At 38.6% G+C, this 487,587-nt stretch overlaps 4 protein-coding genes and 1 pseudogene across 5 annotated transcripts; 4 read left to right on the forward strand and 1 right to left on the reverse strand.

Moving 5' to 3' along the window:
• Positions 1 to 80,692: 80,692 nt before the first annotated feature.
• PLK2 (polo like kinase 2) lies at positions 80,693 to 86,735 on the reverse strand. The gene is made up of 14 exons (XM_007176089.3): positions 86,321 to 86,735; positions 85,621 to 85,728; positions 85,364 to 85,480; positions 85,033 to 85,162; positions 84,716 to 84,803; positions 84,145 to 84,240; positions 83,837 to 84,035; positions 83,589 to 83,736; positions 83,133 to 83,230; positions 82,707 to 82,836; positions 82,234 to 82,474; positions 81,983 to 82,112; positions 81,613 to 81,723; positions 80,693 to 81,477 (listed from the first exon to the last, which is right to left on the reverse strand). Exons 1-14 carry the CDS (start codon positions 86,588 to 86,590, stop codon positions 81,286 to 81,288), a joined length of 2,058 nt encoding a protein of 685 aa, XP_007176151.1. The 5' UTR covers positions 86,591 to 86,735; the 3' UTR covers positions 80,693 to 81,285.
• A 766-nt stretch (positions 86,736 to 87,501) lies between these two features.
• On the forward strand, positions 87,502 to 94,129 carry LOC103018468 (acireductone dioxygenase-like). The gene is made up of 2 exons (XM_057540350.1): positions 87,502 to 87,604; positions 93,510 to 94,129. The coding sequence occupies exons 1-2, from the start codon at positions 87,502 to 87,504 to the stop codon at positions 94,076 to 94,078; spliced, it is 672 nt and encodes a 223-aa protein (XP_057396333.1). The 3' UTR covers positions 94,079 to 94,129.
• Positions 94,130 to 131,747: 37,618 nt separating this feature from the next.
• Positions 131,748 to 132,498, forward strand: GAPT (GRB2 binding adaptor protein, transmembrane). The gene has a single exon (XM_007176088.2). It carries the CDS (start codon positions 132,022 to 132,024, stop codon positions 132,496 to 132,498), a length of 477 nt encoding a protein of 158 aa, XP_007176150.1. The 5' UTR covers positions 131,748 to 132,021.
• Positions 132,499 to 186,070: 53,572 nt separating this feature from the next.
• On the forward strand, positions 186,071 to 487,132 carry RAB3C (RAB3C, member RAS oncogene family). 2 transcript variants are annotated; one of them, XM_007176087.2, is made up of 5 exons: positions 186,071 to 186,309; positions 213,208 to 213,435; positions 315,861 to 315,979; positions 423,232 to 423,356; positions 481,137 to 487,132. In XM_007176087.2, exons 1-5 carry the CDS (start codon positions 186,292 to 186,294, stop codon positions 481,322 to 481,324), a joined length of 678 nt encoding a protein of 225 aa, XP_007176149.1. In that variant the 5' UTR covers positions 186,071 to 186,291; the 3' UTR covers positions 481,325 to 487,132. The 2 variants fall into 2 exon arrangements, with proteins under 2 accessions (XP_007176149.1, XP_007176148.1); XM_007176086.3 differs by lacking the exon at positions 186,071 to 186,309 and adding an exon at positions 186,993 to 187,138.
• Positions 254,980 to 257,763, forward strand: LOC103005071 (pre-mRNA-processing factor 40 homolog A-like; annotated as a pseudogene).
• Positions 487,133 to 487,587: the final 455 nt, after the last annotated feature.

Genomic DNA, 487,587 nt, shown 5'->3' on the forward strand with positions numbered 1-487,587 from the left:
AGGCTACCTCTTCCTCCATAGGAAATGTACTTCCTTCCCAGTCATTTCACAACTACAGCCACAGGACAGAGAAAGTTTGGGATCCATGGTCTGTAGGTGCCTTAGTTTTCTGAAAGACATTGTGGTTGTTCTCTAAACAATTAATCAAAATGCAATCATGGTAGATTTGTTGAATTGGTTTTAGCCCAATTTAGCTCAGTATTAAGAAAAGATGATCATTTTTGGCAGCTGCAGACAAAGTACAAAATATTAGGACATACAAGACTAATTTGAATTCCATTGCATGGAATCTGCAAATTATCATTTGCCTTTGAAATGAGCTACTGGCTGAGCCCTTTGAAATGGCTGCCAGACACATGCAAAATGACCCAATTCAAAGGGATTATTTTTGTACCAAAAGATCTAAGGCATAAGTGTTTGCTTTAGTGAGTATAATTGTGTTCAGTGAAGCAATGATGGGGAAGAAATGCAGCCATTTTGCAGGGAAATTATGCTTTCTGTTTCATGGGCTCTTTTAAACATAGGAAAAACAGGAGAAATCACATTTCTAAACTGCAATTTGCCTTAACTGGTGCATCCTTCAATTAATGCAACTAGAGGTACACCTTCGAAAAATAAGGTTTTAACGAAAAACCAGCTGCTTGTTTTGGCACCAGATGTCACCAAAGGTGCTGATTGAAGAAACTCTTTTACCTATTGACTGCACTCTGCTCTTTTCCAAAGTACTTACCAACTGTGATGCTTTCAGCTTCTAAAAGCCAAAGAGCTCCCTAGTTAACTGTAAAATGTGATATCCTTCTACATTCCACTAAAGTTTTAGGGTATGTGTGCAAGTGTGGTTTCATTTGTACATGGTTTAAAATAACATCATGGAGGATACCTTCTTTTAATATGGCTCTTCTCTTTTGGATAGGGAGGCTATCGCAGGGCAGAAAAAGAGAAACTCAAAAGCGTATATGTGTGTCTGTATGCGTTTGTGTGTGTGTGTATCGTTTGCTCCTAATAATATGTTAGGCACTCCGACAGACTATCACAACAAAGGCATTTTATACAATTAAAATATTTCCCAGCACTTGTATCAGAATGCTATTTTTTTTCAGCAAACAACCAAAAATTTCCCCTCTACTAGGGCTCATCTCTCTCCTTCAATTGTCTGTCCCCTCCAACTCTCCTCCACCAGCACTCCTAATTCCTTCATCCTATTTCTACATCCTTTTTACAGTGTTCCTTAAACAGGTATGGTTAAAAAAGTATTTGCTAATCTAATATTATAAAGCTTTCCAAAGTTCTAGCAATCAATAATATTTACTGAGATCCACATTGTGTCCAACACTTCTCTGTGTTCTCATGACTAATCCTGGTGCTCAAGGTGTTCACACACTGGGGGGAAAATGGAACTTATGTTGAATCACTAAATCTGAGAGTTGAAAGAACCTGAGAAGCTATCTGATCAGCCTTGCGACTCCAAGGAGGTATTCTCTCTGCCACACGTGATAAACTGTCACTAACCCAGGCTCTTGGGCTTCCTAGGATGGGGAATTCACTGCCATTGACAGATCTAGTTAGCACACATTTCTCCCAAATAATGGGATGAAATTGGATTTCTTATGCCTTTTCCTATTGGCCCTAATTATGCTAAGTTGATTCTTCTTCCACACATGAGTTTTTCAAATACTGAAAATTTGTAATATTATCAGAGGTATATCTTAGACTATTTCTTCTCACTTCATGTATTTTCCCTGAATGGTCTCAGTTACCCTGTGTTTTTTAAATTCTCAATATCAGGATGACTCCTAAATGTTTATCCCCAGCTCAGTTCTCTCTTGAGCATCAGATCTGACTGTCCATTTGTTTACTACCTCTGTATCTTGCACTGCCTTCATTATCTCCCTCTGGCCCCAAACCTGTCTCCTCCTGGGTCCCTGTGTTAGTGTCACCTTCACCTACCTACTTGCTCAAACCTCAGCGTCATCTTTGGTTCCCCATTCCCTCCCCCTCCCATGCTAGAAACAGAAAGAGCCATTAAGGATTTTTAAATACTGAAGTGACATAACAAAACGAATTTTTTAAAGAAAAAATGATCTGTAGTAATACATCAAACAGATTAGAGATGGATGGATTTCATGTAAGGAGAGCAGAAAGGAAGCAGGTTTTGCAAGCAGTAATACAGAGGTGAATGGATGAGTGTTTGGATAAGAAATTTGGAAATAAAAGCAGCAAGAGACAGATTAGAAGACATTATAAAGACAGAAGCACTATGACAATTCATACATGGATATAATATAAAGTAATGATATAAACTAAATCTGACTGGCTTCAAAATAGAGCGGAGAGACCACAGTGTGGGCAAAGTGTGTCTGCACACAGCCGCCTTTACCATCTTGAATTGCAGGGTCGGGTGCAGCCATTGCACACGAGGAACTCTGGTCTGAAGCGCGGGAGCTGAGGCCTCTGCACGTGGCACCCTATGAGCAAGTGAAACTAGACGAAGCACTAAGGAAAGAAAAAGGCTGCCCCCTGCCTCCCCAGGAGACCCTCCAAGACCAGAAGGTGCACATGTGACTTGTGGCCAGCATTTTGGAAAGCACAGGTCTGGAGAGCAGGAGAGGAACAGGAAGACTACCCAGACTAAGAAAACAACAACCGATGGTGGACCAAGATGGTGGAGTAGAAGGACGTGCTCTCACTCCCTCTTGCAAGAACATCAGAATCACAACTAGCTGCTGGACAATCATCGACAGGAAGACACTGGAACTCACCAAAAAAGATACCCCACATGCAAAGACAAAGGAGAAGCCACAATGAGATGGTAGAAGGGGTGCAATCACAGTAAAATCAAATCACATAACTGCTGGGTGGGTGACTCACAGACTGGAGAACACTTATACCACAGAAGTCCACCCACTGGAGTGAACGTTCTGAACCCCACATCAGGCTTTTGAACCTGGGGGTCCAGCAACAGGAGGAGGAATTCCCAGAGAATCAGACTTTGAAGGCTAGCGGGATTTGATTGCAGGACTTCGACAGGACAGGGGGAAACAGAGACTCCACTCTTGGAGGGCACACACAAAGTAGTGTGCACATTGGGACCCAGGGGAAGGAGCAGTGACCACAGGGACTGAACAGTCTGGTTCTGAACTGTCTGTCTGAACTACCTGCTAGTGTTGGAGGGTCTCCTGCAGAGGCAGAGGGTGGCTGTGGCTCACCGTGAGGACAAGGAAACTGGCAGCAGAGATTCTGGGAAGTACTCCTTGGCGTGAGCCTTCCCAGAGTTTGCGATTAACCCCACCAAAGAGCCCAGGTAGGCTTCAGTGTTGGGTTGCCTCAGGCCAAACAACCAACAGGGAGGGAACCCAGCCCCACCCATCAGCAATCAAGTGGATTAAAGTTTTACTGAGCTCTGCCCACCAGAGCAACAGCCAGCTCTACCCACCACCAGTCTCTGCCATCAAGAAGCTTGCACAAGCCTCCTAGATAGACTCATCCAGCAGAGGGCGGACAGCAGAAGCCACAAAAACTACAATCCTGCAGCCTGTAGAACAAAAACCACATTCACAGAAAGACAGTCAAGATGAAAAGGCAGAGGGCTATGTACCAGATGAAGGAACAAGATAAAAGCCCAGATAAACAACCAAATGAAGTGGAGATAGGCAACATTCCAGAAAAAGAATTCAGAATAATGAGAGTGAAGATGATCCAGGACCTCAGAAAATGAATGCAGGCAAAGATCGAGAAGATGCAAGAAATGCTTAAAGAAGATCTAGAAGAATTAAAGAACAAACAAACAGAGATGAACAATACAATAACTGAAATGAAAACTACACTAGAAGGAATCCATAGCAGAATAACTGAGGCAGAAGAATGGATAAGTGACGTGGAAGACAGAATGGTGGAATTCACTGCTATGGAACAGAATAAAGAAAAAAGAATGAAAAGAAATGAAGAAAGCTTAAGAGACCTCTGGGACAACATTAAACACAACAACATTCGCGTTATAGGGGTCCCAGAAGGAGAAGAGAGAGAGAAAGGACCCGAGAAAATATTTGAAGAGATTATAGTCAAAAACTTCCCTAACATGGGAAAGGAAATAGCTACCCAAGTCCAGGAAGCACAGAGAGTCCCATACAGGATAAACCCAAGGAGAAACACACCAAGGCACATAGTAATCAAATTGGCAAAACTTAAAGACAAAGGAAAATTATTGAAAGCAGCAAGGGAAAAACAACAGATAACATACAAGGGAACTCCCATAAGGTTAACAGCTGATTTCTCAGCAGAAACTCTACAAGCCAGAAGGGAGTGGCATGATATACTTAAAGTGATAAAAGGGAAGAACCTACAACCAAGATTACGCTACCCAGCAAGGATCTCATTCAGATTCGATGGAGAAATCAAAAGCTTTACAGACAAGCAAAAGCTAAGAGAATTCAGCACCACCAAACCAGCTCTACAACAAATGCTAAAGGAACTTCTCTAAGTGGGAAACACAAGAGAAGAAAAGGACCTACAAAAACAAACCCAAAACAATTAAGAAAATGGTCATAGGAACATACATATCGATAATTACCTTAAATGTGAATGGATTAAATCCTCCAACCAAAATAAACAGGCTTGCTGAATAGACACCAAAACAAGACCCATATATATGCTGTCTTCAAGAGACCCATTTCAGACCTACGGACACATACAGACTGAAAGTGAGGGATGGAAAAAGATATTCCATGCAAATGGAAATCAAAAGAAAGCTGGAGTAGCAATACTCATATCAGATAAAACAGAGTTTAAAATAAAGAATGTTACAAGAGACAAGGAAGGGCACTACATAATGATCAAGGAATCAATCCAAGAAGAAGATATAACAATTATAAATATATATGCACCCAACATAGGAACACCTCAATATATAAGGCAACTGCTAACCGCTATAAAAGAGGAAATCGACAATAACACAATCATAGTGGGGGACTTTAACACCTCACCTACACCAATGCACAGATCATCCAAACAGAAAATTAATAAGGAAACAGAAGCTTTAAATGACACAATAGAACAGAGAGATTTAATTGGTATTTATAGAACATTCCAGCCAAAAACAGCAGATTATAGTTTCTTCTCAAGTGTGCATAGAACATTCTCCAGGATAGATCACATCTTGCATCACAAATCAAGCCTCAGTAAATTTAAGAAAATTGAAATCATATCAAGCATCTTTTCTGACCACAATGCTATGAGATTAGAAATCAATTACAGGGAAAAAAAATCACAAAAAACACAAACACATGGAGGCTAAACAATACGTTACTAAATAACCAAGAAATCACTGAAGAAATCAAAGTGGAAATCAAAAAAAACCTAGAGACAAATGACAGTGAAAACACAAGGATCCAAAACCTATGGGATGCAGCAAAAGCAGTTCTAAGAGGGAAGTTTATAGCTATACAAGCCTACCTCAAGAAACAAGAAAAATCTTAAATAAACAATCTAACCGTACACCTAAAGGAACTAGAGAAAGAGGAACAAACAAAACCCAAAGTTAGCAGAAGTAAAGAAATCATAAAGATCAGAGCAAAAATAAATGAAATAGCAACAAAGAAAACAATAGCAAAGATCAATAAAACTAAAATCTGGTTCTTTGAGAAGATAAACAAAATTGATAAACCATTAGCCAGACTCATCAAGAAAAAGAGGGAGAGGACTCAAATAAATAAAATTAGATATGAAAAAAGAGAAGTTACAACAGACACTGCAGAAACACAAAGCATCCTAAGAGACTACTACAAGCAATTCTATGCCAATAAAATGGACAACCTGGAAGAAATGGACAAATCCTTAGAAAGGTATAACCTTCCAAGACTGAACCAGGAAGACATAGAAAACGTGAACAGACCAATCACAAGTAATGAAATTGAAACTGTGATTAAAAATCTTCCAACAAACAAAAGTCCAGGACCAGATGGTTTCACAGGTGAATTCTATCAAACATTTAGAGAAGAGCTAACACCTATCTTTCTCAAGCTCTTCCCAAAAATTGCAGAGGAAGGAACACTCCCAAATTCATTCTATGAGGCCACCATCACCCTGATACCAAAATCAGACAATAAAAGAAAATTACAGGCCAATATCACTGATGAAAATAGATTCAACAATCCTCAACCAAATACTAGCAAACAGAATCCAACAACACATTAAAAGGATTATACACCATGATCAAGTGGGATTTATCCCAGGGATGCAAGGATTCTTCAATATATGCAAATCAATCAATGTGATACACCATATTAACAAACTGAAGAATAAAAACAATATGATCATCTCAATAGATGCAGAAAAAGCTTTTGACAAAATTCAATACCCATTTATGATAAAAACTCTCCAGAAAGTGGGCATAGAGGGAACCTACCTCAACATAATAAAGGCCATATATGACAAACCCACTCCAAACATCATTCCCAATGGTGAAAAACTGAAAGTATTTCCTCTAAGATCAGGAATAAGACAAGGATGTCCACTCTCACCACTATTATTCAACATAGTTTTGGAAGCCCTAGCCACGGCGATCAGAGAAGAATACGAATCAACAGACAAAAGATTGTTCTCCAAAATATATAAACAGCTCATGCAGCTCAATATAAAAAAAACAAGCAACCCAATCAAAAAATGGGCAGAAGACTCAAATAGACATTTCTCCAAAGAAGACATACAGATGACCAAGAAGCACATGAAAAGCTGCTCAACATCACTAATTATTAGAGAAATGCAAATCAAAACTACAATGAGGTATTAACTCACACCAGTTAGAATGGGCATCATCAGAAAATCTACAAACAACAAATGCTGGAGAGGGTGTGGAGAAAAGGGAACCCTCTTGCACTGTTGGTGGAAATGTAAACTGATACAGCCACTATGGAGAACAGTATGGAGGTGCCTTAAAAAACTAAACATAGAATTACCATATGATCCAGCAATCCCACTACTGGGCATATACCGAGAGAAAACCATCATTCAAGAATACACATGCGGGCTTCCCTGGTGGCGCAGTGGTTGAGAATCTGCCTGCTAATGCAGGGGACACGGGTTCGAGCCCTGGTCTGGGAAGATCCCACATGCCACGGAGCAGCTGGGCCCGTGAGCCACAATTGCTGAGCCTGCGCGTCTGGAGCCTGTGCCCCGCGACGGGAGGGGCCGCGATAGAGAAAGGCCCGCGCACCGCGATGAAGAGTGGCCCCCGCTTGCCGCAACTGGAGAAAGCCCTCGCACGAACCGAAGACCCAACACAGCCAAAAATAAATAAATAAATAAATAAATAAATAAGAAAATCCTTTAAAAAAAAAAAAAAAAAAAAGAATACACATGCACCCCAATGTTCATTGCAGCACTATTTACAATAGCCAGGTCATGGAACAACCTAAATGCCCATCAACAGACGAATGTTTAAAGAAGAAGTGGTACATATATACAATGGAATATTACTCAGCCATAAAAATGCTCGAAATTGGGTCATTTGTTGATTCGTGGATGAATCTAGGCACTGTCATACAGAGTGAGGTAAGTCAGAAAGAGAAAAACAAATATCGTATATTAACGCATATATGTGGAACCTAAAAAAATGGTACATATGAACCGGTTTGCCGGGCAGAAGTTGAGACACAGATGTAGAGAACAAACGTATGGACACCAAGGGGGGAAAGCCGCAGGCGGGGGTGGGGTGGGGTGTGGTGTGATGAATTGGGAGATTGGGATTGACATGTGTACACTGATGTGGATAAAATTCATGACTAATAAGAACCTGCTGTATAAAAAAATAGATAAAATAAAATTCAAAAATTAAAAAAAAAAGTGCAGAGAATCATCTACTTGAAATCTTATCATTAGCCATTTAACATCTCTTTTCCTCTGTAAGGAACAGTCATTCACAATCAATAACTTTAAAATTCTCTTTCCATACTCTGCTTCTAATTCTCCTCGGTATGGGAGATGTGCAAAATAGGAGTTGTATTTTTGTTCTCATTTTTTGAGATCTACACCAGGTTATTTCCTACAGTGAGTGACTGGGGAGAATCCCAGGCTAGTTTATGGGATATGAGCTTCAGTGATACTAATATCTCACTTTGAAGATAATTTCATATGCAAATAATTCTCATGAGTAGGAAATTCTATCACATATTTGAACAGTAGCTTTCATGAGACTGAATAATTATTATGAACAAACAGTGTTGTTTAACTTTTGGTGGGGTAATAATGATGATCCCTAATAGATGCACGTTATTTAGCTGAATTATATGAGAAAACTAAGAGCTGAGAATATTTTACAAGCTCAGAATAATAGAGCTCAGTTTTGTTGTCAGCTGATGTTGACAAGACAGGTACCAACTGGATATTTTAATTGTTGGTTGAGCTTCATGAGAAATAGGGTACTGAAATGTAGTTGAGACGAGTTGGTAAAAACCTTTTTTCCCTCTTTGATGAGCTGGGATTTGGGTTATTCTAGTATTACATGTTTCATGCCTTGAAACCTGAAAGTTCAGTATAGAATAAAAATGATGTAGCAATAGAGAAATCATAGAGGTCAAACCTACTGGACATTTCAGGATGCTACATCTTTTAAGGTAAATTATTTGAGCAACTAACTCTAACATAAAAACAAGAAAGGAGCCAGAAGTCAATAATCTGATTTTTTTATTGAGAATATCCTATAAACCTATCATGGGTCTAAATGCTATGTGACATGTGACATTTGAGTAGTGCTCCAAAAAACTTGCATGGGAATTATTTTATTTGATCCTCATGAAAATTCTACAAAGTAGTTAAAGCAAGTAACATTAGAAATCATACATGGATAAACTGAAGTTCAAAGAGCCCTGTAACCTGCCCAAGACTACGGAGTCAGTAAGCAGTGGTATAAGGACTCCAACTAGATATTCTGTGCTTTTCCCTGACGAACATATTACTTCCCAAGGCAAGCCAAGATTAACTCTCAACAAAATAAGTTCATATGTTAACTTAGTTTTTAAGACTGAGACACAGGAAGAAGTAAGTCAGAGAAAGACAAATACTGTATGGTATCACTTATATGTGGCATCTAAAATATGTTACAAATGAACTTATTTACAAAACAGAAACTGACTCACAGACATAGGAAACAAACTTATATTTACCAAAAGGGAAAGAGGGTGGTGGGGGGGATAACTTAGGAGTTTGGGATTAACAGAGACATACTACCATATATAAAATAGATAACCTAGCAAGGACCCTACTGTTACAGCACAGGGAACTATATTCAATATTTTGTAATAACCTGTAATTCAAAAGAATATGAAAAAGAATATATATATATGTAATCACTGAATCACTTTCACTTTGCTGGGCATTTGAAACTAACACGACATTGTAAATCAACCATACTATACTTCAATAGAAATTAAAAATGATTGAGGCACAGGAAATAGAAGAAAAAGAAAAGAAAATCAAGGCCAAATATTGTTGGTTATGGGATCATTTTAATGCAGTGTTTCTGGTTCAGGTTTGGCTCCAAAACTTACATTATTTATTCTACAGCACTCTGATCAAATCTAGAGTCATAATCTCCAGTCCTACTTTATCTTATTCACATCACTCAATATCCAACCATATTTTGGTGTGTCTGTGGTATTCTCCACGACAGACTCTGACATCATTATGGAAGGGGTGGCTAAGTGACTTGTCTAAGGTCACACAGCTGAACATAGCTGCACAAGGATTTGAAGCAAAGCTGACAGACTACAAAACCCATACTCTTAAACACTATGCTGTACTATTTTTTATATGATAATCAATAACCAAGCGAGTATGCATGTGATTTGCATATATACTTAACAAAAGATGAAGGGCTGTGACTCTTTCCTTACTGATTCCTGTTTTAAAAATAAATTAATATTTACTGGCTTCTGTAATACAAATTGAGTAAATATATTCAGCCAACCTTAATTCTCAATTGATAACTGAACTCATATACAAATATATGATATCCTTTCTACATTTACCTTGTTGTGAAGATTATGCCCACTGTTTGTCTTTTAAAAATTATTTTTTAACAACTTTATTGGAGTATAATATACAAATATACATATACAAATATATGATATCCTTTCTACATTTACCTTGTTGTGAAGATTATGCCCACTGTTTGTCTTTTAAAAATTATTTTTTAACAACTTTATTGGAGTATAATTGCTTTACAATGTTGTGCTAGTTTCTGCTGTATAACAAAGTGAATATGTACACATATATCGCCATATCCCCTCCCTCTTATGCCTCCCTCCCACCCTCCCTAACTCACCCATCTAGGTCGTCGCAAAGCACCGAGCTGATCTCCCTGTGCTATGCAGCTGCTTCCCACTAGCTATCTATTTTACAATTATTTTTTAAATACCTTAAAAAGTTATATTCATTATCCACCTTAAGAAGTAATTGAGATTGAGTCAGTTTAGAAAGAGGAAAACAAAATAGAACAAAACACCAAAATAGGATAAAATAAGTAAAAGCTAAGACATTAAAAGCATATTTGTTCAGCTGTCTTTTAAACCTCTATAGACACTTAAGTAAATGCGGGTTTATTTTTCTCACTTTTTAGAACAGGTCTAGAAGTAGGTAGCCCCAGGTTTTTACAGAATTATGGAATGTCATCAGGCATCTCTTATCTTTCCATTCTGTCATCCTCAGCGTGTGACTTTCATCTTCATGTTCACAAGATAGCTGCTGCACTCCTAGGCATCATATACACATTCCAGGCAAAGGGCAAAAGGCAAAAGTTAGGATGTCAAGTTAATCTGTCCCTTTTAAAACACCCAAAGATTCCTAGCAATTTTCTACTTATGACACATTTGTCAGAACTGTATACCCGCAGCACCTCCACTTACAAAGGAATTTAGAAAACTTAGTTGTGGCTTTGGTGAACAAAATTAAGAGCTATCATTCAGAAAGATAGAATGAATATGAAGGAGACAAATCTCATTAACTACCATGGAAAGACATTAACAAAATTGTCATTATTCACAGACAATATATTTGTGAAATAAAAAACTAAAATAACCCATAGAGAAACTACTACAACTAAAAATGCTATATATATAATTTTGAATTCCTATATACAAATGACAATTAGAAAATATATTTTAAAATATCTACAATAGTAACAAAATGCATTTTATGCCTAGGAATAAATAAATCTAATAAAAGATGTAAGAGCTTATGGAAAAACATGTAAAACTTTATTCAAAAACCATAAACAAATACCCATATAAATGTGAAATTATATCATGTTCATGAATGTATGTGAATATTATCAACATAGTAATTCATTCCAAGTTAGTCTATAAATACAAAACAAGATATTTTTGTAGAGCGGTGTTTTACAATGCTATTTTCTGCCAAAGCTGATCATAAAATTCACAACGAGTTGTATGACGTCTTTTCTTTTACAAATGTTATTAATTTTAATGGAGTCAATCATCATTCTTTTCATCTATGGTTTGTGATTTATATAATTTTTAACATATTCTTTCCTACCCTGAGGTTATAAAGATAGTGTCTATGTATCTTTTTAGGAGAACTTCCTTTTTTCTCTTTCAATATAAATGGTGACTTCCTGGAACTTGGTGAACAAGTTCTAGGTTACAAGATGGAATTCTACAGAGCACATTGATGGAACACATCTGCTAAATGCTCTTCTGGACCTTGTAAGGAGTAGAGTAAAATACCTATGTCTACACTCTGGTTCTCATGCAGGCCATCTGCTTAGTTGAGGCAGCCAACATCAATCTATGCTAGAACAGCAAGAGAACATCATGTTATATTTTTGTCATTAGACAGGAAGCTCACAGGCGCACTTTGAAAGTGCTTCCATACTCCTTCAATTCTCCTTTGGAACTCTATTTTTGCCAAAAAGTATTCCTGAACTGGGACTACACTATATCAGTTTCCATTTTAATTTTTAACAAATATTTCCTTTCTCCTTAGGCTCCAAAAACAATGCTTTTTTAATCCCTTAATACTTCTCTCAGCCTCAAGTTTTAGTCCTCTTCTTAAATAATTGTTTCTTTTCCTGAACAGCTAAAATTATGTATTATAATTAATTATATTTATTTGTTTTTTTGATCCCTTAACTCTTCCCTTCTTGACTTCTGTTCCCAGCACCTACTCACTCACACTGCTTCCTCCATCCCAGTCTTCCCAGGTCTCTCAGCCTCCACCTCTCTTGTCAGAATACACCAAGCCTGTCCTCCACTACCCCCATCCAATCACTTAGCTAAGCTAGCCTGGTAAACCAGTCTTCAGTGATGAGTTATGCAAGATAGAATGGGCCTCTGTCTTACTCCTCTTTCTTCCTATGTTTGCATTTTAAAAGGAATTTTAATCAGTCCTATCAACTGAAAAAAAAATGCACTACCTAAAAGTTGAGAGTTATGTTTTATTCAGTGGAAAAACTGAGGACTTAAGCCCAGGACACAGGAGCCAGGATATACAGGAGTTTTTGCAACAAAGACCAGGTATTCAGAACATCAAAAGATTTCTGTTAATTAAAAACAACCAGATATGTCAAGGAATTTAACACCTTTCTATGTATGGGAAGATGCAAGAGTCTGGGATTACAGAAATCATCCCTTTGATATGCACCTCAGCTGTTTGGGGCCAGTATCCTGTGCTTCTCATCCTGAGTCTCCTCCGGGTGCACCATCCGGGGGCGGCTGTAATGTCTTGATGACGGCAACGTCCTTTGTTTACTGATATGGCAGGTGGCATTCTTAGTTCACAGTCCTAATACAAAAAACTAACCTTCATGTGGATTAGGAGGATAAACTGCCCCCTTCAAGGAGTTGTAGAAAACACTAGGTGGATCTAAAGAGTGATTGTGCTTATTTCTGTCACTGGCAGGCAAATGAGGGGGCCAGTTGCTCAAACAGACTTCATTTATGCCCCTGAAGACTCCTCCTTTAGACTCTATCTACTTTAAGCACAGGGAGCTGGGGATACAAGGTGCTGCTCTAGCCCCAAGAAAAGTACAATGGTAGGAAAATTGAAACCAGGGGGGAAGATAGAACAAAGACACATGCCTAGAGGAATTATACAGAAGTCTGGGGAAGAGATTTGAGATAATCAACATGGTTTTATGCTCTGGATGACTATGGATATAAAAGAGATCACCCAGGTAGCACGTGTGGAGTGAGAAGGGAAGAGTCCTCAGGCTGGAATTCTGGAAAGTATCAATATGTGAGGATCAGGCCAGGGAAGAGTAGGCTGCAGAGGACGTGTTCAGAGAGGTGGGAAGAGAACTGGGAATAATGCCACCAGGACCATCCCCTACCATTTACTGGTATTTTCTATGTGCCAGAACTATGTTAATCTTTTCACATGCATTTTTTTTATCCTAATCATCACAACAACCCCATGTGGTAGAGATTATTATTATTATTATTATCTCCAAATCATAGACAAGATTTAAAAATGAGTAGATAATGTGCCTAAGCCACAGAACTTGGAACTGTCCTGTTGGGGTTCTGTGGCAGAATAAACCACTGGCACCACAACTGCTGGACTCCCTGTATCCAGGCCCCTGGCCACATGACTTCATAGTCCTTCCCACTGAAGGCAGAGTGTACCTCCCTATCCCTCAAATTTAGACTCAGCCATTTGAGTTTTATAGCCAAAGGAATGTGGGCAGTCATGACAGTGTACCTGTTCCAACCTAGGATTTCAGAGGCATGCCATGCTTCCACTTGCTCTCTTGGGTTTCTGGCATCACTCTCAGCCTGCAAGTTTCCTCAGTTTGCCTCCTAGAATGACTATACAAGGAGCTTACCTGAGTTTTATCTGCAACTAGGTGGACCAGTAGCTTGAGGTACCCTCACCTAGCAAACCTAATCTAGATCAGCAGACCCCCAGCTGATGCATAGACACAGGACCAAATCAGCTGAGATCCACAGAGCCATCCCAGCTAACATGAGAAACAAATGCTTATCATTGTAATTCATCAAGAGTGTATGGTTGAGAAAAACAAGATCAAGCCTCATCCACCAGAACACAAGCATCAGTCCCCTCCACCAGGAAGCCTACACAACCCACTGAACCAACCTTAGCCACGGGGGGCAGACACCAAAAACAATGGGAACTATGAACCTGCAGCCTGTGAAAAGGAGACCCCAAACACAGTAAGTTAAACAAAATGAGAAGACAGAGAGACACACAGCCGATGAAGGAGGAAGGTAAAAACCCACCAGACCAAACAAATGAAGAGGAAATAGGCAGTCTACCTGAAAAAGAATTCAGAGTAATGATAGTACAGATGATCCAAAATCTTGGAAAAAGAATGGAGAAAATACAAGAAACGTTTAACAAGGACCTAGAAGAACTAAAGCACAAACAAACAATGATGAACAACACAATAAATGGAATTAAAAATTCTCTAGAAGGAAGCAATAGCAGAATAACTGAGGCAGAAGAACGGATAAGTGACCTGGAAGATAAAATAGTGGAAATAACTACCCCAGAGCAGAATAAAGAAAAATGAATGAAAAGAATTGAGGACAGTCTCAGAGACCTCTGGGACAGAATTAAAGGCACCAACATTCGAATTATAGGGGTCCCAGAAGAAGAAGAGAAAAAGGAAGGGAATAAGAAAATATTTGAAGAGATTACAGTTGAAAACTTCCCTAATATGGGAAAGGAAATAGTCAATCAAGTCCAGGAATCACGGAGAGTCCCATACAAAATAAATCCAAGGAGAAACACACCAAGACACATATTAATCAAACTATCAAAAATGAAATACAAAGACAAAATATTGCAAGCAGCAAGGGAAAAACAACAAATAACATACAAGGGAACCCCCATAAGGTTAACAGCTGATCTTTCAGCAGAAACTCTGCAAGCCAGAAGGTAGTGACAGAACATAGTTAAAGTGATGAAAGGGAAAAACCTACAACTAAAATTACTCTACCCAGCAAGGATCTCATTCATATTCGATGGAGAAAATAAAACCTTTACAAACAAGCAAAAGCTAAGAGAATTTAACACCACCAAACCAGCTTTACAACAAATGCTAAAGGAACTTCTCTAGGCAGGAAAAACAAGAGAAAGAAAAGACCTACAATAACAAACCCAAAACAATTACAAAAATGGTGATAGGAACATACATATCAATAACTACTTTAAATGTAAATGAATTAAATGCTCCAACCAAAAGACATAGACTGGCTGAATAGATACAAAATCAAGACCCGTATATATGCTGTCTACAAGAGACCCACTTCAGACCTAGTGACACATACAGACTGAGAGTGAGGGGATGGAAAAAGATATTCCATGCAAGTGGAAATCAAAAGAAAGTAAGAGTAGCAATTCTCATATCAGACAAAATAGACTTTAAAATAAAGACTATTATAAGAGACAAGGACACTACATAATGATCAAGGGATCAATCCAAGAAGAAGATATAACCATTGTAAATATTTATGCACCCAACATAGGAGCACCTCAAAACATAAGGCAAATGCTAACGGCCATAAAAGGGGAAATCAACAGTAACACAATCATAGTAGGGGACTATAACACCCCACTTTCAACAATGGACAGATCATCCAAAATGAAAATAAATAAGGAAAAACAACCTCTAAATGATACATTAAACAAGATGGACTTAATTCATATTTCAAGGACATTCCATCCAAAAACAACAGAATACACTTTCTTCTCAAGTGCTCATGGAACATTCTCCAGGAGAGATCACATCTTGGGTCACAAATCAAGCCTTGGTAAATTTAAGAAAATTGAAATCATATCAAGTATCTTTTCCAACCACAATGCTATGAGACTATATATCAATTACAGGGAAAAAAAAACTTTAAAAAATACAAACACATGGACGCTAAACAATAAACTACTAAATAACCAAGAGATCACTGAAGAAATGAAAGAGGAAATCAAAAAATACCTAGAAACAAATGACAATGAAAACATGACGCCCCAAAACCTATGGGATGCAGCAAAAGCAATTCTAAGAGGGAAGTTTATAGCAATACAATCCTACCTCAAGAAACAAGAAACATCTCAAATAAACAACCCAACCTTACACCTAAAGCAACCAGAGAAAGAAGAACAAAACCCAAAGTTAGTAGAAGGAAAGAAATCATAAAGATCAAAGCAGAAACAAATGAAATAGAAACAAAGAAAACAATAGCAAAGATCAATAAAACTAAAAGCTGGTTCTTTCAGAAGATAAAAAAAAATTGATAAACTTTTAGCCAGACTAATCAAGAAAAAAAGGGACAGGACTCAAATCAGTAAAATTAGAAATGAAAAAGAAGTTACAACTGACACCATAGAAATACAAAGGATCATAAGGGAGTACTGCAAGCAACTATGTGCCAATAAAATGGACAACCTGGATGAAATGGACAAATTCTTAGAAAAGTACAACCTTCCAAGAATGAACCAAGAAGAAATAGAAAATATGAACAGACCAATCACAAGTAATGAAATTGAAACTGTTATTAAAAATCTTCCAACGAACAAAAGCCCAGGACCAGATGGCTTCACAGGCGAATTCTATCAAACATTTAGAGAAGAGCTAACACCTATCCTTCTCAAACTCTTCTAAAATATAGCAGAGGGTGGAACACTCCCACACTCATTCTACGAGGCCACCATCACCCTGATACCAAAACCAGACAAAGATGTCACAAAGAAAGAAATCTACAGGCCAATATCACTGATGAACATAGATGCAAAAATCCTCAACAAAATACTAGCAAACAGAATCCAACAGCACATTAAAAGGATCATACACCATAATCAAGTGGGGTTTATTCCAGGGTTGCAAGGATTCTTCAATATACGCAAATCAATCAGTGTGATAAACCATATTAACAAACTGAAGGATAAAAACCATACGATCACCTTAATAGATGCAGAAAAAGCTTTTGACAAAATTCAACAGCGATTTATGATAAAAACCTCCAGAAAGTAGGCATAGAGGGAACTTACCTCAACATAAGAAAGGCCATATGCGACAAACCCACAGCGAACATCATTTTCAATGGTGAAAAACTGAAACCATTTCCACTAAGATCAGGACCAAGACAAGGTTGCCCACTCTTACCACTATTATTCAACATAGTTTTGGGAGTTTTAGCCACAGCAATCAGAGAAGAAAAAGAAATAAAAGGAATCCAAATCAGAAAAGAAGTAAACCTGTCACTGTTTGCAGATGACATGATACTACACATAGAGAATCCTAAAGATGCTACAAGAAAACTTCTAGAGCTAATCAATGAATTTGGTAAAGTAGCAGGATACAAAATTAATGCACAGAAATCTCTTGCATTCATATACACTAATGATGAGAAATCTGAAAGAGAAACTAAGGAAACATTCCCATTTACCATTGCAACAAAAAGAATAAAATACCTAGGAATAAACCTACCTAAGGAGACAAAAGACCTGTATGCAGAATAGTATAAGACACTGATGAAAGATATTAAACATGATACAAACAGATGGAGAGATATATACCATGTTCTTGGATTGGAAGAATCAACATTGTGTAAATGACTATACTACCCAGAGTAATCTACAGATTCAACACAATCCCTATCAAACTACCAATGGTATTTTTCACAGAACTAGAAAAAAAAATTTTACAATTTGTTTGGAAACACAAAAGACCCCAAATAGCCAAAGTAACCTTGACAAAGAAAAACGGAGCTGGAGGAATCAGGTTCCCGGACTTCAGTCTATACTACAAAACTACAGTAATCAAAACAGTATGGTACTGGCAGAAAAACAGAAATATAGATCAATGGAACAGGATAGAAAACCCAGAGATAAACCCATGCACCTATGGTCACCTTATTTTTGTTAAAGGAGGCAAGAATATACAATGGAGAAAAGACAGCCTCTTCAATAAGTGGTGCTGGGAAAACTGAACAGCTACCTGTAAAAGAATAAAATTAGAACACTCCCTAACACCATACACACAAATAAACTCAAAATGGATTAAAGATCTAAATGTAAGACTTAACACTATAAAACTCTTAGAGGAAAACATAGGCAGAACACTCTATGACATAAATCGCTGCAAGATCCTTTTTGACCCACCTCCTATCGAAATGGAAGTAAAAACATAAATATACAAATGGGACCTAATGAAACTTAAAAGCTTTTGCACAACAAAGGAAAACATAAACAGGATGAAAAGATAACCCTCAGAATGGGAGAAAATGTTTGCAAATGAAGCAACTGACAAAGGATTAATCTCCAAAGTATACAAGCACCTCATGCAGCTCAATATCAAGAAAACAAACAACCCAATACAAAAATGAGTAGAAGACCTAAATAGACATTTCTCCAAAGAAGATATACAGATTGCCAACAAACACATGAAAGGATGCTCAACATCACTAATCATTAGAGAAATGTAAATCAAAACTACAAAGAGGTATCACCTCACACCAGTCAGAATGACCATCATCAAAAAATCTAGAAACAATAAATGCTGGAGAAGATGCGGAGAAAAGGGAACCCTCTTGCACTGTTGGTGGGAATATAAATTGATACAGCCACTATGGAGAACAGTATGATGGTTCCTTAAAAAACTAAAAATAGAACTACCATACAAGCCAGCAATCCCACTCCTGGGCATATACCCTGAGAAAACCATAATTCAAAAAGAGTCATATACTACAATGTTCATTGCAGCTCTATTTACAATAGCCTGGACATGGAAGCAACCTAAGTGTCCATCGACAGATGAATGGATAAAGAAGATGTGGCACATATATACAATGGAATATTACTCAGCCATAAAAAGAAACGAAATTGAGTTATTTGTAGTGAGGTGGATGGACCTAGAGTCTGTCATACAGAGTGAAGTAAATCAGAAAGAGAAGAACAAATACCGTATGCTAACACATATATGTGGAATCTAAAAAAAAACAAAAACAAAAAAACAAAAACTAGTTCTGAAGAACCTAGAGGCAGGACAGGAATAAAGATGCAGACGTAGAAAATGGACTTGAGGACCCTGGGAGGGGGAAGGGTAAGCTGGGATGAAGTGAGAGAGTGGCATGGACATATGTACACTACCAAATGTAAAATAGATAGCTAGTGGGAAGCAGCCCATAGCACAGGGAGATAAGCTTGGTGCTTTGTGACCACGTACAGGGGTGGGATAGTGAGGGTGAGAGGGAGACACAAGAGGGAGGAGATATGAGGATATATGTATATGTATAGCTGATTCACTTTGTTATAAAGTAGAAACTAACACACCATTGTAAAGCAATTATACTCCAATAAAGATGTTAAAAAAATAAATAAAATTATTTATTGTATGTAAAAATAACAAAAGGAGTGTATGGTTGTTTATTACCCAGCATTATTGTAAGAAAAGCTAACTAATGCAGAAATGAACCCAGGCAGTATGATTCTGGAATCCTGTGCTCTTCACTGACCTGAAAGATATCAGGGATATCAGAGGAGTTGAGTTTTAGAGAGATAGAGTAGCCATCATAGCCAAATGCTGTAAGATTAAGTTAGGTTATTATAAAACATATCATCTCAGAATATTTTCTCCGCAAATATGTTTGAATTACAGTGTGGTACCTCAGGCAACCCACAGACAAGCAGCAGGCAAAGAAGTTTCACACAAGAACAGTGAGAGTGACAGACAAGTAGATGTTTCCAGAAAGAAAACTCCATTTATGGCTGTAAGCAAAGGGTGACTTTGGCATGGCCGTGGTTTCCAGCTTTAATGCTGCAACACCTGGCAAAGAAGCCTGAGGGGAGGCAGCTAAGTAGCACCAAATGTGAAAGTCAGGCATGAATTTATTTGCTCTACATTAATGCTGTTGCCTAGAAAATCCACCTTTGACAATGGGTAATCCATGTCCAGTCACCAACAGAGAGCAAAGCACAAACATAAGTTTTAAGTTTTAAGTCTTATGATTATATTCTTTTTTTATTAGACCATTATGTTATTAAACATAGTAATATAATGACACTTTTGAATTTACTATATTTTTTAAAAGCTTTTGAATAAGATCCTCATTAATATACTGCCAAAATAGATATTTTCCTATTTGATCCAAAGGGAATATATACCTACTTGATTTTAGCCAAAAGTTGTGAGGCAAGATCATAGTAAAAAAGCAAAAAAAAAGGAACAGAAGGTGTCGGGACACTTGGGGTTGAGTGTTGGTCAGGCCACTAAAGGGTACGTGGCCGGACCTTACTCTCTAGATTGCAGACATCTCATCTATAAAAGAGAAGAGACAGCCATAGTAGTTGCTTCTGACTTGCATTACTTATGCAACAGTCTTTCAACTCTCAAATTAAATAAAGCTAGTAAATATAGCACTGAATTCTTTGGAATAACTAAAGTTCTTAGAAATTTTACTGGAAGCATGTAGGAATTCTTTAAAGACCATAATATGAGGAAATTTATAACCCCTTATAAGATTATAACACAAGGAATCTTCTAACCAAAAAAAGCCAAAGGAAAAACTTTAAAGTGAAGAACTTTCATCAGAATTGGAACTAAGGACCTGTAACAATCCCTAACCACAAAATTTGAGGAATTTTGGTTTCATAGAGTGGATTTGGAACAATATCAAAGACTGACTCACAAATCCTCTTCCAAGAGAATGGAACAACATTACAGAGAATAAGTAAAAGAAACTGAGAATGGAAGCCCTGGCAGAATATTCCAGAAAGCCTTACTTTGGAGGGCTTGGCTGAAAGCTGGAGCCCACTGGAAAATCATGCATCCCTTCCGTAGGGGCCTCGACAACCAGGGATTAGAAGCACTGTGAGTTTCCAGGAGCAGGGCTTTGCGAGAAAGTGGCAGCTACACCCAACGAACACCCTGGGGGTAGTATGAGTTTTCATAATCCAGCTTCTCAATGGAGTCAGGAGCTGACTCCAAAAGGAGAAAGCACTTTCTGAAATGAAAAGGAATCCCCTAACCTGAAGGGGGCAAAGCTAGAGATGATGCTGGACTGTGTAGAGATGAGGACCATTTTACCCAGAGCTGCTGCAGGTGGAGAACATTCAGAAGTAGCTGTGCTGGAGGGAGAGCAAGGCCTGTGCTTCCCTGAAACTGAACTTCTTGTCAGTGTGGCCAGTCCTCCTGGACCTGGGAGGAACACTTTCAAAAATAGAGACATCCCTGGTACGAGACAGAATGCTCCTCCTCAACTAGAAGTCTACCGCTCCATGGGGGAAATCCAGAAGGACATAACCACACTTTGTATTTAGAGTAGTGATTAGACCAAGTTGAAAGACAGAGACAGAAGTCTGGTCCATGGTACAGTGGTACGAATGAAGAAAGAAAACAGTGCAGAGAAAAATTGCCTTTCTGCAATTAACTCTACACCTCATCCCCACCCATCTCTCCCCTCCAACTATAGACACCCAAGATTTGAACTTTAATACAAAAATTTTTTCTTAATTTTTATTCAGAATCCAGATTAATTTCTAAAAGGAAGACCTCAATGAAATGCAGATAAAAAAAAAAAAAAAACAGGAAAAAAACCTAAGGAGAATCGGCACAGATGACTTTGGCCCACCTACCAAGCCCAGATAAGCTTGTCCTCATTCATGAATGGGTAACCAGAAGAATGAAAAATACCACCATTGTGTCTCTGAAGAGATTCTGCAACATGAAAGGAGACAAACATGGCATGAAAGGACCTGGTAAAGAAGATACTTCTGAAGATTTACTCCAGGAAACAGAAGTAAATTTTTAGGTAGAAAATGCTTTGCCTTTATTTTAAAAAATTGAGAAAATATGGTACAATGAAAAGAAAATAATAAAACAAGGGCTTGAGATAAAGTGATAGCTGTCAGAGCTAATGAAAAGTTTTAAAGAGTAAAGCCACTGCAGAATTAAAATAGTTTCAATAAAAAAACACAATTTATGATGCAGAAAATTGAATTTCTGATAAATACTGTTTTGAAAATAATCACTTAGGTTTCAGAGGAATAAATGACATAAAAATAACATTCAAAGCTATAGCAAAATCCCACCTCCCAATCTGAAGAAAGAAATTTTGGTTTGAAAGAGCTCTTGATGTCAGACAAATTTAATAATAAACAACTGACATCTAAACGTAGTCTAGAAAAATTAATGACTTAATCAGACTTGGGAAAAAGGATATATCCAGACATCCAAATATTAAAAAAAAGGACAACTAAGCATGATCAAGGGGAAAAAAATCAGACATTTCAAACAGAACATGAGATACAAAACAACACAATACCCCAAATAATACAAATAGATGAATATTTAGTTTTGAGAAGAAAAGATTAAGATCTGAAAATCTTATATCCATTCAAGTTGCAATTCACGTACATAAGCAACAGAAAGACTTTTTATACTTGCAAAGACTCCAGAAGAATACTGCCAAAATTCAGCCTAAAAATGGATAAAATTAAGAACTCAGATAAGACATAGCTGATGAAAAACTAGTGGCGAGTACAGAAACCATGTAATTTACCTTAAAAAATATATATCTACAAAGAGAATGTACACACATACTTCTTTTGTAAACAAGGTGAATAATATAAAATGTCTAACGGCATAACAGTAATGAATTAGAACAAACATTCCAGAGTTTATAATAGCCAAAACTGGGAAATGAGTATGTGAGGAAGAGATCAAGCTTCAACAGACAGCATTTCATTCCCAGGACTGAGTCATTCAGATGAGTACATTATATGGAAATCGTATTTTTCTTTGTACTCTTATTTTCTTTTGCTGGTGAGGATAATAACATGATTAGCTTTTGAGCTGCCCTCTAGAATATAGTTTGTTTCAGCCCAAGAATAAAATTTCAGCCATGTAACTTGAAATCAGCTTCTTGAGAAGCATGAATAAAGCATAATGTATGATTACTGTAAAAAGATGAGCTTCATTATCATTACCATTCCTTTACAGGACATGAAAACTTCAAGCATTTTTGAAGTTTTCTAATTATTCTTCATGTAACTTACTGAAAAGAGATTAATGTTAATGTAGCCAACTAGGAGACAGGAAAAATGAAATGAAAGCAGGAGTATTGAAGACGTAAATTATGTGTATGCCTTTAATAGAATTCATCTTTAATCCTTCTCAGAACTGTCTTCCAGAATACCAGATAAAGCCCTCCAATTTTGCCTGGCTCGTTATGGAACTTAGAGAAGGTGGCTATAAAATAAGAGGGATAACCCTTTGGAGTTTCAAGCCTTTGTCTTTGAACTATGACATGTCATGCGGCAGGCACAGTAGGGGAGCACACAGCAGTTCAAGAGATTGTGCAAACTCCAAATCACATGATACTCCTCCATACTTGCCCCCAAACACTTATGCCTAAAACTGAGATTTAATAATTAGCCTTTCCAAATGTGTCCTGGAGTGTCTTAAATGTACCATAGGGCAGCCAGTCCTATTGCTCTAGGTATTATCTTTTAGAGACAATCTTTTGCTAACAAGCAACCCTAACCAGAGATGAGGAGCAAAAAACATTCATTTGGAGTAGCAGGAGGGGAATAACCAGAAAACACTAAACTCAGCACTCTATCCTCCCTACAGGCAATGCTAAAAGAAGAGAAGAAGTGAATTGGGAGAGGAAATGGAGGAAAACAGTGACTTAGAGGATCACTTTCAAAATAATAATAGATCTGGATCAGTAAAAAGGAAAATGAAGCCCAGAAGTTAACTTGCCCAGGTTGACACGGTAAATGATAACGCTGGGATTTGAATCCAAGTGTGATTCCAAAGCCTGGTATTTAGCACTATAACCTACTGCTTCCTGGATTTGCTAAAGGTTGAAGTTTAAATTAAAAACAAAGCCAAGAAAGAGACAAACAATTCCTATATTTTGCTCATAATTCTCAGGAAAAGAGAAATCCTCAAAAAAGGGATATAAGGTTGATATTTGACAGAGGTCCTTCAACGTGGAAATCATTTGGTTTGGACCCACTCTGAAATTTTAGAACCAGATGTTTGACATGTTTACTGTTTAACTCTATTCACTAATCAAAACTATGCACACATCATTAAGTAAGGGGCAGATTCAGCACTCACCTAATTATATTAAACAGCCAGGCAGACCAGGTCATTCTTGCCCCAAATTGTAGAGAAATTTTTAAATTCTGTCTTAAGCAACTTTACTATCTACTACATTAATCAAATTAACTACATAACCATGAAGTCACTACTTCATTTTGTGATGCACAGGCTGCTGGACACTGATTTGCCTCCTAGGACCTACATGGAATTATTAGTTTCTTACATCCTACTGAGTACTGAGTCATAACCAGTTTACTTCCATATATGTACATCCATATTCACATCCACATTCCTCTCTCTTCTAGGCTAGAGTAATAGCCTTCTAATTATTCTTTCTGTAATCACTCTTGCATTACTGTAATCCATTTTCAATATCATAGAAAGATAACAGTTTTACAACGGAAAATCTGATCATATGCTCTTCATGCTTAATGTTTATTAAAACCTATAAGAAAATCAAAACCTGTTTATTAGCCCTTCCTCATTGCCTGGCTAATACAACTTTCAGACCTCAGGTTTTCTCTGGGAGGACTTTCCTATACCCTAGCAGTTAAATCCTGCCACACATTCCCAGCAGCCCTCCACACTGACAGCGTTTACTACACTGATTATTACTTCTTCGGTGTTTGTCTTCCTCACTAAACTATAAGCTCCAAGAAGGCAAGGGCCTCTTTGGTCCTGTCTATGGCTCTGTTTTCAGCCTTTAAGAAAGTGCTTGCTACACAATAAATATTTATTGTTTGATTGATTCAATTATAGGTATATTGTCAGTTTATACAAGTCTGAGAATAGGCAGATGAATGTCTGTTAACTGGTATTTTCATTGAAAGACCAAAGGGATCTTCGAACTTTATTTTTGAGAATGCTGGTCAACATTTATTGTGAGCTAATGAGGCACCAGTGTCGTAAAAATCAAGGCTGTAAGCAAATCCATGCTCAAGAGCTGTTGAAATCCTGAGTTACTGCACAGTTTTATTCAAGGGACCAATGCACTTTCAGCAACCTCAGGAAACGCTTACCTGTGCCAATCATTAGATTAAAAGAACTATTTCCAAAGTGCTAAGGCTCTACATGCTTTAACTTCTACCGGGAAGCGATCATTCTAACAGAACTATTTGTTCTGAAGAGAAGCATGGATTCTCTGATAGGAGCTTAGACCAGATTGTGAAAAAACAAACAATCATGCAGGTCACGGCCCCTACTTTTTCCATTTGGGTTGTCAAAATGCCAATGTTTCAACCACAAGTTTTGTGAATTTGTAAACTTATCTGGCAAAGGCCATGCCATGATTTCCTCAGAAAACATGCTATTGTACTGTGAATAAGAAAAACCTGTCAGAATCCTCACATCTTCCTTAATGAGGAATGGGACCTGGAAAAAGCACAGAATGGAATATTCTGTGTCCTATCCAGCTCTAATGACCCATGGGTAGTGAAGAGAAACATTGATTCAGAAGATATAAAACTATGGAGAGTTTGCTTATCATTTTGGCATGGCCCCCTACCATTCTAACTCTTCGGTACATGACCTTTGTTCTTGCTCAGCGGCCAGTTCATGAATCAAAGTGATGAGCACGACCTGATCTTCTTGGTTAGAGGTGGTTTCCTCCCTCCAATTGCAGGCGGGATATAGGTTCTGGCCAGTGATCCCTAAGTTCTAAGCAAATACTTATTGAACAGTTTTTATGTGCCAAGTACTGTTACAAGTTGTATTGATGGGAGCCCCCAAACAACCTTAAATCTCATAAGTTAGTTATGTCTCAGTAACAGACCCAAGTGAGAGAGCCAGGATTGACACCCAGGCATTTGGACTCTGCCAAACAATGACTACACCAAACCATGACTACGCTTGATGGTAGGGTAGCCCACCCTGGGTGTGGACCTCTGCGGTCAGCCTCTCATAGGTCCCTGCAGCAGGCGGCATTCTTAGGGAATGGCCTGGAGGACTGACAGGATTTATCACAAAGGTGATGATCAGGGGGTAGAAGTCTGGGCAGAAGGGAGGGCTCCTACGTATTTCTCACTGAAGAAGGGTGAGAACTTTCTCCTGCTCGTGGTTCTGGGGCCTCCACAGGCCTCTCATGCTTACTCGAGTCCCGAGGACCAGAAACCACCTCCTTTCTCTGGCTGTCTTGGATTTCTCTCACTCTGCCTGCAGACTTCTCCTCTGACATGGCTCAGGGAGCCCCTTGCCCATTCACCAGGTCATTGAGAACAGACTGCAGGTAGCAGGTGGCTATCAAGTTTCTGAAAAGGAAAAAATGGCTTTCTTTCCCATAATCAGGATTCCTCCCCAAGAACTGGACTCCCCCAGATTGTGAGAGTCATGGATACAGGGCTCAAGAATCGGGATAGAGAGACTTAGTCATCCAAGTTCCTATGAACTTCTTGGCAGACACAATGCCTTATTTATCTGTGTGTTTCCTGTTATGCAACATGATTACTACTGAAAAGTTTCAAACTGCATCAATAAACACTTGTGTCAGCATGTTCAAAATTGTAGAATTTATGACATGTAAATTGTATGAACAGAGATCTATGATGGAGAGGACAGGGAACAGATTATGATTTGGTTTTGCTGCATTTCCCCTTTTCTCCCATCATTTTTCTCTTGCATGAATAAGCCGTGATGTGTAACCTGTGGGCTGCAACAGCCCCTAAAACATCCTTGCAAAGTCCTTCCCTCTCACTCCCTCTGGGCTCACACTTAATGGTCCCAGAACCAGCATCATTTTGTGTATGGCAGAAAGTAAGCCACCCCACCCTGCCCAGAATTACACTGCTGCTGGAGGAGTCTGCAAATATATGAATTCAGCATAGAGGTGAAGAGGAAGGGAAGAACAAGAGCAACCGATAGCGATATGGAAACTGTCGGAAACAGGAAAAAGAAGCTGCAGAAAAAAAGGTAGACTTTCATCTTCTGTTGTCAATGATGTGTTAGAGAATTAATTATGTCACATCTATTTTATTAAGCTGTTTGTTTGACTTTATATGTAGCATAGTTGTCATAGAAAATAAACTCCTTATATGTGGTAAGTAATTAAAAGTACTTCTTGGTTCTTTACATCTGTGCCAACCAGAGTGTTAGAAGTGACCCAGAGTTGCCCTGAATGAAAAGGAAGAAATAATAAGTTGGAGATAAACATTCCAACTCTTATGAGACCACTAACCTGAATGCAACCCAGGATCAACAGACTCCCACTAAGTTGTGTCTCAATTTTATTTTCAAACACTGTTGCTTTACTAGTCACTGTATTCAAGACTTAAGAGAAAATCTTATGAAATGTAGTGATCTTATATTCCTTTGTCATTAATTAAGTGGCAATTTGAAACACATGCAAACCTTGCTAACCACTCCTAGAGCTTAATTTTCCCCAAAAGAAAGTGCGTCATATAACAGAAAAAAAATAATTTTACAGATCTTCTTTCCATAATCTAGTAGATTTTCCTTTCGACTCTCACTATGTCTCAGCTAACCCCATTAGGCTACTTTGGAGACCTGTTTGTTCAGGATAAGAGAACATCACAGACTTAAGGCCACTAAACAGCACAACTAAACAGGGTGTCAGGTCCTTAGAAGAGTCCAGGTCTCCAAACAATGGATTCAATGGGTTTCTTTATGGTTTTGTACAACTCTTCACAAAGGGAGCCCAAACTGTTTACAAGATCCCCTTCCCCTTATTCTTCATTTGGAATGTGGTCCATTAAACCATCAACATTAACTACCTACTAGAAACTCTTATCAACACTAAATTTTTCTTTGCACACATATAAAGAAGATACTTTGTATTGGAGGGTCCTCTTGGCCTTCTAAAAGTCTGACTCATATAATGAGCATTGGCCATCAGTAGAGAAGAAAGTATATTCTATGAGAGCTACAGAAACATCCCCACTATTGGTAGAAAAACTCTTCTCATGTATCTTTCAGGCACTAAGAAGAAATACAGCTCATTATAATTTTTGTGACTCTGGAGAGTGACACTGATCAGTCTACATTTGTATCTAAATGAAGCATTTAGAAATCACAAAGCTTTATGAATCATGAGTAGATCTCACTGTAAAACTGTACCTGAGGGCTTCCCTGGTGGCGCAGTGGTTGAGAATCTGCCTGCCAATGCAGGGGACACGGGTTCGAGCCCTGGTCTGGGAAGATCCCACATGCCGCAGAGCAACTAGGCCCGTGAGCCACAATTACTGAGCCTGCGCGTCTGGAGCCTGTGCTCCGCAACAAGAGAGGCCGCGATAGTGAGAGGCCTGCGCGCCGCGATGAAGAGTGGTCCCCACTTGCCACAACTAGAGAAAGCCCTCGCACAGAAACGAAGACCCAACACAGCCATAAATAAATTTAAAAAAATAAAAAAAATAAAAAAATAAAAAAAAAACTGTACCTGAGTAAAAAGACATGCCAGGACATGAATTATTGTGAAATGAATCAAATATCTTAGTGCTCAGATCTCAAGTGGAAAGGATGTGTGTAACGTGGATACAATTCTAATGTATAAATATATAGATGTAGAACCCTTAAAAACATGTTTTGTGAAAGGAAAAATACACACACCTAACTGAAATCTTTTAAGTTCATAAACCTGGGAAATGTTTCTCACTTCCTACCTGCCCCCAGCTCCATCCCCCCCAAAAAAGCCTGTATTAATTTGTGATTTAATTGCATCAGCCTGTTTCTTATTTAACACATGTCCATCTTTAAAGTTTTTCATTGGTCTGATATAAACCACTAATTGAACTTGATATTCAACATCAAAAATTTAAAATAGTGTGAATCTGATAAACAGAGGGCTTTTCTGCTCCTAAAACCTAAGGGCTGGGTTACAAATGTCAAATCTGTAGAACTAGGTAGTGTGTGAGTTCTTATGGCATATATTCTTCTGTGTGTCTTTCATTTAATGATGTCTCAAAGACAACCACCATTCACATGAAAATATCTGCAATTATTGTCGGATTGCAAACATGTGGCTGCCTGGGTTTGGCATGAGAAGGCGCAAATACAGGATGATTCACCACATTAGAAAATGTCACATTTTACTTTCCTTTGTTTAGTTTTTAATTACTTGAACAAGTTTGAATAATTCGTTTGCTGGGGAAAATAAGGTTTCACATGTCCAATCATTCTGACTGAGAGAACAAACTATCCGCCAACTAGAAATACCAAAGCCCCACCCAAAGGTAATCATCACTTTGTAGCCTGACACAATGTTTTACTGGAAAGATGATTATCTGCCTCTTTAAAAGGGAACAGCCTTTTAAAAATGTGAATTCCATATGGTTTTATGAACAGAAGTCCAACCGTTCCAGCAGCGCATAGTTTAGAAGACGTCAGGTAAGGCTATTAAACCCAGGGCACTATCGAAGGCAATGGCTGGCCCTTGGCAAACAGGAAGAGGAAAAAAATGGGCATTTGCAGCTTGGCAAATCTAATTCTGGATGAAAACTTGTAATCAGTTTATGATGGGGAAGCTGCCGCAGAGAGATAGCTCCACCGGTCCACGTGAAACACAGAACCTGGGAGAACAGCTTTTGAAAACGCTTAGAAATAAAGGTTTCCTGGGGCTGGTTTCTTAAAGCAAGGAAGGGGAAACTAGTTAAGGTCCTCAAGGACTGACTTTGGCAAGCTTAAGGGCCCTCGCTTGCCAGGGAGCTTCATCTTTGCCTGCCTGTGCAGGCAATCGCTGACTTCAGTGAGGAAATAAGAAAATGCCTGCAGCGGGGAAAGAACCACCTCTTCCATCTTTCTCCCTTCTTCCTCTGTTTCCCTCCCTGCTCCTTTCTCTTTTTTCTCTGCTGCCAATAAAAGCGTGTGCAGGAGGCAACAATAAAGTAACTCAACGACTGAGGTGAGAATGGCAGTTGTGGGTGTGGATATGTCAGGGAAAAAAAAAAGTTATTCAATACTACTGTCCTGGAATCTTGCTATTTCCCCTTCTACCAGAAAGATTCAAGATAAAGCATCTGCTTTAATCCCTAAGTAAAGAAGATAATTGCTATAATACGCAAAGTACTCAAACCCACCAAAGGACCCCCTCCTGAGTGAATCCCAAGGAGAGCATCTTTGTAAGATGCCAGGATGGAGGTTTGCATCTGTTAACCCTTCTCCTGAGCTTGGCTTAGGTGATGGCAGCCTATATCTCAATTTCGGAAGTTCCAGTCTTCCCTCTTCCTCTGCCGCTTCCATATACTCTCGTGTTATTTTTGTTACAGTTACTTAAGACTTCCTAAGCATTGACAGTGACCTAGCACTCTGCAGAGTTCCTCTGCCCTTCGCCAGCTCATGTACTCATGCATCGTTGGAACACAGTTTGAAGCCCAGGTCTCCGCTTTGCCATTAAAATTGTGTGACCTTGGGTACATTCTTTTGCCTCTTTGGGATCAGTCACTTACACGGTGTAAAAGAGTTTCTTAGACATTCATCTCCAACTCTATGATTCCATGACAATTAGGTGATATTGATTCATCCATTTGAAAATCAAATAATTCTGCTGGGCTTCGTTATAGGAAGGTCTCACCAGAGGCAAATTTTTGAAGCTAAGAGGGACAAAAGAACGATTATGTGAATGGCCTAAACTCGAAATGTACTAAGTGATAGAGGCAGGAATTGATGCCAGATCTGTGTTCCATTATCCAGATTTTGTATTTGCATTTAACCAATATTCTTGGAATCAAAATTTCTTAACCTAAAAGTTTCTAATGAAGAAACTATGAAAAACCAATGGCCTACTCAGTCTAACTGAAGGGTACAACCCTGCCTTGCAGCCCTACTTTGCAAGAATATGGTGGAAATTTAGGCTCTTTTGTTTGAAATGTAACCGGTATCATTGGAGAAAATGTCTTCATCAAGATATGTCTTAAGAATTCATTTTGATGACCAACACTCTCTGTTTTTTTGCAAATCTCATCTGAACTACGGGCTAGGGAAAAGTTTATTACCATGTTTCCTGTTACCTTCTGAGTCAGCAAAAATCTTGCAACATTAGTTGTAGCCTACTTTCTCCAAACTTTGTTTCAGGTTGATTACTAATGCGATTTCAATGGTTACCTTTCCATTTGCAAGCGTACCTCATGTCACACAGTATGCAAATACCTAAGAACACACATGTTAATAACATTTTTAATATTAGAGTCATATTTTAAATGCTTTAGAGAATTTCACTATTTAGGAGAATCTCTACTGAAAAACTTTTTCCAGCAGGGTTATGGTTTCCCTGATTCATCAGTTTTGCCCATTTAGAGTTTCATATGTTGTGTCTTGGTTAAAGGGAGTCACAAATATTTTGAGAAAGGGTCTACCCAAACTCTAGAGCTTATTGTGATGGTGACTCCAAGATACAAAGTTTTTTATATTAAGCCAGAAGTATTTCTTCAGTAAATAATTTATGTGAAAGATTTCCTTGGTCTTAACTTTCTCTCCTCTTAAGAAGAAAGAGTAGGATGATTGGAAAATATAGACTATAGTGTAACTATAGACAGTTTGCAAGACTAAAGGGGATTACTCAGTGTGGTATCAGCATATGATGAGGGAGCTAGGGATCGGAATGTGGGGCTGTGGCTGGAAGATGGAAGGTTGGTAAATGGGGAAGGTTGGAAGGATCTTTGTGGTGGGGAATCAGGTGAAGAGCAGGGCGCATCTGGGACGATGGTCATATACAAGGCTGAAAATGTGCTTTTTGCATCCGAAAACATAACGACCATCTTCCCTATTAGTGCATTTCCATTAATGAAAGGATGCCCTTTCCATCAATGAAAGGATGTTCTTCCAACCACCCAGGCTTGCAAACTTTGAGTCATCTTTGAATCAGTGATGCCCAGAATTCTAGAGTTGGGTAAAGTCTTCAAGGATACCTAATCTAATCCCTTTACTTTTCAGACAAGGACATGCAGTTGAAAGAGATCCTGTTTTCTGCAAGTTCACATTGCAAGCAAGAACCAGGCCTAATGCTCAGTATCCTAAATCTCCATCCAGTGTTCCATTCACTGCTCTATCTGGTTCTTCCCTTTCCTTCAACTCTTATTCAGCCAGATGCCAAATCTCACTAACTTTTCTTTTGGAATCTCCTTATGTCTACTCTTTTCCTTGGCTTCAAACCTAGTCTAGGCTCTGCTTACAATTACTTCCTAAAACACTCCATGCCCTTAGGCTCTCTGCTCAAATCCATCGGGCTCACCATAGTTATCCTAATCATCCTCAGACATTAATTTCATCATGTTTCTCAAGAACCCCTTTGTTAAATTCTGATAGCATGGGAGAATAAAAAGTGCTTGGATTTTGGAATCAGTTAAATTTGGGTTCAAATCTCTGATTTACCCCTAAACTCATAAGTTACTTAACCTCCCTCAAATTCATTTTCCTCATCAGCAAAATGGGAATTGCAATCATAAATAAGAACAATAAAAATGGTAGTTATAGTGAGAATGGAATGAACTCATGTATATTAAATTGCCCAGCAAATTAAAGATGTTCCAAAAGTGTAAATTCCCTTTCTAAAATTCACACTGTTTGCAATATGGCTCACACCTGCCTTCCAATCTTTACTTCTGCTGTCCCACAAGACAAGTTCTTTGTCCCAGCAGCTTGGCCTGGCTCCTGAACACACTGCAATGTCTCAGCTGCTAGAGTTAATCCCACTCCCCGAAGGTGTTCCTCCCCTTTCTTCTTGCTTATACAAATCCTTCTAGTTTACCCCAGCCTATGTCACTCAGTTTGTACTTCTACTCTCCAGAAGGAAAAAGAGGTGTTCAAACAGAGCATGTGGGAAACAGTCTGAAGTCTGTAGATCTGAACTCCCAAGCAGGTGTCTCTCTTGTGGCAGGACCTGTGAGATCACATGATCTCCCGGACGGGACTTGTCACCCTTCTGTGCTGGTGCTCCCATGCTTGCCGCCTTACTCTGATAATCACATCCCCATCCTAGCCACTCTCCCTGTGTGGCACTGGCACAGTGTGGCCTGCGGCTGCCCACCTGACATCCTTCTATTCCCAACGTGGTCCTCAGCACACCTTCCCTACTCTGTCCCTGCTCACCGTCATACCTGACGACACTAAATAATTCTGGGAAACTTTGGCGTCCATGGATGATTTAAGGATCTAACTTGCTTGCATTCCTCAGATCTTCATCTCATCAGGTCTGGGTCCATCAATATATCTAAGGGGAAAGATGGCTCCATGGGACACAACCCTGAATAACCTGTGAACAGCGTCTCACCATCCTCTTTCTGAGACTTTTAATGAGTGTTGTTGCATCTCTTTGATTAGGCATGGTTTCCCAGTTTGTCACAAACACTCCTCCTTCCCTCTCAGGGTTGTAAACTCTGGGCCTGAACTGGGAGGCACTTCCAGGGGCTCCGGGGAGCGTCTCATACAAATAAATACCAAGGTTTCTGAACTGATGGAAGACAGTTTTCTTCTCCTGCAGGCTTAGTTCTCAGCTGACTCAGAGCACTCTCAGGAAGCTAGGACGTGCCCTTAGTCCTCCCTCTCCACCCCTTCCTGCGCAGGTGAGTGATTTTAGCTCACTATGCTTCCAATAATAGTTCTCAAATCATAGAGTTCTCATTCTCACAACTAAGTGAGTTAATCCACATAAAGCCTTTCACACTACGTTGACTGTGTACGTTGCACCATGAACAAGTGTGCCTTGCTAAGGCAGCAAGTGGGGACTAAAATCCAGCCCACACTCCATTCTCTGGACCTGGGCCTGGGCCTGGGTATGGGCTGGAACTGCCCAGAGGCGGGCAGCACCCTTTTTAACCTGTACGTAGGGACCATTGCTTGTCAAGCCCTGTGCTCACCAGATGGGGGGGGGGGGGGGGGAGGGGTTGTTTCTAAGTTACATGAAGGCGCTGTGTGGGCCAGTGCAGGCCATGCTAGGGCATGACACAAGCTTGATATATCCTAGTTATTACAGCTCTTATGACTGAGCCCCAGTAGTGACTACCTTAAAGAGACTGTTTCAGAACCAATTTCTGAGATACCAAGTGTTAGGGCTTTAAGTTGATGGAAACATCCAGCACACAACCAAAGGAAATGCATTGTAATCTAACTAAACATGCTCTCATCCATCTCATGTTTATTGCCCATAAACTAGCCAAAAATAATTCCTGGATAGAGTTGGCCTTTTTCAGTCTTTGAAAACAGAAATCTTCCTTTAAGAGAGAAGCTACCCCATATTTTAATTTTGGAATGTAATGCCTCTGACTTAGTTATCTGCTGGGTTAGAGACTGGCTCATGGTAGTCCTATAGAGTTCTTGTTCGAGTTACAATCAGGCATAGAACACATTTATTTTAGGCAAGTGTGAGAGATAGAGCAGTGTTATATTCAGAGAAGGGCAAGAAAAAAAAAAAAAGTACTTTTCTTCCCATTGTAAATGCTGCACAATGAAATTCTCAGACATGACATCATCAGTTTCTGGTTTCACAATGAGGAATCTTCGTGGATAGAGCTGGTCAGAGCAGAATGAGAAGCAGATGCAGCCAGTATCAGAGAAGGTGACTTTTTAAGTATTTAACATTTTTAAACTCTGTTAAAAAGTATCCATTTGAAATAAGCTCTCCAGGAATTCTAGAATTTTTTCATGAGAACAAAGGGCTGATTAAAGTGGTAGGTTTAAGGAAAGCAAGGTTTTCAAGAGTTACCTAATTTATAATATGCGATTATAGTAAAAACCTGGAATACTATACTCTCATGCAAGACTTTGCTTCAGCTTCAAGGAAATTAAAGTCATCAAACAGATTTAAATAAACGCCTAAAGCCTATACTTTATGAACCTTTCTAGATAAATGGTACCACTTTCAAAGTAGCTGAAGAAAAGAGATACAAATATTTGAGTTTCAAAAAGTGGTATAAAATGTTCAGGGTAACATAGGCATTCAGAGTCAAGCACCTGAAGACTCGCTGTTGAGAGACTGAAAATCTGCAGTTCGAGGTCGGATGATGGAGCAATGCCAAGGAATGGAGACGTTCTGTTAAAGTTTACTGTTCACAGTACTTACATGACTTAAGAAAAAATACGGATTTCCCCCCACTGTAAGTGCATGTCATTTTTGAAGAAAACATATCAAAGGAGACGTATACTCTTTAGAAATGGTAATGTCAAGAGTGTAACATCTTCCAACTTCAATCTAAAATACTGCTAAATGTTGTAATACCTCATGGGGTTTTCTATTTGCCATTTTCACAGGAATATCACAGAAAGCTCACAATTATGTCACATTCAGGAAATATCAGTAATCCATTTTATGAAAAACACAAAGAAGAAAGAATCTATATCAGTAATACATAAGTAATTAAAATATCTATGAGTAAAATACATACAACCAAATAAGTTATAAGAGAAATAAAACATAGCCAAATTAACGTATGAAGTAGATGCTCAATCTCATCCATTAGAGGGATGTAAGATCTAAAGACTTTTTTTTTTCCTGTGAAATTGATTTCAAACTTTTTTTAAAAACTTGGCTAAAGTTACATGAACGTGCAGAAAATAGCACAAACATATAAACCTACATACACACTATTAATGGGATTAAATCTCAGCACTATCCCTCAGAAGGGCAATTTGGCAGTATATAAAAACTATCGCTCTTTGATCCAGAAGGTTAATTTCTAGTAATCTGTTCTAAGAAAATATTCAGACATAACAAAGGTAAAAAATTTACATACAATTTGTTCATTACAGTATTTTTTATAATGGCCAAATATTAAAAACAAATAAAACGTCTATCTATAGTGAGTTTTAAAAACATAGTTTGATTACTCAGCCTTAAAAAAAGAATGAAATAATGCCATTCGCGACTACGTGGATAGACCTAGAGATTATCATACCAAGCGAAGTAAGTCAGAAAGAGAAAGACAAATACCATATGATGTCACTTATATGTGGAATCTAAAATATGACACAAATGAACTTATCTACAAAACAGAAACAGACTCACAGACATAGAGAACAGACTGTAGTTGTCAAGGGGGAAGGAGGTGGGGGAGGGCTGGATTGGAAGTTTGGGGTTAGTAGATGCAATCTATCATATATAGAATGGATAAACAACAAGGTCCTACCGTATAGCACAGGGCTCTATATTCAATATCCTGTAATAAACCATAATGGAAAAGAAAAGAAAAAAAACAAAAAAAGCAAAAACAAAAAACAGTGTTTGTAATATGATGCAATATTATGCAGCCACTAAAAAAATCATGCTTTAAATACATAGGGAGAATAGAGAATTGTTCACTTTATAATGTGAAAAAACAGCAAGATACAAAGCTCAATATACATTAAGATTTCAAGAAGGTGAACGTGAATATAATGTTATGTGCCTGTATGTGTATCACGGAGGTCACACTAAATGCTAACAGTGGTTATCTCCACTTGGTGCAATTAAAATTATTTTACTTTTTTCTAAATGCAGAACATCTGTAACCAACCTGTATGTCAATTGAAATATTACAAAATATTCTTAATTCTGTATTGAATGTATTTGCTTGACACTTTAAAATACACTCAACAGTTGAGCTGAGGAAATGCAGTTGCAGTAACTCTATACTGCTTGAATGGGTTTGAAGAAACATCTGTGACCTAATAAACAAATAAGGTGTGATGGAAACCAAAGGAGAAAATCAGGATCCCAGGCACCACCTCACAGTATGTTCTCTGTAATGGGACACACTAAGCCAATCTCAACCAAAAAGCATTAAAAACTAGGGGAGACTAATCCTGACTAAGAAAAATTTGAATGTCTCACCACAGAGTCAGAAGCAGAAAATGAGGAGTCCTGTTCTCCAGAAAATGAGAAGTCCTCTTCTCCCTGACTCTACATGGGAAAGAGAGCTATTTCTTTATCCCCGTTAAAGCACAAGATGCCCTGAACATCTGTCACAAGTGCGTCTGGCTTCAAGCCACAGAAACTCCAAGCAAGCAATGGATTAAACAATTTAAGGTTGTTTTTTTTTCCCCTGTATAATAACATGTCCAGCTGCCCATGGTGTAGTAGCTCCAGAATGTTATCAGGTACCTGGGCATCTTCTACTCTCTGATTCAGTCATTTTAGTTTTCACCCTCATGCTTCTTGCACTGTGGTTGCAAGATGGCTTTGTCCGAGCAGAAAGGGCACGAGGAGATAGGAGAAAGGCAATAGCTCACGCTAAGGGGACTTCCCTGGTGGTCCAGTGGCTAAGATTCCGTGCTCCCGATGCAGGGGGCCTGGGTTTGATCCCTCGTCAAGGAACTAGGTCCCACATGCCGCAACTAAGAGTTCACATGTCGCAACTAAAGATCTTGCATGTTGCAACTAAGCCAAATAAATTAATATTAAAAAAAAAAAGCTCATGCTAAGGAAACTGCCACCTTAAATAGCTCCCCTGCCCAGAAACTTCCATGTATATCTCGCTGGCCAGGATAATGTTCATGACCACATCTTGTAGCATGGGGGGCTGGAAATTAACTTTTTTATCTGAGCATATTGCTTCCCCTTGCTGAATAATAAGGAAGAAGAAGAATGGGAAATGGGCAGGGAAATGGGAAATCACGGTCTTCCATATTCTGGTACCCAACAGTCTCTTGCACCTAGTACCAAAAGCATAGTTTGTGTGGGCCAACAGGTAGCCTCAAGTCTGTCTAACCAGCTCCCCATAAGCTCTCCTGATGGAAGCTGCTACGTCTGAGACTCCATAGCACAAGAGCATAAGCCCTCCAACCGCAAACTTGGAAAAAGAGGGGGAGAAGAATAAGTCAAGAGAATGTTTCTATCCTCAATCGCAGACACTATTAGTTCTACCCATGATCCCCTCCCTTCTTCCTCGCTCATACGTAAATCTCAGTTTGGCTTGGCAGCAATGCACCAAGTTGCAGGTTGGGGGTTGGTAAATTATAGACACCCATCAAATTAGTTCTGCTCCCAGTTTTAGAAATAAAGCTTTATTGGAACACAAATGAGCCCAATTTACATATTGTCTATGAGCCACTTTTCCACTACAAAAGCCACACACCTGAGCAGCTGCTACAGGGACCATCTGGAAAGCAAAATCTAAAATACTTACTATGTGGTCCTTTAAAGAAAGAGTTGGCAGACCCCTGCCCTAGATGATGGCCCATGGTTGGACTCATCCCACTAACACATGGGTCTTTACTCTCCCCCACTCCCTCGCACCTGGGGGTGGCCATAGAACCGTATAACTGGACAACTGCTGAGACACTTCTGGGGACAATTTTAACTTCCTTGGATAAAAGGGTAGTCATAGCTGATCCATCTTCCTTCCTCCTTCTTCCTGCCTTGAACAGGGACACAAAAACTGAAACGGCAGGAAACAACTTGGGGCCATTAGGAGAAAAGCCAAAAAAATCATAAAGATCTTGAACCTGACACCCTTAATCCAATATATCCATGCTGAGAACAACCTACCTCCAGACTTCTTCTTATGTGAGAAATGTAAATCCTTATTTATTTAAGCACTGTTATTGGACTTCCTGTTTTTCATTGCAGCTGGATGCTTCCCTAACAATATGGCTTATGTCCAGGAGGGCCTTTCTGATAACTCCCAACTAAGCCCTCATGAGAGAACAAAGCCCAGCACATATTATACAATATTGTGTGGCCACATTTTTCCTTTTAACCATGAACTTCAGGTTATTATAGAATAAAGTACAGTGTAGTAGTTTAAGCACAAAGGATCTGGGCTCTGCTTGGGCCAAACCCTCTGGCTCTCACCCTTACTATTATATGACTTTGGACAAGTTATTTGTTTTATCTAGAAACTCCCTTATCTGGAAAATGGGAAAAATAATACTTCTACCTCATACAGTTTTTGTGAGGATTAAATTAAATTATGAATGTATAGCACTCATACATGACGAAGACCCTACTCTTGTATTTTGGAAGAAGTCAAAGAAATATTTTTTCTTTCTTATTTATGGTTTTGAGATTGTGGCCTGTGTGAGCAGAACAGGAGGTCCTGTCCATTCATCTCTTTCACCGTTCCTCTTTGGAAATGTGAGATGCATGTCCAATGCCCAGAAAACCTGAAAAGAACTAATTTCAAGCATTCCTTCCCCCACCTGGTTTGATTTTCAATTTAGCTGGAAAGTTGGAAACTAATCTATCCTTGGAAGACATGGACCAAACAGAACAGCTTTGAAGATCTCTTAAGCTGAATAGCATAAAGCTATAAGCAGACTGTTATTGTTAATATCAATTATTAAACTAATAAAAAAAATCAAGGTAAACAAGTTCGATAAAGAGTTCCTCCAGGCTAGACTGGAGTCAAAGCCAAAATAGCAGACATTTTGGAAATTTTCCAAGCCCACATACTGGCCCCAACATATAAAATTTATTAAAAAGTCTGTCATTTAATTTAGCATTCACTTCTGGTAGCCTAGTTTACGTAAATATTCTCACAGGTGGTAAGTGTATACTGATGCCTTCATTCATGGCCTTGACCTTGACTTGTCTTGACCTTGAGTCTCTGACTTTATTCACCTCCTTTGGGATCAAGGGCAAATTCCTGTTTTAATGGTGACAGCTCAAAGGTGCAGCTTGTGTTTGTAGCATCTTTGTGCAAATTACAAAATGCTGCCAACTCTGGGAGGACAAATTAGAGCAGAACCGAGGGCATCATGTCATCCATTACCTGCCTTCTGAGCCAATGGCTCTGCACAGCACACAAACCCACTGTGCTATATGGGGCCAGTGTAGCTGTTGTCAGAGAGACAGAAAATTTGCTGAGGCTGAACACTTCACCGTTGGATCAGTTTTTTAAAATCATTCATCACAATTTTTGTGATCTCTGAATTGTAGGGCCCCGAGGCCCTAGAATCACCCCAGACTCTCCACTCTGCTTCCTCCCCCCAAACCCTATCATCACTGAGATGGTACCTCTTGGGCTGGACCTCCAGCTCCACCCTCCACCCTTCTCTGCCCTGTCCTGGGTTCCAAAGGGCTGACATTCGGTGAGAGTAACACTCGGATCCCTTTGTCCTCTGGCTGAGTTTGACCGGTGCTGATGAGAAGGCTGCAGGCAAAAGAGAGATAGAGGTGTTGATTCCCAAGCTCCAGCACCACCACCCCCCCCCCCACACACACACACACGCTACTTCCCATGCTTGGTAGGCCTATGGCACTGCTTTAAGCTGGCACAGTTTGAACTCTGAGGTGGCCCTACCTATAGCCACGCCTCCATCTCTCCAGCTCTCTTGGCTTCCACTGACACGGCTCCCTGCTGGTTTCCCACTGTTGGCAGTCCCTGAGAGCTTCACCACCTGTTGCTTCTTCTTCTAACTCGGACCAGAGTCCATTCATGACGGTCTCCGCAGTTACTGCTTTTGAGTGCACCATCACGCTCCCTGACACCTCTGTCATCAGGAACTCTCACATTGGTCTCACTCCTTTCTTCAACAGTGCTACTCGTCTTTCTCTTCTAAATGTCCCTGTCCTGGTCCCTGTCTTTTCACCTTCTTCATATTGCCTGCAGAGAGATCTGATCAAGTCACCCTCCTGGAATCGGACAGAACTGAGCCCTGCATACTTAATTACTACATTTCACCTCTCCCTGCCTCTCCCCGCTTATCTCTCCGAGCAGCGGCCATGCCCAACCGCTTGCAGTACTGACACTCAGTGGTCCTCTCACCTCCACTTTTGCACTTCAGCTGTTCCTTCTACCTCAAAGCCCCTTTATCCCATTCACACTCCCTGCTGAATGCCTACTAAATATTTGAGGACTAAGTCAAGTGTTATTTTTTCCATATCTTTCTTGGACTTTCAGCTTCTTCCTTTTCTTACTGACTTTTTTGCCCGTCCCACCTTACTGCCTGTGTCTTAGGACACTGTGATAATTCTATCAAAACACCTATAAGATTTTATTATATTAATTTGTCCACTTGTCATTTTTTCTCCTATAAGCCCCTTGAAAGTCAGCTCCCAAAACTCAGTCAGTGAAGGCAAAACGGAGACATTTAGTACATTGAAAGGAAAAAAAAAAAAAAAAGAAGAAGAAGAAGACAGACGAGGGAAAGGAAATGTCCTGTTTATGTTGCAAAATATCATATAAGGTTTTCACGTGTTGCATGAAGACAGAGTGACTTTGTGAATTGCATTTGTTATCTCAGAGTTTGGGGGTGACTACTAAATTCCTGCAAAGATTTTGATAGTAGTAAGGGATGAGTGCAAATATTCTGGGTTTTTTTAATTACAAAATTTAAAAATAGAAAATTCTAAAAGTGAAATAATGCTAGAGTTTTAAAAACAACAAATTCAGAAAGAAATAAGGAAAGGACTGTTTCTCTAACTTGAAAAAAAAACCTGAGAAAACAAGTTCTAATTAAAAATCAGGATATCTGCCTTTAACTGCTTTATGGTGACCAGCTTTTATTATTGCTGTATCAAAATGGAATTCAAGACACATTGGATGGCATCACTGAAAACAATGCTAGAGAATTTACTCAAAAAAAATGAAAGTTTGGATTTAAAGATCCCATGTTAAAAGGAAAACGGTATTTATTTGACTAGTGTTTACTAGGTATCTATTCTAGATGCTAGTGACACAACTGTGAGAAACAGTAAACATAGTTCCAGTTCTTGCCATCATGGAGCTAACTGTCTAGTAGAGAAGAGACTTCAACCAAATGTTACTTAATATATATATGTCTGTTACTACATGCTAGGCACTCTTCTAAGAAATTTACAAAGTTTATTTTATTTAATCCTCTTAACAAATCTTTACAGAAATTTTTATTATAACTCCTATATTTTATTATACAACTGAGGCATAGGAGTTAAGAAAGTTCCCCTGAGTCACATAAGCAGTAAGCAGCAGAACCAGGATTTAAAGCCAGGCAGCCTGGTCTAAGAATTTGTGCTTGTAAATATCTTGCTATGTTTTACCATCTACACAGGGAATGATCAATTACAAAAAAAAAAAAAAAAACCAACCCAAAATGTATTTTGGTGTTTATTACAAGCCTGAGTCAAGGGTATAGAATCAATTTACTCTTTTTCAAGACCCAAGACCTAATTAAAACTATACCACCATCATATCTCCTCTCTGAACTCTTAAGTGAACCATCTGTTGAAGCAACATTTACTGACTGCCTGGTATATGCTAAACACTATACTAGATGGTGGAAACACAGAAGAAAGATAGTTATTGCCTAAAAATGTACAGGGAGGTGGGGAAGTTTGGGTGAGAGAATAACAATACACAACAGTCAACTGTTACATGCTAATACAAGTCTGCTTTCTCTTAGGCTTCAGATTTCTTTTTCACTAAGACCCTAACCAGTGACTCTGCTGATAATATGGTGGAAATAAGGGAGTCGGAACAGACTATTGCAATAAAACATAATCAGTTCTGTCCTAGCGTGTATACTGCCAGTTAATGAGGCAGAGAAGTGCGACATTACCTAGTGGGATGAATCAGGGAGGGCTATGAAGAGCAGGTAAGGATTCAAACAGTCTTAAAAGAATAAGTAAAATTACTTAAGAGGGAAGTGGGAAACCAAAATTGTTTATGGGTTTTGTCTAAAAATACATAGTCAGATCTGTTAGCTTACCTGGTAGATTCAGACATCGTATTAGGTGCAGATACAACCACAGTCTTCATGTATCATTTTTTGAGATGATGGTTAGAGAGACCACTTCACCACAGGCAATGTAACGTAGTGGTTAAGAGCTTTGATTTTAGATTCATATAGATGAGGGTTTGAGTCTCACTCTGTCTTTTTTTGGCTGTACGACTATGAATAAAGTTAACTTTGCTTTTTGAGGTTCTTATCTGTGAAAACTTAATTATAACAGCAGCATGTACTTCATAAGGGTTTCATGCCATAATGCAAGTAAAATGTTTAGTGCATTTATAGGGTATTTGAGAATTATGCTCATCTAGATATTTATCAAAGGTCAAAGTTTTCAAAGATCTTTAGTTACTACATGAATCTTTTTCATCAATGAAAGAATTAGAGAAACGTAAGACCACACTTTTAAATATGAAAAAAAGGCCCCATTCCCCCATTGGGTTTTGTAAATATTTAATATATTCTAATCACAATATGTTTTACCTTTCTGTTTGAACTTGACTGCCTAGTCTTTCAGGCTTTTCCTTTTCTTTTTGTGATAATGGGACTTAGGTCCTAACTGTCATGGAATAGTCCCCTATATCAGAATGCGATCTTGGCCAATTTCTACAAACTAGTAAAGCTCAGTTTGTGTCCTGATGCCTGTGGACCTTAAAGCTTACCCTCACTAAGTGAATTAATATTCATATAAATAAGTGTAACTCAAATCCAGAAAAAAATTTAGACTTGGGAAAATTCAAAACATAACAAAGAATTTGTTGTTTTGAAGCATTTTAATATTTGGCCGTGCTGTCAATATATTAATGAATGTAATATCTTTATCAGGATCCTTTCTTTCATGATGATAATGAAGAAGATGATAATTCACTCACCCTCTACCAGCTCTTTTGAAAATTTATTAAGCTTATTCTGTAGGTAGTAGCATTGAAGGCTGGCAGGGAAAATTCAGAATGTGTATAGAATTCCAGCAGCTAAATACAGGTTGATATATTATCTCTATATTAATACATGCCTTATTAATTAAAATTTCACTTTGCAAGGGAAATGTATTTTAGAAATTAAATTAGCAAGGGATGTGAAAACGATCTTTTTTATATGTTTTTGTGTCCATCTCATAATTGGATCATAATTCTACCTCCAGGTTATCAATCTGATCTAAAAGACCTAAGAAAGGAAGATTTTTGCATTATTTTGGTCAGTCAACATGTTCGTGCTCAGTTCAGTGACAGTATTTTTGAAGACTGAAGCTAAATTGCTTTACCTGCCTATCTTGCTTTCTAATGAATGTTGTAATAATGACTTTCAATATTGCATGTTTTGCAACCATACATTTTCATGCACTTCAACTGCATCCTTTCAATGTATAACAGTACATTAAAATAAATTTATGATTAATCATTTTTGATATTTTTAATTTATAAAAATTTATATATTTTGATTTATAAAAAATTATGATTAAGTAAATTTCTGATTATAATAATAACTTGTGTGATTCACTCTCACAGCTGTAGTACCTTTTAAAGTTGATAAAGACTTCCCTTCTTTAGTTGCCAATCATGAAAAGGGACAAAGTTGCCGAAAAATCCACTAATTTTGAAGAAGAGAGTGCTAAATCACACATTGAAATAACATCAAAAGGATGAGAAATGTGTTTTTTTTTTTAATCTCCCATGACTCCCCCTAGTATTCTGTCTTTGATGAAATAACTAGCAGGGGAAAATAACTTACAATTTGAATCATAATGAAACTTTTCTTGTTTCTTAAGATATTCTCTCATCTTTCTCTTTTTAAAGTAATGGTTACTTCTTATTACAGATTCAAGGCAATACTTCCTCAGGAACTTTTAAATGAAAACAGAGGATCTATCTATGTCTATATTGTCTAGTTTGACCTCTAAATTATGTCTCTGACAAAATGTCACACAAATTAAGTGGTCTCTTTCTGAGAAGATGTAAGCTGTCATTTTGGGTGACAGTCACATGAATTCCATTTACCATATGCGAATGGGGTGCTAGAATCATAGGGTCCAGGCTGGGTCATCTAGAGAGGGAAATAATGTATTCAGAGTGATCAGGAAGCTGCCCCAAAGGGTGTCAATGAAAGACTACATTCGTATATAAAGAAACTGCTAGAAAATAGTGCCCAAAGTGCTGAAATTGCCTCTCTGTGGGATTTCCCAGACTGATGATGTCATTTTGGTATATCATTCAGTCTTACCACGTTCTCTTTTAAGTATGCCATGGTGAATTTTACAATAATTAATGAATAAGGCATATCTAGTATTAGGGTAAAATTTTACTTTCTAGTCCAGTAGAATCACTTATTGCCAGAAAACTCAAATTGTAAAGCATACCTTAAAAGTAGCACCCATTGAACACAGCAAGATAATATTTCCCCACCTCCTTGTGTAGGTGCATGTGGCCTTGTAAGCTGATTTATGGCCTATGAAGTGTGAGCAGAAATGATGTGTGCCATTTAGAGGTTAAAACTTTAAGATATGGGTACACCCCCACTGTCTCTTTCACCATTTGCCAAGAACAAAGACTAGGGTAAATCCACAAAATGAAGGAAGTCTGGGCTCCTGAATCGGACTTCTACCGCTCCTGAATCAGACTTCTACCCAACTGGAAAAATAGAATTGGGAATTTTTAACTTAAGCATAATGGCAAATCATTGGAAGGTCTTATGCAGGGGAGTTCTGTAATCCCTGTGGCAGAGAGTAGATTGTAAGAAGATGTGGCAGCCAGTCTCCAAGATGGCCCCTAATCATCCCCACCTCATGGAGTTCACATCCTTGTCTATTCTCCTCCCTCATTGTAACATGATTGATCACTGTGACCAATGGAATATAGTAGAAGTGATGGGATGTCACATCCAAGATTAGGTACTAAAGACACTGTGGTTTCCATCTTGGTCTCTCTCTCTCTCTCTCTCTAAGATTACTCATTCTGGGGGAAGCCAGCTGCTATGTCATGTGCAGCTCTGTGGAGAGACTCACATGTTGAGGAAAAACCACATGAGTGAACCATCTTGGAAGTGGATCCAACCCCAGTGAAGCTTTCACTGGGATCCAACCCCAGTGACCATGCTGTTGGTCACTCAAGCCGACAGCATGAGTGACCCTCAGCCAAAATCACCTAGCTAAACCTCTCCTGGCTTCTTGACCCACACAAACTGTGTGATATAGTAAATGTTTGTTGTCTTAAACTGCTTAGTTTTAGAGAAATTTTATACACAACAATAAATAACTAATATAAGAGGTAAGAGTATAAGCAGGATGATTAGACATGAGACTATTGCAATGATCCAGCAAAGAGATGGTCGTGATATTAACAGATTTGGAGATAAATGAGAAGATCATGTATTTTGTGTGTGTGTGTGGTGGGGTGGAGCCTAACCTGATACAGTTCATGTGGAAGAACCTGGAAAATAATCCTCTCAGTGCAAGATATTGATGTGGTTTGAGTGCTGAGAGAGCCAACTGAGGCTTCCCCAAAGTGATAATAGCAACTTTTGTGATGGTATGGACTGCATTTGTATGCTCCCCCAAAATTCTTATGTTGAAACCCTAATCTCCAATGTGGTGGTATTTGGAGATAAGGCCTTTGCAAGGCAATTAGGTCATGAGGATGGAGCCCTCATGATGGGATTAGTGCTCTTATGAGAAGAGACACAAGAGAGCTTGCTCATCTTCTCTCTCCCTCTCTCTTTCTCTCTCTCTTTTCTATATGAGGATATGGCAAGTAGACATCTATCTGCAAATGAGGAAGAGGGCTCTCACCAGGAACCAAATTGTTGGTCACCTTGATCTTGGACTTCCCAGCCTCCACCACTGTGAGAAATAAATTTCTATTGTTTAAGCCACACGGTCTATGGTATTTTAATTATAGCAGTCCAAACTGACAAAGAGAGATGGAAAGGTGTTTCCTCTGTTTCTTGTACTGAGTAGGCTATTCTTGGAGCGATTTGTCTAATTCTGGGTGATATACTTGCAAAGAGCAATTGAAAAACAAGACTCATGCAGAAGATGTTCCAAAACGGTAGACTGAGGGATGGTAGAATGGAAACATGACAGTGAGAAATGACGAAGGGAAACAGCAGTATCAAGCTTGGGAAAAAAACTAAGATCGAACATGATGGATATATAAAAATATTTGGAGAAAAATCCAGTCCTCACCAATTCTCTTTATCTGAAGCTTTGGAAATTTTACGAGTGCTTAGTTTCTTAATTATAACTTCTTTCCAACTATTCTATCTTCAGTATGAAAGAGTTAGTGAGAAAATTCTGTCCTCAAGAAGAAGCCAGAATCAATTCACTGATTGATATTTGTACAATGTCCACAAGACATGGAGAATTATAACTCAAGAGATTAAAAATGTATTAGAGCATTGTACTTTTTGCTCTAAGGAATAGTGGTAATTAAATAGATATTCTGTTCTAACATTGTGATCTCATTTTTAATATCCTTCAGCAAGAAATTATGGCAAGTTTTCTCTCATTTCTAGAAATTAAAATTTTTTTTTCCTCAGGAGACAAAGGTTTGTTGTTTTGTTTTATACCAGTGTAGACTTGTCTGCTCCAGAGAGCAAGGATTCATTAATATAGCTCCCAGGAGGTAGACAGGCAACTCACAGCTTGGTGATGAGAGGGGTCACATAGAAATAAGAAGGGTAGAGTTGAATACGTTGCACTAAGAGTGAATTGGATAAGAAAATGTTGGAAATATTACCTGCAATAGAAATACAAGTATACTTTTAAACAAACCCATGAAATTCACTTAACAAATATTAATTTAGCTCCTACAATGTGTCAACCATTTTACAGGTACAGTAATCCAATGGTGAACAAAAACAAAACAAAATAAAACAAAAAGCACTCAGTATACTGTCCTTACAAGCAAGTGGGAGAGTCAGATAATTACATGAACAATTATATAAACAGAAGTAAAATGGATGTAAAAATTACAACTTTGCCTAATGCTGTAGATGATATAATGGAGAGATGCAAGGTATCATGAGAGCCTAAAATAGGAATATTTGACTTTATGAAGGAGCTTAGGAAAAGTTTACCTGGAGAAGTGTTGATTAAGGTAAGATCTGAAGAAAGAGAAAGAGTTAACTGGGTTGAAGATGGTAGAAGTCGAGGGCATATCAGGAAAATGGAATGGCTTGTGCAAAGGCCCAGTGGTTGAAAGAAACATGAAAAATATGAAACACTGACCTGAAGCCAGAAGGCCTGTACCCAGCAGAGAAGGGCAAGAGGGAGTAAAGGATGGAGAAGAAGCTCAGGGTTAGACCTTGCAGAGCCTTATGAGTCATCTTAGGAAGTTTTGTTTGCATGCTTGCAGTGGGAAGCAGTTGAGTTTAAGTCTAGAGAGGGGAGAGGAAGGTGACATGATTAGCTTGTCTTCAGGGAAGGTGTAACTCTGACCACAAAGTAGAGAAGCAGTTGGACAGTGAGAAGAATGGAGCAGAGCAGATCAATAATTGAGGTGAGAGGTGATTGTAACTTGGAATGGAATAGCTGTGGTATGCATGGAAAGAAGTGGATAGGTCTTTGGTAAAGTATTGACAATTCGATGTGTGAGAGAAGGAGGGGTCAAGGATAATTGTGAGCTTTCAGACTCACACAACTGTTTGGATGGGTGGAAGTAGGGGTTAATCACTGAGAAACGGAATACTGAAATAGGCCTAGGAATTAAGCCAGATGATTAAAAGTTCAGTTTTGGATATGCTGAATTTAATCGAATATGAGGCCACCAAGATGACTTTTCACACAGGCAGTTAAATGCATGGGTATGGAGCTCAGAAAAGGGGTCAGAGCTAGAGATCACTGCTGTGAGTTACCTGCAAAGATGTCATAATTGAAGCAGGAGTGGAGAAGAGGTAACCTGGGACTGCACATTAAAGAACTTCAACGTTTAAAGAGAGAAGATGCTGGTAAGGAACACTGAAAGGGAGTGGCCAGGCAGATAGTTGGAGAACCAGGCATGTGCTGGGTTTAGGAAGCCAAGGAGAAAGAGCATTTCAAGGATGAAGTTGTCATTGAGTCAACCACTGGTGACAGATCAAATAAAAAGAGAATATGAAGAATAGACTCTCCCATGCTAAACAAGAAAGATTATTTAAAGCTTCTAAAGGAATTTGCTTCAGCTTTATTAATTCCCTAAGTCTCAGAATTGTAGGAAGGAGTAGGAGGCTTTTTAACCTCTTGATATTTTCATCAAGGACCATATGTCTCATACACCCAAGTTCAGAGAGATGGCACAGTCACACTACTGTTATTCCCAAATGTAGGAAATCACAACTTGTAAATTATGATTTTAAATTGACCAATTATTTAAATTAGGTTTAAGTGGCCCCCATAGCCATCATCCTGATTTCATTTTGAAAGTGTAGAGAAACACGAAACTGCTATTTCTAAAAGTTCTTTAGTAACATTAATATAGAAATAATTTTTAACAGTTTGAGTAGGAAATGAGGAGAAGGAAGAAAGCTGAAGAAAAGTAGCCTGCAAATATATCATCTTAAGACTCTAAATTATCTATATTTATTTGCTTTTATTTCTTATGAGGTATGGAGATGTATTGCTGTAGCTTAGCATATTCTTGGTACTTAATGCTTACTACACATTTTTTTTAGTAGTGGAAAAGAAGAGGTAAATTTGACTCAGACAAGCCAGAATTTATTTTTAAAGTAATATTTTTTAAAATCCATGTTTATTTTCCAAAAGAACACTGGCTTACTCTTTCCAACTAAATGATGAATTATTAATATTTAGGGGAAAAAATGATGTTCTTCTGATTACCTAGTGCATTTCCTGATCCTCTTTCTTCCTTTTCATTTATTATAACAATATATGTTTGTTTGTTTTTTTAAGATATTTACTCTGTAGACCAGAGACAGCCTCCCTATGGGGGAAATAGGAAGAGAGGAAGGAGAGCCACCATCAAATGAAAAGCTGCCCAACAGCAAGAACAGAGCTGGACACTGCAGTGGACATCTCACTCAGTCCTCAGGATGAACTCCTGCATCTCCCTCATCTTACAGAGACAGAAAGTGAGGTTCTGAAAGGAATGTTCCTGCTCCAGAGTGAACAGAAAGAGTTTTCACTCCTCTGAGCTAGTGTCCATACTCCTCACACTATATCATCTGCCCACACAGGGTTGTAAGGCTGCATGAGAGAATATTATGTCCCCTTAGTCACCATATTTACTTGGCTGTGGAAGCCTGAAGATGCACGTCCATTCCAACTTAGACGTAAAGAAGTAATACATTTGGGTTAAAAGGTGTGATATTGATTTTTTTTCCTAGGAGCAGATTATAAAATATAGAGAGATAAAACCTCATTGGACACCTGAGAGGGATGGGACATGAAATAAGGGAAGAAAAGAGTATTAAGAAGGACTTAAGGGTACCAAAAGTGTCCTCCTAATTTTGCCTGCAACCAACACAGTTGAAGGCAGAGTAATTGTGTTGTTGATGGAATATTCCTTCCACCTGGCACAATTAGCAAGTTATTACTAATGGATTTGCCCCCTCACATAGTCTCTAAAATAATTTTTCTCCATTTCAGAAGCAACAACTTTAATCAGGAAATACTGAGGACCTTTGCATAAGCTGGCTTTGAAAGAGCTCAAGTTACACAGATAGAACGGCCCAATACACAATCCACTGATGAACTCTCAACTACAATACCTTGATTTTGCCAAGGTCATGATAAAAAATAAAATTAAGAGATCAGAATAAGTTCATGACCACAGAAAGTCAGTTCTAGCTAGTGTCTTTCTCAGAATTTCCCAAATAGAACCTCTATAAATAGTCGCCCTCTACCCAGAAGAATTTGATTTGGAAATTAACAGCTGCCTCAGTGAAGAATTTTAGCCACACAGGAAAAAAAAGTTTATTAGAGAAGCAGCTGCTAATTGCACTACTGTATTTCCCAAATGTGTGACTGCTTCTGAACTGCAATACACTGCTCTTTCCTGCATACAGCTTGGCTATTCCAAAAGTAGAACATTGCATCCTTAAAGTGACTTCAGTGTAAGTCAGTACAACTACAAGACTGAATACCTGATTCAGTGAAGCGTCTTCAGTGCTCTTGGTTTATTCTACTAGCTAATCTGAACTCAGTACTTTCCTTTACTTTCACGCAGCTTTGTCTGCACATAGAATGAGATATGGAGGCTGAAGGAGACCAGAGCCCATCCTAAGCCATGACAGGTGTCTGGGGAAGAGGCTGTATTTTGTCTGTGTGGCAGAGGTTGTTGGAAGACCATCACAAAGTTGCTATCCAACCTCTGTAGAAAATTCAACATTTGTTTCAAATGTTTCGCTTTTATTGAAATATTTTAAGTACTTTTAGAAGACATTAAATAGACTACTCAGCTTTTCCTTATTTGAATGATTCTTCTTTCTCCCTCTGTTCCTCAGATTCTAGAGTTTGATTCATTGTAGAGTTCTATGAATATCAACCAATAAATGACTAAAAACTAGGAATAGGATACATTAATACATTTCCTTATTTAATAAATATGTAGTGGGAATCTTTTATGTGCCAGATGCTGTTTTAAATTTCCAGAACTCTGTTTCTAGTCCACATTCATAAATGGCTACAATTTAAGACCATATGTAAGAAGTTCCCCCAAAAAATAGGTATAAAGAAGGTGAAATACTAGTGTAGAAAAGTGGCTGGGCTGATGATCAAAGTATTCAGGAAAAGTATAATGCCTATTGTTCATTGTCAAGTTAGAACACCTTCTGTTCTCTTCTGTCTTTCCTCTGCATCTTAGGGGCTGGAAGGCTGAGAGCTGCATTTCCATGAATCCCTTGCTAGTTACATTTTGGGTAAGAGTCTGCCAGTGATAGGCACTTACATAAAAATGTGTAGGTAAAAGAGACACAAAGCCATATTATTGTTCCTTTGACAGTAACAAGTCAATGTGTGAACTACAGTATAGTTGAGGGATTTTTTTAGTGACTTTTGGCATTTTCCTAAGAGTCACCTACTTTCATGCTCCAGGCAGCTGTTAACAGTAATGGTAATTTCCTGTGGTTTTTTGAACTTCCTGATTCTCTGAATGTTAGCGGCAAACCTAAGAATTAGCCATAGCCTTCCCTGACCTTTATTTCCTGTAGTCCTTCAAGCACTTACATCCTTATGTTAAATCCTTGCTTACATAAATTTCCTACATATGGCACTCTAGCTGAACCTATGCCAGTCAGGAGGGTTTGGGTATGGTTGGCAGAGTGGCAGGTGGTCAGGAGCCAGGATTGTCTAGAGATCAGGACGAGGACAAGTACATCATCTTATCACCATTAGCATCACCATCATCATTACCAGCGTTTACTATGCTTACTATGTGCCAGGTACTGTTCTAGGCACATATTTACTCAATCCTCAAAATGACTAATATAGGTGCTTTTATTGTAAAAATGAGAAAATAAGTGCCAAGAAGGGTTAATTAAACCTGTGTAAGGCCACAGAACTACCAAGTGGTGAAACCAGAATTCATCATGTTTGGAAAATGAAGGGTACACGTTAAAAAAAATTGAAGATACGACCAGAGAAATTGAGCCAAAACATCAATGAGTGGTCTTAAATATTGTTGGTAAATTACTAGCTTTGTTAAAACATTAAACGTATTGACAGACTTACAGAAAGTTGCAAAAAAGCAACAGCGAGATCCTGTATACCCTTCTCCCAGTTTCCTCCAAATGATTACGTCTTTCATAATTATAGTACAATATCAAAAGCAGGAAATTGACATCGCTACAATGCCATTAACTAAGCTACAGATCTTATTCAGATTTCACCAGTTTATACATACACTTGTATATGTGTGGTCCATGTGTGTTATACATAATGTGATTGAATAAATTACTGTTTTTAAACTCAAAAACTTAACTCCACAATTTTAATATGTCAATATACTTTCAAAACAAACAATCTTTGCTTGATATAAACTCAGTGTGAGTGCATAATACTCAGTCTCAGGCTGCCTTGATAGAAACACCATGCCCAGCCTCTTGATGGTAAGAGCTCTACTTTAGTATACACTGATTAGACCCACCCAGTTGTGTTCACCCACACCCGGAGAGACAAGACAAACTGGAGGACTTCCAGAGAAAGGAAAATGGATGTTGAAGGGTGATGATCAAGGGTCTGAAATCCCTGCCATACAAAGAAGGGCTGAGAGAATAGGCACTGTTTATCCACGAGAAGAGGTGATCTAAGAGGATGTGATATCAAGCTGCTCATCCAACCCAGGGTCTCAATTTTATACATGACACTTAGTTAAGCCAGGCACCCACTCATGCATGAACATCCATACTTTTCTCACTTGGAAAGCCCTATTTTCAGAAAGACTTTCATGATTCTTATTAATTAATCCTTTCTTGAATGTATATATAAATATGAGTATATATATATGTGTGTGTGTGTGTATATATATATATATTATATATATATATATATATATATATATACACACACACACACACACATACAGCCTTTACCAGATGACCCACATAATTTAGCCTAGTGATTCTCAAAGTGTGATCCAGGATCAGTAGCCTCAGTAAACGTGGAGATTTGTTAGAAATGTAAATTCTTTTTTTTTTTTTTTCTTTTTTAAACATCTTTATTGAAGTATAATTGCCTTACAATGGTGTGTTAGCTTCTGCTTTATAACAAAGTGAATCAGTTATACACATACAATATGTTCCCATTTCTCTTCCCTCTTGCATCTCCCTCCCTCCCACCCTCCCCATCCCACCCCTCTAGGTGGTCACAAAGCACCAAGCTGATCTCCCTGTGCTATGCGGCTGCTTCCCACTAGTTATCTATTTTACATTTGGTAGTGTATATATGCCCATGACACTCTCTTACCCTGTCACATCTCACCCCACCCCCTCCCCATATCCTCAAGTCCATTCTCTGGTAGGTCTGTGTCTTTATTCCCGTCTTGCCACTAGGTTCTTCATGGCCTTTTTTTTTTTTCCCTTAGATTATGTATATATGTGTTAGCATACTGTATTTGTTTTTCTCTTTCTGACTTACTTCACTCTGTATGACAGACTCTAACTCCATCCACCTCATTACAAATACCTCCATTTCATTTCTTTTTATGGCTGAGTAATATTCCATTGTATATACGTGCCACATCTTCTTTATCCATTCATCTGTCAATGGACATTTAGGTTGCTTCCATGTCCTGGCTATTGTAAATAGAGCTGCAATGAACATTTTGGTACATGACTCTTTTTGAACTATGGTTTTTTCAAGGTATATGCCCAGTAGTGGGATTGCTGGGTCGTATGGTAGTTCTATTTGTAGTTTTTTAAGGAACCTCCATACTGTTCTCCATAGTGGCTGTATCAATTTACATTCCCACCAACAGTGCAAGAGTGTTCCCTTTCCTCCACACCCTCTCCAGCATTTATTGTTTCTAGATTTTTTGATGATGGCCATTCTGACCAGTGTGAGATGATATCTCATGGTAGTTTTGATTTGCATTTCTCTAATGATTAATGATGTTGAGCATTCTTTCATGTGTCTGTAGGCCATCTGTATATCTTCTTTGGAGAAATGTCTATTTAGGTCTTCTGCCCATTTTTGGATTGGGTTGTTCGTTTTTTTGTTATTGAGCTGCATGAGCTGCTTGTAAATCTTGGAGATTAATCCTTTGTCAGTTGCTTCATTTGCAAATATTTTCTCCCATTCTGATGGTTGTCTTTTGGTCTTGTTTATGGTTTCCTTTGCTGTGCAAAAGCTTTTAAGTTTCATTATGTCCCATTTGTTTATTTGTGTTCTTATTTCCATTTCTCTGGGAGCTGGGTCAAAAAGAATCTTGCTGTGATGTATGTCATAGAGTGTTCTGCCTATGTTTTCCTCTAAGAGTTTGATAGTGTCTGGCCTTACACTTAGGTCTTTAATCCATTTTGAGTTTATTTTTGTGCATGGTGTCAGGGAGTGTTCTAATTTCATACTTTTACATGTATCTGTCCAATTTTCCCAGCACCACTTATTGAAGAGGCTGTCTTTTCTCCACTGTATATGCTTGCCTCCTTTATCAAAGATAAGGTGACCATATGTGTGTGGGTTTATCTCTGGGCTTTCTATCCTGTTCCATTGATCTATATTTCTGTTTTTGTGCCAGTAACAAACTGTCTTGATTACTGTAGCTTTGTAATATAGTCTGAAGTCAGGGAGCCTGATTCCCCCAGCTCCATTTTTCGTTCTCAAGATTGCTTTGGCTATTCGGGGTCTTTTGTGTTTCCATACAAATTGTGAAATTTTTTGTTCTAGTTCTGTGAAAAATGCCAGTGGTAGTTTGATAGGGATTGCATTGAATCTGTAGATTGCTTTGGGTAGTAGAGTCATTTTCACAATGTTGATTCTTCCAATCCAGGAACATGGTATATCTCTCCATCTATTTGTATCATCTTTAATTTCTTTCATCAGTGTCTTATAATTTTCTGTATAAAGGTCTTTTGTCTCCTTAGGTAGGTTTATTCCTAGATATTTTATTCTTTTTGTTGCAATGGTAAACGGGAGTGTTTTCTTAATTTCACTTTCAGATTTTTCGTCATTAGTGTATAGAAATGCAAGAGATTTCTGTGCATTAATTTTGTATCCTGCTACTTTATCAAATTCATTGATTAGCTCTAGGAGTTTTCTGGTAGCATCTTTAGGATTCTCTATGTATAGTATCATGTCATCTGCAAATAGTGACAGCTTTACTTCTTCTTTTCCGATTTGGATTCCTTTTATTTCTTTGTCTTCTCTGATTGCTGTGGCTAACACTTCCAAAACTATGTTGAATAATAGTGGTGAGAGTGGGTAACCTTGTCTTGTTCCTGAGCTTAGTGGAAATGGTTTCAGTTTTTCACCATTGAGGACAATGTTGGCTGTGGGTTTGTCATATATGGCCTTTATTATGTTGAGGAAAGTTCCCTCTATTCCTACTTTCTGAAGGGCTTTTATCATAAATGGGTGTTGAATTTTGTCAAAAGCTTTCTCTGCATCTATTGAGATGATCATATGGTTTTTCTCCTTCAATTTGTTATTATGGTGTATCACATTGATTGATTTGCGTATGTTGAAGAATCCTTGCATTCCTGGGATAAACCCCACTTGATCATGGTGTATGATCCTTTTAATGTGCTGTTGGATTCTGTTTGCTAGTATTTTGTTGAGGATTTTTGCATCTATGTTCATCAGTGATATTGGCCTGTAGTTTTCTTTCTTTGTGACATCTTTGTCTGGTTTTGGTATCAGGGTGATGGTGGCCTCGTAGAATGAGTTTGGGAGTGTTCCTCCCTCTGCAATATTTTGGAAGAGTTTGAGAAGGATAGGTGTTAGCTCTTCTCTAAATGTTTGATAGAATTCGCCTGTGAAGCCATCTGGTCCTGGGCTTTTGTTTGTTGGAAGGTTTTTAATCACAGTTTCAATTTCAGTGCTTGTGATTGGTCTGTTCATATTTTCTATTTCTTCCTGGTTCAGTCTCGGCAGTTTGTGCATTTCTAAGAATCTGTCCATTTCTTCCAGGTTGTCCATTTTATTGGCATAGAGTTGCTTGTAGTAATCTCTCATGATCGTTTGTATTTCTGCAGTGTCAGTGGTTACTTCTCCTTTTTCATTTCTAATTCTATTGATTTGAGTCTTCTCCCTTTTTCTCTTGATGAGTCTGGCTAATGGTTTATCAATTTTGTTTATCTTCTCAAAGAACCAGCTTTTAGTTTCATTGATTTTTGCTATTGTTTCCTTCATTTCTTTTTCATTTATTTCTGACCTGATCTTTATAATTTCTTTCCTTCTGCTGGCTTTGGGGTTTTTTTGTTCTTCCTTCTCTAATTGCTTTAGGTGCAAGGTTAGGTTGTTTATTCGAGATGTTTCCTGTTTCTTGAGGTAGGCTTGTATTGCTATAAACTTCCCTCTTAGCACTGCTTTTGCTGCGTCCCATAGGTTTTGGGTCGTCGTATCTCCATTGTCATTTGTTTCTAGGTATTTTTTGATTTCCCCTTTGATTTCTTCAGTGATCACTTCGTTATTAAGTAGTGTATTGTGTAGCATCCATGTGTTTGTATTTTTTACAGATCTTTTCCTGTATTTGATATCTAGTCTCATAGCGTTGTGGTCGGAAAAGATACTTGATACGATTTCAATTTTCTTAAATTTACCAAGGCTTGATTTGTGACCCAAGATATGATCTATCCTGGAGAATGTTTCATGAGCACTTGAGAAAAATGTGTATTCTGTTGTTTTTGGGTGGAATGTCCTATAAATATCAATTAAGTCCATCTTGTTTAATGTATCATTTAAAGCTTGTGTTTCCTTATTTATTTTCATTTTGGATGATCTGTCCATTGGTGAAAGTGGGGTGTTAAAGTCCTCTACTATGATTGTGTTGCTGTAGATTTCCCCTTTTATGGCTGTTAGTATTTGCCTTATGTATTGAGGTGCTCCTATGTTGGGTGCATAAATATTTACAATTGTTATACCTTCCTCTTGGATCGATCCCTTGATCATTATATAGTGTCCTTCTTTGTCTCTTGTAATAGTCTTTATTTTAAAGTCTATTTTGTCTGATATGAGAATTGCTACTCCAGCTTTCTTTTGATTTCCATTTGCATGGAATATCTTTTTCCATCCCCTCACTTTCAGTCTGTATGTGTCTCTAGGTCTGAAGTGGGTCTCTTGTAGACAGCATATATATGGGTCTTGTTTTTGTATCCATTCAGCCAGCCTGTGTCTTTTGGTGGGAGCATTTAATCCATTTACATTCAAGGTAATTATCGATATGTATGTTCCTATTCCCATTTTCTTAAATGTTTTGGGTTTGTTATTGTAGGTGTTTTCCTTCTCTTGTGTTTCTTGCCTAGAGAAGTTCCTTTAGCATTTGTTGTAAAGCTGGTTTGGTGGTGCTGAACTCTCTCAGCTTTTGCTTGTCTGTAAAGGTTTTAATTTCTCCATCACATCTGAATGAGATCCTTGCTGGGTAGAGTAATCTTGGTTGTAGGTTTTTCTCCTTCATCACTTTAAGTATATCCTGCCACTCCCTTCTGGCTTGCAGAGTTTCTGCTGAAAGATCAGATGTTAACCTAATGGGGATTCCCTTGTGTGTTATTTGTTTTTTTTCCCTTGCTGCCTTTAATATGTTTTCCTTATATTTAATTTTTGACAGTTTGATTAATATGTGTCTTGGCGTGTTTCTCCTTGGGTCTATCCTGTATGGGACTCTCTGTGCTTCCTGGACTTGATTAACTATTTCCTTTCCCATATTAGGGAAGTTTGCAACTATAATCTCTTCAAATATTTTCTCAGTCCCTTTCTTTTTCTCTTCTTCTTCTGGGACCCCTATAATTCGAATGTTGGTGCGTTTAATGTTGTCCCAGAGGTCTCTGAGACTGTCCTCAGTTCTTTTCATTCTTTTTTCTTTATCCTGCTCTGCAGTAGTTATTTCCACCATTTTATCTTCCAGGTCACTTATCCTTTCTTCTGCCTCAGTTATTCTGCTATTGATCCCATCTAGAGTATTTTAAATTTCATTTATTGTGTTTTTCATTGTTGCTTGGTTCCTCTTCAGTTCTTCTACGTCCTTGTTAAAAGTTTCTTGCATTTTGTCTATTCTATTTCCCAGATTTTGGATCATCCTTACTATCATTATTCTGAATTCTTTTTCAGGTAGACTACCTATTTCCTCTTCATTTGTTAAGTCTGGTGTGTTTTGACCCTGTTCCTTCATCTGCTGTGTGTTTTTCTGTCGTCTCATTTTGCTTATCTTACTGTGTTTGGGGTCTCCTTTTCACAGGCTGCAGGTTCGTAGTTCCCGTTGTTTTTGGTATCTGTCCCCAGTGGCTAAGGTTGGTTCAGTGGGTTGTGTAGGCTTCCTGGTGGAGGGAACTAGTGCCTGAGTTCTGGTGGATGAGGCTGGATCTTGTCTTTCTGGTGGGCACATCCACGTCTGGTGGTGTATTTTGGGGTGTCTGTGGCCTTATTATGATTTTAGGCAGCCTCTCTGCTAATGGATGGGGCTGTGTTCCTGTCTTGCTAGTTGTTTGGCATAGGGTGTTCAGCACTGTAGCTTGCTGGTCATTGAGTGAAGCTGGGTCTTGATGTTGAGATGGAGATCTCTGAGAGATTTTTGCCATTTGGTATTACGTGGAGCTGGGAGGTCTCTTGTGGACCAGTGTCCTGAAGTTGGCTCTCCCACCTCAGAGGTACGGCCCTGATGCCTGGCTGGAGCACCAAGAGCCTTTCGTCCACACGGCTCAGAGTAAAAGGGAGAAAAAATAGAAAGAAAGAAAGAAAGAAAGAAAGAGGCTATAATATAGTGAAGTAAAATAAAGCTATTATAAAGCCAAGCTATACAGACAAAATCTCACCCAGAAGCATATACATATACACTCACAAAAAAAGGAAAAGGGGAAAAATTAATATATCCTGCTCCCAAAGTCCACCTCCTGAATTTGGGATGATTCGTTGTCTATTAAGGTATTCAGCAGATGCAGGCACTTCAAGTTGTTTGTGGAGCTTTAATCCGCTGCTTCTGATGCTACTGGAAGAGATTTCCCCTTCTCTTCTCTGTTCGCACAGCTCCTGGGGTTCAGCTTTGGATTTGGACCCGCCTCTGCGTGTAGGTCGCCTGAGGGCGTCTGTTCTTCGCTCACACAGGACGGGGTTAAAGGGTCAGCTGATTCGGGGGCTCTGGCTCACTCAGGCCACGGGGAGGGAGGGGTACAGAGGAGGCGGGGCGAGCCTGCGGCGGCAGAGGTGTCGTGACGTTGCAGCAGCCTGAGGCGCGCCGTGCGTTCTCCCGGGGAAGTTGTCCCCGGATCACGGGACGCTGGCAGTGGTGGGCTGCACAGGCTCCCGGGAGGGGCGGTGTGGAGAGTGACCTGTGCTCGCACACAGGCTTCTTGGTGGCGGCAGCAGCAGCCTTAGCGTCTCATGCCCGTCTCTGGGGTCCGCGCTGATGGCCGCGGCTCACGCCCTTCTCTGGAGTTCGTTTAGGCGGCGCTCTGAATCCCCTCTCCTTGCGCGCCACGAAACAAAGAAGCAAGAAAAAGTCTCTTGCCTCTTCGGCAGCTGCAGACTTTTTCCCGGTCTCCCTCCCAGCCAGCTGTGGTGTGCTAACCCCTTCAGGCTGTGTTCACGCCGCCAACCCCAGTCCTCTCCCTGCTATCCGACCGAAGCCTGAGCCTCAGCTCCCAGCCCCACCCACCCCGGCGGGTGAGCAGACAAGCCTCTCGGGCTGGTGAGCGCTGCTCGGCGCCGAGCCTCCGTGCGGGAATCTCTCCATTTTTTCCTCTGCGCCCCTGTTGCCGTGGGATCTGCGCTGATAGCCGCGGCTCGCACCCGTCTCTGGGGTCCGCGCTGTTAGCCGCGGCTTGCGCCCGTCTCTGGAGTTCATTTAGGCGGTGCTCTGAATCCCCTCTCCTCACGCACCAGGAAACAAAGAGGGAAGAAAAAGTCTCTTGCCTCTTCGGCAGCTGCAGACTTTTCCCCGGACTCCCTCCCGGCTAGCTGTGGCGCACTAGCCCTTTCAGGCTGTGTTCATGCCGCCAACCCCAGCCCTCTCCCTGGGATCCGACCGCAGCCTGAGCCTCAGCTCCCAGCCCCGCCCGCCCCGGCGGGTGAGCAGACGAGCCTCTCGGGCTGGTGAGTGCTGGTCGGCACCGATCCTCCGTGCGGGAACCTCTCCGCTTTGCCCTCCGCACCCCTGTTGTTGCGCTCTCCTCAGTGGCTCCGAAGCTTCCCCCCTCTGCCACCCGCTGTCTCTGCCCGCGAAGGTCCTTCCTAGTGCGTGGAAATCTTTCCTCCTTCACAGCTCCCTCCCACTGGTGCCGGTGCCGTCCCTATTCTTTTGTCTCTGTTATTTCTTTTTTCTTTTGCCCTACCCAAGTACGGGGGGAGTTTCTTGCCTTTTGGGAGGTCTGACGTTTTCTGCCAGCGTTCAGTGGGTGTTCTGTAGGAGCAGTTCCACGTGTAGATGTATTTCTACTGTATCTGTGGGAAGGAAGGTGATCTCCGCGTCTTACTCTTCCGCCATCTTCTCCCCCAGAAATGTAAATTCTTGAGCCCCACCTCAGACTTACTGAATCAGAAACTCTGGGGTGAAATCTGTATTGTAACAGGCCATCAAGTAAGCTAATGGATGCTAAGGTTCCAAATCTATGGTGTAGTCCTTAACTACCTGGGGTGTTGTTGTATTGAATACGGATATCCTCTTTTCCCAGCTACTGCTCTGTGAGGGAAGGTTCTATGTCCTTTTCTGTGTCTCCCTAATTGTGCCCAGAACAGAGCTAAGCAGTTTACTGATTGATTTAGAAGACTTATTCTATTTTGTTTGGAAAATTGTGTCTGTTTCAACATATATCAGGAGTTGGTTTCTACCCTAGAATAACAGCTTTCTCTGACTTCCTAGGATTTGATACAGTTCACTATCAATGCCAAGACGATTAAAACTATAATATTCATCAGCAACTGTCAGTGTTATTAATGCATTTTTGACACCAAACTGATAACATAAACTTCTACTTTCCATTAAAGCTGTCCTATCATACAGATTTGGCATCTGTACACCCTTGGCTGACCAACAGGGCTAAGATCACAGCTAAAAGAAAGCTAATGTGCCCTTAGCATGCAGCTCTATTAGCTGGCTTCCATATCAAAGCTCAGGTCAGAGAGCCTGGAATGTGTCCTTTTATCCTAGTCTAGCCTGTTCTCTGAGAACACTGGAGCTAAACGCTTCCATCATTTCCACAGAAGCATCACATAATCAAGAAGTAAATATTCTTAAGTGACAGAAGACATGGATCCTGCTCTTTTAAGAATCATTTTTAGGGTCACCAGAGGGCTTCTGAGATTAGCTCAAGAGGCAATCCTTCTGCCTCCCATCTCTTCCCTGAGTCCACAGGCTATACGCAGTGAGGGCCAGGCACCCAGGATAGGAGACCCTTCGGGGTCTGATTCCAGGTTTCCTAAAGGAGTTCCTGGACTCCTTCACTGGCTGAGGGGGCAAGGGCTGTGGTTCTCAAACTTCTGTGTATTTGAGAATCACCTGGTAACACACTTAAAATGTACCTGGGTCCCTCTGCAGAAATTCTGATTTATTAGTCTGAAGGGAAGCTGGATAATCTAAGTTTTTAGCAAGTGCTCATGGAGACTCTGATTTAAGAGGTCTGTAGTTTACACTTAAACAAATTACGAGGAGAACAGCCCTACTTAAGAGTATTTAGCATTGTCTCATACACCAGGGAGATGGCACAAAGCAGAGGTCTGTTCACCACCTCCTTGCGGTCAGTTGTTAGAACTGCATTAGTGAGAGAGCATGTGCTGCATTATCATATATATGAATATATATCACTCAAATATTATTTGTTCATTCAACAAACGTTATCCCATATACTATGTCCAGGTCCTGTGCTAGATACTGGGGGAATGAGAGTCAGTTTCTCCATTCAGAGGAAGACAAATATTAACCGTGTCAATATCAAGGAGTCAAGTACTACAAAGAGAGTACAGCGATCTGAAGAAACAGAATAGAACTAAACTAGTGGCCAGGGCTGAGGGGGTAGGAATGGCTGATGAGGACAAGAGTTTATTCCCTTAAATTAAAATCTCACCTTCAATGAGGCTCATTTTAAGGATATGCAGAAAATCATATCACTATCGGTCTCATCATTTGGAAGTAGAGTCTGAAGCAATATAAAGTCTTCTCAATCAACTGGCTAACTAAAATATCTCAAATTTTATAAAACAACCATTTAAAAATGTGTGTGGACATATATATATATATATATATATATGAATGACTATGCATAGAAAAAAACCTGGAAATGCACACTGAAACTGTTCTGATCTCCGAATTCTGTGATTACCGGTTATTTCTGTTTTTTCTTTGCCCTTGTCTGTATTTTCCAAATTGTCTATAATAAACTGGTATTATTTTTGTAATCAGAAAAAATATTATTAGAAACAAAACTAAGGCAGATTCTACAATAAAAATGAAAAACATTCCTATAAGGAAATTATGAAGAAATGTTTTGAGCCAACATACATTTATTAAGCATCTCTTAAATAGATACTAAAATTCCTAGAACCACAGCTTGTAGATCTTCCACTTCCCGGTGGTGTAATGTTTGTTAGACAAATTACTCTCTCTGTCCCTCAGTTTGTTTATCTGGAAAAGCAGTTCAGTCATTGCGAGAATTAAATTAATTAATGCATGTTATGTGCTTAGAGCAGAATTTGACATTTGAGAGCCCTCAATAAATGTTAGTTATTACTGTTGCTACTGCTACTCTAAAGCGCTACTGTCTCCCCCATTTGTGAGTCACCAGGCTCTGCTGGAATATGATCAGAGATCAGTATCTCATTACTTCCTAAGATGGCCTTTTAGATTTCTGAATAGCTCTACTTATTGCAAAGGTCTGCTTTATGCTGAGCCAAAATATGCTTTCCTGGAATTTCCACCTACTGGACACTCTCCTTTCCATTACTGCACTGTGTAAAAAGATCGCTTCTCCTCTACATGAAATTCCTTCATATACGCAGATTACTGCCATTTCTTCCCTGAGGCTTCTCTTTCTGCTTGGTAAACAGTTCCTCAACTGACATAACAAGAGCAGTAACACCTGCCTTAATATTTTATAAAACTCTATTACATATCTTATGTGAACATCTCAGCACATAGAATAAATATTACCACCATCACCTTTTTATAGGTCAATAAATTCAGGCTTGGAGAAGTAATTGACTCATGCAAGATCACAGCTAGTAGGTGGTGGTAGTGAGAATTAAACACAGGATGCCTCTTAAAAACAAGATGTCCAAGCCTCTCTTCTACATCACGTCTATTTTAAAATGCCATACTTTAAGTATAATGCTCCAATTGTACACGGAAGGATTCTCCTGTGTCTTCAAGTACATCTTTTATTACTGTAGCTTGAGTTTGTTATCAGCCAGAATTCAGCCAGGAAACAAGAAACCAGTCTACAACTTCCAAACACAGAGGACTATAATAGAAGGAATTGGTTTCACATATGATAGAAGAGTTGTGAAGCCAAACAGAGGACATGAAGACATCCAAGAGATTTGCCAAAGGAGGAAGCCATTACCACCCCTAGAAGTGGTGTCCAGAGCCAGCTCTGCACAATAGAAGCTGGGAATCAAGATCTAGCATGATTTGAGGGAATGAGAGCCACAAGACACTGGGAATGGGGGAAAAGAAATACTCTGGCTCCTCTCTTTTCATCCTCTAGTTGTCAGTCAGGGCCCAGCATCAGCTGAACGTACCCAGAAGCTAGGGTCCAGGGGAGCTCAGGAAATATAGATTCTGAATTACAGAGCAGAGGTGGGGAAGGGTGAGGACCGGGTCTGAGAACAACCTGGCTATTAGAGGCACACATCGCACTTCTAGCTCATTCTGAGCTTACTGTCAAGGTAAAATCCAGTCATTTTTCACATGAAGCCTTAGTACACTAGTTCTTTTTTGTTTGTTTGTTTGCCTTTGGCAATTGACTTTTTTTTTAACATCTTTATTGGAGTATAATTGCTTTACAATGGTGTGTTAGTTTCTGCTTTATAACAAAGTGAATCAGCTATACCTATACATATATCCCCATATCTCCTCCCTCTTGGGTCTCCCTCCCACCCTCCCTATCCCACCCCTCTAGGTGGTCACAAAGCACCAAGCTGATCTCCCTGTGCTATGCGGTTGCTTCCCACTAGCTATTTTACATTTGATAGTGTATACATGTCCATGCCACTCTCTCACTTCGTCCCAGCTTACCCTTCCCCCTCCCCGTGTCCTCAAGTCCATTCTCTACGTCTGCATCTTTATTCCTGGCAATTGACTTATTGAATTTAAGTAAGGTCTTCATTTTTATCTTGCTTAATTTCATCTTCTGACTTTTGGTCAGTCTTTTAGATGCTGTAAACCTCTCGTCCCCGCTAGCCTTCTGTAATCTGTAAATCAATAAATATGATTCAATACCTATATTCAAATTATTATTAAATATTTTGAATGCGGCAGGGCTAAGGCTCGAGATCAACAACTAAGAGCGACCACAGTGGAGCACGTGAGGTACCCACCTTGGGCACAAAATTGGGGCAGGGGGAGTGCCAAAAAACTCAGTAATCAAGATGAACAATATTTTAATGTGATATATTAAAAAATCAAAATTAATGCAAAATTCCAGGGTAAACAAAATATCAAAATTATAAATAAAAACAGACCTCACAGTGATTAACATTTATCAATTTCTCAGCCACCTGTAAATTCTCCTTTTTATGCTCTAACCTCTCCCACCCTTTTCATCTATTACTGAAGGATAAAATAAAGTATGCTGTTAAGCATCTTTCAAATGCTTTGATACATTATGTTCTTGAATCTAGAACACTAATTTACTAACCGTGTAGAGAAAGAGAAAAAATTCAAGATCAGATCTGAAGCTGATATAAATTAATGGAACATCACTCTCTACAGCCATTTTATAATAAATGTATTCCCAATTCGATATCACTTCATACCAAATTCCAAAAATGTGGCCACTCCAACGTTACTTGACAAGAGGTAAAGTGTGGAAAGTGGACGTGGAAAGAGACTGCGTGGTCTTAACTGATCGTGGTTAGACTATTTTGCAAACTTTACAAAATGCATGTTCTTGTGAACACACTGTGCTGCTTCCCAGGCTGTAGAAGGGGCCTTTGCAAGCAAAGTTTTATTAATTTTGTAGTAAATCCAACTCTAAATTTAGACAAAACTCCTAGTAAAATTTCACGCCCGGACAATAAATCACAGCAGACCCTTCCATTGTGCACTGTTACACAGATCCGATTTCTCGCTAGATAGAATCATGTCTTCTGAACAAAATCTCTCCTCGATAGATGAGTAGATTGGAGCATATGGTTTTGAAGATGCTCTCTAATTTGAAAAACTTACTCCATTTCATAAAATAAAAACTGACTATTTCAGAAATAGTCCAGAACAAAAGAGACAGTCAATTTCCCCAGCATAGGTTTTATAAAAGGAAGTCTGAATATAAAGTACCTTTCTTTTATAAAATGTCTCATTTACAAAAATGTGGTCTCAATTAGGAAGAATAGCAGTCAGTTTTTTGTTTTTTCTTTTCACTGAAAAAGACAAATATCCTGGTGTTGCTTAATCAAGAAACCAGAAAAGAGAAAAGTCATTGTGCACTAAAACTCCAAAAGGTGGCCTAGATTTTGGTACTTGCTAAAGAGGAGTTTGTCTAAAAATAAGCCCAAGTGTCTGGATAAGCTTGAGGATTTTAGAGAAATGATTCCAAAATGCTAATATGAATGCTAAAAACTCAAATCCATAAATGGCTTTGTTAATAGTTTAAAATTAATTGCCTTCTGAAAATAGTATCATTGCTTTTCAAATAAGCAGAGTATGGCAAATCCCCACAATGAACATCATAGTCAATGTGTTCAGAGGTATGAGAGAGTGGTAGGAAAATCTGAGCAAAATGATTGATGGGTAAGGAAGAGGTATTTTGGGCCTTTAATCTTTGAGATGGTAAATACCCATTTTAGAACGAGGCACAGTCTGACTCAGCTAATCTAAGTACATTTTTTAATCACTCTGTTAAAACCACCCACAAACAAGAGACAGGTCTTCATCACTCACATCATAATAACTTCTCAAATCTCTTTAAATTTCTAAAACTGCCAGTTGACTCTAATAAAATACAATCAGCATAATACCCTATGGCTTGATACTTAAACGCTGAATTTGATTATTTCATTGATGTGGATTTTTTAACCTCAATGTTTAAAAGACAATTTGAAATACTAAGACTCGATAGTTTAGAAAGATGGATTTCACCTAAAACCCACAGAAAAAAAATAAAATAATGTAAAACCTACGTCATACTATCAAGAGTGTGGTGTTATTTTGACAATGATCTAATTTTGTGGGTAGCTTATAAACAATAGTTCTTTAGTTGTTGTTTATTCTAATGAATGTTATCTATTTTAGATACATGGCACAGTTTTTGATTTGGCAATATTATGTCCATTAGTCAATCTTAATTGTTTTCAGGAACATCTTTAAATCTTATCAGATTCAGTATAAATAAAATTGGATTTCATCCCTTCTCTATGGAATTGTACCTTTCAACCAGTAAATCAGTAATTGTTTTGTAGCTAATGACTTCCTATCTTTAAATCCTAGAACCACCACTGTAGCAAAAGATAGGAAAAATATAAAATATACTGAGTTCTGGCATTAGAAAATACCATCTGATGGTTTGAGTTGATCCAAATGAAGGGAAAATAGATGTTGTACAAATTTATTTGTAGCAACTTGATTCTATGTGCTCTTGTTTATGCAAAAGAGGTCAAGAAAACCCCTAACAACCTACTCAGTTCAGCTTTCATATTGTGATCAGGAACCAGTTCTTGTCTGTAAGATATTCAATCATTTGTGGATAGAACAAAATTTATATTAGCATATTCATCTTTATACTTTGAAATAAGTTTTGGCACTCATTGCTCATGAATAGAAAAAAATGTTATGCAGTGAAATCCTCTAAGGCAATTAGCATAACACAGGGTTTATTTCTTCAACCAAAACCTTCTACTAAGGGCCTTTTTGGAAATCGAACTTAATGCTTCAAAGTACCTATGTGAAAAGAAGATGAAATTTAATTTTTGAAGCTTTTTTTTTTTATTTCACAGGTTTCCCCTGGAGACAATGCAGCAGATACAATTCAGAAAATATAAAATAATTCTCTGCTTTATTTATGCTGGTAGAAATGTCTAGATTCTCATTCTGACCACAATTCATCTTTTCTCCTGTGTACATGAAAAAGGATTAGGAATCTAACCTGACTTCAACATATGGTAATTTTCCATCTCCTGTGATGTTAATTAATTTAATAGAAATGCTTGATTTTAGAGATAAAATAGGGTCCTCAATGTTGTACCTACAATGTATCATTATTATTTATAGAGCACTTTGCTTTTCAGAGCATTTTCAAGAGTTTTACTAGTCAGTTTTCATTGTATCACTTACAGTTGTATGATACTCTCATTTGACACATAGAGAAAATCACAAATAGAGACATGAAAGCTATGGTTTACACTATGCCCAAACTATGCATTTCATTCCATCAGTGCAGCTAATCCAGTCATGAAGGAAAAAAGAGCAGCTCAGTCAAGATACTTAGCACTATCTGGACAAAAAAGAAAATCAAACAAAAATAAATACACACATCTGGAGCGATGTCGTAAATGAAATGGTCAGCCAAGATATAAGTTTGTTACATAACTTCTGACCTAGCTCCTATCCACCCTATGAATTAACTCATGGTGATGAGATAAGATGAGAAGGTGACATTTTTCCTCCTGAAGAGATAAGTAGTTTCCATTCTAGGCATACAAAAAGCTCCTAAAAAGGAGTTTTTCCTATGTTTATTTGAAATTCGTTTATCTCATTTTTTTCACATTAAGAATTAGATTTCCCCAAACTGTGAATATTTTGAAAAAAAGTGATATCTGATATTTATCGAGTCTTGACTCTGTGCCAGCCACTCTTGTGGATTATTTTAACAATCCTTGGAGGGTTCATATTTCTATGACATGGACTTTATGCCTGATTTACAGTGGATGTGATAAAAGTCCAGACAGAGAAGTCAAGGAACTTACCCACAGTCACAGAACTAGTTTTGATAGACCTGGGACTTGGACTCAAGTCTGACCTTAGAACCTGTATGCTTTGCCACTCCATCAGTTGAGAGAAAGAAAATCCAGGGCTCAACATGACGTCCATCACTATGATTTGTCTTCACTCTTGATTCCATAGACCCCAGATAGAGGAGATACTGTGAATGTAACCTGAAATCATTGTTTTCACTAAAACCTCCCAGAAAAGCAATACTTCGATACCCACAGGACAGAGCGCCATACAAAACAGGAGTGTGTGGGCTTTCTCCCCTCTTCTGCACACAACATGCCGTGTGCTCCATGTCTTCAGCCATTGAAGTTCCCGGAATCTGTACTCTCATTTTGGCATCTGGAAGGTTTCAGCATAAGAGCAGGATATTGCTTACAATGGTACCTAGGAGCACTGAGTGGATGGGCCTCCTATGCATTTCTTACAGGGGCTCCAAGAGCAAAAGGAACAAAATGGCCTGTGACTAAAGCAGCTAGAAGAACCCATAGGAGAATGCCAGTGACATAGCGCCAGCAGACACCATAAATAAGTGGTTAGAAAAGTGTTTTACTGGAAGTCGCAGGTTCTGCAATAACAAGGGGGAGTGAAAGCCCAGAAAACTTTCATAACTGTTCATCTCACTCCATTTTTCACCTCTCCACCCTCCACGTCCCTCAAGGCTGGGGCAGCCTAAGAAAATACAAACTGTGAATTTAATCCCTTGACAATGTTCTTTGTACACTAACTCTCTGATAAATAACGTTTTAAACATGTCTCACTCCACTTCGGATGTCTTCAAGTCTCATGTTTTCATTATACGTGGGATCACTGCCCATTATGAGTAGTATTGTGTACTGTGATTAGCAAGGCCTGAGTTTATCTCCTTAATACAGCATATAATTGTCTCTGGCTAAAAAAAGAAAATTGACATTATAATTATATTCAAAATTAACACATAAGTTTAGGACGTAATCCAAAGAAACAGGTCAACAAAATAGCAGCCATGTAGGTGCCAGAACAGGGCTAGATGGGGCTGTTACCCAAGCCTAATCATTGGTTTTTGTTTGTTTGTTTTGTTTCATGCTCCTGATATTTTTAAGGACCTACAGATGAGTAACATTTATTATTGCTTTTCATGGCTATGACCATTCTCAGAGATTCCTAATAGAAGAAAATACAGGTATGGGCTAAAAGATTTTATATTCAAGGCCAAAATAGTAGGCATATTATGGCAGAACATTTTGAAGAGAATGATTATAGCATACATGCACACGTGCATATGAGAGTGTGGTTACGGTCATCCTTGATAATCTTCAGGGACTTTGTTCCAGGACCCCAAGGGATACCCAAATCTGCAGATGCTCAAGTTTCATATAAAGTGGCGATCCGCCGTTGCTTGAGTCCATGGATGCAAAACCTGCGGATACAAAGGGCCCACTGTATACGTCTCTTGGAAGAGGGATGGACAGCTCAGTGCTGCCGGTATCAGAGTGGCAGGCTGGCCTTGGTAGACAGCTGAAACAAAGACATCAAAAAAAATAAAAAAGAAGAGAGCCATCTGAGTTTCCAGGAAAGGTTAGGTTAAAATCCAAAGGTTAGGACTCCCCTAACAGGTGTGGCAGTCAGGATCTGGGATTCACTCTAGTTACACACTGGCCGCCCAAGCATTTCCCTTGAATTTGGCTTGGGAAATAAAGAGTGACCCAGCCTTGCTTTGCCGCTAATGGAAGCATGAACTTTGGGTCCTGCATAACTCCACATAGATGTCCTCACAGTATCCTCCCGAGGTCCCTTAATAGAAGAGCTTCTGCCTATCATGGCTTTGCTTATGATACCCATAACGGCAATTAGTAATAATGCCTCATTTTGGTAGAGCACTTTGCATCCTGCTTTTGTCCATTTTACACCTGTTATTCAGTGTGATCCTCGCAATAGCTCTGGTGTAGAGTGAGGGTGGTGTTAGCCTTGATTTGCAGATGAGGACAGACTCAGGGAAGGACTTGGTCTAGGTCCAACAGCTAGTGAGTGGCAAAGCCAGTACTCCTGACTTCAGGCCACTTCCTTTGTCAGAGCCCTAGGCTGCCTCACCAGCTGTGGCCAAGCTTCTGAAAGAGTGAGCCCCAAAGCTGCTGGGAAGATTCATCTTTCAGTTCTGCTTCTCCCAATGGATTCAGGGGTGGTATGGCCTCTTTACAATGTTGGATGAAGTGAACAAAGGGATGAACTTTATTTTATTTGCACTCTCTGTCTTCAGGTTCTATTTACCACTGACTCTGCAACAATGAACAATTTAACTTCTCTGATGATTGATCTCTCTGTCTTTAAAATGGCAAAGGTAATATTTGTCACCCACTGACATTGCTAGAATTAAGGAACCAGAGCTTCTAAAATACAGTGGAAGAGATTATTTCAAAGAGATGCTCTAGAAATATGATATTTACATTCAATACATTTAAATGTGATTTTTTAAACAGAAATTAAGGTTTCACCAAAGAGTCTTGCCACATTGAACTCATCATAATTTGTGTTTTTATTATTCTTCTTATTATAATTTCTTTCTTTTTCAGTTTCAGTGACTAGGCAGTAAATGGACTTTCCAGTTTTACAGATTCTGCCATTTTATGGCCCACTGCTAAAGACGGAAATTTCATCATCTTATACACTCCACCCAAGACTTCATTTTACTCAGTTTGTTCTAGCTAAGGTGATAAATAAACATTCCTCTTTTTTTTGCTATACAGGAGTAACAACATGTTCTTTAAGCGCTGCCTCAGAAAAAAGCATAAGATGATGAATCAGGTTTTACTTCAACACTAAAAGTGTCATTTTGCGCCATAATCTAGCAATGGCGCAACAGTGTTGCTGGCCCTGGTGACCTGACGGATCACAGTGACAGCCTTCATTAGTCAGGCTGGCATGTCTCCCACTCGGGGAAACTATAGGATGTGTAATCTCTCCAAGGAGAGCTGAGGTATAGCAACCAGACAGCTGAAGGCTTCTTAATGAATGACTCTAACAGTCCAGAGTTACTAGGAATAAAACTATTAAGCCAGAGAAACATCTGTGGCTTGCAAATTTAATATGGTGTGTTTGTTCTTGAGAAGCCATTTTTAGATAAGAAGTGCAAACTTTCACACTGAATTGGATTGTCTAAAGCACCTGAACCAACAAAATGCTTTCCATAAAGGTGCTATTGGTTGTTGAAGTTGACCTTGAAATGATACAGAAGCGTTTTTCTGAAAGAACCTGAAATTCACAAATCAGGATTTTCATGAACGATATTATACATCATCTACTATTTCATAGGAACTAATTTTTTTCTAAATTGGGTTAGTGTCATTTAGCTTTTCTATCTGTCTCCTGTTTTCAGGAAGACAATGAATTAATATACTGCTAAAAGTCTTCTAAGAAATAAATACCTGTCTTTTAAAGACCTGTCTTTTAAACATCTAAGTGCTTCATTTAGTCCTGATAACCAGGGTCTGCTACCAAGAAAGCAAAAGGAAAACCAACAAAAAACAAGCAAACAAAATGGTTTATTTCTCAAAAGTTTTTATTTTCTTAAATACAGCTAACCCTAGCTCAAAGTGCTCAAAAATGTTCATCTTCCTCATGACATCTGCCTTATATTTTGGATACTTTGGTTAGGCTTGTGGATTTTGTGTTGTTTTGCTTTAATTTCTAAAGTGAGCAATGCCCTTCCATTAGCTTGTCAGGAAACTGGCCTTTCATTCTTCTCACACCCACTTAAAACAAGCACACAATGTTTGGAAAACAATCCACAGTACCTTTCACAGTGTCCGAAGATTGGAATATGACCAAACGTTGAGAGATTGGAATATGACCAAACGTTGAGATTCTGTCTGCTTTATTGACCTAAAATTTCCTTCATGTTGCCAAGAAACTGGCTCCTGTAGACACTTGTTACACTTTAATATCAGACTGGTACTGTGGCAATGATGCTAGGTAAATAACATCGATATGTCTAATATGTTTTCTGAACACCTCATGGTGCTTCACTGAAAAAAAGTCATCCAAACACATAGAGAACTCAATACCATGTTTGTGTAACTAAAATAAATGATATTTTTTAAAAAATAAGTTATTTTGGCCAATTTGGTGCTGAACTAATAGAGTGCAAGAACAAGAGCTCGAATCAACTTTCTTTACAAGAATTTGGAGTATTGTGATGTGACCTGCAATATCTGTATTTTTTAAAACACAAATTTTTAGGTTTTCAATAAAAATATTGATATAACCCAAAGAGTTTTAAAAAATGTTTCTTCTGACTGTTAATTCTTGAAATCTTTACATACATGTAATAAAACTTTCATATTTATTGTTGTTATTATGACTCTCAATCTTAATTTCTGTTTTTGTTCTTCTGCCCATTAAAGTAAAAGGATAACTCCAAGAAACCATATAATGTCACTCTTATACCATGAATGCTAAGAGAAAAGCCAATTAGAATCTGGGAAACCCTAATGAAAAATTTAAATTTGCTATGCAGTCCATTCAGTGTAGTATCTACGTCACTAAAGCAAACCAGCTGTTATATGCCTGATATAAAGTGCATTCTTACTTTTAATTCCTAGCTAAGCCCATAAAATGTACCAATACAATCGCAATTCTAAATGCGTCACTAAGTTGACAATGTTACTAAGTTCAAGGTGAAATTCTTTTGATGTATCTAGGAACTCAGAATACTATTATTTTATAACCTCCTTTCTTAGATAAACAATTATGACATCTTGGTATGTTTAGTTAGTATTGGCATTTCAGCTAATATTGACCAAAGAAGCTGGGGTGTCTATATTTAAATTCTTATTTCCATAAGAGCTTCACCACTCTCCACCGAATATTTTAAATATTTTTAAATCGATGAGATCTATTATTTTCAGAGTACATTTCAAATTCATTCATTTTTCCTGTCAAATTATTTTTCCAGTCTATCCACCTGAATTGAAGGAAATCAATTTTATTTGAAACAAGAACTCCATATTTCTATTTCAGTCCTTCCTCTTTAAAGCCAGGATGAAATCATGTCACTGTTTAATTCAACCATATACCTCTAAGTTGAAATGACAGGTAATTGATTATGAGTCAGAGTCTGTAAAAGATTAGTGATTAGAGAAACCATATCTTTTCCAAATATGTTTCCTTCATTCTCATTTACCAGGTGGTACCTGTGTCATTGACTGTCATTAATATTTTTTACCATCATTGGCATAGTGGTCTTAACAAGCAGATAAAGTAAAAAGGCATGTAATGTGTACCAGCATCTAAATAAATTTGTGTAGCCTGGATTCAGTTTTTCTGCTTCTCTGTTTAATGAGGCATAAAAATAAGGTCATAGACACAAACAGTACTGAAAAATTCTAACCTAACTTTCATAGGAAAAGGAATGGAAATCAAAGGTGCAGTAACATGGGAGCGGGTCATGCTAGATGCATCTTAGCTCATGTGGGATAGCAATGAATATTTCATAGGGTAACCATATAATTCATCTTCCAAATCCAGACTCATCTGACTGGGACAAAGTCTGGGTAAGATTTTCCCAGGTAAACAGAGGTGTGTGGTCACCCTCCATGGGTACATGCATCACATCTTTGCAGTACCTGGCTGTTCAGTATTAATGAGAAAAAACCAAATTGGACAATTAATCAATAGCTAAAACAACATGTTCCAAACCATGTAGTGGACATTGAAAGACCCTCTTCATTTGGAATGGAGCTATAAAATTATGCTCCTGGTGCAGTGTGAGATTTATTCAATTAGGGTTCCCTGACTTTTTTTTTTTTAACTGAACTGAGTTTCTATATCCCTTCTGAATATATAACTCCTTTCCTTATCATGCCATTAAAATAAGTCAATTAAATCTTGCCCTTCTACAATGATTTCACAATGAAGTTTAATTAATAAATCTTGCTCTAATGTATTCAGTATGATAGGTCCACATGCTCTGCTCAGTAAGTTCTTCACAGGAGGTGGCATATGAAGGAAGATGCTTTACATCTTTTACAACTGTGCTCTTCAGTGTAAGGAACTATCAACATGCTCTCTTCCAAACCCAAAATGTCTTTTGCAAATCATAGTGAACATGGACTAAAATTTATTTTAAAGCATTTCAATGCTATTATTGTAAAGAAACAGAAACGTGCGTAAGTCAACTGTAGGCGTCTCCTTATTATCTAGGAATGGAATGTCTGCACTGCAAAGCTGACGTTGTTACCTGGCCATACGGTTGATTTCTGGGCCATAAGTTTCTCCCTCTAGAGGGAAAATTTTCGTACTAAGTAAGACTGTAGAAGATATCTAAGGGCTCTGGAACTGTGATATCAGAGGTGGTGCTATTCACCTAAATATTGTCCTACCACCATAAAGATCTGTGCTTTCATCCCAACTTATTTGACTGGTTCAAGATCTTTTTTTTTTTTTTTTTAATAAATTTATTTATTTATTTATTTATTTTTGGCTGTGTTGGGTCTTCGTTTCTGTGCGAGGGCTTTCTCTAGTTGCGGCGAGCGGGGGCCACTCTTCATCGCGGTGCGCGGGCCTCTCACTATCGCGGCCTCTCCCGTTGCGGAGCACAGGCTCCAGACGCGCAGGCTCAGTAGTTGTGGCTCACGGGCCCAGTTGCTCCGTGGCATGTGGGATCTTCCCAGACCAGGGCCCGAACCCGTGTCCCCTGCATTGGCAGGCGGATTCTCAACCACTGCACCACCAGGGAAGCCCCAAGATCTTTTAAAAGTAAATTTCGGTTACTAAATATGATTACTACATACATTGGCAAACTACATTCCAAGGAACATTGTTTGCGATCTTAAAAGTTAATCCAAAACAAATAGTGTACTAGGGCAAATAAGTTTGGAGAAACCTTTACACTCTACTCCTCTCTGGAGATTCACAATGCAGGATATAACATATTCAAGTTCCTGAGAAGTTTTGACTTAAAGAAATGTTTACATTTATTTAATTCAGTATTTCCCCAAATAATTTGCCAGTGAGTACATTTTTCAGGGAATCTTCATGATATTGAAAGAATTTGGTGTTCCTTGGAACACAGTAGAGGAATTATTTTTGAAGATAATTGAGAAAAGACTATAACAAGAAAAAGCAACAAAGGAGGACTTACAATGTGGGAGATGTTTATGTGACTGGACTTAAATTTTGTCGGTAATCAGAAATTAAATTGCTCTCACTTTGGGGCATTCCCTACTTGATTCCTAGGAGCATGGTGAATGAAGCAATTAATAATTGAAAAGTTCTAACAATATTTAATTAGGTACAAAATATACTCTTTACTGAAGTGTATATCACATATTATATTGTGCATACTCTTATTTACTCTTCAGTAAATGATATCAATATAAAACAAAAGGAAATATTAATAAAGACATCCTTATTTTAAGAAGAGAAAAATAAGAATCAAGCAGTGTCGTGTTCCTGATACTCAGCGTGCCATTGGCCCAGTTCAGTCAAGCTTAATATAGCTGATTAAAATTCCAAACTTTTCCTACTACATCATATATTTTTATAATTTGTTCATTGTGGGTTTTGTTTTACCAAGAATATTTCTTATTTGAGGAACTGACTTTTTGCCACAAGTTTCGTATTTTAAACAAGAAATATAACTTGCACATTGTCTTTGAGGTTAACTGTAATTTCTTACACATTAGGACTTTGAAAATATATTAGCTTTCATACTTATATTCAGCTCAATTTGATTTTCACTGCCATTTATGAATACGTTTATAAAAGTCCATTTGCAAAGATATTTTTTCATTCAGTTTAAAAATTCTTATGGCATGTTCGACATGATCCCAGCTTTAAAGGTCATTCGGCTGCTGTTGATTCCAAAGCAGTACCAAAGAAAGGCATTGCTGATTTTATTTCATTTAGGCCTGTTGCCTGGTTTCTTGCAGTACTAATTTGCTACAGTCCTAAAAAAGAATTTGTTCTAACTTGTATGGTTGGATTAAAATATCTGATCATTCAGTATTTCATAGCTGAGATATCTCAGTACATTTATTATTTTCACCTTAACTTGGTAGTGAAGTTATTGTACCTCAATCATTAAAAACAATTTTGCTTTGTATATAATTGTATTATAAAGCTAATCCCAGGGGCAAAATCTATGTATTCTATTCAGTTGAATTCCAAACACTGATGAACAATTATATTAAATTCTAACACTGCATATGGGAGTTTAACATTTTAGTTTGAATTCACTAATATAATTAAATTGTGGCAATTCAAACAAAGGGATACTTTCCATTACTAAAGTTAATACGGCATAAAGAAGTACTAGAAGAAAGCATGAGTCTATTCATATACAGATTAGAATCTCTTGCAAGTCAAGGAAAAACAAAATGGAATCTACAGGTTTCTATTTATAGAAGAGGTTATTCCAAGCCTTGGAAATATACCAACTCTACCATGCACAGAATTGCTATAAAATACCAACACTGATTTCTCCATGTACCTTATGAAAATGTATCTTACTCATTTTTAAGTCATATCTATTTTCATTAGACGAACGTCTCTGTAGTGTAAAAATGTCTGATGATGTTTCAAATCACAGAGGCCTAAAGCAAGAGTGACTCATCTTAAGGTTCCTCACTCTATCTTGTTCCTCCTCTAACCTTCCCCTGCCTGTCATCCTGCTGCCTAGTGACCTAGAGCTCTTAGCACTCATGTCACTTTGGGATTTAAGAGGAAGAGAGGATAGAGGTGGTACAAAATTAATGGAAGAGAAAAGTTAAGAAAGAAGGAAGGTATTGGCCTGTTCAAGCTCAGACCTACCCCTGCCCTTCCCTGCTTCATTCTCCAATAGAAGAATGATTCCTGCAACTACATTCATCAGGGTTCTTTTCCACTAGTGTCCAGTTCACTTGGTCAATGGTAGACTGTAGGGCAAAAGGAAGAAATAATCCAGAATATTTTATCCCTTTTCTTTCCCAACCAGATATGTACAGGGGTTATCTCAAACAGTGACTACATTCGCTCCATGATTTCAAACTCCTGGTAGGCAGTGACCACCATAATTCTACTTTCTGCCAGAGACCCCCTGTTCTGGAGTATTCCCACTTTCTCTCTGGGTCTCTCCAGCCAAGGGCGTGGTAGTGGCTTCCTGCTGTTGCTTATCTCTTGGTTGCCTCACCACCTCCCATCTGACTCCCGGGCTCTTCCATCATCTATACAACCAATAGCCTCCAATAAATTCCTTCTCTTTGAAAGTCCTAAAATGACGTGTGCATTCCTGGCTCGCCCACGACTGATACAGAAAGGAAGACTGGAAGGGGCAGAAATGAGTCAGTTATTTTCTTTTCTAGGTAGCCAGGGTTACTGTCATGATGGGTGTGGAAGAAGGCAGGGGAAACAGGACAAGAAAAGGAGCAAATATTTATTGAGCACCTTTGATGTACAAGTGCTTTATTATCCTTTAATCTTTGCAGGTGAGGAAACTGAAGCTTAGAGAGGTTAGGTATTTCTTGAGATCTTATTGGTAATACATGGTTGAACAGGAATTTGAACTTAGGACTGATTCCAAAGCTTTTCCACTGCAGTACACTTCCTATCTAGCAAACATAAGGTTACATTCAAAAATAGTTCTTGAAGGGTGGGTTTTTTTTTTTTTTTTTTTACTACTTTTATGAAGTAGTTAGTAAATGTCAAATAACTCAGGATCTGAGTCCTGCCATGGTCACACCACACTTAGCTGAAGTTAGCTATTACTATGCACCAAAACTGAAGTTTTACATCTTAAAAGACTGCCTTGTATCTCAGCCTATAGACTGCCAGGATTGGGGGTGGCTAAGTGAGAAACATTCTTGAGGACCGAAGGTGCTCGTCATGCACATCTGTTATTTGGGAGTTGTTTTTATGGAATCCAGGGTCCTTGATTTTGAAAAGTAGAATTTATTTGGGAATTTTTATCTTCTTTCCTTCACTGCAAAGGTTTATCAACACTGTTAGCTTTTACATGGATGTCCTCAGTACCAAAAAATAAAAATGCTGCTGGGTAGAAGAGATGACAGGGATCCCTTTTTGTGTGCTCTCATCCAAAGCCTGTTTACTCCCAAATCTTGCTCGCTCTTGAGATGTAGACATGTATATCCAACTGTTTGCTGGACCTATTTGAGAATCCTCACACGAGTTTGATTCAAGCTGTCCTAAATTCACTGTATTTTCCTGAATATCAGGCTCTTCTTTCTACATTCCTAATTTATCTCAGTTAATGACCCCACAGTACACTGCCTACCAGCCATTGACTGCCAATCATCCTAAGGCCCACCTTCTTCCTCAGGCTCCACATTCAATAAAGTGCCAAATCCTATTAAAATCAACTTTCCAAGCCCCTCCCAAATCTACTGTCATTTATTCATTCAATATTTGATTGCCATATGCCACCGTACTGGGGATACTAAAATAAACTATTGGTAGATGGGCCAAAGGAGACACTACCTAACTCTTTATATGCTCCTTTGTATAAAGTCCTTTCTCACCTGGATCACAACATTAGTATCTTTACTGTTTGGGTCATCTTTCTCCATCTTCTTCCCCACCCATCTTGCTTATGTCCCCAGAATGAATTTAACAAAACTGAAATACTAGGTCACTTGCTTCCTTAAAATCTTTCAGTAACTACACATAGCCTTCGGTGCAGCCTAAATGCCTTGTGATGGAACTTGGGGGTACATCAGGTCTGTTTCTTCCAGCCTTTACCTATGATACTTCAGACTTACACATCCACTTCTCCTGTGAACTCTTTCACCCTCGGGCATGTATATATGTTATTCCCACTGCTTATAATACGCTTCCCCATCTCATACCTTTATTTAACCCTCACTCATCTTTCAAAACCCAATAAAAAAGAAATTTCTTCTCTGGAATCTCTTCTCTGAGTCCACCCCACGCCTGTGGCCCCTTCCCCATGATTCCTGTTCTTGGTTCCCACAACACCCAGTGCATATCTTTATCATAATATCACAGCACTTATCAGACTACTAGACAAATGCACTAGACAAATGTCTCCTCCACTCCGCTGTGACTTCCTCAAGGGCAGGGGGAGGTTTGGGCTCACTCAACATCTCCAACGCCAGGCCCTGGATTTGGCACACAGTAGACCCTCAGTACATACAAGAATGGATAAGTACCTAATTTTGAAATGGTGAAGTAATATACAACCTAACACTGTAAAACTCAAAATGAAAACACGTTTTTTACTATTTACAAACTCCTACTTCTACCACTCTGCTCACAAAGATAAAAATAGATTCTACTTTTGCACACAGAGCTGTTAGTGTATTTATCCAGTTTTCTTCAGCTATTACTATCTTCTTCAGCTATTACCATAAACCATTTAACAGAGACTGAAGCTGTACACGCGGCCAGAGAACTCCAGTCAGCAGGAGTTACTCTAGGAACTGTGAAATATCCATAAACAGTTCTCCAGATTTGACTTTTATTAATAAAGCATATCAGGTGCAGTTTGTAGTAATTTTAGAAAACTGTAAAATTACAACCACCATCTCTACACTACTCTGTACAGGATCCTAGTGCAAACAGAGCCTAACACATGAGAGAGTGCTGCTTTTCGCAGGACAATCTTTTCCTTATAGTGGGATTACAATTGAACAAAAAAAGTATTTGCACTTTATACAGGTCACTGTAAGTTCAGAGTAACAGGGAGCAGCTTTGTACACCTGTCAAAGGAGAGATCCCACTGAAAGAGAAAACTGTCTCAGATTTACCTCTTGGATAATTTGATAGTTTAAAAGATGGGCTTAAAACCAAAGCTTGATACCCTTACCATTCCTCATCATCCATGCACCAGAAGGAAAGTGAATTATTTACAAAGTACTTCTCACTACTGGTGGCAATGGGAGTGTTTAGGTAGGTTTAAGCTGAGTTATACATTTAGGTGGTGCAAGTATTATAAAGTACAGAGTTCTGCCCACATTAAGATAAACTTCCGGTACCTATTGACACTTAATAACAGAGATCTGTTTACACAGGATTACTCTAGCTTTTAGCTCCAAGCTAAACGAGTTTTGGGGGAATACTCCAGAGAGAAATTGGTTTTGGATTCAGTAGGAGGCCTATATTCTGGTTGTGAAAAGAGTGGTATTTTTGTTATACTCTTCTCTTCTCAAGCTAGATCTACCAGAGAGCATATGACTTCACTTCAGGTATTAAAGACTGACTTCCCAGAAATTATTATTAGCGAAGTTAAAACTCTTAACTTTCTAGCCTGCTTCTACACTCAGTGTCCTGCCAAAGAGTGCCAAGAATCCATGATCGAAGAATGCTGTGATGCAGTGCTGGTACCATACCAAAGACAGGAGATCACTGCTTCTGCTTTTTCATACTCTTTATTGCCAACAGTCAGTTTAAAATGGTCAACATAAAAAAAAAACTGATAATAAATACTGCTCTTTGGGCTGTAATAAATAAAAAGTTTATTAACAAGGAATGCACTTTTCCAGCCACAAGTGTCTTCAAAAAAAAAAAAAAATTTATATATGGCCATAGTTCACAGTTAAGCAGCCAAAAGCTGCTCCAATTACAGCCTTTCAACAACATGGGAGCGTCCTCCCTTCTCCCTCCCCTTCAGGAAGTATATTCACAGTTCCAAGTCCTCTGTCTGAAGTGCTCTCCACAGAGAGAAGTTAAGTCAATGCACCTTTCTGCAAAATTGTCTGAGAAACCTTTTGAAACAGGTACGTCAAGGAAAACTGCATTCGGGTTCGCTCTCAGCTTGTCCAATGTCCAGAACTGTGTGCCTCGGCCTGGTCTGGTCCCACCAGGTCCAGCAGGCCACGGGGGAGTTGTTTTCGTACCACCACCTGTCCACCTTCTTCAACGTGCTGTAGATCATTCTACTGGCTTCCCTGTAGATCTCACAGTGGAAAAGAGGAGTCCCATAGGATCCATTCAAAAAGTCTCTTAGTTGCATCTCTGTAGGAGCATGTTCAGAGCATATTCCATTCGATTTTTTAATTCTAATGAACAGCCAGACATCAGCAGAGTTGTCAGTCTAAACGTGGTAGATATCCTGTCCTCATTGATGTAGGTGAGAAGGTATTCTTCATTTTGGCTACAGATGATTATTTTCGTATGATCGTGGTAGAAATTCACCTTTAAAAAGTAGACATAGATATTAGATCTCTCTAAGCATTCGAGATGTGAAGAGTTTTGTCAGTGATTAAATTGGCTAGGTAAAAAGCATTTTTTTCGGACCTAAACATGTGCTTTCCTCAAGGGTTCATTTACCTGAAAGGTGCCATCATTGAAGAGCATCATTAAGGCCTTATCAGATTTTAGCCACTGAAGGAGGTAGAGCCGAGGTCTTCGAACATCAGTAACACTAGGCAGATCTCCACCCTGGGAGAGATTGGGAGACTTAGTGCCTACAGAAACTTTGCAGTGTGTGCACTCAGTTCTTCTAAGCAAATGCCTGTCAAACTTAAGCAAGTGCCAGAATGGCCTGGAGATTCCTGGTCCCACCACCCAGAGATTCTGATGCAGTAGATTGAGGGTGGGACATGAGAGGCTGCATGCCTTAAAGCGTTGAGGCTACACAGATACTACTGCCCTGTGGACCGCACTGCAAACATCACTGCTTGAAAGCCACGGCACTTACGTCCATGAGGTTTTCCTCCATGTAATGAGAGAAGTATTTCAGCACCGTCACTTGACTAATGAATTGTTCAGGGGCATCTGTTGCTGGGAAAACAGAGCATTGGCCAAGCTCTGCATAATAGTGAACTGTCCTAAAGAACAGGAACAATACGGAGAAAAGAAGGAAAAACGGAAGCAGTTAGTCACTATTTTCAGATTTCCTTAGGGCAAAACTAAAGAACTGACAGGGCTTCTTTAACTGAACACGCTTACTTTTTATCTGGAAGCAGGCTCATGTGAGCACCGTTGTTGAAGAGGACGCCTACAGTGTGGTCTGAGAGCTGGTACCCAAAGCCATATTTATTAGAGTAGTCGACCCATTTGGTGACCCACTGAAAGGAAGTGCTCAGCTGCTCTTTGGGGATGCAGTCAGCTTCTGGCATGTTTTCTAGACATCCTCGAAGGACTCTTGCCACTGTGTCTGCGACACTTCCCATGGTACTGTCCTCGAGGCCTGAAAAGTCAGAGAAATTTAGAAAATAATTAACAACAAAACCTCAGGCCATGGTAGGTGCTAAGTCTCCCTTCACTAAATCTAAGGATGGAGGACTCAAAACTGTTCCAATCCTCTAATTTTGCTTCTTCTATGTTAAATCAGGCCAAAAACCAAACTGGCTTCAGTTACTTAGTATTGAGCACTGGCATTCAGAGCGTCATTATTTAAAATGCAATTGACAACAACTTACATTCACTGCTACTGCTGCAGCTGCCAAGAGTTCCTCTGACTATCATCCGAATAGCATCTCCAATCTGCTGCTTGTTTTCCACTGCGGGTGTTCCAGATCTGGCAACTGTAGTGGTAGGTGGCTGGAGTTCCTAGAAGAGAGAAGAGCCAGGCAATCGTCAAGCATTTAAAATTCATTTGGGGTTGAGAATTCTAGTTTAAGATGAGATTGTGGCAATTAGTAGGAAAGCTTAACAAAAAGCAATGGACACAAGCCAGGTAAAAGATATTTCGGTAACTCAATTGCATGCATTGTTAAACTAAGAGATAAAATCTTCCCTTTTAAAGGGTTGGAAAGAAAACTTGAAGTATGTGATCCAAGTGATAATTAACAAAGAATGGAAATTATATAAAGTGCTTATAACTATTTTACTCTTCTTTAGCATACCTCATCTGTCCTATGTTTGCTGGGTTGCTGAGTTATCGAAGTCTTTTTCAAATCATGCCTAAGCTTGTAAATTTCTTCATCTTCTTTAGCCACTTTGTCTGTAAATCAAGGAAAAGAATTATGAGCATTATTCTATCCAAACAAGGTAGAAACAGAGCTAGCCATATTTCCTCCTCTGGCATTAATAACCAACTTAAGAGCATCCAAGGCAAAATCATCAGCTTTTACTTTTATCTTTGCCATCAGCTGCAATTATGCAAGAAGCACACTTTAATGCATATGAAACAAAAAGCTATCAACCACAATTTGCAGTGTGGATTTATTATGCTACAAAAAGTCAAATAGTGTACAAACATACAGGCCAAATTGTGTTAATATAAAAGCCTCTTTTAACTAACTTATCAACTTTATATATAATATTGGACACAGAAGAACAAAAGAAGTCTTATAACTTACTATGTGTGTCAATATATCTTGCTTTGTCTTTTTTGCCACCAAAAAGAGCAGCAGCTGCTTTCTTAAAGAAATTCTTAGCTGGGCTTGACAAGTGGAAATCTGGAACTGTATGACAACAGCTAGAAGAGAGTCTGTCTGGAGTGAAGCCCTATGAAGTAAAAGACAAGATCTTCAGTAACCTGCTGGGAAATTAGGATCAAGAGCATGTAATAAAAAGACGCAAAAAAAAAAAAAAAAAATGCACCAACCTGCAAAAAAAAATCATGTCGAATGATGTCATCCAAACTGGGACGATCTTCTGGATTTTTGGACAACATGCTGGCTATTAAGTGCTTAGCAGGAGCCAGCAATGAAGAGGGCATTGTATACCTTGCTTCTCTTATGCACCTGTAAGTTTCTTTCAGGTTTGTAGTTTCAAATGGGGGTCTTCCTAGTAACATTGTATACCTGTATGCAAGGAAACACTTCTTTAGGAACGGTCAAAAAGCAACTCTTTTCGAGTGTTAAAAATCTACATCCAAATTTGCTTTTTGATTATTTTGGTGCATTTACTTACATTACACAGCCTAAGGCCCAAATGTCTGATTCACAGCCGTGTCCTTGTTTGTTGAGGACTTCAGGAGAAAGATAATTTGGGGTACCACATATCGTTCTAGGAAAACAAAATATGAAGATCTCATTAGGAACTATTCTACTGTTTAAACTTAGCTCTCTGGATAAAACCTTGAAAGCACTATGTTGAATTTCTATTTGGAAACATTTGACTTTTGATTTCTGGCATGTAAACAACTGACATTTGACCAAGTGACTTGGTAATTTTTTTTTAATGTGTGTACAATTTTTTTCAGCCACATGACAAAGTGTTTTAAGCCAACTGAGACCAGGTACAGCAGGACATAATTATATATTTCAGGCAAATGTAAGACAGATTTGTTTCATTATCAACTTATAGGCATGAGGTACTCTGCCTGGTCCATAGTGGCACTGGATAAGTGTTTCCTTCAATTAACACTGTAGCGGTTTGTAGATTTTAGTATCAACTGGCCTTTGAAACATTAACTGGAAAATAAAAAGGGCATATTTGATCTCCACAGAACCCTAGCAGGATGTATCCTTCTGACTCTTACCTCCTTCTGTGTTCCAAGGGTTCCAGCCTGGCTGCCAAACCAAAGTCCCCAACTTTTAGTTCCATGGCTTCATTAATAAAAAAGTTTCCTAGATGATTAAAAAAAAAAAGATCTGAATTCCCTTGAAAAGCTGTTCTAACCAAGTACACACACATCCACTCAAGAGGCAGGCAGCCAGTTGCTTAAAGTGAAAGCCATCATTCATAAGCAAGATAGCACTGGTTAGATCACAACTAAGAACATTAATATGTAAAAAAAGGGAGAGAAAGAGCACACCTCTCTGACACAAAAGTCAGCATTTGGAGTGAAAGGCTTACCTAGTTTGAGATCCCTGTGCAAGATTTCTTGCTCATGAAGGTACTTTAGTCCAGACACAATCTGCCTGAGGTAGTATCGGACTTCTGGCTCTGTCAACACCTTCCTTGCTTTCAAGATATGAGCCATGGACTGGGAAGAGGAGAAAGGAAAAAAGAGAATCTGTCAAACAAAGTTACCAAAATCAGTGGCTTCCTTGTGCAGGATGAGTGATGAAAGTTAATGCTGCAGTGTAATGATTACCTCCACAACAAAATTCCCAGATAAAGTGCAGTGTGAATGCCATGTCAGTTTGTGGGAAGTAAATGCATTCAAATAGGAGTGAACACTTACCCGTCTACTGCAATATTCCAAAAGAATGTAAATGTTTTCTTTGTCCTCAAAGTAGTGGTAAAACTGCACTACATGCTTGTGATGGAGAATTCTGTGAAGCTCTATTTCTTTGTCAATCTAAAAGAAAAAGCAAGATCAGTCTTATTAGCCTCCCTCACCTCTGAAAAGCCAGTCTTACACATGCAGAAGACATCTTCCTAACAGGGAAGGGCCATCTTGCACACAAAGAAAATACTTTACTCAACAGTCATACACACCTTTTCCCTTTGATGAGGTTTGGCTACTCTGCTGTGAGGAATAATTTTTGCAGCGTAGACTTTGTTGTTTGTCAAATCTGTCATCTCGTAACATTTTGCAAAGCCACCCTGAAAGGAAACAAAGCCGAGACGGAATTGAGTATGGCAGGGACATGGACGGCAGATTTTTTTTTTTTTAAGTAAGTAAATGAGAAAGAAAAGCAAAAATATGGGAGAGGAAGGGCGGACAGAGGGATGCGGTCTACTTTTTTAAAGCTCTTTCACGAAGGGAAAAGCATTCCTGAAAACAGTAAGTTAAAACTGTGACCCTTCTCCCTTTACAGAGAGGAGCTTTCCGGAGGAGGGGGCTTGGGGTTGGGGAGATGAGAAATAGGGTCTGAAAAGACTTGTCAAGAAAATCCTCTGGGGGGCAGCTCGAGAGCTAGGTCCGGTATAGAAAGCCCTCGCTTCTGGCCTCAAGATCAATGTCTTTGGGCGGCGGGACGCAGACTGAGCCGCGGCTAAGGATGTGAAGTCGATCCCGGCGCTGCCAGCGCACAAAAGCCAGAGGAGGGCAGGTGAGCAGCCCACGTCGCGCCGGGATCGGACTCCCGAGACGCCGAGAAGCGGTGGGCGCGGGGACTTGGCGGCCGGCCCGGCCCGGGAGATGCCCGGGCAGACCTCCCTCCCGCCTGGCAGCAGGGCGCCCGCCGCTCGTCACCTTTCCCAGCACTTTGCCTCGGCAGTAGCGCTTCCCCGTCGTGGGGTCGACGATAATCCTCGAGATCTCGGCCCCCGAGTGCGAGTGGTGGTGATGGTGGTGCGGGGCGGCCGGCTGCACCTGCACCTGGGGCTGCGGCGGCTGCGGCTCCTCGGGGGGCGGCTGCGGCCGCTTCTTCTTCGACTCCCCGCCGCAAGCCTTGCCCAGCGCCTGCTCGCACATCTTGGTGCCGGCGGCCGGCTGGTAGGTGATAGTCCGCAAGAGCTCCATGGTCCCCTCGCCGCCCTGCACTGCCCGCTGCCACCTCCGAAGCACGGACACGCGACCAAGCCGGCCTCTACCCTTGAGCCCCCGCCACAGCCGCCGACCTCCCACGCCCGACGCCTTCGTTCACTTGTGCGAGTGCAAACGCCCGGAGAAGTCTTATATATGGGCGGAGAAGGGGGCGGAGAATCGAAACGGGATGAGACGTCACGGGCGACGCCCCGCCCACCGGCCTCCAGAGCGTTCGGGACCGAGCGGGAGGCTGCGATGGGCCGCTGGCTTCCAGCTTGCGAGCCGCGTGCCGGCCGCGGGGAGCGCTCACCCCGACGGGGAGGCGGACACAGGCGTCCGTCCGTTCCCGTGACCGCCATCCCATTCTTAGAATGTTCCGAGCTTCTGGGTTTGAAGTAGAAACCCGAGGGCCGACGCCTGGCTCCGCCCCCACCCGCCCCGCGGCCGGCGGTGCAGTGATCAGAGCCCCGCCGGGTGCTGCGGTCCTCGCAGGTTCCCGCCCCTGCACAGCCCTTCCTCACCGCCCTACAACCTGACGCCTCCGGTGTCAAGGTGTGGGTGTGGCCGGAGCCACTGCACAGGCACGTGAGGCTTCCCGGTGGCCACCTGGAGACCTTCTGGGCTGCCGCCGCCCCTGCAGTTTTACCCCGTTAGCTCCTGCCTAGAGGGGCCCTGCGGGGAGGCCGTGCCCCTGAAAGACAAGGGTCCGCGGAACAGGGTGTTCCGAGCTCCCCGCCGCTTCTGAATGAAGCGGACTTCGGCTGGGGCCGGCCGGCTGACCATGGCCAAGTCCCACTTAGGCCCGTGTGGCCTCTGCCCATCACCTTAGAGCAAGCCTTTGTCGGAGGTCAGGCCCTTAACCTTGGAGAGGGAGGCCAGCGCCTTGGAAAGGCTTCGCGTTCAGGATGTCCGAAGACTGGGAGCAAAGACGCCATCTCGTGGAATGTTCCAGAAGCGCAGTTAGTCCGAGTGGGCAGCGGTTAATGACTATGTGGGCTTTCTTTGACAGTGAGTGGTTTAAAAGTGCACCTGGTGCTAACTCTGGTTTTACAATCGAAATCATCTATCACTTCTTATTCCGAAGGGGTTATGCGGAATGCGTCGTTTAAATGGCTCATTAAGCCACGTGGCTGCTCTGGTGCTGGGAGAGTCAATCCTAGGCCTTCCAAGTGGAGGGGATTGGTAGCATGAGGGAGGAGCATAGCCAAGTGAGCTAAAACATGGCTTAGTTTCCTATTTCCAGATTTTACGATTCAGACTTGCTAACCTGGGACCACCATTGTTTCTTGTTCTAATGACAGTAGTGCATTTATGTGCAGGGTACCGTGCTTAGTATTTTGAAAACCCTTATTTAATTCTACATCCATTCTAAGTAGGAAATATTGTTATTCCCATTTTACAGATGAGGAATCTGGGGTTTAACGAATTTAAGTGAACTATTCTCTATATATATATTTAGAAGAACATCCAAGTTATGTTAATTAACAATAGACAGATTTTTAAATCCAAGTTAAGATGTGTTAAACAGTTTTTGGATACTAATTTCCAGTGCTGTATAGAATACCAGATTAATAACCCCCCTGGAAGGTACCTAGAAAAGGGTTGGCTCCAGTCCAGATACCATCAGGGTATGCATGGTATCAGTTAATTAAATGTGCACGGTTTCGAAGATTCTGTCTCAAGTATTTCCCACATAATGTAGAAAGGAGTTTCATTGGCATTACAGAGTAGAAAGGGAAAGTCTTCTGTGACTCTTCCTTTTTGATTCTGTAAGCAGTTCAGGGCAAGCCAAGGCATGTTTCTCATAAAGTGAAAGTAGAATTTACCCCATGAGTATCAGGGCTGGAATAAGGGGCGGGCCTGGTGGTGGATATGAAGAATTACGCAATCCTCCTCTTTAAAGGTAAACCTAGGGGTGACCTTTGCTCCCCAGATTTATGCAAACTTACTTACTAGCCTGTAGTAGGCTTGCTGGTTTAGAAAATACTACCTAAATTTCCAGAGCTAATTTTATACCTTGTCTTTATTTTCTCGGTTGATAATGAACTTTTTAATCTATATCTGTTTATGACTTTCTATGATAAAAGGACTACGAAGAATAGTCATGATATTTTTCATTATTATTTCCATTCTTTGATTATCATATACTATAGTATATCTCGTTACCAAATGTACTTAAGCATTTGATGGACTGTGGAACATGCCATGTGAAATTCAGGTCTATCCTCCAAAACATTTGAGCATTTAATAAAATATTAACATATATATGTGTTATGGGGCCTTCTGTCCAACTATGAAAATCTGATTTTTCGGTTTGTGGTGCCATCATGTGGACAGAACTAAAATTGTTGTTAGTAGAACAAAAAAGAAAATAAACGTACTTTCCAATAGAGATAAATCTTTAATTACAAAATATTTCTCTGTAGTTCTGTCGATTTAATGTCATTACAAGTGGAATCCCCATATGACTTTTAGTGAAACTTGACAAGCTGATTGCAGACTTTGAAAGTGTAAGTGATCAAAAATAGCAAACTAACTTAAAGAAGAATTAGAAGGGGGAAGGTCTTTCTTTACCAGTTATCACAACTTATAATTAAGCTAGAGCAATTAAGAAAATTTGGTCCTCTCACAGGGATAGACGGACCAATGGAATAAAGAGCCTAGAAATAGATCCACTTATATATGGAACTTTGGTATATGGCAGAGGAAACATGATGGATCATTGAGGAAAGGAAACTATTCAGTAAATGGAAGTAGAAAATTGATTTTTCCGTATTTAAAAAAAAAAAATGAAATCCGTATCTTACACTGTATTAGTTTTCTAGGGCTACCCTAACAGAATACCACAGACTGGGTGGCTTCAACAACAGAAATTTACTTTCTCACAGTTCTGGAGGCTGCAAGTCCAGGATCAAGGTATGGACAGGCTTGGTTCCTCCTGAGGCCTCTCTGTTTGACTTGCAGATTGCTGCCTTCTCATCGTGTCCTCACGTGATCATTCCTCTGTGAGAAAGCACCCCTGGTGTCCCCTTGTATGTCCAAACTTCCTGTTATAAGGACAGCAGTTAGATTGGATTAGGGCCCACCCAAATGACCTCATTTAACCTTAATCGCCTCTTTAAGGCCCTATCTCTAAATACAGTCATATTCTGAGGTACTGGGGACTAGAGTTTCGTTATGAATTTTGAAGGGAAACAATTTTTAGCCCATAACACACACCATGTACAAAAAAATCTACTTCAGATGGAGTAAGGACTTAAAGAGTAAGAACAAAACAAAACATCAGTAGGAAATCTAAGTAACCAACTTTCAGAGCATAGGGTAGGGAAAGATTTTTGTTATTGAGATCTAGTTGACGTATAATACTGCATTAGTTTTAGGTGTACAGCATATGATTTGATATATGTATGTGTATATATATGTGTGTGTGTGTGTGTGTATATATATATATAGTGAAATGGCTAATACAGTTTACATCACCACATACAGTTACAATATATTTTCCTTGTGTGATAATAAATTTTAAGATCTACTCTCTCAACAACATTCAAATATACAATACAGTATCATTAGCTAGAGTCACCATGCTTTACATTACATCCCAGGGACTTAATTATCTTATAATAGGAAGCCTGTACCTTTTGACCCCCTTTACCCATTTTGCCTACCTTCCCTGACTTCTATTAACCACGGATCTATCTGTTCTCTGTATCTATGAGTTCAATTTTTTTTAGATTTCACATAAAAATGAGAATATACATTGTCTTTCTCTCTTATTTCACTTAACATAAATACCTCAGGGTCCATCCATGTTATTGCAAATGGCAGGACTTCCTTCTGTTTTATGACTAAATCATATTCCATTATGTGTGTGTGTGTATCAGATGTTTTTTTTATCCATTCATCTGTTGATGGACACTTTGTTTCCATACCTTGGCTGTCATTAACAATGCTGCAGTGAACATGGGAATAGCGATATCTCTTCAAGATTATGATTTCCTTTCCTTTGATTATATACCCAGAAGTGGGATTGCTGGATCATATGGTAATTCTATTTTTAATTTTTTGTGGAATCTCCATTCTGTTTTCCATAGTGGTTGCACTAATTTATATTCCCACCAACAGTGCATAAGGGTTCTCTTTTCTCCACATCCTCACCAACACTTGTTATTTCTTGTCTCTTTAATAATAGCCATTCTAAAGAGGTGTGAGATCATATCTCATTGTAGTTTGGATTTGCCTTTCCTTGATGATTACTGATGTTGAGCATCTTTTCATTTACCTGTTGGCCAGTTGTATGTCTTCTTTGGAAAATATTCAAGTGTTCTGCCCATTTTTTTTTTTTTTTTATTGAAGCATAGTTGATTTACAATGTTGTGTTAGTTTCTGGTGTACAGCAAAGTGATTCAGTTATATATATACATATATATAATATATTCTTTTTCATATTATTTTCCATTATGGTTTATTAGAGGATATTGAATATATATAATTCCCTTTGCTATATGGTGGAACCTTGTTGTTTACCTATTTTATATGTCAATAGTAGTTTGTATCTGCTAATCCCAAACTCGTAATTTATTCCTCCCCCCCTTTCCCCTTTGGTAACCATAAATTTGTTTCCTATGTCTGTGAGTGTGTTTCTGTTTTGTACATAAGTTCATTTGCATCATATTTTAGATTCCACATATAAGTGATGTCATATGATATTTGTCTTTGTCTGACTTACTTCACTTAGTATGAAAATCTCTAGGTCCATCTATGTTACTGCAAATGGCATTATTTCATTCTTTTTTATGGCTGAGTAGGATTCCATCGTATATACATACCACATCTTCTTTATCCATCATCTGTTGATGGACATTTTGGTTGCTTCCATGTCTTGGCTATTGTAAATAGTGCCGCTGTGAACACTGGGGTGCATGTATCTTTTCAAATTAGAGTTTTCTCTGGATATATGCCCGGGAATGGGATTGCTGGATCATATGTCTTCTACCCATTTTTAATTGGATTGCTTATCTCTTTACAATTGAGTTGTATGAGTTATTTATTTATTTTGCATATTAACCCCTTATTAGATATATGATTTGAAAACATTTTCTGTCATTATATAGGTTGCCTTTTCATTTTGTTGATGATTTCCTTTGTTGTGCAGAAGCTTTCTTTGTTTGATGTAGTTCCACTTGTTTATTTTTGCTTTTATTCCCTTTAATTTTGTTGTCAAATCCAAAATATCATAGCCAAGACTAATGTCAAGGAGCTTATCCCCATGTTTTCTTCTGGGAGTTTTATGGTTTCAGATCTTTAATCTATTTTGTATTGATTTTTGTGTATGGCATAAAGATAATGGTCCAGTTTCATTCTTTTGCATGCGGCTGTCCAGTTTTCCCAGCACCATTTATTGAAGAGACTATCCTTTATATATGTCCAAAACTATATTATGGGGAAAGGATAGCCTGTTCAATAAAGGCAAAGATTTTCAACATGCAAAATCCATTAACTGTATAACAAGAGATTGATAAATTTGGCTAAATTAAAATTAAGAAATTTGATTCATCAAAAGACACCTTAAAGTTGGGGAATCCCCTGGCAGTCCGGTGGTTAGGGCTCCACACTTCCTCTGCAGGGGCACAGGTTCAATCCCCGGTGGGGGAACTAAGATCCCCCATTACGTGCGGTGCAGCCAAAAAAAAAAGAGACTTTAAAGTAAAAAGGCTATAATTTGGTAGAGAGATTTGCATGCATATAACTAACAAAGAAATATATAGGGCTCCTACATATATATTGGTAAGAAAAATGACCCAACATAAAAATAAGTAAAAGATATAAACAAGCATTTCATAGAAAAGGAACTACTTATAGCCAATAAATGAGTTTCTCACAGTTATTAATAATTAGGGAAATATATATCAAGACCAGTTAAACTCATTCAATAAGTAAAAGTTAGGAAGCCTAAACACATCAAGTGTTGGAAAAGAGGTCAACAATTTGCGTGTACAGTTTTGCTAAGAGAGTGAATTGGTCATTCTTACATCCTACAACGCAGCAGGAGAAATCCTTGCACATATGTACCAGGAGACATATACAAGTATAGTCATGGCAGTACTTCTAGTAATTGCAAAAAAAAAAAAAGAAAAAGAAAAACCACACAAACCAAATGCCCATAAGATAGGAGAATGGATAAATATACAGTGGTACATACACATAATGGGATATTATGTGAAAATCAATGAATTACACATTTCCATATCAGTATGAATAAATCTTAATGTTTGGTTTTTAAAAGGGCAAGTTAAAGATTACTCTTTTTATAAAATTCAAGAGCTAAATCTACATATTTTGTTTATACATATATATGTATTGATTTAAAATTCTATTTTTAAAAATGTGGAACTGTTAAACAGAACATTTAGAGCAATGATTACCTTGTATGAGGCAAGGGATGTAAGAGAGGGAAAGAACATGCAGGTCCATATAAGTTATTGCCCATGATCGGTTTTTGGATTGGATTATGGGAAAACTCAAACAAGACGTGTATACCTGGGGAGACCAATGATAACTATGTCATGAGCCAAGGAATATGGTTAGTCCAATTATGAGTACCCTAAATCCAGGTTAAAAAAAAAAAACATACTTCTAACCAGCATGACGTGAGGGAACTGAAACAATGGGAAGAACGTTTCGATATATGTATGTATTGCCAGGAGGCTACAGGGGCTAGGCTGGCCATGGTACGTCTCCACTGAAATATCCTGAGCATCTAAGGATGGTGAAAAGAGACCAAACCTCGTTTTATATTTGTCACAATATATCTAATTGATTGGCTATTTAAATTTAAGGTCTAACTCTTTGAAAAGCAACTTAATGAATATAAAAGAAAAGGTTAATTTTAAGATTTAAATTTAAATATTAGGCGTGGCGGCCCGTGCAGGTCCGGAGTCAGGCAGCCGTGCCCCCGGCCCAGCCGTGGTGCAGTCCTGGTACATGGACGAGTCCGCCGGTGACCCGCGGCAGCCCCACCACGCAGAGCCCGCGCGCCCGGTCCTCCTGGAGCAGCTGCACTGGCTCGGTGTCCTTTACTGGACGCTGGATGCTGACAAAGATGAGAATGATCCAGAATTAGAAAAGATCCGAAAAGAGAGAAACTACTCCTGGATGGACGTAATAACCATATGCAAAGACAAACTACCAAATTATGAAGAAAAGATGAAGATGTTTTACGAGGAGCATTTATACTTGGATGACGAGATTCGGTACATCCTGGACGGCAGTGGGTACTTCGACGTGAGGGATAAAGAGGACAGGTGGATCCGGGTCTTCATGGAGAAAGGAGACATGATCACTCTCCCCACCAGGATATACCACCGCTTCACGCTGGATGAGAAGAACTACGTGAAGGCCATGCAGCTGCTTGTGGGAGACCCAGCGTGGACGGCGTACAGCTGCCCGGCTGCCCACTTCGAGGCCCGTGGGCAGTATTGAGTTTCTGGCACAGATGGCCTAGCGGTGCCCTGGGGCCTCGCGTACCCGAAGGTCCGGGACATGGTAGCAGCAGAAAATCTGTCCTATTCTCCTTGCTTTTGTGTTGTAGACTTGAGGCTAGGTGAGCTTTCCTCTGCAAGATTGTTTGATCAGAATACATTTTAATGGAAGTAGCTATAGAACCGGTTGGTGCATGGAAGCACCTGTGGAAATCTGGGCAAATCCATTCATTTTCTCTAATTCAGGACCAGTGGTCAGTGGCCCTGTATCAGCTCGTGCCTTCTGCTGTGACCAAGTGAGTTTCAACTCCCCAAACGCAGCCACTTAGCTGCCCCATCTGGACCTGATTCTTGGACGTTAAGCAGGTACCAAGCGAGGCCATGCCTGCCTTGTGTGGAGGAGTGACAGTGGATGACAGGACTGGGCAGAGAGAAGAAGCTTTTCTCCCAGAACATGGGGGGAAGCTGGGTGGGGGGTGCCGTGGGGGATGAGCTGGTGAGTTACGGGGGCCCTCACTTGATTATGCCACTTTCTTGTTCAAAATAAAGTAGCTGCCTTAACGTTTAAAAATAAATAAATAAATAAATAAATATTAAATATGTTAAATACCTTTTATGTTATTTCATTTTGACCTACTGGCATTTTGTAAGTGAATAAAACTCTGTGGTAAATCCTGCCAGTAATCTTTGATGAAGGTTTATATTATACATTTATCAAAATAGTTGACCAAACTTTTATTCATTCATCTGTCTCTCTACCTGTCTGCCTACCTAGCTACCCATCCACCTGTTTCCTGGACATGATAATAACAGTGAGAGCAACTCCCCTTTCCCTTCATTCACTGTTGCACAGACTGAAACTACTAATTTATTGCAATGGACATAGATCTCCCTCTACTGGTACAAAATGATAATGCCAATCAATGCTATAAAGTTTTTAAGGTTGTTTAAAATGCAGCTATTCCTTTAAGTCATACCCACCATTCCATTGCCTTGTGTAGCATCAGCATAAAAAGTAATCTCACTTTTGAATCTATCATAAAGGGTACACTTCTTTTCTAAAGTCAAATTATCTAAATTTTTATAAATAAAAACAAATTATTAAGTGAATATAACACAAACAAAAACAAGGTAAAGGTGTTTTAGCTTTTCCTCATTCTTGGAAGTAAAAACCTTTTGTCTCATTGACATCTTAAACAAAAATTAGTTTTTCAATTTTATTTTATTTACTTTTTATACAACAGGTTCTTATTAGTTATCCATTTTATACCTATTAGTGTATACATGTCAATCCCAATCCCCCAATTCATCCCACCACCACCCTGGCCCTGGCCACTTTCCCCACTTGGTGTCCATACATTTGTTCTCTACATCTATGTCTCTATTTCTGCCCTGCAAACCCATTCATCTGTACCATTTTTCTAGGTTCCACATATATGCGTTAATATACGATATTTGTTTTACTCTTTCTAACTTACTTCACTCTGTATGACAGTCTCTAGATCCATCCACGTCTCTACAAATAACTCAATTTTGTTTCTTTTTATGGCTGAGTAATATTCCATTGTATATATGTGCCACATCTTTTTTATCCATTCATCTGTCGATGGACACTTAGGTTGCTTCCATGTCCTGGCTATTGTAAATAGAGCTGCAGTGAACATTGGGGTGCATGTGTCTTTTTGAATTATGGTTTTCTCTGGGTATATGCCCAGTAGTGGGATTGCTGGGTCATATGGTAATTCTATTTTTAGTTCTTTAAGGAACCTCCATACTGTTCTCCATAGTGGCTGTATTAACTTATATTCCCACCAACAGTGCAAGAGGGTTCCCTTTTCTCAACACCCTCTCCAGCATTTGTTGTTTGTAGATTTTCTGGTGATGCCCATTCTAACTGGTGTGAGGTAATACCTCATTGTAGTTTTGATTTGCATTTCTCTAATAATTAGTGATGTTGAGCAGCTTTTCATGTGCTTCTTGACCATCTGTATGTCTTCTTTGGAGAAATGTCTATTTGAGTCTTCTGCCCATTTTTGGATTGGGTTGTTTTTTTAATAGTGAGCTGCATGAGCTGATTATATATTTTGGAGATTAATCCTTTCTCCATTGATTCATTTGCAAATAGTTTCTCCTATCCTGAGGGTTGTCTTTTCGTCTTGTTTGTAGTTTCCTTTGCTTTGCAAAAGCTTTTGAGTTTCATTAGGTCCCTGTTGTTTATTTTTGTTTTTATTTCCATTACTCTAGGAGGTGGATCAAAAAAAATCTTGCTGTGATTTATGTCAAAGAATGTTCTTCCTATGTTTTCCTCTAAGAGTTTTAGAGTGTCGACTCTTACATTTAGGTATCTAATCCATTTTGAGTTTATTTTTGTGTGTGGTGTTAGGGAGTGTTCTAATTTCAGTCTTTTACATGTAGCTGTCCAGTTTTCCCAGCACCACTTATTGAAGAGGCTGTCTTTTCTCCATTGTATATCCTTGCCTCCTTTGTCATAGATTAGTTGACTATAGGTGCGTGGGTTTATCTCTGGGCTTTCTATCCTGTTCCATTGATCTATATTACTGTTTTTGTGCCAGTACCATACAGTCTTTTTTTTTTTTTGGCTGTGTTGGGTCTTCGTTTCTGTGTGAGGGCTTTTCTCTAGTTGCGGCAAGCTGGGGCCAGTCTTCATCACGGTGCGCGGGCCTTTCACTGTTGTGGCCTCCCTAGTTGCGGAGCACAGGCTCCAGACACGCAGGCTCAATAGTTGTGGCTAACGGGCCTAGTTGCTCTGTGGCATGTGGGATCTTCCCGTACCAGGGCTCGAACCCGTGTCCCCTGCATTGGCAGGCAGATTCTCAACGACTGTACCACCAGGGAAGCCTCATACTGTCTTGATTACTGTAGCTTTGTAGTATAGTCGGAAGTCCAGGAGCCCGATTCCTCCAGCTCCGTTTTTTTTCCTCAAGACTACTTTGGCTATTTGGGGTCCTTTGTGTCTCCATACAAATTTTAAGATTTTTTGTTCTAGTTCCGTAAAAAATGCCATTGATAATTTGATACGGATTGCATTGAATCTGTAGATTGCTTTGGGTAGTATAGTCATTTTCACAGTATTGATTCTTCCAATCCAAGAACATGGTATATCTCTCCATCTGTTTGCATCATCTTTCATTTCTTTCATCACTGTCTTATAGTTTTCTCCATACAGGTCTTTTGTCTCCCTAGGCAGGTTTATTCCTAGGTATTTTATTCTTTTTGTTGCAATGGTAAATGGGAGTGTTTCCTTAATTTCTCTTTCAGATTTTTCATCATTAATGTATAGGAATGCAAGAGATTTCTGTGCATTAATTTTGTATCCTGCAACTTTACCAAATTCATTGATTAGCTCTAGTAGTTTTCTGGTGGCATCTTTAGGATTCTCTATGTGTAGTATCATGTCGTCTGCAAACAGTGACAGTTTTACTTCTTCTTTTCCGATTTGTATTCCTTTTATTTCTTTTTCTTCTCTGATTGCCATGGCTAGGACTTCCAAAACTATGTTGAATAATAGTGGTGAGAGTGGGCAACCTTGTCTTGTTCCTGGTTTTAGAGGAAATGCTTTCAGTTTTTCACCATTGAGAAAGATGTTTGCTGTGGGTCTGTCATACATGGCCTTTATTATGTTGAGGTAGGTTCCCTCTATGCCCACTTTCTGGAGAGTTTTTATCATAAATGGGTGTTGAATTTTGTCAAAAGCTTTTTCTGCATCTATTGAGATGATCATATGTTTTTTTCTTCTTTAATTTGTTAATATGGTATATCACATTGATTGATTTGCGTATATTGAAGAATCCTTGCATCCCTGTGATAAATTCCACTTGATCATGGTGTATGATCCTTTTAACGTGCTGTTGGATTCTGTTTGCTAGTATTTTGTTGACGATTTTTGCATCTATATTCATCAGCGATATAGGTCTGTAATTTTCTTTTTTTGTAGTATCTTTGTCTGGTTTTGGTATCAGGGTGATGGTGGCCTCAGAGAATGAGTTTGGGAGTGTTTCTTCCTCTGTAATTTTTTGGAAAAGTATGAGAAGGATGGGTGTTAGCTCTTCTCTGAATGTTTGATAAAATTCACCTGTGAAGCCATCTCATCCTGGACTTTTGTTTGTTGAAAGATTTTTATTCACAGTTTCAATTTCATTACTTGTGATTGGTCTGTTCATATTTTCTGTTTCTTCCTGGTTCATTCTTGGAAGGTTATACCTTTCTAAGAATTTGTCCATTTCTTCCAGGTTGTCTGTTTTATTGGCATAGAGTTGCTTGTAGTAGTCTCTTAGGATGCTTTGTATTTCTGCGGTGTCTGTTGTAACTTGTCCTTTTTCATTTCTAATTTTATTGATTTGAGTCCTCTCCCTCTTTTTCTTGATGAGTCTGGCTAATGGTTTATCAATTTTGTTTATCTTCTCAAAGAACCAGCTTTTAGTTTTATTGATCTTTGCTATTGTTTTCTTTGTTTCTATTTCATTTATTTTTGCTCTGATCTTTATGATTTCTTTCCTTCTGCTAACTTTGGGTTTTGTTTGTTCTTCTTTCTCTAGTTCCTTTAGGTGTAAATTTAGTTTGTTTATTTGAGATTTTTCTTGTTTCTTGATGTAGGCTTGTGTTGCTAAAGACTTCCCTCTTAGAACTGCTTTTGCTGCATCCCATAGGTTTTGGATCATCGTGTTTTCATTTTAATTTGTCTCTAGGTATTTTTTGATTTCTTCTTTGATTTGTTCAGTGATCTCTTGGTTATTTAGTAACGTATTGTTTAGCCTCCATGTGTTTGTGTTTTTTACATTTTTTCCCCTATAATTGATTTCTAATCTCATAGCGTTGTGGTCAGAAAAGATGCTTGATATGATTTCAATTTTCTTAAATTTACTGAGACTTGATATGTGACCCAAGATGTGATCTATCCTGGAGAATGTTCTGTGTGCAGTTGAGAAGAAAGTGTAATCTGCTGTTTTTGGATGGAATGTCCTATAAATATCAATTAAACCTATCTGGTCTATTGTGTCATTTAAAGCTTGTGCTTCTTTATTAATTTTCTGCTCGGATGTCTGTCCATTGGTGTAAGTGAGGTGTTAAAGTCCCCCACTATTATTGTGTTACTGTTGATTTCCCCTTTTATAGCTGTTAGCAGTTGCCTTATGTATTGAGGTGCTTCTATGTTGGGTGCATATATATTTATAATTGTTATATCTTATTCTTGGATTGATCCCTTGATCATTATATAGTGTCCTTCCTTGTCTCTTGTAACATTCTTTATTTTAAAGTCTATTTTATCTGATATGAGTATTGCTACTCCAGCTTTCTTTTGATTTCCATTTGCATGGAATATCTTTTTCCATTCCCTCACTTTCAGTCTGTCTATGTCCCAGGTCTGAAGTGGGTCTCTTGTAGGCAACATATATATGGGTCTTGTTTTTGTATCCATTCAGCAAGCCTGTGTCTTTTGGTTGAAGCATTTAATCCATTTACATTTAAAGTAATCACTGATATATATGTTCCTATTACCATTTTCTTAATTGTTATATGTTTGTTTTTGTAGGTCCTTTTCTTCTCTTGTGTTTCCCACTTAGAGAAGTTCCTTTAGCATTTGTTGAAGAGCTGGTTTGGTGGTGCTGAATTCTCTTAGCTTTTGCTTGTCTCTAAAGCTTTTGATTTCTCCTTCGAATATTGTCGGATAGAGTAATCTTGGTTGTAGGTTCTTCCCTTTCATCACTTTAAATATATCATGCCACTCCCTTCTGGCTTGTAGAGTTTCTGCTGAGAAATCAGCTGTTAACCTTATGGGAGTTCCCTTGTATGTTATTTGTCATTTTTCCCTTGTTGCTTTCAATAATTTTTCTTTGTCTTTAATTTTTGTCAAATTGATTACTGTGCGTCTAAGCATGTTTCTCCTTGGGTTTATCCTGCTTGGGACTCTCTGCGCTTCCTGGACTTGCATGGCTATTTCCTTTCTCATGTTTTGAAGAACACCTTTCTATGTGAATCCTTGCAGGTTGCTTATCCTCTACACCTGTACTTCTGAGTTTTTTGTTCATTTAAGACCTTTCCTTTTTTTTTTTCTTCTAGCTTTACTGAGATATAATTGACATACAGCACTGTGTAAGTTAATGTGTACAGCATAGTGATTTGACTTACATATATCATGAAATGATTATTGCAGTAAGTTTAGTGAGCATTCATCATCTCATACAGATACAAAATTAAAGAAATAGAAAAAAAAGTTTTCCTTGTGGTAAGAACTCAGGATTTATTCTTGTTAAAACTTTCATATATAACATATAGCAGTGGTACATTACATCCCTAGTACTTTTTATGTTATAACTGGAAGTTTGTACCTTTTGATTGCCTTAGTCCAATTCCCCTTCCCCTCACCCCCTACCTCTGGTAACCATACATCTGATCACTTTTTCTGTGAGTTTTTTGTTTATTTTTGAAGTATAATTAACCTTCAACACTATGTTAATTCCTGTTATACAACACATTGATTCTGTTTCCATATGTTTCAAAATGATCACCACGATAAGTCTATAGTCACAGTCTTTCATCATACAAAGTTACTACATAGTTATTGGTTATATTCCTCACCCTGTACATTTCATACCTGTGATTCATTTACTTTGCAACTGAAAAGTTTGTACCTCTTAATCTCCCTTACCTATTTCTTTCCTCTGTTGCCCCCCCAAACTCTCCCCACCCCTGGGTCTGGCAACCATGTGTTTGTTCTGTGTATCTATAACTCTGTTTCTGTTTGGTTATATTTGTTCATTTGTTTTGTTTTTTTAGATTCACATATAAGTGAAAGCATACAGTATTTGTCTTTCTCTGTCTCACTTATTTCACTTAGCATAATACCCTCTACATCCATCAATGTTGTCACAAATGGCAAGATTTCATTCCTTTTTATGTCTGAGTAATACTCCATGTGTATATTTATACCACATTTTCTTTATCCATTCATCCATTGATGGGCACTTAGGTTGCTTCTGTATCTTGGCTATGATATGGAATAATAATGCTGCAATGACATAGGGATGCATGTATCTTTTGTATTTAGTGTTTTTGGTTTTGTGTTTTTTGTGGTTTTTTTGGATAAATACCCAGGAGTGGAATTGCTGGATCATATGGTTGTTCTATTTTTAGATTTTTGAGAAACCGCCATACTGTTTTCCATAGTGGTGGTGCCAATTTACATTCCCAACAGTGCATGAAAGTCCCCCTTCCTCCACATCCTTTTCAACACTTGTTACTTGTTGTCTTTTTGATAATGGCCATTCTGACAAATATGAGGTGATATCTCCTTGTGATATGCATTTCCCCAATGATTAGTAATGTTGAGCATCTTTTCATGTGCCTGTTAGCCATCTGTATATCTTCTTTGGAAAAATATCTATTCAGATCCTCTGCCCATTTTTTCAATTGGGTTTTTTTTTTAAATGTTGAGCTGTATGAGTTATTTGTATATTTTGGATATTAACCCCTTATCAGATATATCATTTGCATATATTTTCTCCCATTCAGTAGGTGGCATTTTCATTTTATTGATAGTTTCCTTTGCTTTACAAAAACTTTTTAGTTTGATGCAGTCTGATTTGTTTATTTTTGCTTTTGTTTCCCTTGCCTGGGGAGCATGGCCAAAAAAAGAAAAAAAAGTTACAAGGACCAATGTCAAAGAACATACTGCTTATGTTTTCTTCTAAAAGTTTAATGGTTTCAGGACCTACATTTAAGTCTTTAATCCATTTTGAATTTATTTTTGTATATGGTGTAAGAGTGGTCCAGTTTCATTCTTTTGCATGTAGCTGTCCAGCTTTCTCAACACCATTTATGGAAGAGGCTGTCTTTTCCCTGCTGTACATTCTTCCCTCCTTTGTCATAGATTAATTGCACACGTACATGTGGGTTCAGTTATGGGCTCTGCATTCTGTTCCATTTATCTATGAGCATTTTTTTGTGCCAGTACCATACTGTTTTGATGACTTTAGCTTTGTAGTGTAGTTTGAAGTCAGGAGGCATAATACCTCCAGCTTTGTTCTTCTTTCTCAAAATTGTTTTGGCTATTTGGGTCTTTTGTTTCCATACAGATTTTAGAATTATTTATTTTAGTTCTGTGAAAAATGCCATTGATATTTTGATAAGGATAACATCGAATCTGTAGATTGCCTTGGGTAGTATGGCCATTTTAACAATATTAATTGTTCCAGTTCATGAACACATTGTATCTTTCCATCTGTTTCTGTCATCTTCAGTGTTTTGTAATGTTGTGAGTACAGGTCTTTTATCTTCTTAGTTTGATTTTTTCCCTAGGTATTTTATAATTTTTGATGTGATTGTAAATGGTATTGTTTTCTTAATTTATCTTTCTGATAGTACATTGTTAGTGTATAGAAATGCCACATGCTTATATTTATTAATTTTGTATCCTGCAACTTTACCAAATTCAATGATGAGTTCTAGTAGCTTTTTGGTGGTGTCTTTAGGATTTTCTATGCATAATATCACATCATCTGTAGTGATCTGTCAATGGACAGATCGTCCACGCAGAAAATCAATGGCAAATGACACACTAGGTCGAATGGACTTAATAGATATATGTAGAACATTTCATCCAAAAGCAGCAGAATACACATTTTTTTCAAGTACATATGGAACATTCTCCAGGATAGGTCACATGCTAGGCCACAAAACAAGCCTCAGTAAATTTAAGAAAATTGAAATAACACCTAACATCTTTTCTGACCACAATGCTATGAGGCTAGAAATGAACTACAAGAAGAAAACTGCAAAAAAACACAACTATGTAGAGTCTAAACAATGTACTGCTAAACAACCAATGGATCATGAAGAAATCAAATAAGAAAAAAAAAAAAAAACCTGGAGAAAAGTGAAAGCAAAAGCACAGTGATCCAAAATCTATGGGACACAGCAAAAGCAGTTCTAAGAGGGAAGTTTATAATGATACAGTCCTACCTCAGGAAACAAGGCAAATCTCAAATACATTAACTTTACACCTGAAGAAATTAGAAAAAGAAGAATAAATAAAACCCAAGATAGTAAAAGGAAAAAATCATAAATATCAGAGCAAAAATAAATGAAATAGAGACCAAAAAAAAAAAAAAATAGAAAAGATCAATGAAACTAAGAGATGGTTCTTTGAAAAGATAAACAAAATTGATAAATCTTTAGCCAGACTAAAGAGGAAAAAAGAGAGAGGGCCCAAATCAATAAAATCAGAAATGAAAAAGGAGAAGTTACAACTAACACCACAGAAATACAAAGGATCATAAGAGATTACTATGAACAATTATATGCCAATAAAAAGCAAAACATAGAAGAAATGGACAAATTCCTAGAAATGTACAGTCTCCTAAGACTAAACCAGGAAGAAGTAGATAATATGAACAGACCAATTATCAGTCATGCAATTGAATCTGTAATTAAAAAACAAAAAAACTCCCAACAAACAAAAGTCCAGGAACAGATGGCGTCACAGGTGAATTCTACCAAACATTTAGAGAAGAGTTAACACCTACCCTTCTGAAACTATTTCAAAAAATTGCAGAGGAAGGAACACTTGCAAATTCATTCTGTGAGGCCACCATCACCCTGGTACCAAAACCAGACACAGATATCACAGAAAAGGAAAAATACAGGCCAGTATCACTGATGAACATTGACACAGAAATCCTCAACAAAATCTTAGTAAACTGAATTCAACAATTATGTTAAAAGGATCATACACCATGATCAAGTGGGATTTATCCCAGGGATGCAAGGATGGTTCAGCATCTGCAAATCAATAAACGTGGTACATCATATTAAAAAACTGAAGAATAAAATTTATATGTCATCCAAATAGATGCAGAAAAAGCTTTTGACAAATTTTAACATCTATTTATGATAAAAACTCTTAACAAAGTGGGTATAAAGGGAACCTACCTCAACATAATGAAGGCCATATATGACAAGCCAATATGTAAAATCATACTCAGCAGAGAAAAGCTGAGAACATTTCCTCTAAGATCAGGAACAAAACAAGGATGCCCACTCTCTCCACTTTATTCTACGTAGTATTGGAAATGCTAGCCATGGCAATCAAATAAGAAAAAGAAGTAAAAGTAACCCAAATTGGAAAGAAAGAAGTAACACTGGCACTGTTCACAGATGACATGATACTATACATAGAAAATCCCTAAAGATGCCACCAAAAACTACTAGAGCTTATCAGTGAATTTGGTGAAGTTGCAGGACACAAAATTAATATGAAGACCACTTCAAATGTCTGCTTGAAAAATAATAATGGAGAAATTTTTTCCTTATATTGTACAATCCATTTGAATCTAGACTCCTTCAGAGTGTTCATCACAAACTTCACAATGAAATCCCTTTCAACTGGAATTTTATGCATGGATCAACATCAACCTACATCCCCTTAAACATAATTTCTTGAAAGTAAAGAACCTTCTTTGGTCATTCTATTTTAATACTGACATTTTATGATATCACATTTTATTACTTTTAAGACTATTTGATAAAACCAGTCACTTTTGTGCATTAACCTTGAAAAATTATTTTGTTGGGAAATCTATGGGTAATGCAAGTGGGAAATCAAAAACCAGGGGAAAAAAATCTGGCTAGATTTAGTTTTAGTTTCCCATCAAAACCTTCCATACAACACAAAGGCACATGTGAAGATTACTTAGAGCTATTCCAAAATAGTGCTCTTAATGTAGAAGAAAGAGTTAAAGTTATTAAACTTATAAATGTTTATAAACTTATAAACTTATTAAACTTATAATTTATCAAACTCAGGCTTGATAAACAAAGCGTATTTAACACACAATGACAAAGTACACTCCATCTCTTTCAATGGATGGGTGTTAACTAGTTCCACCCCAGTGATTACCCACTTTGGTTGCTGTTGTAGCCCAGGGACTTCCCCCAGGAGGAGTTCCAGTGTCATCAGGAAGGAAGGCACACATATATAGATGTGAAGCTGTCCTTTGTTTCAAATATCCTTTCCTCAGTGCTTTTTTATCCCTCTCAATAAAGTCTTTTCCACAGGAGGCAGGAAGAGTTACAACTCAAGTTTGTTAAAATGCTTCAGACACAAACCACTCTGGAACAACCAATTAGCATGGGTCACACCTTGTGCTTGCCTTGTCCACCTGAGGCTGACCTTATATTATTCTTCTTCCTCCTTGGAACTGAGCTGTTTTCATTAACTGAAGATCTGTTTAAGAAATATTTATACTCCACTTATTAACTATGACACCTCTGGCAAGTTATTTTGAGTCTTTCCCCATCTCGAAACTGGAGATAACATTACCTGCCAAATAGGATTATTGTGAGAATTAAATGAAATATTCCATATAAAATGCTTTTGAAGGTGCTTGGAATATATCATGTTCAATAAATATTAACCATGAGGAATTTCCTATAGCAATGACTCTAGCAATTTAGCACTTTTCCTTTGTAATGCGGGAAACCATCTGAAAGGAGAATGGTTAATAAAACCACAAGCTCCATTTGTTTTAGTAAAGCTAGGGAGAAATATTCCAAAATATTTATAATGTCTGTCAAAAACAACCATAGTTATTCAAAATTTATATTCAAAAATCTATCTTAAATAACAATTAGATCACATAAAAATGCAAACCTAAACTTTAGAATATGTAGGAAAAAATGAGTAAACACTAAGTATCAGTACAGCTAAAGCAGTGATTCTTAACTGGGACAGTTTTGTCCCCAGTAAGGGGACCTTTGGCTATATCCAAAGACATTTTTGGTTGTCACAATTGGGGAGGGGGATACTGTTGGCAACTAGTAGGTACAGACTAGTGAAGTTGCTAAACATCCTGTAATGCACAAGAAAGCCTTTCACAGCAAAGAATTACCTGGCCCAAAATGTCAATAGCTCTGAGGTTGGGAAACTCTAAGCTAAAATAATGCTCAGAAGCAAATTTTTAACTTTAAATTTTATACCAAAAAATAAAGAATGAAAGTAAATCTATTTAAAAAGTAATCAAATAGATTAACTGTTGGCTAGCCCAAACTCTACCCTTTCCTTGAAAAAAGACAGAGGCAGAGAAACAGAAAATGTACTTAAACAAAATAACCACAGAGGAAATTTAAAGAATAATTGAAGACTATTCTATATAAATAATTTAAATCTAAGATGAGATGTATACTTTCCTAAGAAAATATTTATCAAATATGACCCCAGAAAAAATCAGAAGTTTAAACTGACCAATTTCCACAGAGGAGGTAGAAGAATTTTTTGAAGAACTGCTCCCTAAAAAGACATCAGGCCTGGATGGTTTCACAGGGTAATTCTGTGAAACTATTAAAGTTAATATAATTCTAATACTATTTAAGCTGTTCCAGATCATAGAATAAAATAAAAACTTAGAATTTATTATGAAGCAACCATAACATTGACATCAAGACCTGACAAAGAGTATACAAAGAAGACTGCAGATAATCTCACTTATGAATATTTATAGAAGTTTTAAAATAAGATATTAGCAAACAAAAGCCAGCAATGTAGTAACAGAATATCACATCATGATATAGTAAAAGTTTATTCTAAGAACGCAAGGATGCTTCAATATTGAGAATTTAATAACGTTGATCTACAAATAATATGCAATATTAATGATTTATATTAATAGACATAAAGAGAAAATCAAATAGTCATTATCATAAGTGATTAAAAGACCTTTGACAAAGTCAGGATCTATTCTTAAAAAAACACTCAAATTAAGAATCAGTAGAGGGCTTCCCTGGTGGCGCAGTGGTTGAGAATCTGCCTGCCAATGCAGGGGACACGGGTTCGAGCCCTGGTCTGGGAAGATCCCACATGCCGCGGAGCAACTAAGCCCGTGAGCCACAATTACTGAGCCTGCGCGTCTGGAGCCTGTGCTCTGCAACAAGAGAGGCCGCGACAGTGAGAGGCCCGCGCACCGCGATGAAGAGTGGCCCCCGCTTGCCGCAACTGGAGAAAGCCCTCGCACAGAAACGAAGACCCAACACAGCCATAAATAAATAAATAAATAAATAAAATTTAAAAAAAAAAAAAAAAAAGCTTTAAAAAGAATCAGTAGATATTTACCTACAATGATAAAATGTACCTCTCAACTTGAAAGCTAGCATCACGTTTAGTGGGGAAACACTAGATGCACTAGAACTAAAATTAGGAAACTGCGGGGATGCTCATCTTTATCATATTACCTAATACTCTACCAGAAGTACTGGACCTTGTAATTAAAGCAAGATTACAGATACTAAAATGGAAAGGAAATAAAACTATCACTGTATATAGATGATGTGACTGTATTCCTGGAAAACCCTGGAGAATAAGTTCAAAAAGAATCACTATAAAAAGTAGAATTCAGTAGCAGCGTACAGAAATTGATACTCAGAAATCAGTTAGAAAATGTAGTGGAAGAAAAGATCTTACTTACAAAAGCAACAATAACAATGAAAGGCTAACATATCTAAGAATAAATAAGAAGTACTCAAGACCTATGTGAAGAAAACTCTTGGAAGGATATAGAAGATGTCGACAAATGGAAAGCCATACCATGTTCTTGGAGAGGAAGACTCAGTATATCTTTAAACTGTCTGTTCTCGTATGAAATTATAAATTAAATTCAATCCAAATAGAGTCACTTTTAAAAGAAATCTAGGCTAAAGGATTCTGAAGCTCATATAAAAAATTAGCAAGACTGTCAAGGAAAACACTGAAATAAGGAGCAGTGGGGGCAGGGCATTTGCCTTATCATGTACTAAAATATACCATAAAGTTTCAGTAATTAAAATAATGTGAAACTGGCACTTGAATGGTCAGGTAAATCAGTGAAACATGATTGAAAATCCAGAAATAGTCCCAACATATATAGTGTCTTAGTATTTTATAAAGGTACCAACTGAAATCAGTGAGGTTTACCTTACTGCTTAGGTGTTTACTAAATGCCAAAGAGTCAACGTGGTAACCACCAGGAACGAACGTAAAAAGGATTCATACTCTATACTTGGCTTAATTCCAAACAGATGAAAGTTTGAAATATAAAATAGGAAATCATAAGACATTATGGCAGAGTTCTTTTATAGGCTTAGAGTTTGGTAGATCTTTTAACTATTACCCACAATCCAGAATCTGTAAAAGAAAAGATCCATTAATGTGACCATATAAAAACAAGAACTTTATATCTTAAAAAAATAAGTAAAGTCAAAAGATAAATAACAAACTGGAAAAATTATTTTCAACATATACCGAGAAAGGGCTTATCTTCCTGTTGTATAAAGAGCTCTTATAAGTTGATTAATAAAAGACCCATTAGCCAATAGAAAATACATGGTTCTTATATTGGCTTAACTTCACTCATAAGAATAGAAATTGAAATTAAAACTGTAATGAAATACCATTTTCTACCTATGAAATTGGCAAAATCCTCAAAATTTGTGTGAACATAGAGTATTAGTGAAGTTAAGGAAATAAGCAGTCTCACGTATTCCTGGTGGGAATGCAAATTGGCACAATCTCAGTAAAAGGTAATTTGGCAAAATCTATCAAGATTAAAAATTCATGTACTCTCTTCTAGGAATTTATCATATGGAGATAATCCCATATATAAAATGATGAATTACAGGCATCAGTAAATAAAGCAGCCTGCTGGCCAAATTTAGTCCAATGTGTGCTTTTGTAAATAAGGTTTTATTGTAAAACAGCCATGCCTGTGTGCTTACGTATTGTCTATGGCTGTCTTCATGGTACTCAGCAGAGTTGAGACCACATGGCCTACACAGCCTAAGATGTTTACTATCTGACCCTTTATAGAAGCAGTTTGCCAACCCCTGAGGTATAAGTTTATTCATTGGAGCATTGTTTGAAACAATGAAAAGACTAGAAAAAAACTAAGTACATATCAATAGAGAAATGGTTAAATGTTGATATCTTCATATAATGAAAATGTAGGCAATTGTAAAAACAAAATGAAAAGGCTTTTTAAGTATTGATGCGGTGACATTTCCAAAATAAATATTATGAAAAGCAAATAGGATAGTGTATGGTATAGTAGAGCATGTTTCCTTAGGGTGAAACAGGAAAGGAAAATAATATACTTTTATAGTCTCAAATGTGAATAGGGCACAAAATTTCTGGAAGGATTAATAGGAAACTAATAACAATAAAGGTTTTCTCCATTTACTTGTTTATATACATTTATTTTTGCAGGTGGGTTATTTACTTTTCTGATCACTTTTTTATAGGTTTTAGTGTTTGGACCAGGAGAGTAGATTACCTATTTTAAAATATGTAAAAATATTTTTATGACAGGATTCAGCTCCTCAAAGAGGGCTTGTTGGTCTACGCTCCCTCTGTCAATCATCTGATCAAGATTTCTGATGTGTACCTTGCTTTGTATTATTTAATTGTTTGGTGGTTATTTTTTCCCCACAGGTGTGAAAGCTCCATGAGGACAAGTTCATTACTATCTTCAGTGCTGTGTTCCCTGTGTCTACAACAGTACATGGTACAGAGTAGGAAATCAATTATTTTTTGGATAAATAAATTTATAATTATAAAACAGTTGAGGAGACTAGACACATGCTAGATTTGGTCTTGCATAAATTACTGAACCTCTCTGTGCCACAGTTAACATGGGGATTACAATATTGTATAAGGTGGTTGTGATTAAATAATCCAATGCCTAGAATGTGTTTAGAGCAGTGCTTGACATATAGGAAGAGATCAATAATGTTAGTTACTATTTAATATTCAGGAGAAAGGAAGGGGCAAGACAAAGAACTAGCAAGGGCAACAGGGATGGACAAAGAGAAGTTTAACCCAAGACCTAGTGGAAAGATCTTCTCTCCAGCATCTGGTTTACTGAAAGGAGTTGAACAAAAATAAATGGAACTAACAAGGAGAAAGAGTGAGCAAATAAGCACTGTTTTTTGTTTGCCTTTTTGGTTTGTTTTTGGCTTGGGTAAGTGGAAAGAGAGAGGAGAAGCATCTAGGAGGTTGTTACCACCAGCCAAGGGAGAAGATGTCCCAGCTCTGGACCCAGAACGTGGGGGAAGCTGCAGCTTAGCTGTTCTGAGGGCGGGGAGAGGCTGGTGTGCCTCTCTCAGTGGCTGCCTAGGCAGTCCAAGTGGGACAGGCTTCTTCAGCTCTGCTGCAGGAGGCCAGCCCTGGCAAACAGTCTGGTGCCCGGAGTGGCCGTGTGGGTAGGAAGCGACCCGCTCCTCTTGAGAAGTCCCAAACCCACTTTGTCCAAACACCTCTCTGCAACCGCCTCCCACCATGGCTGCCACATCCACACCTAACTCAGCTTTTGTGAATTCAGGGGTGCAAAGAGCAAGGCTGGCTCTGGGGACTCAGTGTGTTGCCTGCAACCCGGGACCGCCAACCACTGGGGTAGGGGCAAAGCCCTGGCAGAGAAGGAGGGATCTGGGCCGCTGGCATCTCACTGTGGAGCTGCAGTGACAGGTTGGCAGCACAGAGCATATTTTTGTTTAACATAATTGTGAAAAACAATCAAACATATAGAATTGTAGAAAAAAGGGCACAGTGAATGCCCATACATCCAGCACCAAATTCAGCAGTTGTTTACACATATTCCCCCCACTCTCTTGCATGCCATTTAAAAGTATGTTGTAGATATCATAAAACGAGGAAATTCTCATATATAGCTGTAATACTTTTATTGCACCTTGCAAAATAAACAGTAATCCTTCATATCTAATACCTAGCTCATATTCACATTTTCCCACTTGTTCCGCAGATGCATTTTATAGCTGATTTGGTTCAAACTAAGAGCCAATCAAGGACCACAGACTGCATTCTGTTATGACTCCTAACTCGATAAAGCTGCAAGTCAGTCCTTCTTTTGGCTTTTTGAAGAGACCGGGCTAGATGTCTTGGAAAATGTCTGTTTTCTGGATTTGTTTTATTTTTTTCCTGAAGGTTTCATTTAACATATTCCTTTGTATTTCCTTTAAACTTGAAGTTAGAAATGCAGACTGATTTAGGCTGGGGCTGAGCATGTTGTAGTAAGAATACATCCTGGAGAACACTGTATAATGCCCATGTGTCCCATCAGGAGGCACGTGGTGTTGTCCCGCCATTCCTGATAGCCACTCTGCTCTCCGAGTTAAGATGCTGGCAGCCAGATCTCACCATTATAAAGCTGCAGGGAATCTGGGGGCAATGTAGGAAAATTTTTCCATCAGCCATTCACCTAATGATTTGATCCCACTTTGATGATTCTTAGTAGAACCAGTTACATCATTCATGGTTGCAGAATGGTGATTTTCTGATAGTGTCCGTTCTTTCTACATTTATTAGTTGCTATTCTATAAAAAATATTTTCTCATCACCAGAGGCTTGGAGGATGGGGGCAAGGGGAATTGGATGAAGGTGGTCAAAAGGTATGAACTTCCTGTTATAAGATAAATTAGTAGGGATGTAATACACAACATGATGACTGTAGTTAACACTGCAGTATGATATATAGGAAAGTTAAGAGAGTAGATCCTAAGAGTTCTCATCACAAGGAAAATTTTTTTTCTTTTATTTTTGTATCTATATGAGATGATAGATGTTAATTTAACTTACTGTGGTAATTATTTCACAATATATGTAAGTCAAATCATTATGTTGTACAGCTTAAACTTATACAGTGCTGTATGTCAATTATATCCCAGCAAAACTGGAAAAAAGTTTCCTTATCAACTGGGGTTATATTGTTATCCTCAACTGTAAGAAGAGTAAATTAATGCGTCCCCTTTAATTACCAATTTTCAGAATAAGGATTCCAGTGTGGGCAAGGAAGTTTTTGTTTGCATGCTTACTTTTTTTTTTTAATACAACTGTGGTCTCATGAATTTTTTATATGTCTCAAGTGTATTAATCAATTATATTCACTTTTTTAAAAAATGCTGGCCCATTCAGACAGTAGAGGTAGGAAATACATTTTTTTAAATCAGGAGTTTAAATTGACATTTGTCAATTCAAATTTGACTTATAGGGTTTTATCTAATTCTTTAGATTTTATACTTCCTCTCTTAAAATGAAAATTTTATTTTATAGTGGCATAATCATTTATTTGCTTTAGCTCTATAATATACATAAAATGACTTCCAAATAACAATACCAATATTACTATTAACAATAAAACCACTGAATTTGAAGCTCTTTTTGACCTTAGAATATATCTTTCCAAAGGTTTGCAGCAAGAATACAATATTCTAGAGTGATCTAAAGTAATTGTTTCCTCTGTCTGGTTATGTTAAATTCTGATATACAGTTAGTATCTTTCCTTTTAAAATATTTTCAATTTTAGGGATTACTTTTTTTTTTAAATGTGTAAAATATTTACATGATTCAAAAGTCAAAATTTCATAAAAGTATACTCCAAGAGGTCTTGCTTCCATTTCTGTTCATTTAATACTGTTTATGTCCCAACCCCCATCCCTAACCAGTAGATATTTTCATTAGTGTTGGGTTTACCTTACAGAGTTTCCTTCTGAAAATATGAGCAGATATGTCTGCCTATCTATATCTACCTATCTACTTATCTATATATATGCATATATATATTGTATTCATATTCAAATACTTTTATTTCTCTTTCTTTCTCACACAAAATGTAGCATACCCAGTCCTCACTCTGAATCTGCATGAGACTCATTGAATCACCCAGCAGCTGGGCAGACAGAAGAGCCTGCTGGAAGATTGTGATTTTGCCTTTGTCCAGTGCAAGTTCAAGCCAGAGACAATTAGGTTGTTGGTGATACACTTGAATTTTATCTCAGGCTCGGGGTAGTTGAAGAAACACCTTCACACACAAATTTTAAATTTTAAATAGATTTTATTGTCATGCTGATGTGAAAATCTCTAGTTAAATGTGAGATCTTCAAGTAGAAACATCTGGTTGGTGTTTCTGAATGTAAAAAGAGATCAATAGATTTCTGAGTCATCCACCTAGGGGTGATAATTGGATTTGTGAGAATGAGTCAATTCTCCAAGAGAAAAAATACAGAGAAAGTAACAAGTAACTAATTTTGTAGAAAAGTCAATTCAGAAGAAGATATGCATATATTGGAATGTTTCAAGGAGTGCTGGGGCACACAGATAGTTTCAAAGAAATCAATTTACGAATTCCCAGCTGTTACATGAACTCTTTCCTGAAACTCATCTGCCTGTGAAGTACCCCGTCTGCTTGTTCTCCTTTCCCAATTTCTCTTTCACAACTGCCCTTCTCCCATTTTACAGTAGGAGAGCATGCCTCTCATCTGTGCATCCATCCTTCCATCCATCCATCCATCTATCCAGAATTTTACTCTTGTGCATTTCCTCCAGGTGTAAACGTTACTGAACCAGGTTCGTTTGCTCGACACATGGCAAGCCAAATGCTGAGACATGGAGGTTGGCAGCAGATAAAGGGTTTATTCACGAGGCAGCCGAGTGAGAAGATAGGAGAACAAGTCTCAGATTTGCCTCCCAAAGGTGAGGGGCTCAGGATATTTATAGAATAGAGAAGCAGAGTGGTCTTAGGTGTGGGGAAAGGAGATTGGAAGTAGGAAAAAGGTGAGGTAATCAGTGTTCTGTGCAGGCATATCTGAGTTACATGCTTCTTCGTGGGATGCATGATCAGAAAATGGCGGTGTTAGCAAGATCTGAGGGTGGAGTTTTTGGCCCTCTGACATCAAAAGGTCATCTGTGGGACACTCATGCAGGCCCAGTTGGAGGGTCAGTGGTCCCAAACAGCCTTAACTTGAACTTAGCTTGAACTTGAACTTAGCTTGAACTTGAACTAAACAAATACTCCAAGTTCCTAAAAAAAAACTTAAGCAACCATTACCATAGCGACCCATACGTTAGAAGTATTATCTATAGAGGACAGTTAAAGGAGGCTTGCGACATATTGTCTAGGCTACCTGAAGTTTGGAGGGTAGGCAATTTGCAGGAACAATTAAAGGGAGCTTAGTCAATGAAGACAGGTTACAGGGTATCATTTATTAAGCAAGTTATAGTTTAAGGGATCCTAATTAATGACTGTCCTCAGTTTCATGAATACCTCTGGAGTACTTGTTCCCCAGAACAAAGGGAAAGTTTGAGACTGCAGAGCTTCTGCAAGAAGCTTCCTCCAAGTGGCAAACCTGTGGCAAGACCTCATGCCTCATCATTTCTTTTCTTTTTCCTTTTTTACTTCTTTCTTTTCTGTGCCGAAGACTTAGAATTTAGAAGCAAGATGGTTGACACAGAGACAGGTTTTAAGACATTTATTTGAGTTGGAACACAGTCAATGTTTTGATTAATTTGTTCGGCAGTGAAGACTGTGTTTGCCAATTAAATTATATAGTGGAAGTTTTCAGTAAACTGAAGGTGCAACTCCATAGTTTTGTCAAAAATGTATTAGAGGCACATATACAATATTCACTGTGTCACATATTATATTCCTTGTGACCCTTAATCTTATGAAAAAATTTACATATCAACTTAAAAATGTGTGAGATGTTACATAATTTTCAAAGTTATTTTATTATGGGGTACAGGGACCAAAACATTTGAAGTCCTGTGAGTTAGAGGACCTGAAGAGACAGAAAAGGACCAGACAAAGTCAAGGGTAAGGAAGAGAACCAGAAGAGAAGGCAGAAGAGACTCCAGTCCAGGAGGTAAGTATGATGGCAAAAAAGAGGGGTAATGAGAAGTGCTAAACATTGCAGAAAGGTTAAGGAAAATAATAACTAGATACCAATCTTTGTGAATGCAGTTTCTGCAGGTGGGATAGAGTTAATAGTCTGTTTAGATCAATCAAAAAGTTGAGCAGTGATGACAAGGAAAATAGAATAGTGTTTATAATACTATGTGCCAGATCACTGGGGTTAAAATAGATTTTGTAACTGAAAGAGCAATTCAGGATGTTGGACAGTGAAGACTGTTTGAAGGAATACAGTGGCAGGGGGCAGGGGACATAGAGAGAAGAACTTGCCTTCAGGAGAAGGAAGAGAGCTCTTCCTCTGAAGCTGGCGGGAGTGAGCAGAGAGCTGTTGAGACAGCTGGGGAGGAGGGAAGCAGCCAGAGCCTCCAGCTCCAGGCGACGGCCTCAGTGAAGGAGAAAGGGAGGTCCTGTGCTGAGAGTAGCCATCTGGGTGGAGAGCAAAGGAGTCCAACGACTGCTGAGAAGTTATGCCAAGAAATTTCTAAGAGAGGTTTAGGAGAGAGGACCACTTTAGGATTGTTGCTCATTGTAATTTTCTTATGAGTTTTTAAAGTGTAATTTTGTCAATACTGTCCCCTTTAAGGTTTCTATATTTTTCAAATTTCCTACAATGAACAAGGAATAAAGAAATTTATTTTCAAAATAAGGGATTAAAAAATAAAAGATCAAAGAAGGTGCAGGTAAACAATGTCATCAACCTACATCAAACTAAAAAGCTTCTGCACAGCAAAGGAAATCATCAACAAAATGAAAAGGCAACATACAGAATGAGAGATAATATTCGCTAACCATTTATCTGATAATTCATTAATATTCAGGATATTAATATCCACACCTAATAATAATAATAACACAATTAAAAATGGGCAAAAAACTTGAATAGACATTTTTCCAAAGAAGATATACAAATAGCCCACAGGTACATGAAAATGTGCTCAACATCACTAATCATCAGGGAAATGCAAATCAAAACCACAATGAGATGTCACCATACACCTGTTAGGATGCTTATTATAATAAAGACAAGAGATACCAAAAGCTGTCAAGGATGTGGAAAAATGGAAATCCTTGTATACTCTTGGTGGAAATGTAAACTGGTACAGTCACTATGGAAAACAATATGGAGATTCCTCAAGAAATTAAAAATAGAACTACCATATGATCTAGCAATTCCACTTCTGGGTATATATCCAAAGGAAACAGAATCATAGTCTTGAAGAGGTATCTGTGTCCCATGTCCACTACAGCATTAGTCATGATAGCCAAAGTATGGAAACAAGCTAAGTGTCCATCAATGATGAAGGAAGCAAATGTGGTATACGTAGACAATGGAATATTATTCAAATGCCTTAAAATAAAGGAAATCCTGTTATTTTCAACAACATGGATGAACCTGGAGGGCATTATGCTGATTGAAATAGACAAAGACAAATATTGCCTGGTATCACTTATATATGAAATCTAACAAAAACATCAAACTCATAGAAACAGTAAAATGGTGATTGCCAGGGGATGAGGGGTGGTGGGGGAAATGAGGAGAGGTTGGTAGAAGGGTTTAAAGTTTCAGATATAAGATGAATACGGTCTGAGGATCTAGTGTATGGTATGGTGTCTATAGCTGACAATACTGTGCTGTATAATTGAAATTTTCTAAGAGAGTAAATCTTGTGTTCTCACCAAGAAAAAAAAGTAAATATGTGAGTGATGAATGTGATAATTCAATTGGGGAATCCTTATATGTATATCAAATCATCACATTGTATGCTTTAAATGTATCATAAGGTGTCAATTATACCTCAATAAAGCTAAAACATTTTTAAAACAATGTCCTCAGCAAACCCCCTTTGTACTGTAACATAAAGGAGGAGTCATTGCATTTATGTGGAGTATCTCAATGTTTCTGAGTTTGTTTTGCCAGTTTGAGGAGGCTTATAAAGATGTCTTCTGAAACGTTAGATGAGTACTTTCAAGCAGCCTACCCACAGCTGAGCCGACTAGCTGGAACAGTCAGCCCTACTACCCGCTCAGATTTTGCTGGCCCTGAGTAAGATGGTTTCTAATGATCAGTGTGCATAGAAGTCATGCTTATAACAAAGATAGTGATGACTTGGCATGTATACAGGAATTGGGTGTGAAAAAAAAAGGTTCATTGCCAAACCCAGATTTTTAGCCAGTAGAGGGCAGTCTTCTCTAGGTTTTGGGTTCTACAGCATTTGCTCCTAGTTTTTCCTAGTGGTGATGCAAGTATTAAAGATAGATAAAGCGAGACACTAGGTAAAGTGATAAGGACACATTATAATCAGTAATCTACTACTGCAGTAGGGAAAGGAGTTCAGCGTGAGCTGAACTCAACTTTGATTTATACAGAGATGACTGAGTGTTTAAAGGGAGGATGAGAATGGGGGTGTTGGTGAGCAGAGGCTCAGCAGAGTCAGGAAGGTGAAAGCTTACAAAAAGCAGGACGAAGTGGGGGTAGGTCCATATGAAACCCATCTGGGTTTGCTAACTGGCACTTATCAAAATTAGGCTCCTACCATCCCACAGAGACTGGGAGGTGGGGTCTATCTTTAAGTATTGGCTGGAACAAACAGTAAAGTCTTTTGGCAACAATGAGTTTTCTCAGGCAGGTACTTTAAGGGGGTGTGAGGGTCATCCTAGGGGTTCAGTCTTGAGCTACTAGAAGCTATGTTGCTATTTGTTCAAGTCTTTATAGGCCAAGGTTGAGGCCTGCTTGAGAAAGGGCTTTAGAGGAACCTGGCTAGAGTTTGGTCAAGGAGACAATTTTTGTCACAGGGAACGGTATTAATACTAGTTTTATTGACAAAAATATAATTCCACTACCTTCTTCTACCAGTGGGACAATGCTGGTACTTCTTGACTTATTGACAATAATTCTGCTTTGGAACTGCCTTAAGATCTCCACAGAATTTGGGAGACAACTTGAGAAATGGTTCTCTCTGTCCTGAGAGAACTGTTGTCTTGTCCCTGTCCCTTTAAAGAATCTTCAAGAAGAGAAAGGATCACTTGTGTTTCTTCACAAGACTCCATAATGTCCTTCTGTAAACCATGCATCAGCTGGCAAAGAGAAGTAGTTAACCTCATTTGTCACCTCCACTCCGGGAGAGGACAGGCAAGCTTGGCCTAACCCATCAGAGCATCATACACCCTGAGTCAAACAGTTCTTCCAAGAACTGACTTGAAACCTGACTCAGGCCAGTGGTCAATTCTGGGACTTCTGGAACTGTTGAGAAGTCAGGCACTCTTGCCACTAAACTGCCAGCTGTAGATATAGCAAGCTTGGGGCTGCAGGAGATTCCAGCTGGAGAGAGCCTGCAGAGGAACGGGGGGTGCAACCAAGAGGAGGAGGTGCCATTGCTGATGACATTTCTTGAGCTGCTGGATCCATCCACTTCATGTTGTTTTATCTTGGTTTGTTCTAATTTATTTTGAAGTATTTCAAATATTCAAGAAGGTATGAAAATTATTGTAATCAACATCCATGTACCCATCAGGCAGTTTGGGAAATAAAAGATTACCAGTGAAATTGAACTCATGGACTTTTCAGTTATAAAGGTCAACAAATCTGTTTTGTGTAAGCCAGTTTGAGTTGAGGCTGTGTCCCTTACAACAGGAGAGTTCCAACACATATCCAGTAAAGTATGTCCTAAGATGATCTGAAAGCATAGTACATAAACAAATGTAAAAATATAAATAAATGCACAGTGCATCAGTCACAGTTTTAGTTGCAAGTAATGGATCCTATTGAAGCTGATTTTTTACCTTTTTTGAAAAATTAAGACTTTTGTTTTTAGAACAGTTTAAGGTCTATAGCCAACTTGAGGGGAAGGTATAAAGATTTCCCATATACTCCCTGCCCTCACACATGTGGGGCCTCCCCAGTTACCAACACCCCCTACCAGGGCAGTACATTTGTTACAACTGACCTACACTGACACATCATAGTCACCCAAAGCCCATAGTTTACATTACCGGTTCAGTCTTGGTGTTGTGCAATTTACGAGTTGGATAAATGTATAATGTCATTTATCCATCATTAGGGTATCATAAATAGTGTTTTCACTGCCCTGAAAATCCTCTGTACTCTGCCTATTCATATCTCCCCCCTTCCCCAATCACAAGCAACCACCGGTGTTTTTACCGTTTCCATAGTTTTGCCTTTTCCAGAATGTCATATAGTTGGAATCATACAGTGTGTAGCCTTTTCAGATTGTCCTCTTTCACTAAGTAATATGCATTAATTTTCCTTCATGCCTTTTCACAGCTTGATAGCTCATTTCTTTTTAGCGCTTTAGTATTCCACTGTCTAGATATTTATTTATCTATTCAGTTACTAAAGGACATCTTGCTTGCTTCCAAGTTGTTGTTTTTTTTTTTAGGGATGTTTGCATATTTTATTCTTTAAAAAATTTATTGACTAAAACATTCTTTAAATTCTATAGTGCTTTACAATTTTCAAAAGTTTCACACACGTTATTTCATATAATCCCATAATAACCCTTTATTCCCCTACCCTTATATTGCCCCTCCCCCTTCCCTCTTCCCACTGGTAACCACTAGTTTGTCCTTTATATCTGTGAGTCTGCATTCTTTTTGTTTTATTCACTAGTTTGTTGTATTTTTTAGATTCCAGATATGTGATACCATACAGTATTTGTCTTTCTCTGTCTGACTTATTTAGCATAATGCCCTCCAAGGCCATCCATGTTGCAGCAAATGGCAAAATTTCATTATTTTTTATGGCTGAGTAGTATTCCATTGTGTATCTGTATCTATCTATCTGCTTGTCTGTCTGTCTGTCTGTCTATCTGTCTATCTGCCTACCACATCTTCTTTATCCATTCATCTGTCAATGGACACTTAGGTTGTTTCCATGTCTTCGTAATTGTAAATAATGCTGCTATGACATTGGGGTGCATGTATCTTTTTGAATTAGTGTTTTTGTTTCTTTGGACATATACCTAGGAGTAGAATTTCTGGGTCATATGGTAGTTCTATTTTTAGTTTTTTGATCTCCATACTGTTTTCCATAGTGGCTGCACCAATTTACATTATTATAGCAGAATAAAGCTGCTGTGAACATCCTTGTGCAGTTTTTTGTGTGGACATAAGTTTTTAACTCCTTTGGGTAAATACTAAAGGGCATGATTGTATGGTATTGTGTGGTAATTGTACGGTAAGAGTATGTTTAGTTTTGTAAGAAACCACCAAGATTTTGCAACCTTTTAAGCCTAAGGACAGAAGGTCTCAGTGAGCCTGGCCCTGATACTTTACTATACTTGGCTTGTCTTGACAATATGCTGCCAGGATACTTGAAGCCCCTTTTTACCCCACAGAAATGCTCTTCTTTGACCTACCCCTTAAGGCCATACTCAGAAGCAGAAAATACAGAGCACCCTTTGTCCCTGACCTTGTCTCCACTAGACATCCATGTCTAGTCCATGCTAGAGGCCTACCAGCTGCTTGACAATAAGCTGTACATTTTCATGCCACTTCCTAGACCTGTCCAGAGACATGCCAGCCCACCAGAAGGGACTTTGTATGAACTCAAGGAGGCTGAGGCAACCGGTGGTCTCGTAGCTCAACACAACTTCTCTTCTCCAGAGAGCCTCATTTAACAGTGGAGATCTTGCCATGTCTACATGAACTGAGTCTGTGCTTGCTCTGCAGTTTTCCAGACTATTTAGTGATATATACGTAGGTGGTGAAACTGTAACAAAAAGCAAGGAATGATTAACAGAAAAAACCTGGATTGCCGTTACTCTGGAGATGAGGGAAGACAGTGTCATAGGGTGGCGCAAGTTTGGGGCTTCCAAAGTAGTGGTGATTTTCAGTTTCTTTACCTGAGTGTTGATACATACACTGATGTAACATTGTGCCAAAGGGAGCAGCTAATGCAGGGCCTAAAGGCAAGAACGAACTGAACGCAGTGGAGGGTTCGCAGACAGCAAATGTGTCTGGGGTTCAGTGAGGGAGGGAGGAAGCAGGGGCCAGATTATGAAAATCCTTGTCAGTAAAAGTGGGGTAATTCCAAGACTACAGGAAGCCACTCAAGGGTCTTAGTAAGCAGGGGGCTGATGTGGTCTAATTTATGTTTGAGAGATATCACTCTGTCAGCTTTACGGCAGTATTGGAGGGTGAGCAGGGTAGGATAAAGAAGCAGTAAGAGGCTGTTTCATTTGTTCAGGCAGAGATGGTGTGGTCTGGAATAAGGACATGTCCGTGTACATACGGAGAAGAGGGCAGACTCAATGTGTAACAGCTTACTAAGTCCAGTCAGAGCTAAATGTGAGGTCATTCCCATCACTCTCCCTGGTAGTCACAAGGGTTACCAGCCTCAGGCCATTTTAAGCATGTCACTCCCCTTCTGTGAATTGTTTAATCTGGTACATCACAGGCATTTGGTTACACAAAGAGAAGGAGGGCAGTTCATAAATACCGTAGAGGTTAAAAGCACTTGCTCTAGATTCAGGTCACATGCTGTGAGTTTGAATTCAGGCTCTGGAAAGAGATATGGCCTTGGGTAGGCCTCAGCTTCTTCATCTCCAAACTAGTAAATAACACCCATCCCTATTCTTGCAGAAATTAACAAAAGAAAATCCACATAAAGAGATGAGAGAATAGTCTGACATATGTTCAAGTGTGAAATCAATGTGTATGTACTATTAGTGCCATTTTAGCCATCATGCGAATTCTTGGCAGTTTGTAGTAACATGTATTTTTGTGGTGAACTTTGAGCACTTTGCAGATTTTTTTTTACAACACTACGTTTCAAGTTCTCTTTATTTATTTATTTTTGGTTGCATTGGGTCTTCATTGCTGCGTGTGGGCTTTCTCTAGTTGCAGCGAGCAGGGGCTACTCTTCATTGTGGTGCACAGGCTTCTCATTGCAGTGGCTTCTCGTTGCAGAGAACGGGCTCTAGGCACACGGGCTTCAGTAGTTGCAACATGCAGTGTCAGTAGTTGTGGCACACAGGCTCAGTAGTTGTGGCGCAAGGGCTCAGTAGTTGTGGCTCGCAGACTCTAGAGCACAGGTTCAGTAGTTGTGGTGCACAGGCTTAGTTGCTCCATGGCATGTGGGATCTTCCCGGACCAGGGATCGAATCCATGTCCCCTGCATTGGCAGGCGGATTCTTAACCAATGCACCACCAGGGAATTCCCTCAAGTTCTCTTTTTATAGTGAAGAAAACTGAAGTAAAGAGTTAAGCGGTTCTCAAGATCATACAGTACAGAGCCATAGAATATTAGTTCAAAAGAGGCCTGACTGTTCAATACTGGCTTGCTGGGGACTTTAAATACCTGAAGACCTTTTAAAAACTAGTAATGCTCAAGTTACACCCTCAGAGATTTTGCTCTAATTTTTGTTGCCTGGAACCCAAGCATCACGATTCTTAAAGCTCCTTAATGAGATTCCAATGAACAGCTAGAGTTAAGAACCATTAACTCATTAAGATCCATTTTACAGAGAAGAAATTGAGGTTCTCTGTGATTAAATGACTGGCTCAAGCTAGTTAATGTTAGAGATACGATAGACTCTGAGGACAAGAAGGAGATGGTCTTCAAATTCTGATAAACTAGCTAATAAAAGGAACATATTATGGTGAGATATGTCTCTTAAGAATGAACAACATGATGTTAGCCTGGTCTGCTAACAAGAAGCCAGTGGTCTACAACGAAGCATAGAAAATGGGTTTCAGAGACATCGACTTGGCTGGGGCATAACACTGGCTTATCTGAGACTATTAACAATTTATGCCTCACCACTAAATGCCCTCATGCTCTGGGTGAATGTTCACCAATATTTACCTGAAGATGAATTGGCTTCCAGAGTGTGTTTCCCACAGGGAGAGAAAAAGATGCCCTCTTTATTGGGACCCTTTTAGACAGGTCCTCTGCCCTACCCACTCCGTTAGTGTTTGTTGTTTTCTTCACCCTCTACTCCTCCTCCTGGGAATAAAGTTATATAGGGCGCTATCTCAGTTTGGGGAGAAAGAAGTGACTCTAAACAGCTACTATTCTCTCTCCCCCCCTAATTTCCTGCTCAGAAACAGTGTATAACTCAGATCACTCAGGGTCTTCAGGCAAAGGCTTGAGAATATGCTTTCCTCTGATGAGTGAGCCTCCCCTAGTACCTGCTTCCCGTGCCAGGTTTGAAATGGTAATAGTGATTGACACTGTTCTTGGGAGAAAGGTGTCTGCTATCCAGTAGTTCTTACATCCAGTCTGACTACAGTGTAAAGTTTCAAAATATGTGCAGTTATTTTTAAAGTAATGATATGTTATAATGTACCTTGCAGAATTTTCTGAAGAAGTTGGCAGAATCAACCAGTGACTGATTTGGTGCCTATTATTAATCCTAGTTTATAATACTCTCCTCCTCAAATGAACAAAAACCAAAAATCTGTTGAAATAGTTTATCCGTTATTTGACTTGTGAAATTATATACACAGTCTAAGATGAACGGTGTATCTTCTGTTGGACTGCTAAATTATGCAGCTTTCAATTTTTTTCATGAAGAAGTAAAATGTTTTCAATTTTTTTCAGCTTTCCCAATGTCCATTTATTTTAATCTGAAGGAATAAAAGGGGAAACAGCGAGGGAAGGAGAAGGAGTGTTGTTCAACTGAAGTTGAAACAAGCTTCAAGTCATGTTATTTGATATGCGCTAGCAATTAGGAAAGACATGATGAAAAAGGAGTTGGAGTGAAAGGAAATATATGCTAAACATGAAAACTGCTTTGAAATATCATCTTCTGAATGTGATGGCCATTTTTATACTATTCATTTGTACTTAGTAGAATTTGAAGGAATCTTAGGGGTTACTGAATCCATTGCTGTTTTGTGGATGAAGAAAGCAAGATGGAGAAGTCATATTATTTGCCCAAGATCACAGAAGTATTCCTTTTAGGTTAAATTGCTTTATACCTGTGTTTTTAGATTGAATATTATTTTTCAGCAACACATCCCTTAAGTAAGTCAAGGTGTGCCAATGAAAGACCATATTCATAATCTCAGAAAGTAGAAATTCCCTGCTTTGACTGGGTGGCAGCTCAAGTTTCATTAATAACTCCCATCCTTCTTACCACCAGCCTTTACCAACCTTCAGGCTCAGGAAGTTCCAGATAAAGTTATAACTCATCCAGCTCAAAGTCTACCTGCAATTTAGCAAAATTTCCCCTACCAAATTAGTAGACCAGTTTACCAAAGAAGATGGTAATCTGAATGAATAAAAACATATATCTAGCTACCTCAATTTTTCATGACTTTTAAAGGTATTGTCTTACTCTTCATCTCCAGTTTCTTTTTTTTAATTAAGATACATAATGTAGTGCATAAATCTGAAATGGACAGCTTGATGAATGGTTATATATAGATACGTCTTTGTAGCCACCACAAAGATCAAGATATAGAACATTTACTAGCATCTGAGACGGCTCCCTTATATACCTCCCAGTCTATAATAATCACCTTTCTTCCAACTTCTACCATTATATGGTTGTAGAAAGCTTTACGTGATTTCAGGAGTGGAATCATACAACATGTACTCTTTTGTGCATAGCTTCTTTAATTATATATTAAGTTTGTAAGATTCATCCATGTTTTTGTGCATATCAGTAACTTGGCTGTTTTCATTGTTGTGTAGTACTCCATTGTGTGGATTTACCATGCTCCATTTACCCACTGTATTGTTGATGGACATTTGGAATGTTTCTAGAGCTTTGGGACATTATGAAGAAAGCAGTCATAATCAGAAACGACCTTCATTTCTGTTGAGTATATACATAGGAGTGCAATTCCTAGGTCTTTTTACTTTGTTTTTCTTTCAGTGTCTTCTTTTTTAGCCCTTGACCATAATCTAACCTTTCTAAGTTGTTAAATGAACCATAACAATATACGTCTCTTTAGTCCTGACAAGTGTTTCAGGTGGCAGATTTCATAGCTTAAAATGGTCCACCAATAGAGTAACATCTTTCATGGTTCACTGCCTATGGCATCCCTGATGGATTTTGCTCTCTCATTTTCTTATCTCTAACTTCCTGTCGTATATATTCTGACTTAATGTAAGGAGAGAAAAACAGATAGACTCTTGAAGGGGACATCTAGGGACTTTCTTTTTATCTATTCCTCACGGAGGTGGTATAGTATAGAGGAAAATTACTAGATCAGAATCAGGAGACTGTTTTGATATCTGGTCTAGATTTCTACTTTCTATGGAGTAAATCACATCACTTCTCTGAGCCTCAGAGGGTTCAATTATATCAATAGTTCCCAAACCTGGCCACAATTCAAAATCATCTGAGGAGATGTCAGTGTCCCTTTTTCTTATGAAAGTGGGACATGTTTATGAAAAAAGATCAAATAGTATAAAAGACTGTAAAATCAAAAGTAAAAATTCCTCCCCCACCCCCCGCCATAGTCTGTGCAATCCCTTATTCCTCTAACTCAGAAATTCCTTGGTATTGTTCTTAACTTTTAAACTGAAGATCCCTGGGCCCGACTCCAGACATAATGAAGCAGAATCCCAGGGTCCTATGAATTTGTATTTTTTTTTAAAGTTTCATAAGTGATCTTGATAGACTTTCAGGTTTGGGAATGAATTCCTTGACTAAATAATATCTCAGATCTCTTCCAGTAAAATCCATTCCCATCCCCTAAACATTATATGATTTAAGTTTGCCAGCCGCTAACAGGATTGACACTAAGCATAACTGAAACAACAGTGGTTCTATTTTGACCTCTTCTTATTCATGCCTTCTCTCCTCACCTTCAACTGCTCAATTTCCTCACTTTAAAATTTTCTTAACTCCTTGGCCCACACAGTGAAACTTTACTAGTTGAAAGGCAGTGACTCATTCCATTAAAGCTCTAGTTGCTTTTTGGCTAATCCCATAAACCCATCAGTATTAATGAATTTTCTAGCTAATAATAGGCTACCTTTCCCAGGCAACATAATGCCTTATGCTAAAATGTATGCTTCCATAATGCCTTTAACCAGTAGCATGGAGTTTGGGGGCTCCCTACAGAATATCCAGAAGACGTTTTTAGTCAGTCATGCTTTCAAATAAAATCCACATTCACAAACATTTTTCCACGTCTGTCATCACCAATATTACTCAGTTCAAGTATCTGAAAAAGTACATGGTTAAAATAAATAGATATTAACTGACACAAAAGAAATTGCTAGGAATTTTAATCACAGTTAAGTAAATTGGTTGTTGATCATCAAATAATAGGAGAAGAAAGATTATCTGGATAAACTATTCAGTCCAAATTACACTAGAGAACAATTTACCTCCCACGCCCTCTGCTACCCAAAGGACGTGGTGGAAGGAAAAGAAGGAAAAGAAAGCCTAACTATAATTGCTATGATTAAAAAGGGAACTGTAAGAAGACAATAAAAATGTGTCTTGCTAGGCCAAAGATAGGAAGGTAGGAAAACAGAACTCAAGACATAATATCTGATCCATACAAATGATGATTATACAATAATTCTATTTTGAAAAAAATATATATATAGCATCTCTTCTGTAAATTCAAAGAGTGGTTATATCTATTACTTAAAAATAAATCATATCTAGAGAAAAAGGCCAGGGAATAGCCCTTCATTTTATTTATCTTTAGAAAAACTAAAGTGATAAAGGGTTAAAACTTTCCTAAGTTCAAACAGCAAAATCCAGATGAACTTCCAGCTGTCCTGAATTCTAGAGTAGACTGTATAATCTTACATAAATATTGTATTTATTACATTACTTGCAGATTGTGTGCATATGTGTGTGTGTGTGTGTATGTGTGTATTATTACTTGGAAGGGTGGCTAATGTTGCAGTTAAAATATTGGTAGACCGAAGATTGAATTCACATTTCAAGCTTCACAACTTCATAACCTCCTTCACTCTGAGATCTTTGCCTAGAACACTCCTATTCTGCCTTGATTATCTCCTTCGTGTTCTGTGAGGCTTTGCTCACGTCTTCCCTTCCCTGACAACTGTGAGCTGGGTGCCTCTTTTCCTTGCTCCCACTGTTCACTGTGCATAACAGTGTCTTTCTTAGCTCCTACTGTCTTGATCTGAAAAGATCTGTGGGTACAGCCTCTTCACTAGGCTTTAGGTGCTGCAAGGGAGTTTGTTCACTATTGCATCCCCATTGCTTAGCATAATGCCTGGCACAATGACAGTGTCCAGTCAGTATTGACAATATTGTTCTTCGAATATCCAATTGGTATTTCAGTAACTAAATCTTCTTTTAAACTGCCTCATGCAAAGTTCATCCTCTGTGCTTGAAAAAGTTCCAGTACAACATAAAAGGCAAAATTTCCGTCACTTTACCATCTTGTCTGTCTAATTCAGCATTTCCCATTTTGGTATTCCACCGAGTTGTCCTCTGAGAGATGCTGTTAAATAAGGGTTCCGTGACGGAGACTTGTCATTCAGCCTAGCGAGACAGCTAGTGTGGTGACTTTAGCACACAGGTGATGGAGGCAAAATGCCAGCCACACAGGGGGAGTGAGTACCTCACCGCTCTGCCTTCCTCCCCTCCTCTGTAAGAAAGGACGAATAGAGTCCTCTCCTATCAAGTTGTCAGGATTTACTGAGCAGCGCACAACAGATTTAAATACATAGTATAGTGCTCAGGAAATGCTGGCTACTATTATTAAATGAAGTTAAACAGTTTTTCTTTCATATTTGGTTTTGTTTTGTTTGCTTGCTGTAGGACTGCTCATAGCTTTTAGTTTGCTGAGTGCCTATGAGTCTCCAGGTAAGCAGTACTTTCCAAATTTACTTGATGAAACTTCTACTAGAAAATTCCAGAAGTAGTACACTTTGGAATATACTTTAGGAAATCCTGTCTTATCAATTTAAAAGAATATTAGCATATTCTGAACCAAAATTGGGACACTGGTTTGACATGTATAGATGTAACCTGGGGCACTGGTACATAGTACTTGGAACAAGGACTGTTCTAACATACAAGCAAATAAATAAAGACCTATGCATTACTACATTTTAAAATATTTCTTTTTAAAAATTTTAAAGTGCAAATAAAATGACTTATTTATTCTAAAGTGAGGACTGCCTGAAGATTACACACAGCATTAAACTTTTAAAAAGTTATAAAAATTAAAAGGTAAAATGCACACTCTTTTAGGTATTATAGTGGTTTGAATGGTGACCCCCCCCCCCAGCCCCCAAAAGAGCCATCCAAATCCTAATTCCTGGAAGCTGTGAACAGGACCTTATTTGGAAGTAGGGTCTTTACAGGTGTAATTAAATGAGGGGTCTGAGAAAAGATCATCCTGGATTATCTGGGTGGTCCTACATCCAATGACAGTGACCTTATAAGAGATACATAGAGGAAAAGACAAGAGGAGAAGCCATGAGACAATGGAGCAGAGATGGGGGTGATGTGTCTACAAGATGAGGAACACCGGGGATCACCAGGAAGCACCAGAAGCTGGGAGAGAGGCCTGGATGGATTCTCCCCTGGGGTGTCCAGAAGAACCGCCCCTGCCCTCCCCCCTTGATTTTGGACTTCTGGCCTCCATAATGTGAGAGAATAAATTTCTGATGTTTAAAAAAAAACAAAAATAAAGTGAAGATTGCAAATATTGCTCCAATAAAAATACCACCTAGGCTTTATGCATCATTTTCTGATATAGTTGGAGAATTATTACTGGGTAAAGATGAAGGGCTGGACTTCCTTACTCAAAAACTCGTGCAATTTATCTTAATTCTTGTGCATCTGATAAGAACTTCCTCTAGAGCCAGGAAACTTTGCAAGTATGAAATTATGTGAAAGGAGGAAGTAAAGAAGGAAGTAACTGACCTACGTGAAAAAGAGGAACAAGTTCTAAACAAAAGCAGGTTTAGCACATAACCAAAAGAAGAAAAGAAAGCTCGGCATACCAATCTCAAGGTAAGTAAGAACCTGCTTTAAGGTGTTTGTGTGAAATGAAAACTATAACAAACTAGTTCATTTTAAATAATCAATGGCTTTTTATCTTATCAAACACAGTTTGTAGAATTAGGTGGCCATAGTTGAAAAACCACTTTACAAATTGAGAGTGAAGTTAATGTTTCTTTACTGGTATAGAGGCCCACAAGGATAAGAGTGTGCTTTGTTGTTGCCTTGGTTTCAAACAGAAGGGCAGTATCTGACTGAAAACTTCAGAGGTTTGTCAACAATTTGTGATTTTAAGACAAATAATTGTTAGGTAACCTGTTGGAATTGTCTTCCAAAACAGAAGCAGTCTTCTTTCAAATTGGGCAAAGTGAAACCTATAAGTTATATTTGAAGGACTCCTGTTTAACATATGTATCCCATTCTAGTGGGTCTTTATTCATGTCTTGCAGGGCTTTTCCTATTAAGTTATTTTGAAGAAAGAGGACGGATGCATTTATTTTCTTGTAAAATGTCTCCTTGTCTTTATCTCGGAGAACACTACTTTGACAAACAGCTTTAATATTGGGAATGTACTGGAATGTCTACATAGAAGAACACAGATGGTTAAAAATAAAATCTCCTCTCGAAAATCCAGAGAGCCATTTTTTACCTTATCCTCAGAGGACAATAGTTAGCCTTCCTCACTGCTGTTGCAATCCTGGCAGCTTTTAAAAAGCTGATTAATTTCAATCAATATGTGAAATTTAGTTCAAATATGCTGGCAAATATTTACTTAAATGAGTTATCATTTATACCATGAAATATCTTACATATGGTCAGTTCTCAGCTGTTGCAAAAAAGGAAGTGGGCTCCTAATGGTTAAAGTCACTTGCCAAACCTTTGCCTTTGAACACAAGCACTGTGTCTGGCCTTTTAAAGGAGGGAACCTACAAAAGTTCCAAAGAGAGTAAAAGATGTTGCAGACTGGGGTGTCTGTCCCTATAGTTTTATCAAATAAATGTTATGAGTTAACTGCATCTCCTATTTAATTTCGTATTTTATGTGAAATGCCAATTGAAAATTTGCATACTGATGTATTCTAACCTTGAACAAATTTAGAAAAGTTCACTGTTGTACATGAGTTCCTACTGAGAGCAGGGCACAATTTCATGGGGTTTCTTTTTTCCTGTTTATCATTACTATTTTTATCCTAATGCAGGTTGCTCCCTTCATTAACACATATTTAACAAGCTGGCTATTCTGTGTCTAGTACTGCTGCTGGTAATATAAAGATGAATAAGATACGATTCTGAACACTCAAGAACCTCAGAGCTAATCATCTATAAAAATTTAGGGATGGATGTGCTTGATAGACATTCATAGAAATGTGGGTAGGAATAATATTTGGGGGAAATTTTTTACTTGAATCCAGATTTAATCACTTCTTAGTCATTAAAGAAGTTACTTAACTTTTTTAATCCTCTCTTTTCTCACATATAAAATGGGCATAACAGTAGTATCTATTTAACATGACAGCTGTGCATTGTAGGATTAAATGAGATAATCCATGTAAAAGTGTTTAGAAGCTGACCCCAAATAACTAAATATTATTGATGATGACATTCAGTGAATGATGATAATCATCTCATAAGCACTATGAAATTGGATGACTATAGTTAACAATACTGTATTATTTATTTGAAAGTTGCTAAGAGTAGATCGTAATGTTCTCATTCCAAGAAAAAAAATTGTAACTGAGCTGATGCATATTAACTAAATTTAGTGTTTTGATCAATTCACAATACACACATATATCAAATCATGTTGTACACCGTAAACTGATACAGTGGTATATATCAATTATATCTCAATAAAACTGGAAGAAAACAACAACAATAATGAAAACAATATTGGATATAAGTATTTCTGTGACTAGGCTAAAAACATACAGTACTAATACTTTGTTGATAAGATCATAATAGAACATTCAGCCGAGTTGAACACTTCCATTTTTCTCTCCTCTTTGCCATTTTAAAGCATCAACAGGTAGCACTCTAAAATTATCTTAATTAAATGAAAGTTATTTGCTGGAAGTTGTGAGAAGACTAGTGATAGGAAGTCTTTCAAATTTTGTCTTAAATATTTTGGTTTTAGGTATTTTGTGTTACATCAAAGAGCTCTTTTCTTTTTTTAAGTATACACTGTACCTTTTAGAAGACATGTCTTGAGTTTTAAACTGTGAACTTAAACAATTAGATGCTTAGATTTGGAGTCCTATGTTTATTTAATCATTCATTCAATAAATATTGACTGAGTGTCTTTTTTGTGCTAGGTGTTGTGCTTTTCTCTAGGAGTATTCAGAGGAAAAGACCTGATCCCTGCCCACCATTTAACCAGGTAGGAAGACGCACAATTTGCTGTAATTTAGATTGCCATGCTATAATAGAGGACTGACTCATTAATATGGGGATACAGAGGAATGTGTGATTAAGGAAAAGACATGGTCGCAGATCACTACAAAGAGGGACAGGCAAGGTTTCACAGAGGAGGTGATAGGTAATGGAAATGATTGCACATCTATACTCTTATCTCTTTGCTCCTATTGTGTTTGAAGCATTATCTTTCTCTTGAAAATTATTAGCCTTATGGTCAAAAAACATGTTGAAATCTAAGTGATAAAACCACTCAGGCTTCAGCAGAGACAGGTTCTTTTAACTCTCCCCCCACCACACACACACACACAACAGCTAGTACTGTATTTTATATTAAAACAAAAACTCACTAAATGCAACAGCTAGTACTGTATTCTGTCCTGAAGGATGAGCTCACTAAATGCTGATGCTTAATGTAGTGGTAGAAATTGGCAGATTTTTTATTATGCTATGTAATAAATATGCAATTAAAATGTTTCTAATTTACAGCAGGCACGTGGATGGCAGATCGTTCAACCTTCCCTTCCTTGAGTTTTCTACTCTGCTATTATTTTCCACTCATTTGTGCTTCATTTTGTGATTCACTGATAAAAAAGGAAGTGGAGTTGAATGAAATCCCCCCGACACAGTGCAATTATACAACAACAATTGTATAATCATCAGCTACAAGAGCCAGCTTCCAAAATCAAGTTTACTCATCTCTCCTCTATGTACACCAGGACTTTGCCATGATGTTCTCTCATATCTGAAACAGAAATGCCTAAAAGAGCTTCTGAAATTACTTTCAAACCATATCCTACAAAGAATTACAGTGGACTGTACCTGTGAATTCATTAAGCGCTACACCATACTACAAAACAGTACTGTGCAGAAATGCTGAAAAGCTGTGGAAATACTTCAGTGGCCGTTTCCGTAGGAATTTTCCTTCTTTTACTGTTGGTGATCTGTGGAATTGGGTGTGTTTGGCACTGGAAACAGCATAATAATACAGTGCAATTTACCTTACCAAAATTTTTGCAAAGGAGAAAAAGGAGAAAAGACTATACTAAAAGAGTCTCCTTGAGCCCCCAGGATATCGGCCCAAGACATAAAATCTCAGTTCAAACCCAAGACCACAGCTCTGCTGGGAAGGACACTAACATACATGACAACTATGAAAATGTGGAAGCGTGTCCTCCCCAAGCTAAAGAAGAAACAGACAAGGGAATATATGAAAACACTTGGCAGACCAATTTCGAGGAACATATCTATGGAAATGAGACACTATGTGACCATTATAAGTTGAAGAAGCCTAGTGCTTCTGAAGAAGCTCAAGGCGAAGACATATATATTCTTCCGGATTCATATTAACTTTTCAAAATGTGGGTTTAGTTATTGGAGGATAAATATTTGCTGGAACTTTTATTGTACTGATAACATTATTAATCAAGTTCTTCTGTTGAAACTTAATGATCTCTGTTTTATCTCCACCCTTCTGAATCCTCTCTGCGTGTATCACTGTGGATTAATTCTAGATATCCTCTCCACCCTCCTTGCACTGGATTAATTCTGCATTATGTTTTATTGATTCTTCCTTCTGAACATTACTTGTTATATTTTTCTTCTTTTTCTATCTCCACCATCTTTTCTGGCTCAGGATTGTTGTCACAGCCTGCTAACTAGTCTTTCTGGCTCTAGTTTCTACATAATCAGTGATGCTGCATCAATCCCCGTGATGTTGCCAGATTCATCTGCAGAAGATATTCCCAACAGCCACCTCACTCCTTTGCATATAACCTCTTAATGTCGCCTCTTTGTAAAAGACATACTACTCATAATTCTAACTCCAGAATTCATGATTTTACACAGTTGGTTCAAATTCACTTTTCCAGTGACTTCTACTAATCTCTCACTTCTTTGTTTTCATCAGAATCATCTGAAAACCTACCGAACCCATCCCTCCTCCACAGCTTTGCTTGTCCACCCCCTCTTAAGCCTGCCTCAGATCATAACTTCTTCCACAAGTTTCTTGAATCATTCCAAACCTACATTTGCCTTTTTTCTTTTCCTGATCTCTTATAGATCTTGCTGCCTGTTCAATTCTTTGGGCGTTTAAACATATGAATGTTTGCAATGGCATTTTATTATTTAGTGTCATATGAGAATGTCTTAAATTCCCTACTAAATAGTAAGGAACTGTCTCATATTCATAGTTTAGCTCCAATACCTAGACCACCATATGAGGCACTCAATATTATTCAGTTGACAAGAATTGAACTGTATATTTTACTAAGTCCTTTTGAAAACAATCTAATAAATTCATCCATCCAAGGAATATTTATTGAGTACCTTCTATTTACTTCTTACTGTGCTGTACACATCAAGGGGGTAAAATAGTGAAAAGAAAGACATGGGTCCTGAACATGTTCTGTCTAGTACGAAAGAAAAGACAAAAAACAAACAAATACTATGCTATTTATTAAGCTATGATATCTCTAAACCCACCCTTGGATATGCTGCTCTAAATTGCTCAGGCTGGAACTCTGCAAACTATCAATACCTTTTTCTTTTGCCAGGTGTATCCACGTTAGCATCTGTCAATAGTGGGCAGTGAGGAAGAATGGTAGGCAATAAACAGGAAGCAAAAGGGGCCTTGCTCCTTCTCGTTCTCCTTGCTGTTCTGAGAAGGTACTGTTGCCGTTTAATTTACTCCAGCATCACTGGTTGTTCACAGTTTCTAGTTCTTCCAGCACTCCCAGAACCAGCTTCTTTGCACCTCGTCAGAGACGCCAGCACCAGCCAAGCAGCACCCTTGGTATCTGAGAACCAGCCCCTCAGGCCCTCCTCCAAGCTCCTGAGGGACCAGCAGGAAGCAAACAGCACCTCGAGCTCTGTGTCCCAGCCCTGCAGGACACCTCCTCCTAGTTTCTGATGATCCCCAGCCTTAGGTATGGTGGCTATTTCCTGCATTTCCTGTCTCTCTGGTACCTCAGTGCCCTCTTTTTGTCTTTTCAGTCTACCAGTACTTTTTTTAAATTGATGCTTTATATTCGGTTCTCCCTTTTCAGACAAACTCGTATGGTTTCCATTTCCCCAAGTGGACCCTGAATGATACAACTAAAAATGGTGTAGTAGGTGTTGTGAAGAAAAAAAGGCTTTCTGTTTTTGAGAACAATGACGTTCGTTCAGTAGGGAAGAGGATTTGAATTTTAATAAGATGGCCGAAGGAGGCCTCTCTAAAGGCACACTTAAGCTGAGACCTGAGGGTGAAAGGGGTTATGTAAATGGTGATGGGCAGGAAAGGAACCAGCATATGGAAAGAATCTGAGGCATGAAAGAATGTATGGTGCTCTGGGAACTTAAAGAAAGCCACGGTGGCTGGAGCTTAGTGAGGGAGGGCTAAAGTGACACCTGATGTGTTGGCAAAGGGGGGAAGAGTAGACACAGCGTAGCTTCTCGTAGGTCTTGGTAGGTGGCTTGGACTCTGACGTGGGTGCAAGTGGAATCTAAAAAATGATTTTAAGCAGAGGAGTGACAACATTACATTTTTAAAAGAGCTACCAGGTTGAGAAATGACTGGAAAGGGTCAAGATGGAAGTGCTTAAGACAGTAAAGAATATTGTTCAGTAACTTACTACTCATGAATGAAAATCCATGAAGCCTGGCAAGGTTTGAAATGGCTCCTATTCACTTTCTAGAGGAGAAAAGGATTTATGTTGATCTCAAGCATTTATGTTGGTCCTGGCGTACATGGTCATTTTGAAGTCTCAAACAGTAAGTTTTTTGCTAGAGGAATCTATACCCATGCCTACCTAGTACTCAATCATAGGAGCTGAAAATAACCTGCCAGAAACACCACCAGAGAGTATCTCTGTCTTGGTAGGATGGTGGGAATCAGGCTGGAACTAATAGGGGGTTTAATCCAGAACAGCTGAAGCGGTATTATCTAAAGGGATCACGAGACTCACCGTGGAGGTGAGCAGTCACAGGTGGGTACTGGAGGAGCCGCCTGAACAGTCTGGTCTGAGCACTCATCGGGAGGTGGTCAAGCAAGGGTTTTCAGTGAGCTAAGCAAGGGCCCATTTGCTGTGAGATCAATAGTGGGTTGGGGTATATTACTCTACCCTGTTATTGGGGTATATTATTATTACCTTTATGACTGAAGTGTTAAGTCAGACTGAAGTGAAACATTGCAAGTTGCAGGCGTGAGCACCGGGTCAAGGAGCCCGGTGCTCACTGTTGCTGGATGTTGGCCATGAAATCCTGCAGAGACTAGCTACGAGTCACGGGGTGTGAACATGCCGACATTTCTGTGAGTACGTCGTAAAGCCGCGCTCGTTATATTTGATGCTACTGGGTCTTTTTCCCCCACCCCCAACTTCCTTCCTCTTTTAATTGTGGTACATGTGGTTACTTTTGCTAATAATCTAACTCAAACGCAAACTGCTATTCTCAGCCGATGTAGACAAACTTTGTTCTTTTTATCTCTCAAGGAAGATTTTCACTTTTGAGATTTTAAGAAGGTACAGAAATATTGTAAAGGATGCAGATAGGAGATAGAAATTTGAAAGGGGAGATGGGGAAGAAGATAGAGGAAGAGGAGGAGGAGGAGAAGTGGGGGAAATGAGAGAAGGAGAGAGAGAAACGAGAATAGGAAATAGGAGTGGGATGGAGAATGGAGGGCATGTATGGTAAAAAGAGAAGTTGAATGACAATTTCATTTACCCCCTCTGTTGTTTCCCCCCAACACACACACACACACAAATTGCTAGTAAGGTAAGTAGATACAAAAAGAAGGAAGAAGTTGTCTGCCTTTACTGCCTTTCTAACCTTGTTGAAGGTAGATAACAATTGGCTACTGGTAAACATATTGGTAATTTCACCCATCCTTGTCATGGAAGTGTGCTTGTGTGATCACTACTAGCCTTCTCGCTGGTCCTCAAACTTGCCTGAATTCAGGGACATTACATTCTCTCAGCCCTGAATGCTTTTCCTCCAGATATTCACACTGTGAACTCCTCATTTCATTGAACTCTCTGATCAAAGGACACCTACTCAGAGCTGACCCCCCAATCTGAAATGGCCCCCTACCATGAATCTCAGACCCTTTTCCTTGCTTTAGTTGCCTTCATAGACTTATCACTACCTGACAAGTGTTCTTATATGTTTATAATCTGCTCTCTTTACCTAGAATGTAAGTTCCATGAGGGCAGAAACATTTTCTGTCTTACTCCCTGCTTGATCACCAGTACTTGCTTATAGGATATGCTCAATTATGTTTGCTGATCAAATCATTAAGGTGTTTTCTTGAAGACTAACATTTTTAGTGAAATTGCTGAAATACTTTGGAAAATAACAAAATGGGAAAACTTACAAATATTATTTTGAACATCACTAATATGCAAGGATATATTAAGCCAGATTTTAATAGAAATTCAGTGCCCTGAGACTTCTTTGCCGTTTCAGTACAAGTGAGCTTTGTGCCACATCAGTAGAAGGAGCAGAGCAGATGGGGCACTTAGGCCAGTGGGGAGACTGGACATTGGGTTCCGTGGAGGAAAGGGAAAAGAGGGGAGAGATGACCCTATTTCCACATTTTTAACTGCTATTCTAAGCCACAATAACCAGCTGGTTTTTTACGATTCAGGGAGTTATAAACTCCATCATCCCCTTTTAGTGCTTACATTGTGTTATCACTTTGCAGCATGGTATTCTTGTTCCCTCTCTCCCCTCCTCAGCTCTTCTGCAAGTTCCTTTCCTCTTGTACACCCATTCAGCACAGTGGTGCGCCATGAGGCTTTCCTTGGCTCCCAGCTTCTTCTCACACTTCTTCCCCATGTGACTTAGACATTTATGCCTGAACTCTCCTGCCCCCAATGTCCTTTGGAAGTATTTGACTCACGTAGCTCACCATCTAATGCTTATTTCTATGCAGTATTATCCTTCAGACATCTGAAATTCAGCATGGGCCAAACTGATGGCTAGGGGTCAAGGCGTGGGTGTCACTCAGAAATAGAAATGAAATTAATGACGGGATCAGAGACGGCTCAGAGGTAAAGGGAGGGTATCCATTGCACGGGATGCTTGCTAATAATTTCAGAAGCTGACAGTTCAGAATGTCCCAGTGTCAAAAACTTCAGCCTCAATGTATCATGGTATCAGTATACCATGTACTGAGTAGCTGCGTCTTCAACATTAGTGCCTGGCTCAAACAAACAAGATTTGTCCCTGTGATCCCCAGTCACTGAATTCAGGTGGTGTCACACTTAGCAAACAGTGTGTCTCTCCTTCTCTTCCCCTGACTGCTGACTGATGAGCTCTGAAACATAAGACTCTGTGTATAGTAGCAAGAAGGGGTCCAGGGCTTGCTGGGCATCAGGCTAGTGGACTTGTCTGATGACTGTAGATGTTTGGCTCAGTAGTGCTACTTATTTCACTTACTTCAACATTTTTGTTTGTTCCTTATTTTTACATCTTTTTAGGATAACTACATTGAGCTGACCTAAAAAATCAGTGGTTAGTGGACTAAATCATGAAAAAAAACACAGACCACAGACCAGGGATTTTAGAATTTGTCCACTTTACGTGAATGGTTATCTACTGATATCCCTGTGAAGGATAGGAAAATTGCAAATACAGCTTGAATAAAAGCACCTTCTGGTAGGTGCTTACAGTTGAATAGACAGGAAGTTGCAGAACACCAAATTCACGAAATTTATAACAAGGGACTCTCATGATCTAGTAGGATAAAGTGATTTCAGTCATGTAACAAATATTTGTGAAGCACCTGTGATGTACCAAACACTGAAGGAGCACTGGAAATTCAGCAGTGGGGTTAGTGGATGGAGGGTATAGAGACAGACCCTGCCTCTGCATTCGGTGGGCTTACACAGTTATAAGGAGTTCTCATACTTCTACAGGCTATTAGAATGTATTGAGATAATGGTATAACAGGGAAGCACGTGGTGTAATGGAAGACTCACCAGGCTTGGGGTTGAGAAGGCTTTCCTGTGGAAAGCGACACCTAAACTGAGACCTGGAGGACAAATACGAGATAGCCAGGCAAGGAGGCTGAGGGAATGATGTTCCGAAAAGAGGGGACAGCATGTGTGAGGACCCAGAGTATAGGCTGTGTTCAAGAAGTGAAAGAAGATAAATACCACCTAAGTGTAGAGTGTAAAGGGAGACGGGCAAGAGGAAGGTGGTGCTGTGAGCAAAGGTCCGCTGATATAGGGCTTTGTATGACAAGCTGAGGAATTTGGACTTTCTCCTGACAAAGCTGATACCCATGATATCAGAATAGGATCTTGGAAGCAGAAATGGCATTGATTTTTCCAAAAACCATAGGGTATTGCAAATAAATAATTTCTCAGCTGTAACAGAATATGGGAAGTGAGATTCTGAGGTTCAGGATATGGGACTTGATTCTAACAGGCACATGTCTATGAGTTTTATAAAATAAGCCGTGCTCTCCAGTGTTTTATTAAGGCTCCCATAGCTTTTCATTTAAATTCAGCTCCCGTAGTTTTGCATTTTGCGATTCTCCCAATAGAGATGGGAATTAAGCAAATGAGAGAGGCTCAAACAAAAGGAAGCACAGAAGATGGTAAATTGCCAGATGCAATCAAGGCTGATGAAGGTGTGACTGCAGCTATTGACCTATGCTGTTGCCATGGGAACAAAAGCTCTGTGGTTCTGGAGTGCTTTTCCTTTTTAAGGACCGACTGGCTTTAGTGAATAGTTAAGACTGAAAATTATGGAAGTCAGATCATCCACTGCCACATGTATTCTAAATCTTTGTTAGTGACAGAGACGGTGGCTAGCTGGGTCTGCGGTGAGCTCCCCAGAAGCCCGGAAGCTGTCAAAGGCATAAGGTTGAGGCTCAATGAAAGGCAGAGTTTAGCTGTTGCCTCAGGCCCACTTCCCCAGCTCCACTCCATGCTAGACTGACATATTAATTGTGATACTGAGAATTTAGGAGGAGGAATATAATTCACTAGGCTTTATTAACATATGATTTTTTAATTATCAAATTAGGATATTGGAAACTCATCAAGCAAATACACAGAAATGTACATTTTATTTTCCTTCTTAGGTGTTTCCGAGAAGACTGTAGTCCTCATTACATTCCTACTATTGGAGTGGCTTCTGAGCACCAAGCACCATGATAAGACTTTATGTGAATTATCTTTCTTAATTCACCAACAATTCTATTGCATTTGTACTGTTGTTATCCCCATTTTACAGAAGAGAAGATTGAGACTTAGGGAAGTTAAAATCTGACCAAAGATCTTAGTGTCAATAAAAAAAAAAAAAAAATGGAGGAAGGATTTGAAGCCAGTCATTCTGATGAGAGACTTGCTCAGGTTATTTTATTACAGTATTCTTAGTAGATGATATCTTCTATCTTAGCATCATGGAATTTCAGACCTACAAAATAACTTGGAAATTATCTAAACTGACTTCCTCATATTGCAAATGAGAACAATGAGTCCCAGAAAGTTTATGTGACTTCCCTAAAGTAATACAGTGATTCATGACTAACCAGGATCAGAACTCAGGGCTATTCAGCGTAACTTGCTGCCTTTCTAATTGACTGAAAATAGAAAGGTTTTGTTTGTTTCTTAATCCAAGTCTTCTTCACAGCATCCTTTCAAGTCTCATTTCCTGAAGGCTTTGCTTTTATCTATTTTATTTTAGCTGGGCCTTCTCTTCTCTGCATTTAGAAATGATGCTGATTTTTCTAAATGTTAAGCAAAGATAGTCCTAAGAGAGCAGAGTGTACAGATTTCTTAATGCATGTGGTTCTCGTGTGGCCGGAGCTAAGTAATGAAGCCCATCAATCAGGAGTGGAGTGGTGCACGACATGTCCTCTTTTGGTCATTATTTCTTAAAATGTACTCTTTTGTCATCTTGTCTCATCTGGCAGAATTTGTCTAGACTATATACACTTTTAACTCAATTATCTGATAAGAGAAACACATGACCAACAGAAGAGGCACATTCAGGGTGAGGGGAAAGGGGAGGAAGTGGGGAAATGTCTGTGACAACTGCATTGCAATGAGAGGGCTGGAGAGCACATTTGAAGGAAGAGCTAATGACAGATATTGTCTCTGGACTGGAATGGCAAGGGCCTAGAAGCTATTTTCAGTCTGTTTATTCCAGAAGATCAAGGAGAATATTGTGAAGTACCTGAGCAAGGAAAAATCTGATGTTACATTTAAGGGAGAATCTCCTCCTTTTAAAATCAAAAGATGGAAAAGCAAAAGCAAAGCAATAATTACTTTTGAATTTGCTAGATCAGCTAATTAAATCTTAGGGCAAAGGTTTGGGAGAGGACTAGAAAAGTGCACGGGAGGGGGAACATTTAGAAAAAGGAGGAATGAAAAGATGCACAAAAAAAGAACCCTTGAGAATATATAATCCCCTTAATGGTAATCAAAAGAGAACGTTCTGTCTAAAGGTGAAAGCTAGACATCTACAAGGGCTAGGCAAGGACATATATTCATGAATGAAGCCGCTGAAAGGCAGTGGGGGGCTAAGAGTCTTGTATGTGGAGCAAGTGAAAGGGCTGCCTGAGTGTCTTTCCTTTTCAGACCCTCTGCAGAACAAACAATAATCAAACAAATGTGTCCCTTAGCCCTAAATCAAGATGTAGTTCTTTGTTCCTACTATTTCTAATGCGTCACGCAGATCTGTAGAAATGGTTTGATTTTACTGTTTAGTAAAAGTTCATTCTAATGAAACACTTTATAGTTCAAGGATATATAGTAGTAAAGGAAACCAGAGGGGGAAGTGGGACTCTTTTCATTTAAGAATGATTTTCATTTCCTCTTTTAGTTAGCTGTGTTGCTTAATATAACAGTACCTTCTCACCCACATGTGTTGAAAAAGAAAGCTGTGAGGCTGAATTTAGGATGCATCTCCTCGAGTGCACTTAATGGGAAAAAAAAAGCTGTAATAAAGAGTGTCTATTTTTAACATGTGGATTGACATGTTAAACATTTTGCCCCCTTCTCAAAGCCCAGATTAAATTCCAGATCACATATGAATCCTTCTTTAATGCCAGCAGTCCAAAATGACCTATCCTGTGCTGATTTCCTTCCTCTGTCTATCCATGCATCCTTTTAGCCATTACCCAGCTAACAAATATTTACTGAGGGTGCATCAGCTGTTAGGCATTGTGATAGGAACTCAATGCTGAACAAAAACATACAATGCAGTCTAGATGAAATACCAAAAAAAACCACAAAACCTACAAACAAAAGCATAATTAGAAACATAAATAAATGCTATGAAGGAAAGAAACATGGTGATATTAAAGCTTGTAATAGAAGAACTTGACTTAGTTGAGCAGTCAGACAGGCTACTTACACTGGATTACTAAAGTATGAATTATATAAGCAGAATTTACCTAGAATGAAAATAAGAATTAATGACTGCCTTTCTACAAAAGAAGCCCATTATTATAGGACATTATCACTGTGTTGGCTTGTTTGTGTAAAAGAAAGGGCAAAATCTCCAATTGCTTTGAAGGGCTTGTAAACTGCTATTAAAAATAATTAGAGAGAAACACGAAAATATTGTTTGAGAAAATTTCATACAGATTAGCTTTCTACACAGGTCTGGCATGAATTTAAATATTTCTAGGCAGTGTAATAGAGTGGAAAAAATAAATGCTAAAACATATACTAGACCTATATTAGTATCACAGTTCTAATGAATATTAGCTATGTGGCTTTGCAAAAGTTATTTATCCACTCTGAGTCAGAAAATCCACAGCTGATAGGTAACACTAATAAGAATATGGTAGGGTTATTGTGGAAATTGAATAATATGTGAAAATGCCTCAGACATTAAGATTATTCAATGCCTGGACTTCCCTGGTGGTGCAGTGGTTAAGAATCCACCTGCTGGGGCTTCCCTGGTGGCGCAGTGGTTGAGAGTCTGCCTGCCGGTGCAGGGGACACGGGTTCGAGCCCTGGTCTGGGAGGATCCCACATGCCGCGGAGCAACTAGGCCCGTGAGCCACAACTACTGAGCCTGCGCGACTGGAGCCAGTGCTCTGCAATAAGAGAGGCCGCGATAGTGAGAGGCCCGTGCACCACGATGAAGAGTGGCCCCCGCTTGCCGCAACTAGAGAAAGCCGTCGCACAGAAACGAAGACCCAACACAGCCAAAAATAAATATAAATAAAAATTAAAAAAAAAAAAAAAAAAAGAATCCACCTGCCAATGCAGGGGACACGGGTTCGATCCCTGGTCCAGGAAAATCCCTCATGCCGCGGAGCTACTAAGCCCACGAGCCACAACTACTGAAGCCTGCACCCTCAAGGCCCGGGTACCACAGCTACTGAGCCTGCGTGCTGCAGCTACTGAAGCCTGCGTGCCTAGAGCCCGTGATTCACAAGAGAAGCCACCGCAATGAGAAGCCTGCACACCAGAACGAAGAGTAGCCCCCACTCGCCACATCTAGAGAAAGCCTCTGCTCAGCAACAAAGACCCAACACAGCCAAAAATTAAAAAAAAAAAAAGATTATTCAATACCTAAGAAGCATGTAAAATATTAATCTGCTGTATTACTTGTCTCAGTTATATTACCTACATATTATTGTTGGACTTTTCACCATTAAGGATTATTTTTTATGATTTTCTTCTTCAAAGATTTTGTGCTTTGAAATATTTTGCTCAATAAAATAAGCATTTATTATATAATAATTGATTTTGTGGCCATATATACACTACCAAATGTAAAATCGATAGCTAGTGGGAAGCCGCTGCATAGCACAGGGAGATCAGCTCCGTGCTTTGTGACCACCTGGAGGGGTGGGATAGGGAGGGTGGGAGGGAGACGCAAGAGGGAGGAGATATGGGGATATATGTATATGTATAGCTGATTCACTTTGTTATACACCAGAAACTAACACACTATTGTAAAGCAATTATATTCCAATAAAGATGTTAAAAAATAATAATTGATTTTGAAATTTTCAGCAATCATGCACTTGTAACTACCAATCAGAACTTCTGATCAGCATGATCACAATTGAATTTATATAACTAAAAAAAATTCTTGCACCACTTCGACTTTTTTTAATTCAAAATAGCTACCTCTTATGTGAACAGTGAAGCAGCTCTTGTCCAAATTCCTTTCCAGGAAAATAAGGGGCAAGAATGTTGAACCAAGGGCAAGGTTGAGGGAGACTGGGCTGGAGATAGATGAGTTCTGTGCTCCTCGCACCAGCTCTCAGAGTCCTAGTTGAACTCCAACGCACTAGAACGATATAGCTTAATCCCTAATTTCAATATGTGTCAGTTAAAATTTGTATTGATTCTACTGTTAAGTCATGGACTCAGATGTTTGGAATGATTTCATTGTCACAGAGCTCACCTTCTGAAAGTTGTCACACTAATTTTGATGAGTTCAAAGGGTATTAAAATTTGCTCAGTTCAGTCTACATTTCTGCTCAAAAGTCATCAGCTTTTGTATATCTTACTGCCTCTCCTTGGCTGCCATACTTTACAAGCTTCCCTCCTTGGAGCATTATGGAGGGCCTTGAGAAATTCTCATGATGGGTACAGAAGTATTACCTAAAGAGACAGTGTCCATAAAAATTATATCCACCCCTATTTGGGCCATGCCATGATGATATAAGTTTCCCTCTTTTCAATTACCAAGATTGTTGATATGCCCTGAAGTTACTTCCACCACGTTGACTGCTGGTTGAGTGTGTGCACTTGTCCAAGAGTCAGAATGATATAGGAGGTTGTTGCCTGGGCCAAGGTAATTTAAGGGTGTCCAAAGTCCCAATTACACATTCCTCCTGCCTCTCACAGAGTTTGAAACTCACACCAATACAAGGTTCTTCCTTGCTCTTTAGCGTCTCTAAAATCCTTTGTTTAGATGTACAAAAATGTACAAAATCCTTATGTGTTCTTAAACCATTACCCACTACTTAATACTTTCAAGAGTTGATGTTTCAGGTAAGTGACAGGGATTTAGAGAAGAGCCACCACACATCTGAGCAACTAATTAACTGCTTTCTTCTAAGACAAGTGATCACGTAGTGCAGAGGTTCTGGAATTCTGGGCTGGTTCAGGGGGAAGATATAATGGAGTTTCAGATGGCTTTTGGTAAAAATATGCTATGAAGAAATAAGCCAAATTGTCCTCATATTTCTTCTATATTCCTGCCTTCTGGTACTCAGTTGTCCTTTTTAATCCTTGATATTCAACACCATGACTGCCTAATTAAGAGCATCTCTTACAGCCCTCCAGGTATTAGCCCATGTAATACCTCAGCACAGTATTAAGCTGAGGATACAGATACATGAAAGGCAAGCCTCTACCCTTGAGGTTTATAGTCTGCTTAACCTTATAATCATTCTTCCCCCTCAAATCATGGACTGATATTGCCACTCACTTGTTAATTTGCATTATTAGGCCTGCAAATCTTCAGAATTCAATGTCATTCCAGATAAAACATGTACTGCTTTATTTTTTTTTTTAATGTATTCATATGCCAGGGCCATTCTAGACTGTAGTGACACAGAAATGATGTCAAATGACTCATAGACTCTTGTGAAAGCCACATAAATAAACCAACAGTTTTAGTACAATGTAATAAATTCTATCTTTAGAAGAAGCATAAGTTCATAGCTATGTGAGCAGAGATGAGGAAGTCTAATTCTGACTGAGAGGGTAAAATGTGTCTTCAGAAAGAAATGGTGAGCTAAGATGGGGGGACAGTACAAGACTTCATTACCTTGGAAGTCCCAGGAAGTATTAAATACAAGATACATATGACTTGATATGAGAGATAATCTGAGCATGGTCACTATGAGGACCCAGTGGGGCATCATGAGAAAACCAGAAGCATCATGATAAATTCTGGGCAACCAGAGGTCAGAGGGAGTTTTAGTGTTAGGAAAACACTAAAAGTAGGAGAGAGACTAAAGAAGGAGAGGTGGGAAGCTTGTAAAATATAAGTACACACTTTTTCACTATTTTGTAGAAAATGTATATGTGAGTGTGTATAGGCATTTCAGATAGAGGGAACTTAATAAAGGAATTGGTTGCAAAGATGTTGCAGGACTGCGAGAACAAAAAGGAATAGGTAATACTACTCAAAAGATCGGTAACTGCAGGAATCTATTCCCTCCCTTACAGCAAGGAGAGCTAGAGCGAAATGATCCAGACTAGACTAGAGCTCACAGTTCCTATGCCCCTGCGCCTGCTGCTTGGGGATCAAGCTGTGTGAGCAGGAGGTGATGCTCATCAGCCATCACTGCAGGAGGTACCACGAGAAAGCGGAACTAAGAGCTTCTCCCTACCTTCAAACCTAACAAAAAGCCAACCGACAAGGGAGCTTGGGAGTTTGAGAAATATAACATGCAGGTTCTCATCCCCAGTGGTATAGAGGAGACCATAGAAAAATGATTATGGAGTTGAGAGATAATAGACACTACCTAGCAACTACATGTCCTGACTTAAGAATCCCTTAAGAATCTCCCTCCATCATCCCTACCCCCAGTATTCCATCAACAAAGAGCAACATGGAGGACACTCGTGTACTTGTTTTCATTTTCTTCGGCATTACCTACATATATAGTCATGTCTACTCTTGGGAAATAGGAAATTATTCTAAGTATGTACTGGTAATAAATGAGGGAAAATTGGAACAAATAGGAGAGATACAGGTTCAGGAGAGAGCCTTTAAAAACAGCAGAAACTAACACAGCACTATAAATCAGCTATATTCCAATAAAAATTAATTTTTTAAAAAAGCAGAGAAGGCTAGTAGTAATTATCTAGAAAAATAATAGTCTCCTCTATTCCTAACCTATTCTTTACCAACACAAAATTTTTTAAAATCCACTTATTTTATATATTTATGCTTTCCTTTTAATTTTTTTAGGTCACCATATCTGCTTTACTCCCACAATTAAAGATTTAAGAAGAAAATAAGTTGTATTTTTCCAACCCAACAATAATAATTATCAATAAATTATATGATTTAATATCATATTTGTTCAAATATGCTCTATGGCACATATTTGGATAGGAAAATAAGATGTATCTCTTTCAAAAGGAGATTAAATGGCTAAAGATCAGAGAACAATGACAACTGGAAAACTCAACTGGAGAACAAAAATAGATACATAGCCAAAGAGAGAATCTTGGGTTTTCTATTTAATTTATAAAAGAGTTCTGTTTTTCAAAAAAAATGATTGCATTTTTTGATCTTTAAAAGATTAATATAAAAATTTAAAAGAAGTTAAAGTAAAAACAGTAAAAAATACTTTATGCTTTTGCTTTTACATTGCTATTTCCTCTGTATAACAGTTTTTAAAGGCAGTGCGCACTAGTGGCCCACAAATATACAGTATTCTTTAGGGTATATTTTAAATGGTACTCTGTGTCACTTGATTGAAAATTTAGGCTGAGAAATCAGGAGAAGTCAAAACTTAAAACTATAAAACAAAATTCTGATCTTTCAATTAATTTGCAAAGTTATAAAATCATCCTGTAACTATAATTTTGGGGGCAATTTGCATGGCACTGCTCTTAATAGACATATTTTTGGAGTAGTAAGAATTTCACCATAATCTCCTCTCCAGGGTGATTTCACACACCATAAAATAGGGTCCTTCAGACCCTTTTCCTAGTTGTTTCCTCTTCCTGGAATGCTCTTCCCCTAGACGATTTTCTCACTTTCTTCAAGGCCAGTTGCTTCATTCACTCTATAATAGTAGCTAACACCTTCCTAACGCAGCAAGAGTTGTAAGACATCAATTATCCAGAAAGGGCAACTTCAATAGACAATTTTTTTAATGTAATGGTTATATATTTACATGGTTCAAAATTCAAAAGATACAAGAGGATATACAGTGAAGTTTTCCTTCTAGCCCCATACCATACTTTCCACTCTCACCTCTCGACCCCAGTAAAAGCAGTGAGATCCAGGAATATAATCTATACATAAGTGGTGGGTCACTCCACAGGATGAAGCTCACAGTTTATTTCTGTGTAATACAAATATGGAGAGTTTATATTCTTGCAGGACACATGTCCCGGCGGTATGTTACACAGTTTAATGGGCTATGATATTTCATTTTCTATGTCATGTGAATAATTCCTTTAAAAAAACTCTGAAGCACCTAGACATTACATTGTGATGTGAAGTGAGCATTGTTCTTCGGAGTAGTCATCAATCCTTTAATGTCTGAGGTGAACACCTCATGGAGAAGAACATCCATTTCTATTTGTATTTTGTTTAATGGTTTTATTAGTCAGGATTATCCAGAGAAGTAGAACCAATGGGATATATTGTCTGCAAACTGGAGACCCAGGAAGGCAGGTAGTGTAGTTCAAAGCCTGAGAGCCAGGGACCTGATGGTGTAGATTCTAGCCTGGGTCTGAAAACCTGAGAACTAGGAGTGCTGAGGGTAGATCCATGTTCAAGTAGTGAGGCAGAGAGAACAGGAATCTAACCTTCTTCTGCCCTTTGTTCCACTCAGGCCCTCAAAAGATTGGGCGGGAGATACCCACCCACACTGGAGAGGGCAATCTGCTTTATTCAGTCTACCAATTCAAATGCTAATACTTTTGGAAACATCCTCACAGACACACCCAGAATAATGTTTAACCAGCCATATAAGCATCCTGTGTTTCAGTCAAGTTGACACATAAAATTAACCATCACAATGGCAAATTTATTAAATTTGTTAAACTTATGTATTTAATAAATCTTTGAAAATATTTTTTCATAAATATTTAAATATAAATAACACAAGAATAACAAAATATCCTTTCAATTTAAATGGGAAATACAAAATTACTATGACTGATTATTTTGAATACTCCAAAACCACTAAGACGACAAAACTTACACACATACAAACTCAGCAAATTTATTATTCTACTAACTCTTTTTTTTTTTTTTAAATATTAATTAATTTATTTATTTTGGCTGTGTTGGGTCTTCGTTTCTGTGCAAGGGCTTTCTCTAGTTGTGGCAAGCGGAGGCCACTCTTCATTGCGGTGCGCGGGCCTCTCACTGTCGCGGCCTCTCTTGTTGCGGAGCACAGGCTCCAGACGCGCAGGCTCAGTAATTGTGGCTCACGGGCCTAGTTGCTCCGCGGCATGTGGGATCTTCCCAGACCAGGGCTCGAACCCGTGTCCCCTGCATTGGCAGGCAGATTCTCAACCACTGTGCCACCAGGGAAGCCCTATTCTACTAACTCTTAAAACTATTCTACAGTTTCACTATCACAAGCTTAATTCATTCCTTTGTTGTTTCACACTTGGTGTTAATACCTTCCTAGGTGGATGGCTATACTAATTTTAATACATACCTAGAGCTGTAGTCATATTATTTTGATAACTTCTTGGGGTTGGAGTAATCTTAGCAGATGCATTAGAAAAATAATACCTTCTCAGACCAGCCAAGGATTTTTGTTGCCAACAGATGGGACAAAGAATTTGGTCATTTTTCCCATAGTGAACTTTCCTTTAGGTGACATATTTTATTTGTTACTTCATTGACTCTAAGTCCTCACTTCTTATGTGGATATTATTATCGTCATTATTTTGTCTCCTGTTGTCTTCCCCCAGCCATAATATACTTTCAAATAATCACTTAGCTACACAACCCACTGTCTTGTCTTTATGATATATTGACCTAGTCTGTTAGCAATATTACAAACTGATATATTTCTTGGTAGAATTTTATTATTATCAATAGTGCTATATAGGAGCTTCACCTTCTAGGCAATAAGCGATTAACATTAGGTAGTTAGCTCTCCTCATTAAGAACACTGGCTTATTATTTATTTTCCTGGAACAATGGTGACCTCCTTCTCTACTTAGTTTTGTTTGTGGCCACTGATACTGACTACCTGTTGAACTCCCTTTCCACCTGATTTTTATTTTGGGTCACCTGTTAATGTTCATTCCTTCCTAGTTTTGGTATAGACTCCTTTTTTTCCCCAGACTTTCTCCATGCTTCTCTCTTTATTCTTTCCATTGTACACAGATGAAAGCAACAGAATGTCTATTCTTTATAAACAGACATATAGCAGATATATAAAACTATAAGAAACTGAGCACTTTTATATATTGCAACTTTTCTTTATTTGTTAAAATTTTTGTCAAACCCAAGTTCATGTGCCTGACTCACAGTGAAGCCAAACAAACCAAAACATTGGAGTTTGGAGCAGAGAAATGTTTAATGCAAGGGCCAAGCAAGGAGTATGGGTGGCTCATGCTCAAAAGACCCAAACTCACTGGTGGATTTCAGGGAAGTGTTTTTAAAGGCAAGATGAGGGAGAGGGTCACAAGGTGCATGATCAGTTCGTTCATAATTTTCTGACTGGTTGATGGTGAAGCATATTGGAAGGTGGTGTCACAGGGTTTAACATCATCAGTGCTCAGCCTCCAGCCAGTCTGGGGCCTATGTGCTCATGGTCATCATGCAGTTAGTTTCTCCCATCTGGTGGGGTTTTATTATCTACAAGACAACTCAGGAATGTGCATCAGACACTGTTGCCCATGTTCTTTAAGGAGGAGCCAAAGGTTCTGTGACTCTGCCATATGGCTGATCTATTTTTTAAACTGTTACCAGTTTTCCTGGCCCAACTGCTGTTTTTTTGTAACTACATTTTCACAGTCTTCTAATCATTAACTCCTTAGCTAGCTTTTTGTGACTCAGGGGAGGCCTGGGAGCCTCAGCTTTTCTATAAACCAGAGGCAGGTGGAGGACATGTGGGGGGTCTGTCCCAGGAAGGCCCCATAGGGTCCTGCTCAGTTACAAAATCATTATAAATTTAAATGTATTCACCTTTCTTTTGCTCTGTATTTTTAAAATAATGTTATACAAACGGTTCTCTTTGGAATGGCATTAGGAACTCACTGAATTTCACAGCAAACCTTGTTCAAACTGACATAACAAGAATAGTCATAGTTATTAGTATTACACTATTATTACTGTGGTGGCTGTGGTTTAAATTATCACCACTTGATTAATGAGATGTTTTTTGCAGAGTCTTTGTCCTTTCAGCACTACCCCTTTTTGGTAAGAATTAGACACATTTTGATATTTCTTTTCCTTAAGATATGGAATCCATTACTTTCCTATAATACCCCTTGCCTCTTAGTTGAGAATACTATTAGAATAAAATACCTGGGTTCTTGGATTGCACAAGAGGGTTGGTGATGAGCAGAAATGTTTCTTCATTTGATCCATTTTCCTTAGTGACAGAGGTAAAACATATGTTTGTGTATATATGTGTATATATATACATGTGTGTATGTATGTACACATTTGTATATGTAAATATATATGTATTTCTTATTGAATATAATTGACATACAATATTATGTTTCAAGTGTCCTACCTAGTGTTTTGACATTTGCATACATTATGAAATGATCACCATAATAAGTTTAGTAACTATCTATCTAACTTAGTAGTTACTAAGTTTAGTAACTACTAACATACAAAGTTAGTACCACGTTATTGAATATATGTATTTCTTTTTAGAGCATAAGTTCACACTGATTTTTCTAATTTAAGCATGTGAAGTTTCATCAATAACTAAGACTTTCTTTTACATGAACAGACAGGACATTGTGATGTTCCCACCCTGATAGATACTACATTACTAGAGAAGAAAATGCTTAGCTAATGATAATATTGAGTATTTTACACTGTCTCTGTGAAATGATTAAGTCTAACCTTAATCCTGCCAACAATTCAGTTTTTGAATCTGATGACTTCATTTACAGAACGCAGTTTACCAGAATCTTAATCCCATCATCAGGTGCTCCATGTGTGTACCATCCATGCAGTTATATAGGACCTCATGCTTAGAACGGCCCCATACTTGGTTTACTGCTTTGCTGTTGCTGCCTTAAAATCCTCAATCATTTTTAAACAAGAGTCTCTGCACTTTGATTTTGCCCTGGGTCCTGCAAATTACATCCCCAGTCCTGCCCATAATATATGAGCTGTTAGATTAGAATTTAAGGTCCTGGTTCCTTTACCTTTTTATTCATCCACAGTAAGAGGCAAATTTTTAGCATGTGCCTTTCCAATGAATAACAAATCATATTAAATCCAAGAGACTCACCATTTCCCCTGTGAGACTGAAATCCTATACAAAAAGTCTTATCACAGATGGAAGAAAATCAGCCTAAATATTTGACTGGTCACTAAGAATTTCCAGGAGACTTAAAATTACAGATTTCTGGGAAGCTCTGCAAACTGAATCCAAATCTTTATAGAAAAGAACAGGGAAATCTGCATTTTTATAAATCTCTAGACTTCTTTTTTAACTGATTGCGAGTAAGTATGGAAGCAAGAGGCTTCATTACATTAGGCTGCTGAAATTCACGATATGAGAGGCTCCTGTTACCAAACTCAGTTTCTGTTGGGTATTATTCTGATATGGTTTCTGCCCGTTTCCAATCCACCAGGAGGGAACTAACAGCTTCTACTCACAACCACTGTGGATGTGAGACCTCTTAGCTCTTATAATCTATGCTCAGCTAACATTTCCAAGAAAACATTGGCAGAGTAAGTCCTTTCTTTTTACTTCTTTTAAAAGTTTACTTTATTAAAGTATAGTTGACTTACAATGTTGTGTTAATTTCTGCTGTGCAAAGTGATTCAGTTATACATATATATACATTCTTTGTAATTCCTTTCTAATTTCTAATTTAACCTCTCTCCCCACTTGTCTATTTCCTGTGGTAACTCTGTGGGCTCATTTCATTATAACTTAATCCCCTTTCTCTTCCCTGAGTCTGATCTTAATTACAGCTGTTACTTTCTCCTGCTCAGTCTTGCCCCTTTGTCGGAAAGAGAGAAAAGAAGACAGGAGCAAAGCAGAAGCAAAAGTACCATCTTAACTTAGACACCTGGTGGGGAGTTACTGGGGCAACCCTGACATTTGCTCTGCATAATCATCACACAAGTGGTGGATTGTTTTCCCCTGCACACTCTCCATAAGGTACAGAGTGTAGGGCTTGTGAGCTCTTCAAGGAACCAGGACCTTAGACAAACAACCAAAAAGGAAGTATCGACTCTAAAGTGCACAAATAAAACTGCAAAATCAAAATTAGTCATTGCTAGCTAATGTATATTACATTTACTTAATTGTTACTATTAATAATCACAAAAATTTCATTATATTTGAAAATGCATAGGTTAACTTTACCTTGCTTTGCAAGAATTCCCAAGTATACTTGATAATTGCTGAGAATTATAGCCAAATGTTCATGAGATGCATTATCCATAGCCAAATAATTTCAGAAGCAAGGTTTAAAAGTTCATTTCAATTTTTTAAATGAAAAAAGTATGTTTAGGGACACAGGGGACAACTTAAAGAGCTCCAAGTAGCCAAAACTGGAACAATTTGAGCAATAAAGTAAATAAATAGTATTCAATTATAACCTAAAGTATAAAATAAACATCTATGAATCCATACTGACATAAGTAATTGAATTAAGAAATTTAAATATATTTAATGTGAGTAATTTTTAAATGTTTAGAATACTATAGGGACACCATCAAACTTAAGGATGCCAAAAGTCCTCTAAGGTCTTAAGACATCCCCATTAAAGTAAACTGCCATTAGGTTTATACCAGTATTTTAATAATAGTTTGGAAAGTCAGACCATAGTTGACCTAGTAAACAGTTACCACAAGCTACTATGTTATAGTGATAATTTCAAAGGTTTTGCTAAAGCAAAATATTTTGCAGTACCCCAATATTAAAAATATGTAAATAGAAAGACAGGCAGACAGATAGACAGATAGTAAAACCACTGAGCCCCTTACCCACCTCAGCAGCCCCAGGCAGCTCTGCAGAATTCTGATTATCTGTGGAACTCAGCTTGTAATTTTTTTTTTTTTTTTAATACAGTGGGAAAAGCTGAGTCTTTGAAGGCAAGCCACAGAGTTGGAGAAAATAATTGGACTATAACTGTCTTGTATAGGGCATGTATCCAGAAAATATAAAGGACTCCAACAACTCAGTAGGAAGATAAAAATCCCACTAATAAAAATGACAAAAAGTGAGAAGAAACACTTTACTAGAGAAAATATATGAATGGCAAATAAGCATATGAAAAGTTTCTCAACATTATTAATCACTGGGGAAATACAAATTAAAATAAGTTAACGGGCTTCCTTGGTTGTGCAGTGGTTAAGAATCCACCTCCCAAGGCAGGGGACATGGGTTCGAGCCCTGGTCCAGGAAGATCCCACATGCCGCGGAGCAACTAAACCTGTGCGCCACAACTACTGAGCCTGTGCTCTAGAGCCCACGAGCCACAACTATTGAGCTCGCACACCACAACTACTGAGCCATGTGCCACAACTACTGAAGCCTGCATGCCTAGAGCCTGTGCTCTGCAACAAGAGAAGCCACTGCAATGAGAAGCCTGTGTACCACAACGAAGAGTAGTTCCCGCTCGCCGAAACTAGAGAAAGCCCGCATGCAGCAACAAAGACCCAACACAGCCAAAAATAAATAAATAAATAAATAAGTTTATATATATAAAAAAAAAAGTTACCACTACATGCCTACTAGAATGGATACAATATAAGGGTTCCATAGCAAGTTTTGGGAGGTTGAGGAATAACTGAACCTCTCACACGTTGCAAGGATGCAAAATGGTACAGTTACAGTTGAAAATAGTTTGGCAATTTCTTATAAAGAAAAACATCTATTTACTATAAGACTCAGCACCCTCCCTCCTACGTATTTGCTTAAGATAACAGGAAACATATGTCCCTACAAAGACCGGTAGGTGAGTGTCTACAGCAGCTTTATTAACCTCTGAATATTTATTTACTTCCTGAGGAGAATGTAAACTCAAAAGCAAACAGAAATGGTCACAAGTTGTCTTTGCTGTAGAGTTCAAGGTTCAAAAATCTGAATTTACTACAGAATGTTGTTTAAAAGTCAAATACTTCTTTCAGAACAAAATGTCATAGAATGACATTTTAACACCCAACTTAGGCTTTTTTTTTAATTAATTTTTATCGGAGTACAGTTGATTTACAACGTTGTGTTAGGTTCTGCTGTACAGCAAAGTGAATCAGTTATACATATACATAAATCTACTCTTTTTTAGATTCTATTCCCATATAGGCCATTACAGAGTATTGAGTAGAGTTCCCTGTGCTATAAAGTAGTTTCTTATTAGATATCTATTTTATTTACAGTAGTGTGTATATGTCAACATCACAAAGTCATTACTTAATGTGTCCAGTAGGACGTGCAGTGCTAGCTGATTCAATGCATGCTTTCTTAAAAACAAATAGGTGCTGTAACTTATTAATAGTGTTCCTGAAAATTACAGTAATTTTAACACCTATCTAAAGTTGTATAAAATTCATATTTTAAAAATTCTGTCACTAGTTTTAGGTTACCACATTTACGTGGATATCACAGATTGAGCTGACATGTTAAGTGATAATGGATTTTTACCTACCACAACTCTTACACTTCAAACACCAAGAGAGAAATGATAGTGCAAAGACTTCAGGAGGCAGTTTTCTAAAAAGAATTTTTTAAATCTTCACAAAGAGATGCTCCATTAGCATCTTCTCAGAATGGAATTGTTAAATCGTATGTTAAGCACTCATATTTTCTGCTTTCTATGTCCTCTGCTAGAACTAGAAATGTTTTCACAATTCTTTTGAGACAGATTCTTAAAATTCTCCGCACTTCTTTTAAGTGAGATGGTGGCATCATTTATTTATGAAAGTTGTCTGCTTTTCTTCTGGGAATATTAATTTGCCTGCCATACATCTTAGTAATTTTACAGCCCAATGTTTACTGCACCTGCCTTCTTCTTGCTGTGTTCTCCCTGATAACTTTATCTTGATTAACACTCTTATCTCCTACCTAAAAGTTACCCAAAGTAGCTTTATATATTTTTCTGTTCTTGTTGTTGGAGCATTTAATCCGTTTGCATTTAAGGTAATTATTGTTATGTATGTTCTTTTTTTTAATTTTATTTATTTTTTTATACAGCAGGTTCTTATTAGTTATCCATTTTATACACATCAGTGTACACTTGTCAATCCCAATCTCCCAATTCATCACACCACCACCACCCCCACCCCCACCGCTTTCCCCCCTTGTTGTCCATACATTTGTTCTCTACATCTGTGTCTCTATTTCTGCCCTGCAAACCGGCTCATCTGTACCATTTTTCTAGGTTCCACATATATGCGTTAATATACGATATTTGTTTTTCTCTTTCTGACTTACTTCACTCTGTATGACCCTCTCTACGTCCTTCCACGTCTCTACAAATGACCCAATTTCATTCCTTTTTATGGCTGAGTAATATTCCATTGTATATATGTACCACAACTTCTTTATCCATTCGTCTGTCGATGGGCATTTAGGTTGCTTCCATGACCTGGCTATTGTAAATAGTGCTGCAATGAACATTGGGGTGCATGTGTCTTTTTGAATTACGGTTTTCTCAGAGAATATGCCCAGTAGTGGGATTGCTGGATCATATGGTAGTTCTATTTTTAGCTTTTTAAGGAACCACCATACTGTTCTCCATAGTGGCTGTATCAATTTACATTCTCACCAACAGTGCAAGAGGGTTCCCTTTTCTCCACACCCTCTCCAGCATTTATTGTTTGTAGATTTTTTGATGATGGACATTCTGACTGGTGTGAGGTGATACCTCATTGTAGTTTTGATTTGCATTTCTCTAATGATTAGTGATGTTGAGCATCCTTTCATGTGTTTGTTGGCAATCTGTATATCTTCTTTGGAGAAATGTCTATTTAGGTCTTCTGCCCATTTTTGGATTGGGTTGTTTGTTTTTTTGTTATTGAGCTGCATGTAGCTCCTTATAATTTAAATGAGATTATGTGTTGGGTAAGACAGTCTCATCGGTAGCAGCTGTGTGTCTGACTGTATGTCTCCGAGGGCGTTACCTAAAAGTTACCCACAGTAGCTTTAAAGGTTGAAAACAGAAAGTGTGCTGTTTTATTGCCGTACTCAAATACCTTAGGCAAAACTATGAAATGAAGCACGCCATTTTATATTCAGCATGGCTCACCTTTTCTCTCCTTCTCTCCCTGCCTTGGTGCCTTTTCCCATATCTTTTCCACCTCTAACTCCTAGACCCCCATATGCCAACTTCTTCTATGTAAATTAATGTGTTTGCTTGCCGCCTAGAGAGAATTTGCTTTTGAGAGGAGCCAAAACAACCAATTGTGGAATTTGAACAACTCTAGCAAGTTGACAGTGAGCTAATTGGGGAAGGAAGTAAAGGTGTGGAAAAGGTAAAAGGAGTTTTGGTTTTCCTGCCCCAATTAAAATGTACAGATTATTAACTATACCAATGCATTAGGCTGAGCCTAAACCCTGCAGGAATAATTCAGAATGGGTTGAGGTCACCATTATAACGAAAATGTGGTTAGAAGGCACCACTTAAATATCTAATGTTATACATATATACATATGAAAACGTGGTTAGAAGACACCATTTAAATATTTAATGTCAAATCCCACAATTGAATGTATATAATGTAAAAAAATCCTTGCAAAAAGGTGATGGGACCGTGTTATTATCCTGATTAGTTTCTCGTACATTTGTTTCACTTCTCAAAAAAAAAAAATTAAAACTCAGTATTTCTCTCTCTACACCTGCATCTGGTTACTCCCTCTTCTACATTGACTACAGGGTTCCACTAGGAGAGGATCACTTCTGTCTTCTCCCAACTGCCTGTTCTAATTCACATTGCTTTTACTCATCTTTTAAGTTCATATCATCCACTAAAGAAATCACACAAACAAACCCATTTCGGTATAATGAGAGAAAATAAGCTTAGTGGTTAAAAAATACATGCCTATTCTTGCAGGTGTCAGCTCTCAGCCCCCACTGCCCCATCATCTGTGTACTTTTGCACAGTGCGCAAACTGTACAACAATCCACTCAGCCTTGACTCCACCCCTCCTCTCCTCCTCTCTCTTTCCACTTCCCACTATTATCAAATGTACTTTACTTTTCAATCTTTACATTCTATTTGCAACCATAATTACGTGTACTTTGTATACAGATTGAATATTAATATAAAGCATTTACATTACTATACCAATATATTATTCACTGTAGACAAAAGTATGGTTACATTTCCTTTCTTTTGTATAGCTCTTTGTTTTTCCAAAATTGCCATTTTTCTTTTTTATATTACCTCTCTCTCTCTCTCTCTCTCTCCCTCCTCCTCATTGGAACTCTCCTTCCCTTACTTTAGGCTAGACTATTTGATCTTGGAACCGGCTGTGTGCTTGGGTTTTTCTAATTTTTTTCTTGGGTTGATGCCATTATTTCCTGGAATTCATATCTTTTGAAAAAATTTATTGTCTTGTTTTACCTGGTTGGAACAGAGCCTCAAGTAACTGCCTACCAGCGAGATGAAGTTTGACATTCCTTGCACATCTAAATTATCTTCTCTTTGCCCTCAAATTTCACTGATAATTCAGCTTAGAACAGAATTCTAGATTGAACACCATTCCTCTTAGAATTTTAAGTCATGGCTCCGTTGTCTTCTAGCATCAAGTCTGGCAGATGAGATATCTATTCTCAGTTACATCATATTTTATCTGTTTTTTCTTCCCTTGTTCCACCAGCATACCTCTACTGCCAATGGAAATTTTTAGCATACTCTCTTTCTCTTTATTGCTCCCAAGTTTCACATGGATTGTCTAGGTATCGTTTTTTTAAAAAGTCAACTTCTATATTATTCTAATAACCTTTTTTGATAGGAGATCTCATGTCTTCTTTCAGCCTGGGCACTACCCTTTTAAAATGTATCTGATGACTCCTTCACCTCCATTTTCTCTGTTCTTTCTTTCTGAAATTATTCTAAGTCAGATATTAACTTGCTTGGTTGCAGACCTTCTTTTACCATTACCTTCATATTTTAGCCCCTTGTGTTTTAGATAGTATAATAGGTTATGGAACAAGGCTGCATGGATTTAATCCCACCTCCCCCTTATTATCTGTGTTACCCATAGGAGTTTCTTAACCTTTCTTGTTACATTTCCTCATTTCTAGAATGGACTAATAGTGGTGTCGACTCATAGGGTTGTCTGAGGACTAAATGAGTTAATTCATTTAGCACAGTGCTTGTCACGGAGTAAGTGCTTTAAAATACCGGCTTTATTTTTGGAAATAGTATAGCATCACAGTTAAGTTCATTGACTCTGGAGCTAGACTAACTAGGTTTTAATCCTAGCTCGTTAGCTAAGTGACCTTGACCAAGTTGCTTAATTCCTCTATACCTTAGCTTAAAAAAGAGCATCATATTATTACCTACATAATGGGCTTCTTGTGTTGACTAAACTGCTTAGAACAGTTCCTGGCTATTTGGAAAATGTTACCTATTTGGAAGAGTTCTTTGACTTTGTCTTTTAAACCTGATAATGATTTTTATATTTTGTCAATCATATTTTAGATTTCCAAGACCTCTTTCATGTTTTCTAATAGTTCCTTTTTCATAGTATACTGTTCATGGTTTGTGGGTATAATATCTTCTCAAATTTCTCTGAAGCTACTTATTTAACATTCTGTTTCCAGAACAATCTTAATTTCTTTCTGCATGATTCTTAAAATTTGCTTATTTTCTTTTGTTTTCATTTAGGAGTCTTTCCTAAAAGTCTTGGTGAGCATTGATTGGGTCATTTTGTATTTCAGAACAAGATCATAAAAGGCTATCCTGGGTACCTGTGAACTGGAGTGGTACATTTTAATGGGTACTGTGGCTTTAGGGGGAATGGGTAAGAAGCTGGTCCTTATGTTGGATGGCCCCCAAAGTCCAGGAATCCCTGAGATTTGCTTTGGCATGGCAACATTCGTGCTGGCTGCCCTGGTTTTCCCAGACAGTTTTTGTCCAGTTTCTTTAAGGAGGAAGCCTCATGTTTCCCCTCAGGGATAAATGCCTGACCCACTGCTTTCACGAGTGATGGGTTGGGGAAGTCAGCTACTCTGTATTCAGACCTTTCAGTAATCCCCTATTTTCGCTCCCTCCATAGGGCCTTGAGTCTGAAGCTTTGCCAAGGCTCCATGGGCAGGCTATTTGTTTCTTTGGTGGCAGCTCAGAAAGCATGAGTTCTAGGGTCCAGTTTCCTCTCACTCAACCTGTATGGTCAACACCATCTTTATCTTTCTGCTTTCCAGAGACTTATTGAAATCTCTTTTTGACTGATAGTCCCTCTCCAATTTTATCTGCTATTACGCATGAATACATTTTTAAATTCCTTTCAGAGTGATTTAATGGGGACTTGGGTGGGAAAGGAGATAAATACAGATGTCCAGATGGCCATATTTAATGACCACTGCTGAAACTGTATTTTAAAAGGATCCCTTGGTTTACCTCAGCTCATTTGGACACACTTGCTTTTAATTAGTTAATCTCACATCATTATCAAGTACAAAGTATGATATGTAAAGAGGAATATTTAACTGTAAAGGTATTTGTCATGAGTTTGTAAATACTAAGGATTATAGAGCCCCCTCCCTGCCTCTTAATAGCTGTAGCTCATGCCTTCTGGGTCTCAGGTAGCTCTTCCTTATTGGCTTCACACCTTGTTCAGTCTCCTTCTGATTACTGTATTTTTCCCAAGAATATACAATTTGGGGGACTTGGGTAATATGAACATTTTAATTGTTACTTGGCATGTCTCCTTTTCCCTCCCCAAAGCCCTATGTAGACTCTTGCCCTGGTGTTACAGGCTAGATTACAAAGAACTTTCAGGGAGCATCTCATACAGCCTGGTACTGAGCTAGCCCTAAGAAATTCACTTGATATTTTAAAATTTATTTTCTTATTGGAAAAAATGTATTTTAGATATTATCTATGTGTGATACATGGGGGATAGAGTAGAGGACAGGATGACATGTTTCCTCTCATTGTATAGCTTCATTCTATAGGATTCTTGTTAATCCAGGCCAACCGAGTTCTTATCAGCTTTTCTTACCTGAGCACCTATCAGCAGAATGCATTTCGTGGCCCTCATACTATTTTGAAGGGGAAAAGGAACCAGTGAGAGTCACATAGGAGAAAGCTTGGATGCACTTTGCTGCTCCCACCAAAGGCTGTGTTCATTTTCTTCTGTTTTCTTAGGGGCTCTCTGAGCATAGGGGGTGGGTTGGGGAAAGGTAAGAAGAGTGTGTAACCAAATGTACTAAAAAGTTTTTTTATATACCTACTCAACATTTTAAGTTGGACATGGGAGGATGGTAGAATTACCTTTCTTGGTAAAGTGTACGGTGACCATCTCTCTTTTTTTTATCAGGGACCTGCTTATAGTACTAACTCAATAACATACAAAGTCAAGAATGACCAATGTCTCTCTCTATTATAGACTCCACTCTAAAACTCCCTATCACAAAAAGAGGCCAGCCTTAAAACTGTCACATTTTACGTTCTGGGCATAAAACTCTTTAGATGACATAGCAATTGTTCTCTTTTTTCCTAATGAGGCTGACAGCCACTAGAGGCCCTCGAAGCCCAGAACTCAACAATGGAACTGGAATGCTAAACCGCTCTCAGCAGCACTGTCAGCCCAGAGGTAACTGAGGGGGTGATCACTCCTTCCGAAAGCACTTATCTGCCAGTCCTGTCCACAATGGCCACAGTAAACACCTGCAATCTGTTACACAGCCTAGCTGGGTTTCTTTTCTGAAGAGTACTATAAAACCAACAATCATTTCTGGGTTCATGCGTTCGCTCTTTATTCCTTTCCAGAAAAATTTTTCTTAATATTCTTCTGCTTCAAAACAAATTCTCAATGCCTACCATCTCTTTGGAGAGATTTTACAAACTAGCAAAGATAAGATTCTGCTTTCCCAGTGCTGATAATACTCACTGTTATTCAGCAGAAGGTCCACAGAAGATGCTTCCTTCTATCCCACAATAGTGATGCTGAGGATTTGATTCACTGAGTCAGTTGAGCGAATGAGGTTGAGAGGACTGAGTTATACGTCCACAGGCTGTCTTGCTCTTGCCAGTATCTGGATATCCAGAGGTCTAGTTATGGGATAGTCCAGGACAGAATTTAATGGTCTGTTTTTTCTCCACATGGGGCTCTGAAAACAGAAGGAGACAGTGTTTCATATGCTTGGTCCTTCCAGGGTGGAGAGTCAGACAACAAGATGAGTATGCCAGTGCTGCATAAGTGAAGCAGAGGAACACCTTTAACCCTGATCTTCCAGGCCAGGAATAAGGAGGGCTAAAGACCTCCCTACGATCTACCACTTCAACACTGAGTATTTGCAATGACATTCACTCTTTTTTTTTTTTTTTAAAGGATTTTCTTATTTATTTATTTATTTATTTTTGGCTGTGTTGGGTCTTCGGTTCGTGCGAGGGCTTTCTCCAGTTGCGGCAAGCGGGGGCCACTCTTCATCGCGGTGCGGGGACCGCCCTTCATCGCGGTGCGCGGGCCTCTCTCTATCGCGGCCCCTCCCGTCGCGGGGCACAGGCTCCAGACGCGCAGGCTCAGCAATTGTGGCTCACGGGCCCAGCTGCTCCGTGGCATGTGGGATCTTCCCAGACCAGGGCTCGAACCCGTGTCCCCTGCATTAGCAGGCAGATTCTCAACCACTGCGCCACCAGGGAAGCCCCGACATTCACTCTTTACTAAAACCCATCCCATCTCCAGAATGGCCAGAGCAGACAGATCTCTCAGCTGGTAGTCAACTCCCCTTTGAACCCATCTTCATCATGATACCATATTATCCTCCTGAAATCAGCATATTATTGCATCACTACTCTGCATCCTCCCCCACCAGTACTTGGATGGCTCTGCATTGCCATTTGGAAAAGTCCAAGTTTAGCATCTTATTCAAGGTTCCCCATTATTTTCTCTTCTAGTATATTTTCCACTTCTCTTCTTTTCATGACCTATTTGTCCAAAAGCTCATCTTTTGCAAATGGCCCACCTGTTTGAAATTCTTGAACAGAATGGAATTCTGCAACAAAGACTCAAGTCAGTTATAAGAAGTTCAGTGTGAACCGCCCCGTGAGTGGGAATGAGCCTGAGCCAAAAAGCAAAACTTCTGGTCTTTGTGAGTGGTTCCATTCTTAACCTGCTTCCCTAGTGAAGCTCTGAGAGCCCCAGAACGTGGCAAATACACTTGCTTTCTAGGGACTGGGCTGCTGGGTTTAGGTAAGGTTACCCATCCTTTGAGGATACCCTAGAATTTCCATGAGCCTGGAAACATTTCATCCTGTCTATCACAGTGGGACTAAGGAGTATAACATGCTGATTTTAATATTGAGAAATACCATTATCAGCAATTTATGTTAACTTCCTTAAAACAGCATATAATTTTAAGTATCTCAAGAAAGGAGACATGGTAGATAACACTCCTTTGCCATTAATTAGAGATATTGATTCTATGATTAAACACATTGTTCATGTGTGTTTCAGATTTGCCCAACTACCTAAGTCATTTGAAAGAAATATCTGTTCAGAGTTCTTCAAGAGAAGAAGGTTTTAGATTTTTTAGGTCATTTTAGTCTGACATAAAAAAAAAATCATAATATCAAAATCCTGATCTTAACCAAATGATCTTTTTACTTCATCCTAGGGAAATAATATGAAAGTACCTGGTTTAACTTCTTTTCTTAAACCTTCTTCTTCTGGAATGATGTTTTCTAAGTTCAAAGGGAAGCAGTTGTTTTCAGGATTTTGATCGTGATTTGCACAGAATCAATCTAGCCATTTTGACTTCCCAAATCTTAAAGAAAGGGTCTTTCACATTAACTTTGATAAATGCTGCTGTAATTGATTCCTTGTACCTTGGTACAGTGGAACATTGACCACTTGCTTTCTGAGAATCTTCATTTTTATTCTAGAAGTCAAGGATTAAAATGAGCTATTCTCGACCACATTCAGACATGGTGATCTAACAGGACATAGTAGTTTGTATTGTCACAACCCTTGATGCTGCACATTGAAGGGAGCAGAATACGCCGCCCCAAAATAAGCCTGTTTGGTATAAGGATTATTTTGAGAAACTGCACACACAAGAGAAGCTCTGGAAACAGAGTAGAGATTATTCTTTTTTAAGGGAAATCTTTATTTATAACGGAAATTTACATTAGAAAGGAGGTCTGTACCAGGAAGAGAGCTATTACCAGAGATAACTTTTTTACCTGAGAGATTTATCCATATGTCAGGGCAACCTTTGTTTATAAAACATTTACTCCCCTTCCTTCCCTGTGAATTGCTCCCCCTCAATTCCCCAACATCTTCCTTTTGTCTTTACCTGAAGATGGTATCTAAGATGGTGGCTTGGGACATATCAGGGAGTTACTCATTTTTCCTGGGTATCTCTCATGAAAATGTGAGGTATACATGTTAATAAACTTCTGTTTTTCTCTTGTTAATCTGTCTTTTTTTACCGAGGTCTCAGCCAAGAACTCAGAAGACTGGAGGGAAAATTCTTTTTCCTCCTCTTCAACATTTAATAACCACTGAAAAAAAACCTATAAACAAAATTTATAATGATTCACACTAGCTGCTGCTTTTGTAAAGTGGTAGATATTGTTGCTGGGAAACTAAATGGAAAGAACTAGAGAAAACCAAAGCTTTTACATTTGCAGATTTAGCATATGTGGAGGTAAGATTTGTTTCAAGGGTTTGATTCTTTTTAGCTTGATTTAATTTAGTTGATTGTGAGGTAAGGTATCTGCATACTCATTTTTAATAATCATAGCAACATTTAGTGATACTTTAGGTGATGATTTATATTTGAAACTGATAATCTGAGAAATTATTTCAAGATCTAGCCTCAGGGAAAGCACGTGCACACACACACACACACACACACACACACACACACACATATAGAGTATGAGATCTAAAATGTATAGCATTTGCCAGAAAGCAGGGCTCTAACGCAGTAAAATTTGAGCTTCAAACACTGGCTACCCAGCAGGGAAGGGCCTCATTACTAAATCTGAGATGCACTTATAAATCAAAAGAAGCCCTGAGGTAGACAAATAATTTATGTAAAATTTTTGCTTTTGCCTACATAAGTGATTCCTCTAATTTACTATTTCTTTAGTCTTGATAACTCGAATGTTTTATTATTTAGTGAGGGTCACCATGAATTTAAAAATCACAGATGTCATAGATTAACTTACGTTTAACAGTAAGCTGCATTGTTTCCAAAGCCTTCTACCTGCCCAACACATATACCTTTCCCCATCTCCTTATCTAGAACACATTGAGAGCCTAGATTAAAATCACCTGGAAATCATACACTTAAAGATGGTTAAAATTATAATTTTGTGTTACAGATGTTTCAGTACAATAATAATTAAGTCATTTTAAAATCACCTGGAGAGCATTAAAACAAATAATAAAAGATAAACAAAACCCAGCCCCACTCCAAGATGTTGGGGTTTAATTGTTTCTTTATGTAAGAATCCAGTATTCATTAAATCCCATACAGATGATTCTGATTTGCCTCCAGATGATTGATTTGCCTCCCTCTGATCCAGATGATTCCTTTCTCTGCCAGCTCCTTTCCCTGGGAGGTTATCCTGCATGCTGATGTCATATCAGTGCCCCAAACACTGCTTCATCACATCATTCCTCACATGCTCCCCATTAGTGAGCCATTTCCAACTGTTTAAACTGTAACTTCTCTAAATGGGAAAGGCTCCACTGTGTATAGTAGTCAACACTCAGTATTAATTTTAATGCTAGGGAATTATTTTAAACCTTAAAAGACTGACACAGAGCATGATACATGAGTCTGGTACCTAGTTTGTAAAATACATGGTTATCCGTTGAGATGAAAAACGTCTTGCTTTGTGGACCATGTCTAGAGAACTGTAACTCTAGCATCAGGGCTTTATTTTTGTGGGTTAGAGAAGTGGATCATTTTAAAATGCATCTATCTGTAAGAAGGAGGTCTGACATGGGATTGCCTTTCCTTTCTAATTGGACCACTAATTAAAAGGAAAATTTGGTGGGGGGTTGGTAGAGACACACTGAGAACACCAGGCATCTCCAGAAACTCCAAGAATGAGGAGAAGCCCATGTAAGGAAAGGAGTGAGAACACTGGAAGTCAACTCTCTTTACGTCACCATTTTCCTGTAATAATTCTGCTGTAAGGGGTATGTTTACACTTGTGAAATATGCATAGTAAAGTGGGGAAATATCATTTAAATCACAATTGGCTTCTAAGATTAGACAGTGTCACTAAAATAGCAGCAAGTCTTTACTTCAAATTTTTAAAAATGGGCAGTTATGGGCAACTTGCTCAGTTAAATATGAAAAAGTACTATAAATTTACGAAAACTAAACCATCACAAGATATTTTCTCATCGGAATATACAGAAAGATAAAAGAATGGAGAAAAAGTCAGTACAGACACATCTATGTATATATGTATATGTATACATTACTCAGTGCCTGATAGAGATGGTGTAAATTCATGAAGCCACTAAAACAATAAATAACGTACATTAAATACAATAATGTAGAAGTGTACTTATTGGCATAGAAAGAAAGCATGAGACTCTTGTTTTATACGCATATGGTAGATTGATAATTCTGGAAAAGCTCAATCAAAAACAAGGTTATCTCCAAGTGGTACTTTGGGTATTTTTTATTTTCTCCTCTTCTTTATCTGAATTTCAAAAATCTAAGTTATACTTATATAACTTGTATAAAAATGCTTTATCATTTAAAAAAAGGCTAAAAGTGAAAAGGTTTTCTTTTTCTATTGCAAGCTTATAACTCAGTGATAATTTATTCTGATACCATTTTATAATTACTGCAGGGTTTGCAGGAGATTAGATTGTTTATAAAAATAGAAGCCCAAGGAATATAGAGCCACACCTGAAAAAAAAAAATGGGTTCCTAAAATCTCAGTGGAAGATCGTATAAATGAAGTAAATACTAGGTTTACAGAATAACATGAACAAAGGAATTATCTTCCAGCAGAGCAGACACAGTAAGTGAAAGTTACAAACCTTTTACTGAGGCATGGGAACTATAAACTAGGTTGGAAGAACTCATTTTATCAATATCTCAAGCCTAAAGAAGTAAGAATAAAAGGAAAATAAAATTATTTTTTTGTCTGTAGTTCTCTCTTTTCCCTTTTCCAGGGACAAGCCAGCAAAGGTGAAAATGTGCACAGAATAACATTGAGGGCGGTGGCAAAATAGCCACAAGAGTGACACGACCTGGGAGCCCACACAAGGATTGAGGCAGCGATATTTCCCAGCAAGCCTGTGCCCTTATTGCTAAAAGAACTGTGTAAATCAGATAAATGCCAAACTCGTAATTCACCCAGACACAGCTTTTACAGCTAGGTCAATCCAATTATCTCAGAGCAGGGACAATGGGAAGAGTGCATGAGGACATATTAGGCAGCTTTCCACTGGTAAAAGAGGTAAAGAGATACAGAAACCCTATACCACCACCCAAAGGGTGCCTTCATAACTTATAGCTGGACAGAGCTTCAAGCTCCTGTCCCGCAGCCCAAAATCACCCTCCCAAAACCATGGGTCCACTCTCCCCTTGGAGCAAAAGTAAACTTTTCAGCAAGTTTTGTACATGCTACATTTTTACTCAAAATAAAGACCCTTTAGTGTCTTGAAATGGCTCCAGATAATAACAGCCAACACTTATTAAGAGTTTACAATATGCCAAGTACTGTTCTACACCATTTGTAATTATTAACTTATTTAATGCTCATAAGCTAAGACAGGTACTGTTATTATCTCCATTTCACATATAAAGAAACACAGGCACAGAGAGATTAGGTAACTTGATCATGATCACACAGCTAGTAAATGACAGAGGAGGGATACAAACAAAACCTTCTCTTTTTAAAAAGAATCCTTTTATTGTAGTATAGTTGCTATACCATATTATATAAGTTACAGGTGTATGATATAGTGATTCACAATTTTTAAAGGTTATACTCCATTTATAGTTATTACAAAATATTGGATATATTCCCCCTGTTGTACAATATGTCCTTATAGCTTACTTTATACCTAATAGTTTGTACCTCTTAATTCCTTACACCTATATTACCCCTCCTCACTTCCCTCTACCCACTGGTAACCACCAGTTTGTTCTCTATATCTGTGAGTTTGCTTCTTCTTTGTTTTATTCACTAGTTTGTTGTATTTTTTAGATTTCACATATAAGTGATATTGTACAGTATTTGTCTTTCTCTGTTTGACTTATTTCACTTTCACTTAACATAAGGCCCTCCAAGTCCATCCATGTTGCTGTAAATGGCAGAATTTTATTCTTTTTTTATGGCTGAGTAATATTCCACTGCACATATATGCCACATCTTCTTTATCCATTCATCTGTTAATGGACACTTAGGTTGCTTCCATATCTTGGCAAGTGTAAATAATGCACCTATGAACATTGGGGTGCATGTATGTTTTCAAGTTAGTCTTTTTGTTTTGTTTGGATAGATACCCAGTAGTGGGATTGCTGGATCATATGGCAGCTCTATTTTTAGTTTTTTGAGGAACCTCCATACTGTTTTCCATAGTGGCTTCACCAATTTACATTCCCACCAGCAGTGCATGAGGGTTCCCTTTTCTCCACATCTTCGCCCAGCATTTTTGTGGAGAAAACCTTCTCTTTTAACCACCACAATGTGTCTTGAGAGAAAACATTGGCTTAGTATGAGTTTATTGCTGCTCACTAGGCTCCAGCCACAAGATAGCATCAAATAACTATCTTAAAATCTGACCAGATAGAACAGTACTTCGCCTGCTTGAGGGTGGAGATAGAGATGAATAGGAAGAGAAAACAAAAAAGAATTGAGGAAGAATGAAGAGAGAGAAATCTTGAGTAATTAAAAGCAGATCCCACAATGGATAAACAAACTGATACATCCATACTGTAGAATACTACTCAGCAAGAAAAAGGAAGAAATTACTGACACTGACATAACAGCAACATGGGTGAATCCCAAGAGCATTATGCCAGGTGATAGAACCAGACACAAAAGAGTCTGGGATCTGCAGTTTATATGACATTCTGTATGATTCCATTTACCTGACATTTTGGAAAAGGCAATACCTTAGGCATGGCAAGCAGACCATACTGGTTTCCAGGATTTAAGGTGGGGGAGGGTTGACTATAAAAGTGTATGGACAAGATTTTTGGGTAATGAACCACTGCATGCATTTGTCAGAACTCTCACAAGTGCACCCTAAAAGGATGAATTTTGTTCTGTCTAAATCATACCTTAATTAAAAAAAAAATACAGGACCCACAGCACCCAGGACAATTTCAAAATCAGTCTTAAAAAGAATCCTAGCAGGTTAATTTTGTTATTTTCGATAGATCTTCATTGAGCAGCTGCTGTGCACATACAGTTGGTAGGGCTGAGAGGGCGCCAAACAATAATACACCGTCCTGACTGCAGGAAGCTCAAAGCCTGTTACATTTAATCACGTGAATTGATTCTCTCCAAAGAAATCTGGGGGACCCTAAATATAGCACAAAGTGTGCAATTTTCTTCCTTTCAAAGGTACCAAAAAAAAAAAAACCCAGAAGATTTTAATAAGTATGAAATATAAATAATGTAATAGCACCAATGTCCTTAGTACAAAGTGGAATATTTCAGATGTACCCCAGGGGTGCTCTTACTGAACAAAATAGTTCATGCAGCCATTAATTTCACAAATATTTATTTAGGTGTTGAGGTGTGGTGGTTAGTTTCGTTTGCCAACTTGGCTAGGTTATAGTCTCTAGTTGTTCAATCAAACACCAATCTAGGTGTTGCTGTTAAGGTATTTTGTAGATGTGATTAAAGTCCATAATTAGTTGACTCTAAGTAAGGGAGATTTTCTCAGATAATCTGAGTGAGCTGGGCCTGATTCAATCAGCTGAAAGGTCTTACAAGCAGAGCTGAGGCTTCCCTGAAGAAGCAATTCTGACTGTGGATAGCAGCTTCAGCTCATTACCAAGAGTTCCAGCCCGTCCTTCCTGATGGCAAGCCCTACACATTTCAGATGTGTCCAGCCAGCTCCCACAATCACATAGGCCAATTCCTTGCAAAAAAAAAAAAAATTCTTGCTGTATCTCTCCTATTGGTTCTGTGATTCTGGTTGAATCCTGACATACTCAGGGAGAGAGGAATCTAAAAGATAGACACAGATCTGGTCCTTACCAATTGTGTGGTTTGGTGGAGATGACATGGAAGTAATCTGGTGATTACAAAATAATTTTTTGATGGTAGAAGTACAGGGAATATATTGGGTGATACCTAGCCTAGACTTCAGAGTACAATGGGTAAGGAACGTTTCCTAGATGATGGAAAGTTTAATTTGAGAGTTAAAAAATTGACTGTGAATTAAAAAAGTAAAGTGTGTGTGTGTGTGTGTGTGTGTGTGTGTGTGTGTGTGTGTATTACAGGGAGGATGGTGATAAAGTGTTCTAAGCAGAAGACCTAGTCTTTGCTAAAGTCTAGAGGCAAAGGAGAGCACTGCACAATGGAAGAGTGAAAGAGACTCAGTAGAGCTGGTGTGTAGAGTGTGGAGGTGAGAGAGGAAGGCTGTGAGAACCAGCAGAAGCTAGATCATGTGGGCCTTGTGAGTCATGTTAAGTTGCTGGGCACAGGGAAGAAATTAGAGTTTTAAGCATAGAGAACAAGGGATTAATTTTGGATTTCAGAAAGATCATTCAGGACATGATATGGATAATAGATTGGGAGAAAATGGAGGTTGGGGACTATAATCAAAAATTCAAATGGTTGATGAAGGTAACTTAGTAGAAATGGAGAGAAGGACTTAATTGGAGAGATATTTAGATGGTAGAAAGGACAATACTTGCTGATTGATTGGATTTGAAGAATGATGAAGATTGAAAAGTCAACATCAAGCCAAGATTTCTGACCCGAGCAACTAGGTGGATAGTGGCACCACTTGCAAAGACGGGGAACACAGAGGCAGGTGCAAGTATGGAACAGGGAAGGACTCTTTTGGACCTGCTGTGGCTTAGGTACCCTTGGACATACAGGTGCAGAGATCCAGTAGGCAATTGGCTGAACCAGTCTAAAGGGCAGGAGAAGATCTGGGCTCAAAATATGGATCTAGGAGCATCATTAGGTCAATGAAAATTGAGGGTGTGGGTGAGCTCACCTAGGAAGACAGTAGATACAAAGCAGGAGAGAGAGCAAGTTATAACCAAGAGTAACACTGATATATCCAATGGGGAAAGAGAAGGAGAGCCTTCAAAACACAGACACTAGTTTTTAAATTAGGTTAAAATATGACATATCACGACCTTCCACTTTTTTTTTTTAACCACAATTAATATGTGGTTATGAAAAGCAATTGGGATCCAAAGATATCAAAATGTTTTTTAGTTGTGGATGTGCTTCCTGTCTATACTAATGTGGTCTGGCTAGCATATGCTTTGTCATTTGAAAAGCTTTTTCACAGGCATACATCTATCATTTAATACTGAAAAAAAAAAAAAAGCCCTCGGAGGTACCTATTAACATTATTCCTATTTTACAGGCAAGGACATTGAGGCTCAATTCAATAATTTGTCCAAGCTCACTCAAGTCCATCCTAGTGCCTCTGACCATCAATCCCATCAGCATAGCTCTTTACAGTGGACATATTCAAAAACAGCCCTGCAGCTATGATTGACCTTATATTACAGATAGGAAAATAAAGGCTCACGGAAGCCGAGAGGCTAATCAATGTTTCTTACTCTGAAAAGGGAGTAGCTGAATTTTCATTCAGGTATTTTGATACTATAAAACCAGCTTTCAATACCTGTTGACTAATATAGTAATAACTTAGAAAATCTTTATGGTCCATAACTTCAGTGAAGTTTTTGTTTCTTTATATTGGTTTGTCTGAGTATGAAATTGGGCCTCTGATTATCCACAGCAAGCATCATGATTTTTCTAGGAACTCACTAAATTTTTGCTAGCAGGTATATAGTTCTTTCTGAAAACAAAGTAATAAATAACTGTGAACCCTAGTGATTACTTCTCTGTTTTAGTTTCAGACTCTCCTGGTGCCATAAAGTAAAATTAAAATACGGGGGTATGATTTTGTAACCTTTAAGTTGCTACAAATACTAAATTTTGTCATTAGGATTATAACCATCAGTTACAAGGAAATTAATGAGAACCAGCAGTATAAGTCAGTGATCAATGCAACAATACTGACAGACACTTGCAATTTCTTCTATTATAAATTTATGAACCATTATAGGAAGAATCCACCCATAAATATTTCCTTAGTCTACCCTCAGCCATAGAAATATATAACATAATTAAAAACAGCATATCTTCCACCTAAATGATTGTCTTGAGAATCAATGACTTAATTAATATGAAAGTGATTTGTAAATGGCAGATACCCCTGTGAAAATGGGGGTATTCTTCTTCTTATTTTATTAATGATAACAATCAGAGTTCTATTTCGGTTAGGTAGGGTCATCGCACTGCAAAGCAAATCACCCTGCTTAAGAATCCTTTCATGAGCAATATTTTATGTTTCAACCAGATGAATTCAAACATTCCAGAAGAATCCAGCATCAACAAAACAATATGCTGATTTAGGATTCAGTAAAGAAGGCTGATGTTAGTAGGGAAAGAGCCTCAGTGTCAATCAATGTTCATGGTTATATGAGTGACTCTTTTTTAATGGTACATTTATTTTTACTAGGTTCTTACTGCTTGGTTCCCATGGCAACTCAAGTGCTGGAGTGATGACCAAGGGAATGACCTTGTACTTCCTGGGATAGCTATTAAGCCCAGGATAAATCATTGCTTCTTTTGCAAAACTGCCTTCCAGTCTAGGGTCTTCCATTTGCTTGATAAGCACTCTAGGTAATTCACTTTACCTTTGGTGTTGTTTCCTCATCTATAAAGTGAGATTCATAATAATAATGCTTATATCACAGTTGGTTTGAAGATATAAGAAATTATTACTTTACTAATTTACTTTTTCTTCAAAAGTTTTATGATACCACACCTTTCACTTTGAAAAGACTTGAACTAATGTTACAGAATTTAAAAAGGGAAGATATTTTATTTGGACATAAGAAACGTAATGTGAAAAAAGAACACATGGACTCTGCATATAATCCTATGAACCTAATGAATCTCAAAAATATTAACTTTGTAAAGACATAAATGGGTATTTTCCTCCTTCAAAATTCAAATCCAACATTATATTTCTGTTATCATTATCTTTTTCATTGATAATTTTCTTAATTCAAAATTTGTTCTGTAGAAGTTAAGATGAAGATTCTTGGACAGGAAAATTCTGAAAGACTTGATTTCTGAATACGTACCTAAAGAGACAACTGGCAATTTGTACGCTAGTTTGGGAGTAATTTTTTTTTTTAAACTTAAGGAACTCAAATTCTGTAGTTACAAAGCGAAATACCAAAGCTGCCTCTTTGACGTTATAGGAAATTACTCAAGAACTTCAAAAACGGTCCTGCAGACTATTTCTCATTATAGAGGGGTGGGGTCACTTGTTCACTCATGTGAAATACCTGTGACATAGTGGATAAGCTTGTAGCTCTAGAGCCACACCACCTGAACTGGAATGCTTACATTTCTGCTGACAAAATGCAAACTTCTTAAACTTTCCACGCTTCAATAGATTTTCTCGTCTATAAACAAGGATCATCACAATATCTATCTTGTGGGTTTTATGTGAGGAGAAAATGATAAAATAGCATGTGCAAAAAGCTTAGTAAACTCTCTTGAAAAGCCAGCTATTAAATGTACTACTGGACGTTTTTGCCTCAAAAGAATGCCTTAGGGTTGCCTTTGTCTAATTTGTGCCTGTGATCCATAAGAATGAGACAACAAATAGGCCAGTAATTTAAGGCACAATCATTCACAAGCACATAAAACATAAAACTCTTAGTGAGCAAAACTTTTTCTTATGTATTCACCTACCTGCTGTTCCAGAAAATCACTTGAGCTGCATGAGTTAAACTTCTAATCATCTCTTGGATTCCAAGCTAATGAAAGAGCTGAGTTGCTGCTGCTCTCCTGGCTTCAGTGTTAGACTCGAGAGCGCTTCCTACCTTAGAGTATATTCCATCCACTTCATTTCCTGAATAAGAAAATCAATTCCTCAAAACCTTGCATAATTTTTATCGTTGTTCTATCATCCACCAATCTCTTTCTCTACAGGCAAAAACAAGGAACCCAATAAAGAAATAATGGAGTGAATTGAACTGAAATTCCATTCACTGGGGTTCAATTCAAATAGTGCTGAGGTGCTTGGTTGTGAATGTTCCAACCCAGTGTCTCCTCTAAGTGATGAAAGTAATTTCTCCCTCAAGTAGCTTCTGAGAGTTAAAAACAACAAATCAACAACCACAAAAACACTTCCTACAAATCTATCTGTAATGAAACATCTAAGATGAAAACTCCCTACTTGGAAGTTCTTACAATCAGTTCAATCACAAGGACTAACTGGGAACTTGGAGAGAACCAATTACTGTGGTATGCTAAAAGCAACATAATGGAAGAGCCTAAGATTCTCAGTCTCTTGACTGGCTAAACTCACAGGGTGAACGCTTTTCTACTAAGACATAATGTTCCATTAGTCAAAAGATGAAAAAGCAAGATCAGAAATTACATTTTTTAGCACTGACATAACCTTAGCTAGGGTTTACAGGCATAGCACAGTGCATAAAAAAGCTCCTTTTTATCAGTTTTTCATTTCCCACTCAGGTGGGACCAACTCACCGCAGTTTGCTGTGACTTTTGAGGATTTAGCACTGAAAATCCTATATCCCAACAAAGCCCTCAGTCCTGGGCAAACCGAAATGGTTGGTCACCCTATATCCCAAACCAAGTCAGTCCTACACCTAGCCACATCTACAATGTAATTTTCAGGGCTCCAAAAATGCCTTCACCAGAAAAGCATCTTCATCAGCTTGAAATACAACATTTGAGAAAAGATAAGTAGAATCATATTCATAAAATAGCTTAAAATCTTCCCTATGGCTTATTGGTAACATACAGTCATTCATACATTGTATGGCAACAGGGAGACAGTCCCAGAACTCCTGCCACTTACGATGGGGAGAGAGGCCATAACGTAAGCCATCTCAATACACCTCAAAAAGTGCTATGATGGCCAAAGTTCTGAATACTATAGGAGCATAAGACAAATATACCTGGAGCCTGGAAGAATCAAGGAAATCTTCCTAGATAGTGATAGCTGAGACTTTTATTTTAATTTTTAAAAAATTTTAATACAATTTTTAAGGGTTACTTTCCATTTGCAGTTATTACAAAGCATTGGCTATATTCCCTGTGTTGTACAATACATCCTTGAGCCTATCTTATACCCAATAATTTGTGCCTATTGACAAGTGTGAGGTGATACCTCATTGTAGTTTTGATTTGCATTTCCCTGATGATTAGCAATGTTGAGCATCTTTTCATGTGCCTGTTGACCATCTGCATTTCCTCTTTGGAAAAATGTGTATACAGTTCTTCTGCCCATTTTTTAATCAGGTTGTTGTTGTTTATTTATTTATTTTGATGTTGAGTTGTATGAGTTCTTTATATATGTTGGATATTAATCCCTTAATGGTCATATCATTTGCAAATATTTTCTCTCATTCAGTAGGTTGTCTTCTTGTTTTGTGGATGGTTTCCTTTGCTGTGCAAAAGCTTTTAAGTTTAATTAAGTCCCATTTGTTTACTTTTACTTTTATTTCCTTTACATTAGGAGATGGATCCCCAAAAATATTGCTGTTATTTATATCAAAGAGTGTTCTGCCTATGTTTTCTTCTAGTTTTATAGTGTCTGATCTTACCTTTAGGTCTTTAATCCATTTTGTGTTTATTTTTGTATACAGTGTTAGAGAATATACTAATTTCATTCTTTTACATTAGCTGTCCAGTTTTTCCAGCAACACTTATTGAAGGGACTGTCTTTTCTCCATTGTATATTCTTGCCTCCTTTGTCATAGTTTGACCATAAGTGTGTGGGTTTATTTCTGGGCCCTCAATTCTGTTCCATTGATCTAGGTGTCTGTTTTTTGTGACATAAGCTGCGATCTTAAACACATGTTTAATTTAGTGCTAGAAGTCACTAAACAAAGCCTTATTCTGAGAAAGGAGGCTAGACAGGCAGGTTTTCCTGAATATCATGCAACCAGAAACAGCTGACATTTTTGGGAAAAGGAGATGCTCCAGAGTGGGGGGAGGGGGAATGAGGACAGGAAAGATCTGGGAAGGCACCAGAAGGGGCAGAGTGTGTTCCTCTGGAGCAAACTTCTTCCTTTTATCATGTTTGCTTTCATTTCCTGTAGGAAAAACCTAGTCCGCTAAACTATTTCCCCTCTAAAGTACCCAAAGTCCTTCTCTAAAGTACCCAAGTGTCCTTCCCATTTGTATCTATTAAACCTTGTTCATCTTTTCAGGTTCCTCTGAACGTCTCCATTTTCACCAAAGCTTCCTCGATCTTTGCTGATCCTCCCTGAGCTTCATCTTCCCCGGCCTCTAACCCTTTACTACATGTGTCACAGACTTATGAGCTTCATTATATTTGTTTTCCAGTATTTTACATTTAAATTCATCAAAATTTGTTGAGCACCAACCATCTGCCAGGTATTTATTAAATAGTAGTGAACAACTTAAATAGGAGCCCTGGTCTCCTGGAGCATATAGTCCTTTGTTAAAAAAATAGGATTGTATGCACTAAAAAGTACAGACCATGCAAATATGTCAGTTGTATCCTCTACAGTGTCAAAAACAACTATGGTGCACATTGGGCAATTCATAAATATTTGTTGACTTGAGGAATTAAAAAATTCACTAGTGGAACTTTTCACATTAGGAAACAATAATAAAAGCAGACAAAGAGATGATACATAGAAATTATTCAAGGGTCCAGTTGAAATGTGATGATGCACGTACACACTTGATTGTATAATCCTGGGGATGTTAAGGCTGTGAAAGTTAAATGAGGAAAATGGAGTTGGAGTTTTGGGAAAACTCATTATGATGAAATTACAGATTATTTTTCTCTTAACCAAGCTCAATAGGATAGTTAATACATATAATGAATGCAAAGAGAACTAGAAAGATCTGAGTTTAAATTTTGTTTTGCCTCTGTGACCTGCAAAAGTTATTATTTGCTTTGACTCTCAATTTGCTCATCTTTAAAGTGGGACAGTGTGCTGATACCTCCTACTTACCCTCCTTTTTCACTCTACTCTCCCATTCTTTACCCTGCTCTCTGTCTTAGGAGGCTGAATCAACAGATTCCAAGGCTCATGATTCTGATTGGGTTTAGCCAATGGGGAGCTGGCAGGGGACAGAGGGTGGAAGGCTGGTTATTTCCTTCCAGTGCAGGCTCCATCTTCCACAGTAGTTTCTCCTCTCTTCAATGCTTCCTTCCTGGACTTTAGCCATCTGGCTGTAACTTCTCCCTGGTTCTCTGTTGCTTCTAGTCCCAGGGTACACTACTGTCTCTTGTTGGTTTCCACTAACACTGTCCATGGCTCTGTAAATAGCCCCTTAATTAAATTTTCTACCAATTACCCAGTTTGACTGAGTCTCCCTTTTCTCCATAAGATGATCACGGAAGAATGACAGGTGTTCTTTCCTTGCAGTAGGGGTGATGAGGCTTGTGAGTTCTTTTGTCCAGGAATCCTTAACTTTCCTTACCTCCTGGGGATAGTTACCAGTCAGAGGAAGGAGTAATCAGCTGTTGTAGCTATGCTGGAAGGAATTTTCTGAACATGTCTTTGTTATTAAAGGCTTAGGTCCATGTAAATAATGAAACTGGATTACTCAAAGAGAAACTTAATCAGCAGAAGTACTGTGGTTGAGGATTGAAGAGGGGCTCTGTGAGGTTGATAGATCCCCTGAACCCAGGGAGGTGGTGGGAGTTCTGGTCAAGAGTAACAGAGGCAGGTGCTCATGGAAATGCAGAGCCTTTGAGATGGTGAAGCCTTGATGCAATGCTGGGCTGTGTGTGGCAAGTTGAAACAGTGGCCACAGTCTCCACAGCTTCCTGTATCTGAGTCCTTTTGAAATGTGACTATTCATCTCCTCTCGTCAAGAAGTGGAGTTTATTTCTCCACCTCTTCAATCTGAGGTGAATTGTGATGTCTTCTGGTAAATATAATGGAGTGGAAGGGATGATATGCCAGTTCCAAATCTAGGTATCAGGAGGCCTTGTGTGTTTCTGCTCTTTCTCTTAGAACCTGGAAAACTGCCATGTGAACAGATTTGAAATATCCTACTCTATGAGAGACACATGGCCTGGTCCTTCTCCCATCCTGCATCTGATAGCCAAACAATCCAAGAAGCCACTTTGCTGACTTGTAGTTCACCACAGAGGTATGTGTAAACCCAAGTGAGACAGAAAGACCACTCAACAAAGTCCAGTCCCAATTGTCAACCCACAGAATCATGAACTAAGAATGTTTAAATCACTAAGTTTTGAGATTGTTTGTTACCCAGCAAAGCTAACTGATACACTATGTGCCTATGACCTTGGGATTTTGATCAGAATCTCTGTGGCCTAGCTTGGCATGGGGAGAATGGTGCTACCTGACTACAAATGGGCCATGTTGACCTGAAAAAAAGCAGCATCTGTGACCATCAGAGATGTCCAGCATCTACCATTTTGCTGTCCTGCCTGTCCTTCACGGTTCTTGTGTAATCTGAGGAGGGAGGAAGGAGAAACCCTTGCCCTCATTTCTGTCAGATCAGTTGATACTGAACTTTCTAACCATCTTAATATGTGGGGACTTGAGTAAAACTTTATTTTAATTAGAAAAATAGTAAAACCTGGTTCTGTAGCTTATGTCACATTTTAAAAATAATAAAATTTAAAATATTTAACAAGCCCTTATGTGAAAAGGAAAGTATTATACTTCAGCTTTCCTTAGATTTTATACACTGTTTCTCAGCTAGCATAGGAGAGATAACCATCTGATCACATAACTTTCTGGAGGAGGTTTTTGAGTTCTGATTTAATGTGTGATAATTTCATGATTTTTGAGCAAAAGTTTGGTTAAGTTATGAGATAGCAAATAAGTGTTCAAGTCCAAAGTAGTGATTGTTGAAATGTTGTATATTTACAAAGAACTCTGGTCTTAATGTCATGTGAACTGCGTATTAGTCTTGGCTCAGTTATTAATTAGTGTGATGCTAGGTGAGTCGTTACCCATATTTGAGCCTTTATCTGCAAACTCAGAAAAATACTAAATAATCCTTAAGTTCCTTTGAAGGTCTTCTAGTCTTTGTCTCACCTTCTACATTTACAATTGGATACCTTCTGATTCAGAGGCATAATTTACTTCTCCATAGAATATCCTTGAACTGATTACTCTTTCCTATAAATCTTTAAAGCAGTTACTAATGAGAAGAGCCGGCAGGTAGCTAATCAGGCCCTGCTTTGTGTTATCTCTGCCACTGATATCTTGTTATCTGTTACCTGTTTATCTGGTCTTCTGAACTAGTTTGGAACCCCACTTGAGGATGAGGATGGTGTCTTATCATTTCTGACTCTCCATTTTAAAGTATAAAATGTAAACCTAAAAATAACTCAATGAAAATTATTGATACACATAAAATTGACTAATTAATAAATTGTGATGTACTTTCAAGATAGCCTTTTTTCCAATATTTGTTAGACCCCTTCAATGGCATCGGATGACATGTGGTGCTTTAGGCAGGTCATTTCACTTTTCTGGAATCTAATTTATAATGCATAAAATGGGAGGATTCAGCTAGACCATCTGTAAGAACGTTTCTTCATGTACTAGTCTGTCATGTTTTAAGTGCTATGGAAGTTCAGGACATAGATGTTTGTCATGAGCCTCATTCTTCTTAGCTAGACTTGGCTCTTAGATATAAGCTTAGCTTAGAGCTATTGAAGGCACGCAGGTTGACTGCCACAGGTGCTCTGGCTGGGTGCCCACAGCATGCTCTTCTATCTCACTTCTCAACCTCCCACCTTCACCCCCAAAACACACACACACACACTCCACACTGTTGCAATTCTACTAAGAGATGCTGCTTAGGGCCACCCTCTGTTCTCAGAGTTAGTATGTTTGATTGACTCTTTTTTGACTGGTCAGAAGCCTAGAGGTAGAAAACTTAAAATCTACACTCCACATAGTTAAGCTGGGTCTTGATTATAAAATTATTTTCAAAATTTGTAATAGCTTTACAATATAATTGTTTTAAAAAGATAATGATATCTAGCTCTTTGGAAGTAAGCCTGGTTTCTGTAAAGATGTAGGTCACATAACCTTCATGCAAGATTACCAATCTGAAACCTGTAGCTGAATAAGTACTTTGCATGAAATGTGGAGACTTTTGTTTAAAATTCCTTTGTTTTTCGCATAATTTGCATAATTATAATCTGTTTATTCTAAAGCTATCTTCTATGATTGGGAAATATAACATATACACTTAACCAAAAGATCTGAAATCGATACAAAGCTCCTTAGTAATATCTCTAGTGCATCAAATGAATCAGTATCTGAAAATGTTGACAGTTTTCAAATTTAAATATGTATGAAAAGATATAAGTAACCCAGTAATTCCATGAGAGGACTATACGTAGTATCCTTGTTCCCAAGCAAGGTCAACAACAATAACAACAAAGTCTAGTAAAACTTCTTTGTAAAACATTTTAAACATATTATCTTGAATCAATATTGCCTTTTTTTTGAAAGATTTTTCTGCATCTATTGGGATGATCATATGGTTTTTATTCATCAATTTCATAATATGGTGTATCACATTGATTGATTTGCGTATATTGAAGAATCCTTGCATCCCTGGTATAAATCCCACTTGATCATGGTGTATGATCCTTTTATTGTGTTATTGGATTCTGTTTGCTAGTATTTTGTTGAGGATTTTTGCATCTACATTCATCAGTGATATTGGTCTGTAATTTTCTTTTTTTGTAGTATCTTTGTCTGGTTTTGGTATCAGGGTGATGGTGGCCTCATAGAATGAGTTTGGGAGTGTTCCTTCCTCTGCAATTTTTTGGAAGAGTTTGAGAAGGATGGGTGTTAGCTCTTCTCTAAATGTTTGATAGAATTCACCTGTGAAGCCATCTGGTCCTGGACTTTTGTTTCTTGGAAGATTTTTAATCACAGTTTCAATTTCATTCCTTGTGAATTGTCTGTTCATATTTTCTATTTCTTCCTGGTTTAGTCTTGGAAGGTTATACCTTTCTAAGAATTTGTCCACTTCTTCCAGGTTGTCCATTTTATTGGCATAGAGTTGCTTGTAGTAGTGTCTTAGGATGCTTTGTATTTCTGTGGTGTCTGTTGTAACTTCTCCTTTTTCATTTCTAGTTTTATAGATTTGAGTCCTCTCCCTCTTTTTCTTGACGAGTCTAGCTAATGGTTTATCAATTTTGTTTATCTTCCCAAAGAACCAGCTTTTAGTGTTATTGATCTTTGCTATTGTTTTCTTTGTTTCTCTTTCATTGATTTCTGCTCTGATCTTTATGATTTCTTTCCTTCTGCTAACTTTGAGTTTTGTTTGTTCTTCTTTCTCTGGTTCCTTTAGGTGTAAGGTTAGATTGTTTATTTGAGATTTTTCTTGTTTCTTGAGGTAGGCTTGTATAGCTATAAACTTCCCGCTTAGAACTGCTTATGCTGCATCCCATAGGTTTTGGATCATCGTGTTTTCATTGTCATTTGTCTCTAGGTATTTTTTGATTTCCTCTTTGATTTCTTCAGTGATCTCTTGGTTATTTAGTAACATATTGTTTAGCCTCCATGTGTTTGTGTTTTTTACGTTTTTTTTCCCTGTAATTCATTTCTAATCTCATGGCGTTGTGGTCAGAAAAGATGCTTGGTATGATTTCAATTTTCTTAAATTTACTGAGGCTTGATTTGTGACCCAAGATGTGATCTATCCTGGAGAATGTTCCGTGTGCAGTTGAGAAGAAAGTGTAACCTGCTGTTTTTGGATGGAATGTCCTATAAATATCAATTAAATCTATCTGGTCTATTGTGTCATTTAAAGCTTCTGTTTCCTTATTTATCTTCATTTTGGATGATCTGTCCAATTGGTGTAAGTGAGGTGTTAAAGTCCCCCACTATTATTGTGTTACTCTCGATTTCCTCTTTTATAGCTGTTAGTAGTTGCCTTATGTACTGAGGTGCTCCTATGTTGGGTGCATATATATTTATAATTGTTATATCTTCTTCTTGGATTGATCCCTTGATCATTATGTAGTGTCCTTCCTTGTCTCTTGTAACATTCTTTATTTTAAAGTCTATTTTATCTGAGTATTGCTACTCCAGCTTTCTTTTGATTTCCATTTGCATGGAATATCTTTTTCCATCCCCTCACTTTCAGTCTGTATGTGTCCCTAGGTCTGAAGTGGGTCTCTTGAAGACAACATTTATATGGGTCTTGTTTTTGTATCCATTCAGCAAGCCTGTGTCTTTTGGTTGGAGCATTTAATCCATTTATGTTTAAGGTAATTATTGATATGTATGTTCCTACTACCATTTTCTTAATTGTTTTGGGTTTGTTTTTGTAGGTCCTTTTCTTCTCTTATGTTTCCCACTTAGATAAGTTCCTTTAGCATTTGTTGTAGAGCTGGTTTGGTGGTGCTGAATCCTCTTAGCTTTTGCTTGTCTGTAAAGCTTTTGATTTCTCCATCGAATCTGAATGAGATCCTTGCCAGGTAGAGTAATCTTGGGTGTAGGTTCTTCCCTTTCATCACTTTAAGTATATCATGCCACTCCCTTCTGGCTTGTTGAGTTTCTGCTGAGAAATCAGCTGTTAACCTTATGGGAGTTCCCTTGTATGTTATTTGTCATTTTTCCCTTGGTGCTTTCAATAATTTTTCTTTGTCTTTAATTTTTGCCAATTTGATTACTATGTGTCTCGGCATGTTTCTCCTTGGATTTATCCTGTATGAGACTCACTGCACTTCTGGAATTGGGTGACTATATCCTTTCCCATGTTAGGGAAGTTTTTGACAATAATCTCTTCAAATATTTTCTCGGGTCCTTTCTCTCTCTTCTCCTTCTTGGACCCCTATAATGTGAGTGTTGTTGCATTTAATGTTGTCCCAGAGGTCTCTTAGGCTGTCTTCATTTCTTTTCATTCTTTTTTCTTTGTTCTGTCCCACAGCAGTGAATTCCACCATTCTGTCTTCCAGGTCACTTATCCATTCTTCTGCCTCAGTTATTCTGCTATTGATTCCTTCTAGTGTAGTTTTCATTTCAGTTATTATATTGTTCTTCTCTGTTTGTTTGTTCTTTAATTCTTCTAGGTCTTTGTTAAACATTTCTTGCATCTTCTCAATCTTTGCCTCCATTCTTTTTCCGAGGTCCTGGGTGATCTTCACTATCATTATTCTGAATTCTCTTTCTGGAAGGTTGCCTATCTCCACTTCATTTAGTTGTTTTTCTGGGGTTTTATCTTGTTCCTTCATCTGGTACATAGCCCTCTGCCTTTTCATCTTATCTATCTTTCTGTGAATGTGGTTTTTGTTCCACAGGCTGCAGGATTGTAGTTCTTCTTGCTCCTGCTGTCTGCCCTGTCAATATTGCCTTTTGTGAGAAAAACTATGGGCAAGAATCTGGGCTTTGGAATTAGATAACCCTGAGCTTCAAATCCTGGCCGAACATCTTGCTGGCTAGGTGTCCATAAGCAAAATCATGAGCAAGAATGAGTTAAAATTTTTTCCTTTTAATTAAAAAGAGATCAATAACATCATGGGGATATTCAATTTCTTCCAAAGGGAACATGAGACAATCAATAGTATTTCTTGATACAGATGCTGCACAAAGTTGAAATCAAAGACAGCTTTAACACAGAGAGTCAGACAAAGGTAACAGGGCTCAGTCCAGAAAAACCTCCTTTTTGTTTGGAAATGGTCCCAGAAACACCTAGGATTAGGCACCCAGGCATATCCTTGCACAATGGATTTGAGTAAGGCGTGCATGAGGGAGTAAGTGAATCCCCAGGGTCATGTCTCTTATACCAAGCCTCAGTCATTTTATTTTTCAATGTAAGTACTAACAGAGAGATGGTAACAATGGTAGAAACAAAATATCTAATGCTATTTTTCAATTAACCAACATCATCATTACTAATTAATAATTAATTATTCTTGTTCTTGGCTTTGTTTTAGCCAAATAAATTATCCCCATTTAACCCTACTTGATAGAATTTTACTGTTTAATAGAGCTGATATAGACAGGGACTGATAACAACAAAGTGAATAATAGATGAACTAGATAAATACAAAAAACAAAGTAAATGCTAGTAAATATCAGATAAACACAGGATAGGTAAAAGCCAATCAGTAATGAATAGTGATGTTGGACAATGAAAAGAAAACTGAATCCAAAGACAAAGATTTAAGAGTTCTTATCTCAGCTATCCCTCTAATCATCTATGTGACCCTGGGTAAATCATGCTCCTTGGACCTCAGGACCTTTGAGCCTGCTCTACTTTCTAATATGGGGAAGTGCTCATGTTACATACTTTGTGACACTCACTGGTGGGCTCTTTGCCTTCACTTAACTCTACTTTGCCTTTTAAAACCATTTTAATATCAACTAACCCCAGATTCATATGTAAGTGGAGAAGACTTCCCTCTTTCCTTATTTCCTCAACAAGAACCAGACTATTTTAACCTTTGGGTAATTCCTTGATTTTAAGGCTTTGATTGCTCTTAAATTACAGATATCCCTGGGAATGGATAAATTTTAAAATTATTAGACATTCACATTTCAGTAAAAATTGCAAAGGGAAAAAAGCAGCAAGATTTATCTTATAGTTCCCCTTATGCCTTGTAGTAGAGATTACCAGCTGTCTCCCAGCACCTGTTCTTCCCCAGTACCCATTTTATAACAGAATTCCTGATTTTCAGCTGGGCACATGTTTACCCAGAATAGGGACTACATTTCCCAGCCTACCTTGCAAGTAGGTATGATCATAAGATTAAGGTCTAGGCACTGTAATGTAAGAGCACTGGTGTATTAAAAGGGATGCTGGAATGCCCTTCTTCATCATATCTTCCTTCCTGCCGGCTAGAATGTGGATGTAAGAGATGGAGCTCCAGCAGTCATCTGGCGACCTTGGGAATGAAACTCACAGATGGTGGCCTAATTTCAAGCAAAGGTAAAGTGCTCTTCTGACTTTAAGGAGATAATCAGTTCCAGTCCACTTTTGTTTGTTTAGTTGGTCCCTGGCTAGCTTTTTTTTTTACTCCCTTCACCCACTTAAATAACCACCTAAGGCAGGAGAAACAGGACAGAAATAAGTTCCCCCAAACCTTTCACAACGTTTTTTTTTTTTTTTTCCCCACAACTCAATTTTCATGGGTTCTTCCACAAATAAAAGATATACTAGAAAACTGAGGAGGTACATCATTGTAATAAAATTTTAAGAAGGGGTGAACTTCTCAAATAATAGTAAATCCGAGAGGGTTCGACATTTTTAATGTTTCAACATGTTCTGTGGTATCAGACTCTTTGAATTCTGAGAATTTCAGAAGGTGATGATGATAGTATGAAAATTATAGGAAATCTTTTTGAAGAAAGACAAGCTCTAAGTAGCTGTGCAAATTTTTATTATTAAATGCCAATAATTATACACATTTAAGTGTCAATATTACTTTGTTGGTACTTCTCTTGGAAAAAATTTATAAAGAAGTGCACCTTTACATAGATCTAAAAAAGATCTGCAGAAGGCTTACGTGTAATAAGCTATGAAGAAACATATTGATATTGGTTTTTACCTTTTAATTTTATTTGCTATTAGCTAATTTAAATGAAATTGCTTGAAACCTCACATAACGTTCACATAACCAATGCTCCCCTATGAGGGGAGCATTTTCAAATGTGTTTTCTGAGTAGCTATAAAAACTATTTACCTAGGTGATATCACATTACATTCTCATTGATTGCAAGATTAGAAGACAGATCTTAGATTTCTTAAAAAAAAAAAAAAGGCAAAAACAAAAACACAATCTAAAATTATTGGGACATTTTGAACATGGTAGGTTCCCAATGCATTGTTGTTGCAATATTGAGTCAGTCTGTGAAGTTTTTGAGGTTTGTATTTTTGAAAAATTCTTACACATAAAAAATTTTAAGGCAGTGGTTCTCTGTTTAAGGACCACTTGCATCAGAATTGCTGGAGTGTTTGTTTAAAATGCTAATTCCCAGACACCTAATCACTTCCAGTGAATCAGAATCTCTACGCATGCCTTGAGAATATGAATTTTAACACCCCCAAGAGATTTTCAAGCACATTTAAGTTTAAGAACCTCCGTTCTACTGCTTTGTCTAGTGCAATGAAGTTTCAAGCAGTTTTAAGTTATTACTTCCATGTCTCTGTCAGTATCAAGTTAATTCTTTTCCCATTCTGCCTCCAATTTTTGACCGCACGTGAAAGGCAGGGATGATTACTGGACTGATTAACATTTACTCTTAAGGGGAAAAGGGAGTTTTTAGATTGGTACAGAGAATATGGATAGTCACACATATTTGTGAACTGAGGGGAAAAGATAAGTGTAATAAAAGTACAGTTCCGAGATTTCAAAACTATTTTTGAACTAGTCTGGAGGAGCATGATTGTAATGTAAGGCATGACTCTGTGTTAAAGAAAGGACAGGATAACTTAATAGAGGTCTCCTATCGTGTTCTGTGACGGTGCTTCTAGGCTCTGGTGATGAATGTGTTCATTTTCTGTGACTTCCTTTGGGTAAATAACCCAGTGCCCTATCAGCTCTCCAGCCCTGGGCCAGCAGCGGCCGTGTGTGCGCACTAATGACGGTGGAAGGTGTCTGGGGGAGGGCCTGGGGAGGGGCTGCCCAGCACGATCGCGCCCCTGGCACTTCCTAAGAGACTCTCAGCTCTTTCTCTGCAGCTGGTACTTGAAGACTCCACACTCTCCCTCCAGAGAAAAGAAACCATCTATCTAAATTAGCTGTGCTCCCTCGTCCCTCGTTTCTCCCTCCGCCGGCCGCCACCCCCACCCCTTCCATTGTGTAGTGCGTTTAGCTCCGCTTCCTGGGTGAGACCTTAACCTCGTTTGTAGCAGGAGGGATTACTGAGAATTTCGGAACCTTGAGTTGCAATGGAGCTGTATGGAAAGGTAAGCAGAAGGGAGTTACTCTGCACGCTCTGAGCGAAATCTCGCTTTGATGGACTTTGATGGGTGTGTGTGTGTGTGTGTGTGTGTGTGTGTGTGTACGCGCGCGCGTGGGTGCCTTCTCAATGCAATTGTGTGAGTGAACCACTTTCTTTATGTGTGTGCCATTCATTCTCGTTCTCCCCCGCGTTTGGTGAATGAGATTGTAAAACCACCCCACTCTGCCTATGGCAATGAATAAACTTTCCCGATTCAGGATGGGGAGGTGTAGGGCGGAGAGTTCCAGAACGCAGAGCAGGTTTCGTTTAGATTGGGAATTAGCACAAGGTAGTGCGTTTCCTAACAAGAAAAATCACAATCTAGCTTCGGAAAGCGATAGGTAGCAAAGAAAAATCTCCAGCTGAGATGAGCTGGGGTCACTTTCGCCTGCACCTTGCGAGGAAATAGTCTGTGAGGCTGAGAGCAGCAGCAACCGGGAGCGATTCCAAAAGAGAAGGGAGGCTCCGCGGCCGAGTCCAACTGGAGGAGCAGCCCGTTTTTATGCTGGCTTGCCGGGAAATGTAGTTCACGGCTCACCGGTTTGCTGGAAAGCTCATTAGGGTCAGACTACAACTCCCAGGAGCACGCGGGGCTCTCAGCCAGTACGCGTGTGCGGCGCCAGGAAGGGACAGCTCCGGTGCTGATGTTGGAGCCGGTTAGCGAACCCCAAGAGTGCAGTGTGGAGCGTGAAGCGCGCGAGCTGTGCACGCTTGATCGGGCTCCCGGGCCAGCACTGTCTTAGCCAGGGAGAGAGGACACTTTGCGAACAATGAGACACGAAGCTCCCATGCAGGTGGGTCTATATAGAAAGTGTGGCCTCGGGAGGAATTGAGAGAGATGCTTTCTCCCTCGCTCCCAGCATAAACTGCGCCCGATCTAAGGGAAGGTCTCAGGCAGCCACCCGCGGGGATGCGGTTCTGACTTGGTCCAGGGAACAGAACTGGGTTCCTCTACGCTACGCGGGGCTGTGACTGGGGATGTTTTGACGCGGGTAAGAGTATACATTATCTTCCTAGGCTCCACAAGGAGGATTATAATGTCTAAAACGTAAACTTGAGCAAACAAAAGTCAGAGGAACATGCAATCTCGTATTGGCATTGATTGCCCCTCCTGGCTTGCCTGGTTTGTGATCGCGGTGCAGACACACGGACTTATGGCGAGGTTCGGGGTTGCGAACTCTACTGGAGTCGGGATAGAGCGAATACCAATTGGTTAAGAGCGCGCTAAGAAAGGAGAAGCCAATGTTAGGGTCCCCATAGTCCTCTTTCTTCAGTTAGGGTCCTAGTAGTATCAATGGAAAAAGCAAACCCATTTTGGCTTGACTCTTCCCAGAAGTAAGCAAGCCTTTATCGCTGTCCACACAACTGGTTTACTGCTGCGTTTCAAAGACTATCCTCTGAGCTTTCCTGAGTAATGTGCCCATTTGTTGTCCGTTCCGATTCCCTATTTCAGTCACAGTCTTATGTCTGCTTCCTTTGACTCCGGTGCAAAGGCGCCTCTGCCTAAGCACCTTGCTTAAGTTTTGTTTTTAAGTAAAGATGAGTGATGCTTTCTCCTTTGTATGTACAATCAGTTAACGCTAAACATTAGCCTGTGTTCATTACCAAGCAGAGTGATCCCATTGCGTAACAGAAAGGCACTTTATGAATGGGATTGAGAGGGGAATGGAACACACGTTTGGAACGTGTTGTCTCTCTTGAGAACCCAGCCCTGCTACCAAATCCACCAATATAAATGTTTGACTTTAATTCGTGCTTAAACATTTTCCACAAAAATCAAGGGCTTTAAACGTATGCTTCAATTTACTTTTTATTTATGGTATGGGTTATGTATATTAAGATATATGCTGACTGGACTGTTCAATGAAAAAAGATCTGTAGAATTTAATTGTTTGTTGAAGGATTATATAATAGAAGCTCTCGAATTACCTTATGAGTTATTGAAAATTTGATTTGTTCCAGAGAACATTGGCCCCATTGTGAATCTTCTAATACCTCTGTTTGACTTAGTTTTTCATTATAGACCGGATGTGAAAAGAATCTGGACAGACAATAAAGGTACAGGCTGTTGCAATCAAGATATATTGGCTTATGATAATTTCCCACTACTAGAGGTACTGCCAGGAACCAACTGGCTAAATTAATCATATCTGGTTACAAGTAAACATTGACAGTAGATTTTAATAGTACATTGTTAGTATTTAGCATCAAACCCATATATGCACTGAAGTGTTTATGTTAAAATAAATTTCTAACAAATAAATCACACTGCATCTTTATTTTTATTTGCTTATAATAATTGCTTAGAATGTTCAGAAGGGTCATTAAAATGTTACAGAACTCTATGAAATTAGTGCCTTAAGAACTATTTTAAATTATTTCATATCAACTTTGTAGTAGGCACTGTAATTCCATATTTTAGTCAGAACTTTAATGAATAATTAATATAAAAATAGGTAACAAAATTAATTTGCTTCTGGATGGAGTTGTCATATTTAGGATGTATTTTATTCATTGGACTTGATTTTTGAAATTAAAAATTTCAATGCCCAAATGCTATCAAGAATAACATGTACATTAAAAAAATCAAAGACTATTTTCTGTAGTATATTTCATTTAAGCGCATTTTATTGATTCAATTTACCAAGTAAATTGTTATAGTGGCCCTCTCTCAATTACTGTCAGGTTTTCAAACATATATAATGATAGGAAGAATAAAAACTATAAACATGCTTTTTATATATATAGAAAGAATAAAAACTATAAACATGCTTTATATATATATATATATATATATATTTTTTTTTTTTTTTAAGTGGCAAGAAATGTCTCAGCACCTGTACTTCTGAATCATAAGCACATAATCACATTCCAGGTGATTTTGACATATGAAAATGCAACGAGATGAATAGTTGACTTTTTTTTTTTCCATTTAAAGACTGAACCACATCATCATTTAAAATACATGCCCCTAAGTTTTCCCTTAGGTTTCTGGAAAATGAGTCACAAGCAAAACCTCATTCTATAGTTTCATTATCCTAAGAGATTCTTTCCCCCATGTAAAAATATTTAGTTCATTTATTCAGTGAGACAAAATGTGCTCTTTAATTGTTGATTTCCTAATTTACTTATTTTATTTTCTTAAATCAAAGAATCCTTTAAAAATTAATGTCTTTAAAAAAGTATTTATTGTGCCTATGTACATAGCTTGGTGCTCTGTTCGAGGTAGTTATCTTTGATATATGCAAATTTTCTGAAGAATATTTCTCTCTGAGTTGATGCAAAATGAGGGATAATAATTGTTTTATAGTGACTATTAAAAAAATAAACAGTAATAGTCTTTTCTGTCTGTATTTCCTTTGCAACTAAATAACCAGGAATAGCATTTGGTAAGTGTTCCAAATGATGGGTTAGAATTTTAATGCAGGAGATGGTCATTTTGTGTTTTTTCATTCAGTGCATCCATAAATTCTGAGGGCCAAATGAAATGGGTAATAGCAGCGCTCATGACTTGAGGGCAAGACTCTCATGAACAAATTGTCGTTTGATTCAGGAGCCAGGTTGAACAAATTCCAGTTTATCTATTGCTTTGTGCCAAGCACTGTGCCTTGCATTCAGATCTCTCTGCGTGTGTGTGTATGTGTGTGTGTGTGTGTGTGTGTGTGTATGTGTGTGTGTATGTGTGTGTGTATGTGTGTGTATGTGTGTGTGTGTATGTGTGTGTGTGTGTGTGTGTGTGTGTGTAAGATATAAAACAGTCCTAGAGGTCACCATTATCCTAATTATGGGCAGATAACTAGAACTTTTTAAGATTAAACAACTTTCCCAACACGGTAAATTCAAAATTCTGCCAGACTCTAGAAAGCCCTTGTTATTTCCTCTATTATTTTGGGTTCCTCAAGAAGACACAAAATGGTGGTGTAAAGAATGAGGGCACTATTGATATAATTTGATTCATTCATTTGGTTCAGAAGAAAGAAAATTGTCTCTTCTGTTTATAAAATTATCTTGTATAAACTAAACCAAATATTTGAGAAGGGCCAATGTTTTAAAAATGGCTAGCTTTCTGTTTCCTGGGTTTGAATTTCTTGCAGCTTTACTTACTCTCTTGCAGGACTAGTGGAATTCATTGTCTCTGTTTAAATGCTTATCTTCAATTTTGTCATCCACAAGCTTTCTGGGTCATCACATAAGCGCAGAGCCCTCTAACTATTTAGGAAACTTGAAACTACTCAAACCATGAAGCAGAGTGCCAAAAAAGGTTATTTGGCTAAAAATGAGGAGGACTGAAGAAAGAATATAAGTGTAGGCTGAAAATGAGGTTGAGGTGAAAACCACAATAGATATTAAATACAGCCATGCTATATAACAAAAACAACTTACAAAGAATCAAAGTTTAAGTATCATTGTTTCATTTGGCTATGGAAGGTACATGGCAATCTTGCATTTTATTATTGTGGGATTTCTAAGCACATCCAGCCTCTATGATGATCCCTTTATCTTTATAAGAAATGGAATTTTAGTCCTCATCCCTTACGGAGAAAAACTCTAGTTGACATTGGAGAAACAAGAACTTTTTTCTTACTCCATTTGAGCAAATTCCTCAAGTATCCACCTTTCTTCTGTAAAGGAAAGTGGAGGATAGAGAGGGGAATTATAGTAAAAATAAATTTCTGTGGTGTAAGAATGATTTTCCATTTTCATTTTTTTAGTCCAAGAAGTTGTGGTTTTATTACATGGCATAACCACAATTTTCCCCTGCCATTCTAAGCTTATATTGGAACTGCAGGTTCCTTTCCTGACCATCATATTCCAAGACGGAAATATATTTTTATGCTAAGGATTGAATTTTCCTGGGACTATTCTTACACCAAGGATACTCAACTTACTAAGTATAAACAGTTGTGCCACCTGAAAAAAATGTTGCATTGGTTAAAGGTCATCCAACAATTTCCCCCATTTTTCATTCGTTAATTGGGTCCAGAGGTTCTAAATGAACCCTCTTAATAGCTCATAGTTTTTTACCATGCATACTATGACCTGTGAAGATGAAATCTTTTAGATTTATTTGGAATTATATAAATTTTTAGCATTTTTCATTTGCTTATTTACAGTTTTTGAGATATTTCTATATGTTGAAATGTACAAATATTAAGTGAACAACTTGATGAATTTAAAAAATTATTTATTTTTATTTTTTTAAAGTCTTTATTGAATTTGTTACAATATTGCTTCTGTTTTATGTTTTGGTTTTTTGGCTGCAAGGCATGTGGGATCTTAGCTCCCTGACCAGGGGTCAAACCCGCACCCCATGCATTGGAAGGTGAAGTCTTAACCACTGGACCTCCAGGGAAGTCCCAAATTTGATGAATTTTGATAAATGGGTACACCTGTGTAGTACATACCACTATAAAGATGTAGAACATTTCCAATCAGCCCCCAAAGTTCCTTCATTCACATTCTTTTTCCAGTTAATCTACCAATGCAATAAATTCTTGACTTTTTTCACCATAAATTAGTCCTGTTCTAGAATTCTGTATAGTTCTGGAAAACATACAAAATGAACATATTGCAGAATATACAGTGTGTACTCTTGAGTCGGGCTTATTTTGCTCAGTATAATGTGTAAGGGATTTATTCATGTTTTTGCATGTATCAGGATTCATTTTGTTTTATTGATGCATATTATACTGGTGTATCAATCTACAACACTTTTAAAATCTATTTGTCTGTTGATGGACTTTGAGGTAATTTCATTTGGTGCTACTATAATGAAGGCTATAAACATTATCACATTGGTCTTTTTATGATAATGTGTTTTCATTTCTCATGGGTAAATACCTAGAAGTAGAATTGTTGAGGTAAAGGGTAAGACTTTGTTTAACTTTCTAAGAAACAGTCAAATCTTTAGCCAAAATGGTAGTGCCATTTCACATTCTCACTGGCAATGTATGAACATTCTAGTGGCTTCACATCCTTAACAGTGTCTGGTGTCAGTGGCTGTTTACATTCTGGCCACTTTAATGGGTGTTTATTGTATCTCATTGTGATCTGTATTTGCATTTTTCTGATGACGGTGATGTTTAGTATATTTGTATCTGTTTACTGGCCATTTGGATATCTTCCTTTGTGTAGTGTCTGCTTAGCCTTTTATCCATTATCTGGGTTGTCTTTTTATTGTTTAGTTGCAGAAGATCTTTATACAGGTTTTTTTTCTTTTTTGATATCTGTTTATTTAGTTTTGAAACTAGTTCTTTGAATGTATTAAAATATTTTCTGCCAGTCTGTGCCTTGAATACTCATATCTTAATAGTGTCTTTTGATGAGTATTTTTATTTTGATGAAAATTAGGTTATTAATTATAGGTGGGATCTATATTTGGACTCTGTACTTTCTTTGATCTATTTGTCTTAACTATGTCCCAAGACCTTACTACATTTGTAATTTCTAGTAGTATTTTTTTAGATTCCTTAAGAATTTCCCCATAAATAATTGTATCATTTGCAAATAGAGGCAGTTCTTTCTTTCCAGTGACCTCCTTTTTTTTTTTTTCCTATAACTTATTCCACAGGATAGGACAGCTAGTAAAATGTTTTATTTTTTTTTATTATTTTTTTATTTTTTATTTTTTTCAATTGCCGAATTCATCACACCACAACCTGCAACCCCCTGTCGCTTTCCCCCTTGGTGTCCATACGTTTGTTCTCTACATCTGTGTCTCAATTTCTGCCCTGCAAACCAGTTCACCTGTACCATTTTTCTAGGTTCCACATATATGCGTTAATATATGATATTTGTTTATCTCTTTCTGACTTACTTCACTCTGTATGACAGTCTCTACGTCCATCCATGTCTCTGCAAATGACCCAATTCTGTTCCTTTTTATGGCTGAGTAATATTCCATTGTATATATGTACCACATCTTCTTTATCCATTTGTCTGTTGATAGGCATTTAGGTTGCTTCCGTGACCTGGCTATTGTAAATAGTGCTGCAATGAACATTGGGGTGCATGTGTCTTTTTGAATTATGGTTTTCTCTGGGTATATGCCCAGTAGTGGGATTGCTGGATCATATGGTAATTCTATTTTTAGTTCTTTAAAGAACCTCCATACTGTTCTCCATAGTGGCTGTATCAATTTACATTCCCACCAACAGTGCAAGAGGGTTCCCTTTTCTCCACACCCTCTCCAGCATTTGTTGTTTGTAGATTTTCTGATGATGCCCATTCTAACTGGTGTGAGGTGATACCTCATTGTAGTTTTGATTTGCATTTCTCTAATAATTAGTGATGTTGAGCAGCTTTTCATATGCTTCTTGGCCATCTGTATGTCTTCTTTGGAGAAATGTCTATTTAGGTCTTCTACCCATTTTTGGATTGGGTTGTTTGTTTTTTTAAATATTGAGCTGCATGAGCTGTTTATATATTTTGGAGATTAACCCTTTGTCAGTTGCTTCATTTGCAAATATTTTCTCCCATTCTGAGGGTTGTCTTTTCATCTTGTTTATGGTTTCCTTTGCTGTGCAAAAGCTTTTAACTTTCATTAGGTCCCATTTGTTTATTTTTGTTTTTATTTCCATTACTCTAGGAGGTGGATCAAAAAAGATCTTGCTGTGATTTATGTCAAACAGTGTTCTTCCTATGTTTTCCACTAAGAGTTTTATAGTGCCCGATCTTACATTTAGGTTTCTAATCCATTTTGAGTTTATTTTTGTGTATGGTGTTAGGGAGTGTTCTAATTTCATTCTTTTACATGTAGCTGTCCAGTTTTCCCAGCACCACTTATTGAAGAGACTGTCTTATCTCCATTGTATATCCTTGCCTCCTTTGTCATAGATTAGTTGACCATAGGCACATGGGTTTATCTCTGGGCTTTCTATCCTGTTCCATTGATCTGCATTTCTGTTTTTGTGCCAGTACCATATTGTCTTGATTACTGTAGCTTTGTAGTATAGTCTGAGTCAGTGAGTCTGATTCCTCCATCTCCGTTTTTTCCCCTCAAGACTGCTTTGTCTATTTGGGGTCTTTTGTGTCTCCATACAAATTTTAAGATTTTTTGTTCTAGTTCTGTAAAAAATGCCATTGGTAATTTGATAGGGATTGCACTGAATCTGTAGATTGCTTTGGGTAGTATAGTCATTTTCACAATATTGATTCTTCTAATCCAAGAACATGGTATATCTCTCCATCTGTTGGTATCATCTTTAATTGCTTTTGCCAGTGTCTTATAGTTTTCTGCATACAGGTCTTATGTCTCCCTAGGTAGGTTCATTCCCAGGTATTTTATTCTTTTTGTTGCAGTGGTAAATGGGAGTGTTTCCTTAATTTCTCTTTCAGATTTTTCCTCATTAGTGTATAGGAATGCAAGAGATTTCTGTGCATTAATTTTGTATCCTGCAACTTTACCAAATTCATTGATTAGCTCTAGTAGTTTTCTGGTAGCATCTTTAGGATTCTCTATGTATAGTATCATGTTGTCTGCAAACAGTGACAGTTTTACTTCTTCTTTTCCAATTTGTATTCCTTTTATTTCTTTTTCTTCTCTGATTGCTGTGGTTAAGTTTTCCAAAACTATGTTGAATAATAGTGGTGAGAGTGGACATCCTTGTCTTGTTCCTGATCTTAGTGGAAATGCTTTCAGTTTTTCACCATTGAGAGTGATGTTTGCTGTGGGTCTGTCATATATGGCCTTTATCATGTTGAAGTAGGTTCCCTCTTTGCCCACTTTCTGGAGAGTTTTTATCATAAATGGGTGTTGAATTTTGTCAAAAGCTTTTTCTGCATCTGTTGAGAAGACCGTATGGTTTTTATTCTTCAATTTGTTAATATGGTGTATCACATTGATTGACTTGCATATATTGAAGAATCCTTGCATCTCTGGGATAAATCCCACTTGATCATGATGTATGATTCTTTTAATGTGTTGTTGGATTCTGTTTGCTAGTGTTTTGTTGAGGATTTTTGCATCTATATTCATCAGTGATATTGGTCTGTAATTTTCTTTTTTTGTAGTACCTTTGTCTGGTGTTGGCATCAGGGTAATGGTGGCCTCATAGAATGAGTTTGGGAGTGTTCCTTCCTCTGCAATTTTTTGGAAGAATTTGAGAAGGATGGGTGTTAGCTCTTCTCTAAATGTTTGATAGAATTCACCTGTGAAGCCATCTGGTCCTGGACTTTTGTTTCTTGGAAGATTTTTAATCTCAAGTAATTTCATTACTTGTGATTGGTCTGTTCATATTTTCTATTTTTCCTGGTTCAGTCTTGGAAGGTTATACCTTTCTAAGAATTTGTCCATTTCTTCCAGGTTGTCCATTTTATTGGCATAGAGTTGCTTGTAGTAGTCTCTTAGGATGCTTTGTATTTCTGTGGTGTCTGTTGTAACTTCTCCTTTTTTCATATCTAGTTTTATTGATTTGAGCTCTCTCCCTCTTTTTCTTGATGAGTCTGGCTAATGGTTTATCAATTTTGTTTATCTTCCCAAAGAACCAGCTTTTAGTTTTATTGATCTTTGCTATTGTTTTCTTTGTTTCTCTTTCATTTATTTCTGCTCTGATCTTTATGATTTCTTTCCTTCTGCTAACTTTGGGTTTTGTTTGTTCTTCTTTCTCTAGTTCCTTTAGGTGTAAGGTTAGATTGTTTATTTGAGATTTTTCTTGTTTCTTGAGGTAGGCTTGTATAGCTATAAACTTCCCTCTTAGAACTGCTTTTGCTACACCCCATAGGTTTTGGATGGTCGTATTTTCATTGTCATTTGTCTCTAGGTATTTTTTGATTTCCTCTTTGATTGCTTCAGTGACCTCTTGGTTATTTAGTAACATATTATTTAGCCTCCATGTGTTTGTGTTTTTTACGTTTTTATCCCTGTAATTCATTTCTAATCTCATAGCGTTGTGGACAGAAAAGATGCTTGATATGATTTCAATTTTCTTAAATTTCCTGCGGCTTGATTTGTGACCCAAGATGTGATCTATCCTGGAGAATGTTCTGAGCACAATTGAGAAGAAAGAGTAATCTGCTGTTTTTGGATAGAATGTCCTATAAATATCAATTAAATCTATCTGGTCTATTGTGTCATTTAAAGCTTCTGTTTCCTTATTTATTTTCATTTTGGATGATCTGTCCATTGGTGTAAGTGAGGTGTTAAAGTCCCCCACTATTATTGTGTTACTGTCGATTTCCTCTTTTATAGCTGTTAGCAGTTGCCTTATGTATTGAGGTGCTCCTATGTTGGGTGCATATATATTTATAATTGTTATATTTTCTTCTTGGATTGATCCCTTGATCATTATGTAGTGTCCTTCACTGTCTCTTGTAACATTCTTTATTTTAAAGTCTATTTTATCTGATATGAGTATTGCTACTCCAGCTTTCTTTTGATTTCCATTTGTATGGAATATCTTTTTCCATCCCCTCACTTTCAGTCTGTATGTGTCCCTAGGTCTGAAGTGGGTCTCTTGAAGCCAGCATATATATGGGTCTTGTTTTTGTATCCATTCAGCAAGCCTGTGTCTTTTGGTTGGAGCATTTAATCCATTCACGTTTAAGGTAATTATCAATATGTATGTTCCTACTACCATTTTCTTAATCGTTTTGGGTTTGTTTTTGTAGGTCCTTTTCTTCTTTTGTGTTTCCCACTTAGAGAAGTTCCTTTAGCATTTGTTGTAGAGCTGGTTTGGTGGTGCTGAATTCTCTTAGCTTTTGCTTGTCTGTGAAGCTTTTGATTTCTCCATCAAATCTGAATGAGATCCTTGCTGGGTAGAGTAATCTTGGTTGTAGGTTCTTCCGTTTCATCACTTTAAGTATATCATGCCACTCCCTTGTAGCTTGTCTAGTTTCTGCTGAGAAATCAGCTGTTAACCTTATGGGAGTTCCCTTGTATGTTATTTGTAGTTTTTCCCATGCTGCCTTCAATAATTTTTCTCTATCTTTAATTTTTGCCACTTTGATTACTATGTGTCTCGGTGTGTTTCTCCTTGGGTTTAACCTGTATGGGACTCTCTGTGCTTCCTGGACTTGGGTGGCTATTTCCTTTTCCATGTTAGGGAAGTTTTCGACTATAATCTCTTCAAAGATTTTCTCCAGTCGTTTCTCTCTCTCTTCTCCTTCTGGGACCCCTATAATGCGAATGTTATTGCATTTCATGTTGTCCCAGAGGTCTCTTAGGCTGTCTTTATTTCTTTTCATTCTTTTTTCTTTATTCTGTTCCTCAGCAGTGAAATTCACCATTCTGTCTTCCAGGTCACTTATCCATTCTTCTGCCTCAGTTATTCTGGTATTGATTCCTTCTAGTGTAGTTTTCATTTCAGTTATTATATTATTCATCTCTGTTTGTTTGTTCTTTAATTCTTCTAGATCTTTGTTAAACATTTCTTGCATTGTCTCGATCTTTGCCTCCATTCTTTTTCCAAGGTCCTGGATGATCTTCGCTATCATTATTCTGAATTCTTTTTCTGGAAGATTGCGTATCTCCACTTCATTTAGTTGTTTTTCTGGGGTTTTATCTTGTTCCTTCATCTGGTACATAGCCCTCTGCCTTTTCATCTTGTCTATCTTTCTGTGAATGTGGCTTTTGTTCCACAGGCTGCAGGATTGTAGTACTTCTTGCTTCTTCTGTCTGCTCTCTGGTGGATGAGTCTATCTAAGAGGCTTGTGGAAGTTTCCTAATGGGAGGGACTGGTGGTGGGTAGAGCTGGCTGTTGCTCTGGTGGGCAGAGCTCAGTAAAACTTTAATCCGCTTGTCTGCTGATGGGTGGTCCTGCCTTCCCTCCCTGTTGCTTGTTTGGCCTGAGGCGACCCAACACTGGAGCCTACCCGGGCTCTTTGGTGGGGCTAATGGCAGACTCTGGGAAGGCGCACGCCAAGGGGTACTTCCCAGAACTTCTGCTGCCAGTGTCCTTGTCCCTTGGTGAGCCACTGCTGCCCCCCGCCTCCGCAGGAGACCCTCCAACACTAGCAGGTAGGTCTGGTTCAGTCTCCTATGGGGTCACTGCTCCTTCCCCTGGGTCCCTATGCACACACTACTTTGTGTGTGCCCTCCAAGAGTGGAGTGTCTGTTCCCCCTAGTCCTGCCGATGTCCTGCAATCAAATCCCATTAGCCTTCAAAGTCTGATTCTCTAGGAATTCCTCCTCCCGTTGCCAGACCCCCGGGTTGGGAAGCCTGACGTGTGGCTTAGAACCTTCAGTCCAGTGAGTGGACTTCTGTAGTATAAGTGTTCTTAAGTTTGTGAGTCACCCACCCAGCAGTTATGGGATTTGATTTTATTGTGATAGCGCCCCTCCTACCATCTCATTGCAGCTTCTCCTTTGTCTTTGGATGTGGGGTATCTTTTTTGGTGAGTTCCAGTGTCTTCCTGTGGGGTATCTTTTTTGGTGGGTTCCAGTGTCTTCCTGTTGATGATTGTTCATCAGTTAGTTGTGATTCCAGTGTTCTCGAAAGAGATAGTAGTAAAATGTTGAGTAGAAGTGATGAGCAGACATTCTTTTCCTATTCCCAATCTTAGCAGAAAGCCATCTTTCACCATTAAGTATGAAGTTAGCTGTAATTGGGTTTTTGTTGTTGTTGTTTGTATTATAGATATCCTTATCATACAGAAGGTATTTCTTTTGATTCCTAGTTTGCTAAGAATATTTGTTTTTAAAATAAATGGTTGCTGAATTTTGTCAATACTTTTTCTGCATCTGTTGGGGTGATCACATGGTTTATCTCCTTTATTCTGTTGGATTATACTGATTGATTTTTTTTATGTGACATTACTTTGATAAACTGCAGTTAGTCATGATGTATTGTGTGGATTCAATTTGACTATATTTTGTTGAAGATTTTTCCCCTTAAGTTCATGATGGATATTGATATATGATTTTCTTTTAATGCTTTTATAAGGTTATAATATAGGAGTTATGGAAACTGTATAAAACAAGTGAGAAGTGTTCTTTTTCCCTCTACTTTTTGAATGATTTTGGTGTGTAAGATCGATATATTTTGTTCCTGAAAGTGTTTGGTAGAGTTTATCAAGCTATTAGATGAAGCTATTAGAGCCTGGAGTTTTCATTGTGGACTTATTTTTTTTTTTAAACAAATGCAACTTTTTTGATATACAAATATCTCTATCTTCCAGCTATCTACTCTATCTATCTATCTATCTGTCTCCCTTTAGGCAGAATAGCCTTCTCCCTAACTCCTTGCAGATATGTCTGCCTAATCCCTGCAACATATAAGTAAATTATGTTACACAACACAAGGGCCTTTGCAGATGTAATTAATGTTATGGACTTTAAAATAAGGAGATTAACCTGGATTTTCAGGTGAGTCCAGTATAATGACATCAGTCATTATATTGCTGGAGTCAGAGAGATATGGCAGAAGGGGAAGTCAAAGATTTGAAGCATGAGGATTGTTGGTTTAAAGATGAAGAAGGCTATATGTCAAGGAAATAGGGACCTCAGTTCTATAACCACAGGCAACTGAATTCTGCCAACAACCTGAAAAAGTTTGGAAGTAGAATCTTCCCCAGAACCTTCAGGTAGGAACCCAGCCCAGCTGGCACATTGATTTTGGCCTTGTAATGCCTTAGCAATATGAGCAGAGGACCTAGCTGAGTTACACTGTGTCTAGATTTCTGACTCGGTAAATAATAACTGGGTGTTGTTTTAAACATCCATTATGGCAGCAGTAGAAAATTAATTATGCATATATAAAATTTCCTATTTCATCTTGGGTCAGTTTTGGTAACTTATGTTTTTCACCAAATTTTTCAAATTTATTGACATAAAATTGTTCAAAATATTTTTATTACCTTTTAATTTCTTTAGGATCTATAATGATATCCCCTCATTCATTCCTATTACTGATAATATGAATCCTCTCTCTCTCTCTCATCCTCCCTCCCTCCCTCTCACCAGTCTTACTAGATATTTATCCAAATTATTAATGTCTTCAAATAACCAACTTTTGCCTTTGTTAGCTTTTTTGTTGTTTATTTTGTACTGTATTGACTTGGGCTTTTAGAATACAAGTGTGTTCCTTGTATAATACTTTAGTAGAATCTTTTTGTTTATCAGGCTTAAAGTATTGATTTAGAAATTTAGATCACTGAGTTTAAATGTTTCTTTTTAAAGAATAAACATAGTATTTACAAAGATAAATCTTTACTACTTTAGTAGTTGACTCCCACAAACTTCTGAGTATAGTATTTTCATTATATTTTATTTCAAACTATTTGCTTCTTTCCTTGTGGTGTTTTCCTTAATTAATGGGTTTAGAGGTATGTTGTTTAATTTTCAGATATTTTATTGATACTGATGTCTAATTAAATTCTCTTGCTACCAGAGAGCATATTCTTTAAGATTTCATTCTTTTGAAATTTTTTTAGACTTGTTTTCTGGCTAGTGTCTGGTCTAACTTCATGAACATTTCATGTGCACTGTGAATGCTGCATGTAGCAGTTGTAAGGTATAGTGATCTGTAAACGTCAATTAGATCATGGTTTTGTGTGGTGTTGCTAAGATCATCTATAACCTTAGTGATTTTGGTCTAGTTATTCTATCAATTACTGAGAAAAAAGTTTTAAAATCTCCAACTATGGTAATCAATCTTTCCATTTTTTTAGTTCTTTCAGTTTTGCTTTATATATTTTGAACTCCTTTATTAGGTAAACACACATTTGTAATTGTTGTGTCTTCCTGAAAATTTTTCCTTTTTATTATTATGAAATATCCTTTTTTATTTTTGGCAGTGCTCCTTGTCTTAAAGTCTATTTACTCTATATTATACAGACACTCTTGCTTTCTTAATAGTGTTCTCATGCATATATATATATACACACATACACACGTATATGCCTCTATATATATGTATATATGTATATATACTATATTCCTTAAAGCTTTAACTCTGCAGAAACAATATGCCTTTTCCAACACCAGCATGTTTGAGATTGGTTTGAAACATTATGTCAGTTTTATTGGGGTCATGAAATATTCTTCTGTCCACTAAACAATGAAACCATAAGAGTGAATGTACTAGGTCTTCAGTCGCCTAGTGACTGGTAAAAAGTCAGGGTCAGTAGTTCCCTGATGAACTCTTCAGTAAGCTGATTGGATTGGGTCTAGCATTAGGAATTTAGCTCTAGCAGGACTAAAAGAGTCTCATTTTGTGCCTACTTGGCCTCCTAACTGAGAAAACCCTGGAACCATAGTCACTTTGCTCCTACACTGTCAACTTTTCATGGTCTGGGAACCCAAATCATAATGTAACTTTAAGAGGTGAGGCACTGATCCTCTCATCATGAGTCTACCTGCTTTGAGTTTAATTACTTGTTAGTTGTCCAGAGTGGCTCAGATGCATGCCTGAGTCTCATCAGCTAGAGACTCTTGCTAGTCAACACAGTGCGTGATTCCTGCTAAAATAGACACAGCTTGAAGAGCCTTAAAGAGCTTGAGGAAAGAGCATGTTAAGTACCGATTAGCAAAACATGACTCCCACGTGACACATATATATGGTGTTCGCCGTAAAAGACAGTTCTTCTTTTGAATGTTTGATTCACTGAACACCTGTCTGAGTAGTAGGACTGATGAAAGGGGACAATGGAAACACAGCACACCTGTGCATGTGAACATTCTTTTGTAAGTGTGCTTGGGTGGGCTTGTTCTTTGTAGTAAATAATAGTAGCAGTAGCTTTTGAATGAAAAGTAGGGAAAATTGTAACTAGAAAAGTGGCTCTGTAAGTCATTCCACTTGCACAGTCTGGAAACACAAACATGTAGACTGCTAGCCCCCCGAGCTCCTCAAGAATGGTCCCGATAGTCCCTTTGTCTCATAAATGTGTGGACCATGGGGTGTTTGCCCCTGTACATGACCTACCTCGATGACTGGAATTGGGGAAGAGAAATGTCGAGATTTCGAGGGAATGTATAGCAAATCCCTGGAGGCATTTTTCAAGGACTTAAATATTTAAAATTCATATGAAATATTTTTTAAATGTTTAATGTTCTAAAAATGTTTAATGATGAAATTTTGGGGTAAACACATGTTAATATTAAAATTTAGTTTTTTTCCCCCCACTGGGGATTTTTAGAGTATTTTACTATGTGTTTTTAAGAGAGGTTTTCCTTATACCACATAGTACTGTGTATGTCTACTGTTTAATTTTTTTTTCTTCTCAGGAAGAAATATTCTTCATTTTGTGGTTTCAGTTTAGACACTGGCCTCCTGTAGCTGTTGGGTGCTTTCTTATGGAGTGGAGGGAAGAAAAATGTAATTGTGTGTTATTTTAAAAAATGACTAATGAAGAAAGGCAAGGCCACGCACCACAGAGCTGAGTAGAGCAGAGTTGCGTGTGCTGTGAGAACGGGATTGCTACCTCTCACTAGGCTGTACTTCCTCTGAGTCTGACGGGGAGCTCACAGTGAGTTGTATCACTGGTCCTCAGAAGGTTCTGGCTCCTACCAGGGCAGAGATAATACATTTCTCAGAATCCAGCTTGTCTGTGCAGGCTGGGCATTTTAGGGTATAGACACTCTGTGCCGAGCCAACATTCTGGTGAGATCTGCTGTCCCCATCAGTGGAAGGGGTGACTGGTGAAGACCACAGCTGGTAGAGAGCACTAGGATTCCATTTCCTGTCCCACGGATCCGGGCTTAAATGTCAGATTGCTCAGTCTCCTCGTATGTATGTACGTCCCTGAGGCCTTGACAGCGGACACCTGCCCTGGCTTCCCTGCGGACATTTGTTAATCCAATAAATTCCAAACCTGACTGATCAAAAGAGTCACAAGGGGAGCTTTAACAATTTAGATACCTGACCCCACCTTGAATATTTTAATTTTGCAGAATTCAGGTGGAGTTTCCCAGGTTTGGAAATCTTGAATCTAGTGAAGATTTAGTTTTGTATTCCTGAATAAAAATATATCCAGCTCTAGAGAGCAAATATTTGAGAACACAATGTCTGTTATTTCTTGCTACCAAGAAATGATGAGAAAGCATATGTATATTTTATCCATATTCATGAGAAATGTTTTAAAGGATTCTTTACATTTCGTTGCTAAGAGAGAGGCTCTTTCATTTTTATAAATTGACATCTGCATATAGGAAGTGTGAATGCCAAGAATGTTTGATGACTTTTTTATATTTTAAACTTCATTTTGTTTTAAAGAAGTTGTACGTGGGGAAGATGGTTGCTTGGCTCTACAGGGTCAGAGAGGGATGTGGGACTTGGATTTTCAACTAGTCCTCCTGTTTGCATGCCCTAGAAACACCTTGCGTGACCAACATCTCAGCTTGTTTGTTTTAACACTGAGAGTTCTGCTGCGTACCACGAAACCCCACAGTCCTTGGCAAACGAGGAGAGTTGGTCAGTCTAGCCACACCCCATGATCAAGACACTTGGTGTCTCCAATCCCAAGGCCATCCCAGGTTCTGCAGGGTAAGGGCTTTTGTGGACTTCCCTAGCAGGCCTAGGATTCCCCTTTCCCCAGTCATGCACTTCCAAATCCCAAACTTTTGTTGACCTTTCTTTTCTACTTTTCTTTGTCTATCTGGAATTTTACTTTTGTGAATACCCTTTGCCATTATTTTAGAGAGGTATTAGCAAATGCTGGAAATAACCATCATGTATGCAAGATACTATTTATTTATTTATTTATTTATTGTGGGCTTAAAAAATATTTTATTTCTATTGAGATAGAATTGAAATATAACATTGTGTTGGCTTAAGGTGTACAACACTTTGATTTGATACATTTATACATTACAATATGGTCACCACCGTTGTGTTAGCTAACACCTCTATTTTGTCACATAATTATCATTTCTTTTACATGGTGGGAACAATTAAGTTCCAGTCTCTTAAAGACTTTGAAGTTCATAATTCAGTATTGTTGTCTATAATGATATGGTGGAATTTGATGATTTATCAAATTCCACATCAGAAATTAGGTTAAACTTTACCTAAGACCTACTCTAAGGCCCTATAAGAAGAGAGCTTCCCCATAATTATTAGGAGTTAGTTCCTGGAGCTCCCTTTCTTTTATTTTTCAAATTTATTTTATTGAACTATAATAGATTTACAATATTTTGTTAATTTCTGCTGTACAGCAAAGTGATTCAATTATACATATATATATTCTTTTTCATATTCTTTTCCATTTTGGTTTTTATCATAGGATATTGAATATAGTTCCCTGTGCTACAGAGTAGGACCTTGTTATTTATCCATTCTATATATAATAGTTTGCATCTGCTAATCCCAAACTTCCAATCCATCCGTACCCCACTCTCCCTCCCCCTTGGCAACCACAAGTCTGTTTTCTGTCTGTGAGTCTGTTTCTGTTTCGTAGATAAGTTTATTTGTGTCATATTTTAGATTCCACACGTAAGTCATATCATATGGTATTTGTCTTTCTCTTTCTGACTTACTTCACCTAGTAGGATAATCTCTAGGTCCATCCATGTTGCTGCAAATGCCATTATTTCATTCTTTTTTATGGCTGAGTAGTATTCCATTGTATATATGTACCACATCTTCTTTATCCGTTCATCTGTTGATGGACATTTAGGTTGTTTCCACGTCTTGGCTATTGTGAATAGTGCTGCTATGAACATAGGGGTGCATGCATCTTTTTAAATTATACTTTTGTCTGGATGCATGCCCAGGAGTGGGATTGCTGGATCACATGGCAACTCTATTTTTAGTTTTTTGAGGAACCTCCATACTCTTTTGCATAGTGGCTGCATCAATTTACATTCCCACCAACAATGTAGGAGGTTTCCCTTTTCTCCACACCCTCTCTAGCATTTATTTGTAGACTTTTTAATGGTGGCCATTCTGACTGGTGTGAGGTGGTGGTACCTCATTGTATTTTTGATTTGCATTTCTCTAATAATTAGTGATGTTGAGCATCTTTTCATGTGCCTGTCGGCCATCTGTATGCTGGACACCCTTATTAGTCCACTCCCAGTTTCCATAAAAGTCCACCCACACCCAAGGGTTTCATGAGTTAGTAACTCTCCAAATGTGACTGAGTGGCAGGCAGTGTCATATGACAGGTCACATCACAGGGTGTATGGCCACTGGCCACATTTCCCTCCCCACAGCCTCTCCAGACCACAGAAGACTTCTATCTTGCCACAGGTACTAAGGGTCTCAGCTTCTGTCCCAAGACGTGTTTTGATGAATGCTCTTTGTTCCATGCCACAATATTTGAAATGAGAGAGTAAATGTAATGTGTTTATTTTGGTAATTATGAAACTCTACAGAGTGGGAGTGTTGGGTATCAAAGCCTCTTGTCCTCTAAAGTTAGGAAATGAGAGGGAACATGTCCTGTAAAATCAACCATTTCCATTTCAGAGAGTAGCAACAGTGGGAGTTGGGAGAAAGTGAGTGGCTTGTGTATCATTTCAGTATAACAAGAGGAATAACAAAGACGATGATGGATGCTCTATTCAAGGACTTTACACATGCCAGCAATTTTACTTTGAAGATCCCACTATTATTCCTATTATTTCTATTTTCTATTTCTCCAATAGATGAGGAGATTGCAGCTGAGAATATTTAAAACAAAACAAAAACATTGCCCAAGTTTGCACAGGTAACAGACCTAGGATTCCTTCTCAGGCAGCCTGACCCAAGAGAGTGTGCTCTTTACCTACACCCACATTACACCAAGAATGTGGAATGCTCTTTTCCACAGATGTGTCTGCTGCACATACTTTCAGAACTGGTAGAAAAGAAGTGGAATGGTGTTTCCCTGGCTCTCTTCCCGCTGTGATTATAAAGCCTGGGTTACCAGCAGCTAGGTGATCACCAGCACCCCAGGACTGCACTAATGACCTTCTGGTTTCAGCATCCATGAAGATGTACAGGAGCTACTGGGCAGGGCTCTGCTTCAGGGCAGCTGTCAGGGCTGCATCACTGGAGTCTGGAGAGCTCTCCCAGCCACGGTGGTTCCCTTCACAGCAGACCTCGCTCGCACTCTTGTCTGTGTGATCTGGGTGGCCCCTTCACCTGCTGCTGCACAGCCCTCTACAGGCTCTCCCTTCCGGGAACCCTCAGTAAGCACACTAGGAGTTGGGGTGAAATGTAGCGTGGGCTGAGAACACTGGTCTGTGATACTAATAGGAACCAGTTTTATATGGCTTGGTAAAATTCATTTCCTTTTTTCTTGACACTGTAGTAACAAACATCTATAGACATCAAAGGAGTTGCAAAAACCATTATAATGAACTCTAAAATATATCAAATTTAGAGCATACCTCTCTTCAACAGAGGAATGGATTTTTTTCTAGAAGCAAAGAAAAGAAGGACCCTTACCTCTTTCAATATTCTCTGTGATTGAAGGCTGTGACTTGTTAGTTTGATGAAGGGAAGAGTGAACTAGCTGAGCTGCATGCCTGTAATTCTTTCTTTTAAAATTTTATTGGAGTATAGTTGATTTACAATGTTGTGTTAGTTTTAGGTGTACAGCATGGTGGTTCAGTTATACATATACCTATATTCATTGTTTTTCAGGTTCTTTTCCCATATAGCTTATTACAGAATACTGAGTAGAGTTCCCTCTGCTATACAGTAGGTCCTAACCCATTTGGTCCAGGTCATGAAGGCACAGTCAGTACACAGACAGAGGAATCAGGATAACAACCTACTGAAAAACAAGGACCCCCTTCTACTTTAGCTTCCTCTCAAATACTCTTAATTTCATCCTTAAAATGGGGATAAAGTCTTCAAGTTTTCTGTCCAGTACAGAGGGAGCTTGTAAGTGGTCACTCCCATTCTCACACAAGAAAAAAGCTGAACAAACTGAAAATTAACAACTCTTCTTAGATCATCAGAGAAGTGGGGTCATGGGAAAGACTGCTGCCTGCAAATTGGAGAGACAAATAGGCAGACACAGAGAATCACAATTTACTGGAATAGAACCTTCACTGGGATCAGTACTAGGGTAGGAAAACCTAAAAGTAATTGATGAAGAAAATGTAGACTGTAATTGATGAATTGCTGGAGGCTCAGTGTGGACAAGTCTAAGACATAAAACTCCAGGGGGCCTCACACTTTTGTGAATTTTACCTTCAGGAGGTCTATTAAGTTCTCATAGTGAAGGTTGGAGAAAAATCCGCTCATGCTTCTGGCAGGGGGTTGGGGAATGTAGCCATTCTGAAATACACTCAGCATTCTGTTCCTCTAACAGGGGGGTGCTAAGAGTTAGATTCTGATATCTGGGGACAGTGAAAGGGTGAGGTGCGACAATATGTGTAAAGCAGAGTACAGTGTCTGTAAGAGCTGTTGTTGCAGTTATTGTACCACTTTCCTGTGCATCAGCTGAGCGTTATCCACACATACTAAAGAAGCTATGCATGAAACAGAGGTCCAGATGCAGACTGCAAGGAGTTCTGTGAAACTGAGCTTGAGGGATACCCTTAAAACATAGAGCAACTTGCATCTTGGAAGCGTTACCATAATTTGGCATACCGTCATATACATTCTCCAGGAGTCCCACGAAATATAGTAGTAAGTCAATCCCTGCTAACATAAAAGGAGACAAAGACGATTTCCAAACGCTGCCCTACTTTCCAGGCCCTTTACTGCAGATGCCAGGGTTAGAGTTTAAGTCTTCTAGTGCCTTGGCTGCTTCCGATTCCCTGGACTGCATCCTTTCAGCTCGATGGTGATGTGTCCGCAGTGATACAAGTAGTGTTTATTGCTTCTCAGCTGGCTCTTGCCAGAGCAAACAGTAGCGGACACATGGAGAAACTGCTGGCCAGAGACTGCAAAGAGCATCCCAACTCCAGTCCATCCTGAGAAACAAACAGGGAGACAGGCAACCAAGCGCAGATGAGACCTTCACCACGAGAAACCACCGGGGGCCAGATGACAGGTGTTTGGAAATCCTATCTTTTAATATTTTCCTTCTTGGTTTTAAAATTTAGTCTTTACTTTGGAGCTCTCAGGAATAACTCCTCTTATTACCTTTTTCTTTTCTTTCCCCCTAGGTAACAACAATTGAGATTTGAAACTACTTTACGTATTTCCACACTTCCCATACATATGTCCCATCCTTACTTTCACTCTTCCAATTTCAAAGAATTGCATTTCATTTTCTGGATAATTTAGCCTCATTCTTCCTCCCACTGACCCTCAGGATGTTATCAGTAGTAGTAGATGGAACATAGTACATTTAAAATGACTTTTTGTTTTTCTCATCAGATGCATAGATGGCTTAGTATAGTTTAGATTCTTAAGCACCCAAGGGAATCCCTGCAAATAATTTGCTTTTCTCATTTGGAAAAGCTAATGTCAAAAATTCTGAAGAAGGCTATGGTTACGTGTGTTAGTCAAAGGTAATCTGCTTGGTCCCTGGTCAGTAGGACTTCTGGGGAGACTAGAATTGAAATTAAAAATGACACATCAATTAAATCTATGATCCGTTCACCTGCTACTAAACCAAGGCACACCTAGAGGGATAACACAGTGGCTTTGCAAGGCACCAACTCCCAGAGGTTAAGGATTTGCTTCAAACTTGCTGAGTTCCTTAATGACATATTGTAGAGTTCATCCATAGATTTTTGTATTCAGCAAGGTAGAAAAAAAATTTCATTGTGATTTGTCTACAAACTGATTAGCATTTTGATTAGCATCTTAAGTGAGGATATGAAATGCATACTGATCAAACTTAGGAATGAGACAAATCTGGAAGGGATAACTAATATTTTTGATGAAAGGACAAAAAGTTTTCAAAACAGAATGGAATTGTAAATCAAAACAAACAAAAGGAAATGTAATAGAGTACATAATAAAGGTTGACACTTCCATTAAAAAAATAAATTGCCAAGGCATAGGATGGGGTTAAGAGAGACCTATGTTTATAACAGTGAATGTGAAAAAAGTGCTGAGCATTTGAGGAGACTTTATTGTGAAGTCAGATGTGATAGGATATGAGAATCTCATTTCACTCTGCAATGACCAGATAAATATCTGGAATATTGTGACCAATTGTGGGAGCCATGCATGGGACTTTGACATCTGCAGAGATGTCAGCTTTAACCTAGAAGACGTGTGGGATTTTTCGGACACGTCCTGGGTGGAGAAAGGGGCTAAAGCAGTTGAGATTATCCAAGCAGGAGGAGAGAAAGCTTATGGAGCTGTGATTGGGAAAGGAATCAACTCTTTTGATTCATAGGCAGAATCTGGAGCACATGGACAGAAGCTACAGGGAAGTAGATTTTAACTCAAATCTAAGGAAGAAATTTATAACAATTGCAGTTGTTCAGCAATGAAATAGGCTGCTTCACAGCCTAGCAAACTTTCTGTCACTCGCTGTGAAGGGCTGGGCTAGAATACCAATGTCATGCCGACATGCTGGCAAGAGGGACACTTGGGGATGAGTAGGAAGGAGGGCTTCGCTGAAGAGTCTTTCCCGTTCTATGATTCTTTTTTTAAAAAATTAATTCAAGATTAATGCAATTTAAAGAGTTTCTTATGTATCTTTTATAAAATCCTATTTGCTCTCTAGGAGGTTCCTTCATGCCCACTCCTGTTTTCATATTTTCCCATGAAAATTTTGGAGACATTCACATGACTTAGTATTTAGAACTGTTAGTAAATTTACATAGTGACTGTCTATATGTTCCTTTGACATTCATATGCTGTCAAATTGTTTCATCCTTTTTTTTTTATTGGAGTATAATTGATTTACAATATTGTGTTAGTTTCAGGTGTACAGCACAGTGAATCAGTTATAAATATACATATATCCACTCTTTTAGACTCTATTCCCACATAAGTCATTACATAGTATTGAGTAGAGTTCCCTGTGCTATACACTAGGTCCTTATTAGTTATCTATTTTATATATAGTAGTGTGTATATGTCAATCCCAATCTCCCAATTTACCCTCGCCCCCAGTAACCATAAGATTGTTTTCTACATCTGTAATTCTATTTCTGTTTTGTAAATAAAAATTGCTTCATTTCTATTCTCAGCAAGATTAGGACAGTCTACTTCTCCATTCCCTAAGCCAGGATTTATTTCATTATTCTAAAGTTTAATGAAACGTATACGTTCTGAATACACATCTTTGGGGCTCTCTGTGAATACTTTTGGGGATATAAATCAGGAAATAATTTAAAGAAGCCACACACCATCTTCAAGAATAGCAGGTTAGCAAACTCTTCTAATTAATCCCTTGGAGGATCTGGATCCACATATCCACCAGTCTCATCCCCCCTCATCCTCAGTGCTCCTACCACCTTCTTTGCTGCTAATACAGCTGGTATAATCTGTCCTTGAAATTGAACATCTTCTATTTCCCATGCTGGAGAAAACTCCAGTGTGGTTTTCTCTATCTAAATCTCTACAATTACCTTTAAAAAGTACATACAGTGATGATGTCTATATTTCCGCAGGTTTTGGAGTTGGTCTAATTTTGGACTAGGACTTGTGATTGATAGCGGCTTTCTTTATCACATTTTCTTTCAAGGCAGCCTAGAAATCCACAGGACTCAGAGTCCCACCTCAGGGTAATGGTAGGCTGTCAGGCTGAGAAAATGAGCAGCTCTAGGAAACTTGTAGAGCCTATTTTCTAACTGTGGCTTAACTGAACGTGCTTAATCCAGAACGTAGTATCTGGGCTGATTCATATAAAAGATGGTAAAAGACCTTCTTAACAAAGTCCATTTGCAGGCCTGGTTGAACTTAGCACCTCCATAAGGGGGGAATCTTAATTGGTGAAAGGCTTATGTCTGTAGGAATAGGAGTGTCAAACGAAACAGTTACCTGGCTTTCTGGGGTGTCAGAAGTCATCAGAGCAAGACATCACTGTTCAAACTGAGAGTCAAGAATTATAATCCTATTTTTGTTCTTGGTGGGCTGCTTGTGTTGGGGGAAGTTTACCTTAGCACGCAGACTCCAGGGCCAGAAAGGAAAATGATGATATCTGCATGTTTTACTGGCCCAGTTTTTCCCACTGGCAGGCAATCATTACAAGTCATATTTACTGAAGACAGCAATGTGGTTACATGGACTTAAAAAGAGAAATGCTTAAACGTATATTTAATAAGAAATGAAATGAAGTCAGAATGTTTATTGCCCTTAAATTTCATAATATATACAGATTTTCTTTTTGCCTTTATTCTTGCTCATATTATTGTGTTCTACTGGCAGTGAGTATTTGTAGAAAGGGAATATGTTATCACCCCCATCTCCCCTTTTCTTTTTCCCTCAGTTGTCTTACACACACACACACACACACACACACACACACACACACACCTGATTTCAGCAACCAATGTGGTCTTAGATGAGACTAGGCACTATATACTGTTTCTAGCATTCCGCTATCTCTGGCGCTTTTCTCTTTGCCGTACCTCCAAGAGAAATATGTAATTATTAATCAGATTTTATAAGAAATGAAAAATGACTGTCTAGCCTAGCACTGAGTAATAGAACTTTCTGCAGTTATGACAATGCCCTGAACCTGTGCTGTCCAGTGTCATAGCCACCAGCCCCATGTGGCTCTTGTGCTCTTGAAATATGGCTAGTGTGAGTGAGGAACTAAATTTTTAATTTTACTTAGTTTAAATATAAACAGGCATATGTGATTAGTGGCTACTGTATTGGGCAGCACAGCAATTGGCAAAGAATTCATAGCATCCAAAAAGGTGATCAGGTAAATGCACTAATCACTGGGACTCACCGTTCTAAATGCTTCTTTTCTATATGGAGCCAAATGGTACTTAGAGTAATGCTGCAGCATTTTTGATAGATGTGACAATGATCATCCAAAAAGATGAGGAAAAATCCATCTAGAGGATTTATAATTAATAATAGAGATTATTCTCTATTCTTTGCTAGGCGCTTTATATATCTGCTGTACAGATATATCATCTATTATTTTCACAAGTGTTTCAAGTTGGATAATAATTTTTTCCATTTCACGGAAGAGAGGAAACTGAGCTACACCGATTTAAAATAAAAAAGCAAAAGTTCCACAACCAGTAAGTGGTGGAGCCGAGGTTTGAACCCAGGTAGGGACCTTCATTAATTAATCTCACAATGAATATTTCCCACTTCAACTTTAGAGCACGTGTACATATCTCCCTAGTTCTCACTGGGAACCGGGGCTGGGGGGCGGGGAGTAGGAGGTATTAAGAACATGCGCCCTCGCACCACACTGCCTGATTTGAAACCCGCCTCTACTACTTACAAAGGATGTGAAATTGAGCAAATTATTTAGTATCTCTGAGTCTCAATTGTCTCCTTTTAATATGTAAATAATAAAGGTACCCACCTATAGGGTGTGGTGAGGGTTAAGTAAGTTAACGGTTCCTGGCACGTTGTTTGAACCGTATGTATTTGTCATTATCATTATTTTTTATTTGAAAGAGATTGGTCATATGTGTTAGGATGTTGACTTAAAGTGATATAAATAGATGAGATAGGCTTTGGGAGTGCTTCCCTAGAGAATAAGAGAGACTCTAATAATATAGATGACTCAGGAAGAAACACCCTGCTGTTCAACCACCTTGGTGTCGCCATCACTGGAATCACAAACTTTCAGAGTCCACATGCCCTGGCCAGCTCCTCATATCTTTGCTTTTCATGTTACATCTCCTTTTGTGTCTTTGATTCGTTCTGAATGCTGAGCAGTGACACACACCAACACAGCTGGAAAGAGCCATAAGATTTGCTTTTCTGTCTTCCAGCAGGGAATTATTGCCATGGATACCAGCATCAGAGGAAGGCTGGGGAACTCTCTCAACTTGTCTCCTGAGTGGTCTGACATCTGTTTCTGGCAAGACCAATAATGAGTGTGCTGCTAGCTTCATAGCAAATGGGAGACTGATCCACACCTCTTTTGTTTCGTTTTACCACAGATGGCCTCTGCCCAAGATGCCAGGTACGGCCAGAAAGACTCCTCTGATCAGAACTTTGACTACATGTTCAAGTTGCTCATCATTGGCAATAGCAGTGTGGGGAAAACATCTTTTCTGTTCCGTTACGCGGATGACTCCTTTACATCTGCATTCGTCAGCACAGTTGGGATTGATTTCAAAGTCAAAACTGTATTCAAAAATGAAAAGAGAATCAAGCTTCAGATTTGGGTAAGTGACTTTGAACTGATGGCATCCTTCAGTCTAGGGCATTGAACATATTAGTGTGTGAGGGAAACGCTTTCTGCCTTGTTCTGTCCCCACGGGGTCTGTAAGCCCCCATTTCCAGGTTCTTTGCCACAGAACATTCTGTTTCAAAGGCAATAGAGTGTTGCCTCTTTAAGGTAGGGAGACTGAATTAGGCCTTATTGTCATGGATGCTTCTTAAGAGTCTTCAGAAGAAAGAAAATCCAAATGTCTGTTTGTTGTGGTAAAGAACACTCAACAGAAAGTCTGGCTCTGTCTTTTATGGTCTGTGTGACCCGGAGCAAGTCTCTGAATCCTTCTCTGCCACTTTTCTAATACACAAAATAGGCAAAGTAAATTTAGCCTTTTTAGGTTGCAGGAAGCAGCCTGCCCTGGTCATTTTAAAGAAGGTAAACAACCAAATATAGAGAAAGCTTAGGTTTAGTCCCTTCATAAAGCCCCAGCTAAAATTTGAAAAGGGTCTATTTAATCTCCACAGACCTTGTGTTTTCAGCTCTAAGAGTTATGTTTACCTACCCAGACAAAACAAAACAAATAGGATATTTATTTTAAATAGGGCTTTTCCCTAAGCAGAAGGTTCTCCAATAAGTTTGGAGACCGTGTGGCTAGCTTTGTGCCTCTCCTCACCCGCTGCAGAAGATCAGAGATTCCTTAACGAAATGGTTGGGATAAATTTAGGAGAATAGCAAGAGAGAAACATAAGAAAAAGTGTGTGTGGGTGCAGGTTCAAGGTAACATAAGAGCTGAAGTAACCAAAAAATTTGGTTATACCAAGAGAGAGTTATGTGGTAAGCATTTTATGTACATCGTGTAATGTATGGGTACAATGGTAGGATGTTTTTACAGTTAGTTTTGGTCCCCTTTCCCTGTTCATTTATACCTCTGCCGCTCAAATTGATTTGAGCTTTAAAAAGGCATTTCCCAGGAGATGAGGTTTCTGCCTCCTTCTGAGACAATTCTGATGTCTGCTACCATTTGGTGCTGGTGCCACGGGTGATCTGTAGGACCGACGATAAGCCTGCCTCCTCAAATATGGAAAGCTGAAAGAAAGACAAATCTCAGAGTAAAGCATTTAAACTTTTTTTTAAAAATAAAAGAGCCCTTAAGATATCATTATAAATATTCCAGATGTCCTTTCTTATCTTAAAGCTCTTAGGAGTAAAATTTAAAGATGCAGGTATATACACAGGTAGGTATCTTACAAGAGATTGTTACTATTTTACTTATTCTAATTCTGGAGTCTTCGAAGTCTAATTAGAACTCAGAAAAGAACTTGGAAAAATAGGCCCAGTCCCCATCGCTGCTCTACTGGTCCCCAAAGACATTTTTGTTGGGAAGGGGGTCCCTCTTTAGATACTTTAGAAACACGCAGCCCTGTTTATAGAGACAGAAAGAGCTGTGTTTATTGCTTCACATTCTCTTTCTTTTGAGCCTTAAGCAACCAATTGTCATGTGAAGATAACTTTCATATCCAGGCTTAAGAAAGGTCCCTTAACTCTCAGGGGCTTTGTTGAATTGAAAATTAAATTAATTTGGTAACTACACATCTCTTACCTCTGCGACCATGTTCTTTCTGTTAATTTCAAAGAAGTGTCACTCCTCTGGCTGACAGCTCCTGCCATATATCTTAGGGATGTTTAAAGGTGGTTGTTGTGATTGTTTAGGTAAAACATCAACATGGTGTATAAATTCAATCCTATGATCTCTAGCAATTTCTCAATTTAGGTTTTTGACAGAAATGCTTTGTAGAGGTATAAAATCATCTGTCCTTAATGTAAAACAGATAAAGTTCAAATAATATACTTTTTTTGATAATTATATTGTCATACTTACAAAAATATTTTTTTCAAAACCCTCAGTGCTAGTACCAGGCCACAGCTCATTCCTGTACCTTTCTTGGACACTGAAGTTCAGTTACTTCTGTCCAGGTCTTACTTCTGCATGAAAGTTGCTCTTCTCTGAGCCAAGCAAATCCCAACTCAGCTCTCTGGGCTGCTTCTCCTCTAATACCTCCTCATGCTTCTCAATTTCCATAACTTCACTCAAAATCCTGTGACATATAAATCTGTCTCTAATCGTCCATAATCCACCATTTTCCCCAAACCTCCAACTCTCTTCACAGCTCCGTCCAGCCTGGGACCTCCTTCCAGGGTTTTCATTCTCCCATTCTGTGGACACCCACACTCCCTTCAGGGGTCAGCCACTCAGGAAGCCTTCACCCAGCCCCTCCTCAGTCACAACGGTAGTCTGATGGCCACTGTTTTCTTGGCAATCAAAACAATCTTATTTCTTCCTCTTAGGGATATTGGGAGCTCTTAATGTACCTGTGATTCTAGGGGTATGAAAATGGATTTTACACTACCATATACCAACTGGTCTACTAGATTGTGAACCATTCAAAAGCAGTACTCTGCAAAGATTTTGTGCTCATTGAACTTGTAGTATAGTTGGAGAAAGAAATGAATACTCATGGAGTAACTATATATGTATGTCTATGAGCAAATATCAAATTGTGTAAATATTATATGTAGCTAACATTTATTGAACATAGAACTATGCCAAGCATCATGTATACCTTATTTCTAATTTCCACAACAACCCAGCTTTGTATTTATTATTATTCCTATTTATCCGAGAAACCTGAAGGTCGGACAAATTAAATAGATCGTCCAGGGTCATATGTGGCAAGAGGCTGGTTCCAGGCTAGGTCTATCAGATTCTAATGCTTTGGCTTGTTCCCCTTCACCATGCTGCCCCAATTAAGAAGTCTTCTTGAATGTGGTGGTGCTTTTGTGAAGATGGTGATCTTAGGCAATGTATCCTGGGATGCTGAAGAAGATGTTTTTAAAAGAGTCTGACCATCCCGATGAATTGAGTCATGCAGGGGGAGACAGGATAAGGAGCAACAGGGTGATTTGCCTAAGTCTAGACATTCCTACAATAATTCTAGGGGTTCTTGCTTTATGCCATAATGTAAGTATACTAGAAAATATTTAGTTGTTTACAGCTTTTATTGTTTATGACTTAAACAAATTATTTATTTGGGACTGTATCTGGCACTGATGGTTTGCCGTCTTGTATTTAAATAACCGAACGTGAACTGTTTTTTCCAGCTTATAGTATCTTTATGCACTTATATTAATGTGTAACGAATTCCTTAAGGTATCCATAGCTATCTTAGCCTATACTATGATCTGTTTCTACTTGCAACACTTCTGACACCAAATGCCGGGGTTTTCCAGACCAAGCAATTCTTCATTGCTATGCAGACACCAACTGGGTGTCCTGTAATTTAACACAGTGTTGACACTAACTACCCAGAGTTCGCACAGATCCCACAGGTAAAGGGCTCAGTTCCGTAAGCCTATCCCTCCCCTCCCCACCCCGCTTCAGATACCAATCACAAATCTGGGTGCCCTGCGCTTTTGACCTACAGGCTATAAGCTCGCAGGTCCCACAGTCCCACCCCTCAGGGTTGATAAGTTGCTAGAAGAGCTCACAGAATTCAGGAAGAGTTTACTTACTATTACCGGTTTATTATAAGGGATAAAGCTCAGGAACAACCAGAGAGAAGGGACGGGTAGGGCAAATTTTTGTGGGGATGGCTGGGAGCAGCTTCCCTGCAGTCTCTGCGGTGTCACCCTCCCAGCACCGTGATATATTCACCAACCCCAAAGCTCTCCAAACCTCATGCTTTCGGACGTTTATGGAGCTCCCGTTACATAGGCATGATTGATGAAATCCTCAGCCATTGGGGATTAACTCAGCCTTCAGCCCCTCTCCCCTCCCAGAGGTCGGGGGTGGGGCTGAAAGTTACAACCTTTTGATCACATGGTTTGTTCTTCTAACAATCAGCCCCTATTCTTTTTTTTTTTTAATTTTATTTTATATTGGAGTATAGTTGATTTACGATGTTGTAATCAGCCCCCATTTTGAAGCTCTCTAGGGGCTAACCAAGAGTCACCTCATTAGCATGAACTCTGGTATGGCTGAAAGGGGCTTATTATGAATAACAAAAGATGATCCTTTTTCCCCCATCTCTTAGGAAATTCCAAGGGTTGTAGAAGCTCTTTGTCAGGAACCAGGAGGAAGACCAAATATGTATTCCTTGGTCTATCACACTATTATATATTTCAAAGGAAGAGAAGCAAAATTGTTTCATAGTAATGAAAACTGTCATGAATTAGTCCAATGCATTTTTACCTTTACCAAGACAGGCTACAGATATTAACATGATTCTGATGACTCTATTTTAAACTGCCCGTAAACAGAACTGTTTCCAGGGTAAGAAATGAAGATATATAGTGGGCTAAGTGATTTGACCTTACCTTACAGTTAGTGCCAGAGCAGAGTCTAAAATCCAGCTCTCCTGCTAGCTAAGCCAGTCCAGTTGCTACTACACCAAGTTCACTCTCAAGGTAAGTGCTGTGTTATGACAATTGGGATAAATCTCATACCTGGTTGCCAGTGTTGCCATCAGGCATAGGAACATCAAACTCGAAGCCAGATTTCAAGTAGTATTTCTAAAATGTCATGAAGAGAGAACCTGGGTGGGAAGACTGCCCAGTTTTTCCACTTGATGGGTTGCTTTTTGCATGTGTTGTGGGGGAAGTTTCCGAGACCACAAACTGGATTACCGGATTTTTAACAGTCCACATTTAAAGAAAGCTTTTAACGGCTACTACAAACATTGACATTTCTTTCTGGCTGTGTTACGCCTCCTCTCTGTGGAAGTTCACTACTGCCTTGGAATAAACTTGTCTAGAGAAATAACATCGTTCATTTGTACTTAGTTACAAACCTTATTTTCCTTTAGTATATTTACGAATCCCTTTGTCCTTCACTACATTAACATTTCTTATTGCACTTTTATTTTGTCATCATTTTTATGATTCTCAAGTCAAAAATTTTCAAAAATTTTGAGGTTTCAAGTATTAGAGGTGGTTCCTTCATTTTCTGTTTCTAATGCTGTTAAGAATATATTGGAGAAAAATCTAGCATGGGTTTTTCACTTAGAGAAAAATATTTCACAGCTGGAGTCTATAATATTTTGCTTCTAATTTAAAAGTAGTTTAGCTTTGGGAAAGGCTATGTAGAGTAGATTTCCTCCCAATAAGAAGATTGAAAAATATAGCATCCATTACTAAGAATATCTTAGTATTGTATTTATTTTCTGTGTCTAGATTACTACTATATGAACTATGAGGCCTATAGCAATCTGTAAAGTAAAGAGTGCGGGTAATTCTTTTTTTTTTTTTTTTTTTTTTTTTTGGCTGTGTTGGGTCTTCGTTTCTGTGCGAGGGCTTTCTCTAGTTGTGGCAAGCGGGGACCACTCTTCATCGCGGTGCGCGGGCCTCTCACTATCGCGGCCTCTCTTGTTGCGGAGCACAGGCTCCAGACGCGCAGGCTCAGTAATTGTGGCTCACGGGCCTAGTTGCTCCGCGGCATGTGGGATCCTCCCAGACCAGGGCTCGAACCCGTGTCCCCTGCATTGGCAGGCAGGTTCTCAACCACTGCGCCACCAGGGAAGCCCAAGAGTGCGGGTAATTCTTGAAACTAGACTGTGTAGAGAGCCAGGTTTGACAGTGTGGTTCCCCTGAATAAAAGGCAACTTCTTTTGTGTAAAGAAAGCACGTGGACAGAGTGAAGTAAGTCAGAAAGAGAAAAACAAATACCGTATGCTAACACATATATATGGAATCTAAAAAAAAAAAAAAAAGGTCATGAAGAACCTAGGGACAGGACGGGAATGAAGACGCAGACGTAGAGAATGGACTTGAGGATACGGGGTGGGGGAAGGGTAAGCTGGGAAGAAGTGAGAGAGTGGCATGGACATATATACACTACCAAATGTAAAATAGATAGCTAGTGGGAAGCAGCTGCATAGCACAGGGAGATCAGCTCGGTGCTTTGTGACCACCTAGAGGGGCGGGATAGGGAGGGTGGGAGGGAGATGCAAGATGGAGAGGATATGGGGATATATGTGTATGTATAGCTGATTCACTTTGTTATAAAGCAGAAACTAACACACCATTGTAAAGCAATTATACTCCAATAAAGATGTTAAAAAAAAAAAAAAAAGAAAGAAAGCACATGGGTCTCCTTTTTCAGTTGGATCTACATTGTTCAAGTCCAAATATCAAGGTTGACTATAGCTAATGAAAGACTTAGCTTGAAAACTTTGTAGCTTAATTAGAGGATGTAGGTTTAAAGTGAGCAGAGGGCAGGTAGGCAGAGGAGATCACTGTTTCCTTAAGAATTAGAACTAGCATTTTATCATTTTTGCATTCTCTTTTTCCCACCCTCACCCTTCACCACTCCTTGTCTTTTCTCTCCCTCCTTCCCTCCTTCATTTCTGAGCCCTGGCCAGCCTGAGTTAATAAGAAACGTCCTCAGTGTGTTCAGAGGTCAGGGCTGCCGCATACAGATGCACATGTTGTGCACTGGACAAAGACACCAACCAGGGGTCAAGTGTGGCTGTTCTCCAGCCAGAGCGCCACATGCTAAGCTGTGCTCAGTTCCAGGAAGGGGTGCCTTTTGTTTTTCACAAAGGTGTCATCTGCTGTCAAGCATGTGCTTCTGGTCCACACGCAACCAAAGGGAATTCTGATTCCCATGCAGCAACCATATACGTAGGCGGTAGCTATATCACAATCTTATGCAGGAGATGGATGAGTAAACTGAGAGAATACAAGCCCTGCTTCCCCAGCCCAGTCTTGGAGGAAGACGGTATTTTAAAATATAGGTTTTATTGTTATTTAGGTGTGGCGAGGCCCACAGGTCAGGAGACCACTGCCATTGAAATAGTAGTTTGTTATGCTCACAGATTTTAAGAGAAGGACACATGGGCTCGGGGAGGTGGGGGGGGGGCACTTGGAGTGAGGGGAATCCCCTGGGTGGGTCAGGAGGCAGAAGGAGGGGCGGGAGGAATGTGACAAGAGCCTCTATTGTGGTTTCTGTATAAGGCACGGACCAGGCAGGGTAAGCAGGCTTAGGACTGGCTAGTTTGAATACCTGCAGCAGGCCCTGGGGCATAGAGACTGCCCTAAGTTGTCAGGTGCCTGGGGTGATTAGGGCAGGTGGATAGTGGTTCATTGTGTGAGAGCCCAAGATGGAACAAGCCCTATGAGCTCTGCATTGGTGGTTTGCACTTGACAAGTGAGCTTCAGTGAGTTGTTTAGTGTCTTTAAGAATTGACTAACTCTGGATAGGGCAGTCCCTCCAGGATCCATAAGGCCCCAGCTGTCAAAGCATCTGAATACAGAAAGTAAAAGACATGCTTAATACAAAAGGCAGGTTCTTGGAGTCCCAGGGGTGGCTTCTGTCATTGATTCCACTCTGACAAATGCTTATGATTTCAACCATTCTCACCACAGACTCAGTGCATTTCTGGGTCTCAGTATTTAGAGACCTCAAACATTGGGGTCAGGAAAAGATCTTTCAGATTTTCTAGCCCAAGGCTTCCTTTGATGATACAACTGATAATAGCATCACTTAATGAACCCAGTGTTGACCCATAAAATAAGCATTTTATGTTTATATGCATTTTTAGAAGTTATTTTTTGCCAAACCCCATGAAGGAAGGTGGTATTATTAGCCCCATTTTATAGATGAGGAAACAGAGAATCAGAAAGATAAAGGGATTTGCCCAAGGTCCTAGCTAGGATATGTCAGAAGCAGGATTCGAACCAGGGGATTAAAATCAAAGCCGATGTACTTGACCACACTTATAAATGAGGTACAAGGAGGCCAGGTGATCTGTCGGAGATCTTCAGGGGATGCAATCTGTAAACCTACATATATTTTTTATTAATAATTTTTATTTTATATTGGAGTATAGTTGATTTACAATGTTGTGTTAGCTTCAGGTATACAGCAAAGTGGTTCAGTTATACATATACATATATCTATTCTTTTTTAGATTCTTTTCCCATTTAGGTTATTACAGAATATTGAGTAGAGTTCCTTGTGCTCTACAATAGGTCCTTGTTGAGAAGCAGAAGCTTGAGTCTGGCGCCTTAGACCACTCGGCCATCCTGACACGTTTAGGTCCTTGTTGATTATTTTATATATAGTAGTGCGTGTATGTTAATCCAAAACTCCTAATTTATTCCTCCCCTTCCCCACACCTTACCCCTTAGGTAACCTTAAGTTTGTTTTCTAAGTCTGTGAGTCTGTTTCCATTTTGTAAATAAGTTCATTTGTATCATTTTTTTTTTAGATTTCGCATATAAGTGATATCATAGGATACTGGTCTTTCTCTGTCTGACATTCTTCACTTAGTATGATAAGCTCCAGGTCCATCCATGTTGCTGCAAATGGCATTATTTCATTCCTTTTAATGGCTGAGTAATATTCCATTGTATATATGTACCACATCTTCTTTATCCATTCATTCATCGATGGACATTTAGGTTGATTCCATGCCTTGGCTATGGTAATTAGTGCTGCAATGAACATTGGGATGCATGTATCTTTTTAAATTATGGTTTTCTTCGGATATATTCTGAGGAGTGAGATTGCTGGATCATATGGTAGCTCTATTTTTAATTTTTTAAGGAACCTCTATACTGTTTTCCATAGTGGCTGTATCAGTTTACATTCCCACCAGCAGTGCAGGAGGGTTCCCTTTTCTCCACACCCTCTCCGGCATTTGTTGCTTGTAGACATTTTGATGATGGCCATTCTGACTGGTGTGAGATGATACCTCATTGTAGTGTTGATTTGCATTTTTCTAATACTTAGCGATGTTGAGCATCTTTTCATGTGCCTCTTGGCCAACTCTATGTCTTCTTTGGAGAATGTTTATTTAGAATTTCTGCCCATTTTTTGATTGGGTTGTTTGTTTTTTTGATATTGAGCCATATGAGCTGTTTGTAAATTTTGGAGATTAAGTCCTTGTTATTCACTTCATTTGCAAATATTTTCTCCCATTCTGTGGCTTCTCTTTTTGTTTTGTTTATGGTTTCCTTTGCTGTGTAAAAGCTTTTGAGTTTAATTAGGTCAGATTTGTTTATTTTTGTTTTTATTTCCATTACTTAGGAGACAAATTTAAAAAGATTTTGCTTTGATTTATGTCAAAGAGTGTTCTTCCTATGTTTTCCTCTAAGAGTTTTATAGTATCCGGTCTTACATTTAGGTCTTTAATCCATTTTGAGTTTATTTTTGTGTATGGCATTAAAGAATGTTCTAATTTCATTTTTTTGCATGTAGCTGTCCAGTTTTCCCAGCACCATTTATTGAAGAGACTGTCTTTTCTCCATTGTATAGTCTTGCCTCCTTTGTTGTAGATCAATTAACCATAGGTGTGTGGGTTTATTTCTGGGCTTTCTGTCCTGTTCCATTGATCTCTACTTCTGTTTTTGTGCCAGTGTTACACTGTTTTGATTACTGTAGCTTTATAGGATAGTCTGAAGGCAGGGAGCCTGATTCTTCCAGTTCTGTTTTTCTTTCTGAAGATTGCTTTGGTTATTCAGGGTCTTTTGTGTCTCCATACACATTTTAAGATTTTTGATCTAGTTCTGTAAAAAATGCCATTGGTAATTTGGGATTGCATTGAGTCTGTAGGTTGCCTTGGGTGGCATAGTCATTTTGACAATAATGATTCTTCCAGTCCAAGAGCATGGTGTATCTTTCCACCTGTTTGTATCATTTTTGATTCCTTTCATTAGCGTCTTACAGTTTTTGGAGTGTAGGTCTTTTGCCTCCTTAGGCAGGTTTATTCCTAGGTATTTTATTGTTTTTGATGTGATGGTAACTGGGATTGTTCCCTTCATTTCTCTTTCTGATCTTTCATTGTTCGTGTATAGAAATGCAATAGATTTGTATTACTTTTGTATCCTGCAACTTTACCAAATTCATTGTTGAACTCTAGTAGTTTTCTGGTAACATCTTTAGGATTTTTTACGTATAGTGTCATGTCATCTGCAAACAGTGACAATTTTACTTCTCTTTTCCAGTTTGGATTCCTTTTATTTCTTTTTATTCTCTGATAGCCGTGGCTAGGACTTCCAAAACTATGTTGAATAAAAATGGCAAGAGTGGACATCCTTGTCTTGTTCCTGATCTTAGTGGAAATGCTTTCAGTTTTTCGACATTGAGAATGATGTTTGCTGTGGGTTTGTCATATATGGCCTTTATCATGTTGAAGTAGGTTCCCTCTATGCCCACTTTCTGGAGAGTTTTTATCATAAATGGGTGTTGAATTTTGTCAAAAGCTTTTTCTGCATCTACTGAGATGATCATATGGTTTTTACTCTTCAATTTGTTGATGCAGTGTATCACACTGATTGATGTGTGGATATTGAAGAATCCTTGCATCCCTTGGGTGAATCCCATTTGATCATGGTATATGATCCTTTTAATATATTGTTGGATGCAGTTTGTTAGTATTTTGTTGAGGATTTTGGCGTCTATGTTCATCAATGATATTGGTTTGTAATTTTCTTTTTTTGTGGTATCTTTGTCTGGTTTTGGTATCAGGGTGATGCTGGCCTCATAGAATGAGTGTGAGATTGTTCCTTCCTCTGCAATTTTTTGGAAGAGTTTCAGAAGGATAGGTGTTCACTCTTCTCTAAATGTTTGATAGAATTTGCCTGTGAAGCCATCAGGTCCTGGACTTTTGTTTGTTGGGAGTTTTTTAATCACAGTTTCAATTTCAGTACTTGTGATTGGTCTGTTCATATTTTCTATTTCTTGCTGGTTCAGTCTTGGGAGATTGTACCTTTCTAAGAATTTGTCCATTTCTTCTAGGTTGTACATTTTATTGGCATATAATTGCTTGTAGTAGTCTCTTATGATCCTTTGTATTTCTATGGTGTCCATTGTAACTTCTCCTTTGTCATTTCTAATTTTGTTGATTTGAGTCCTCTCTTTTTTTTCTTGATGAGTCTGGCTAGAGGTTTATCAATTTTGTTTATCTTTTCAAGGGACCAGCTTTTAGTTTCATTGATCTTTTCTATTGTTTTCTTCATCTCTCTTTCATTTATTTCTGCCCTGATCTTTATGATTTCTTTCCTTCTACTAACTTTGGATTTTATTTGCTCTTCTCTCTTTAGTTGCTTTAGGTATAGCGTTAGGTTGTTTATTTGAGATTTTTCTTGTTTCCTGAGGTATGATTGTACTGCTAAAAACTTCCCTCTTAGAACTGCTTTTGCTGCATCTGATAGGTTTTGAATCGTCATGTTTTCATTTATGTCTAGGTATTGTTTTTTTACTTTCCTTTTTGATTTCTTCAGTGATCCATTGGCAGTTTAGTAGCCTATTGTTTAGCCTCCACATGTTTGTGTTTTTTTACAATTTTTGTTCTTATATTTGATTTCTAATCTCATAGCATTGTGGTTGGAAAAGATGCTTGGTATGATTTCAGGTTTCTTAAATTTGCTAAGCCTTGCTTTGTGGCCCAAGATGTGATCTATCCTGGAGAATGTTCTATGTGCACTTGAGAAGAATGTGTATTCTGCTGCTTTGGGGTGGAATACTCTATAAATATCAATTAAGGCCACCTGATCTAATGTGTCATGTTTCCTTATTGATTTTCTGTCTTGATGGTCTGTTCATTGATATAAGTGGAGTGTTAAAATCCCCCACTATTGTGTTACTGTTGATTTCTCCTTTTATGGCTGTTAGCATTTGCCTTATATATTGAGTTGCTTTTATGTTGGGTGCATATATATATATATACTTTTGAATTTTTGAATTTTATTTTTTTTATTTTTTTATGCAGCAGGTTCTTATTAGTTATCCATTTTATACATATTAGTGTATATATGTCAATCCCAAACTCCAAATTCATCACACCACCACCCCCTGGGTGCATATATATTTACAATTGTTGTATCTTCTTTGATCCGTTGATCATTATGTAGGTCCTTCTTTGTCTCTTGTAACAGCCTTTATTTTCAAGTCTATTTTGTCTGATATGAGTATCACTACTCCAGCTTTCTTTTGATTTCTATTTGTATGTGTCCCTAGATCTGAAGTGGGTCTCTTGTAGACAACATATATACAGGTCATGTTTTTGTATCCATTTAGCCAGTCTATGTCTTTTGGTTGGAGCATTTAATCTGGTTACACTTAAGGTAATTAATGATATGTTTGTTCTTATTGCCATTTTGTTAATTGTTTTGGATTTGTTTTTGTAGGTCATTTCTTCTTCCCTTCCTCTTTGTTCTCTTCTCTTGTGATTAGATGACTAACTTTAGTGTTGTGTTTGGATTCCTTTTTCTTTGGCTGTGTGTATCTATTGTAGATTTTCACTTTGTGGTAACCATGAGGATTTGATTTAGCAGACTATATATATACAAGACTGTTTTAAGTTTCTGGTCTTTTAATTTCAAATACATTTCCAATATCCTGCATTTGTACTCTCCTCATGATTGCTGATTTTGATATCATATTTCTGTGTGGATGATTTCCTACCTTTACTGTATGTTTGCTTTTACTGGTCAGCCTTCCCATTTGTAATTTTCTTGTTTCTTGTTGTGTCCTTTTCTTTTCTGCCTAGAGAAGTTCCTTTAACATTTGTTGTAAAGGTGGTTTGGTGGTGCTGAAACCTCTTAGCTTTTGTTTATCTGTAAAGCTTTTGATTTCTCCATTGAATCTGAATGAGAGCCTTGCGGGGTAGAGTATTCTTGGTTCTAGGTTTTTCCCTTTCATCACTTTAAATATATCATGTCACTCCCTTCTGGCCTGCAGAGTTTCTGCTGAAAAATTAACTGATAACCTTCTGGGAATTCCCTTCTGTGTTGTTTGTTGCTTTTCCCTTGTTGCTTTTGATATTTTCTCTTTGTCTTTAATTTTTGTCAATTTGATTAATATGTGTCTCAGTGTGTTCCTCCTTGGGTTTATTCTGTATGTGACTCTGCTCTTCCTGGACTTGAGTGAGTGTTTCCTTTCTCATGTTAGGGAAGCTTTGCACTATTATCTCTTCAAATATTTTCTCAGGCCTTTTCTCTCTCTTTTCTCCTTCTTTGACCCCTATAATGTGAATGTTCGCATGTTTAATGTTCCAGAGGTTTCTTAAACTGTCCTTATTTCTTTGCATTCTTTTTTCTTTATTCTCTTCTGTGGCATTGATTTCTACCATTCTGTCTTCCAGCTCACTTATTCCTTCTTTTGCCTCATTTATTCTCTTATTGATTCCTTCTAGTGTACTTTTCATTTCAGTTATTGTATTGTTCATCTCTGTTTGTTTATAATTTATATCATCTAGCTCTTTGTTAAACATTTCCTGTATCTTCTTGGTCTGTGCCTCCATTCTTTTTCCTAGATCTTGGATCAACTTAACTATCATTACTCTGAATTCTTTTTCAGGTAGATTGCCTGTCTCCACTTCACTTAGTTGTTCTTCTGGGGTTTTATCTTGTTCCTTTGTCTGGAACATATTCCTCTGCCATCACATTTTGTCTAAATTTCTGTGATTGTAGTTTCTGTTTCGCAGGCTACAGGGTTGTAGTTCCTCTTGCTTCTGTTGTGTGGCCCCTGGTGGGTGAGACTGGTCTAAGAGGTTTGTACAGGCTTCCTTGTGGGAGGAACTGGTGCCTGCCCACTGGTGGGTGGAGCTGGATCTTGTCTCACTGGTGGGCAAGGCTTTTCTCTTAACATCCTTTTTCTAGAAGTGCCACTTTTGAATAATTGCTGGATCATCCACTTTGCACATTTTATGTTTAATACTACAATCTTGAAATGTTGGTATTAATATAGCTCTTTTAAAGATATGAGGAAACTAAGACTCAGAGAGGTTAAGTAATTTCCTCCTAGTCACAGAGCTCTTTCTACTTCTTTTAGAGTAACTTTGAACTTTATAACTCTCTGATTAAAAAATAAATAAATCAGCAAGTAGGCAAAAATCAACAGAGTAAATTTTTTCCAAAAATATATCATGACAATATATTCTATCCAGATTGGTGTCTTTCTTGATTCTCCTGTCATCCTACTTCCTACAGGGACTCCTGGCTCAAGACTGCTGCTCTCAAACCTTCTAAAAATGGGAATGCCACCTTTGGTAGCAGATAATGGGAGTTCTTCATATGTGAGGTTCTAGATAATTGAATGTTTAAATTGCCAAAATCTTAAACAAATTACATATTTTAATGAAAATCTTTCTAATCTGTGTTGTGCATTTACTTACACAAAACTAAGAACATGAAAGATAAGTGAACTTGTCTTGGACTTGACTCTCAGGATTATCAGTATGAGTCCCTTGGGAATAACCACTCTACTCAACAGTCACCAGATGATATCTTCTGTAGTCTTAGATCTACTTATATATTTCTATTTTTAATATCACCCTGTCCCCCTTCATGTTTCTAGTTGCTTTCTTCTCCCATTCTGATTTTTTTACTTTTGTTATATTGTTTTGTATATCAAATTCTTTGTCCTTAGCTGAATTGAGAGCAAAGTGGCTCAGAGTATCTTTGTGTTAATATGCATGAGTTTTCGGTGCTTTGTGACCATCTAGAGGGGTGGGATAGGGAGGATGGGAGGGAGACGCAAGAGGGAGGAGATATGGGGATATATATATATGTATAGCTGATTCACTTTGTTATAAAGCAGAAACTAACACACCATTGTAAAGCAATTATACTCCAATAAAGATGTTAAAAAAAAAAGGTATCGTGAAAAAAAAATATGCACGAGCTTTGGTATAAGGGTGCTGGAAAGTCTAATTTGACTTCACAGAAGCTTCCCTTTGCTACTGTATTGTTATCTTCACAAATGTATCAACTAAAATGTTTAATCTGCCTGAACACATTGGTGTTAGTTTGACCTTAGGCCTATTCTAGACTTACTTGGATTTAAATTCCCCTAAGATGGCAATATCTTAGAGTGGTTTTGTGCTTAATAATGGAATCCATAGCAAGGCTGTCTGAGTTTAAATCTTGGTTCTAAGACTTATGGGTGTGTGACCTTGGGCAAATTAACTTCTCTGTGCCTTAGTTTTTCCACCTATAAACTGAGGCTAATAATAATAAGACTTTGCTTATAATCTCTTTGTAAAGATTAAATAAAATGATATTTATGAAGTTCTTAGCATAGTGCCTGACACATAGTATGTCATTTTTCTTTCTCAGTCTCCTGCATTTTACCAATACTATTGACCTCATCTACCTAACTCCATACTTTCTGGAACTGAACGTATACTTTTTGGGCCATAAATTGCCAGTTCTAATGTAGGCAGATATTTATATGAAGAACTTTATTTTGGTGTCCTGACATGGTAATGAAATATACCAGCATACTGACAAGATAAAACATCTTCTGGACCCCTGGGTTCCTCTCAACAGCCACTGGTAAGTGTTAATCTGCCCAAGTGCAGTCAGCTGTGTTGTTGAGGTATTTCTTGGTGTTTTGGAGCCATCTGTGCATTTAGATAGAGCCATCAACTGCACAGGAAAGGCAAACCCATAGCCTGTTTATTAAATGCTCGTAAAATTGATGTTCTGCCCTGTAACAAAACAATTATAAATCATTAGATCCATGGATGGAGAGCTGTTATTAAAATACTGGGGTATAATTTCCTCAGGATATTGCCCAGTGTTACCAGCAGCTTCTGATATAAGATGTGGGCTGTATGTGTGTCACCGTCACTCATTATTATTTCTCTATTGATTTGTTTAAAGTGATACTGAACTGACCAGTTCTGATGTTATATAAACACAGCTTAAATCTGAATACAAATGAAACATTTAATTACTTCATATTTGTTTCTCAAGTCAGATTTAAGGAAAAAGCACAGCATTTCCCAAGCTAGATAGTACTGATTTTCAGTACTATGAATTTTTTTCCCTCATTTTGCTCTCAGAACATTAATTTTGCTAGTCCTGAGCATGGCCACTGTGACAACTCAATCAGCAAGATCAAACTGTGAGTTTCAGTTGACAGAAATCACTTTACCCAACCCTTTGATGGATACAGAGAAGTGAAAGGCAAGGTTTCCACCTTCAAGAAGTTTACAGTCTTTGAAAACAACTTAATCAATCCTAGAATGTCTATAAAGCATCATATGCAAAACTCTGGAGTATAAACTAAAAGTACAAGGGAGACAGAAAATTTAAAAGAATTGAAGTGGGTGAAAGTATCAACAGGGTTTGGGGGAGAAATGCACTGGGAGATTTAGGAGAGTTTAATGATTTTACAAAGGTATGTGCAGGGTTTAGGGAAGCAAGAAGGGATGGTGCAGACCTCAGAGCCATTCCCATGCCTTGGGCTGAAGGGAATGGGGACCAGGAGAGAGCTGTAGCTGTAGCTGTAGGAGGGGGGCTGTGTCCTTCCAGAAGACCAAGGCTTCTGCCAGTCAGTGGCTCTGCAGGGAAGGGGCCAAGGGAAGAAATGTCCCTGTTTCATTCCTCCTGACTCCTGACCTTTTACCTGTGCCTCTCATTGGCTGAACCCACCATCAAGGGAGCTCTGTTGTAGCAATTCACAGAAGTTAGCTCCCTGGAGCACAGAGCAGGATGGAACTGGGTAAAGAGGGCATCTGGAAAGGCGAAGGCACATATCCAGCTCAATGAAGAAGGTAGTGTTTTACATTTTCTATATAAAACCTCGCAATTATCAAGTAAGAAGGCAGACAGCCCAAATCCACATTTTAGAGAACTTGAATCATAGATGTGATATGGCATGCTCTTCATATATTCATACCCCTGATAATTTGAATAATATGGTACATTTCACAACTTTCGTTTTGTTTTGGCTGATCACATGGTCCTCCCTAACTTTTTCAATGCGCATTCACTGGATAATTCTATCAAACGCTCAAGATATTGCTGATGAGTTAGCATTTTGAACGCATATATAGCCATTAAGGTCTGCTTCATAAGGAAATTAATTTTCACTCAAATCTGGGTGCAAGTCTGCATAGAAAATAAAAATACCAATGAACCCAGGTATTTTATCTAATCTTCTCAGAAGAGATATGGGGAAAATATGGCAGTTCTCTGTCAGTTGCCCATTTGTATTTATTTATTATGTTGACCTGAATGAAGAGGTAAACTGAGGCAAACTCAACATTGTTCAACAGGTGAGTTTATTCAGGAATAGCAGAGGAATTGCACTTTGGGACATGTAAACTCTAGCGAGACACAGGCTCCTTTGAGGGTTTGAGGTGGGTTTCTTTATGGGCAGGGAAGGGCAAGAGGGGAGGGTTCAGTTAGAGTCTGTCAAAATAGAAAACAAACAAAGACCAGCTTTGAAAATTCCCCTACCAGTCAAAATCAGTCCAGTCATACAATCAAAGCTCAATTCAGTTTATTTTGTGAGACCAACCCTACCTGGGTCATTTCTTGTTCATGCCTCTGGAAACTATAAGCAAAACTTCCCAGGGTTGATATTAGGCAGCCCCTGACCATTTCTTTATCATTTAAGAAAATTCCAATATTATCATTTTTCTGTGAATCAGGCATTTATCAGAAATCAGTCTCTCAGTCCTTAAGTTTTATTTTCCTGAGGACACATGCATTTTATACCCCTTAGTTTCATTTTAGATTGAAAATTTTCACAATTATTAGTATCATTTAGATCTCGGAAGCCCAAATGTCTGGGAATCAGTGACCTGGGGGTTTGTGTGGTATAACCCCACTAGGCTGGACAGTGTGAAGGGAACAGCTGGATAGCCCGGCAGTCGCCCTGTGTTAGTCAAACAGACCCCAGGATGGCTTTTTCTTAAATGACCAGATGTTTATGAGTGATCACTCTGTGCTGTATAAAGTGCTAGACTCTGGAGGTGAGGGAGCGAAGGACTTTTAAGCTTCCTGTCTTTCGGTGACTTACAGGATAATGGCACAGAAATAAGCATGGAAATAAATGAAGAATAACCAAATGAGAAAAGCAAAGGCTCTTTATGCTGAACTCGATAGAGCTAGGGAGTCAGCACCATTGTATTTTGGCAGAGACTGAAAGGCAGGAAGAGGAAGGGGAAAGCTTTCTAGGAGAGAAGAGGGAAGGCTTCAGGTGATGTCCTGAGTGATTGGAGGCTGTTGGCAGGGGAAGTTTTAGGTGAGGTCACGAGAAGGGGGGGACTTCTTTCTGATTTGTTAGGGCTGTCTGATTAGTTGGCTTTCTCTGATTGGTCCTAAGTTGGAAGTGGGGACAAAATGAAAAGAAGCTGTCGGTTATTAATGAAGTCCTGACCCTTTGGGGCCAATAGTTTATAGAAATTATTACTTAGCTTCCTGGATTGTCACTAGAGGTAACAATCTGGCTTCCTGCAAGTCTGACTTACAGCAGGCTGGCATTCTGAGTTGTTTATTGGAGATGAGGGGGGCGGTTTCCTGGCAGGTTGCTGCAGGTTGTGGGTCAAAGTTTTATTTTTATATATGGTCTGCCCGTTGTCCGTTTGTATATTCAGACTCGCAAGCAAGCCAAACACAAGGCCAGCTTTAATGAGGGCAACAAGAGAGATAACACAAGGAGAAATAATGAGTTTTGGTGTCCGATGATTTGATTCTGGGCAAATTACGTAACTCTGTTATGCCTTAGTTTCATTTTCTATAAAATAAGGATAAGAATATTTGCCTTAATAACATAGTATGTGGAATATGGTTTGTATGGTGTTCTCATATTTTTGGGGCCCATTTGTACCTTTAAAAATTATTGAGGACCCCAGAGATCTTGTGTATATGTGGGTTATATCTATTAATATTTACGTACTAAAAATTAAAACTGAAAAAAGTTTACTAATTTATTTAAAATAACAGTAATAAACACATTGCATGTAAACATAAATTACATACTTTTAACGAAAAGAACTACAGCTTGAAAAACAAAAATGTAGTGAGAAGTGTGATATTGTTTTGTATTTTTGCAAATCTCTTTAATGTCTGACTTCATAGAGGACAGCTGGATTCTCCTATCTGCTTCCTCATTCAATCCGTGGCTATATCACATGTCATGTAACCTATAACCTCTGGAAACCTCCGCTGAACACTTGTGAGAGAATGAGAATGAAAAAGATAGATAATAGTTTAGCATTATTTTAAAGTTTACCTCAGAGACTTTCCGAAAGAGTTTGGGGGCCCCCAGGCCATATTTTGAGTACAGCTGCTCTAGGCCTCAAACAAATTATTAATAATATTAGCAGAAGTTTATAGCACTGTTGACACATATCTGAAAGGGCACATCTTTATATAGAGGTACTGCCTTCTCCTCCCATGTGCCGGTAGGTAAAGGAAGGAGATCTTCTGACAGTAGGTGGCTTTCCTGGAAGCCAGGTTTGAGGCTCAGAGCAAAGAGTGCAAGTCTTTGTAAATAGAGGCTGAACCAGAAGGAAGTTTTTCTGTAGTATCTGAATGAGAGAATGAGAAAATTAAAGCACAAACCCACATCTTTTATGGCAATAAAAGCTGTTACGGCAATAGCAAGTGCAAAAGACTGGAAAGTCGGTCCTGCTCAAATCATGCACACTGGAGCAAGAATCTCCCCCCATTCTGGGGAGGGAGGCAGGTGACAAGTGTGGCAAATCCTCTCCCAACTCCTACTTAGTTTACAAACTGGACACCTGAGCACAGAGGCCATTAGATTTCCTGGCATAAGTCTCAGAGAGAGCACTGCTGGTGAAAGCAACCTCCTGGATTCTGGAATTCTAATCTTTCAAAGTTTATCAGAGGCTAAGTGTTAATTTACACTAAATTATGCATAACTGATAGACTCACATCTGAAATATACTAAAGGTAGTAGCTTGTTAACCGAAGGAATAAAGGAGCTCACAGCAATGGGTGTCACAGTGGGACCACCTTCCCTGGCCTCTTCAACTTATACCACCCGTGTGAAAGGCTGACCCAGACTCTTAAGGTACATTGTTGCCCCTTTATGGTAATGGAGGGGAATAATGTGCAGATATAAATCATTTCATTTTATCTTAGCCAGTAGATCCATCCTCCTCTTTTAAGAAGAAGTACAGTAGTGGCTTTTTTTACCCCTTCAAATCTTGCAAAGCAATTAACCTCTGGGTCAAGATAAGCTCAGATTTCATCTCTACTGTTTAATTCTTCACAAATTTATAGTCAATTGGAAACAAGAGAGTGAGAATTGAAAGCATTTTTCCACTTTGCTCTATGGCATGCTTCCGTGAATGCTGTAACGAAGTCTGTAGGTCTGGTTTTGAGAGTAAAATTCTAAATTAAGTTTTGTAGTAACATAGCTGCCAAGGGTTGAAAACAGAGGTGGAAGGACAGGCCCCTTACTCAGGGACTGGTGAAAATCAAGACCTTCTGAGACCTTTTTGCCTGGCCTTGTTGATGATACCTACTCAAACAATGTAAAGGCAATGCTATGGTTGGGAGGCTCTTGACTCTGCAGATGGGCTGATCTCAGAATGTGAGAGAAAAACACATATGAAAGTAAGCACAGAAGGCTGTATGAAGCAGGGGCCTGGCGTTTATCAGCACCATCCTTCCCCAGAGGAGTGTCTAGTCAATGATTTTAGCACGGAAACCACGGTCTCTCCAGAGAGACAGTCCTCACAGTGTGGCCCCAGAGGCAGGCCCCTGTCAGAATCATTTGGGGAATTTGTTAAAAATGTAGATCCCAAGCCCACCGAGTCAGAATCTCTCTGTGAGCAGAACCAGGGAATCTGGTTTTCTAACAAGCTTCCCAGATGAGTCTGATGCAATAAAGTTTGATAACTGCTGATCTAAAGAACAGGTCCCACTCAGATGGACCAATGTACTCCTGTCACATCATGTCTGCTCACGAAGAACAGGAGGTAGGTCTATGTTAGTCTGTTAAGATCGAGGATAGATACGGGGAGGGGTAGACTTAGATATTCAGATCTGATCTCCTTCTGATTTCTGGACCAGTGTACTCCTGTCACATCGTGTCTGCTCATGAAAAACAGGAGGTAGGTCTACGTTAGTCTGTTAAGGTCGAGGATAGATACAGGGAGGGGTAGACTTAGATATTCAGATCTGATCTCCTTCTGATTTCTGGACCAATGTACTCCTGTCACATCGTGTCTGCTCACGAAGAACAAGAGGTAGGTCTACGTTAGTCTGTTAAGGTCGAGGATAGATATGGGGAGGGGTAGACTTAGATATTCAGATCTGATCTCCTTCTGATTTCTGGACCAATGTACTCCTGTCACATCGTGTCTGCTCCTGAAGAACAGGAGGTAGGTCTACGTTAGTCTGTTAAGGCCGAGGATAGATACGGGGAGGGGTAGACTTAGATATTCAGATCTGATCTCCTTCTGATTTCTGGACCAATGTACTCCTGTCACATCGTGTCTGCTCCTGAAGAACAGGAGGTAGGTCTACGTTAGTCTGTTAAGGCCGAGGATAGATACGGGGAGGGGTAGACTTAGATATTCAGATCTGATCTCCTTCTGATTTCTGGACCAATGTACTCCTGTCACATCGTGTCTGCTCCTGAAGAACAGGAGGTAGGTCTACGTTAGTCTGTTAAGGCCGAGGATAGATACGGGGAGGGGTAGACTTAGATATTCAGGTCTGATCTCCTTCTGATTTCTGGAGCCAGAGAACACCTTAGGATGACCCAAATGTGGCTTCCAGCTGGAGGTCTATCCTTTGGAGTAGCTGGAGACAGGGTATATGTGTAGCATCGAAGCTTCAGGGCCTCCAACATACTCTACCTGACAATGGGTCTACCTGCTTCTTCATCCCGTTCTCCTCTTGCCCTATCTGCCTATCATCCTTCCCTTACTTCAGGGTTAAATACAGTCCTACTCCCCACCGGTTGCTAACTTTGCTCCTGATTCTTTCTTTTCCCTGCTGTTTGATACATCCTTAAATACTGATGTCTACACGTACTCTCTCTCTATTCCCCTTTAGCTCAGGTTTTTATTCTGTGTCTCTGAATACATCATGAACTAAAATGGGGAGGTTCCAGTACTCTCTCGATCTCAAGCAAAGAGAGGTTTGTTTCCTCAAACTCTTTATCATTTGCCACAGTGATTTTCAAATATTTTTTAGGATATCTAGTCATTTCTTAAAGACAGGCTTGTGTGGTATCCTAGTGACTGAAGAAAACTGACCAGTTTTAAGCAAGGAAGAAGCCCGGAGTCCATTCCCTTCAACTTCCTAACCCCTTACTGAGATGAGGGCAGGGAAAGTGCAGCCTGGAACACTACTATTCCACATATCTTTTAGAATAGGAGCCTGGGGAACACACAGATATACCTCTCGCTGACTCTGTCCATGAGACATACCCCCTGCAAAATGGCAGCTCTTATGGACAGAGCCCAGGGGCTCTAAAAACTAAGTGATGGGAAGGAAAGTGGAGGGGAGAGCATCGGCTTAGGACATCTCACCCCCAGGGGGGATCTGCCAGGACCCTAATCTTTTAATTTGTGTATTTGAGTGAAGATTCAGTAGTGCAAGGAAAAACATTTGGTGGACACTCTTTCCACATAGAGAAGAGGAATGAGTCAAGATAAGAGCAAGAGATTAAAACTTGCCATTAAAAGTCATATTATTAATTGATATTTACATGATCAATCTGTCATTTAGATTTTTACTTTCTTCCACTAAATTATGAGCTTCTATGGGGGTCATAGACTGTGCATTATTCAACTCAGGAGTCCCAGTGTCTGTGACGGCTGGCCCATGGGAGCCAGCAGCACATGCTGAGTACATGCACGAGCATGTTTAGGTCTAATAGAGCTCTGATCATGCTCATTTGCTTTATAGATATTTGGTTGTGAAGTCTATTCGGTTGCAATCCTAAATTTTATCCACCTATTTCCAGTTCTCATAACCATCACCATTCTTCCCTCCCATTATTTCAGTTGTCCGGGTTGAAGGATATTTATTCACACCTTTTAGAAGTTGGAGGAAATACTGCACAGGGAAAGCAGATTCCCTGCAAGAGCCTCTGCTTCCCAGAAGCCAGAGCAGCATCCTGGTTAGGGGCGCAGGCCCTGATGGCAGAGTGTCTGGGTTCAAATCCTGAATCATGGCTTCCTAACCTCTCTCAGCCCCAGTTACTTCATCTGTAAAATGGGCACAGTTAGGATATCTATCTCTCATAATATGTTTATGAATAACAATAAATGTGTGCATCACTTAACCTAGCACCTTGTAGATAGTAATACCCAATAAAGGTTAGTTCTTGTCACTATTTGTGGCTTGGACCCAGTAAAAACCTCAACATCTAATCTCAGAAAGTTGTGTGTTGTCATATTGAGACTTCCCCTGTTGATATAATATGACCAAGTGAGAGTGCCCCACTGTCACCACTGAGGAACATAACTCTCTGACCTCTTGAGAAACACTGGACATTCTGTAAGATGCTAGGAGACCCACAAATTGTATGAACTCCAGATCTCACAAAACCTGTGTTCACCCACGTTTAGACTTCCTTTCCAGGGCAGTGGGAAGAAACTTGAGCTTAGCAACAATATATTGGAGGTTGCTGATCCTCACTGCAGACGGAAAAGTCATTTAAGATCAAGACTTGTAGTTGGACTAAAATAGAGATAGGAAAGGACAGCATTTCTGCAAAAGAACAACACTTTTTGGTAAAAGTGCATTGTTGAATTGAATTCAGTTCAATTTGGGTGCCCACAGTAAGGGGGGCATTTGACGTAAGAATACTCTGTGAGGTGACAAGGAAATGTGTTGCCTCTATGAGTTGAATGGATGAGACATCTGAGCCATCTATTTTGGAGACACAGCTCTGTAATACTGATGTGTGTGTAAAAGTGATCAACTCTTCTCTAGTTTCTCTGAGGACAAAGGAGGAAGTGTGATACTAAAATGGCCAAATGACAAGCTTATGGTCAAACGCATAAGGAAGAATATCTTGTTTTGTCAAACATGGGATCTGTTACATGGGGTGCTTGCGGTCCATCCTTAACAGAAGCTTTCCAAATGAATACATCTTAATCTAGGTGCAGTAGTTTAAAGAAAGCAGAGTAGTGAATTGATGACTTAAAAAGGCTGCTCCTGCCTCCAAGAAAATACGTTTTTTGTTAAGTTGTGTCATCTGGCATGCAGAATAGATCTCTGTGTTGATAGGAATGGTTTCTAGAGAATTGGATATTTTCTAGCCAAGCACAGAATTGTCATCCTAGGAATCAAAATCAGACTAATTGCGTCTGGACCTGGAATCCTCCATGTCTTGACTGGTATTGTCAGGACCAGGGTTTGTACATCCTCAGATTCTCTCTGACTTCCTCCCTGAGTCCCTGAGGCTGTACTCTAGAGCACACTGTACCTCTTGACTGATTGTCCCCTAGCTTTTGCTTTCTTTCCTGACACAGAAAGGAAAATGAAATAACCCTTCTGTTACAGTTTCAGAAGGCGCATGGCCACACCATAGCTACCAGGGGACTCAGGGGCATGCAGGTCACTAGATGGTGGACAGCACATGGGGTCTGATAATGGAAACAGCAGGAAATCATAGGAAAGGACATGTGTTACATTTATGTTAACATGTATAATTCTGCTTATCTAATTTATAGTTGCTTTTGGGGAATGGATTAAAAGAAAACATTGGAAGTCTCTGAGTTTATGGAAAAGCAAATGTAAAAAACAAAATACAAAACACAAGAAAAGTTAGAGGACCACAGAGAATATAGCATTATGTTAATTATCTTTTAGACTTATTGCTCCTTTAGCTCTCAAACCTGCAGACTTGGGACAGCTGAAATAATTACTTATTATTTTGGCTCCACCCCTACTTTGAGACCAATCCTTCTTGGATGAAGGGAATATATAAAATCCAAACGTACTTGTTCACCTGCTTAGTTTCAAATAGATCATCTACCTGGTCTTCCTGGGATCCTGATTTCCTAGAAACTGGAAATTTCTGGTTTCCTTTATCTTCCATTCCATTCTCTTGCAGGTGGCTTCTGCCTAGATCTCCTTCCTTAATATCACAGTCATTTTAGAAACTGCACTCCTGCCCCTGAATGCTAATGCCTGTATATTGCTGGGATTCTGGGCAGGTGAACTTTGAGTCCTACCTTTGGACCCGTCCTTGTGTGTATGCCTCTTGATTAACCATCACTTTGCTTTTGCACTCTTGTTCCTTTCTTTACTTTTGCCTCACCTTATTGATCTGTCTGCACTCATGCTCTTGAGATTTATGATTTGACTCCCCATGTCCCAATCCATTATTTGGACTCCATATTCAGCAAATGCTTCCTCCAGCCTATTTGCAATTAAGATTGTTTTGTCAGCTGCCTCTAATGAGGCAAGATCAAACGAAGAGGGAAAAAACGTGCTAGACCAGGATGACAAATTATTCACCCACAAGTGGTGACTCATAATCCTTCGAGTTGTCTCCTCCAAAGTTCCCAGGGGAACATTGTTGCCATGAGAAAAAAAAAAAAGGGCATATGAGAATTTCAACCTTCTTATTTTTGATTATGTCAACATGTTGTACATGCTTTTCTTAATTTTTTACCTTTGTGTAACTTTTGTATATTTAATACACCACCTTAAAATGTTGGAAAAACTAATAAGGAGCATATGGAAATCAGAAATCTGATTAGGAAAGAAACTTTGGGTAGTACATTAGGTTATTTTTCTTGCCAGTTTTACAATTATTGGGTAGTACCCATGGAAGGGACTTGAGCACATGGAGAAAGCATTATCATTTAATTTATTTTATTCAAAAAATAATTTCTCCATTTTTACTTTCTATTTGAGTGGATTTAAAATTTTTACTTCTAGGTCCCCACTCTTGATGTTTTCTTATATACAGAAGAGTCATATTTGGAAAACCAAAACATTTAATAATCTCTTAATAGTCCTTCTGACCTTTATGACTCAAGAAGGAAAACCAAACAAAACCAGTCTCAAACATCCAAGCTACATTCTGTAATTCTGTACGTGCTTTTCTGTCTCTTCATTTGTACTTCTCTCTTCCTCTTTCTTTTTTCCTCCTGCCGTCACTCTCTCTCTAAATGACTAGATAATTCATTATCCTTGTATATTCTGGTGCTAGAACTATAAAAAAACTAGGCTCGCTATCCCTGATGCCTCCAAATTCTTTCTGGAATTTTCCCATAAAAGGATTTAACTGAAGAAAAATGATGTAGATTTAGAGTGACTTTAAAATTCAGATATACTATATTAATATGTTCCTTTAGAAGATAAAAATTTCTAAAAGAAAAGGAGGGAAGACAGAAAGAGTAGTTGAAGCCGCCCACTCAAGTCTTAGTCATAATTAATTTTAACACTGAAGTAGATTTTTGAAAAATAATTAGTTTTGACTAGTATTTTAAAAGTACATATGGGCATTGTAGAAAATATGCAAATATAGAAAAGTAGAAAGGAAATCGGGAAGAATGTTACCACCCAAAGATAGCTATTAATAGTTTGGTGTATAACTTTCCAATTGTTTTCTATGTGTATAGTCCATATTTAAAAAGAAGATACATGCTATATCACCAACCATGTTTTCTCTTTTATGTTACGAACCTTTTCTAAAATATTTAAATATACTTTGAAAGCCTGATTTTAAATAGCAACATAAGAAAAATTTATTTAAACAATCTCTTATTGCTAGTTTTCTTTTTTCTCTGATTTTTCTTTTTGCCACAGTAAATGATGGGAATTTGCATTGATACCTCTTTACCGAATTTACCTCTTTCTGTGGGTGGGTAAATCGTAGGAAATAGAATTTCTCGTTTTTTTAATTTAAAATTTAAAATTTTGTAAATTCTGTTATGCCAAGTTGACGTAACAGAAATGCTCCAGTTCTATACTCCCAATAACAGGGCACAAGATGCCCATTTCACTGCACCTGTAATAGCATGATCATTCTTTTGATTGCCAATTTTACATTTATTGTATTTTCACTTTCATCTCTTGGACTGTCTTTTTCAAATGTTTCTTTGCCATTTGCATTTTTTCTTACATAAGTTACTAACTTTTCAGCTATATATCTTTATTCTTATTGATTTGTGACACTTTTTTCCTGAACATAAACTTGTTTTTCTTGCAAATAAGATTTTTCCCCTCATTGTTTGCCTTCAGTTTTGTTTATGGTATATTTGGGGCATACCTTTCTTTCCCTCTCATTTTTACAGAGCCACATCTATCAATTATTTCCTTTAAAATGATTGTTTCAAAAAACAAGCCATACTAATGTCAAAACCATTATGAAATCATAAATATGTCCTTTTTCTTTGTAAATTATAATCCATTTTACAACTCAAGCAGATGTGTTAGGCCTTAAGTATAATGGAAACTTCAGCAAAGACTAAGAACCTGTGGAGCAATAACGTCAGAATAGACTCAAAGTTTGGAATTGAATATAGCAGGAAACAGATGATGTATGTCACCCGGGGCATTAGATGTGTGCACACCTTTAAAAGGAAGAATAGGGAACACTGTTAGAAGCTCTTCATGCAGTTGACATCATCATTCTAAAATGGTCTTTCCTTATTAAGTGGTTGTGAGTAGCAGATGCTCTTAGGCCCCCACCCATCTCCTTGGTCCGCTTCTGATTTTCAGCTGCAGCAGGCAAATCTGTGCATGCTCAGTGGTCTACCTCAGGCATATCATGCACGCCTTTCTGCTTTCTGCCCCAGGGCCTTCTCTTACAGCACAACTCACCAGGTCCATGCTTGCAAGCACAGCCAGGAAGTGCAGGGCTGTGAATCACCCCCAACCCCGCAATAGCCCTCAATTAATAGAGACCAGAGCCAGGGGGTGGATCCTCTAGCCTGTCATCTTTTAGATGGACAATTCTGGAAAACTTTCTGTATGCTTTTCAGAAGATTATAGCAGTATTGAGAGCCCCGAACTCATCCGAATGACCCTGATAATACATCCTTACATCGTCTTTTTCTCCTCTCCTGTCTCATTCTCCCCATTACTTCACTCCTGTTTCCCAGCATCACCTCCCAAAAAAACTACCTGCTCTACGTTTTCTCAGGCTCTGCTTTTGGGGGAACTAAAATTCCAACAATGTCTTCTTAAACATATATATGTTAATTGCACTTGGATGAAATAAAATCCTCAAAGATCCTTTCAATCCTCAAGGATCTACTTTATAATTGTAAAGATGTTTCTTCTTCCTTCCCCAACAATTTTTGACCATCAGGGATTCCAATCTCTGTGTCCCCAAGTTCTGTCAAATAATCGGTGATTTTTAAAGGTACTAGAGAAGTTCATTGCATAAATGGAATCGACTGTACCTATAGGTATTATTGTAAAAATCCCCTCATGCTATGCATTCTTTTTGCAAAGACACATTCTATTTCTAGTGTCTTTGTAAAGTGTGGTTGATTTCTCTCTCACCCCCTTTCCAGCTAACAATGAATCCAGAGGAGAGAAAGGAGGGAAGCTTCTCCTGATTCCTTTCCTGGAGTCAAGCTCTTACCTGGCTCTTGGAAAGAACTGAGCTTCCAGCTGCTGGCAGTAAATTTGTCTGCCTGCCCAGGAGCTATTTTGCACCAACCTACATCTCTGCCAGGAAGATGAATATCAGGAGTCAGTGTGTGGACATCAAAACTTCCAAAGTAGGATAACCATCACCTCCCTCCCCTCCAATTCTGTGCATTTAAAATAACCTCTGGGGAGAGTGAGGAAGGGAGGATTCAGGCTGACTATGAAATTACTCTACCACATTATTTCTATTTGGATAAACATTTATCCCACAAATGCCAGGAAGGTTGGCAATCACCACTGTGGAAAGAGCGCCATTAAAATTTATGAGCCAACCTGCCATGCGGAAGTAATTATAAATAATAATTACTCTGATGCTTAGTGCTGTTATTATTTGAAGCTGCCCTGCTTCAGGTGGTATATAAGATGCAGCTGAAATATATGACTAAAAATACTCTCATTAGCATGGCCTAAGAATTCCTGACATGGAAGAATAGAATAAAATATCAGATGTCTTTCAGGGACGGTGTTGTCAGAGTAGGTGCCCTCTTCCATAGGATGCTAGCTGCACTTATTGTTACAAAATGAGAACAGCAATTCTTTTACTATAAACTAGGAATCAGGTGCAATATTGTAATTTTACTAACTTTCCAATTGTGTAACAGGGAAGCTTCCAAAAAATAATTTTAGTTTAGTTACATTGTTCGTATTCTGCACTAAGGTTTTAAGAACAAGGAAATAAATCTTTTCATCAGATCTTTCCTTGGATTATGGTTTATCCCATCAGACCAAGCATCCTAGAGTCATGTGAGTGAATAAATTGCTGTTGCCACTTTTGATCTCTCCTGAAGGCTGGTTGTCAACACCTGTAATCAACTTCATATAAGAGAATCAAGCATGCTTTCTCAGATTTTTATCAGAGCAAGGTTAATTGTGTGATCAGGACATGAGTTGACCCTTAAAGAGGCAGGGGGTGCTGCTGGAGCAACTGTGCTCAGTGGTCAACGGGACGGAGAGCTGGAGGGCTGCTTCCACACTGTCCTATCTATCAAACTTTCCCTTGTTCTCACTCTCTTATCTGAGAATGTATAAGAATGAGCCCTTCCAATTATAGTGCAAGTAAGCCCAAGGGGGGAAAAAAAAGTCATTAAGAGAGACAGGAACCCATCTGGATATAAGAAGAGAAGAGATTATGGGATTGTGTCCTAACTGATCTCCACCTCAATATCAGCATCTGTGATTCTCAGAACCCCAGGTAGACTAAACACACCAATAACCTCATCAAACTTTATTCCAACAATTTCAAAACAAGTCCCATACATTTATCTTATATGCAATCTCTGTCTTAAAAATGTGTTGTTCATACTTCCAGATGTTAATTTTTACATCATCATTTGGAATTAGGACATACTTTCCTATTTAAAAACGTTACAGAGATGGTTAGTTTCCTGGTAGAGCTACAAACTGTATATAATTCCTAAGGTACCAAAAAAAATTAATTGTAATAAAGCGTTCTTGAGAACTATGTCGAAGAAAGAACTTTGGACTTGACTGGATACAAAAAGATTAGAAACCTGTTTAGTTTTCGAGGAAATTTTATTGCCATAGAAACCAGGGCACTGGCAAAAATAAGCCTGTGACTTTTTTTTTTTTTTTTGACTTTTTTTTTAACAACCCTTGATACTAATAGAAAGTGGGTTGCAAAAACTGCATTTCCCAAGGAGGGCATCCTGTCCAATGCCAACATCAGATGAGGCCATGGAGGAACAAGGACAGAGGGTCCCAGGGTGTGGAGTCAGGGCCTGAAGTGAACAGTGAGGAAGGTGCTGCTTCCTGAGACCTGGCAGAAGACATACCTACTTATTAAAAATACTGGCTTTGAATTGGCATATATTTTCAACCTACATTCCTTTGACAAGAATCAGCTTAATGGCTACACGTAACTATGAGAGGCTAGGGAATAGAGACTAGCTGTGCATTTAGAGGGATGTTTCACTATAGCAGATTTTAGTGAACTGTTGATAGACTGGGCCATACCTAGGCTTCCCCCTCTCTGCTCATTTCCCTCCCGAGCTGACTGCCCTTGTTGCCTTCTCCCCTTCTCTGCCAGCCCTCTTGAAAGTCCCCTCTTCCTGGGTTGCAGTCACTCTTCACATCCATTCAGTTTGGCTTCTGTCCCCACAGGCAGGTGAAGTTGTTCACACTAAGGCTGGAAATTATATCCTAAGTATTAAATACAAAGACCTATTTCCAGGCCTCATCCTCCCAATACTCAGCCACTGTTTCCTTGGATCTTCCTTGGGGTCCGTGGTGTCAGCCCCTCCTGATTCCCCTTTCAGCTCTCGGACCACTTCTTCTATTTCTCTTTATTAGTTGTTCCTCTCTGCTCTTCCCCTAAATATTGGCACTTCCTAGATTTTTCCTTTGATCTTTTTCTTTTTCACCTCTACTCAGTCTTCCTAGATGATCCATTTGACCTATTTATGTCTCCGAAATGTAAATATCTGCTTTTGACCTCTATACCATGCATGAGACTCACTAGACAATTCCATTCCTCAGACACTCAAGCTTAATAATCTAAAATGGAACTAAGTTTCCTTAAAAACTGCTCTCTCCCTGATCCTTGAGGTTCTCAGATGTCATAATGATGACTAATGTTTAGTGAATATCTTCCACCTATCATGCATGCCAGCACTGGGTGAGGCATCTGACATGCATTACATGATGAAGTCCACACAGCATGAGGTAAAGTCAATATCACTATTCCCATAAGAGACAGCTAAATTTCAGAGAAGTTAAGTAGTTCCCTTACAGTCACCCAGCTAGGTAGTGGCAGAGCTAGGATTTGAATATAGCTCATAGATCTCACACTGTTATCTATTAGGCTACTGTCTGACTCAATTTCTAGTAAAACGATTAATAAGATCTTTTTTTTAATCCTGTTTTTCTATATATATTACTTCATAAAGTTCAATAATTTGTGGGAAAAAAACAGTATTGCTTTGTCAATTTAAACACACTTTGATAGAGATGAAAATTGATGCTAATTGTTTCAATTTCATAATCTGAATCCAGTTCGCTCTATGACTTGGTAACATTGTGGTCAACTTAACTTGGATTCCAGTTTCTATAAATAATTAAATAGAAGAACAATTCCTGAAGATATGTAGAAAGAGAAAAAAAAAAAGTTATTCTTAACTTGGGTTCTAAAAATAGCCGTAAGTGTCACCGGTCGCAGAATAGCTGAACATGCCTAAAAATAATCTGGCTAACTGTTATTGATCCATTGTGTCATTTATCCTAAATTCACCAAAAAGGATTATTTTCATATTGAACTAATATTGAGGGTCTTAAAGGACAATGATCTCTTAGCTGTTATGACTTTATCTGCTAACGTACTTGACCACCTTTCCCATACTTGAGAAATCTAAGGTTACAACATGACAGGCATCAGATTCTCAGTGGTATGTAATTGGTAATTAGCTATTCAGACCAGTTATTGGCAAATGTGCCACATTTTCATTTCAGAAATTTAGGCAAATTGCACTCCATTGAAAACATATATTAAAATGTCTGATTAGGCATCCAGGTTGGTACATGACTGAAAGTAATCATTTTCTACCTTTCGAGCCATCATTTGTGACCTTCTGAATGCCCTATTGTAAATTGCCTGTTTCTGAAACCGTGCCTTTGTGTGGCCACGTCCAGTTAATTGCAACACCACTCCTGAAAAGGTTTCCTGCTTCAATCTCCATAAAGTAGTTCATTAGCTTTGCAGGGATTTTACTTCAATACTATATTTAGTTTGTACTCCCTGGGATGCTGCAAACAGAAGAGTGAGTTCCCTAGGCGGGAAGCAGTGGGGTTAGAAGAACAATCAAGAAATAAATATCTGGCTTTAAAAATGGTCTGCGTTGTAAAGAACAAAGCAATACAAGGATGCTAGTAAATCAACAGCACTGCTTTTCTAATGGGCTTTCTCTTACATGAATTATCTTGGCGAGTCAGACTTCAGCTTTCTCTAATAGGAAAAATATGCTGAGAGGCTCAGGGAGCAACATCTCGTTCTTATTGTTGTTGTAATGCTCAAAATTTTATTTAGGTCTGGTATTGTACCCTCAGAAGTACAATGTGATTGGCAACTAGACTTAATAACTGCATTAAATGGGCAAATAGAGTGAATGTGAGAAGTGCAGTTAACAGAAATCATAATTGTGAGAGCAGCAGCTAAGGTAGAGGGAGATTCAATGGGCCAGGTGTCCAGACAGATGGGATATCCTGGCTTGGACCTGCCATGTGCAACCTTGGGTGAATTACTTCTATGCTCTGGGCCTCCGTCTCATCTTCCATTGAACTAGGATCTAAAGCTAAGATTTCTCGGGTCCCTTTTGGTAGTATTATTCTATGATTTAGTAATGGCTCAAGCCAAACAGTTCACCGTGTTTGGAATCAACATTAGGTTGACATCCAAGACATTCCATCAAGCAAATGGCATGGCTTAATGATAACAGAAATAGCTCACAGAAACATGTGTTAGGCTAGTGTACTCCCAGTAACCCTATGAGTAGGCATTGTTATTGCCTCCATTTTGTAAAGGGGAAACTGAGGTACAGAGGAATTATATTATGGGCACAAGGACATACAGCTCATAGCTGATAAATGGCAGAGCCGGGATACAAACCTAGGAAGCCTATATTTTTAATTACCACACTTCCGGCAAACAAACCACCGGTGACGTATATTCCAGAAATTCTACAACATAAATAATATAAACAATAACTCTCTTTCCTGTCTGAGTTTCAGAAAAAATGATTAAAAAAGGCAAAATAGTTAACTGATGGAGGAAATTTTAAAATCACCTTTATTAATTATAAGGCAGATATTGGAGAGAGTGACTTAGGTGTGAAAGCGCCAGAGTTAGACAGACTTACCCCCCAGCAATGGAAGGTAATGGTCCACCTAGGCCTCTCCTTGAGGAACAGAGCAGAGAGTGAGCCTTCCATAAGCAGATTTTTCATTTGTTTGCTTTTGTTTTCCCCAAACCCACTAATCACATAAGTCACTCTGGGCAGAGGTGAGTGAGGGAAAGACAGAGGCCAGGAGTGTTCCTCTCACTGATCTTCCCCAGTTGAAAGGAAAAATGAGGAAGGGAAAAGAAATGTCTCTATCCTAACCATTTCTCCTGGTTCTTCATTTATAATTTAGTTCCTCATTTTCATGCTATATCTGGTGTTAAAATTGTTTAAGATATTTGACCAGTATGAAGATAAATTGTTATAACCAGCACTAGCTGAGCTGCCATCATTTCAAGCTTCTGTTCTCTGTGTCTCATCACATTTGAAAATGGACCCAGGAAGATTGGGAAAGTTACACAGGAGCGCACAGTGAAGAAAACCTGATCCTTAAACATCGTATTTACAGAGCACAAATGAAGGGCTGATTCGGCTCTCTGTTGGTTAATAACCAAACTGAGTGGTTTGAGAATCAAGTAATATGAACAAGTAAGTGATTTATGATCAAAAGCAATTGTCATTTGGGGAACATTATTTCCAAGACAGTGTTAAAGGCAGGGGAGATATTAGGAAAGGGAAAAGAGACATGATTCAGAGGAAGCCTCTTGCATACGGCTACAAGGCCATCAGTAGACATATTAGAATCACTCGGGCTCAAGTGAGATGGAGCAGGTCTCCCTCTGCAAAGTTTATTAGGCTGCAGCGTGTCAACAAGTGCCACAGGCTGATTATAACGCCACGGAGTACAAATTGAGAGATCACTGGATTCTAATTTTCTCTTGTAGCTCTCCTAAATGAATATGCAGAGCATACATTTCCATAACCAATCATGTGTCTCGCTTCTAATAGAGAAAATATGCTTCAGATTTACAGATGCATGAAATACAGCTAACTGGAAATATGGAGGAAGAAACATAGCACCCATTACTCTCTGAGTGGACTAACTGGGGGAGTCCTAGGGTCCTTTTAAAGGCAGCAGAAAAATAAGGGCACAACATTCTTCCATTCATCCATCCACCCACCCATTCATCTAACCTACAAATGTGTTATGCATACCCACAATTTGCCAGGTGCTATGTACAAAGAAGCAGACATAGATCTGTCTTCTTCAAGCCGACAAAAGGAAAAATGTAAGTCAGGGTTATTAGTGTGATTTGTGACAGATTAGGAGTAACCAAGCAGTGGGTATCGTGGGAGCAGAGAAAATGAGAATCTCAGTTTATGGGAGAAGTGCAGCATGTTTTCTGGAATAAGAAGTGGTAATTTCTCTGAGTCCTGAAATCAAGGAGGAGTTAATTAGGGAGCAAGGGGGTTGGGAAGGAGGGCACTCACTTGGGGCAGAGGGAACAGAATGAGGCCAAGGTGGGCCTGGGGCCTCAGGTAGCAGATACTGTGGACAACACTGGTCGGGCAGGGCCTGAAGTGAGGATCTAAGTCATCTCTCCTCCAGGAGAGGAGAGTGATTCCAGAAAGGAACTTCATGTACCTTCACTTTGCCGGTTGTGATTTCGGCGGGTCGGGATCTGGTGTCTGGAGCCTAAGGGACATTCTACCAGCACAGAATCTCATGAGGAATCTTTGAATAGGTTTTATGAGAAAGATGAGGCCTGATGATTTTTCCCTTGGTGGTAGGCTTGATTACTTTGGGGCTGTTTTCTTTGAGTTATGGGTAGCCTCTGGGGTGCCACCCATGCCCATCCAAAGGTGGAGCTGGGACCCCCTCTGTTCTCCTCGCACTGTCTCTCACTGCACTTATCGTGTTATGCTGTCACTGACACATAGAAACAGCTTCCGTCTCCATTTCTTGAAGGTCAGTGGGCAATGTGTTTATTCAATACCTTTGCATCTTTAACACTTGGCAGAGCCTGACACATATTAGCTCTCCATAAAGGTTCTCTAAAAGAATGAACCTATGAGTATATGATTTGGCTCTTCTGATGAGTTTTAAGGAAACCTGTTATACGTGAGATTTCCTAGGAAAAAACCCCTGTCAATGGGGCAAGCTTCATACCGGTCACCCATCCAGCAAAGCAGAGGCGATGTTCTCTCGAGGGTGACTGGCAAACTTCCAGGCCTGCTGTGGGTTCCTAGGGAGAGGAGAGAGCAGACCTTTCGCTGGTGGACACCAAGCTTGTTCCGCTGGGTGGGAGCTCTGTAAGTGGAGAGCAGAGCACACAGTGGAAAGAGAAGGCGGCCAACTCGATATTGCCTGCTTCTCAGTTTTGCTTCCAGCCTTCCAAGGTTGCCCCCCACCTCCACTCACTGGGGCAGGGAAAGCCGGCCCCGTGCCTCTCCAGCCTGGTTTTACTTTGTTCATGAAATCGTGAGCCCGGTGATCACTCACGGCTGACACATCCAATTAGGAGCCGCACAAGTAATTTTCCCCAAGCTGCCCCGGCACCTTCTGCTGTATCGTATCAAAGTGTGACGAGTCAGTTATGGAGAACGATGATCGCACTCTGTATTGCTCCCCTCCTATGGCAGGCTGGGATTATTGGTGATCTAGATCCACCCAGAAGTATCCAGATATAAAGGAGGAGCATGCCGTACTCAATTCAGTGTTCCCTTTAGAAGCTGCATCTCAAGTCAAACCGAGATCCTCTATTTGGAAGAGCTATTGGATAAGGCACTGAAGACAATTAAAAGAGAAGTCAGGACTCGGGATGAGAAAAATCCTTACCACCAGCTTTTTAGCTGATAAGATACTTCAGCTCTTTTCTGATGAACAGAATAATAACTTCCTTACCCCCAAACTTGGAGTTATTACTTCAGCTGATGGTTTATGCCTCACAAGAGTATCCGAGAGCCGATGGAATTGTGTTGAGTCCAGGAGAAATAAGTACTATAGGATTTTTTTAATGACACACTGAATTTAAAGATAATCCCAAGCCTCAGGTTTAATGATGCACACATGTCCCTGAGTTGACTAAATAGGTCTAGAGATTGAAGGTCGCCACATTCCTTTGATATTGAGTGCAATACAGCACTTTGATACCACCTCATGCTCTCTTTACAGTCATTGTGTGAGGTGAAATGAATGTTATCTAAGTTTTGCAGATGAAAAACAACTGAGGGCTTCCCTGGTGGCGCAGTGGTTGAGAATCTGCCTGCCAGTGCAGGGGACACAGTTTTGAGCCCTGGTCTGGGAAGATCCCACATGCCGCGGAGCAACTGGGCCCGCGAGCCACAACTACTGAGCCTGCGCGTCTGGAGCCTGTGCTCCGCCACAAGAGAGGCCGCGATAGTGAGAGACCCGCGCACCGCGATGAAGAGTGGCCCCCACTTGCCACAACTAGAGAAAGCCCTCGCACAGAAACGAAGACCCAACACAGCCATAAAATAAATAAATAAATAAATAAAAGGAAACCTCTTAAAAAAAAAAAAAGAAAAGAAAGACAACTGAGAGTCAAAAATAGTGGGTGCCACTGTAAGGTAAGATACTACTACTCTTCGATTATGAAAGTCAAAGTTTTCATCTAATTTTTGATATAAAATAGTTCTCTGCATATGAACTGATCACTCCTTCTCAGGACCACGCAGCTCTCTCCCTGGAAAATGAGAAGCCAAAACTCTAAAGTCACTTAAGTCCTTCAAAGAAATAAGGACTAGAGAATTCTATATCATAAGGTTAATTAGCAGAAGACCCCAGGTTGGTCTCCATAATTGCCTTCTAATTTACTTTTCCTCAGCCCATTGCTTTTCTAGTAGCAATGACTTCATTCATTCATTCAAAAAGCACTCACTGGATGAGCCCTATAGGCCCCCCCCTTGGATACAGAGTTGAATGAGATTTTGCTCTGAGCATCTCCCCTTAGAGAAATCAGTTTACTGTGTGATTGTGTGGGTTTTGGGTTTACAAAATGGGCTTTTCAATGTAATATGGGAACCCCTATAGTTTTTTATAAAAGAAGGAGAACTCATGCTCCAAAATGTAAGAAAAACAGAAAACAAACAAAAAAACCTCTCATTTCTTGGAGAGATGAAACCATAAGATCCAGATACTTTTCATATTTATTTATTTATTTAATTATTTATTTTTATTGAAGTATAGTTGATTTACAATGTCATGTTTCACGTGTACAGCACAGTGATTCAGTTATATATCTATATATACATATATATGTATTCTTTTTCAGGTTCTTTTCTCTTATAGGTTATTACAAAATACTGAGTATGGTCCCCTGTGCTATACAGTAGGACCTTGTTGGTTATCTGTTTTATATATAGTAGTGTGTATATGTTAATCCCAAACTCCTAATTTATCCCTCCCCTGCTTCCTCTTTGGTAGCATAGAAATTTATGGTTTTTTAATTGTTACCTAAAAGTCTCTGTAGAATGTTCTACATTCTCTCAAAGGAGAGAAGTAAACTAAGAAATTTGCTCATATTTATCAGTGTGAAGTGGATGCATTAAAATGCTAAAGTATTTTTATTACGTGTTTTGTTCAGGGTTAGCTAATTGCTATAAAAATCCTAAAAACTGAGTAGGCTTATACAATAAAATTTAATTTCTCAGTCATGCTGAGTCCAATTCTGGTTTTCCTGTTGGGCAGTTCTCCTGAGAAGGCCTCCTTCAAGTAGTAACTCAAGGATCCGGGGCTTCCATCTCATGGCTCCATCATCCTGTAGCTTCAAGATTTCCCCGTCATCATTGGGAAGATAATCTTACTCCCAATGCTTAGTTACCTCAGCTGTGAACCAAACAACACTTTCCTTCATATTCCTCTGTCAAGAATTAGTCATACGGTCCCTGCTTGCTGAAAGGGGAGCCCAGAAATGTTCTGGCTAGGCAGCCACTTTCTAATATATATTTTAGTTACTCAGCCATGTTTCTCCAGTAAATACATAGCTCCCGTCTCAAGTTCCCCAAGTGCCCCACCACTAGCTTGTCCACTGGGAGCCCCTGAACAGTCCAGCAACTAAAGAGTTAATACCCAAAAGGAGTTGGGCTCCAGAATACTCTTCCACTGCTCTCCCTGGCATCTCTTCTGATTAGTGGTGCTCATTCTGTACTAGTTAGATATTTTGCAGATCACACCTGCAATTCAGGTATCTTTCCAAGCTCCATTTTCCGAACTCGCTGGCTCTAACTTGCTTGTTGTGGTCACTGACCTCCAATTTCAGATTTCATCCTCCCTTTGGGAGCTCCTTTGGACTTGATGACTGGTACTTTCCGAGAATTCTCCATCTTCCCTTCCACCCTGACTTAACAGCCATAGTCCATCCCCACCTGATTCATGCCATTCCCCTCCTGAGTGTCCTAACCACCCAAGTGGGGAGTCTGACATTCCAAGGCGCACGGAGTCTTCATAATTCCCTGGGCTTTCTGGACTCCTCACTGTCACTCTCCACCAGGCCTGACGCAGGCTCCTGGCCTCTCCTTCCTTACTGCCTCTCTCTTAGCCTCCCTTCAACGAAGAGGTATTTCCATCCCCTCCTCATCAGAATCTGCCTGGCCAATATTACTTTTCAGGCAACTCGGAACCCTATTAGCCAAAGTAATGAACACATCTCTGCTAAAATGTCTTAATGGTCTGCCCATCCCATACAGTGCATTTGTCTGACAGCTGGAGACAGGTGAAGATAAAACCTTAGCTCTAAAAGCAGCACACTCTTGTTCTTTCAAGCACTACAACGGCATCAAACTACACCTTCCTCCCCTGTCTCTGGCAGGCCCTGATTTCTTTCCTGCCTTCCCGATTCCCTGCCTTTCTGTTTATAATTTACAATTTATATGCAAAGAATTTTCAGCATCTGACCATTACAAACTGAAAAAAATTGTGTAATCTCATTCTTGGAACCCTAGTTACATGTATTTAAAACCTCAACTCATGTAGCCAGCGACATTTTAAATGAACAGGTATAAAATAGTGGCTTTGCACCAGTTTACATTTTCTTAAATGTGACACGAGGATTTCTAACTCTGATCTCCATTCGAATTTAAGATGCAAGATTCATCTTGTACTAGTGATTTAGAAAAAGGACGATTCTTGCTAAATTCTTAGTAATATCTGGTAAGAGAGTGAAGATCAGAGTCTAGGAAGAAAGAGAGGAAGCAAAACAGGGAAATATGGTGGGAGTACAAGAGAGAGGAAATGGGGGAGGGAAGGCTGGTACAGTTAGACAGCAGAGGAGCAAACAGTAAAAGTTAAGAGAACCAAATGTAAAACTCTGGGTTTTGAATGAAGAATGAGGAATAATAAAGAATGGATTTAGCAAGAAATATAGTAACTCCAGTTGAGTCAGGGGAAACCCTGGGAGTTTTAGATACATGTGATAATTGGCATATGTGTGCTAAACAGGATCAACTCTGCATTCACACATAATGAAGTCTTTCATACCTCAGTTTAATCAGCTTCCATAATTATGGTTATAAATTATAACTAGAGATGCTACTGCTGGAAGAAGAAATATGGCCATATTTGTTAAGCTGCCATTTATTATCATCTCTGAATTTCTTGTAGCTGTGTTTTTGTAGGTGGTTTGAGGACTGGCGTTAACGACTGTGATTCCCCTATGAATTACTGAGAATGGCTAGGAAATCCTTGACACCCACTTTGAAAATCACTTCTGCATCATTCTTGTACCTTCCATTCTGGAAAAGACTAATCTCCAAGACACAGAAAAAAAGGAAAACTCGGAACTGAAATAGAGAACAGCTTTGAATGTTTGGATTAAGCAGGATTACTCATGAACCAGAGGGATCACTTTTTTGGAGCCTAAATTAAATTGGGCATTTGGTTCCACAGGAGCTGGGTAATGTCTTTGCTTTGTAGTTTGAATCAAATTCAGTCTATAATATGTCCCTAATATGGGGATGTTAAACTTAGGCAAATCAGACCCTCCTTAAAATCAGATTGTTTCCTGTCACCGTGTAATCTGCAGGATCAGTCATAGTAGCAGTGACCGCAGAGCTCTGATATAAACTATGTCACATCATAGAGTTTTGAGATGCAAATGTTGGTCTTTACTAGCTCTGGTCTTGTTCCATTGACCACTTTCTTAATTATGACTGACACTGTGTTTTTCTAGATTCCTGTTTATTTTGCGTGTTTTCTGTCACCATTATATAAGTCAATAAATGAGGCTGTCAGTAGTTCTTTAGATCAGTTATTTCAAAGTGACAGGGGTGATGGGAGATGGTAGAGGTAGCATTCACTCCAGGGGGTATACAAGATAATACATTAGCAGTAAATATTAGAAAATGTATTTATGGCTTTAAAATTTTATTTATGTATGTGTTTCCATATACGTAATACATTGGTACAATAGTACAGTATATACTATGTTATACATGTTATACGTGTTATTATATGTGTTTGTATGTGTGTAAAAACAAAACTATACATTATGAAGAAATTTGATTTTAATCCCAGGGCATTTAATTAATTATTCATGCACTCCATAAACAATTTTTAGTCTGTATTTTGTTCCCTGCACTATGCTAGGCACTGAGGATACAATTGTAAACAAAATAAATACAAGTCCTCCTTTCAAAGCTTACAGTCTACTTGGAATAGTAATTCTCAGGGTGATGAATATAAGCTTATAACAGAGGAGCTTGGCTTAGTCTAGGGGTGGGAGTTATCAAGAAAGCCTTCTGACTTCTTATTCTTTTATAGTTTTCCTTGGAAATTGGAATATATTTTATAATATCCTCTAATGAATTGTCCCATAAAGTATAGTTTCCACAATCAATTTATATTCTCTAGAAAAAGGGAAAGTGATTTTTTTTGTCATAAAACTTAATTTTATATGCTTTCTTTTCTCCATCGCCTACTGTAGAGGTGAAATCGTTATTATATGAGCTGCTGAGCTGGAAGAAGTATCATATCTAAGGTTAAGCATGGCCCAGAGGTACAGTCATTCCACTGGGAAATAACAGGAGAGATGCAGTTAATGATACATTGTGACTTGCATTTCCAAACCTCTGGTACTGGTATGCTCACACAGGCGTACACAGCCCCGCAGAGCTATATATGGAATAGTTAGGGGATTTTTTCCTTGATAAAGAAGAAAAGCAAAGAGAAAAGATGAGACAAGTTTGCTGAAACTTAGATGAACTTTTGAGTATTAAACATCTAAGTTAGATTAAAAAATAATTAAAATTTTAAATGAAAACAACTTTTAATAAAATACATGTCCTTCAAAAATCAGGTAACATTTTAGTTTAAAATTACTCTAATAGGTCCGACGATGAGGCCGGGGATGGGAGCTGAGCATGGAGGCCTCATGATGGGCCACCCTGGCATGCATTATGCCCCAGTGGGAATGCATCCTATGGGTCAGAGAGTGAATATGCCTCCTGTACCTCATAGAATGATGCCCCAAATGATGCACCCAATGGGAGGACCACCAATGGGACAAATGCCTGGAATGATGTCTTCAGTAATGCCTGGATGATGATGTCTCATATGTGTCAGGCTTCCACGCAGTCTGCCTTACTGCCAGGAGTAAATAACATGGATGTAGCAGGAGTTACAACACCCGGCGCAAAATCAGCGTGGTCTGAACATAAATCACCTGATGGAAGGACCTACTATTGCAATACTGAAACAAAACAGTCTATTGGGGAGAAACTAGATGATCTTAAAAGTCCTGCTGAGCAACTTTCATCTAAATGCCCTGGAAGCAATACAAATCTGACTCTGGAAAGCCTTACTATCACAATTCTCAAACAAAAGAATGCCGCTGGGCCAAACCTAAAGAACTTGAAGATCTTGAAGGATCCGAGAATACCATTGTTGCTGAAGTCTTATTACAAAATCAAGCCTGCACGCAATGATCAAAGCTGAAGAAAGCAGTAAACAAGAGGAGTGCACCATAACATCAACAGCCCCAGTTCCTACAACAGAAATTCCAATGAGCACCATGGCCGCTGCCGCTGCAGCCAATGCCGGTGCTTCCACCTCTGCCTCCAGTACTGTCAGTGGAACTGTTCCAGTTGTTCCTGAGCCTGAGGTTACTTCGATTGTTGCTACTGTTGTAGATAATGAAAATACAGTAACAGTTTTGACTGAAGAACAAGCACAACTTACTAGTACCCCTGCTGTTCAGGATCAAAGTGTCAAAGTGTCTAGTAATATGGGAGAAGAAACATCTAAGCAGGAAACTGTAGCTGATTTTACTCTGAAAAAGGAGGAGGAAGAAAGCCAACCGGCAAAAAAAACCCACACATATACTTGGAAAACAAAGGAGCAGGCAAAGCAAGCATTTAAAGAATTATTGAAAGAAAAGCAGGTACCATCTAATGCTTCATGGGAGCAAACTACAAAAATGATCATTAATGATCCACGATACAGTGCTTTAGCAAAGTTGAGTGAAAAAAAAGCAGGCCTTTAATGCTTATAAAGTCCAGACAGAGAAAGAAGAAAAGAAGAAGCAAGCTCCAAATACAAAGAGGCTAAGGAATCCTTTCAGCGTTTTCTTGAAAATCATGAGAAAATGACTTCCACAACTAGATACAAAAAAGCAGAGCAAACGTTTGGAGAGATGGAAGTCTGGAATGCAATATCAGAACGTGGTCATCTTGAAATCTCTGAAGATGTTTTATTCTTTCTTTCAAAAAAAGAAAAGGAGCAAGCAAAGCAGTTGCAAAAGAGAAATTGGGAAGCCTTCAGAAACATACTTGACAACGTGGCTAACGTGACATACTCTACTACTTGGTCTGAAGCCCAGCAGTATCTGATGGATGATCCAACTTTTGCAGAAGATAAAGAATTACAGAACATAGATAAAGAAGATGTGTTAATTTGCTTTGAAGAACACATTCGGGCTTTAGAAAATGAAGAAGAAGAAGAGGAAAAACAGAAGAGTTTGCTTCAGGAAAGGAGACGACAGTGTAAAAACAGAATCTTTTCAGATATTTTTAGATGAACTGCATGAACATGGACAACTGCATGCTATGTCATCTTGGATGGAATTGTATCCAATAATTAGTTCTGACATTAGATTCACTAATATGCTTGGTCAGCCAGGATCAACTGCACTTGACCTTTTCAAGTTTTATATTGAGGATCTTAAAGCATGTTATCATGATGAGAAGAAGACAATAAAAGACATTCTAAAGAATAAAGGATTTGTAGTTGAAGTAAATACTACTTTTGAAGACTTTGTGGCAATAATCAGTTTGACTAAAAGAGCAACCACATTAGATGAAGGAAATATTAAGTTGGCTTTCAGTAGTTTGCTAGAAAAGGCAGAAGCCCGTGAACATGAAAGAGAAAAAGAGGAGGCTTGGAAGATGAAATGAAAAGAATCTGCATTTAAAAGTATGTTGAAACAAGCCACTCCTCCAATAGAATTGGATGCTCTCTGGGAAGATCATGAAGGTCAACATCATCATTCAAAGAATAAGAAACAGTCTAAGAAATCTAAAAAAAATCACAGGAAACACCCCCGCTCTCAATCAGGGTCGGATTCAGATGATGACAACAGCCATTCAAAGAAAATAAGACAGCGATCAGAGTCACATTCTGCTTCAGAACATTCTTCTAGTGCTGAATCTGAGAGAAGTTATAAGAAATCAAAAAAACATAGGAAGAAAAGCAAGAAGAGAAGACATAAATCTGACTCTCCAGAGTCAGATGCTGAACAGGAGAAGGATAAAAAAGAAAAAGACCGGGAAAGCGAAAAAGAACTAGACAAAGATCAGAATCAAAACACAAATCACCTAAGAAAAAGACTGCAAAGGATTCTGGTAATTGGGATACTTCTGGCAGTGAACTGAGTGAAGGGGAATTGGAAAAGCACAGAAGGATCCTTTTGGAGCAACTGGATGATGATCAATAAATTTTACCAAATATGTTTACAGTATGATTTAAAGTCTAATTCAGACCAGGGATTCTATTTTAAGTTCAATTGAAATAACACTGGGTTTTAATTATATCACAGAAAAAAAAGTGCATTTACGTATTGTTATTGTGGACTTTATAAAAGCAAAGGAAATTGAAAACAACTTTTGATTCTGTATCAAGAATCATATTTTCATACAGTCATAACTGTCTTTCTGTGACCCTTTCATAGGGCACTGCAGAATGGATTAAAGGTGGCAATTTACTGATAACTGCAGGTGTATCTACTTTGTTCTAAAGTCTAAATCATGAGGTGATTTGATTTACTTTATAGAAGTTGGATTTTGAAGATATAATGAAAGTTTTTTGATATCTAGTAATACAAGAAAAGCACCAGCAATGGATAAAACTGCTTTTTTGTGCACTATCCAGCTGGTTAAAGCCAATATGATCTTTTACGGTGAACTCAGAAATAGGTGTTCTTAATGGAAACCTGGTAGACCCTTAACTATAGTGGTGCTATTGAGCACTACTATAATAAAGCCACAATTATTTTTTATGTCTTCTTCTTGGATTGATCCCTTGATCATTATGTAGTGTCCTTCTTTGTCTCTTGTAATAGTCTTTGTTTTAAAGTCTATTTTGTCTGATATGAGAATTGCTACTCCAGCTTTCTTTTGATTTCCATTTGCATGGAATATCTTTTTCCATCCCCTCACTTTCAGTCTGTATGTGTCCCTAGGTCTGAAGTGGGTCTCTCGTAGACAGCATATATATGGGTCTTGTTTTTGTATCCATTCAGCCAGTCTATGTCTTTTGGTTGGAGCATTAAATCCATTTACATTTAAGGTAATTATCGATATGTATGTTCCTATTACCATTTTCTTAATTGTTTTGGGTTTGTTATTGTAGGTCTTTTCCTTCTCTTGTGTTTCCTGCCTAGAGAAGTTCCTTTAGCATTTGTTGTAAAGCTGGTTTGGTGGTGCTGAATTCTCTTAGCTTTTGCTTGTCTGTAAAGCTTTTAATTTCTCCGTCAAATCTGAATGAGATCCTTGCTGGGTAGAGTAATCTTGGTTGTAGGTTTTTCCCTTTCATCACTTTAAATATGTCTTGCCACTCCCTTCTGGCTTGCAGAGTCTCTGCTGAAAGATTAGCTGTTAACTTTACAGGGATTCCCTTGTATGTTATTTGTTGTTTTTCCCTTGCTGCTTTTAGTATTTTTTCTTTGTATTTAATTTTCGATAGTTTGATTAATATGTGTCTTGGCATGTTTCTCTAAATACATTTTAAAAAGGCTATTGTGAGGGCATTATTTTGAAGTGATGTTTAAAAAGTTAACATCAAATCAAATTGTAAATTAGCTTAAATATGTTGCCTAAAGGACCTACTAAAGAATGTGCCACCAAACCTTAAGTGATGGTTGCAATATCCTTGTCTAAAACAAATCAATGTTGACTTAAACGATTTTTTTAACAGTTGTCTTTTTTTTTTTTTTTTTTTTTTTTTACAATCCGATCTTTCTCTTGCTTTTTTTTTTTTTTTAATAAATTTATTTGTTTTTGGCTGTGTTGGGTCTTCGTTTCTGTGCGAGGGCTTTCTCTAGTTGCGGCGAGCGGGGGCCACTCTTCATCGCGGTGCGCGGGTCTCTCACTATCGCGGCCTCTCTTGTTGCAGAGCACAGACTCCAGACACGCAGGCTCAGTAGTTGTGGCTCATGGGCCCAGTTGCTCCACGGCATGTGGGATCTTCCCAGACCAGGGCTTGAACCCATGTCCCCTGCATTGGCAGGTGGATTCTCAACCGCTGCACCACCAGGGAAGCCACTCTCTTGCTTTTTTTCATTGAGGAAGTCTTTTACCTTCCTTACTCACTGAGAAGTACTGACTTCGTGGTACACATTCTAAAGCATTTCTGATTTGAATTTTTTTGTACATTTTTATCAATTATTAAATCTCTTCTAGTGAAAAAAAATGCTCTAATAAAAGGGTTATTAAGCATTATCCTATGCCTAAAATATGGTTCCTTATATTTCTTTATATCAGTCATAAACAGATAAATTGAGTCATAAATATCTTAAATGATTATTTTATTTGCATGGTAAACCAGAGGATGAATTGAGAATGAAATATAATAAATTATGAATAAATAATGAACTTTTTTGGAACACCAATTCATATAGTTTCTCTCTTACGTGTATGTGAATTATATCCTCTTTTAAAAAATATGGAGTAGACCAAATGGAAAATAGATAGCTAGTGCAAAGCAGCCACATAGCACAGGGAGATCAGCTTGGTGCTTTGCGACCACCTAGAGGGGTGGGATAGAGAGGGTGGGAGGGAGACGCAAGAGGGAGGAGATATGGGGTATATGTATATGTATAGCTGGTTCACTTTGTCATAAAGCAGAAACTAACACACCACTGTAAAGCAATTATACTCCAATAAAAGTGTTAAAAAAATATATGGAGTAGTAGTTTTTGTTTATTTTCCTTTTGCAGTATTCTTTTGGCTTTTTCCTGTGTTTATTATTCCATACAAATTTAATTTTGCTTAAAATAGCTTTATTATTTTTATAATTATATAAAAGTTTATTATAAACAGTTGAAACAATGCAAATATAGTCAAAGAATATAAAAATTATCAAAAATCTTATCCCATGCCTATGAGAATATAATAATTATTATTTTGTAGCATATTCTTCTAGACCTTTCTCTATACATTTATAGATGTGTAGAAATAGGTAAACAGTCTTATATAAATGGCATCCTGTTACAGATTACTCTTTAATCTGCCATCATAGTCATTAATATTTCATATGTATAAAACCTATTTCATATATAAAAGGTTTTTAATTTTTTGTCATGTATTGCTATTTTTTCCAATATCTCTTTTAGTATTTAATTTTCCACAAATAATTAATATGTTTAGAAAGTACTAAACTTCTGTGTTTCCTTTCGGTAATTTTATCTTTGCTTTTTACATTTAAATCTTTGATTCATATAAAAGCTATTCTGGGAAAGGATAGAGGGATCCAGGTTTTTTTTCATTAATCATTTCTCCCCTATTGTTTTGGAATGCCATCTTTGCTTTTCCATTATATATTTGACTAGATTTCTATACAAAGCTTCCACTGATCTGTTTAATCCTGTCCCAGTACATTGGTTTTAATTACTCTGGCTTTATAATATGTTTTTAAATATGGAAGGATACTTTCTTGCTCTATACTCTTTATTGTTCAAAATTTTCCTTTATTACTCTTCCAGATATACTTTAGAAAAATTCTGATAACTTGTAAAATAAAATACTATTGGGGTTTTATTTTGGTCACATTGAATTTATGGACTGATTTAGGGAAAATTGATAGTTTCACAATATTGAGTTTTACAGCAAAGAAAAAACGTTGTCTCTTCATTTATTCAGTTTTTACATTGCACGCTTCAGTAGTGTTACATAATATTCCCTATACAATATCTTCACACTTCTCTTCAAATTTATTCCTAGATATTTCAAGAATTTTATTGTTAGAGTCAGTTGGAACTTTACTTTTCACTTGTAAATTTCTGTTTCTTTAGAAAAGGTGTCAATTTTTATTGGTTTGTAAGGGTCTTTTTTGTTTTTTCAAAACAACTCTTTATTGAAGTATAGTTGATTTACAATGTTGTGTTAGTTTAAGGTGTACAGCAAAGTGATTCAGTCAGACATATATATATATTCTTTTTCAGATTCTTTTACATTATAGGTTATACAAGTTACTGAATATAGTTCCCTGTTCCGTGCAGTAGGTCCTTGTTTTTTTATCTATTTTATAAATAATAGCGTGTATCTGTTAATCCCAAACTCCTAATTTATCCCTTCCCTTGTCTTTCCCCTTTGGTAATCATAAGTTTGTTTTTTATGTCTGTGAGTCTATTTCTGTTTTGTAACTAAGTCCATTTGTATCATTTTTTTAGATTCCACATATAAGCGATATCATATGATATTTGTCTTTCTCTGACTTACTTCACTTAGTATCATAATCTCTTCTAAGGATCTTCTCTTTTTTTGCCGTTATTATTTAAAATTGATATGGGTGAGCTTTTATTGTAAATCTGGAAGAAAAATTGCAGATCATTACTTATGCATTGTAAGTGTTTTTAATATATTTATAAAACAAGTATACATAACTAACAAAAGTATGGAAAAAATAAGTTTCTCTAAAAAGTATCAATAAATTAAGTTTTAAATATACATAAAATTATGAAACACCAAGATGAAAGAGTAATATTACATGTATTCATAATTTTACTGATGTAAGGAGGAATATTGAGTTTGGGAAATATTTCCTGTTAACAAATCAACACCTCCCAAGAAGAATAATCTTCAGCAGCCTGAAGGAATGAAGGGAAAATGAAAGGCAATGATCTGGGGAGGTGGTGTGAGACTACATTGTGAAAGATGGTTAGAAGTTTGGAATCTGAAGGTAGAACAACAGGTCTTGGTGAGTGGTTAAAGAGAGAATGAGAGTGAGAAAGGAAAACTGCAAGACTTCTGCTTGGGGACCCTGGTGGGTGACCGTGTCATGGGATGAGATAAATAGTACAGGAGATAACTGAGTTTCGTGTGGGTCACGTTGACTTGCTGGTTGGTGATGAGGTGGTGATAAGACATTTACTTGGTGAGGACCATTGGAACACTTGATAGAGAAGGGAACTGGTGACAGATTTAGACATCATTCGCCTTTAGGTGGTAGTTGAAGTCACGGAAAGATAAACTATATCCTAATTGAAAGAAAAATTATGACAGAGTTTTGTGCATATTAAGTCCCATAGTCTTCAGTTTACACGTAATCTATTTAGGGTGCCTGTTATTCATACAATGACAGCAGCCTGAAGAATAGACGAAGCATTTCAGATGAAATGGCCTGGAAATGAAACCCCAAACTATAAAAATTCATATTTTCTGACTTTCTAAGTTAACGTTTTCTGCATTTGCTTCTCCCTCTTTTTTTGCCCTGATTTCTTCTGGTTGCTCTTTTTGTTAGACGAACTGGCTTAGTCTAAGCATTTGATTTTAAAGCTTAGAACAATTTAAGGTTTCCAAAGCATTCTTAGATCCACTGTTGGACCATAATATGTCATGTAGGCAATAAAGGATTGCTTGGAGAGTGCAATTTACCTGAAGGAAATCGTTTTTAACAGCAGATAATAAAAGGGTTTTCATGGTCAAGGATTTATGGGTTATTTCCGGGGAACACAGCAAGTTGGAATATATTTTAAACTGAGAAATAAGAAGAGTTTCCAAAAGAGTTTAATTTTACCCTATGAGGTTCAAATCCAACTTTTCAAATCAGTTTTATGACAGAGTATATATGTCTGATTATGCTGTTCATAGTTATAATTTAACTGTTTTAAGTCATAGGAACAGTTTCTACTACAGAGAGTACTTACATAATTAATTACAGTTACTATTCAAAATTTCAAATGAAATCTTCAGCCTTAGATGAGAAAATATTTTAGGAAATCCTCATTGTGATGAAAAACCATTAAAAGGCAAACTGCATAAAGCAAGCAGTAGTGAAATCCCTTCATGTCATGTTACTTCTCTCTCTTTCTAGTGTGTTTCAAAATTGCATTTGAAAAAAATCTTTGAATTAAATGTTTTTCCACAAATGTGTAAATTTGTTTCATAGTAATGATTGAGAAGCATTTGTTCATTTATCCTTTCATTCCACAAATACTTATTGTCTACTGTGTCCCAGGTGCTGTGCCAGGGGTGGGGATGTGAAACACAAAAACCTCAGAGAGCTGATGTTCTTGTGGGTGAGACAAACAATACTAAGTAATCAAATATGTAAGTATAGGAATATACACATTAATTTCAGGTAGTGATAAGCAAATTATACATATATGCACATACAATATGTATAATATATAATTTATAACTATATATAATATATACAATATAAACATATACATAATTTCTTTAAAGGTAGATATTATATGTGTAATAAACCTAGTTTGTGTAAAACCCATGGGGGAAAAAGTTGTTTTAAGCAAGGGAGAGGCCAATAGAATGAAAGTTAGTTAACTCTGTTTCAAAGTGATAGTTCCAGAATTAGTGACAGAGGGGGACACTGAGAATCACTGCACACTTAAAAATAGAGAGAAAGAAACAGAAAGCTTGGGAAGAAAAAGAACTGCTTTGTTTGTGTCTATTATGTTGCAGGTATAGTAATGGACAATTTACTTATGTCACCTTATTTAATCCTCCCAACAAAACTCGATGAAATAGCATATCTCCATCTTAACATAGGACAAACTAAAACCTGAGAGGCCAAGTGACTTCCCCGAGGTCTACCTAGTAAATAAGTGTGAATTTGAGATTTAAACTCCAGCTTGCTTCTGTATTTACCACAGTGAGCACTAGAGGAAAGGAGTGTAGTTTAGGAATGAGAACCTTACTTTTAAAAATAAGTAGAATATTATTTAGCAGCCTACTAAAAATTCTTCCATGGTTAATGCATATATTAAAATCACCCTGTTGGTTGCATCACGTATCTCTTGCTGCCTAACAAACCATGTTAAAGCTTAGTGGCTTAAAACAACAAAAATTTATTTAGCCTACTATTCTCTGGGTCAACAGTTTGACTCAGCTGGGTGGCTCTTCTGAGCGTTGAGTTTTGATCATATTTTCTCACATCTGTGGTCAGCAGCAGAGAGGCTTTACTTCTGAGAGTTGACAGGCTGTTTGCTGGGCAGTGGGACAATGGGGCTGTTGGGCCACATGTATCTTATCATCCAGCTGGCTAGCTTGGGTTTGTTTACATGTTACCTTGACAGTTTCAAGAGAGGGAAGAAGCATACAGACCTCTTGAGACCTAGACTCAGAACTCGCATATCATTACTTCAGTCATATCTATTGGCCAAAGCAAGTCAGAAGATCAGCCCAGATTCAAAGGAGAGGGAAAATAACTGCCATATTGTGATAGGAGAAGCTGCAAAGTTATAAAGGGGGCATGCAGACAGGTAGGTTTGAAGAACTGTGGCTATTTTGCAATCTACCACATTAGGCAGAAATGTGAGTTAATTGCATAGAAAAATAATTCTCAATATTGCTTTTTGAAGTCCATACACATGTATGTATTTTTATGAATGCATACATACACATACATGTATTACATAAGTATTTCCCTGTAAGGTATTTTATTTCAAATGAATAAGTATAATGAATTGAAATTATGTCTCTTCTTTTGGAAGGGGTAATGTCTTCACTACATATAAGATTTTCTTTGGTCCCTTTTGAGAATTTATGCCTGTCCCATAGTAAACTCTCAACAAATGTTGGGTGAATAATCCTTTCCAGGCTTTATGTAATCTTTTTCTTCCTTTAGTCCCAGAGAGTAAGAAGCAATCATCTCTTCTTATATCACTCATGTTTGCCAGTGAGGGAGATGACAGGACTGTTTTCCTAGATAACACATAGTTTACCCCTCCAGAGTCTGTGGTGGGCAGGACCATTTAGTTATACCATGGGTGCTCATAATGGAGAACAATTAGTCTACTATTTACTCTGGCAGAACCAAGCCTCATTTCCCCAGCTGGCTTTTTTATAGGAAAAAAATATTAGATTTTCAAAGAAATAATAAAATTAATTCTTTCTCAAGCAGCTAGAAATTGGTTCCAATTCACTGGCCACTGATTTCATGATGATCACCTCTTTCCTTAAGTTCTTAATACGGTAATTACCTTGGGATGCAAAAACCAAAAAGGAAACAAACGAACAAAATAATATGCTGCCTCTATCTCTGCAAGGTAGACAACTGTGAAACATATTATAAGGTTCCCTTACACCCATAAGATTTTAGTAATCCATTATAGAAATTCTAATTGTTATGCCTTGCCTGGGATTTGAAAAGTAAGAGACAATATAGTCCCTGAGACTGACTCTTACTAAGGGTATACTTATCCCTCTACCCATCCGTCTGCTACCCCACCCCAGCCTATACAGAAACAACAATAAAATAAGGAAGTAAATTGTTCTTCAAAGATATCTGCCTGTGTTTTCCTAGAGCTGGGTCTGTGAATACCAACCCCATTTCATCACACAAATCAGATATGGGAAAGAGACTACATTAGCCAGGGAAATTAATAACACTATAGACCAACCCTAATATCATAGTGACAATGTAATACAGTTTTTTTCTTGTGGATATTTATTTCTTACGTTATGGTCTGAATCAAGTTGGGTAGCTCTTCTGTGTAGCCCTCCTTGAAGCACAAAGCCTAGGCTTCTTCCATCTTTTAAGTCTACCATCTTGGATTCCTTTATGTTTAACTCTAAGGAAAGGAGAGACTGCATGGAGAAAACACACACACTCTTACCTGCCATGGATAGGGCTCACTTCCCTCACATTCCACTGGTAAAACTGAAACATAGGACCCAGCTAGAATGGATGATTGGGGTTGGGGGAGTATAGAGGAATACCAACAACCTCTGACTCAGGGAGGTATTCAGAGAAACTTGATTAACATGCACTATCAAAATTAAAACATTATAATGTTCATGTCCCCCTAAAATTCATCTCTTATTTCAATGTCCCATTAAAGCCTTAATTTTGTGAATATTTCATTTCTCTCATGAAATAAACAATAAGGTTTTCGTTAGCATGTGAAAGAACAGAAGCTAAAGCATACCTTAAAGGACAGTCATGTCTCACGGGTTTTTCATTAGAATTTTGCTACCTGCAGCAAATATCATTCTATTCAGAGAAATAAACAAGTTCAATAACTGTAAATGAATGCATCCAAATATCATTTGGAATCATGTGTCCATCTTACTTTTTTTTCCTGCCATGTTATTTCTAATACACATACCCATGTTAATTAGACATGTACTTTCCATCCATAGCAAAACAGTTTGTATCAACTCCAAAGAATTATTAATTTCTTGGGACCAAACACTGGCTACTTAAAACCATTTTTGTGCACACTTTTTTTTGTATTTACCGTTGTATGCTTGACTAAGCCACTCTAATAATTCAAGTGTTAAAGACCCATGTGAGCAAGTGGGGCTGCAGCTGACTGATTGGATAAACCCTAGATGAGACAGATCTAAGTTTTTTTTTTAATGGATGTTATAAGTTTTATTTGGATATATTCAGTATAATTTTTTTATTGAAGTGTAGTTGATTTACAATGTTGTGTTAGTTTCAGGTGTACAGCAAAGTGAATCAGTATACGTATATAAATGTATTTCTTTTCAGCTTCTTTTCCATTATGGTTTATCATAGGATATTGAATATAGTTCCCTATATATAGTAGTGTGTAGAGACAGATCTGACTTTGATCAAACACATGAGAGCTGTCTTTTGGTTGGTGACCTGACTACACTTAGTGGGTGGCAATGCTTGAGCAGCCAGGGGCAGTGCCAAAAAAGAGGTCTTTCAGAAGATTAAAGGGACGCTAGTTAAATCCATTAACCCTATTCTTGAAAGTTGCTAATTGCCAGAACTATAGGCCCTGTATCATCCCTCCTGCCCACCCCCCAGCTTCCTGTGAATGAATGTTCATATTATAATATCATGAATGCACCACAGAGGAAGAGATGGACAAAAGTGTAAGAGAACAAAATGGGGTGATCAGTGGTAAAAGCAAAAAGAAGCTAGAATATCAATCATTTTCTAGTGTGAGCAGGAAGAGATTTGGCACAGGTGACCGATCAGGGAGGAAATGTCGAATCTCCTGCTGCTCTTCCTCTCCCATATCCCAAATCCCCACTTGACGGAATCAGGTCAGGAATGATGAGATTTTTGTTAGGAGAAGGAAAGGCCTCTTGTGCTTAGCCTTTTATATCGAGAAAGCCCCTGGAGGGGGCGGCCTGTAGTTTCATTTTCTTTTACTGGGTTGGGAGGGAAAGGATATTGTGCCCTTTTCTTGGAAGTCATTTGACTCTGGAAGGGGCAGAATGGAACCTAGGGCAGAGAAGGCAGAGCTGCCTATAACCAATTTGCTCAAGGCCAAAGGAGACGGGGAAGAAAGAGGCAGAAATTCAGGGGAGTGTCTTTGTTCAATAATAAAAGTTATGATTGCAAAGTTTTCTTTGTGCTGGTTTCTCTCATAGAACATGTTGAATTAGGCTTGTGGCCGCTTCAGAATTATCCACTTCTCCTTTGATAGGAGGAGAGAATGAACGAAAAAAAATATAATGATATAAATTACATTTATATCCATACGGATAAAATTATTGAGCACCAAGCCAGGTACCTTGATATTAATTCTCATAACAAACCCCTCAGAAAGGTATAAATAAGACAATTCCTCAGCTGAGAAAACAGAAGTTAAATAATTGGTCCATTTGCCATACAGCTCGTAAAAAGAGCTGCTATTCAATTCCAATAAACTAGATGAATCTCAAAAACATTATGCAGAGCAAACAAAGCCAGATACAAAAGGGAACATATTGTATGGATCCATTTGTATGAAATCCTAGAACAGACAAAAACTAAGCTATAGTGATAGAAATCAGATGAGGGGTGACCTGGGTGAGGGGTGGGAGTGTCCTGACTTCAAAGGGGCATGAGAAAACTTTTTTGGGATAATGAAGATGCTCTGTTTCTTTCTTTCTCCATCTTCTTTTTCTTTCTTTTCTTTCTTTCTTTCTTTTTTTTTTTGAAGATGCTCTATTTCTTGATTGTGGCCATGGTTAAACAAGCATATGTTTGTCAAAACTCATTGAACTCTACGCAAAAATGGATTTATTTTAATGTATGTAAATTTTAACTCAATAAAATTGATTTTTTTTTTAAAAAAGAGGAAATGATCCTACCAATAAAGCACACTTTCCTCAAGGAGACACTGCCACAAGGAAGGAATCTGTATATGTCTACATAAGGGAAGATGGGATAGAGAATATAAGTGCAGAATCACTGGCTCTTAAAGAAGGAGCTGTTTGATTCTTTCATCCGAATCATCCAAATAGTACTTCTGCATTTTTTTAGTCAACAACTGAATGTTTCACTGTATTTAATTAACAGACACTTACTAAAGTTATGTCTAAACATGCAGAGCACACAGAGTACAGCATCCATTCTTTTGCTTAATTATTTTTCTTCTTCAAATTAAAACAAAAGCACATTTTGGGGTATTAAAATATTTAGATGATTACTTTCATTTGTACTTATGCCTGTAGACATTGTTATGTACAGATAAACATTGTTGACTAATGCTTAGCTTGACCGCAGTAGGATATGTGGGTTATAAAATTAATGTTAGTTCAGATCAAAAGGATAGTATTAGTAGACCCACCTTGGCACAGATATTCTGCCTTGTAAACACATTTTACTAAGAGGTTTGAATAAAATTTCATTGTTATTTGTTGAAAAATTAATTTTTCAAAGAGATTAGTTATCTTTCTCCTAAGAACCTCGAGTTTTAAGTATTAAAATGTAACTCAATTTACTAAGGTGAAATAGAAAGGGAAAGATTAACCTAGATGTAACTATTAGCTAAAATTAAATGTTACTTGGGCAGAAGATCTGACCAGACATGTCATCAAAGAAGGTGACAAAGAAGGTGTTCAAATGGCTAACAAGAATATGAAAAGATGCTTAACATCATTAATCATTAAGGTAGTCCAAACTAAAACCACGATGGGATACCACTACACACCTATTAGAATACTAAAGTAAAAAATAAAAATAAAAAAATAAAAACAACAGCAAGAAGCTGACAATGCCAAGTGCTGGTAAGGTTGCTGAGCAACTGAACCTCTCCTGCTGTGATGGTGGGATGTGAAATGGAACAGCCCCTCTGGAAAACAGTGTAACAATTTCTTGTAAAACTAAACATGTGGCCCAGCAATAGCATTCCTGAGCATTTATCCCAAAGGAACAAAAACTTATGTTCACACAGAAAACTGTACATGAATGTTCATAGCAGCATTATTCTTAATAGCCCCAAACTGAAAACAACCCAGATGTCCTTCAGTGGGTAATGGCTAAACAAACTGTAGTTCATCCATACAAGGGACACTACTCAGCAATTAAAAGCAATGAACCACTGATACACACACCAACCTGGATGAAGCTCCAGGGATATGCTGATTGAAAAAATCAATCCCCAAAAGTCATATACTGTAGGATTCCATTTATATAACATCCTTAAAATAACAAAATTATAGAAATGGAGAACAGATTGGTGGTTGCTAGGGGCAGGGAGAGAGGAGGGGGTGGGAAGCGGACATGGCTGTAAAAGGGCAATAGGAGGCATCCTTGTGGTGCTGGAAATGTTCTGAACTTGACTGTATCAGTGTCAATATCCTGGTTGTGGTGTTGTGCTATAGTTTTTGTAAGGTGTTATCATTGGGGGACACTGGGTAAAGAGTACACAGGATCTCTTTATATTGTTTCTTACAACTGCATGTGAATCTATAATTATTTCACAATGAAAATTTAATTTTTAAAAAGCACATTAAATCATATAACCCTCCTTTTCAAAATCATTCATTAGCTTCCCATCACACTCAAAACCCAAAAATGCCTCAAAATTACCTCACAGGATTTGCAGGATCTGGCCCCTGGCATCTCCTTCCAGCTCATTTCTTACCATTATTCCTCTAGCTGACTTTGCACCCCACACTTGACTTCTTTCCATTTCTCAAATACTCCAAGGCCCTTCACATCTCAGGCTCTTTGCACTCCAGCCCTGAAATGCTCCTCTTCCAGATTTTAGAATGACTTACTCTCTCCCTTAGTGCAATTGCTCACAGGTCATGTCCTTAATCTCACTTGCTCACTTAATGCCATTTGGCAAAATATCCCCTCCTGCAAGAGGACTTCTCCGACCACTGTATCTAAAAGGACACAAAACCCATTCCCATATCAGTCTCTGTTCTCTGATGCTGCTTAATTTCCCTTTTGGGTGTTCTTACCTGACACTACAATATCTTTTTTATTTTTCACTTTTTTTGGTGGTAAAATATACATAACCTAAAGTTTACCATTATAGTATCATTTTTATTTATTTACCACGATAAATAGTAATTAAGTTCCATGAGGGTAGAGCCCACATTTTCCCTACTCACTATTAAATCCCCTGGACCTAGAACAAATATTTGTTAAGTAAACAGTTATTAAATTAATGAATAATTGAGTGAACAAAAGCAATTTGGGAAAGTATACATACCTCTATGAGAGTATTTGTGGGTAAAACTTAACACAAAATCATGATATATTATTTAGTCCTGCCAGGCTGGTAATGCATATTGCTGTTATGGGTTGGGGATGGGGATTAGTACATCACAAGTGAGAGAAGAGAGAAATAATACCTGATGGGCATTACTGTTTTACAGAAGATATGGGAATATGATCTACGGAAAAATTGTTGTGTACAAACTTGTTAGCAACGCCTTTCAGTTGCAATAGTTTTTCTAGTTATTTCTTTTAAGCTGTCCTCTTGAGGAATTAGCTGCTATGGACCTCTCTTTATTAGAAGACACCAAAGCTTGGGCCCTGTCTGCAAACAAAATAGTCTTTATGATTGCCAATGTATAGTACCAGTGATTTCACATTGAAGCAGTATAATAATTGGTCAATTAAATGCTCTTCAATCTATGGGCACTCATTTCATTGTTGTTATTTGATTAATTCCCTAATGGACCCTCACTGTGGAAAAATCATCTTCTCTATGAAAGTCCTGGGACTGCTTCTCCTTGAATTATTCAAACTCCGTATTATTCATTTTATATCTTCCTGGTATCGTCAGAGTGGCTTGCATTGTACAGGCTTTCCAGAAATGTATTTTAGAATAGAGAAGTGAGGGCTTCCCTGGTGGTGCAGTGGTTAAGAATCTGCCTGCCAATGCAGGGGACACAGGTTTGAGCCCTGGTCCAGGTAGATCCCACATGCTGTGGAGCAGCTAAACCTGTGCGCCACAACTACTGAGCCTGTGCTCTAGAGCCCACGAACCACAACTACTGAGCCTGCGTGCTGCAACTACTGAAGCCCGTGCGCCTACAGCCCATGCTCCACAATAAGAGAAGCCACCGCAGTGAGAAGCCCGTGCACTGCCACGAAGAGTAGGCCCCGCTCGCCGCAACTAGAGAAAGCCTGTGCACATCAACAAAGACCCAATGCAGCCAAAAATAAATAAATAAATAAATAAAATTTATATAAAAAAAAGAATAGAGAAATGAATAAACAAAGGACATTTGATTCCATTTCACATGTTTAGGAATAGGAAACTTTCATAAGCTTATTTCCTCTGAAACCCCATAAAGTCATGAAGTGCTAGCCTTCTAGACATTCTTAAGCGAAAGAGTTAATGAGAAATCTTCACATCCGCTGAGGACCATGGAGGCGAACACCCCTCACTAAATTCTTGAGTGACACAAAAAAAACCTTTTTATTGCCTGCACTGCAAACTCCACTGGGTTTGCTGCCATAGATTTTTATGAGGAGATAATGGGCTGTACTCTATTTTAATTCAGTGCTTCTGGCAGGTTCCAACACAGGTGTGAGAGGGTGAATCGCTAAGTAGGCAGCTATGTTTATTCGGTTAGGGACTGCATAGGGGGACATTCGTTGGCCCTCAGGAAGTCAGCACAGCCCAATATAATTGACTGCATTTTATTATGTTTGGAATGTTCATGTTTCCCCAAGCCAGCTCTGCTCTATCTGACTATAATTAAACCGAACATATTCAAAGCATTTTCTGCTTGTAAATGGTAGTTGACAGAGAAGGCAAATAAGCGATCACACTGTCTGAGTGGGTAGCCTGGAGGGTAAGCATGGCTAATTCTGCTAAGTGTTTAGGTTAGAGATATGCTGAAACCCACCTGGAGGACAAAGACAGTGTTTCTTGAGTAAGAATTATCTGGAGAGTCTGTTAAAAGCATGAGGTTCCTGGGCCAATTATACCTCAATAAAGCTGAGAAAAAAAAAAAAAGATTCCTAGGCCCTACGCCCAGAGATTCTGATGCCAGACACCCAAGGAGGGCACAAAAAATTGCATTTCTAACAAGCTCCCAGGTGATACTGGTCTGCACACCACATACTTCGGAGCACCCCACCAGGCCAGCCAGATCTAGCCGTGTAACTAGCACTACAGATGGAAACTGCTGGTATTCCACTTGGCCACAAGTTAGGTGCAAATCAGCCGGAGGCCTCAGCTGAGGTAGGAGCAGAAAGGCCTTCGTCTTCCCCAGGAAGAAACCGCAGCATATCTGAAGACAGATGATGAATGTGATGCTAATTACTTGGGAGCTGACTCACAGGATAATGGAGGTGATTCATGGAAAGCGCTGCTGCCAAACCGAATGGAGACATGAAAACAAGTGGTGACGTGTGGGGAACGTCAGACCAAAGCCAAAGATTTCTTTTGTTGCTTCTGAACCTTTGAGCATTTTATCTGAAGGAGACAACCCATTGCCATAGAATTGGAAAACAAAATTATATGATGCCCTTAGATAGACTATATGGTGTGTCAATGCATCGTGGTAACAGCTGTGTCAGACCCTCCTGGTTGCTTTCCCAATATCTTTTCACCCCTCCTCCATACCAACAGCACCACAGTATGATGTTAACTGGAGACAAATGGGATTAGTTTTATACACTATTGATGGCCCTTGCAATGGAGGCAGATTTTATTGAGTGTAGCAACATGTCCAGTTATAAAATTCCATTTCTCAGCTTCCTTTACAGCCACGTTCATCCACATGGCTGAGTTCTAGCAAGAGGGATATGAGCAGACGTCTTCTAGGCAAGCTTCCAGGAATCCTGTTGTTTCCCTGATTTAAAGAAATAAAAGCACAGACAAGGCTGCAATAGTGCTCTTTGCCATTCCTCTTTATCCTTTCCTAGAATGTGGTTGTAAGGCTTGAAGGTATAGGACCCGTCTTTGCAAGCCTTAGGACAGAAGCCAAATGGAAAGATGGAAGGATCTGGGACCTTGATGGCATCCTGGAGCTTCCGTACCAGCACCGGGCTGCCTACCCCAGGTTTCTACTGTGTAAGGAAAGTATTTGGTTAAGCAGCTGCTTTTGTGTACCTGTTATATGGAGCCAAAAGACATTCCTGACAGATGAAATGGGTATCATTTATTGAGAATTTACTATATGTATATGCCGGCTACTTCACTAAGAATTGTATATGTATTATATCATTTAACCTTCGTGGCAGCCCCATGAGGTATATCGTTCCATTTTATCGAAAGTTTCTAAGGAGAATCAACAGCATTAAGAAAAAGTGCATGTTTAATAATGCCAGTGTAAATCTACTTGGGTAGATTTGAGTCTTATTTATTTTAACCTGGCCCAGCTCCTAAGATAGTCTCCTGACACCTGCTTTATTGTGATATTGTCCTATGCATATTATATTGACTTGCAATTATCAATCTCTACCTCCCACTGGGTTCAAATAAGGTGAAACTTCTCTTAAGTGAAACAGTTTTGATTCTTGTAACATGGACATAGACTATGGAGAGACATTGGCTTCATAGAAATGGCTCCACTGTAGATTCTGCCAGTATATAATATAAATTACCCATGCACAGACATTTCATTAATTTTTTTTTATTACAGCTGCCTACCTTAAAAGCCTGTCGTGCTAAGTCATGTTCCTTCCTTTTCTCTTTAAAAAAAAGTGATTAGAACACTAAGTGGAGTAAATTAACCTGAACCTCAGAGGTAAAGGGAAAAAATTAGCTTGCAAAGAAATGGTTCACACTATCTAGAATTTATTTGCAGCTTGGATATGGGGGTGGAAGTTTAGGAGCCTGGGAGACAAATGGAGAATCTAGTTTTAAATTAGATTTTAATGTCAGTCTGGAATTCTAGTTAACCTCAAAATGACTGAAATTTCTTTGGCACTTGAGTGTTTTGCAAAATCATTATTAAAACTCAACTAATAATTTTAATTCCCCTACATGGAGAGGATCACACACATTTACAAAATCATATCTTCTGAATCCACATGAAGTATATAGTTATGACACACAACCAGGGTCAAATCATAGAATCATCAAATTTTAAAGACCTCAGGGTATCTAGTTTAATATACCCATTCATATATGAAAACACTATAGCTAAGAGGTGGGAGTCATTCCTGCTAGTATCGAATCCAGGACTAGAATTAGGGGATCCTAAATCTTACTTTAAGATTCTTTCTAGTCCCCCATGGCCTCCTGTGAAAGATTCCCCTAGTATTTTTTTTCCACATTCTGAGTCCCAGTAGATGTGTATAACTTTTTAGCCCTAGGCTCAAGCAACTGATGACTTTCAAGTGTGTCCTTTGTTGTTGAAATCAAATCCCCATCCCTAATGTGGTCACGTATGATATCATTTCCCCTTGACAGAATTAGAGAAAATCCCACTCTTGAGATGCAACCCCATGTTCCAAGAACCTGCTCCCCAAGTCACAGCAGACCACACCCAGAGGCTGCTAGAACATGGGGGTGGGTAGTTAGCATGGGGCAGGGAGTGTTCAGCTCACATCCAGCCTGCTTCCTAACAAGCTCCCTCAGCCCCAGATTCGGGGTACAACTAACAGTGATGGTATAAATCCAGGTTCCTAAGTCAGCTGGGGCCTCACTGGAGGCAGGAGGACCTCCATGTTAGGTGCACCGGCTCAAGAGTCAAAATACCTGTTGTCACATGCCAGCTCCATTGATAACTGGTCCTTAAATTGATCTTGAGTGAGTTGCTTGTCCTCGCTGTGCTTTGATTTTCTCATCTACAAAATGGACCTAACAATATTAACTCCACAGTGTTAAAAAGATCAAATAAATGAATTATGTAAATGTAATCCCTGCTTGATCCTAGCCCTAGGGTCTGTCATGATCCTACGTACTGCTCATACAGGCAGAACCAAGGTGTGAGTCAACCAAAAACTCATCCTTCAGTTCTCATAAAGACGAACTCTTCCAATTTTTCTTTTTCATTAACCAACACTTTTTCCATGGGATGATTTGGAGATTTCTAAAGAGTATAATCTTTTTTTGCCCTCACCCTCTTTTGTTTTGAGAATTTGGAGAAGCGGCGACAAGCAGCCATTTATACCATCTGCATGAATATTCCCCAGGAATGCACACATCCACTAATCATTTTCCTACCCCTCTCAGTATTCTCAGGACTGGTTTTTTTGACGGGGGTGAGGGGGGAATCATAAAACCTTTTGAGAATCTGATGCAAACTATTGTCATCTCCTCTCCCACCAGCATTACTATCACATGCACGTTCAAACAATTAGCATACAGTTTCAGAGGCCAGGATACCCCCTGGTGCCTATTCCTGACCCTTTGGGAAGACCTGTGATAAAGATTCTAAGTCTACATACACTCTTTAAAATAAAAATGTTTCCAAAGGATGGATTAAAAACATTTTTTTTAAACCTTGGCTCAGATATAATTTGAGGGAAAAAATTGCTAAACAACAGAAGTGATTTGTTCTCAGCATCTATGGAGAAGACACATTTCTTTTCCACTGTCTTTCCCTTTTTGGTGATTTTGGACTTCCTGGGCTGTGCTGAATGTGATAATGTTCTAAGTTAGCCAAATATCTCTTAAGGATCTGCCAAATTTCCAAGCAAAGTTATCTAATTATGCATTTCCAACATAAAAAAGTCAAGGTGCCCATTAAAATGTGCCTAAAAATGGGGAAATGTTATCAAAGACAAATTATGTATTTATCACCTTAAAATCAGAATTGCAGTTGTTTGTTTAAACTCTATGCCTTATGCGTAATTACACGAAAGGAAGTTAAGCAGAAGCCTTATGCCTGCTTTGTGTAACAGCTGGGTCATTTTAATTTTGTTGACTACATGTAGAACCTGGCCAACTTCATGGTCAAAGTCAGATTCTGGTCTCATTTCCGGTACAGACTCAGTCCAGCTTTGCCCTGATGATTCACAGAGTGCACTTCAGGTGCCATATCTACATAGTCAGCATGGAATGACGTCTATGAAATCAAACTCATGCTAATGCTTTGGCCGTCATACATTTTGCAGGACTTCTGAGCAGAGGAGATCCCAGCTCTTGTTTCTGGTCCAGCAAGTCACAACCTCTCTGGGCCCCCGTTTCTTCTACCAAGTGACAGGTTAACCCTACCTCTCAGGTCATGTTCAATGCTCCTTCTCCCCTTCCTCATGATTGACTGTGTGCTCAACCATCAACCATGGGCTGCTGCTGATTGATTGTGTGCTCTTTCCTTTCCTGAAGATAATAATACTAACAGTTACCAAAAGCCTGACACTGACTCATGCCAGGCACTGTTCTTTTTTTTTAATAATTTTTATTTATTTATTTATTTTTAACATCTTTATTGGAGTATAATTGCTTTACAATGGTGTGTTAGTTTCTGTTTTATAACAAAGTGAATCAGCTATACATATACATATATCCCCATATCTCCTCCCTCTTGCGTCTCCCTCCCACCCTCCCTATCCCACCCCTCTAGGTGGTCACAAAGCACCGAGCTGATCTCCCTATACTATGCGGCTGCTTCCCACTAGCTATCTATTTTACATTTGGTAGTGTATATATGTCCACGCTACTCTCTCACTTCATCCCAGCTTACCCTTCCCCCTCCCCGTGTCCTCAAGTCCATTCTCTAGTAGGTCTGTGTCTTTATTCCTGTCCTGCCCCTAGGTTCTTCATAACCATTTTTTTTTTTAGATTCCATATATATGTGTTAGCATACGGTATTTGTTTTTCTCTTTCTGACTTACTTCACTCTGTATGACAGACTCTAGGTCCATCCACCTCAATACAAATAACTCAATTTCGCTTTTTATGGCTGAGTAATATTCCATTGTATATATGCAGGCACTGTTCTTAATGCTTAATAAAAAAAAATTTAATTCTCTCAACAACCTTATGTTTTAGGTACTCTTATTATCCCCCATTGAAAAATGAATAAACTGCCTACCAGGAAAGTTAAATAGCTTGGTCACGTTCACACAGTTAGCAAGAGGCGGAGCAGAGGCTATCTGGTTGCAGAGCAGGCATGCCTGAAGACTCTGCTGTTGGGGTAAAGCAATAGAGTATTTCTCGTTAGACTTCCTAGATTAGTTGCTTATTTTCCAGCATATTTTCCTGGACTTCAGACATTTAATCAAAATTTACATACTTTGGAATTGGAATCATTTACAAAATTGCACCCCTAAAACAGTTGACATAATTTATTCTCCTATCAAGCATATTTTCTTTTAATTAAGGCCTTCGCATTTCTTCATATCAGCACTCTGGCTACGAACATAAGAGATTACCAACCAGATAGAATTTCAAAATAAAATGTGATTTACACTGAAGAGTTTTGTTTGTAGTGTATGTGACTCAAAGTTAATTGAGGTTTCACTTTTCATCTGTTTTTATGTGTGCTGATATCCAAAATCTTTGTAAGTTCATTTCCATAAGAAATAGGATATTAGTGAAATACAACCATTATTCAGAAATACTGAGACTATACCATTTCCACCAGGAGAAAGACTGAGAAGTTAAGTGAAATTAAAATACATTTAGAAATGACATGATACAAATAAGACATGTTCTAGAAATAACTTTTGTGCTAACTAGGAATTATTTACATACTCACCAGTGACTCATTACTCATCTTTTCAGCTTGGTAGATAAAAAACTAGGTGCCATAATGCCAGAACTTTACAGTAAAGATACTTTTAATGTGTGTTACTATAGAGCTTTCAGGTGGGGCTAAAAATTAAAACAAAATGTATTAAAAGTCCAATGCTCCATTGTTTTCAGGATAATGGGACAGAGTGAAAACAGCGTTTGGATGAGTTAGGGGTCCTATGTTCTCTAAGCTGCACCTTTAATTTGCCAAGTTACTCCTTGGGTCTCAGTTTCCTCACCTGTAAAACAGGAGATTGGACTGGATGGTTCTTGAAGGTCATGTCCATCTCCATCATTCCATGGTCTTGAGACTGAAAATGTGTAAGGAATCAAACTCTGCGAAATTTTATCCTGCCTTATATCATTCTTGCTTCTTCTTGGACAACTTCTGTTTTATCCTGTAGTTTTCTTGTAAGTTGATGTATGCTCTGAGAAAACTCAACCCACTTAGTTTCTGGTAAAGCCCTACGGTTCTCTTATCCCTCACTGGCTACATTTATATGCTAGTAAAAGATGAAACCATATATATATATATATATATATATATATATATATATATATATATATAAAATGATTGTTATTTTTGGACTCCACCCCCATTCGGTCATCCAGTTGTTCTAGTCTTTGCTATTCTAAGTAATATCTCTAAGGATTTTCCAAGAATGTATTATATGTTAGTATTTAATTTTAATAAATATATTAGGTTCTTGGAGTTGGGTTCTTTGAGGTGAGGAGAAGTTGGTGATGGGCAAGATTAGTATGTATTAAAATAGAAAACTTTTAAGAGTGTTTTCTTGTATTCTAGGCATTAGGCAAGGTGCTTTGCATGGAGAACTCTATTTAGTGAATAGACTGCACTTGATAGAACCCACAATCCCCTTAAAACATGTTCTGTTGCTGAGCTTTTTCCCTGCCTGGTGGGATATTTTGTCAGTGTCCACAAATTCTCTGATTAGTTTTAGGTATTAGAGTGCTATCACTCTCAGATATTAGAAAGTCCAACCTGATCCAAAATGAAACATTCATCTGAGATCCAATTCAGAGTTTCTCCCCCATCAAGCCTGATCCAATTTGGAAACTGGTACTGGAGAAGTGAAAGTTTGTTTCTTTTCTTCTCCTCAACAAACCAGTTACATACATATTATCTTCAATCCTCTAGACAATCCCATAAAGTAGGCCTATTTCCATTTTATATAGACTAAAACTTGAAAAACCTATGTTTCATAGGATTTGACCCAGGGATGTCTGATTTTAAATCAAATTCTTTCCACTGCCCCTATGTTGCCTCTCAAAATTTCAGTTACCCACATGGTTGGGTGTTTGGGTGGGGGGCTTTGGATTTGGATTTGATTCTGTTATATTATGTTTCCAAACCAAGAGGATCAAAATTTTCAGTTTTGTTCCAATACTTTTTGTTTATCTGCATCTGTTTGGTAAGATTCAAGGGTGCCACAAGCTGATCATGTCTATAATAACTCGGAGGCATTCAGAGTTAATGCAAAGAGGGGTCATGACTCCTACCATAAGACCTAGATACTTTCTCCAGCACTGGCAAACATACACAGAAATACACAATCAAAGAAATGTATACTGTATATAGAAATTATTTTATAGACATAAATGGCATAAATCAATGGCATAAATCAATGAATTATTAAAGTGTATTTAGTGGATTAGAGAACAGGTCAGTGACAGTACAGGCAACTTGTAGAATAGGTAATAGATTGGTAATTTTGAGAAGATGCAGGGTGTTGGCATTTTTCAGAATAAAATCTCACTCAATAAATATTTGAGAGAATCTAGACAGGGAATTTAGAAACTATCTCAGGATCAGAACTGAGTGTATTCCATGTGATGTGATATATATTATTAGTAAGAACAATGAGTATGTATATTCTATGTAAATCATCCCTGTGTATATTAGATTTAGACCTCAGGACATAATGTCTCTAATGCTCCAGGAAACAACTTTAGAGCTTGAGTCATTGCTTTATCTCTTTAAAATGTACATTAATGTGTTTTTCAGTAAATTTGATGCATCCTAGTTTTTTAATTGAATGCTCTATAAAGAATGTGTCTGATGGATGCTACTTGAAAGTTTTTCTTTCTCCTACACAAGAGAAAACAATGGGAAATCATGCCTAATGCCAAGAAATCATGTTTTCTGCTCAATCCATGTGAAGAATATATGGATGACAGTCAAAAAGATCTGCCAAACTACAAATGGAGATGGTACAGGAGCTTGCATGGGCAATGCAATACAGCAGTGTAATACTTAACACTAAAATTTAGTTTCCAATAGCATGAAGTTCAACATGCATGTTATGATGCTTTACATTGAATAATGTATCGTATTTAAAATGCATAGAGATCTTTTCTATAGGTTACAATGTGTTAGAAGATGTGAAAATATGTTCAAAACTTAAGACACCAAAGAAGGTAAAGATATAAAGTATAAGACCTGTTTTGTTGGTCTTTAGAAATTTGAATTCTCTTTGAAGTTAGTGAAAGTATTGAGATGAAATATCTGCATAAAAATATAAACCTTTCCCAATCTGAAGTCTAACTCACTCCTGAATCATATGATAAATAACCAAAGCACCATAACTTTATGAACCTCCATTTATTTTCCTGGGGTTCAGAGGATTCCTCTGAGTGCATTCCTCAGACCTAATGGTGACTCCAACACCTTTGGGATCATATTGAGGTTTTTGAGTTGAGTTCCCAAACCCTACCAACCATTTCTCATGCATGTCTATTGTTTCGAGTAGCTTTCTCGTGTTCACCCCAACCAAGGTTTGCTTCAACCACAAACCTGTCTCAGGCTCAGTATATACCTTTCAACAGACTTCTCCGTGAAAATGGCTTTGTGTCCATCCTACACCCCATTCATTTAGGCTCTTTGAGACTAGATTTCAGATGACATTAAATATCTCTTAAAAAGAGAAACATTTTTTTTTCTCCAAATCTAATTTTCTTCATCTCTATCAATACCTCCTGGGCTATACACTTACTTAACTCCCATCTCTGTAATCACAATTTTCATTAAATGCTTTTAAGAGTCCTTTGTCAAGATACATTTTAAATTTTCCATATATCATAATTTAAGTTTTCTGTTTCTTTCTCCCATCTGCTATTTAAATTTTCTTCTCAGCAGAAAGCCTTGCCATTGCTTCATTTCCACACATGGCAGACATTCAAGCACAGCAAATTGGAGTCACAGTTACACTGAAATGGGAAGGAAATATGCTTCCCAACACCCCATCAGCATCTCCCACCAGAGGCCATTTGTCTTATCTGCCTTTTTTCTTTTTAGCCTTTTAAGCAAATGACTACCAAAAGAAAATATCAAAACCCAAATCAGTAGCACCTGCCACCAGTGCTACGCAAATCACTGGATTTGATCATGTAAAGTTCATGATTCCTGTTCAAAAATATTCCTCATGGTGATCTGAGATGAATGTATCTTCTAAGCTCGCAGTCATCCTTACTCAGCCTTCTGGTTTCCTACTTCGGTGACCCCTCTGCTGGCATCCACTTTCTCCTCCAGGTGGTTTTTCTTGGGTTTGGTTCCTTTCCATTTAGCTTGAACCTTACTCTTTTAGCAGGTCCCCATCTGGCCCAAGGGATTGGCCCTATGTCTTCACACTGTGGCACTGTGAAAGGACACCCTTTCCTGGCACAGCTTGGCTCTTGGCTCTGCCACACAGCTTGGTCCCATCAGCCACTTGCCTTTAGGGTCACTTCAAAGAAAAAGTCCCTGTGTTCCCCAAGCCTCAGGAGACCCAGGTTGCTCTTCCTCAGGTATTTTCTGAAGCCTCCCTCATTCCAACTCCATCAAGGACCAAGGAAATTCTATAGCACTCTGACAGCCTTCTCTCTAACCACTAAAGAACCCATTGTCACCCTGAATTCTCTCTCAGCCTTGCTTTTATAGACTATTGGTGGAGGATGGGCTAATCTTGGCAGCCCGTTTGATCACCCTCTTTTCAGGCCCTGCATTGATAACCATAGAACCTGATTAGTATGTGAGGATACTTGATAGCTATTTTCCTCAGCTTTGGGCCCTCAGTTGAAATTCCAAGACAGGAAGTTTTTTGTTTTATATTCTGGTTTGTTTTGTTTTTCTTTGTCATACAGATTTTTAAAAAATTATCTACTTAAAATTATCAATGATTTTTATGGTTTCTAGTTTTTACATTTGCTTAGAGTGGCTTTTCTCACTATGTATTAATGTTACCGAATCAGGTCCGACTACTTGCCATTTAAACATCAATATTCAGGAGAGGCAGTCTTGGTAGAAAGGAAAGTTGCCTTTAATAAAATGCAGGCAATCTGGAGAGATGGTGGACTCAGTGTTCCTCAAAAACCACCTCCAAAGATTTTGCTCAGCCATGAAAGTTTTTAAAGGGAAAAAAGGAAATAATCTCAGTTAATCATTGAGATCGGGGGTCGGAGTTGTCGCCATCCCCCACTGTGTGCAGGCTTGTGTTGCAGGCTTGTCGACTAGCGAATTTTTTTTTAGACACTATCTTGTTCACGCACTTTGTTGGAAAGATTACTGAAGGGGAAACTAGGGAAGAGATCTGGTCATCTATTAATTACTTATTCTTCATTTTTACTTCTTTGATTTACGGAAAGAACCAGCAGATTAGGCAAGATATTGCGTGATCAAAAGATTTGAAAGGCGTGCTAGGGGCAGAGATGAGTAGAGCATGGGGTGCCTAGTTTAAGGTTAGTGACAAGACAAAAGGGGCCTCCTGCAGAACGCACTTTCCTGCCAAAAGCTGCTTACAAATCCCCATTTGTCTAAACATCATTCCTTTATTATGGGATTATGGGTGAAGGTCCGTCTTCTGTAACTTCTTCCTGCTGACATAGGGTGCCGTATTCTTAGAGTGGAAGATGTCAACAAGGGTCTGTAGCATCTCTTTGTTGACAGTTATAGTTGTCCGTTTACATATATGGGCAGAGCAAGCTACAATTATTTTGATGTCCCCAAAGGTAGAGATTATTATAAGCAATAGTGTTAATCCCATTCTCTTAAGGCCAGTTCTTGGAATTGTGCTAGCCATAGATTCAGTACTGCTCAAGATGGAGTCTGGTCATCGTGCAGTTAGCTTTCTTCTCTGGTGGCAGTTATAGTCTCTGTAAAATGACTCAGGAATGTGCATCAGACACTGAGTCTGTGACTCTATTGTCCTAATCATTAACTGCTCGAGCCTGCTCTTTTGTGACTCAGGGAGGCCTGGGAGACTGCAGCTTTTCTATAAACAAGAGGCAGGAGACATGGCGGGGCCTTTGTACTTGGGGTGGGGGGCGCAGGGTTCTGCTCGGTTCCGGAAGTTTACTAGGGGTGCCATAACAAATGTCCGCAAACTGAGTGGCTTGAACATCAGAAATGTATTGTCTCACAGTTCTGGAGCCCGGAAGTCTGAAATCAAGGTGTCAGCAGGGCCATGCTCCCTCTGAAGGTGCTAGGGAAGAATCTCTTCCAGGCCTTTCTCCTAGCTTCTGGTAATTCCTTGGATTATGGCAACTTACCTCCAATCTTCACATGACATTCTCCCTGTGTGCTTTCTATTTCCAAAATTCCGCTTCTTGTAAGGATACCAGTCATACTGGATTAGGGACCAATCCTACTCTAGTATGGCCTCATCCTAGCTGAACTAATTATACACATTCTGAGGTACTGGGGGTTAGGACTTCAGCATATGAATTTGGAGGGGGGCTCAATTCAACCCATAATATGCTCCAATATTTATTAAAACTATCCTGACTTTCCTATAGAGCTTTCAGATGGCCAGCAAGCCAGACTGATAGTTTTTTTTGTTTGTTTTTTGTTTTGTTTTTCTTTTCCCCATCTGTGGTCCACCTTAAATTTATTTTGGTATAAAGTGTAAGATAAGGGTAAGGATATGCCTTGATATTTTCCTAAAGAGTTAGCACAAATTAAAGTGTCTTATCCATTATATTATCCTCTTCAGAACCTGGCAAAGTGTTTGAATCATAACCAGGTACTAAATAAATGTCCTTTAAATTAAGTCAAATCACCGACCAGAGAACTGAATTGTTAACTTCCTAACTAGATGATAGCTTATCTAACTGTTTGATTTCAGGTTGTGAAGAAATCCTAGAGAAATGACAAGGCCCATAGCAGTGAACCAAAGGATATTGGGTTAAAGGAAATACTAGCATTTTCTACTTATTTAAGGAAATAAACAATGTTTCTGTGACATATCTTTTTCAATAGCCTATAGGACAGGGTGATGAGCTAGAATTGAAGACTGATTTGTAAAACAGATGTCCTTTTCTTTCACTGGTTTACTGGGAGGTATCAACTACATTATTTGGTGTGTGTGTGTGTGTGTGTGTGTGTGTGTGCATGTGTGTGTGTGTGTATTCAGTGTACATATGTGGGGGGTGGCCAGTAATTAAAGAGGCCAAGAAGCAGCCATGTAAGCTCTTGAAAATACTTATGAGCAACATTTTAGAGCAATGATAAAAATGATTGTTGATCCATTCTAAATTTTAAAGCTTAGATAATCCTAATTTATGGTGCTGAATTCATAAGTATTTTTCATATAAGACATGAAAGTTATAGAAACTATTGAAAACTAAGTTTTGATAGCTAGTAATGAAACTTATGTGGGTCATATTTGATGTTTGGTAACAAAAAGACATACTTGGAACATTTTACTGCAAATAGCTGAAATTCATACAGTGTCGTGTATATTCATGTTCAAAGTAATTACAGTTACTCATCTGTAATTTGAAGGAAGTACATAGAGTCAACCAGACTGTTGATTAGCTTCATTAAGTAAAGATGCTTTGCCATATAAGGTGACAAGATAAGTCACTGACTTTGGGGAAATGATTAGGAAAAAAATTATTGTCAAGTGGTCATCTCTCAGTAAAACAATGTGTTGTGGTATTTTTTTTTTTTTTTTTTTGCTGTTTTGTATTTTAACAGTCTTCCCTGCGTGTCTCAGAAAAGAGCATTAATGTGTTAACTTTGAGAAAAAAAATACTTCTTATATTACTAGCAAAACTTTTCCCTAACTCTGCCTAAGAGATTTATTTTAAACTGAGTAAAAATCTCAATACAGCTATTCTCTATTTTAACAATAATCAAACTGCAAGTCATTCCAAGTCCAATATAATCGTGATTTTTCAAAAAAGCTTAGAATAATATGAATAATGCTAAGCTCCTTTATCATTGACTCAAAAGGATTATTCTGATAAAAAAAAAATCTCCTTTTGCTGTCTTTGCTGGATGTGGGTATAAATAGAAAAGCCCTGTATAACCAAGGAGAGGCTATTAGGAGGCTATTATATATTCAAAGAAGACTTTTTTGTCTGCTTAGGGAAGGTTATCATTTTAGATTCTGGCTAATAGGTGCTTTCTGACCTGATGGACTCCATATTGGTTATATGTGCCCCTGACATACTCTTCCACCCCAGTCATCCAAGCCAGAACAAGGAGACATGTCGGCTGCTGTGAGGAGGGAATGGTGTGGAGTGAAGGAGAAGACACAGTGTGGGGTGGGTGGTACAACTAAGGGAAGACAGTGAGGGTGCTGCAGATGCTGTGGTCCAGGGCTTGAGTTGTGGCTCACTTTCTCTGTGACTTTCATTGGGTTAATTGATTGCTTTGAGTCTCATCTCAGCAGCTGGAACTAGATACTCTCTATATCCCCGTTCATCTCTCAGATGCTAGGTTTCTATTACTCTTAACAGAATCTCCCTTGAAAGGGGAATCTTTGTCCTGATTGAGGACACAATATTTGCAGGATTGACATCTCAATATTTTGGAGGCAGACAACTCTGTTACACGTTGAGCCTGCGTTCTCATCTAGAAGACGCTGGTTATCCTGTTAAGGCCTTTCACCTGATAGTTTTTCCACATGGAATGACACTTTCTATTCCTGATAGTCTCATAGCCTTCTTTTCTCTTACCAAAGGCAACTTTTCCAGTTAACATTTTCAGTAGCTGTCTTCCTGAAAAGAATGCCTTCAGGTGATCTTTATTGTATTTGAATGCTTTTAACCTCAAATTAAGCTATTCTCTGCTGCTCCTTGACTCAAAAACCAGAATCAGAACCAGCAAATCCAAATGTGAATTAGTCAGCAAATTCATGCAGCCTTTTCTTTGCACAGTGAAATAAGCAGAGGCAATATTTTCTTCTGAGTCCATGGATGGCAAACATATCCTTTTAGGAAATGAAATGTTTGATGTTAAGTAAGAAATGTCTGCTGAGCTCAGGCTTTTACAGGTTCAGTTTGTCAGCAGATTTTTGTGCCATTCAAATTTTTGCTTATTTATTTTGAAATCTAAAATTCCTCCATGTGAATATTTTAAATGACTGATGGCCATAATTTTATAAACTGAAACAAATGGGCAAATCAGCTTTGTTTACAAGTGATAGGGAAATGTGGCACTAATTTATAGCAAATAAAAGAATCAAAGCAAAGGAGTTATATAGTTTATGAATCAGGGGTTCAGAAATCGCCCATTTAGAGAAAATGGAACACCTCAAGACAATACCAGCAATTTAGCTCCATGTTAAGTGGGCCTTTGAACCTTCCCTCAAAGTCCTAGAACCTAAACAAAATAGGTAATTTTTCCAGACTGTCTAACCAAAGAGAAAAACTTATAATGCCCAGAAGCAGATCAAGAATGATTCAGAAAGATCACACTTTCTGAATGTAGCATTATTGAAGTGAACTGTGAAAAGATAATGACCTGGATGCTTTTATAATGTATACACACACTCACACAATTCCAAGCAACTATTTAGGAAAAAAAATCAGTTACTCCCTGCATTAGTTTCCTATTGCTGCTGTTACAAATTTCCACAGACTTGTGCTTCTCCTTGCCTGGAGAGATGGGTTATCTAACTTGCTAGCCCCTCATTTCCCTGACCTCTGTATCACCTTCACCTTTCATTCTAGGTCATTTGACTACTCTTAGGGTTACGTCCTGAGCATCTCTTTTGAATTCTTAAAGTCTGACCTCCCTCTCTGACTAAAACCACTCAGTTCACCCAGTTTTCTCACACAGGAGCTCCACTACACATACAGTGAAGAAGTTGAGGTTGTAAGGTGATTTGTTAAACAGTAGAGAAAACAGAAAAGTATAGGAAAGGAGACTTCTGGTTAAACAGAGAAGGCTGAACACCGTTATTTCTCTCTGCCCTCTAAGCCCCCAATAAGAGAGCAGGAGAGAGGAAGGCATGAATGTTGCTCACAATTTTTGAACAGGGAAAGCCACCGGAAAGGGGAACTGACTTACCAGGTGGTAGGAGCTGCATTTCAGGTCCAAGGAAAGGGTAGATCCATGCTGCTGAACCTTGTAAATCTCAGAACTTGAAAACATCAGGCAGCATAAAAGGTGGAAATGATGGAGACGACCTGATAGATTCCCTGATGTGTTTGACCAAATGATAATAGTATTAAGAGGTTGATGGAACTATTGGAAAGAATTAATCATGAGCCCACAGACTATGAAACAAATGAAACATGAGGTCATTATTAACTTCAAGAAAAATCTAAAAGATGAACAAGAGACACTACTTCTCTCAGCAGTGAAAAAATAGTCACATAGTTATAAAACAGACTGTTTGATGGATTGAAACCTTTCGCTCTTTTGCTGTAATTTCATTGAGAGTTTGGAGGGAAAGGAAATTGGGGTAAGGGTATCATTGAGCTCAAACCTCCTCTATTATGAAAGGAAGCCAATAGATAATGTCTAAAACTGACCAATTAGAAATAGCAAGAAAAATATATTACTGAGAAAGATAGGCATCAGAGTGTTGGGGCCCTGGACTGCTGTTTTTCATAATATGCTTTTTAAACTAGGTGTACATGTAACTATGATTAAAATTAGCATTTATTAAGATTAAAAACAAACAAAGGTTTGAGAGGGTCAGGGGAGAGAAGCACAGAGCAGAGGAAGTACAGATATCTAAAGGAGGTTACATTTTATTTGCCGATGTATATGAAAGCATAGACTCACCATTAAGATCTTTTGAAGCAATTATTAACACTACCCATCACAAGCTTCCTTTCAGTAACAGCAAGTTGAAGACATTTGTTTTGGTTATTTACCGTCTTATCCATTAGGCTAACTATGTAGCTGAGCAGTTACATAATGGGTCAACCTAATACCGGGGAGGAATTGAGTCCACACCTTTGGGAGCAGAACACTCTCTAGGACCCCCCCAGGCCATCCCAGGGAGAGACCAGAGAGTGCAGGCGAAGGGGGAGCTGGAGGCTGGCCCGGGACCTTACAAAGCTTCCTGGTAGTGCTGAGACTACAAATCAGATTTTCCAATTTTCAGTTTTCTCTCTGATGCATTACAGTGCCTCTCCAGGCTTCGAGAATCATCACTACCATAGGGGAAGGAGGGAGAGTTGAGTTGTGGGAAGTGGCAAGTTGTGGAAAGAAATGTCAGAAAAGAAGAAAAGAGCCCTGAGGAGTTATATAAACAATGGAGCAAGAAGGGGAGTGAGTGAAAAGAGAGGGTGGCAGGAAATGGCTTGATCAGCATCTCTGTTAATTTTTATTGATATAATCAATCAAATAAAAATTTGCTCATAAAACCATGCACAAGATCCTAATAGGACTTGATTATATCCAATGGATGTGCTCATTTCTTTTGTCACTAAAGTTAAATATGCTTCAGGCAGGTGGGGAAGAGGGGGCTGGAAAACTTGTTAATGAGATGAAAGACTGAGCAAAGTGAAATTTTGTTTTTTAAAAAAAAGGTTTAAAAAATTCTTAAGAGGACAAGGAAAGGGAAGAAGAAGTAATCAGCATCTACCAGCTTACCATCAGATAATTTTATTTCCCATCTCATTCAGGTTATTGGCTCACCTCTCCCTGTGGCCCCTCATCTATGCATTCCATAAAGGCAGGGAATATATTTTATGCATCTCTCTATCCTCTGGGCTTGATGAGGTGCTTGGCAGGTTGTAGGTTATTAATGAATGTTGCTTGAACTGAACAGAATTAAATGTCAATTCTTCTTTCAAATTTTCTTTTCCCACTCTAAAGTTGGGTATTACACTAGGTTATTTCTGCTTAAGGAATTATTCCTAACCACTTATTCACTAGGATTTTTATCTGGACGTGATAGGTATAGGGGAAACTGAGCCAATTTTTTGTATAATTGAACTGCAAAAAATTGTGCCCAAATCCTCTAAGTTATCTATTCTATGTAAATTATGTATATAATTGTGTACGCAATGTCAAAGACAAACAAACAACAATATAGTAATCACCTACAGTTGCCCCTAAATGTCTTCCTTTTTAGGTCCAATTAACAAAAATATCAACAATTACTCCTATTATGACCTAGGAGTTCTATCATAATCTGTGTCCATCTTAAATCTGTGTCCATCTTTTCTTTGTTCTGCATCTCTCTGATTCTCATTCTCTCTCTCTCTCTCTCTCTCTCACACACACACACACACACAGACACACACACACACACACACACACACACGCATGCACACAAATACAAATTTAATTCTTAGGACCAGCTCTGCTATTTAAATAAGGAGGAGAGGAAAACCTCTTATCAATGGTTTTAATTTTGAAATAAATTTATACATAACAGGATCAACTCTTGACCCATCCAGTTATCCAGTCCAGTGACTCCTAAAACAGTCACCTGGAGGAGAGTAGAAACTTTAACCTATTTAACAAGATCTCCCCAACGACACTACCAGTTTTAACTTAAGCCCAATAACTCTAAAAATAGAGTTGAAAAAAAACCCCTTTAGTTTTAAATCTCCAGGTGATTTCAACCAGTGACCTAGAGCTCTACAACTTTTTTCCTTTGCTAACAACCCCAATCACCCAGCTCCCTTGTGAATAATAATGACAATATAGTCATCTTTGTTTTCTTTCGGGGTTTACTGGGAACAGGATCATTCTGTCAGCCTTCATGAGTCGAAGCCCCTCTAGAAATGATTGCGGTTCATTTTGTCCACCCACTAGATACCAAAATAACCTGCTGTCTTGGCAAAATGTGCAGCCACTCCCCAAATCATATTTTATGCCAAGTTTTAGAAGAGAGGGAACCATGCCAGAATTCATTTTAAAATCAAGTTCTATTTTCTATTTCTAGTGCTGGTGCATGGTAGACAGCTGGAGGGTAGTTTCATTTAAGTTGATTTCTTCCTTGACACTCTTTCTTTTCAGTTATGAATTAGATAGAATTGTGTTAAAATGAACTTAATTCTCTACTAAAACAACAACAATAGTAGTTGCAAGTAAATAAACCTCAGTAAACATTTCAGTAATAATATGCTTGGTGCAGCAGCTAACCTTTTTTCCTGCATTTAGGAAATATTATATGAATGTTAGGAAGCTCTAGCTAGTAAGTCCTTGTCTATACAAATGTGCCATAAGTTGAGATATAGGGCAAAAAATAAGGAGATCCAATCTACCTAGAGACAATAGGGCACATGTTACATTTAGTATAATGAGCCTAATCCAAGTATTAGTGCAGCTGATCCTACATATAAGATAAATTCAAAATATACTTAAGAAAGAACATTGGCTGGGCATTTAGAGGTACTGATATCTTTTCTAGTCACTGCTGTATTGTTTTGCATTCTTCAGTTTATGAAGTCTTAGACTTTTACTATCGAAAACATTTCTGATCTAAGTTCCTGAACAGAATTGCTAAGGTTTTATTTGGCTGACAATGTCTGTTTATTTAACCTTCCTCACCTATTAACCATCTTTGACACTTTGATTGAATATGCTATTCCCAACATATCAGCTGTTTTAATTAATTCTCGCAAATGTTTTGCAAAGGCCAGATTGTTTGTTTCTATAGAGATGCCTCAAATCCTTTTTTCTTGGTGCCAAGAGCTATGGATTTTTTAATAACCTGTTTGCTATCTGGTAGAAACTGGAATTTTCTAACTGTGACTCTGGAGCCGAGTGTTCTCCTGGTTTCTGCAGGGTTCCCATAAGGAAGGAATCCCATTAAAAATGTTATCAATTTTGTTGACTTTTTCCTCTTTTAAACATAAGATGCCCCTCACAGCTCTGAGCCTGGCTGGCTGAAGGTTTTTTACCCAACAGCATATTCTTTATGGCAGCTGTGTGTTCCAGGGAACAACCCTACCTCTTCTGCCTTTCTCTTTAAGGTAAATAGAAGGATTTCCAAGACCAAGAATAAGTCAAGGCAACTCTAAATTGCAGGCTTCAGTATTTGGCAATGTGTTTACCTCTCTCAGGTCTATAGGAATGGTCTTATTCGATTGTATTCAGAATGTAGTCTATTCCGTTTTGAAAGTCAACCTTTTTATGCCGCTAAATTACAAAGTCCTTAACTAATGTACTGCTCTATACAAAAGGTTTAGCTCTTCAGCTATCATAAGAACACGTCAGTGCTACTTTCTTCTCAGGCCAAAGATTCAATAGAGAAATCAGGACACCTTTAGGTTCTTTATGATTTTGCAATCCATTTTAATTTCTTTGGATGTTTTATTGGTATTTCTTTGACCTTTAATTCTGTGAACAGGAATTGATTATAAATTAGGCTCTCTGAACGTAATGTGCATCTTTGGTTATTAATGATGATAACTTAATACTATTCAGAAAATCAGTAGAAATGGTCTCCTGATGGATCCAATAATGATTTCAGTGAAGTCAAACATGTATTTGATTTGGTTTTACCTCTTTTGTAATTTCTATGTTAATAATTTGTTAGTATTCCTGTTGAGTTGGATATATATCCTCTATAGTAGGGAATAGAGACAGCTGACATTTATTGACCTTTTTCTGTGTGCCAGGCATTATGCTAAGTATTCTATGTAGTTTATTCTCATTTAATCCCCACAGAAGCTCTATGACGTTGATGTTATTTTTATTCTCATTTTTACAAATGAGAAAACTGAAGCCCAGAAAAATTGAAGTATTGATAATGTTTAAAAAAAACATTATCTTATATAATGTTTCCAAGGTAATGTGACTACTATGAGGTTAGAACAGAATTCAAGTTAGAAGGTCTGACTCCAGAACCTGAATTCCCAACCATTATTATATACTACCTCTCATGGTAACCAATGTTACCGACTACTGCAGTTCCTAGTTTATAAAACAGTAATGGGATGAATAAGATTTGTAATAACTAATAAACCCAGTTAACACATTTAAGAATTGTTGCAATTGATCATGAGATAAGAGACTATTATTAATGGTAATTTGCAGAAGTAGATTTCCATGTTAAACAAGTTGCTCTTAAGCCATTTTTGTATCTAGCTTATTAATAATAGCTTATATTTAATTCATAAAGAATTCACAAATTATGATGTTCATAACATTTCCAGTAAAAAAAAGTAACCTGAAAACCTCTCAAAAGCTACCTGGATGTTCTCTTGGAAGTTCTATAAGCTGGTTAGGGAGGAAATAAAGAGAGAAAATGCTCTGTGCTATGGTATGCTTAACTTGTAAGTTTTTGTTGAATGTCATGTTGTGTGGTATTTTAAGACCAGAGCCTCTGATTATAAGGCATGGTTACTTTATATCTTGTAAGATTAAGGTAAAGACTGGCAATCACTCTGATAGGCAATAAAGTTTATTATAAGTATTATTATTTTGAAGAATATTAGAGAAAAGGGGGAAGTCACAGTGTACGGAGTAGTTATGAAACTAATGAAAAACTTTTCATGGCACCATGGAAGTATGAGCTTGGAAAAATCCAATGTATGGTCCAGATTGAGATAGAATGAAACCAGAGGAATCATTGAAGAGAAAGTGTTTTTATGTGCACTTCCCACTTTTGAAAATTACTTGTCTGGCTGTAGCATAATTTACTTCATAAAAGTAGCCACAATTCTTCGACATCTGTAGATGACCACTTATTTTGCTATTTCTAGGGACACTTTGGAAGAAATTGTGAGTCTACTCAGTGAGTGACAATAAACCTACACAGCTCACTTTGTTGATATGATGAACAAATCGCTGTGGAAACATAGAAAGATAAAAGAGCAAAGTGGTGAATTCCCCACTGCTGGGACTGTAAGGGTGGACAGTGTCAGAGACTTACCAAGGAGCAAGCATTCGTACTGAGCTTTGAAGCTCAGTAAGCTAAAATTCTAGAGGGATGCTGTTATTGGTTCCAAAGTCACATCCAGGATGTCTCAACCTACTAGACTGTTTTGTTCTTCCTCCTCCATATTCCAAAAAGAACCTACCTATTTTCAGGAGTAGGAAGAACTTGCAAAGAATAAGGTCTCAGGCATCTGCATTTTCCCTCCTTTACTACCTTGATCACCATCAGTGAAGTTAATATAAGGGGGTCATGATGGAAGGCCAGCATGGTGTGACTGATCCAGCACTCAGAAAATCAGTTGTGTCCCAGGCAGGAAAATACCTCAGATATCTAAAGCATATCTGAGATGCTTGGCCATTCTGTTTTGAAGAGAGTATCAAGTTTTAAGATTTTCTAAGTTCTCTTGAGATACATATCTAGTAACTCTTGACCTTTTACCATCAATTAATTTCTTCCATACAAATGACATGTATGTTGAGAATCTGTTACATACTAAACACTGGATTTTTAGATTTGAAAGACCCAGTCCTTGCTCTGAGCCACTCATGGTGGTGTTTAATGTAAGCATGAGACTAAATGAAGTCTTTTCATAAATGGCATGTATATGCCTGCTACATAAGCCAAATTAAAGTCAATTTTTCTATTTTCTATAGTAGATTTATTATATTTTTGATTCATAACTCTTTCAATAGATGGCTATTTTCTTTATTATCTTATATATTATATTTTATATATATATATATATATATATTTTACAATACAATTTAAAAATTATGAAAATGGCACCAGAGCTGAAGGAGTAAAGATGAGTTGAATTTATATTTTCTTTTCTAATGTTATTTTTTATATTCGTTTTTTTTTTAAATAAATTTATTTATTTAATTATTATTATTTTTTATTTTTGGCTGCGTTGGGTCTTCGTTGCTGCGTGGGCTTTCTCTGGTTGCGGCGAGCGGGGGCTACTCTTCGTTGCTGTGCTCCTCGATGCGGTGGCTTCTCTTGTTGCAGAGCATGGGCTCTAGGTGCGTGGGCTTCAGTAGTTGTGGCTTGCAGGCTCTAGAATGCAGGCTCAGTAGTTGTGGCGCATGGGCTTAGTTGCTCCGTGGCATGTGGGATCTTCCCGGACCAGGGCTCGAACCCACGTCCCCTGCATTGGCAGACGGATTCTTAACCACTGCGCCACCAGGGAAGCCCTATATTCGTTTTGATTCTTTTCCTGAACTCTCTTTATACTAGAACTATAGGTCATCAGACTTGCATTGATCCCCTCTATAGTGGCAGTGGAAAGAAATAAAGTGGACAACACTTGGATTTTATGGCTTGAATGGACAGAGAAGCGGAAATATATGCAATGAATCTGTCAGTAAGACACCTCTTATGGTTCCTAGACTGACCCATCTATGCAATGAAGTAGCTCTTCTATAGAATATTCATATCCTCTTCATTTTGTTCAGTCCTTCTTGTGAAGGATTCTGGTCAATGTGGCAGGAATGAAGGAGAGATGGGAAGGAGAGAAGTTAGAAGGGGTAGCTAAGAAACAGATTACATAGGTTCTTATTGATCATATAAAGAGTTTGGATTGTATTTCAAGTTCAATGGGAAGGCACTGGAGGACTTTACATTTTAGAAGATTGTCTGCTGTGGGTGAACGTGTAGTGGGATAAGTTCTACATTTTTTCATAAATAGACTAAGATTTCTTCCTCCAAACAGAGAAGAGCTTTAAACAACCAGAGTATTAGGGAAACAGAGATGGGGCATCTACTTGGTGAGTATTGATAAAGTCTGCAGGAAATGGAAAGCCAAGGGAAGAAACAAAGAAGAGAAGAAGAGATATTTGTCTGTGTTTGTCTCCAGAAGCTCCACATTGACGTAGATGTCAGAGGGAAACTAGCCAAAACACTTTCACAGTCTTTAAATGCACTGGTTAAAAGGTCTAGCTGGAAGGGGAAAATATGGATGATTATCAGACATAAAGAACTGTCTGAGAGACTTTGGCAATCAGGAGGAGCTGACTTGGTCCAAAATGTCTTTTCAGGGAACAGAAAGCTTCTGATACGTGGGGATCATGACTTGGGCTTCCTTCATTGCACATTGCGCCTAGAACACAGATGCTCAGTGAACACTAAGTGGGTGTTTGATCCTTAAAAAAAAAAAAAAAAAATATATATATATATATATGCATATATATTTTGCATTGTATAGTTTTGGACAAGATTTTATCTGTTTTCTGTTCACCTAATGCCACTGAAAAAAGTACAGCAGATAAATCCCACTAATACTGTGATTTAATTAGCGTGTGGAACTGGTCTTCTTGTTCTTTAATCATAAATGAATCATCCCACTCTTCTTTTCACAAAATGTGATTGTGTTCTGAAGACTGATAGATCCAGGCACATTTTGGACTGGAGGAATCACAGTCTAGACTTCAGCTAAAGCAATAAAGTGATGCTTTTTCTTCAAGGTCAGAACACTCAAAGATGAGTAGGCCTGCTGCACAATTACCATTTATTTAGACTCATGTATTACAGCTGGCATGAAAATAGTTCCAAATGGTTGCATACTTAGAAATTCAAAGTATGTGTAATATAGAAATGAGAGAATAAGATTGTATGTATATGTAATTTAAATACATCCCAAAATATAGACACTTGCCTTTTTATTGCAGTATTTTATAAACTCAAAGTTTAGCTAGTAAAATCATCAATGTGTGTTTAAAAGTTTTAGATAATGCATTTGTCAAAAAATAAATAAAAAAGAATTGATGTACCGTTTACCAGAGATACAAATATATATTTGCTCATAAGACAATAATATGCAGGGATAAAGACTAGGCTGACCTCATATTTGTAAATGAATAGTAATGCACACATACCATCTCCTCTCCTCTTCCTCCTCTTTCTTCTCCTTCTTCTGTCTTCCTTCTTCCTTCCTCCTTTTCTTCTTTCTTTTTTCTTTCTAACGGCAAGATTATAAAAATATAATAGGCTTTGTAGAAAAAAATTTAAATACAGAAGAATAAACAGTAAATAGGTAACTACTAATATTTATATATTTTCAATTAATCTTTTTTGATATCTAGATCAGTATACTTTATTAAGCAAAACTAGGATTCTACTATAGAATTTTGTAACCTGCTAAGAATAGACTTGGCTTTGACCTGGATAGTAAGTGTGGCTAGAACCTGAACTTTTTGACAGAAAAATCCAGGGCAACCTATATGCTGGGTTAGCTAATACTCAGGGTATGTGGTAATTAAAGGTGACTTCCATGAGGAGGAGAAATGTAAAGAACTTTTAATAAAAGAAGAAAGGGATGATTCAGAAATTGCATGTGGCAGCCAAATCCTAACTCTCCTTATGAATAACATCAAATTTATCCTTTTATAATCCTATTTCTGAGGGCAAAAGGAGGTTTTATTTGGAATGATTGTGTCTTAGTATCCTGTTGAAGCAGTTTTTCCAGGCATTAAGCCAGGATTTGAAGAAATTGCTTTATTTCTTTCAAGCTACTAGTTTAATCTCAAAGTGAGGTCCACAGAGCACCTCCATCAGAATTTCCTGGAGGGCCATTCATAGTGCAGATTCCCATGCCCACTCCTGTCCTCCTGAATCAGTCTTTAATGATGGGGCCCAGGAATTTACAATTAACAAATTTGATGTATAACGAAGTTTGAGAATCACTGCACTGAAATTCATAAAACTCTTAAAAATCAATGTACTAAGCAGCTTTTTAGGGGCCCTACAGTGTGTGTTAATGTACATTCTCCCAAGAAATAAATTCCTTTAAGAAGACTTAACCTTAGTAGTCTTTAGAATTGAAAGAGACCTTAAAAATTATGTAATTCAATCACATCCCTATACAAATAAGGAACCTCAAAAGATGAAGCGACCTTTCCGAAGTGTCAGAGCCAGTTTGTGAAAGAACTGAGCCTGTTACCCAAAAAGAACCTCTGACTCCCAAGTCCAAAGCCCTTTCCTTCTGCAGACTGGAGTGTGCTTTACTGTAGCTGCTGGGTGACTTATGTCGAGCCTCTGTTTCCTCATAGTAAATGCCATTTTAATCCTTGCTTATGTACTTTCTAATGACAAATCCTAAAACCAATTTCTTTATAAAAACACATTTTGGTGTTTAAAGAGAAACACGCCTGGCTTTAATGTAATTATGAAAACTGCAGAGCCATGAAGTCTCCTTTGTTAACTGCATACAGCATATAATCTGTGGTCCATAATTCTTAAGTTTGCCTGCTGGTGTGCTCAGATAAGAGGAATCAGTGAGAGCTCCAAATTAAAGGATTCTGATAGAATAAGCTGCATAGATATCTCTATTTCCAGAGCAGGAAAAAATTCTCCTTGTTTAGTGAGGTGAAAAGTAATCTAAATAGTGGAAAATAATCTCAAACACAATTCTTGAAAGCACTGAGAATCTTATAAGTAAAGATACACAAAAACAATGCTGTATAGGTACTGTATATATCACTTACACGTGGAATCTAAAAAAAACCAAATTCATAAAAACGGAATAAAATGGTAGTTAACAGGGACTTGGGGGTGGGGGAATAGGAGAGATGTTGTTTAAGGATGTAAACTTGCAAATAGTGGATAAATAAGTCCTGGAGATCTAATGTACAGTATAGTGATTATAGACAACAGTGTTTGTTATAAACATTAAACTTGCTAAGAGACTAGATAAAAAACAAAAACAAAACAAGACAAAAATGCTGTACAAATGATCTGTGCAGAATGCTTCTGGTGCTGAAATTCTATTCCATTCCAGAACTGCAGTCAAAAAAAAAAGAGAGAGATATGTGATGGACAGTTAAAATGACATTTATTTTGCCTGAATTGTTTTGGTTGCCATATTTTCAGAAGTCTAAAGGGGAGCTAGCTCTTCCTCTTTTTTTTTATTGCTGTAACCTTCAGTCACTCTCTAGCTGGACGTTTAGCTCCAGTTTGAATTAGGAGCTGTGGCCCCTTGCTCAACACTGGAAAGACTGATTTGTTGGACAGTGCTGTGCTCACCATTAATTAACACCATGAGAAACATGTGTTACCAAATCAGAGAGAATTTCAAGCTCGTAGCTAACTGCATGCATTTCCTTTTGCTTTGTTTCATGGATGGTAGGTTCAAAGCGAGTGACAGTGCAGTGTTATATTCAGAACCAATTTCATCGAAGCAAAGGAGAACATAATTTATTACTTTTGACCATCACTATGATCTTTCGATTTTTTCCTCAATCTTCAGTAATGATTTTTTAACCATCTGCTTATTTATGACATCATGTTATATGTTAGAAAGATATTTCTTGAGGAAATCTCTGCTCTCAAAATACTTTTAGATAAACAACTGACTAATGAAATAACTGTATATCACATAGAGTATTTTTTGAGTTCTTATTTTGTATTTATTTATTTATTTTTGGCTGTGTTGGGTCTTCGTTTCTGTGCAAGGGCTTTCTCCAGTTCCGGCGAGCGGGGGCCACTCTTCATCGCGGTGCGCGGACCTCTCACTGTCGCGGCCTCTCCCATTGCGGAGCACAGGCTCCAGACGCGCAGGCTCAGTAGTTGTGGCTCATGGGCCTAGCCGCTCTGCGGCATGTGGGATCTTCCCAGACCAGGGCTCGAACACACGTCCCCTGCATTGGCAGGCAGATTCTTAACCACTGCGCCACCAGGGAAGCCCCGAGTTCTTATTTTTTAAGTAGGCAAAGCAACCTTGACCTTCAGGAAGAAAATAGCTTCTCACAAGTGAATTTTATTTCAGCAGTTAGAGATAAGTGACTAGTCCAAATGTGAACTAGATTCTTCTGTCTCATGGCCAGGAGTTTTGCACTATCACTGTTAAATGGAATTACTGGTAATCTACAAACAATTCGCTTTCTTTTATAAACTCTTAAAAATTTTTGATGATGAGCTTGACATTGTGGCATTTGGATTTCTTATTTATTAGGAAAGCAGGTAAGAGGGACTTGAATTCAGAATGCAAGATAAAACAAATGTGTGTTTCAGTGAATATTATAAGGATAAAGAGAATTCTTTTGGAGGGAGTGTAAGTCTCTTGGAACTGGGTTTATGGAGTAGAACTAGATGACACACAAACTTACTGTTGGAAGGACTCCTTGAATAAAACGACTTGTTCCCAAGCACTTCTGTCCACCTCTCTCCACTTGCTCTGATTCCCTCTCTCCATCCCCCCTCTCTTCCTGTCTCTTTGGAAAGAGGCCCTCTGGTGTCTAACCTAACTTAACTTGTTTCTGGAAATGGAGCAAATTAAATTTTACATATTAATGTGCTTATGCCTGAAGTATCCATCTTCCTATGATCAAGAGATTAGGCTGCATTTGGTTTTATGTTGACCAATCCACCTCCTCTTATTTTTAGATTGCTCATAGTAGCCTTGTAGTTCATATAATCATAGGAGACACTGGATATTATATTGTTGGTGCCTCCAATATAAAATTATGATTTTATGACTTGTAATGTTTCTCTGATGGTTTTGGGGATAGTTGGGACAATTTTTTTAAATGCACATTAATCTAGTGTCAATAACCATTGAGTGATCTAGTAATAAGTGTAAAGGAAATACCAAGAATAGAAACTTTTTCTTTTTTTTTTTGCTTAAGGAGTAGCTTATTGTGGCCACATTGAATAGTAAGCTTTACTATCTCACTAATTAAGAGGAGAGGTCAGTCAGTTTCAGCTACAAGTTGTGGGACAACGGTCTTGGATGGAGAGAGTTTGAGCACCTTCTGGATAAACATATTTTTCACCTTTTGCTTTGGGCACCCATCCCAAGTTTACATATTTATTTACAGGTAAATGGCTACTTCACTTATTGAATCACCGAAACTTGTATGATAGGAAAAGCAGAAAAACCAGTAATCAAAAAGAGTTATTAGGAAAAAAAAGTAGGTTTGTAATATAATGAGGACTTACCTATTTATAGATTGTTTGGTTTTAGAACATCTCTGCTTTGGAGTTTCCACCTAGGGCTAAAATAAAATATGTCCAAAATCTGAGCTCCTTGTCTTTTCACAGATGCTTAGTAACTTCTCTACTTCTTTGTAGTTACCAAAAACATGGCGAACCTTCCAATACCCAGTTTCACAACTTTAACACCATCTGTCATTTTCCTTTTGTAATCTTGTGGTTGTGTAGTCTAACGCTTTACAGAATGCATAACTCTCTTCTACGACATCCTTAACATTGCTCACCCAGCCTGTGTTCAAACATGTCCAGTGACGAAGTACTCGCCAGTTCATGAGGCAACCCCTTTTTTTCTTAGTAAGTTTCTCTATTTTGATCAAAATCTATATATGTCCAATTATTTTTACCATTGAGGCAAAGAGTCTTCATACTTTTTCAAAAACCAGCTTGGATAAAGGCCCAAGCAAACTTTTAGTCATTATTTGTTTGTTTTCTTTCTGTGGCAATTTCAAATTTTTATTTGCTTGTCTCTATGTGTTTTTTAAATTGCCTTGGACACATTGAAGTAGGTCTTCTGGCAGAAAGAAGTTTTAAAGCTCGGAGATGTTTGCCTGTCCACTTGAAACAAATTGGAAGACCACAGCAGTAATCTCATTTCCATATGAGAAAAAAAAGATCACATTTTAGCAAAGAATGACAAAGTATAAGACATCTTTACTCCTTGGTCACTCACATTTTATTTAAATAAGAATGGTTAACAGTGGTTTGTAGTCACATCTTCGAAAAAAATGACATCCAAAATTAGATCTATCACACCAATAATATATATGTATATAATATTATACACACACAATATATGGCATATGCATTATTTGTATATTCTGTAGTGACTTTAAAAACCCAAAATATAAGCAAGAAACATATCAATAGATAAAACATTGCCTATAAGAAAGAAAATTTAAAAAATGAAAGAGCATGTGGGAGTTACAATAACTACCATGTATTGCTCACTTGCTAGTCTGAGCTCTTATAGTAAACAAATTGCCTGTGTTAGCTCATTTAATCTTCATAACAACCTTGAGAGGTACTCTATCGTTATCCCATTTTACAGTTGAGGAAACTGAGGTGTAGAGAGATGAGCTGATTTTTCTAAGGTCACACAACTAGTAAGTGATGGAGCCACAGTATGAGCCCAAATCACCTAACCCCAGAGTCCCTGCACCTCACAGGTATTCAGCATTAGTCAAACCACCAGCATCAGAATGACCAAAGGTACCTGGAGAGAGTACACATCCCCAGAATCCACCACCCAAATCGACCAAAGGAGAACTTCTGAGAGTGTGGCACTATTTTAAATGAGCAAATGTAATTTTTACATAAGCCAGTGAGAAGGAATAGGTCTCCTAAAATTTCCCTGAAGATAAGAGGTAACTCTCCATCTTATCTGTCCCTCCAAGCCAACTCTGAGCATCAGAATTTATTGCTCTTGGTTCCAAAAGGGGAGAAACTCTGACCCACTTGGTGAAGTTCTTCAGAAGTAGCTTAGAATTTTCTTTGGATATAAAGAATCATTCATTTGTCCTTTTATGAAGGATGATGGATCAGTGCAAATCCAGCCTTACACCCTTGCCCATCTGCCTGCCTCTCACATTTGTGAAATAACTCACCAGGTTGAGCGTGTAATCGGGCAGAATGAAGAACACACAGGGATCAGACCCTGACCTTATTAGCACAGCGTGATCCTCAGGCCTGGCATCCTCCAGCTGAGTGCTACCCAGCTGGAGAAGTTTCTGTCTTTCCTGTAGGAGAAGGATCAGTAGATGCCAGTACATCTGCTCTCTGACTCTGCTTATCAAGCTATTCAAGCAGTAGAGTTCTGTTGACATGGTAAGAAAAATATGTTTGTCAGGCACACAAGCTATAAAAGAGCTTTTTGCATTGAAAGTAGAAATTTGAATTATAGTTGGAATATGAATGCCCTTTCAGGCTTCTCATGCCAGCAGCCATGTTGTCAGTGAAATTTAAATGTGGGAAGAATGATTTTATGGGCTGTCAGATTGTTTGGCAAATGATTTAGGTCTATTTGGTCTATTTGTAATGCAGTGATTTGGATAACTTTTTACTATGAAAAATAAAAACTAAATGTTGCTTTATGCATGGGTTTTATTTCACATCAATAATGATTTTCTTCATCCTAGTTAATCTTGCTTCTTAAATGTAAAATGCTAATGTGTGAGTGTTTTATATACTATACAGCGTAAATCTGCCTATCTGCGTCCTCTTTCATACAATTCAATACAGGCTCTTTTTTATTTGATCTGGAGATAATGTGGTTGATTTATTTGTAATGACTCCTGGAAATTTACTTTTTCTGACTTAATAGAAGATTTAACCCCTAAATGGAATTCAGGTTGAATAAATTCTATAGATGTTATTCTAGATTTAGATTGTATCACGTTTTAATACAAATTTGGCTTCTCCTTTAGATTTTGTTTTCTTTTGGTTCTGTGGTCAGGTTTCAGCCCTTTCAAAAGCAGCATCCATAGTAACGATGTTAAAGGGGCCCTGAGTGCCCACGGGACTCTCCTCTCCCGGTTCTGGCCCCTCTGCTTCCCCAGAGGGGCCTCCATAACTCACAACCCAGCCCTTAGACATCCTGTCTGCCTTTCCAGCTTCCACAAACCTTGCAGCCAATGTCCAGGCCCCATTTCCCACAATAAGTCTAGTCCTGTCTTGAATGAAGATTTATAAAAAGAAAAGAGCCACTTTCCATGCTCTATCAGAAAGACTTCAAAATACTAAAGTTCTAAGGAAGTCACTCTTCAGACTTCTGAGACTTAATAAAGCTCCTTGAGTTGTTCCCCTTGGGCACATCTCTCTTTAACCCTATAATCGTCCTTGTAGCCCGCCTCTGACCTCCGCCTTCAATTTCAGTCCCTCTAATTATGAAGCTGAGCCCCAGCCTCAACTCTGCATGGGTGTCTGTTCAGAACTGAACAGAAAAGAAAGAGAGAACTGCTTAAATAGCCATTGAAACTATCTTTCAATGGCTTCAACATGACCAAAAAAGTAGGCAGAAGCCAGGGTTTGTCTTCTACTTAGCTTTGTGATCTCCAAAGCTTATTTGCGATTACCATTGATCTTAGGAGACCCTGGATGGCTTTGTGCCTTATAAAATTTGATCCTATATAATCTCATACAGAAATGTGAGGTCACAAAGGCCACACGTGAAAGTGCCCTATGCTGGGCGAGGCCTGAGTCTGAGTGTCCCTGTTTCCTGAATGCCAGGCAATGGGCTTAATATTTTCTACCAACTTAACAACTTGTAAAATAGTACTCAACAACTCGAAATTGCCTTTGATGTTTAGATATTTCATTTGGATGTAATGTCATCTCATTATATTTTTTGAATTATTTATGATGAAGGTTATATATAAAGAAACAAATAAATATATTAGACCCACTTCAAAAAGAGAAATATATGCCATTATTGATAGTAGTGCTATTTCTGGTCAAGTCAAGAAGCCTTTCCAAAGTAAACTTCTCCCTGGCCTTCCCTTGCGCCTTCCAGAGCCAGACAGTTACTTTATCCTCTTGCTGCCCAGACCTGCTGCACAGCCAGCTGCCTGCTCTGAGCTTTCTCTCTCTGGATTTGGAGCACATAATGAGATGCTACAGCGACTTCTGTTTCTCTAGCATCTGGTTTCTACGTTTTCATTTCCCTTTGTCTCTCTATGTATTTTTGAGACATCATTCATTGGACATAGTACTTGTCGTTCAATGATTCTTATCAACTACAATGAGCAGTAGTCTGAGATGTGGAAATCATTCCTCTAACCTTGAAACACCGTTGTTATTCATTAGGTCTTTTGTTTCAATGCAGGTCAAAACAATCATAAAAATAAGACTGTGCAGAGGATCTTAAAGGAATTAGTAAGCATAATCAAGCAATTGTCATGATAAAGATTTAATTGTGTATTTCATCTTTGAATTCTGTTCCCTTTTTATGTAAGGGGGCTTGGAGAGAGAAAATGAGGGTATGTAGATTCTGGGTGATTCTGAAGGACGACTACCTTTATTTTCTCTCCTCTCTGGGAGATGGGAGATATAAGGAACAATGTTCTACTGAGGAATCCAGTTGCATTTAACAAACACTTTCTATTGGGATTTGACATGTTTCAATTCTGTACTATCTTTAACACATTCACTAGTAATGATATTACCTATAGCTTACAGAGAACTTATAGCTTACAGAGAACTTTTGGCATTTGCAACTTGCAATTCAACTCCGTATCGGTTACTAATTTCATTTTGGAAATCAGGATACTGATTCTCAGAGAGGTTAGGTGATATTTCTAAAATCACTCAGCATGTGAGTCTCAGAGCCAGAGTAGGAACCCAGGTGTTCTAACACCAAATCCTTGTTCTTTCCTCCACACATTGCTGCTTCTAGGGAAAAAAAAAAAAAAAAAAGAACCCATTTATTGAGCACCTAGTGTGTGCTAGAAGCCTTTCAATATGTTCATTTATTTAATCCTTACAACAACCTTGTAGATAGGTAGATAATATTATCCCTATTTTAGCTAGAAAGTGAAAATTCAGAGGGGTTTAATTACTTAATCCACCTGGTACTGGGTCATAGATTACATTTTCTTCCATTTCGGATTATGGATCCTGCTCTAGAAGAAACAGAATCTGTTCTCAGTTTCCCCCACAAGATACTACAGTTTAAAAGGGAGTAGGGAATCATACTGTCCATTTGCAGTGCCTGGTGAATTATCAGGTACCAAACAAAAGCCTTCTGCAATACTTCACAATAGACATTGTTTTCATCCCTGCAGCGGGATTGAGGTAGGTAAATACGAAGGATAAACATCAATGCCAGTCTCTCCACTCCCTGTCACTTCCATGGTCTTGCCATGATCCCAGTTGTGGTTGTGTCTGCTAACTACCTCACCTCTGCCCTTCAAAACCTACCCATCCCTGAGGACTGACCTTACCTTTTCCTGGAGCCTTTTCCAGCTCATTTCAGTCAACTCCTCTAGCACAGACTGCACACATCATACAATAAACACTGCAAATACAGCCAGGGTCTCAGGTCACTCTACGTGCTTTATTTTGGCAGTTTGTGGAAAATACAAAGTCTTTGTTTTAGAGATTGTATCCTATGGATGCTTATTTTGTATTTTTCTCGGTACCCAGTATAATGTTAGGAATATAGATTTCCAGTGTTTGATTAGTTTTTAACAAGAAGTTAACCCAGACAGAATATTGATTTGTTAAGACAACCTGACTTTTTCCTTGTATAAATTTTGATCCCAAATGTAACTTTCACCTAGGCATTCAATTGCCTAGGCTAGGTTAAGAACTAGTTTTATTCTTTGGTTAAGACAGTCCAGAAGAATAAGAAGAATAGCTATTTGATAAGACATTTTTTTTAAAGATATACTTGGATTCTACTGAGGATGAAAACACAAGATCAAGAGGACAAGCATAAGATGGAGGCATATACACACATGAAGAAGATGCGGAAGTCAGAAAACACAGGGGGGCGTGGTATGAGAAACATGGTCAAATTCTGACACAAGGGGATCGAAAAGAAGAATAAACACATATAATAAATATAAATGTAAAGATAAAATTGGAAAGGGATGATGGGGCCAAATGGAAAAAAGCCTAAGGAATTTGGACTTTATCCTCAGGCTGAAAGGAAGACATAGGATGGTTTTGAACAGAGGATAAACAGAAATACTTATGGTGGTAGGTGCGGGGTGATCTCAAATAGCAGTGCCTTAGGGAACAGGCAACAGCAGAAAAGAGAGAAAGGCAGATGACCGTATAAAAGAGGCAGCTGCTACCCAGCCTCAGCCCTCAATGGTAGCAGTTTGTTACCATCTTTTAAAATTTTTCAAAAGAAATTGGAAATCTGGGCTTTTGTGTAAAAATCTCCACATTCTTCAATGTTGGCTTACAATTTTTTAACGACTGTGTTAATCACATGAAACACCAGTGAATCAGATGCCAGCCGGTGATCTTGATCTGCAGTGAGTGACACAATCACTTTTAAACATGGGTAACTAAAGAAAGCTGATCAGAGAAAAAAATAAGCTGAACAGCTAATGTGATGATTTAACAGGGCAGAGACCTCACGAGAAACAGAAACACTCCTTTTCTAGAGGCAGACTCATGCCTCAGCGTATATTTTACACCCAGTTCTGCTTTCATTTTAAAGCTAACAAGTTTGACAATGTGTGACTCAGCTGACCTTTAGAACTTTTTCAAACCTTTTTTTCAAACTCTTCAGAACTGACAGAAACCATGTCAGAAACTATGAACTTGTTTTATAGATCCAGGCCTGTTTTCAAATATGAATTAAATTGAAAAAGTTCCAGAAGACTTTGAGTCGATAAGTTCATTATTGAAGTGTTCATTGATCTACCACAAGGCATAACCTGGGACTTTCCTGAGCAGCCCAGGCTGTGTGGTCACCTTACTTTCCTGATATCTAATTGTAAGTCCAAAATAAAGGGGGGAAAATAAAGAATGGGAGAAAAGTAGTTTGAAGAGATAGTGACTGGAGTTTTTTCTAAAATTTTGAAAGACAAGAATCCTCAAAATAGGGAATCACAGTGAACCCCAAGCAACGTAAATAAAAGAATTGTAAGTGTAGCTACATCATTGCAAAACTGAAGACCACCAAAGATGAAGGGAAACTCTTAACAGTAGCTTTAGAGAACACAGTTTACCTAAAATAGAACAATAATTAGAGTGATAGCATATTTTTGAATGTATCAACTGAAGTCTATAAACAATAGCATAATGCTGTAAAGAACAGATAAAGTATAACTAGAATTTACACCCAATAATATATATTTACTGAGCATTATTCATGAATAATGGCTAAATAAATATATCTTCAGACATGCAGGAGGAGAATATTTACTATCAAAAGACCTTCACCGGTGAGATTTCTGAAGAACGCACTTCAGAAGTATGGAACGGTAGTTTAATATGTATTGATAAGAAGAAATTGTGAGCAGGGAAGCTGGAAAACATAAGATAAATATAAATGAATAATGTCTGTGTAAAACATAATAATGTCTAATACAGGGGGTAAAAAGTTAAGATATTATTAGAATATGGAACATTGTACAGCATTATTATGTAGGATGGGAAGGGATGACTGACAGATTATTCTAAATATTTGGATTTGCATAAATAAAGATAAAGATATAATTAAATTTTTTGAACATAAATTTTGAAATTTTAATAATCACTTTATATATAGCAGGTATAACTTCCAAACTAATAAAGGGAAGAATAAAATTAGAAAAAAGTGAAAAACATTCAGCCAAAGAGAAAGCAGGAAATGAATAGAAAGAATTACAGGAAAATCAAGCCAAATATAAAATAAGATAGGAAACATCTATGCAAAGATAGTGGTAATTAGGGTAAATATTAATGGACAGATTTCACCAGTAAAGAGATTCTGATGCACTAGCCCAAAAATCCTAGAAGAGGGGAAAATGTATTTAAAGACATTCTATGAATTGAGAGCTGAAACAGACTTAGAAAATTTATTTTCTCATTCAGAAATGAGGACAGCAAAGCCCAGAGGGGCAAGTGAGATAACCAAGTTCACACAGCTAAAATGTGCCGGATATTCAGCCAGAACCTGTTCACATTCCTTCTGACCCCTCTTGCCCCTGTTAGTATTCCTCATCGCCTCCCCAGCCTCTTGCAGGAGACAGCCCTCTCAGAGGTGGGTTAATGGCAAGATGTCTCAAGAGCAGCTACCTGCTGTGGTGTTTATTGCTAACCTGTGGGAAGTCGGGCTCCTCTACCTCCTCCCCCTCCTCAACCCTGCCATCTCTCTCCAGGTCTCAAATACCCCTACATAAGCGCAGATCAGCAATTCCATTGCCTAAGCAGACATCCATCCAACCAACCAACTGGCACATGGCTGTGCAAGTGAAAGCTCCATCCCTTTGCAAGAAGTTTGGTTGGAGTCTTAGCTGCCAATTTTAGGGCAACAATAAGAATCCCACTCAAAAGCCTAGTATCCTTTAAAACACAGAACACTTGATCTGCTGGCAAGCATTTTGAATTGCATTCTGTGAAGAAAAACAATCACCAATTTTGACTAAAAGCTCCAAGCTGCCTGCATTTAAATATTTATGCCCTAGGTTTTGACAAAGTTGAGCATAATCAAAATCCCACTGAGAAGAAGAATGTCAAAAAGATTAATTAGAAAGAAAGCAGGGCTTCCCTGGTGGCACAGTGGTTAAGAATCCACCTGCTAATGCAGGGGATACTGGTTCGAGCCCTGGTCCAAGAAGATCCCACATGCCGCGGAGCAGCAAAGCCTGTGCGCCACAACTACTGAGCCTGCACTCTAGAGCCTGCAAGCCACAACTACTGAGCCTGTGTGCCACAACTACTGAGCCTGTGTGCCACACTACTGAAGCCCGTGCACCTAGAGCCCTGCTCCGCAACAAGAGAAGCCACCACAATAAGAAGCCCTTGCACCACAACGAAGAGTAGCCCCCGCTCGCCACAACTAGGGAAAGCCCGCACGCAGTGACAAAGACCCAACGTGGCGAAAAATGAATAAATAAAAAAAATTTAAAAAGAAAGAAAAAATGGCGCCTTTCTCTGCCTTTGTGTCAATTGTTCTTAGATAACAAGCTCTTAAATGAGTGAAGATGCCTTTACATGCTTTTGATTGTAAATTTTATTAAGGTCTTGAAGAGAGTTCATCTGAGCGTTGAAATGGCGTTTACTGGAAAGTGTCTCCAACTTTCATGAGCAGAAACACACAATTGGTAGATGTGTTAGGTTCTCACTGACAATAAAGTCTAAGGCCCCCTATAAAAGAGCTATATACAACTGTTCCTCTCTTCCAGGAAAGATGAATTGCCATGGTAACACTGCCAAGAAATAATAGGTCAAGTTTTATCCTTGTGCCTCAGGGTTATTTTATTAGGGTTTTACTTGGAAGTGGATGCCATTGTAAAATGAAGGTTTGGGTATTTCAAAGCTAAACATCATGCCAAGAAAATCTGATCAATAAAATCGGCTGGTGTGAAGAGGATGGATAAAGGGCAATAGGTAAGAAGAACATCTACATTGATCAAAGAACTATTTAGAGGCCAGTTTATTAGAACTCTTTTCTAAAATGTGAGCTTCATTTACAGATGCTTGTATAACTAAGTGTCTGTAAATGAATTCAAAGTGACTGTACAAGATCAGTAGGGAAAAGTGGTTTGTAAATTTCATTTTAATGGAAGATAAACTGCTGTAAGGAAAAAAAGTTCTTATTCCAAAAATAAGCATGCAACAAGAAAGCATAAAATATTTGAGCTTCCTGTTTTGCTTACTATTTTTATCAGACTATGTTCAATGCTGCTTTATGCCTGCCTATTTATGGAAATGAAAAAATAAATACAACTGGGAGGAAAGTAACATCACCTAAAAGAAGTAATGTATAATAATCAGCATTTTGTTGTTTCTGTTGTTTTGGAGAGTAGTGTCTCAGTATATGTTATGACTTTAGGTTTCTCTGTAACAGCATTTCAATCATTTGGGGATGAAATTCCAACATGAAACAGTATATAATGTGTATCGCTTCAAGCAATGGTGCTCTGTCCTTCTAAGAACAATATATGTATGTATTTATGTATATTAAGATCCACTTTTTTGGGGCTTCCCTGGTGGCGCAGTGGTTGAGAATCTGCCTGCTAATGCAGGGGACACGGGTTCGAGCCCTGGTCTGGGAAGATCCCACATGCCGCGGAGCGGCTGGGCCCGTGAGCCACAACTACTGAGCCTGCGCGTCTGGAGCCTGTGCCCCGCAACGGGAGGTGCCGCGATAGTGAGAGGCCCGCGCACCGCGATGAAGAGCGGTCCATGCACCGCGATGAAGAGTGGCCCCCACTTGCCGTAACTAGAGAAAGCCCTCGCAAGAACTGAAGACCCAACACAGCCAAAAATAAAAGAAATAAATAAATAAAGTAGCTATAAAAATTAAAAAAAAAAAAAAAAAAAAAAAAAGATCCACTTTTTTAAAGCAATAAGATATATCAACTCACCTTTTTTGAATAGAATTCATTTTTCATAAATGGAATATAGTTATGCATTTTAGCATAACATCTTCGTGAGACTATGTTAGGCTTCTCAATAAGACTACTGTTAATCTTCTATATTTTCTCTCCTATAAAGTAGTAAATGGGTATGTGGATAGCTGTGAAATTTATATTGCTTTTGCCCTGATCATGAAGATTGCAAACTGGGGTCGATGACTGCATTAGTTTCCTACGGCTGCTGTAATGAAGTACCACAAACTGGGTGGCTTAAAACAACAGATATTTATTGTCTCACAGTTCTGGAGGCTAGAAGTCCTAAATTAAGGTATCGCAGGGCCATGCTCTCTCTCAGGCTCTAGGGGGAGAATTCATTTCATGCCTCTCTCCTAGCTTCTAGGGGTTGCCAGCAATCCTTGACGTTTCTTGATTTGTTGATACATCACTCCAGTCTCTGCTACTGCCTTCATGTGGCCTTCTCTGTGTCTCTGTTTTCTCTTCCCGAAAGGGCATTGGTCATAGGATTAGAACCCACTGTAATCCAGTATGAACTCATCCTAACTTGATTACATCTGCCAAGACCCTATTTCCAAATAAGGTTACATTCACAGGTTCTAGGGTTAGGACTTCACATATTTTGCGGGGGCGGGGAACACAGTACAACCCATAACTGTGACTATGAATTGGAGAACCTCACCACTGAGCAGATGGTCTCAGTTACAATTTTAAATTGCTATGCTGTCTGGTTCTTCAGAAATGATATTTCATGTCTAATATTTTGTAGACATGTAAGGAATATGATATCCTGATTAATGAAATGCTTTTAACGTGTAGAATTTTTTAATATACAAAAATACATCTAGAATACATAAAATAAATTTAATAAATATCTATCACAGTCCGTAACTGGTAATAGGTGTTCACTTATTGTTTATTGAATGAATGAATCAATCAACCAATCAACATTAATATTAAATTATAGTGAGCATAATTTAATCTTCCTTTGATGATTCAAAATAATTCCTACAGGTAGAAGGTAGCAAGGTACAAGTTAAAAGATTGCTACTTGCTTGAATGCTAAATGACTGAGTGTTTATTCCATTTCACATATTTGTGTCTATTTAGAAGTTCACTAGATAAAATGTGTTTTATGTCTTATGTTGCAGTGTTCTCATCCTACATTGCTGTTGATTTCCTCTTTGGATTATTACATATTATTTCCTTTAGCTTAATTAAATTACCTTTGTTGATCAGTTAACACCAATGTGTTCTGGTTTGGTTTCTCCACCTATAAAATTACCTACTTTATCATGTATCAGGATTGTCTGTCCTTCAATCTATTTTTCTCTGTCTAGACATTCAATAAATGTATTTTGATGGTAGTGATATTATTTGAGTTATATTTCTTTACTAATGGTTACTTCCATTTTCCCTTTTATCCAATACAGAGAGAAGTAACCACCAAAACAAAAGCAAATTACAATATAACCCATATTTTACAAATGAAAGCTATTTCCTCAATCCTAAAACTGCACATTATCTCTGTGTGACCTCAGAAGTGTTTGAGAATGCACTACATGCAGTTAAAAAAATAAAATGTTTCACCAGAGAAAGAAAACATAAGGCAAAAACAGACAAAAATGCCAAAATTCAAACTGAAAATGTTCCTAGCTACTACTTATCAAACTGCTAATGTTTTCCATTTTAGAGCTCTTTTTTGACAGATATTCAAGTATTTGCTAATCAAACCTATCATTTAAGCCAAAAATTCCTCCTAAAAACATGATTGAGAAGTCAAAATATTTAAGCCAGCTAAGATGATTTTATTTTTTCTTAAAAGAGAGAAAAATGAAAGCTAACTCTCTTGGAAGAAAGCTTTCATTTTTAAATCATATTTTTATCCCTTTTTTTGTGAAAGATTTCCTGTTGTGTTTTTCAATCACCAGAAGCCTACATTTATAGAAAACCAGCAGGTATCTCCAGTTATTAGAATCAACTGGGCAGAGCAACAAGGCAAAGCCAGAGTTTAGAGCCATTTTCCTGAGCAGATTGAGAAGTACCATTTTAGTCAGTTACCTTTTGAGATTCTCACATTTAATTATGTTAGTGGCACTTGACATGATAAGTGTTCTTTTCTTTCCAATATAACCTTCTATCATTATTAGTAAATGTCAAATGTAATGAGGTATTTTTTCTGACTCCTTTTTCTTCCTAATATAATGGGAGAGAAAATGCTAATGAGTTTGTAATCTTAAAATTGTTTTCAGTTCTCAAAACCAATGCAGAGCCAACTAGTGTCTGTTTATTAGCTTAGTTTTACTCTTTTTATTTTCTTTGCATTTGGAAAGGAAATTTCCTCTTTGTATTTCTTACTACACTTCCCCTACTTGGTGCAATTTCTTATTCTCCCTGAGAGCTCTGAGGTGACAACTACCTCCAATTAGATTGTGTTTCTGGGTTCAAGTCAGAATCCTGTGGAAGGTCCTGCTCCTTGCTGTGACTTAAGTGCTGTCTGAAAGCTTCTTTTTTTTTCTTTTTCTTAAAAGCTGTTTTTGTCCCCCTCTCTCTGTTTTAAAATTTTGATACACAATGGCTATCCAACCCCGTGGTTTCCTGTAACATCTCAATCATAATGTAACGGGACCTTGATTTCTGCTCCCTTGAAGATTAAATACACTTCCAGTGTGAAATTGATATGTTTTATAATACTAGATCTAGTTTCTTTACTGTCAAAATAAAATTAACATCTTATGAAAGAGGAAGCCATCCCTGGAAGAGGTCAAGAAGAGAGAGAAAATGTCATAGTTTTTCAACACAACATTATTTAGTGTCTGTATTGAAGACATGCTTGACAGGAAGGGTCTGGGTCACCTTTTAGCAGTGCCTCGGTCATATTGGCTGTTTTCTCCTATTGAGAAATTGGGGGACAGCGGTCTTTTGTATAGAGAAAGTAGCAGGAAGGGGGTCCCTAACCTGTAAGAAGGCTACTCGGTCAATGCCAAAAAGATATTCTACCAAGAGATAAAGAAAGCTATTTAAAATTACTTCACAGTACGGAAAAAAATGGTAAGTTTATAGATAATGTATTCTGAAAAATATGAACCCAAGACAAAAGTGCCTAAGTTTTAAAATAGAATAACTCGTTATAAGGGGTTCTGTTCCCCAGAGAGCTAAAATATATTACACAATCTCTAATTATACCTTGCTTTTTAAACACAGTCTTTGGGCATTTGGTTCTCTAACTTTCTCCTTCATTTCACAGTTGGATATACTGTTAATGGAATTATATCCAACGAATATCCAAAAATATCCAAATAAGCTCAAGATTGGCTTCTTTCTGTCTAATAAATTTGTATGATTGTCCCAATTACATGCAGTTTTTGATTTCCAAGTTTATCTCTAATATCTATACATTCATATTTATAAAATACTAAGCAAAGTACAGTAAAATATTCAAATATCATTTGATTATATATCATTTCAATTTTCTTCATAGCATTTTTTTTATATTCAAGGAATGGTCACATTTTCACGTGGTGAAATCTAGACTTTCCTTTTTATTTTCTGCCAATTAGTGGCATGTTCTGAAAGACCTTCCTCGTTTGTTTTGCTTCATTTTTGTGTTTTGGGTACCGTAATCTGTTTTTATCTTACCTTTGGAAACTTATTTCAATAATATTACCTAATAAACACCTCTAATCAGGCCAGCCTTATCCAGGCTCCAAGTGTGGCATATCATTGTTGCTCATGAACAGTCACACCCTTTGCTAATTTTCAAGTTTTATTTCACACGCCCACATCCTCCTGGAGTCATTTGCTGATTTCCTCAGCCTTCTTTGGTTACCATTCTCTGAACTTTCAGGGACCAAATAGAATAAACCACACAAATTAGGAGAAAATTGTGAGCATTCTGGAGTTTCCTACTGTTAGTCCGAGGTGGAGTACAAGCGTCCAAGCAGGAGGGTACCTACGGGTAAGGAACAGCGTGTCCAACATGAGCCTGTTCTAAGAGTGAGACCCAGGAGATGTTCACTTCATTTTGATGCTAAAGGAACTTCTTTTTTTTTTTTTTTATATCATACATGGACTTGAGGATATGGGGAGGGGGAAGGGTAAGCTGTGACAAAGTGAGAGAGTGGCATGGACATATACACATTACCAAACGTAAAATAGATAGCTAGTGGGAAGCAGCCGCATAGCACAGGGAGATCAGCTCTGTGCTTTGTGACCACCTAGAGGGGTGGGATAGGGAGGGTGGGAGGGAGGGAGATGCAAGAGAGAAGAGATATGGGAACATATGTATATGTATAACTGATTCACTTTGTTGTAGAGCAGAAGCTGACACACCATTGTAAAGCAATTATACTCCAATAAAGATGTTAAAAAAAAAAAAAAAGGAACTTCTTCTTGAATCATCCAACACAGTAGCTTTCCCTTCAAGACCTATTAATATTGCCTTAGGGGGAACTGGGATGCACTTTGTATACAAAGAAGGCATCTCTGGGAGAAGGGAAGAAAGAGGACCCAGACCGAAGTCAGAAAGAAGGTGACATTTCTGTCCAAACTGCTAAGCACCTAGAATACTAGGACAGAGAAATCAGAGCCCAATCCCCTGGGAAAGTGGTGAAGGGGGAAGCCAAGGAGCATTGGGTTATAAGTTATACCCCAGAACCTGAGAAGACAAAGGAGCAAGAGTTAGTTGAATTGAGGAAGAATTTCTTCAACTACACTGTGCACTATCTGTGACCTATATAGGTCATTTCAGTGATGTAGCTGCCTCTGATTCTCAGATTTCACTGCTGCATGAGAGTCTTTTGCAGGCCCTGAGCCCCTGCATTTGTAAGCTGCCATCTACCATCCTGTGTTAGCCTTGCCTTCCCAAATTTCAGGAATAACAGCCAGTTCTTACCATTTATTGGCCACTTTTTGTGTGTCAGGCTCTGTGAAGCACTTTCCATGCATTATTTCATGTCACCCTAACAAGCATGCTAGACTTTAGGGGGTTTAAGTTAATAGAGGCTCAGCAGCTTGTGCATGTCCCCCCCAGCTCTCTAATGGGAGAGTGGGAACTCCAGATCTGTCCGACTCAAACACCCACACAAAGTAGGTATTTTAATTGTCATTTTACCATTGAATAAATGGAAACTACACTGCATGCTTTTAAATGCAGGGACCTATTCATAAAAGGTCCTTTTTTTTTTTCCCCCACAGAGGCTTGTACTTAGCAGATAGACAGTAAATACATAATGATGGAGCTAATGTACTCTTCTGGTTTTAAACTCTACAAAAGCCACAGATTTTGATATGTATGATCTTTCTTCTTATTTTCTTTTCTGTAGTTAAATGCTCCTTAATGGGAATGAACATATGTAGAAGGTACTTTGAGCTAGTTCTTTACCACCCCCCCAAAAAAAGATCTGCTCATAATACTGCAGAGCGGCCATATGAAAATCATTAGGAAAAACAAGACTGAAAAACATATATAGCTATACATTGTAAATACAATTTAGACTCTCTATTATGACTATTTTGGGAATAATTAATCACTTCCCAGAAGGTGTATTGCCTCATTTTTTGACAGATTATTATTTTTATTTTGTAGGACACAGCAGGCCAGGAAAGATACAGGACTATCACCACAGCCTATTATCGTGGAGCCATGGGCTTTATTTTAATGTATGACATCACAAATGAAGAATCCTTCAATGCAGTACAGGATTGGTAAGTGAGAGCAAATGTTCGCATTACTAATAACGACTTTTTTTCATTAACCTCTCTCTCCCTCCTCAAAGCAGTGATTACACCACAATGTAATATATGTATTTTTATATACTGTGATCCCACTTGTGTTTCAGAAAGCAAACAAGGGCTAGCTATGCTCAGACTCATTTAAGGATTGATAAGAAATCATTTTGATGATTTTGCTCTATTTTGTTCACTCCAACGCTTTGCATCCTGTGATCTTTAGTTCCATGGGGGCAAGTACATTGCTTTTGATTTTTTATTTATTTTTTAAATTTATTTATTTATTTTTGGCTGCATTGGGTCTTCGTTTCTGTGCGAGGGCTCTCTCCAGTTGCGGCGAGCGGGGACCACTCTTCATAGCGGTGCGCGGGCCTCTCACTGTCACGGCCTCTCCCGTTGCGGAGCACAGGCTCCAGACGCGCAGGCTCAGTAGTTGTGGCTCACGGGCCTAGTTGCTCCGCGGCACGTGGGATCTTCCCAGACCAGGACTCGAACCCGTGTCCCCTGCATTGGCAGGCAGATTCTTAACCACTGCGCCACCAGGGAAGCCCTGCTTTTGATTTTTTGAAGTACAAATAATGAATGGTCTGGAAGTATACTGGTCTAAAATAGGAATCTGGAAACCATGAACCATAGGCCAAATCAGGACTATGAGCCCCAACTGGCTCACCACTTGTTTTATAAATAAAGTTTTATTAGAACACAGCCAGGTTCATTTACTTATTGTCTATGACTACTTTCATGGTACAACAGCAGAGTTAAGTAGCTGCAACAGAGACCATATAGCCCACAAGCCTAAAACCTCTTCTGTCTGGCTGTTTACAGTAAAAGTTTGCTGACCCCTTATCTGGATTTGTTAGATAGTTTTCAGTTTTTCTTCAAATTGAAAAGTTCCAAAGGACTGGGATGAAGAAAAAGAAAACACTGGAACCTTTCTTGACTCCCAGCTACATCAAACCATGTGAAAACACCTCTGTCTGTGTGGTTTGCTATGGGGGGTTGACCGCTGTGGCTGCAGCTCCTTCAGCCTATTCCACCCGCACCTCAGGAGGAGACACGGAAAAGCTGATGGTCATGGTCATGGTCATGAATTAAAGCAGCAGGGCGGAACAGGGCTACTTTCCTGTGGAAAGAGCCAGAGTCTAGTTGGGCTTTGTGTGGTAATTAGGAGGAAAGCGAGCTCACTGGTAGGACCAGAACGAAACAGACACCACATTTTAACTCCAAATACAGTCATGGCTTGTCTTATTGAAGGAAAAATTAGCAATACACAGGTAAAATAAACATTTTTTTTTCCTGTTTTACATGATAGTATTATCCAAAATGATTTTTTTTATATGTGTATCAGCTCAGTGAAGGTCAGGTGCTATTAAAAATTTCAATTTGCCTTAGATTGTTTCTTTAAAATTTTTATTGCTTATCTGAAAATGCACCTACATCTTTCTTATTTACACACACACACACACTTACAATACAAAAAAAATAGTAATAATACCACTAACAATAGCAACTCAAAAGGGAAATATATAGCTGTAAACTGAAAAAGACAAGCTTAGGACCTCCATGAAAAAATAATTATCTTCAACTGAGGGGCATAGAAGAAGGCTTAAGTACCCCTCTTTTTAGTAGACTGAATATTGTAAAAAATGCCAGTTCTTCACAAATAAATTCATAAACTCAAGGCAATTCCAATCAAATACCAGGAGGTTTGGTAGAGAATGGAATGAAATAGAGTCCAGATATAGACACAAAGCCGTATGGGATTTGGTTTATGATAAAAATAGCATTTCAAATTAGTAACAAAAAGGTTGGTTCAATGAATACCGTGGTGCTATCCAGTTAATTGCCACACATAGTTCTGGCACACATATTGTCATACAAAATGGTCATTTTAACTTTGACTATTTCCTCTCAGGAAATGATAAGACCCAGGAGTGTTCATGAATTAGATTTCAGACATCAGGGTTCCTAAATCTGTTTGCACCCATAGTTCTGGCCCGATGTTCCAATGAAAGTTATATGACGACTGAGAAGAGATGGATCTGTTGAGTTCTTTGAAACCAAATGATAACAGTGCCAAGAGCCATCCTAGCAGTACCTCTGACTCTCGCATCAGAAACACTATGGAAAAGTGCAGCTTCCTCATGTCCTTCCCTCTGCAACCCCACCCAGCCTCCCTCACCTGTCAACAGACCATCTGCCCTATCTCACTTCTCCCCCACCTCCCCCAATTCTCTAACTATTTGACTCTATTTACCCACTCTTCCCTTTGAAATTCTGTTTCCTGTTGTCTTAGAGGCACATTTCCCAGATTATTCTTGTGTCTTTCAGCCCGCTCCTCTTTCTACTTCCTAGCTTTCACTCCCTTCCTCACCCAGCAAAGGGTCAGCATCCTCTCATGGCTTTTTTCTTGGGCTTATTCTGTTTCCTTGGCCATCTTATCCACTTGTGCACATCATTTATCACTTGTACCAGATGGCTCCCAAGTGCAATGTTGCATTTCCTGGTATCCGAAATATTTATCCACCTGGACATCCTGCTGGCATCTCAGAATCAATTGTCTTCACCTGAAACTGCTCACCTTCCTGACTTCAATTTTTGCTGTTCATTGAGGCCACAATGCTTTGCCACCCAGGTTCCACCTTGTATCCAACTCTAACTTCCATCCATCCTATTCTGGGGCCTGATCTTGCATATTAATTTTTTCCTGACTATCCTTTGAATCTGCTCCTGCCTGAGAAATCACGTGACCATCATGGCTCAGCTTCTTCTTCTTATCTTTTGCTTATTCCTTTATAATAGCCTTCTAACTGATCTTTTCCCCCTTAGATTTCTTCCCATCCCAATCCATCCTATCCCGCTGCTGCTATAAGAGTCTCCCAAAAGAACATGATCCTAAAGGTCATGGAAGACTCCTGCTCAAAAGCCATGACTTACCATCGCCTCCTTAATTAATTAAAACTTCCTCAGACTGACTTTCAGACACATGACATCATGGAGTCCCTATATTTTTACAGTCTCATCTCTCACTATTCTAAAGCCAAACTGAACCATTCACTGTTTTTGGAACCGAGCCTAAACTTTCCAACCTTTGTGGGTTTTGTGTTTTGATGGTACCCTCTGTTTTGCATTTCTTTTTCACAACCTTCTACTTCACCTCCCCCGGATATCTAGATTTGTCAAAACCCAACAAAGCTTATCCATAAACCAACTCTTAGTCATGTTTTCATCCACAGTTGTATAATCATTGGTTTACTAGGGATTTTTCATTCATTCAACGGTTATTGAGCACCTACTCTTTGACAATCAATCTGCCAGATGTTGTAGTTAGTACCTATGCCAATATTTACTATCTCAGTTAGTGGATCCACCTGCACCCAGTTGTCTGATGTGGAAATCTGAGCTCTAATTTTGATTTCTCTCTCTTTACTCATGACATCTCACTGACTACCAAGTCCAGTAGTTTTAACTTTCTGAATGCCTTTGTCCCTACTGCCGCTGTCTAAATTCAGACTGTCATGAGCTCTTTAAGAACCTTAGCTCTCAGCACTTTAGGAATTTTCTACCTTGTATGCTTAGTGGCAAGTCCCGCCCTCTCCAGGTCATCTATCATATTGCCATCAGAGCTAAGTAACGTCTCTCATCTTAATAATAAAACTTTTAATAATGTCTTATTACTTATAGTGGAGATTCTAGGAGCCTCTCTGAATCACTGTGGAGCCTTGACAGCATGAAGAAGCCCAGGCTCCACTCTATACAAACAAAACCAAGTCTGTAGTGATAAATATTGGTATATGTATGTGTGTCAGCTCTAAAAGTGATCCTGATGCCCATTTCTGGTTAAGACCATTGATTTAGAATGAAGTCCACACCCTCTAACGTGGTAGACAGTGTTACCTCCTCATAGCTATTCCATTAACATCATCTCCTACCACTCTCCTCCACTGGTCCTAGATTTCAACCAGACAGAACTTTCCTCAATTTACTAATGTTCCATTCTTTCAATACCTCTGTTCCTCTACTTGGAATACCTTCTCTGCTATCTTTCTAAATTCTTATTCTCCTTTCAAGGCCATCTCAAATAACAACTCTTCTATGAAGCTTTTGAAGATACCACTATCTCGTTTCCCACCCACCACAATTTCCATTCCCAGTGGACAATGCTATTCACTCCCATATCTCTGCTTCCATGCCACACTAGCACTTTCTGCAGACCACATAAGAAACCTAGCAGACTCTGTTTTTATCTGATTACCTTTTGTCTTCTGTATTGCAGTGTGAGTTCATTCATCTCTTTTCCCTAGTACTGAATACAGTACAATTTTATTAAAAATTTTTTTCTAAATTTTTATTGTGGTAAAATATACAAAACTTAAAATTTACAATCTTAATCATTTTTAAGTGCACAGTTCAGTGGTATTAAATACATTCTTATTGTTGTGCAACCATCACTACAGTCCATCTCCACAACTCTTCATCTTGCAAAACTGAAGCTCTGTGACCATTAAATAACTTCCCATTCTCCTTTATCCCCAACCCCTGGACCTTTATTCTACTTTCTATGTCCATGAATATGACTGCTCTATTCATAGTACTCTAAGTACCTCATATAAGTGGAATCATACAGTATTTGCTTTTTTGTGTGTGACTGGCTTATTTCATTTAGCATAATGTTCTTTTTTTTTTATATCTTTATTGGAGTATAATTGCTTTACAATGTTGTGTTAGTTTCTGTTGCACAACAAAGTGAATCAGCTATAAGTATACATATATCCCCATATCCCCTCCCTCTTGAGCCTCCCTCCCACCCTCCCTATCCCACCCCTCTAGGTGGTAACAAAGCACCGAGCTGATCTCCCTGTGCTATGCAGCAGCTTCCCACTAGCTATCTATTTTACATTTGCTAGTGTATATATGTCCATGCCACTCTCTCACTTTGTCCCAGCTTCCCCTTCCCCCTCCCCATGTCCTCAAGTCCATACTCTACGTCTACATCTTTATTCCTGCCCTGCAACCAGGTTCATCAGTACCGTTTTTATAGATTCTATATATGTGCGTTAGCATACGGTATTTGTTTTTCTCTTTCTGACTTACTTCACTCTGTATGACAGTCTCTAGGTCCATCCACCTCACTGCAAATAATTCAATTTCATTCCTTTTTATGGCCGAGTAATATTACATTGTATATATGTGCCACATCTTCTTTATCCATTCATCTGTTGGGGGACACTTAGGTTGCTTCCATGTCCTGGCTATTGTAAATAGAGCTGCAATGAACATTGTGGTACATGACTCTTTTTGAATTATGGTTTTCTCAGGGAATATGCCCAGTAGTGGGATTGCTGGGTCATATGGTAATTCTATTTTTAGTTTTTTTTTTTTTTTTTAGAAATTCACGTTCCTTTATTTATTTATTTATTTATTTATGACTGTGTTGAGTCTTCGTTTCTGTGCGAGGGCTTTCTCTAGTTGCGGCAAGTGGGGACCACTCTTCATCGCGGTGCGTGGGCCTCTCACCATCGCGGCCTCTCTTGTTGCGGAGCACAGGCTCCAGACGCGCAGGCTCAGCAACTGTGGCTCACGGGCCCACTCGCTCCGTGGCATGTGGGATCCTCCCAGACCAGGGCTTGAACCCGCGTCCCCCTCATTGGCAGGCAGACTCTCAACCACTGCGCCACCAGGGAAGCCCCTATTTTTAGTTTTTTAAGGAACCTCCATACTGTTCTCCATAGTGGCTGTATCAATTTACATTCCTACCAACAGTGCAAGAGGGTTCGCTTTTCTCCACACCCTCTCCAGCATTTATTGTTTGTAGATTTTTTGATGATGGCCATTCTGACCAGTGTGAGCTGATACCTCATTGTGGTTTTGCTTACATTTAGCATAATGTTCTTAAGTTTCATTCCATGAAATAACATATGTCAGAATTTCCTTCCTTTTTAAGGCTGAATAATATTCCATTGTGTATATATATACCACATTAATCCAATATGTATTTTGAATGGATGATCCAAGGAACTATAGAGGGTCACATACTTCCTTGATATCCCAACAAAAAAATATAGAAATTACTTCAGACCAACATAGGAATTAATGGTTCTATTCTTCCTCCCAGCAAAGATTTAATATCATATGTGTATTGCTGCTGTGGTGATATTATATTCAACTTTTTATTGTTGTTAGGTATATAGTCGTCTTAAGTTCCTAATAGAATATAAACTATTTGTAGAGAAAAATTTTGTATTTCCTACTTAATATAGTAACTAGCACAAAATGGGTATTTTAAAAATTACTGTTAATTGATGAACTCGACCCATCAAAAACCTTGGGAAATGTTTAAGGAATAGAAACAGAATTGTATAGTAAGAAAAAAAACCTGTTTGGGGAAAAAAATCCAGTTCAGCAGTACGAACTTGCTTACATATACACTATTGTCCAGCAGCGGTGGGGAAGGAGGAGCTTGCTGATATTCCACGATGGCTTTCTACAACAAGAAATAAGGTATTCCTAAGGAAAACAAGTACAAAGGAACAGATTCTTTAAATTACTGGTATCCAAGTACTGACCTTAAGGCTAGAAAAAATACAGAAAAACATACATAACAAAAAGAAAAATTAATTGAAATTTATTTGCAGCTAAAGTTTCAAATACTTTTCTTAACAAAATGTACTTTCGTTATATAGAAAGAAAAGAAAATGTTTGTTGGCTATGATCTCAGTAAAATCCTTAAACTATCTAACTGTAGGAATATTTAGATTAAGTGAAAAATTTCTTAAAATTTAATTACACACAAATTCTTGTCAGTTAAGAAAGCAGGTATAGAGATTTAGAGAGAATAGCAGCAAAGTAACAAATCATTTTGAGGAAATAGAGGCTGTCCCTTTTTTGAAAACACGTTAGACTGTACTTTGAATTTTCCAGTGGAATTTTATTTGAGGAATTAAATTAAATAAAAATACTCTCTTTAGCCAAGTTCCCAAGTTCTGTAAAGTTAATACAAAATGAAGCTCACTGTGATCTTATTTATAAGTTTATCTTGAGTCTACACATTTTCAAAAAGAATGTGAAGAAGTAAGCACAAAAGATACATAGAATATGCTTAATAAAATAGGAGTAGAGAGTGACCCCCAAAATCAGGAGGGAATATTGTTTTAGCCCTAGTTCCCTAGAAACTAGGGTAGGAAAAGCTTAAGTGCTAATACTTTGTTGGGAAGTACAGTCTCAGGGAAGCAAGAGAGAAGAAAGGGGTGAGTGGCACAGAGAAGGGGGAACCAACACTAGGGGACATCTGGCAAAGCAGTCACCACTTGGTATCAAGCGCAACTGACCACAGGTCTCACAGGAACTTCTTCCGAGAGACTGTCAGGCAGAAGAAAGGAGAAGAATTTCCCCATGAGCCTTTGTCTTCTACTGGTCAGAGGTTCAGGCTTTAACTCCTCCACATTTCCGTGTTATACATCCGTGGATGAGTCATTTCAGTGGCAGCAGGGAAGCTTCACCGTGGAAGGCAGAGCTGTGTGGCATTAGCCTGAAGTGAGCTGCTTTGGGTCATGCCCGTGTCATGCTGATAACAGAGGTGATAGTTGAGAAGAGCCCTTGCAGGAATGGCATGGAATGAGTGGCTGGCCTTTCAGACAGGTGAGTCCAGAAGAACCTGAGGGGGCACATAAGTTTGAGGGTGTCTGATAGAGAATTTAAAAGCTTATGGAAGTGTAAAGGGCAAAATGGCTCTTGTGTTTAAAACAAAATTTGGTTCTGAGACTCTTTGAAACCGAGGTGAAAACCATGGCTGAAAAAAATAATTAAACCTGATGTAATATACAGCTCTCAATATAGGAAGGGGTAAAAATTACTATACCAATCCCTGAGGTCAAAGAAAGATTTTTTTTTTTATTAAATTCTGCTGGAAATATCTTTAATTTGGGGACACATTGGGTTTATGTCAACAATGGCTTTCACAACTAGTACTAAAAAGACCACATGAGACTCCTTTTTTATAGTGCCTTTAAAACATAGAAGACAAACATTAGAGTATGTTCAGTGAAGGCCCCTGTGGGAGGCTCGGAAAATATAACCCAAGCACATAGACTTCTTGTGGTCTCAGACGATGCAAGAATCAAATGGTAACCACTCAAGGGAATGCATGGATTCCATGCTACCTAGACTATCCTCCCTAAATTCCATTTTTCTACGTTATACCTTAGATAGAAGGCAGTTTGAGCTTATGTTCTCTGAAGAGGGCCTCAGATGCTGACTCTGTATTCTTATGCTTGTTAAAGTCTTTCCAATTTTTTTTTGGACATCTTTATTGGAGTACAATTGCTTAACAATGGTGTGTTAGTTTCTGCTATATAACAAAGTGAATCAGCTATACGTATACATACATCTCCATATCCCCTCCCTCCTGCGTCTCCCTCCCACTCTCCCTATCCCACCCCTCTAGGTGGTCACAAAGCACCAAGGTGATCTCCCTGTGCTATGCAGCTGCTTCCCACTAGCTATCTATTTTACATGTGGTAGTGTATATATGTCCATGCCACTGTCTCACTTCATCCCAGCTTACCCTTCCCCCTCCCCAAAGTCTTTCCAGTTTTTGAACTTCTTTCAGTTCCTTGAATACTTCTGGGTTCCGTATACTTCTGGGTTTCTCTTCCTCTTCGGAAGAGGCCTTTGCACATGCCCTGCCTTCTACGAGAAACCACATCCCTCCAACCCTCACACAGATCAAGCTAATTTCCTCTCATCCTTTAGATCTCAGCTTGACCATCATTTCCTCTGATAGGTTTTTTCAACGCCAGATGTGTTTGCTTGCTCCTACAGTAAGCTCTTGAAACACCACCGCTGGTTTATCTTATAAAGTAAATGCCTATGTCGTTTTATGGTTTCCTGCTGGATTCCAAGTTCCTTGAAGACAAGGGCTATGCCTTTTCTTTTTCACCTTTATATCTCCTTGCCTACCCCAGGGCCTGGCACTGAGTGGCTGCTCAAGAATTATTTATTGAAAGTGAGTGAAACCCGCATGGAAAGTGCACATCTAGTAAGGTTATCTGAATTGGTTGGCATATTTTTTAAAAAGACACAGGGAAGTAAGGTGGCTGTAAACAATCACTTTGGATGCTGCAACAAGGTTTACAGTGTTCTTCAGCTTTGTCCAGGTGGCGAAACTGTGTGTCATCGTGGTCAGTAACTAGACTAATTGGCCAGATCCCCATTTGCTCCAACCTGCGGTTTGTTAAGGAGACAACTGTGTGGAGTTCAAAGTCAAGAGCAGCAATTTAGTGGCTCCATAATCTTGAGAAAATAGACGTTACCTCTTCTTTGAAAACAGAGTATTCTGTGGTTTGAATCCTCCAATGGGCTTTGATTTCAGAAATACATGAATGATTTATTAGAGAGACAAGGCCCAAATAGATTTAGATAGTTCTAGAAACAGAAGTTCACCACTGGAAATTCACTGCCTTTGAAATGTTGCTCAGAGGAGTTGTGGCCGAGAGAGTTTCCTGGGTCTCAGTGGGAACGTGATCCCAGGCATATGGAATTCGGATCTGCTGTCCAGGCTCTTCCTGAATGTCTAGCACTAAAACTCAAATGTCTATACACACTGCGGTGCATTTTAACTTGATTTAAATTCTTTCCCATTCCTGACTTTAAATGCATTTCTGTTCTAAGTATGGCATGGCCACAAGCTGCTGTATTTCCTGTAGGAGATTGTCTTTGGTTTACTTCCCCCGCCTTATTTATTTACATTCTGCTTTTGATGACACAATGAGAAACTATAAATATAAGTGTTTTTTTTTTTAAGGCAGGAAATCGGGTGAGCAGGTTGATATTTTTTAAAAACCACCAGACTGAGGATAAAAGTCCGACACCATCATCCCACCAGTTTTAAATAATTCATTTCCATGACATTCAGGGTACCATTGCAGATGTGCTGGAACTGGAATGAAATTTCACCTTCAAATATTCTCTTCCTCTGCAATTTTCTGTCTCTTTCTTTTTCTCCAAAAATGTATAATGGTCTTGAATTAAGGTGACCTCATATTCAATATGAAAGAATTTTAGCCTGGTAATAACAGCTGAGATATGATGAGCAATTGCTAAGCCTTTGTTCAGAGCTTCCTAATCTTATTCAAGGTCCTCTCAACTACAAGGTCAGTTCTGTGACAGTTTGGAGGGGGCAGTGGTGGGAGTAGAGCACAGACGTCTGACCCCCGAGTTTTACCACCACCCCACACTGGGCATCGAGGAGTCTCTCCTCTCCCTGGATCTTAATGACTACATTTATTACTGCTGCTTGGACCCAGCCATAAAACAGTTTTCTTCCTCTGAAATTTTCACATCATCCAGCTTAAGCTCAAGTTTATATTTATAAGATAGACAGACGGCTCCTAATCCACAGCTCCTTCCCAAAAAACAAAACCAAAATATACCCTGTTCCCTCCATTGTCTTTTCTGTCTCCATCTTTCCAGTTTATCAGGCCGAAAACATTGCAGTTAATCTTAACTTCTCACTTTCTCAGAGCCCACATCCAGTCCTTAAAAAAAAAAATACTGTTATTATCTTGGCTCTAATTTCAAAATCCATCTCTTCTGTCCTTCGAAGTAGTTATGCTCTATAAAGTTGTCAAGAGTGTTGAATTAGTGAGTACAGAATCTGTCCCATTGGGGAGGTATGGGGTTAGGTTCCTGCGAGCTTCTGTTCACAACACTTTTGCCAGCCGATCAATACATTCCTTATGTTAGGCGTGTTTCTGCTTCAAGACACTGTGTTTAATCTATATTGTTGATTCCTGACATTGAACTCATGACCTACAGCAATGCAACTCATGCCGACATGAAGCTTATCCAACACACCTTTTTCCTCTGTAAGGCACACCACAGCCTTCTTGCACTCGGAAACATGAGACAGCACTTCAGCATTATGCTTGGAGGTCATATCGAACAGCAAAATCATCAATAAAAAACCCAAAATGTGAAGAGTATGACTCTAAATGTACTGTGAAAGGGCACTTATTTACAGGGTGAGAGCTGAAACAAGAAGGCAGAACATGCCCTTGTTCACCTCAACTAGGAGTATGTGTTTGGGCCACTCAGATTTCTAATCACTTTGCTCATGTCTATAAATGTCTGTGAAAGTGCTATGAGTACTTATTTTGAGGTTACAAATAAACTAGCAAATCAAAAATATAGAATCCGTGAATAATAAGAACCAATCATATATTCAAAATCCCACCACTCCACCACCACCCCCCGCCCCTCCCTGTTTCCACTGTGTATTAGCTTGCTAGGGCTGCTGTAGCAAAGTACCACAGACTGAGTGCTTAAAAAACAGAAATGTCTCAGTTCTGGGGCTAGAAATCCCAGATCAAAGTGTCGGTGGGGTTAGCTCCTTCTGAGGGTTGTGAGAGAGAACCTCTTCCATGCTTCTCTCCCTCTGGCAGCCTCGGGCATTCCTTAGCCTGTAGACAGCATTCTCCCTGTGTTTTCATAGCATCTCCCCTTTATATGTGTCTCTTTCTGTGCCCAAATTTCTCCTTCTTATAAGGACACCATCCTATGGGATCAGGGCCCACCCAACAACCTCATCTTAATCTGATCATCTGCAAAACCTTATTTTCGAGTACCATCACATTCATAGGTACTAAGGATTCGAACTTTAACATTTTGGGAAGGGGATACAATTCAAGCCATAACATACTGCTACCACCCTGGTTATGCTACCATCATCTCTTATCTGGATTATTACAATAGCCTAATTGGTCTCCCTGCTTCTAGCACTGCCCCAGCCTCCAGAATCTTCCCAGCACAACAGATGGAATGAGATTTTCAGACTGTAAATCAGATCATGTCACTCCTCTGCTACAAATATTCACAGCATCCCACCTCCCCTGCATTAAAGCCAAAGCCCTTACAAGAGCCTACAAACCCTGCACAATTTACCCACTGCCTCTCTGACCTCACCTTCTCCTGTTCTCCCTCTTGGTTGGGCTACATCAGCCTCTTTGCCATTCCTAGAACATACCAGACATGCTTCTACCTCAGGGCTTTTGCTCCTGCTATTCCCACTGCCTGGAAGTCTCTTCCCCACATATCTTTATGGCTCTCCCCTCACTGCCTTCCATTCTTCACTGTAACATCACCTTAGCATCAAGGTGTACCCCTCCCACCCTATTTTATAGTGCAACCCTCTTTAGCACTCCGTATCCCCTTTCTTGGCTTTATGTTGGTTCTATAGCATTTACCACTCTCTAACATATTTTCTAATTGACTTATTTACTACATCTGTCTCCCCAGCAAGCATGCTTCATAGAATAGCAAATCTCTGTCCCTTTTATGCAGTATTATATCTGTGTGTCTAGAATAGTCCCTGGCACATACTAGATGTTCAATAAATATTTGTTGAATGAATGAATGTATGAATGACAGAAAGAGAGGTATATAGGACTAGACCTTACTCATTTTGTTTCTTCGTAGTCTTCACAGTCCCAGGCACATATCAATTACTTGTCCTACAAAAGGTTGATGACCAAGGGCTGCAATAGTATCAGAATATTCTGAAGACAATAAATCAGTGCTCTCAGTTCAAGTGTGTAGGGAGGTACTGCCTATCTCACCAAACTTTTGTCTGTATAATAAGACCTTCCAACTTCTCAGCAAGATGGAGCTGATATGTAGGTAGAATTGATGAAGAGAAATCAAAATGTGTCTCATCTTCCATACTGGGCAAAGTGACTTGAAGTTACCTGGTTAGTTCCTATAAGAACTAACCCTGATTCCAGCCCTAAAACGGTCTTCTTTTATCTTTATTTTTGGAGGGGAGAGTGTATGTGAGGAATGCCTTAGAACAATAAATGTACAACACATATTTGGGGACACCTAAAAATGGCCAGAAATGTCATCTAACCCAATGAGAAATATTTACTCATCTCTTATGGCCTCAAAGTTCCATCAACCAACTTTCTGTCTCTGGATTTTTTTTATTTCTTTGTTTTTTCCACTTATTCTTTCATTTGCTGGACTTAGTTCTGGCCCAGAATTAGCTCCATGAAGAATGCAGACACGTTAAAAAAAATGTAAAGCCTGGAATTAAAGATGTTTTAATTAAGTACTTAAGTTTACTCAATATCTGCCCAGACCAAAGAGGGCAAACCTGGGCTTATATTCTGGTCACAGAGAATCTTTTCTTTTTTCTTTGGTGATCCAGAAAATAGCAAAAGGCTTGAAGACTGAAGCATGAAGCACATATTAGCAGTTAATGTGCTGATTAGGTACAGAGAAGGAGCTAGGGGAATAGAGATGCCTGTCCCGTCTGACTTTGTGTTTTGTCGCCTAACCTCATCTGTACTTGGAGGTGGTAATTATAATTCCATAAACATTGACACTAACGTCAAGGCTACAAGCTAAATTCTTGTTCCTGCAGCCTTACCTAAGACAGGCTATATAGGGAATATAAAGATTAAATAAAAGACTTGGTCTCTTGGATGAAAGATATTATATAAATATGATTGCTATTTGTTCTGCTTCACTTATACTCTGAAAATAGACTTCTTGGCAGCTCCTTATGTGCAGCTGTGTGTCAAAATGTTTATTGCAAATACTGTTATTTTCTCACAGGATTTTCTTGGTTTCTATCTATTTTATTGTACTTCTTTTCTTTGAAATTAGTTGCCTGTCTTTGGGGAGTGGATTTGTCTTGAAGGACACTAATTATACCTGTCACATAACTCCTCAGAGAGGAGATTGTGGTAAGAGCTCATTTCCTAGTTCTAGATGTTCAGCTTGGTTTCTGGATAATATTGTTAATGAAAAAGAAAATGTGTGGGATTGTTGACGATCCTATTTAGAAAACAGAGTTTTAGGCTTTAAAAATGAATGGTTACGCTCATGCCTTACTTGAACCTTACTAGTATTTTCCGTCATGAATGTAATCTCCATCAAGTCTGCTTTCCAACCTCAGTGAATGTTTAGAATGTTTAGTACTTTATGACACATACTGTTGGTCCTCATTTTCTTTTATTTTTTTAAAAATATATATGTATGTATTTATTTATTTGGTTGTACTGGGTCTTAGTTGTGGCATGTGGGATTTTTTTTTTTTTTTCCTCAGTTGCAGCACGTGGGATCTTTAGTTGCAGCATGCAGGATCTTTAGTTGCGGCATTCAGGCTCTCAGTTCCAGCATGCAGGATCTATTTCCCTGACCAGGGATTGAACCCGGGTCCCCTGCATTGGAAGCATGGACTCTTAACCACTGGACCACCAAGGAAGTCCCGGTCCTCATTTTCTAATTGCCCAGTCAGCAAATAATATGCACTCAGCCACTGCACTGTGAAATGAGTAAAGGCCAAATCTTCTCAGTCTAAATTGATCCAACCCCAGTTTAATCTTAACTATTTCTAAATCTATGGCACTATTTGCCTAATGTGGGGCTCCCCAGTCTAGCTGGAGGGTTCTGGAGCCCTATTTATGCATTTAATGTTGGGGTGGCCTTGGTCATTTATCTCTGCAGTCCAGTTGATTGAGATAATTATCCTAATTATCAATTGTAAACCAACCCGCCTACACACCCACTCCTTAAAAACTGATAGACATTAAAGGAAACTATTCTAAAGAGAAAATTAGAAAAATAGCACAATATTAGTTATGGGAGGATTATGTTTTGTCACCAGAGAAGATAGGTCATGGTGTATGATGACTGATTCCATTAAATTTAGACAGAGCCCCATATTAAGTATTGTCATGTACCTTTTCCTTCCCATACCATCAATTTCCAAAGCAAGAGCAAGAATTATGGTGCAAGTAAAAGGAGTTACAAGCAGCCCAACCATGCCACATTCTCCATGCCCTCAATCTCGTGTTCTTTAGTCACAGAATAACCTTTAGAAAAGTTCTCATTTTTTTTTTTCTCACTGTGGTTCCTTCTTTATTTTTTTTTTTAATTTTTATTGGAGTATAGTTGATTTACAATGTTGTGTCAGTTTCAGGTGTACAGCAAAGCAAATCAGCTATACATATACATATATCCACTATTTTTTTAGATCCTTTTTCCATGTACAGAGCATTGAGTAGAGTTTCCTGTGCTATACAGTACGTCCTTATTAGTTATCTATTTTATATATAGTAGTGTGTATATGTCAATCCCAATCTACCAATTTATCCCTCCCCACTTCTTTCTCCCTTGGCAACTATAAGTTTGTTTTCTACATCTGTGACTCTATTTCTGTTTTGTAAATAAGTTCATTTGTACCATTTTTTTAGATTCCACATATAAGTGATAACCATACGGTATTTGTCCTTCTCTGTCTGACTTACTTCACTCAGTATGACAATCTCTAGGTCCATCCATGTTGCTGCAAAAAGTTCTCATTTAAAGTTTATTGTATCCTGTGATCCAAATGTAATTTGTATATATCAAATGAATTTTTTTTTTATAGTTTTCCTTTCCATAGCATACTGAAAGCAACAGCTACTGGATGGCAGGTGAGGGAAGAGATGTCTCAAGGCCTGAGTGGTGTCCTAGGTGGTTTTCAAACTTTTTTTGAACCAAATACTTAGAGCCATTAAAAGTTTTTGAGTAGTCATTCCAATATATGTCTACCCAGAGTTAGCCAAGGTTAAGGGCACCTTCCTCCTCAAGATTGGCCTCACTTCAGATACTACATATCAGTTTGGCATCCATAGGACCACCCTCACTTCTGACCAGCAGGCTGCAAATACAGGGTTTCCCATGACTACTTTTAGGTTTGATAATTCACTAGCATGACTTACAAAATTCAGGAAAGTGCTATACTTACAATGATAGTTTTATTATAACAAAAGGATTCAAATCAGAACCAGCCAAAGAGAGAAATGCACAGAGCAAGATCTGGGAGGGTTCCACATGCAAAGCTTCTGTTGTCCTCAGGGACACATCACCCTCCAGGCACATTGATATGTGACAATGTGCAGGAGATTGCCAACCAGGGAAGTTCACCTAAGCTTTCGTGTCCAGAGTTTTTTGTTGGGGGTTTATTACATCAGCATGATTGGTTGAATCATTGCCCATATAGCTGAACTCAATTTCCGACCCACCTCCCCTCCTCAGAGGATGACCTGATATCACCTGACTCAAAATGCCAACCATCTAATCACACAGTTGGTCTTTTTGGCATGGCCCTCCTCTCATCCTGAGTTATCTCACTAGCATTAACTACCTGATTTGCTCTAAAGGGCCCACCATGAATAGCAAAGACACTCCAGTCACTTGAGAAATACCAAGGTTACCTCTCAGGAGTTAGGGACAAAAACCAGCCAAATTCTTTTATTACACAACATCCATTTATTTATTCATAAATAATAAGCATATACCATTGTGCCAATCTATAATGCACATTACAAAACAAACACAGAAAAGTAGATGCTAAAAAAGGATGAGTTAAATATAAATAGAGCTTCTAATATTGTCTTCCAACACCCCTGTGAAAGACCATGTTGTAGAAAGCTGCCCTAAACAAGCCCACCAAGGAGCCCTGTAAGGCTGACAAAAGTGGTGCATGCCAGTTTCGGCAACACCAGCTGGTCTCCCCTGGGCCTCCCACCATTCTTATTTGCATCTCACTTTCCCCTTGTCATTTCTTCCCACTCTTGCCCTTGTTGGCTCCCCAAATTTTGTTGTTCACATCAGTTTCATTGCCACTGAAGTGAAACGTGGTGATAAGGCCAGTATGACAGGGTCATGTTGATAGAGCCCTCATCAAAATGCCCATGTCGAAGTGTCAAAACATTCTTCTTTTTCTGAGCAATAGTAGAACAACAAATATTTTTACCTCCAGTTCCATCCCTAACCCCACTTTTGATCAAACCCCTTCCCTCAACCTCATGCCTTCTCTAAATCCCAGTGGGCTTAATCCTGAACAAGACATTTTTGAAAGCTTTGTTATGGCATTCAAGGAGTTAAGTATAGTAAAATCTAGCTGTGGTCCCACTGACCCAGCACTTCCTAAATGCATATCAGATATTTAAACAACATGAAAAAAAATGGATGCTCTGCTATAATTGAAATTATTTCCTTATCTTTCTGTTTTGGATAAGCTGTGAACTTTAAATATGAATATTAATATGGTAATTTATGTAAATCTTTGCTTTCATAGTTTATATTCTGGAGCTGAGTCTTTTCTGAATTGCTAGAGCACAGAATTTTATATCCTATGACCTATAAAAGTACCAAGAATGACTTAATTTATATAGCTGAATAGAACAGCTTATTTTAGGAGAAGTTTTCTTAAGCTGAGAGGAAAAATTGCCTTTTTAAAAAAATTCCCTCAATTTAAAACCAACAGAGATAGGGATCTGGGAGGGAATGAGAAGGTAGAAAGAAGGGAGCAGAATTCTTGGTTAAAGATCTATTTTGAAAAGGGCAAGAAGCACCAAGCTGAGAATTCTGAGGCTGGTGAGGGGAGCTGTAAAGGCTTTGCAGACCATTAATTGAAGTCCCCTGCCTCAAAGTTAGACAAATCCAACAAACCAAAGACTGTATAACCTTGGAAACTTGACAGTATCTAACCTTTCTCAGCCTTCGTGACTATCTTTAAAAGAGAGAAAGAATTCCTAACTTACAAGGTGATGGTAGGAACAGAGGAGACAATGTAATGTACCTGGCATGCTGTAGACACTAAAGGACTTTATCTTGCCCTTAGGTTTATATCAGACAGTAGGGCTCAATCCAGATTCCTCATTAGAATCACTTGGACATCTTTTCAAGACACATTTGTCCCTCAGTATCCAAGGGAAATTGATTCCAGAACAAAATCCATCGATGCTCAAGTCCCTTATATATGTGTGTGTGTGTTTATATATATATTTATATATTTATATTTATTTATATATATATATATTTTTTTATATATATATATATACACATATATATTTTTAAAAACCTGGATATGAAGCCCACAGTATGCTGAATATAGCTTACAAAATTCAATTCGACCAACACATGTTTTTTGAGGGGGCGGGGTCTCTTGGTTGGTTGGTTGGTTGGTTTTTGCAATTGAGAGGTCTCTGCATGGCAATCCCTGCAAAAGTCACCAGGCCACTATTGCAGAATCCACCGTTGTCTCTAAGATTGCCTTTTTGGTCAGTCTCTCTGCCCTTGCCTCCCCTCTGTCCCTTCCACGTGGCCAGGGCTTTTATGCAGCCACCCTCTGATTTCCAAAGCCCCCATTCTTCCAGGCCTACTGTTTCAGAAGTAGATGAGGTGTCATAACCGCATGCACCTTTCTTCACTCTGACCACACCAGACCACGGGCCATACTCACATGTGCGGTGCATCTTGATCCTTCTGTTTTTCTATAGAACAGAACGAGGGGTTCCTGTCCTGACTGCAGACCTCTGGAATCTTTCTTGTCTTCTAAAGCTCACCTTGAATATCCCCCTTTTTAATAATGCGGGTAGTGTTCTAACTGAGGCCTAACTGACACCAGCCACGGGGCAGGAATTCTTTAAGTGTTAGTTCCCTTCCCTTCCTCCTGATCGGGATCAGTTGTTCCTCACTCAGGGGCTCCCCCTGTACTGTCCCTTATAGATCTCATAAGCACTTAGCTCATCCTGCCTTGTATGTTCATTGCTTACCTGTTTGTTTCCTCCACTATGCTATGAAGTTCTTGATGTTCAAGTATGTATCAGACTTATTTATCCCTACGTTACCCAAGCATCTCTCAAAGAATCTTATACTTAGTAAGCACTCAATTAATATGCAATTGATGAGTGAATGAATGAGAACACAAATGCCCAGGCCCAACCTTCGCCTACATAACTCCCCTTCCACAGGGTTTTCTCCCTGTCCGAACAACTCCTATTAGCTGATTGGTTTGATGCTTTGCAGGGACAATTCAGGTTAAAACAATTTACAGAATGTGTATAAATTGTTATTTGATTTGCTAGGGTAGATGGGAACATTTGCACTTTAGAAAGAGTTTTATATCCCTAAACTGATCTCCAACTTCTAAGGGATTTGTGATGAATATAAATAAGAGGGTCTTTTTGTTCACTGCTGAGGCTAGGAAAAAACAAAAAGCAAACCAACAAAAAACATCCTCTCATTCTAGGCAGTCACCATCCTCCCTGTAACTAGTTTGTCAGGGAATCAATACAAGGAGCCAGCATCATTCTCTGGCATTCTCAGGCAGCCTTGTAAAGAGCTCCCAGATCTGTGGGACTTAAGAGAAACAAAGACATCACAAACGGAAGAGAGGATGGATTATATGCTGAATATTTAAACTGGGCATCAGGAAGCAGCTAACTTCCTGAAAGTCAGAGTCATTGCACTTATATGCACACACACATTGCCATCCTTGTGATATTTCAAGAGAATGGCACGTTGAAGCCTGAGCTTAACATTAAGGACTTGGACTTATGACTTCTCATTAGCAGCCCCTACACACCAATGTGATTCCGTACCATCTTGCATAATAATGAACTCATCCATAAAGTACATGTTTGGCAGCTAGAATGAAAAGCCATATTTTTTTTCATGCTTCTTCCGCAGCTGTGAAGGGAATGCAAGCAATTTCCCTGAATTCAAGAATCTGGTGTAGATCTTCCTGAAGTAAAAAAAGTATTTCACGAAGTTGGTTTGCAAATCAAATGTGTTTACGGATTCTGAAAAGATTCTAAAACTGTAACACTCTGCAAATTTATTATTTTAATAATTACTATTGATATTTATGTCACTGATTCCCGTTTCTAGATCAGAAAACTGCTTGATTGGTTCTTTGAGCTTGATACTTAATTTGTCTATCTGGACACACATACAAAAGCTAGCAAAAGGACAATGGAAGCTAAAACTGAAGCCGTGGACTTATTTCACTTTCACATTCTTAGTTATTCTGACAGAAGCTTCAAGCCCTCTCATTTCCCTCAGAAATCAAGACATACTATGAGTAGATACAGCTTTTGTTGATCCACCACCTACAATGAAATCCTCTACATTTCTTCTAACATTATTTCTGACCAAATTTGTTTTTAATGAGATTTTTAGGCAACAGTAGACATGTATTATGATAACACTCGAAGGTTCCTTACTAGAACTTTTAATAGGGTTGCTGGATGTAGCAATGAAAGTGTAAACTGTCTAGTTAAATTTGAATTTCAGATAAATAATGCATAAATTTTTATTATAAGTATTCCCATGCTATATTTAGGACATACTTATACTAAGAAATATTTTATCATTTATCTGAAATTGATACCTAACTGGGCATCCTCTAGTTTATCTGGTAATGCTATTCTTTAGAGACTTGTAGACAACCTGGGTATAGTAGAAAATTTTTAAAACACTCACGTTCTAACATTTCTCTATTAAACTTCCCTTTCACTGCTTTCTGCCATCTGCCTCTCCCATTTTTCTGGAGGTCACAGCTGGTAGCCAAAAGCATGTTATTATTTAGTCAAAATATTTATTATGTCTGAGCTTCCAAAGGCTGAGGTGAGAAATGTTCACAAAGAAAACAGCATAATGTGTGTTGATTGGTACTCGTTCCACAACCCCCAACCAACCCTATTTCCATGTTATTTTGTATATATACATACATACATATATATATATATATATATATATATATATATATAATCTCATCGTTTAAATATTCTTTTTGTTCATCAATAGAATTATTCTTTAGCTTGGGGCAACATAAAGTAAAAGTCTGTCAGTCTAATGATATTCAGCACCAAATCATTTACTTTGTAAATACTCAGGAAATATTTATTTTAGATCACAGCAAATATTACAATGAAGACCTTAAAAAAAAAAAGTTCTAGGTCTTAAATGGCTCCAAATGACATTTGATATTGCCTATGCCCATCCCTCCTACTTATTAAATAAACCCTTTCATTCTTTCAGGCATTTAAATAATACACTTAGACTAATCTTTGAACAACAACAGAAAAGAGCTTTTAGTGTTACTATATGGCCTTAAGGATAACGGCCTTATGAACAAATGACAGATAGAACAACAATAACAAAACATGTGTTAAGAAAGTAGAAAACTTTCCTCCTACCTTTGCTATCCCTGTCCTCACTCTTGTTAATATAGTGGAGATTAGGAAATTCTTTAATAGCCACATAGGCTATTCCACAATATTTAGAAAGAATTTCATGAGCGAAATGATGTAGCCATCCAGACAGAACACTGGGAAATCACTAAGAATAAGAAAGATAATTGACCCTTTTAAGCATTAAAATCTGCACAGATTTTGTCATTGTTTAGCCTTGGCATTATAATTACCTGCTCTTATGTCTTTCTTTTCCCTAGGCTGATTATTCCTGTGAGGTGATAAGAACCTTGCCTCATTTTTAGGTTGAAATTGTCTAGCATAGTGACTGGTTCATAGCGTGTGGTGGTAATTATTTCAAAAAGTCTGAGAACCATTGCTCTAAAGTAGGATGTAATTGCAGTGAGAGAGTTAAGTAAAACTCCTCAACATTCTGATCTGGGGAAGAATCATACCTCTAACTGTGTTGGCTTGCTTCTAGCACCAGCCTTTCATTTCTTAAGACCTTCAAGTCGTGTGTGTGTGTGTGTGTGTGTGTATCTTTCAGAAATTAAATCTACATAGATAAAGAAACATATGTATACATATGCGTATGTGTACATGTAGATATTCATTTACAAAGTATTTAAAAGAAGGTGTAGGAAATCTTTATGGGCAGAGATGGCTCCATCAAATTTATGCACACTCGTCTATAGTACTACTTACTGGGAAGAAGTTGCAGTCAGGGGCTGTGTTTCCCAGCTTCTCTTGCAGCTACGTGAGCCATGTGATTAGTTCTCATCAACAGAATGTCAGCCAAAGTAATGTCTGCCACTACCAGACCTTGGTGATGTGAATTTGTTTTCTCCATCCCTGTTATCCTCTTTTAATGGGCTCCATGCAGAATCTTGGAGACCACGGGGTGAAGATAGTAGAGCCCGAAGATGCAAGGAGAATGGGTTTCTAGAAATCACTCCTGGAAAGAGAGCTCCCCTCCACCCCCTGAATCAGGAACATTTATTGTATATATTATGTATACAAGGAATAAACTTCTATCATGTTTGAGCTGTAGGCATGTTTGCTCCAGAAAATAGCCTCACTACTAACAAACATAATTTACTAGTAGGATTTTACTTAACACCTATTCAGGTGCTTTTTCTTTTCTCTTCAGAAGCAGTTGTTTAGACTATATATTCTTATAGTTTTCCCTTCCCCATCTTTCCTTTCTAGTGCTTAGAAAAATCCCAGTATTGAGGAAATAGGATTCTTAAAGAATTCCAAAGTGATTGATTCTGTGTGAATTTTCTTTTCACTTAATAAACATTAATCTAGCAGTCATTATATGGATCATGCATCCTGCTAAGCCTGGGGAATAAAAAGATAGTTAACTGATTAGCTAAAGAAAAAGACATATAAAGGATAAATTACAAGGGAATGCAATTTTTTAAAAAGTTACAGCATTATGAATAAGTCTCTGGAAGCCAGTAGAGCTACTTGGAGGAGAAGAAGGCTTCACAGAGAAGGTGACGTTGAGTTAGGTCTTGGAGAATGAATATGAGATCTGTCAAAGGATATGAGTCCTTGTTTACATCTTGTAACCATTGGTACAATGAAAAGAGGATATTGCTTTTTATAAAACTATATTGGTTTGTCATATCAAAGTTGGTCACATTCATCAGGAATAACTATCCCTTTGTCCTACTTTTAGTCTTTTGCTGAACAAAATTTTCAGTTATTAACTTTACCATTAATAATTTATCTTTTTGCTTCAATCACCACAATCTCATTCACAATTTTTTAAGCATGAGAGCTTTTTAACTCAAATTCTTTAGTCCTTCTGGGATTTATGGTTGTATATGATAACAAATAAATTATTTCTTCATTATTAATACATTTTTATTAATCACTACTTATTTGTCCATTATTTTGTTTTCCATGGTATTGTAATTTATTAAATTTATAGGCTTAGCTCCATTCCAAGCATCTCTATTTTGTTCCATCATTCTAGTCTTCTATTTTTAACTTGCATCACACAGTTTTAACACCTGGTGCTTTATAAACATTTTTATGTACGATAGAGCAAGCTGCTCAATGTTAGCTTTCCCTCCTACTCAAATTTATACAATTTTCACTCTGACAAGGGACTGATTTCCAAGGGCCAGAAGTTTAGAAACTGATCAAATGAACAAGAAGCAATGGAAAAGTTTAGAAGAAAAAGGAAATAGTAAGCTATGTAGTTGGTGCCGCTTACTTCTTGCTACTATGAATGCTTCAAGGAAAGAGATCTCCTTATTCTTTATGACTCTGTTTAAGACCTTGGAAAATAGATACATGATATATGTGTTGAATCAATGCTTGGCCTTGACTAGTTTCTTTTGCAAGTCAGTAACTCAATTCACAGATAAGTTGGGGAAGAGTTGCATTCAGCAATTCTTTGTAATAGATACAAAAACTCAAGAAATTTATTAGAAAACACTGAAACTTTTAGGTTATAAAGGCTTTGAAAAAGAAGAAGAAAAGAAATTAGGTCTCTGACTCTTGAAAGCAATTAACTGGGTATCAGATTTCACTCTGGGTTCCTTTAATATATATGGAAATTATTTCCTCAGTCAGTAGAGTCTTTGTAATCAGATTGCAAAACTTTCACTCTTTACCTTATGAAGCTCATTATGACTCATAGCTTCATTTTAAAACCAAGATTTAAAACTAGGTTAGATTTAGAAAGGGTGCTTTGCTTATAAAAATAAAAACTGGTCCCACCATATATAGATTTTGACCATTATCCTGTTTGCGGGTCTGCTAAAAGGTCCGGATCATAGTTGAGACAGGAAACCAAAGGTATAATTGAGGAGTGTCTATTTTGTTTGCCACCGTATCTCCAGTTACCAGAACAGTGCTTGAAGACACATAGTAGGCACTCAATAAACATTTTTTGAATGACTTGGTGTCAAATGTGAGTCGCAGCCAGCAAGATAGCTCACTGAAGGAGTAATTTTAAATCTAAGTCAGGGAGGCTGAGAGGAGGTCAGGAAGCAGAACACAAGATAGATTAAGGCAAGAGGTTTGGACAGAAGCCGCAAATGAAGGTACGTGGGGAAGAGAGAGACCATCTGGCATTAGGTATAGTATGTGAATGAAGAGCTTATTTGACTGACCTGACCTTGTATTTGTAGAACATTTAATTGTTTTTCAGAATGCTGAACTGAACCGGCTATTTCTGTATTTTTAGATAGAACTGTGAATTAATGATTTAAACGTAGGTCAGAGGTGTAATTATTGATTTTCCTTAATTTGAAGCCTCTCAAACATTGCCTTTTCAGTTATACCTCAAAACAAAATAGCAGATTTAAGCATAATAAAGTGTGAAAGAAACTATGGAAATCAGCTTTCAGACTCAGTATGATTACTTTGATTTCTGACTTAGGGAAATGTTAAATGTATTTAGAACTCTAGACTTTTCTTAAACTGGTAATAAAATTATTTCAGAGATTCAAAAAAACCCCATGTTTCTTTAACTCAAACTAGGGCTTGTAAATGAACTTCAACATAACTACATACTGAAATCACTTCTTGAGCCTACTTAATAACTTTGTATTTCCCTTATTTTGGAAATATTTAGAAACAAATTTGTCAACTAAGCAGTATCCCTAGCAGAAGAAATAACAACCCAGTTCACAAAATACTACTGCTGTAACTTAATGGTAGAACTGCAATTCAGTTCTAGGAAAAGACCAAGATATTAGCGCCTAATAAACTCAGGGATTTAAGAACTCAGCCAAGTGAAAACTCCCAACAGGACTGTGTCCCAAAGGAATATCCTTGGAAAGAAGATCTGGGATTGCTTTGGATAGAAGAGGTCCAGAATCACAGTACAAAAAACTCATTGAATCAACTGCAGGAAAAGATTTTTGCAAAGGAAAAAGCATGTGTTCTGTGTTGAACATTTACATATGTTCATCTTAAACTCTTAATCTTTAAGGTTTTCTGAGGTACCACCAGTGATTCCAGTCAGTGAGAATTCTCAATAGTTGTCTCTTTGCTTGATTCCAAATGGGAAATGATTGCTGATGGACTTTCTCCAGCTATTAAGTGAAGTATCAAACAAGAAAGAGGTATTACAGCTTTGGGGAAAAGGTTAGAGCACTGAAATTCCTTTACTCTACTTTGCTCAATTTTATTACTTCTCAACTACCTAAAATGCAGATTTATTCATCATTTTAAAATATAGTATGTTGTTTGAATAATGTAATCATATACCAGCTTCCCAAAAGATTAAATTATGGAAATTCACTCTCAATCTGAAAATAGTTGTTGATGATTTAACTCCATGTAAGGAATTAGGCTAAACTCTTTATGTCAGTTGAGATGAGAGAGCCATCATTTTAGGATCCCAGGCAGAGTCAGTTTTAACTTGGACCTTAAAGAGTGAAAAGGGATCATTAAAAAAAATGACATTCCTATTAGAAAAGTGGTTAATAGGGTGTTTTGAGCATGCCTAAACTTCCTCCAGTATTCATAAATATTCATTGACTCAATTAGTTATTTGAAGCTTGATGTTTTGCTGCTGAACGAAAATAATTATCTGCTAAGGTGGGTGTCCTGTCTGAAGGCTGCATTTATTTTAAAATGTGTGAAGGAAACTAGTGGGGATTATCAGTTTGATCTATGTAGAGGCACCTTTTAACTGAACTATAGAATTAACTTTCTCTGACCCAAAAGAAACAAGAATTTTTTTTTAAGGAAAGAGATCTCACATGCTTTTCCTCATTCCTGAATCATGGATTTTAAGCAGTCATTTCTTAAAAATAATGTTCTCATCCATTTATAGGGTAAACCCTCAACTACCCATTATCCAGTTTTCCAGAACCTCTAGTTTTCCTGAAATTTTTCAGATTCGGAAATAATTCTTCACCCTCAACTATCCCCCTTACCTCCAATAGGATTTTTTTTTTTTTTTTAACTTTTGGGTTTATTTATTTTATTTTTGGCTGTGTTGGGTCTTCGTTTCTGTGCGAGGGCTTTCTCTAGTTGCGGCAAGCGGGGGCCACCCTTTATCGCGGTGCGCGGGCTTCTCACTATCGCGGCCTCTCTTGTTGCGGAGCACAGGCTCCAGACGCGCAGGCTCAGTAATTGTGGCTCACGGGCCTAGGTGCTCCGCGGCATGTGGGATCTTCCCAGACCAGGGCTCGAACCCGTGTCCCCTGCATTGGCAGGCAGATGCTCAACCACTGCGCCACCAGGGAAGCCCCCAATAGGCTTTTAAGGCAGGAAGGAACTCCTGAGCATCTGGAAAGGACAGCAATCAGGAGAACTGAGGCTGACCACTGTTCTCATGAAATGCCATGGGCTTATTTCAGTATCTGGTGTACCCGGGAAGAGAAGCAGAAGGCCGGGAGGGAAGGGGGCGCCCTCACTGACTCACCCTGTCCAGAGAAGGCATCAAGGCCAGAAGCGGGAGGGGAGTGATGAGACAAGAATTGAAGACACAGAACGAAGAAGAGCAGTGGTCCTGGTAGTGTCAGGGCTGCAATGACCATTGTGGGGCTGGTGGACGGACACCTGGAGAGGAAGCACAGACCCCCCCCTGCTCATTGGTGGGACCCTTGGCTTCCCTCCTCCCCAGTCTGTAGCCATTTAAATATTTCAGCGTTGAAAGGTTTTATTTTCTCTGTTGAAGAGAGGGGAAGAATAATTCTTGCCAACAGTAGTGGGCCAAAATTTGTCAGATGCTGGATTCCAGCTTGCTGGGGAGGGAAGTGGGAGGGCTAGAGGTTGGGGGAGGGGTACGTAGAGCTGGGACAGGTAGATTCTTCAGTTTGAGAGAGGAGAGAGTGCGCAAGATATTTGGGGAAGCGTTCCATCATGAAAGATTAAAATCTGGCACTTACAGGGTTAACCTTCACCTCTGTGTTGTGCGGAGTGAACTGTACAATGTACTCTATTTCTTCCTGGTTGGGACTTGCACTTTACCACACAATTATTATACTGTCCATGTTATTAACAAAGGTCCTGTAGAAACACACTAAATAATTTATGTAACCAAAGCAACTTAACAATTGTGATCTAGATAACATTGTCAGGGAGGCAAGCTTTTTATTGTAAGACTGAGCCTTATGTCTTATGATTTCTAGTTCAACCTTTCCCAACTCAGGTACCTTCCACATGGCAGTTATTAGAAAAATGCTTGCCGAAGTGAAAAGAGGTCAGGGTCAATGTCACACTCAGCATGAATAGGTGTACAGCCCAAACCCAATTTAGTAAGGAAGACACAAAGTAGAGGTAATCTTTGTCTTTGGGGGGGGGGGCAACATACACCCCACCCAACACACTGACAGTGGTAACTACCCCTGGCCAAGGATAAACAGGACATTCATACAAGCTGTGCCAGCCTCGAAGAGGGACAGCAGAAAAGGGGAACCAGAAATAATTGTGTATAAGATGATGTTCAATGTATTGACACTGTGTTCCTTCTTGAAAGACAATAAACTGAGGCACAAAATCCAGAATAATAAATTGCACAGATATAACATCCAGTCTAGTATTTGTTACACTGAGCACTGCCTGTGACCACCTCCATCTTGGGTCACCCAGCAAAATCCAGAATGCTAAATCTAAATCTCCTTGCATATTCTCTCTCTCTCTCTCTCCCCTGCACAAATCAGTAAAACCTCTTCTGTCAGCCCAAGTTAAATTCCAAGCAACATAGGCAAGGAAACCAAAAAAGGAAAAAAAAAAGTGAGAAGAAACATCTGATTGGCTCTAACATGCCAAATATAAGACATACAAATTGGAGCTGACAGCTGACACGTTATTGACTAGAAATCATTCTCTGATCACTTACACAACAACCCCAAAAGCATGGCAGCCACACAGAGCTGTGACACAGAGGGCTATATTCCTGAGGGTAACAGAAGGGCACAGGCGAATCATTTCCAGAGAACCTGAGTGACAGTGCTGGTTTCTAACTTATTATTCTAGGGCCCTGCCTTTTGATGTCCTGATTTAATGTGGTTGTAAACCTGAACTAATCTGACTTAATAAAAGCTTAATTGGCTACTTCCAATTACCACTTCCCTTTTAGTCTGGCTATTTGTTTTCATCTGATCAATTGCTGTTCCTCAGGGCAGGATGTGCTTGGTGTGTTGTGCATTGTGAAATGATGTCCGTGTTTTGGGTACAATCGTAAACTGTAAGTCACCCCCAGTAATTGCGTGTCTGAGCGCTGAAGTGGCTGTATCACTGTGAGCTGCTGCCAAGCTGGACAGAACTGGACATCAGGATTGGGAGCAGGCAGGATGGGCAGGAGGAGCTGGGAGCATCCGGATGATTGCAGCGTTCAGGAGGGGAATGCCTACTGCCAGGGCTTGTGCTTCTCCTTGGTGATGGTCTTGTCAGGCAGGGGCAGCTAGGAGGCTCCAATTTTGACAATTCCCAGTGGGCAGCATTTCAGAACCCAAAGAACTGCTAAGTCTGGGGACTGCTGAGTGCTATGAATTAGTATGCAAACTTTCACATTATCACTGATTTTATTATACTTTCCCTTTTGAAGTTAAACCATTTTTTAGCATGCAAAATAAGAAGGTTTGAGAACTTATCATTCAAATCAATGTGGTATTCATAAACCCACACAAGTATTTAATGAAATAATTTTTATTTATTTGGTTATTGATACTTCATGACATATTTCTACCTTCCTTTACTTTTTTTTTTTTTTTTTTTGCTCTTTATTTGGAAAGAATTTCAATCTTATGGATAAGCTGTAAATATAAAAATAGTGCATCCTGGGCTTGAACTCCTCAGTATGTCTACCGAATAAAACATAACTCTCAAAATAAAAAAAAAAAAAATAGTGCAAAGAACACCAATACACTCATATACCCTTTACCCACAATCACTTATTGTTAACATTTTACACAGTTGACTTTGTGTGCAGTCTTTCTCTCTCTGGCTCTTCCTTTCTATAGGTATTATATACATATTATTATACACATACTATTTTTCTGAAGGAATTGGGGATAAGTCACATACTTCATGGCCCTTTACTCCAAACCTCAGTGCATATTTCCTAAGAATGTGGATATTCTCTTACACAGTAGAGTAAGCAACTTCAGGGCATTCAACATTGGTAGAATTCTTTAATCTATCTTTTATATTTTAGTTTTATCAATTGACCCAACAATGTGCTTTATAGCATTTTCCCATCTAGTATAAGATCAAATCTAGGGGCAGGTATCACATTTGGTTGTCATGTCTCTTTAACCTCTTTCAATATGGAATAGTACTACAGCCTTCTTTGTCTTTTCTAATATTGACATTTTGGAGGTATAGAGAATCGCCACCCCTCCCCCTTTTATTTTTTTATTTTATTTTTTTTTTTAATGAGGATCTTGAATCAGATGCGTATGTTTTGATTGATTGATTGATTGATTGATTTTGGCTGTGTTGGGTCTTCGTTTCTGTGCGAGGGCTTTCTCCAGTTGTGGCAAGCGGGGGCCACTCTTCATCGCGATGCGCGGGCCTCTCACCGCCGCGGCCTCTCTCGCCGCGGAGCACAGGCTCCAGACGCGCAGGCTCAGCAGTTGTGGCTCACGGGCCCAGCCGCTCCGCGGCATGTGGGATCTTCCCAGGCCAGGGCTCGAACCCGTGCCCCCTGCATTAGCAGGCAGACTCTCAACCACTGCGCCACCAGGGAAGCCCCCCTCCCCCTTTTAAAATAGAACATTCCTCGCTTGCCTGACAGCACCCCCGTGATTATGATCAGGTTATACGTTCTCATTTGGAACGCTGCCCACGTGATGGTGTGTTCCTCTCAGGGTATCGTATATGGAGGGATACTGTGTCCATCTGTCACTCTGTGGTGATGTTAACTCTCATCACCCAGTCGAGTGTTTTTTGATTTCTCCACTAGGTAATTACTGTTTCATTTTCTCCCCCATAACTAATAAGCAGCCTGTTGGGGACACTTTAAAGCCATGCTAATAGCTAGTTCCTCATCAAGATTTCCTTCTAGATTTAGCATCCATTGATGACTCTTGCATGATCCAGTCTTTAAAAAATGTGTACAAAATTAAGATTTTCCAATTTCTGCACTCCCTCCACACTTGCCACCAGCTCTCAGCATTCTACTTCAAGCAAAATTCTCCCATTTATTTATTTACTTATCTGTTTATCATCAGCGTGGACCTATGAATTCCAATTTTTTCCCAATGGTTTATAAACTTGAAATAGAATTTTAATTGAATGGCTTATTTACTCATTTATTCAGTGATTATTTATTGAGTGCCTACAATATGCCAGGCACTCTGATACATCGTGGGGATACAACTATGAGTGAAATAGACAGATGCAACCCATCCTTTCCCATTCTTACAGACATATTGTTTCTATAAATATATCCATCAAACGCCTATGTGTTGAGAACTGTCCTAGGAGCTGAGGGTACTGATTGAGTCCCTACCCTCAGGGAGTCAAATGGGGGAAGATATCAACAAACAAGTACATAATAAATAAGGTGTCAAAAGAGTTAATGGTTTTGGAAAGGGCTGTGAGAGAAAAAAGAAAACAGAAAAACAGGAACTAGGATAATGGATGATTACCAAGGTAACATAGAGGCCAGCCATGATTAAACAGAAATGGGGGAGGACAGCTTCAGCATGATCTCTCATGAATGTTTGAGTGGTGCTTCTCTGGGCAGATGTTCAGTGCATCTTTTTCTTCTTTTGGTGTTTTTCCATGATCTTCTTCTAGCTTCTTTGCAGCAGCCTCCGAAGGAGGACCAGGGCATACTCCTGCTGTAGCCCCCTTCGTGCGTCCAGCCTTTAGATTAGAAATTCCCCAACTGGTGACTGCATGTCAGTAACTTTTATACCGTGACACAAAAATGACCAAATAGCCAAACCAAGATAGTTTATACAAAATACCACCTACCTCAAATATTTAACAGATATTTAATAAGAATGCACTATGTGCCGGACCATGGAAAACAATGGTGGACAAGATAGACAGTACCTCTTCTCAGTGGAATGGAGATTTCAACGAAGGATACAAACAAGTAAGTAGGCAAGGTGCCGTGACAAGTGTAACCACAATGCTAAGTATAGGGCCCTGGGGGAGGTTAAACAAGAGAATTCTAGCCCAGACCGGGCAAGTAGGCAGAAAGTGCTTTTTAGAGGAAGTGAAGCCTATACTTAAAGACTGGTACAAGTTAGCCAGAGACCAACAGCTGTTCCCTGCATCCAGGTGGCAGGAGCAGCATTTGCAATGTCACAAAGAAAGTGGGCACATACACCCTGATTCCCTAGTTCCCCACTATACCCTCAGTGTCTGGCACATAGTAGATACTCAATAACTATTTTACAAAGAGTGAGTGGGTACATGCATAAGAGATATTTTGTCCTCAGAAGTAAAGATAACCTTGATAAAATTCAACATAAAATTCTTTATAATATTTAGCATATTTGATTCTACTTTCTACACTACCAACTTTACATCCATACTGTAGCTTTAACTACATATTGAAGAGGAAGATAGAACAGTTTTAGAGTCTGCTGCTATTAAACTATTTCTGCTGATGCCTTTAAATAGTTGGGTTGTAAAGCACATTTATACCTAGAAGAACTGACTTCGCTCATCCATTTAATTTTTCCAATTAACTGAAAGCCAGGTTGACTTGGCTTTGGTTTGCTCTTTGTGGTCAAAACTTAGCATCACAGTACTGATTAATTAGTGATGAGTCATTTAGCTTAAAATATCATAAAGTACACTTTGGCAAATTGAGAGGATGAAAATTGAGCCACAGAGTAACAATGCATTCAAGTGCATAATAACAAAGTGCTCTTTGTTATTAAAAATATCACTGCCAGAGTGGAACTGATAGAAGCAGCAAAGCTTAGGGTTTCTTTCTCCATCTTTTGTGTCTCTGACCTAGATAAGAGACCTTATCTGATCCTAACTCCTAACCCCTTCACCCTTTACTTGGGACCTTCCCACTCAGCCTCCTTGCCATTCACTTGGTTGTGATGAGTGTGCATCATTATGAGTAAGATAAATGGCATCATTATCAAAATAAATGCACAATGGAGTTATGTGTCAATACGATTTTGGTGTTTATTTGTATGAAAAATTTAGCCAGTTCCTTGTTGTCCACCATAACTATATGGAAAAGTCATGAAAGTTTTGGAATATCAGATCCCCGGTATAATATAGAGGTTGAGAGTATGAGTCCTGAAGTTAGAAGCTTGGATTCAGTTCCCAGTGCCACTACTTAACACTTTGCATCAGATCCCTCATTGTAAAATGGGAATGTTAAAAGTACCCACACTATGGGTTACTATATGTAAAGCACTTTAGTGTGGTGATCCACTGATGCCCTCTAAGGCTCCTTTCAGAATTATGAGTCTCAAGAATGGGATGGCCAGAAGCCTAGAATATCACCCCTGCGGGGATGTGAGCAATTATTATTAACCAAGCAATTTGCCTGTTCTTCCTTCTTGTCCGGTGTTCAGGATCTTGTATAATCAGTTAATATTCACAAGAAATACCTATTATTGAAAACATATTTTTGAGAGCCCATTGTGGACCTAGCTCTATGCTAGAAGACATGGTACATTTAGATACAACTCGATTCTGCCCTCAGGGAGCTTCCAATTTAGTTACTGTAGGCATGGCGTGGATACATGTCTAACAACGTCAGTACAACAAGTCCAGTACTTAGTATTGCACTTGTACTGACAGGTAGAGGCTGTCAGTGAAGAGTCCTAGAGAGATATGAGTATTACTTATATATCTTAATTTTCCAAAGAAAGACATTATGTATGCTTTTACAAAGCAGTTTGTATAACATGAGTTATATGATCCCATTCTCTCTCCCCTTCTCTCTCTCACACACACACACACACATACACACACACAGCAAGAACACATTTAGAAGGACATATGCCAAACTGCTAACTGTGAACATCTCTAACAAATGGATTGGGTCTGGGAGCAGAGGTTACATTCTACTTTTTTTAAATTCCTTATATATTGATTGAATATTTTTTTACAATAAGCATTTTATATTTTTTAATCAGAAAAACCAGTGTAATATTTTATTTTAGTAAAAATATATCAAAGGTAAGTCCCTGAAAAAGTTCAAGTTATCTCACATTAATGACTTTTAACCTGATAGTCGTATAACTTGTTCTTTCATTACAAATGAAAATTATGCAATTAATTAATGTATGCATTTGCAATACCCACAAACACTTTTTAAATTTCATTTTGGAATGACAAACACCTTAAATCCATAATCTGCTTGCTCTAAAAAAAATAGATCAATTTCAGGATCTTGTTTGATATAAGACTTTATACTGTTTCCAAGGTAACCAATCATATCTCTAGAAAGGTTAGCCAAGCTTGTACCTCTTTCTTCATTTTGAATGCTCAGCTCTTTTCATTTCCTCATGAAAACCTTAAACTTTCACACACACACACACACACACACACACGCACACACACACACACACACACTCTTAGGATTTTACTTGCTTTCCATCAAGGCCAGAAGGTACAACAAAACTAAATATATGCTTATTGATCTTTAAACTGTTTACTGCAGGCAGCTGTTTCATGATCTTTTCTGTCTTTATATATCGTAAATGATGACTGACAAACGTTAGGCGATTATTCATAGAGGAAGCATATTAATTTTTTATGAATTCCCAGGTAACTGCTCTTCAATTTATGACCTTTCTTCTTGTTTTGTTTTTCTCCTGCATAGACATTGAAACCCAAGAATATGCCAATAATGTATAGCAAAATAACATTAAATTTGTGGTTTAATTCTCTGTACCAGAATTATCCAGTAGCCACATATGTAATTTTTAATTCCCTATTAGTCACATTGAAATAGCAAAAAGAAATGGGTAAAATTAGTTTTTAAAAATATTTTATTTAGCCCAAGTTATCTAAGATATTACCATTTCAACACATAATCAATATAAAGATTATTCATGAGATATTTTATATTCTTTTTTTTTTGGTACTAAATCTTCAAAATACAGTGTTCATTTTACACGTACAGCACATCTCAGTTGGGAGAAGCCAGGCTGCAAACCCTCAGGAGCCTTTTGCGGCTGAAGGCTGCCATATCAAACAGCAGGGATGGAGACGGTGGTTGTTTACTTCCTTAAAACTGCTGTTATTTTATTACTGAGATATTTAAAGATATAAGATATTTTGCGGGATTTTCTTTCCTTCCTGAAATTTAGCTCATAAACATGTCAAATTGTCTTCCTTAATGGAAAATATTGTATTTTCACTTTTCATCACTATTTATTTATCCTTTTGATGGATTTTTCTTACAGTAACTAGCCTTCTGAGGAAGCTACAATATGAACATTTCTTAGTTAGTATCTGTTAAAATAATTTTCAGCAAAAGGTAAAGGCATGACTTTCAGATATAAAATGAACACATATTGAAAAAGTTAGTTTACTCATATGATATGAGGGAACCAGACAAGTGTTATAACTGTTTCAAAGGAAAAGTCAGAAGAGTATGAATTTATATGGAGGTAAGCAATGGTGAGATGAGCTGCCAATGGGAATATAACTGTTTTTCCCACAAGAGGGAAGTCAATTAAATCACCACCAGGTAAGACAGAACTCACATATCTGTCACTTACCTACCACTTACAAAGAGTTGCAAATTAGCTCAAAGACATGAGTAGGACTAGAATCTGATAACCCGAAAGGGTATACTGAAGATAATGTAGAGTTATCCTTTGAAACACGAAATGTTTTTTACATATCAAAATAATAAATCTTGATATGTTACTTTTGTTGACTATATTTTGTTGAAATATGGTTATAACATTTCATGAATATACAGAATATATCTCCTGTGACTAGAACCTATCGGCATTTACTACATTTTATGTCTATTCACATTAAATTAGATTTATTAAATTATTCTTATTTGAACTTCTAAGCACATTAGAAGTTTGTATATCTACATCTAATTTTCCATAGTAATGGAAATGGAAATGGGGTAATTTTTAAAAATTAAATTTGCTAATTACCTCCTCTTGACTTTAGGTTTACCATCTGCCTCTGTAAAACCTTTCCTCACACCTGATAAGAGGTTGATATTTTAACTAAGCTGAGGTTGGCTTCCTCCACCTTTGGAACAACTTGTGTTAATAAACTAAGAGTTGAGAGGGGGAAATAGCAAGGAGAAAAGAGAAAAAATGGTAGACCCAGAGAACCCACATTATAAAATATTATAACTAAAAAGTACCTATATTTATGCCTTTGAATCTGATAATCCATTTAAAACCACCTAAGCATCAAGTCCCAACTCTGCCCCCAAATTGTAAGCTTAGGCAAGTCTGAAAGATTATGCTTCATTTTTCTCATTGATGAATCAAGGAGTGATATTAGATATTCGTTAACCTTCCTTCCAGCAATATGATTCTCTGAAAGGAAGATCTCCAAAAGTGCATTTTCACCGGAGCACCTCCCCCCATAGGTACTAAAACAACGGGAAACAGAATCAGGTCCCATCCTGAAACCAGTCTTCCAGCACTAGATAAGTAGTTTTGGCTCTTTCCAAGCAGTCTCCCTGCCCTCCTGATGAAGGCATCCAACCCATATTATAAGAGTTTGCAGGCTGTCACAAAGAAACAGATGACCAAGCTTTTCGCACGTTCTGGGGGCTTATCACTCTGTTTCCACTTCCACTGAAGAAGAAGTTCCCACCTTTCTGGTTCACAAGGTAGACATTTAATAAAAAGTTGCCTTCCTATGACTTAGAAAAGAAAGCACAATGATTTAGAGAAGAAAGCCATTTTCTTTTGCCAAGCAAGCAGAAATAGCAATAAAGCAAAACAAATGTGCCAATGCAGAGAGAAATGGCTGATGGCATCCTAATAGGACACATAGGAGTGTTTGGAAATTCCTTGTGGCACTGGGTGATAGAATGGAAGAGCAAGGGATGGGAAGTCAGGAGGCACAGGGGCTGCACCCAGCTCTGCCAGTTTTTATTCATCCTTGGGGAGTCTTGTTCAGCTTATCCCAAGTGTGGTCATGTCTCTCTGATTGGATAAGGTTTAATTTTTAATTATTTTCCTTAAAAGTAAGACAAATAACAATGAACGGCATTAAAATAAACCAGCATATTTTTTTGGCATACATCAAACTTTGAGATCCCTTTGAGGAACTCAACTCACAAATTTGTACTGTACTGATATAGAAATACAGGGTCAAACTTCAGAGAGGAGGACAATCCCCTTCAGTTCCTCCTTCAACCTGAGGAATAGGAATCTCCCCTCTGTGTAAATTTATAAAGGACTAGGTTCCTGAGGATGGTTCTGAATCTAACCTGCATCCCGTGTGGCCATGGTCAAGGCCTGTAGGTCAAAATGCAGGATGGTATGTGCAGCTGGGCCATGACATTTACAAAGCAGCTGCCCTGTACTGATATTTGGGGCTATCCATTGGGAGGCTTTCAAGATGACTATTTCCATGGAATGGTTTTATCAGCTATTTCTCTTTTCAACACTTCCTATTATTTGTTATGACCATTACCCTAACAGAAGGAAGTGTTAAGGAGAATATTGGCCTTAAGAGTTTCTTTTCTTCCATGCATATCATAATTAATATTTTCAAGCAGTAACTTTTTTGATAAAATATATGTTTGAAATATTGTATTCTGAAATTCAATTGACTTTCTTCAAAACTGTTAAGAAAACCAACTAAAAAGAGGGAAAATTCTTTTTAAAAAATGATAAAAAGAGAATCTGATTTAAAAACTAAGGATTATGCACTGCTTGGGACAAGTGAAGTCAATAGTAAACAGCCCCTAACTTTCTAGGTGCAGTAAGCTGCATTCACGGCCAGTATCTTCTGCTCCTACAGTGGGGTCAGGCCCAGAGGTCCAGCCTGCCTTTGGAGGTCTGGACTGTTAAACTATCACTGGCACAGGTTTTCCATTTCCACCTCCCTCAGCTAACATTTTCCTTGCACTTGCTTTACTGCAGATCAGAGACGAAATGGTCGTGTAATGGGTCATACCATAAGTTTTATCTTTCTTTCCTCTTTTTAATGGGGTTGTCTATTTACAGAGATAGCACTTACTCATTTTAGAAAATGTAAACAATGCATCATCACGGATAAAGAAGAAAGCACAGATGCTCATATTCTTACCTCCATTGATATTTCCTGAAAAAAATCCCATGCTACTCTTTATAGAGAGATATATAATTTGATGTGAATGGAATGATACTGAACATATTATTTTGCAAGCCTATATTGTTATTCAAAAGTATACTGTGGAGATCTTTCCATGTCAATCTAGTCATGCGTCATCCTTTTCATGGCCATAAAATATTTCACTCCGTGGATACATCATCTAGCATTTATCTAGTCAGCCACTTATTGATGAACATGATAGCAAGAGATAAAACTGAAACGAAGTCCAGAAATAAGACTATAGGTCCATGGCAAGAGTCCAGAGACAAAGCTGCCCTATGGCGCCAAGTGGAAATATGAGAAGATTAATGACAAATCCAAGGCAGCAAATGATCAACTGAGGAGACGGAATATCCAGAGGTTCTGGCATTTTTAGATTCTTCTAAAATTATTGTATAATTGTCATGAACATGATACTGAAGCTCCAGTATGAACCAGAGATTATTGGTGGGGTTCAGAGTCTAGGAGGTAAACACAGCTCAGCTAAAGGAATAGTCAGAGCTTTCAGATGAGATAAAGGCTTGGTGCAAAGGTACAAAGGCAGTAAGATATACATCTTAGGGTATACACACTAGTATAGGCTAGGATGTACAAGCTGATATACAGCCAGGAGACACAGGCAGGAGCTAATTCCAAACATCCAGGTGAGGGACCTAGGTACCACGGGGTCTGAGGAAGAGGTAGGGAGTAGACCTCAGGGGACTGAGGACAGCATCTCTGAATCTGATGCATGAACACAGGACCACAGAACCCAGGAGGAGACCCAGGACAAGGACTATCATAACTTTGCCCTGGAAATCAGACAAGAGAGGGCCAATACGTGTGCTCTGGCTTTCAAGGGAAGCGAAATTCTGCCGGTGCTGCCAATTTAAGAGAAAGCCAAGTTATCTGTGATGTCTTCACAGATTTCATAACAGACCAACACGTTATAAAGAGGGTGAACAGTTTTCTAGTGAATTGAAGGGATGCGGGCCACCAAATCTCAGAAATCAAGCCAAAATAATTCACTTGATAATCCTCAGCTCTGAAAGGTGGGCTGAGACGTTGCTAAGCGGTCTAGCTTTATCCCATTCTACACTTCTGGCGGGCACTTCTGGCGGGCACCCAGCCAGCAGATCCTTAGATCTAAACACTTCTTTTATTCATTCATTCTTTCAATACATATTCATTGAGCACCTGCTGTGTGTCAGATACTCTGCTCTGTGCTGCAAACAAATAAAACACAGCCCTGGCTCATTTCAAAGAAGAAGAGAAATTATACTGTGCCACATCTGCGAGAGTCGGTAGAGAAGTTTAGGTTAAGAGAGAAACTTGTTTTATGCCAAAAAAAAAAGACTAACATCACTTTACAAATCAAAAGGAGACTTGGGGGTGGAGGAGATAAGCATTCTGCTAATATTTCAACTAATGCTTCTAATGTATTCAGTGGATTTAAGGCGCCAAGCTACAGTCATATTCGTATTCACCAAATGTTTACTAATCACCTACTATATGCCAGGCATTGTTCGAGGCCCTGGGGATACAGTAAGAACAAGAGAGACATTGGAATTTATAGCCTGGTGGAAGGGGAAGAAAATAAACAAGAAAAATACCAGTGATAAGGGCTATGCAAAGAATTAAATTATAATGATGTGAGAGGCTGCTATAGACTCAGCAGTCATAGATGCTTCTTTGAGGAATTGATGTTGAAGCTGAGCTCTGAATGGCAAGAAGGAGCCAGCCCTGGGACAGAGGATTCCAGCACCCATTAGTACAAGACCTCCAAGCCTGGAACATATGTAGTGAGCCTGCAGGAACAGCAAGAAAACGCTGTGACTGGAATAGAGGGGGCAAGGGGCAGGGTGGCAGGGGGAGAGGTTATTGTGAAGGCAGGGGCCTGTCATGCACATGACTTTGAAGCCTGTAGGACATCCAGGGCAGAGCTATGGACTAAGCAGGCAGCACCTCCAGTCACCTTGGTGCTCAAAACAAAAGTAGAAAGACTCTGGATCTGAGTACTTCTTACCCTATAACGATCATGACGACACCACTGAGAAGAGTTTAAATTCCACTTTGTCAGAACCTGATTTTATAAATGCATTTCCTGTATTTCCATACAGTAGGGTGGATCGGTTAGTCATTCATTTAACACAAAATTGTTGAGTGCCTACTAGGTGCCAGCCACAGACAGGTCTAGCTGGGGAGAGAGATGACAAATAAATAAGGATACAAATAACAAACAATAATACGGTATTGGATGGTGATACATGGTATGGAGAAACTAAAGCTGAGTAACGGGATGTCGCCCTGGAACTTTCAGATCAGGTGCTCTGAGGAGTGACAGTTGAGCAGAGATGTGAATGACAAGAAGAGTCCAACCATGTGAAGACTGTGGGGTGCTGCGGGGAGCGGTCCAGCCAGAGGAGGGAACAGCAAGTGGGAGAAGGGCAGCCAGGAGCTTGCTGAGTCCAGAAGGGACTAGGAGGCCTGTGGGCTGGGGCCCAGAGAGCAAGGGCGAGAGTGTCAGAGGTACAAGACCCTACTCAGAGGGCTCCTTAGGCAGCGGCTATTCTGTGCGTAATGGGAAGCCAAGGTAGTGTCTTAATACTTGCCTTTTGAAAGATTACTCCCACTGCTGTGTAGAGCTTAGAGTGAAGGAATCCGAGAAAGGAAAACCCAGAGACCCATGTAGAGGCTGTGACCACCGTCCGTGCAAGATGTGATGTCCACATGGGCCAAGGCAGTGGCACTGGGGGAAGCGAGAGTGAGCAGATTCACAATAGATATTGAAAGGATGGAAGCCAGGCAGGGCGTAACAATGACAGGAGAGAGCAAGAGGAACCACGGGTGGCTCCTGAGTTTGGGTCCTGAGCTCCTGAGTGGATGATGGTGGCAGTAAGTGGTGGGGAAGACCTCGGGAGGTTGGCTTTAGGCAGCAGTGGGGATCAGGGGAGGGTTGAGGTAGCAGTGTATGGGCTATATCTTGGATCACTCATATTTGTAATTTCTACCAGACGTCCAAGCAGAGATGTTGAGTTGGCAGTTAGATATTTGAGTGTGGGGTTCAGGAAAGAGTTCAGGGTTAGAGATGTATGCCAGCGGTCCCAGCATTAAAACATTAAAGTATGTGCACACTTGTCCTTCCTTCCTAGCACAGACGGGTAGGGGATGCTGAACACATGCTGCTCTTTTCCTCATGCTCTTCCTTCTCTGGGAGAGTAAATGGTATTAGGAAACTACCTCTGCTTAAAAAAATAAAGAGAATCCAGACAGCCACGTCTTTAACAATAAAAGAAAAGGAGCATTGGCAGAGTTCGATTTGATTTGAGGAAGCTTCTGAAATTCTGACAATCTTCCAGTGCATAATTTTATTAGATTTGGACCTTTTATTTCTTTCTGCTTTTATGAACTTGCATTTCGGCTGCATCTTCATATGTACCTTCTGCCAAGAGGTGAAATAGTTCATGCATGTTTCTTTGAGAGAAATTTAATCATCTGTGAGATTCTTCGAGATATGAATTTACATTTAATATTCTCCACCAAGGAATACTAGTAATGTAACGTATTTGGATCAGATTATTTCTGATAAAATATGAAGCTCTGAAGGGTGTTAATGAAAAACAGTAGCTAAATCACACGTGAAATGTTCTTATACCTTAAAATCACGTTCTGTGAAAATAAATCTAGGCACATCTAGCTTAGAAAAATATAATGTATGGACAACGATGCTGGTATTCATTCCATAATGATAATTATAATTATCTTTGCCAGGTTTCTATGTAATTTAATTATTCACTTCAACACAATAATATTATTAAAGAATAAAGATGGTAATTATTAATATGTTCTGCCCTGGGGTGAGAGTAGGATGTTTAATTAATGAACCACCCTTTCTCTTACCTTGTGGATGACTCATTGATAAGATGTGTGCAGTATAGCGGGCTGTTAGGTGTTCTCTCCTGCTAATGGATTATTCAAATCATTTTCTCAACCAGAGTGGAAAAGAAGTCACTGTCTGTAACCCAGAAATGATATTGGCAAAGAAGCTGAATAATCAGCATAACAGCTTGGAATAGTGTTCGTTCTGGACGACTGACAAAATACAAAGAGGAAATCTTCTTTAGGGCTTGATGTGAGGCTGAACCCAGTTCAGGTTTTCTTGGAAGTGGCCTACTTCTTTGCCGAAGATGTTTCATATTTTTTAATGTTTCTAAAAGATAAAGTTCCCAAATGTATTATAAGAAGAGGTCTTTAGTAAAAGGCATTTTATTATAGTTTTCCTTCTTTAAAGACCATGGGTCTTTTCAGACCTTCAGCAGGAAGACGTAAAGTTGGGAAAGCTACCACAAATTTTATCCTACTCCAACTCCACAGCCTAGCCCAAATGTGGTTTTATAATTAATATTCATTATGATTAATCATAATAATTCTTTTTGACCTTAAATATGTCATTTTAAATAAAATTCATATGAAGTGGTTAAAGACAAAACCAAATAGTTTGGGAATAGATTAGATTCTGAAAGACACACTCTCACGTATGCTTCACACACACAAAAGCATACATAGCACAGGATAATTAATACATCCACTTTTTTTTTTTTAATAAATTTTTATTTATTTATTTATTTTGTTTTTGTCTGTGTTGGGTCTTCGTTTCTGTGCGAGGGCTTTCTCCAGTTGCGGCAAGCGGGGGCCACTCTTCATCGCGGTGCGCGGGCCTCTCACTGTCGCGGCCTCTCTTGTTGCGGAGCACAGGCTCCAGACGCGCAGGCTCAGTAGTTGTGGCTCACGGGCCCAGTTGCTCCGCGGCACGTGGGATCTTCCCAGACCAGGACTCGAACCCGTGTCCCCTGCATTGGCAGGCAGACTCTCAACCACTGCGCCACCAGGGAAGCCCCACATTTTTTAATTAAAGAATGATCCAAAATATTTAATGAATAGTCCAAGTGTTTTATAAAAGACTAAAAATTTTTTGCTACATATGTAATCTGGCCCACAGAGCAATGAAAATGTTTCCTTATTATGGGATCTGACCATACAGGGGCCAAACTCCCAACTTCGGTATCAACAGCTCCTGCTCGGACAAGATCAATTAGGCAATGTGCCCATGTCTTCATAAGGACCAAAATCATGAGTAAGCTACTGAAAAAATCACTCAGCAATTGCTTGTTGGAAAAAGCATAATGCTAGATACTGGTTAAGTAATTATGATGAAGTATGAATATATATTTAATAATTTATATAAATATAGGTATACATATGTAATTGGTCCTACTTTAAAAGAGATTCCAATTTGTCAAGGGAGAAATAAATATTTAACTAAATACTAGTGATTTAAATGAGACGAAATCTCTCAAAACTCTTGGTTTGATTACATAATCTGTCAGAATCATAAGCTTATTATTCTTTAATGAATGTAAAGAGAAGTGAAAAATTCAAAAAGATCCTTTTCTTGGTTGCTAAAAAATTTACAAGTATTTATACCTTGTGAAAAATATTATCCAGCAACAAATTTATAGACAAGGGAAACAGACATTCAAAGTTTCAGAAGTTAAAGGTTAGAATTCTCAGGACATACAACCATCTCTAGAGTACAGGTGTCCTCAGTAACTCTTTTTATAAATAACACTTTCAAGGACAGGTTTTCAAGTAGCAGAAATCAGAAAAGAATGGCTGTAGTTACATAAGTCTCCACTTATGTGGAGAGTTTAATTGATACTCTTGTGAATGAGCCAGAGTTTAAGATTGATACTCTTGTGAGTGTTCTCACATTCAGAATTCTTTTTTTTTATTTAATTTTTATCTTATATTGGAGTATAGTTGATTTACAATATTGTGTTAGTTTCAGGTATACAGCAAAGCGATTCAGTTATTCATATACCTATATCCATTCTTTTGCAGATTCTTTTCCCATATAGGTTATTACAGAACAAGGAGTAGAATTCCCTGTGCTGTACAGTAGGTCCTTGTTGATTATCTGTTTTACATATAGTAGTGTGTATGTGTTAATCCCAAACTCCTAATTTATCCCTCCCCTCCACCTTTTCCCTTTATTAGCCATAAGCTTGTTTTTGAACAAATTCTTTTTTATGAAGCGAAATAGTGTCTGAATATCTGTGTCTGAAAGGGAAGTGGAAACATCTATTTTTTTCTGAGATTCTTTTTACTGGAAGATGTTAATGGAGGAATTGGTATCCCAAGGCTAAACACTGTAATCTTATTTGTTAGCATCAGGAGAAAAGGGAAGCTTTAAGAAACTCAAACTTATACTGTAATATGGAACTAGAAAAGAGTAATCATGGAATATTGCTTGTAGAGCAGAGATACGTGATAGACTATTGCATTGGTAATGCCTGATAAACAGCACCTCCGGTATTTACACCCTTATATGGTCCCCTCACACTGATTCTAGGCTTGGCCATGTTGATTATGTTGGGTAATGGGACATTAGCAAGCATGATGCAAGCCGAGGCTTGATAAATGCAGCCTTGATGGCAGGATCAGGAGAATTCACTGTATTTGGTTAACAAAAGGGAATTAGTGAAGGTTTCTAAACAAAGGACTGACAGGTTCAAAGTAGTGCTTCAAGAATATGAACTTGATTGTGGTGTGTAAACTAGAGTCACGTGGAGAAGCTTGGTTGGTGATCTGGGTAAGGAGAACATTTGAAAGATTATCATTATCTAAGTTGGCTTCTGCATTAGAATAGAAGAGCAAACAATCAACACTGATATATTCTCTGTTTATTAAGAAAAGACAATTATGTCTCCTGCTTTGTTTTTTTTCCTCAGGATTGCTTTGGCAATTCTGGATCTTTTATGGTTCCATATAAATTTTTGGATTATTTGTTCTAGTTCTGTGAAAAATGTCATGGGTATTTTGATAGGGATCACATTAAATCTGTAGATTGCTTGGGTAGTATTGCCATTTTAACAATATTAATTCTTCCAATCCAAGAGCATGGAATATCTTTCCATTTCTTTGAATCCTCTTTAATTTCCTTTATTAATGTTTTTATAGTTCTGAGCATATAAGTCTTTCACCTCCTTGGTCAGGTTTATTCCTAGGTATTTTATTTATTTATTTATTTTTGTACTGTTTTAAAAGGTATTGTTTATTTATTTACTTATTTTGGTAGTTCTTTCGCTTTTAATTTTAAGTAGAACAGAAAAGCATTGAAGTTGAAAGGATTATAGGTTAATGCTTTTAGAGTGAAAATGAGAAAACAATTTCTGAGTAGTGAGAGAGGAAAATAATCGTTTTTCCAGTTTTTTAATCTTCATTTTTAGTTGGACCAATGTATATACTATAAACTAATTAAGGGAACTTGCAGAACCATACTGACAATGTTTTTTTTTTTAACATCTTTATTGGAATATAATTGCTTTACGTTGTTGTGTTAGTTTCTGCTGTATAACAATGAAATCAGCTATACATATACATATATCCCCATATCCCCTCCCTCTTGAGCCTCCCTCCCATCCTCCCTATCCCACCCCTCTAGGTCTTCACAAAGCATAGAGCTGATCTCCCTGTGCTATGTAGCTGCTTTCCACTAGCTAGCTATTTTACATTTGGTAGTGTATAGATGTCAATGCCACTCTCTCACTTCATCCCAGCTTACCCTTCCCCCTCCCCATGTCCTCAAGTCCATTCTCTATGTCTGCGTCTTAAAAGGTATTGTTTAAATGTAAGTTGGTGCAGTATGGAAAACAGTGTGGAGGTTCCTCAGAAAACTAAAAATAGAATTACCATATGATCCAGCAATCCCACTCCTGGGCGTATACCTGGACCAAACTATAATTCAAAAAGATACATGCACCCCTATGTTCATAGCACCACTATTCGCAATAGCCAAGACATGGAAACAATCTAAATGTCCATCAACAGATGAATGGATAAAGAAGATGTGGTACATACATACAATGGAATACTACTCAGCCATAAAAAAGAATGAAATAATGCCATTTGCAGCAAAATGGATGGACCTACAGATTATCATACTAAGTGAAGTGAGTCAGAAAGAGAAAGACAAATACCATATGATATCACTTGTATGTGGAATCTAAAATACTGCACAAATGAACCTATCTACAAAACAGAAACAGACCCATTGTATAGCACAGGGAACTATATTCAATATCCTGTGATAAACCATAATGGAAAAGAATATTAAAAAAAGCATGGCTATATGCATACAACAATCATTTTACTGTACAGCAGAGATTGGCACTGCACTGTAAATCAACTATACTTCAATTAAAAAAATTAAATTTAATTTTTAAAAAGTGAAAATATTAAAAAAAAAAAGAAAGGACAGCAAGAAGGGACTAAAGCACCATGGTGATGCAGTGGCTCTCTGGGACCACTAGGGGTGTACAGCTCTAGCCAAGTCCCTGCAGAATGTTCTCCAGGATAGAAACGTCCTTTCATTGTCATGAGAACAAAAAAGAGAAGAGGACAAGCCCATGGTGTTTGTCTTTTGGTTTTATCTCCTTTCCTGGCATCCCATAAAGGCACACTCCAACTCATTCCCAAGGCCTCCAGACATTTCTAACTATCCTGGATGGCTCACTTCCAACATAATGATCTAAATTTACATTCTCCTGATTTCCAGAATTCATAGCTCAAAAATCCTAAATTGCTCAAACTTTACAAATAAGGTAAGGAAATCATACTTCTCTTGTATAGAAAACCATACAAAGAGTAGAGAAATAAAATATGTTTAAGTGACAGAGTAAAATCATGATGCATTCACACGACCATGAAGCCAAGGCTGAGTGTCAAGTTACAGGTAGGAAGGTGGGGCAGTCAGCAGAAAAAGGCATTGAATGCTTTGTATGTATCATCTGACCTCTGGAAGTTACATGAAGAAGTTCTCCCAAGAGACCAGCAGATTCATTCTATGTATCTGGGGGAAGTGAGTCATTATAAAGATTTCAGATAAACTCCTAAGAGGGACAGGCCAACAGCGGGGTGAGCCAGCCTCCTCAGGTTGAACAGAATTTTGTAAATCAGTCAAAGTGGAGAGGTGAAGGCAAGGTGAGCCTGGGACCAAGGGACTAACCAGCTATAGGTTTGGCCTAGAATAGAGTACATACTGGTCCTAACTAGTGTCCAAAATTACGGCAAATGGAGGCTTGTATTGAGGAAGATGTTGGAGAAAGTCACCTCCATTTGTAGAAGCATGTCCTTGGGAGCTCACATAAGGGACTCTCCTAAGTGAACTTGGAATCAGATTAGAGTCATCTTCCCTCAAAGGACTGCAGCTGCCTGCTTCAGAAGCTAAATTAGTAAGGACTCGCCACAGAGTGGGCCCGAAGTGTCTGTCGGGTACCGAGGATCAGTGTGCAAAGCATCATTGTGTGGAAGTCAGATAGGGACCCCTTTTGGATAATTCATGGGGAGTGAGGAGAGAAGAGCCCCCAGAAATATGTATCCACATTTTCGTTATTCAAAGTTTGTGGAGTAGTTTATACTGGGTACACTTGATTGAGGCCAGTGCTGATTCCTGGGGGGAAGAGGGCATAATCAGTGTCACTTTTCCAAATCAGGTGGGCAACCCCAGGGTGACGGAAGTGGCAGTGGGCAGTTAGGGTTACAGGCTGATCGGTTGATTCCCCCCAACTCTCCCGTCCTCCCACAACGCCCCCTCCTAGCAATCCCAGGACCAATTTATTCCAATCGTCTGCTTTTCTCGGCTTCTGCTCCCGGGCTGCAAATGATGCTGGAGAAATCAGATACCTGGGCCAGTGGGCGCCAGGGCAACCTCAGCTGGGCCCTCCATACTACTCAGCAGTCCTTTCGCGTGTCCTAACCACTTTCTATTTACGGTGCCCGAAGCAGCTGTTCCAGAGCCTTTCATTCTCCTCAAACAGCCTATAGCTCTTCCCTCTCCTCATTCTCAACGACTGACTCTGCTCCTACCTCAATGAGGAAACAGAGGGCATCGCCTCTGCACCCCTGGTCCCTAATGTCGTATCCCAAACACAGTAGGGGTGCAATAAATGAATGAGTGAATTCATGAGCGAATGCTAATTGGTAGATGTCAGTTTCGCTTCCTTCCTCGCCTGGTATCAGGACCTGTCCTTGCTTCCTTCATGCCTACTTGAGAGAGAGAATTCTCTTTCTGCTTTTCCAAGGCCAAGCCCTCCACCGAGGCTCCCAGTTCTATCTGCCCACATCTTTCCCAGGATTAGGCTCCATCACTGCCGTCCTCCACCTTCTGTATCTCTTTTCTTTTCTTTTTTTTTTTTTTTCTCTTTTCATCCTCTACATTTCAGCCCACACATGTACTTAAGTCTCTGGTTCAGTCTCATCCACCTACTATGTGCTGCGTACCTATTGCCTGCGAGGCACTGCCCTTAGCACTAGAGAGATATTAGTGGGGAAGAAAACAGGAAAAAAATCTCCTGCCCTTTAATGGATGGAAGGCAGATCATATATTAATGAAGGAAACAAGCAAGTTAAAAATAGATGTGTATAAATGCCTTGGGGAAATATATGCAGGAATGGGGCATTGAGTGCTAGGGAGGGAGTGGGGATGCTGCTTTAAATGCAGCTGTCAGGAATGGGTGACACTGAGCCAAGATCTAAAGGCGGGGAAGGAGTAAGCCATGTGGAAACTGCATTCCGTTCGAAGCAGAGGGCAAGCCAGGTGAAGGTCCTGCAGCAGGGTGGGAGTGTCCTTAGTGTAAATTGGGATCAACACGGGGAACGGTGGTTGCAGCAGCATGGGGAGGGGACTGGAGCGGGATATGAGGCCAGGGGTCCAGGTCCTGAGGGCCTTGGGGGTCAATGCGGGTCAGGACTCTGGCTTTTACTCTGGATGAACTGGGAAGCTCATAGGAAAGTTTCGAGTAAAGGGATGACGTGAGTTGACGTATTTAAAGGATTCCTCTGGCTGCTGAGTTGCGAATTCAGGGGGCAGAGGTAGAAACAAGAAGCCTGGGCAAGTTCACCCAGGACCGCCATACCCTCCATCTTCATTCACTCCCATCTGTTTTAGGCTCCCACTGCTCTACTGAAAATACCCTTGGCTAAGGTCACAAATGACCTAAGTACCAAGTGCCAGGCCCTGGAGGTTCTGCTAAGTGTCTGTGTGCTCCTTTATGAAAGCTCAGGGCCAAAGCAAGCCCAACTGTGCCCTTACCTATTACAAGTACTGCAGAGTCAGAAGACCCCTCCTGGCTGGTGTAGCGGAATCGCGACAGCCATTGAGGCCTGACTTTCCCTTTCCTATCTCCTTAGAACAATGTTTGCAGACTGAGATCCTACGAATGCTGACAGGTGATGGGAATAGAATGACCCCTCCCAGATGGCAAACTTCTCACCTCCCCACAATGTGTCACATAGGCAAGTGGTTCAGAGCTGCCAGACCTTCTAAGTTTCCCAAAGAATCCTGAAAACTGAAGTTTTGTGTCAGTTGTCAACATTTTAAAATCTTGGTAATGAACTTAAATTTTGAAAAACATTTTATGGACCAAACAAAAAGTACCTGTAAGTCATATGCAGCCAACAGGCACCAGTTTGCAAAGCTTCTTAGAGGAACTGCTGAGCTGAGTGTCATGAGGGAGTACGCTGGCCTGGCACTCTAACTGCTGAGTCAGCGCCGACTGTAAGGTTATTCATTGTTTCCCCAGTTTTCAGCCTTAAACTCCTGCATGCAACTCTAGTTTTTGCCATTTCCCTTATTCAGATCTTGTTTTCTCTTGAGTTCCTGGCAGCCCCTTGCCTGCTGGATAACCTTGCATGTTGCATCACACACCAACCTTGTTTCCGCTGCTTGCTCCCTGGCTGTGACCACACCCTGCTCTGTTCTGCTCGCCCCATCTGCCACCAGACACATCAGAATCTTTCCTGGTTCTCTTTGCAGCAACTCACACCCTCAGCCACCATTTAGGTCTATTCCACTTTTCTGGAGCTGACTGGTCTAGATTCAAAGCCCTGCTCTCTAGCTTATGAGCTGTAGAAACTTAAGGACATCATGTAACCTCTGTATGCCTCCGTTTTCTAATTCACAAATTGGGAAGTGCCCATCTCACTGGATCTTTGAGGAATGTACCTGGTCAATTATATTTTTTAAAAACCTAATATGCTGTTTTGCAGGAAGTAACTAAAACAAGCAAACAAAATGTCTCTCCCTTTCTCTCTCAACCCCACCATTCTTTTCCCAAACTCTTTTGATGAACCTCTCCTTTCCACACCTTAAATACTGGTGTTGCCCCCAGAGTTCTGCTTCTTCATCTCAACCTGTATGCATCAAGACTGGTTCTTTACACTTCTTTGACTTCAAAGAATATCTATATGCCAGTGACTTTCAAATATAACAAGGCTAACCTGAGCCTCTTTCTTAAGCTTTAAGCCCATTCTTCTCCTGATCTCTTGAACACTTGGGTGCCCCTGCACTTCTCAAATTCAACATAGGTGAAACTAAGGCCATTGTCTCCTTCTCAATCTTCTACCTTATTCACACCACTCCTCCTTTCTCTCCTCAGTATTACTCAAGGTAGTAACACTAGCTGCCGAAAGAGAGAAATCACAAAATCTTCATGCCTTGCTATAGTAAAATTGGATTGCTTGCTCCCAGCCCAATGTATATAACTGTCCAGTGCAGTCCTGCAGGGGTGGGGTGGCGGGGAAGTTCTGCTCCAAGCACTTTTCAGAGCCGACCTCCTTTCATCCTGTCACGTGACATCTTCAACACCTTGCCCGGAAGGTTACTGCCGACGGAGAAGAGAGAGAATGCACAGGTCTGGAAGTGGTGTGTACATCACGTCTGCCCACACTCCACTGTGCAAAATGCAGATGCATCAGCCCAACTAACTGCAAGAGTTCTGGGCGGTGGACTTGGCTGTGTGGCCAGGGAGAAGAGTAGCTCCCGCAACGAAGAGTAGCCCCCGCTCGCCGCAACTAGAGAAAGCCTGTGCGCAGCAACGAAGACGCAACTCAGCCAAAAAAAAAATAAATAAATTGATTAAAAAAAAATAAGAATATGGGGCATCGCTAGGATCCTCAGCCATGCTAGCCAGGCTTCCAAGATAGAAACGGGAGAAACCACTTCCACTTCATTTGTTGAATCTTAGTAGTTCCACCTCAGAAAAGTCTCACCTCCTCTGCTGTTTGCAATCCTCAACCTCATTACTTCTTGCTGGAACTTTTGACTCAGCCCCCAGTCTTCGCTGGCTTCCTACCGCTCACTTCAGGATAAAAACCAGCCTTGCTCAAGCTGGCTCTAACCTACCTTTTCAGTTTCCTCCTTTAATCCTTTCTGCAACTCCCTCTATGCCCTGCACCAAACTTCTTTACTTCTTTCTTCAATAAGCTGCCAAAGCTGCATGTATGTGTGTGTGCCAGGGGTGTTTCTTTGTTCTAGAATGTCTAGCCCTTCCTTCACGACTTCAAAAATCTTCTTTGAGCCTCAAGACCCATCTCAAACATCATTTTTTCTTAGAAGCCTTCCCAAGTCCCACAGTCAGACAGAACTTGTTTATGTGTCCAACAGAACAATTCATATTACACTATAGCATTTCAGCACATTTACTTATAACTGTGTATATGTGTCTCTGTCTCCCATAAGACTGGGGGTTTCTTGAGGAGAAGGACGGTGTTTTCTGTATAATTCCTTCAGCCAGATTTGTCATCCCTAAATCTTGTTCAGAGCTGGCATGTTGTGGATCCTCAGCTGATGCTTGATGAATGAATGAATCTTTTTGTAATTATATCATAATGCAAATTAGAGCTCTACATTTTTATTTTTAGACTAATCCAGCCCAGTATTTTTCTTCACTTCAGAGTTTTATTATTTATGCTCTCGGAGCTAGTAGCCATCGAAATCTCATAGGATTTTGGATGAAAATTTAGTAAAAGCAGCATCCTTCACCAGCCACGTTAGCAGACTTTTCTCTCAAGATTGTGTAGAATACCATAGTAAGTTCTTGGCTACATCTCAACAAGAGGTAGGGCCTTCCAGGATTTTACCATTTTTACAAATTGCAAATCCTAGACTCATTAAAGAATAGGTAAAGGAGAGCAAGCATTTGTTGGTTTTCTGGGAGCTGGTTATTTCTTCCACTTCCACTTACTTAGAGTCATTTCCAATAAAAAAGGGAATGCAGGCAGGGCAAAAGTGTGAATCTCAATTATCCAGTTCTGCCTGACTTTAAAGCCTGGATAAAGGCTAGAATGGGCTTTGATACCACCTAGTAATTTCAGATTGCCTTGCTTTTCTTGTAGGAGTGAGTGATAAGGAGTGAGCCTCATCATTAAATGAGACATGCCAAGAACACTAACTTGCTTGCCCACGTCTCTGCCTCTCATATCCAAGCTGAATGTCAAGGTAGTGCACTAAAATTATTCATACCCCTGGCCTCATCTATCATGTCTATGTGAATGACACCCAAACATATGTCTTGAGTGTACACATCTCTTCCAAATTCCCTATATCTGGCTGACTCTGGGCATTTCCACTCAGATGACTCAGGAGAATCTCTAATTCAGCATGTCAAAAACTGAATTAATCACCCTCACTCCCTAGCCTACTGCAACTCCTACCGTTTCTTGCTCAATTAATAATATCATCATTCTCCCAGTCAGACAAGACTGAGAGCACAAGGTCATCTTTGAGGGCCTATGCATCCCATCAACAATCATTTCTTAAGCCACATTCATTCTGTCTCTGCTCAACCATTACGATAAGATCTCACTCTATTTTTTCTATTTTCTTTTTTTTGTTTGTTTTTTGTTTGTTTTTTAATCAGTCATCAATTTTATACACATCAGTGTATACATGTCAAGCCCAATCGCCCAATTCAGCACACCACAATCCCCACCCCACCGTGGTTTTCCCCCCTTGGTGTCCATATGTTTGTTCTCTACATCTGTGTCTCAACTTCTGCCCTGCAAACCGGTTCATCTGTACCATTTTTCTAGGTTCCACATACATGCGTTAATATACGATATTTGTTTTTCTCTTTCTGACTTACTTCACTCTGTATGACAGTCTCTAGATCCATCCACGTCTCAACAAATGACTCAATTTCGTTCCTTTTTATGGCTGAGTAATATTCCATTGCATATATGTACCACAACTTCTTTATCAATTCGTCTGTCGATGGGCCTATAGGTTGCTTCCATGACCTGGCTATTGTAAATAGTGCTGCAATGAACATTGGGGTGCATGTGTCTTTCTGAATTACAGTTTTCTCTGGGTATATGCCCAGTAGTGGGATTGCTGGATCATATGGTAATTCTATTTTTAGTTTTTTAAGGAACCTCCATATTGTTCTCCATAGTGGCTGTATCAATTTACATTCCCACCAACAGTGCAAGAGGGTTCCCTTTTCTTCACACCCTCTCAGCATTTGTTGTTTGTAGATTTTCTGATGATGCCCATTCTAAGTGGTGTGAGGTGATACCTCATTGTAGTTTTGAATTGCATTTCTCTAATATATAGTGATGTTGAGCATCTTTTCATGTGCTTCTTGGCCATCTGTATATCTTCTTTGCAGAAATGTCTATTTAGGTCTTCTGCCCATTTTTGGATTGGGTTGTTTGTTTCTTTAATATTGAGGTGAATGAGCTGTTTATATATTTTGGGGATTAATCCTTTTTCCGTTGATTCATTGGCAAATATTTTCTCCCATTCTGAGGGTTTGCTTTTCGTCTTGTTTATGGCTTCCTTTGCTGTGCAAAAGCTTTGAAGTTTCATTAGGTCCCATTTGTTTATTTTTGTTTTTATTTCCATTACTCTAGGAGGTGGATCAAAAAAGATCTTGCTGTGCTTTATGTCAAAGAGTGTTCTTCCTATGTTTTCCTCTAAGAGTTTTATAGTGTCCAGTCTTACATTTAGGTCTTGAATCCATTTTGAGTTTATTTTTGTGTATGGTGTTAGGGAGTATTCTAATTTCATTTTTTTTACATGTAGCTGTCCAGTTTTCCCAGCACCACTTATTGAAGAGACTGTCTTTTCTCCATTGTATATCTTTGCCTCCTTTGTCATAGATTAGTTGACCATAGGTGCGTGGTTTCATCTCTGGGCTTTCTATCTTGTTCCATTGATCTATGTTTCTGTTTTTGTGCCAGTACCATATTGTCTTGATTACTGTAGCTTTGTAGTATAGTCTGAAGTCAGGGAGTCTGATTCCTCCAGCTCCGTTTTTTTCCCTCAAGACTGCTTTGGCTATTCAGGGTCTTTTGTGTCTCCATACAAATTTTAAGATGATTTGTTCTAGTTCCAGAAAAAATGCCATTGGTAATTTGATAGGGATTGCATTGAATCTGTAGACTGCTTTGGGTAGTATAGTCATTTTCACGATATTGATTCTTCCAATCCAAGAACATGGTATATCTCTCCATCTGTTTGTATCATCTTTAATTTCTTTCATCAGTGTCTTATAGTTTTCTGCATACAGGTCTTTTGTCTCACTAGGTAGGTTTATTCCTAGGTATTTTATTCTTTTTGTTGCAATGGTAAATGGGAGTGTTTCCATAATTTCTCTTTCAGATTTTTCATCATTAGTGTATAAGAATGCAAGAGATTTCTGTGCATTAATTTTGTATCCTGCAACTTTACCAAATTCATTAATTAGCTCTAGTAGTTTTCTGGTGGCATTTTTAGGATTCTCTATGTATAGTATCATGTCATCTGCAAACAGTGACAGTTTTACTTCTTCTTTTCCAATTTGTATTCCTTTTATTTCTTTTTCTTCTCTGCTTGCCGTGGCTAGGACTTCCAAAACTATGTTGAATAATAGTGGTGAGAGTGCACATCCTTGTCTTGTTCCTGATCTTAGAGGAAATGCTTTCAGTTTTTCACCATTGAGAATGATGTTTGCTGTGGGTTTGTCATATATGGCCTTTATTATGTTGAGGTAAATTCCCTCTATGCCCACTTTCTGGAGAGTTTTTATCATAAATGGGTGTTGAATTTTGTCAAAAGCTTTTTCTGCATCTATTGAGATGATCATACGGTTTTTATTCTTCAATTTGTTAATATGGTGTATCACATTGATTGATTTGCATATATTGAAGAATCCTTGCATCCCTCGGATAAATCCCACTTGATCGTGGTGTATGATCCTTTTAATGTGTTGTTGGATTCTGTTTGCTAGTATTTTGTTGAGGATTTTTGCATCTGTATTCATCAGTGATATTGGTCTCTAATTTTCTTTTTTTGTAGTGTCTTTGTCTGGTTTTGGTATCAGGGTGATGGTGGCCTCATAGAATGAGTTTGGGAGTGTTCCTTCCTCTGCAATTTTTTGGAAAAGTTTGAGAAGGATGCGTGATAGCTCTTCTCTAAATGTTTGATAGAATTCACCTGTGAAGCCATCTGGTCCTGGACTTTTGTTTGTTGGAAGATTTTTAATCACAGTTTCAATTTCATTACTTGTGATTGGTCTGTTCATATTTTCTGTTTCTTCCTGGTTCAGTCTTGGAAGGTTATAGCTTTCTAAGAATTTGTCCATTTCTTCCAGGTTGTCCATTTTATTGGCATAGAGTTGCTTGTAGTAGTCTCTTAGGATGTTTTGTATTTCTGTGGTGTCCGTTGTAACTTCTCCTTTTTCATTTCTAATTTTATTGATTTGAGTCCTCTCCCTCTTTTTCTTGATGAGTCTGGCTAATGGTTTATCAATTTTGTTTATCTTCTCAAAGAACCAGCTTTTAGTTTTATTGATCTTTGCTATTGTTTTCTTTGTTTCTATTTCATTTATTTGTGCTCTGATCTTTATGATTTCTTTCCTTCTGCTAACTTTGGGTTTTGTTTGTTCTTCTTTCTCTAGTTTCTTTAGGTGTAAGGTTAGATTGTTTACTTGAGATTTTTCTTGTTTCTTGAGGTAGGCTTGTATAGCTATAAACTTCCCTCCTAGAACTGCTTTTGCTGCATCCCATAGGTTTTGGATCATCGTATTTTCATTGTCATTTGTCTCTAGGTATTTTTTGATTTCCTCTTTGATTTCTTCAGTGATCTCTTGGTTATTTAGTAACGTATTGTTTAGCCTCCATGTGTTTGTGTTTTTTACATTTTTTTACCTGTAATTCATTTCTAATCTCATAGCGTTGTGGTCAGAAAAGATGCTTGATATGATTTCAATTTTCTTAAATTTACTGAGGCTTGATTTGTGACCCAAGATGTGATCTATCCTGGAGAATGTTCTGTGAGCACTTGGGAAGAAAGTGTAATCTGCTGTTTTTGGATGGAATGTCCTATAAATATCAATTAAATCTATCTGGTCTATTGTGTCATTTAAAGCTTGTGTTTCCTTATTTATTTTCATTTTGGATGATCTGTCCATTGGTGTAAGTGAGGTGTTAAAGTCCCCCACTATTATTGTGTTACTGTCAATTTCCTCTTTTATAGCTGTTAGCAGTTGCCTTATGTATTGAGGTGCTCCTTTGTTGGGTGCATATATATTTATAATTGTTATATCTTCTTCTTGGATTGATCCCTTGATCATTATGTAGTGTCCTTCTTTGTCTCTTGTAACATTCTTTATTTTAAAGTCTATTTTATCTGATATGAGTATAGCTACTCCAGCTTTCTTTTGATTTCCTTTTGCATGGAATATCTTTTTCCATCCCCTCACTTTCAGTCTGTATGTGTCCCTAGGTCTGAAGTGGGTCTCTTGTAGACAGAATATATATGGGTCTTGTTTTTGTATCCATTCAGCAAGCCTGTGTCTTTTGGTTGGAGCATTTAATCCATTCACATTTAAGGTAATTATCGATATGTATGTTCCTGTGACCATTTTCTTAATTGTTTTGGGTTTCTTTTTGTAGGTCCTTTTCTTCTCTTGTGTTTCCCACTTAGAGAAGTTCCTTTAGCATTTGTTGTAGAGCTGGTTTGGTGGTGCTGAATTCTCTTAGCTTTTGCTTGTCTGTAAAGCTTTTGATTTCTCCATCGACTCTAAATGAAATCCTTGCCGGGTAGAGTAATCTTGGTTGTCGGTTCTTCCCTTTCATCACTTTAAGTATATCATGCCACTCCCTTCTGGTTTGTAGAGATTCTGCTGAGAATTCAGCTGTTAACCTTATGGGAGTTCCCTTGTATGTTATTTGTCGTTTTTCCCTTGCTGCTTTCAATAATTTTTCTTTGTCTTTAATTTTTGCCAACTTGATTACTATGTGTCTCGGCGTGTTTCTCCTTGGGTTTATCCTGTATGGGACTCTCTGCGCTTCCTGGACTCGGGTGGCTATTTCATTTCCCATGTTAGGGAAGTTTTTGACTGTAATCTCTTCAAATATTTTCTCTGGTCCTTTCTCTCTCTTCTTCTTCTTCTGGGACCCCTATAATGCGAATGTTGTTGCATTTAATGTTGTCCTAGAGGTCTCTTAGGCTGTCTTCATTACTTTTCTTTCTTTTTTCTTTATTCTGTTCCACAGCGGTGAATTCCACCATTCTGTCTTCCAGGTCACTTATCTGTTCTTCTGCCTCAGTTATTCTGCTACTGATTCCTTCTAGTGTAGTTTTCATTTCAGTTATTGTATTTTTCATCTCTGTTTGTTTGTTCTTTAATTCTTCTAGGTCTTTGTTAAACGTTTATTGCATCTTCTCAATCTTTGCCTCCATTCTTATTCCGAGGTCCTGGAGCATCTTCACTATCATTTTTCTGAATTCTTTTTCTGGAAGTTTGCCTATCTCCACTTCATTTAGTTGTTTTTCTGGGGTTTTATCTTGTTCCTTCATCTGGTGTATAGCCCTCTGACTTTTCATCTTGTCTATCTTTCTGTGAATGTGGGTTATCTTCTACAGGCTGCAGGATTGTAGTTTTTCTTGCTTCTGCTGTGTGCCCTCTGGTGGTTGAGGCTATCTAAGAGGCTTGATGGGAAGCTCTGGTGGTGGGTAGAGCTGACTGTTGCTGTGGTGGTCAGAGCTCAGTCAAACTTTAATCCACTTGACTGTTGATGGGTGGGGCTGGGTTCCCTCCCTGTTGGTTGTTTTGCCTGAGGCAACCCAACACTGGAGACTACCTGGGCTCTTTGGTGTGGCTAATGACAGACTCTGGGAGAGCTCATGCCAAGGAGTACTTCCCAGAACTTCTGCTACCAGTGTCCTTGTCCCTATGGTGAAACAGAGCCACCCCCCACCTCTGCAGGAGACCTTCCAACACTAGTAGGTAGGTCTGGTTCAGTCTCCCTTGGGGTTACTGCTCCTTCCCCTGGGTCCTGATGCACACACTATTTTGTGTGCGCCCTCCAAGAGTGGGGTTTCTGTTTCCCCCAGTCCTGTCAAAGTCCTGTAATCAATTTCCACTAGGCTTCAAAGTCTGATTCTCTAGGAATTCCTCCTCCCGTTGCCGGACCCCCAGGTAGGGAAGCCTGATGTGGGGCTCAGAACCTTCACTCCAGTGGGTGGACTTTTGTGGTGTAAGTGTTCGCCAGTCTGTGAATCACCCACCCACCAGTTATGGGATTTGATTTTACTCTGATTGCTCCCCTCCTACCATCTCATTGTGGCTTCTCCTTTGTCTTTGGATGTGGGGTATCTTTTTTGGTGAGTTCCAGTGTCTTCCTGTCGATGATTGTCCCGCAGCTAGTTGTGATTCTGGTGTTCTCACAAAAGGGAGTGAGAGCACGTCCTTCTACTCTGCCATCTTGGTTCCTCCCAAGATCTATTTTTTCTATTTTTGAATACAGGCAGCCCAGAGCTGAACCCTCATAATGTCAGTCTCAAAAGGAAGAGGACAAGCCAGTGCTAACAGAGCAGAGTCACAAAGACAAGCTGACCACATCCAAGTTCTCACTCTGGCTCTTAATTTCTGACTGTCTTGACCACCAGGTCCAAGTATATTTATATAACAAAACCTGGAAGGTGCTCTTTAACTCAGAATTTTGTGAAGTCATCACCTACAAAAAATGAACTTGTTGATTTTTCAGGAAAGAACCCATGACAGATAGTCAGAAAGATAGATATATGACTTAAAAAGGGTGTTTTAGAGGAGCTGGAACTGAATCACTGGAAGACTGTCTGTGTGTGCAGGGCCATCCAGCTTCCTAATTATTACAATGAGTTTGGGAGAGTTTAAGGGTGTGGAATATTTAGGAAACACCAAATAGGTGCTTATTCACATTTTTTAAAGTGCATGGTACCAACAGGCTATGAGGAAAATAATTTGAACTTAGCCCACAGTCAGGATCAGATATAGAGAGATACCTGTCTGGTGGCACTTTGCACAGAGGATGGGAGACACTGTGGGGGAAAAGATGACAACTGTAAGGACCCGAAAGCCCTGGTGTGTGAACGTCCTCTCAAGTAAGTGGTCATGAACCTCAGAAAGGTATTTCCTACTGGCCTAAGGCTGAAGAGCCCTGAGGGGCAGAGAAACAGAGGAGGTCAGCAGTGTCATGGATGTACTATTGGCAGGAAATTGGGGGCTGTAGAACAACACTGGTCGGATAGCAAAATGACAGTAAGGCCTGTGGATTCCAAAAACATGGAACTGCAGATCTGCAGGTAGCAGCTCTGGTTAAGTGAGACAGCCCATCTCTCCTCAAGGAAGACTGAATAATTTAGAGGGAGCTTCTGAATTTGGTTTCCGGAGAATCAAAGCACTGATATTTGGAAGAGCTCTAAAAGGTAATACATTTATCCTCACTGATCTGAGAGACCTGGGGCTTAACAGTTTATGTACTGAAGTATAGCAATCTATTAAGAATGCTCCTTGGGTACCAATATCTCTCTAAGTCCTTTTCTCTAAGAAAATAATGTTGGTCTGGTCTAGATCCTTCTTTGTAACTAACATATGGTCTCTGTCTCCAAATCATCTAAGTCTGGATATCTTGTTACTTACTCCAGGGTCCTTAGTAACTAGCTTTTGCTCTTTGCTTATGTACTTGCTCAGAGCATTACCTTTATGAACTGAGTGCTTGTCAGTTGATTTTCAGTGAAATCTTTGCTTCCTTCCAATATAGTCAGCAAAATGCAGATAGTGGCTGTGTGATGCTGCAGCTTTCTGTCTCCTTAGTCAGAATAAGCCTGTGTCTGTTTCAGGTCTCTTTGGTGGCCAGGTTAGAGCTGGTATAATCAGCATTCTGGGATCCCCTGGGGTCTTTGGTGGTCCTTTTAAAACACTCCGTTGAAAGGTAGAGTTGTTTATTGTTTAATGAATGGGCTGAAAATAGGTACCCTACCCAAGGATATGTGACTAACATGATATATCTAATATTTTATTATTAATCATCTATCTCATAGTTTTCAACTATATACTGGCTGTAATTTAACTCAGATCTTCATTTATCTCTAGAATTCCAAATGTGTTTTTTTCCTAAATTACACTCCAGCCCTATCTTTAAAACTCTCTCTTCTCCAGGCAAGGAGAAATCTCCCTAAAAATCAATCAATCAAATAAACAATTTAAAAACCTTCAGCCAAAAGTACTCACAGCTGCTCATCAGATTCACACTCAACTCCACACAAGTGTGACCTTCTAGTGTTTACTGTTGACACATATCCTTTTGGCCAGGAGAATAGTCCTCTGGGTAGATATGGTTTGATTAAAATCAGCACTTACATATCTCTCCCTTTGCTATCATCTTAGTTTATTTCTTTCACTTGAACTCGTAAGAGTCGCCTAATTTGGTCTCTGTATTTCCAATCACTTCCTTTCTTTCTTAATCTGAATATGATTTGAGAAACTGTTTTCTCAGTTCTCCCAAGCATGTTCCTTAACTAGTATCATTCTAGATACATAGGAGAGAAGTTACTTTGTTACACACTATCCACACTTTTAAGGCATCAGGACTCAATTCTCAGTTGCCAAAGGGGGGAGTGGAAACTCTCAGCAAGTTAATCTTAAAAATCACTCTTCTGTTCATGTCATCACCCTTCTTAGAATCTTTCAGTGGCTCCCTAGAACGATAAAATCCTTTAACATGTAGGGCCTCCTATGATCTGGACCCAACCTACAGCCAGGCACACTGGCATCTCTCCAGTTCTCCAACCCATCCTGGGCCACATCAGAAAGTACTCTTCCAACTTTCCCCGCCATTTCCACCACCCCAGTTTCTGACTCCCCCCTCTGTATGTCTCCATTCATTTTTCAAGGCCAAGCTCAGATGTCACCTTCTACATGAAACCTTTCCTGACTCTCACTTCTGTCTAATCTCTACCAGATGTTACTTTTTTATTTTGTGGAACTTACTACCGTCCACTTTTTATTTGAGGGCTTCTCCTATCAACCTCTTTGGCCTGAAAGCTCCCAAGGGAGGAACACTGCATCCTCTTTCACCCCTTATCCTCATGACTAAGAGGTATAATGTCAATAAAGCTTTGGTAAAAGCATGAATGAATGAATGAATGAATGGGAATGGGAGTAGTTTGCCACCTGTCTATTGGTGCACCACTGGGTTAATTTCAGCTGGTTAAGCAGGCTAGGCTTGGAAGAGGAAAGCATCCCGAGAGTGAGTGAACATCCTCCCTCTACATGCTCGCGTGTGCCATGCGATGGCATGATGCCTTAACTCCCTTCAAAAATCTACATGGCCCCTGCTTCCTCTAATAGCCCCAGCCCAAATCTTCTATCTAGGCTGTACCCAGAATTTCTTAGCGCACACTTTAACACCTTGGATGCAGTATTTAAGTAACAACTCCAAATGTGAATAGTCATTGTGTCCACTGTTATTCTATGTACAATTGCTAGTCTTTGTGACCGTCAAAGCAAATGTTTCCTCTAGTACTTCTACATAACGTGTTCCTTTTCAGTGAGTGCTACATACGACTTTATCTGAAAGCAGCCCAGACATGAAAACTAAGTTTTTTTTTCCTGCTCAGAAATCATCTCAACAATAATAACAATGTTTAAAACTCTGCATTTCTGAAGTACATTATATTTGAGAATTCTAATGTACTGTTGGAACATCAGTCATGCCAAGGTATGGATCAGTCAGAATTTTACTCGGAGTATTAGCGTTATCCCTAGAAAACATTCATAGCCTTCAGCACCTGAACAGAACATAGAAAGGTAAGAATTATTTCTCAGGAGCCCAGTTCTAGGACCACATTTGCCTTTCAGATTTAAAATGTGAAGGGTTTTTGTTGCTGTTGTTTTCCAACAGCCTTCAGTTTTATTATGCCCTATACTGTGATTTATTTCAGTTGTTTCACTTTTTTCCTGGTAGGAAACTACCATACAATTCCTCTTGATTTCTGTAACACTGCATATTCATAGCTATTCCTTTCGGCTTCAGGAAGTTGTTTTTGTCATCAGTGTAGTGCTGGTATTGTCAGAATATATGTTCTTACACTTATTCCATCCTCTCTTTTTTAGAAACTAGTAAGAGCCCAACACAAATGCATATATGTTTATAAAGCACAAATATCCCCCAAATTGCACCTGTAACAGAGATAAGATTTTTAAGAAATTGCCATATGATATGCCCATCAAGAGAACTTATTTCAGATTAAAGGTTGTAAAATATCTTCACCTCCAGCTTGGCAGTATAAAAAGCATATTAGTTTGTATGGTGAAAAAATTCAAATTGACACTTAAGTCTTTCAGAGTAATGAATATCTGAAATGCAGGAATAAAGACAACATGTGTGAATCATTCAGAACAAAATGATTTTCTCCAGTGCCCATTACACCAAAATGAATTTATATTTCCTTCCAAAGAAGTATAATCTTTATATTAGGATATTTCAGATAAATGATTTTTTGTTTTTACTGAAACTCATAGGAAACCATTATTTATTTTTTAAGTAGGTCTCCCACAAAGTATGAGAAAGTAGAGGCAAAGTGTTCTCCACATGGCACTTGCTTTAGATGAAATACTTTTAAAGTGAATGCTTTAGTAAGGCTGCTGTGTTGCCTTGAAGGGTTTATTCTATGGGTCTGTTTGGGCAGGTGGCCGGACATGCCCTGGAAGTGAACTGGGGGATTCAACCTTTCAAAATTTGCCTTTCTTCTGTCCTCCCTCTGTATCCTCTAACAACAATTTCCTTCAGTTTTCCAAAGCAAACCAGGAACCCGGAGAAGCTATTGTTTAGCACTTAAATTTTGGCTGAGTTCAATCCATTCATAGTAAACAGAGCATGCTGGTGTCACTTGGGAGACCAGAAATGGGACCTCGATTCTGTTGTGAGTGAGGCGTCTGTGCGTGAACCGTGAGGCAGCACTTTCATTAGCAGCCCTGGGATGTGTCTGGTTCTCATCTCAAGCTGAGGGATGTGGAAGGTCCAGAGTGACAGGCAGGCCATCCTTGATAGGGCGAAGGTCTGCTTTTCCTTCTCTTGTTTGAAAAACTATCTTCAGAATTAATGGCTGAGAACACCTCTCCCAACTCAAATGTGAGGAATACAATACATAATTGTATTTTTACTTTAGAGGGACTGGCTTTACATGTATGGCTGCTTTTCATTAAAGAAAAAATTGTGTTACAAACCAATAAATGACCTTACTCTTATTACCAGATATTCTAAATACGTTCCTTAAGTAGAGAATGCTGGAAGGGAGTCAGAAAGACTAAAGGGGGAGTGTAAAGAAGAAGAGACCGTCTACTTTTGCCCTTCTTCCCCTTACCTCATTAGCTTGCTGGGAAAGAGTTAACGGGCCTTTAAGGACCATTAGCAAACTTTCATAGGCTGTGTGAGATGCAGACGAACATATTTAAGAACGTATCTGACATATATACACTAATATGTATAAAATAGATAACTAATAAGAACCTACTGTATAAAAAAAATAAATATAATAAAATTCAAAAATTAAAAAAAAAAAAGAATGTATCTCAGTTCTAAAGGAGAGTGGTTATCGGTCTGACCCACACATTCTAGGAGTGCCTCCCAATGGAAACGGGGTTGGGGGAGGGGGAGTAAGGGTGAAAAACTAGACCTAACTCTTTTTCTGCCGCAGCTTGAGGTGGTCTGGATTTTGTATCTGTAAACGAGGATGATCAATGTCCCAGTTTGCCCAGGACTATTTTGGTTTTAAAACTGAAAGTCTCGTGTCCCAAGAGACTTTCAGTTTTAAAACCAAAATAGTCCTGGGCAAACTGGGACATTGGTCATCCTAAAAAAACACAATTTAGACTCTCTTCACCATTGAAAGTCTTCTAAATCCCAGACGTTTGAAGCTGGCTGCACACTGGAAGCATCTGGGGAGTTGTAAAAGCCATTGGTGTTGGTGTCCTGCCCCTAGAGAATCTGATTTCTTTGATCTGGGGTGCTGCCTGGCCTTTGGGATTTGCTAAAGCTCAGGTGATTCTAATGCATTAGGACCCAGTTTGGAAACCCCTGCACTAAATGATTTTGCCAAGTTATTTGACCTCTCTGAGCTTCAGTTTTTCTTTTAGTAAAAACTTGCCCTGTTTTTTCGCATTCTTACTTTTACAGTAATATTCAAGCTTCCACAATGTGGGATGTGCTGAATCAGTGCATAGGAATCACCTGGGGATCTTGATTAGAGGGCAGATTCTGATTCAGGAGGTCCGGCAAGAGGCTCGAGAGTTTGCATCTCTAAGCAGCTCCCAGGTGATGCTGATGCTGCCGAAGCACGGATCACGCTTTGCAAAGCAGAACATGGACCATCAAAGGGGGAGAAGAATTACGCAAAATAACCTTCTTTCCTTTGACGATTAGTGGACGTTATCAAGGCGTTTGTTATTAAGGGAGGCAGGAAGGGATGGATACATGGAAAAGGGGGCTACAGCGGGTAGAAACGCTGGTATATACATTTGGGTATGTGGTAGGTAGAATAATGCCTCCACCTCTAAGAGGTCCACATCCTAATCCCTGGAACCTGTGCGTGTGTTATATGGCAAAGGTTGCCGATGGAATTAGATTGCTAATCAGCTGACTTCAAAATAGGGCGAGTACCCGTGATTATCCAGGTGGACCCAGTATAATCACAAAGGGTCCTTAAAAGTGGGAGAAGCCTGTAGAAGAAGAGTCAGTGCCGAGGAGCTGTGATGGGAGAGGGGCTGTGCTGGCCATTGCTGGCTTTGAGTGTTGGAAGGAGGCCCTGAGCCAAGGAATGTGGGCAGCCTCTAGATACTGGAAAAAGGGCAGAGAAACAGAGGTTCCCTGAGAGCCTCCAGAAAAGAACCCACCCCTGTGGATGACATGCTGATTTTAGCCCAGTGTGACTTGAGGCCAACTTCTGACCTACAGAACGGTAAGGTAATGAGTTTGTGTTCTTTTAAGTATTTATTGTAATTTGTTTTGGCAGCAGTAGGAAAGCACTACGAGTATGATATTAGTCCACAACTTGGGTAAGAAGCACAGTTATATTCTTGATAAGTCAGTTTCTTACTCTGAGGCCCCTTTCTCCCAGCCCTGGACCTCAGCCCTTCATGGGGTTTTGAGCCCCTGTCCACACCCTCGGGTTTGGCCGCAGTTCTGGAGTCCAGAGTTTAGAGATGTGTTGGGAGAAGGAAGCTGGCCAGTCCTTCTTTTCCCCAGAGCCCATTGCTAGGTGGAGTCTTGGCAGGCCAGCCTGTGGCAGCCCGTCTACAAGCAGCAGTTGACCACACGTTCTCTGTGGGTCCTGGCATCTCCCAGACATGCGGAGGAGGGTGGTGCCCCCTTCTCTCCATCCCCCCTCTGCCCCCCAGCCCAGGAGGATCTCAGCCTTTCTCTCTCCACGCTTCTTCAAGGCACTCTGTATATACATCTATGAAGTCCCTAAATTCACCCAGAGGTTTGGGCTTTAGAAAACAGCTCAGAAAACAAACCGAGCAGGTTATTTTCTGAGAGACCACATGGCCCCCCTGGGGCTCTGAGCCCAGCTGGCTTCGCAGCACAGGGGACAGGACAGGGCAAGCGAAAAGGGAACAGAGCCCATCCAGGAAGAAAAGAACATGAGTTCATTTGTCAAAATATTAACCATCTACTTGTGTGTGAGAAGAAAACAGAATGAGGTTTATTTTATGGTTCCCCTCCCCACTCCCCAACAAGGAAGAAAGATCCTCGCTACTATAAACATGTTACATCTGCCCAGCACTTACAGAGGTAGAAACGTATGGGGGCTTTTTGAGGATGTTAGAGGCAAGCTGAAGAGGAAGTGAAGAAACCCCAGGGGCGGGAGGTCAGCTTGGAGGTAAAGCAGCAAGCGTCAGGAAGTCCTGAGCGTCGTTTCAGGATCTGAAGTTCCGGAAACTAGACGCTTTCTAAGCCCTCGGGGGTGACGTGAGTGGCCCCTGCAGGCAGTCCCCTCACCCCCAGCACGCATGCCTAGTGGACCTGAGCTCTGCATGCCCGTGGGTGCCTCACACCTGCCCCACGGGAAAGCCCTGGGGGCTCAGGGTTAAAAACCTTCCCCCTTGCTCTGCAGCCGGGCTGGCGCCGGAGTCTTTTCTGAACTTTACAACTTAGGGTTCTTTACGGTTTCCGCAGCAAAAAAAAATAGCCTCTATGTAAATCGTCAGCATTTTTCTGTACAGATTTAAGTTATTGCAGTGCCTTTGTAGGTGACAACCTAGTAGATTATAGTAAAATCCAGTTTTATCAGGAGACTGAGACTTGGGGACTGCCTAGAAAGTCCCTGGAGAGAAGGGTAGATGGGAAACATGCTCATGGTGGTTAATCTGGGAGTGTAATTGAGAGTGGTCTGGGTTTTATGTTCATCTGTATTTTCTCGGAGAACGTTTGGTTTGTGCAACTTATTAAAAGTAAGCAGAAACATTGTGCGGGGGAACAGTCCTGAGAAGCAGGCGGAGGCCCTCATCCTCAGCTGCGTGCGGTGGCCCTCCTGCTGCAAGGCCAGGACCTCTGTGCCGGCAGGCATGGCGGGGCTGAGAGCTCCCGCATTAGTGCTTGGAAGAGTACGGCCCTCCCGCATCCCACTGTCTGTGCACCTCCTAACGAACAAGTCAGCGGTGTCTTCAGACCCTCTGTTGTGGTCCTGACCTTGGGCTTGCCCCTGTCTGGAAGTCACCAGCTTCCTGTTGCTATAAATTGCAAACAGACCTGAATGCGAAGTCGAATGTGTGTTAATCGATTGGCACATGTCCCTTTGTACCAATATGGGGACAAAAAAAAAAAAGAGCTCCCTCTTCCTTTGAGCTTGGGATTTGAATTTGACTAAGCAAGGAAGAGGTTAGGGGTAGCTCTGGAGAGCGGCGGCCTTTGGGAGAGGGGGCCTCTGCGGTGGGAAAGCACAGTTCACTGCAGGCGGGGTAGACAGGAATGTGGGTGCCGCTCCTGCCTCGAGCTCCCCCCCCCAACTGCCCACAGCCCCCAGAGGAGTGGGGAGGAGGATGCCAGCCAGAGAAAGGGGCCTTGCGGGTAACCACGCTCTGGAAAGGGCTGCGATGGTAGGTGATGAAAAGCCTGGAGGGGGTTTCCTAGGGGCCTTTCCCCCTGGCCACATCCTTAAAGAGCCTCAGGGCCTGCGGCTTATGTGGCCGCTGCATCTCCCCCCTCCCAAGAGGCAGCTCCCCGCTTTGCCGTGTGCCCCTATGGAGAGGTGTGAATAAAGCCTGCGTCACAAGGACCGGTGTGACCTGGGCAGGGTGCGGTGGGACCTGCCACCGCTATGACTCTGAGTGAGCTGGCACATTTCTGTGAATCTTGAATCCCCAGGGCAGACCTACCCTGCTAAGGAGAGTGCGGTGGGCTGACGGTTGGGGAAAAACTATTTCCTTAAATCTGGAACTCCCAGGGGGACACCTGCCCACCTCACTGGGCGGGGACTAGAATTGCCCTCAGATATTGTGAATACTAATCACAATCACGGTAAGTCTAATGATACCGACAGTTGACGTGCACGAGCCCACTTGCATCTGAAGATTGTCAAGAGTTCTGTGGCTGGGCAGGCGGGGCTTCTTCCCTTGTTCCTCAGGTGATGAGGATAATCAGAGCCTGTGCTAGAAAGTTCTCACTGTCCAAACCCTCTGCCAAGGTGCTGACCACTCCCCTCTGCTGTGGTCAGTCACGGACTCCAGGCCAAATAGAGATCAAACCTTTTCTTTTCTGCACAAGAAAAAGTGCTATAGATAAATCCCCAGGTGAAGAGAAAAAGGCAAGTGAAATGCAGGTTGGGGAGGAGAGAGCTGAGCTGCTGTCACCGGCCTTCCGCCAGGCCCCATGCCACCCAGGTCACTGTTTGTTTCTTCACCCAGCCTGCTATTAGCAGTCGGCCGGAAAGCTTTGAACTTAACTGATGTACATAAAGCAAGCTGTTCATTTAATCTGCACATTTAATTCAGCGGCTCTGTGTGCTGCTTCAGGCTGGCTCCTTGCCATATAAGGCATTCACAGGAGCCTTCTGCAGCCCCCCTGCCTCTGTCTTGAAAAGGAGCCAAAGATGGCTTTGCGCTTGCTGCATACACTGTAGGCCGAAAATCTCGCGGCACTGCCACCACCTTGCCTGCCAGGTAGGTCCTGTGTGGTCCACTTCTGTTTCTCCTGCAAATGAGAAAATGCTGAATTCTAGCATTTCGGTCTTTTTGAGGTGAATGAATGGAAAGAAAATCAGTTTTAATTTTGCTTGTTGATCAGATTATATCAGGAACAAATGCATGCATTTGTACATAATTGCCTGGTTGTGAAAATGTTGCTGGACTTGGCTTTAGTGTCTTAAGACAGGTTTGATAAAAGCTTCAAGCATCCTTTCAGTAAAATGTGCATTCCAAACGCATGAATAAGGTTCCTAGGGATGAACAGTGTGTGGTAGGTAAAGGAGGGACGTTTTCTCCTGTATAATGTTCTCTTCTAAATACTATGAAAATACGTGTATAATTAGAATTGTATTGAAAGGTGCCAAGAGATTAAATAGACGGTTGCATTTTGGTATTATCCCAAATAAGCAATATTTGCTACAGAAATCTCACATTTGGGATAATGACATGTAAATGTGTCCTAGTCCCATTTCCCTAAGTGGTTTCCATGGTTTAATGACTGTCAAATTTGTGAAATATCTGCAAAACCAGATGATGCCACCAGTGTGAGAGGGAGAGTTAGGAGATTAAAAAAAATAAAAAAGAAATAGAGGCTAACTTTAGTAATCTTTGCTAAGGAAGAGGGTGCAGGCATGGAGGGGTGGCGTGGGGTATGTAAGCATGCGGCCTGGGGAAACAAATAGTAAGGGAAAGGCATGAGAGAAAATATGCATTATAATTACAAAACTGGGGTGGAGGGAAAATGAAATTTAGCGATAAGCCGGGCCTTGGTATGTATGGGCGGGGGAAACAAGGAACCACTGTCTTACTTGGTCAGGCCTTATCACCACTGTCTGCTTTGAGCACCAGCTGCCTCATTTAGGGTCTGTTCTCACAGCATTAACCAAGGTGAACCTATTACAAAACCCTGACATTGAATGACAAGATCTTGAGATACGGTGTGTAGACAGGATGGCTGCAGACCTCAAACCAGATGCGCTTACGACTATGACCTGCAGAACAACAGAAATCTGCTCCTGTCATTATGCAAATGAACTATGTACCTTCTTTCAGCTGTTACCAATCTATCGAACAGCTATAAAGTAGCTGGCCCTTTGTTTATGGTCTCTCTTGAATTCTCTTGTTACCTACGGTCTTCTGAAAGTTAGTGCTTACAAATAAGAAAAATTATGTCTCAAGGAAGTGAAGTGTCTCAGCCAGGGTCAGCAGGCTAACAAGTGGAGAAGGTAGAATTTGGACTCGGATCTTCCAACCTGGGAAAGTTCATGTTCTTTCCTCTTTTATGCAGCCTCTCGATTTAATTTCCAATTGTTACAGGAAAAATAGTAAGCAGAAAAAGGGACATACAAATAAAACCATTTTCCTGGGAAGATTGGAACTACACCTTAAGTCAGTAATTAAATCTACAAGTGTTTTTATTTGTCGCCTGAATTTTCCAGTGGTTCAAATGTGTTGAAATTAGCCAGACACACTGGGGCATTGTTTCCCAATGTTGGTTATACATTGTACTAACCTGGAGAGCGTTATAAATATTGATGCCCGGTTTCCACTCCTAGAGATTCTGATTTAATTGGTCTGAGATGCAGCCTAGGTATCATGGGTTTTAAAAGCTCTCCAATGATTCTAATGCAAAGCCAAATAGCTCTTTCCCTCTTAGATTTCTCCTGAAGTCTAGAACCATTCATGCCACTGATTCTTAGCTGTCTTTGCTTGAGTATCTCACAGGCATCTCAAACTCACTATGTCCAAACCAGAATTGTCCTTCCACTTAAACCTGACTATCCTCTTCCTACATCTTTTTTTTTTTTTTTTTTAACACTAGTTATAGTATTGAGTAGAATAGACCTCCTATTCTAAGTGACTCCTATCTTTAGGTAAACATAATCCTGAGATTAAAATAGACATGCCAGACCACCGGCTGGCTGCTGTATAAATTTATAGAGCTTCTGTGGAATTTAAAAGTCTAGCAAATTCAGGCACTGACTACTGGGAATGTTGTGATAGTTCCCTCCTGGATGCCAAGGAAGAATAATGCTCAAATGTTTTACATCAAAGTTAACTGAAATGAACATGTGGGTCTTATTGTCCGTAAGAAAATCACCTTTCAAATTTCAGGTGGCCAAGGGGATTTGGTTGGCTAGGTTTTTTTTTTTTTTTTTTAATTGTATAGCTACTTTATTTATTTATTTATTTATTTTTGGCTGTGTTGGGTCTTCGGTTCGTGCGAGGGCTTTCTCTAGTTGCGGCAAGTGGGGGCCACTCTTCATCGCGGTGCGGGGACCGCTCTTCATCGCGGTGCGCGGGCCTTTCACTATCGCGGCCCCTCCCGTTGCGGGGCACAGGCTCCAGACGCGCAGGCTCAGTAGTTGTGGCTCACGGGCCCAGCTGCTCCGTGGCATGTGGGATCTTCCCAGACCAGGGCTCGAACCCGTGTCCCCTGCATTAGCAGGCAGATTCTCAACCACTGCGCCACCAGGGAAGCCCGGGTTGGCTAGGTTTTTACCATGGACTCACCTGGAATCAAGGGAGACTTAGTCCACTCAAACCACGTGGTACTCACAGTGGAAGAGGGGTGAATCCCCAGGGAAAAACGTGGGTCCTGTTAAAAGAAGAGGAGTCAGAAGTTGGGCTGGACATAGAAATCCCCGATGCAATCTCTGCAGGTGCAAAGAGAAAGACATCTCATCCATCTGGGGAGACAGGAAGTTGAAAGGGAAGGTACAATTGGGATGAGTCTGGGAAGATGGGCAGAGTAGGAGGAGATATAAAAGAAATTTTAAGTATTGCCAATGATTATACTGTTCCTGAAACAATTCATGTTCCCCAATATTCCCCTCTACTATTGTGACTCTAAGAAGCCACTTAATCATCTGCTTAAATCAAATGTTTAGGTTGCTTGAAGATTCTATTTATAAGGAAAGAGACCATATCATTCATGTACTCAGAAGTTACTATACAGTCTTTTAAAGTGAGAACCTCCTAAATGAGCTTTTTTCTTTACACGAGACAGATACTTTCATGAAACTATAAACAGTTTAAGCCATTACTAGGCTTAAACTCTTTTATAGAAAAGGAGTGAGCTACGTTTACTAGATAATAAACTTCTCCAGCACAGAGACCATCCCTGTCGTATGAGTTCCTTCGTATCTTTCTCTAACTACAAAATCAGAATGAAAAGAAATATTCACTACATTCTGCTTACCGAAGAGCTAGACCTATCTTGCTATAATATAATGAAAAGATTGGCAGTGATACTTAGAAAAAGTTTCACCTGACATCATACTGCTTCTTTCTGCCACTGGCCTTCCATGTAACTTTAGGCAAGCCGTTCAAATGACTTATTTCTAAAACGATGATGATATTGGCTGATAGTAACAATGACTGATTATCAGATTGTTTTAAATATTGGATGGAATAAGTAAATGAAATAGCTTTGTAAATAGCAAGTACTATACAACCGTGAGATGGCGGTGGTGTACATTTTTGGTTTGGGTACGAAGGGATGTGGAGGGAAGCAGCAACTATACCTAGTATATTTGACACCAGAGCAGACCCATTACGCCATTATCAGATCCACAATCAATCCCATTTTCTTGAGCCCTCAGAGCCCTGCTGGTACCACACCAAAAGAGACTGCTTTCAGAATTCAGTTATAGGAAAGTTTTCTCTTGTGTTTCCTACTATAAATATTTCTATTATGAGAATTACAGACTTCATCTTTGTAATTTTTTGCTTGGGCAGACAGAATTCAGAATAACTATACCCACATGCCCCAACCCCCTACTACCCACCCTGGTCTCTCTGGCCTCCCCGTAGCCTCTCTTCTTCTCTGTAACACTCTCTCCCCTTTCTTTCTCTCTCACATATACACACACATATAACACTATAGTGTACCTTAGTTATTCTCAAATGTGAGGAGCTTTTAAAAGTCCAGTTTCTGGGCCTCACCTCTGAAGAGGCTGAATCAGTATGTCTGGGATGGGGCCCCCAGATCTACAGACTTTAAAAGCATCACATGTGTTTCTGATGGTCAGTCAAGAGAGGGAATCATTTACTAGTGACTGGATTTGTATTTTTCTAATTCTATGCTCATAAAATTCTATAATTCACTATGGTCCTGATTTTACATTTCTATTTTGCCATTTTATTGTCTGTATCCTTATTTCATCTTGGAGATCACCTCAATATAGAATTGGAATTTAATTCTTAAAAGGTGGAAGAAATCTTTGCTTTTTCCCCTTTACGAAACCATGAATTCTTACAATTGTGCATGCAGAATGCAAAGTTGCAGGTTTGAAGGGTCATAAATCAACTGCAAGTTTCTCAGCAGGATATATATGAAAATGTATGACCCTCTGTTCTTAGAGCAGATCACTAAAGAACTTTCCATACCATCAAATGCAGTGAAAGAGCACAGTGCTTTTCATACCCCCATATGTAGTATATTACTCGAGTCTCCCTCAGAAATGTATACAACTATTTTCTCTACTTAATACCATTTTTTGGTCCTTCAGACAAAATTCACAATTGCAAAAGAGAGAAAAAAAAATGGGCAAAAATACAGCAAAACACAGAAGCTTCTGAGAAGCGTGGTAACTTATTACTTGCCTTTTCTACCTGCAGGATTATATGAAACAGGAAAAAGCAATATTAGAAGCAATAGCTTCTATGGTTTCTCAGCTGATAAGCATGAACCAACTTTTAGTCCAGGTTGCCTCATTGGTTATGCTTTTAAAAATTATTTTGTCTGTGTCTTTACTAGATGTTGAATGCCAGTCATTGTGAATATTAACTGATCAATTCAGTTTTTTCATAGGTGAATCATCAGTTTTAATTAGTTGCTATAAACAAGCATTGACTGAGTATTAAAGTATTCCAGACAGACAGAACTAAATAATGTGTTAATTTTTGTAATACCCCTATGAAAGAGGTATTCTTCCCAGATGAGGGAAGTGAGGCTCCGAGAAGTTTAGTAATTTTCTCAAATTATTCAGCTAGTAAATTACAGAGCTGAAATTAAAATCCAGATCTGCAAGCTCAAAAACCTAGATTTGTAGCCAGAATGCTGGTGGTTTTTGTACTATGGTGTACATAATAATCTCCTCTGAGAACTTGTTTGAAATGCTGGTTTCTCCCCCCGAGATTCCCCTTCAGTAGGCCTGAGAGAGCCCAGAAGTCTGCATTTGAACAAGCCATCGGGTGATCCTGACCACGCTCAGGGAAGGCTTGCACTGTGGCGGCCCTGCTCGGGAAGACGTGTCTGAGTTAAGGAGATGAAGGAACTCCCCAACCCTGCGCTATGTACATCCCTTGGGTTTTGTCCCTTCAGAGCTCAGGCCACAGGAAGCCACACCCCAACCTACCCACCCCAGTCTGCTGGGTATTTGCCAACCAGAAATTTTAACGATCATACTTTTAAAAGGGAATCCTGAAAATGTGTGTTCAACATTATTTAAGGTAAAAGGCCACAAGAGCCTTGTGAAAATGATTGAGAAAATGAAAGTTAAAAGACTCAGAGGTGAGAAGATGGGTGCAGCTTTTTCTAGCTCGTTAGGTCTCCATTCCCTGATAATGGGGGTTGCCATCAAAGAACAGCACACTCAGCAGGAACTGAGGCAGCCTTAGGACCAAAAGAAAAACTCCACAGCAGTGAGAAAAAGAAGGTAGGATAGAAATGTTGGCGTAAGATGTAAAAGAGCAGGGAAAAAGCAGGAAGAGAAAAAGAGGAAGACTATGGAAATGTGAGGCTCTTACACCCAGAGCAAACCATGGTTAAGCTTAGCAGTGCATCAGTCCACTCCTCCAAGTGTTCAACTGCCTTCCTTTTACAATTCCTAGGACACCTGCAAATGACTAGCTCCATTAAAATTACCTTCCTCAGATCTGTATCTCCACCAGTCAGGTTCACTTAGGTAATGGGTTTGCCCAGCAGATGACCTTTCCTGTGAATCTGAGGTAAAATGGTTGCAAGGAGAGAAATAACAGTCCAACAGGGTCCAGGAACTCCAAAGCTTTCCCTATTAGTTCTTAGTGTTTGTTCCAAGTGGCATAAATACTTTAAGGCAACCCCTCACCTATGTCATTAAAAACTTTCTGGCCCATATTGGAAGAAGGTGCTTGGCAGGTTTTAGAAGCATTGTGTGTAGTATTGGAGAAATGGTAACTCAGGCTTGGCTCCAACACCTAGTAGTTGTATGATGCTTGGCATGTCAAGTCATTTCACTGGGCGTCAGTTTACCGAGCTAGAACGTGGTGGTTATAATTCAGCTCTACCGGGTGGTTGAGAGGGATAAGTGAATAATCATTTAGACAGGCCCTGGCAGGTAACAGTTGTAGCAGGGTCCTACCAGGAAAAAGAACCCATCCATGATGGTTCAAAGATAACTTCCGTGAAGAGGTGATTTACAAGGGTGTTAGCAGGGATAAGAAAATGAAGTGGTAGGTAGCTGGAGACTCTCACAGCAGGAAGCCATTACTACCCTTAGAGCGGAAGGCACAGAAGATGGAGTGTTAGCTCTTCTGCAGTGAGAGCAGGAGCTGTGAAGTCTGTAAGACCTACAGTATGGAGAGACCAGCTACTGCCAGAGAGTCAGGGAAGGAGTGGCCTCTTTCTCCTCCTGCCATCTGTGCTCCTACTAGAGCCTCCCATGGCCAGACCCAATTGGAAGCCCCATGGGAAGGATGCCCAGATGACATAGTTCATAGGGGTCAGCTTCCCTCAGCACAGAGCAAGGCAGAGATAAGCATAGAATCGATGGGGAAGGAGAAGGGGGCCAGGAGTTTTTTCAATGAATTCATTTCTATGTCTCAACCTTACTGTACTACATAGACACCCACAGCTTCGTATTTCCAAACAAAACTGCGTGAATAGGGTTGAGGGAAGCAGTTCTTATTTCACCAGTAATCCTATTAATGATTTGCCAAGTCCAGCAATGAATCCAAGCTAAACATTGCTCTTCCTTTTCTCAAAACCTCAGGACCACTTGGTTATATACTTGGAAAGACATTAACTCTTGGACCCAAATCCTGTCTCTAAGATACATAAATATCCTTTCTCTCCCTGAGAAAGGTAGTGTGCTTCCCTAAAGAACTTACTTACTGCTAATGAGTATTTGGCACCAAGGGCATCAGACTCTCTAGAAGGCCGAATTAGAAAAGCAAGCAACTCATATACTGCTGCAGCCTACACTTCCTTACAGTTCTTCCCCAAGACTGATTCTTTAGATAGTGGCAAACTTCTCGACAAACTACAGCTGTCTCCACTTGAAAGTATGAGTCTTCCCCGTAGAAGGTACGGGAATAGTACCTTCATAGAGGTAGGGGATAGTCAGCTTGCTGGAGTTGCTGGACCTGTTGGCCTCTAGCAGGGATCAGAGAAGGAGGTATCCATGCAATGCTGAAGATGGAAGCAGAGGTGTGACTGGGACACGAGCAGCTGTCAATCATTTGGCCAGTCTGTAGGTACCAGGCAGATCTACAAGAAAGAGGAAAACCTTTTAAGCACAGGCCTAGAGGACTTCTGGAAATTCTTGGTCAGGTAGCCCCATCATAATTTCTCCCATGGACAAGATAAGATCTGGTGACCAGTTTGCACTCTACTATGACATTAACTTCACATTTTAGCTTCTGCACTTAGAATAAAATTATCATCATAAAAGCTACCACTTGTCAAATGCCCACTATAGTCCAGATATATACCAAGAGTTTGATTCTTTTGTTCTAATCATCACAACTCTTAAGTATTAGATTGTGGCACATTAAATTTAAAATAGTCCCTATGGGGAATTCCCTGGCGGTCAAGTGATTAGGACTTGGCACTTTCACTGCCGGGGGCCCGAGTTCGATGCCTTGTTGGGGAACTAAGATCCCACAAGCCATGTGGCATGGCCAAAAAAAATAAAATCCCTAATGGTACTCAGAAGTTGGGGGGGGGGGGCGATGAATCTCTTTATAGAAGAATGTCAGTTAATACAAGGAAAAAGAAAAACAGAATTGGAAAATCACAATTTTTCAACCATGAATGTAGTAACTGATTTAAGCAAGTCATCAATGGATGCCAAAATGTTAAGCAGATAGAATGTGCACAGTCTCAAAGCATCATGCCCCAGGTCAGTTATTAATTAAAAAGAGATTAAAAATACCTTTACAATAGAAAAACTTGGCAATACATTAAGCATGAGAGCAAAGTTAACTTCACCAGTAATGGGACAAACTGATATTATGTGCCTTGTGTTAGTTTGTAATGGGAAGTGTTCTCATTGAAATGTTTAACCTGAATCTAGTCATGAGGAAACAGACAAATTCAGATTTAGGGACATTCTTCACCTGGCCACAAATGGCCTGAATTCTTCAAAACCGTCAGTGTCATGAAAAGAAAAAAAAAGGAAAGTGATCTAAACTAAGACTACAGAGATGACAGCTAAAAATATAATGTGTGATCTTTTAGGATCCTGGATGGGTAAAAATCAGGTACAAAGTTATGTACTGGAATAATTGGGGAAAGTTGAATATGGTCTACATATTAGATAGTAATGATAGTATTGGGTCAGATTTCTTGGTTGACTTGATGGAGCTGTGCTTAGGGAGGAAACTGTCTTTTAGTCTTAAATTTGGGAAGTGTTTAAGTGTCATCAGGTTTGTAATTTACTTTTAAATAGTTCAGCAACAACTAAAGTGTTATGTGGAGAGAAAGCAAATGTGGCAAAATGTCAACAATTCATGAACTTTTGTGAAAGCTAGCTGTATGACAACTGTAGGCTTGAACTTTTAAAAAATAGAGTTGGGAGAACACACAGTATTATTGATCCCACTTTTTCAAAAATGGAAACTAAGGTTGAGATCCCCCTGCTAGTACACACGCTAGAGCTAATATTCAAACCTAGGTCTTTCCGACTTTACAAAATTTTCAGTACATTTTGGCCCTGGGATAGTCCGTGTGACCACAGTCAGTGTGAGATGGTCTTGAAAAAGAATGTCACTTAATTCCCTCAGTTCCTCATGACCAGAGCAGATAAGGATCTCCCCTGAGAGCTGAGGACCTGGGCTTGTTGTGCAAGTGTGCTGCTGGCCTCCTCCCCCAACCCCTTGTGAAAGCGGCAGGCATTTCCTTCTCCTACGAATATTACAAACAGTGGTTTTGAATTCACTCAATGTCAGTTATTAAGGCCCAATGCAAACTCTTGTGGAATGCTGAGATCTAAATTAACTCTGACTTTTCATCATCTCAGAACACAAAACCTAGCAGACAGCAGAAGGCAACTTTGAAGACAGCTCTAATAGAGGTCAACATTTATGCACAGTTCTTGCGGACTCATTTTACACTGATGACATCTGAACAAAGGAAGGGCTCAGGAGAGGGCATTTCTTCAAATCCATTGGCCCCCTTTCTTCAAAGAATTTATCAGCTATTTATGAAATCTATGATCTATTCTATCTGGTGTATATGAGGTGATTAATCATGCAATAATGTATTCAATTGAATTTGAAAACATCCATCTCAGGTAATGTCTGCTCCATGTTCATGTATTTAGATAAATCGGCTCAGGTTTTGTAGTGAATGGCATTAGAAGTTTAAATTTTCCTTTAATACTTTATGTTGTTCCATAATAACATATTCTTATGGCATGTGCATAAATCCTCATTAAGTGTCTTTAATTAATATAACTAGGTAAAAAGGAAACTCATTCTTTGGTGGTATGTAGGCAGTAGCTCCACTTCTCCCTTACATCAGTGCCCTCTAGTTTTACCCTACATCTAGTTTTTGGATTCTGTGACTTGCTAACAGGAGCCAGATCTTTTTTTGGAAAAGTGTGTTGTGCAGACAGGAGGGAAAAGCTCACAGTAGGTTAGTGGTGTCATTAGCAATTTTGTTCTTTAAGAGCAGGAAAATATAATCCAAGGGTTTGAAGCCACTCTATATAGGCTGGTACTTCTCTCCCACTAGGAGATGCTTATTTTCTCCACCCCTAAAAATGGGTATTTTTTAATGTTTAAGTAAATCCCTGCAGTGTCTTTGTGTAATGAAAGAGCTGTGCTTCAGTGCCTCCTGTGGAGAATGCATCAGAGTACAGCCATGTGCTGTGTTTCAGCTGCCACACGTGGAGGGGAAGGTCAGGGAAAATCACATTTTGTGGGGAACCTTCCACATTTTTTGAATGGAATTCTTTAGTAAGTTTGAGGAAAAGAAAAAAATTAGAGAAAGTGGGAGACTGGATCCTTAAGTACTGGCTTAGCTCTGAGAGACCTTTGATCAAGCCTTTTATCCTTTTGTGTAACTAAATGCCACTAAATAATTTTTCAGGCCCTGTCTAGTCATTCCTAGTGAAAATATGGCTTTACCACATGAATTCAGAGTCACTTCCTTCCCACCTGGAATGATTGCCATTTTTCTTACAGTCAGTGTATTTACCAGCCTAACTGCATTTGCCCTGGGTACATTCCTGAGTGTCCAGGTAGACAAGGGAATATCAACAGGGCTGCAAAAGCCCCTGTAGAGGCTTGAGACTATGACACCTCCTTGAGGAATATGCCTGTATGTCTCTTGGCCACAGAATTCACTACTCTCACGCTGGAGTACTGTCTCTCTCTCCGGCTCTAAAGGGTTTCTAGCAAAGAAATATACAAGCCCATGTTTGAAATAAGAAGCAGCAAGGGTAAGACCAAACGTCTCAATTAGAGTTCCAAGGATTAGTCCTACAGACCTGGGCAAGGCCAAGATTGTGAACCAGTGAACCAGTGGGGTAAGGAATTAGAGCAACGTGCAGAATTCCATCATGGTGTAATCTAGGAAACTGGTGGTGGTGCATGAGAGAGTAGCCTATGTGGTTCCAGTCTGACATGAGAACCAATGGGAACCAGCAACATGGGAGTGTCTGGGGAAGTTCATAGGCTAGGTTAAAATTCAGATCCAGCCAATCACTGAAGATTGAATTCCTCCAAGGATTTTGGAATTCGAAACTCCTGACGTTCTTTCTCATTGTGCCACAGCATGGCATCATCTCATACTGATAGTAGAGATAACTATGAAAGTTAAGAAATTTGAAATTAATATCTCAATCCCAGAAAGGGGATCTTTTCTGGTCAGAGGTCAAGCCTCTGGAGATGTAATGAGACCAGCAGATCCTGGGACTTCCATTGCTTTGCACAAAGCTGACCCTTTAAATGGTGCAATGTGACAACTTGTCATAATACCCGAACTACTTCATGGGAGTCTGCAAAAACTAGCTAGGGATATAGAAAATCTGCTCCTTATGTAAATCTGAAAATTTTAATGGCCTTTGAGCTCTTAGCTTTCTAGCTATCACACTCTTAGTGATTATTACTGGAGTCATGCAACAGTGAAGAAAATGTGGAGCTGCATTCTTTTCTATTCTCCATAAAACCATGCATTAATATGGGATGTTTGAAAATTTACCTTTTGAGTGAAGCATTAGACAGAAGTTTTTCTCTATAAATCATTAGAAGTATATAACTAAGAGAAATATAAATTTGGAAGATTTTTAAACCTGAGGTATGAAAAAAAACCTGTTTTGAAAATTTTTAAAAATTGCATTTAGTTACAGTAAATCAATGTGACTTTTTGAGTGTATGTCCTCTTGTAAGATAAATGCAAATAAAAACAATGAGAGATCTCCTCAGACTTGTTAGAAAGTTATCAGAAAGGTGAAAGATAACAAGTGTTGGCAAAAGGATATGGAGAAAAGGGAGCCCTCGTATACTGTTGGTGGGAATGTAAGTTGGTACAGCCATTACGAAAAACATTATGGAGGTTCTATAAAAAATTAAAAATAGAACTACTTTATGATCCAGCTATCTCTCTCCTGGTAATATATGCAAAAGAAATGAAACCACTATCTCAAGGAGATACCTACACTCCCATGTTCATTATACCATTATTCACAATAGTCAAGATATAGAATAGTCAAGATATGGAATAGTCAAGATATGGAATAGTCAAGATATGGAAACATCCATTGATGGATGAATGGATAAAGAAAATGTGATATATCTATGTGTATCTCATGCACATATACCATGGAATATTATTCATAAAAGAAGGAAATCCTGCCATTTGTGACAACATAGGTGAAGTTGGAGGACATAATGCTAAGTGGAATAAGCCAGATACAGAAAAACAAACCCTGTATGATCTCACCTACATGTAGAATCTAAATAGTCAAACTGATAGAAAAGAATAGACTGGTGTTTGCTGGGGACGGGGGGAAAGGGGGACATGTTGGTCAAGGGATACAAAGTTTCAGTTACACAATATGAGTAAGTTCTAGAGATCTAATGTACAACAATGTGACTATAGTAAATGATATTGTATACTAGAAATTTGCTAAGAGGGTTGATCTTAAGTACTCTCACCAAAAAAAAGAATAAATGAAAATAGTAACTGTGTGAGGTGATGGATATATTAATTAGCTTGATTAATTAGCTTTGATACATATATCAAATCGCCAAGTTGTACACCTTAAATATATACAATTTTTAATTGTCACTTCAATGAAGCTGGAAAAAATATTCAGAATTAGCTTCTTTTTTCTCATTTGTAATGGAACCCATTTTCCTTACTAGTGAACTAGCACACTTTAATTTCAGGTTCAAAGGGATAACAAATAAGCACTCTGCCAGGCATCTTTGGTGTTTGTACTTATGAGAAAATGCATTTATAGTACAATGGTTGTATGTGCACACTCCCAGATGACAGGGAAATGATGCAGAAACCTCACATAGAGAGTTTACAGGAAGAAATGTCAGCTCACATGTAATGGCCTTGGCTGCTGACATTGGAAAGGTTATAACTAGACTGGTAAATTTTGGAAATTACAACTTTTCTTATAACTAAGCAGTCAATGACTTGATTGTATCAGCTGCCAAAAATAGGTCCTAAAAAGTTTTCCAGCTTTCTGTGATGGGCTAAGAATCTATACAAAGGAATTGATTGTTCCAGATAAAAAGGATATGGCAATAGGTGGGTGCACATAAGGGTATGGGCTGAATTTATACAAGTTTAGACAAAGAATTGGGTATTAGAATTGGGTATGATAAAGGCTAAGCTGCTGTCACAAAAAGTCCCTAAAATACAAGGCTAAACGTTACAAGACACTGCTTTCTGTTTCATTTAAGAAACACAGATGGACTAAGCTTGAAGGACATCCATGTTCCACAAGGTCATTCAGGGACACGGGCTTCTTCCAACATGCTGCCCCAGTCTTCCTGCAGCATGAATGTCATCTGCATGATGGAAGCTGGGTCATAAGCCTCACCCAGATTCCTACAAATGGGACATGTGGGATGGTCCAGGGCAAGCGTTTGTCTTTTGAGGGAGCAAGGCAAAACTGCACCCATCCATTCTGATCTCGTTTCATTAACCAGAACTCAGTCATTGTATTAGGATTCTCCAGAGAAACAGAACCAATAAGATATGTATATATTATATGTATTATCTAGATAGATGATAGATAGATAGAGACAGACACGTTAAAAGGAATCAGCTCATGCAATTATGGAGACGAAGTCCCATTATGTGCCATCTGCAAGCTGGAGACTCAGGAAGGCCAGTGGTGTAGTTTAGAAGCCTGACAGCCATAGACCGGATGGTGTAGAGTTCAACTTGGGTCTGAAGGCCGAGGACCAGGAGTGCCGACAGCAAGAGAAGATCGATGTCCTAGCTCAGCAGTCAGGCAGACAACAAATCCAACCTTCCTCTGTCCTTTTGTTCAGGCCTTCAACACATTGGATGATGCCCACCAACATCAGGAAGGGCCCTCAGTCCCCCAATTCAAATGCAAATCTCTCCTGGAAGCACCCAGAAATAATGTCTAACCAGCTATCTGGGCATCCTTTGGCCCAGTCAAGTTGCCACATAAAATTAACCATCACAGATGTATAGCAATAGCTAGCTATAAGGATGTCTCTAGCTGGTGGCCCTGTCCCAAGAAGGAAACTGATTTGGAAGTGACAAATAGCAATTTACTGCCTGACTAGCACTTCTCACTGTTAAGGTTGTTATTCTCCATAACCAAGCCCTGTTTCTAAGAGGATCATGTTAATACATAATTGAGCTGTCTGAGGAATAATTCAGATTTTTGTCAATAAAGTGCTGGGACAGTAAAGTCTTATTACCACGTTAAAGTGTTAACTCTTTCATATACAGTTTTCTGGTATTAACTGCCTGCTCCGAGCAGACCAGTCACCAAGTGGCACCTTTGTTGCCTCCCTCCTGTTAGAATTATTTCCAGTTGGGCTTCTGATACCAGAAGTACTAGGCAGGCAAGCTCCATTTCTGGCAAAAAGTTGTAAATGAAGAAAGACAAGTTCACTGCATTAGGTTTCTCTGAGATCATGCATGCCTTTTTATTTTAGAGACTGTCACAAGTCAAAGGTGGCTTTTGGTATCCAGTGTACTGCCACTGAGGTGCACAAGACTTACCAGATAAATCTCTGCTGTTCAATATCAGAAGCAAATTAACTGTCTTCCAAAACCAGCTTTATGTATGTGAAAATAAGGACAGATTTTGATCATCTATGTCAGCCCATTTTCTCCTGAGCAACTGGCCTTCTGCAAATGATCCAGAACTATCTGCAGCACAGTCTCAGCTGGGGTGATTTATCATGCAGATTGAAAGGCATAAATCTTCCGTAGAAGATAGTTGGGAGACCAGGAAGATAAAGGCGTTCAGAACAATAAGCTTTAAAGGAATTCAGCTGGTTCTCTGGGCTTTGTGAAAATATGAAATTGTTACAAACTGTCAGGATCTTTAGTTAGTTTTCCTTTCTCTAAATCCAGTTATCTGACAGGAAATTTCTTCAACAGAAATTACTGGTGACGTATCTTAACACAACCAACATTTTTTCCCTTTCATTTTTTGGAAGGCTGGTAAAAAGCAATTGACCTACCATTTTTCTTGTCTTCCTCTGCATTCAAGTACCAAGAGCCCCATGGTTTTTATTTGGGGTTTTCAATCAGAATTTTTCCTTGCTTGTGTGCTTTTACACTCCTGTTACTCTCACGGAGCCCTCAGGATTTGCTTTTGTTCCATCCAGGTTTCTCCCTCCCCAGGCAAACTCTCAACCAGGGAAGGGGAATGAGCAAGGGGCTCAGGGCTGCACATGAATCATGTGGCTTCACAGTTGCTTTCTTCTTCCCAAAGAGGTATCTGTCTTATTTAGCACCATTGCTAGCACACCTTTAGCACTTTATTTGCAATAAAGACAAATTTAGGAAAGAATATTACTCTAAAGCTAGTTTGGCTGAATGCCACAGGAGGAAAAAAAAAATCAGTGTACACAGTGGTGTGTGGGTGTGTCTGTATGTGTGTTGCATATTCCAGAAGTATATACATGTTTCTGCAGAGAAGTGTTCACACACGAGCACTCAAACTAACATCTCCTTCTTGCAGAAGGTACTAATAAGAACACCTACAGTATGTAAGCTATGACTTCTCTACTAAAAGATTTTCAATTAAGATAGATTTTTCACATTTTGGTGCTCATAAAGGCCTAAAGATAGTGGTTTTGTTGTTTCCCTATTTTTATTCGCAACATCCATTGACCTGCACTGGATGTTTTATATGATTTTTATATGCTGGAGATTGCAATAATGAAAGTCAGAATTGGGAAGGGATAAAGGTATGCTTTAATTTATTTAGGTTTTAATTTATCCAGATATTTAGAGTGAGTTTCAGAACTAGAGTGGTCCAATTTCACCAAACTGAAGTCATTTATTCAATCATTTACTAAATACATATTGGGCACTGTTCAATACTTTGGAGAATACAAGGTGGTCTAAAGTTCTATTTTCAAGAATCCAACTCTGTAACTCAAAAGAAAAAGACTCATGTATAATGCTTTTATAACAACACAAAATAATACGGTAGAGAATTAAGAGCCAAATGAGCAGTATAAATAGCAAGTACTATAAGGACCAAGAATACAGGAAAAATAGCTTGAAGGGAGAACTCGTCCTGGAGTTGAAAGATGGACAGACTTTGAGTCTGTAGAAAGGAAAGAGATGGTATTCCAGGCAGGGAACACAGAAAAATGTGCTCAGATGATGAGTTGGGCTTGTTTGAGGAAGGGTGAGTAACACGTGAGAATAGAGAAGTAGCAAGAAATATTCCTACAAAGATACCATGAGCGCTCAGCCTGGGTGGACAAAGGTGCAGAGGGCAGACATGGAGTGCTGCAAAGCCCATCTCCCCCCAAAACGACTCTACCATGAGAGAGAGCGTGGAAAGGGGGTATGGTGGGGGGTGCAGGTGGTGTCTATTATCAAATCCGTATATGACCAGGGGCTGACCTTGTTCCATTTAATTTCAAAAACGTGTGTTTGGATTTCTATTAAATAAGTTATCTGGCTCCCTTATTTGTTTTCCCTGTCGTTTTAAGCAACCTGATTGTAGATGGGTTCATATCTAACAGAAATTGTAAGGGGAGGAAGGAAAGTGTATCTGGGGAGAGAGAGAGGGAATATTTAATCTTCTGGGCCAGACGTTAGCATAGAAGCGAAGGATGCTAACTCTGGAACCTATCCCCTAGGTTTGTTTCCCCACACCTCCATTTATTAGCGTGCAATTCTAGGCAGATGCTTCAACTCCCTCTACCTCATTTCACTCACCTGTTAAACGGGGATAATATCAGTCCCAACTCCTGGGGTAGTTTTGGGTATTAAATGAGATCGAACATGTAAAATCATTTTGAAAGCTCCTAGCACATTGCAAATGTTCAATAAATGCTAGCTATTGTGATCATAGAAAGAAAACACAGGCAACCATTGCCTCAGTTTTAGAGGGGGAAGAGGATGAAGAGACTGAATGAGAATCTGATTGTCTTGGATATGTTTAGTGAAGAAAGGATATTGAAAACTCTGGTCAACCACGGGAAGGAGATTCAAAGTTTAAACCTATTCTAACTAGTCACAGATCTTGTCGTCCCAGGAAAACAGAAGGTTAGCATGTTGTTGTTGAATATGAAAAAGGTCACCCCCTCAAAAAGAATCATTCTACTTAGAAAGACTATTCTCTATGGCATTTTTCATTTTTCCAATAAAGCAATAAGCGTTATAAGCATTCAGGTGTTGCTTGTTGCTTGTTTGTGCTTCTTCAAAGCAACCTAAGTAGCTAGCTTGAATTCATTTGAACTAATCAGACTTGACTACTCTCCTTCATACTAAAGTAAAGCACAAGCTCCACAGATAAGTGATTATTTAAGGAAATAAATCCCTTGGTCTGTTAAAACAGGGTTTCTCCACCACGACACCGTTGACAATTTGTGCCAGATAATTCTATTAGGGAAGGGGGGCAGATGTCCTGTGCATTGAAGGATATTTAGCAATGCCTCTGGCCTCTATTCACGAGATGCCAGTGGCACCTCCTTCCTGCAGTCATGACAATAAAAGAATGTGCCCAGACAGTGCCAGATATCACCAAGGGACAAAATCATCTAACAGAGGTCAACAACCTCTGTTAGAGTCATTAGATGGAAACCCATTGCCTGTGTTTTTCACACAGGAGAGTGTGGCCACAATGGATACTGGTACCTTTGGCCCATGTTCACTCAAATAAACCCAGGCTTTCATCTCAGTGGACTGACTGGGCAGAAACCAACCACTTCAGGAGCCAGTATCAGTGGCAGCTGGGTGGTGGGGTGAAGAGGTACGAAGAGAGAGGAAAAATCAGAGACGCGTAGATGACTTAGCAAGATCTGAATACTAGTAGCATCTGCCAACCAAGCAGAAGGGCCTGGTAGTGATGTCATCACCTCGCTTCTTCTGCAGAATGGGAAAAGAAAGTACTTGGCTCTTAGAGGAGCCATTTTTCTTTTAGAAATAATTACTTTGGTTTTAATCTCAAATTTCCCTGTGTAATAGGACTGTGAATCTACTAGATCCATTCTGCTTCTTGCTTCCTCTGATATGATAGGCTTTGGAAGCAGCATGTCAAGCTGAAAAGGGTGTCTGGGTGGTTACTGCAGTTGGGAGGCAGGACCTTTCTGATTGGTGACCCGTCTCCTCCTAGAAAGCTCACAGCCACAGACTGACACTCATTTTCAAGTTTCAATTCAGTTTGGGGTGAATATGGATTGGGGGGCAGTTTCTAAGTGTCTTGTAGTGCTCATCTCTAACTATCACTAACTTGGAAAAATGCTAAGATTCAAGGGTCATATATTTCTAATTTTTAATTTGTGTTTCTATGATGCTTTTTTCATGACAAAAAAATTTCCCAAACTAGAACCTTCTCTTCCTTTTATCAAAGTTCTGCCTCCAAGGACACTTCAGGCACAAATTCTTCAGTGATATTTTGAAGTCAAAAGCACCTTTTGCAGGGAGAGCCACAGTCCTCGAGGGATATCCCTCTATTCTTATCTGAGAAAAAACAACTTTTGGTTAAAATGAAATAATTTCAAACTCAAAAGAAATCATTGCACCCCACGGAATTTAATATTCCCTTCCATTCATACATAGCGTTCCAGGGACACTGGGTTATTAACGTTCCCTGGGCACATCACATACTTTCATTTTGCTGGATTTTTGCCCTTACTCTTCTTTATGCCAGGATGCCTTTTGCTAGAGAAGCTGGCAACATTATCTTCTCGTAGAAAAGCAAGTGCATGGAGGGTAGAGGAAAACCATGACCACCAAATATGGTACCTGGAATTGCAAATGTTTACTCTTGCAAATAGAATTTTCATGAACCTGATTGCTGAAATGCTGAGTCCAGAAAGCAGGAGACTGAATGATGTTGCTAATACTAAAGGAAACTCTAGCACCCTCTGTGGTTATGGCTATCATATGGCTATGATATTTTAAAATATCTTAGTAGTCCAAATAAAAGACCACAGTGAACAAGTAGAGAGTCCATCATGTGGCAGAAAATAATTCAGTGAACAAAATGCTTTTTAAGATGGTTATATTTAAGTCTGAACCAAATACAAATTAAATATGAGTAGAAACTCTTTAAAGTAATGCTATTATTCGTTTCATTATAAATTACTTAATTGCATTACAGGTCAAATTAAAAATTGAAAAGAACTTTCGAGCCACTTGCTTTGCCACTTACCGGCATAGAATTTGTCTTATGGGTTTACTTATCAGATCAACCAAAAATAATGAGGAGGGGGAGAGGAATACTTCAGTCAACTGATTGAAAGTGTTAGCTTTATTTCCGGAGACAAAGATCTAGTTTTCTTGTCATTAATTTCACCTTTCAGCTCTTGGTTTTCTCCTTTGGAGTCAGGCAAGAATATTTATTCTCTCAACAGCTTTTCCTCTGTGTCAAATTCTCAAGAAATGCTGTGTCATGTTTTGTTATTTTACAATCCTTTTTTTTTTTTGCCAGAAGCCAGCTAAAGTTATTTCAAATAGCTCAGTAAACACTAGGGTTTTAGAATTTTGACTAAATGGCTTTTTCTTAACATAGGCTGTATTTTTCTACGTTTACTATTATTTTTCTCTGTATAGATAATTTTATTTTTCTCTTCTTTTTTATTTTATTGGATAGTGCCCACTGCGTAGTAACTAAAACCTAGTGTATAGCCTTCAGTGTTCTCCCAGCTGACAACATATATCCATTTAGCCTAATTTGATCTTTCTGGAGTTGATAAATTACCATGAGAGAACCTCTAGTTACGTTAACTTTATTGTTTACTGTTCTTCCTTTCCAAAGTCTGTGCGCCAGAGGAAGCCTCCGCAATAGTTGGAGAAATAAGGTAGCCTAGACTTTTGAGCTACAAAATAGTGTCCTGTTTTGTTTCCTGAATGAAAAACTATTCAAATGTTAACACTGTGTGTCAGTGAGGATCCAGCCCAGGAAAGAGACGTTGGCCAGGTCATTCGACAGGGAGAATCTAATCCCAGATGACTAGGGGCAATGAGACAATCCAGAGATTATCAACCACTGGGTTTTGAAGTGGGGTTTCTAGAGCCCACAAACTGGGGGCACCACCTACCAAGAGCTGGAACTGTCCGTAGAGCTGCCGCCTCTTTTAGAGAGGCAGCTCAAAGCAGAAGCGGGGCGAGCCCTGAGCTCTGCCCTCCTCCCTCTCCAGTCTCCTGTCCAAGTCTCCCATTGGAAACCAGCTGGCAAGGCAGCCTGGGAAACACTCGTGCGAGGGTCATCCTCCTGCCATACAGAGCGCAGCATGGGAAGGGAAAGAAACAGACCGAAGAACAAATAGGCAAATGACTGATGCATCTAGAAAGCACTGGACAAGAAACAAAAGTGCTTCTGTTGGCACAGAAGTCCTTTTTGTGTGTGCTTTCTCTGTGTGTGTATTAGAATTAGTTGTTTTGTTTTAATTTGAGATGCGGTGACTACTGCCTAATATGATCTTCTCCAGAAGCATGGTGATGTTGGGCAATTTCTTCTAAAGCCAGGAGTACAGGGGCAGATGTGTATTTCAAGAACACGTGCTAATATGCACGAGCTGCATCTTCTTTTAGTGGATGTATTGCTCTTGCACAACAGTTGTAGCTTGTCCTCCTCGCTTGCATGAATGGTGTACTTCTAGAATTTTCCCCCACCAAACTGGTGCCACCAAGATCTTGTTTGCCTCCAAGGGCTATGGCATGGACATGGATTATCCTGATCCTACAGAGGCACGATGAGACCAGGACTTCATCTGAGCATCCAAGCTGAGCACAGGTTCTATGAACCATGTCTTTACTGCACGACCTTCCTCTTCTTTATGCCAGAATGCCTTTTGCTAGAGAAGGACTGCGGTTCATATGCACAGCCTGCAACTGCACCCCTTACCCCGTGCCTTGTTTGAAGTGGCATCTAAAAGACCGAATACCAATTACTCTCTGCAGCCTGGGCGGATGGCGACTGTGGAGCTCGACCTTTTCATATTTTCTGGTTTCCTGAGTCCAGAGTTCTCCCCAGTGGCAAAACCTCTTTGCTCTTGTTCATGTGAAAAACACTGTCATTTCAAAGGTGAGAGAGAGAAAGAGAGAGTGATTTTTATGGCAAACAATAGAACAGTGCTTCAGAAACGTTGAATGGGAGGGGTTAAAAGGCAAATGGGTTGGAAGAGAGTGGACAGTTCCTGGCTCTTCCAAATCTGTTTTACCAGAACCTAAGGCCTACGGAAGGGGCCAGAGCCCCCAGTTAAGTCTGTTCCTTGGCCCTGAGGATAATCTTTCTTTGTTTCTTTGTGGTGTGTATAATATATGTTAATCCCAAGCTCCTGATTTATCCCTTCCTCCCCACATTTGTTTCCCCGTTGGTAACCATAGTTTGTTTTCGATATCTGTGAGTCTGTTTCTGTTTTGTAAATAAGTTCATTTGTATCAATTTTTTAAATGAGATCCCACATGGGTGATATCATATGGTATTTGTCTTTCTCTGTCTGACTTACTTCACTTGATATGGTAATCTCTGGTTCCATCCCTGTTGGTGAAATGGCATTATTTCCTTCTTTTTTATGGCTAATATTCCATTGTGTGTGTGTATATATATATACACACCACATCTTCTTTATCCATCTGTCGATGGACATTTAGGTTGCTTCCATGTCTTGGCTATTGTAAATAGTGCTGCAATGAACATTGACATGTACTTATATTTTCAAATTGTAGTTTTCTCTAGATATATGCCCAGGAGTGGGTTTGCTCGCTCATATGGTAGCTCTATTTTTAGTTTTTTAAGGAACCTCAGTACTGTGCTCCATAGTGGTTGTACCAATTTACATTTACATAGGAGGGTTCCCTGTTCTCCAGCATTTATTGTTTGTAGACTCTTTGATGATGGCCATTCTGACGTGTGTGAGGTGATACCTCATTGCAATTTTGTTTTGCATTTCTCTATAATTAATGACATTGAGGATCATTTCATGTGCTTTTTGGCCATCTGTATGTCTTGTTTGGAGAAATGTATATTTAGATCTTCTGCCTATTTTTTAATAGCATTGTTTGTTTTTTTGATATTGAGCTGCATGAGTAGTTTGTATATTTTTGAGATTAATCAATCCCTTGCCGGTTGCTTCATTCCAAATATTTTCTCCCATTCTGTGGGTTGTCTTTTTTTTTGTTTATGGTTGCCATTGCTGTTCAAAAGCTTTTAAGTGTAATTAGTTCCCATTTGTTTATGTTTGTGTTTATTTCCATTACTCTAGGAGGTGGATCCAAAAAGATCTTGCTGAGATTTATGTCAAAGAGTGTTCTGCCTATGTTTTCCTCTAGGAGTTTTATACTGTCCAGCCTTACATTTAGGTCTTTGATCTATTTTGAGTTTTTTTGTGTGTGTGGCATTAGAGAATGGTCAAATTTCATTCTCTTACATGTAATTGTCCAGTTTTCCCAGCACCAGTTATTGAAAGGACTCTTTTCTCCATTGTATATTGTTGCCTTCTTTGTCGTGGATTGGTTGACCATAGGTGAGTGGGTTTAATTCCGGGTTTTCTATCCTGCTCCATTGATCTATTGGTCTGTCTTTGTGCCAGTACCATACTGTTTTGATGACAGTAACTTTGTAGTATAATCTGAAGTCAGGGAGCCTGATTCCTCCAGCTCTGTTTTTCTTTATCAGGATTGCTTTGGTTATTTGGGGTCTTTTGTGTTTCCATACAAACTGTAAAATTTTTTCTTCTAATTCTGTGAGAAATGCCATTGGTAGTTTGATAGGGATTGCACTGAAGCCGTAGATTGCCTTGGGTAGTATAGTCATTTTCACAATGTTGATTCTTCCAATCCAAGAACATGGTATATCTAGCCATCTGTTTGTGTCATCTTCAATTTCTTTCATCAGTGTCTTACAGTTTTCAGAGTATGGGTCTGTTGCCTCCTTAGGTAGGTTTATTCATAGGTATTTTCTTCTTTTTGAGGTAATGGTAAATGGGACTGGTTCCTTAATTTCTCTTTCTGATCTTTTGTTGTTAGAGTATAGGAATACAAGAGACTTCTGTGTATTAATTTTGTATGCTACAACTATACTGAATTCCTTGATGAGCTCTAGTAGTTTTCTGGTGGCATCTTTAGGATTTTCTATGTATACTATCATGTCATCTGCCAACAGTGACAGTTTCACTTCTTCTTTTCCAATTTGGATTTCCTTTATTTCTTTTTCTTCTCTGACTGCCATGGCTAGGACTTCCAAAACTATGTTGAACAGTAGTGGTGAAAGTGGACATCCTTGTCTTGTTCCTGATCTTAGAGGGAATGCTTTCAGCTTTTCACTGGTGAGAATGATGTTAGCTGTGGGTTTGTCATATATGGCCTTTATTATGTTGAGTTAAGTTCCCTGTATGCCAGTTTTCTGGAGAGTTGTTTTTTTGTTTGTTTTTGTTTTTTTGTTTTTTTATCATAAATGGGTACTGAATTTTGTCAGAAGCTTTTTCTGCACCTAATTGAGATGATCATATGGTTTTTACTCTTCAGTTTGTTAACGTGGTGTATCACACTGATTGATTTGTGGATATTGAAGAATCCTTGCATCTGTGGGATATATGCCCCTTGATCATGGTGTATGATCCTTTTAATGTATTATTGGATTCGGTTTGCTAGTATTTTATTGAGGATTTTTGCATCTATGTTCATCAGTGATATTGGCCTGTAATTTTCTTTTTTTGTGGTATCTTTGTCTGGTTTTGGCATCAGGGTGATAGTGGCCTCATAGAATGAGTTTGGAAGTGTTCCTTCCTCTGAAATTTTTTGGAATCGCTTCAGAAGGGTAGGTGTTAACTCTTCACTAAATGTTTGGTAGAATTCACCTATGAAGGTATCTAGTCCTGGACTTTTGTTTGTTGTAAGTTTTTACATAACTGATTCAATTTCATTCCTGGTAATTGGTCTGTTCAGACTCTATTTCTTCCTGGTTCAGTCTTGGAAGGTTGTACCTTCCTAAGAATTTGTCCATCTCTTCTAGGTTGTCCATTTTATTGGCATATTGTTGTTTGTAGTAGTTCTTATGATCCTTTGTATTTCTGTGGTATTAGTTGTAACTTCTTTTTTATTTCTAATTTTATTGACTTGAGTCCTCTCCCTTTTTTTCTTGATGAGTCTAGCTAAAGGTTTATCAATATTGTTTATCTTCTCAAAGAACCAGCTTTTAGTTTCATTGATCTTTTCTATTGTTTTCTTCATCTCTCTTTCATTTATTTCTGCCCTGAACTTTATGATTTGTTTCCTTCTGCTAACTTTTGGGTTTGTTTGTTGTTCTTTCTCTAGTTGCTTTAGGTGTAATGTTAGGTTGTTTATTTGAGATTTTTCTTGTTTCCTGGGGTAAGATTGTATTGCTATAAACTTTCCTCTTAGAACTGTTTTTGCTGAGTCCCATAGGTTTTCGATAGTCATGCTTTCGTTTTCATTTGTCTCTAGGTAGTTTTTGATTTCCTCTTTGATTTCTTCAGTGATTCATTGGTTGTTTAGTAATATTGTTTAGCCTCCACGTGTTTGTGTTTTTTACAATTTTTTTCTTGTAATTGATTTCTAATCTTATAGTATCGTGGCTGGGAAAGACCCCTGATATGATTTCAATTTTCTTAAATTTACCAAGGCTTGGTTTATTGCCCAGTATGTGATCTATCCTGGAGAATGTTCCATGTGCCCTTGAGAAGAAAGTGTATTCTGCTGCTGTTGGATGGAATGTTCTATAAATATCAATTAAGTCCATCTGATGTAATGTGTCATTTAAGGCCCGGCTGTCCTTATTGACTTTCTGTCTGGATGGTCTGTCCATTGATGAAAGTGGGGTGTTAAATCCCCCAGTATTATTGTGTTACTGTTGATTTCTCCTTGGATGAGTGTTAGCATTTGCCTCATATATTGAGCTGCTCCTATGCTGGGTGCATATGTATTTACAATTGTTAAATTGTCTTCTTGGATTGATTTCTTGATCATTATGTATTGTCCTTTTTGTCTCTTGTAACAAACTTTATTTTAAAGTCATTTTGTCTGGTATGAGTATTGCTACTTCAGCTTTGTTTTGGTTTGTATTTGCATGGAATGCCTTTTTCCATCCCCTCACTTTCAGTCTATATGTGTCCCTAGATCTGAAGTTGGTCTCTTGTAAACAGCATATATACAGGTCTTGTTTTTGTATCCATTCAACCTGTCTATGTCTTTTGGTTGGAACATTTAATCCATTTACATTTAAGGTAATTACTGATATGTCTGTTCTTATTTCCATTTTGTTAATTGTTTTGTATTTGTTTTTATAGGTCTTTTTTCTTCCATTCCTCTTTTGTTCTCCTGTGATTTGATGACTATCTTTAGTGTTGTGTTTGGATTCCTTTTTCTTTTGCTATGTGTATCTATTGTAGATTTTTGCTTTGCAGTTACCATGAGGTTTTGATATAGCAGTCTATATATAAACAAGATTATGTTGCTGGTCTCTTAATTTCTAATGCATTTCCGATATTCTGCATGTGTACTCTCCTCTTCTCACAAATGCTGGGTTTGATATCCTATTTTTGTGTGGATGATTTCCTACCTTTACTGAATGTTTGCCTTTACTGATGAGCTTGCCCATTCATAATTTTCTTGATTCTAGTTGTGGCCTTCTGTTTTCTGCCTAGAGAAGTTCCTTTAGGATTTGTCGTAAAGCTGGTGAATTCTCTTAGCTTTTGCTTATCTGTAAAGCTTTTGGTTTCTCTGTTGAATCTGAATGAGATCTTTTCTGGGTAGAGTATTCTTGGTGTAGGTTTTTCCCTCTCATTACTTTAAGCATAGCATGCCACTCTCTTCTGGCCTACAGAGTTTCAATTTGTTGACAACCTTATGTGGATTCACTTGTATGTTATTTGTTGCTTTTCCCTTGTTGCTTTTAATATGTTTTCCTTGTCTTTAATTTTTGGAAATTTGATTAATATGTGTCTCGGTGTGTTCCTCCTTTGGTTTATCTTGTTTGGGACTCTCTGTGCTGCCTGGACTTGAGTGAGTGTTCCCTTTCTTATTTTAGGGAACTTTTCAGCTATAATCTCTTCAAATATTTTCTCAGGCCTTTCCCTTTCTCTGCTGCTTCTAGAACTCCTCTAATGTGAATGTTGGTGTGTTTAATTTTGTCCCAGAGGTCTCTGAGACTGTCCTCATTTCTTTTCATTTTTTTCTTTATTCTGTTCTGTGGCAGTGATTTCCACCACTTTGTCTTCCAGCTCACTAATTTGTTCTTCTGACTCAGTTATTCCGCTATTGATTCCTTCTAGTGTATTTTTCATTTCAGTTATTGTATTGTTCATCTCTGTTTCTTCTTCAAATCTTCTAGCTCTTTGGTAAACATTCCTTGTATCTTCTTGGCCTGTGCCTCAATTTTTTTAACAAGATCTTGGATCATTTTTACTATCATTACTCTAAATTCTTTTTCTGGTAGATTGCCTATCTGTACTTCACTTAGTTGCTCTTCTGGGATTTTATCTTGTTCCTTTGTCTGGAACATATTTCTGTGCCATCTAATTTTGTCTAACTTTCTGTGTTTGTGGTCTCCTTTCTGCAGGCTACAGGTTCGTAGGCCTTGCTTCTGGTGTCTGCCCCCTGGTGCATTAGGTTGGTCCTGGGGCTTGTGCAGTCTTCCTCATGGGAGGCACTGGTGCCTGCCCACTGGTTGGTGGAGACTGGTCTTGTCCCTCTGGTGGGCACGGTCATGTCAAAAGTGTGTTTTTTTTGTTTATTTTATTTTTAAATTTCATTTTTTTTTTTTTTTTACAGTAGGTCCTTGTTGGTTATCTATTTTAAATATAGCAATGTGTACATGTCAATCCCAAACTCGCAAGCTAACCCTCCACGCCACCTTTCCCCCTTCGTACCATAAGTTCATTCTCTAAGTCTGTGAGTCTGTTTCTGTTTTGTATATAAGTTCATTTTTATCATTTTTTTTAGATTCCACATATAAGCGATATCATATGATATTTGTCTTTCTCTGTCTGACTTACTTCACTTAGTATGATAATCTCCAGGTCCATCCATGTTGCTGAAATGGCATTATTTCATTCCTTTTAATGGCTGAGTAATATTCCATTGTATATACGTACCACATCTCCTTTATCCATTCATTTCTTAATGGACAATTAGGTTGCTTCCATGTCTTGGCTATTGTAAGCAGTGATGCAGTGAACATTGGGCTGCCTGTATCCTTTCAAACCATGCTTTTTTCTGGATAAATTTCCAGGTGTGGGATAGCTGTATCTTATGGTAGCTCTATTTTTTAATTTTTAAGGAAACTCCATACTGTTCTCCATAGTTGCTCTACCAATTTACATTCCCACCAACACTGTAGGATGGTTCCCTTTTCTCCACACCCTCTCCAGCATTTATTGTTTGTTTGTGGATTTTTTGATGATGGCCATTCAGACTGGTATGAGGTGATACCTCATTGTAGTTTTGATTTGCATTTCTCTAATAATTAGTGATGTTGAACATCTTTTCATATGCCTCTTGCCCGTCTGTACGTCTTCTTTGGAGAAATGTCTATTTAGGTCTTCTGCCCATTTTTTGGTTTGATTGTTTTTTGGATATTGAGCTGCTGTGTGGTTTGTAAATTTTGGAGACTAATCCCTTGTTTGTTTATCGTTTGCAAATTTTTCTCCCATTGTGTGGGTTGTTTTTTTGTTTTGTTTGTGGTTTCCTTTGTGTCAAGGGGTGTGCGTTGAGCTGGCTGTGAGCTCATTATGGCTTCAGACAGCCTGTCTGTTGATGGGTGGGGCTGTATTCCTATCCTGCTGGTTGTTTGGCCTGAGGAGTTCTAGCACTGGAGCCTGTAGGCTGTTGGGTAGGGCCAGGTCTTGATGCCAAAATGGCCACCTCCAGGAGAGCTTATGCTGATCAATATTCTCTGAGACCTCTGCCACCAGTGTCCTTGCCCCCACAGTGAGTCACAGCTAGTCCCTCCCTCCCCAGGAGCCCCTCCAAGACTTGCAGGTTGGTACAGCCCAGGCTCCAATGGATTTACTTCTTTCTGCTGGGTCCCAGTGTACATGAAACCTTGTGTGAGCCCTCCAAGAGTGGAGTCTCTCTTTCCCCTGGTCCTGTGGAGCTCCTGCACTCAAGCCCCACTGGCCTTCAAGTCAAATGTGCTGGGGGTTCCTCCTCTCAATGCCAGGCCCTCAGGCTGGGGAGCCTGATATGGGGCTCAGGACTCTCACTCTTGTGGGAGAACCTCTGTGATATAATTACTTTCCATTTTGTGCGTTGCTCACCTCGTGAGCATGGGATTTGATTATGTCTTGAAAGTGCCCCTCCTACCATGTTCTTGTGGCTTCTTCTTTGTTTTTGAATGTAAAATCTTTTTTTTTTGGTAGGTTCCAGTCTTTTTTGTCAATGGTTGTTCAGCAGTTAGTTCTGATTTTGGTGTTTTTGTGAGAGGAGGTGAGCTCAAGTCCTTCTCCACCATCTTGTCTGGAATCAAGGACCTGCTTTTAGTTTGGATGCTTGCTGCCTCTTTCCTCAGCATGTGCTTTCTGTTAACCCCTTGATATGGGGTGTGCAGGTGCGGTGGCCCTTGTGCACTCCAGGGATGGCAGGACGGTTCTTGGCACCTGCTCACAGTTCTCGTAGCTGTGGCTACGGTCAGTGTGCTCCCCGGACGGTGAGGGCAGTACTTTGCGCCTGCTCATGAGTCTCCTAGGGGTTGCTGTGGCCCACATGCTCCCGGGACAATAGGGGCAGTGCTTGGCGCCTGCTCATGGGTCTCCTAGGGTTTGCTGTGGCCCACGTGCTCCCGGGACAATGGGGGCAGTGCTTGGCGCCTGCTCATGGGTCTCGCAGCTGTGACCCCTGCTCGCCTCTGGAGCCCACAATGGCAGCAGCGACTTGCACCCACCCCTGGAGCTCCTGTAGGCGGTGACCTGTTGCCTGGGAGCACTCAGAGGGAAAAAAGCTCTTCTGGTGGTCCCACCCCTCTCCTTCTGTGCCCCCAACAATGGCACCTTGCCTCTCAGGTGGGCCCAGGCCTCCTCCGAGTACACCCTCAGTTGCCACAGTCCAGCGTCTTCAGGCTGTCTCCACGCAGCCAACCCCGGTCCTCTACCTGGGTCAAACCTCTAAAGCCTGAGCTTCAGCTCCCAGCCCCCGCCCACACCGACAGATGAGCGTCCCAGCCTGGGGAGTGCATGGCGGCAGTGCTGACCTTCTGTGCAGGTTACTCTGTTTTGCCCTCCACAAACTGGGTGCTGCGCTCTCCTCCTAGGCTCCGAAGCTCCCCCTCCATTCAGGCTGATCTCCCTACTGGTGAGGGGACTTCCCAGCGTACAGGAACCTTTCCTCCTTCACAACTCCCTCCCTGAGGTGCAGGCCCCACCCAGATTCCTCTTTTTCTTTTTCTTTTTGTCCTACCTGGTTTTGTGGAGGTTTTCTTGCCCTTTCGGAAGTCTGAGGTCTTCTGCCAGTGTTCAGTAGATATTCTGTGTGAATCATTCCACTTGTAGATGTATTTTTAATGTTTTTGTAGGAGAAGGTGAGCTCTGTCCTTCTCCTCTGCCATCTTGAGCCCATCCCCCTCTGGAATGCTTAATTTCCTTTTAAAATAAGGTAAAATCACAACTTTCATCCAAATATAAAATAAACATGTTAAAGATTTTATTTAACTCAGCAATTAATGATGGAACGAATATAAGTTGCCAAGGTTCAAGGGAGTATTGAGTGAAAACACGTAGAGGCAATGGGGAATGCTGGAATGAATTTACCAATATTTGCAAAATAGGTGAATATCCATGGGGCAATTATCATTGACATTCCACCAGACACAATTCATTTGCACTTCCATTTCCTATTGACAAGAACTCATCTATATTATTATCCATTTTCTCCCATTTACAGAGTTGTAAAATAGCTCAAAGTCTATGAAAAGCAAGAGATTATCTGGAAAGATGTGCTCGTCAGAACTCCTAGGCATCTCTTTTGCCCAGTTCAAAGTCTTCCACAATTAATCCTGACAGTGGGATCTTGGAAGAGTTGGCTAGTGTTAGAGGAACAGAAGATATAACTATATTATTTTATTTTCCTGCCTGGAATGGAGACTTCACAGTCCTAGACTTCAAACAGTCTTAGCAGACATTTCTCCTTTTCCTGTCTTTATCTCCTCTTAATCTCCACTTCTCATTTCCCTTTGGCTCCCACTGGCTCAGTCCGGCAGACTTGTGGTTTCCTTCCCCTCATGGAAACCCCGCCTACCCCACAGGAGGAGACATTCCTTCCTCCTCCTCCTTGGTCCTTTCTTCATTTCTTGCATGCCTCAGTGCTCAGGCTTTGTTCGAATGTGTGTGGAGCTTCTCCTCTGCTCAGCCCCCCGGGCTATGAAGGGGAAGGACAATTTTCTGGTATCTGAGTGAGGGCAGAGCGGATGCTAGATTTTAAGTTCAGCTTGCCCTTCAGCTAAGTAGCAGAAAGCCTTATCAAAGACCATTCATTCACCCAGGATAATACAGTCTGATTTGAGAAAAGGATATTTCTGTTAACCTGACTTTGGCCTTGCCAGTTGTGGAAGAATAACCCAGGCATTCTAGAGCCTAGGAACGTCTGTCCCTTTCCTGGGTCAGACTCCCTTCTGCTCACTGAAGGGGCGGGGCTCTGTCTCTGTTTTCCAGTGGGTGATGCTTCCTCCATCCAGTTGTTGGATTGTCCAGTTGTTCCTACCACACATATGGATTAAAAAAATAGAATTTGACATTTTGTACAAACAAAATGAGATTAGAAATTATAACAGAGGCATGATAGAAATGGGTCTAAAGTTGGTTTTAGACTGACAATGCAGAATCTGATGTGGTCCCAGGTGGTTCCAGAACCACACTGCTCAAGATGACTGCTTCTTGAGTTCTTGAATAAATGCTCACTATTGGCCCTCAGCAACGGACTTCCTGCAGAGAGGAGGATCAGATCCTTCAGGCCCATCCAGTTCTGCTCATTTCCACATGCAGCCTCATGACTCTCGTATATATGGAGATTTAGAGTATTTTGGTCTCCTCAGGAGACATATTATTTTTTATTTTTAAAAACCAGTCAACTGTTTGGCATATGACTTTCTTCCCAACTTCCCTGTTCAGTAGGATGTAGTCACTGCTCTTCCCTGTGGAAGTAGATGAGGAGGCACGGAGAGTCTTGGGATACAGACTCACATCAGCCACTAGGTAACTGCATCATCTCCATTAACATGTCACTCCACATGTTGAGTTTCAGCTTTGTCATCTACAAAATGAAGGAGTCAGACTAGGACCCTCCAAAGCAACTATTCCACAGTGACGAGGTGCTAAGTTACTCCCTGAGTAGCCTCATCCTGACTGTTGGTGCTGGAGCAGAAAGGAATGTGATTCCTGTAGGCTGGAATGAATAGCTCATCACACAGATGGCCTTTGCAGGTTGTAGAGGAGCCAACACTTGCCTTTCTCTACCAAGGACATGGTCAGGATGTCAAAGACCTTGGAAGAACTCTGCCAGCAACGCTTCCTGAAAGGGATATCATGGGGCACTGGCATCACATACAGTGGTGATTCTCCTCCTGTGCTGTTTTTATTTTATGCTGATATTCTGAACTTACTGAATTCCTTAGGCATTTTTGCCACATTTGATCTATTGTTCACTCATTCATTTGGTCACTAATTCACAGTTACTGGATGAGACCCTTCTTTGTGCCAGATGTTTTCCTGAGTGCACAGTGGTGAACAAAACAGTTGGGGTCCCTGCCCCCCTGTAGTCTAGGAGAGATACAGACAAGTGAGAAGGTCCTAGTGAGTGAGGTACAGGGTGTTTGGGGGCCCATATGATGAGCACCTAGTCCAGAGGAGGGATGTGAGCAGAGACCAGATGGAAGAGGGTGAGATAGCCTGACCCAGAGGCCATAAGTGTGTTTTAGACAATGGCACGTGTGATAGCAACAGGTGAATTTCTTGCAAAACTAATGAAGCTTAAATTCTGTGGTGTACCAGGAAACAGACTCTTTGAAAAAAAGGCAAAAAAAAAAAAAATCTGATTTGTAGCAGTTGCTAATTTCCATGGTATAAATACACACATCGTGGTCAACGTTAAGGTACAGTTTAACCAACCCACAAAAGTCCTTAATATTTAATAATCAGTGCTTTCAAGCCTGTACTGCCATCTCCAGAACCTTGCTAGGAAGCTTTGGGTCCCTTACCTGGACAAGCCCATTCCAAGTGTATTAGTTGGGGTTTCTCCTGAAGCAGGCTTGGAGAAGGGAATTTGGATACAAGTAGTTTTTTTTCAGAAAGTGTAAGAAATAGCCACAGAGGGTGGGGAAGTTAGCTGGGGAAGGGAAGACCACCAATAAATGGTGTTTCTACCATTATGGGTAACTAGAGTTTCATCCTTCTTGAAATTCTGGGAATCAGTGTGGCAACAGCCTGAGGAGCAAGGGAGTGGCAGTAGTTATACACTAACTCCTGTCAGTCACTGGCTGAGGTCTGTTCCTGGGGTGTGCTCTTTCCCTGTTACATTTGACTTTTCCTGATGGGTAGAGTGGCCTTCCATTGCTTCAGAGAAGACTTTAAAGCCAGAAGCTGCAGATACTGGCAGTTGGAAGTCAGCCAGCACGCGAGGAAGTGGCAAGGCCTGGGGGATATGTGCAGAGCACCAACAGCATCTGCTACAAATTGCCCTGTACCTAATTCTGTATTTCTTTTTTTTTCTCTTCCATTATGGTTTTTCACAGATTATTGAATATAGTTCCCTGTGCTATACAGTAGAACCTTGTTGTTTATCCATTCTATGTATACTAGTTTGCATCTGCTAACCCCAAACTCCCAATCCTTCCCTCCCCCTTGGCAACCACAAGTCTGTTCCCTATGTCTGTGAGTCTATTTCTGTTTTGTAAATAAGTTCATTTGTGTCATTTTAGATTCCACATATAAGTGATATCATATGGTATTTGTCTTTCTCTGACTTACTTTGCTTAGGATGATAATCTCTAGGTCCATCCATGTAGCTGCAGATGGCATTATTTCATTCTTTTTTATGGCTGAGTAATATTCCATTGTATGTATGTGCCACATCTTCTTTATCCATTCATCTGTTGATGGACATTTAGGTGTTTCCATGTCTTGGCTATTGTAAAGAGTGCTGCTATGAACATAGGGGTGCATGTATCTTTTCGAATTATAGTTTTGTCCAGATATATGCCCAAGAGCAGGATTGCTGGATCATATGGCAACTCCATTTTTAGTTTTTTGAGGAACCTCCATACTGTTCTCCATAGTGGCTCCACCAATTTACATTCCCACCAACAGTGTAGGAGGGTTCCCTTTTCTCCACACCCTCCCCAGCATTTGTTATTTGTAGACTTTTTAATGATGGCCATTCTGACCTTCTGTATTTCTAATTTACATTTTTTCCTTAAATTGGGCCCTCACATTTTTATTAGTTTTAGGCCTTGCAAAACCTAGAGCCACCCATAGTGATAGCTCCTAGTTGTTGAAAAATGTAGCATGTTTGAGAAATTCAAAGAAATTAATAAGGCTATATCAAAGTTGGGAGGAGGGTGGGAAGCAAGAGATGAAATGAGAAAGCAATGCTGGGCTCTTCTAGGTTTGGCTGAGATTTGCTGATCTCTGTAGAACTCAGCTGGGCTCCTCCTGCTTTCTCATTCCTCTGGGACAGGCTGACAGAGCAGCCCCCTTTCTGGGATGGCCTCTTCCATGATGAAGAACAAGAATGCCAGAGGGCTGATGCAACTCACAATGCCTCTGATGCCTATTGCTCACCAGTGGCTCACACCAAATCTCTTAATATTCCATTGGCCAAAGCAATTCACTTGGCCCAGTCCAAAACCAGGAGGGCAAGGAAATATAATCCACCTACAAGGAAGGAGGTGATGACTCAGTGAGGTCAGTAATACAATCTCCTCTAGGATTTTCACCAAGATGTTAGTGGTGGTTATCTGGGGTTAGTGAGATTTCTGATAATTTTTATTTTTTGCTTTAGCTTTTTCTCTTATTAGAATTTTTAATGAGAATATAGCAATTTTACCAAAAACTATAAACCTATTTCTTTAAGTAATTAAAGATATTAAAGGTTGGAGAACATTTATTTGAGGATACATTTTTAACATTTCCTTTTATAACTCCTTTATTAAATGAGTTAATGTACATATGAAAAGCCTATCTCCTCAACTTCTGAGACTACCTGTTAGCTTTTACAGTGTATATAAATCATTAGGTTTTATTATTTCCTATTTTTGTTTCCTTATTACTACTCATTCATTTTAAAATTTATTTTGTTTATATCTTTTATTTTGTATGTATCTCTGTAAACCACCTGCAAACACTTTGAGTGTTAGATGGGAAGTAAACAGATTATTTTAAAAACTGAAACAGGTGTGGGCGAGAGAGCCATCCCAGTCATACATACAAATCAGCTGCAGACATTATTTTTTTAAACGCTTATGATGACGTCCCTAAAGGTTCTGATTTAATTGTTCTAGGTTGAAGTTATTTATAAGAGCTCTCCGAGGGTTGAGAAAAATTGAATAAATAAATGATTACGTTAGTGGAAAAGTAACAGAAGGGCCAATGCTATGCGATGAGCAGTCGGAGATTGGGAAATTCCATAATGATTTGAAGTCTGCTGAGATGCTGAAGGCTGAGGCTTCCGAATATTGAGGAGAGTAAGGGAAATGGATGCTGAGGAGAAATTTGAGCTTCCAGAATGAAGAATAGGACTACTGTTAAGGTCTGTCTGAGATTCACTGCAGGGGAAGAGCTGGTCATATTCTCTCTGACACCTCATTTTCCCATGTAGAGCCCAGATCAGACCCTAAGAGAGAACTGCTGTTTGGGTTACTGAGGTACATTTTGTGGACCGTTTTTCAGAACATTATCACTAATAAGAGTCTCTTCTCACTGAAAACAGGTTGAACTCGTAGGAAATTATTTATATACCCAGAACAAGAGAGGAGAAATAGAGATATTATAGGAATTTGATTTGTCTGTTTACAGCTCTCCTAAATTATTTTATTTTGTGCAGAGTTCAGTCATTTATGTATAAAATATGAAAATCTCTTTATCTCCCACTGCCTCATAATATAAAACAAAAACAAAACAAAAATCAAAATCCTCTCTCCCTACATATATATTTGTAGAGGAACCATATAAAAATATAGAAATATAGAAATATATAGAGAGAGGGGGGTTATTGTTTTATTTTTGTTTTTAACTAAAAGACAGATAACTGGGTTTTTTTTAGTAACCAGGATCTCGTTACTGGTAAGGTCTGAGTTAATTGCCATTTGTAGAGTAACCATGGTGACCAGCATGTTGCTTCTGAGTCCATTAATCTTGTTGAGGTTAACAGTAAATCCCAAAGGATCTTTTGCAGTGTTTCAGAAATAAATCATCTTCTCACATGTATGTTATTTGGTGACAGCACTTTCTTTAAATATGTCTCCCTAACAGACAAAGAAATAAGACAGTCCCTAATGAGGTGATAAAAACCCATTCCCGAATAAGAAATTTTACAAAATATAGCAAATGACTGAAAAAGTAGATACATAGAAATGACACATGAAAGGAGGATTTACTCAATAAACATGTACCGTACTCCTAATAGACATACCAAAAAAGGCGATTTACTCCTTCTTAGTAATGTATCTGTACAGGACCTCAGCCTTGAGGTATAAACCGGAGACAAAATTTCAGATTCTTCAATGAAAAAAACTCAAATTATTTTTTAGATTATAGAAATTAGAAAGGATGTGTTGACCTGGACTGAGGAAGAGAAACAGCTGGCTGCCCAAGCTGGGACTAATAATGTTTTATATTTGTAAAAAGGTGTTTGTGACGTAAAAAGTAGAGCATGACCCTACCTAAAACCAAATTTGTCCTACAACATCCCCAGAGATTAAGTACAAAATGTGGTGGCCTCATTTTACAGATGAAGATGCTGAGGCTAAAGAATGCAGAATGACTTTCTCATACTCAGTATTAGTGCTTTCTTTCAAATGAGCTGAATAAAATTGTTAGGATTCTGAGTTGGAAGGGATGGGGATTGGATTTTCATCCCAACATTCTTCTGCCCTTAATTCATATTACACACAACTCTGGGTCTTTGTCAACCCATGAGGTTTATATTTTCTCATCTCCAAGTGTTCCTGAGCTAAAGGAATAATCCAAGCTCTCATTTCAACCTAGGTCTTCATACATAAAAGAAATACCAAGAAAACAATAGTGTTTTACAGAAGCTAAGATGCACAATTACTCATATTTTAACATCTCTGAAATTGGGATGTGTCTTACAATAAATAACATTGTAATTGCTGATGCTGTATGAGAAATGGATTCCACTGCCTGTACATGCGCCAACACGGTCATAGCTGTGTATACTGTCCTTACCTCAACTGAGTGGTGGAACTGTTACAACGTAGGTAGAAAGTTATTGTGTATGCGGGAGAGGGTATCAGTTTGATGTTAGGGATGTGAATACTCATTTGGAGTAATGACCATCATTTCATATTTCCCTGCAAAGCAACATGCTGGTGCTCTACAGGTCTTAAGGGAAGATACCCACAAGCAGAAGGGTATGTTGACTTATTGAGGTAGTCATGGGATGATCATCTTTCATGAACAAAGCATCATGAACAAAGCAACTGAAGACAGAAAGAATTACTAAATCCCTCAGAATACATGAAAAAAACTTCAAAGTAACAAGAAGCTGTTGTAACTGACAAGTGTGTCTAGCAGGACAATCGTTAACCATTGTATCATAGTTTCATTGGCTGCTGCTTTTTGTTCTTGGCCATTCGTAAAGTAATTTTTATCTTATAATCCATGGCATCTTAGATTCTATGATATGTAGTAATTCATAAATCAGTCAGCATGGTTCTGTTCCCCTGTAGCTGGTGATTGGGCTTTGCCTAAAGCTACTCTGTTGATGGTGGACTTCATCAGAAAGTCCAGAGTAGTCAAAAATAAATCTTATTTGATTAACCAACTCTGGCAAATTAATGTTTTGTTCACTTCAACACAAATGTCTCAGACCACAGTTGATATTTGATTAAAAAGAGAAATTGTCTCCAATGGCTCTTGAAGCTTTTAAGATAATGGTTCTTTATAATTCCCTAATTATAGAAAGTGTTCATTTTTAATAATTGGCAATTTAGGACATTGCAGAGGTTACAGTAAAATATTTCTGATATAGGTACAATTGGAAAGGAGGATGGTTCTGATGTAATCATGGCCTCCCAAAATTACACACACACACACACACACACACACACACACACACACACACACACAGTATAAACAGGGAATGTTGTGTATGCATAGATGTATAATCTATCTCTGTGGCCTCCGAAGACCCCATGAGTTATTATGCTGGAACTGAGAGACTCAGACATGTTTAATGGCAGAAGCAAGCATTCCATTAACTTGGTTAAAGAGTACAAATCAGCTAGCTGAGTTGTTTCTTCTTTACCTTCATAAAGGTGCACCCCGGCCTGGTTTAAGTTTATACAGTCAGGGGTGCAGCAGGAAGAGTTTAACTAGGTCAGAAGAGTGCTAAATTTTTTCAGGCAAGCATTTGTCCTTGGTAAGTTCAGTGAGCCATGCCATTTACATACCAGCCCCAGCCTCTTCCTTATGCCAGTATGACACTCTCCTGTGACTCCCGTCTCCCCAACTTTATTCTGCAAATTTGCATTCTAGCTGTGTGCCAGGATAAGAACTTTCTCCATTAACATAGGGGCTCTCAACCTAGGGCCTTTCCAGGCATAGGCCAAGCCTTGGCTAACAAGACCTAGAGGAGCAAAGGGATAATTTTTTTAATTACCTAAGGAAATCTGATTAGATTTGAGTTCCTTTGAAAGAACCTTTGGAATTTATTTATACAACTATCTTAGCACTTGAGATTTAAGGTGTGTCCAGATATAGAATATTTTTTGCACCTTAATTCACTCTGAATTCATCATTTTTCATATACCCCGCTCATAAGATGAGGTAAGTGAAAAGTATAGATTTTGAATGTCTGCCTTTATTTTCCCAGTTTATAGATATATGCTGAATGTGACTATTGCTAGAGGAATGTATTATTCTCTTAGGGGTCAGAATTAGAAAGGTCACATCCCCAGATTTTTCTGATAAAATATGCTGCACCTTGAGATACTCACATGGAACCAAAGGTATCTTTCACCAGATATTTTAATCTCATTTGAAAACTTGTACTTGGTTTAGGGAAGTACTCTGAGATAAGACCCTATCTGCCTTTTAGCTCTCTTCTTTCTTCTCAGAAGGGAGAAATAGTGATGACATCTCATTAAAAGCTCTCCTGCTGCAGTTTAAAGCTATTTGCTTTCATTCTCTCTTCAAGCTGAGCGCAGCGCATCACAATTTTCTATGTAAAAATCCTGAAGTATTTGACAGTTGCTAGTAAGAACATGCCAAGCTTCTCTTTTTGACGCTTTACAAATCCCTTTATTAAACTTTCATCATTTGCTTAGCTTTTCTTCCTCTCTCTCCCTCCCTCTCTCTCCCTCTCTCCCTCTCTCCCTCTCTCCCTCTCTCCCTCTCTCCCTCTCTCTCTCTCCCTCTCCCTCTCTCCCTCTCTCCCTCTCTCCCTCTCTCCCTCTCTCCCTCTCTCCCTCTCTCCCTCTCTCCCTCTCTCCCCCCCCCACCCACCCACTGGGTGATATGTCTTTCCCACCTATCTTGAATTGTTGTTATCAAATAAGAATGTGGCCAATAAAAAGGGAGGATTAAAGAACATGGCTTCCTTTCAGCTTCCTCTCTGAAATGATAACAAATACACTAGAACTTCACTTCTCAAACTTGTAATGAGTAGTATAGATATGTGTTTAAGAGCACAGGCTTGAAAGCTTTACTGCCTGCGTTTGATTTCCAGATCTACCACTTTACTAGCTGAGTTGTCTTAGGCGAATTTTTTAACCTTTCTGTGCCTCATTTTCCTCAACTATAAAATGAGGATCATAATATTATCTCCCTTGAGTTACTCTAAGGATTAAGTTAAGGTAACATATATAAAGAATTTAAAACAGTACCTGCAAATATTAACTATTATAATTTTCAGCTAAGTTTCAAAATCAAAATTTGGTTATGTGCATTATGATCCATACCAGAAGCTTATTCTGAATCCTAGATATCCTGTTTATAGTAACCTAAAACACCAGCTCATTGTATTATAATTTTGATATTAATCAACCTGGCATTTTTCTCTTAAAAATGTAAGGCATGAGTATATTAGTTCTTATAACGCTTTTTAAAAATATTATCATTACTCACAGATTTCCTAACCCAATTGTCTTAGCTCTTTAAGTTGTGACTATAACAAGGTAAACATTTTTTTTCTGTGATGGGCTATAGTGACCAACCATCTCAGGTTTCTTGGAACTGAGGGGTTTCTTGGGGCATAGGACTTTTACTGCTAAAACTGGGAACATTTTGTGCAAACTGGGATGGCTGGCCAATCACTCCAGCTATAAAAGTACTGTATAAGGTGGAGAAGAAGGGGGGAAGGAAGAAGCGGTAATAATATTAATCTCATCAAACACAGAAGAATTCTAAATACAACACCACACCACCGTTCCCCTGATTTTTGACTCACACAATCCCTGATGAGTATCTGAAGGGTAGAATTGCACTGAACTAATTAATTCTAAATGTCAGGCATTTGGGCTTCATTTTTTGCTATTATCGTCATCTGTGGGATATATTTCTTCTCCTTCATTTTATGCTGTTGCACTTTCCTCTGATCATTTTTTTGCCTGTTTTTTTTTTTTTTTTTTTTTTCTTGTAGGTCAACTCAAATCAAAACATACTCATGGGATAATGCCCAGGTTATCCTGGTTGGGAACAAATGTGACATGGAAGATGAGCGAGTCATCTCAACTGAGAGGGGCCAACATTTAGGAGAACAGCTTGGTAAGAAACAAATGATCAAATTAATGAGAAAGAGAGCATGGTAATTACTTGTAACACAGTGCAGCTACTTGCTAGGATGGATTTAATGAAAAGATTGTCAACCCGACAGTAGAAACCAACACATCACCTGTAAGTAGTAAGTGGATTTCCTCCCATTTTCTGTGGCATCCTTAGAATCCAAGCACAATTACAGAAGCAAAATAGACAGCCAGCATTTGGATTTATCACAAGATGTTCAAATTCCATTGCATAAGAAAGACAGGATGTGCCTTGCTTGCTATTTCTTTGGGGCTTTTTCTCTATATACAATATTTTATACTGAGTGAGCACTTTATTATGCTATATGATTGTTGTTTGCAAGTTTCCATTGGAGGAGGGTGGGTAATAGGCACAGAATAGGTCATGTTATAGATTCTGGTTCTAGGGACACCACTGGCAATGTGTGTTACAGGTACTAAACCTCTTTGAGACTCTATCTCCTCATATCTTAAGAATGAGTATTATGACCCATGCCTACTTTACCAAGTCCTTGTAGGTAAGATCAACTGAGATAAGAGATAGATATGAAAGAGTTTTAGAAATGGCAAAGCCATTTCAAATGCAAAACATTGTATATAGGGGGAAAAAATGCTTGAGTGAGTAGGGTAGAGTTTTGGTGCAAAGGAGGGAATCATGATTGATTGATTTTTTTAAAATAATTTTTATTGGAGTATAGTTGATTTACAATGTTGTGTTAGTTTCAGGTGTACTGCAAAGTGAATAAGTTATACATGTACATATATCCACTCTTTTTTAGATTATTTTCCCATATAGCTCATTATAGAGTATTGAGTAGAGTTCCCTGTGCTATACAGTAGGTCCTTATTAGTTATCTATTTTATATATAGTAGTGTGTATATGTCAATCCCAATCCCCCAATTTATCCCTTCCCCCTTTCCCCCCTAGTAACCATAAGTTTGTTTTCTACATCTGTGACTCTATTTCTGTTTTGTAAATAAGTTCATTTGTACCATTTTTTAAGATTCCACATACAAGCGATATCATATGATATTTGTCTTTCTCTGACTTACTTCACTCAGTATGACAATCTCCACGTCCATCCATGTTGCTGCAAATGGCATTATTTTGTTCTTTTTTATGGCTGAGTAATATTCCATTGTATATATGTACCACATCTTCTTTATCCACTCCTCTGTCGATGGACATTTAGGTTGCTTCCATGTCTTGGCTACTGTAAATAGTGCTGAAATGAACATTGGGATACCTTTTCAAATTATGTTTTTCTACAGATATATGACCAGGAATGGGATTGTTGGATCATGTAGTAGTTCTATATTTAGTTTTTTTAAGGAACTTCCATACTGTTCTCCATAGTGGTTGTACTGATTTACATTCCCACCAAGAGTGTAGAAGGGTTCCCTTTTCTCTACACCCTCTCCAGCACCTATTGTTCGTAGATTTTTTTGATGATGGCCATTCTGACAGTTGTGAGGTGGTTGTAGTTTTGTACAACTACTCATTGTAATTTTGATTTGCATTTCTCTAATAATTAGTGATGTTGAGCATCTTTTCATGTGCTTTTTGGCTATCTGTGTGTCTTCTTTGGAAAAATGTCTATTTAGATCGTCTGTCCATTTTTTGGTTGGGTTGTTTGCTTTTTTGATATTGAGCTGCATGAGCTGTTTGCATATTTTGGAAATTAATTCCTTGTCGCTTCATTTGCAAATATTTTCTCCCATTCTGTTTGTTGTCTTTTCATTTTGTTTATGGTGTCCTTTGCTGTGCAAAAGCTTTTAAGTTTCATTAGGTCCAATTTGTTTATTTTTGTTTTTATTTTCATTACTCTAGGAGGTGAATTCAAAAAGATATTTCTGCGATTTATGTCAAAGAGAGTTCTGTCTATGTTTTCCTCTAAGAGTTTTATAGTATCCAGCCTTACATTTAGGTCTTTGATCCATTTTGAGTTTATTTTTGTGTATGGTGTTAGGGAGTGTTCTAATTTTATTCTTTTACATGTAGTTGCCCAGTTTTCCCAGCACCACTTATTGAAGAGACTGTCTTTTCTCCATTGTATATTCATGGTTGCTGGTTTTGATATCATATTTGTGTGTGGATGATTTTTTACTACTACTTTATGTTTGCCTTTACCAGTGAGCTTTCCCACTTGTGATTTTCTTGTTTCTAGCTGTGGCCTTCCCCCCACACACACACCTAGAGAAGTTCTTTTAGCATTTGTTGTAAGGCTGGTTTGGTGGTGCTGAATTCTCTTAGCTTTTGCTTATCTGTAAAGCTTTCGATTTCTCTGTCAAATCTGAATGAGAGCCTTACTGGTTAGAGTAATCTTGGTTGTAGGTTTTTCCCTTTCAACACTTTAAATATATCGTACCTCTCTGTTCTGGCCTGCAGAGTTTCTGCTGAAAAATCAGCTGTTAACCTTATGAGGATTCCTTGTGTGTTATTTGTTGCTTTTCCCTTGTTGCTTTTAATATTTTTTTCTTTGTCTTTAGTTTTTGTCAGTTTGATTACTATGTGTCTCGGTGTGTTCCTCCTTGGGTTTATCCTGTATGGGACTCTCTGCACTTCCTGGACTTGGATGAGTGTCTCCCTTTCCCATGTTAGGGAACTTTTCAGTTATAATCTCTTCAAATTTTTTCTCAGGCCCTTTTCCTTTCTCTTCATCTTCTGGGACCCCTATAATGCAAATGTTGGTGCATTTGCTGTTGTCACAGAGGTCTCTGTGACTGTCCTCATTTTTTTTTTCATTCTTTTTTCTTTGTTCTATGGCAGTGATTTCAAACACTCTGTCTTCCAGCTCACTTTGTTCTTCTGCCTGTTATTCTTCTATTGATTCCTTCTAGTGTATTTTTTTATTTCAGTTATTGTGTTGTTCACCTCTGTTCTTCAAATCTTCTCTTTTTTAAACATTTCTTGTATCATCTTGGTCTGTTCCTCCATTTTTTTTTCTGAGATTTTGAATCATATTTACTATTATTACTCTGAATTATTTTTCAGATAGATTGCCTATCTTCTCTTCCTTTAGTTGTTCTCATGGGTTTTTATCTTGTTGCTTTGTCTGCAACATATTTCTCTGTTGTCTCATTTTGTCTAACTTTCTGTGTTTGTGGTCTCCTTTCCACAGGCTGCAGGATCATAGTTCCTCCTCCTTCTTGTGTCTGACCCCTGGTGGGTGAGGTTGGTCCTGGAGCTTTTGTAGGTGTCCCAGTGGGAGGGACTGGTGCCTGCCCTCTGGTGGGTAGAGCTGGGTCTTGTCCCTCTGGTGGACAAGGCTGTGTCACGGGGTGTGATTTGAGGTGACCATGAGCTCAGTGCAACTTTAGACAGCCTGTCTTCTGATGGGTGGCACTGTGTTCCTATCTTCTTTGTTGTTTGGCCTGAGGCTTTCCAGCACTGTAGCCTGTAGGTTGTTGGGTCGGGCTGGGTATGGTGCCAAAATCGGGACCTCCTGGAGAGTTCATGCCAATCAGTATTCCCTGGGGCCTCCACTACCAGTCTCCTCGCCCCCCACAGCAATCTACAGCTGACCCATACCTCCCCAGGAGAGCCTCCAAGACCCCTAGGTAGGTCTAACCCAGGTTCCTATGGATGTACTGCTTTTTGCTGGTCCCAGGGCACATGAGACCTTGTGTGCACCTTCCAAGAGTAGAGTCTCTTTCCCCCAGCCCTGTGGAGTTCCTTCACTCAAGCTCTGCTGGTCTTCAAGGCTAAATGCTCTGGGGGTTCTTCTTCCCAATGCCAGATCCTCAGACTGTGTCTTGGAGGGCTATTTTTATGTGGGAACGTTTCTGTGTGGCCTGCATGGGTTTAAATTTTTTTGGTGCTAGGGCTGTTTTTAGTATAGGTGTCTGCCACCTCTTTCTTCAGTGTATGCTGTCCATTATCCCCTTGATAGGAGGTGTGACTGACGTTGTAGTGACAAGAGCCTGCATTGGATATTGAACCTCCCCTTTGTTCTGTGATTGTCACTGCCCTGTCAGGGGTGGGATCTGCTCCCTAGTTCTTGGAGTAGAGGCCCCCAGATCTGTTTCTTGGCTGTGTTTCTGATCTGTGGTGTGAGTTAGGTGGGACTGGAGCACTCCCACTGGGAGAGAAGCCACTGAGTATCCCTCCTCTGGAGCTGTTCACCTGTGGGTGTGCTCTGTTGTGTCACCTTTCACCCGTTGTGTGAGCTCTCAGATTACACTGTTGTTGGCACTGCTCTCGGCCCCACCTTAACTGTGTGGGTATGCCAGCAGTTGGCCCTGGTGTCTCCCAGGTGCTGTTTTCACCAGGCCACTAGTGTAGATCCACTGAAGTCAGGTTCCAGGATTGCAGTAATCATGGATCTGCATCCACTGTGGGTGTTATGGGGTCAGCTCAGACTCTGGCCTGGCCCAACACCCATGTGTACGTGTCCACAAAGTCCACAGCTGCTAAAGCTAGACCCGTCTCAGCTGCAGGAGCACTCATTGTCTGCTCAGATGTTCTGCAGGTGCTGAGTTTACAAAGCCAGTTGCAGGGGTGTAAATCTGCAGTTTGCACAGCAGTAAGGGGAGATTTCATCTCTTCTTCCTTAGTTGCACGGTCCCTGGGGCTCAACTGTGGTTTCAGCCCCACCTATGCGTGTGGGCCACCCACAGGCATCTGCTCCTGAGGCTGCCCCAGAGCACATGAGCCTGCCCTGATGGGAAGGGGGCACAGAGGAGGTGGTGGCTGGGGGACACCCATGGCAGGGACTGGTGCGTGGGGAGAGAGGCTGCAATGGCCATGATTGATTTATTAATTCAAGGCATTTTTTACTGAGCACCAGTTATGTATCCTGCACTGTGTCAGACATCACGGGGGATACCAGAAAAGTGTGATCCACAGTCCCTCAGCTCAAGGTGCTTTCAATCAAGTGGGGAGACCAGAGATACACACAAGAAAGCAGAAATAACAAGACAACACCAAAAATAGCATCATGAGGATATGATAAGCTAGGAGACAGATGCCAAGAGGAAAGCAACAGAGGGAGAGTGGCAGACACAGGTGTTAGAAGGAGGTGTGAGAGTGAAGTAAGATGGGAGGCAGATAAGGAGCAATGCAGAGGAAACAGAGAAAATGTATGGAAATGAGCAGAACAGCTAAGAAGAGGTGAGTGATGAGAGGAGCTAACAATCGTATGGGTTAAATGGCAAGACAAGTTTTGAATGGTCCTGAAAGGAGAGTAGAATATGAAAACCATGAAGAGGAGAAGAAGCATCATGAATAAAGGGCACAGTGGAGTAAGGACATTGAGGGGAACATTGGGAGGAGAGTGAGTGGAAAAGTTGGAACCCAGCGTAATGTTATGGAAGTAGAGTGGATTTGGGGAACAATTCCAGCCCTAAGCAAAGGAGCTGGAATTTCTTTCTTTTCCTTCCTTCCTCCCTTCCTTCCTCCCTCCCTCCCTCCCTCCCCTCCTTCCCTCCTTCCCTTCCTCCCTCCCTCCCTTCCTCCCTTCCTCCCTTTCTCCCTTCTCCCTCCATCCCTCCTGTCCATTTTTCCTCCCTCCCTTCTTTCCGAGAGTCTGGCTTTCTAACCTTTTTGGCCAGGACCTACAGTAAGAAATGCATTCAATCTAGCAACCCAGTGCATACATACGTAGAGAGAAAGAGAATGAAACCAAACAAAACACATTTATTAGATGAGATTTGTTCGATGCTATTCTCTTTTCTATTATTTTTTACCTTCTTTTTTCTTTTAATAATGGTGTCAACTCACTAAATAAACCCTAGGATCCACTAATGTGCCTGAACCCACTATAATTTGAAAAACACTGTTCTGAAGGGGGTACTTTGTGATTAATCTGCAGGGAGTGTGCAGCACAGATTAGAGAAGCAGACCTCCTCTCAGTGGGGCACCCTGTCACTTGGTTATCTCATAAATGAACCATGCACAGTCCAGTCTGAGAGCTTGACCATTTCCTTATGAGATTAGTGAGCTCATTGGACCAAAGGCTATCACCCAATGACCGCAAGAACCCTCCCACCAAACTTTCTTACATTCGCCCATGAGAAAATCATACAGCTGATGTCTGTTCTTTCTGTGGCCGCCCTTGAGCTTTTATCTTCTCGTTCATAGGGCCTCTCCCCATTCTATCAATTTAACAATCTTTTCCCCCCAAAAGTCTGAAAAACTTGGCTATCTTTTCTTAGTCCTCTTAGCACCTCAGGAAGTTAGGAATGGAGAATAGTAGATTCCCCAAGAGAAGAGAGAAAAGAAATCTGGGACAGGGTTGGCAGGGTGGCTTCCTGAGACAATCTCTTCCCTCCCTGTATTTTCTTGACTAGTCAGGCATATGCTATGTGGGGGGAAGAAACTGCTACACAGATGTAAGTGACTTCTATATATAAACCTGAAAATTGTTTGGTTCAAAGAACAATAGATGGGAGCCAATATTTTAGTGACATTGAGCCAGGTAGCTGGTTACATTTTTTACTACTGTAATAAATTACCTGGGTGTTGAGAAGGTCATGTTATGGAAGGGGACGTTTAAAATGGTGTGAATGCATCAAGAGGGCAGCTTTCCTTGGAACTCCACTGACTGACACAAACACAAACCCTTTTCATGTGGTACATAGATGAAGGAAATTTCCTGAAATTGTGAGGCAGAAATGGTTTATGTACCCATACACATTCTTCCAATGATTTCTGATTGATTTTTTGCTCTGTATTCAATAAACCCCAGCAGTTGTCATAGCAACCAACACTTGGGCATTCTTAGAGAGTCGTTTACCTTCTTTAATGTGGTTTGTTCTTTTCATGACTACACACCCTTCTATAAATGATCATGAGAGATCATTTATATGGGGAAAAAAACCCTCACAATCTAAGTTTAAAGATTTTAAAGGTCTTAGCTTTATTTTTTTTTAATTACTGGTAAAATCCCATTGTCCAAAACAGCATAAAACACACACAAAGGTTGGGCACTGTTTTTTAAATGTCATTACCACATCTTAGCAGATGGTTCAAAAACACTGCTGTATTGATCTAGTTACAATTAATTCTCCATTGTGGCTGGTTACATCCATAACATTTGCTTATCCTAATGAAGGTACTTGATGGAACTGAGCTGTAGCTGAGGTCTTTAAAATACTTGTATGTCAGCTGCCCTTGCCAATCCAAACATTTACAATACATCAGTTGCTTGGGAATACAATGATAATGCTACCTTTCAGGAGCAACCATTGTAGTGCCTGTGATAGACTATGCAGACAATCAGCATTTTTCTGGTCTTCCCTTTCCTGGTTGTTTTGTTTCATTTGGCCTGCTGGGCATGCCCTCCTTCTTGAATTCTGCCATCTTGGCTTCTATACCATGGTGCTCTCTCTCCAGCCATATCTTGGCTGTTTCCTTGGGAGACTCCTCCTCTTTCTCCCTTTTGCACTTTGCCTTTCCGTCCTTGGCCCACCACTCTTCTCTCTCTGCACTCTCCCTTAGATATTCCCAACCACTTCTGAGGCATGAACTCTGCCTATAAACTAATGACAGCCAAGTCATGTCTTAGCCCTGACCCTCTACCCACCTGCCAGCTGCATGTATTAAATACTTCCGATTTTGGGTGGTCCTCTAAATCATGTGCAGCTGAATCCTCTGGGGTTCTTTTTCAAGTGCATATTTGTCAACCCTAACTCAGGCATGCTGCATCAAAGTTTCTGAAGGCCAGGAATCTACATGTTTAACAAACAACATTCTGACTTTCCTCCAACCCTAAAATTTTAGAACACTGGCTTAAATAGCTGCAAGTGTTTGGAGAAGGTAGGGAACTGCCCCTGAGCTGAACATTATCCTATAGCTAGTATCATTCTTCCCATGTGTGTTTTTGACATTTACTATAGGCACATGTACCTATAACAATATATAGGAATGTTTTCAATTTTTATTTTTATCCAAATGCCAAATTTATAATATGACAATAATCTATATATATGTACAGTCTCATAATTTGTTTTAAATGTAAAAATATTAAATATTAAATTAGAAAAATAGAAATAATTAAAGATATGTTTTCCTAAAATAAAAGTAATGTAACTGGGAATAAGAACAAAGAAATGTATGCAGGAGAATGGATTTGTATTGCCCTGAAATTATAGAAGAAAGAATACTTGAACCATTTTTACAAGCGCTGAATGGGCAGAAAGTGCAGAAACTCTGAGGTTTCCTTAAAATGTAGTTAGAGAAACAAAAATTGCAGATAAACTAAATTTGCTTCTGGAGAGAAGTGATGTTTTTAATAACTAATTTGTAAGGCTCTAGTTTTGTTTTTAATTTGCATTCATATTTCTTCCTAAAGCAAATAACAGATACATATATCCTATTACTCTCCATTTAAATAATTGTCATGATATCATGTGCCTGTCTTACTAAATTCCAACCCTGTCGTCTCCATCCTTCCTCCTTGTCTAGCACAGGGAACCCATGAGGATTTCTGACAACTATAAAATATTCTTATACTTTGCCATCTTTCCAACCTGTAAAATTTGTTTCCCCCTCTTTTCACATTTAATGACTTGTTTTGTTTATTCATCTTCAAATGTTTATTAAACACCTATAATGATATTAAGGAGTCATGAAATATGTATCTTCCTCCTCGTGAAGCTTAATGTATGGTCTGCATGTCAAAAATACAATAAAATATCGTGAATGCATAAATTGTTTCCAGCCCTGTTTAGGGCTGGAAAACATCAAAACAAGTATAACTTGAAGGATGAAGTTGGGACATACAGATCTACAAATATATAGTTCCTTCTGTTTTAAGAATAAGAAGAGTGACAAAAAAGTCACATTCTATGTCTATAAACTCTGAAACTGATTCAATAAAGGCTGGCTTAATTAAGCAGTTCCTTCAAGGGAATAATCTCTTGAAGTAGAAAAAGGTAAATTAAAGACAAATCAGAAAGGATACTCCTTCACATAACAAAGAATATACTAAAAGAACTGATTGTTTCTGGAGGAGGGAGGTGGTGCAGACAGGATATATTCAATATAGTTGCTTCCCAAAAATTCTAGATAAATCAAGTAAGGCAGATACACCATGGCTAATAGAGTTTGGACTCTATGGGACATTTCTATCCCACCAAGAATAAGAGTTTGAGCACATTGACCATGCGGCTTCATATGCCTTGATATCACTCTTGGGGACATGTTAACTAGGGTGAATGGAACATCATTGTTACCAAGCCAGGAAAGTCTACCTCCTGAGATTTTAGTGCCCATGCTGCTGATTTCTGCTGAGACTGGATGACTTCAGGGATGCCTAATTTAGGAACTCTGATTCTAGGATTCTTCAATTGGTTTCTAATTTGAGTCTTCTAGTGTAAACACCCTTGTCTTTCATTGCCAACTCAGGTGAGAATGAACAAAGCAGTAACTTCACTGAACTTTGGATCCATACAGTCTGATCCTAAGCAGCCAGATTCTCTTTATACATTTTCCATTGAAGAGAATTATAATTACCAGCGTCACACCTTCCTGACCACTAAGCTCCGCTTGAGTCACTGTATACTTGGAACGACCTTGAGATACAGATTAGGTCTTAACTGCGTTTAGTTTTCTATTTTACAATCCAGGAGAGAATTAGGGTCTATATAATGGATGAGCCTATTTGAACTCTGTTCATGGACCCCAGAGTCTTCCAGTGATCCACAGTGATCCAGTGAAAGATGCCAGAAAATGACTAGATCACTGTTAAGGATAAATTTTCTCAAATGCAATATTGCCCAAGTACATAATATTTATTTTCAAACAGTGCCCAGCTTTATGGAATTTCCTCCAACCAGTAAATTGGAAAACTCCTTGACTACTCATTCCGTGCTTTATAAGAAACCTCTGAAAATTCTTGATGACTCACTCTCTGGGCCTTAAAAATTACACTGAGACAGTTACCACTAAACCGGTTACACAGCAACTTCTTAGTACCTTTAGAGCATTATTTTAGGGAATCTGTAAGGAGGACTACTTAAGGTAGTTCCCTTCTAAACAATGAAAAATTAAGGTATTGTAAAGTGTGCTGTCTTTCTTCTTTGTTGTGCTGAGAGAGCCACATAAGACTGCCCTGAGACTAGGAATAACAGAGATAAATTAACTCACGTCACAGGTAGGCCTCAAAACATTGAGGGGATCTCACTTCTTTCTCAGAAAATTCAATTCAGGCAGGACCAAGGCAAGGAGAGGAGAAAAGTAAATAGAAGTAATAAAAAGTAAATAGAAAAGTAAATCAGGCCAGTTAAATTGGGATCTCCCTGGTGGGACTCAGTCAACAGTATTTTTTTATTTTATTTTATTGAGGTATAATTGACATATAACATTAGTTCAGGTATATTGAATTATAATTGACATATAACATTAGTTCAGGTATGTAACATAATGATTCAATATTTGTATGTATTGCAAAATGATCACCACAGCAAGTCTATATCCATCACTATACATAATTACAAAAACTTTTTTCTTGTGATGAGAACTTAAGATTTATTCTCTTAACAACTTTCAAATATGCAATACAGTATTTTTAACTATGGTACTGTGCTGTACATTACATTTCCGTGATTTATTTATTTTATAACTGGGCATTAGTACCTTTTGAACCTTTCATCCATTTTGCCTGCCCAACCCCCAGCCCCCACCTCTGATCACCACCAATCTGTTCTCTGTGTATGAGGTGGGTTTTATTTTGGAGGTTTTTTTGGGGGAAGGTGGTTTCCTTTTTTTTCTGAGATTCTGCATATAAATGAGATCATACAGTATTTGTCTTTCTCTGTCTGACTTATTTCCCTCAAGGTTCATCCATGTTGTCATAAATGGCAAGATTTCTTTCTTTTTTATGGCTGAATAATATTCTATTGTGTACGTGTGTGTGCATATGTGTGTTTACCCATTCATCCAATGATGGACACTTAGGTTGTTTCCATATCTTGGCTACTGTAAATAATAATGTAGTGAACGTAAGGATGCCTATATCTTTTTGAATTAGTGTTTTTGTTTTTATTGTATAAATGCCTAAAAGTGGAATTTCTGGATCATATGATATTTCTATTTTTAATTATTTGAGGAATATCCATATATGGCTATACCAATTTACATTCCCATCAACAGTGCACAAGGGTTCCCGTTTCTTCATACCCTTACCAACACTTGTTAATTTTTGTATTTTTGGTAATAGCCATTCTAACAGGTGTGAGGTGATATCTCTTTGTGGTTGTGATTTACATTTCACTGATGATTAGTGATGTTAACCATCCTTTCACATACCTGTTGGCCATCTGTATGTCTTTGGAAAAAATGTCTATTCAGATCCTCTGCCCAATTTTTAATCATATTTTTTGTTTAATTATTGACTTTGAGTTGTACAAGCTCTTTATATATTTTGGATATTAACCCATTCTCCTGATAAATAGTTTGAAAATTTTTTCTCCCATTCTGTCTGTTGTCTTTTCATTCTCTTAATTATTTTTTTTCTTTTTTTCTGTGCAAAAGCTTTTAAGTTTGCTGTAGTCTCATTCATTGATTTTTGCTTTTGTTGTTTGTGCTTTGGGTATCATATCCAAAAAGTCATTGCCAAGACCAGTGTTGAGGAGCTTCTTCCCTATGTTTTCTTCTAGGAGTTTTATAGTATCAGGTATTGTGTTTAGGTCTTTGATTCATTTTGAGTTGACTTTTGTCAGTGGTGTGAGATAAGGGTCAGTTTCATTATTCTGCATGTGTTCATCCAGTTTTCCCAACACCATTTGTTGAAGAGACTATCTTTCTTTATTCGGTGCTCTGGGCTCCCTTGTCAAATATTAGTTGATCTTATGAACAGGGGTTTAATTCTGGGCTCTCTAACTTTATTCCATTGGTCTATGTGTCTATACTGTTTTTTATTACCGTAGCTTTGTAGTATAGTTTGAAGTGTGATAGCTCCAGCTTTGTTCTTTTTCCTCAGGATTGCTTTGGCTGTTTGGAGTCTCTTGTGGTTCCATACAAATTTTGGGATTGCTTTTTCTATTTCTGTGAAGAATGCCTATGGTATTTTGTTGGGAATTACATTAAATCTGTAGATGGATTTGGATGTTATGGAGATATTAATAATATTAATTCTTCCAATCCATGACAGCATGATGTCTTTCCACTTGTTTGTGTCTTCTTCAGTTTCGTTCAGCAAAGTCTTGTAGTTTTCTTATAGTCTTGTACAGATCTTTCACTTCCTGGGCTAAATTTATTCCTAAGTATTTTATTGTTTTTAATGCTATTGTGAATGGGATCTTGTTCATCTATTTCAACCTTAGTGTAAAGAAATGCAACTGGTTTCTGTATGTTAATTTTGTATCCTATAACTTTACTGAAATTGTTGATTAGTTCCAAAGTTTTTTGGTTGAGACTTTGGAATTTTCTATATACTGAATCATATTGTCTACAAATAGCAAATCATTCCTGATTTGGATGCATTTTATTTCTTTGTCTTGCCTCATCCCTCTAGCTAGGACTTCCAGTACTATATTCAATAGGAGTGGTGAGAGTAGGCATTCTTGTCTCATTCCTGATCTTAATGGAAAAACTTTCAATTCTCCTCCATTAAGTATAATGTTAACTGTGGGTTTGTCATATATGTTGTGGTATATTCCTTCTATACCCAATCTGCCAAGGGTTTTTATCATGAAAGCGTGTTGTATTTTGTCAAATGCTTTTCTACATCTGTTGAGATGATCATGTCATTTTTATCTTTTATTAATATGATGATTACATGTATTGATTTGCATATGTTGAACCATCCAGAGATAAATCCCACTTGGCAATGGTGTGTAATCCTTTTTACATTCTCTTGAATTTGGTTCACTAATATTTTGTTGAAAATATTTGCATCCATATTCATTAGGGGTGTTGGTCTGTACTTTTCTTGTGGTGTCCTTATCTGGTTTGGTATCAAGGTGATGCTGACCTCATAGAATGAGTTTGGAAGTTTTTCCTTTTCCTCAATTTTATGGAGAGCTTGAGAAGGATTGATATTAATTTTTCTTTGAATGTTTGGTAGAATTCACCAGTGAAGCCATCAGGCCCTGGGGTTTTATGTGTTGGAGGGTTTTGATTACTGATTCAATCTCTACTCATTATTGGTCTTTTCAGATTTTCTATTTTTTTCTCATTCAGTCTTGTTAGGTTGTGTGTTTCTATAAATTTATCTATTTCTTCTAGGTTATCTAATTTGTTGGCACATAATTGTTTATAATAGTCTCTTGTGATCTTTTGAATTTCTGTAGTATCAGTTGTAATGTCTCCTGTTTATTTCTAATTTTATTTATATGAGTTTTCTCTCTTTTTTTCTTAGTCTGGCTAAATGTTTTTCAATTTTGTTTCTTTTCAAAGAAGCAGCTCATAGTTTCATTGATCCTTTTTGTTGCTTTTCTAAACTCCATGTCATTTATTTCTGCTCTGATCTTTATTATTTCCTTCCTTCTGCTAACTTTGGGCTTAATTTATTCATTGTCTTGTTCCTCGAGTTGTAAAGTTAGGTTATTTGAGATCTTTCTAATTTCTTAATACATTGTTTTTTTCAGTATAAACTTTCCTCTCAGAACAGTTTTTGTGATATCCCATAAGTTTTAATATGTTTTATTTTCATTTTCATTTGTTTCAAGATAATTTTTTATTTCCATCTTCATTTCTTCTTTGACCCTTTGGTTTTCAGAATTGTGCTGTTTAGTTTCTACATATTTGTAGGTTTTCCAGCTTTTCCTCTCTTTGTTGATTTCTAGTTCATGCCATGGTGATCAGAAAAGATAGTATGATTTCAATCTTCTTAAATTTGCTAAGATTTTTTTGTGTGTGTGTGTCTTGTATGGTCTATTTTGGAAAACGTTTCATGTGCACTTGAGAAAAGTGTATATTCTGCTGTTGGATGGAATGTTCTATATATGTCTGTTAAGCCCATTTTTTTTCTAGAGTATGGTTCAGTCCCACATAGTGCCAAATCGGAGTGGGCCAGGCTCATCAACTCTCTTGGATCCTCAGAGATCCTATCTACCTACTTTCTAATACACAGGTGGGAAGAAATTTCCTGGGTGTCCTGGTAATAATGTGCAGAGGCAGTTTGGTTTTGTTATGAATGTCCAACTCTTTGTAAATAAAAGGGGAGAGAAAAAGGGATGACTCACACTGCCATGATGCTGACGTCACTTCATTTTAACCTTTTTTTGTTTGTACAATCCTTAGAGTTAAAAAAAAAAAAGTGTTTGGAGATCACTGATTAGATGATGGTTTATAGAGGGAGAACAGGAAGCTCATGTGTGCACACACACGTATGTCACATAAATCAAAATCTCTAAAGCTGGAGTACAAACACTGGTGTTTTAGCTCCTCTGATGATTCTAATGTATATCCAGGGTTGAGAACCCCTAATTTAGGTTCTGCCCATGTGTTACCTGATTGTGTTGAAGTTGAGGACCCTAGGCCTAAATTTAGCAGTGGCAGTGGGGTACAAATGAGGAGAGAAATTTTTACATGTTTAGGCAGTAGAACTAACAACACTTGGTGAATATCTGGATCCTGAAGGCTGAGCGGGGGTAAAATATGACCCCAGGTTTCTGGCTTGAGTAACTAATTGAAGTCATTATGGAGGACAATTTGGGAGTAAAATCAGCATGTTAACAGGCAGAAGGGAAGAAACCCAGGAAGAAGCAGAGGGTGGAGAGTCAGGAGAATGGAGCTACTTGGTGGAGAGCCATAGGGTGAATGGGACAAGATCTAGTGAGCAAATGGAAAGAACTAGCATTAAACCTAGGCACTGGAAACCAGAAATCCATAGTTTTAAAGATGACAGTAAATTATTTTTCAAATGCAAATAGCCATCCCTTTCTTTTCTATGAATTTAAATTGTTGTTAAGAGTTGCCTCCATTAAATGCATTTTTATAACATTTCCTAATTTTGTATGCATTTCCTAATTGGTAGGAAAAAGTAAAGCAAATCATAAGAACTGGCCATCGTGGCCATGTCTGCATTATTAACCTTGTCTTTAGCAACAGACCATAACTAGTTTAATGGTTGGTGGGGTGCACATTTTTATAGCTAATTTCAAATTCGTGTGCTTCAGCCTATCATTATAGTGTCAGTTTAGCTTGCCAAGGGCCACTTAGTTTAGTTAGGTGGGGTACACAAGCCAGAGAAGCATGAGCAGTTCTAGTGGTGAACATACTCCTGCCTGGGCTATTTTAAAGCTTTCTTGTCAAGCTCAGACCTGCAATGTTGCCTCCAGCAACCCCACTTTAATAACGGATTTTTTTCCTTCAGTTTTTTGATCTCTTTCCCTTGTCCCTACAAAACCAATTCTGTAATAAAGCCAGGCTGAGGAGCCAGAAACTCTAATGAGAAGAGCAGTACCCTGAAGCCTATTTTTTAAACTGAAACCACTTGCATCAAATATGCATTGACTTTGTTCTTCAGAAGATTTTTAAAGATTTATTTAAATCTTAATCATAGTGTTTACGAAAGAACAAGAATTTCCAATTTCTGGATTCAATGGGGAGCCCCAGCAATGCTGTTTAAATGCTCTAAGTACCTGTCTGCACACAACTCTCTGCCCGGAAGCATTGCCACCCAACCATTATTTCCACTGGCTCACTTTCTCTTTGGCTAAGTAGTCCCAGGAGGTATAAAGCAAATCAGCAGGGTCCATTTTAATGTGTTTGGGTTAGTTTAGGTGTGATCCTATTTGTGTGGTAGAAAGGGAAGGAACCCCTACTTCCTCCTGATCCTTGTCTCCTTTGAGCTCCCCAATTCATATGAACTCTTGCTCTCCATTATCTCATAACCTTATGAATCTCTACTCTCTTTACTGGAAGCTAAAATTCACTCCCTAGCAAGTATCTGTTCTTTATGAATAAAGTGACCGTGTGCCCCAGTTTGCTCAGGACAGTCTCAATTTATGCTCATTTTTCAGTATGAGTATTAATAGCACCCCCTTTCAATCTCAAAAATGACTTGGTTTAAATGATAAATTTTATGGTCATCCAGCCCATGAATCCCCACCCACGCAGCACGTTTGAGTGGTAAACTCAACTTCTTCATTTACCTCGGGGTTCTGCATGCTGCTACTCTTCTGAACCGCCACTCATTTAATGTTTTCACATCTTCCAGTAAATGAAGACCCTGGTGAATCCTCCTTTGACTCACCACTTTCTTTAGTCAACCCCACTAACCTAGGTGGTCTTTCCCATATTTCTCCTTACTGATCCAGGTTTCTACCAACATTGATCTCTGGTGATATCCTCATTCCCATGAGTCCAGCTGCTCCAAGGGCTGCCGATATGCTAAATACGTTCTTGCTAAAGAACCTCCAAATTCCCATTGTCCTGCTACACTTGTGAATCAAAGCTTATCCTCTAAACAACCTCAAATTGATATGTCACATGCCCCATCTTACAAAATTATCCATCCCTCACTTTTCTTACCTGGATTTGGCTCAGAACCCTACCTTTGCTTCTTCCCTTAGAATGATCTTCCAAGCTGTGACCTCTTCTCATTTTGTGAAATGTTTAAAAATGAACCCAATTCCTTGTTACAGAAATCTGTATAAACTGGTGGCTTTGTTTTTTATTTGGTTTTTAAAAAAACAACAAATGCTAATATCAATGTTACTTAACAATAAAATTAAAATCAGGTATAAGAAATACAAACTGCAGCATTGGTATAGAATTTAATCTGCTAAGTGTTGAGAGTTGAAAGAGTTTAAATCAATGAGGACCATTTGATCACACTGAATTGTGAAATATATTCTTGGTCAGCACAGTTGGCAGAGGTCCAGGTCTGTTTACCAGTTTGTACACTTACCAATATTATTTCTTTTCCCTTGAGGCAAAATTATCAGAGCAGGGGCAAGTGGGGGAACAAATCACACTAACCAAATTCACAAGGGACTGATTTCTAATTAAAAATGCCTTTTATTATTGAGAAGTGTAAATGTCACATCATTGATAATATTTCTATCAGCTAATCAGTGCATCCTATTGTCAATTGATAATACCCTTAGAAAAGGCATTCAATTTCATAAGGTTTCTCAGTGGCCCTAGAGCAAAGAAAAGGGAACCCAGCAATATTCACTCATTTATTCCTTATTGTATTGACTGTTTACTATGTGCCAGGTCTGTGACATTAAAGGAATACCAGTGAGCAAGGACAGTGTTCCCTTTTCCAATGGAAGTGGGCAGGTAGGCAAACCTGAATACCCACACAACTTGGTCAGGCACCCTCTCTTTCCCCTTGACCATGCTGAACAGTAAATACTCTCAATCCTTGACTCTCCTTTTTCTTGACTCCATGCAGACCAACTCCATTCTCTCCTGATGGTCTCACCTTGGAAATTTTAAAACTCATTAGGCCATGGCTAAGAGAGAGATCTTGCCCTCTATGTTAGAAATTTGGGAGACACCCTAGTCCCTTAATGGATTTTGGGAAATGTCATACATGTTCTCACCAGAGTCATCTGTTAATCCTATCTTGCAGTGAATTATGCCTGCATATGGCTAATCTCATGTACTTTGTAGCACTAATTTAGCATCTTTATTCCTCAGTGGGTGACTTTTTCTTGTTTCAATCCCAAATTCCAAGGATACACTCTATTTGGTACCTGTAGGCACCTCTTCCATATCTGTGTACATTATGCCTAAACCATGATATTTCATTCATGAATGTCATCAGAATAGAAATTTTCCCCACTAAGTCTAAATACTACCCTTATTCTCTCTCTTTTGCATTTAGTTATTTTCATTGAGGTATAATTGGCATATTATATTAGTTTCAAGTGTACAACATGATTCAATATTTGTATATATTGTGAAATGATAACTACAATAAGTCTAGTTGACACCCTTCCCCATTTATAGTTACTTTTTTCCCTGTGATGAGGACTTTTAAGATTCTTAGCAACTTTCAAATATACAACACATTATTAACTATACTCACCATGCTGTACATTACATCCCCATGACTTAGTACTTTTTGACCTCCTTCACCCATTTCATTCACCACCAACCCCCTCCTGTGGAAACCACCAATCTGTTCTCTGTATCTATGAGCTCGTCTTTCAGTTTGTTTTTTTAGATTCCACATATAAGTGAGATCATATGGTATTTGTCTTTCTCTGTTTGACTTATTCACTTAGCATAATGCCTTCAAAGTCTATCCATGTTGTTGCAGATGGCAAGATTTCATTCTTTGTTATGGTTGAATAGGATTCCATTGTATAAGTATATACCACATTTTCTTTATATTCAATACATTCATCCATTGATGGGTATTTAGGCTGTTTCCATATCTTGGCTATTGTAAATAATGATGCTATGAACATAGAAGTTCATATATCTTTTCAAATTAGTGTTTTCATTTTCTTCACATAAATACCCAGAAGTAGAGTTGCTGGATCATGTGATAGTTCTATTTTTAATTTTTTGAGGAACCTCCATACTGTTTTCCATAGTGGCTGCAAAATTTGCATTCTTACCAATAGTGCACAAGGGTTCCCTTTTCTCTACATCCTTGCCAACACTTGTTTTTCATGTCTTTTTGATAATAGCCATTCTAACAGGTGTGAGATAATGTCTTGTTTGGTTTTGATTTGTATTTCCCTGATGATTAGTGATGTTGAGAATTTTTTCATGTGCCTGTTGGCCATCTGTTTGTCTTCTTTGGAAAACTGTATATTCAGATCCTCTGCCCATTTTTAATCAGACTGTTTTTTTCCTGTTGAGTTGTATGAGTTCTTTATATATTTTGGATATTAACCCCTTATCAGATATATGATTTGCAAATATATTCTCTCATTCAGTAGGTTGCCTTTTCATTTTGTTGATGGTTTCCTTTGTTGTACAGAATCTTTTGTTTGATGTAGTCTCACTTGTTTAATTTTGCTTTTATTGCCTTAGCTTTTGCAGTTAGATCCAAAGAGTCATCACCAAGACCAATGTCAAGGAGCTTACTGCCTGTTTTCTTCCAGCAGTTTTATGATTTCAGGTCTTACATTCAGGTCTTTAATCCATTGTGAATTAGTTTTTATGTATGGTGTAAGATAGGGTTCCAATTTTATTCTTTTGCATGTGGCTTCCAGTTTTCCCAGTACCATTTATTGAAAAGACTGTCCTTTCCCTATTGTATATTCTTGGCTCCTTTGTTGTAAATTAATTGACAAAATATACATAGGTTTATTGCTGGGCTATCTGTTCTGTTTCATTGAGCTATGTGTCTGTTTTTATGCCAATACCACACTGTTTTGATTACTATAGCTTTGTAATCTACTTTGAAATTAGGGAGCATGATGCCTCCAGCTTTGTCCTTGCTCAAGATTGCGTTGGCTATTCTGAGTCTTTTGTGGTTCCATATAAAATTTAGGATTGTTTGTTCTATTTCTGTGAAAAAAATGCCATTGGAATTTTGATAGGAATTGAATTGAATCTATAGATTGCTTTAGGTATTGTGGATAGTTCAGTGATATTAATCCCACCAATCTATGAGCATGGAATATCTTTCCATTTATTTGTATCTTATTTCTTTCATCAATGTCTTATAGTTTTTAGTGTATGGGTCTTTCACCTCCTTGGATAAATTTATTCCTAGGTATTTTATTCTTTTTGGTGCAGTTGTAAATGGGACAGTTTTATTAATTTCTCTGCCTAGTAGTTTGTTATTAGTGTATAGAAACACAGCAGATTTTTGTATATTGATTTTGTATCATCAACTTCCCTGACTTTGTTTATTAGTTGGAAAATTTTTTGGTGGATTCTTCATGTTATTTTATATGTAATATGTCATTTGCAAAAAGTGACAGTTTTACTTCTTTTTTGATTTGGATGCTTTTTTTTTTTTTTTCTTCCTTTTCTTGCCTGATTTCTCTGGCTAAGGCTTCCAATACTATGTTGAATAAAAGTAGTGAGAGTGGGCATCCTTGTCTTGTTTCTGCTCTTAAAGAAATAGCTGAAAGATTTTCCTGATGAAAGTCATCAGAATAGAAGTTTTACCCCCCCTAAATCTAGATACTACACCCATAATTTTTCTCTCTCTTTTGCCTTTACTTTAATTAACTGACATTCTCCTGGATTGGCTTTAATTGACAGAGAAATTGCCATTCTAAGAAAGAAGTTTATTCAAAACACATAAAGAACTCACACAACTCAATAGCAAAAAGCACATAACCCAATTAAAAAATGGGTAAAGGACATGAAGAGAGATTTCTCCAAAGAAGACATAAGCAAAAAGCCAACAGGTACATGAAAAGATGTTCACCATTACTAGTCACTAGGGAAATACAAGTTAAAACCAACAATGAGATTTCACTTCATGCCTGTTAGAATGGCCATAATCACAAAGACAAGAGATAATAAATGCTGGCAAGGATGTGGAGAAGAGAGAACTCTTATGCCCTGTTGGTTGGAATATAAATTAGTACAGCCACTATGGAAAACAGTGGCTTTTTGAGGATTCTCAAAAAAAATTAAAAATAGAACTACCATATGATCCAAGTTAACAAAAACACTAACTTGAAAAGATATCTACACTCTCATGTTCATAACAACATTATTTACTATAGCCAAGATATGGAAACAACCTAAGTGTTCATAGATGGATGAATGCATGAAGTTGTGGGGAGTGTACACACACACACACACACACACACACATGGAATATTATTCAGTCATTTAAAAAAAATGAGGAAATTCTACCATTTGCAACAACATGGATGTACTTTGAAGACATTATGCTAAGTGAAATAAGTTAGAACAAGACAAATACTGTATGATCTCACTTTTATGTGTAAACTTAAAAAAAAAAAGCCAAACTCATAGAAAAAGATATCAGATTTGTGATTAACCAGAGGTGGGGGAGGGAGGAGTGAGAGTTGGATGGAGGTGGTCAGAAGGCACAAACGTCCATATATAAGATAAATAAGTACTAGGGATATAACATACAACATGATAACTATAGCTAACACAGCCGTATGGTATATAGGAATGTTAAGAGAGTAAATTCTAAGAGTTCTCATTACAAGGAGAAATTTTTTTTCCTGTTATCTTCTTTCTTTTCTTTTTTTTTTTTTTTTTTTTTTTTTTTTTAAAACTTGGGAATTCTTGAGCCTTATATTTATAGCTACTTTATTTATTTATTTCTTTATTTTTTTTTTGGCTGTGTTGGGTCTTCGGTTCGTGCGAGGGCTTTCTCTAGTTACGGCAAGTGGGGGCCACTCTTCATCGCGGTGCAGGGACCGCTCTTCATCGCGGTGCGCGGGCCTTTCACTATCGCGGCCCCTCCCGTTGCGGGGCACAGGCTCCAGACGCGCAGGCTCAGTAGTTGTGGCTCACGGGCCCAGCTGGTCCGCGGCATGTGGGATCTTCCCAGACCAGGGCTCGAACCCGCGTCCCCCGCATTAGCAGGCAGACTCTCAACCACTGCGCCACCAGGGAAGCCCCCTCTTTTCTTTTTATTGTATTTATGAGAAGATGGATGTTAGCTGAACCTAATGTGGAAATCATTTCACAGTATACCTAAATCGAACCATCATTCTGTATGCCTTGAGCTTATACAGTGATGTATGTCAATTATTTCTCATTAAAACTGGGGAGAAAAAAAGACTTCAGGATTAATCATCATCTCATCCTCTGCTTTGATGGCTTAATGAACAAAGAAGCTGCTGCTGGAGAGATGGTTCCTTTTCCAGATTCAACATTTGTCAAGAGAAGGGATGGCTTAATTACAACTTTCAGAATCTCTCACTATATGTAGGAAAATCATTTGCATGAAGCTTCACATGCTTTCTGTGTCTGTTCTAAATAGGATGACTAGGCTGTGTTACCATAGAAAGGAACTAGATTTAGGCTTTGAGGAGAAAGTCCTGATTTTAAGAGTGGGTAAACATTAAAATATGTTACTCAGGGTGGATAAGAATCCCCAAGAACATTTTTATGAAGTTGACAGCTATCATTCTATAATGTTTGAGTGTGGTGCTGCCAAAATATAAGATAGAAATTAAGGGATGTGTGGAGATTAAGAATGCAGGAATTTGAGTCAGACTTCATTTCTTGTCCTGGTCTGCCAAACGTGTGACGCAATCACTTTTCTCAACTGTAAAATGGGCAGTGTGAAAATACTTCATGGAGCTTGTCCCAAGATTAGGAAATAGATGAAAAATGGTTGGCACAGTATTTACACATAGTATGTGCTCAATGAAAGTTAGTTATATTTAAGATTCCACATCCTTGGATATCACAGTGAGATCTCATTAATTTGGGCCCTGATAATTGAAAATTTATTACACTATTTGCTCTATTTCACATGCATCCCTCACAGCAAAAATAAGCCACTGATAATGCATATAAATATATTTGTAAACTAAAATCCTGCACAATAAAAGTTATTGATATTTTCACTTCATAAATAGGCTGTGTGGAAATTGTCTCCTTTATCACTGAAAGCCTATTAAAATGGTAAGGTACAAAGGGAATATTTAACCGATTTAAGAAAACGAACTCCTTTTAAACACTCAGCAGCTATTTCCATCTACACAGTTACTCTGCCAATCATAAATGATCCTTCTTTACCAAAACCAATCTGACAGAACCTCCACTTCAACACGTGAATTAACAACTATTGAAGTGTTGAAGTGTAACAACTCTGCATTTCTTCAATAGTTTCAGAAATGTATCTTTCCTCACAGTTGGATAGAGATGGTTTGTTTTATATCACAAATTTTCCACAGGGCAAAATCAAAATAATATTACATGGAATTCTGTACTGGGTAAACCCCACCTAGAAATAATCTGGCTAACAAAATTGCTCACAGTTGTACTCACTTTATAACTATAAACAAAAGAATAACTGATTCTCTTTTATTTTTCCATTCCCTTTCTGCCCCTTCTCCCAGCAATCAGTCCTTTAATTAGCCAAAATCTACCGGACATCTGCTGGTGTCAGGCACTATATTAAATGTCGTGTGAGATAGAGAGAAGTCCTTATGGGATGCACAATCTAACTGGGGATCAAAATACACCTAGCATGTGGAGGTGGGGTGGGGGGAGGCTGAGAATGGGGATTGACTACTTAATGGATACAGAGATTTTGGCAGGGTGATGATGACGTTCTGGAATTAGATAGTAGTGGTGGTTGCACAATATTGTGAGTATACTAAAAGCTACTGAATTGTACACTTTAAAATGGCTAAAATGGTGAATTTACGTTATGCAAATTTTGAACCTAGTACAAAACAGCAACTACTAAGTTCCAAATACAAGGTAGAAAGAGAATTAGTAGGGAGCAGGGAATGTTCAGTGCACACTGGAGTCATTCAGCAAGACCTTAGAGCTCAGTGAGGTCTCAGCTAGGTCTTTTTTTTTTTAATTTTTATTTTATATTAGAGTACAGTTGATTTACAATGTTGTTAGTTCCAGGTGTACAGCAAAGTGATTCAGTTATACATATACATATATCCATTCTTTTTCAGATTCTTTTCCCATATAGGTTATTACAGAGTATTGAGTAGAGTTCCCTGTGCTATACAGCAGGTTCTTATTAGTTATCTATTTTATATATAGTTGTGTGTGTGTGTGTTAATCCCAAGCTCCTAATTTATCCTCCCCCAACACCTTTCCCCTTTGGTAACATAAGTTTATTTTTGAAGTCTGTGAGTATTTTCTGTTTTGTAAATAAGTTCATTTGTATAATCTATTTAGATTCCACATATAAGTGATATAATAATGATATTTGTTTTTCTCTGTCTGACTTACTTCACTTCATTATAATCTCTAGGTCCATCCATGTTGCTGCAAATGGCATTATTTCATTCTTTCTTAGGGCTGAGTAATATTCCATTGTATATATGTACCAAATCTTCTTTACCCATTCCTCTGTCTATGGACATTTAGGTTGCTTCCATGTCTTGGCTATCAGCTAGGTCTTGAAAGTTTCAAAATCAAATACCTACAGGGAATGGGCAGGTGATGCAAATAATTGAAAGAGGGAAGCTGCCAAGTGTAAGATTCAAACACAATTTGTTTTACAAAAGTAATGTACTCTCCTTTCTCTGGAAACAATAGGCTCTTCTCTATGTAGCTTCCATTTTCCCACTGTTAATACAGATGTGGGTGTCAAGAAGTGCCAGTGCAAAAGGAACTAACAATTGAAACATGGATTTCATGCCAAACAGACATGACTGTGACAGAGTGACAGAGATTGTGTCAGCTGAAGAGAGACTGCCCGTCTGAAGTAGACCAGCCACAGATATCAGGGTATGCTACCAAAGACCCATGAGTATTCCAAATTTTAAAGATAAACCAGAAATCTGAATTTGTTTCCAGTTTTACTGAGATATAATTGACTACAGCACTGTATAAGTTTAAGATGCACAATATAATGCTTTGACTTAGATATACCATGAAATGATTACCACAATAAATTGACAACCATTTTTAAAAACTTTTTTTCCCTTGTGAACAGAAACTCATAGGATTTACAACTCAACAACTCTTATGTACATCATAAAACAGTATTAACTATAGTATTCACCTTGTACGTTACATCCCTAGTACTTTTATATCTTATAATCTTACAAATGGAAGTTTGTGCCTTCACCCAGTCTCCCACCACCTCATGCCACCTTTGGTAACCGTAAATCTGAATATCTTTTTCTATGAGTTTGAAGGTGTTTTGTTTAGATTCTACATGTAAGTGTGATCATACAGTATTTGTCTTGCTCTGACTTACTTCAATTAGCATAGTGCCCTCAAGGTCCATCCATCTTGTCACAAATGGCAGGAATTCCTTCACTTTTATTCCTGAATAATATTCCATTGTGTGTGCGTGTGTGTGTGTGTGTGTGTGTGTGTGTGTGTGTATTCCACCACTTCTTTATTCGTTTGTCTCTGGACACTTAGACTCTTTCTATGCCTCATCTATTGTAAATAATGCTTCTATGAACATGGAGGTACAGATATCGCTTTAACAGTACTTTTCTTTCCTTTATGATATTCTCAGAAATGGAATTCCTGGATCATATGGTAGTTCTATTTTAAATTTTTGGAGTAGCCTCCATACTATTTTCCATAGTGGCTGTACCAATTTACAATCCCACCAACAGTGCACAAGGGTTCCCTTTTCTCCGCATCCTTGCCAACATTTATTATCTCTTATCTTTGTGATGATGGCCATTCTAGCAGGCATGAGGTGATATCTCATTTCATTGTGGTTTTGATTTGCATTTCTTTAATGATTAGTGATGTTGAGCATCTTTTCATGTGCCTGTTGGCCATCTGTATGTATTCTTTGGACAAATGTCTATTCGTATCCTCTACTCATTTTTTAATTGGATTATTTTTTCTGTGATTGAGATGTATGAGTTTCTGTATATTTTAGATATTAACCCCTTATCAGATAAATGGTTTACAAATGTTTTTTTTCCCATTTCATAGGTGGTTGCTTTGTTAATTTTTTCTTTTGCTATTCAGAAGCTTTTTAGTTTGATGTCATCACACTTGTTTATTTTCTACTTTGTTGCTTGTGCTTTAGGTGTCATATGGAAAAAAAGTCATTGCCAAGACCCATGTCAAGGAGCTTTTTTCCTATGTTTTCTTCTTGGAGTTTGTGGTGTCAGAGCTTACATTTCAGTCTTTAATCTATTTCAAGTTAATTTTTGTGAGTGGTGTAAGATAGAGATCTATTTAGCTTTATTTTTTTACATGTGGATATGCAATTTTCCTGGAACCATTTTTTTTTTTTTTTTTAAACTTTAGCTTTTTTTTTTTTTTTTTAAGGATTTTCTTATTTATTTATTTATTTATTTATTTATTTATTTATTTATTTTTGGCTGTGTTGGGTCTTCGGTTCGTGCGAGGGCTTTCTCCAGTTGCGGCAAGCGGGGGCCACTCTTCATCGCGGTGCGGGGACCGCTCTTCATCGCGGTGCGCGGGCCTTTCTCTATCGCGGCCCCTCCCGTCGCGGGGCACAGGCTCCAGACGCGCAGGCTCAGCAATTGTGGCTCACGGGCCCAGCCGCTCCGCGGCATGTGGGATCTTCCCAGACCAGGGCTCGAACCCGTGTCCCCCGCATTAGCAGGCAGATTCTCAACCACTGCGCCACCAGGGAAGCCCCTGGAACCATTTATTGAATCAACTGTCTTTTCTCCATTGAGCATCCTGGCTCCCTTGTCAAATTATGTTTGGGTTTATTTCTGGGATATTGATTCTGTTCCATTGGTCTATGTGTCTGTTTTTATGCCAATACCATACTGTTTTGATTATTATAGAGTTATAGTATAGTTTGAAACCAGGAATTATGAGACTTCCAGTTTTTTTGTTCTTTCTTAAGATTGCTTTGCCTATTCAGGATCTTTTGTGGTTTCATGGAAATTTTAGGATTTTTTTTTTTTTTAACTTCTGTAAAAAATGCCATTGGAATCTGTATAGGGATTTCATGGAATCTACAGATGGCCTTTGGTAGTATTGACACTTTAATAGTATTCTTTCCATTCATGAACATGGGATGCTTTTTCATTTTTTTTGCCTCTGATTTTCTTCATCAGTGCCTTGTTTTCAGAGTAGAAATCTTTCACCTTCTTGGTTAAGTATTTTTTTGTTTTTGATGCTATTATAAATGTGATTGTCTTCTTTTTCAGATAATTTGTTGTGATGGTATAGAAACACTACTGATTTGTGTATGTTAATTTTATATACTGCAGCTTTACTGAATTTGTTGATTAGATCCAACAGTTTTTTGCTGAAGTCTTTAAGATTTTCTATGTCTAAAATTATAGCATATGGAAATAGAGAAAATTTTTATTTCTTCCCTTCTAAATCTGATGCCTTTTTAAAACATTTCTTGCTTAATTGCTCTGGCTAGGACTTCCAGTACTATGTTGAACAGGAGTGGTCAGAGTAGGCACCCTTGTCTTATTTCTGATTGTAGAGGAAAAACTTTCAACCTTTTACCGTTGAATATGATGTTAGCTGTGGGCCTGTTATATATGGCCTTTATTTTTACGTTGAAGCACATTCCTTCCTACCTAATTTGTTAAGAATTTTTATTATGAACAGATGTTGAATATTTTCAGTGTTTTTTCTGTGATGTATCACTTTGATTGATTTGCCTATGTTGAACTATCCTTACATCCCAGGAATAAATCCTTCTTGATCATGGTGTATAATCCTTTTACTGTGCTGCTGAACTTGGTTTGCTAGTATTTTATTGAGAATTTTTACATCTGTATTCATCATGAATATTGACCTGTAGTTCTTTTCTTACAGTGCTTTTTTCTGGCTTTTGTAGCAGGATAATGCTGTCTTCAAAAACTGATTTTGGAAATGTTCCCGCCTCTTCAATTTTTTGGAAGAGTGTGAGAAAAATTGACATTAATTCTTCTTTAAAAGTTTGATAAAATTCACCACTGAAGCCATCTGGTCCTGGGCTTTTCTTTTTCGGGAGATTTTTAAATATTTATTTTATTGAAGTATAGTTGATTTACATGTTATGTTAATTTCTGCTGAACAGCAAAGTGATTCAGTTATACATATAAATGCCTTCTTTTTCATACTTTTTTCCATTATGGTTGATTACAGGATATTGAATATAGTTCCCTGTGCTATATAGTAGGACTTTGTTACTTAGCCATTCTGTATATAATAGTTTGCATCTGCTTATTCCAAACTCCCAATCCATCCATCCCTCCCCCCCCCCAACCCTTGCCAACCACAAGTCTGTTCTCTGTGAGTCTGTTTCTGTTTCATAGATAAATTCATTTGTGTCATTGTTGGGAGATTTTTTATTACTGATTCTATCTCCTTACTAGTAAATGTTCTGTTCAGAATTTCTATTTTGTCCTGATTCATTCTTGGTAGGATGTATGTTTCTAAGAATTTTTTACATTTCGTCTAGCTTGTCCAGTTTGTTGGCATATAATTGTTCATAGTAGCCATTAATGATCCTTTGAATTTCTCGGATACCAGTTATAATGTCTCCTTTTTTCATTTATAATTTTGGTGATTTGAGTCCTCCTTTTTCTTTGGTTATATAGGTAATGGTTTGTTGATTGTATTTAACTTTTCAAATCAACTCTTAGTTTTGTTAACTTTTTCTATGGTTTTACTGTTCTCTAGTTCATTTATTTCTGCTCTAATATATTATTTCTTTCCTTTTGCTAATTTTGGGATTGATTTCTTCTTCGTTTTCTAGTTTCTTAAGGCATAGAGTTATGTTGAGACCTTTCTTGTTTCTTAATGTAAGTATTTATTTCTATGAACTTCCCTCTTAGAACTATTTTTGCTGCATCTCATAAGTTTTGTAAGTACTGTTTCCATTTACATTCATCTCAAGGTACTTTATTTCCCCTGTAATCTTTGATTCATTGGCTGTTGAAGAAGTATTTAACTTCCATGAATTCATGAATTTTCTATCTTTATTCTTGTTGATTTCTAGTTTCATATCATTGTGGTGCTAAGAGATACTTAGTATTATTTTAATCTTCCTGAATTTTCTAAGACTTCTTTTGTGGTCCATCATATGGTCAATCCTATAAAATATTCCATGTACATTTGAAAAGAATGTGTATAGTTGACCCTTAAATGACATCGATTTAAAGTGCATGGGTCTCTCACAGGACATCTCCTTCTCAACGCTAAGACCCAGCTCCACTCGACGACCAGCAAGCTACAGTGCTGGACACCCTATGCCAAACAACTAAAAAGAGAAGAACACAACCCCACCCAGTAGCAGAGAGGCTGCCTAAAATCATAATAAGGTCACAGACACCCAAAAACACACCACCGGACACAGTTCTGCTGACCAGAAAGACAAGATCCAGCCTCATCCACCAGAACACAGGCACTAGTCCCCCTCCACCAGGAAGCCTACACAACTGACTAAACCAGCCTTAGCCACTGGGGACAGACACCAAAAACAACGGGAACTATGAACCTGCAGTCTGCAAAAAGGAGACCCCAAACACAGTAAGTTAAGCAAAATGAGAAGACAGAAAAACACACAGCAGATGAAGGAGCAAGGTAAAAACCCACCAGACCAAACAAATGAGGAGGAAATAGGCAGTCTACCTGAAAAAGAATTCAGAGTAATGATAGCAACGGTGATCCAAAAAATTGGAAATAAAATGGAGAAAATACAGGAAACATTTAACAAGGACCCAGAAGAACTAAAGAGCAAACAAACAGTGATGAACAATGCAATAAATGAAGTTAAAAATTCTCTAGAGGGAATCAATAGAAGAATAACTGATGCAGAAGAAAGGATAAGTGACCTGGAAGAAAAAATAGTGGAAATAACTACTGAAGAGCAGAATAAAGAAAAAGAATGAAAAGAATTGAGGACAGTCTCAGAGACTTCTGGGACAACATTAAATGCACCAACATTCAACTTATACGGGTCCCAGAAGAAGAGAAAAAGAAAGGGACTGAGAAAATATTTGATGAGATTATAGTTGAAAACTTCCCTAATATGGAAAGGAAATAGTTAATCAAAGTCCAGGAAGCACAGAGTCCCATACAGAATAAATCCAAGGAGAAGCATGCCAAGACACATATTAATCAAGCTATCAAAAATGAAATACAAAGAAAAAATATTAAAAGCAGGAAGGGAAGAGCAAGAAATAACATACAAAGGAATCCCTATAAGGTTAAACAGCTGATCTTTCAGCAGAAACTCTGCAAGCCAGAAAGGAGTGGCAGGACATATTGAAACTGATGAAAGGGAAAACCTACAACCAAGATTACTCTAACAAGCAAGGATCTCATTCAGATTTGACAGAGAAATAAAAACCTTTACAGACAAGTAAAAGTTAAGAGAATTCAGCACCACCAAACCAGCTTTACAACAAATGCTAAAGGAACTTCTCTAGGCAGGAAACACAAGAGAAAGAAAAGACCTAAAATAACAATCCCAAAACAATTAAGAAAATGGTAATAGGAACATACATATCAATAATTACCTTAAATGTGAATGGATTAAATGCTCCCACCAAAAGACATAGACTGGCTGAATGGATACAAAAACAAGACCTGTATATATGCTGTCTACAAGAGACCCACTTCAGACCTTGGGAAACTTACAGACTGAATGTGAGGGGATGAAAAAAAGATATTCCATGCAAATGGAAATCAAAAGAAAGCTGGAGTAGCAATTCTCATATCAGACAAAATAGACTTTAAAACAAAGACTATTACAAGAGACAAAGAAGGACACTACATAATGATCAAGGGATCAATCCAAGACGAAGATATAACAATGGTAAATATTTATGCACCCAACATAAGAGCACCTCAATACATAAGGCAAATGATAACAGCCATAAAAGGGGAAATCAACAGTAACACAATCATAGTAGGGGACTTTAACACCCCACTTTCACCAGTGGACAGATCATCCAAAATGAAAATAAATAAGGAAACACAAGCTTTAAATGACACATTAAACAAGATGCACTTAATAGATATTTATAGGACATTCCATCCAGAAACAACAGAATACACTTTGTTCTCAAGTGCTCATGGAACATTCTCCAGGATAGATCATGTCTTGGGTCACAAATCAAGCCTTGGTAAATTTAAGAAAATTGAAATCATATCAAGTATCTTTTCCAAATACAATGCTATGAGGCTAGATGTCAATTACAGGAAAATATCTGTAAAAAATATAAACACATGGAGGCTAAACAATCCACTAAATAAGAGATCACTGAAGAAATCAGAAGAAATCAAAAAATACCTAGAAACAAATGACAATGAAAACACAACAGCACAAAACCTATGGGATGCAGCAAAAGCAGTTCTAAGAGGGAAGTTTATAGCAACGCTATCCTAGCTCGAGAAACAAGAAACATCTCAAACAACCTAACCTTACACCTAAAACAATTAGAGAAAGAAGAACAAAAAACCCCAAAGATAGCAAAAGGAAAGAAATCATAAATATCAGATCAGAAATAAATGAAAAAAGAAATGAAGGAACCGATAGCAAAGATCAATAAAACTAAAATCTGGTTCTTTGAGAAGATAAACAAAATTGATAAACCATTAGCCAGACTCATCAAGAAAAAAAGGGAGAAGACTCAAATCATCAGAACTAGAAATGAAAAAGAAGTAACAACTGACACTGCAGAAATAAAAAGGATCATGAAAGATTACTACAAGCTACTATATGCCAATAAAATGGACAACCTGGGAGAAAAGGACAAATTCTTAGAAAAGCACAACCTTCCAAGACTGAACGAGGAAGAAAGAGAAAATATGAACAGACCAATCATGAGCACTGAAATTGAAACTGTGATTAAAAATCTTCCAACAAACAAAAGCCCAGGACCAGATGGCTTCACAGGCAAATTCTGTCAAACATTTAGAGAAGAGCTAACACCTATCCTTCTCAAACTCTTCCAAAATATAGCAGAAGGAGGAACACTCCCAAACTCATTCTATGAGGCCACCATCACCCTGATACCAAAATGAGAAATATATGTCACAAAAAAAGAAAACTACAGGCCAGTATCACTGATGAAGATAGATGCAAAACTCCTCAACAAAATACTAGCCAACAGAATCCAACAGCACATTAAAAGGATCATACACCATGATCAAGTGGGGTTTATCCCAGGAATGCAAGGATTCTTCAATATAGGCAAATCAATCAATGTGATAAACCATATTAACAAATTGAAGGAAAAAAAACATATGATCATCTCAGTAGATGCAGAAAAAGCTTTTGACAAAATTCAACACCCATTTATGATAAAAACCCTCCAAGATGTAGACATAGAGGGAACTTACCTCAACATAATAAAGGCCATATATGACAAAGCCACAGCCAAGATCGTTCTCAATGGTGAGAAACTGAAAACCATTTCCACTAAGATCAGGAACAAGACAAGGTTGCCCATTCTCACGACTGTGATTCAACATAGTTTTGGAAGTTTTAGCCACAGCAATCAGAGAGGAAAAAGAAAGAAAAGGAATCCAAATCATAAGAAGTAAAACTGTCACTGTTTGCAGATGACATGATACTATACATAGAGAATCCTAAAGATGCTACCAGAAAACTACTAGAGCTAATCAATGAATTTGGTAAAGTAGCAGGATACAAAATTAATGCATAGAAGTCTCTTGCATTCCTATACACTAATGATGAAAAATCTGAAAGAGAAATTAAGGAAACACTCCCATTTACCATTGCAACAAAAAGAATAAAATACCTAGGAATAAACCCACCTAAGGAGACAAAAGACCTGTATGCAGAAAACTATAAGACACTTATGAAAGAAATTAAAGATGATACAAACAGATGGAGAGATATACCATGTTCTTGGATTGGAAGAATCAACATTGTGAAAATGACTATTCACAGAACTAGAACAAAAAATTTCACAATTTGTATGGAAACACAAAAGATCCCAAATAGCCAAAGCAATCCTGAGAAAGAAAAACAGAGCTGCAGGAATCAGACTACCGGACTTCAGACTATTCTACAAAGCTACAGTAATCAAGACAGTATAGTACTGGCACAAAAATAGAAATATAGATCAATGGAACAGGATAGAAAGCCCAGAGATAAACCCACGCACATATGGTCACATTATCTTTGATAAAGGAGGCAAGAATATACAATGGAGAAAAGACAGCCTCTTCAATAAGTGGTGCTGGGAAAACTGGACAGCTACATGTAAAGGAATGAAATTAGAACACTCCCTAACACCATATACAAAAGTAAACTCAAAATGGATTAAAGACCTAAATGTAAGACCGGACACTATAAAACTCTTTGAGGAAAACATAGGCAGAACACTCTTTGACATAAATCACAGCCAGACCCTTTTTGACCCCTCTCCTAGAGAAATGGAAATAAAAACAAATGGGACCTGATGAAACTTAAAAGCTTTTGCACAGTAAAGGAAACCAAAATAAGACAAAAAGACAGCCAACAGAATGGGAGAAAATATTTGCAAATGAAGCAACTGACAAAGGATTAATCTCCAAAATTTACAAGCAGCTCATGCAACTCAATATCAAAAAAACCAAACAACCCAACCCCAAAATGAGTAGAAGACCTAGACATTTTTCCAAAGAAGATATAGAGATTGCCAACAAACACATGAAAGGATGCTTAACATCACTAATCATTAGAGAAATGCAAATCAAAAATACAATGAGGTATCACCTCACACCAGTCAGAATGGCCATCATCAAAAAATCTACAAACAATAAATGCTGGGGAGGGTGTGGAGAAAAGGAACCCTCTTGCACTGTTGGTGGGAATGTAAATTGATACAGCCACTATGGAGAACAGTATGGAGGTTCCTTAAAAAACTAAAAATAGAATTACCATACGACCCAGCAATCCCACTACTGGGCATATTCCCTGAGAAAACCATAATTCAAAAAGAGTCATGTACCACAATGTTCACTGCAGCTCTATTTACAATAGCCAGGACATGGAAGCAACCTAAGTGTCCATCGACAGATGAATGAATAAAGGAGATGTGGCACATATATACAATGTAATATTACTCACCATAAAAAGAAATGAAATTGAGTTATTTGTAGTGAGGTGGATGGACCTAGAGACCGTCATATGGAGTGAAGTAAGTCAGAAAGAGAGAAACAAATACTGTATGTGAACATATATATATGGAATCTAAAAAAAAAAAAAAAAAAAGTTCTGAAGAACCTAGGGGCAGGACAGGAATAAAGACGCAGATGTAGAGAATGGACTTGAGGACACGGGGAAGCTGGGATGAAGTGAGAGAGTGGCATGGACATATGTACACTACCAAATGTAAAATAGATAGCTAGTGGGAAATAGCCACATGGCACAGGGAGATCAGCTTGGTTCTTTGTGACCACCTCGAAGGGTGGGATAGGGAGGGTGGGAGGGAGACGCAAGAGCAAGGGGATATGGAGATATATGTGAACGTACAGCTGATTCACTTTGTTATACGGCAGAAACTAACACAGCATTGTAAAGCAGTTATACTCCAATAAGGATGTTAAAGCAAAAAAAAAAAAACGATAAAGTGCATGGGTCCACTTATATGTTGCTTTTTTTAAATAAATATGTTGAAAAAAATGTTTGGAGATTTTCAACAATGAGAAATCTCACAGACAAACCACATAGCCTAGAAATATTGAAAAATATTTTTAAAAGTCAGGTATGTCATGAATGCATATAATATATCTAAATACTAATCTATCCTTACATAGAAGTTGGGTGAGTGATATTTAATATAAGATTAATAATATGGTATTACATTACCATACAGTATGCCCCTCTCTCATAATTGGAGAAACTTGGTAAGTGGGTTTTTTAATAAATGTTTCCAGTACTGTATTATGAATATGACTGTAATATTGTATGCCATAAATATTTTATAATTTTATTAGTTTGTAGCCTAGGCTACCATGAAGGAATCATGTTGCTGCTTCTTCATTATCAATGCATTAATTTTTTCACATTATCTTTTCATTTTGATTTCTAGTGTTAGTAATAAGTATAACATCTACAGTGTTTTGTATCATATAAGACAATATTAATGTGTTGGTACTGACATACAATTTATCTTGTAAATGGATGACAAATATATGGTAGTGAGAAGTGTAGTACAGTAAATATATCTTCTCGTAATTTTAAGTCTGTCATCTAACTTCATTGTAAGAATATAGCGTATAATACATATAAGTTACAAAATATTTGTTAATCAACTTATGTTATTGGTAAAGCTTCCAGTCAACAGTAGGGTATTAAGTTTTTGTGGAGACAAAAATTGTACATGGATTTTCAACTGCATTCTGTTGTCGGATAGAATGCTCTGTGTAGGTCTGTTTGGTCTGTAGTGTTGTTCAAATCCTGCTTTTTTTATTCTATCTGGATGATCTATCCATTGTTGAGAGTGGGGTATTAAAATTCCCAACTATTATTGTATTGCTCTTTATTTCTCATTTTAGCTCTGTTAGTTTTTGCTTTATATATTTAGATGTTCCAATGCTGGGTGCATAAATACTTACAATTTTTGTATACCATTATAGATTGACATCTTTATCATCATATAATGACCCTCATTGTCTCTTTGTACCATTTTTAGTTTAAAGTCTGTTTTGTTTGATAAAAGTTTTTCTTTCAGTATTTTGAATATATCATCTAATTGTCTCCTGGACCGAAAAAAGTTTCTGTTGAGAAAGCTACCACTAATCTTATGGGTGTTCCCTTGTCACTTCTTTCTTTTCTCTTGCTGCTTTCAGAATTCTTTATCTCTGACATTTGACAATTTATTTAAAATGTGTCTGATGTAGCCATATTCGGGTATATCTACTTAAGGTCCTTTAAGATTCATCGATCTGGATGTCCATTTCTCTTCCTAGGTTTGGGAAGTTTTCTGTCATTACTGCTTTAAATATATTTTCTGCTCCTTTCTCTTTCCATAATGCAGATATTGTTTCTTTTGATTGTATCCTATAAATTCCACAGACTTCCTTTACTCTTTCTCATTTTCCCTTTTGCTCCTCTGACTGGGTAATTATAAATGTTCTGTATTCTACATTGTTGATTCTTCCTTTTGTGTGGTTGAGTCTGCTTTTGAAGCTCTTTATTGAATTCTTTAGTTCATGGTATTTTTCTGCTCTATGATATGTTTTTTGAAGTTTACTATTTTTGCTGAACTTCACGTTTTTTTCATGCATTGTTTTCCTGATTTCATTTAGTTGTGTGTTCCTGTAGTTCACTAAACTTCTTTAAGAGGACTGTTCTGATTTGTCTGACAGTTCATAGATTTCCATTTCTTTAGTGTCAATTATTAGAGCCGTACTAGTTTCCTTTGGTGGTGTCATGTTTACCTGATTTTTCATGATTCTTAATTCTTTACACTGGTATCAGCACATTTGAGTAAACAGTTTCCTCATCCAAACTATAGGTTCACTTTGGCAGAGAGCGTTCACCAGTCAGCTCAGTTTGGGTTTCTGGATGTGTCTCTTAGCAGCATCCTTGGTGTGAAGCCACTGCTCAAGCTCTGAGGTTGGGGGGTGGGTGTGTGCTGCTGGCTTGGTTCCTTGCCCAAGCCAAGCTACAGAGTGGGCTCTGTATTTATCTGGGTTCTCTGGCCATACTTCTTACATCGTTGGAACAGGGTACTATTCTCAGCAGTAGATGGTGTTATGAATTAACTTCTCTGCCATGACAGCATAACAGGACCTACCCCAGAGGTGGTACAGCTTGTTTAGAAACTTGGATCTGTCAAGATTGTACACTGAATTCCCTGGCCAAATGGGGCCACTGGTTTTGCTCTCTGAAGACGGGGAAAGCCATAGGCTGTGCTCTCTGTTTAAGTGCCAATGTAAGCAGGGCTATGAGATAGTCTGCACAGCTCCCCATATGCTCTGGTTAGGTACCCTGGTCAAGTGGGCTGAAGGCTGTATTCAGCAATGGGTGGAGCTATGAATTAGTTTCCCTTCCCCGATGATAAAGGAGAACCAGATCCACGTCTGGTCTTATCTCAAGCCAACCCACATCCCAAGTTCCCAAACCATACAGGACCACTGACAGTCTTTGCTCTGCAGGAAACCAACTCTGCCTGCCACACTCTCTGCTCAAGTGTCGTTGGGCTATGCAGCTTCCAGGTGTTCTGACCAGCCTTTTGGATTAGGCAGTGCTGGGAGCTACATTCAGGAGTGAGCCAGGCTATGACTCAGCTCTCGTGCCTGAGTGGGGGAAGGCCGAGTTGCAGGGAAAGAAAGCTCTTTGAGGACCTGTGTCAAGCAGAACCATACCCTGCTGTGTTCCCTGGTCGGACTGCACCACTATCTTGGCTCCACAGATGAGCAAAGCCACTGGCTGGGACTGCTACTTGGGTGCTGCCGATAGGAACTCAATCTGTCAAGATCCAAGCGCTGGTTGTTGTGAGCCTCTCCCCGCACATTATCACAACCAGATTCCCAGTGGCTGAGCCTTACACAATCCCTTGCCATCCCTTGTGGGATGTGTGTGGAATGAAGGCTCCTAAGAAGCCACCCACAATACTGGGGAAGCTGAACGTCCACCCTGGGCTCTCTTTCCCACTGGAAGAAGTATAAGCTCTTGGTGTGGTGCTGTACCAACCTGGGGGAGGGGCAACACAATCAGCATGTAGCTGCTCTTCTTACCCTGCTAATGCAGTCTGTCTTGGCTCTCTGGGTGCGGGGGGGTGCTTCAGCCTCTCCCACATGTTCTAGGATTTTCTCAGTGGTGTCTTATTACATGAATAGTTGTTAGTTGTTCCCCTGGTGAAGGAATGAAGTCAGGAATGACCTGTGTCATCATCTTGGTGATACCACTCCAGAAATCTAGATTTTTAAAGGTAAGGTCAAAATAAAATGTTAAGTCTGGGGACAAGATATAACATACAGGAGTCTCTGTCTTGAAGAGTAGGTTGGATTGGGAAGGGGGAGAGGGTGAAGGACAATGATTCAAAGAGATAACTCACATGGGCACAGCTGCAAGGGGCCTGTGTTGAGTCTCTACAACAGATGGGGAGTGGACAAGCTTCGCTGAGTGCAGGATTCTGGGGGTGGATTGACTGAGAATGATGAACCGTAGCATGGGCAGCTGCTACACCAGCAAGCTCAGAAAGCTTCCTTTCCTCTGTATTGTTGATCTGAGCTTTTCCCACATATGAAGTGTGTTAAGCTAATATCTGCAGAGGGAAGGACCAGGAGGAAACCTCTTCATTGAGCAGGAATGATCCTTGCATCGTTTCAGAATACTAACAAAGCAGGAGAAAGCTACCAACTAGTCAGGCCTGGCTAAGGGCAAGGACTCAAAGACTAGAATACTTGGCCTTTTATTTTAGCAACACAGACCTTTGGCTGAACTCTCATTCTCCAGCTTTTGTCTGCTTTCTGTGGCCCTTCTTCAGGCAAGTGGGTCAAAATCCTTATCAATTCCTCTAAAGTCTGTCTCCAGGCTGGGGCCCAGCAGGGAACAAGTTAATACCATAGCTCATTGTGCTGCTCAGAAATCCCTAGATCTGGCCCAAATGTCACCCACCTGGCAACAGAATGACCTTTCCTTGCTGCTCTGGTTCATTCAATTCCACAGGAAAGGGAAGATAAGACATTGAAACTGCAACTAGAAAGTCTTCTCATTTAGGAGTTTGGGAATAGAAACCTAAGGACAGATCATAGATTTTTAACAATTAGAGATGAAAATGATTTACTGCACTATGATTTTTACGGAACGAAAAACCAGTTGTAATTTTTTTCTCTCAGAATGAAGTTGAAAACAGTCATAGTGCCCCAAAGGGTGTTTAGGATTTTCCTGGGGTGGAGAAAGAGAAACAGTTCCCCAGAATGTCTTATGGGAACAAATGGTATTTCACAACGTGGCATAGCCATTGATGCGTGGGAATACGAAGAGGCTGAGAAGGTGGTAGTTAATGCTCAATATTTGAGTTGTGATTATTACCACTAATGCAGTACAATTGCAAGGGGAACAGAGTCTCCTGTGGGGTGCTGTGACATTTCAGTACTCTTCAGGTGCCAAGGGAAGCCTGCCCGGGACTTGCTACCTTGATGAGCAGCATGCTTTCAGCCTTAAGCTACCCTGTGTGGGTATTGGTCTGAAAAAGTGCCAGACTTCTGTGGGACCCGGCACTCACTTGACCTTCAGGGAGCCAAGTAGAGAGTGTGGTACCAGCAGCCAAGCTGAGTGTGGTTCGTGTTCCTCATATTCATCAGAATGTATTCAAATGTCCTCCCTGATAAGCAGCTTCTCTGTCACCTCCACTGAGGCTAGAGCAAAAACAATGGACAAATACCTGTTTGAAAAGTTTGTGTTGGGCATGAGGTGATATTTTCTGATTGACAGAATCCTTTATCGGTGGAATGGTTCCCCCAGTAGGGCATGGAGATTCCTTCTGGAGAGATCTCTTCTGGACAACATACATTCTCATTCATTTAAAACAGTGATCCTTAATAAATACATATATACATACACCTTATTGAGATCTAATTCACATACCATGCAATTCACCCATTTAGAGTGTTCAATTCAGTGGTTCTTAGTATATTCACAAAGCTGTGCAACATTTACCACAATCAATTTTCATCACCCCAGGAAGAAACGCTATGCTCATTACTGTCTACTTCCTATTTCTCCTGACTCTATAGATTTGCCTGTTTTGGACATGTCATATAAATGGAATCATATACTATGTAGTCCTTTTTTGTCTGACTTCTTTCACTTAACATGTTTTCAAGGTTTATCTACATTGTAGCCTGTATCAGTAGTTTACAGCTGAAAGATATTCCATTATATGCATATTCCATATCTTATTTATCCATTCAGCAGTTGATGGACACTCAAGCTGTTTCTTTTTGTTTATTATAACTATTGCTATTATAAACATCTCTGTGTAAGATTTGTGTGGACGTTTGTTTTCATTTCTCATGGTAATGTACCTAGAAGTGGAATTGCTGGGTCATACAGTAAGTATGTTTTAACTATTTGAGAAACTGTCAGAATGTTTTCCAAAGAAACTGCATCATTTTACACTCCCATCAGCAATGTATAAGGATAGTAAATCTTTTGTAACTGGAAGTTTGTACTCTTTGATCCCCCATTTTGCCTACCCTGCCAACCCCACCTCTGGCAGCCACCAATCTGTTCTCTGTATCTCTGAGCTTAATCTTTTTGTTTTACATATAAATTAGATCATACAGCATTTGTCTTTCTCTGTTTGAAGGCATTATGCTGAGTGAAATAAGTCAAGTTCTATCCATGTTGTTGCAAATGGCAAGATTTCATCTTTATATGGCTGAATAATGTTCTATTTTGTGTGTGTGTGTGTGTGTGTGTGTGTGTGTGTATATATATATATATATACACACACACACATGTGTATATACACATATATCACATTTTTTAAATTCATTCACCCAATCTGTGTACTCTTAGGTTGTTTCCATGTCTTAGCTATTGTAAATAATGCTGCTATAAACATGAGGGTGCATATGTTTTTTCCAGTTATTGTTTGGTCTCTTCAGATAAACAACCAAAGTGGAATTGCTGGATCATACAGTACTTCTATTTTGAATTTTTTTAGGAACTCCATTCTGCTTTCCACAGTGGCTGCACCAATTTACATTCCCACCAACAGTACACAAGGGTTCCCTTTTCTCCACATTCTTGCCAACACTTATTTTGTTTTTGATAATAGCCAGTCTGACAGGTGTGAGGTGATGTCTCATTGTGGTTTTGATTTGCATTTCCCTGATTAGTGATGTTGAGCATCTTTTCATGTACCTCTTGGCCACCTGTTTGTCTTCATCAGAAAAATGTCTGTTTAGATCCTCTGCTCATTAATTAGAGTGTTTTGTTTTGTGTTTTGCTATTGATATATGTAGGTTACCTTTTAATTCTGTTGATGGTTTCCTTAGAAGCTTTTTAATTTGATGTAGTCCCACTTGTTTGTTTTTGTTGCCCTTGCTTTTAGAGTCAGATCTAAAATATCATCACCAAGACCATTATCAAGAAGTTTACTGCTCATGTTTTCTTCTAGGAGTTTTATAGTTTTAGGTCTTACATTCAATCATTTATCCATTTTGAGTTAATTTTTGTGTATGGTCTAAGTTAGTGATCCAGTCTTATTCTTCTCCATGTGGTTGTACAGTTTTCTCATCACCACTTATTAAAGAGACTGTCCTTTCTCCATTGTATATTTTTGGCTCCTTTGTTATAAATTAATTGACCACCTCTACATGGTTCTTCCTGGGCTCTCTTTTCCACTGATCTGTGTGTCTGTTTTTATGCCACAAAATACTGTTTTGATTACTATAGCTTCATAATATAGTTTGAAATCAGGGAGCATGTTATCTCTAGCTTTGTTCTTGCTCAAGATTGCTTTGACTATTTGGGGTGTATTGTGTGGTTTCATATAAAATTTAGGATTGTTTATTCTATTTCTGTGAAAAGAGCCATTGGAATTTTGATAGGGATTTCATTGAATCTGTAGATTCCTTTGGGTAGTATGGACATTTTAACAATACTCTTCCAATCTATGAGCATGAACTATCTATCTTTTCATTTATTTGTATCTTCAATTTTTTTCATTAATGTCTTGCAGTTCAGTATACATATCTTTCACCACCTAGGTTAAATTTATTTTATTCTTTTTTAATGTAATTGAAAATGGGATTTTTAAAAATTTCTCTGATTATTTGTTATTAGTGAATAGAAACAAAACAGATTTTTGTAATTGATTTTGTATCCTGAAACTTTACTGAATTTGTTTATTAGTTCTACAGTTTTGTGATGGAGTCTTTAGGGTTTTCTATACTTAATATGTCATCTGCAGGTAGTGACAGTTTTACTCCTTCCTTTCCAATTTGGATGCCTTTTATTTCCTTTTCTTGCCTGATTTCTCTGACTAAAACTTCCTCTACAATGGTGAATCAAAGTGGCAAGAGATGGTATTTCTGCCTTGTTCCTTGATCTTAGAGGAAAAGCTTTCAGCTTTTCACCATTGAGTATGATGTTAGCTGTGGGCTGGGCATATATGGCCTTCATTATGTTGAAGTACAGTCCCTCTGTGAGAGTTTTTTTATCATACATCGTTGCTGAATTTTGTTAAATGCTTTTTCTGCACCTATTGAGATGATCATGATTTTTATCCTTCATTTTGTTCATGTGGTATATCATGTTGAATCATCCTTGCATCCCTGGAATATAGCCCACTTAATCATGGTGTATAAACTTCTTTTAATGTATTGTTGAATTTGGTTTGCTAATATTTTGTTGAAGATTTGTTCTTTAGGGATATTGATGTGTAATTTTCTTTTCTTGTTGTGTCCTTGTTTTGGCATCTGGATAATGCTGATATCATAAAATGAAGTGTTGCTATTAATTCTTCTTTGCTAGAATTCACCAGTGAAGCCATCTGGTCCTGGGCTTTTATTTTTTGAGAGGTTTTTGATGACTGATCCAGTTTCCTTACTAGTAATTGTTCTGTTCAGATTATTTCTTCATGATTCCAGCTTGGAAAAATTCCTAGAAACATAAGTTGTCCAATTTGTTGGCATATAATTATTCATGGCAGTCTCTTATGAACCTCTGTATTGCTGTGGTAATGTCTCTTCTTTCATTTCTGGTTTGAGTTCTCTTTTTTCTTGGAGAGTCTAGCTATGGGTTTGTCAATTTTGCTTATCTTTTCTGAGAACCAGCTATTACTTTTTTGTTTGTTGCTACTTCATTCATTTCAACTCTGATCCTTGTCAATTCCTTCCTTCTGCTAACTTTGGGCTTTGTTTGTTCTCTCTTCTTTTTCTAGTTTCTTGAGGTATTAAGTTTGAGATTCTTCTTGTATCTTAATAGAGGCATTTATCACTAAGGTTTTTTTTTAATTTTGGTAAAATACACATAAAAATGGCTAACATGGTAAATTTTATGTTAAGTGAACAGTTCAGCATGTATTCACTTTGTTTTGCAACCAATCCCCAGAACATCTTGCAAAAGTGAAACTCTTGACAACTGTTTTTCCCTCCCCCAGACTCTGGCTGTCCACCTTCAGTCTCTCTGAATTTGACATTTTTGTGACTGGTTTATTTCACATTGCATGATTTCAAGATTCACACATGTTGTAGCATGTGTCTGTCAGAATTTCTTTTAAGGCTGAATAATAGTCCAGTGTATGTATATATCACATTTTGTTTATCCATTCATCAGTTGATTGATACTAGGGTTAGCTTCCACCTTTTGGCTATTGTGAATGATGCTGTAATGAACATGGGTGTAGAGAGGCTAGTGAATCTTAACCTTTTGTGTGCATAAGAAACCACCTAAGGAAGGAGCTAGTTAAAGGGCATATTCAAGACACTTCTCCTCCTCACAATTCCAGTTCAGTATGTCTGGGGTGAAGTTTAAGTACCTCAGGTGATTCTACTGCAGGTAGACCTCTACTGGTATGATGTTAGGGTGTAGGCTCACATCCCTTGGGCAGAAGAGTGAAATCTGGTTTGTACCACCTCTCTGCTGCCTCACCCTGGGACAACATTAAATGCACCATCATTTACATTATAGGGATCCCAAAAGGAGAAGAGAGAGAGAAAGGGCCTGAGAAAATATTTGAAGAGATTATAGCTGAAAACTTCCCTAACATGTGAAAAGAAACACTCACAGAAGTCCAGGAAGTGTAGAGAGTCCCATACAAGATAAACCCAAGGAGGAATACCAAGACACATTCTAATCAAACTGACAAAAATTAAAAACAAAGAGAAAATAGTAAAAGCAACACACAAGGGACTCCACATAAAGTTATCATCAGAAACTGTGTAAGCCAGAAGGGAGTGGCATGATATATTTAAAGTAATGAAAGGGGAAAACCTACAAACAAGAATACTCTACCCAGCAAGACTCTCATTCAGACTCAGCAGAGAACTCAAAAGCTTTATAGACAAGCAAAAGCTAAGAGAATTCAGCACCACCACACCAGCCTAACAACAAATGCTAAGGGACCTTCTCTAGGTGGGGAAAATAAAGGCCATAATTAGAAACAAGAAAATTACAAATGGGAAAGCTCACCAGTAAAGGCAAACATACAGTAAAGGTAGGAAATCATCCACACAAAAATAGGATATCAAACCCAGCATTCGTCAGAAGAGGAGAGTACAAATGCAGGATATGGGAAATGCAATGGAAATTAAGAGACCAGTAACTTAAAACACTCTTGTTTATATATAGACTGCTATATCAAAACCTCTTGGGAACTGCAAACCAAAAATATACAATAGATACATACACACAAGAGAAAAAGGAATCCAAACCTAACACTAAAGATAGTCATCAAATCACAAGAGAACAAAAGGGTACTGGAAGAAAAAAGACTTACCAAAACAATTGACAAAATAGCAATAAGAACATACATATCAGTAATTACCTTAAATGTAAATGGATTAAATGCTCCAATCAAAGCATAGACTGGCTGAAGGGATATAAAAAGAAGACCTGTATATATACTGTCTACAAGAGACTCACTTCAGACTGAGGGGCACAAACAGACTGAAAGTGAGGGGATGGAAAAAGATATTCCATGCAAATGGAAATCAAAAGAAAGCTGGAGTAGCAATACTCATATCAGACAAAATAGACTATAAAATTAAGACTGTTGTAAGACACAAAGGACACTACATAATGATCAATGGGTCAATCCAGGAAGAAGATATAACAATTGTAAATATGTATGCACCCAACATAGGAGCACCTCAATATATAAGGCAAATGCTAATAGCCATAAGGGGAGAAATCAACAGTAACACAATAGTAGTGGGGGATTTTAACACCTCACCTCCATCAATGGACAAACCATCCAGACAGAAAATCATTTAAGTCCTGGGTTTCCTTACTGACACATTAGACCAGATGGACTTAATATATGTAGAACATTCCATCCAAATGCAACAGAATACACATTCTTTTCAGGTGCACATGAAACATTCTTCATGATAGATCATAACTTGGGCCACAAATCAAGCCTTGATGAATTTAAGAAAATTGAAATCATATCAAGCATCTTTCCCAATCACAACCCTATGAGATTAGAAATCAATTACAGGAAAAAGAAACTGTAACACAAACACAAACACATGGAGGCTAAACAATATGCTACTAAATAACCAATGGATCACTCAAGAAATCAGAGGAAATCAAAAACATACCTAGAGACAGATGACAATGAAAACATGATGATCCAAAACCTATCAGAGGCAGCAAAAAAGCAGTTCTAAAAGGGAAGTTTATAGCAATACAACCTCACCTCAGGAAACAAGAAAAATCTCAACCTAACCTTACATCTAAAACAACTAGAGAAAGAAGAACAAACAAAACCCAAAGTTAGTAGAAGGAAAAATCATAAAGATCAGAGCAAAAAAAAAAATGAAATAGAAATGAAGAAAAGAGTAGAAAAGATCAGTGAAGGCTGGTTCTTTAGAAAGACAAACAAAATCAATAAACCTTTTGCCAGACTCATCAAGGAAAAAAGAAGGCTCAAATCAATAAAAATAGAAATGAGGGAGGACCTTCAAGATGGCAGAGGAGTAAGACGTGGAGATCAACTCCCTCTACACAAATACATCAAAAATACATCTACATGTGGAACAGCTCCTACAGAACACCTACTGAACACTGACAGAGACCTCAGACTTCCCAAAAGGCAAGAAACTCCCCACATACCTGGCTGTGTGGCTGACAGGGTCTTGGTGCTCTGGCTGGATGTCAGGCCTGAGCCTCTGAGGTGAGAGAGCTGAGTTCAGGACATTGGTCCAGAAGAGACCTCCCGGTACCTCATAATATCAATCAGCAAGAGCTCTCCCAGAGATCTCTCTCTTAACACTAAGACCCACCTCCACTCAACGACCAGCAAGCTCCAGTGCTGGACATCCCATGCCAAACAACTAGCAAGACAGAACACAATGCCACCCATTAGCAGAGAGGCTGCCTAAAATCATACTAAGTTCACAGACACCCCAAAACACACCTCCAGATGTAGCCCTGACTGCCAGAAAGACAGGAAACAGAACACAGGCACCAGTCCCCTCCACCAGGAAGCCTACACAACCCACTGAACCAACTTTACCAACTGGTGGCAGACACCAAAAACAATGGGAACTACGAACCTGCAGCCTGTGAAAAGAGACCCCAAACACAGTAAGTTAAGCAAATGAGAAGACAGAGAAACACACAGCAGATGAAGGAGCAAGGTAAAAACCCACCAGACCAAACAAATGAATGGGAAATAGGCAGTCTACCTGAAAAAGAATTCATAGTAATGATAGCAACAGTGATCCAAAAACTTGGAAATAAAATGGAGAAAATATAAGAAACATCTAACAAGGACCTCGAAGAACTAAAGAGCAAACAATGATGAACAACACAATAAATGAAATTTAAAATTCTCTAGAAGGAATCAATAGCAGAATAACTGATGCAGAAGAACAGATAAGTGATCTGGAAGATAAAATAGTGGAAATAACTGCTGTAGAACACAATAAAGAAAAAAGAATGAAAAGAATTGAGGACAGTCTCAGACACCTCTTGGAAAACATTAAGTGCACCAACATTTGAATTATAGGCGTCCAGAAGAAGAAGAGAAAAAGAAAGGGACTGAAAAAATATTTGAAGAGGTTATAGTTGAAAACTTCCCTAATATGGGAAAGGAAATAAAGCCCAGGAAGCACAGATTTTCCCATGCAGGATAAATCCAAGGAGAAACATGCCAAGACACATATTAATCAAACTATCAAAAATTAACTACAAAGAAAAAGTATTAAAAGCAGGAAGGGAAGAGTGACAAATAACATACAAGGGAATCCACATAAGGCTAACACTTGATCTTTCAGCAGAAACTCTGCAAGCCAGAAAGGAGTGGCAGGACATATTGAAAGTGATGAAAGGGAAAACCTACAACCAAGATTACTCAACCCAGCAAGGATCTCATTCAGATTTGATGGAGAAATTAAAACCTTTACAGACAAGCAAAAGCTAAGAGAATTCAGCACCACCAAACCAGCTTTACAACACAGGCTAAAGGAACTTCTCTAGGCAGGAAACACAAGAGAAAGAAAAGACCTAAAATAACAATCCCAAAACAATTAAGAAAATGGTAATAGGAACATACATATCAATAATTACCTTAAATGTAAGTGGATTAAATGCTCCAACCAAAAAACATAGACTGGATGAATGGATACAAAAACAAGACCCATACATATCCTTTCTACAAGAGACCCACTTCAGACCTACAGACACATACAGACTGAAAGTGAGGTGATGGAAAAAGATATTCCATGCAAATGGAAATCAAAAGAATGCTGGAGTAGCAGTTCTCATATCAGACAAAATAGACTTTAAAATAATGACTATTACAAGAGACAAAGAAGGACACTACATAACGATCAAGGGATCAATCCAAAAAGAAGATATAACAATTGTAAATATTTATGCACCCAACATAGGAGCACCTCAATACATAAGGAAAATGCTAAAAAGCCATAAAAGGGGAAATCAACAGTAACACAGTCATAGTAGGGGACTTTAACACTCCAGTTTCACCAATAGACAGATCATCCAAAATGAAAGTAAATAATGAAACACAAGCTTTAAATGACACATTAAACAAGATGGACTTAATTGATATTTGTAGGACATTCCATCCAAATGCAACAGAATACACTTCTCAAGTGCTCATGGAACATTCTCCAGGATAGATCATATCTTGGGACACAAACGAAGCCTTGATAAATTTAAGAAAATTGAAATCGTATCAAGTATCTTTTCCAACCACAACATTATGAGACTAGATATCAATTAAAGGAAAAAATCTGTAAAAAATACATACACATGGAGGCTAAACAATACACTACTAAATAACCAAGAGATCACTGAAGAAATCAAAGAGGAAATCAAAAATTACCTAGAAACAAATGACAATGAAAACAAAATAACCCAAAACCTATAGGATGCAGCAAAAGCAGTTCTAAGGAGGATGTTTATAGCAATACAACACTACCTCAAGAAACAAGAAAAATCTCAAATAAACAACTTAATCTTACACCTAAAGCAATTAGAGAAAGAAGAACAAAAGAACCCCAAAGTTAGCAGAAGGAAAGAAATCATAAAGATCAGATCAGAAAAAATAAAAAAGAAATGAAGACAACAATAGCAAAGATCAATAAGACTAAAAGCTCGTTGTTTGAGAAGATAAACAAAATTGATAAACCATTAGCCAGATTCATCAAGAAAAAAAGGGAGAAGACTCAAATAGAATTAGAATTAGAAATGAAAAAGGAGAAGAATTAGAATTAGAATTCTAAATAGAATTAGAATTACAAATGAAAAAGGAGAAGTAACAACTGACACTGCAGAAATACAAAGAATCATGAGAGATTACTACAAGCAACTATATGCCAATAAAATGGACAACCTGGAAGAAATGGACAAATTCTGAGAAAAGCACAACCTTTCGAGACTGAACCAGGAAGAAATAGAAAATATGAACAGACCAATCACAAGCACTGAAATTGAAACTGTGATTAAAAACCTTCCAACAAACAAAAGCCCAGGACCACATGGTTTCACAGGTGAATTATATCAAACATTTAGAGAAGAGCTAACACCTATCCTTCTCAAACTCTTCCAAAATATAGCAGAGGGAGGAATTCTCCCAAACTCATTCTATGAGGCCACCATCACCTTGATACCAAAACCAGAAAAAGGTATCACAAAAAAAAACAACAGGCCAGTATCACTGATTAACATAGATGCAAACATCCTCAACAAAATGCTAGCAAATAGAATCCAACAGCACATTAAAAGGATCATACACCATGATCAAGTGGGGTTTATCCCAGGAATGCAAGGATTCTTAATATATGCAAATCAATCAATGTGATAAACCATATTAACAAATTGAAGGAGAAAAAACATATGATCATCTCAGTAGATGCAGAGAAAGCTTTTGGCAAAATTCAACACCATTTATGATAAAAATCCTCCAGAAAGTAGGCATAGAGGGAACTTTCCTCAACATAATAAAGGCCATATATGACAAACCCACAACCAACATTGTTCTCGATGGTGAAAAAGAGAAACCATTTCCTCTAACATCAGGAACAAGACAAGGTTGCCACTCTCACCACTGTTATTCAACATATTTTTGGAAGTTTTACGCACAGCAATCAGAGAAGAAAAAGAAATAAAAGGAATACAAATTGGAAAAGAAGAAGTAAAACTGTCACGGTTTGCAGATGACATGATACTATACATAGAGAATCCTAAAGATGCTACCAGAAAACTCCTAGAGCTAATCAATGAATTTGGTAAAGTAGCAGGATGCAAAATTAATGCACAGAAATCTCTTGCATTCCTATACACTAATGATGAAAAATCTGAAAGAGAAATTAAGGAAACACTCCCATTTACCACTGCATCAAAAAGAATAAAATACCTAGGAACAAACCTACCTAAAGAGACGAAAGACCTGTATGCAAAAACTATAAGACACTGATGAAAGAAATTAAAAATGATAGAAACAGATGGAGAGATATACCATGTTCTTGGATTGGAAGAATCAACATTGTGAAAATGAATGTACTACCCAAAGCAATCTACACATTCAATGCAATCCCTATCAAACTACCAATGGCATTTTTCACAGAACTAGAAAAAAAAAATTCACAATTTGTATGGAAATACAAAAGATCCTGATAGCCAAAGCAATCTTGAGAATGTAAAACAGAGCTGGAGGAATGAGGCTCCCTGACTTCAGACTATACTACAAAGCTACAGTAATCAAGACAGTATAGTACTGGCACAAAAACAGAAATATAGATCACTGGAACAGGATAGAAAGCCCAGAGATAAACCCACACACATATGGTCACCTTATCTTTGATAAAGGAATCAAGAATATACAATGGAGAAAAGGCAGCCTCTTCAGTAACTGGTGCTGGGAAAACTGGACAGCTACATGTAAAAGAATGAAATTAGAACACTCCCTAACACCATACCCAAAAATAAACTCAAAATGGATTAAAGACCTAAATGTAAGGCCAGACACTAAAAAACTCTTAGAGGAAAACATAGGCAGAACACTTTATGACATAAATCACAACAGGATCCTTTTTGACCCACCTCCTAGAGAAATGGAAATAAAAACAAAAATAAACAAATGGGACCTAGTGAAACTTAAAAGCTTTTGCACAGCAAAGGAAACCAAAGGAAACCATAAACAAGATGAAAAGATAACCCTCAGAATGGGAGAAAATATTTGCAAACGAAGCAACTGACAAAGGATTAATCTCCAAAATATACAAGCAGCTCATGCAGCTCAATATCAAAAAAACAAACAACCCAATCCAAAAATGGGCAGAAGACCTAAAAAGACATTTCTCCAAAGAAGATATAAAGATTACCAACAAACAAATGAAAGGATGCTCAATATCACTAATCATTAGAGAAATGCAAAACAAAACTACAATGAGGTGTCACCTCATACCAGCCAGAATGGCCATCATCAAAAAATCTACAAACAATAAATGCTGGAGAGGGTGTGGAGGAAAGGGAACCCTCTTGCACTGTTGGTGAGAATGTAAATTGATACAGCCACTATGGAGAACAGCATGGAGGTTCCTTTAAAAAGTAAAAATAGAACTACCATAACACCCAGCAATCGCACTACTGGGCATCTACCCTGAGAAAACCATATTCCAAAAAAGTCATGTACCACAATGTTCATTGCACCTCTATTTACAATAGCCAGGACATGGAAGCAACCTAAGTGTCCATCAACAGATGAATGGATAAAGAAGATGTGGCACATATATATGATGGAATATTACTCAGCCATAAAAAGAAATGAAATTGAGTTATTTGTAGTGAAGTGGATGGACCTAGAGACGGTCATACAGAGTGAAGTAAGTCAGAAAGAGAAAAATAAATACCATATGCTAACATATATATATGGAATCTAAAAAAAATAATAAATGGTTCTGAAGAACCTAGGGGCAGGACAGGAATAAAGAAGCAGATATAGAGAATGGACTTGAGGACACTGGGAGGGGAAAGGGTAAGCTGGGACAAAGTGACATGGACATATATACACTACCAAATATCAAATAGATAGTAGTGGGAAGTAGCTACATCGCACAAGGAGATCAATTCGGTGCTGTGTGACCACCTAGAGGGGTGGGATAGGGAGGGTGGAAGGGAAATGCAGGAGGGAGGGGATATGGGGATATATGTATACGTATAGCTGATTCTCTTTGTTATACAGCAGAAACTAACACACCATTGTAAAGTAATCATACTCCAGTAAAGATGTTAAAAAATTAAAAATGAAAAAGAAGATACAATTGACACCACAGATATACAAAGTATCATAAGAACTACTACAAACAACTATATGCCAATAAAATGGACAACCTAGAAGAGATGAACAAATTCTTAGAAAGGTACAACCTTCTAAGACTGAACCAGGAAGAAACAGAAAATGTGAACAGACCCATCTCACAAGCACTGAAATTGAAACTGTGATTAAAAATCTTCCAAAAGCCCAGTACCAGAGGGCTTCTCAGGCAAATTCTGTCAAACATTTAGAGAAGAACTAACACCTATCCTTCTCAAACTCTTCCAAATAATTGAAGAGGAAGGAACACTCCCAAGCTCATTCTTTGAGGTTACCATCACCCTGATACCAAAACCAGATGAAGATACCACAAAAAAAGAAAATTACAGGGCAATGTCACTGATGAACATAGATGCAAAAATCCTCAATAAAAATACTAGCAAACCAAATCCAGCAACACATTAAAAGGATCATACATCATGATCAAGTGTGATTTATCCCAGGGATGCAAGGATTCTTCAATATATGCAAATCAATCAATATGATACGCCATATTAACAAACAGAAGGAGAAAAACCATATGATCATCTCAGTAGGTGCAGAAAAAGCTCTTGACAAAATTCAACACCCATTTATGATAAAACCTCTCCAGAAAGTGGGCATAGAGGGAACCTACCTCAACCTAATAAAGGCCACATATGACAAACCCACAGCAAACATCATTCTCAATGGTGAGAAACTGAAAGCATTTCCTCTAAGATCAGGAACAAGACAAGAATGCCCACTCTCACCACTTTTATTCAACATAGTTTTGGAAGTTCTAGCCATATCAATCAGAGAAGAAAAAGAAATAAAAGGAATCCAAATTGGAAAAGTAGTACAACTGCTTGCAGAAGACATGATACTATACATAGAAAATCCTAAAGATGCTACCAGCAAACTACTAGGGCTCATCAATGAATTCGGTAAAGCGGCAGGATACAAAATTAATACACTGGAATTTCTTGCATTTATATACACTAACAATGGAAGATCAGAAAGAGAAATTAAGGAAACAATCCCATTTATCATCACATCAAAAAGAATAAAATACCTAGGACTAAAACTACCTAAGGAGGCAAAAGACTTGTACTCTGAAAACTGTAATATGCTGATGAAAGAAATTGAAGACAAACAGATGGAAAGACACACCATGTTCCTGGATTGGAAGAATCAATATTGTCAAAATGACTATACTACCCACTGCAATCTACCAATTCAATGCAATTCCTATCAAATTACCAATGGCATTTTTTGCAGATCTAGAACAAAAAATCTTAAAATTTGTATGGAAACACAAAAAGCCCCAAATAGCCAAAGCATTCTTGAGAATGAAAAACTGAGCTGGAGAAATCAGGTTCCCTGACTTCAGACTATACTATAATGCTACAGTAATCAAAACAGTATGGTATTGACTTCCCTGGTGGCACAGTGGTTAAGAATCCGCCTGCCAATGCAGGGGACACAGGTTCAATCCCTGGTCCAGGAATATCCCACATGCCATGGGGCAACTAAGCCTGTGCGCCACAACTACTGAAGCCTGCACACCTAGAGCCCATGCTCCATAACAAGAGAAGCCCCAGCAATGAGAAGCCCACACATAACAATGAAGAGTAGTCCCCACTCTCCGCAACTAGAGAAAAGCCCACGCACAGCAACAAAGACCCAACGCAGCCAAAATAATAAATAAAATTAGAAAAAAAAAAAAAGCAGTATGGTACTGGTGCAAAGACAAATTGCTGTGTCAATGGACCAGGATAGAAAGCTCAGAAATAGACCCTTGCATCTATGGTCAATTAATCTACAACAAAGGAGGCAAGAATATACAATGGAGAAAAGCCAATCTTTTCAATAAGTGATGCTGGGAAAACTTGACAGCTACACGTAAATGAATGATATTAGAACACTATCTAACACCATACACAAAAATACACTCAAAATGGATTAAAGACCTAAATGTAAGGCTGGACACTATAAAACTCTTAGAGGAAGACAGGCAGAACACTCTTTGACATAAATCACAGCAGTATCTTTTTGGATCCACCTCCTAATGAAAATTAAAACAAAAATAAACAAATGGGACCCAATGAAACTTAAAAGCTTTTGCACAGCAAAGAAAACCATAAACAAGACAAAAAGACAACCCACAGAATGGGAGAAGATATTTGCGAATGAAGCAACCAGCAAGGGATTAATCTCCAAAATATACAAACAGCTCATGCAGCTCTATATCAAAAAACTAAAAACCCAGTCCCAAAATGGACAGATGATCTAAATAGACATTTCTCCAAAGAAGACATACAGATGGCCAAAAAGCACATGAAAAGATGCTCAACATCACTAATTATTAGAGAAATGCAAATCAAACCTACAAAGAGGTGTCACCTCACAATGATCAGAATGGCCAACATCAAAATATCTACAAACAATAAATGCTGGAGAGGATGTGGAGAAAAGGGAACCCTCCTAGACTGTTGGTGGGAATGCAAATTGGTACAACTGTTATGGAGAACAGTATGGAGGTTCCTTAAAAAACTAAAAATAGAGCTGCCATATGAGCTAGCAATCCCACTCCTGGGTTTTTTCCAGAGAAAACCATAATTTGAAAAGATACATGCACCCCAATGTTCATTGCAGCACTATTTACAATAGCTAAGACATGGAAGCAACTAATTGTCCGTCGACAGAGGAATGGATAAAGAAGATGTGATACATATATACAGTAGAATATTACTCAGCCATAAAAAAGAATGAAATAATGCCATTTGCAGCAACATGGATGGATCTAGAGATTATTATACTAAGTAAGACACTTAGAGAAAGACAAATATCTATTGATATTACTTATATGTGGAATCTAAAAAAATACAAATGAAATTATTTACAAAACAGAAACAGACTCACAGATTTCAAAAACAAACATGGTTACCAAAGGGGAAACACGGTGGCAGCGGATAAATCAGGAGTTTGGGATTAACATATACACACTACGCTATATAAAATAGATAACCAGCAAGAACTCTACTTAATATTCTTAATAATTTATATGGGAAAATAATCTGAAAAAGAATGAATGTATGTATGTGCATAACTGAATCACTTTGCTGTACACCTGAAACTAACACAACATTGTAAATCAACTTATAGTCCAATAAATTTTTTTAAAAAGAAGATGTTCTGAAACATGGTGCAAGGCTAATCCAGCTTGGGAACAGTGCTGTCTGTGCCAGAGAGAAATTAGAATGGATGATCAGTGTTTCTGTGATTAATTGAAAGTGTTCACTGATTTGTTAATGAAAACGTGTATGCTGCAATTATTAATAGTGGATGATAGAGTCTGAGGGACAGGTGTCCAAGGCTGTAGGCTAAGTCAGTAACCTATTTATTAGGAGATCTCTGTCACCCTTCACAATCAGCTTGCTCTGTGACCTTGGGCTACTTATTTGATCTGCCGAATCACACTGTCCTACCTAGTAAATTGGAAATGATCTTCAAAGTTTTATGAAAAAGACTGTTTCCTAGGGATCACTGACTGAAGTGCTGGCTTTCCACTGATGTTCATGTGTATGAGTGGGAGGTTAAATATTTCTAAGAACAAGGTCATGCCGCTATAGTTGAAGTTAGTATGATACATTGGGAGGTAATGGCCATAAAACCCAACGATGACTCAATAGAAGAATAAAGGCTGAAGTGTTTGAATTTGTGGTTACAATTTAGTCCATGAGCTTTAAACACCATGGACACGCATAGGTGTGGAGTGTGGTCGCACATAGAGTTGCTTGGATGAAGATACTGATTCCCCTGGATGGAGAATCATTTATTGCACAGTAAACTTGCTTTGCCCTGAATCCAAACAACCATATGCTAAAATAATGATGTTGAGTTTGATCCTGAATATCCCATTTTATGACAAACAGCACATGTGGTCAATGAGAGGAGGCCTAATTTCCAGAACCTTTCACATATTTCTCTATAGACATACAGCCGTCCTGATGGCCACCTTGATGAACCTTAAGCAGCACAAAATACCAGAGTACCTCTGGAATCATTAAGAAAAAATGTTTCATATGTTTCACCTGGAGTGTTAAATCTAGTTAATCACTCTCTAACTATGTAAATTGATGAAAATTTGTTGTATTACTTAACATAGAACTTCCAATTCAACTGGAACCAAACAGTAGGCTCTGCAGAGTATCTGAAGGAGGCAGAGAGTGTTCAGGTTTAGTTCCAATGCCAGCTTTGCCATTACTGGCTGATCAAGTAAATGAGCAAAGTACTCAGCCATTTTGTGCCTCTATTTCCTTTATCAATAATCTGGAGAAAATATTGGCACCTACCTTACAGATACAGTGTTTTAAATAGTACCTGTTCTACAGTAACCACCCAAATGTTAGTTTCTTACTATTATTGTTATAATAATAGCATTATTTAATTATATAATTATTATATAATAGCATTTTCTGGTTTGCTTGGCACTTTTCCATATATTTTCTCATTTGAGCCTAATGTAAGACAAATGTCATAAATAAGGAACATAAGAATAAAAACATGACTTTCCCATGGTCACAAAGCCAGTAAGTATTGCTCCTATGGCTAAATCTCCTACCTGACAATCCATCCCTCTCACCACATTATGGCAGTTCCTTCTCCATCCATGCTGGATAAATGGAGGGCTGTTATAATACGGTGTTCTCTTCCTGGGGTTCCAGGTTAAGGTCAAGACACAGAGCATTCTGGCTCCTGGGCTCAAGGATCATTTTACTGACCTCAAGTTGTACACCAGCAACACTGTGTGTCTCAAAGCCCAGATTAAAAGAATCACATTTAATAAAGGTTTGCATGGATTACTGTGGTTTTACAATGGCCAAATCTTTTATGATACCCTTCAAGTTCAGTGCCTTCCCCCAAATCATGCTAATAAATAAAAGATGTGTCAGCAGAAGAGATGAGAGAAAAATGAAACCTTTGGAGAAAATCCCGTAATTTGTCACAAATCTCATCTAGGGATCCTGATTTCAGTGGGGTTTTGGTATCTTGTGACTTAAAGCACCCTCCTGTTAACACTGAGAAAATCCCCACAAGGATGCAAATAGTTCTGACATCTAGGCAAGTATCTAAGCAATTGCGCTTTCCAAAATCTGGATCAAATTGTTGAAAGGTGAATGATATAGTCCTTTAGACTGCAAACATTAGAAAAGAGAATTCTGTTAACGCCAGATAGCATTTTCTGTAAAGAAAGAAATGAGGAATTTAAGAGACCTGTATAAACACTATCCAGAGAGACAAATGAAAGGGAAATACAAGGCAAAGAGGGCTTGAAATATTCACTGCTATTTTATAGAACCTGGCTTAACTCATGCTCGCTCCTTCAGCTCAAATCCTGTGGTTACTCGCTCGGATTTTAACAATAGAATACAGTAACTAAAGAAATTCGAGCTCAGATATAGTCATCTATCTTAACTAAATTAGAAATTTTAATTTCTAATTAAAATTGAAATTTTTAATTTAAATTTAAATTTTCTAAAAATTTCTAATTAAAATTGAAATTTTTAATTTAAATTTAAATTTTCTAACGAAAATTGCTTTTTGTTGTTTATCTTCAATACTGCTTAAGAAAATAAGTATTTCTAGCTCATGAGAGCGATTTTGACATGGATTCAAAGTATTAATCCATTTTTTTCTCTTTTGGCCCCAGGAGCTGGGATGAAATCACATGATTTAATCATTCTGAATCCATGTGGTTCCTCAGAGATAGGGCCAGATGTAACCAGAAGGATTTATAGGGTGTAAAATTCAGAATGGATTAGGACAGCATTTCTGTGTTCAACCCAATACATCCTAAATCAACATCCCCTGGATGGACCAGAGCAATCTCTGGCTGGCCTAGTGGGGAGGTTGTCATGGCAACTGACTGGCAAGCTCAGCCGGTGGAATGTGAATGCAAACAATAGAGTGACAAGGCTGTGTACAGAACAGCGTACTAAGGCTGCTTCTATCCAGGTACAGTGACACATCAGTCAACGCGTGAAACTGTCACTGCATTTTTTTGTAACCTCTTGCACTTCTGGCAGCTTATTTGAAATGTATCGTGTCCTTTCCCAGATGTTGATAAAACATTGCTGCTCACAGATAACAGAAGATATGGAAAAATCAGCACCAGTAGCTAGCTGCAATGGTATACAAAGACCCGGAGGGCTGTTAGGCTAACACCACTCAAATTTCCTAAAGGAGGTTGAAGCACGCCTAGGGTAAATCCAATGATTCTTTAGTGCCACCTTATGTCCAGTTAAACACTGGAAATTTACCAAAGGCCTACCCTCAAACGCTCTACTAGGCAGCAGTAGGACAGACATGGAAAAAGTTAGAGCTGCATTATGTTGGAGTTTGGGAGTCCCTTTCACAGCAGAATATGAACATGAAGTCTTCTAAGCCTCAAGTTAAAGAAAAAATGAAAATTAATAACTTTGGTAGAATCTGAAATGAGGAAAGAAAAAAAAAAGCCAAATAACCACAGACCTAGAAAAGATTAGAAGAGGCTGCATGCTGATCCAGGGGTTGTAGGAAGAGATGGCAGAGACAGACTGTGTCAAGGATTCTTCATGTCGTCCTTACTAACTCTAGCCAAGGCATTTTTTTTTTTTTTTTTTTTTTTTGTCTAGAGAAAAATAAGATGTGAACATCACTAATTCCACTTTATAACTCTTGTTAATGGATAGCAAGACGGTAGCATTTGTTCAAATGGCGCCTCATCCTGCCTCTCATCTCCCACCCAAACCAAACCTACCAGCCACTGCCGTCCTACCATCACCATGTCCCATTTAATTTCAGCAGAAGTATGAAGTGACCAAGCTGTGTTTCTCTGTGCTTCTTCCAGGTTTTGAGTTTTTTGAAACAAGTGCCAAGGATAACGTTAATGTGAAGCAGACATTTGAGCGCCTCGTGGATATCATCTGCGACAAAATGTCCGAGAGTTTGGAGACAGATCCAGCCATCACTGCCGCAAAGCAGAACACGAGGCTCAGGGAAACCCCTCCCCCACCTCAGCCCAACTGTGGCTGTTAGTGTCCCGGTACAGGCAGCTCCACAGGGGTTGGTTGCTAAAAATAGCATTTATAAATGGTCAATTAGCCTTCATTTATACTGCCTAATAATTATTTGAGGGAAATCTTTGATGTCTGTGGCTCGAACATGCATTCAATTCCGGGGAGATTTCCGGTGTTAATAAGTGGCAAATATGTGATCTTAACTTTGTAAGGACTATCCATCTATAAACATCTGATGTTTGCATGTGATTTGTTATTTGTCTTCTAGGCTCTTTTGGTTTCGGGTTTCTTAGATTAAGCTACTGCTGGGACCTCTGATTATAATTTCAGTACAGCTGAGTTTTGGGCTACGGGTTCAAATTATGCTATTCACTTGTAGGGATGATAACCAAGAAATTGGTTGCGTGTGTGGTGTGAGCAGGGCGAGATCTCAGGAGACCTTATTTGCTTTACTCTCAATCGAAAATCAAGTGGAAATGTTACTCATGATTAGGGAGACTGTCATGGATCTGGTTGGTGTACTGCTCAGGAAAGGTATCTATTTTTCAGTGTTACTATACCTGAGAAGACCATTGACTATAAAGAAATTGAAATATTGTTTAAGGCCCTTGCAAATTTACCAAGAGATTAATATTTACCTGACTGGAAGTAGATTTTAACCGTAGTCTTAGTTTAGATGTTTAAATAAGGAATACCTAACCCAAGACTGCACCACCCAACATTCTGAATATTTGAGGGCACTGACAGACAGAGGTTATCTGCTGAATGTGTTATGTAACAAGCGTCTTAACCAAGAAGGATATGAGTAGCAGTGGGATTCCAAGGCCTGAGCTCCCCCCATGACATATACCACCACGACTTTCTGGAACCATCACCAACTCTTGGAACAGAGGTTAAGTTGAAGCTTGTTAGAGCCCCTCTTCCCATGGGATGTAGGCTTGCTTCCCCAAACATTGCCTTCTGTTCGCATCTCCCTAGGTTCTTTTACCTGGCCAGAAGTCATTTAAACAGTATCTCCATGGCTCTCAGATTGAGGAAAAGACAATTATCATCTCTAATCTTTTTCAATCCAAGTATTTATACCTTTAAGGCATATCCCCATTCTGTAAGCCTTTAAACATGCTTAAGTTACTCAGAGACCACTCTTTGGAGCTGAGAGTTACAGAAAAACCTTAGGATGCCATAAGCAATTTCAGAGGAGAAAGGAAACCGTTTGAACACCCAGATTCTTTCTCCTAGAGACTCTTTCTCCTGGATATTCTGAAGACCATACATGATTAACAAGCAAACCAATCCCACCAGCGATTCTAAGTGAGGGCTGAAAAGAGAGACAGCATCTGTATCACCACCCAGCATTGTTTACAGCTAGAACTTTAAGTCAGCAGGCACACATTGGCATATTTGGAAGGGCAGTTCCATTAAGTGAACTTTCCCCTTTTTTGGTGATCATGTTAAAGATTTATTTCTCTTTTCAAAAATAGAGACACTTCCCATGAAACTATTGAGTGCAAGATTTTTGAGCAAGGATATTGATAGGGAAAGATGCATATCTAAAGAGATCTCTGGAGAATTAAATGCCTGCAAGTCAGGGAACTAGGTCACATACATTACTAGTAAGTTAGAAGATGAAAATTACAGGAGAAAGCATTTGGGATGTCTTAAGCATATCCACATTCTTATTATTTCTCATCTTCTTAGCTTAAGATCCACTAATTGGCAATAAATTTTCACTTTCGCACTCTGCAAGGTAGACCTTAGCCTAGTGAAGGCAAGAAGACATTAATGCCGTACTAGATTTTAATGGGGCAACTAGCTTCAAAAATCACAGAAATTAAAGTGAAGGGAAGAAAGAGAAGGCAGGGGCCATCAAAGCAGATTTGTTTCCAAAAGAAACCTGTTTGCATGATATTGTAATATTTCTTTAACATGGTCTAGAAAATGGCCATGTTAAATGATATAGCTGTTAAGCTGACTTTTACAATCTAATATGAAGCAATAGAATCAGGAAGACCTTCCCATCCTCTCTCAGACATGATCTCACATACATACGTACAGATGTCAAGGACCTAAATATGATGTCTCAGATGGCTTTTTCAGAAGGACGTTGATATGCATATTATTGTAAAATGGAAAGCAAAATCAGAGAGGGTAGAAAATTGGAAAGAAAGTTGAGTTTTGCCCTCTTGTAAACTCCTTCCCTGAAGAGCTAATTGCCATTGAAATTAAATGGCTCTAGAACCAGAAGACCTAAGCCAAGTACCCACCTACACAATGTCAAACATACCAGACTTGAGCTACTGTATGCCAGTCAGGGAAGCATAATGCAAGAATGGCCCAGGTGTCAGTGACAAGGGACATCCAATAATTAATTTCTATTTTCCAAACCTCAATGGAAGTAGAGGCTTACTAATTGATTCTCAGTTCTGAAGCCCCTACCCCAGTGTGAACTTCACTAAGTGAGACGCTTCCAAAAAGGATTGTCACAGAGCTCAATGAATTGAGCACCTATGCTCCTGCTGTAAAGCACATGGAAAGAGAGAGAAATTCTCTATTCCTAATCTCATCAAGAGATCCTGGTTTTAAAATCAAGTTTGGCAAAAGAAGAACCAGCCTAGGATTAACTAAGTAAACTTCTATTGGCATCAAGCTATATTATTTATAACACTGTGGTTCCAAGTGTTTTCACCCTTTAGGCCATCATGCACACAAATGTGTATACGCACACACATGCATACAATACCTCCCATATTCTGTCTGCCAACAGCTTAAATAACCACAGATCATTTTTACTAATGGCCTAACTAAATTTGTATTCAAAAGAACAAAGACATCTTACAAAGTGTATGTTTGTGTTACTGTGTAAATTGTAGACATCCATCTTTTGTCTTTGATGCAACTCAATTAGTGTTTCAAGAACAAATTTCTCTTCCTCTGTCACCCTTCTCCTCATCACCCCATCCCTCCGATTACTTTTATAATCAAACCTTGATTGTTTTGAGCAGATACTTCCAAGAGCTTTGGTTTGGGGACATTCCTTTCCGTTCTAAATGTAAATGAAAAATTGGACTGGAAATTATTTCTTCTAAACAGCCATTTAGTGGACCCGCATTTCAGCTTTCGGGGATGTGAGTGGATGTAGAAGGTGCATAAAGTTTCTTAAGTCCTAAGATGGCAGTTTACAAGTTAGCATTTTATCTATGGGCTTATAAGAAGAATTGCTTTAAGACAGTGAATTAGTTCATTGCCACTGCCCCCGCTGAGCAACCTCCACTGCCTTGATGAACTTCTAACCACCTCTTTAGGTTAACTTAAAATCATTATCCCTTTGCCCGCCTAGTAAATAAGTGCTAAGATTTTTATTTGGAATGGGAACTATGATGATGTCTTTGGTTGTTGCAGAAAGCTGCAGCGTTATGTTAAATGTGAACTATAAATTCCACTACAACCGCAATTATGCAAGACATCTATATACTCAACAAACAAATATGTATTTCACCTACTTAACTCTTATCTAGATTAATAACAGCTCTTTGGTTCAGCACATTGGTTATCTTTCAGGAACTAATTTAAACTTCCAATTTTAACTACATCTATGCTGAGGATAGACTTTCAGGGATATAATGTTCTTGTTTTAAAGTAAAATACAGTCTATTGTTAACTGAACTTCCATGAAGCTACATTAATTTTGGAGCGTGGTAGTCGGTAATCAGTGGCTCATTTTGATGTGCTTTATCCAATGTGTCTCTTTGTGCTCAGTGAGGATATACTGTGCCATCCTTCAGTCAACTGTGTGGCATCTGTGGGACTATATTAAAAATGTATCCAGACTCTACCAAGCTATCCCAAGGCTGAGGTAGCAGCTGCATGTGAAATACTAAGATAAATCTTAAAGTCATGATTAAAACCCTTCTAGGTCAAAAAGTGTTTAATAATTTTCATATACTATTGGAATGCTCCATCAGGAATTTTTGGCACGGCATACTTGGGAGGTGACCTTTCTGTCTGAAGAATGCTCTCTCTCTCTCTAAATTATAGTTTGCATGACTGGTAGCTAGAACTCTTTGTTCCTTTGTGTGTGTACTCACTCAGTGTGCCATGTCAGGCTGCCATGTGAGCAACTAGACCCATGTGGCCTTTCTAATCACCCCCTAGAAGATGCAGCCACTCCAGCTCTGCTTGGCTTTGCCCATATGTGTATAATACCTGTTTTAGGGGTCTGCCAGTAAAATGGTGAAGTCTTTCTGATCAACTGAAACATCAGGGTCAGCTTTTTAGATTCCTTTATATTTTAGGTAAATTTTTGATCAAAGCCAGTGAAAGACATAAACCTGTTTTATATTCTGAAACAAATTGGGGAAACTGGGTAAAAGATGAAGTTTATAACCAGGAAAAAAAAGCATCTTGATTATCTCTACAGTGCACCTAAAGGGTTCCAGGTTCTAAAAATACAATATCCTCTAAGGGGACAAAAACAGGTCTAGAGAATTTATTTAAAATATATCCACCTATTGTTGTTTCATAAATAAATGTTTTTTTCTTAAAAACCTTTACAGGAATGCTTGACACTCTAGTCAAATACTTCCCTTAAGGAGATTAAAATATTTACACTTGGGCCACACAGATAGTGTTGCCCCTCCCAGCACACACACACTCAAACACGGATACCTTTTCTATGAAGGAAAATTTCCATATATGGTGCTTTCTCAGTGCTAGGGAAAAGGGAGCTTTTACTATGCTCCAACAGCTGTAACTGGCATTTCCCTTAAAAAGGTCTACAAAATAGATTCTTCACACTGATTTGATTCGCATCTGTGCAGAGAATTAATTCCCATTAAAAGGGGAGGATAGAGAGAATATATTTTGCAAACCTTCTAAAGAAAAGAAATTACTTCAAAGCCTCTATCAGAGCTCGAGTATTAAGATCAGACCATGTAGCTAGTGGACAAATTGAGCTTCTATTTACAATTCTCTTTTCTACTTCCTGATTTTTTATCATTTCAGTTTTTTAAAGCACTATCCTCACAGAGTGACAGGACCAAGAACAGGAAATGAGACTCAAGTTTCACCATTTACCTCCCATCAGTACAGTTAGTGGTAGAGTTTCAACTGGTCATTACTTGCTGAAATGAGGTTGGGGGGCGGGGGTACCTGTGTATTTCATTCACCTGTGTTCATACTTTCCTTCATTGTGGACAACTGAGAGTTGGTTGTGGCTTTATTTCTTAATGGAAATGTTTCCATGGTCATATTATTTGGCACTAGAGGTTGCTTAGGTTCATGAATGCCATTCTTAAACGTGCAGATGGTACATGAGCCACAGACACCTGGCCTTTCAGGGACGTGAGCATAAATTACATCTGTCTAGTGGTTCCATATGCCTCATAAAAGTGAAATCTGGGGGTTGTTTGCTGTTTCAGTATGATGGTTTTCCATGCATTGTCTCATCATCCCTAGGATATGTGCTGAATGAAAACTTCCTGTAATTCCTGTTAATATATTGTTAATGTCAGACGTGATGTGATGCCGTTGAACTGTCCAAATGTACAACTACTTAATGGTGTTTGTGGAACTGAAATGTCTTAAATGTTGCATGAAATATGTTATAAAAATAGATTTGTTTTCTATTTTTCAACACCTCAGAATTGAGGGTTCATGGGCCAATAAGTGCAATATTTAATGACTTACTCAGTGTATATAAACTAGTGTGAAAGAGTGAATTATAATGAATGTGTGAGATGCTTTGATGGCTGTTTGACTTACTCAGATTATTTCGTGTAGCTGTATTTGTCTAGTGGTACAATTTATACAGTAAATACCTTATTGGTGTCATGTGAAACTCCTCTGTGCCTACTTCAAGGTATGGTTTTTTTCCCCCTATAAGACCAAACATTTAGGATCTGGGAATATATGTCAATTTTGCCTTTTAGAATTGTGGATTTTATTTTCAAGACAGAATGACTGTTAGTTTATTTTATATAGGCATTCCCTTCTTTAATTCAGAATTTTCCTTAAGCCTTTTATAAGAGGTTAATTTAGAAACCTAAGAAAAAATATGCACATAAGGAAAAGTCATTTTTATTTTTCTCTGAAATGTTGATCACATGTTCTGTCTCCTAAGAATTTTCACTCATATTTTTGTGTATATTTTATTGTTACTCAACCTTGTGTTTTGTTTGCAAATTTAACACTGTCAATCCTGAGAATCCTAAAATATTGATGTCTTTTTAGGTTGTAGCTAATGTTATATTCACTTTCAATTCTCAATTGTCCACACTGATAATA

Source organism: Balaenoptera acutorostrata, chromosome 2 (genome assembly GCF_949987535.1).
Source record: "Balaenoptera acutorostrata chromosome 2, mBalAcu1.1, whole genome shotgun sequence".
NCBI lineage: Eukaryota > Metazoa > Chordata > Mammalia > Artiodactyla > Balaenopteridae > Balaenoptera > Balaenoptera acutorostrata.

What these genes read in the sequence shown, in the direction of transcription:
- LOC103018468 (XM_057540350.1), top strand. Translation starts at nt 87,502, where the DNA reads ATGTCCGAAGACTGGGAGCAAAGACGCCATCTCGTGGAATGTTCCAGA. An exon ending in TATGTGGGCTTTCTTTGACA is followed by an intron (nt 87,605 to 93,509) that starts GTGAGTGGTTTA and finishes TTTAAATATTAG; the next exon opens with GCGTGGCGGCCCGTGCAGGT.
- GAPT (XM_007176088.2), top strand. Translation starts at nt 132,022, where the DNA reads ATGCTGAAAAGCTGTGGAAATACTTCAGTGGCCGTTTCCGTAGGAATT.
- PLK2 (XM_007176089.3), bottom strand. Translation starts at nt 86,590, where the DNA reads ATGGAGCTCTTGCGGACTATCACCTACCAGCCGGCCGCCGGCACCAAG. An exon ending in AACCTCATCAAAGGGAAAAG is followed by an intron (nt 85,481 to 85,620) that starts GTGTGTATGACT and finishes TTTTTCTTTTAG; the next exon opens with ATTGACAAAGAAATAGAGCT. An exon ending in TGGGCCTTAGGCTGTGTAAT is followed by an intron (nt 84,036 to 84,144) that starts GTAAGTAAATGC and finishes CCTTGCATACAG; the next exon opens with GTATACAATGTTACTAGGAA.
- RAB3C (XM_007176086.3), top strand. Translation starts at nt 187,115, where the DNA reads ATGAGACACGAAGCTCCCATGCAG. An exon ending in GAATCAAGCTTCAGATTTGG is followed by an intron (nt 213,436 to 315,860) that starts GTAAGTGACTTT and finishes TTTATTTTGTAG; the next exon opens with GACACAGCAGGCCAGGAAAG. An exon ending in TTCAATGCAGTACAGGATTG is followed by an intron (nt 315,980 to 423,231) that starts GTAAGTGAGAGC and finishes TTTTTCTTGTAG; the next exon opens with GTCAACTCAAATCAAAACAT.